General features: G+C 44.7%; 1 protein-coding gene across 2 annotated transcripts; it reads left to right on the top strand.

The window, feature by feature from the left end:
• Window positions 1–149,095: 149,095 nt before the first annotated feature.
• On the top strand, window positions 149,096–525,243 carry PEAR1 (platelet endothelial aggregation receptor 1). Of its 2 annotated transcripts, none has more exons than XM_078671558.1 (24): window positions 149,096–149,366; window positions 354,669–354,779; window positions 386,999–387,103; window positions 388,226–388,326; window positions 391,095–391,187; window positions 411,591–411,837; window positions 412,391–412,517; window positions 416,192–416,328; window positions 429,282–429,494; window positions 451,317–451,491; window positions 453,682–453,802; window positions 462,050–462,213; window positions 482,185–482,287; window positions 489,459–489,605; window positions 492,901–493,029; window positions 495,325–495,453; window positions 496,748–496,876; window positions 497,484–497,612; window positions 502,224–502,442; window positions 509,080–509,195; window positions 516,733–516,859; window positions 517,751–517,813; window positions 520,120–520,332; window positions 522,868–525,243. In XM_078671558.1, exons 2-24 carry the CDS (start codon window positions 354,670–354,672, stop codon window positions 523,029–523,031), a joined length of 3,261 nt encoding a protein of 1,086 aa, XP_078527684.1. In that variant the 5' UTR covers window positions 149,096–149,366; window position 354,669; the 3' UTR covers window positions 523,032–525,243. The 2 variants fall into 2 exon arrangements, with proteins under 2 accessions (XP_078527684.1, XP_078527685.1); XM_078671559.1 differs by having other exon boundaries at window positions 149,229–149,366; window positions 522,871–523,179.
• The last annotated feature ends 51,473 nt before the right edge of the window (window positions 525,244–576,716 follow it).

Below are 576,716 nucleotides of genomic sequence, written 5' to 3'. Positions count from 1 at the left end.
CACGCTACTCCCATAAATTTCGGCGCCCATTGAAGGAAGGTATTGGCCGCAGACCTAAGCCTACTGTGTTTTTAACAGTGACCTTTGTTATCTGAAGTTAATTTAGTTTATATTGCACTACTGTTGGTTTTTAATCTTGTGGGGGTATTGCAGACACTCTCCGGTCCACCGCAATCACATTAGGTGATTGTTTGAGTGGAGAGAGTAGTCTTTCTTCGCTTTTCCGGTTGAATGCGAGCAGGTGGTTGGCGGTCTAGTTGCCAACTTGCCATCACGCTACTCCCATAAATTCCGCCTCCCGGGCAGCGCGCCGCAGGCGCGTCGAAGGAGCGCCAAAGTCAAGCCCGTCTGCGCCCGTCCGCGCCAGACTGCCGCCTGCTGCCTGGGAATGCTGCCAGTCCCACAGCAAGATCACTTAGAGAGTCAAACAACCTATACACGGGAGACTCTCCTTGGTTACAACCTCCCACTCATGTTCCAGGGACATCAAGCCTAGGACAGATGGGGGTAAGAGGCTAACGGAAATTGAGAGGTGTACCAGCTGTGGGTGGGTTTCGGCCAAACAGTTATCCCTTCCTTGCAATTCTCAGCCTGGGAGACAGGAGAGCAACTGTGAGAGTCAGGGGGAGAGCAACTGGACCGGGCAAGACAGACAGAGACCCGCCATCCGGGGACTATACCTAAATGCCAGATCCATTCTTAAAAACTCTATGGAGACCTGGGATCTATTAGACGACCGCAAGCCTGATATCTGTTTTTTTTTTCAGAAACATGGCTTAATAATGATGCCACTCCTGTTCTAGCAGTGGCCATTCCGGATGACTATGTTGTCATCAAATTGGATAGGCCTGATAGACGTGGTGGGGGATTAGCCATCCCCACGCGGCCCCCTTATTACATCAGGACGTTGGATAGAATCTCTACGGCTACCATGGAGCTCCTTATCTTTAGAGTAGAATGTAACCTGGCTATAGAATGGACCGGATTTGGTTACTGAGCCCACACTGGTACTTGGTTGGACTGACCATATGGCCCTAAGTTTTCAGTGCTGTCTGCCCATTTAGTTCAGTGGGGAAAAGGCCATCGGAGTTTCCGAAGACCTTGGTCGAGAGTAACCGTCTCCGTCTTCAGTCAAGCTTATAGGGATCCCCTGCCTAATCTGGATGTGGAACCTAATTTGGCCTGGGAAGGATTGGAGGGAGCAATTCAGGCAGCTTTAGACACCATAGCTCCACTGAAAAGAGCTACTACCCAGAAGAGGGCAGCTCCGGCCCCCTGGTATTCAGACACCTAGGAAGGAGAAGTCTAAGTGTAGAGTTTTGGAGAGGAAATGGAGGAAGTCAAAGAGGGAGCAAGACGTACTGCTATATCGGAAAACACATAGAGACTACCTAAATAGCTGTAACATAGCAAGGAGGACACACATAGGTGCACGCATCACTGAGGCCAAGAATCATCTAGAGAAATGTATAAGATACTGAAGGAATTTACCAACCCAAAGGCGAATAATGCGGCACCCCCCCCACACAGGAACTATGCGAGGACCTAGCTAGGCACTTTACTAAAAGAATTGACCTGATCTATCAGTCCTTCGATACAACTAGGGAGGAACAAGGAGAGTGAGACGCTCCTAAAGAATCCCGGCCGGCAGTGGGCTATCCCTGTAGGCTGGATTCCTTTGTTCCCACAACCAGAGAGCAAGTAGGAGCCCTACTAAGTCAGGTAAAGTCGGGCACGCCATCTGACCCTGTGCCACCGGTAATGATGTCAATACTCAGCCCTATCCTAGCAGATGCATTCTCCAATATTTATAACATCTCGTTGGAGATAGCTATATTTCCAAATGAGTGGAAAAGAGCGCGGGTCAAGCCTCTCCTAAAGAAGGCGACGGCGGACCCGGCTGAGCTGCAGAATTATAGACCTATCTCACTCCTCCCCTGTTGTGTGAAGGTTCTGGAAACTCTGGTAAATCAACAGCTGTCCCATTATCTGGAACAAAACCACCTCCTAGATCCCTCTCAGTCTGCCTTCCGTGCATCCGTGAGCTCGACCCTGTTCAATGCCTATGCAACACCTTTGGCAGATATCATCAGAAGCAATGGGTTCAAAACCATCTTCTATGCGGATGACATGCAGCTAATAGTTCCCATTGAGGAAGATATTATGTCAACCCAACGGAAATTTAGAAGCTGCATGTCCAGTATCGCTGTCTGGATGAGGAGGAATTTTCTACAACTGAATTCCTCGAAAAATGAAATTTTGCTTTTTGGAAAGGCGGAGACAATTTGGTCCCCCGAGTGGTGGCCTCCCGAGCTAGGGGAGGCTCCACCACCCTGGAGATGGGCCAGGAATCTGGGTGTTAGGATAGATGATGAACTATCCATGGAAGAACAGGTCAAGATAGTATCCGGCATGTGTTTTGGCACAATGAGGATGCTAAGAAATGTTTTTCCCTGGATCCCTCTGTCGGCAAGGAAAACCATTGTCCAGTCACTCATGCTGAGTCAGTTGGACTATGGCAAATCGCTGATGGTGGGGGCCAGGGAGGACCTATTAATGCGCCTACAGGTGGTGCAGAACACCGCAGCCTGTCTTGCCTTAAATAAGCCGGCACCGACTCCGTCTGCCCCCTTGTTGAATCAGCTACACTGGCTCCCGGTGAAGAAACGTGCTATCTTTAAGATGCTCATTGTTGTCTTCAAATCATTACAGGGGAAAGGACCTGTGTACCTCAGTAAGAAACTCAGGCAGTATCAACCGGCCCGACAATTAAGATCCAGTAATGCCAACCTTTTGTGTACTCAGAAGATACAGAGGGCAAGAAAGGGCGGCCTTTAGTCATCTGGCCCGAGACACTGGAATAAATTACCAGAAAACATCAGGGCTTGCAGTGAGCTACCCAGGTTTAAAAAACTTTTAAAGACAGGGCTGTTTTAGATGGTCGAGTCCTCTCTATCTTTCCCCTACAGCGCTGAGAGATCCCTTCTGGGATGATTCGCCTGCGCTTAACAAGTCCACAAAGTAAGTAAGTAAGTGAGAAACACTCGACTTAGGCAAAATTCTCATAACCTCCAGCTCAAAACTTCACGGGTTAACATTCAGAGGGTTTGCTATACTTTTGCAGGTGCAACACAGGTGTAATACCTTTGATGAAGTAAGGGCTGGGCACCAGTGTGGGGTGGATGCATTTTCTCTGGTGAGCATAAAATTTCCCTTATGCATGTTTCTACTTCCCAATTTGTGACTACAAGGATTGTTAGAATTACTGTCTACTTGCTTGTGTTTCATTCTGTGTTAAGCAAGCATTCATGGCACCATTTTATTAGTAGCTGCCATTCTGTTCTATAATCAAAGTTAAGCTCCAGCCTTATACTGCTTGCCTCAGCAGAAAACTTCATCCATGCATCTTGCCTTGTGTTTCCCCAAGGCCGAGTTCAGCTGCACTACTGAATGTACTCTCTATTATGGCATACCTTTGCTGTTAGATAGGCTCGTTCCGACCTTCTAGAATGGCGGGCATAGGCAAAGTAACCTTGGAGCAGAGATAACATGTACCTGGTCCCAGGACTGTAGCTCATCCTTCTGCGCCTCCTGTGTTTGCTAGTACCTGGACAGGAATTTTCCAGCCTGGGCATGTTCTTAGGGATTTGGAAATGTATAATATCTTATGTCATGTTGGGTGAGTCAGTCCCTCAGCAGCTATCAAGTGAGGCTGGTTATACTGGGCTCCTCTGCAGCAGAATACTAATAAATCACTTGGGTTTATATTCTCTACTGTCTGACCGACTCTTTATTTGTTTGGAAGGACGAGGGGTGGACACGAGTGACCCGGGTGACCATATTCTGGTCACTTCCTTCAGTTGGTGCCCGAACAGGCACTCCATCAGGCTGACCCATCTTCGCCCACGGATGGGTGAGGAGGACGGGACCACGTAGGGTTGGATGGGTGGATCGGAAATCCCTGCACGATAGAGCATAGTACTCGCAGCTGCCCCGCCTGTCTGATCGGGCGGTGCCTCGTCAAGTGGTCATCCCGGCTGGGGTCCTGAAAGGCAAAACCCTTGGATCTGACTATTTGGTCCGAAGAGTCGGCAGTGGAGAATAAATTTGCTTGATCTGTGTGCACCAGGTGAGTTTGTCTTGGTTCTTTGTGAATATGGTACCATTTTCAATAATTTTTGGTATGGTTTGAGCATCATTTGATTTGAACTTAGTAGGTCTGCGGACCGATTTGAATACAGAGCGTCTGTGGACACTCTGCCGGGCAACAAAATGGATTTGGCTGATTTTTTTAAATGCCTGGGATTTGGCTGGCTTTCAGCTTTGTGGTATTGATTTTGACTTGTCTCTTTGGTGCAGTCCGAGGACTGACTTTTGTTTTTCTTTGTTTGATACAGTTTGAGGACAGACATTTATTCGAAGATATTTGCGAGCTATTTGTCTGGAGCAAACAGCGAACTTGTCCCCTATTAGGATGCCCTGCTTGAGCAAGTTGTGTTGTTTGGGGTGCCGTTGTTGTTCCGCTGGGCACCCCGAACTTTTGATATGTATGTTAAGCAAGGCCTTAGCCCTATTATGTTTAGTACACTATGGCACAAATATATGAGGGACAATGCTGAGTTGCAGTGGCCACTAACAGGTACCTTTGATGAACAAAAATTGAATTTCCTGCAGGATAAATTATTTGCAAAACGGAGTAGGCAGTCAATGTTTGATTATCTTCAGGTATGGCAAAAGGAAGCTAGGCAATGGAGAATGAAAGCAGAAAAAGAGGCCCGAAGAGGAAAGATGCAGACAGTGACTCAGAAAGCAGTAGCGTATGATAGAGAGAAGGTGGAAAAAGGTATAGAGTGTGAGGATAGAAAGTTTAGGTTGCAATGGGACAACTCCTGTGTTGCCCGAGAGGAAGGCGATGCATGTGTGGAGAGCTGTTAGACACCCGACCTCCAACTCCCTACGCCACGCAGAGGATATACCCTGTTGTCCTGACGCCCCAGTCTTCTGCCCCTCCTACTTCCACCTCTGGTTCTTCTGCTCTTGACCTGGCTGCCTCGGCTACAGCACCTCCTGCTCTTTCTTTAGCCTCATATGCCGCGACTGCGACGATTGCAAGTCTCCCTGCTATACCTATTGTTTCCGCATACACTCTTTTTCCATCCCTCTCACCCTCAACACAGCCATTAATAACTTTAGTGCCTGCTCCTTCATCTATTTTGTCTTCCTTGAACATATCTTCCACAACATTGCTGAGTATTGGTACGCCGGTGCGTGGTCTGGACAAGGGGGACTGGGCGACTCCACAGGAGCGAATGGGGTGGGTGCTGATTTGATCTGATGTGGGAGATGTAGAGAAAAAGATGGTAGCTTATTAGGCTGCACAGTGGGCTCGGAACCCAATTTACAGCGTGGAGGATGTGAGGAGTGAGTTGAAGGAGTATGAGCTGTTTGTGCATGCCCTCAAACATATGTTGGCTACATTAATAGGGTTGTTGGAGCAGTGTTTTAATGGTGTCGCACCTCAGATAATATATAACATCCGGGACCGTGTATATGCTGCTGACATGTTTTTAGTAATGTTGCAACACTGATTGGTTATCGAGGTAGGTTACATCAGAAGATCCTGACAACAGTTTCCCAGTTTCCGATGAGGGAAGCACATCCTATTTTCTTTTCACCCTGAAATACCGGAGTTGCATGATCAGCATGATGCTGTTGTCAGGTAGCAAGTGCAGGCTCGTTTTCAAGAACAATGGCTTTATACTCCTTGGAAAACAAGTGAGGTTTTGTCTCCTAAGACTCAGTTACCCGACCCTAGAAAAAATTCAACTGCATACTATAAAGAATTTAACAGAGGACAGTGATGACATTAGCAGACATTGAGAAGTTGTTTTGTTTATTGGTGCCTGTTGATATTTGGCGGCAGGTGCATAGACAGGACCATGTTGTGGAATTGGGTGGCACTTGGAATGAGATCAGGGCATGGGATAAAGAGAGGAAGCCTGGTGAGAAGCCTAAGGCTGATACTAGCTTTGCCAGATCTAATTATTACCTGCATGCACTCTCTAATTCCACCTAAAAGATTAGATTGGGACAAGTTAACAGCATGTCGTCAGAAGAAAGATGAGAGTGTATCTGATTTTTTTACTAGGTTTGAAGGTGTGTTTTGGGATTTCAGTGGACAGGACCTGTCGATGGAGGGAGGTGCGTGACTGTTCGTTAACAGATTTGTTACGAACTTGCTGCCCGAGATCGCGACTTGGTTACAGGCTTCGGAGAGCACTTGGACTACCTCCTCCCCATCAGTGATATTAAGTATGACACAGTATTATGAGCATAGAGAGAACGAAGCGAAGGAGTGGGTGGAGAAGAAAAATAAGGAGTTGAAGACGAAGGTGTTGATGCAGCAGGTATCTCAAGGGACCGGGAGAGGTCGCGACATTGGTTCGGCCCGACAGCTGCCTCGCTCTAGCGAAAATGCGGCACCAATTGGGGCCAAACCAGTGTGCATATTGTAAGGAAGAGGGACACTGGCGCAGTGAGAGCCCGAAGTTGATGCAAAAGGTTGGGGCCTCTAGAGGACGGGGTTCTCGTGGACGGGGTAGTGGAGCGGGTGGTCATGACGGAGGCCAGGAAAATGAGGAACAGCAGGGTTGCTCTGATCGGAACTATTTCGATGACCCTTGGGCCGACAGTACTATCATGATGACTATGATTTGGCTGAAGTGACTGGGTTGACTCTTCGTTAGGATAGCCAGGGACAGGGCGAGGGACCAGTTCAGATACTTCTAGATCAGCACAGACCTTATGTTACTGCTGACTTACAGGGCTCAGCGAAGCAATTTTTGGTGGATACAGGCGCAATGAATAGCTCTGTTTCTCATTCACTGGTCCCTGGGGTATCCCTGTCTGGGCAAAATAATGTTTTGGTAGGTTTTTCAGGTATACCGGTTATGAGCACCATTTCCAAGCCCTTTACCTTGACTATTGGTCCCTTTTCTGTAGAATCACCTTTTCTATTGACGTCCAATTGTGGAGAAAATTTGATGGGTCTGGATGTGTTAAAGAGTTTGCACGCAACCATTTCTTGCTCCTTGGATGGGGTCTATATGTCAATAGGGACCAATGTAGTGAGTTCCAAGCAGTGTTTGTCCAAAGATAAATGCCTTCCCGCTGAGTTTAAAGATGTGCCAACTACTTTGTAGGCTACCGGCGATACTGATGTAGGGCTGTTACGGATGCCTCCAGTCTGTATTAAGGTCAAGGACACGCTGACCTGCCTCATAATCCCCAGTACAAAATACCGCAAGCAGGGGAGCGAGCTGTCTTACAGATTATTGTGTGCAATTGCCCTTTTCTTCCTATTCTTAACAGGGCACCTTCAGGTTCCTCTGACGATCATCCTGATGTCTATAGTTTTGTGATCGATCTGTGTGAAGTAAACAAAATAGTGGTACCTCAGTTCCCAGTGGTCCCCCACATCACTGCCCTTTTGATGATGATTCCTTCCACTGCCAAATGCTTTTCTGTGATTGATATAAAAAATGCTTTCTTTAGCATTCCCATTCATCCTGATAGCAGGCACCTCTTTGTATTCACCCTGGCCGGCAGAAGCTTTCAACTCTGTTTCGCTCCTCAGGGCTATACTGAAAGCCCTAGCATATATAGTCAAGCTTTAAAAGGTCAATTGGATTCCCTCAGACTTCCCTCAGGTAATGTGTTACTGCAGTACGTAAACAATCTCTTGATCGCTTCTGACACTGAAGAAGGTTGCAAAGATGCAATGGTCAAATTATTGCTACATTTGGTGCAGCACGGACATTCAGTGCACCTTTCAAAGTTTCAATATTGTCAACAGGAGGTCATCTACTTTGGTCACCTACTGTCAAAGGAGGGAAGGAGACTAACATCTGAACGCATTGGTGCTATTGTTAAAATGCCCATCCCTAAGACTTAGCAGGATGTGCGAGCTTTTGTAGGCATTACTTCGTATTGTCGCCACTGGATTCCAAACTTTTCTTTATTAACAAAACCACTGCTGCAGCTAACCACTAAAGATGTGCATGAACCCTTGCCCTGGACGGCTGAATGTCACCAAGCTTTTGAGAAATTAAAGATTGAGCTTTGCTCTGCGCCTGTGCTTGGTATGCCTGACTACCAGAAGTTGTTTGTGTTGTAGGTACACGAGACAGCTAGTTGGGCGCTCTCTGTCTTGACACAAGTCTTTGGAGATAAGCAGAGGCCGTGTGCTTATTTTTCTGCTCTGCTTGACAACGTCGCGAGAGCCCTCCCGAGCTGTCTAAGAGTAGTCACTGCTGTTGCTGTCTCTATCTGACACTCGGCAGCGCTAGTCTTTGATACCGATTTCACTGTTATGGTACCTCATGCTGTGGATCCCCTTTTGAACAGAACAAACATGCAGCACCTTACCAGTGCACGTCTGACTGGCTATGAGCTGACCCTGATCGCACCACATGTCACCATCAAAAGATGTGCCACCCTAAACCTAGCCACATTACTACCCCTCCCTTCCGAAAATGAGGAAATTGACCTGCATGATTGTGTTTTCGGACTGAAGAGGAGAGGAAGGGACGTGTAGACCTGACTGATGTTCCCATATCTGAACCCCAAGGGGAGCTATATGTCGATGGCTCTTGTTTCAAATTACTGGATGGCACAACAACTGCGGCATATGCAATCACTACCTTATACACAGTAGTCGAGAGATCACAAGTTCCCTCTCAATCGGCCCAAGCTGCAGAGTTAGTTGCCCTTCTTCGAGCTTGTGAGTTGAGTGAGGGACTGACTGTCAATATTTATACTGACAGTCAGTACGCCTTTGGAGTTGCCAACAATTTTGGGCGGCTCTGAGCGGAGAGAGGATTCCTGGCTTCACACGGTTTAAAGATCCGGAATGGTCCATTGATACGCAGGCTTTTGTCAGCTCTGACACTTACCAAGAAGTTAGCAATAGTAAAGTGCAGCGCCCATAAAGCAAGTACTGATGATGTGGGAAGGGGAAATGCATTTGCAGGTCTAACAGCTAAGGAGAAAGCTCGAACAAAATTGAAGATAATGTTTGTGGCAGGTCCTGCTAGATGGGTACCCGAAGTTACTATGTTTGTGGAGACACTGTATAGTGTCAAAGAAATACAGAGTGAGGCCACCATCCAGGAGCTAGCAGTCTGGCAGGAAAGCACAACAGGTTTAGACAAAGATGGGTGCTGGACGGATAAGTCAGGAAAGCAAAGATGGATGTTACCGGATGCCTATGTCCTCCCTGTAGCTTCTCCTTCAAATTTCTTCTCTTTTTCCAACTATGCATGGGTGCTGCATTGTACAGCACAAATACAAAGTGGGAAATGCCTTAAAGCACAGTTTTTGTATTGAAAGGGGCCCCTAACAGCACAAAATCTATTCTTCCCACCATGCAGACCCCCTTGCGCTGTAGTCAGAGCCACTGAAATTATGCGAGTGTGCAGCCGCAGAGTTTGTCACATAATTATGGGCCTCCTACATTTGCCACCTGATCCATCATCCGCTGCATAAACTGCAATTTTACCAAAATACTATTTTGTTTCTACCTTAAACGGTTCAAAAGTTACTAAAATTGCAGCAACCCATGTTGCTGTGTAGAGGAAGCCCTTTAGAAAGGGTGACTGGTCGCCTTTATGTTGTTTATGGCTATGTTTGAGTATTAAACTGGTACTAATGAGGAGCAACCTATGCCCAGACAGTGTGAACAAGTGTTAAAATAACAACATAGTGAAGTAATATAATAAGAAAACGTGCCCCATTATGCTGCAAATGTTGCATTTTCTTACTGCATAACTTGGTCAACCCTATCACATAATTTGGCCCTCTCCAGCGCATAATTCCAGTGACCCTGACTGAGGTGCAAGGGTGTCTGTGTTGGTACATGGCTGCCTAAGTTCACCATTGCAGAAAGAGAGTAGAGCAGCTCCACATCTTAGCAGATAGGGCGTGGTTCTACTTTCACCTGTTCACGCAGTGCAGCCCAGCAATTGTACTTGCTGCACTGTATTCAGTAACTTTTATGTAAAAAAAGAGTGGAAAAAAGAACCATACTGTGAAAAAAAAAGCAAAAACAAAGAAATATGCTAAGGTGACCAGAGTAACAGAAAAAAGTTCAAATTATCCAATTTGTCTTAACTACCATCTCTTCACCCTCATGAAGTTGTACAAATACTTGCAACTGGGCTACAGAATCAAATGTGTAAGACGTGTCCTTATAAATAACTCCTAACAAATATGGATATATAGGGCAAAACCTAATGGGTCTAAAAACTCCATTCGTCTATTCATGGTGACATTAGATATATCTTGAGAAAATAAATTATTTTGTCCAAACCAGAACCTTTGTTTCCTTTGCTTTGCTGCATGAAGAACAGTCAGTAAATCAGTAAATTGCAGAAAAAAGGACTACTACACCCGTAGGTTTACATGATCATTCCAATGATTTTTTTTTTAATCCTAGTTGATCTGCCCAGTGGATGTTTAAAGTAAATGATTCACGTATTCCAACAATTTTAGGAATAGTCACTTTCGAAAAGGTGATCATGTCAGGGCCTTTGGAGCCCTCCGGTATTCCATAGATTTTTAGATTGTTCCTTCTGTTAGGATTTTCCAAGTCTTCAGTTTGTTTTTATGAGTTTCAATATCTTTCGATATTAACATCAATTTTAACCTTCATATTTTTTTCACCTTAACATATTTCTGTTTGGATAGCCTGAATGTCAGACTTAGCCACCTGCCACAAATGTCTGTATGGTGTTATTCAATAAAACAGCTTAACAGCTTTAGTTCAAACAACAAACCGCTTTTTAATTTAATTCATCAATTCTTCTCAATTAAGTAAAGATTGTGACTTTGGTGCAGATACTACATTTTTTTCATCTCTTGTTGGAATCTCTGGAAACATCTTTATGAGGTGCTGCCTTTGTTGAAGAAGAAGAAGTAAAACTTGAGGGCATGGGAATAATGGACAGCCAGTGCGCAGGTTAATATGTTTCTATATGTTGATCATCCACTTTGATGGTGGTTGTAGAGCTAGGTAGGTTAGACAAAGATTTTTTGCCTGAAGAAAAACCATATTCAGTGGTTTATTGAGTTAAATTCTTCCCATCTATCTGCCATAAATAATGTGACGGCTCCCTTAATAAAAGCGAGCTACGATTACACAGGAAAAACCAAGTATAGGTGTGACAAAGAGAAATCCTGCAAGCAGAAACACCATGAGACTATAAAGGCTTGTATTGTGACAACTTTTTCTATCAAACGGCCAGTCGTCTCCCAATTAGACTAATGAAACAGTTTGAAATGATATGCTACTCAGCTCACTGGATAAGTTTCCCCATCCAATACATACTCAATTACTTGGGATTGCATTTCAAACAAGAGTGCAGGCTTTTAAAGGAAAAAACATTTGTTGCTTGGATGCAGAATGATGAATAAAGGGTTTTCCTCATCAGAGGAGCTCCAAAGGCGGCGCTTTGGAAACTAAAATGGCGGCTGTGATGGAACAACATTGAGATGATGTAAGACTTGAAAAAGTTAGAGACAGTTTCTCATGATTCCCATCCTACTTTGCCACCAAGTTCCACCAAGAGGGGTACAGAAGCAGCGCGTGAGCCGCCAAAGGTAATGCTAGCAGCTTAGCCAATCTATGGAGTGATATGGTTAAGCGGCCATGTTATTGTGCGGTCAAGCCACACCCAAAATGCCCCTGTGATGACAGCACTTTGTACTGCAAGACTGTTGATGCACTTACTTACCTTATCCTCAGGCCACTATTGTAATTCACCTAAACAGGCCTTCGCTGTGTGGACAGAGCTGGACGGAGCTGCTGACTGCAACGTAGCGCGCTAGGAGGAGCTGAGCTGAGAACACGGACACGAATGCGGATGCACGCTGACGCTGCCTGATCGAGCATGATCGCGCCCGCGAGTACGCGCGCTCTATGAGCTATCGGCATCAAGAGTAAGTGCGAGGAGGAAGACGCAGCAGTTGGCAGGCAGAGAAGGCCCCCAGGCTGCCCCCAGATGGCCCGTAGACTGCCCCTAAGCTGCAAAGGACATTTGCCCTTGAAAATAAGGCAAAAGGGCTGAAGCTGAAGATGGGCAGGCTTGAAGTGAGAGGGGGCAAGTTTTAGCCAAGAGCCCTGTGCCTGAGACAGCCGAAGTAACACCTTGGTACAGGTGTATCAAATGACAATGTGGGATTGAACGAAGGAAAAGCGGATTGTACTAAACCGGCCAGTCAGCCAGTCCACGCACAGCAGAGGTAAGTGGTGTATTAACAGAATTTAATTTATTTTAGAAATCTTAACCATATTGGTACTGGTGCAATAACAGAGCCTAATTTATTTTTTAAATGTTTAACCAAAATTAGTACTGATCTATGAGTCATAGAAAACTGTCACCCCCAAGAACATCTGCAAGAAATGCGGGGCTGGAGCAAACAGTTGGCAGTACTATACCCTAGTGGAAAGGGGTTCTATATAATATTGCCTAAGTAAGCAAGCATTTACAGCCAAAAGTTGGAAGCCAAATATATTGCACAATGGTGCCCAAAAAGTGTAAAATCCATAAAGATCAGAAACAGTCGGATAGCACTATTAAGGAAACTGTGCTTGAAAAAGAGCCCCGGGGAGAGATTATGGAATCACCTAAAGGGGTGGCAAAAAGGTTTTCCAAAAGGAATAAAGATATAAGTGAAGGTATCCAAGGTGGACTAAAGGGAGGCGCACAAGTATCTAAATCAATTAAGGGTTTCGTAGGAAAACGTTAAAAAAAATTACAAACCCCAGTGAAAACCCCGGATTTGAACAAAGGATTGAATAAAAAACCATTGTTTGAACAACTGAATCTAGAGGACTGTGTAATCAGCTCAGATGTACCCTTTAGTAACCAACTGAACCAAAGCACTCTTGAGGTTACCCCAGAACCTAGACTATCCTCCTCACCTCAGATTTTCTCCCTGTTGGACGATAGTGATATCATGTGTGAAGGGATGTACTTAACCAACCCCGGAAGAGAACAGAGAAGTGACTCTGAGCAGACTAGAATGTCCACGACTGTAAAGAGCATGGAGCAACACGAAATTCAAGGAGCACCATTTATAGAAAACTCGGCACGGAACAATACCTTGGGTATAGACATATCAGCAACTGATTCTGCATCTATGCTAGATATAATGCTAATGTTACAAAAAAGCTTGCAAGGGATGTTGGAAGTGGCGATGCTGAACAATAGTATGTTAAAAACCCATGAAACCCTATTTCAGAAGATAGTAGGGGAATTACAAGGAATTAGGAGGCTGATGCCCACGTTAGTGAGACCTGCTCAGAATCAGGACACCCCATTACAGGAAGAGGAGAGGGAGTGCGAGCAGTCGAGTGACCCTAAGGAAGTTTATATATCAAGATGCCCAATGTTAGTAAATAGATGGAAAGATCTATTGGGTTATAGGCGATAAAATGCACGGAGAGTTAAGAGAAGAACAGCAACCTTAAAAAAGAAGGTGAGGGTAGTGGAAAAAGAGCTGGAAGGGAACCCAAACACTGTGAAGAAAGGGAGTAAAGAATCAGTACTCCCTCAAGAAGACAGAGTTATAGTAAGAAATAGGAGGTCAACGAGGATCCCCAAAATCAGTGCAAGGGGGGGGGGAGGTAGCAACGGTGAAAAAAATGGAACAAACAAAAGTTGCACCAATAAATAAAGGAGAACCTAAGGTGACTAACTTATGGAAATTACCCCAAGGGCAAAGGAATATGAATAGAATAGCAAATAGGGGAGAGGCCTCGGTAAAAAGAGGAAGAGAATGGAACGGGATAGAGAGGAAGCTATTTGGTACTACTCCTGTAAAGGATGTCGAAAATCTGTAGCTATACTTTGAACCTGTCGAAATAGAGAAAGGGAGGAAAAAAAAGCAGGAAGGTCATACCCCTAAACCGTTCCCAATTTGTATTTTCCTTTACTAAATGTCCTAGTCTGAGGGGGTTGGGATCAAAGGATCTAAAACAAGTAGCGTTTAGTAATAATAATGATGGTAAAGAACTTACCAGGGTATTATTGTACTCAAGCATGGTTAAAACAGCAATTGAGAGGGCAGAAAAAGAGATAGTAAAGGAAGGGATAAGGTTCGTACCAGCTAGAGAAATAGAGAAGAGGAACAAGCAGGACAGAGCCTTTTTAGCGTGTCACTCAGGCTTGGGAAGAAGACAGATAAGTCTGATTTTAGGTGAGGGAAGGGAAGGAGAACATTTGAGAATGGTAGTTGAGAACTATGAGTTAGGTAACCCGTGGGGTGATTGGTACGCTAATGATAGCTGGCCAGGCGCCCCATATGGGGATAATTCCATTGAGGACTGTCTCAGTGATGTTGAGTAGGGAGGAGGGGTGTCGCATAGCATGATCCTGTTATCTTGGAATGTAAATGGGCTAGGAGGGGAGACAAAAGTAGAAAGTATAAAAACCCTAACCCGAAGTGCTGAAATAATAGGTTTACAGGAGACCTGGCTATGCGACAATTCCCCCGTCTTTGAAGGTTTTGTGCAACTACATAAACCTGCAAGAAGGAAAAGATTTGGTCGACCGGCTGGGGGCATTATGACTCTTGTTTCGACTGAGATTGAGAAAAGGGTAATGATAATAAATATGACTTGTAAATGGTTGCTGGTAAGAGATGTACACCTGTTGGGTTCGGAAGGGTTTTATGATCACGTGCTAATCGTGAATGTATATATTCAATGGGGTTCAAATGAAGAATATGAGATAGAAATGAGGCGTTTTGAAAATGACCGAGACTCATTGTGTGAAAAGTTTGAAAATTATACAATAATCATAATGGGTGATTTTAACCATGAATTGAACCCCTTGAGATGCGACCGATGGTTTAAAGACCTCTTGAGCTCAAATAATATACCCCCAGCACTGTTTCCAAATTGTACAATCTCTAAACAAGATGTGAAGTTGGGCAAATTCTTGGGGCTAAAGGGATTGTTTTGCCTAAATGGCAGGTGGGAAACAGATAGCCCACAAAGCAGACCTTTAAGGTAGGTTCCCAACACTGCCCGGTCGATTATGTATTCATCCATGCGTGGAATTTTGACCTCATCAAGGGGTTTCAGATAACTCCCTGCGATGGTAGCGGCCACAATATTCTGCAATTTGCATTAGCAAGGGGACCCTAAAGCTCAAGAGAATTAGTTCTCCCTCAACAAGTAGAGTACCCTAAACGCCTGACAACAAGACTTACTGAACAATATATTGAAAAGCTAGCCGGATTCCAACAGGAAGTGAGTTTGGAGAATGCTAGGACGAAGAAAGTACCTTGGTTCGAGGAAAAGATAAAAGAAATGGGTCAGTGCCTTAAAGTAGATCTAAAAAGTAAGGTTTCATGCTCAATGGCTAAACAAGTAATGCAAGGCAAACAGCCAAGCTGGTTTAACGGGGAGTGTCCAACTAAGGAAAGGGAAATAAGAAGAGAAGAAAGAAGCCTGAGGAAAAAATATGACCCAGTAAGACATAAAAATTAAAGTAATATGAATAAGGAGTATAAAACGTTAGTGAGAAATTTGAAGAGGGCCTTAAAAAAAAAATGCTGGGCAAACTTGCTGGAAATTATAGAATCTTAAAACGTGCGTAATTGCTGGAATTTGCTAAAGGAAGCATCAGGACAGGCAAAGGGGGCCATGCCCTGTGTAGTTGAGGAAGCAGCATGGGGAGAATATCTAGGGGAACTATATGGAACATATATGGAAGAAGAAGGTGATGATACCAGTTCCTGGACGGAGGCGGTGGTAGATCTAAAACTTCTGTTTACAATAGAAAAGGTAAATAAAATCATAAGAAGCTTAAATCTAACCCGTGCTGCAGGACCTGATAATCTGCCAGCAATTATCATAAAATTCCAGCAAGATTGGTGGGTGGAATTATTTGCTTGTATGTTTTTGGCAATGTTGGAGTCAGGCAGGATCCCCGAAAAGTGGAGGAGAGCAATAATCAGGCCCATCCACAAGAAGGGTGACAGAAAAGCACCAAAAAATTATAGACTTATCAATCTGTTTGATATTGGGGAAAAGGTAGTTTACAAAATAATCCTGGGTAGCCTGAAAGACTGGGTGGAACAGAGGTCGATCGTGCCAGTGGAACAAGGAGGCTTTAAGAAGGGGCACTCCACGATCGATCACTGTTTCGCACTGTGGGCCGTAGCGCAGAAGGCCGTGGAAAAGCAGGGGAAGTTATGCTGCTGCTTCATAGATTTCCGCACGGCTTTCGCCCTAGTGGATAGGAGATGCCTTTGGAAGTCCCTAAGAAAATATAATATCCCTGAGGGGCTCCTGGGAATTATCCAGGAGCTACACAAACATAATTGGGTGCAAGTCATCAAAGACACAGATGGAGCATTGACACCTAAAATATTGATTAAGAATGGTTTAAGGCAGGGATGTGTATTGGCCCCCTTACTGTCTGCAATATATCTGGCTGACCTCCCAGCCACTTTAGAAGTAAACCGAAGTGCCAGCCCTAAAGTGCATGGGAAACAATTGTCCTGTTTGCTGTACGCTGATGATTTGGTAATCTTTGGCCAAACAGAGATTGGATTGCAAAGGAAGTTATATGCCTTTAATGAATACTGCTTTGCCAAATGTCTGACTGTAAACATGGATAAAACTAAAATCCTATGTTTTGGGAAGAAATCTCAGAACTTTAATTGGTATCTGGGTTCTACCAAGTTAGAAATAGTGAACGAATATAGATACCTCGGTATCTGGTTCGAAAAGTCTGTAAAATGGGACATCCACCTGGTTGCACAGAATGCCAAAGCCCATACATCAGGATGTGGGCTAAGGAAATGTAACCAAATTTATGGGGATATGTCACATAGACCTTTATTGAATGCCTATAAGGCAATGATACCCCCACAAGTGCAGTATGGGGCCGAGGTCTTGTATTTGAGTGGGAAGAACAACTGGGAAATTGAGGAAGGGAAATGTCTAAAACCATTGATGTCTCTCCCTGGCTCATCTATGATCCAGGCAATCTGAGTAGAGCTAGGAGTGACAGCATGGAACATACAGGTACAAGTGGCCCTTTTAGGATTTTGGAAAAGATTGGAATCTGAAGAAGTCACAAAAGTGTCACAATGGTGCAAAGTGGAGATTCTGCATAGCGACTTAAATTGGGCCAAGATGATTAGAATGAAACTGGGCACGACATGTAAAAACCTAAAAGTAAAATTTGACCAGGCGATCCTGTCGGTTGAAGCTTCAAATTGGGAGCTTAGAACGGCAGGAAGAGAAGTCTTGCGGCAAAATGACATGATATACCTGGGAAAGAAAGTATCAGTCCACTATATGATGTATAGTTGGGAGAATGATATGTGGTACCCCTTTCTGGACACACTACCAAATGCTGGATTAAGAGCAGAAGTGCTCAGGTGGAGAATAGGGGTCAACCATTGGGTATCTCATGGAAACAGAAAAGCAGAAATGGTACAACCCGACGGTAAATGTTGCTGTGGACTAGGTACCAAATGCGACAATTTACATATTTTATTAGACTATCAAAAATTTGTGTCACAGCGGAAATTGTTTTTAGGACCTATGTTTTTTAAATATGGTACCACTGAGCGCCTGTTAGCAATTAATCTACTTACTGACATGCCAAATCTAGATGTAGCAATCGCCATGACAAAATATATGAAGGCGATAAAAAGGACAGTGTTGGAACCAAATAAGATTGGATAGAAAACGGCATGGAAAATGCTTATAGCACATTATGCTTAGGCAGTAACACTAGCTTATGGTGTTGTTTACTGTAACTCTAGGAGTATTGTTAAAGGAATTTTTAAGTTGCGGGAGGGAGGTAGGATCTCCCCCTTTTTTGAAGGTATTGCGTTTTTAAAAGTATTTTTTGAAATTGTTGTATATGTTTTTAATTATTTATTGTAATATGCATCATGTTGTTTAGAGACCAATGGTCTAATAAATGTACTAATAAACTTCAACTTCAACTTCACTATTGTAATAATTCTGTCAGCTGTCAATCATAGCACCTGGTCCTCTATAAATCTTCTTTTGACCCCACTATAAAGCTTTACCTAGCTTGCAGTAATGCTATACAAAAACAATGATTGGAAATAAAAATCTATAGCGCTTGTTTTGTGTGAATAAAAGTCATGATTTCCTTCATATTCCCCAAGTTGTGCTCTTTGCAAGCACAAGAAAACAGAATATACATAGTTGGAATGAGGCTCAGACTCCTCCAAAATGCATAAGTAGATTATCATAGTTGCATCATGTGAGAAGTTGGCCTGAAATGTGATGTCCACTATTCTAGTGGGCACCCTGTATCAGTCCAAACAACCCTTATGGTGATGATTGTAAAGTCAACCTTATAGACCAGCTATCCTAGTGGTAGCATGTACAAAGCAGTTTTAGGCTAAAACTTCAGAGAGCATGTGAAGCCAGCTGTTTTACCATATGTAACCCCTTGAATACCAAATGGAAGGACACCACGCAGGTTATATATAAAATATATATGTATTTATTATAAACATAACCCCGCTGAACTCTTTATGAGGTCAGAGGCTAAAGCACATAACAAGTTACTCAATTATCATACAATAAGTTGCACAATATACAGTAGGGCCCTAGGGGCACGTAAAACCATATACTAAAATAGTTGTATAAGAACCACGTCACGAACACAGGATAGGCCTAGGGCCTAGGGAATCGCTGGGGCTACGCTGTACTAATGAGAGTTAGGGAGCAGGAGGCCCACGGGATGCGTGTGCAGTGTCTATTCACACATAGGGAAACAATGGGAACGTAAGAGTTAGAAACTAGTTCTTTTAGGAAACTTCCGGATGTACTAGGAGAAAGCCACTGAAAACTAGGACACTAGGATAGTTAATACCCACAGGAGCACCGGAGAACTCGCGTTACCTCACCCACAGGAAGCGGGTGCATAGGTGTCAAAGTGTGTCGGGTTTCGTCGCTGAATCCTATGGAGCCTTGGAGAAAGATTCTGCAGGCGACCAGGAGAGAAGTGTCCGGTTGGATCCAAGGGCGAATCGAGGAGGAAGAGTACCTGAAAGCAGAGGGGACAGAGTCTGGGTCACTAGCCAGTGACCAGGAAGGAACCAGAAAGGAACCAGGCGATGTCGGGATGCAATCAGGTGATGTTGTAAAGCTTGACTCTGCAGCCCCGAGGACCAGGAGGTGTCGACGACAACCAGGAGCTGGACACTGACTGTCCCACAAAGGATCTCGCTGTTGGCAGCATCCGCTTCCGGATTGGAGTCAACAGGCCTTGGCAAATGCAACCCACGCAGGAATCGAATATTCTCTTCGGGTTAGACCAGCAAAGTCTGTGGGGCTTCTCCTTTGCAGGGAAGCAGGGGCCCACCTGGAGCAACCAGGCAGGCAGTGTAGATTCAAAAGTTCGTTGTCACAGAGGCCACTAGCCAACGGGCAAGTAACCGGACAGACGCATCAAGCAGGAAAATGCAGAAGGGCCCCACGCAGAACTCGTGGAGTGTGGAGGGCTGATCTTCGGTGCAAATGATGCTCGGGGCTGGGGCTTCTCAATCCCCAATGCACAACTTCGAGGGTGCCTCAGAAGCTGCACAAGTAGCAAGGAGCAGGTTTTTCAAGATGGCCGGTCCCACATCTCTCGGCGCCTCCACGGGTCTCAGCTTTGCAGGGACTGTGGATCGGGGTCAAAGAAGTCTGGAAGTCTGGCTCTTTTTGGACTTTGTGCTCGGCCTCCGACGGGACCGTTGACAAAGTAAACCGCAGATCGTTGGATGGTGCCTGTTTGCACAGGGTGGTCACTCCTTGACCACAAGGGAGATTCTTCAGTCTTCTAGTTGCAGTAGAATGTCGAAGGTCCAGAGTTTCGTTACAAGTTTCAGTTCAGGATAAATCTAAAGTCTCTTGACTCAGATCCTACCTATATATTAATCTGAGGGGCTGGATTACCTGCTAGGTCCCTCCTATGGGTGGGACCAGGGTAGGGGGTGGTTACACCCCTTTCCCTTTGTCCAGTTTCACGCCAGAGCTGGGGCTGGAGTGCCCCAGCAACTGGTTTGAACCGGGCTATGCATGGGACACCTTGTGTGCCCCAGGCAGTGTCTCATTTCATTCAGCCCTCCCTGCCCCAATACACTATGGCCTGTCTGGGGTGGTGCTAGCACCTCCCAAGACAGGAAACCTATTATCCAAGCCTCCCTCACGGGAAGGACTCCCAGCAGCAGGAGGTCAGACTTGTGTCTGTGGCTGCAGCATCCATTTTGTGATGCTGAGGCTCTGGTTAACTTTAACCGGGATTAACAGGAACAACATGTCTTCTCCCTCTAGAAGGGTGGAATACTACCCCCATCATCAGAACTGGCGAGGCGGTAGTATTCCAAAGCGTATGACACCTTACACGACATGTTTTGATAAAGCCAAACCAGAGTTAGCGTTTAACCGCGAGGATTATAATGCACTTAAGAGTATATGGTATGGCTATATCATAGAACAGCTATAAGGACATGGTTCCGAAAGCCACAGACAGGCTCAGCTCATGCTAGAGCCTCATCTCAAATAAAACCAAGCGCTCTGCCTTCAGGCAGGATTGTTAAGGCCTGCCATAGGAGTGACTTATAGGTATATATGGTCTATATATAATGGTAGGTATAGGAATACTATACCTAAGCAAGGGGTGATTACACGACCTTGCCCCAGCTGAGTGATCAGCCAGTTGTGTCAGTTTGGATGGCCAGCCAGGGGTGGCATAAGATATGCTGCTGCCCCTGGTAGGCCTTGGGTGCACCTAGAGAAGTGTGGCTCACCGATTAGAGCGGCAGACCCTGAGGCAGAGGTCTGGCCTAGGACCAGGGTTCAATTCCCAATATGGCAGGGTCTTGAGCTCAAAATGTCCACGGACTCGATAATTCTCACCTAGGTGCCTACTCTAATCATAGGTCCCACTCTGCAACTCTGGGCAATAGCTTGCTTAATCTCCACAACGGCCCCGAAAGCGCTAGGAGACCTGGCCTCACCTTGGGGGTGCCCAGTAGGGAGCATCTCACAGGGAAAGCCAGGAAGGGTTCCACAGCGGTATACAGCGCCAGGATGCCTGAAAGGTGATAGTGCGCTTTACAAGTATACATACATTTACATTTACATTTACACCTATGCCCTGGGTACCTATGGTACACTATACAGGGACTCACAAACATCCAATTAGGTATGTACCTAAAGTAGATGGAGTCCACTTTACAGTGAGAGCAGATAGCCTGGGCCCTCATTAGCAGGATCCCAGGCCAACTAAGTAGAAAACCAGCTAAACACTAGGCAAAAAATCTGGGGTAACCATAGTCAGGTATCCACCTTCCTACACAACCCCCCCCCCAAACGAAAGGAGATAAGGCTATCCTTGACCAGGTTTTTTGGTTTCAACAGCGTTTTCTTATTGTCCGTGCCTTCCTTCTTTTCCACTGTTTCTATGATACATGCCCTTAATTGGCTTATTTTGGTGTTGAGCTTCTATAAATTGGGTAGCTATAGTGGATTTCATCATCTTAGTCCTTATGTTGCTTTTGTGTTCATTCAGTCGGATCTTCAATTTCCTCTCTGTTTTGCCTATATAGGCCTTTCCACAAGGACATTTTAACATGTAGATAATGTTAGACGTATTGCATGTTGCATTCACTTTCAATGTTATGTTGTTTCCTTTCGTGGGGTGTGTTATGGTTTCCCCCCTCATGATGTTATTGCAATTACTACAGTTATGACAAGGTTGTGTGCCGGTAAATTGCTTCTCTGTTGGTGTTTCTTTTGGTTTTTTTAACATTTCTCCTATGTTTTTTGACCTTGTGTGGGCAAACAAAGGTTCTTTGACAAATGACTGTTTGAAATCCGGTTCTGCTTGTAGTAAAACCCAATGCTTTTTGATGATTTTTTTAAAGTGTGTGCTCAAATTAGAAAATTTGCTGACGCAGGTTATGCGGTTTTCTGCTGTCTTCGGCTTTGTCTTGAGAAGTTCTTCTCTGATCTTTTTTTGTGCTCTACTGTATGCTTGTTCCAGGGTTCTTTCTGGATATCCTCTTTGTTTAAAGCGGGATATCATTGACTGAGTTTGTATTACTTGTTGTTCGGGTTCCGAGACCACTCGTTTTACCCTGAGTAGTTGGGAGTATGGGAGATGTTCTTTTAGTGACGGAGGGTGATGGCTCTCGTACCTCAAGATGTTATTCCTGTCTGTTGGTTTCCTGAACATGTTCGTTATGAATCCTGTGTTTTTGTTTGTGATTTCTACATCTAAAAAATGAATGGTGTCTTCCTGAATTTCCCACGTAAATTGTATTCTGTCATCTACTTGATTCAATTGGGTTATTTGATCAACCAACTAGTGCCCTAGGGGACAGGTCAAAAACATTTGTACTGCAACTCAGGATTATTTGGTACACACTCCGGAGTGGGGAGTGATTCCTAGGCAGCACAGCAAAATTGAATAACGTCATTGAACTACAGCAGTGCACATGTATCACTTGTACTTAACATAGCTAGATACTCATGTCACAGAAAGTGTTTAAAAGTTTAACTCAAGTGTTCAAGAAGTCTTTATTTGATTAGTTTATCATAAAAGACATAAAATACAGTATATACATATAAAACCTATAAAACAAGTATTAAATCATTTATAGCTAATCAGCTTCTTGTACAAATATAAGAAGTTTTTACAAAGGGACTCTAATACAACCATAGGTCAGTAGATTACAGAAGACTATACAGTCACCATTTGGTTATATTTAATAAGCCTACATCTGAGCGCCCAGGCCCACCCAAGGAATTTAGCGACCCCCACAACAATAAGGCACTCCAAATTGGTTTTTAACAGTCTAGTAGCTTCCACAGACGATCTTGTACCTAAGTGTCTACAAACCGGTCTTAGCCATTTCGCTCTGGGGGCAGAATATAGAGGGCACACATACAAAAAGTGATTCAGGCTTTCCCCGGTACCTTGACACCTGGGACAACACCCCGACCTTTCTGTTCCCCACTTTTTGGTAAACTCCCCAATGGGAAGCGAACCGCATCTGAATTGAAAAAATAATTTGCGGTCCAGGGGTTTAGATATGGTATCCCAGTACCCTTCAAGCTTAGGCGCTTCCTTGTGTACAATAAACAGTCCAGTGAGGTTGCTTGAGCTCGTTTTCAGGTACATGTTATGAGTCACCCAATCCCAGTAACATTTTTTGAGTTCCTTCTTAGAGGGGAAAATGGCTGACTCAGGCGAGGACCAAAGATCTCCAAGACCCAAAGCTAATAAAATGGCCTTGAGGTCTCTGAACCATCCGATGTTTGTGGCTCCAGGGCTATTTTTGACCTCCAAGCATGCGGCAGCATAATGATGAAGTTCTGGGGTTGTCCACAGACGGCGCCAGAAAGTTAGTGGACGGAGTCTAGCTTGGTCCACCACCGAATGGCACCCCAGGTCGTAAAGAAGGGGAGTTAGTGGGGTCGACTGTGGCACTGTAGACATTCTCAAAAACTTATTTTGAGCATGTTTCAATGGATCCAAATTGCTGCCACCCCATAGTTCCGCACCATACAGGACTGCAGATAGAACCTTACCACCATAGATCTTAATAAGCGGGGACATCGGCCTCGTAAATGACCCTTTGTGTTCCTTAATCAGTGCCCCGCCCAGCTGTTGGTGTTTCAGGGTCATAAGCTCGATCTGATGGGTCCAACTCAAGGTGTCACTAAAAGTAACTCCCAGGTAGGTGAAGTGCTTGGTTTGCTCCAGGGGGATATCCCCCATGGAGACCCTGGCGGTTATTTGTTTATGCCCCCTTAAAACCATAAATTTGGTTTTCGACACGTTCACCTCCAGCTCATGTTCGCTGCAGAACCTCTCAAACCTAGACAGAGCCTTTTGCAGACCCTGTCTGGTACGTGAAACCAAGAGAGTATCGTCAGCGAACATGAGCAGGGGGATTCGCATGCCCGCCAAACTTGGAGCATCCGTGGGAAAGTTGTCAAAATATTTAGTGACCCCGTTGATATAAAGGGAGAACAAGGTTGGTGCCATAACACAGCCCTGTCTGACGCCTTTAGCCACAGGAAAGTTCTCCGTCACCTCACCTGGTTTGCCCCAGCGCACATAAGCAAATGTCTGAGCATGGAGGTTCACTATGATACGAACCAATATGGGGGGCATGCCCATATCCAATAGGGATTTCCATAAGCCTGCCCTCGGGACCAGGTCAAACGCTGACCTAAGATCCACGAAGGCCGCATACAGGTAGCCCTTACCCAGGGTAACTGTCTTCCAGTGCAAAAGCATAAATCGGAAAGCCTGGTCCAAGGTGCTCACATGGGAACGGAACCCAGCTTGAAGAGGGGTGAGAATATCATACTCCTCTATCCAAGCCTGGATCCTAGTGAGCACAAGACGGGTTATGATCTTCTGTATCGCGTCTATTAGACTGATCGGCCGGTAGTTGGATGGAACCGACCGATCGCCCTTCTTGAAGATAGGCAGTATTTCAGCACCAGCCCAAGACTCGGGTACTCTGGCGTCCGCTGCCAATGCATTTACCAAACGCACCAGGTATGGAACCCAGAGATCATGATCCTCCAGAAAAATATCCGCTGGGATACAGTCTGGCCCAGGCGCTTTTCCCCTAGGGATGGCTTTCAGAACTGCTTCGACTTCATTAGCCGAAAACACTAGAGTGTCAAAGGATAAAGGCCAGCTAATGGGAGCATACGCAATATTACCACATCTAAATTGATCCACAAAGTGGGACACCCATTTATGTGGTTCAACAGATGCGGGGCATGGGCGATCATCCTGTGAACTACCCCACCTGAGGAGGTGCCAGAACTGCTGTAGGTTCCTAGCGCCACAGGCCTCAGCTAGAGATGTCCATCGCTCATCATCCCACTCGGCTTTGGCCTGACGTTTGGCTTTATTAAAAGCCTTCCTACTTTCTGTAATTAGGGCAGGGTTCTTTGATTTTAAAGCCTTAAACAGATCTGCGTGGGACTTTCTGCAGACTTCGTTAAACCAATTTAATGGTTTCCTGCCCTTCCCTTTCCCTTTGTTAGCAACATACTTAACGAACAAAGATTTTAGGGACAGAAACAAACTGGCATGAATGGTTGAAAAATCTGAATTCTGTACATCACACCTTTCAATTTCAACCAGAGTGTTTGAGACCAGAGCTCTAATCTTTTTGCGTGCTTCCACGTCTACCGAAACCTTTGGCCAGCGCACCCTCCTCATATCATTCGTGAGTACTACCGCCTCCTGAACAGGATTAGGCTGTCGTGAACCCGTCCCTACAAAACTAAAATCCTTCAGTTCTGCCACCAAGGGTTCGTGGTCACTTTCTTGGCGCGGTTTAACAGTCATATCTAAAACCACCTGCCACATTTTCATATCAACTAAAATGTAGTCAATACGACTACTGTGTCTACCATTAAAAAAGGTGTGATTACCCATCCTGTCCGAGCTAGTTCGACCATTGAGTGCTCGGAGCCCCCAGTTCAAACACAGACCTTTGATAAATGTGGCTGCTTGAGACCATTTGATTATCGGGGGAATTTCAAGTTGTGGGATCCCCCAGGTCTGATCCTCTGCTTCAGTTAGTAAGCCATCATCATGACTTAGTGGTTCAAAGCAGGTGTTAAGGTCACCCATCACCACTACATGTCCGAAATTAACATTGGAACTTAAAAAGTCGTCTAAACAAGTAAGGGTGTGCGAAACTCTCCCACCCGTCACTCCCCTCGCATAAACATTGATCAACAATATAACCAGCCCACTACAAGTTTGAATGCTAACTATCAGTAAATCAGGACAATCAATAAAAATTTCTTTGACAGTTACACCTTCGGCTTGCCGAACCCATGTTGTGAGGCCACCCATAGCCCGGCCTCTCGGTCCTTTGGTCGCAGGTTTATAGAAGTTCAGAAAACCTTGAAGATACACTGGAGTGATTGCCCAAGTCTCCTGCAAACACCAAATGTCTCCTTGAGAAATGAACTCCATCCAATCAGGAATACATGTGCAAGATTCTAACCCTGCAATGTTCCAACAACCCATGACAGTACCCTTATTGTGCATTAGCTCACACGGATTAGTGGTCTCAGGAGGGTGGAAATCATTAGACAGGGGGGCGGTTGCTTCAGGCACAGAGGCAACCAGGCTCGAACCTGACAACAACAAACCCACCGGCCCGGCCTGGGGACAAGGCTCTGAATTTACACCCGCTGTAGTAACGCTCTCTGAGATAAAAGGGATTAGTGCTATTTCCAGTGTGCCTATCTCCACTCGGTTGGCCGTGTCCCCCTTAATGCAGTTACAGGGTTGTATGGATAAACTTCCATTAATGAGTGATAAATTGAGCAGATCAACCCCCCCTCCCATATAATCCGAGTTAGATACATCATCCCCTATCAACACTACTGGTCAATCATTAGTTGATAACCCTGATAGGGGATCATAAAGGTTCCTCAGCGGTATATTCCAGTGGTCCTTGGGGTTCAGATTAGATGGATAATGATAAACTGGATAAAAGATAGGGAGCTGTTGGGCCTGAGGAAAGACATTGATTGGAGGAACTATGGGATACAGAGTATTATTTGAAGCAGGATAGTTCGGTATGACCGGTGGCCCAGGTGGTTGAATTTTAATTTTAGCCCAACCTGGTGTTTGCGGGGGGCAATTGTAGTTAGATTGGTTGTAGGAACAATACCGTTCCTCAGGGTTAATTTGGGGTCCATGGAAACTAGTTGTAAAATTGGACCATTTGAGGAGGCTTTTGGTGCTTTTAACATGGGGTTGTTGTTCAATTGGGTTAATCAGGGTCTCAGGATAAAAATAACTAAGATTCCTGGTACTAACCCCTCCCTCGTGTTTTCCTACATACCAATCTGAAATATGGGATACTACTCTGTTATCCCTAAAGTTAATGATGACTATATCTCCCTCTATATCTTTTGGGCGAACCCCCACCCATTGGCATCTTCTGACCGAGACGATATCCCCATTAAGATGTGCAGGAAGTGGTCTATTTGTCTTTAGCCAAAAGATGACTTTATTTTTTAGGCTTTCATAATTTTCCCGATCCCCTTCCGAGACTGGTGGCACACCCGTCATTACAATAACAAAGTTCATGGAATCCGGTGGTAAATCCACATTATGCCTCCTTGATGGGGGTTTAAAGGGTTTACCATTTAAGGGAGCCGATTTACCCTCCCCTTTCTTAGGTTGTTGCACAGTTCCCTATAGAGGGGGTTTGGTAACGACAACCCTGGGATTCGCGTTTGCCGAACTAGGTGGTCTTGGGGGTTTAACAGCTACAGCAGTTGCTTTATTTAAGTTTATCTTACCTGCCGTGTTTGAAGAACTTTGTGAGTTAGTGGGTACCCCATTGCCCTTAGCTGAGGTAGAGGGTTGTGTTAACTCCGAGGACACCAATAGGCGATCCAATTTGTCACTCAAAATCCCAACACGCTCCAGCAACGGCAACATGTAAGATTTAATGAGCTTCTCTATGAAGACACAAGACGCCTCACTAAACCCTTCAGTAACTAAAGCATGAGTAGGCGATTTTTGTGGTTCTAACGCCGGTAGCTCTACATGAGGGGAGGTTAGTTGGTCGGGAATTACAATCGGTGGGGGTGATAAAACTATCTGGCGATTTTGGCCTTTCCTTTTTACCCCACCCTTTCTCCTTCTCTTTCTCGGTGGGGAACGCACCACCCTCTTTACCTCATCAGACTTAGTAACCACGTCACCCACACTCCTCAGGGGTATGCCTATGTTCACACTGGGTTGTACACAGACCAGGGAGGAGTTGGGCAGCGTGAGACAGGGCCCAGGGTCCCTAGGTTGGCTATCTGGAATGTTTGCATCAGCAAAGCTCGAGTGATCAATAGGAATACAAGCTAACTGAACACCACTAGATGCACTAATACAAGGGGGCGAAATGATAGGAAACCTAAAAATACTGGGGATTTGATCAATATCTGTACCATCATCCTCAATCGAACTCAACTCTCGGGCATCCGTAGCATGGGTAAGGTTTGAGTCCGAGGGAAAGGGCAAATGGCTTCTCTTCAGTTTCTCAATAGAGCGTCGTCGATCAGCTCTTCTCTCAGCAAGGAGGAGATCCCTATCTACATCCTTGGTGTTTTTTTTGAAGAATTTATCAAGAGGGCCAAGTGGAAAAGTGCCCACACCAGGGGGGCTGAGTGACTCATATCAATGGAGACACAACAGGATATATAACTACCCAAAGATATTGTCTTGTTACAATATAAGCAACGGCACAACAATGGGCAACCAACAATAAGATAAATAATTAAAATAACATCAACTTTAAAAAGGAAATGTCAATACCCTGGCCCAGCCCGGCCTCCTGCGGCCCCGGACGGCCACAGACGGTCCCGCCCTTGTCCCGGGCTTCTCCCGGCGCTGTCCCGCGCGCTCCCGCGCAGCGGGGGCACGTCTGCCTTTAAATAACAAGTGATGTGATGTGATTGGCGGATGGGCGGGGCCGGCAGGGAGAGCAGCCCAGCTGGTCTGGATTGGGCGTGCAGGGACTCCTGGTCCTCGGAGTCCCTGCTGGTGCTCGCAGCCCTGCCGGTCAGTGGAAAGCAGCCCCCTTCGCAAGCAGCTCCGGTGGTTGAAGCCACGCTGCGGGACCCGCGAAGCGGGTCCGGCGAGGCTTTGGATTAGGCTGAAGCGGGGTCAGATGAAACGTTGCAGAGTTTCAAGTACTCTGTGCCCTTCGGCATTAAAATGCAAGTAAAAGGTCCCAGGTGGTTTCTGGCCGTGCAGCCCTTTAGCTCCGTGGGCGGATGGGCGGGGCCGGCAGGGAGAGCAGCCCAGCTGGTCTGGATTTGGTGTGCAGGGACTCCTGGTCCTCGGAGTCCCTGCTGGTGCTCGCAGCCCTGCCGGTCAGTGGAAAGCAGCCCCCTTCGCAAGCAGCTCCGGTGGTTGAAGCCGCGCTGCGGGACCCGCGAAGCGGGTCCGGCGAGGCTTTGGATTAGGCTGAAGCGGGGTCAGATGAAACGTTGCAGAGTTTCAAGTACTCTGTGCAGGTCGGCGTTAAAATGCAAGTAAAAGGTCCCAGGTGGTTTCTGGCCGTGCAGCCCTTTAGCTCCGTGGGCGGATGGGCGGGGCCGGCAGGGAGAGCAGCCCAGCTGGTCTGGATTGGGCGTGCAGGGACTCCTGGTCCTCGGAGTCCCTGCTGGTGCTCGCAGCCCTGCCGGTCAGTGGAAAGCAGCCCCCTTCGCAAGCAGCTCCGGTGGTTGAAGCCGCGCTGCGGGACCCGCGAAGCGGGTCCGGCGAGGCTTTGGATTAGGCTGAAGCGGGGTCAGATGAAACGTTGCAGAGTTTCAAGTACTCTGTGCAGGTCGGCGTTAAAATGCAAGTAAAAGGTCCCAGGTGGTTTCTGGCCGTGCAGCCCTTTAGCTCCGTGGGCGGATGGGCGGGGCCGGCAGGGAGAGCAGCCCAGCTGGTCTGGATTGGGCGTGCAGGGACTCCTGGTCCTCGGAGTCCCTGCTGGTGCTCGCAGCCCTGCCGGTCAGTGGAAAGCAGCCCCCTTTGCAAGCAGCTCCGGTGGTTGAAGCCGCGCTGCGGGACCCGCGAAGCGGGTCCGGCGAGGCTTTGGATTAGGCTGAAGCGGGGTCAGATGAAACGTTGCAGAGTTTCAAGTACTCTGTGCAGGTCGGCGTTAAAATGCAAGTAAAAGGTCCCAGGTGGTTTCTGGCCGTGCAGCCCTTTAGCTCCGTGGGTGGATGGGCGGGGCCGGCAGGGAGAGCAGCCCAGCTGGTCTGGATTGGGCGTGCAGGGACTCCTGGTCCTCGGAGTCCCTGCTGGTGCTCGCAGCCCTGCCGGTCAGTGGAAAGCAGCCCCCTTCGCAAGCAGCTCCGGTGGTTGAAGCCGCGCTGCGGGACCCGCGAAGCGGGTCCGGCGAGGCTTTGGATTAGGCTGAAGCGGGGTCAGATGAAACGTTGCAGAGTTTCAAGTACTCTGTGCAGGTCGGCGTTAAAATGCAAGTAAAAAGTTTAACTCTAATCACATAGTTTGCTTGGTAATTTGGTATATTGCCAAAATATTGTTGACAGAATAAGGTTTGCCATAAATGTTCGAAATACAATTAAAAAAAATATTACTTCACTGGAATTAATAATATGCAATCAATATACAGTGGCATGATATTTTTGTAAACAGTATTTAATAGACACAACTTTTAGGTCAGACAATGTGGATGATATTCTGAAATATAAGTGCATACTTTTCCCTTTCGTACCACAAAGTTTGATTTTACCTGACCCGTAAGTGAGCCAACACTGCCACATAATTTGGTCCTCTAAGACCACATACTTGCAAATGCCATGAAAATAGTTCAGATATTAAGCCTTACATCAACTTCTCCTTTGTTGTTTCATGTTATAGACCATATATAGTTAGGAATTAGCATTTACAAAACCTTATTTTACTCACACAAAACCATTGAAATTCCTATATATCGCGCACCCGCAATCCACTGCTGATCATGTCACATATTACATCATTCATGACATGGTCAGTGACATCACTGATGACATCACTGATGACATCTCAAATGACATCACTGATGACATCACTGATGACATCACTGATGACATCTCAAATGGATGAGTGACAGTCTGTGAGTGTCTGTTTACACTGAGTGTATCTAAGGTTATATTAGAGTCTGAAGAGGTTCATTGTATTATCACATGAATGATGTCATCAGTGATGTCATCAGTGATGTCATTTGAGATGTCATCAGTGATGTCATCAGTGATGTCACTGACCATGTCATGAATGATGTAATATGTGACATGATCAGCAGTGGATTGCGGGTGCGTGATATATAGTTAGTGCAACTAACTATATATGGAATTTCAATGGTTTTGTGTGAGTAAAATAAGGTTTTGTAAATGCTAATTCCTAACTATATATGGTCTATAACCTATGGTTTTTTCAGTGAATTTCAATGGTTTTTTAATAGCAAATAACAAAAGCTTTAAAATGTATTTTTCTTTAAATCAAAAAATATATTTTACATGTTTTTAATACAATTTTTTTTTTAATAATTTTTTTTGTTTCGCCCCGGTCCGCGAACCGGTTAGCTTCCCGTTAGCTCAATTTGGTGCCGCGACCCGGTCCGCGAACCGGTAAATGTTCCGTTTCCGCAACTGCCGCGTTAGAAAACAACATCGTGACGCGTCGCGTCAGCGTGACGTATCGCGTTGTCGCGTGATACGTCATATGACGCGCCACGTTAGCGTACCCGGAAGCGAACCGGTACGTGAGGCGCGAAGCGCAGCTTCCCGGAAGCGAACCGGGACGCGGCGCAAAGCGCGTAACGTAAACACAACAGGTCATGTGACTTGGTAATAACACTTTTCATTGGTTCATTTCACTTTTGGTTTCCTAATGATGTAAGACTAGGTCATGTGATCTAAAATTAACACTTTTCATTGGTTTAGAACTATTGTTTTTCCCACATGATGAAAACACCTCCTTCTTTCCTCACTCTGACTTTCATCTTTGTGAGAGAAAGACCCTTTGTGATCACTGAGCAATGGCTTCATTAGTAGCTTCAGCTGGTGCTTCCCCACCACCTCCACCACATCCAAGGAAGAGAGGACCACCTGCTGAAGTTATCATTCAGCAAGAAGAGGAAGAAGAGGAAGAGAAGGAAGAGAGGCATTTTTTGCGTGAGGAGCCCAGGAGGTCTCATGTTAAAGAAAATTATATTTGGCAATTTTTTACATATCCCCGGGGCCAAAAAAAAGTCAATGCACGGTACGTAACTTGCCTTATATGTAAAGATAGACTGTCCAGAGGGACCGAGAAGAAGTACAGTTACGGCAATTACACAATGCATCGCCATATGAGTAGGTGGCATCCTATCAACTACAGTGCTGCGCAGTTACGTGACCAGCAAGATAATCCCCCTTCTATGGCCAGAAGATCAGTTGTACAGGAAGTGACGGGACCAGAGGCGAGGGAGATGGTCCCAAATATACAGATGAGATTCGGGGAAGTGAAACAAGTGTGCGTGCGTTGTAATCAGTTCATTTGCTACAGAGAAAGTAGCATCAATCTAATCAACAGAGCTATCGACAATCATGTTTGTCCGAAACGCCCCAGAGAATAAATTCTTTTTTTTTTGTTGCTCCTGTTGAGCCCTTTACAATGAATCGTTTTCGTTTCCCCCCCCCCAAAAAAACCAAAAAAAAATATAAAACCGTTCAGAAAATACTAAAAAAGTAAAAAAAAATTCAGAAAAATAATAAAAAAAATATAAAACAACAAAAACAATTAAAAAAAAGTTCTTTTCAGAACTACCTCCCCGTTATAAAAAAATTGGTAGAATATTTGGAACTCTGCCAACCTCTATTTCTTTTAGTTCACTTCCCGGTTCGCTCTCCGGTTCGCGAACCCGGAGCGAACCAAAAAAAAAAAAAAGAAGAGTAAGTATAAGGGAAGGAAACAGACAGTTATGTTAAAAGAAAGACAGCTATAGGGAGTAAACTAGAGATACTGTTTAATAGATCTATTTACTGAAGAAAAGATTTAAGAGGGTATAATTGTGAAAAACAAAATAGATAAGGAAGTGAGGAAAAAAAGGAGAGTAGAAGAATAACAAACAAGAGTTTCTTAGAGAATGTGACTGAATGATCAAATTAAGATTAAAACATTGGAATAACAGAGAGAAAAAACAGAATGCAGAAAAGAAGAAGTAACAATATAATAATGATTGAAACAGCAAAGAAATCTAAATAACATAGGGGCATATTATCAACATAGGCGATAAAAGTTTCGCTGCTTTTATTGGCAGAAATCTGCCGCTAAAGCCGCTTTTGCGGCAGAAAACTGCCGCTAAAGCCGCTTTTGCAGCAGTTTTCTGCCGATAAAAGCAGTGATAATTTAATTGGCTGTGTTGATAATATGCCCCTACTGTGCTTCAACTACACAGAGAAAGCATAATGAACAAGTAGTGAAAGAGTGATCAGTCAGCGACAGTGAGAGTAATAGAGACGGAGTGAGTGAACAAGAGTGAGGAACTATGAGAAAAAAGGGACTGAGAAAAAGAGTGGAAGGAGTAGAGTAAGTAAGTAATAGAGAAAGGAATGAGGGAAGTAGCAAAGGCAGGAAAGTGAGGGTTAAAGAAATGAAGCAGTGTAACTAATAGTAGTTAAATGTGATAGAAATGTAACGAAAAGAGTACAAAACATTTACCTTATAATTGTCGTTAACTTAGTCACTTGTTATTTTTATACTTTCAATCTGTGAAAGAGAGAACAAACATTTGAAAAATATTAAAACATGTATTTAAAAATTAGAAAAGACAAGGGAAAAGATTGAAGGACAAACAGTTTTTCAACAACTTTGACACTTACAGAAGCCTCTGCTTCTCCAGGCCCCCTACAGAGTCCTAAAAATATACATTTTAAACTAACAGTATCTTGATGCAGATGAAGTGAGGCCTATCTTGGAACATGGTGCATCTTTTGCACTGCTGTTGTCTCACAAAAGTGATGCAATGGCAGCGCAAAAGAGGTGCACAGTCATCATTAAACTGTTCCTAACATTTTAAATGATTGTTTCAGGATGGCAATAAGGTGTGTCCTATCCAGAGGTTTGTTTCAGGTGAAGCCTACTCAGGGTTGCAGATGAAATTTAGGCTTGTTGAAGAGTACAGAGGAGATAATACATGTGCAGGCCAACCAATAAAGTTCAGACCTCCTCTGTTTCCCTGGACAGGCCTAAACTTCATCTGCACAATGTGATTTGTAATGTTAGGAAACACAGGTAATGTATTTGAAAAACGTGCAATTTCTTTTGCTCATTTCACAATCACATCACTTGTGTTTCCTTTGCTTAGGTATCTCATTGTGGAAATGTAGTCTATCATATGAAAGACTACGTAGAATGTGAGCACTGTATGCAACAACTTTGACACTTACAGAAGCCTCAGCTTCTCCATGCCTCCTACACAGTTCTAAATGTACATCATAAATACAAAAAGTACAGAATTAATTATACATGTTAAATGGTTTATTTTTGCTGTTCTCAGAATGTATCAAATTTCACTAAAAACAGTGACTTGAAGGTATTCATCATATAACAGCGGGGAAAAAAAAACACAATCAAAATGATTGTGTTTAAAAAACCCATATAACATAACCAATCAGAAATCAGAACTCCTCAAAAGTAACTTACTTTCCATGACGTCGAAGGATGTCCTATGAACAGCTTACACTCGGTTGTGCTGTTTTTATTTTCAGCCCGCCACTTTCTGAAAGAAAACCTCCATCGTTTTGAAAAATATGTTACATACAATAAATGACTTCTCGCTCTCTACCACACGTTTCCACAAGGCCAAATCATGTAAGAGCCATTTATAACTCTTGGAATTCTTGTAAGCAAATCCCGTCATTTTCTATTTCCGCCACTTTCAGAAAGAAAACGTTCAAGATCACTTTCACAATCCTGGACTAGTAATATCTTACCCTTCTTGCTCACTCATGTTCTTCATTTCCTATGACACTGATACTGCTTATTATGAAGCAGACTTACACTACCTCTATGACTACTACAATTATTTAATTCTCTACATCACTTTTAATCACAAAGCAATATAAAACAGTAGATAAAATTATATCAACCCCTAGAATCATTATACGCCAGTTACCTGCCCTAAATTCTCTTTTCTGAAAACAGAAAGTAAGAATATTTTTAAGTAAAAAGGCAACATTGTATCGTAGTCAAATGGGAATAATTTCCGAAACAGCAAATTTTTTTACATTTTCAATAAGCTGTGTAATAAGCGGATCCTGTCAAATGACCATCATGCCATATAATAGCTTAAGTTACAAATGTTCTTCCTAAAATCAACGACTGTGTAGCCACAACATTTGTAATTAAAGTTGAAGACTTACATTCATCAGGTTTATATAGTAGGATTTTTAAAATGACATTATAATCAAAAGTTTGGACCAATAATCTAGACAGCATTGCAGACTTACATTCCCTCTACTCCATGTTTTGATTGGCTGCTTGAATTAGCTTATAAAAAGAAACAGTTTTTCTGAACTCATACAAAGTGCAGTTATTTTTCCATGACGTCAAGTGTTATGGTAAGAACACCGTTTGCTTTGGGAAATACTCTGTTGTCCTTCAACTAATCTCTGCCCACCACTTTCTGTAAGAAAATCTTATTTTTTTCCAGGAACTATTTAAAACTCAAAAATAACTTTTGACTCTGTACTACACTTATCCTCAAGGACAAATCGTGTAGGAGCCATTAGAACCTCTTGAAATTCCTCAGAGCAAATCCTGAGATTCCTTCCCTAAAATGTTGGTTTTAAAAACACCAGGTAAGAATTTTTAAGGTCAAAAGGCAATTTTTTTTTGAAAGTTAAAACAGAATCATTGCAGAATGACCAGCCATTTCTAGACTTTAAATAAGCTGTGTAATGTCCTGATGTTATTGGAGGACCGTCATGATATATAATTGCTGCAGTTACAAAAGTCCTTCCTGATATTGACAACTGTGAAGCCACAACATTTTTAATTAAAGTTGTCAATTTTGTTCCATCAGGCCTACATCGTTGGAACATTAAAATGACATACTGGCCATATGTTCGTATAAATAATGTTGACAACATTTCAGACTTACATTGGCTACACTCCATGTTGTGATCAGCTGCTTTTACTAGCTTATTAAAGGACACTGATTTACTGTCTGGCAAAGTTAAATATATAAATCTTTCTGAGTCTACACTAGTAGTACTTGATACCATACAGTTCTCGCAGTCATGCTGCCATTGATAAGAAAGCCCAAACAGGTGATCTACATCTACACCTTCAGCATGCAATACATCAAGCATATACATTAAAAACTCCTGACAATCTTGCTGAATATTTTGAGAGAATTGTGTTTGACCTGAACATCTGTCTAACAGATTTCGAATTTCAGACACACTTTCTATTTTTGTTCTATCAGTGCTACATTTCTCTAACACAGAATTTAACAAACTGCAAAATCTTTGATCAGAATTGACCACAATCTCTTCTTTTACATTTTCTAGAGAAAACAAAACATTAACCACTACATTAGCATAGCAGTTGACACCAGAACTGTTTTCAAATTGAAAACCAACAACATCTTCAACAGAATCCTTTTTCTTTCTGCTTATAATTTCAGGTTCATCGACTTTTTGTCTTTTTGCTACAACCTCCCTACTATTGGTCACATTTCTTCGTTTCCGGCCTACCACACGTTTCTCAAACAAAGGATATTGAGGCAAATGTGGCGCATACTCTCTTCTTAACCTATTGTATTCCTTAACACAATCTAGATCCGCACAAATGTTTGTGACATCACACTCAATCAAGTACAATCCCGATAAAGTTCTAACTCGTGACAATGCCACATATGCCATACCCTCCTTGAACACAGAACTGCCAATATTCACCAATGCACTGTCTACACTTAAACCTTGCGATTTATGGATTGTCACCGCATATGCCAAGCAAACAGGAAACTGCTTACGGCGAACATATAAGTCTTTTACAAGCAAAAACCTACCAGAGCAACGACCAATTACCTGTACTTCGTCAATGCCATCAAATTTAATTTTTAAAAATTCAATTCCATCTCTATTTCTGTATTTCACAAAATCAACAACATTACCCATTGATCCATTTACCAGACCTCTTTCAACATGTAAATTTCTTCTTAAAATTATACGGCAGTTTAAGCACACATTCAGAGTCTTTTCAAAACCTGCAGTTTTAGATATAGTCTTCTCTAATGAATCCAATTTTGTTTTCAAATTCTCAGACAACATAATTGTTGATCCCATATGCTCTACTCTGTCAATAGCTTCCAGTTTCACAATCTCTTGGTTTTCTAAATGCAACATTTTGTTGTTGAAGATGGCACATTCTGCAAGAGTTGGCATCAAACATATTCCAGATTTCTTCTCAGTAATTTTCTGAAAAATATTCTCAGGCACAACGTCTTGTTCTGGATATAAATTTGACAGTAATCGTGCATGTAAAGCTTCTTTCCCATGCTCGGTCACTTTTCCAATTCTAACATCTTGTAGAATATTCTTGTAATCTTCATCCTTCGCCTGACGCATATTTTCATGCAGTTCAGCATAATTGAAGTTTAACCATATATTGACGTTGCCAATGCTCCCTAGGCACTTCCTGGTATCTTCATGCTTGAGCATTTTGAACACAGGTTGTCCTTTCACTGGTGTCAGCTGCAGAAGATCTCCGAAAACAATGATGTGTTTGCCACCAAATAACACATCATACTCTGTTTTAAGAACTTCTTGCATTCTCAAATGCACAAAGGCAAGCATGACATTAGAAACCATGCTTACTTCGTCAATGATAAGAAGTTTCATTTTCTTCAAGACTCTTGAAACTTCACAACAAGCATCTCCAGATAACTTGTGGTATTGTAATTTGTTATCATGCTCCACTGGCAGCATCAGTAGACGATGCAAAGTAATACCTTTAATGTTATGTGCTGCCAGTCCAGTTGGAGCGGTGACAACACAAGACAGCGATGACTCAGTCCTTTCCTGCAAATAACATGAAATTGCTTTAATGAGGAAACTTTTTCCAGCTCCCGCTTCTCCACTCACGTACAGTCGGACAGGCTTCAACGACGTACATGAGCACTCTTTCTTCTCATGACTTAATCCATGATCAATTTGCTTGGTAACTTCGTCATATATTTTCCTCTGCTCAACGTTGAGTTGTCTTTCCAAGTCTTCTAAGTTAACTACATCCTCCTGAGCATGTGCCATGGCTCTTTCGACTTCATTCATGGCAGTGGCAGCTTCATTTTCGATAACAGGTCCTCCTAGTGGATCCTGACTCAAGGAAACAGAACTCTGACTGTCCTGAGAACTGTCTCTGGCAATCTCGGCTGCAATAGTTGCTTCCTGCTCGATTTCCGCATTCAACATTTCTAGATATTTGGGAAAAGCAGGACATTCTATGGTCTCCTTGGCGGCAGTGAAAGAGTCTTCGTAACAGAGGAAATCTCAAAGCAGTTCCTCTTCTGCACGCCAAGGCTTGAAAAGTTGCAAAAGTGCTAAATAAAAAAAACTCCTTTTTTTCAGGAGATTCGCCACTCAATTTTCGATGGTTTACCAAGTGGCATTTTCTTTGCTTGACCAGACATCCCTCACTTCCAATTACAGCATACACTCCTTTATCAATAACTTCTTTGATGTTCCTCTTGAATATGTAATTTTGTAGAACCTCATACAGACAAACATTCTCGAGGTGACTTCTTCGATTTGGATAATATGTATCCAACATGTTGGTCTTCAAAATATCGGTACTGTTTGGCTCCTTTTCCGCCAAATACTCAATTTCCCGCACAGGTTTCAGAACTCGATTACGCGTTGCAGCAAGACCAAGACTCGCCCAAACGATACTCCTAGATTTGGCATAGAGACTTGCTGAAGACAACCGGTCAGAACATTCGTAAGCTCCGATTTCTCGATGCGACAACATCTTCAGACTGAAACTGTACAACTTCTTACTGAGGCTCTTTTCATGGGAAATGTCCTCCCACATATCCTTCAATTCTGTCTTTTCTTTTTTGGTGATGTAAGATGTCACATACCGAGCCACAGCCATACAGTTATCAGCCACAAACTGTATATCCATGTTAGCATTCCACATGGACAAAATCACTGGGTTGTAGTCGTTGATGTACTTGGACTCTTCGTTCCTTTTCAAATTGTATGTGTTTTTAGGTGATTTCTTCATCACATTATGTCGCAGCGAAGACATCAAACTGTTCACTCTTCCTTTAGAAATCACCGGTCGTGGAAAGGCGAAACGACATTTGGTGCAGAACTTGTCCTTGTTTCTGAATTTACGACGACAGTACTTTCCGCAACGATGGCTTTGGAAGCGTAGAACTTGTTCTCTTAGGCTTTTGTCCTCCTTTGCATTTGGAACAGCACATGTAGAATACTGTTCTATGAAACTCATCACTAAGTCTTCTGGATCCTTGATCCACAGCAGCATATGTATATGAGGAGCACCTCTTGCTTGGTACTCCTTTCTCCAGAAGAAATCCAACACCTCTCCAAGAGGTGGATTTCTCTTGTTCATGATGAAAGACATCATAGCTTCAAATCTATGATTGAAGTACCTGCATACATTCACTGGATCCAAAGAGCACAGTTCTCCGGGTGTCTTGAATTCGATATTTTCAATGTTTCCATTTGCCTCTCGTAGAAATTCAAGTAAGTCTTCCCAGCCATACTCGGCACCTCTCAGAGTGAGGAACCATGTGGGAGTTCCTAAGTTCCTCAGCATACATTTTAAATCACCATGACGACGGTACCAGTACTCATTAGTACCACGCTGACACGCCATGAGATTAATCAGGTGACAATCCAAAATACTGTCTTGGACATTGACTTTATCCATAAAGTCACTTGCCGAGATGGTTTGCATCTGTATACCACTTTTCAAGATGTGGTTCACTGCATATGACAGTCCAGACAGATCGCTTTCAAACAGTAGATGAAACAAATAGGGAATGCATTGTCGAAACCTAGCATCCTCTGCATACAATCGTAAAGTCCGGTATTCAGAAGCAGGAATTTGATGAGGTCGCTCATCATATCTTCCTCCTTGACCTGTTGGAAATAGCTGTGGGAAACACCGAGCTTCCAAACTTTCCTCCCAAACACTAATGGGACTGCCTTTGGCTTGTTTCATTTGAAACAACTCAATAGCATTCCCCATGACTTCCTTGGAATGCAAAGGATGAACACTATAATGTTCATATATTTCTTCACTTTTAGAGGGTTCTACTTTCTCAATTTGACCAGCCCACACAAATCGCTATCCTCTTCCTCACTTACTTCCTCTTCTGCAACATATACATTCTTATAGTACTTATTATTTTTTTTCAAATACAATGTTGCCTTTTTGACTTTCCCAACATCCACTAAATCTTGCCATATTTTCTTATTCTTTGTCGGAACCCCATTAACTAAAATAACCAGAGGTTCCTCTTCCACTTTTTCTACTCCAATTGTGTTAATGTTTTTCTTCAAATCTAGAGGCAAATAAACAACTCTTCCCTTTAATCCTCTCTGTAAATCTGATGGAGGCAATTTCCCTGTCTTTGGCTCCATTCTTACAATAGCCTGAAAGGGATGGATACTTTGAATCAAAATAGATTCATAAGTATTTAAATCCTTCAATTCAGAAGGAATCTCAACCAATTCTAGATTATTATGAACCGCTCTAGCAGGCATCTGGTTTTGATTTAATTTGTTACAACAATAAGTACACACACGTTGATCCGATCCCAAATCAAAACAATTTTCTACCATCAAGTATGTTGCGAAATCCTTCCATTCACTATTATTTTCCCTTTCACTTTTTGCATATAAATCCACTAACTTAGTCTGATTCTTATAATAAGTGCGTCGACAACACACACAAGTGAAATTAGGCCTCTCACTTGATTTCACCTGAAACGTGGCAATTTCCTTCTGAAAATTATCTGTACTGGAAACCTGTACACTATCTTCCACATTACCCTCTTCTTCTGGGTCAATTTCAACATTCTCCTCTTTACTTCCAAAGTAACAAAACTCAATTTCTTCACAAATATTTTTCACATCTATTTCAGAACCATGCAAAAGAGCAGCGCATAATTGTTTAAGCATAATTGCTGGACTCTTAGCATAATACAACATTCTAACTAATTTCCTCACTTTATTATGATGCACTGCTAGCATCCTGAAATGATGAAAAACACTCTGGCATACTCTCCTGGAAAGACAAGCCAGTGAATGACCATGCAAACCTGTCACTTCTCTCACTCTGCAAGGATCTAATTCTTGCAACAACATCATTTTCTGCTTCAAACTTTTCTTATTAAATGTCCGTACAAAATCACAAAGCAAATTGATGGAATCCTGTCGTACACTGCAAATACTACTACACTTCCAGGTGTACACAGGACCCTTAGGACGTCTTCCTAAAACCTCATTACCTAACACCTCTTCTGTCTCTGTTGTCACAAGTTTTTCTTTTTCAACTGAACAACCATCTTTCACCGCATAAGCTCGACCATTGGTGTCAACTGCATGCACCAAATCATTATCCTGGAAATAACTCTCCTCATTAACAAATGCCTCACAACTTGAACTATGCATCCATTCTCCGGAAAAAACTTCACAAAAATTACTACGATTAACTATTCTCTTCCATCTACTATTTCTTTTGAAATCATAAATTGCCTTGTTTAGTTTCCTAATTCTATTGATTATCAAAATAAATAACTTTCGTTTAGTTTCAAATGCCTGATCAATAACTTTCTCAACTTTTTTTTTCTCTTATAAAAAAACACTTTCTGTTGACCTTTCTTAATATTTTTTAACAAATTGCCAATTATCCTGTTGCGGAACATTCGTTTACGAATGTCCCTAAACTGTTGTTTCCTTCTACTATCATGCACAGAGTTATCTCTTGCTCTAGCAGTAACATTTTTGATTGGCCTTTCCTTTCTGTTTAAATTGCTTCTCTTTTTGTGGACTAAAACATTTTCTGTAGTACTACTTTTTTTTTTACAAATGTTTCTTATGAATGATTTCGTGGTCTTACCCGGTGCTTTCTTGGTGACTTGACAATTTTTTATTGTAGAGGACTGCTGCATTAATTGATGAACCTGCTGTCTTTGATGTTTTGTAGCCTTTCTGATTCTATCCTTAGACGGCATTCTCAAAATTTGAAATGATCTGCAGTTGAATCTGTGGTAAAATATAATAAAAAATGTTATTAACCACTATTACCAAACAGTAAATCAATAACAGTCATCAAAAACTTAACACACTACTTGACATTTTTACATAGAATATTTTTTAGTGCTTTGGCAAATTTAGAATACACAAATAGCAGAAAAGAAATGGAATGCTTCTACATTTTACCTGTGCTGTTTTATATGTGAATCTGATCTAATTTTATGAGCATATTTTAATATTTTATTGAAGACACTACACATAACCTGTTTTTGAAGGTGTGTTTAATTTTAAATGAAACAGTTTACATTTTTACTTTTCATTTATTGTAAATTTTAAAAATAAATGTTTATAGTTCCATAGGCTCAAGCAGGTCAGCTTCCCACCCTATGTCATACAATTCTGACAAATCGGCATCCTCATCATGTTCTTCATCATCCTCAGGATTTAAATCATCCAAGGGATCTACTTCCACTGACGTTTCAATTACAAGTTCAATGATAAGGTCGAGATCAACTGATTGCTGATTATCACTCATGGTTGATGTTGTCGTTATCTTTAAAGAAAGAGAACAACAATGAGATGTTGCAGAGTAAGAGACAAATCTCAGAGATTATAATAGTAAAATTGTTTAACAAGAGTAACATTTTGCAGCTATTATTTAACCATGTCCAGCGATGCTGAGGAGGTGAGGCATATGTCCAAGTTTTCAGTGAACAGGACTCATCTCTTCTTAACCTTGGATAAGCATCACCGACTCTGTGTCCCCTGCTCATACTTAAATGTAAAGGGGCAGATTTATGCTAACTGGCGCATCCCCACGGATGCACCAGTTAATGTGCACCGCTGCTCTGCCACCCATAGTGTGCCGCATTTACAAAGTGGAACACCATTGAGCAAAAACAGCACAGATGCGTCACGCATCTGTGCCGCAAAAGCAGCACATTGCAGGAATCACGTCATAAGCGCGACATGTCTACTGCAATGCACAGGAGGAAGCCTCACATTGCATGGTGCATCACTTCTTATGCCTGTTTCAAACAGGAGTAAGGATTTGATTCAGCAATGCTATAAAGCTGACTCAGTGAAATCTTCTAAATTTCACTGTGTTAGTTTTACAGGGCTTTCATGCAAATTAATGCATACCTTGCAACAAAACACCTATATGAAAACTGACGCAGGTTTCATGTGGCACAGGACTTTACAGCATGACACATCTGCCTAGATGCATCAAGTTGTAAATATGTCGCCACATAGCAAATCTTTTGCACCGCCGCTGCCTCACAAAAGTGACGCACAGTGACGCAAAAGAGACATACACCTATCATAAATCTGTCCCTAACATTTTAAATGATTGATTCAGGATGACGATAAGGTGTGGCCTATCCAGAGGTTTGTTTGAGGTGAGGCCTACTCAGGGTTGCAGATGAAATTTACGCTTGTTGAAGAGTACAGAGGAGATAATACATGTGAAGGCCTACCAATGAAGTAAGTCATATCCACTTCACTCTTGAACAAAGGCGAGACCTTTTCTGTGTCCGTGGACAGACCTAAACCTCATCTGCACAATGTCATTCGTAAACTTAGGAAACACAGGTGATGTAATTGAAAAATGTGGAGTTTCTTTTCCTCATTTCACAATCACATCACCTGTGTTTCCTTTGCTTAGGTATCTCATAGTGCAGATGGACTCTAGCATATCAAAGAGTACACATAAGTTGAGCAGTGTATACAACAATTTTGACATTTACAGAAGATTCAGCTTCTTATCTTGTTGGAGATGAAATGAGGCCTGTCTTGCAACATGGTGCATCTTTTGCATCACTGCTGCATCGGTTTCATGTGGCACGGGACTTTACAGCATGACACATCTGCCTAGATGCATCAAGTTGTAAATATGTCACCACATAGCAAATCTTTTGCACCGCCGCTGCGTCACAAAAGTGACGCACAGTGACGCAAAATAGGCATACACCTATCATAAATCTGTCCCTAACATTTTAAATGATTGATTCAGGATGACGATAAGGTGTGGCCTATCCAGAGGTTTGTTTAAGGTGAGGCCTACTCAGGGTTGCAGATGAAATTTACGCTTGTTGAAGAGTACAGAGGAGATAATACATGTGAAAGCCTACCAATGAAGTAAGTCATGTCCACTTCACTCTTGAACAAAGGCCAGACCTCTTCTGTGTCCGTGGACAGACCTAAACCTCATCTGCACAATGTCATTCGTAAACTTAGGAAACACAGGTGATGTAATTGAAAAATGTGGAGTTTCTTTTCCTCATTTCACAATCACATCACCTATGTTTCCTTTGCTTAGGTATCTCACAGTGCAGATGGACTCTAGCATATCAAAGAGTACACAGAAGTTGAGCAGTGTATACAACAATTTTGACATTTACAGAAGATTCAGCTTCTTATCTTGTTGGAGATGAAATGAGGCCTGTCTTGCAACATGGTGCATGTTTTGCATCACTGCTGCATCGGTTTCATGTGGCACGGGACTTTACAGCATGACACATCTGCCTAGATGCTTCAAGTTGTAAATATGTCGCCACATAGCAAATCTTTTGCACCGCCGCTGCGTCACAAAAGTGACGCACAGTGACGCAAAAGAGTCATACACCTATCATAAATCTGTCCCTAACATTTTAAATGATTGATTCAGGATGACGATAAGGTGTGGCCTATCCAGAGGTTTGTTTAAGGTGAGGCCTACTCAGGGTTGCAGATGAAATTTACGCTTGTTGAAGAGTACAGAGGAGATAATACATGTGAAAGCCTACCAATGAAGTAAGTCATGTCCACTTCACTCTTGAACAAAGGCCAGACCTCTTCTGTGTCCGTGGACAGACCTAAACCTCATCTGCACAATGTCATTCGTAAACTTAGAAAACACAGGTGATGTAATTGAAAAATGTGGAGTTTCTTTTCCTCATTTCACAATCACATCACCTGTGTTTCCTTTGCTTAGGTATCTCATAGTGCAGATGGAGTCTAGCATATCAAAGACTACGCAGAAGGTGAGAACTGTATGGAACATGGCTATGTAAGTCAAATAATCAAAATCTAAATTTGCCAAGCACACATGGGGGCGTATTTACAAGGACCTTGCACCACAGGGAAAGGTCTTAAATTAAAATGGGAAAAATAACATCAGAGAGAATCAAAGGCCTTATAAATATGCCCCAAGCAACCTATGAAGCTCTAGCATTACATATCAAGAAACCTAATTGATTTCAAAAATCGTTTTTAAACACATCATCTAAATCAATTATATACCTACATTCATCGGGAAGTGACTTAAAATGCCCTAAGACACATGAAAGCGGTTTTTTAAGCCCTTGCTCCATTTTTAGATCACTTTTAACATGGCTATGTAAGTCAAATAATCAAGATCTAAATTTGCCAAACACAGATGGGGGCGTATTTACAGGGACCTTGCACCACAGGGAAAGGTCTTAAATTAAAATGGGAAAAATAACATCAGAGAGACACAAAGGCCTTATAAATATGCCCCAAGCAACCTATGAAGCTCTAGCATTACATATCAAGAAACCTAATTGATTTCAAAAATCGTTTTTAAACAAATCATCTAAATCAATTATATACCTACATTCATCGGGAAGTGACTTAAAATGCCCTAAGACACATGAAAGCGTTTTTTTTAAGCCCTTGCTCCACTTTTTAGATCACTTTTAACATGGCTATGTAAGTCAAATAATCAAGATCTAAATTTGCCAAGCACAGATGGGGGCGTATTTACAAGGACCTTGCACCACAGGGAAAGGTCTTAAATTAAAATGGGAAAAATAACATCAGAGAGACACAAAGGCCTTATAAATATGCCGCAAGCAACCTATGAAGCTCTAGCAGTACATATCAAGAAACCTAATTGTTTTCATAAATCGTTTTTAAACACATCATCTAAATCAATTATATACCTACATTCAAGGGGAAATGACTTAAAATGGCCTAAGACACATGAAAGCGTTTTTTTAAGGCCCTTGCAACATTTTTGGGTCACTTTTAACATGGCTATGTTAGTCAAAGAATTAAAATCAAAATTTGCCAAGCACAGATGGGGGCATATTTACAAGGACCTTGCACCACAGAGAAAGGTCTTAAATAAAAAGGTGAAAAATAACATCAGAGAGACTCAAAGGCCTTATAAATATGCCCCAAGCAACCTATGAATCTCTAGCAGTACATATCCAGAAACCTAATTGTTTTCTTAAATCGTTTTTAAACACAACATCTAAATCAATTATATACCTACATTCATGAGGAAGTGAGTTAAAATACCCTAGGACACATGAAAGCATTTTTGTAAGACCCTTGCACTATTTTAGCGTCACTTTTAACATGGCTATGTAACACAAAGAAACAAAATCTATTTGTAAAACACTTGACACAAATCAAAATTTTAAATACACAACTTTCTTCATAATGTTCTCCCTAAACCATACTATTCTCTATTTAAATTAAATTAATCTTTTCTCACCTTAGCAAATACTTTATGAGTTTCAAAACAGTCTCAGAAACACACCAAATTGTCTTTAGCAGAGCAAAAGGTATGCACTCCAGAGTCTGCAGCTATAAAAAGCACAGAAAAGCTGTAATTCATCACACGTATCTCTCATGTCACCCAATCAAAACTCTTCCCTCACTTTTTTCAAATCAACACCCTTCCCCCCTCTACCCTTTCTGCCTTTTTTGCATAGCAACCACCTCCTGAAAGACCTCTCATGTTTGCAAGTTCACACAACAATGTTTCAATTGAACTCTGAACTCTCAGTACACCTGCATATCCAGTGCAATCTTTCATAAAATGATTTTTTTTTACCATTCAAATTACATCTTTCAAAGAACTCATCCATGCACCCTAACTTTCTGTTTTCAGCAATCAAAATCCACCAATCACTGCTGCTGCTTCATTAACACAGAAACTCCACAGTTTTTTTCATTTTAAACTCTTATTTTTTCAACTCCCATTTCATTGCCACACTTCATCTGACTGCAGCAGAACCTCCTCTCACCATGTTTTCTGTCTGGATTGTTGGACATAGTTACATCTACTGGGCTCAGAGGTATGCTGATAACAGAAATTTACCTAACCTCAATTTACAAGATGTGGAAATTAAGTGGTTTGGCCACAGAGGATTAAAATGTCACCAATTGATACCATTGGTGAAAACCTTTATGCATTTGCCTAAACCTGACCTGTTAATTGTGCACTGTGGAGGAAATGACTTGGGCACTTTGACTGGGGTAGGTCTGGAAATGCTTTTAAAGGACACCTTTGAGCAATTGATGGCACTTTTTCCTCAAACTGCCTTGGTATATTCAAATATATGCCAAAGACAGAAATGGAGGTGGTCGAACCAATTTTGTCCACAAATTGAGAAATCGAGGAAGCATGTAAACACATCTGTTTCAGCTTACATGAGAGGCCATGGAATGGGCTCCATCTACAACAATAACTTACGTTACTACATGCAAGATATCTACAGAGGAGATGGAGTTCACTTCTCAGATGAAGGGAACAGAATTTTCATTCTGAATTTAAAACTGTGCATTGGTACCTACTTATAAGTACCTAAATGTACCATAAACCCAAAAGCTCTTCTCAGAGCTACCCTACATCTGATCACTCACAATTATTATTTTACTCTAACTTTTTTCACTAATTTTCAACAAAGTACGCTCCCCGGAGCGCTACCCGGTACGCGAACCGGAAGCTAACCGCGCGAATTTTTTTTTAAAAATGATTTTTTTTCACACATATGGGCCTCCTCAGCCACCCTCAGAAAACCTAGGGGGTCAAAATACGTCTACTGTGCCCCCTTCTACCCATTCTGAACATTATTTGCCCTCCATCTTGTATCTTAATTCGACCGAAACACAAAATGGTGGACTCCCGTAACGCTGCCGGTTCGCGTACCGGGGCGCTCACCGGGAAGCGCTCCATTAAAAAAGGTGGGAAAGTAATTTACAGAAGAAACTCTGGAGACACTTTCACCAAATATAGATTAGCTCATACTACATACCAATCCCTACTATTTTCACACATTTGGTTGGAATTCCATTTAGCCATTTAGCCTGTAGACCTCTCTAAATACCCTGAGGTAAATTACTTCACAAAACACATCTGAAGTGTTGGAATTGACAACCAATTAAAATGTTACTTTCATTTTCTACTTTTTTTACCTGACATTTGATTGGTTATGTACCTGAATATATATAAAAAAAGAGAGAGAAACACAGCCATTTTGACTACTACTTCCTGAACTATATTGCAAGATCATTTTCACTCACAACTTAAACTTGTTTTTAAAAGGTAAGATATTATTTTATAAATTTGAAAACATTTTCAGATAGTTATATACTATCCCTCTGTAAGAGTTAGACATTGAGAAAGGCTTGTTTATTATAATTATGGATTGATTTAGGTTTCTGTGGTATTATTATGAATTTACATAGGCTTTCTCACAGGCACTTTTTAATAGTACTACTTCATGCCTCAAAAGTACCTGTCTGAACCTAAACCCAACAGTGCCCTATCTCTACTGATATATTTATTTTTTATTCAAATTTCAGCACAAAAATGCAAGGAGAACGAACGTTTCCTTTGAAATTGTCCTAGACATGAATAATGAGGAAATAATTGAACCCATTGACTTGGAATTCATGGATGAATCACGAGACCATGAACTTCTACAATGTGTAGAATCTGTGGATCATTTACTTCATTATGATGACGGTCAAATGTGGGAAGTTATGTTCACTCAACAAGAGGACATATCGGACAGTCAAATGTTAGACGTTCTATTAAATTTTGAAAAAGAATCAGAAAAATAAAATTATATTTAATATTAAAAAATTGTTTGAGTCTTTAATCATTTTTATATGTAATTCATAAACTAGTACCAAATTGATTATAATGTAAAGTCAGACTTATAGTATACTGTGCACAATTCCAAAAATAAATTTATATTTAATAATCATAAATACTGCTACTTAAATAACAAAAAAAACAAAAAAAAACAAAAAGAACAATCAATAAACATACAATATTTCAAAATATCATAGTCTATCATTCTTTTTTCCTTATAGTACGCTCCCCGGACCGCTTCCCGGTGCGCGTACCGGGCGCTACCCACGCGGGGCCCTTTTAAAGCCTCCACATCAAACCTAGGGGGTCAGAAAGGATCTACTATGCCCCCTTATGGTCATTTCCCCCTTTGTTTTGGCCTCCTCTTGGGCCAGATGTAGGTAATTCATATTTACCGACTCTTAAATACCGAATTTTACCGATTCGGTATTTAAGAGTCGGTAAATATGAAGGGGGGAGATGTAGGTATTACAGATTCTGTAAATACCGAATCGTTAGGATTCGGTATTTACCGAATCTGTAAATACCGAATCGGTATTGCCCATTGATTCCTATGGGCCTTAAAGTCCATAGGAATCAATGGGCAATACCGATTCTGTAATTACAGAATCGGTAAATACCGAATTTTGCAAGGGTGCAGGGGGTGTCACTTTGACACCCTCTGGCACCCCAAAAATAGGCATGTGCGCCATGTGGCATGCAGGCATGCCCTAAGGGCATGTCTGTCTGTCACATGGCTAGGTGTGCATGCACACATGTGCATGCACACCTGAATTCGGTATTTTAACACCCAATTGGATAGGGTGGTAAAATACCGAATTTGTAGGGCCTTTGGGACTCAGAAGAGTCCCACATACATCTGGGAATTACCGAATCGGTAAAAATACCGATTCGGTATTTTACAGATTCTGTAAATGTACTGATTCGGTAAATTTACAGAATCTGTAAAATCTGGCCCCCTACATCTCAAGATGCCAAATACCGGTCGGAAACGGCCGAATTCTGCCGTTTCCGACCGGTATTTGCCACCTACATCGGGCCCCTTGTCTCTCGATCCTACCGAGAGACAAGATGGCGGCCGCTCCGGACTGTTTAGAATGTTGACAGACACCGGAGAGCCAAGCAGCTTCGCTTCGCGAAGTTCCGTTACGCGTCAGGTACGCGAACCGGGGCGCAGCCCGGAGCGCGCTTACAGATATATATATTTTTTTTAACGTTAATTTCTCAAAATCCACTGGAGCACATATATTGAGACCTAGCAAAGGCACATCGGGCTACCAGTCCCTACAATTTTGCCAAGTTTCGTGCAAATCCACTCAGCCGTTCGGGCTAAAAGTGAGGCCAACCGCCCTATGGAAATTAACATGGGAAAAACGCGCTTTGGGACCCCCCTTTTTTCTCAGCCCCCCTTGACGAACCCCCCCCAAATTTTCAGGGGCTGCTCAGAAACAAAATGTTCCATTTTCCTGAAAATTTCAGCCAATTCCGTCCACAAACGCCAAAGTTATTAGACATAGAATCCTAACTATATATACCTACTGGTGACCGCCAGTAGGTAATATATATATATTGTAAACAATGGCCTTGCAGCTTGGGAGATCACTCGACGGCGCTCATGTGTGATGCAGCCTCCCTCCTTACTTCACATCATTTTTCGTTTTTGCCCAACGCGTTTCAAGGTAGAAACCTCTTCTTCTGGGGCCTGTGAGTGAAAAAACATGTGAGTCTTGCATACATTTCCGGTTTTATTTCATTCTTGCACCTCCCTCCAATGATGTATGGCACAGTTCAAGGCATTATGGTGCATGATGGGACATTTAGTTCTCAGTGCGAGAGTCAGATAGTAATTCCATGTTTTTTTCACCTTTTTAGTTCATATTGTTACCTTAGTAGGTTGTTTTTCATTCAGGCAGGCTTAATTAGCATATTCAGCGCCATGCTCAGCAGGTTGAAAGGGTTTAATCCTGAAGCCTCACTTAGCTGGCTTTCCTTGTCTCTGCCAGCTAACGATGGTGCATCTCCCCACGGTCAGGCAGCGTGAAAAATATTGTAAACAATGGCCTTGCAGCTTGGGAGATCACTCGAGAGGTGTGGCGCCGCGGCCAGGGCGTCTGACGCTGGAATCTGGAGATCACGGTTCGATCCCCGGCTCCGGCGGCAGGTTAGCCCAGCACCATGTGACTCTGGGCAATAGCTCGCTTAATCTTCCCAACGGCCCCCAGCGCCTAGAGACCCTTACGGGTGATTGTGCGCTTTACAAATGTGGATTATTATTATTATTATTATTATTGGGAGATCACTCGACGGCGCTCATGTGTGATGCAGCCTCCCTCCTTACTTCACATCATTTTTGTTTTTGCCGTGGTGAGATGCACCATCGTTAGCTGGCAGAGACAAGGAAAGCCAGCTAAGTGAGGCTTCAGGATTAAACCCTTTAAACCTGCTGAGCACGGCGCTGAATATGCTAATTAAGCCTGCCTGAATGAAAAACAACCTACTAAGGTAAAAATATGAACTAAAAAGGTGAAAAAACATTGAATTACTATCTGACTCTCGCACTGAGAACTAAATGTCCCATCATGCACCATAATGTTTTCAACTGTGCCATACATCATTAGAGGGAGGTGCAAGAATGAAATATAACCGGAAATGGTATGCAAGACTCAGATGTTTTTCATTCACAGCCCCAGGCCCCAGAAGAAGAGGTTTCTACCTTGAAACGCGTTGGGCAAAAACGAACAATTATGTGAAGTAAGGAGGGAGGCTGCATCACACATGAGCGCCGTCGAGTGATCTCCCAAGCTGCAAGGCCATTGTTTACAATATTTTACACGCCGCCTGACCGTGGGGAGATGCACCATCGTTAGCTGGCAGAGACAAGGAAAGCCAGCTAAGTGAGGCTTCAGGATTAAACCCTTTCAACCTGCTGAGCACGGCGCTGAATATGCTAATTAAGCCTGCCTGAATGAAAAACAACCTACTAAGGTAATAATATGAACTAAAAAGGTGAAAAAACATTGAATTACTATCTGACTCTCGCACTGAGAACTAAATGTCCCATCATGCACCATAATGTTTTGAACTGTGCCATACATCATTAGAGGGAGGTGCAAGAATGAAATATAACCGAAAATGGTATGCGAGACACAGATGTTTTTCATTCACAGCCCCAGGCCCCAGAAGAAGAAGTTTCTACCTTGAAACGCGTTGGGCAAAAACGAACAATTATGTGAAGTAAGGAGGGAGGCTGCATCACACATGAGCGCCGTCGAGTGATCTCCCAAGCTGCAAGGCCATTGTTTACAATATTTTACACGCCGCCTGACCGTGGGGAGATGCACCATCGTTAGCTGGCAGAGACAAGGAACGCCAGCTAAGTGAGGCTTCAGGATTAAACCCTTTAAACCTGCTGAGCACGGCGCTGAATATGCTAATTAAGCCTGCCTGAATGAAAAACAACCTACTAAGATAATAATATGAACTAAAAAGGTGAAAAAACATTGAATTACTATCTGACTCTCGCACTGAGAATTAAATGTCCCATCATGCACCATAATGTTTTGAACTGTGCCATACATCATTAGAGGGAGGTGCAAGAATGAAATATAACCGGAAATGGTATGCGAGACTCAGATGTTTTTCATTCACAGCCCCAGGCCCAAGAAGAAGAGGTTTCTACCTTGAAACGCGTTGGGCAAAAACGAACAATTATGTGAAGTAAGGAGGGAGGCTGCATCACACATGAGCGCCGTCGAGTGATCTCCCAAGCTGCAAGGCCATTGTTTACAATATTTTACACGGCGCCTGACCGTGGGGAGATGCACCATCGTTAGCTGGCAGAGACAAGGAAAGCCAGCTAACTGAGGCTTCAGGATTAAACCCTTTAAACCTGCTGAGCACGGCGCTGAATATGCTAATTAAGCCTGCCTGAATGAAAAACAACCTACTAAGGTAATAATATGAACTAAAAAGGTGAAAAAACATTGAATTACTATCTGACTCTCGCACTGAGAACTAAATGTCCCATCATGCACCATAATGTTTTGAACTGTGCCATACATCATTAGAGGGAGGTGCAAGAATGAAATATAACCGAAAATGGTATGCGAGACTCAGATGTTTTTCATTCACAGCCCCAGGCCCCAGAAGAAGAAGTTTCTACCTTGAAACGCGTTGGGCAAAAACTAACAATTATGTGAAGTAAGGAGGGAGGCTGCATCACACATGAGCGCCGTAGAGTGATCTCCCAAGCTGCAAGGCCATTGTTTACAATATTTTACACGGCGCCTGACCGTGGGGAGATGCACCATCGTTAGCTGGCAGAGACAAGGAAAGCCAGCTAAGTGAGGCTTCAGGATTAAACCCTTTAAACCTGCTGAGCACGGCGCTGAATATGCTAATTAAGCCTGCCTGAATGAAAAACAACCTACTAAGGTAATAATATGAACTAAAAAGGTGAAAAAACATTGAATTCCTATCTGACTCTCGCACTGAGAATTAAATGTCCCATCATGCACCATAATGTTTTGAACTGTGCCATACATCATTAGAGGGAGGTGCAAGAATGAAATATAACCGGAAATGGTATGCGAGACTCAGATGTTTTTCATTCACAGCCCCAGGCCCCAGAAGAAGAGGTTTCTACCTTGAAACGCGTTGGGCAAAAACGAACAATTATGTGAAGTAAGGAGGGAGGCTGCATCACACATGAGCGCCGTTGAGTGATCTCCCAAGCTGCAAGGCCATTGTTTACAATATTTTACACGCGCCTGACCGTGGGGAGATGCAGCATCGTTAGCTGGCAGAGACAAGGAAAGCCAGCTAAGTGAGGCTTCAGGATTAAACCCTTTAAACCTGCTGAGCACGGCACTGAATATGCTAATTAAGCCTGCCTGAATGAAAAACAACCTACTAAGGTAATAATATGAACTAAAAAGGTGAAAAAACATTGAATTACTATCTGACTCTCGCACTGAGAACTAAATGTCCCATCATGCACCATAATGTTTTGAACTGTGCCATACATCATTAGAGGGAGGTGCAAGAATGAAATATAACCGGAAATGTTATGCGAGACTCAGATGTTTTTCATTCACAGCCCCAGGCCCCAGAAGAAGAGGTTTCTACCTTGAAACGCGTTGGGCAAAAACTAACAATTATGTGAAGTAAGGAGGGAGGCTGCATCACACATGAGCGCCGTCGAGTGATCTCCCAAGCTGCAAGGCCATTGTTTACAATAATTTACACGGCGCCTGACCGTGGGGAGATGCACCATCGTTAGCTGGCAGAGACAAGGAAAGCCAGCTAAGTGAGGCTTCAGGATTAAACCCTTTAAACCTGCTGAGCACGGCGCTGAATATGCTAATTAAGCCTGCCTGAATGAAAAACAACCTACTACGGTAATAATATGAACTAAAAAGGTGAAAAAACATTGAATTACTATCTGACTCTCGCACTGAGAACTAAATGTCCCATCATGCACCATAATGTTTTGAACTGTGCCATACATCATTAGAGGGAGGTGCAAGAATGAAATATAACCGGAAATGGTATGCGAGACTCAGATGTTTTTCATTCACAGCCCCAGGCCCCAGAAGAAGAGGTTTCTACCTTGAAACGCGTTGGGCAAAAACGAACAATTATGTGAAGTAAGGAGGGAGGCTGCATCACACATGAGCGCCGTCGAGTGATCTCCCAAGCTGCAAGGCCATTGTTTACAATATTTTACACGGCGCCTGACCGTGGGGACATGCACCATCGTTAGCTGGCAGAGACAAGGAAAGCCAGGTAAGTGAGGCTTCAGGATTAAACCCTTTAAACCTGCTGAGCACGGCGCTGAATATGCTAATTAAGCCTGCCTGAATGAAAAACAACCTACTAAGGTAATAATATGAACTAAAAAGGTGAAAAAAACATTGAATTACTATCTGACTCTCGCACTGAGAACTAAATGTCCCATCATGCACCATAATGTTTTGAACTGTGCCATACATCATTAGAGGGAGGTGCAAGAATGAAATATAACCGGAAATGGTATGCGAGACTTAGATGTTTTTCATTCACAGCCTCAGGCCCCAGAAGAAGAGGTTTCTACCTTGAAACGCGTTGGGCAAAAACGAACAATTATGTGAAGTAAGGAGGGAGGCTGCATCACACATGAGCGCCGTCCAGTGATCTCCCAAGCTGCAAGGCCATTGTTTACAATATTTTACACGGCGCCTGACCGTGGGGACATGCACCATCGTTAGCTGGCAGAGACAAGGAAAGCCAGGTAAGTGAGGCTTCAGGATTAAACCCTTTAAACCTGCTGAGCACGGCGCTGAATATGCTAATTAAGCCTGCCTGAATGAAAAACAACCTACTAAGGTAATAATATGAACTAAAAAGGTGAAAAAAAATTGAATTACTATCTGACTCTCGCACTGAGAACTAAATGTCCCATCATGCACCATAATGTTTTGAACTGTGCCATACATCATTAGAGGGAGGTGCAAGAATGAAATATAACCGGAAATGGTATGCGAGACTTAGATGTTTTTCATTCACAGCCCCAGGCCCCAGAAGAAAAGGTTTCTACCTTGAAACGCGTTGGGCAAAAACGAACAATTATGTGAAGTAAGGAGGGAGGCTGCATCACACATGAGCGCCGTCGAGTGATCTCCCAAGCTGCAAGGCCATCGTTTACAATATTTTACACGGCGCCTGACCGTGGGGAGATGCACCATCGTTAGCTGGCAGAGACAAGGAAAGCCAGCTAAGTGAGGCTTCAGGATTAAACCCTTTAAACCTGCTGAGCACGGCGCTGAATATGCTAATTAGTACAAAAAAAGGGTCGGTCTGAGTTTCAAATATATCATACAATTCAAAATGAACACACGGTCACCATTAAATTTGAAACAGGTCAGAAAAATAGATCAACTTATTCATTTCATTCATTTTGGCATTTTATTCATGCAAGGTCAGAGTGCGATCCAATTGCAGCCAAAGTTATGAGTTAGCGTGTTGAAGTATACACATGTAATTGTAACATCATTACATTCGATATTCGGAATAGGTGCTCTCGGTGAAAGAGGGAGGGTAAGTGAATAAGTGAAGGGGACAGGGTAAAGGTGTTGTGACATAATTGTTACATCCAGATTAAAAGTTGAAAAACCTCTACAATCAAATAAATGGGCAAAGGTTCCCAAAAATCACATCACACATAGATAACGAGAGTGCATCTCTTATTTAGTTCCTATGGTGTGTAAAATGGAGGCGTAGTTCTACGTTTCGACCCCGGTTACGCTAAAGGGCGATTCACGGCCTCATGTTGGGGTCTTCATCAGGAAGAAATGGAGAGCCTACAGGGTAATATGAATAAAGAATTCAGTATGTGAGCGGTGAACAAGCGTGGTGATATTCATCAAGTAAGGGATGTGGAAGGTTACCTACATCATCAAACGGTCATCATATGTTCCGTCTGCAAAAGGGGCTCCCTCAAGCTCCAATGGATACTGAAACACAATAGATAGGTGCCATCAGGGCCCTGAAACATACTAAAATGAAAATACCCGGGGGTGGCAGGTAGAGGGACTTACTTTGCGTGCTGATAATCACACAGCCGTAGGGCACAGGTAGTTCGATCCTCGAAGGGTTTATTTTACTGTAAAGAGAAGGGAAGCTTCATTTAACATTATTGGCCGTCTGGATACACATAAAAATGTAAGTGTGGCCGATTGCGAGTAGGGGGCACCCGGATGGGATGTCTTTATAGCCGGGCTGTTTCTAGATTGTATTTACCTTTCAAACGGGAGCGCACAGCCGCGCTGCTTCTCCGTCGGCGTCCTGCATCCGAGTGTGCTCGCGGTGCAGGCGCTCAATGCCTATGATTACTGAAAAGGGGCTCGGCTCGCGGGTCCAATGGGATCAAAGGCCTGACTCGCGCGCTCAAGGGAGCGTCTCTAAAGATTGTCCTCACCCCGCGGGGAAACCTTGAGTGCTAGTTTATTCTTGATACTAGTGATGAAAGGCATAGCTGAGTTAGACTCAATTGAACACAGAAACATACCTCTTTGGGCTTACTATATACGTGCCAATGCATAGGTATCCACAGTTTTAACATGTAAAAGACCAGACAGAAACAACAATGTCAAAGGTATTTGGAAATAAATTCTATACATGTGGCAGAGTGGAGAAGCCAGGTAGTATAAAGTCCTTGTAAATGTCCAAAGATTGTTGTGGGAGGAATACTTCAACCTATCAGATAGGTGAACATGTTACTTTGCACAAGTATAGAAACAAAAGGAATGTTTGATGCATAGGGAGAATTACAGTGTCCCATGGTCTATTCAGGATTAAGTCCCGCCATCTGCGAGAAACTGGCTTCGAGTTCATTCAACCCCTTACTTATTGTTTGAAACTTTTGCATCCATTTACATTCCCTTGTGTCAAGGACTGCATTCAAATTACCCCCCCGGGGGCCGAGGGATATTTTTTCAATTATCAACCAGCGAATGGACTCTGGTGGGTGGTTTTTTTCGGTGAAATGATCTACCAGAGGGGCCCCTGGAGTGATGCAGCGGATCCGGCTACAATGTTGGAATATGCGGCTTTTAGCTTTTTGCTGTGTCTGTCCAATGTACATGAGATCACATGGACACAGAATCGCATAAATCACCCCACTTGAATTGCAGTTGGTCAAAGACTTGAGGTCTACTGTGAGGTCGTTGTACCGTATTTGCTTGGTCTCCAAACACATCGGACAGGCTTTGCATTTGGTGCATTTGAAGTGGCCCACCAGTTCTGGTAGATTCCATAGATTCCGAATTGTCGGTGCCGGTGGGGTTTCTAGCAAGGACCGCACCACCGAGTCTCTGACGTTCCTAGATCTTTTGAAGGCGTGCATTGGGCAAAAACGAACAATTATGTGAAGTAAGGAGGGAGGCTGCATCACACATGAGCGCCGTCGAGTGATCTCCAAGCTGCAAGGCCATTGTTTACAATATATATATATATATATATATATATATATATATATATATATATATATATTACCTACTGGCGGTCGCCAGTAGGTATATATAGTTAGGATTTTTTCTCTATGGGATTTTTGAAAATTCTATGTCTAATAACTTTGGCGTTTGTGGACGGAATTGGCTGAAATTTTCAGGAAAATGGAACATTTTGTTTCTGAGCAGCCCCTGAAAATTTGGGGGGGGTTCGTCAAGGGGGGGCCGAGAAAAAAGGGGGGTCCCAAAACGTGTTTTTAACATTGAGTTTTCCATAGGGCGGTTGGCCTCACTTTTAGCCCGAACGGCTGAATGGATTTGCACGAAACTTGGCAAAATTGTAGGGACTGGTAGCCCGATGTGCCTTTGCTAGGTCTCAATATATGTGCTCCAGTGGATTTTGAGAAATTAACGTTCAAAAAAAGATATATATCTGTAACAGCGGACCGGGCAGCGCTCCAGTTCGCGTACTTTTCGCGTTACGGAGCTTTGTGAAGCGAAGCTGATTGGTTCTCCGGCATCTGTAAACATTCCAAACAGTCCGTAGCGGCCGCCATCTTGTCTCTCGGTAGGATCGAGAGACAAGGAGGCCAAAGCGAAGGGGCAAATGACCATAAGGGGGCACTGTAGATCCTCCCTGACCCCCTAGGTTTGATGTGGAGGTTTTAAAAGGGCCCCGCGGGGCAAAAAAAAATAAAAATAATAATAATCGAACGGCTGAATGGATTTGCACGAAACTTGGCAAAATATTAGGGACTGGTAGCCCGATGTGCCTTTGCTAGGTCTCAATATATGTGCTCCAGTGGATTTTGAGAAATTAACGTTCAAAAAAAGATATATATCTGTAACAGCGCTCCGCTTCGCGTACTTTTTGCGTTACGGAGCTTTGCGAAGCTGATTGGTTCTCCGGCGTCTGTAAACATTGCAAACAGTCCGTAGCGGCCGCCATCTTGTCTCTCGGTAGGATCGAGAGACAAGAGGAGGCCAAAGCGAAGGGGCAAATGACCATCAGGGGGCATAGTAGATCCTCCTTGACCTCTTAGGTTTGATGTGGAGGTTTTAAAAGGGCCCCGCGGGGCCAAAAAAAAAAATAATAATAATCGAACGGCTGAATGGATTTGCACGAAACTTGGCAAAATTGTAGGGACTGGTAGCCCGATGTGCCTTTGCTAGGTCTCAATATATGTGCTTCAGTGGATTTTGAGAAATTAACGTTCAAAAAAAGATATATATCTGTAACAGCGCTCCGCTTCGCGGAGATAAAAGTATCTCTGTATTACCTGCTGTTGCTAACACCAGTTAGCGACCGCTAGTAGGAGATAGCGACCATCTTGGGCTCCACTTTGCATGTCAGTGATATTTATCACTAATGACATGCAAAGTGGGCATGCCAAGATGTTAGCGACTGGAAACAGTCGCTAACATCGCTATCTCCTATAACCAACTTTTGGAGATATTCGCGCTAAGCGCGAATATCTCCAAAAGGTAACACCTGCCCTGAGAAGTTCTTAGCCATGTTATCCAATGGGAGGTGGATAACATGGCTAAGAGCATTAGCTCGGTAATGCATGAATAGCGCTGACTTTTCAGCGATATTAATGCATTGCGGTCGTTTTTTATCGCATTTGCGATAAACCTTGATAATAGCAAGGTTTATCTGCGATAATTTCTGACGATGCTTAGCGGTAAAAAATTCGTTGCTAAGCATCGTTAGGGATAAATATCGCTTAACTTTGGTAATATGCCCCAACGTCTGTTAACGTTCGATTAGAAGGAAATCAGGAAGTGTTGAAAAACATTGTCTGCGCCATCTTGCCTTTTTTCAAATGCCACACTTTTGTCGTGCACGGCAGTCATTTTAGATGCCTTGACCAGACCCACTCTCTGCACGCTGTCGATCCTTAGCATGGCTCCCCACCCTCGCAAGCATCTCCCCCAGGCACTGGTCACCCCCGCTCTCTGTCTTATGCATGGGTAATAAACCTCCCCCCATCTGCGCTGCTCTTCCCTGAGAATCACACCCTGTGCCCGCCCGACACCTCCCTTTCGCCCTATTCACTACCGCACCCTCTGACACTCCTTTTCCTCTGTGTCCGATTGTCCAGGCCGGTCCTAGGCTATCAGCTAGCCCTGCAGATGTAGTTTATGGCCCCAGCTGTAAAGAATCACCCCTCTTCAAAGGAGTTATAGTAGATCAAGGCCCACACTCGATGAGATCCGTCACAGCACACGCGTTCCTACTATCTGAAAACCATCCTGTATTGTGATTGGGGAGGGGACTGAGCCTGAAGCGGAAGATTCCAGGGATGACTCTTTGTACATCAAAGTTTTTACAATTATGTGTCACATTAAAAATATATAGCACTCCAACAAAGTAGTAGGATTATAAAACTTTAATAACTTATAAATATATACAACAAAACAAAAACAGTAAAAACATTTAAACATTTTTAGGGAAAAAGAAGGAAGTAGCGGTCGGTTGTGCGAATAGTCCCAACGCAGCACAACGTCCAGATTTCTGGACGGCTCCCAGGTGATGTTGCCTGGGTGCCGCACTGATTTCGGTATCCGGCGTGGGGTGTCGCGGGGGTGGGTCATCAGTAGCGGTCTGTAGTGCGAATAGTTCCAAGGCAGCAGAACGATGACACCAAGGTGATGTCCAGTAAGTTGCCGCCCTCCGAATAACGGCGTGGGGTGCCCCGGGGGGGGAGGCGGCGTGAACGGGCCTCTCCAGGTGGAGTCTCGTCTGCTGTAGTGGGGCGCCCCTTTACCGTTTCAGTTGCCATTCCGTCCGCTTTTGGTCCACTGTGTCAAAAGCCGCAATTCAGCTGAGTTGCGCCCACTCTTGCGGTGCAGCGATGGGCGGCTGTCACAGGACTCTCAAAATGGCGGCAGTCTCTCTCCTTTTTGGGCCTGGTCCACTGAAATGGCCCTGGGACACCTTGGAAATCGGACGCTTGTCTGCTAGGTCTTGGACCCCATTCTCGAAAGCGTCCCCTCCGCCTTGAGGATTCAACAAAAGTTTTGGGGGCCCCCGACTCCTGCAGGCTTCTGGTGGGGAGCGGCTGCCATGATTGCTCGCGGAATGACCACGACGGAGCCACGAGATGGTGGTGCTTTCATGCTGACGCCAGCTTCAGTCTGAAACATCCAGAAACAAGGTGGGGCTTTCATCGTTTGGGAAAAAAAAAAAGTTTTCATCCAATGAAAAGTGTTATTTTTAGGTCATATGATTAAGCCTTCCATCATTAGGAAACCAAAAGTAAAATGAACCAATGAAAAGTTTTATAAACAAGTCACATGACCTGTTATGCGGCATAGGGTATAAAATGCGGAGAAAATACGTTGGCACGTGAGGCGGCGTCAGTAGCGGACCGATGTGCGAATAGGCCGAAGGCAACACAACGCGCCAAGATCCGGATGGCACCGAGGTGGTGTCCAGCAAGTTGCAGCACTGGTGTGGCCATCCTACAATGCTGAAAGTCGGCGTGGGGCGCCCCGTTGGCCTGTGAGTTCGCGTCAGTAGCGGACCGATGTGCGAATAGGCCGAAGGCAGCACAACACGCCAAGATCCGGATGGCACCGAGGTGGTGTCTAGTAAGTTGCCGCACTGGTGTGGCCATCCTACAATGTTGAAAGTCGGCGTGGGGCGCCCCGTTGGCCTGTGAGATGGCGTCAGTAGCGGACCGATGTGCGAATGGGGCCAAAGGCAGCGCAACAATATTTTCTGATTAGAAGACACCACAAGGCGCTGAGATGCCAAGATCCGGATGGCACCGAGGTGGTGTCTAGCAAGTTGCCGCACTGGTGTGGCCATCCTACAATGGTAAAAGTCTGCGTGGGGTGCCCCGTTGGCCTGTGAGATGGTGTCAGTAGCGGACCGATGTGCGAATGGGGCCAAAGGCAGCGCAACAATATTTTCTGAATAGAAGACACCACTAGGCGCTGAGATGCCAAGATCCGGATGGCACCGAGGTGGTGTCTAGCAAGTTGCTGTACTGGTGTGGCCATCCTACAATGCTGAAAGTCGGCGTGGGGCACCCCATTAGCCTGTGAGATGGCGTCAGTAGCGGACCGATGTGCGAATTGGGCCAAAGGCAGCGCAACAATATTTTCTGAATAGAAGACACCACAAGGCGCTGAGATGCCAAGATCCGGATGGCACCGAGGTGGTGTCTAGCAAGTTTCCGTACTGGTGTGGCCATCCTACAATGCTGAAAGTAGGCGTGGGGCGCCCCGTTGGCCTGTGAGGTGGCTTCAGTAGCGGACCGATGTGCGAATGGGGCCAAAGGCAGCGCAACAATATTTTCTGAATAGAAGACACCACAAGGCGCTGAGATTTGGTTACCACCGAGGTGATGTCTAGCAAGTTGCCGCACTGGTGTGGCCATCCTACAATACTGCTCCGAATAACGGCGTTGGGTGCCCGAAGGGGGGGGGGGAGGGGCGTGAACGGGCCTTCCTAGGTGGAGGCTCGTCTGCTGTAGTGGGGCGCCCCTTTACCGTTTCAGTTGCCATTTAGCTGAGTTTCGGCCGCTCTTGATGCTACAGCGACAGGCGGCTGCAACAGGACTCTCAAAATGGCGGCCTCTTCTTTGGATTTGGGCCTGGTCCACTAAAATGGCCCTGGGACACCTTAGAACTCGGACGCTCAAATTTTTTTTCCTTTCCTCTACATGCAAAAAAAGGTAAATGCCCGGTACGTTACACGCTTCATCTGCCACGATGTACTCTCCAGAGGAACCGAAAAAAAATATAGTTATGGTAACTATACCATGCATCGTCATATGGAGAGGTGGCACCAATTAATTATAGTGCTGCATAAAAGAGAGATTTGGAGGAGAACCCCCGACCTGCCAGTACATTCATCAAAGAAGTGGCACTGACAGCATCAGAGGCAAGGGAAACGGTCCCAAATATTTAGAAGAACTTTGGAAAGATTAAAATGACATGTTTAGATTGTGGCAAATTAATTTCATGTGGACAGATGAGTGTTACTCTAATAACTACAGCATATGAACATCATCATAGTCGATGGTTGGTAGAGACATTTTGACTATATCCTGGACCTGCCCGTCCTCGCCCAAAATGGCGCCGGAATAAATGGGACTCGTAACTCCTTGTTGTGTACTGGTTGCACAACCTTGATATCACGAGATACGTATGCAGTTTTGAAGCACATGGCGGGCGGGGACGAGAATAGATTGAATATTTCGACATCTCTATTGATATTAAGTTCTGATGTGTTATTGATTACTGTACTATTGAAAGTTCGAATTAACGTCACCCATGGTACTTGCCCGCAAATGTATATCTAGATAATTTTATTGTAACTGGCCCTGTCGTATTTTAATTATAAAATGTACGTCCACCGATTCCGCAACTGTTAGACACCTTAGTTCTTGCAACCTAATGGCCCGCCCGTTACGTTCCTCTACAGTGTAAATGTCTACTCATCATATATGATTACAGTTTGCTCCGTGGCCGGCCCACGTGGTTATAGGCTCGTATTTGTATAATGAAATTTTCACAATAAAGGTTTTTAAAAGAAAACATGGTAGTAGTATATACATTGGTAAAGTTTTTAATAATAGTCACTGTTTTAGAATCAGTAAAAGGCAAGTGAAATAAAGCAGACCAATTACATGAAGGGTAAAAGGTATAATATGCAGGAACGCAGTAAAGATAAATGGTCAAGGGCTGTTGTGTTTTCTACTCCTGCAACATAAAGTGATCGATAAGAATCTCATATTCAGGCGTATCGGCGACTAAGACAGCAGGTCGACCCTCTTTTGCTCAACGGCTCCGTCATGGGACGAAGAAACGCCCTTTTTCTCGAAAAAAGAATATATTTTACTTGCAGGACAGTTGTAAATTTTCCGGGAAAGTACATTAGCCTGGAACATTATAACATATATTTAAGAAAAAATAATGTTCGGAAGTAATAAAAAGCGTAATTTTTAGGTCATATGACCAAGCCTTTCATCATTAGAATAAGAAAAGTAAAATGAACCAATGAAAAGTTTTATTAACAAGTCACATGACCTGTTATGCTTACGTTACGCGCTGCGCGTCGCGCCCCGGATGACTTCCGGATGCGCTAACGCGGCGCGTCATATGACGCATTACGCGACAACGCAGGTCCAGAATATAGTCAAAATGTCTCCACCAACCAGCGGTCGGAACACAACCCCTTTCAGCAGGCTAAATAGTTCTGTTAAATGACAACAGAAGGGACAGGCAACAAGAACCATCAGTCAAAGAGGGGAGGGCTAGTTCTTCTCTACCGAGTTGCGTTGGGGCGCTACCGGAACTGATCGAATTGGTAGTCTACAGTGTTTCTGGATGTTTCAGACTGAAGCTGGGGTTAGCATGAGAGCACCACCATTTCGTAGCTCCGTCGTGGCCATTCCGCGAGCAATCATGGCAGCCGCTCTTTATCGTTATTTTGGGCGGGGTGGGTGGCGGAGCCGGCTGTATTGCAGCCATCATGGTGTGGAGTTCAGTTCATCTCACTAGTTTCGTATTTGTCATGAGGGGTTGTTCCTAATGTTTCTATTTTAGCGAGGTCAAAAAGAGATCCCATTAGTGGCCTACTGATTTTGCTCGATTCCTTTTGTTTTTTTACACGATTTTTCGTTATCTGCAAAGACTAAACAGAGTATTGCGACTCTGTGTTTGTTTGTAAATAGAGAATGAACCAAAGAGAACCAATTCTAAAACAGTAAATGCTTGGATAACAATCAATCAAATGGAGAGAGAAGCAGGCACGACGTATTACAACGGGGGCAAAGGCCTGCGTTAACTACCTTTCACTATCTGCAAAGAGAGAGTACTCCTAATAGAAATGAGGAGGGGGGGCAGCATTCAAAGCAGATCAGTGTGCATAAACACGAAAATGTTTTTATTTACCACGTACTTGACATTCGACAGCTTATGATATTTGCTATTAAAAAACCATTGAAATTCACTGAAAAAACCATAGGTTATAGACCATATATAGTTAGGAATTAGCATTTACAAAACCTTGAAAATTCACTGAAAAAACCATAGGTTATAGACCATATATAGTTAGGAATTAGCATTTACAAAACCTTGAAAATTCACTGAAAAAACCATAGGTTATAGACCATATATCGTTAGGAATTAGCATTTAAAAAACCTTATTTTACTCACACAAAACCATTGAAATTCCATATATAGTTAGTTGCACTAACTATATATCGCGCACCCGCAATCCACTGCTGATGATGTCACATATTACATCATTCATGACATGGTCAGTGACATCACTGATGACATCACTGATGACATCTCAAATGACATCACTGATGACATCACTGATGACATCTCATTTGACATCAATGACCACATCACTGATGATATCATTCATGTGACAATACAATGCATCTCCTCACATTTTAATATAACCTCTGTTTCACCCAGTGTTAAATACAGAGTATAATTTTTGAAACCATTGACACACCAATACTAGTTACTACATACGCACTCACTGATTCCTACGTCTACACACACCTTCACTCATTCACCCATACAATCATTCATACATACAATCACTCATCTTTACAACACTATCATATGCACTCATACACCTATACAGACACTCACAGTCTGCCACTCATCCATGGAGTTACTCACACACCTAGTCAGTCCTGTAAAGAATCAATGACACTTCCATTTTCTTGTCTATACAGTTAAACATAGAGCACCTTACATTTTCAAACATATACTAACACATACTTACCTTCTTATACAATCATTGATACAAGTACACATTGATCTGCACAGAGTCACACACCTCCCAGCCAGCCACACACACACACACACTCAGTCTCCCATACAAATACTTGGACAATCAATCAGTAACCCATATAGTTAATCATATAGCTACTGATCAACACATGCAGCAGTTTACAGAACAACAGACATAATGATGCACAAATTAAGACAGTTTAGTCACTAACCCATGCACTCAGTGAGACACATTTAATCACTCACTCATACATTCAGTCATGCACCTACTAAATCCTTTGTCCAGACACTTATACTTCCACTCATTCTTCAATATGTAAGACACATTTTAACTTTACAGAAACATACAGTCACTGGATGTTGTCATCAGTGATGTCATCAGTGATGTCATTTGAGATGTCATCAGTGATGTCATCAGTGATGTCACTGACCATGTCATGAATGATGTAATATGTGACATCATCAGCAGTGGATTGCGGGTGCGCGATATATAGTTAGTGCAACTAACTATATATGGAATTTCAATGGTTTTGTGTGAGTAAAATAAGGTTTTTTAAATGCTAATTCCTAACGATATATGGTCTATAACCTATGGTTTTTTCAGTGAATTTTCAAGGTTTTGTAAATGCTAATTCCTAACTATATATGGTCTATAACCTATGGTTTTTTAGTGAATATATATATATATATATATATATATATATATATATATATATATATATATATATATATATATATATTCACTGAAAATATATATATATATATATATATATATATATATATATATATATATATATATATATATATATATATATATATATATATATATATATATATATATATATATATTCACTGAAAAAACCATAGGTTTGACACCAGTTATAGTTAGCTGGAAATTTTACTGATATAAAACCAATGAAATTCCACGTTATAGTTAGTTGGACTCACTATAACTTGCGTGTGTAATGCACTGCTGATGACGTCACATATTACATCACTCATGACATCACTGATGACACCATCCAGTGAATGTGTGTCTTTCTGAAAAATAAATATGTGTTATATATGTATATATTATTGAATATCTTAGTGAATACATATATTACTGAGTAATGCTTAAATATTTAAATATATGTATTAGTGTTTCACTTTGTGTATAAGTGCCTGCATGGGTTGGTGAGTTGCTACATGTGTATGTATATAGGTTATTAGATGTTTTTCTTAGTATCAGTATGAGTGTTTGCATGGTTTGGTGGGGGTATTACATACTACATAGATGCAAGAATGTCTGAGTCTCTGTTTGTATGTGTTTTGAAGACAGCATATGTGCAGGACTGTATGGGTGGAGGAGTGTGTATATGTCTATGTTAGTGAGTGAATGACTGTCTTATTAGTGTCTTTATCAGTAACTACATATGTTTTAATCTAGTATATGTGAATATTGATGTATGTAAGTGAGTATATGTGAGAGTGAGGGATTGTAAGAGTTCCTGTTTAAATTAGTATTTTTCTATAAGTGACTTTTTTAGAGAGTAAGTATGTGTAAGTTGCCTTAGAAGTAAAGTGGTAGTGTGTGTATAGCTGTTTATGCAAATAAATGGATGTTCATTTGTTTATTTGCATGTGTGAGTATGTGTGTGAATAATTTTTGGATGACTTTCGGTGTGTAACAGGATGTGTAGGTGTATCACTACATATGATTAGTGAATATATGTATGAGTGAATATATAGAACTGTTGGTGAATTAGTGCATGTGTATATAGATGGTGGAATTATTGAATTGGTTGTTGTAACTGGTATGGGTATCTCCATTATTTTGAAAATTTTAGTTTCTATTTTTGAATATGTGTTTCAAGGGTTATATTACAGTGAAAGGAGCTCTGTCACTGTGTCACAAGGATGGTGTCATCAGTGATGTCATGAGTGATGTAATATGTGACGTCATCAGCAGTGCATTACACGCGCAAGTTATAGTGAGTCCAACTAACTATAACGTGGAATTTCATTGGTTTTATATCAGTAAATTTCCAGCTAACTATAACTGGTGTCAAACCTATGGTTTTTTCAGTGAATTTCATAGGTTTTGTAAATGCTAGTTCCTAACTATAACGTGTGTAAAACCTATGGTTTTTTCAGTGAATTTCATTGGTTTTTAAAATGCTAATTCAGAAATATCTCGTGTATGCAACCTATACTTTTGTCAATAAAGTTCTGGCAATATTTTTTTCGGAAAAAATCAGTTTTCTTCACTGTTCAAGTTGCATAGAGACTCCTTGTAAAGCGATACAGAAATAGAAAGTCTGTACCTTGCCTTTTTTTCAACGCATTAAAATTTGTCTATAAATAAAAATAGCCTTTCTAAACTTTCGTGCACGACCCGGTGTGCGCAATCTCGGCAACAGTTCTCAATAAAATGGATAGCGCATTTCCAAGCTTTCTTGCGCGACCGACTGCGCGCACTCGCCTATATATTTCGAGAAAACTTTACAATTGCAACTTATTACATTTCTTCATAGACCCATCAAAGAACTTATACTACGTCAAAGACACTAAACCTAGGCTTCTTTTTTATTATTATGAAAATTTTCATTAAATGGAGCCGAATGTCTTTTTAAACTTTCGTGTGTGACCGAATGTACACACCTTGCTATTTTCAAAAAAATATATAAAAGGTTTTATACTTTAACAATTGTATGCTTGAATCGAGCTCAAAAGATATATTAAATCCGGATATGTTTGAATTTACTCCTTTTCACGTTTTGAAACTTCGTTGAATTAGACCGCTACTTCCAAATGGCGTACGTGACTAGATACTATCACCGCGTACACGTCCTGAGACGCGCATGTGAAGTCATGTGACTTGAAAACAACACTTCCAATTGGTTCTTAGTAGTTTCTATGCTGCGTCAATACCTACGCCTCCTTCAAGCACATGCACAGTATTGAAACAGCATGGGCCTGAAGGGAAACGACCACTACAACGAGGCCTGAAAGTCACTGAGTGAAATATCATACATTACAGTCAGCCACTTTCAAGACGCATTCCTTCAGAGGAACACTTACCGTTTATTAGAGGTAGATCGTCCGACTCCACCGGAGGACACCCCTAATAAAAAAGACATATATATAAAATGCGGACTAGCCGCTGTATCGTACTAGCAAACTTTAACTTAAAAATCGTTAGAGAAAACAAAAAGAATAGAGCAAAATCAGTAGGCCACTGATAGGATCTCTTTTTGACCTCGCTAAAATAGAAACATTTGGAACAACCCCTCATGAGAAATATGAAACTAGTGAGAGAAACCGAGCTCGACGCCATGATGGCTGCAACATAGCTCGGCGCCGCCGCCCACCCCGCCCAAAATAACGACAAACCCTATGCAAATATTATAAATAAATACAACACACCAGCAAAGTAACAGAGTAAAACGTTTTATTAAATAACTATTTACATGCCAGCCTGCTGCAACATGAAAACAACACTTCCAAAATGATCGACTACCTTTAAGAAGAAAAAAAGAATCTTTCATCTGGCAATTTTTCACTTATCCTGAAGATCAAAAGAAAGTAAATGCACCAAAAGTAACCTGCACGATATGTGACTCATTTCTCTCAAGAGGAAATCCAACAAAAAAATATTCCTTTTCCATACATACCATGGTGCGGCATGTCAAACAAGTGCACCCTGTGCAATTTGCAGAGGCATCGACAAAAGCCCTGGCCACGCTATTACCATTAGAGGTGGCCAGCACATTTTCTGATTGACGACCTGTATCTCCATCGAGTGCACAGAAGGACTTGAGATATTTAACTATATATGGTCTATAACCTATGGTTTTTTCAGTGAATTTGCTCCGCCGCCCACCCCGCCCAAAATAACGAGAAACCCTATGCAAATATTATAAATATATACAGCACACCAACAAAGTAACATGGTAAAACGTTTAATTAAATAACTATTTACATGGCAGCCTGCTGCAACATCTCCGTCAGGAGACGGCGTGGGGTGCACTGGAAGGGAGAGGCGGCGCGAACGAGCCTCCCCCACCTCCCCAGGTGGAGGTTTCTCAGCTACACCCCAGCGCTTCACTGATCTCCTTGTCCTCATTCAAGCATCAATAGTAAGATTTTCATAGGTGAGTGTAGGTTCATAGTTTGCCATCCACAGACTAAAAGCCTGGAGTGGCAGTGAAAAAACCATAACTAGGTAAGAAGGAACGCAGAGGCTGTAGAAAGGACTCTGCATATGCTTGGTCCCTGAGATGCTTCGATGTCACAGCCTTCCACAAATGTCATAAGTCCTGGATGTTGGGTGCCATAGTTGAGGGTTTGACCTAAAGACACGTCCTGCGGTGCCCTGGTGTAACCATCACATATACCTGCGCCAGGAGACGGCGTGGGGTGCACTGGAACGGAGAGGCGGCGCGAACGAGCCTCCCCCACCTCCCCAGGTGGAGGTTTCTCAGCTACACCCCTAAAGACACGTCCTTCGGTGCCCTGGTCCAACCATCACATATACCTGCGCCAGGAGACGGCGTGGGGTGCACTGGAAGGGAGAGGCGGCGCGAACGAGCCTCCCCCACCTCCCCAGGTGGAGGTTTCTCAGCTGCACCCCAGCGCTTCACTCGACAAGCTGAGTTGCGCCCGCTCCTGCGGCACATTGCCTCGCTCGGCCAGCTCAATTACGCCTGCTCTTGCTATTACAGCGTCTCACCCGCCATCCGGCTGAATTGCACCCACTCTTGCGGTACAGCGACAGGCGGCTGCCACGGAGCTCAGGAAATGGCGGTCGGCTCCACAGACTTGGGCCTGGCCTGCAAGGATGGCTCTGGACAACCCTGGAACTCGAACGCTTCACTGCTACGGCATGGGCCCCATTCCCAAAAGCGTCCCATCAGCCTTGAAGATTCTACAAGAGTCACCGGGGCCCCCGACTCCCGCAGAGTTCCGGTGGAAAGCTTCTGCCATGATTGCTCGCAGAATGGCCACGACGTAGCCACGGGGCGCTCTCATGCTAACGCCAGCTTCAGTCTGAAACTTCCAGAAACACTGTAGACTACCAATTCAATCAGTTCCGGTGGAGCCCCAACGACGTATCGCGTTGTTGCATAATGCGTCATATGACACGCCGCGTTCGCGCACCCGGAAGTCCTCCGGTGCGCGAGGCGCGAAGCGCAGCTTCCCGGAAGCAATCCGGGGCACGGCGCGGAGCGCGTAACGTAAGCATAACAGGTCATGTGACTTGTTAATAAAGCTTTTCATTGGTTTAGAAATATTTTTATGAGCATATTTGACTATTTTATTAAAGACACTACACATAACCTGTTTTTCAAGTTATTTTTAATTTTAAATGAAACGGTTTACATTTTCACTTTTTATTTCCAGTAAATTTTAAAAATAAATGTTTATAGTTCCATATGCTGAAGCACGTCAGCTTCCCACCCTATGTCATACAATTCTGACAAATCGGCATCCTCATCATGTTCTTCATCATCCTCAGGATTTAAATCATCTAAGGCAGTGGTTCCCAAACTTTTGACTCCTGAGGACCCCCTCCGAATCACTACTGGAAGCCGGGGACCCCCAAGCAATTTGTCCAATTTAAATTTCAAAAAATTAAAACAGTAATCACCGCACTAAAATGCATAGACACACATTAGCACCCCTTCCACATGACCAGCTTGCTTCCTGATGGAGCCGGTCGAGAGGCTCGATGGACGATACTGAGTGAAAGCAGGAGAAATTAGCAGCACAGTGACTCTGTGGGCTTAATCTAATGGCCTGGCGACTAATAAAAAGCAGCCTGTAAATGACAGCTACTGGCTCTATTCTAACCTGAGGCCGTGCTAATCAGATGATGTCACATGCACCCATCTCGGGAATCAGACTCAATGCCCAGCTGCCACTCTTGTTGAAAAGTAACCAAGAGGGGAAGGAAGGAACAAGAGTTTCACGCTTACTTGTAGCAAATCCACAGCAAGCGCAGCAACGTGTTTGAATCCTTTCAATTGAGCAGAAAGGACAAGCAGGTTTGCACGCATACATGAAAAGAAGGAAAGGCCTCTGTTTTTACAGTGCATTTCTTTAAAAGTGTCCGGCTCAACTGAAATGTAAAGAAAGGAAGTGTCACATTTACTTTGAAGTCTTGCTGTGGTACTGCAGACTCTAAACACAAAGACAAAACATGCCTCTTTCTCATGTGCTTCTACGCCAGACTCAAAGTGCTCTGTGTTGTGCTGCTTGGGGAGAGGGGGTTGAGCTGCAGCCTGGTGCTCAAAAGGCACAGAGGGACACGTTGTAAAGGCACAGGCTCACAGAAGGCATTTGAGCTCTCACCGGCAGAGTCCACTTGAGTGTGTGCACTGCAGAAGGTATGGCCCGAGGCTCATTACATTCACTGACTGACGTAAAGAGTCAGTGCCGGGGCTGCCCAATGGCTACTTTCATTCCCAGCCACTGTGTTTTTGAGAAACAAAAATTGGCTGCAGAGCAAATGGGCGGCATGTTATGAAATTTGCACTGCAGTGAGGAGCAATCATGGCACCAGGGCAGTTATGATCCGCGACTGGACCCGATCTTACTACCAGCGGCAGACTCGTAAAAGTACCTCCTGCTGGCAACATGTTGGAAGAGTCGCTCCCACAGCGGTGGTAATTATTAATTAAATTGATCCCACTGTGACAGGATTGACCCAACCCCATCCGACACCGGCGGCCAGGCTGAGAGAGAACCACGGACCGCAGCGGTCGCTGGAGTGGTTGTCCTCAGCCCAGAGCAGTCACCAGTTCAATGCGTGTACCTGCCAGAATTATGAGGCCTGGCGTTGGTTGCCGCGGGAGTGAGAGTCCATGACTGTGGGCCGGCCTGTTGCCCTGGCACTGGCTCGCCTCGCCAAGACTATGGCTGATTCTCCTAGTTGTAGTTAACTTGTTATGCCTTTAAAGGCGCACTGCAGTCATTTAGTGCTGCCTGGGGCCGTGTTACCGAGAACTGTGCAGTCTTTTTTTGTGCATTATGATTAGCGCATTAATTCGTTTGGCCGGGGTGACTTACCGCCTGATTCATCAAGCTAAATTGCACTCGCAAAGGGCAAGATTCTCAGAATCTTGCCTTTTGCGAGTGCAATTTTTGCATTTGGGATTCATCATCCCAAATGCAAAATTCGCTATTTAAGAATTCGCACATTTGCGAAGAATTGAATTTAAGGAATCTCTATTTGAGATTCCTTAAATGCAATTCATGAAGCATTTCAAAATTGCGAAATTGCAATTTTGGGCCGCTATTTACCGAGAGGTCAGACCTCTCGGTAAATAGCAAAAACTTAGAAAAATGCATTTAAATGCATTTTTCTAAGTTGCATGTTACACACACACATGTCCTTTGGACATGTGTGTGCGCAACACCAATGTAGATTACATTTCAGGGGTGCTACAGGGTGTCCTTTGGACACCCCTGCACCCTTGAAATCGCATCCTTATTTGCGATTAGCTAATTGCTAATCGCAAATAAGGAATAACTCCCCATGCATTCCTATGGGCCTGTAGGCCCATAGGAATGCATGGGGAGTTATTCCTTATTTGCGATTAGCAATTAGCTAATCGCAAATAAGGAACATGTAGGAATCGCAATATTTATTGCAATTCCTACATGAATCCCGTTTTGCAAGTCCTTAATAGCGATTCGTTATGAATCGCTATTAGGGGCTCGCAAAACGGGAGAATGATGAATCAGGCTGTTAGCGCCTTTGATGTGGCAAAATAAACTTGCAAGTAGCGGGCAGCACGACGGACCCTGGGCGGTAGGCCACTCAGCTATTAAAGAATTTTAGCAGTGTGAGCTAAGTCTTTATGAAATAATTAATACAGTCTCTGTGTTTCCCATTGCTTCATGCTACTCGGGAGAAAGTATCACTCATGGTTGTTGAAATGACTCACTCATAATTACTTTAAATTATGAAAATGTCACACAGCAGTCTGGAACCTTGGCAGCTATGGCAGCTATGTTACACGAGGCGCTGATGAAAGGAAACACATTGTTATTAAAGCATGCGTGCGCTTTTACTGTAAATGCGTACACACTAATTAAACATGCAGTTCCAGATGGAGAAGAGCCCTGCAGCGCGGTCAAGGTGCTCCGATGCTTTGCAATCTCGAAACACAATTGTCTGGGCCAGATTGTATTGTAGTCTTGCCTGCCGCCCGGCGCCAACATTCACACCTCTTATCTGCTGTGAGGGCGCATGGGCGTTTTGTTTTTTACTAGGAAGTTGGGCACTCAAGTCCTGCGGACCCCCTGGGAATGTTTCACGGACCACTGGGGGTCCGCGGACCACAGTTTGGGAAACGCTGATCTAAGGGATCCACTTCCACTGACGTTTCAATGACAAGTTCAACGATAAGATCGAGATCAACGGATTGCTCATTATCACTCATGGTTAATGTTGTCGTTATCTTTAAAGAAAGAGAACAACAATGAGATGTTGCAGAGTAAGAGACAAATCTCAGAGACTATAATAGTAAAATTGTTTAACAAGAGTAACATTTTGCAGCTATTATTTAGCCATGTCCAGCGATGCTGAGGAGGTGAGTCCTATGTCCAAGTTTTCAGTGAACAGGACTCATCTCTTTTTAACCTTGGATAAGCCTCACCAACTCTGTGTCCCCTACTCATACTTAAATGTAAAGGGGCAGATTTATGTTAACTGGCGCATCCCCAGAGATGCACCAGTTAATGTGCACCGCTGCTCTGCCACCCATGGTGTGCGGCATTTACAATGTGGAGCACCATTGAGCAAAAACAACACAGATGCGTCACGCATTGTCGCAGGGTTTCTGTTCTCACACAGAACTGTGCACAGAGGAGTGGAACCTCGGCGAATTAGGGTGACCCAAAACTCACCTTAGTACCCAACAAACCCCTTACCGAGCTAGCTACAGTGTCTCATTGGTCATATCAAACTCCCAATGTTTAGACAAACCAGAACATGAACTTACAGTACCTCAGGATACGTGGAACTCATGAACACTCTTTCTTTACTATCATTACAAACCAGAACATGGAGTAAAGAAGAACACATGTGCATTTGAAATGTTTATTTACTAATGCCGTCTTCTCAGGCGCAGTATCTTAGATAATACAAGCAAACATATTATCAGTAGCAAAATTACCAGCATAGTTACTAATCCATAAAAAGCGAATAGTGACAGCATGTAATCATGCTGTAAATGAATAAGAGTTAACAACACTTATATCACACCCTCCCTAACACACATATTATATTATTTGCTAATAAGGTCTCTTTGGGTTGGATTAGGGCGGGCCCATACCTTAGTTTCCTAGCATGAAGGAATCACATCAGCATACACCAGCTCTCTCTGCATGTGAACCGCATCAAGTGTGTGATTGTGCCTCCAACGAAGCAATATAAAACCAGCCTCGAGCCCAAAGTTGGCAGAAGCTGCACTTATGTTATGTCTATGAAGCCGTGAAGATCAGACCTCATAACAAATCTGTATCGTGTTGTTCCTGAAACTTCAGCACTCTCTGTACAGACATAGTTTATTAAGCAAAGCTGATATCAGAGTAATAACATATTATTCTCATGTAAACCACAACGAACTACTAGGTTGAAAGCTAAATCAACAATTAAGTGTCGTGTGCAGAAGTTGCAAAAAGCAAAAATGGCGTTTAAACCTCTAATGAGCCTATGCTAACTTAACACGGTATAAAGATATTCAGTAGCTCCATGACAGCATCTGTGCCGCAAAAGCAGCACATTGCAGGAATCACGTCGTAAGCGCGACATGTCTACTGCAATGCACAGGAGCAAGCCACACATTGCATGGTGCATCACTCCTTATGCCTGTTTCAAACAGGCGTAAGGATTTGATTCAGCAATGCTATAAAGCTGACTCAGTGAAATCTTCTAAATTTCACTGTGTTAGTTTTACAGGGCTTTCATGCAAATGAATGCCCACCCTGCAACAAAACGCCTATATGAAACCTGACGCAGGTTTCATGTGGTGTAGAAAATGAAAATGTATATGTACATAAGCGGCGTTCATTTGTGTTCACCCTCACCACTGTTGGAGTTAAAGCGAAAGTCACGGCACAGTGGCCCCGCCATCTTGCCCCCTTTTAGGCCCCATCACGAACATAGATAGCCCCACATAGCAAAACGTGATCTTATCGCCTGCCCAACTTCAGATCTGACCCCCCCCCTTTTGCTCTCATGTCCTGTCGGAATGTCCGGCTGTAGATTACAATCACATGTTACATTTGGGAGGGGAAACGACATCAGAGCGACAAATATTAGAAATATACCACACGACAGCAAAATAACAGGTTAAAACGTTTTTATTCTTGAACAAAAATATATTAAAACAACTATTTACATGACAAACGGCCGCAGCAACAAACCCACAATGCATTTCGCCGTCTACTTGACGCCGTCCCTGTCCCTCCTTCCCCAAAGTAGCAATGTTGGGCTACTTTTGGGCTGCTTTCTAGTAGGGTTTTTGAGCGTCAGAAATTCTACAAAAGCCGTCAGCAACGGCCTGGGGTGGAGAACCATTACGTGAATAGTCCGGAGGCGACACCACGCGCCCAAGGCCTGTCCCCAGGATGAACCAAGGGATCCGTTCCTGGGGCCGTGGCAAAGAGCGGCTGGCCGCCATCGGCCAGAGAAGGCATGGGCCCTACCCGAGATGTAGTTGTCTTCCCATTCTCTTCTTTTTTCGGCGCCTTGCAGGCCACAAGGGGGGAATATCTTGCATATGCCTCCGACCCCCCCCCTCTCTTCATCGCCTGGTCCGGCCATAACAAATGTCAGCAAGACGCCGTGGAGTGCACTGGGAGGGAGAGGCGGCACGGACGAGCCTCTCCCGCCTCCCCAGGTGGAGGCCCCTCAGCTGCACCCCCAACGATCCACGCACCCGGCAAAGGGTTCGTCCACTGTGGCGATATAGGGACGCTCCACGAGCCCAGCAAAGGGTTTGCATACTGTGGCGGTATAGGGACGCTCCACTCACCCAGCAAAGGACTCGCCCACTGTTGCGGTACAGCGACGCTCCACTCACCCAGCAGGGTCTCGTCCACTGTGGCGGTGCAACGATGCTTCGCCCGACAGGCTTGAGTCCATCTGCTCCTGCAACCCAGTGACTGCCGGTGGTTGCAGATCTCATAAAAATGGCGGTCGACTTTGCAGGAATGGGCCTGGCGTGAAAAGTTGGCCTGGTCGCCTGTTAACCAGAAAATGGGCCCCTGTCTTTCCTTTCAAAATGCTGCCAACAATATTATATCAGACTCTGCATCGGTACTTACTTATAAATGCAGAAACAACTCAATTAACACAAGGGCTCTTTTCAGAGCCACCTTATATCAAAGCACTCAAACTTCTGATTTATCTCCATTTTCACACTCTTGTAAATAGGTGTGCGCGCCCGAGTGCGCGCACCCCGCAACTTTTTCGAAAAAAAAATATATATATTTTCGCCTTTAACCACTTGGCTGCTAAGGGGTGTGCATGTAGGTCCATTGACTTTCCATTGAAATCAATGGGCCCTACATGACGAGTTACCCTTGTCATTAGCACTGAAGGGGTTAAGGACCTTACTGCACACCCTGAGAAAACCTACGCAGCAAAACAATCTCTACCTTCTCCCCTTTCCATGTTCCAACGCTTTGAAATGACAATATATTTACTCGCAGTGACAAAATGGCGGTCAACACTTCCTGATTTCCTTCGAATCGAACGTTAACAGACGTCACGCAGCAAAAAAAAAATTCCGCTCGAGTGCGCGCACCCGTCCGCGCTTATAGATATATAATTGACTTTAACTTTAATTTTCTCAGCAACTACTGAACGGATTTACACCATTCCACAAAAAGCGTAATCTGTGAGCCGGACTCTACAGTTTTGCCAAATTTCTTATAAATCCATTCAGCCGTTCGACCTGTAGCCGTGTCTAAACGTCCTATGGAAAATAACATGGAGAAAACACGTTTTGGGACCCCCCTTTTATCTCAGCCCCCACTTCACCAATCCCCCCCAAATTTTCAGGGAAGGAGCGCAGTGGACCGAGCCATCTTCTTTGAGAAATTCGCAAAGATTCATCCACCAGTGCCAAAGTTAATCCAAATAGAATGTTGACGATTTCCTATGGAAACTAGGTCCTAACTATAACTACCTACTGGCGACCGCCAATAGGTAATATATATATTGATATATATATATATATATATATATATATATATATATATATGAATCAACAATTTGCCCTTTAGCATTAGGAGAGCACACTACCATCCTCGGCCCTCCGGCAATTACCATGCAGTCTTCCTATTTCATCCGTCCATTATTAGTGTTGCCGACGCGTTTCAGGGCACATGGCCCCTTCTTCCTGGGCACAAGAAAACACCTCCGAAGCCTGCATATTTCGTTTACCAACTTTATTTAAGCCCATCCCCCCTCCCACTGGGCGTGTTTTCATAGCACAGTCCTCTGGTGCATTATGGGGGGTGGAGTTCGTTATGCAGGAAGAATTTTCTTTGAGTAAGTTCGTTTGTGTTTCCCCAGTTTCCTTTAAGTGCAAACCTCTGAGTGAGTCACAGATGAAAGCAGGTAGGCTCAATCCGCATTTGGAGAATGGTGCCGCATTGTCACGAGTAGGTCCCGATTGCAGCCCCTTTAACTGTTGATTGTTGTGTTCTCCAGCTAAAGGTGGTGCCTCTACCCACGGCCGGGCCGCCGTGCGCGTAAATGAATCAACAAGTTGCCCTTTAGCATTAGGAGAGCACACTACCATCCTCGGCCCTCCGGCAATTACCATGCAGTCTTCCTATATATATATATGTATACATTACCTACTGGCGATAGCCAGTAGGTATATATAGTTAGGACCTAGCTACCATAGGAAATCCACAACATTCTATTGGGAATAGCTTTGGCGCCGGTGGAGGAATTTGCGTGTAATTTTCCAAAATTTAGGCCAGCTCCGCTCCGCTTCTTCCTTGGAAGTTTCGGGGGGATTCCTCATGCAGGGGCCGAGAAAAAAGGGGGGTTCCAAGACGTGTTTTCCCCATGTTAACATGTAGACAAGGCTACAGCCCGAACCGCTGAATGGAATTACACCAAACTTTGCAAAATTGTAGGGACTGGTACGCAGAAGTGCCTTTTCTATATTTGGTGAAAATTGCTCCAGTGGTTTTTACGAAAATTAACTTAAAATATATATATATATATGGGCGGAGCCTAACTACACATCTCATTTGTGAGATCTGATTGGCTGTCAGCACTTCATCCAAGAAGTGTTGGCAGCCATCTTGGGACCAATATACATGATAGCACCTCATTAAAAAGCATTGCAGTTAATAGAAGGTTTTAGGACTTTAGTTACATTATAAATCATTTGTTGATGGTACCATACTCATTTTAGGAATTGTGGAGTGTTCTAAGGTGATTTTACCATGTGAAAAAGCCTTCTGCTGGGATATCATGAATCATGTTTGAAAGAAATCTATTATCTCATGCTTTTCCCACAGTGGTTTGGAAGGGGATCTATAAGCTAAACTGAAAGCATATTTTCTGTAAATTCACATTATCTTTCTCAGTCATGTGAGAATGAAGTCTGACATTCTCAGTAAAACATGTACATCCAACAAGGACAGAGACTGTCAATTGATTCCTTTGTGTTCTACTGCAGCTTCCCAGAGTGTTCTAAAGAACAACTAGAGCGCTAACAGTCCTACTTATTACAAAGGCATGGCACACCTGAAGCCATCTTGATTGGACTAAAGTGGTAACTCTTAAAACATATGCACCTAGATTCATCAATGTCAGATTCTGCGATTCCTAAATTGCAAGAAAAAGCGAATCGCAATTTAGAAATCGCAGAATGGCATTCATGAAAAAAAGCGATTAAAAAATGCGAATCGCAATCGGCCGCAATCGGCGATTGCGAGTTACCGAAAATCGCATAAAAATCGCAGAATCGGTCGATACCCTTGTTGAAATTGCGAACTCGCAACTACCGAAATCGCAAATTGCGATCTCGCTAATTGCGAGATCGCAAAAACGGCAAGTCACATTCTGAGCACAGTGATGACATCACAACCAGGAAGTAGGCAGGTTCCACCCTCATTCAGCATTGTGAGCCTGAAGTGGAAGCAGCATTGCCAGAGCTCCCTCCAGAGTACCTACAGCTGAAATCCAGGAGACACCCCCAGGGCACAACATGTCACAGGAAGCTGCAGGTGAAACTTCCACAGGAAGAAAAAAGGAACAAGAGTTAGAACATCTTATAGAGGGAGTGTCCAAGGACCACAACCGCCTCTTCGGAAAGGACTCGAGAAGGGTGCCTGAGGCCGACAAAAGGAGGATTTGGGTGCGCATCTGCGCAAAAGTGAATTCTGTGGGGGTTACCCAGCGCTCTGTGGATGACTTGAAGAAACGCTGGAACGACCTCAGAGGGCGGGCCAAGGAGAAGATCGCAGAGAGGCTGGGGGAGCGTGTGGCGACAGGAGGAGGGGAGCCCACTGTCCCACCCAACACCCCACTTGAGGACCGAGTAGAGGACACCCTGAACCCGCAGGCATGCGTGGGGGTAATCCAGCTGGACTCCTCCCGACGCACCCAAGATACACAAGGTAAGTGCCATTCCACTGCGACCCTGTCCCCTAACAATGGCCATGACCCCAGTTCATCACATTACAAACCCCAGTCATGCAGCCAAAGCACACCACAAAAGCCTTATTGCATTGTGGGACATGTAGTCTGACCACAATTACCATCTAGCCCCAGACATCCAGACCTGTTAAGTGAGAGGCAATCCTGCAGCTAGTCAGGGAATGGTAGCCTGCATGCATGTAGGAAGCTCCAATGTGTAAGTAACATGTCACTAATCAACGTCCACTTTACATCACAGGTGGCGCTGAAGTACCCAGTACGGACAGCGATGCCCTGCACATTTATGAAATTACAGAGGACACTAAGGGAGACGTACATCCATCCCCATAGCCAGGACCATCAGGGCAAGCTGCCGCACCAGCGGTCACAACAACACCTGCCCCTGTGGACAGTGCCACCTCTGCACCAACCGGCGCACCAGTACCACAGCGAGTCACTCAAACACCAGTGGGGCTGACAACACCAGCAGCAGCACGCAGACAAACCCGCCGCCCAGCGGCTGTGAGGAGCCAGTCAAGCGGACTGGTGAGGGAGCCGCGCAATACCACATCATGCGCTGGCAGGGGGGTGAACGTGCGGGCACCTGGGCTCTCTACTGAGCGCCGTATGCTCCACGTCCACCAGACACAAGCCCGTCATCTCGCTGCTATACATCTCCAGATCAACAAGACTGCTAGGAATGTAGGTCAGCTGAGTGACCGTATGGAGAGGATGACCGCTGCTGTGGAGGCCAACACTCAGGCCATGCTAAGTCAGCGGGACATCAACCGGCGCAGACACCGGCAGCTGCTGACACGCCTGTCTGCATACACGCGGTCAAACTATATCATTGGCAACGCGACCTCCCAGCTGGCACGACGCTCCTTGGCCATGCAGGCGCAAATGGTCCAGTGCTGTGAGGACGTTGCGAGAGCTCTGGAGCAAGTGACAACTGCAGTTCAGGGCATGCAGGGAACTGGCCATGGCCAGCCGGCAGGGGGGACGACACTAGTGAGGCTAATTCCAGCCATAGTAGCCAATCCGTGCCACTGGTGGTAGTACCCCGCCGCAGCACCAGGCCCTCTGCTGCCTCTCGGCAAAATCAGAAGGAGGAGGTGGAAAGAAGGTTAGGAGCATCTGGCCGGCGGCGGCATTGAACATTTGATAGGTACCATGAAGGGCCATGCTGCTGCTACAAGCATGCCCTCCTCAAGAACATGGGACATATGACGCAATATGCCAATCATGTTACAGTTTGGGGAATTCCCACTTTATTGTGCAAAAAACAATAAGAAATATTCTGTGAAACTTAATCTGACTCATGTCATTATTACTATTGTCATGCATGAGTGAAGTCTTGGGTGTGGGGAGTGGGTGCACTAGAAACAGTTCATGCTGATTTGGTTACGGCGCCTGTGTCCTTCTGCAGGATTCTCCCCGCGTGCATGACGCACATGTGCAGGTGGTCGGTTGTCCCCTTCCGACTCACTGCCAGAGATCTCTACAGGTATCCTGCGCTTGGTAGCAATGTTGTGGAGGATAGCACACACGGCCACGATGCGGCAGCAGACCTCAGGCTCGTATTTGATGGCCCCACCAGTCTTGTGAAGTATGCGGAATCTGCTTTTCAAAAGGCCAAATGTCCTCTCAATGCAATTTCTTGTGCGTATGTGTGCAGCATTGTAACCTCGTTGCTGTGGTGTTGCGGGGTTGAGGTATGGGGTGAGGAGGTACTCACGGAGAGCATAGCCGCTGTCACCTGATTGAAAGGAGCAGAGGGTGAGTGCCTGTTCAGCGCTAAAACATGATCACAGTGTACTATTTTTGGGCATGTGTACTTACCTAGTAGGTGTCCTTCCCCAATTTCTCCCCTGGCCAGTCGTGTGTGGATGCCACTGGGCCGGAATATGAAGGAGTCATGTGTGCTCCCCATGGTACTGTGCCACTATGTCCGTGATGATTGTCTTAGCATTGCACACCATCTGGATATTGAGGGAGTGGTAGGACTTGCGGTTGCGGTACATGTATTCAGTTTGTGCTGGTGGGCAGATGTGGATGTGGGTACAGTCAATGCATTTTATTACATTTGGAAATTGTGCTACGTTGTAAAATTGAAGCTTGGTCTCATTCAAGTCCTGTTGGCTGGTGGGGAATGAGATGTAGTGGTGTAGCCGGGTCAGCATAGCCTCCAGGAAACTCCTTAGGCAGCGGGACATGGTGGGCTGGGATATCCCCCCTGCAACAGCGACTATCCCCTGGAAGCTTCCGGAGGCCAGAAGGTGCAGGCTGCACAATACCTGGACATAAGTGGGCACGGCATTGGTCCTCCTTGTTGGGTGCTGCATCAAGGGATCTAGGTCCCAGATCAGCTTGATGATCATTGCCCCATTCAGGCGGTACTTAGCGTAAATTTGCTCCCTGGTTTGGCCCAGAAGGGTGCCCCGCTGGCGGAATATCCGCTCCTGGATCCTACGTCTGTTCCGTGCTGCTCGCTGTAGCCTTCGCCGCCTGACCACCATGTAGAGTCCTGGCATTGTGAGAGTCCTCATGCTCCAGCTGCATCTCCTTAAGTGTGTTTGGTCAGGCCTGCACCTGTTGGTAGTTTGTTCAAGTTTTTTTGTAATCCTTTTTTTTTTTCCTTATGGTTACCACCTGGTTTGGGTTCTCCTTAAATTGCGCGTCGCAAATAGCGATTTTATGGTTTTTCGCAATTAGCCATTTTTCTTGAATAGCGATTGCGATTGTTTTGCGATTTCGCAAATATTTTCGCAAAATCCATGGTTTCTCGCAATTTCCAATTCGCTAATGGGCTTCTTCCAGGATTCTGCGAAATTATTTGCGAAATCGCAATTTTTCTTTAGCGATTTCGCTTTTTTGGGGATTTCACTATCATGAATTCCTTTTATTCAAATTGCGATCGCAATTGCTAATTCGCAGCTATTGCGATCGCAATTTGGCTTCATGAATCTAGCTGTTAATTTAAAAAGGAACAAAATGAGGGGGTATATTTTGCCATAGAAAGTATGATTAGTGCTGCAGAAAGAAAAATTAGGGCACATTTTGAGTGACTTCTCAAATCCTCTTGTATATCATTAAAAAATTCTGACATGCAGTCTCCCAAGATGGCCACCAGAGAAAAAAGAGCCCAAATGTAGCCCAAATATCACCCAGATGTAGCCCAAGTATAGCCCAATGACAGAATGTCCCAGAGTGTTCTAAAGAACAACTAGAGCGCTAACAGTCTTACTTATGACAAAAGTATGGCACACCAGAAGCCATCTTGATTGGAATGAAGTGGTAAGTCTGAAAACATTTAATTTAAAAAGGAACACAATGAGGGGGTTAATTTTGCCATAGAAAGTATGATTAGTGCTTCAGAAAGAAAAATTAGGGCACATTTTGAGTGACTTCTCAAATCCTCTTCTATTTCATGAAAGAATTCTGACATGCAGTCTCCCAAGATGGCCACCAGAGACAAAAGAGCCCAAATGTAGCCCAAATAGCACCCAGATGTAGCCCAAGTATAGCCCAATGACAGAATGTCCCAGAGTGTTCTAAAGAACAACTAGAGCGCTAACAGTCTTACTTATGACAAAAGTATGGCACACCAGAAGCCATCTTGATTGGAATGAAGTGGTAAGTCTGAAAACATTTAATTTAAAAAGGAACAAAATGAGGGGGTTCATTTGGCCATAGAAAGTATGATTAGTGCTTCAGAAAGAAAAATTAGGGCACATTTTGAGTGACTTCTCAAATTCTCTTCTATTTCATTAAAAAATACTGACATGCAGTCTCCGAAGATGGCCACCAGAGACAAAAGAGCCCAATGTAGCACAAATAGCACCCAGATGTAGCCCAAGTAAAGCCCAATGACAGAATGTCCCAGAGTGTTCTAAAGAACAACTAGAGCGCTAACAGTCTTACTTATGACAAAAGTATGGCACACCAGAAGCCATCTTGATTGGAATGAAGTGGTAACTCTTAAAACATTTAATTTAAAAAGGAACAAAATGAGGGGGTATATTTTGCCATAGAAAGTATGATTAGTGCTGCAGAAAGAAAAATAAGGGCACATTTTGAGTGACTTCTCAAATCCTCTTCTATTTCATTAAAAAATTCTGACATGCAGTCTCCCAAGATGGCCACCAGAGACAAAAGAGCCCAAATGTAGCCCAAATATCACCCAGATGTAGCCCAAGTATAGCCCAATGACAGAATGTCCCAGAGTGTTCTAAAGAACAACTAGAGCGCTAACAGTCGTACTTATGACAAAAGTATGGCACACCAGAAGCCATCTTGATTGGAATTAAGTGGTAAGTCTGAAAACATTTAATTTAAAAAGGAACAAAATGAGGGGGTTCATTTTGCCATAGAAAGTATGATAGTGCTTCAGAAAGAAAAATTAGGGCACATTTTGAGTGACTTCTTATTTATTTATTTATTTGTGACATTTGTAAAGCGCACTGTTACCGTACGGTGTCCTGGCGCTGTCTTGATAACTCCTAAAGCTATATCCCCGGAATTAGTTTACAAAAAGCCATGTTTTTAGCTTTCTCCGAAAGGTCATCAACTCAGGGGACAGTCAAGTGCCACCGGAAGAGCATTCCAGGCCACCGCCGCCCCTCGGCTAAAACTCCTGCCTCCCCAACACTCTTTCCCGATGCGCGGGGTCTTGATCAATCCCAAAGTGGCTGACCTCAAAAGTCTACCTGGTTTGTACAGGGGAAAATGTTGCCCCAGGAATGCTGGGCCTATACCATGGGTCGCCTTGTAGACAATACACATGCTTTTGAATAGGATCCGCTTCCTTACTGGCAACCAATGTAGTTTCACCAGTTCATGGGAGATAGATGCAAACTTAGGCACGCCTGTAAGTAGGCGTGCTGCTGCATTCTGCAGTATCTGTAACTTGTCAAGTATTCCCTGCTGGGCTTCGAGGAGCAAACTGTTGCAATAATCCAATCGTGAGAGCACCAAGGCGTCACAACTTTTTTTTGCATTCCCCTGGGAGAAACGGAAGAACCTTCCGGAGGATTTTCAATGTCCAGTGGATAGATGAGGCCAAGGCATTTACCTGAGGTCCATAAGAGAGTCTATCATCTATAATGACCCCCAGGTTCTTGACCTTATTGAAAGGAGTAGAAAGACTCCCAATCTCTTCTGGCCACCAACTCGGGCCCCAAAAATTAACCGTAGAGCCAAACAGTATCACTTCGGTTTTAGCCGAATTGAGTTTTAAACAGTTTCCGGCCATCCATTTGTTCACAGCCTTCATGCACTCCTGGAACTTGCTGGCCACATCAGTCTCCCTCCCTGGTAGCAGTGACACCACAATCTGTGTGTCATCTGTATACGATGTGAGTTCGAACCCATAGGAGCGGATGACTGGGGCCAGGGAGGAGACATAGACATTGAACAAGGTAGGGCTAAGTGAGGAACCCTGAGGAACCCCACAAGATGGTTGGAAGGGTTTCGACTCAAAGTCCCCTAGCGCAACTACCTGGACCCTGTTGGTCAAGAAAGATCTCAAAATGTCTAAGGCCTTCCCCTGGACCCCACATTCTTCCAGCCTGTCCACCAAGATGGTATGGTGGACCGTATCAAAGGCCGCCGACAAGTCCAGCATAACCAGTGCCGCCCGACCTCCGGAGTCCATCACCTTCCTGACCTCTTCTGTTGACTTGATCAGGGCGGACTCCGTACTGTGGCCAGGTCTAAATCCATGCTGTGAGATGTCTAGCCCCTGAGTAGTTCCTAGGTGTGCACTAAGCTGGATGTTCATAATCTTTTCTATGATCTTGGCCGGCATAGGAAGTCTTGAGATTGGCCGATAGTTGTTGGGGTCCGAGATGTCCAAGTTGGGCTTTTTTAGTAGCGGCTTAATGGAAGCCTGCTTCCAGCTCGATGGGAAGTTCCCCATCTCAAATAACTGATTGATTAGTCCTGCTAGAGCATTGGCTAAAGGGGTTGCTGCTAGCTTTGCGACTGTTACTGGACAGGGATCATAGGGTGATCCAGATTTTAAGCTCAGGAAGTGTCTCTTGATCTCGTCCCCCTCCACTGGGATGAAGTCCAGCAATTTAGAGCTCTGGGTGACTGCTGTCTGGCTCCCCAATCTGGATGCCTGCAGATTATGTGCCACCGGCGCTTCTGGCGATGCAAAAATCTTTTCCACCTTGCTTGAAAATAACTGAGCCAGATCTTCGCAGAGTTCCTGGCTTGGAGGCGTAACAGCTGCTTTAGGTGTGGCCAAGCTTGTTACTGTGTAAAAAAGTTCCTTGGACGAATTTTTTGCCCCACGGATGCAATCTGAAAAATAGGCCTCCTTAAGTTGTCTTATTCTCTCTTTATATTTTCCCTGACTAGCGCTGTATATCTTTTTCTCGGCTACGCTGTCATTTTTGCGCCAAATTCGTTCTAGCTTTTTACACTCGCACTTTAGCTCCCTGAGTTCTTCTGTAAACCAGGGGGCTGATGGAGCCGTTCGAGTAGGAAGCCACCTTTTAGGTGGTGCCAGTTTGGCGCAGACCTGGTCAATCCAATTGGCATACGTAGTGGCAGCTTCCTCTGTTCCCGCAGGCAGAGGCACCATGGTGGATGTCAACATTTCCTCAAAGACAGTCCCATCTATTTTAGTCCAGCCTCTGCTGACCTTAAATTCCCTCCTATTTCGACTTGCCCTATGTACTGCCGCACCTTGAATACTAAACCATTCCACAGCATGGTCTGACCAAGCTACGGGCTCTGACCCGTAAAATTGCAAGTCAGGGTGACTCGTGAAAATCCCATCCAAGGTGTGGCCTGCTTTATGAGAGGGCCCAGTGACCACCTGCATTAGACCCAACCTTTCCATTAGTTCATTTAATGCCACTGTGTCACTGTCCTGACTGGAATCCAGATGGAAATTAAGATCCCCGAGGACGGTGTAGGCCTTAGTGCACAGTGCTTCCTCTAAAAAGTTACCCACTGCCCCCAAAAACCTAGTTTTGGTGCCCGGAGGTCTGTATATAAGGCATCCCTTGAAAGATTGATGGTCCGATAAGATTAGGTTAAATGCTAGGGCCTCACAGGAATCCGACGCTATGAGGAGGAAGCTACCTTTAATGGAAGAGTGATATATGATCGCAAGACCTCCTCCTCTTTTTTCCGGTCTATCTAGTATATAACTCAGATAGTCCGCAGGGATAGCTTTTACTAAGTCCGGGCCGGATGCCCCATCCGTCCAGGTTTCAGTGACAAATGCTATTTTAGTTCCATGATCTTTAATTAGTTCAGATATCTCTAAACTATGCTTGACCATTGATCTGGCATTGATCAAAAGGCAGTCAAAATCTCTCCTTCTTGTTTCCTCCCTGTTCCTCCTTGTCCAGGTTAATGACTTAATTTGATTCATCAGAATGTTCTGGGTATGTTCCTGACAGTCGTGACAGACATAGGGACCTCCTTGCAGGCTCTCATCCAACCTTAGAGTCTTACATCCTGTCAATCTTTTCCCAGCATTAAGGCTCAGAAGAAAATTACGCCCATACACCTTCCGTGGTGAATTACCTGGGGCCTCACAACCAGGGGTCATGGTGCTAGGCGCGGGGCCGGCGCGGACGGGCACAGACGGGCTTGCCTTTGGCATGCCTTCGCGCACCGCCGGCGCGCACGCTGCGCACGTCCGCTGCATGGTCGCGCCAGCCCCGTTTTTATGGGTGATGGTAACAATGTCTAGCGTGCTGATCTTGGCCCAACCAAAGATGGCGGCCGTCCGGGCAAACGCGATTCGGCAATCCCCCTTCCTATGCCCTCTATAGACTGGAGCACAGCTTTTTGAATGATCGCCTGTGTCAGGAACCAGTATCAGTAAGTACAATTTAATTTTACACACAATTCGGAAATTAGTTTAAAAAGTTAAAATTTCTCAATTTCTATTCCTCGCTCCCAGGGTCTCTGTTGTAGTAAATTTCGAGTGGCAGTAAAAGCAAAATAAAGCAGATAGGCGAGCAAAAGCAACCTACTCCCGGCTCACGCCTCAAATCCTCTTCTATTTCATTAAAAAATTCTGACATGCAGTCTCCCAAGATGGCCACCAGAGACAAAAGAGCCCAAATGTAGCCCAAATAGCACCCAGATGTGTTCTAAAGAACAACTAGAGCGCTAACAGTCTTACTTATGACAAAAGTATGGCACACCAGAAGGAGCCTTGGTTGGAATGAAGTGGTAAGTCTGAAAACATTTAATTTAAAAAGGAACAAAATGAGGGGGTTCATTTTGCCATAGAAAGTATGATTAGTGCTTCAGAAAGAAAAATTAGGGCACATTTTGAGTGACTTCTCAAATCCTCTTCTATTTCATTAAAAAAATTCTGACATGCAGACTGAAACATGCACTTTGAATACCAGCAGCAGACTTCCCTGGTGAGCAGTAGCTTTACTACAGTGATATAATGAGCAACTAGAGTGCTAACATTCAGAATTTATGGCAAATGTGTGACACATCTGAATGCCTTCCTGATGGAACCAAAGTAAACAAGCATTGAAAATGCAATAGATCTCTCCCTCGTTTTAGTTAAAGCCATTCTGTTTGTAATGAGGTGGCTTTTTAGCTTAGCTTTTAATGGTGTTTTTCAAACTTTCATGTAAATAACATACATATGTATGCATATATGTATATGTATGCATGCATTATTATTTGTATTTACATAGATATGCAGATTATATATGTTTATATATGTATGTATATATATATATATATATATATATATATATATATATACACATACATATATATAAATGCATATATGTGCATATATATATATGAACAAACACTCGCCAGATGCCGACAGCGTCACCAATCTGTAGTTGAAATCGGATAGATGACGAAGGGTGGAGCCCAAGTCTGGTGCCAAATCAAAGGTGTCTTTATTCGTGCAAGTTGAAGCTTAACAAGCCGCCATGACGCGTTTCGGCTGTGTCCACAGTCTTGATCATATGATGTGAATGCAAAGTCACAGGTGAGATATAAATAGTCGATACAAAGGGCGGACTAATGGTGCATACCCTATGCACGTCATAAGTTTCAAATCAATGAAATGAAAGAAAGACTGGGAGCAAACACCGGATTGAAGAAATAATTTCATCCTTTCCCCCATGTTTTGTCTAAAAATAAAACTCATAGTGAGTCATGTCTCAATATATTGTACAGTTCATGTAATACAATAGATTTTGATGGGAAATGTAAAAAACATCGCTAATGGTCGTATATTTAAATCTAGTGTAAATACCATCTGAGAGATAATGCTTCAAATTCATTAGATTCAGAAAAGGGGGTGGTGATGAACAGAGTGTCTGAATTAAGCAGACCACTCTTACCCAGTCCAAAGATCAGGGCTTGATCCATCACCGTTATTTAGCTCACTGCCCCATCCCAGCTCAGAACCTGGCTATATGCAAATTAGTCTGTCCCTGGCCCAGTGCATCATGGGAACAGGGCAGACCAAACTACCAAGCCAATTCTTCACCAGAAAGGAGACAAGCTACCGGGGACCGGTTTCTGGCATTTCAGCCTCGTCGGCCCGGCTTTCTTGAATCCTGATGGAGCTGTGAGCAAGGGACTCATGTCTGAGTATACCCTGCCACACCTATAGTGGCCAAAAACTATTCAGAAAGGGGGGTGGTGATGAACAGAGTGTCTGAATTAAGCAGACCACTCTTACCCAGTCCAAAGATCAGGGCTTGATCCATCACCGTTATTTAGCTCACTGCCCCATCCCAGCTCAGAACCTGGCTATATGCAAATTAGTCTGTCCCTGGCCCAGTGCATCATGGGAACAGGGCAGACCAAACTACCAAGCCAATTCTTCACCAGAAAGGAGACAAGCTACCGGGGACCGGTTTCTGGCATTTCAGCCTTGTCGGCCCGGCTTGCTTGAATCCTGATGGAGCAGTGAGCAAGGGACTCATGTCTGAGTATACCCTGCCACACCTATAGTGGCCAAAAACGATTCAGAAAAGGGGGGTGGTGATGAACAGAGTGTCTGAATTAAGCAGACCACTCTTACCCAGTCCAAAGATCAGGGCTTGATCCATCACCGTTATTTAGCTCACTGCCCCATCCCAGCTCAGAACCTGGCTATATGCAAATTAGTCTGTCCCTGGCCCAGTGCATCATGGGAACAGGGCAGACCAAACTACCAAGCCAATTCTTCACCAGAAAGGAGACAAGCTACCGGGGACCGGTTTCTGGCATTTCAGCCTTGTCGGCCCGGCTTGCTTGAATCCTGATGGAGCAGTGAGCAAGGGACTCATGTCTGAGTATACCCTGCCACACCTATAGTGGCCAAAAACGATTCAGAAAAGGGGGGTGGTGATGAACAGAGTGTCTGAATTAAGCAGACCACTCTTACCCAGTCCAAAGATCAGGGCTTGATCCATCACCGTTATTTAGCTCACTGCCCCATCCCAGCTCAGAACCTGGCTATATGCAAATTAGTCTGTCCCTGGCCCAGTGCATCATGGGAACAGGGCAGACCAAACTACCAAGCCAATTCTTCACCAGAAAGGAGACAAGCTACCGGGGACCGGTTTCTGGCATTTCAGCCTTGTCGGCCCGGCTTGCTTGAATCCTGATGGAGCAGTGAGCAAGGGACTCATGTCTGAGTATACCCTGCCACACCTATAGTGGCCAAAAACGATTCAGAAAAGGGGGTGGTGATGAACAGAGTGTCTGAATTAAGCAGACCACTCTTACCCAGTCCAAAGATCAGGGCTTGATCCATCACGGTTATTTAGCTCACTGCCCCATCCCAGCTCAGAACCTGGCTATATGCAAATTAGTCTGTCCCTGGCCCAGTGCATCATGGGAACAGGGCAGACCAAACTACCAAGCCAATTCTTCACCAGAAAGGAGACAAGCTACCGGGGACCGGTTTCTGGCATTTCAGCCTCGTCGGCCCGGCTTGCTTGAATCCTGATGGAGCAGTGAGCAAGGGACTCATGTCTGAGTATACCCTGCCACACCTATAGTGGCAAAAACGATTCAGAAAAGGGGGTGGTGATGAACAGAGTGTCTGAATTAAGCAGACCACTCTTACCCAGTCCAAAGATCAGGGCTTGATCCATCACCGTTATTTAGCTCACTGCCCCATCCCAGCTCAGAACCTGGCTATATGCAAATTAGTCTGTCCCTGGCCCAGTGCATCATGGGAACAGGGCAGACCAAACTACCAAGCCAATTCTTCACCAGAAAGGAGACAAGCTACCGGGGACCGGTTTCTGGCATTTCAGCCTCGTCGGCCCGGCTTGCTTGAATCCTGATGGAGCAGTGAGCAAGGGACTCATGTCTGAGTATACCCTGCCACACCTATAGTGGCCAAAAACGATTCAGAAAAGGGGGTGGTGATGAACAGAGTGTCTGAATTAAGCAGACCACTCTTACCCAGTCCAAAGATCAGGGCTTGATCCATCACCGTTATTTAGCTCACTGCCCCATCCCAGCTCAGAACCTGGCTATATGCAAATTAGTCTGTCCCTGGCCCAGTGCATCATGGGAACAGGGCAGACCAAACTACCAAGCCAATTCTTCACCAGAAAGGAGACAAGCTACCGGGGACCGGTTTCTGGCATTTCAGCCTTGTCGGCCCAGCTTGCTTGAATCCTGATGGAGCAGTGAGCAAGGGACTCATGTCTGAGTATACCCTGCCACACCTATAGTGGCCAAAAACGATTCAGAAAAGGGGGTGGTGATGAACAGAGTGTCTGAATTAAGCAGACCACTCTTACCCAGTCCAAAGATCAGGGCTTGATCCATCACCGTTATTTAGCTCACTGCCCCATCCCAGCTCAGAACCTGGCTATATGCAAATTAGTCTGTCCCTGGCCCAGTGCATCATGGGAACAGGGCAGACCAAACTACCAAGCCAATTCTTCACCAGAAAGGAGACAAGCTACCGGGGACCGGTTTCTGGCATTTCAGCCTCGTCGGCCCGGCTTGCTTGAATCCTGATGGAGCAGTGAGCAAGGGACTCATGTCTGAGTATACCCTGCCACACCTATAGTGGCCAAAAACGATTCAGAAAAGGGGGTGGTGATTCATTAGAGACATATCGCTTTCATATCAATACAAAACTTATGTATGAATACACCCCAAGTGGGGATCTATAAAAAGTACACGTACCAATTTTGAAAGTTACCCTAGGTATATCTCAAATTGTGACAAGGATCAGCTATTTCAGCATAGTGCAAAATTATGAAACAAGTGCAAAAGTGCTAATTACAATTTCTAAAAACAATTTTTTCTTTTCTCTATTCTTTTGTGCAATTTTATATTTTCAAATCTAAAAAGGAGGAGCCCCTCCCTCTGTTAATTAGTTACACAAAAAACAATATCCGACCAGATAATACAAAAGCAAAAAGCAAACAGAAAGTTGGATTACATTGGAAGGTATTTTTCAGTTAGCAGCCCATCAGTGTAATATAAGCGAGTATCTTTCTAGCCTAATGAATCCTGTGTTGTTAATATCAATGACATCTATAACATAAATCATAAACATGTGTAAAGGTCCTCACTTGCATTAAGACCCCTGGGGGTACGGCTATCTAATTCTAATATGTAACGGGTCTCAAGCAACCGTAATCGTGCATCTCTATCACCCCCTCGTTTTAATGGCATTACACAGTCTATGACATAATACAATAAATGTTTAGGGTCACTGTTGTGTACACTTTCAAAGTGGCGTGCCACCGGATAAGACTGGTCTTTGGTGTTAATATGTGTTGCAGTATACGCTTGTGAGTCGGCAGTCAAGTACTCCCCACATATCGGGGATCACAAGGACACTGCAACACATAAACTGCAAATTCTGTTTTGCAGGTGAGCTGTTTTGATATAGGTACAGGTACATCTTTGAAGGGTATCAAGTATTGGGTCTTATTACAGCCATGTTTACATGCTTTACAGCTTAAACATTTTTTGAACCCCTTCCTCAAAGCCATAAAGGTATCAGGAATTGGCTGTTCTAAATAGTTCTTCACTAATTTGTCCGACATAGAAGTAGATTTCCTAAAAGAAAATTCTGGGTTTTTGCCCACTGTATCTCCGATGACATGATCCCCTGTCACCAGGTTCCAATTTCGGGAAAAGATTTTACGAATTTCTTTATGCTGTTGGCTATAGGTGACAATAATTCTAGGAGAGCCTGATGTGGAAGCTATAACAGTTGTGTTAGGGAGTGACTTGGGTAATAGTGCCTGTTCTCTAGGTATATTATTCGAACGGTCAATTGCCTTCTGTAGCATACTAGCTGAATAACCCCTGGCTAGGAAGCGCAATTTACTCGCCTCCTGAGCTTTAGTACACTCCACATCGGTACTGCATATTCTTTTGATGCGCAGCATCTCTCCAAAGGGGATACTACGTATCAAATGGTGAGGATGCTGGCTAGCTGCATGTAGGACCGTATTGCCTGCTGTAGGCTTTCTGTATAGTCTTGTAGCTAACTCTCCAGATTCTGTATATACCTCTATGTCGAGAAAACAGATTGACGAAGTGCTAATTGTAGATGTGAATTCTAAATTTAAATCATTATTGTTCTATTTAGCCACAAAAGAAAGTGCATCATCCAAAGTACCCTGCCAAATCATATATATATATATATGTGTATATGTGTGCGTTTAGATAGACGAGGCACAAGAAAGCAGAAAAACAAACGTGAAAAACACAAAAAGGGGGCAGGGTAGATACACCCTGACCCCCTAGGCCTGCCCAGGTGGTCCCACAAGGACAAAAAAGGCCCACATTTTTTTTTTTAAACCTGGTCTGTTTTTTTAAAAATTACCCCCCGGGGGACCAAATCGCGGCGGCATAGTGATAAAGAAGTGTGGGGGGTCCACAATCCCCCCCACACTGCCCCGGGGACCGCCGCCCCCGGGGCAAAGCAACGCAGCCCCGTGGCGCATACTGGAGGCTCCTGGTGGGCTACTTGGCCCCAAGGACCCCCAGTATGCAAGGGGAATTAGTTCCTATTCTGCAAACACGCCAGGGGTTGCGCTGCAGAGAGGTGTAAAAAAGGATGTGGCCTCATTACACCTCTCTGCAATGCAGTCCCCTGGCGTATACTGCAGGTTCCAGGTGGGCTAGTTGGCCCCCAGGGACCCCCAGTATGCAGGGGGAATTAGTTCCTCCTCTGCAAACGCGCATGGGGTTGCGCTGCAGAACGTTGTAAAAAGGGGGCGTGCCCTCTGAACACCTGCCTGCAAAAATGTAGTAAATCAGTATAAAAAAATAACAATTATTACATTTAATAATTGTCATTTAAAAAACCTTCGAAATTCAATGAAAAATCCATATGTTTCAGGCCTTATATAGTTAGGAATTAGCATTTAAAAAACCTTGCAAATTCCCTTAAAAAACCATAGGTTTCAGGCCTTATTTTGGGGCCGATTAGGATGGCGGTTAATCTGCATCCCCCGGGCCGGTGGAAGCCACCGCCGGCCTGGAGGAAGCGGATTAACCGCCGCGGCCACAGACAACACCCACCGCCAGATTAGGATGGCGGTGGGATTGCGGTGGGACCAGCGGCGGACGGCTGGTCCGTCGGCCACTGATCCGCGGGGTGTGTAGGGCTATTTGGTGACGGTGTCTGCAAGACACCGTCAGCCAAATTAGGATGTGCACGGACACATGCTTTTCCGCGGCGGCTTTTCCGCCGTGGAAAAGCATGTGGACATTATTGTTTGGGGGCCCGTTGCGGGCCCCCAGGGTGTCGGGGGTGGGGGGTGCACATGGGGGGTACCTATGGTACCCCCCAACATTTACATGCACAAAGTGGCAGGCACGCGCGGTGCCTGTCGCTTTGTACATGTAAATGTAAAACGTGTAGTTTTAACATTGCGGCGGGTGCTGCTTCAAGCAGCACCCGCCGCAATGTTAAACATACAGGATGTGACCGCCAGGGTGGCGGTCACATCCTAATTTGCACGGAGGGACCGCCGCTGCCCCTGCGGACGGTCCCTCCACCTCTGGGGTGGCGGACGGACGGATGACATCACTGATGACATCATCCATGTGACAATCACATACACCTCTTCATACACTATTAAAGATTTTCATCACTCTTTGTAAAATACAGAGTATCATATTTGAATCCATTGTCACAGCAATACAAGTATCTAAAATCCACTCAGTGATTCATAGATGTATACACACATCTAATCACTTACCTGTAGATTCACTCATGCATGCTGTCAATGAACAATAGAACACTATCAAAAATACTTATACACCTATAGCGACATTAAACAACAGCACACATCCTATTCACATATGAAGTCATCCTACTCACTTATGCAAACAATGGATCATACTTACATATTTACTTAGCAAAACACTTATGCAAAAACCACTTCATCTATTCATTTAGATAGTAAGTCATACTTAGTGAATTATAAAATCATTATTACAAGTATACAGTTATCCATAGTCACTCACACAATCATTGAGTCTTATGTATACTTATTTATATACAACTGACACACACACTGCCTTTTATTTTTCTAGTTTGTTGGACATGTACCATTGAGAAATATATTTGCTCATCACCAGACCCATAAAGAGATTTACTCACCCAAACTGTTAGAACATGTAGTTTTAACTTCATATATCTACTGAATCAACTATTCACACATCTTTGGACAGTCACACACCCCCCACCAAACCACACACACTTTCACACTCCCATACAAATACTCAGTTAACTAATCAATAACTAATATAGACTTTCACATAGCTAGTAACCAACTGTAGAATCAGTTTACACAACAACTGACAAAGTGATACAGATATTCACATAGTTTAGTCACTATCCACTATATTTAGTGAGGCATTATAAATTGGTCAAGTAAACAGTCAATTACACTGCTACTAAATCCTCCATCCCAATATTTATTTATATATATCCACTCATTCTTCAATGCAAATTGCTATATATATAATGCATATTTAAATAACGAAGCAAACCACATTCACTGGATGATGTCATCAGTGATGTCATTTGAGATGTCATCAGTGATGTCACTGACCATGTCATGAATGATCTAATATGTGACATCATCAGCAGTGGATTGCGGGTGCGCGAAATATAGTTAGTACAACTAACTATATAGGAGCAATTTCAATGGTTTTGTATGAGTGAAATGTCCAGCTAACTATAACACCCCTAAAACTTATAGTTTTTTGAGTGAATTTCAAAGGTTTTTTTAAAGCTATTTCCTAACTATATAAGGCCTGAAACCTATGGTTTTTTCAGTGAATATAAATATATATATGTATGTGTGTGTATAAATAGAATTTATATATATACCCGGCCAGACGTCTCCACACACCCGGTGGTGAGTACAAGCTTCAGTACAGCTTGAGTCAGGTCAGAAGAGGAGCAAGTTATAGCCCCCAGATATACTAAGAACACGTTTGTTATATCTAGGGGATTGATACATATAGACTATTTATATCATCATTTCCAATGAAGCGCTGCGAGAGAGGGAAGCAGCCGCTGAAGCACTTTTTGATAATTTACCAAATGTACAGAGTCTTGCCAGAAGCGCAGAAGCAAATACAGGTACACCTGATGACAGTTACAAGGCAAAACTAAAAACACTTGAAAAACGTATGCGCACAGAAATCACCAAGTAGTGGGAGGCCAAGACGCAGATCGGGTCCCACGAGGACTGAGAATAATGCTGGCGCCCAGCTTTGAGCAACCTAACCCAGACATGCTGAAAGAATGGGCCACAAGCAATCTAGAGGCCTCAATGCGTTTAGTCATCATACTAATCAAGTATGCAGAAATTGACAGGGCCAACTTACAAAGAGAGATTGACATTCTGAATGATGAGTGGATGTCATGAACCAAAAGGATGCCATCTCTAAGGGCAGAGATGAGATCAAGATATGCCTCAAGAAGCATGAGGACACTATCAAAGCACGCAAAGTGTTCAAATTTGCTTGGGACAAAACAGACTACGAATGCGGACAAATGTTCACGTTTGCCAGAAAATACGACTCCATCAGAACACAGCGTATGAACAAACAAAATCAACAGGGGCAGCCTAAGCCACCAACAGGCAATACCGAGGGCGTTGATTCTGCATCCCTATCTGATATGAGTTCCTTGGCTGAGAGTGGAGCAGATTCAGATGACGGGGGCAGATGGAGAAAGAGCAATATGCCCGGCAGAGTAAACCCCAGCCCAGGAGAAGAGATGGACATTTTAGTCTACGACCGGCGCCAGACCCTCAGGCCAAGGCCAAGGCCGCCGAGGAAAACAAACACAGACGCAACCGAAGGAGGCAGGAAAGGCGGAACCTCAGAAAAACCAAAGCAAACGAACAAAATAAGAGGCAATTGGAGAAGGAAATGAAGAAGGATACCAAGACTATTATAAACTTGAGCACAATGGATCTAACTGAAGCAGGAAAACAGCTCTTCACTTTGGGCCTCACCTTTTGCCCTGAAAGCTCATTTGATTACAGTAACACCCAGATTGACGTCTTAAAATTCATTAGGAAATTCAAGTTGATTAAATTTTTCAAACTCTAACGACACTGCACCCGCTGGTCAAACAGTTGAGCAACCACTCACGGTGGCGGACATCCCGACACGGCGCACCTTGGCTGAACGAGCAGTGCCTTGTACACCGAGGCCTACTCAACAACTTCTACATGATGAGGGTATTGAGAGTTCATGCGGAATCACTAGCCCTTTCGAGGGATGTGACTGACATATACAGTGATGTCATCATTAATGAGCTCAAGGAGCTACACCTCAAAACCAGGAGGCAGACAGCTGGAAAACGCATGCAGTCTCAAATACAATGAACTTATGAAAAAACTACAAAGTAATAATGAATTCATGATTCATCATCAACAAGGCGGATAAAGGAGGGAACATTGTGCTGTGGCCACGTAATTTGTATCTGTAAGAAGCTAACAGACATCTGACCGATAACCTTTGTTTCAGGCTCTCTCACCACAATGAAATGGCTAGCAGTAATAAGGAACTCAGGAAACTCCTCAATGAGTTCAGATCTCAGGGCCAGTTGAACAAAGAAGAATGTGCATTCCTTAACATTGAGACTCCAGTCCTTCCTATCCTTTACTTTCTGCCGAAAGTGCACAAAAACGTGACCCCCATTCCTGGTCAACCCATCATCTCGGCCAGAAAAAGCATTTGCGAAAATATTTCCAAGTATGTAGATTTTTTTCTCCAAGATCTTGTATCCGGCCAGACAACCTACCTCAGAGACACGAGTACTTTCTTGCTCAAAGTAAAAGACATACCATGGTGCGAGGACTATTTTCTAATTTCCATGAACATTACATCGCTTTATACCAGCATACGTCACCATGAAGGTCTAGCTACATGCAAATACTTCCTGGATAAAAGACCCATCAATTGTCACAAACACAACAAACTCATTTTGTTTCTAATTGACTGGTTTCTCACACACAGTTTTTTTCATGTTCAATAGGAAGGTATACCAGCAACTCAAAGGCGTGGCCATGGGAGCCTGCTTCTCGTCCAGCTATGCATGTTTATATGTTGGCTGGTGGGAGGAGCGGGTTCTCATGGTCAAGCACCAGACAGCTTTCAATAACAACATTGTGTCTTGGCTGCGTTACATAGACGACATCTTTTTGATTTGGCGAGGTGATGTTAACAGTGCTAGAATTTTCATTATTGAGATCAATGCAAATTATCTTAATCTGGAATTAAATGCTAACATTAGTGCCACCTCTACAGAATTCTTGGACGTCAATTTGTACATCGCCAATGGCACTTTGCATTCCAATCTCCATCGTAAACTTACCGCAGGAAACTCCACACTGCATCCCTCCAGCTTTCACCCTAGGCACCTCATAACCAGCATTCCCTATGGGGAGATGTTACGATTAGCCAGAATTTGCACTACCCATGAAGATCTCCTTGAGTGCCAGGGGGAAGCAGCCAAAAGATTCAAGGCACACGGTTACTTAGCGGCTGTCATACGTAAAGCCATTGTCAGAACTAATGCCATCCCTAGGGATGAATTGTTAGTGGTTCCATCCACCCCTGAGGTCACCAGTGCGACCAACATACTAAGTGAGCCAAATAGCCTAGTCACCCTGAGATTGATTATAACGGACAATACTGAGGAAATAGCTATCAGAGCAGTAATCAACAAACATTGGGGTATCATCAGATCAGATCCTGCACTAGGACTTGCAGTAGCCCACAAACCTGACATCACATACAGAAGAGCTTTTTCCATGAGGAATGCATTAGTCAGAAACAGTCCGGAGATCGCCACATCACAGAATTGGCTAGCAGACAGAAAGGGTTTTGTCAAATGCCAGAGTTGCAGGGCATGCAAGTTTGGTAAGAACATCACGAAGGTAGACTCAGCCTTTAGACACGCGCCACTCACCATTAGACATAGACTCACTTGCAGAACGATATTTGCGGTGTACATGCTTGAATGTAACTGTGGGCTGCGTTACATCGGGAGCACTAAATTGCAAGTGCACCTGCGAATTCCCAAGCACCTCAGAGCGATAATCAACAATGACCCAGCCTACCCCGTAGCCAGGCATTTTAAGGAGGTGCATAATAACAATCTAGAGCACCTCCGTTATTCAGTCATTGATTGCATCCCACCGCTTAGACGGGGTGGTAATAGGGAGAAGCATTTGAGGCAATTGGAGAGTAGATATCCTGCAATTTAACACCAAGGTGCCTGCTAGTCTCAACACCACGGAGGATCTGCACCATTTCCTGTAACATAGCATTGCATTCACACCCTTGGTGATCATACCGTCGCTTTGTAACTGTATATTAATGTTATCACCTGTATATATTTCAATGTTAATATAAGGCTCTACCTGTGCACTCTCAGTATTTACATCGAGTTGGGTTTCCTGTCATCAGGCTATGTGCGACCACGAAGAGAACACCCAGTATTCATACTGTCATTTTGGTTGTCTATAGTCGGTCTTTAAGCATAGGCACTACAGGCATTCAACTGATGTTGCAGCAGGATGTATTCAGACCATGTTTGCGTATGACTAAGAATTAGAATGTCACTTTTTCTCAATACGCTGTGCTATACACCCATTGCTTCATTGCAAGGCATACTTTGAACAGCACCAGTAGACTTTAGAATATTTCCTGCGCTTTCACACAATTTTTTTAGTACATTCTATGCATGTTTATGTCACTCAAATGCTCTTGAGGAGGTACAAACATCACACTTATATATTTTTATTTATATGCGCACTCACGCCTTCCTCAACAAGTATATACACGCCCATGTGCACATTTCACCCTCACTCACACTTTCAACTTTTGTTGTATTAAGTGGCAGCTTTGTTTTGCATTTATGCAGTTATTTAGTTTGTGTGCATTTTGACTGTACCGGGGCTAGACGTGCACATCTTATCACTAGACTTTGTTTACATGCAGCACTTTCACTTTGTGCTTCATGAGACGCGCAGAGAGCAGGGAGTCACGGTCTGGTTTACTAACCACAGACATTGTTGGGCTGGGACTCGCGTTTCTAGTTGTAAGCAATCGGTAACACTAACATTACCCCCTCATGGGTCCTCCCCGTCCCAGTCCTAACAACGTGAGGCAGTCCTGCCTCCACCCAGCCAATCACAACGCCAGTATTTCTTTACTACATAAGCCCCGCCCACCTACCGCCATGCCTGTTTTTTTTCTGCTCCGACGGCTGTCGGAACGCTGGTGCTCCCGGTTCCGGTCCCTGGATCCAGTTTCCCTTGGTGGCGGTTCCGTGAGTTTTTCATCTGTGTTTTCATTGAAACTGTTGTTTTCATGTTGTATTGCACGGCTCGGCCGCTCCGGTTTCCGGTCGGCCGGGCTCCTGTTCTGGGGGTCAGGTACGCTCCCCGCTCATGTGCTGGGCTGGGGCGGGGAGTTTTAATGGTGTCCTGTCCTCGGGTCGTTCCGGCGCTGCTGCACTATCGCAGCGTCTGGCCCCCGCGGCCATTCTCTTTTTGACTTGTGGCTGTGGGTGGAGACGTCAGGGCTGCCCTCTTTTATTTCATTCTTCAACACACCTTTGCGTGATTGGTTGATTGGGGGCAGTATTTATTGGAGGTTGCTGGGCACTTCCTTTGTTGTGGTGATTTCCTGTTTGGTTGCTTCTGGGTTTTTGTCACCATGAGTGAGGGGGCTTCTTCTCCTGTGCCGGCTAAGGCTGTTTCCAAGCAGCATAATGTTCAGGATCTACAGGAGGACGACGTCTTGCAGTTGACGACGGATGCCAGTCTCTGGGGTTGGGGGGCCACTTTGGGGTCCTTGGAAGCCAAGGGTCGGTGGTCTCAGGGGGACAGCACCCGTTCCTCGAACTGGTGGGAGTTGGCGGCTGTCTGGGAGGCGGTGCAGTTCTTTCGGGTTCCTCTCCTGGGGGCGAATCTGTTGGTTCGTACCGACAACCAGGTGGCTCGTTGTTACTTGAACCGTCAGGGGGGGACCAGGTGCGCGTCTCTGAACATGTTGGCCTCCATGATTTGTGCTTGGGCGGAATCTCATCTGTTGGCCTTGAGGGCGGTGTACATTCCGGGACGGTTGAATTTTCATGAGGACGCTTTGAGCCGCGACCTTCCATCTTCTGTTCTGTACCATCTCTCTCTTCCTCTGTTCCTGTCCCTTTGCCTTCGGTTCGGGACTCCTTGGATCAATCTTTTTGCATCCCCTCACAACTCTCTCCTGCCCCGGTTTTGTTCGGAGGTGCTGTGTCCTCAGGCTTGGGCGGTGGATGCTCTTTCGATTCCCTGGCCTTCGGGCCTTCTGTATGCATTCCCTCCCATTCCCCTCCTCCCGAGGGTGCTGCAGAAGATTCGGATGGAGAAGGTTTCGGTCCTGTTGATTGCTCCTTTCTGGCCTCGCCGCATTTGGTTTCCTCTCCTGCTGAAGCTGGCGGAGGGTCGGTTTGTCCGGCTTCCTTTGTGTCCATCTCCTCTTCAGTTTCCACTCCTGTCTCTGCCTTGTCTTCGTCGTTTGCAGCTGACGGCTTGGCTCTTGAGCGGTTGACTTTGGAGTCTTTGGGTTGTTCTTCGGTGGTGGCTCGTGACATCCAGTTGTCTCGCCGCCCTTCGACCCTTAAGTGCTATGGGCGCCATTGGGGTTCTTTTGTTTCTTGGTGTTCTTCTCATGGGGTGGATCCTGTACTGGGGGTTCCTACTTCTGTGTTGGAGTTTCTCCGGGATGGTTTTTTGAAAGGCCTTTCCCCTTCCACGTTGTCTGCTCAGTGGGCGGCGGTTCGTGCTTGTCGGGGTCCTGGGGCCTCCTTGGAGGGTGTTGCTCCTTTGGTTAGTCGGCTTCTTCGGAGCTTTCGGCTTCGTCGGCCGGTTTCTCCTGTTCTCATTCCTTCTTGGGATTTGCCTACTGTTTTGCGTGGTCTGCAGTTGCCCCCTTTTGAGCCTTTGATGGAGGCAGATTTGTTGTGGCTGTCCGCTAAGGTGGCTTTCCTGTTGGCCATTACCTCCGCTCGCAGGTTGGGTGAGTTGGGTGCCTTGCTCGTTTCGTTTCCCTATTTGCAGTTCCTTCCGGATCGGGTCATTTTGCGGCTTGATCCGGCTTTTCTGCCTAAGGTTTCTTCGAGTTTTCATTTGCAGCAGGAGGTGATTCTTCCTGATTTGCCTGCTGAGGGGGATTCCCTTCTTCCCCCTTCTTTGGATGTTCGCAGGGCTCTCCAGATTTACGTCCAACGTTCCCTGGGGTTCCGGAGTTCACCTGCCCTGTTTGTCTCCTGTGGGGGTGTGACTAAAGGGAAAAAGGTTTCCACTTCCACGATCAGTCGGTGGGTCCGTTTGGCGGTCTGTCAATCTTACAAGTCTTTGGATTTGCCTCCTCCGTCTCATGTACAAGGTCGGTCGACGCGTTCTGTGTCTGCTTCCTGGGCTGAGGCGGCGGGGGTCTCTATCCAGGAGATTTGTAGAGCGGCCACCTGGCAGTCTCATCACACATTTGTGCGACATTATCGGCTTGATGTTTTACATGCCTCTGCTGACAGTTTTTCTGTTGGCGTCTTGAACGCTGTTGTTCATTGGTCTTTTATTGATTAAAGTTTTGTACTCTGCATGGATCCCTGGTGTCCTGCGTGTTTTCTTTGTTGGTTCTCTGCTTGTGAGTTCCTCACGTTGTTAGGACTGGGACGGGAGGACCCATGAGGGGGTAATGTCTTATTACTTACCGGTAATCTTCATTACCCCGATTAGGGTCCTCCCCGTCCCAGTCCTCTTCCCTCCCACCCTCCCGCTGTGTTTGTGTCGGAGTCTTGTTGATAACAGGCATGGCGGTAGGTGGGCGGGGCTTATGTAGTAAAGAAATACTGGGGTTGTGATTGGCTGGGTGAAGGCAGGACTGCCTCACGTTGTTAGGACTGGGACGGGGAGGACCCTAATCGGGGTAATGAAGATTACCGGTAAGTAATAAGACATGATTGCTTACGAGGGGCATGCTTTCCGTTTTAATGTGTACTTACAAGATCAGTTAGCTGCTTCTGGGGACGCCATATGCTCCTGTACCAGATGCCTCGTTGCATGCGCGGGAGGACTGAGGCAATCACCGACTTCATGAGATAGTTGGCAGTTTTATAGTCTGTTTACACTGGCGTTACTAACTGAAGTAAAACGTGATGTCACACATGTGCTTTACTGCGTCTTGTCCACAGTCACACGCTGCAAAACTACACAGTCATTACAATGAACATAGTAAAAACACATTCACCAGTACAGCGCTATGTGATCAAGGCTGCATGTCTGGCGGCCGAAACGGGTCATTTGGACACTTGATGCTTGAATAAATCATCATTTAACTCTCAACTTTGCCTTTGGAGTCTGTTTCCTAGTGTTGCGCCTTTCTTTGGATGGTGGTACCCCTGGGATCCTGACGTGGAATATATATATATATATATATATATATATATATATATATATATATATATGTCCAAAGTAAATTCAAATGAAGAATGTCATGCGCTCTCAGGCAAAAAGACAGCAGGGGATCCAAAATAGTAAGGATGCAGTTTAATACACAACGCGTTTCACCAAAAAGGCTTGTTCACGTGTACCTGCACACAGGAACACCAACTTTTAAATAAAGTTTCCATGCTACATCCCAAATGGTAAACATGAAGGTCGGACTACCAGAAAATACATGGCAGACATCTTTGAATGGTTTACAATGCATGATAATTGCCTGCGCAAAGTGCAAAACTTAGAATCACAAAGTAAAACACAAATGGTTGCTCGTATTTGTTAAATGTCAGAAGCGGGCTTCCCAAGTACATAATATTGCCCAAGTAACTTCTCATAGTACCAAATGAATTGCCAATATTTTCAACATCTGGGTGAAGTCACTATTAAAGGCTGACATGTTGGAGCGGTCAAATAACACAACTATAGTACGAAGCCCCATGGTGCTGGTCTGTCATAGGTCGCCCGGCAATGAAGCACAGAATGTAATGACTTCATCGAACGAAGTACGAAGCACCATGGGGCTTCGTACTATAGTTGTGTTATTTGACCGCTCCAACATGTCAGCCTTTAATAGTGACTTCACCCAGATGTTGAAAATATTGGCAATTCATTTGGTACTATGAGAAGTTACTTGGACAATATTATGTACTTGGGAAGCCCGCTTCTGACATTTAACAAATACGAGCAACCATTTGTGTTTTACTTTGTGATTCTAAGTTTTGCACTTTGCGCAGGCAATTATCATGCATTGTAAACCATTCAAAGATGTCTGCCATGTATTTTCTGGTAGTCCGACCTTCATGTTTACCATTTGGGATGTAGCATGGAAACTTTATTTAAAAGTTGGTGTTCCTGTGTGCAGGTACACGTGAACAAGCCTTTTTGGTGAAACGCGTTGTGTATTAAACTGCATCCTTACTATTTTGGATCCCCTGCTGTCTTTTTGCCTGAGAGCGCATGACATTCTTCATTTGAATTTACTTTGGACATATTGACCCGGATTGCTTCGCCGGGATCTGCGCCAACTTCCATCGGGTTCCAGCACTCCGGTAGAAGCGTTTCTTTCTTCACCATATATATATATATTCACTGAAAAAACCATAGGTTATAGACCATATATAGTTAGGAATTAGCATTTACAAAACCTTGAAAATTCACTGAAAAAACCATAGGTTATAGACCATATATAGTTAGGAATTAGCATTTAAAAAACCTTATTTTACTCACACAAAACCATTGAAATTCCATATATAGTTAGTTGCACTAACTATATATGGCGCACCCGCAATCCACTGCTGATCATGTCACATATTACATCATTCATGACATGGTCAGTGACATCACTGATGACATCACTGATGACATCTCAAATGACATCACTGATGACATCACTGATGACAACATCCAGTGACTGTATTTTTCTGTAAAGTTAAAATATGTCTTGAGTGGATGTATAAGTGTCTGGATGAAGGATTTAGTAGGTGCATGACTGACTGTATGAGTGAGTGATTAAATGTGTCTCACTGAATGCATGGGTTAGTGACTAAACTGTCTTAATTTGTGCATCATTATGTCTGTTGTTCTGTAAACTGCTGCATGTGTTGATCATTAGCTATACGAGAGGCTATATGTGTTATTAATTGGTTGCCCAAGTATTTCTATGGGAGATTGAGTTTGTGTGGGGGTGGCTGGAAGGTGTGAGACTCTATGCATAGATGTGTGAGCAGTTTATTCACTAGGTGTATGAGTTCAAGAGTGCATGTGGAAACAGCTACATGGGCAGTTGACTGTGTGCATGAGTGTATTGATGAGTGAATGGATATCTCAATGCTACATGTCATAGTAAGTACATATGTAAAACACAGTACATGTGAGAGTTGGCATATATAAATAACTGTGCAGGAGAGCCACTGAATGAGTGAGTGGTTGTATCGATCATTGTGAACTTGTATCAGGGATTGTATAAGAGAGTAAATATGTGTTAGTATATGTTTCAATAAGTAAGGTGTGTTTAACTGTATAGTTGAAGAAATGGAGGTGAGATTGTTTCTTTGCATGACTGACTGGGTGTGTGAGTAACTCCATGGATGAGTGGCAGTGTGTGAGTGTCTGTATACACTGAGTGTATCTAAGGTTATATTAGAGTCTGAAGAGGTTTATCGTATTAGCACAAGAATGATGTCAAATGAGATGTCATCAGTGATGTCATCAGTGATGTCATTTGAGATGTCATCAGTGATGTCATCAGTGATGTCACTGACCATGTCATGAATGATGTAATATGTGACATGATCAGCAGTGGATTGCGGGTGCGCCATATATAGTTAGTGCAACTAACTATATATGGAATTTCAATGGTTTTGTGTGAGTAAAATAAGGTTTTTTAAATGCTAATTCCTAACTATATATGGTCTATAACCTATGGTTTTTTCAGTGAATTTTCAAGGTTTTGTAAATGCTAATTCCTAACTATATATGGTCTATAACCTATGGTTTTTTCAGTGAATTTCAATGGTTTTTTAATAGCAAATATCATAAGCTGTCGAATGTCAAGTACGTGGTAAGTAAAAACATTTTCGTGTTTATGCACACTGATCTGCTTTGAATGCTGCCCCCCACCCCTCATTTCTATTAGGAGTACTCTCTCTTTGCAGATAGTGAAGGGTAGTTAACGCAGCCCTTTGCCCCCTTTGTAATCCGTCGTGCCTGCTTCTCTCTCCATTTGATTGATTGTTCTCTTTGGTTCATTCTCTATTTACAAACAAGCACAGAGTCGCAATACTCTGTTTAGTCTTTGCAGATAGCGAAAAATCGTGTAAAAAAACAAAAGGAATCGAGCAAAATCAGTAGGCCACTAATGGGATCTCTTTTTGACCTCGCTAAAATAGAAACATTAGGAACAACCTGTTGAAAATAGCAATGCGTATGTACATAAGCGGCGTTCATTTGTGTTCACAGTACCCCTTGTTGATTGTTTCAATCGAGCATTGAATTGTTCGATGTTAATTCTCTTAAGGATCTTCTCTACCTGCAAACGAGGAAGAATAGGAATATTCTCTCTCCCTTTGCAGATAGTGAAGGGTAGGTAACGCAAGCCTTTAACACGTCGTACCTATTTCATTCCTCATTGATTGATTGATTGTCCGAACATTGACTGTTTGGGAATTAGTTCTTTTTGGAGGTATTCCCTGTTTGCAAATAAACGTAGGAAAATCTTTGCAAGTAGTGAAAGGGTACGTAATGCGGACCTTTCTCCCCCGTTGTAATCTGTCATGCCTATCTACTCCCCACTGATTGATGCACCTGTTTCACCCGGACCATTTACTAGACATACGTCATCTGGCCCGACCAGAGAGCACCCCTAGTGAAAAGGACATATGCAATAATAACGAAGTGATCACTGTATCCTGTTAACAGAAACTTTAGCATGAAACAACCTGGAAAGAAAAGAATAGGAAAACGAAAATCAGTAGGCCACTGATGAACATGAACTTTTATTAAACAACGAACAAAGAAACGATAACATAACGTAATGATAAAACCTATTAATGTCCTAGAAACAAGAAAACGTTAAAATATGCCAGTGGTGAGAGACCAGAAAAACAGTAAGAGAAACCAAATCACCCCTCGCTGTCCCACCGCCTGCCACGCCAAAAAAATCGATAGACTAGGGAAAATGCAAGTCAGTAGAACATCCGCCCCCACTCTGGAAACTTCCAAGGTGGGGCAGGGTTCCGGCTACGCCCAGCCGGGAGCAGCCCATATAAGGCAGGTCCTGCTGCCACGCCTCGGCCAGGAGATCCTAACGTAGGGTGTAGCCGGAGGAGAGGCCGAGACCAACGGGACCCGGCCAGGGGATTGCCTTTACAACGCTGAACAGTTGCAGGGGGGGGGAATGTCTCCTCGACCCTCCCCTCTCTCTCCCAGTCCGGCCGCGGTGGCCCTTGAGAGTTGCAGGTAGTCCCGCCACATGCTCTTCCGGTCCGGCCACCAACGGTCGGGGGGCCGAGGCCGACGGAATCCGGCTGCAGCCGATAAACCAAGAAACCCGTTCATGGGGCCAGAGCCAGGGGCGTCCGGCCGACATCTACCGGAAGCCCGGCCCGAAGACGGACGGGACACTTCTTCTTTCTTGTATAATTGCTGCAACAACCCTGGGGGGGGATGTCTTGCACATGCCTCCGACCCCCCCCCCTCGTCCTCATCGCCTGGTCCGGCCATAACAAATCTCAAGCGAGACGCCGTGGGGTGCACTGGGAGGGAGAGACGGTGCGAACAGGCCTCTCCCGCCTCCCCAGGTGGAGGCTTCCCAGCTGCACCCTCAGCGGTCCAGGCGCCCGGAAAAGAGTTCTTCCACTGTGGCCATGCTGCAACGTCTCGCCCGGCAGGGTGGAGCCCGTCCGCTCATTTGACCCCGCGATCGCCAGTAGCTACCGAACTCTCAAAATGGCGGTCGACCTGGCAAGAGCGGGCCCAGCATAAAGAAATGGCCCGGTCACTGGTTGACTCCACCACCGTAGTCCTCCACGACCTTGAAGATTCTAGAGGAGCCGCGGGAGTCTCCGACCCCCGATGGGGAATGACTGCCATGATCACCCGTGGAGTGACGAAACTGTATCCGCGGGACGTCGGCGCCAGCCTCACTTTGAATTACTAGAATCCTGCAGACCTCACTTCCGGTGAAAGCACAGTGTGACCCGGTAGGAAAAATTGTTGCACCCCCTCCCCTTTTTGACTGATAGTTCAAACCACCGATCCTTTCCTTTGCCCTTTTAACGGAACTTTGGACTGCCTCCCCCTCTTTTACATTTTCTAGAGAAAACAAAACATTAACCACTACATTAGCATAGCAGTTGACACCAGAACTGTTTTCAAATTGAAAACCAACAACATCTTCAACAGAATCCTTTTTGTTTCTGCTGTGACCCTGCTCCAGCACAGGCATTGTCCCCAGCAGTAATTCTGCAATGCCGGTAAGAATAGCTGTGGTGCCTACTGGACTCACTCACCCCCGCGGCGCCCCACGCCGTTATTTGCTGGGCGGCAACTTGCTAGACATCACCTTCGTGACATCCAGATTTCAGCGCGTTCTGCTGCCTTGGAACTATTCGCACAACAGACCGCTACTGACAAGAATATTTCATTATTGGTGCTGTCAATTTCAATAAATCTATTCGATAATTCAAAAGAAATTGCCACGGTCTCTTCGTTGTTTAAATGTTTTTACTGTTTTTGTTTTGTTGTATATATTTATATGTTATTAAAGTTTTATATTCCTACTACTTTGTTGGAGTGCTATATATTTTTTATGTGACACATAATTGTAAAAACTTTGATGTACAAAGAGTCATTCCTGGAATCTTCCGCTTCAGGCTCGGTCCCCTCCCCAATCACAATACAGGATAGTTTTCAGATAGTAGGAACACGTGTGGTGTGACGGATCTCATCGGGTGTGGGCCTTGATCTACAATAACTCCTTTGAAGAGGGGTGATTCTTTACAGCTGGGGCCATAAACTACATCTGCAGGGCTAGCTGATAGCCTGGACAATCGGACACAGAGGAAGAGGAGTGTCACAGGGTGCGGTAGTGAATAGGGCGAAAGGGAGGTGTCGGGCGGGCACAGTGTGATTCTCAGGGAAGAGCAGCGCAGATGGGGGGAGGTTTATTGCCCATGCATAAGACAGAGAGCGGGGGTGACCAGTGCCTGGGGAAGATGCTTGCGAGGGTGAGGAGCCATGCTACGAATCGACAGCGTGCAGAGAGTGGGTCTGGTCAAGACATCTAAAATGGCTGCCGTGCACGACAAAAGTGTGGCATTTCAAAAAAGGCAAGATGGCGCAGACAATGTTTTTCAACACTTCCTCATTTCCTTCGAATCGAACGTTAACAGACGTTGGGGCATATTACCAAAGTTAAGCGATATTTATCGCTAACGATGCTTACCAACCAATTTTTTACCACTAAGCATCGTCAGAAATTATCGAAGATAAACCTTACTATTATCAAGGTTTATCGCAAATGCGATAATAAACGGCCGCAATGCATGAATATCGCTAAAAACTCAGCGATATTCATGCATTACCGAGCTAATACTCTTAGCCATGTTATCCACCTCCCATTGGATAACATGGCTAAGAACTGCTCAGGGCAGGTGTTACTTTTTGGAGATATTCGCGCTTAGCGCGAATATCTCCAAAAGTTGGTAATAGGAGATAGATATCTTGCATGTTGTAATGCAAGTTATTGTGGTATATGGAACTCATACCATAATCTCTCAGGAAAGCAGAAACTGATCCTTTTAGGACCGCCTAAAAAGGCCTAGGGGGTGAGGAGTACTCTACTTTGCCCCCTTTTCACGTTCCGAACTATTTTATTTTACTCTCTTCTGTAATTACACAAAATACCAGCGATAAGATGCATCGGAGACACACAGTGAGAGAAAGGAGGCCGGAGATGAAGAAGACATGTCAAATACACATTGGAGATAATATAGTGGCAGAAGGGAAGTAAATATGAGTAAACTTACCATGTAACATAAAAATGTTGCACTCTATACTATAAGTCTCATTTTATACTACAATCACTTCGCTACAACCTCATAAATTAAAAATAAAAATAAATAATGTCTCAAACAATTTTTGATTTCTAAATATAAATTTATTCTTCAGAATTTTCTAAATTTGAAACAACTAGTAACATGTCCTCATCAGTAATTTCCTCTTCAATCATCTCATCTGGAATCTCCTCATTAAAAGTCTGCAATGATGATTCTTGTAACTCTATGGTCTCCAAACACTCGATAAATTCGCCATCAAGAGATTGATCAAAAAAATCATTCAAGTCATCTCCTCCTTCTGACAATATTTCATTATTGGTGCTGTCCATTTCAATCAATGTAGTGGAATCATTCAAGTCATCTCCTCGTGACAATATTTCATTATTGGTGCTCTCAATTTCAATCAATGTAGTGGAATCATTCAAGTCATCTCCTCCTTGTGACAATATTTCATTATTGGTGCTGTCCATTTCAATCAATCTAATGGAATCATACAAGCCATCTCCTCCTTGTGACAATATTTCATTATTGGTGCTCTCAATTTCAATCAATGTAGTGGAATCATTCAAGTCATCTCCTTGTGACAATATTTCATTCTTGGTGCTGTCCATTTCAATCAATCTAATGGAATCATACAAGTCATGTCCTCCTTGTGACAATATTTCATTATTGGTGCTCTCAATTTCAATCAATGTAGTGGACAATTCAAAAGAAATTGCCACGGTCTCTTCATTGTGAGCCATTTTATTTTGAAATTGCTTGCTGTAAATTGCAGAAAAAAATAATCACTTTCATTTATCGTTTTTAGTAATACATAATATAAAACTAACTTCATCAAGTATTTAGTATAACAGAAGGACTGCAAATAAATAACAGAAAACATTTTTCAAATTATCTTCAAGTGTACAACATAGTTCCCCTTACAAATTAACAACTCACCTTTTTAAAAGTAGCAGAAGTGTTAGTACTGTGTAAATCAAACACCAGAAATTCACCACCAAAAATTCCTCACAAATGTACCTCAGACAGTAGTATCACAAAATGGCTGTGGTTTCCTCTCATTTGACATATATACATAACCAATTAACTTTCATCACACACAAATACAAAACCAAAGTAACATTTTAATTGGTTCTAAATTTCAACACTTTCAAATGTGTTTTCCCCATGCAATTTTCCATAGGACATTTACATACGTCTACAGCCTGAATGGCTGAACGGAATTACACCAAACTTGGCAAAATGGTACATCAAACCTAAGAGGTCAGGAAGGATCTACTATGCCCCCTTATGGTCATTTCCCCCTTCGCTTTGGCCTCCTCTTGTCTCTCAATCCTACCGAGAGACAAGATGGCGGCCGCTACGGACTGTTTGGAATGTTGACAGACGCCGGAGAACCAATCAGCTTCGCAAAGCTCCGTAACGCGAAAAGTACGCGAAGCGGAGCGCTGTTACAGATATATATCTTTTTTTGAACGTTAATTTCTCAAAATCCACTGGAGCACATATATTGAGACCTAGCAAAGGCACATCGGGCTACCAGTCCCTAATATTTTACCAAGTTTCGTGCAAATCCGTTCAGCCGTTCGATTATTATTATTATTATTTTTTTTTGCCCCGCGGGGCCCTTTTAAAACCTCCACATCAAACCTAGGGGGTCAGCGAGGATCTACTATTCCCCCTTATGGTCATTTGCCCCTTCGCTTTCGCCTCCTCTTGTCTCTCGATCCTACCGAGAGACAAGATGGCGGCCGCTACGGACTGTTTGGAATGTTGACAGACGCCGGAGAACCAATCAGCTTCGCTTCGCAAAGCTCCGTTGCGCGAAAAGTCCGCGAACCAGAGCGCTAACCGGTCCGCTGTTACAGATATATATCTTTTTTTAAACGTTAATTTCTCAAAATCCACTGGAGCACATATATTGAGACCTACAAAAGGCACATCGGGCTACCAGTCCCTACAATTTTGCCAAGTTTCGTGCAAATCCATTCAGCCGTTCGGGCTAAAAGTGAGGCCAACCGCCCTATGGAAAACTCAATGTTAAAAACACGTTTTGGGACCCCCCTTTTTTCTCGGCCCCCACTGGACGAACCCCCCCCCAAATTTTCAAGGGCTGCTCAGAAACAAAATGTGCCATTTTCCTGAAAATTTCAGCCGATTCCGTCCACAAACGCCAAAGTTATTAGACATAGAATTTTCAAAAAACCCATAGAGAAAAAATCCTAACTATATATACCTACTGGCGACCGCCAGTAGGTAATATATATATATATATATATATACTAGCAGCCTGTCCCGACGTTGTCCGGAAATGAAATAGAATGTGTGTAATGTGTGTATTTGGCAAGGGCAATTTATTTTAAAATCTCGCGGTAGACAACATTTTTTGTTTCATTAGAATAGGGACGGAGAAGGCCCAGCTGCAGCCGTGATTGATGTTAGCAGGCGCATGTAATGGGTGTAGTGATCCGCCGCCTGAGCCCGGCTACAGCCCTGGTTGATGTTATCAGGCGCGTGTAATTAGTGTACTGATCCGCCGCCTGAGCCCCGCTAGAGCCCTGGTTGATGGTATCAGGCGCGTGTAATTTCGTTGAATGAGAGAGTTCAGTAACAGCGCGCAGGAGAGGCTGCAGTAACGTTACTTACATGGCCTCCAGGTGAACGCGTTTGTCACACCCCCAGCACACAGCCACAGCAGACGATCTTCTGATTAATGTACGACCCACATGGCATTAAGGGCGGAATGTAGCACACGCCCCCAGCGTTTCTCATGCCCCCAGAGTGCCCCTTGATGCGGCGCAATTGCGTTCACATGGCATGAAGGCCGGACACACGCCCCCAGCGTTTCTCACGCCTCCAGCGGAAGACGCCCCCAGCGTGCCCCTTGATGCTGCGCAGCAACGTAATTGGTGCTTGTATGTACGACTCACATGGCATGAAGGGTGGACTAACGCCCCCAGCGTTTGTCACGCCCCCAGCACACGTCCCCAGCCCACGATGTGATGGCCGTACCACACACCCCTAGCGTTAGTCACACCCCCATCCCACGCCCACAGCACAACGCAGACACGCCCACAAGGGACTAATTTGCTGGCACGGTTCTTTTACCTTTTAAATGTATAGAGGAGTTGGCCTAACGGCTAAGGCGCTCGACCTCGGACCTGGGGATCAGGGTTTGAGTCTTGGTAACAACGCCAAACATCCTGTGATTCTGGGCAAATCACTTAATCTCCCCGTGCCTAACAAAAATGAATGTGTGTCCTCATGTAACGTAACTGGTGCTATGCAAAGTGCTCTGATACCTGATTCAGTTCGGGTCAAGTTCGCGCTATATAGCACTCTGCAAATAAAATATATATATGGTGGCCGTCTGCATAGCCTATGTCCTTCTGCTGCAACTGCCCTTTCCAACGCTGTATTGGGTGTTGTGATTGGTGCTGTGGATACTGAGATTACCCGCCTCAAAGTTTTGGGCTCTCTCTTTATAATATTAGTATGGATATATATATATTCCTCACAAATCAAAGACTATAGGGGCATTATAGTTGGGGAATATAATTTTAAAAAACTTTGAAATTCCCTGAAAAAAACAAAGGTTACAGGGATGGTATAGTTAGGCTTAGATTTAACTCATACAATTGTACACAACTTGTGAAATACATCAGTTATTGTAATTGTAATTGCATTTATTTAGCGCTTACTACCCCTGACGAGGCGTTGAAGGGCTTTATGCCGAGCAGCACGCTGCTCCGGAACCCAAAGTTAATGGTTAGTTCGGTGTTACTGGTTTTGTTAGTTATTGGGATTAGTCTTGTGTGCTCAAAGCAAACCATTCCAGGCACTCATTTCAGCTTTTTTATGCTGGACTAAAGTAATAGTGGTTGTCTGCAATCATTAGTGGGGGGAGCTCAAGCACATGGCTGGAGGGATTAATACAGGAGTTAGAGGAGATTAGGTATTGTTAGGTTGCATAGGTATGACTTTCAGTGGAAGGAAGAGAGATTGTGATCTAGTAAATGAGATGTTGGAAACTTGCTGAAATAGAGAATAGTCAAATGTGCATGTGTTGGAGTAGGTTGTGCTTAGAGAGAAGAGGCATGCAGAGGATGGAAGGGAAGAAAAGGGACATTTGCCATTACTCCTGCCTCGCAGGAGCATTTTTAAAAACTACCACCAAATGTGAGCAAACATGAAGTCTGCTCCCAGCTGGCGGGAGCTTTAAAAATGCTCTATCTGTCTGGGAGCAGACTTGAGATCTGTTTACTTGCCCGCACTGATGCGGACAGGAAAATAAATCAAGATATTTCTGCCACCCAGAGGCAGCAGCATAAATAGCTGCTCCCTGTGGGCAGGAGCAATCTCAGCTCTCGCACCATGCGGGGAGTCAGCTGGGGCCGTGGAAGCCCGGGGTTTCTCCCTGCTGACCCCAGCGTTGTGCATGTTGGGTGCACCTGGAGCAAAAATAGGCTCGACAAGGGGGACCACGCGTCCCCTCTCCTTAAAACAATACAGCACACAGGGTGGGGGACTACAGGGCCTAATATGACTCAGGGAGGGAGGCCCATACATCCCCCCTCCCTTTGAAATAATAAAGTCTACAGTTCGACCTTTTAATTGCTGCTGAGTATGCAGAGGCACCAAATCATCTACAAGCTCCACCTGTTTGCCCCGCCCCTCTGCGTTAATAGTATGCAGTGTTGTTCCTGCCATTCTCCAGGCTGATGGACAGTGTGTTTTCTTTACACTTGCAGGTCATAAACAATCTAAAATCTTTGATGCAAGTGAATGCACCATTGATTTATTGGAGCACCATCTTTTCTGAAGTGACTGCTTAAGATAAGTGGGTTCTTTCTTCTCATCTCCTGGTCTGAGAACAGATTTCACAGTTCTCCCTTTTAATTGCTCCTGAGTATGGAAAGGTGGCAAATCACCTACAAGGTCCTCCCGTTTGGCCGTGCCCCTTACAGTTAGAAGTATGCAAGAGTTTTACCTGAATTTTCTAGGTTGTTAAACACTGCGTTTTCTTTACAATTACATGTTGAAATATGTTCTGAAATCCTTGATTGAGGTGATTGCATCATTGATTTATTGGAGCGCAAACTGTTCTGTAGTGACTTTACAAGACAAGTGGGTTCTTTCTCGTCATCTCCTGGTCTGAGAGCGGAGTCCACGGTTCTCCCTTTTAATTGCTGCTGAGCATGTGAAGGCGCCAAATCACCTACAAGCTCCACTCATTTGGCCTACCCCTTCCACAGTTGTAATAAGCAATGGTGCTGGCTCTGGGTGGGCCAGGCCTTGTGGCCAGCCCCCTGCTGTGCACGGCCAAAGGCCAAAGTTGGTCCCTATGGGGGGTTTGCTGCAGGGCTTGTCGCCGGCAAGACCCTACAGAAACCCCGCCACCTTGCACAGCTGAAACCTTTACGTATGGTAATAAAAGATTACTTTATGTAAAAAAAACTAAATGTTCACTACAGAAAATAAAGCTTAAAGTAGCGTTATAGTTTGGTGTGATGAAAAGATCTGTTTTTGTTAAATAAAACGTTGAAATTCACAACAGAAACAAAGGTTAAATTAAGGTATAGTTAGATTAATATGTCAGTGACAACATTTATATTTTAAACTAAAAACAAACACAGGAATTCGCCAGTTGCGCCTCTGCCGTGCACTGCTTATGACCTCACATATTACATCACTCATGACATGTTCTATGACATCATTTATGACATCACTGATGACATCTTAAATGACATCATTGATGACATCACTGATGATATCATCCAAGCTTCTTTTGTACAAATTACTCTATAAACTAGAATGCCATTAGAGGTCTGAATGTAGCAACAAAATAGCTCAGAATAATAAGAAGCATTGTTAATGCTATCACAGATACAATTCTTTAGGTGTAGCAAGCATGTGTTATGTGCAGCATTGACCCTATACCATACGCTTTACGGGTAGTCTAGTTCACATTAAACAATCAACCACAGATATAAGGGAAACCCTCATTGCACACAGTGTTCAATATGTATACAACTGTTCAGAGAAAGCCAAGAGACTCAATATACTCAACATCTGTTCCAAAATCAAAGCCCTACTCTGGACAGCTTTTTTCTGTATCAAACCCCTTACAAGCACTTAACCTACATTGAGAAATGAAGTTGATATGAGTAGAGAAGTGGGTACTGTAAACAGGGTTTACTCTACAGAGACAGTTTAATTTGTACCACACGGTTTGCTGACAGTCAAATTCTCATGAGAAATACACCACAGAGTATTAAAAAGTATCTACTAAGAACAATGAACACTCTATGCATCGATTGTCAAAAAGTACACTATTCTCTTAAAATGACCAAGGTATGAAGGTGCTAAAGATTATACTGCCTGCATACAGTGGTGAAAACTTTACAGCCAACACATCTTCTGAATCAAAAGAAGCACATGTACATAAGTTAGTACCTGGCGCACACAGTCTTCTATTATGTCGAAATTGTCAAGCTGTGACAATTCTGTCTAATAACTCAAGACTGCTTACAGTACTTAGTATCTTAGTATGTAGTATGTAAACATGTGCGTAACATGCTCACTCAACTGTCACCTGCACACAGAGTTACTCTTCAAAGATTTATAACATGTTCAATACCTCTACATACATATGATGCATTAGGAGCACAAGCATTTTGTACACACTAATACCCATTGGCTGGACACAGGCTGTACAAAATTAGGCAGAAAGGTAATACAGTAGCTATTCAACACTATGTAAACCATAAAACAAACTAGCACACGCATTGGATGAAGTCTTCTGTAATGTAATCAGTTATATCATAAATGATGTCAAAAAACATGTCATGAGAGAAGTAAAATATAAGGTTTTAAGCTGTGCATAGCGGGCGCAAGTTAAAATTATCTCTGCTAAATGGTGAATTTCTGTGTTTTTTTTGTTCAAAATGTTAATGTGGTCATTGACATATTCACCTAACTATAAGGTTACTTTAACATTTGTATTTTTCAGTTTATATGTATATATATATATATATATATATATATACTACATACATACATATATATATATATATATATATAATATATATATATATATATATATATATATATATATATATATATATATATATATACCAACCACAAAAGTTGCCTGCAATGAGGGGCCCACACAAGGAGGTAAGTTTCGCCGTTTATTATTGAAAGATGCCGTGGATACAAGGCTGACTGTTCCTGCCAAATCTGCGAGACAGCCCGACGCGTTTCGTGCCCCTCGGCACTTCATCATGGGCTACTGTCTGTGAGTGAAGACAGGCACAGTATTTTGAAGGCGCCAGTTCAATTGCAGTCTCCACCCAGATGGGCGTGGCCACCCCTGTGGCCCACTGGTACATGTAGTGCCTTCCGTCCTACTCCAGTGAGTTACTGTGCCGCTCCATTCAAATAAAAGTATATCAATCCCAAGTGGGTTGCAAAGTAAAGGACAGCTTCAGATCCGCTTCCGTTTATTCTTTCAATGGCATCCTTGTCCTTGTATCGCAGCATCGGTTGGCGCTGCGACAGGGCTGCACACCGTGCAGCGGGACCTTCCTCGCGGCTCAGGCGGTGCCGCAACTATACCAACCACAAAAGTTGCCTGCAATGAGGGGCCCACACAAGGAGGTAAGTTTCGCCGTTTATTATTGAAAGATGCCGTGGATACAAGGCTGACTGTTCCTGCCAAATCTGCGAGACAGCCCGACGCGTTTCGTGCCCCTCGGCACTTCATCATGGGCTACTGTCTGTGAGTGAAGACAGGCACAGTATTTTGAAGGCGCCAGTTCAATTGCAGTCTCCACCCAGATGGGCGTGGCCACCCCTGTGGCCCACTGGTACATGTAGTGCCTTCCGTCCTACTCCAGTGAGTTACTGTGCCGCTCCATTCAAATAAAAGTATATCAATCCCAAGTGGGTTGCAAAGTAAAGGACAGCTTCAGATCCGCTTCCGTTTATTCTTTCAATGGCATCCTTGTCCTTGTATCGCAGCGTCGGTTGGCGCTGCGACAGGGCTGCACACCGTGCAGCGGGACCTTCCTCGCGGCTCAGGCGGTGCCGCAACTATACCAACCACAAAAGTTGCCTGCAATGAGGGGCCCACACAAGGAGGTAAGTTTCGCCGTTTATTATTGAAAGATGCCGTGGATACAAGGCTGACTGTTCCTGCCAAATCTGCGAGACAGCCCGACGCGTTTCGTGCCCCTCGGCACTTCATCATGGGCTACTGTCTGTGAGTGAAGACAGGCACAGTATTTTGAAGGCGCCAGTTCAATTGCAGTCTCCACCCAGATGGGCGTGGCCACCCCTGTGGCCCACTGGTACATGTAGTGCCTTCCGTCCTACTCCAGTGAGTTACTGTGCCGCTCCATTCAAATAAAAGTATATCAATCCCAAGTGGGTTGCAAAGTAAAGGACAGCTTCCGTTTATTCTTTCAAAATGTTAATGTGGTCATTGACATATTCACCTAACTATAAGGTTACTTTAACATTTGTATTTTTCAGTTTATATGTATAAATATATCACACTAAGGGTTTAGAGGCTGTCAAACATTACTTGGATCTACGAACCTGTGAATACTATGCTCACAACAAAATGTTGTGTGAATTGATACATTGGTGTTTGCATAATAACTATTTTATGTTTGCTAAGAATATATGGAGACAAGTCCGTGGTGTGGCGATGGGATCATGCTTCTCCCCCAGCTACGCGTGTCTTCACGTGGGCTGGTGGGAGGAGCGTGGTCTAGTGGCCACACCAGGATTCAGGCATGTGAGATATTGGAAGCGGTTTATAGATGATGTCTTTTGTATTTGGGAGGGTGATGAGGTGAGTGCGCAGATATTTGTTGATGCACTTAATACCAACAGTGAGAATCTTTTTTTCACCTCTCAAATCAGTAAAGTACATGCGGACTTTCTTGATGTACATATAAATATTGAAGACAACAGTATAAACACATCGCTTTTTCGTAAACCGACTGCCGGTAACAGCATACTCCATGCTAGTAGTAGCCATCCACAGCATGTCATCAATAATGTTCCATATGGAGAACTGGTGCGGGTGAAACGAATAAGTAGTACCCCTGAACTATTCGAACAAGAGGCTAAAAATACAATTGGCAGACTTAAAGCCCGAGGGTACAACGATAAGATTCTGAACAGTGCACTGAGACGCTGCCGTGAAAAATCCAGGGAGTCACTGTTCAGGTCTGAAACATCGTTAGTGACTTCAGAGAACAATACTCCCCGCTTGATCCTGACTTATAGTAAGCAGGAAAAACAGATCAGGTCAATTGTAAGAAAACATTGGCCTGTTTTGATGACAGATGGCTTCTATAGTGAGATACTGCAGGGTTCTCCTACTATTACATACAAGAAATCGTTCAGCATGCATAACAGTTTGGTCAAAACTAGTCCTGAGTCAAGTAGTGGCAGTACTTGGCTCAAATACAAAGGATTCTATAAGTGTTCCTCATGCAGGGCGTGCAAGTTTGGTGTAAACACCACTCACTATAGCACACCCTTTTGCCCCACCAGAAAGATTATCCGTGGCAATTACAACTGCCACAGTGAGTTTGCAATATATGTTCTGACCTGTACCTGCGGGCTGAGGTATGTTGGCAGCACTAAGTTGCAGGTGCATGTCAGAATATTGCAACACTTACGGGCAATAGTCAATAACGACAACACCTACCCGGTAGCACGCCACTTTAAATCAACCCACAACAATGATTTATCTAAGTTGACGTATTTTGTCATAGATGTGGTGGCTCCTTCAGTACGGGGAGGTGACAGAGAGGGACTTCTCAGAAAAAGAGAAACTGAGTTTATAGTAGAACTGGACAGTAAATATCCAAATGGATTGAATACGACTGAAGATCTACACCATATGTTATAATTTTTCACATTAGCTCATTAAGGGCAGAAGCTCATGTAATAACTTGAGGTAATAAGAATTATATCTTTATGTGAATCTGTGTATTTCTTTTATGTCTCAGTCTCTTAGGGCTCTCAGAGAATATATACACCGTGTATGATAATTATGAATACTATTTTGCATCAAACGGCACCGTGGGGGGATTGGGTGTGACATTACATCGACTATGAAAATGAATCTGATAACGAGCTAAGTGATTGTCGAAACTCTCTCCCAACAATCATGTAAAACAAAAAATTATTGTATATAGTATATTCACTTTTTTTATTTGTAATCACAAAGGGTGCCTATTGGCACTTTGTTGGTTTACCTAATTATTCTAACATCACATAGTATTTTGTTGTCACTAAGGGTATGAAGATGGGCACTGGGGGATATGTCATTGTAAGGAAACCTTGAATCTTTGATCTTATGTGCATACACTTTCACGACTTGCTCGATTTATGGTTGTGAACATTTAGGCATTCATGTCAGGAATGGTGGACTGTCCAAATTATATTTGTACAGTGTTGTAATTATGTGAATATAGAAGAACGCGTATATATTTTTATATAGATAAATATATATTTTTGTATGTGTATATACATTGTTTGAGTAAGCACTATTATGATTAATTTTGAGATTTGGTTATAGTAGGACATCCTCAAATTTCGGCATATACTAGCTTTAGTGAGGAATGCTTCAAAAGATCAATGGGGGTTTTTGCATTCATGCAGATATATTATTTTCCCAGCCTTTTTAATTAAGTGCAGTGATGGTGGGTGCTGAATTTAATAGCATAGAGAAATGTGTTTTCCATGTCTATGCACCATGTGATTCACTCAGGGGGTGGAGCACTGCAAAGTAAAAAAACGTATTTAAATGAATGCTGACCAGGTGCATGGTGTGTGATCAAGAGCACGAGTTGCTCGAAACGCGTCGCCTGAGAGGTGAATAAAATCTCCCTTACTGCAGCCTGGGGTCCGTGTCTTCTTTATGCAAAGGATTGAAGATTTGGTGTTCATATATATATATATTCACTGAAAAAACCATAGGTTATAGACCATATATAGTTAGGAATTAGCATTTAAAAAACCTTATTTTACTCACACAAAACCATTGAAATTCCATATATAGTTAGTTGCACTAACTATATATCGCGCACTTGCAATCCACTGCTGATCATGTCACATATTACATCATTCATGACATGATCAGTGACATCACTGATGACATCACTGATGACATCTCAAATGACATCACTGATGACATCACTGATGACATCATCCAGTGACTGTGTGTTTCTGTAAAGTTTAAATATGTTTTAGATATTGAAGAATGAGTAGATGTATAACTGTCTGGACGAAGGATTTAGTAGGTGCATGACTGAATGTATGAGTGAGTGATTAAATGTGTCTCACTGAGTGCATGGGTTAGTGACTAAACTGTCTTAATTTGTGCATCATTATGTCTGTTGTTCTGTAAACTACTGCATGTGTTGATCAGTAGCTATATGATTAACTATATGGGTTATTGATTGATTGTCCAAGTATTTGTATGAGAGACTGAGTGTGTGTGTGGCTGGCTGGGAGGTGTGTGACTCTGTGCAGATCAATGTGTACTTGTATCAATGATTGTATAAGAAAGTAAGTATGTGTTACTATATGTTTGAAAATGTAAGGTGCTCTATGTTTAACTGTATAGACAAGAAAATGGAAGTGTGATTGATTCTTTACAGGACTGACTAGGTGTGTGAGTAACTCCATGGATGAGTGGCAGAGTGTGAGTGTCTGTATAGGTGTATGAGTGCATATGATAGTGTTGTAAAGATGAGTGATTGTATGTATGAATGATTGTATGGGTGAATGAGTGAATGTGTGTGTAGACGTAGGAATCAGTGAGTACGTATGTAGTAACTAGTATTGGTGTGTCAATGGTTTCAAAAATTATACTCTGTATTTAACACTGGGTGAAACAGAGGTTATATTAAAATGTGAGGAGATGCATTGTATTGTCACATGAATGATATCATCAGTGATGTGGTCATTGATGTCAAATGAGATGTCATCAGTGATGTCATCAGTGATGTCATTTGAGATGTCATCAGTGATGTCATCAGTGATGTCACTGACCATGTCATGAATGATGTAATATGTGACATGATCAGCAGTGGATTGCAAGTGCGCGATATATAGTTAGTGCAACTAACTATATATGGAATTTCAATGGTTTTGTGTGAGTAAAATAAGGTTTTTTAAATGCTAATTCCTAACTATATATGGTCTATAACCTATGGTTTTTTCAGTGAATTTTCAAGGTTTTGTAAATGCTAATTCCTAACTATATATGGTCTATAACCTATGGTTTTTTCAGTGAATTTCAATGGTTTTTTAATAGCAAATATCATAAGCTGTCGAATGTCAAGTACGTGGTAAGTGAAAACATTTTCGTGTTTATGCACACTGATCTGCTTTGAATGGTGCCCCCCCCCCTCATTTCTATTAGGAGTACTCTCTCTTTGCAGATAGTGAAAGGTAGTTAACGCAGGCCTTTGCCCCCGTTGTAATCCGTCGTGCCTGCTTCTCTCTCCATTTGATTGATTGTTATCCAAGTATTTACTGTTTTAGAATTAGTTCTCTTTGGTTCATTCTCTATTTACAAACAAACACAGAGTCGCAATACTCTGTTTAGTCTTTGCAGATAACGAAAAATCGTGTAAAAAAAAAGAAAAGGAATCGAGCAAAATCAGTAGGCCACTAATGGGATCTCTTTTTGACCTCGCTAAAATAGAAACATTAGGAACAACCCCTCATGACAAATACAAAACTAGTGAGATGAACTGAACTCCACACAATGATGGCTGCAAAACAGCTCGGCTCCGCCACCCACCCCGCCCAAAATAACGATAAAGAGCGGCTGCCATGATTGGTTGCGGAATGGCCACAACGGAGCTACGAAATGGTGCTGCTCTCATGCTAACCCCAGCTTCGGTCTGAAACATCCAGAAACACTGTAGACTACCAATTCGATCAGTTCCGGTAGCGCCCCAATGTAACCCGGTAGAGAAGAACTAGCCCTCCCCTCTTTGACTGATGGTTCTTGTTGCCTGTCCTTTCTGTTGTCATTTAACAGAACTATTTAGCCTGCTGAAAGGGGTTGTGTTTCGACCGCTGGTTGGTGGAGACATTTTGACTATATTCTGGACCTGCGTTGTCGCGTAATGCGTCATATGACGCGCCGCGTTAGCGCATCCGGAAGTCATCCGGGGCGCGCAGCGCGTAACGTAAGCATAACAAGTCATGCGACTTGTTAATAAAACTTTTCATTGGTTCATTTTACTTTTCTTATTCTAATGATGAAAGCCTTGGTCATATCACCTAAAAATTACGCTTTTAATTACTTCCGAACATTATTTTCTCTTAAATATATGTTATAATGTTCCAGGCTAATGTACTTTCCCGGAAATTTTACAACTGTCCTGCAAGTAAAATATATTCTTTTTTCGAGAAAAAGAGCGTTTCTTCGTCCCATGACGGAGCCGTTGAGCAAAAGAGGGTCGACCTGCTGTCTTAGTCGCCGATACGCCTGAATATGAGATTCTTATCGATCACTTTATGTTGCAGGAATAGAAAACACAACAGCCCTTGACCATTTATCTTTACTGCGTTCCTTCGTATTATACCTTTTACCCTTCATGTAATTGGTCTGCTTTATTTCACTTGCCTTTTAATGATTCTAAAACAGTGACTATTATTAAAAACTTTACCAATGTATACACTACTACCATGTTTTCTTTTAAAAACCTTTATTGTGAAAATTTCATTATACAAATACGAGCCTATAACCACGTGGGCCTGCCACGGAGCAAACTGTAATCGTATATGATGAATAGACATTTACACTGTAGAGGAACGTAACGGGCGGGCCATTAGGTTGCAAAAATTAAGGTGTCTAACAGTTACGGAATCGGTGGACGTACATTTTATAATTAAAATACGACAGGGCCAGTTACAATAAAATTATCTAGATATACATTTGCGGGCAAGTACCATGGGTGACGTTAATTCGAATTTTCAACAGTACAGTAATCAATAACACATCAGAACTTAATATCAATAGGGATGTCGAAATATTCAATCAATTCTCGTCCCCGCCCGCCATGTGCTTCAAAACTGCATACGTATCTCGTGATTTCAAGGTTCTGCAACCAGTACACAACAAGGAGTTACGAGTCCCATTTATTCCGGCGCCATTTTGGGCGAGGACGGGCAGGTCCAGGATATAGTCAAAATGTCTCTACCAACCATCGACTATGATGATGTTCATATGCTGTATTTATTAGAGTAACACTCATCTGCCCACATGAAATTAATTTACCACAATCTAAACATGTCATTTTAATCTTTCCAAAGTTCTTCTAAATATTTGGGACCGTTTCCCTTGCCTCTGAAGCTCTCAGTGCCACTTCTTTGATGAATGTACTAGCAGGTCAGGGGTTCTCCTCCAAATCTCTCTTTTATGCAGCACTATAATTAATTGGTGCCACCTCTCCATATGACGATGCATGGTATAGTTACCACAACTATATATTTTTTCGGTTCCTCTGGAGAGTTCATCGTGGCAGATGAAGCGTGTAACATACCGGGCATTTACCTTTTTTTGCATGTACAGGAAAGGGAAAAAAAATCGAGCGTTCGAGTTCTTAGGTGTCCCAGGGCCATTTTAGTGGACCAGGCCCAAATCCAAAGAACAGCTATCTCACAGGCTAATGGGGCGACCCACGCCGAGTTTCAGCATTGTAGGATGACCACACAAGTACAGCAACTTGCTAGACATCACCTCGGTGCCATCCGGATCTCGGCGCCCCACTGCAGATGAAGTGCCTCTCAACTATGAAACCACCACGGTGACATCCGGATCTTGGCGCGTTGTGCTGCCTTCGGCCTATTCGCACATCGGTCCGCTACTGACGCCATCTCACAGGCTAATGGGGTGACCCACGCCGAGTTTCAGCATTGTAGGATGACCACACCAACTTGCTAGACATCACCTCGGTGCCATCCGAATCTTGGCATCTCAACGCCTAGTGGTATCTTCCATACAGAAAATATTGTTACGCTGCCTTTGGCCCCATTCGCACATCAGTCCGCAACTTAGACATCACCTCGATGCCATCCGGATCTTGGCATCTCAGCGCCTTGTGGTGTCAGTCAGAAAATATTGTTGCGCTGCCTTTGGCCCCATTCGCACATCAGTCCGCTACTGACACCATCTCACAGGCCAATAGGGCGCCCCACGCCGACTTTTACCATTGTACGATGGCCACACCAGTGGCACAACTTCCTAGACATCACCTCGGTGCCATCCGAATCTTGGCATCTCAACGCCTAGTGGTATCTTCCATACAGAAAATCTTGTTACGCTACCTTTGGCCCCATTCGCACATCGGTCCGCAACTTAGACATCACCTCGGTGCCATCCGGATCTTGGCATCTCAGCGCCTTGTGGTGTATTCTCTTCAGAAAATATTGTTGAGCTGCCTTTGGCCCCATTCGCACATCCGTCCGCAACTTACACATCACCTCGGTGCCATCCGGATCTTGGCATCTCAGCGCCTTGTGGTGTCTTCTACTCCGAAAATATAGTAGAAAATATTGTTGCGCTGCCTTTGGCCCCATTCACACATCAGTCCGCTACTGACACCATCTCACAGGCCAACAGGGCGCCCCACGCCGACTTTTACCATTGTACGATGGCCACACCAGTGCCACAACTTGCTAGACACCACCTCGGTGCCATCCGGATCTTGGCATCTCAGCGCCTTGTGGTGTCTTCAAATCAGAAAATATTGTTGCGCTGCCTTTGGCCCCATTCGCACATCGGTCCGCTACTGACGCCATCTCACAGGCCAACGGGGCGCCCCACGCCGACTTTCAACATTGTAGGATGGCCACAGAAGTGCGACAACTTACTAGACACCACCTCGGTGCCATCCGGATCTTGGCGCGTTGTGCTGCCTTCGACCTATTCGCACATCGGTCCGCTACTGACGCAAACTCACAGGCCAACGGGGCGCCCCACGCCGACTTTCAGCATTGTAGGATGGCCACACCAGTGCGGCAACTTACTAGACACCACCTCGGTGCCATCCGGATCTTGGCGGGTTGTGCTGCCTTCGGCCTATTCGCACATCGGTCCGCTACTGACGCAAACTCACAGGCCAACGGGGCGCCCCACGCCGACTTTCAGCATTGTTGGATGGCCACACCAGTGCGACAACTTACTAGACACCACCTCGGTGCCATCCGGATCTTGGCGCGTTGTGCTGCCTTCGGCCTATTCGCACATCGGTCCGCTACTGACGCAAACTCACAGGCCAACGGGGCGCCCCACGCTGACTTTCAGCATTGTAGGATGGCCACACCAGTGCTGCAACTTGCTGGACACCACCTCGGTGCCATCCAGATCTTGGCGCGTTGTGTTGCCTTCGGCCTATTCGCACATCGGTCCGCTACTGACGCCGCCTCACGTGCCAACGTATTTTCTCCTAATTTTACACCCTATGCCGCATAACAGGTCATGTGACTTGTTTATAAAACTTTTCATTGGTTCATTTTACTTTTGGTTTCCTAATGATGGAAGGCTTGATCATGTGACCTAAAAACAACACTTTTCATAGGATGAAAACTTTTTTTTTTCCCCAAACGATGAAAGCCCCACCTTGTTTCTGGATGTTTCAGACTGAAGCTGGCGTCAGCATGAAAGCACCACCATCTCGTAGCTCAGTCGTGGTCATTCCGCGAGCAATCATGGCAGCCGCTCCCCACCAGAAGCCTGCAGGAGTCGGGGGCCCCCAAAACTTTTGATGAATCCTCAAGGCGGAGGGGACGCTTTCGAGAATGAGGTCCAAGACCTAGCAGACAAGCGTCCGATTTCCAAGGTGTCCCAGGGCCATTTCAGTGGACCAGGCCCAAAAAGGAAAGAGCCTGCCGCCATTTTGAGAGTCCTGTGACAGCCGCCTATCGCTGCACCGCAAGAGTGGGCGCAACTCAGCTGAATTGCGGCTTTTGACACAGTGGACCAAAAACGGACGGAATGGCAACTGAAACGGTAAAGGGGCGCCCCACTACAACAGATGACACTCCACCTGGAGAGGCCCGTTCACGCCGCCTCCCCCGGGGCGCTCCACGCCGTTATTCGGAGCAGCATTGTAGGATACCAAAACCAGTGCGGCAACTTACTGGACATCACCTTGGTGCCATCGTTCTGCTGCCTTGGAACTATTCGCGCAACAGTTTGCTACTGATGACCCACCCCCCGCGACGCCCCATGCCGTTATTTGCTGGGTGGCAACTTACTAGACATCACTTTCGTGTCATCTAGATTTCAACGCGTTCTGCTGCCTTGGAACTATTCGCACAACAGTTTGCTACTGATGACCCACCCCCCGCGACGCCCCACGCCGGAAATCTGGACGTTGTGCTGCGTTGGGACTATTCGCACAGCCGACCGCTACTTCGTTGTTTTTCCCTAAAAATGTTTATATGTTATTACTATTTTTGTTTTCTTGTATATATTTATAAATTATTAAAGTTTTATAATCTTACTACTTTGTCGGAGTGCTATATATTTTTAATGTGACACATAATTGTAAAAACTTTGATGTACAAACAGTCATCCCTGGAATCTTCCGCTTCAGGCTCGGTCCCCTCCCCAATCACAATACAGGATGGTTTTCAGATAATAGCAACGCTTCTGCTGTGACGAATCTCATCGAGTGTGGGCCTTGATCTACTATAACTCCTTTGAAGAGGGGTGATTCTTTACAGCTGTGGCCATAAACTACATCTGCAGGGCTAGCTGATACCCTAGGACCAGCCTGGACAATCGGACACAGAGGAAAAGGAGTGTCAGAGGGTGCGGTAGTGAATAGGGCGAAAGGGAGGTGTCGGGCGGGCACAGGGTGTGATTCTCAGGGAACAGCAGCGCAGATGGGGGAGGTTTATTACCCATGCATAAGACAGAGAGCGGGGGTGACCACTGCCTGGGGGAGATGTTTGCGAGGGTGGGGAGCCATGCTAAGGATCGACAGCGTGCACAGAGTGGGTCTGGTCAAGGCATCTAAAATGGCTGCCGTGCACGACAAAAGTGTGGCATTTGAAAAAAGACAAGATGGCGCAGACAATGTTTTTCAACACTTCCTGATTTCCTTCGAATCGAACGTTAACAGACGTTGGGGCATATTACCAAAGTTAAGCGATATTTATCCCTAACGATGCTTAGCAACGATTTTTTTACCGTCAGAAATTATCGCAGATAAACCTTGCTATTATCAAGGTTTATCGGAAATACGATAAAAAACGACCGCAATGCATTAATATCGCTGAAAACTCAGCGATATTCATGCATTACCGAGCTAATGCTCTTAGCCATGTTATCCACCTCCCATTGGATAACATGGCTAAGAACTGCTCAGGGCAGGTGGTAGCTTTTAGAGATATTCGCCCTTATCTCGAATATTTCCAAAAGTTGATAATAGGAGATAGCGATGTTAGCGACTGTTTCCAGTCGCTAACATCTTGGCATGCCCACTTTGCATGTCATTAGTGATAAATATCACTCACATGCAAAGTGGGGCCCAAGATGGTCGCTATCTTCTACTAGCCGTCGCTAACTGGTGTTAGCAACAGCTAGGTAATACACATATAATTTTATCTCCGCGAAGCGGAGCGCTGTTACAGATATATATCTTGTTTCTGAACGTTAATTTCTCAAAATGCACTGAAGCACATATATTGAGACCTAGCAAAGGCACATCGGGCTACCAGTCCCTACAATTTTGCCAAGTTTCGTGCAAATCCATTCAGCTGTTCGATCCTACCGAGAGACAAGATGGCGGCCGCTACGGACTGTTTGGAATGTTTACAGACACCGGAGAGCCAATCAGCTTCGCTTCGCAAAGCTCCGTAACGCGAAAAGTACGCGAAGCGGTGCGCTGTTACAGATATATACCTTTTTTTGAACGTTAATTTCTCAAAATCCACTGGAGCACATATATTGAGATCTAGCAAAGGCACATCGGGCTACCAGTCCCTACAATTTTGCCAAGTTTCGTGCAAATCCATTCAGCTGTTCGATTATTATTATTTTTATTTTTTTTTGCCCCGCGGGGCCCTTTTAAAACCTCCACATCAAACCTAGGGGGTGAGCGACAATGTACTATGCCCCCTTATGGTCATTTGCCCCTTCGCTTCGGCCTCCTCTTGTCTCTCGATCCTACCGAGAGACAAGATGGCGGCCGCTACGGACTGTTTGGAATGTTGACAGACGCCGGAGAACCAATCAGCTTCGCTTCACAAAGCTCCGTTGCGCGAAAAGTCCGCGAACCAGAGCGCTGCCCGGTCCGCTGTTACAGATATATATCTTTTTTTAAACGTTAATTTCTCAAAATCCACTGGAGCACATATATTGAGACCTACAAAAGGCACATCGGGCTACCAGTCCCTACAATTTTGCCAAGTTTCGTGCAAATCCATTCAGCCGTTCGGGCTAAAAGTGAGGCCAACCGCCCTATGGAAAACTCAATGTTAAAAACACGTTTTGGGACCCCCCTTTTTTCTCGGCCCCCACTGGACGAACCCCCCCCAAATTTTCAAGGGCTGCTCAGAAACAAAATGTGCCATTTTCCTGAAAATTTCAGCCAATTCCGTCCACAAACGCCAAAGTTATTAGACATAGAATTTTCAAAAAACCCATAGAGAAAAAATCCTAACTATATATACCTACTGGCGACCGCCAGTAGGTAATATATATATATATATATATATATATATATATATATATATATATATATATATATATATATATAGCAGAGGACTCTTCCCAAAAACTCGATTTCTGAGGAAAGAAAGAGCCCGGACCACTGTGGCTAGTCAGCTGCAGTTTATTGGTATTCCATAGAAAGCGCAACAGCAGCCATGACGAGTTTCGTCCCTCACAGGGGACTTGATCACATGACGCGCTTCTGGCCTGATAGTTGGCTAAAATATTTTTTGTATTTTTTTCAAAATGCTTACACCATGTGACTTGAACCTTAAAGTGACAGTGCAATAAAATAAATGTTCATCCATTGGAGTGATACCATACACATCATCCTGTGCCTAACCTGTCAATCATTAATGAAGGTTGTGAATCAAAATTGATGCATGAATGCATAGAGATATCGAACTAGACAACACTGGAATAAATATATAAATATATACATTCTCCTATAAATAAAGACTGTCTTATTCATATAGAAATACCCTATTATTTTAAATACATATACAAAAAACTCCTAAATAGATATCAATATACATAAATAAATATATATATATATAAATATATACAAGAATTGTGTCAATTCTTAAAAGAAGTTTTTGTTCCGAGTAAAAACCCATAGAGGTATATGTATGTATGGTATCTCATGTTGGTTGTTGTCCTTGGTAAACAGACATAATATCGACTACAAAATATCGAATAGACATAATATCGAGTTCAAAATATAGACTAGACAAAATATCGAATGGACAGAATATAGACATCAAAAATATCGTTTTTAAGGTAAGTAATGTAATATCAAATGTTAAAAATATAGAAAGTTAAAATATCGAAGTATATAATATAGGTTATTAAAATTATATAATTTTTAATAGTATCAAATTTTTTATAGTGTTTTTTATGTTATTATATGTGTGAAAATGGTGTATTTATGTTATAATTAACTTTAAATAATGTAATTTATTTTTTTATTTTTGCGTAATTAAATTCTGTAGCGGGTTGTGGGTTTATAGGGGAATAGGGTGGGTAGTAATTTAATTATAATTAATTAAATATGTACATTTATTTATTGGTATTAATTTCTAACTAATTGTTAATTAATTTATATTTGGTAATTAATTAATTTTTAATTGGCAATTAATTTTAATTACTTGATTAATTGCTAATTATGTTAATTTTACTAATTTATTTTCTGTAGCGGGTTGTGGGTTTATAGGGGAATTGGGTGAGAAGTCATTTAATTATAATTAATTAAATATGTAAAAATATTTACTGGTATTTTTTTTAGCATTAATGGTTAATTAATTTTTTATGGGTAATTAATTAAATTTAAATTGGCAATTAATTTTATTTAATTGATTAATTGCTAATTATGTTAATTTAACTAATTTATTTTCTGTAGCGGGTTGTGGGTTTATAGGGGAATAGGGTGGGAAGTAATTTATTTATAATTAATTAAATAATTCAATTTATTTAATTGTATTTAATTTGAAATAATTGTTAAATAAGTTTTAATTGTTAATTAATTAATTGTTAATTTGTAATTAATTTGGATTAATAGGTACATAATAGTAATAATTAATTTTAATTTGTCATTTTAATTGATTAATTGTTATATTATATTAAATTGGTAATTACTTTAAATTCATTTTTTATAGATATTAATTTATATTTTTTTAAATAATATATGAAGTATTTATTTTCCCTACTGTTGCACTCTCTGGAGTGAGAATAGTCATTTTTACCCCTACGCTATCCAACGCTTTCCCTATTGTTGCACTCTTTGGAGTGGGAATAGTAATTTTAACCCTTACGCTATCCAATGCTTTCCCTACTGTTGCACTCTTTGGAGTGGGAATAGTAATTTTAACCCCTACGCCTGTGGTTCCCAAACTGTGCGCCGCGACGCCCTGGTGCGCCGTTATCAGTAGCCAGGGCCGCCGCCGCACTACGTGGGAAAGATAGCATTTGGCCTCGTTAGGCCCCCCTGTGCAGCGATGTCAAGTGCAGAGTGCCAGAACACCAGAGTAATTATGCGCGATTAAAACAAACAAACAACAGGCAACCTCAGGCTCCTATACAGATCCCAACTGAAAGGAAAAGCACTAGAGGCTGAACTGGAAGCACTTTGGAAACAGTAAGTAGTGAAGTGTGGGGCAAATAGGGATTTTGAAAAAGTGCATGCATACGATTGTGGATCCCCAGCACTGGACTCATTGGAATGTATGCGTGTTGTCACACTTTGAAAACTACCGTCAAGGAGTGACTCTCGGTGAAGGCTTAGAAAAAATATAAACATTTATACAAGAGTACAGCCCATTACCTCTGTCCCCGAGTTTCCACAACAACCATTAGACAAGCATAGCATTTCCGAGTTAACAGTGGGAGTTAGGTTAACAGACTAGTAACTTGCTTCTTAATAAGGTGCGCGATTAAAACCAACAAACACTTAGGGTCTAAGTTCATGGACTGCGCACTGATTTTTTCTGGATGCATTTTTATGCCCAAAGTTTGTGACAAACAACTCTAAATCAACCTGCTTTTGTGACACCACATCCAATCAAACTGCGCCAGCATGCTGCCAAATGCAGTCTTAATTTTCAATGAGTAGGGTTTAAGTGTGCTTCATGAGAGACAGTGAAACGTAATTGCAATTTAAACCAAGTAGAAAAATCACTACAATAAGATACATATCAGAACGTACACCCTTTGGTTTTATTTTGATTTTTATTTAATGTGATTTTATATAGCGCGAACATTACCCAAAGGTGTCAGAGCGCTTTACATAAGAACCAGTTGCGATACATAAGGACTTAGGATTACATGCGTTACATAAAAGATACAAGCAGACATTTTTTTTGCAAATGTACAAGTTATAAAGTCACACAGGGAAGAGATATAAACAGAAATAAATTGTAAATGTACAAGGAGTAAGGTCACACAGGGAAGAGACAAATAGAAAAAATTGCAATCGTACAGGTTGTAAAGTCACTCAAGGAAGAGATACAAATGGATAAATTCTAAGAGTCACAAAGAATGGTAGAGAGTACAAAGCGTATGTTCAAAATTCTTCTTTTATTCAGACATGTTCATTGTGAAAAATGGTATACATAGCAGAGAAACACCCAACGCGTTTCGTCCTAAACATTGGACTTCTTCAGGGCAAGCTAGAGTTTCATAATGGACCAATACAATCGCCAATCCAAATTACACCTCCAATCCAAGAAAAGCCCCATGCACTATCTCAGTGCTTCATGACAACCATGTTCCTAATGCCATACGCAGTCAAAGTGTGTCACGTATATTGTGATCCAATAAATTCTGAGAGGATCCGTTGTATAACGTGTCGACAGAACTGGGTACTTCAGGGTGTGTCCACTCCTGGGTCCTGTAGGCAAGACGAGCGAAGGGTAGATAAACCCACTTGACGGGCACCAGAATCTGTGCCGGAAGAAGTGTCCGTGCCTCCAGCACCCTACCGCTCAATGCTGGACTTGTTTGAACCCTCGTGGGTCGGTGAAACACCTTACACTCTAGCTTGCCCTGAAGAAGTCCATTGTTTAGGACAAAATGGGTTGGCTGTTTCTATACTGCGTATACTGTTTTTCACAATGAACATGTCTGAATAAAAGAATAATTTTGAACATACACTTGGATATCGATCTAAATTGTTTGATTATTTTACCTATAACTGTTTTATGGTGCAGCTTCTCTTTGTTTTGAAACTGTATAGTTCTATTGGGACCGCACCTTGGCAGTGGGTGCTTAAAAAGTGTGCACAACGCTTATTTTACTCTATTTGTCATATTTGGGGATATCAGGAGAGGTGCGTGTTCTCCTCTTGGTTTCCACAGTTGCGTTCAGAGTATAAATATAAATATAGTCTAGCTTCCGGGCCAACCACAGCACCGAGACCACCCTGATCGCAGCCACCGATGACATCCGAGCCCTACTCGACAACGGAGAAACAGCGGCCCTCCTCCTCCTAGACCTCTCCGCGGCCTTCGACACTGTCTGCCACTGCACCCTAGTGCAGCGCCTCAGCAACGTCGGAGTCCAGGAGAAGGCACTAGAATGGATTATCTCGTTCCTAACCGGAAGGACACAGAGAGTCCGCCTCCCCCCGTTCAGATCAGAAGCCACCAAAGTCATCTGCGACGTTCCGCAAGGCTCCTCGCTCAGCCCAACCCTCTTCAACGTCTACATGAGCCCCCTTGCGGCCATCGCACGCCAACACAACCTCAACATCATCTCCTACGCCGACGACACCCAGCTGATTCTCTCCCTCACCAACGACCCCGCAACCGCCAGAGCCAACCTGCACGAAGGGATGACAGAAGTAGCCACGTGGATGATGAACAGCCGCCTGAAACTGAACTCGGACAAGACGGAAGTCCTCATCCTGGGATCCTCACCCTCCGCCTGGGACGACTCCTGGTGGCCCCCCGCCCTGGGCAGCGCACCCAAACCAACAGACCACGCACGCAACCTTGGCTTCATCCTGGACTCCTCCCTCTCCATGTCCAGACAAGTCAACGCCGTCTCCTCATCGTGCTTCAACATCCTGTGCATGCTACGTAAGATCTTCCGGTGGATCCCCACCGAGACCAGGAAGACGGTCACCCAGGCCCTCGTCACCAGCCGTCTGGACTACGGCAACTCCCTCTACGCCGGATCCACCACCAAACTCCAGAAGAGACTCCAGCGGATCCAGAACGCCTCAGCACGACTCATCCTGGACATCCCCCGTCGCAGCCACATCTCCAGACACCTGAGAGATCTGCACTGGCTCCCGGTCAAAAAAAGAATCACCTTCCGTCTCCTCACCCACGCACACAAAGCCCTGCACAACCAAGGACCAACATACCTCAACAGCCGCCTCAACTTCTACGCTCCCACACGCCAGCTTCGTTCATCCAGCCACGCCCTCGCTGCCGTCCCCCGGATCCGAAGAGCCACCACTGGAGGAAGGTCCTTCTCCTACCTGGCCGCCAAGACTTGGAACTCCCTCCCGACCCACCTCCGCCTGACCCAGGACCACCTCGCCTTCAGGAAACAGCTCAAGACCTGGCTGTTCGAGCAGTAGCGTACCCCCCCACCCTCCCCCCAGCGCCTTGAGACCCTCCGGGTGAGTAGTGCGCTATATAAATGCACTGATTGAATGATTGATATATATATATATATATATATATATATATATATATATATATATATATATATATATATATATATATATATATATATATATGTGTATATATATATATGTGTGTGTGTGTGTGTGTGTGTTGGAAATGGCCCTTATTGCAGGGTTATCCCCAAACGTTTTGCTTCTTCCTTCTATTTTTAGGCTGAGCCTCGGCAGTGCATGCACTGCTGTGAGGCATGCAGTATTGTAGTATGGCTTTGAAACCCCACCCACTCTCCGCCCATATTTTTAATTGGCTTGTGTCATTGTCCTTCGTGAACGCTGGCTTACAAGTCATTATTAGGCTTGTTAATCCCTTCTTGGTACCGCCTTTTCTGCATTTGTTACCTTCAATAACAACTGGACCTTTTACTTGTCTTGTTACCTAGTCTGCTTTATCTTGGCTGTGAGCACTATTTCATTTAATGATTTGTCTCTATTCCACCCACTACGTAGCAGCACGCCGCCCGCTTTTATTTTATTTACTAATGGCAGTCCACTTTAACTATAGCACCTGCGTTTTTTAGCATCGGGGTCCGCTTCAATTATACTTTTCAATGCGTCGGACGGCCCCCGGCCTTCCGACGTCACAGTGGGCATGTGCGCCGGATGGCCAGGGGCTGTCCGAACTGCGCATACATCGCATTCAGTGGCACCCCGGCAAAATGTCTGCCACGGCGAAAAGGTTATAGCGGCTGCTCTTACTTATTTTTGTTGTCGTTTTTTTGTTTACTAGCTTCCATACAATGCTTTCACATTCATGGAGACCGCACCCCTTTTTTTAGACAAGCTGTGTATATAGAAAGATGTGTGGCCGCTATTATAGTGAAAGCGCGGCATGGGTGCTTTTACAAAAAAGCCCATCTGTTTGTCAACTTGACAAACAGATGCTTTTTTTTGGCTAAGCGTCCCTTGCTGCACTTTCACTTTTAATGTTGTCCAAGCCCAAATCTTTAAATGCGGCTTGTCTAAAGAAAGGGGTGCGGCCTCCATGAATGTGGAAGTGCTGCATGGGTGCTTGTAATTTGCAATGCAATAGGTCTCACATTTGCGAGGGTTTAAGCTATTGCATTGTCAATAGCTCAAACTCTTGTAAATGCAAGACCTATTGCATTGCAAATGCTTGTTCCTGACCTGTTTTTGTTAGCTATAGGCCTCTGGGCACGTTACCACTGCTGATCAGTGCTAACCTGCATATGCCATCTGTGTAAATTATGATTATAATTGGTTATCCATGACTGGCATATTTGGTTTACTGGTAAGTCCCTAGAAAAGTGCACTGAGTGCACCAGGGCCTGCAAATCAAATGCTACTAGTAGGCTTGCAGCACTGGTTGTGCCACCCACATGAGTAGCCTTGTAATAGTGTATCAGACCTACCACTGTAGTGTCTGAGTGCCGTTTTAAACTGCCATGTCGACATGGCAAGTGCACCCACTTGCTGGACCTTCACTTTTCCTACGTGTAAGACACCCCTCAGGTAAGCCCAAGGTACTCCCATGGGCAGGGTACAGAGTATGTGGAAGGTAGGACATGTACTGGTGTGTGTGACACGTTCTGATAGTGAAATACTGTGTATTTCGTGTTTCACTATTGAAAGGCTATCTGTCCCATACGCTAACATGGGAGTTACTGTCACAACTTAGGCGTTTAGGGGGAACTACAAGTCCCAGAATGCCTGGTGGAAGTCTGTTTTCCCTTTCCTCTTCTCTGTGCTTCTCCTCACCTATACCTATGCCTGTGTTGAAGCCCTCGGTGCTTGTCACCTGTGCTAGCTACTTTCTTGACCCTGGAACTTTGCTTCGTGTTGTGCGATCGCAGGATCTGCTGACAGCTGTGTCCCGCTTTGCAGCCGCGCTGTGTCCCGCTCTGGAACCGAGCCACCAGCCGCGCTGTATCCCGCTCTGTACACCCTGCTGGGAGCCGCTGGAGAGACGCGCTGTGTCCCGCATTGTAAACCGCGCTGATTCCCGCTCAGTACACCCTGCTGGGAGCCGCTGGAGAGACGCGCTGTGTTCCGCATTGAAAACCGTGCTGTGTCCGCTCTGGAACCGAGCCACCAGCCGCGCTGTATCCCTCTGTGAACCCTGTGGGGAGCGCGCTGGACATAAGGACCTTAGGGCGAGTGGATGAAGTGAATCCAGCTCCCCTTCGTGCCTCGCTTGTTTTCTCGTTTTGTGTTTGTGGACACTAAGCTAGTGTAAAACTAGCGTGGGAAAGAACTTTTTGCGTTAATTTACCCGCTACTTCCCTGGTTGTGGATTCTGTGGATACATTGAGCTATGGAGTAGCTCGGACCGGATTGTCTTTACCAATACCTCAACTGCTGATTTGGGGTTGGTCGAGTCAAGTTCATGCAGAACCCACTACGCTTCAGATAAGTAGCGTTTATATTGACTATTGGTATTCCACAGAGACCTTGTTACTCTTTTTTCTGTTTAGGGTTCATGGGCAGTTCCCTACTATTTTTGGTTACTTTATTTTTCCTACTTTTGCCCTGATGAGTGGAATGCTTGCTGGAGCTTTAACATGTAAGCATATTAGGTAACCAGTTATATAACAAGTCGAGAGGCATTGCATATAAGACAGAGAGTGATTCCTGTGTGTTTGCGTCTCCTTACAGGAACCTGTACCCCGACGTAGGCGAGGTGTATCTCCTATTGTCGAGCGCTGTGGATGGTTTATGGCTGCCAGCCTTTTCTATTTTATTTCTCCATTTTTCCCCTTCCCTGGGCGGTGTCCTCTCAGGTGAAGTTCCGTTAAGACTCACCTGGGGTACACATCCAGAGAGGAGAGAAACTAGCTTCACATCGCTCCCGCTGTATCTGAACAAACCAGGTTAGTCAATCTGCATATCGTGACAGAGTGACAAGCCCACGTGGTATTACGGCCTGAGCGATGGACACCAATACTGTCCTGGCTACTATGTTAGACACTCTTAACGCATTACGAGTAGAGGTAGATGCGGTGAGGGTAGAGAACCACGATATGAGGACTGAAATGACGACTCTACGACAAGAGGTAGCGGGGATGGCACGGTCAGGTCCCACTAGTGGTAGGGGAGCCCATTACATTAGAGATGCCACGTTACCTCCTCCTCTTCAGTCCCAATCTTCTGTTGCTCCAGGAGCACAAGGTCCTTCCACCATTAATGTTATACAACCAATGCAGTTGCCCTTGGCACCTCCCGAAAGGTTTTTAGGGGATCCTAAAAAATTCAGTACGTTTTTGGGACAGTGCAGGTTACATTTCATGTGTAAACCTGCTGTCTTTCCCGATGATCATTCCAAGACGGCATTCATGTTATCCTATTTAGGGGGTAACGCAGCTAGTTGGTCATTTCCTCTGATCGAAAGAAATGATCCTGTTCTGAATGATTTCGAGGAATTCTGCGAAGAGATGAGGAAGTTGTTTGATCGTAAGGCACATATGCTATCCTTAGATAGAGAATTGATAACACTTAAACAAGGATCGCAAGATCTACTGTCTTACATAACACATTTCAATCGTCTTGTTGTTGAAACTGATTGGCCACCAGCAAAAAGAGTGTCCTTGTTTTATCAAGGGTTGAAAGGAGAACTGAAGGACGTCCTTGCTCAGGTGGTGTCTCTGCCTACTACGTGTGAAGAGCTAATCGATCTCACAGTACAACTCGATCACAGACTACAAGAACGGAAAGGCGACAAATATAGACATGAGTACCGCTTCCCTCCTACCAAAACCAGAGCAGTGACAGAAACCCCTCCTACATCAGATACTACAGAACCCATGCAAATAGGAGGAATACGAGGTCCTTTGAGTGCAGAAGAGCGTACACGTAGAAGGCAGCAGAAACTCTGCATGTACTGTGGAAAACCCGGACATTTCATCAAAGATTGTAGAGTCAAGACAAAAGGGGCAAGAAATCTTTCTGCATTGGAATATCCTGTACCTACTTCGGGAAACGAGAACGCTCAAACGAGTTCCAGACCCCTCGTTTGAGCCTTGAGATCGAAAAAGAGGTCTCTCACGCTGTTGCAAACACTATGCAACCTGCTGTGCCTCATATGAACGTCTGTGTCACCCTCAGGTGGCCGGGAGAAACGCCTGTGATGCCATGTTGGACAGTGGAGCTACTGGCAATTTCATCGATCGACGATATGCCAAGAGATTGGGGGTCCCATGCATTCTGAAAGAGACGCCTGAAGCGGTGAAGGCTGTGGATGGTTCTGATTTAACATCGGGTCCTGTGTTGTACCATACACGCCAAGTAATGATGCAAATAGGACAAAACCATTACGAACTAATTTCATTCGACTTGATAGATGCCCCCCAATTCAATATGATTTTGGGTATGCCGTGGTTAACATTACATGACCCTGTAGTGAAATGGTCTGCTCGTACCATCACCCTCAGTTCTGTTTACTGTACTGAACATTGTGCCCTGCCTTGCCTTCCCGAGGAAATCAGGACGGAAACCCCTTCAAGTACACTAGCAAGCGGAGGTAGGACGTTGCGTGTGAATGCCATCTCGCTCCTTCCTGAATTCTACAAAAAGTACCAGGACGTTTTCAACGAAAAAGAAGCCAACAAGTTACCCCCTCACAGGGAATATGACTGTGTGATCGACCTGGAACCGGGGGCCACTATTCCATGCAGCAGAATATACGCCCTCACAGAAGCTGAAAACGTTTACCTGCAACAGTATTTGACGAAATTATTGGCATCCGGATTCATACGCCCCTCTACCTCTCCAGCCTCGTCGCCTCTGTTCTTTATCCCGAAAAAGGAAGGGGGCTTGCGCACCTGTATCGATTATAGAGCTCTCAATAGAATCACCAGAAAAAATCGATATCCTCTTCCTTTTATACCTGTCCTATTGGACCAATTAAAAGACGCCAAAATCTTTACCAAGCTTGACCTGCGTGGTGCCTATCATCTTGTGAGGGTCCGCCGAGGGGATGAATGGAAGACCGCTTTCCGCACTAAATACGGGCTCTACGAGTACCAAGTCATGCCAAGTCATGCCGTTTGGCTTGTGCAATGCCCCTGCTGCATTTCAATTTTTTATGGATGAGGTGTTAAGGGGCTTGCTAGATGTGTCATGCATCGTCTATATAGATGATATACTCATCTACTCGGCCACGCAAGAAGAACATCTACAGCATGTGACGGAAGTTCTGGAAAGACTGCAGCGACACGACCTCTTTGCCAAACTGGAGAAATGTCTCTTCCATACCAAGGAGGTTGAATTTCTAGGGTACATCATTGGTCCGGATGGGCTACGGAGGGATCAAAAGAAAATCCAGGCAATAATACAATGGGAATCCCCTTCTTGTGTAAAAGCGTTGCAAAGCTTTATAGGGTTTGCGAACTTTTATCGCCGATTCATTTATGGGTTTTCTACCATCATCCAGCCTCTGACGCATTTGCTAAAGAAAGGAGTAGTCTTCAAATGGACGGAACCAGCTGAACAGGCGTTTCAGGCGTTAAAGGCTCGTTTTGTTTCCGCACCCATTCTCCGTCACCCGGATGCCACTCAACCTTTCGTGATGGAAACGGATGCGTCACATTACGCTATCGGAGGCATTTTATCCCAAAGACATCCGGATACAGGCCAACTTCATCCTGTCGCCTATTTCTCAAGGAAATTGTCCTCCAGTGAGATTAACTATAGCATCACCGACATGGAACTGTTGGCCATTAAACGGGCGTGCGAAGAGTGGCGACATCATCTGTTGGGGGCTAGACACACTGTGGAAATCTTTACAGATCACCGTAATCTTCTTTTCTTGAAAAGTGCAAAGGCGTTAACACCTCGTCAGTTACGATGGTCCTTGTTTTTCTCGGATTTCGATGTCATCATTAAATATCGCCCGGGCCCTCAAAAGGGAAAGGCTGATGCTTTATCAAGACCAGAATCAGTATCTCCGGTGTTGGCATTGGAAGTCGAAGAACCTCCTCTTCTTCTAAACAGAGCAACATTTAGTCCTTCTGTGTCAGCCATAACGAGTCCCACTGATTTCCTGAGACATGTGGAGGAAAAAAGTAATGCGGTGGACGCTCCTTCCTGGATAGCTAAAGAACCCCGACAAAGAAAACAAAAAGGGAAGCTTCTCTTCAGAGACAATCAGTTGTACCTCCCTGATCAGGAATCACAGGCTCAGGTTCTGCAATGGACACATGATTCTTCCTTGAGCGGCCATCCAGGAATTCTCAAGACTCTCCAACATACTATGAGGTACTTCTGGTGGGAGAACATTCGGAAAGACACAGAAGAGTATGTATCTCGATGTCCTATATGCATTCAAGCTAAGGCTCAACATCAAAGAAGCAGTGGGTTACTACGTCCTATACCGGTACCTCCGGCTCCATGGCACACGGTTTCGATGGATTTCATCGTAGAAATGCCTCTCAGTTTCGGCAACAACACTATTCTAGTGGTGATAGATCATCTCACTAAGATGGGGCATTTCATTGCATTGACTAAGTTACCCACATCAGGAGAATTGGCTCTGACCTTTATGCAGCATGTGGTACGGTTACATGGCATTCCTTCTGTGCTTATCACAGATAGAGGCTCACAGTTCACCTCCAAATTCTGGACGGCTTTGTGTGAGGTGATGAAAATAGATGCGCGACTATCAACTAGTTACCACCCTCAGACTGACGGTAAAACCGAAAGACTAAACCAAACGTTAGAACAGTACCTGAGATGCTTTACCCTGCAACAGGGAGAAGAATGGCGGACGTTGTTGTGGATGGCAGAATTTGCCTACAATAACACCACTCATTCTTCTTTGGGATGTTCCCCCTTCTTTTGTCTTACGGGTTATCATCCCAATTCTTTGCCTTTTGATCAGCCATGTCCTTCTTCCCATCCCACAATACAGCAACATCATAGGCATCTACATTCAGTTTTACATGATGCTAAAGTACAGTTGGCGGCAGCCAGAAACCGCGATAAAGCACAAGCTGACATGAAGAGAACTCCAGAGCCAGGCTATGCAGTGGGCGATAAGGTGTGGTTGAGTACCAAACATTTGCGGCTGAAGGGGAATACACGCCTGCAACCTAAGTTTGTAGGTCCTTATCCCATCGTGGCCGTGGTTAATCCAGTTGCCATGAAACTTAAATTGCCTTCCTCCTGGCATATACATCCCGTGTTCCATGTATCTCTGATGAAACCTTATGTGCAGGGCACGAGACCGATGGTCAGACCGCAGCCTGTGGATATCGAGGGGGAGGTCGAGTATGAGGTGAGAGCGGTGCTTGACTCCAGAAGGGTGAGGGGTGCCTTACAATACTTGATAGATTGGAAAGGATACGGTCCTGAGGAACGCTCATGGGAACCTCGCTCTAACTTGCATTGTCCTGGGTTACTGAGACGTTTCCATTCCAGATTTCCTTCGAAGCCTGGTGGACCGCCGGGTCGTCGGTCATTGAGAGGGGGTTCTGTCACAACTTAGGCGTTTAGGGGGGAACTACAAGTCCCAGAATGCCTGGTGGAAGTCTGTTTTCCCTTTCCTCTTCTCTGTGCTTTTCCTCACCTATACCTATGCCTGTGTTGAAGCCCTCGGTGCTTGTCACCTGTGCTAGCTACTTTCTTGACCCTGGAACTTTGCTTCGTGTTGTGCGATCGCAGGATCTGCTGACAGCTGTGTCCCGCTTTGCAGCCGCGCTGTGTCCCGCTCTGGAACCGAGCCACCAGCCGCGCTGTATCCCGCTCTGTACACCCTGCTGGGAGCCGCTGGAGAGACGCGCTGTGTCCCGCATTGTAAACCGCGCTGATTCCCGCTCAGTACACCCTGCTGGGAGCCGCTGGAGAGACGCGCTGTGTTCCGCATTGTAAACCGTGCTGTGTCCGCTCTGGAACCGAGCCACCAGCCGCGCTGTATCCCTCTGTGAACCCTGTGGGGAGCGCGCTGGACATAAGGACCTTAGGGCGAGTGGATGAAGTGAATCCAGCTCCCCTTCGTGCCTCGCTTGTTTTCTCGTTTTGTGTTTGTGGACACTAAGCTAGTGTAAAACTAGCATGGGAAAGAACTTTTTGCGTTAATTTACCCGCTACTTCCCTGGTTGTGGATTCTGTGGATACATTGAGCTATGGAGTAGCTCGGACCGGATTGTCTTTACCAATACCTCAACTGCTGATTTGGGGTTGGTCGAGTCAAGTTCATGCAGAACCCACTACGCTTCAGATAAGTAGCGTTTATATTGACTATTGGTATTCCACAGAGACCTTGTTACTCTTTTTTCTGTTTAGGGTTCATGGGCAGTTCCCTACTATTTTTGGTTACTTTATTTTTCCTACTTTTGCCCTGATGAGTGGAATGCTTGCTGGAGCTTTAACATGTAAGCATATTAGGTAACCAGTTATATAACAAGTCGAGAGGCATTGCATATGAGACAGAGAGTGATTCCTGTGTGTTTGTGTCTCCTTACAGGAACCTGTACCCCGACGTAGGCGAGGTGTATCTCCTATTGTCGAGCGCTGTGGATGGTTTATGGCTGCCAGCCGTTTCTATTTTATTTCTCCATTTTTCCCCTTCCCTGGGCGGTGTCCTCTCAGGTGAAGTTCCGTTAAGACTCACCTGGGGTACACATCCAGAGAGGAGAGAAACTGGCTTCACATCGCTCCCGCTGTATCTGAATAAACCAGGTTAGTCAATCTGCATATCGTGACAGTTACTTTGTAACATCTTACAAGTATAAGTTTCCATTGGGGGAAGATAGAGAAATTGAGTTTAGACTCTCTGAACTCAGAATTTGATAACATCTTTTTAGGGAGATGGTTTTTTAAATTGTGTGTTTGTAAATTTTTCTGTGTGCTTTGCTGGGTTGACCTGCAGTTGTTGCTTCTGCCAAGGACAAGGACAAAGACTGGAACTTTGCTGTGAACCTGCTTGAAGAAGAATCTCCAAGGACTTGTGTGTGCTGGTCTCTTGTTCTGAAGTCTCAGAGACACAGACTTCACCATCAGCTCCCCTGAACTCCACTGCTGGGAGTTCTGACCTGCCAGGACGTGCCTATTCCAGTTTTGAGCTTCTGGAGGTTGTTCCTGCTGTTGGGAGCTGGCCGAAACTTAAAGAAAACAAGAAAAACTACTCTGACTCCTTCAGCGCCGCCACCAGTGATGCCACAACCTACAGCGAGGCCACAGGCACCGCTCGTGAAATGCACGACGCACCACCCTGCCTGCACCACAGCTCTGAAGCCCTTAGATGCCTGCTGACGCCTGCAGTTATCGGCCTTCCCGACGACAGCTCTCGCACCGACGCAGTCACCGCCAGCTCCTGCATCCCATTATAGCAGAGCTGATAACCGATGAGGGTGACTTCACAAACTCTTCGATTTTGCAACACCTCACCAGAACCAATTCCCTTATCACTGGTGCTGGTGGCTTCCTTTGTCTTGGACTCGGCACATCACCTCCTCGTGGACACGACACCTCGCTTCTCCTGTGGCAACCAGGGAACTGGCCTCGACCTCGTGACTGAAGCCTCGCCTCCACAACACTGTGCATCATCCATAGACTTCATTTTCCAAGACACTGTTGTTTGGGGGTCCACGTGACTTCGTGCCCGATGCCACGCAACTCATGGTCCGCGCTGTACTTTGGATTTATACCTCTCACACCATCGTAATAACCCCAGGTTGAGCTATTTGTTTCTATACGTGCTATTTTTGAGGTGACTGTTCTAAAAGTCATATTTTGATATATGTTTGTTGGATTTTTGTTGTTTTGGTCTTGTTTGGTTTAGATAAAGACACTTTACTTTTCTAAACTGGTATGGTGTCGATTTGTGGTGTTTTCACTGTTACTGTGAGTTTTGAGTACAAATACTTTACACATTACCTTTGGGATAAGCAGGTCTGCTCATGCTAGGGTACCAAGAGGGTCAGCAGGGGTTATTTAAAGTGTGTATCCCCCTTCCCCTGACTAGAAGCAAGGGTCCCTATTTGGACAAAGGTACACAACCCTGCCAATTTGAGACCCCCATTTCTAACAATATATATATTTGTTGTGTTGTTAACATCTTGCTCCCACCCACCACAACATACAGCTTAGAGCACTGGGTCAGCTCACTTCACCCATTGGTTACATTCAATGTGATTGGCAGCATTCTTCCCTTTGCCCTTTCACATCCACACACAAAGTATTTCTCTTCCGTGCAGGGATTAATATGGGAATGTGTGCTTTTTGACTCCCCCAAAAATATTATTACTTCATTCCACTTCTTTCTAATTGGTGCCCAGCAATTCTACAACAATATATTTATAAAATCTATGTCAAAACCAAACACATATTAACAAAACCAAAAGGCTGCCAGTCAACTAATGGGCAACTAGCTTTCCCAATGCTTGTTTCACAATTACAGGAGGACAGAAGCCTTTCCTTCCCACCCATAGTTACCCTTAACTGGAGGCTTTCAATGCTCACTCTCTGCAGCTCTCCCAACTGGCTGACATCAACCCATCTGAAAGTATGATCAAAGGACCGAAGGTTTAGCCTCACTTGAGGGCCCCTGTTCAACTTTCAGAGCAAAATCCGCAGATCCACTCCTCACCCCTACCATCTGCCAAAGAGCAATGCTAAGGAAGCCTAAACTGGAACACACTGCTAACAAAGCCCTCATTGATTGTCAGTGTTTGTATCTCCACCCGCCAGCCACAGGAATGTAGGCAATATGCTTCCACTGCCTGGGGAAACTATACTCCCCATCTTACACCATGTCAAACCAGGGCCATCCAAAATGAATCCCACTCTGCTTTACAATTAATACTGTGAGCTAAACTTGAGAAGACATCTGCTCTAACATTTCCAGACCTCCTTTCAAGGATTGCACCCAACTGGTATTTTAACCTTCCAAACCCTGAGCTGATCAATTGTCCTTGCTCAAGTGGTGGCATAGCTATAGGCTAGCATCCCAGAGACTATTCACCAGATTCTAGTGCCTATCAAAAGTACTGAATACGGCACTATGTTCACCTGCAAAATAATGTTGCTTTTGTTGCGTCTGTCTAAAGGCGAAGTCTCCAACCTCATCTATACTGAGGGCTACTTTTGATCAATGAAAGTCACCCAGAACTACTAACAAACATAGGGGCAGATTTATGAAGGCCTTGCGCCGCCGGTGCGTCACTTTATGTGACGCAACGGCGGCGCAAACAATGCGCCCTATTTACAACGTGACGCATCTAGGAGATGCGTCCCGTTGTAAAGCCCTGCGCCATAAGGAGGCGTTCCTGCGCAGGGGGGGGGGGGCGTTCCTGCGCAGGAACGCATCCTAAAAGTGGCTGAGTGAAATCTATGAGATTTCACTCAGTCACTTTCAGGACAATGCTGCGTCAAAACCCTGCGCCTGCTTGAAGCAGGCGTAGGTCTTGACGCAGCATTGTGGAGATGGGGCACCCCCGAGCCTTGCTGGAGCTGCGTCACGCTTGCGACGCAGCTCCAGCAATTCGCCACCTTTACGGCACAGATGCGTCATGCATCTGTGCCGTTTTTGCCCCATGGTGCGCCGCATTATAAATGCGGCGCACCATGGGTGGCGGAGCAGCAGCGCAGGATGACTGGCGCATCCCTGGGGATGCGCCAGTCATCATAAATCTGCCCCATAGTATCTGCTGCAGTAGTTACCACATCAGATATGTTCATTAGATTATTTTCCTCTAGTTCACACACTTCCACTGGGCGCCACCAGTGCTAAAGCTGGCCCTGTGGGTCCCTGTCCAAGAGCAACCCATTGGCAACTGGTGAGCTACTGGTAGCACCCAAGCTGCTCTTTGGAGACTCCTGATCTAGAGTCTAAGGGTCAGATTTATGTCGGACTTGGGCCACGTTTACGCCGCCGTTGCATCACGCAACAGCGCGGAAACGTGGCGCATCCCTGCGACCTATTTACAACATGACGCATCTAGGCAGATGCGTCACGTTGTAAAGCCCTGCGCCACATGAAACCTGCGTCAGGTTTCATGTGGGCGTTCTGTCGCAGGGTGGGCATTCCCTCGTAGGAAAGCCCCGGTAAACTGACGCAGTGAAATCTACAAGATTTCACTGAGTAAGTTTTACGACGCTGCTGGGTCAAATCCTTACGCCTGCTTGAAGCAGGCGTAAGGAGTGACGCACCACTTTATGTATGGGTGGCCTCTGTACATTGCAGGAGTTGCGTCGCACTTGCGACGCTACTCCAGCAATGCAGCGCCCGTACACCACGAGATGCTTCACGCATCTGCCCTTCCTTGCACCATGGTGCGCCGCATTGTAAATGCGGCGCATCTGTGGTGCCGCAAGGAGGGAATTGCGTGACGCATCAGTTCTGGCGCATCCCTGTTGATTTGCAGAGATGCGCCAGAACTCATAAATCTGCCCCTAAGTCCTCAAACTGCATGTTGTCTCAAAACGTGTCCTCTTTATTCATAAAATCTGACTTTAGTTAAAATGTATTTAAATTAAATTTTTAATTAACATGTATGATTGTCACCACTCATTTTTCCTTCAAATGACCCTGGTCTTCCGTTCCCATTCTTTGAGTGCCTTTTCTCTCTGGGTGGCCCTTTCCTAGGACACTTACATGTTTGCCATAATCTCTATTGATGCATTTTCTGCAATTTTCCCCAAACTCATTTACAAGATCACAACCTCTCCTATTTAAAAAGCCACATCCCTGCAACCTAACAACACCTAATGTACCCTAGCTCCAATATTAACCCTATCACCTATCTGCACTACACCACCCCCGTCCACCGATGATTAAATGTTCTAATAATTGGACCTGCTACAACGAAACGGCAGTGCATTCATTGTGTGGTGTTCTTGAGCAAATAAAACTAATCGCGCAAACGAACAGTAACAATAATGAATGAATTACTAACTTTGGATGTCAGAGCAGCGTGCTGCTCAGCTTAAAGCGCTTCAACGCCTCACTAGAAGTAGTAAGCGCTATATAATTTCAATCACAAAACGTTAGGTAAAGTTCCCTGATTTCGCCTATTCTGTGTTCTTTCAAGGAGTTCCATGTTCACGGTGTCCGTCAGACCACCCCCCACCCCCCCCCCCCCGCTATCTGTTGCAGATGCGCCTTCTTAGCTCTGCCGCCTCCCGCACACCCCTGCACTCTCTTCACCACGCCTCATTTCCAGTCTCAGCGCCAAGCAACATGTTATTCCCTCGCTCTCGGCTTCGAGCATCCTCCGGGTAATTTTCTTGTCAAAACTTCCTGCAGACTGCGAGTTTCAGCGCTTTTCCTGCCCCCTCCCCGCCCCCCCCCGCGGGATCACATCGCACACAAACACTGAGTACAGGCCAGCTCGCGCTGCCAGTACTGCCCCACCCTCAGAAGACGCGGCTGAGCTCACTCTCTCCCTGCTGAGCAGCCGAAGACCCCGGCTTCAGAACCTCCGACACCTCACAGCGGCCGCCCTGTGCCAGCGCCCAGGCTGCGCCCTGAGTGGCATCGAGCAGCACCGCGTCCTAGGACCCAGAGAGAAGCTGCCCAAGAGGGGAGCGGTGATGGAGAAGAAGGGTTGTGAGTGCTTGGCACACTGATGGAGTGAAGCCTCTTCCACTGAGCGCCTCGCCCTCCAGAGGAGTCCTGCCCGGCCCCAGAAGCATCCTCGGAGCCCTGTGGAGCGCCAAGTAAGTTCCACTCTCAGAAATGTGTGCAAGTTTCGGGGAGGGAGTTATCGCACAGTTGTTGAGGACGAAATCGTATCTGCTAGCAGTTAAGCCAGCTCAGTGGGTCAATGCGCCTGCCCTTCAAACCTGCGTGCGAACTGCAGGTCATGGGTTCTACCTTGAGAATGTCGGTGGACCTTCTTGCCCTTTTATCATCACGAGGATGATTAAGAAAGTATCACCGATGTAGGTGCTAGCAGCTGTGTTTTCACACTTTATCACCAGGGCACCGTAGTTCTGCTGCAATCTACCATGTATGCTGTTTGGCTCCAAGCATTAACACATGTAATAAGCAAGCCAGTAGTGAACGTTCTCAGTATTGTCTAAAATTCAGTCATTCATTCAATCAAGTTTTCTTTTTTTATTTCTAACGATTGAATAGTATTTGTTCAGTCCTGTTTAAGGGTTAACTCGAGTAGTGCATTCCACTCTCTCAGCTGCAGGAATGAAATGTGAACTGGTGGTGAAAGTGTTAACTGTGGAGTCTAGAGTCTTCAGTTGTACTCAGGGATACTGCAATTATTTGGCGGAGCGGGTGGGGAGTATACACCAGTGTTGATTAAATTATGTGGCGACAAAAGGCAAATTATGCAACTTTAAATGGCACACTCTATGCTAATGTTATCCAATGTGAATTGACATTTTAACACAAAATGACACAGAGAGGTCCCAATACTTGTAAAATACTCAGGTTGATTATTAAAGGAAAGTGTGTGTGTGTATATATATATATAAATAAATATATATATTTATATATATATATATATTTTTTTTTTATTTATTATTATTTTTATTATTTTTTTACAAAATCCTGCTGAAAATCTCATTCACCCCCAAAATTATGTTTTTTTCCCCCTGAACGGAAAAATGGGACCCCCTTTTATAAAAGACTGTCCATTCGAGCTTCCAGAGTAAAGTTGTAAACCTGGCAATCCTGTACCCGGCAGAAATCAAGGAATCACCTGTGCCCCCTTCAATTAATAAAAGATGTGCCTCTTTTATTCGTTTAATCCAGTTACGTTTTTTAAACTGTATGCAGTTTTGGTTTACTCTGTATCTTCCCTGTAGACTTCTAGAGGAACATATTTCAATTAAGAAACACTTTCGTAGAACAATACACTAATGTATGCATGCAAAATGTTAAAGTCTAGCTTGGATGCACTAAACGTTTTAAGGCATCAGACCTTAGCAAGAGTTGGGAAATGTCTGTGATTTTTCTGGACTTTGAGTGCACTTTTGATTTTGAAAAAGTTTATGTAGTCCATTACACATTTGAAGGATTAATAAAGCAATTAATTTTGATGACAAATACGCGACTGTTATTTCCACCCTGTTTGATTTACATTTAAATAAGTCGGTCCGGGTTTTTCATGCTACCGGAAAACTGAATACCCAGTCCATCAGCTTGAGACATTAATAATGTTTGGTCAAAAGTTTCACCTCATGAGTGTCACTTAAGACCAGAAAAACAAACACGAATTGAAAAGTGGCCAGTTAGCCTTGACAGTGTCCAGCCCTGCTCTGCACCATGCCTAGCACTGACACTTGTTTATGATTGAATCCTGGCCTGGCTGTGCTAGAAGCACACACGTGTTGTTGAAATCTGCATCAGTTGGTGGAAAAAGTGGCAAGTGCTGTAAATCTATAAATATAGAAAGTGCAGGGGCTGTATACGTTGTAGTTTTCTAGTGTTTCTGGTTATAGTCGTGGCTGACCCTTTTTACCAAATTGTTATCCTGTGTAAATTACCGAACTCTTGATGCCTTATACTTTATCTGGCCAATTGGACACATTTATAAACAATGTAAACGCCAGCATTGAGGGATAAATGGTCATCATATCATTGGGCAAGACATCACGTTTGTCATAGTTCATGTTATAAATTAAATTGCAAGCACTGAGACAAAGTCGAAATCTAACATGTATTGCATTAAGGCAATAGAGGAGACACCATCTACTTATGTTATATTTCAGTGTCATGTTAGGTGCATTTGTGTGGTGAGCTCTCTATCTATGGAATGACCTTGCAGTGCCACTGGCTGCGTTGTCACTTATGAGCTCAATAGACTTGAGTTCAGATGTTGGCATCCCGTGTTCAACACATACAGGGAACATCGGGGTTCCTTATTGGCTTTGATCTGCTTTCCTTCTGAACTGGTGAGCTCAGAAACAGACAGAGTGCCAGCATTGAAGAGCATTGCTAATTATTGATCTAGAGATGGCCACCTTGAAATCATTCAGAAACTTTGTTTTGCGGTTTCGTCTGCCATGCCAGTCCGGTACCTAGGACTGCACTTTGGAAGGGACCTCACATCAACGCTCCAACACAACGAGGACCTCACACTGAAAAAAATAAAAGAAAGGCTAGAACTATGGTCGCAAAAATACATAAGCTGGTGGGGAAGAATAGAGACCATCAAAATGATGATAACGCCAGCGATAAACTACACACTAACAATGCTACCACTCCCAATGACAGAAGCTTTCCACAAGAAACTAGACAAACTCATCAACGTCTTCCTATGGAAAAACAAAAAACCCAGGATAAGCCTTCATAAACTGAGACTGACAAAAGACCTTGGAGGCCTCAATCTAGCAAACTTCAAAACATACCAAACGGCCTGCCTGGCGAGACAGGGTATTGCCTGGATAGACGATACACAAACATACAAACCAGTCTGGCTAGAGGTAGAGAGAGACATCCTGGGAGGGCTCAAACCAATAGCCCTTCTAACAGCAAACAGACACCCCCAAAGGTCCAACCCTATACTGAAACACACGAGGGAAGCGCTGATGAAAATAGACAGACGCATGACGCAGAAGTTGAAAGGTACAGCATGGGAATCTATCTGGTTCAATACAAAAGTAACTTATCACGGAGCGACAATGCACAACGACATATGGATCGAGAAAGGTATTAGCCTCCCCAATCAGACGGAAACCAAGCGAGGCCCGCTGACGTTCCAAAACCTACAGCAGCTACATGACCTCCCGAACCAAGAGCTCTACAACTTCCTCAAGATCAAGACAGCCATAACGAAAGCGAACTTACATAAAGAGGAACCAAGCATCATCAAATACATGCAAATCCTCAACTCAGCAGGTCACCAAACTGCAAAGATCTACAAGCTCATGAGCCCCTCCACACTGGCGCAAAACAAGAAAGTAACCAACACATGGGAAACGCTCCTGGGCAGGCAACTAAATGAAAGAGAACGGGCAAAAATGTGGAGCTCAGCGACAACAAACAAAGTCACCCCACAACTAGCGCAAACAAAATTTTGGCTCCTCCACAGGGCCTACTGGACCCCGTCCAGGCTCCACAAGGTCGGCATTGCAGAGTCGGGCAAATGCTGGAACTGCCAGAAAGAAGAAGGCACCCTCGAACACCTCATCTTCAACTGTGTGAAAGTCAAGAGGTTCTGGACACAGATCAACACCTTCATAAACGACATGCTCAAAGCTGACCTAACAATCAGCTTCGTAAGCCTGGCGACAGAACACCTGACCGCGAACCTGAAAAGTAGAGAAGAGAGAGAACTACTAGACTTACTCCTCACAGCAGCCCTTAAAATAATCCTGACAAACTGGAAGAACACAGCCAAAGCAAACTTTAAAACATGGATTAATTGGGTCACCTTCCTGAGAGGGGCAGACAACATCACAGGCAAATTCTCGAAAGAACACAACGCCAAAGTACACATGTGGGGCCCACTCGACGAGCACCTGAGGAAAACCCAGTAAAGGACAACGACAAGTGCGACCCCCCCCCCTTCCTCTCTCTCTCCCTCTTTCTCCTTTCTCCCCCTCCTCTCAACTGGGGGAAAACGAATGAAAAGAGCGCGCACCCACAAATGGACTGTAGATAGAAAAACCGCCAATGTATACTCCACCTATATATATATTTTTGTATGGTTCTTTATTCTTGCCGATGCCAATAAAAGCTTTTGAAATCAAAAAAAAAACAAAAAAAAAAACTTTGTTTTGCAAAAGCTAAGCAAATGACATCAGCTGGTGAAAATGTGAAAGTGTCCTTTGTGCTGAGATGAATTGGGACAGAGCCGGGTTGGTGGGGGGGGGGGGGTGAGATGGTCCCTGTTTAAACCTGTAGCAGTGTTCGAGTTTGATTACATTGCTTGAATTGAACTTTCCCTTTCCTTGGAAGTCTCTGCCAGTGGAGTGATTCTAGGACTGTTTACTCTAGGGGTCTTGTCTCTGTTGTTCAATGATTTGCATCATCTCTGCAGAGCTATGTTGGAGAGGGTATGATGCTCACATGAACTTCATGGCTTGTGCATTTGAATGTATTTGTGGGAGTGGTAAAGCAGCTCAGTGGGTTAACTGACCATTGCAGAAATATTTCTGTAATCTGCAGGTTGTAGGCATGTGCGGTAGGGTGAATTTGTGTTCTCTAGGGTTAAAACAAAAAGGTACCTATTTTGGCAGTATAAAAATATATTTATAAAAGATTTCATCACATGAAGTGCTGAGTATGAAACAATTATCAGACGGTATTTACAATACATACCTGCAAGTCACACAATGCCTGTATCTCACAATACAGTACCTGCAAGTCGCACAATGCCTGTATCTCACAATACAGTACCTGCAAGTTGCACAATGCCTGTATCTCACAATACAGTACCTGCAAGTCGTACAATACCTGTATCTCACAATACAGTACCTGCAAGTCGTACAATGCCTGTATCTCACAATACAATACCTGCAAGTCCCACAATGCCTATACCTCACAATACAATACCTGCATCTCACAATACAATACATGCAAGTCGCACAATGCCTGTATCTCACAATACAGTACCTGCAAGTCGCACAATGCCTGTATTTCACAATACAGTACCTGCAAGTCGCACAATGCCTGTATCTCACAATACAATACCTGCAAGTCGTACAATGCCTGTATCTCACAATACAGTACCTGCAAGTCGCACAATGCCTTTATCTCACTATATAATACCTGCAAGTCGTACAATGTCTGTATCTCACAATACAGTACTTGCAAGTCGTACAATTCCTGTAACTCACAATGCAGTACCTGCAAGTCGTACAATGCCTGTATCTCACAATACAATACCTGCAAGTCACACAATGCCTGTATCTCACAATACAATACCTGAAAGTCGTACAATGCCTGAATCTCACAATACATTACCTGCAAGTAGTACAATGCCTGTATATCACAATACAGTACCTGCAAGTCTCACAATGCCTGCATCTCACAATACAGTACCTGCAAGTCGCACTATGCCTGTATCTCACAATACAGTACCTGCAATTCGTACAATTCCTGTAACTCACAATGCACTACCTGCAAGTCGTACAATGCCTGTATCTCACAATACAATACCTGCAAGTCACACAATGCCTGTATCTCACAATACAATACCTGAAAGTCGTATAATGCCTGTATTTGACAATACAATACCTGCAAGTCGCACAATGCCTGTATGGCACAATACAGTACCTGTAAGTCGCACAATGCCTGTATCTCACAATACAGTACCTGCAAGTCGCACAATGCCTGCATCTCACAATACAGTACCTGCAAGTCGATCTATGCCTGTATCTCACAATACAGTACCTGCAATTCGTACAATGCCTGTATCTCACAATACTATACCTGCAAGTCGCACAATGCCTGTATTTTACAATACAATACCTGCAAGTCGCACAATGCCTGTATCTCACAATACAGTACCTGCAAGTCGTATAATGCCTGTATTTCACAATACAATACCTGCAAGTCGCACAATGCCTGTATCGCACAATACATTACCTGCAAGTCATACAACGCCTGTATCTCACAATACAATACCTGCAAGTCGCACAATGCCTGTATCTCACAATACAGTACCTGCAAGTTGCACAATGCCTGTATTTCACAATACAGTACCTGCAAGTCGCACAATGCCTGTATTTCACAATACAGTACCTGCAAGTAGTACAATGCCTGTATCTCACAGTACAGTACCTGCAAGTCGTACAATGCCTGTATCTCTCAATACAATACCTGCAAGTCGCACAATGCCTGTATCTCACAATACAGTACCTGCAAGTTGCACAATGCCTGTATTTCACAATACAGTACCTGCAAGTCGCGCAATGCCTGTATTTTACAATACAGTACCTGCAAGTAGTACAATGCCTGTATCTCACCGTACAGTACCTGCAAGTCGTACAATGCCTGTATCTCACAATACAATACCTGCAAGTCGTACAATACCTGTATCTCACAATACAGTACCTGCAAGTCGTACAACATATGCTATCTCACAATACAGTACCTTAAATTCATCGGAAAATAATTTCAGATTTTAATGAGCTTTTCTGGCATCTTTCCCAAACTGTAACTGAAAAGAAGCAAATAATCCTAAAATTATACAATTTCACACATGAAATAGGTGTTCCATGAGAGAATAACAAAGCTGTGTGGACGGATTGTCTCTTCACAGGAAGGTCCTCACCTCACTCAGTATCAACAGGGAGCTTGTCCCGAACATGGCCATTGATTTGAAGCGGAATGCATTCTGGAAGTTGTGTTTATGGACTTTTCCCATCAAGCTATTGGGACTAGCATACCGGATAATAATGATTTTCAGCAGGAAATTCCAGGACTGGAAACTTGGTGTACAGAGGACATGAAGATAGGAGGTAGCCCACATTACAGAGGTCTCTAAACCCCTTCCGAAAGAGGAGGACAAGCGTTCTGTTAGACTTTTGCCCATCCCAACATTAAAGTTTCAATTTTTGTTATGTTTTGAGTTAAGGGTAGTGGGTTGCACCTCTACCGCTGTCACAGGAAGCCTCTAATACATAATGTTATCTTCACTGTATACAACATGAATGAAATGAAATGAAATGAATTCGTACTAGTATAGCGCACTTATACCCTGAGGTGTCTTGGCGCTATACGCATACTGCTGTGGAACCCTTCCTGGCTTTTCCCTGTGAAATGCCCACTCTTGGGCAACCCCAAAGTGAAGCCAGGCATCCCAGCGCTGTTGGGGCCGTTGTGGAGATTAAGCAAGCTATTTCCCAGAGTTGCAGAGTGGGACCCCTGATTAGAATAGGCACCGAGGCGAGAATTATCAGTTCCGAGGAAATTGAGCCCAAGACCTGCCGAAGCGGGAATTGAACCCTGGTCCCGGGCCAGACCTCTGCATCAGGGTCTGCCGCTCTAACCATTGAGCCACACTTCTCCACATGAGAGGAAAGACAATGGCCGCAAGTAAGATCCCGGTAGGCTTGGGACCGCAGTGGCCCAATCAGGAACAGAGCTGGGTTATGTTCATTACATCTCTGTACATTATCTTCTAATCCCCCTCTTGGCCAGTAATTTTGCTCCAGTTCCTGGTGGGATATCTAAGCCCGATTAGGAAGTGTAAGCCCCTCCCCCATCCTCTATAACCCATCGCCAACAACAAATATGCAAAAATAAATTGACTTGTGCATCATTTATGGGATCCTGGTGGAGGTGTTTAAATTGTTCTCATCTCCCTTAAGTGAGAACCTCTATTTTTGAGTCTTGAAAGTAGAGCCAATAAGACAATGTGTGAATGGACACTTGCCATTTCCACCAAGAATGTGTGTGTCAGTGCTATTGACAGGATTACATTGGTTGGCTGCCACACTACTTTTCTCTTGTTAACACAAAATCTTGAAGAAAGTTTTCAAATATTAATTCATAAAGGACGCCAATGGTTAGATGCCCAGCCACTCCCTTTCAACAGAAAGGGCGGCACCCAATGGCAACAAAAAGATCACAGATTGGCAGCACGGCAGTCCACTGTAATGCGAAGGGTTGTGCTTCGTGTCGCAGTGGGGTTGCGGGAATCTTGTCCTTCTGCTGATTTGAAACTGAACATTTTCCTGGATACACAACTGACACAAATTTCACAAAGACAGCTGGATAAAGAAACAGACAATAGTATACGGGAAAACCAAAAATGGCAATTTTTAAGGCTTTAACCAATGCTTTTTACCCATTCAGAATCCGTCTTAATTGCATTTCATTCCACTGTTTTAATCTCATCGGTGGGACAACAGACATATGCAAATCAATGCTTACTCCACCTCAAAAGAGAAGAGAAGCCATCAGTGGTAGGCCATGTCCCACTACAGGGGAGCACAATGGATCTGTGGCATGTTTCATCTTCAGCCGCTCTCAGGGAAGATGCGTGAAATATTTAGCTGTGCTCAAAGTCCTATACAGTCTCCTCTGCTCTGACGCTCACACACAATCTATCTACGCGGACATGTCATTTCTCAGTATCCTATGAATAGATGTGTGCTCTTAACTACAGAGCACAATAGTTAGAAATCAAAGGGTAGATCTAATGATTCTGAGAAGTACTTGATGGTCATGCGAACTTGCTTATTTTTAGCTCTCTACTCTATCAGTTTGCATCTGAAATCCATCCATCCCGCCAAATCACTGCAGAGACTTCATTTGTCCAACTAGCTCTGCAAAGAAGCCTTGGCAATGTATTTATCATAATACGAATCAAGTAAATAAGTAACCTCTGGAGGCTCTCATTGTCAGGCCAGATAAGCACTATATGATGGGTCCGTTTAAAGCGAGGCCTGAGAGAAAACTTAACTGCAGCAAATGCTTCTCACAAGAAGCTAAAGAAGCGATCACTGATTGGAAAATGCTGGATTGTGTCCAGAAAGAGGGAGGTGGCTTGAAGTCAACGAGAACGAATAGAAACTACGTGCATTAATGGGTTAATACTGATTCTGCCATTGCGAAACACTTGCCTACTGTGGAAGGAGAGTTGATAGACTGATTCAATGCTTCCCCTTGGAATCAAGTGTAATGTCCTCTGAATATATAATATAGGGAACAAGTCCCCAAAATTCAGCCTGATGCCTTAATGAGATCCTTGCTTGACCAATATCAGAAGACTCTTCTTCAAAGTAGACACTTGGATATTTTGAGGTGGGCATCTAGGACACCTAGAGCCTCATTCCTAATTGGACGTATTTAAGGTGGGGAGATAAAGGGTCCAAAATGACCAATTACAGCCAGTATCAATAAACGATACAGAATGGGATATGACCTGCAGGACCCAGAATTCCTAGTTTCATTTTAATGGGCTTTGCCTGTATCTGGGGTACTTTCTGGTCGGAATTACCACCTCCTCCGAGGATGTGGTAAATGTGAGCAAGGGGCTAGAGACAGTAATGGGGGATGGGGTCTGGAATCAGGGCATTTAAAAACAGATGACATTGCATGCCCTCAACATTTCCTTTCACATAACCTTTTTTAAGATTACACCCTTTTGATTGCCTTCCTCTTTATGCTAACTCGGCTGCCTTTCTGAATGTGACAAGACAGATACACATGGAGGCTGGTGACTGAAACCACCACATTTTTGCCATTCACACAGACCCTAACAAGACTGTGCAACAAAATAGAACTAATGTTTGCAAAATAATGCATTCTGTATTAAATACACAGATTACTGATACCTTGTGCCTTGAGAACGGCCCTGGTGTACCACGAGTGAAACACGTATCAATGTTTTCACCTTTATAAAATTATATTTTGTATTACAATTTGGATTGAAGCCATTATTAGGGTTAATCGTGTCAAATTCAAGTAGTGTGTGCGTTTATTTCTTCATTGAGCTCCTAAAGTGATTCTGGATTGTAGGGTCCCACCCAGTAGAAACAAACCAGCCCCAACCAAAAGTAATCCCAGGCCATTGGACTACCAGCGAGGCAGTGCAAGTCAACATAGTAGACCTAAGACCCTCTAACACTGAAAACAGCTTTCTGATAGTATCTCTGAAAGTTTCAGAAAATACAGATTATTGCCGTCATACAGTAACACAGTTATATCCTGATGTAAAAGTCATATATTTATAGGTACAACTTGCCAAAATGATTTAGCTAATAATGGAGTTTGTGATAAATCTAATCACCTTTTTGTAAAAAGACTTAAAGAACATGTTTTGTATGAGTAAACTGACCCATTTATTTCAATCTAGTTGAGCAAGTCACAAATGTAAATATTTGTCTCTAAGAAAGACTGATTTGTGTTAGGTGGAACTGTATATGTTACTCTTTGATGAAAACAACCAAGTTAATAAGATAAGAATTGATTGGCTATTTCTCAGGTTAGTTAGCAGTCTTTAGAGAACCGTCCTTAACCCCTTCAGTGCGCATGACAAAGCCAGCTCGTCATGGGCGTTACCTGCGCTACGCGCATGACGAGCTGGCTTTGTCACGAAACGCGCGATTTTCAAAATCGCAGCGCGCAGCGGCAAAAACCGCTAGCGCGCATGCAGTTAAATTGACGTAGACCGGGCAGAATAGTAACACAAGTTGAAGACAGCTTTGGGTGTCTTAAGTGAGCCTTTACATTGGGGCTTTTGTGCTGTGGAAGTGGTTCCCTTTTGCTCCTACAGCCAGTGTAGTGTTGTCAGCAGGAGCAGCAGCTTCCTCAGTCTAGCTCGGGCTTCACAATGGAGGCTCGTGGCCCCTCTAGTAGCTGCCCACGCCCTGCCCGCTGACTATGGCCCTTCCCAGATACATCTCCACAGAGCTCCTCGCGCAGTGCAAGAGAAACATGCTGGCTTTATTAATGCTTGTTTTAGAACTTTTCAACTGACAGTCCTTGTCTCTGCATACACTGACCCCATAATATCGCACAACCTCCCTAGAATAGGTTACATATTTGTTCCAATTCTGTAGCTTCAAGCACTCTGATAGCCCTTGGACAGGACTGCTTATAGGTCCGAACAGCAGGGCATGCTTGACAAGTGTTGCAGCTCTAGGTCAAGTAGCTGCCCTTCTCCCCCATTGTGCCCACATGATGGTCACATTTCTAGCGTGTAGGAAGAATTGTTTTGCTTCCCTACGAGTGGCACCTTAGTCATGTTCCCAGTTCTGATATACCCTGAAATTGGTCTTGACCAATCAAATCTAAGAAAGTTCCCAGACGCTCGAAAAAACAATTGACAGGCACTCTTACCCCACAACGTACCTCCAAATAATTCCTATCCAGTGGCGACTCCTCCGCTAAGGAGAAGGAGCGTAGCTCACTGTTTTTCAGCAGTGTAAGGAAAAATAAAATGATAATAACTCAATTTTATTATCATTTCATGTTTTCCTGTTGCGTCATGACAGCTTTGCAAGGCGGGCGGGCCTCCTCTGCTGACAGAGCAGGGGAGGGGAGGAGTGGTTTTCACTCCCTAAGTGCGCATGAATGTTTGGCTGGCCGTCGCAGGCTGGCCAAACTTTCATGCACATGTAGCATGTTCTCCACCCAGGCCTCATTACAGCCTAGGTGGAGAACATGTCCAGGCTCCAATTCCCCGTCTGAGTGCCAATCCACGGCACTCAGACCAATCACAACACTGCATTGCAGCGTTGTGATTGGCTCAGGGGAGCCTGTGTGCTTCCTGGGGGCTTCCTGTTGGGGTCGGAGGGTTGAGGAGGAGAGACGCGGCGAGGAGGACGTGACGGCGAGGAGGTACGTTTAGTTTTACTTTTTATTTACCCTATTTTATCCCTATTTTATTTAGCCTTCCTGCCCCGCCAATCCATGCTGGACGCCAGTGTACCTATCAGAACCCGGATGTAGCCCCAACATCTCCTCACATGTATATCTAAAGACTCACATACTGCCTGAACTGACCCTTGCAAATTACGGTCAAATGCTCTAGTACCATAGTGCACCCCAAAATAATCCTTCAGAAGTCACACATATGGCACATAGCTGCCAACAGACGCCACATAACCCAACACATCCGAATTACTTTTTGATTTCTGTAACAAAATTCCATATGGATTTCACACAGTATTATCTGGTGTAAGGTACCTCACATTTGAGTTACTCCTGCTGCAATAAAAATGTTATCTGGAAAGCCCATACTGCTCCTTGAAGCTAGATTTCTCATTACATTTAGGCCCGGCTTTACTAACCTTTTACGCAACGCAGCACAACAAGGCTACTTTGTGTACTGTGTTGCGTGAAAGGTAGAGAGCAGAAATGCATCCTATCTATTAAGATATGGCGCACTTCTGCTCTTTCATAGCGCTGGGGCACTTCGAGCAGCCAAGAACCAACATAGACACCCTTGTACCTTGATGTGCAGTATTGTTTTTGTGGAAGAAGGGACACCTTCCTGCACCAAAACAATCCTTAGAGGCATATTCCTCTTTCCATGCGTGCTGTAGAATGGAGGACACAGGAAAGGGGAAGTTTCAGGGAGTTTTGACTCTATAAAACATTTAACGGTGGCAACTGTGCAAAGCACAACCTGTGATAAAGTGCCTCACTCCCACATAAGAGGAGCTCTGCTTAGTATCGTTGTAAATATTGATCACTTTTAAAAAGCTACAAAATCTGAGAAGAAAGCTTGATCGATGACCTACAAATATTGCCTTTCATCCCTGTGACATTTATAAATTAATTATCAATTATAATTAGTTTTTGTTAATTTAATCCATGATTAATATCGCGAACAACTTCGGACTGAAGTGGTATATACGAATTAGGGTTTTATTACTGTGTATATAGTGAGAAAGCATCAAAAACCCACAGATCGAAGACCACCCAAGTGTGCCATAGTGACCGTCTGACCCCATGGCCTACAGCTGTCTGACAAATTATTAATGAGGGGGCCACCTCCGACCAGCAGCTGTCAGGAGGGCTCGCTGACCCCAGCGCTTGCCGCTGACATTCCTTGTGACCTGTAGACACAGAGGCCGACACCAGTAAGACCAACTCAGCCGCCAATATTTGACCTGCCTCTAACTTTTACATCAACTCCCGATTAGACGGTGAAAATAAAAGACAGATGTGCGGTGTCAGGCTTCAGATGCACACAAAAGTATTCGCTGTGTTGGCAGAGCTAAGACTGTGGACCGCGGGGCCATGCACCAGCCATGGAGACATGTTCCTGTCCATTCACCCTTCCAGGCATCTGACACATCTCCTACATGTATGTGAAACAATGAGTCAAGGACAATAAGAGTCTCCGCCCAATTTACAAAGCTCTTAATCACTTTGAGACCCATAAAAACATTTCGATTGCCAAAGAATATTGTAAGTTAGTCCCACTTCCGGTTCCTGCCCATTCTTTTTATTCTGTGCTCCTCAAGCTGGTTGTCCCACTCCTTGGTTTATACATCAGTCTCTTAGATTTAACTTTTAGCGCCTTAATAAGAGATGGGCAGGAATGGAACATTCACCATAAAAAGGTGGATGCACTGTGTGCCCGCCTCGTTGTTCCTTGCCTCTTTGAGTGTGTGGCGCAACGTGATGCCAGCTCCTGCATCTGACAACCTTTCGGTGGATCCAGCAGCGGTGCAAAGGGCATCGGTGGGGCCGCCCAAATTAGGGCAGCGTTCAGAATGCGGTACCCGACTACCGTGTAATCGATGGCATCCCCCAAACTCCCAGCTCGTAGGAGACATTAGTTACGTTATTCCCGAAAATGGACCCCCCACTTTGGGTCATCTGTCTTCAGGAGTGGCGTCGTTGATGACAGGCCAGCCATACCCGCTTTGGTATGGCCCACCTGTCATTGCGGATCATTTTTTCCATGAAGTGTCTCCACCGTGTATGTGGGATTTGCTTCAGGAGAAACATGGCCTCCAGGAGGGCATCAGAATCTCTTTCAGAAGTTGCCTGATCATATGATTATTCCATAAAGTGTTCACTTTCGCCTTCTGTCTTCAGGTTTTCTTTGCATACTTCTTTGGATCTACCCATGCTAAAAATGTTCACAATTTTGCATCCACCCAGTGGTTTCCATGCCTTCTGTATCACCGGTTCGTAGGTAGCCTGGTGGCACGTATACATGTGCATGGTTTCATGACGTTCCAAACTTTGCATCCTTTCAAGTAAAATGCAAAGGAGGAATATTAATCAAACAAACAGGTACATCTCCTTTACCCAATCTTCACATTTATGGATATTGAGTTATAGAATGACTATACTTAACTCCAAATATATGTATCTTGAGCTATGTATCTATACTTACCAATATATACTTATCTTCATGATATTCAGGCTATAACATTTTGGTCGCACAATATTTTTTTGCTCCATATTCTGACATTGAACCTTTTAATTTATTTCCTACATTTTTGGATCTAGTGATCAGAAAGAGTCGAGATTTCCTATTGTGCACATAGACTTTCATCAAGGCATTATCCGAATTGGTGCAGAGTGGGAAAACAAGGAACCAACTAACAACATGTTCTGTCTCAGAGCTCATAAACACATTGCGTATTATAACACTGTTTACCAGGTGTCCCCATATTCTGCATGCAGTCTGTGCTGCCAAGGGTGCAAGGCAATTATAGCACCTGTGAATCTATTATACTATGTCAATGATACATGGGAGTCCCCAAGGGCTATGGTGAGGAGAAACCATTGATCACAAATGCGCCAAGGGGTCAAACTCCCCTTCTGCGGTTGGCAGATGAATTTATATCACATGGTCACCATGATCCAGTAACCGCCAGCTTTTCATTAACAATTTACAATTGATAACTTTATTTCGGTCAAAGACCATAAAAGTGCACATAAAATACATACAAGCACGAAATATTAAAACAATAAATAATCATCAAATTGTTAAGAAGAGAATTAAACTATGAGTTATCAAGAGCGAGAAAATAGACAGTGTCATAATTGCTACAGTTAAGTAAAAAAAGTTTGTCTTCTACACCACATACTAAATAAATAACGGGATACGACAAACACAATAGGACACAAATAATTTTATGAGTTATAGTGCTGGTTTATTTAAATTGAAACAATTGAACTAAGTGCTAGATTGCAGTGGTTTGTAAAAGAAAAGCCAGATGGCATGGAGGCGTTTGGAGGCCCCATTAATTTAGCTCCTTCCAATCAATACGACCTACAGCAACCATTTGCCTTGCACATATGTCACCAAAACACCTCAAATGCAGTAAAAGTCACAACTGATCAAGTGCTGGGACAAGTTGAACTTAGGTCAAGTTTGGCTCAGAGGCCTAGAAGTGCCACAGGTTTTGTATCTAATTATTTTGCCAACAAAGTAAACTCTGGGAGAGCATGTGTCTGATATTTTCATAGCGGAAGATTGCCCAATTCTGGCATGGCTGAAATGCATTATTGGGTGTCTGTTGTGCACTACCAGCTGTCCTTTTTAGCTGTTTCAAACAGTTGAACGAAACGTTTTTTTTAAAAAGAAAGAAACCGAAAATTCTGATTCACAGAATCAGCACTTTAGGAATTTTCTGACCACCTACTCCCTCAGTTTGTGAGGGTTGGTTCAGCTTTCTCCTCTGAAGGCCTTGTTCTTGGAACACACGAGTTTGAAGTCAATTATTTCGTCTCATTGAGCCAGTTGGAGGCCTTTCAGCATAGGACATGCTTGCTCTTATTTCCTGATCATTATGTTGCATCCTCAGAAGTTTCAAGATCTGCTTCTTGGGGAGAACTGTACAGATGGTTTTGCAAACGTCCAATAGTGGGAAGATTTAAGATCCAATTTGATCTCTGTTGTAATATGACTAGTGGACAAGAAGGACTGTCCAGAGCAAGTTTTGCTGTAAACACAACTGACCACCTTTGTGGATTCCCAGAATTAATTGCACTGTCTCAGTCAGGCTTTAGAGCAGGACATAGTACCGAATCTGCCCTCTTGGGAGTCACAGAAGATCTGAGAAGGTTTCTGGACGAGGGCAGAACAGCCACACTGATCTTACTCGATCTCAAAGTGGCTTTCGACACTGTGTCGCATATCACTCTGCTGGAAAGATTGGAGAACCTGGGGTTCGAAGGGACAGCCCTGTGCAGGAGGTCCTATTTTCTAATGGTTTGAACTTTCCAAGTCTTTTCTGCTTGTTCCACATTATATCGCATGCTTTCACTTCGGGTGTCCCGCAGGGTTCTGCCTTGATCCTGGAGCGCTTTAATATCTATGTCCGCCCTCTTGCGGACTTGGGGGGGAGCTGTGGTCTCACCCTATTCCCCTATGCTCATGACACACAAATTATTTTTTCTCCGTCTTCTGCTCAAGGATACATTTTGGAAGCCTTGAATCGCTACTTGACTTAGGTCTCTAACTGGATAACCCTGAAATCACTAAAACTTCATGGCAAAAAGACTGAGGTTATAGTGCTAGGTAAGAACCCCCTAGTTTGGGGCCCACAGCACTGGCCTGAAAACCTGAGCGCCCTTTCTGAACCACCCCCCAAACTTAAGGACATAGGCATTTGACTGGACAGCAATTTGTCCATGAAACCTCAGGTCACCAAGATTGCCGCTGCCTGCTTTGCGGTCCTTAAATGGCTAAGAAAGATTATTTTGTAGCTCCCTTTCTCAGTCCAAAGGACGGTCATCCAATCCCTGATCCTCTCAAGATTAAACTATGGGAACATCCTCTACCTGGGGGTAGACAAGCCTTCCATCAGACGTCTACAAATAGCACAGAACTCTGTGGCTAGGCTACTATGCCGACTCCCGAGATTAACTTCTGTGCCAAGCCTCCTCCGTGAATTGCATTGGCTCACAACGGAAAAAAGAATGTAGTTCGAGGCACCATGTTATATACACAAGGAGAGGACTGGCACTGGGCCCGAGATATCTTCAAGAATTAGCGTCCCCTTAACTATCTACGCACTCTCTTCGTTCGAGCAAACAGTCACTGTGCATCGTTCCCAGAGTCAGACTAGCCCATATGGGAGGTCGCTCTTTTACATATCTGGACCCTAGGCTCTAAACGATCTACCCAAGCACCTGAGAAACTGCTCTTCTCTGACTTTCTTCCGAAGGAACTTGAAGACCTGGCTATTTTATTCTTGTCAGTGCTGTTTGCCCCTGTCTGACGCCACAGCGCTGGGAACGCCAGTCTGGGTAGCGACCCCCTTTATAACATTTTATAATACAAATAACTGATACGTTTTACCACCCAGAGACGTGTACGTCATGGGTTTGAATCCCAGAAGCACAAACTCAGCCTTTCATCTATATAGGTCGGTAAAGTAAGTTCCATTGAGATCAGTGACAGCAACTACTATTAGAACCTGGAGTACAACGGTAGGGACTGGACAGCCAATTAGAATGCTTCCAGTGGGGGCTACTACTACTATTATAAGCCCAGCTTGGGGGGCATTCTATTGGCTTTCAGCTCCTTACCCATTCATCATGGGTATGGTATCCGAATATTGAGTACTTGTGATCTTTGAAGATATTTACATCTTCAAGATGTGTATATGTGGAATTAAGAACAGTAAATCCATACTTACCAATACATACTTATGCCCATGATATTTTTGCTGTAAACAATTTTGCTACAGTATACTAATAGAACTATATTTCTGTAGTCGATCTTCTGACATATATTTCCGGTGCACCTCATCCTCTTTTGCTATGTGATGACCCTTGACAACAATCCCTTTGCTTTGTCTTCCCCTTCCATCAAGGTTTTGATTCACCATAGTTGGAAAAGATATGGTTGTATGAAGACAGATCAATGGTTGACCCCAGTATGGCAATGTGCTTAGAGTAGGATGGAGGGAAACGTAGCACACACACACATACACAACCAGTTTATAGAAATCCCAGAACCATTCGAAAGGGCACTCAGGTTAAGAGCTACCTAACGGCTAGGGTGGTCAACTTTGAATCTGGGGAACTGGTTTTGAGTCTCCGCAATGATGCTGAACATCCTGTGATTCTGGGCAAATCATGTGGGGGCAGATTTACAAGCCCCTTGCGCCTCTTTTATGCCGCCATTGCGTCACTTTTGTGGCGCAGCGGTGGCACCAAAGATGCGCCATGGTGCGGGGTATTTACAACGTGACGCATCTGGGAGATGTGTCACGTTGTAAAGCCCTGAGCCAGAAGGAGGCGTTCCTGCGCTGGGGGCGCGTTCCGGCACAGGAACGACTACTAAAAGTGGTTGAGTGAAATCTACAAGATTCCTCCCAGTCACTTTGTGGCCCATGCTGTGTCAAAACCCTGCGCCTGCTTGAAGCAGGCGTAAGGATAGACGCAGCATTAACAAGATAGGGCCCCCCAGAGCATTGCTGGAGCTGCGTCGCGCTTGCGACGCAACTCCAGCAATGCGGCCCTTTTACGGCACAGATGCGTGACGCATCTGTGTCGTTTTGCCCCATGTTGCGCCGCATTGTAAATGCGGCGCATCAATGGTGGCGGAGGCATGGCGCACAATAAGTGGCGCATCCCTGCTGATATGCAGGGATGCGCCACTTATTGTAAATATGCCCCTTAATCTCCCCGTGCCAAAAAAAGTTACAAAATATTAATGTTTCCTCATGTAAAGCGCTCTGATACCCGATTCGGGTCAAGTTCGCGCTATATAAAACTCTGTGAAAAAAGAGTAATTCTAGCATAACATTTATATATGGGAGATGAAACTCAATGACCATTTCAGTTGAAAAGAAATTGGAGTTGTAGGAAATGAAGCCAAAGTGTACTCAAGATAGAAAATGTTATACTTTGGTTTTAACAACTTAAAAAAAAATTCATATAAGCAATACCAGGCAAAAAGTGGCTCATGAAGTACAATAATAGCAAACGGTGGGAATAGTGGCTGAGCTGTAAACACAAGCACTTGTTCTGCCTCAAGTCCTCTTCGTGTCGTGATGATGAGAGCCGTCTGCATGGCGCTGAGCTGTCCGCGTGCCCGGAGAGCACGTACCTGCGTCATGGAGCATCGTGGGAACAGAGAGGAAGGTTACGCTCCTCTCGAGCATCTGACGCACGCTTGTAGTGGACAGTACAGCGCGCCCTGCCCTCGCGCACGGCACCTATCAGCTACTCACAGCACAGGAAGGATGTCACTTCCGGTCCCTTCAGTCCAACTCTGCGGTTCAACTTTCTGAATCAGAAGCACGGCGCATCCACGCCCTTAGATGACCACATGTTTATTCTATGCATGGAGCATAGGAAAAGTGTGATATTCTCTAAGCGCCGCCAAATGTCTTAGGGGCATATTACCAAGCAAGAGCGATAATTATCGCTATTGCTTGGTTAGCGGAAAAAAATATCGCCGAGCACCGAGGATTTTTACCGCTGAGATACCTTGATATTATCAAGGTTTATCTCAAAAGCGGTAAAAATCCTGCGAAATGCATGAATATCGCTGAAAAATCAGCGATATTCATGCATTATCGTGACAATGCTCTTAGCCATGTTATCCACCTTCCATTGGATAACATGGCTAAGAACTGCTTTTAGCAGGCGTTAGTTTTTGGAGATATTCGCGCTTAGCGCGAATATTTCCAAAAGTTGTTAATAGGAGTTAGAGATGTTAGCGACTGTTTTCAGTCGCTAACATCTTGGCACGCCCACTTTGCATGTCATTAGCGATAATTATCGCTGACATGCAAAGTGGGCCCCTAAATGCCCGCTATCGCCTACAAGCTGTCGCTAACTGGTGCTAGCGACAGCTTGGTAATAGGGCGATAAAATTATCGCCGCATTAGCGGGAAAAAGTCCCTCTAATGCGGCGATAATGCCCATGGTAATATGCCCCTTAATTTTCAAACCCATGGACTAATAGTTAGTTGGGCGATGCGCAAGGCCTCCAAAGAGCTGTTCTTGCTTCTGGTTTAGCAGTGAGCTGAGTAGCGAAATTGTTTTGCACAATATCCAATATTTTTTTTAAAAGATGGCAATGTTCTCAATCCCACGGAGGAAAAGGAATATTGCAAACAGCACATAACCTAGTACAAATCGGCACACTGTCTCGACAAGCAATACTGATTCAATCATTGCGCAGTTTCGTTCATTTCCTTATTTCAGTGTCCTGACGTGTGCACATTTGTGGTGTTTTAGTATCTGTGTGCATGTGTGTGTTGCACCCTGATTCCCTTATTTCCACACTCTACCTGCTTGTCATTCATTGATATGGGCTCGCGCTCCTCTCAGTGAGGCAAAGTCGGAAGCCTTGAGCTAAACTATGCCTCACTTCAGGGCTCGAGTCGGGGTACCACGCGGTTGGACGGGGTCCCTCCACTTATTTTAACAGGCGCTCGATAACTGGAGCAAATGGAGCCACACATTCGCTCTTTGGCCTCTCTGGGACGAGATTGGAGCTCATTCAGAACGCTGCTCACGCGCTGGCTTCTCAGATGCAATCGTCCTTGTTGTGACATCAGCGCCCCCCCCACTTCTTTTTTTAGGACTTGTGCCCTCCTCACTTGAGGAATCCGTTCATAGGCCAGATGTAGGTAGCCCAATACCGGTCGGTAACTGCCTAAATTACCGAATTTCGTCCGTTACTGCCCGGTATTGGGCATTTGAGATATAGGGGCCAAATTTACGGATTCAGTAATTTACCGAATCGGTAATTTAAGGAATCTGTAAATTACCGATTCCTTAAAATACAGATTCGGTAAATTACTGAATCCTTAATGTAGGGAGCACTCAAGTGAGCGCATTTCTGAGTTAAGGATTCGGTATTTACCACCAACTAAAAGTTGGTGGTAAATATCGAAAACCTTTGAAAAAGCAAATTTTTGCTTTTCCAAAAGTGCCATGTGGCAGATATACATGCCCTTAGGGCATGTATGTGTGCCACACACCCATGCACTATTCAGGGGTGCAACAGGCTGTCAAAGTGACACCCTGCCACCCTTGTAAGTCTTCCCCCTATTACCGATTCGGTATTTACTGAATCGGTAATTCTCATTCATTCTTATGGGGCACCACACATTTAGTATATGATTAAAGAGCTAAAAAACGGCTAATAAAAGAAAAAAATTGTCGAAAAATAGATATTTTTTGCTGTTTTACAAAAGGAGAAAAATGCCAATTTTGACTTTTTCTAACTTTTTTCCACAAAACGAGTGGGTTTATCTAATGTTCTAAACCAACCATGAGGCACTCATAGGTACCTGAGAAAAAATTAAGGTGAAAAAGAAGCCAGCCAATAGAAAGTAATGCCCGGGCTCTAAGCCTCCTGTAAGCTAAAGGTTGAGATGCGAACATTGGGCTGTGAGAAAAAGCTATTTCAGACCTCAAAGAGCAACGCTATATCTGTCATTTGACAGATGACGTCTCTCCTTGGCATCAGGCGCCTCTATGTTTTTTCTTCAAGTGATTACGTATTCGTATTTTGAAAAGTCATGTCTTTTATCTTGGTGTCACATTGTATGTTTTATAATATTTGACATTCACATACTTATTAATGCATCTTGTGGTCAGAAACCACAATCGGAGGCATGCAGCCTTCCCAGAATCAAGAGCAGCCAACAAAATCTCTTTGCAGAAATTAAAATAAAAGTATATTCTAGTCCTAAAATAAATTTCAAACTGGTGAGATAATACGATAGCAAACACAAGGAGATGATGGACGGAGCGCTGAAGCTTTTCAGACACTCACCCCCATCACATATCTGGGTTGAACCCATCATTGTTCTTTAGCTCACTTCGCCAACCCAGTTCAGACGCAGCTATATGCAAATCAGTCTTGACCCTGTCCTTTATGGGAGTAGTCCAGCCTGAACTGCCAGGTACCCTGCCACAGGGGCATGCATTGGGTCAGTGTATGTGTCTACTTAGTGTGTCGCAATGCGGCTCACCAGGCCAGCAGTGTGGAGCACGTCACCTCAGGCAATCAGGGTGGAATATGTTCCCCGTATAGCATCGACTGAACTCTGGTCAAACCCAACTCACTCAATTCCAGCCTGTATGCCAGGTGAGACCAGCCCCCATTGAACCAGTCGTGTATAGATAGCAGACGCGTGGCTAAGTAATATAGATATAGGTGGGTCATCCCCAGGCCCATGTCGAAGGTCGGGATCCTACAGACACTCAGAGGTAGGCGGGCCCTCCCTTTCCCCCAGAGAAGCTTAGAAGCCATGCTATCTAGGTCCCGAAACCAGGCCCTTGGGAAGCTAAGGGGGGGGGTGTTCTGAAGAACGTAAAGGAACCTGGGAAGAATCATCATTTTAAATAGAGCGACTCTCCCCATTGGGTTCAAGGGCAGTGCTTGCCACTTCTGGAGGTCTGCCGTGGCCTTCTTCACCGGGGGAGTAACATTGAGTGCCCAGCTAAGTTCGGGGAGTAGAGTCACCCATATACCCAGGTATTTGAACGATTGGCAGCGGAGCGGTATGCTGGACTGCCAATCAAAACACTCCTGAGACATGTGGAGAGGGACCAGGACCGACTTGTCGGGGTTCAGCCGGAGGCCAGATGCCTGCTCAAAGAAGTGCAGGATACGGAAACAATGAGGGCCTGATTGCGCGGGGTTCGCTAGGTAAATGAGGACATCGCCCGCGTAAAGGGCGATCTTGTCTGTGTCTGTGTTAGGCCATTCCCAACCCCGCACATGTCTACTCAAGCGTATCAGGGCCACCAGGTGCTCCATCACCAGATCAAAGAGCAGAGGGTAAAGGGGACATCCCTGCCTCGTTCCCCTGCAGATCGAGAAGGGTTCCGATAGGGCCCCATTCACCAGAACCCGTTCCCTCTGGCGAGCAGATAGAACGCGGACTACACCCTGAAAGGGAAGTCCAAAGCCCATCGCGGCCAGGACATCTTCCAGAAACACCCAGTCTACTGGGCCGAAGGCTTTCTCGAAGTCGACAAGGAGGATCGCTAAGTAGGGGGAATCAAATGACGATGGGCCAGGGCTAAATGCAGCCTCTAGAGACAGTGCCGGGTACCATGCGGGGGCATAAACCCACATTGGTCTGAGTGAACCAACATGGATAAGTGGGGTTTGAGCCGCTGTGCGAGGACCGTGGCAAACAGTTTCATTTCCGTATTGATAAGGGAGATAGGGCGGTAGTCCGTACATCGAGGCAAGGGTGGCTGGGATTTGGGAAGGACCACAATGGTGGCCATATCCGTCTCAGGAGGGAAGGAACCCTTCTCCACCGCCTCCCAGAACAGACTTGCAAGGTGGGAAACAAGGGTATCCCGATACAGCGCAAAGTATTCCTGGGGAAGGCTGTCCGGTCCCGGCGTCTTGCCGGAGGAGGTGAAGGTGATCACCGCCCCAATTTCTTCTTGGGTAATGGGACGGTCCAGGTCCTTCCGAAAAGTGGAGTCCAGGCAAGGTAGGCAGTCCTTCCCAATCCCCAACAAACCCGAGAGAGGGAGGGAGCTTTGGCAGAATACTGATGGAGATGATATAAGGCAAAGGTTCGAGCCATCGCCGCTGGGGAGCGGCACACGGAACCCTCTGGAGTTATGATTTCGGGGATTATGCAGTTTGCCCTGGGGTAGGTGGCCAATCTGTGGAGACGTGAGCCATTTTTACCACCCCAACCATATACCCTGGCAAGGATGAGCACCAGAGGAGCTTGGCCGCGTCCAGTGAAAGCTGTCGAAGCTCTGCACAAATATGAGCAAGGAGCCTTACTTCGGGGGCATCTGGATTCTGAGCGGAGGATTGTTCAAGGGGTGGAGCCTGTGCCTCTCACGAGGTAATTTGCTCCAACTACGGTTGCTGCTGGAGTTTGAGATGGCCCTTGGCGACTCCCCTAATCGTGGCCTTGGTAGCCTCCCATGGGGTGCCCGGTGAGGATACAGACCCCTCATTAGTCTGCAAATAATATTTGATTTCCCGCCCCACCACCTTCTGGAAATCCCTGCCCTGAAGGAACCAAGCGTTTAACCTTCATATCTGAGGCATTGAGGCGGGAGGGGAGCCTGTATTAAGTAACACAGGGGAGTGATCAGATATACCTCGAGGGAGGATGGAAGCATCTTGGATCATGAGACAGTCGGTCGAGGGAACGAAAATCGTGTCAATACACGCCTTAGTGTGGTGAGCTGCTGAGGTATGTGTGAGTTGCTTGGAGCCTGGATGCCAGGTGCATCACGCGTCGTATAGACCCAGTGATTCAGACCAATTTGTCAACTGTCTTGCCTGCGCAAGCCTATTGTGGGAAGGGGACCTGTCGTGTCTAAGTCAGGGGAGGAGACCGCATTGAAGTCGCACCCAAGGAAAGTAAAGCCCAGTGGCAGAGAGGCCACGAGGACCACGAAGTTAGTTAGGGTCGCTGTCAACATCAATGGGGGGGAATAGAGGGACACCAAATTGAGGGGATCACCATTCAAGGAGCCGGACAGGGCCACAAAGGAGCCCTGGGCGTCGTGGACGACTCGCGTGTCACAAAAGGAAGGGAGCATTTCACCAAGATCGCCACCGCACGAGTACCCCGGGTGAAACCTGAGTGCCAAACCCTGTTGTACCCGTAGCGCACTAAAAAGGGGCAGTGATTACCCATCAAATGTGTTTCCTGTAACAGTAGGACCTCCACCCCAAAGCGTTGCTCGTATCGCAGTACAGCCATGCACTAGAAACGGTCCAGGGTGCCATTAACATTCCAGGACAACGCACAGGGAAGCGTGTAGGAGCCGTGTATCAGACATAGTGGCAGTCGGTCTCGGTGGCGGTGTAAAGTCCCACAGAGAACCTCAGCCAGAGGCTGGGTCACCTGGAGGTGCGGGAGGGTGTCCAGAGAACAATCGCTGTGTCCCAGCAAGAATAAAGTAGGGCGTCATGTGAGTGCTGGTGTGTCAAAACAAAAAAACAACAACAAATAACAAAATAAGGGAACTAGGGACAACGGTCCTCCCATCCTAACCCTCCCCCTACCCCACCACCCTATACTTCAGGAACAGAAGCATCTGTTGCCCTATCAGGAAAAAGTTAACAAAAGACCAAACTAGAACACTTGGGATTGGGGAAAGTGTGGAGGACCCCTCCTCGTTGCCGGATGTACTTAATCAAGTCCGCTGGGAGTGAGGACAATGGTGAACCGGTGCGCCGCCTCCGGCTGTGGAGCTAAGCCCGGCAGGCAGAGACGAATTCAAGCTGGGTCCCCAAGAAGCGTCGGGCTACGAGAAAGGTCTGTGTCCAGGAGATCCAGCAATGAAGGGCAATGTGAAGCATACCCAGAGTTCAGATGGCCGGAGGAGCCACAGCGCCTCACAGGCAGAGATTCCCCAGGGGGCCACGTAGCCTGCAGCGAGGAGCCCAGAGGGGAGTCTGAGCGGGCTCCATAGCGCCTACGAGAGCAGTTGCTCTGGGGCCGGGGTGTAGGATTCTCTGGGCAGGTGGGTCCACCATCCGCGCCACCCGGTGGTGGATTCCGGCCGTCGGTCCGAAGGGGAGGCTCCTCTGTAGCCCAAGTCCAAGCTTCCTCGGGAGAGTCAAAGAATAGGGTCTTGTTGGCGAACACCACTCGTAGGCGTGCCGGGAAGAGGAGCCTATATTATATGTTCAGGGCTTTCAGCTTTTGCTTGACTTCGCCAAACGAGCAGCGCTGACCCTGGACCTCACAAGTGTAATCCGGAAAAATCATAGTTGTGTGATTGTCATATCTGAGACTCTGCCGTTTGCGGGCTTCAGCCAGGATAGAATCGCGGTCTTAAAAGTTGAAAATCCACATTATGATCAGTCTGGGTGCTGCGCCTGTTGGTGGTTTCGGCACCAGGGAGCGGTGAGCCTGTTGGATTGTGAACCACAGAGAGAGGGAGCAGTCAGGGATCCAGGATCTCAACCATTTCTCCACAAAGTCCACAGTGCGGCCCTGCTCCGCCCCCTCCGCAAAACCCACCAAGCGAAAGTTGTTGCAGCAGGAGCTGTTTTCTGCATCTTCGGCCCACCGGTGCAGTTTCTGGGTGTGCGACATGAGATGCGTGACTAGGCCTTTAAGTTGCTGGACGTCATCCTCCACGGTGGAAATACGGGATTTAGTCTCTTTGATCTGGGCCGTGGCGTTTCGAAGGTCCTGCCGGATGAGGGTCATGTCCACCCAAACTTCTGCGATCTTGCCTTCCACTGAAGCCTGCGAGGTGTGGATGGCCTGAAGGATGGTGGACAGATCCGCCGCGGGCGGGGCATCCCTGTCCGTGATTCCCCGGTCGTCCCAACCTCAGCAGTGGTGAAACGGTCCATTTTGGTCTGGGTGGCCGGGTTCCTGGCTGGTTTGTCTGGTTTGTCCAGTTTGTCAGGTTTGTCTGGTTTGTCTCAGCCCATGGTGCCCTCCAGCCGTGGTGGGGGCCTTGAAAGGTGTCGCGATGGGCGACGGAGCTGGGGGGCCAAGGGACTATCCCAGAAAGCACAAGAACAGAACAGCAGCTGGTGGTGGAGGAGGAGGCCTCCCCGAGGCCCTCCGCCGCTTGATGTGCACGGCTGGTTCCACCCACCGGGCGAGACTGCGCCCCGATGGGGATGGTGCGATGATCTGTTCCCAAGGCGGTAGTGGGACCTCTTCAGTCGGGGCCCAAGGACCACACTAGGTGCTGCGTGGGTGGGGCAGAAGTCAGGGCGGCCGGTGAAGGAGTCGTCTCTCTAGGCCTCTCGCCGCTCAGTGTTTTCGGCCAGTTCCACCTCCCTAGGGCCCACTCCCCAACCAGGGGCAACGCAGTAGGGGGCCGGTCCGAGGACTGTAGCAGGCTGCCATGTGAGTGGGACCCTGGTCCCTAGTAGGTGTCTCAAATGCAGGCTGGGGGGGTGGCGAGGGGGACCATCACTCACCTCTACACGCCATTGGATGGAAATAAGCCGAATGCCCCCTTCCCGGTACCGTCGCCCCCGGAGATTAAACTGCAGAGGCCAGGTCTTTAAGACCAGTTTAGGGGGTCACCACACAGTCAAGCCCCGGAATCTCTCCAGGCAAGGCAGAGGTGGGCTGGGGGGCTGGAAGAAAGGTTTCCACTAGGGTATTCTCACTGCAGTAAGTACACAGCCTACACCACCCCTCCAGGCATCCCCAACCCGGAGTCCAGAATTCACCTCAGCACAGCAGCAGTCCGCCCAGCCAGGGCTCAGGGGGCCGAAGCAAGAGTCACAGGGCACAGAGGATGAGGGAGCACAGCGTGCAGGTAACGAACAGCAGCACCCGGGGCCTGGCTCCGCACCACAGCGAGCCACCTGCGTGCACATGGGGGCCCCCCAGCTGACCCAGGACCCCCACCGCCGCCGGGACTCACCAGACGCTGGAGCCATTGGTCTCCGAGGCCTCTGACAGACAGGCCACTCCACAGCAATCAGGAGCCGGCCGCCGTCCGTCCCCAGGACCCGCTGCCCGAAGTGGTGGCCGATATTGCGGTCACTCCACCGGGGCACCAGGGAACGGTGATGGGTGTTTCCGGGGAGTGCAGGCAGAAAGGCAGCTCCATGCCAGGTGCTTCTTCCCCAGCACCAGCAGACAGAATCTAGCTTCCGCAGCCGCCCGCGCCGGAGCACAGCAGGCAATGCGGGGAGAAGGATGCGGGCGGCACCTCAGACCTGGCGGCACAGCTCCGGATGTTCCGACCCCTCAGGTCCTCCAAGTACCCGCCAGGAGACCAGGCGGCAAAGTCTGGAGGCTGCAGGCGAGGCAGCTCAGGACAGGGAGGCCGCCATTTTGGGTGCGAGCTCCAGCCGGCCAGACACGGTGTGGCGGTGGCCCACGGGTTTTTTTACAGCCAGGTACTCAGCTAGCGACGTGGCGCTGGAGCGGCAACAGGTAATAGGGTTGGATGGCCAACTAGATGGGTGGATTGCGGGCAGATAGCGGAGGTGTCCAGGGGCCCTCTCAGGGTGCATCCACCATCTTCGCTCGCCAAACCACGCCCCCAGCTCAAAGGTTTAAAAGTTAATACAAATGCTGCGACACGTGTTGCTGAGCAATGGAAGGCCCATTGCAAAGCTGTACTAGTCAGCTTTCTGTTGCTTATTGCAGACATGCCAACCCTCCCGATTCAGGCGTGAGACTACCGATTTGAAGGCTAGTCTCCCACCTCCCGATTCCTACAGGCAAAAACCCGATTCCTCGGGGGTTTCAGCTAACAGGGCTTGGTATTGTGTAAAGTGCTAATTCTTCCAGCAAAGAGTGGCGATGCAGGGGCTCTCGAAGGGGTGAAAAACCAACAAAGTGTCATTAACAAGGGAATCGTCTTTTAAAGACCTGCGAAGTACTGGGGGGGGAGGTGAACTGTTTGAGCCCGGGCTGCCACAGGGGGTGGGGGGTGCATGCACTGCCAACAACCTGCCAGGCCAGTGCCCAACACTTGCATCACCCTCTCTGCCTGCCATTGTGCTCCATGCTTCTGAAAGGTAAGAAAAAAACGTGCATTTGCGTTTTAAATGTCAGATCCTACAGCAGCACACTTCCAAAGCCCATACATGCCAGTAACCCGATTCAAAGCCCCATTCTCCCGATTTTTTTTTTTAATCTCCCACTTTGCTCTCCTGAAATGTTGGCATGTATGTTATTGCTATATGTTGGTATTAAACTGGTACTAATGAGGTGCAACCAATGTCCAGACAGTGTTACCAGGTTTAAAAATAACGAAATAATGAAGCAATGCTATTACAAAATGTGCCGTATTGTGCCACGTAAATTGCCTTTTCTTTCCTGATAACTTACTTAACCCTGTCGCATAATTTGGCCCTCTACTGCCCCAAAATTCCAGTGGCCCTGACTATGAGTTTGTATTTAGCCTCAAGACCCTTGAAATAAGGTGACTGACAGGATGTTACAAAAATATCAATAAATGCTTCATTTGTGCCATTTCTCCTAGTGCAAAACCGAAATGACCACCAGGGCCGGACTTGAAACGCAAACTGGCCCTGGCACTTGAGTCGGACCGTCCGCGGGGTGGGGGTGGTGCATATGATAAACACTGCAGCTGCTTTTCTTACTAGGGACTGATATTGCTGGTCCCTAGGGGTCCAAAACTCGTCCCCACCCTGGCAGCCCACCGGGGAAGCTCCCGGTGCCCGCTAAGGCCTTGCCGGCCCTGATGACCAGCCAGTATGAAATTCGATTTCCCTTCATTGCCCAATGTTAGATTTCAGTGCCAATGGGAATCATTTAAAGCAAATCAGTTAATGAACACACTGCTCTGTGACACAGATGGGACAGGGCATCGCTAGGATGAGCAGGTCAACATTGCAATGCACCCCTCATCACCAGGATGCATGGCGTGCCAGAGTGATGGGCATTACATGCACTGCATATCTCCAGGCCAGCACTGGGAGGCACTATATCTAATACAGCACATTCCTGTCCTTTCCCCCTGCGCTGGCACCGTTTCAGCAGTCTAGTGCCAATTCAGGCACCCTTGCCATGGTGCAAGAGTGCCTGTGCTGTCAGCAGATTTTATTTTCTGCAGAAAGGAACACCTTCCTGCACAAAAACAATCCTGGGAGCCTTTCCTCTTTCTATGTGTGCTGCACACATTGAAAGAGGAAGTAAGCATTGGCAAAGACGATAGATCTTGCCTATGGGTGAGATATTAACTTTGTCAGCCTGGTGGGGGCCGTGAATGGGAATTGGTTGGGGTCACAATTGCAAGGGCAGGCACATTGCGGATCTCAGGACGTTAAAAAGGTGATATGAAGCAGGCAGCACTGGCCGCGTCATAGCACTTTTTTTTCTTTGTCTGTTGAGAGAGGGGAGAAGAAATAGGGCGGGTGTTGGGAGGAGAATAAAAAGTGGTGATGTAGGTGGGGTTAGATGAAAGGGGGATAGGGCTGGTAGAAACACATACAGGGCAAATGAGGGCAAAGAAACAAAATGGTCGCAGTTGGGAAGAGAAGGAACAGGGACTTCCTCTAGTATCTGCACTTCGGGCGTTCCACAAGACTGCCCAGATGCCGCCACTATAATATCGAATACAATGGGCATTTCACTGCTATTCGCAACAAGACCAGCACAGAAAATCCCACTCAGGAGAAAATGTGATGAAGCCAACATGGCATCAGGGCTCATTATCCAGCAGGAAAGGCAACTGTACTATGGCTGTGTGACAGTGTGCGAGAGACTGCCTCGATTTACTGTTTTTGTGCAGCAGCCAGCCACCCATCTAGCAGAACTCGCAGAAATCAGCCTCCTCAACTATAGCCAGGACCATGGACAGGAGTTGTTTCTGAACTGCTGCCCAACTATATGCACATACATCTCACTTACTGAACACAAAAAAACAATGTTCATGCATGATACTGTTAACATAATAATAAGTGAGCTAAGAAGCTAATATTTTGTGTTTGCAACTGTGAATTTACTGATAGCCGTGTCCTGGTCTGTGCTGTGGAAGGTCAGAAGGAATAGAGTACAAGGGGTCCCACCACTGCCTGCCAAGAACAGAGCACAGCAAACCAGTTTCAAGAATAATGGAGGTAAATAAAAACCTGCAAGCATCAGGATGGTTCAGTGAGCTAATAATCGCACACAGGAGGATGGGTCAGTGAGCTACTCACCATCACTGAAGTATTCAGTTTCAGGCAGGTTGTCTGATTCCTGGAAAGAAAGATTCAAACCTCTGACAATGGTTGACCCTCGTGGGGCAGCACTGCTACAAGAAATAGTATCTGAATCAAAGCACGAGTTGTGGATGGACACTAATTAACATGAATCTATTTGTGCTTGGTTCATGTGCCACAGAAAGCAGAGGAAGTAACGCCTGGCAAGGGCAGCCCAATTAGAAGGCAGCAAAAAAGTGATGAAAATGCCAAGGAATGGTAAGCAATAGGCAGGCTCTAGGCCCAATATTCAACACAGACATCTCGCAAGCGAGAGCGCGTGTGCTAGTGTATGCTCACGCAGGTGAGATCTAAAAAGAGGGGCTTTTTTTTGCAGATTGTTTATTGCAGATGCATCACACAATGCTCCTTTATTCATTTTTTAGTTTAAAATATCCTCTCCTTCCAGTTATCTACCGCACTTAAACAAGACTTTTGGTCAGTCAAAGATTTAGAATTGCCATAGCAGGAGCAAGTGCCTTCTCTGTGCTAGCCTATACACCCTGGACCTCTTTGTCTACAACACTTTGCGATTCTTGAGGACCACCTAATCATTCGAAACGGAGCTTAACACTGTTTTGTTGCTTTAACTTCACAATCTCCATGGCTAGTGACTACAGGTAGCTCCGCAACTTAAAAGCCACTTGCAGTAAACCAGATCTATATGGGGGGGGGGGGGGTTGGCATACAACGACGAGGGAAAATTAAACAAATTATTCATTTCCCCTCATCCTCATCTGTCAAACTCTGCATGCCCCAACACTCTTACCTGCACGGAACGCTCCTTTCTACGAAGACAACAGCTAAGGAATAGGATTCCTGAAGGTGCAGTCAACATCCTTTACCAATGCTTTGTGGTCCGGCTTGGAGGAGTTCTCGGAGATGTATAACACGAATACCTGACGTTGCAACGCAAACCATGACAGCGCATGCCTTTACATTGCAGTTTTTACAACGCAACTACCAATACATCGCATCATTTTACAACGCATACCATTACAACACATTTTTTAAACTACTATTGCAATGTATGCCATTACAATGCATTCCATTACCATGCATACCATTACAACACATAATACTTTTAGCGCAACAGTAGGGTAAGTGTTGGGTAAAAATTACCATTCCCTCTCCAGTGAGTGCAGCAGTAGGACAAGTGTTGGATAGTGTAGGGGTCAAAATTATTATACACACTCCAGTGAGTGCAACAGTAGGGAAAGTGTTGGATAGTGTTGGGGTCAAAATTACTATTTCCACTCCAGTGAGTGAAACAGTAGAGAAAGTGTTGGATAGTGTAGGGGTAAAAAGTACTGTTCCCACTCCAGTGAGTGCAACAGTAGGGAAAGCGTTGGACAGCGTAGGGGTAAAAATTACTACTCTCCCTCCAATGAGTGCAAAAGTAGGGAAAGTGTTAAATAGCGTAGGGGTAAAAATAACTATTCCCAACTACCCCAAAACCCATACCTACCCTAACTCTTAAAATTCCCCATTACTATCCTTATAATGCGTTGTGATGACATGCGTTGTAATGGCATGCATTGTAATGACATGCGTTGTAATGGCATGCGTTGTAATGGCATGCTATTTAAAGGCACTTGTGTTGTAAAAGTTGCGTTGTAAAGCATTGCGATGTAATGCCTGCGTTGTAATGGATGTTTCTTGTAAAACACTAATCGGTGTACTTTAGAAATCGTTGGACAGGCTCATAAATGAAAAATCTAAATCATATTTAGAAGAAAGTTATGTTTGTCTTCTTTTCTGGAAAAACGTTTAGCAAAGTTTGAAAGCATCTTTCTTCAAACATTGCTCAATTGCCCCAGATCTCTGTTTATATAGATGTGCACATGTTGTGGTTGGAAAAAGCTGGAAACTGACAGATATTTAGCTGTCTTTTATTCCATAATACTGCGTTGGTTGCTTATAAAGTGACTGCTACACACCCTAGTTGCACCATTCAGTGGCAAATGCTAAGCGCGGAGGCTGGTTTGGAAAAACAATTTATGGGGTGACAGTGACTAAAACCAGAGTCTGAGAGTGAGTTAGAAACGAGGGGCAGCAATGACAGGAATATTTATTTATTTATTCAGAAGTTTTCTATAGCGTTGGCCAGACCCGAGGGTATTGGAGCGCTTCACAGCAGTGGTACTGAAAAAGATCACAAAATACAATAGTAGTAAAGAACATGGATGGAGAGTTTCAGCAGAATTGTGTAACCAAGGGGCATTGGAAACTTGGGCTGCCTTCGCGAGTGTCATAGTTATTGGGCGGAACTCCTCTTCCAGGGAGTATTGTTTTAGCACTTCTGCGGCTCCTGTCCCTTGGCTAGTGAATGATCTAGGAGCAGGTTTTTGAGCTGACCTTTGAATTTTGAAACGGATATGATAGTTCTGATGTGTGGGGGAATAGAGTTCCCCGCAAAGGAACGGACTGCGGTTTTTTGTTTGCGAGCTTTCATTGGGATGAGTAGAAGTGTGTTCAAGCTTCTGAGGGTCCTGGTCTGGCCGGCTTTTTTGAGCTTGGCAGCCAGGTATTCAGGTTTGCCTGTGTCCAGGGCTTCGTGTGTGAGGCAGACTGTTCTGAAACTAGCACGCATTTCAACTGGGAGCCATTTTAGTTCTCTGAGGGCGGGTGAGATGTGGTCACATTTCTTCACTCTTGTGACCATTCTGGCTGCTGTTTTGAGAGTTGTTTTTAGTGGAGCAAGGTGTGCTTTTGATGTACCTGTGAGGGTAGCTATTCCTTAGTCTAATCTTGACAGCACCAATGCTTGGGTGGCTTGTTTGAGGTCCTTGGATGGGATGAAAGGTTTTATTTTGTTCAGTAGCTTCAGGTTAAGGAAGGCGCTCTTGGCAGAGTTCTTAATGTGTTTGGTCATGTCCAGGTTCAGGTCTAGGGTGATACCTAGTGATTTTGCAGAGTTCGCCAGGGTGAGGTTGCTGTTGAGCGCATCGATCGCTTTTAGCCATTCCGTAATTTGGGGGTTCTCTTCTTTGTTAGAGATGATAAGTATTTCAGTTTTGTCCTGATTGAGTTTTAGGTGGTTACTTGAAAGCCAGCGTTGGACTTCTCTGAGCGTGTCATTGAGTCTCTGAATGTCCTCGGTGGAGGGGGTTTCTAGATAGACCTGTGTGTCATCTGCATACAGATGGAAGGGAATGTTGGCTTTTTTGAGAAGGGTTGTGAGGGGTTCCATGTAAATGTTGAAAAGTTGCGGGGCGATCACTGAACCTTGGGGGACTCCTCTGCTGACAGGGTGTGGGTCGGACGTAAAGTTTTTGATTTTCATTCTTTGGGTTTGATTATGCAGGAAGGGGGAGAACCAGTGTAGGACCACCTTATCTAGACCTGCCCTTTCTTGAAGCACCTTAATGAGCATTTTGTGATCGACCTTGTCAAATGCTGCCGATAGGTCAAGGAGGATGAGAAGGCAGCAATGGTTTGCGTCAAGTAATTTGGGGATATCATCGATGACATTGAGGATCGCGGTTTCGGTGCTGCAACCTTTTCTGAAACCCGATTGGTGGGAATCAAGGAGGTTGATGCTATCCAAGTGCTCAGTAAGTTGAAGAAATACACATGTTTCCAGGGTTTTGGATAGAAGAGGTAAGTTAGGTACTGGTCTGAAATTGTTCATATCTTTTGTGTCTAGGCCAGGTTTTTTCAGTAGTGGCGTGACTTGACCGACTTCGAGGTAGTCTGGAACGACTCCAGTTCTCAGGGAGCTGTTAATGATTGTGCACCAGAGCGGAGCAAGGGAGAGTTTCAGCTTTTTGGTCAGTTGTGGAGGTAGAGGATCTAGAGTGTGGGAGGAGGGATTGGATGTGGCTATCAGTTTGACTATCTCAGCTTCTTGTACTGGGTTGAAAGACTTCCAGGGTTTTATAGGGGGCTTGGAAGCGTTGCCATTGGTCCCAGGCAGGATGCTCTTGTGGGAGGGGGTGATGTCAATTTTCAATGAAAGCTCAATCTTGTTGGTCTTGTACTCAAAGAAGTTGTCGAAGTTGTCGCATAGCTCTTTGGAAGCCTGCACTGAGGTAGCGGGCTTGGAGGTTTGTTGTCTGATGATGTTAAAGAGCTCCCTGGGTCTGTTTTTTGCATTGTCCAGCGCGGTGCAGAAAAAGGAGGTTTTTTAATCTGGATGTGTTTTTTATACTTCCTGCGAGCTGCTTTGAGTTGCTCCTGGAGGATATTAGACGGGTTGATTCTCCAGAGTCTCTCTGTGGCTCTTGGTTGTCTCCTTTCGGAGTTGATGTCAGTGTTAAACCATGACCTCGATGGAATATTCCTGTTTTTTTTTTTATTTCAATGGGGCTAACTGATCGAGAATGGACATCATGTTCGAGTTGTAGTTTGAGGTGAGTTCAGTTGCAGTAAGGAGATCAGAGGTGATGGGGAGGATCGAGCATATCCTTTTCTCTAGGTCTTCTATGGGAATCTGAGTAAGATTTCTAGACCATTTGGGGGGGTCTTGAAAGGGTGACACTGGGTGAGCTACCTGAGACTGACAGAGACAGTCGCAAGAAGCAGGTGAATGTGCTCAGGATGTGTGCTCCAACATTTCTACCGATGTCTGCATATAATCCGTGAAAATAGGACGCTTTAGTAGGGGTGAATCGGTTTGCATGCAGAGTTATACAGTAAGGATGCAGAGTACCTTACTAGAAGAATGCATCGTAAATGATTTGGATGCATTGCCTATAAAAGGGGTGTAGAGAAACTTACTAGAAAGTGCTGTAAATGACTTGGAAAGTCAAAACACAATGGGGTAATCCAGTGTCCCTCAGAGCCTGGGTGAGTACATAACAAACTACAATGGCTCTGTCGACAGAGCCATTGTAGTTTGCTATGTAAATGACTTGAAAGCATAGCGTATGACAGGGGTGCACAATCAAAGCGCCTTAAATGTCTTGGATGCATAGCCTATGACAGGGGTGCAGAATCAAAGCGCCGTAAATTTCCTGGATGCATAGCATACAGCAGGGATGCAGAGTACCTTACTAGAAAGCGCCGTAAATGACTTGGATGCATAGCCTATGACAGGGGTGCACAATCAAAGCACCGTAAATGTCTTGGATGCATAGCCTATGACAGGGGTGCAGAATCAAAGCGCCGTAAATGTCCTGGATGCATAGCATACAGCAGGGATGCAGAGTACCTTACTAGAAAGCGCCCGTAAATGACTTGGATGCATTGCGTATGACAGGGTTGCAGAGTACCTTACCAGAAGAATGCATTGTAAATGATTTGGATGCATTGCCTATAACAGGGGTGCAGAGAACCTTACTAGAAAGTGCTGTAAATGACTTGGAAAGTCAAAACACAATAGGGTAACCCAGTGTCCCTCAGAGCCTGGGTGAGTACATAACAAACTACAATGGCTCTGTCGACAGAGCCACTGTAGTTTGTTATGTAAATGACTTGGAAGCATAGCGTATGACACGGGTGCAGAATCAAAGCTCTGTAAATGACTTGGATGCATAGGGTATGGCAGGGTTCCAGAATACTTTACTAGAAAGCGCCGTACGTGGTTTGAATGCACAGAGTATGCATAAAACATTACTGCGAATCTCATTACATCACTCAGACGCCCAATATATAAAAGGGATGCACAGTATATTCATGGGCCATGCAGTATGCCATTTCTATGCTGTCCCCATATGCCTCTCTGTCCCTGCTGCTGCGTAGATCCTGTCAGTGCGCGATGTGAGGAGGCGTGGCTGGGCGCTGTGAACCTCGTGACTGCTCTGCACAGGAGAGGATTGTTTTTGCCTTTGGAGGACAGGAAACGCAATGTCGGAAATGGAGGAAGCTGCTTTGACTTCCATTCCACAAAGTCAGTTGAAAAAGCATGTGGTGAGGGGAGTTTGGCCTGATAACTCAGTTCGATCAAGATCACGACTGTGGGGGGTTGATACTCGGTGAAAATCCTCGTACAGCAATATACTGAGTCTGTAACTGCCATTTGCTACACGACCCCTCATGTCCCAAACTGAGGCACACACTCAGGGGGATATGTACAATAGAAGGGGCGGAATGAAGCAGTATCGCCTCACTCCGCCACTTCTGAAATGCAAGGGCTGCACCATATTTACAACGATATGGTGCAGCCTTGCATTTCCCTCACCATAGTGCAAGGGTGTCTGTGTGCAGGGGAAGATTGTTTATGTGTAGGAAGGTGTCCCTTCCTGCACATAAACAATCCTGAAATGCCATTTTGTCACTTTCATGTGTGCTGCTTAATGCAGCACACATGAAAGTCACAAAATGGCATTAAAAAAAAAGATTGTTTATGTACAGGAAGGGGGACCTTTCTGTACATAAACAACCCATAGCATTTTGCTTTTTCCATGTGTGCTGCACAAGGCAGTACACATGGAAAAAGCAAAAACGAGTAGAAATGCATTTCTCCTCGTTTCGCCAACTTAATACCAGGTTTTACCTGGTCTTATTTGTGGTGCTGCCTCCTGTGAATGGTGCCCTTGTTCATAGGGGGCAGTGTCAAAATCAATGGGTGTTGCAGTGGAAGCTCACTGCAACACTGACTGCACACCCCTTTCACGCTAACCATAGCATGAAAGGGAGCCTTATTTACGAGGCAGCTTTATGCCACGTTAAGTGGCTTAGCGTTGCCTTGTAAATAAGGCTATGCCCCTATCGCCACCACAACGTTGATAAAAGTGACATTGTGGTGGCGATAGGGGCTTGTACATATGCCCCTCAGTTGAAGCACCTACAATGGTTGCCATGCAAAGAAGGTGGTCATATGGATAGAACATGATAATTAAACATATACATGTTCGTTTTTGCATCTTTAATAAAAGAGTGGCTATTCATCCTGTACAATAAGTTTCCTCATACACTGACTGAAGATGCCACCCGTATTTCTTAGAAAGAAGGTCCCCTATTTACTACCAAAGAGTTGCCCATGGATATTTAACAAATCATGAGCTTCCATGTCATGCTAAACATGTGCTCCTAGATTTATTGCACAAGAGGTTCCCTGAAGAGTTTAATGAGAGAACTTGTCATATATTTTGGTGTGTGCTCATAAAGTTGGCAAAAGTGGCTTCTATGCACATTATAAAAGAGATGTGCATACATTTTACAGATTTGGTATGTAAAACAATATTTCCAAGAGGAGCTATTGTACATTTTTAGAAAAATAGAGTCTATATAAATCTTACAAAAGAGGCACTTATATAATAGGTAAAAGTGCGGTAAACATACATCTTACAAAAGATGTGCTCTCATATTTTACAAAGTGACATCTACTGATTGGTAGTGGGATCAGTGGGTCACTGTCCCATCCTGTGTTGCACACCCTAGTTCCTCTCCAAAAGAAAAGAGGTTCCAAACTTTGTTTTAACGGTTCAACTATGCTTTTATTCAGCAATGTTTCATTTTTTGCGTTTTTCAATAACTTGTTTACGTCATTTTTGCGACATTTTTACGATTTATCTTCACATATTTAATCATATCAACACTGTCCTTTTAAAGCCATCCAATGCATTTCGAGGCTTTTCCGCCTCTTCGTCAGGGAAAAGGATACTGGAATGAAATAAAGTGTACAGAATAATGAATGTTAGGTAAAAAACGTGAAACGTGGCTGGTGTTTGGGGTTGTTCTGTGAGGGGAAGGAGGGGCTGTGTTTGGAATCGTGTAGTTTTATGGTGACACCTTAGAAAAATTGTCCCGCAACCTGTATAACGTGATCTGTAAGTATTAGCTCTGAGCTTACATGTAGCTCTTTCTTGGGGGCTCGTGCGTTCTGTGGATTGCAAAATAGCTGTTAGAATGCTATTGGGATTTCTCAAACGAGAAGGCTGTCAGAAAGTTAGTGCTCCATGGAGCTATCGGCGTCACGACGGACTGACCTGTTAGTTAGTGCTGGTGTCTCTGGAACGTTATCGCGCTGCCGCCATCATCCGAACGGGAGTGTTTGTGTGGGTTAGGTGCTGGCATCATGTGATGTTAGTTGGGGTCACGTGGTCATAGAAACTAAAGAAAGCCTCTCAGTATGCGTGTTAGTCTGTTTTTCTATGGCTTGTTAATCGGGTGTGAAAACCAATACAGTGATTGCCACCATAATAACGGAAGTGGAAAAAATAAAAAATGAAAAGGGATAAAACGGTAACAAAAGTTAACAGCAATTAAAATTAGAATTAGAACAATGATACATGACAGTGATTAACATAAATACGAGGGTCAGCCTGAGGATGCACAGGGTTCCGTTGTCACTCCATTCATAAATCCCATTGTGCTTCATCATAAATAGCAAGAGAGTTCAATTCTTTCATTAAGCCCAGAGGGCTTCTGGGTAGATAGTCTTTGAATCCATACATTTTCACGTTGAAGGAGATGTTTCGTGTTGTCTCTACCTTCTATTTTCACAATTGTTTCCAATATAATGAATTTCAATTGAGAGATGTTATGGGCATGTTCTTGGAAATGCACGGCCACCGTGGATTTGATGTTCTTTAGTCGTATGTTTGATTTATGCTCAAACAGTCTTGTTTTAATTTTTCTTTCGGTTTTTCCGACATAGAGTTTGCCGCAAGGGCATTTTAAGGCGTAGATAAGATTGCTGGAGTCGCATGTGGCGTTCACATGTAATTTGATTGCGTTGCCTCTCATGGGATGATTAATCACATTTCCTTTCATCACGTTATTACAGTTCCCACAGTTCAAACATGGTTTGGTGCCCATGTATTTGGTAGTTGGTGTCTGTTTATATTGAACTAGTTCGCCAATGTTTGATGCCCTTGTGAATGCGAACAGGGGGGGTTCTTGAAATATCTGTTTGAAATCTGGTTCCAGATTAAGGAGTGGCCAATGTTGGTGTATGATGCTTTTGAACTTGGAACTAGCAGTTGAATACTTAGACACTGCGACAATGCGGTTTTGTACTTTATCCTGTTTAGGTTCTAGCAATTTAGATCTTTCAATTGTATTGATCTTGTTGATGGATTCCTTAATGATTTCAGGAGGGTAGCCTCTTTGATGACATTTCTGAGCTACTTCTGAGATTCTTAACGTGATTTTGTGGGGATCTGATGTTATTCGTTTAGCTCGCGCCATTTGGGAAAATGGGAGATGTTTTCTGAGGTTTGGTTCATGGAAGCTTGAGAAATGAAGCATATTATTCCTGTCCGTGGGCTTCGTAAATAGATCAGTTTCAAATCCTTGAGAGTTCACTGTAACTTTTACGTCCAAAAAATTAACACTTGTGTCTGATATTTCCCAAGTTAATTGGATTCGTTCGTCAATCAGGTTAAATTGGGTTAACAAGTTGGTTAGTGTCTCCTTGCTGTTCTTCCATACGATAAAGATATCGTCGATATATCTCGTTAACAGTTTCAGGTTGTCCGTCCATTCCTTTTTTGTGAAAATGTGGGCTTCTTCATATTGTTGCATGAACAAATTAGCATAGACAGGAGCTGCCGAGTTGCCCATGGCCATGCCCACGAGTTGTAGGTACCAGGTGTCTTGATATTTAAAATAGCTATGATAGAGAGTGAACAGCATAAGTTCCATGAGAAATGTTTGAAATCTGCTGTCTATGGAGGAGTCTAGCAGGGCTTTCTCAATCGCTTCAATGCCCAATGAGTGAGGTATTGACGTGTACAGGGAACGTACGTCTGCTGTACATAGGATTAGTTTCTCTTCCGGATTGATTTCAATGCTATGTAGTTTAGAAATAAAGTCAGTGGTATCCCTTGTGTAAGTCCTCATCGATTGTACTGCTGGCTGTAGATATTTATCTATTAGCTGTCCCACAGGTTCGTGGATGCTTCCACATGTGGAGACTATTGGTCTCATGGGAGGATCCATCAGATCTTTATGTATTTTTGGCACCATTCTCAGGGTGGGACTCTTCGGATTTGTCTTGGTTAGGAATTTCTTTGTGCGTTCATTAATGATACCTTGGTCATGTGCCTTTTCTAGAAGGGTCATCAATACTTTAGTGAATTCAATAGTTGGGTTATTGTCCAGTCTCATGTAAGTGTTTGTATTAGTGATATGTTCCATAACTTTGAGGTTATACATGCTATGGTCCATAATGACTAGGGCTCCCCCTTTGTCGGCTTTTATACATTTGATGTGTTCATTTGATGAAATCCTTTTTAATGTGTCTGAGTCTTTTTGTGTGATGTTTTTATGGTGTTTCTTTCCGTAACCAATTTTTGTGAGATCTTGCTTTACTCTGTTTTCAAAAAGATCCAATGTTTTGTGGCTTATGGGTGGTTGAAATGTACTGTGGGGTCGTAGTCCTAATAGTTGGTCAGGTTCATCTTTAGATGGTTTGGGTAACACGTTCTCAAAGAAATGGCGTAGTCGTAACTTCCGCATGAATTTAAAAAAAGCTACTTCCAGTTCTAGATTGTCTGTTTGGGTGGTGGGTACAAATGAGGTACCTTTTTGTAGAAGTTTTTCCTCGTGTTGGGTTAATTTGTATTTGCTAATGTTAATGACTAATTGATCTGGTTTTATTTTTTCGTGGATTTCTTGTCCTTGATCGTTCCCGATGTGCTCCTCGTGGTAGGGGGTTCTTTCTCCCTCTCTTTGTCTTTTTCTTTCTCTCTGTCCTTTGTTCTGTCCTCTCCTGGGTCGCCTCTTAGCGACTGGCCTTGTTCTAAAAAAGAATTTGGTTCTACTGGTCGACTCGTGGTTGGTTGCTGCGCTTGGTCCGTCTCCGGTTGGGTTCTTGTGGGTTGGGCTCGTCTGGGACGTTGTGAGTTATCGCTCCCTGAGGAGGATGTGTCTGTTTGCGAATTGTAGGGTCTGTTCCTTCTTTGTTGGGCGTATATATCCGCCCATGTATACACTTCCCCTAATCGGTAGTCTAGGGTGTCCCTTTTGTATTTTCAGATTTTGCGTTCGTTTATTTCCGCGGTGTGTTTATCCATTTGTGTTTTTATGTCCTCTAAGATGGTATTCAGCTCTTCCTCAGATAACATTTTAGATAATTCTGTCGATGTTTGTGTGATCTCAACGGTGAGTTCTTCCAATATTCCGGATAGTTCTTCAATAATTAAAAGGATGAGATCCAATGAGCATTTATTAAGGATTTCGTACCACTTCTCCTGGAATTTTTGGGAATTCTTGCACAGGGAAGGCTTGAGGGCAATCCGTAGGCCCCTGGGTATGCCTTGATTCCGATGGTATTTGACCAATGTAGTAGCATGCAGTTGTTGGTTTACTCGTTTCTTGCTGAGATAGATCAGTTGTCTGATGTGTTGTTCTTTGGAGCGTGTGTTGGTTTCCTGTGCATTCTCTTCCCTGATCAGTGCATAAATCCGATCTGCTTCATCCGGTTTGAATGCAAATGTTGAGGCTCTGGCCTCCGTGCTTTTGGCAATATCCTCATATGTGTTCATCTTGACTTCTATTAGCGTGCTGTCGGTCCTGGACACGAACTATATAACAAAGAAATTTTGACTCGACGCACAGCAAATTTTGATCGACTGTGTGGGTGTATTTCTGGGTGCAATCACAGTATCGTCGCGTATCCCACGGCGTAAACTATAAACTGATTGGTAGTGGGATCAGTGGGTCACTGTCCCACCCTGTGGATGAAGCAGATCGGATTTATGCACTGATCAGGGAAGAGAATGCACAGGAAACCAACACACGCTCCAAAGAACAACACATCAGACAACTGATCTATCTCAGCAAGAGACGAGTAAACCAACAACTGCATGCTACTACATTGGTCAAATACCATCGGAATCAACGCATACCCAGGGGCCTACGGATTGCCCTCAAGCCTTCCCTGTGCAAGAATTCCAAAAAATTCCAGGAGAAGTGGTACGAAATCCTTAATAAATGCTCATTGGATCTCATCCTTTTAATTATTGAAGAACTATCCGGAATATTGGAAGAACTCACCGTTGAGATCACACAAACATCGACAGAATTATCTAAAATGTTATCTGAGGAAGAGCTGAATACCATCTTAGAGGACATAAAAACACAAATGGATAAACACACCGCGGAAATAAACGAACGCAAAATCCGAAAATACAAAAGGGACACCCTAGACTACCGATTAGGGGAAGTGTATACATGGGCGGATATATACGCCCAAAAAAGAAGGAACAGACCCTACAATTCGCAAACAGACACATCCTCCTCAGGGAGCGATAACTCACAACGTCCCAGACGAGCCCAACCCACAAGAACCCAACCGGAGACGGACCAAGCGCAGCAACCAACCACGAGTCGACCAGTAGAACCAAATTCTTTTTTAGAACAAGGCCAGTCGCTAAGAGGCGACCCAGGAGAGGACAGAACAAAGGACAGAGAGAAAGAAAAAGACAAAGAGAGGGAGAAAGAACCCCCTACCACGAGGAGCACATCGGGAACGATCAAGGACAAGAAATCCACGAAAAAATAAAACCAGATCAATTAGTCATTAACATTAGCAAATACAAATTAACCCAACACGAGGAAAAACTTCTACAAAAAGGTACCTCATTTGTACCCACCACCCAAACAGACAATCTAGAACTGGAAGTAGCTTTTTTTAAATTCATGCGGAAGTTACAACTACGCCATTTCTTTGAGAACGTGGTACCCAAACCATCTAAAGATGAACCTGACCAACTATTAGGACTACGACCCCACAGTACATTTCAACCACCCATAAGCCACAAAACATTGGATCTTTTTGAAAACAGAGTAAAGCAAGATCTCACAAAAATTGGTTACGGAAAGAAACACCATAAAAACATCACACAAAAAGACTCAGACACATTAAAAAGGATTTCATCAAATGAACACATCAAATGTATAAAAGCCGACAAAGGGGGAGCCCTAGTCATTATGGACCAAAGCATGTATAACCTCAAAGTTATGGAACATATCACTGATACAAACACTTAACATGAGACTGGACAATAACCCAACTATTGAATTCACTAAAGTATTGATGACCCTTCTAGAAAAGGCACATGACCAAGGTATCATTAATGAACGCACAAAGAAATTCCTAACCAAGACAAATCCGAAGAGTCCTACCCTGAGAATGGTGCCAAAAATACATAAAGATCTGATGGATCCTCCCATGAGACCAATAGTCTCCACATGTGGAAGCATCCACGAACCTGTGGGACAGCTAATAGATAAATATCTACAGCCAGCAGTACAATCGATGAGGACTTACACAAGGGATACCACTGACTTTATTTCTAAACTACATAGCATTGAAATCAATCCGGAAGAGAAACTAATCCTATGTACAGCAGACGTACCTTCCCTGTACACGTCAATACCTCACTCATTGGGCATTGAAGCGATTGAGAAAGCCCTGCTAGACTCCTCCATAGACAGCAGATTTCAAACATTTCTCATGGAACTTATGCTGTTCACTCTCTATCATAGCTATTTTAAATATCAAGACACCTGGTACCTACAACTCGTGGGCATGGCCATGGGCAACTCGGCAGCTCCTGTCTATGCTAATTTGTTCATGCAACAATATGAAGAAGCCCACATTTTCACAAAAAAGGAATGGACGGACAACCTGAAACTGTTAACGAGATATATCGACGATATCTTTATCGTATGGAAGAACAGCAAGGAGACACTAACCAACTTGTTAACCCAATTTAACCTGATTGACAAACGAATCCAATTAACTTGGGAAATATCAGACACAAGTGTTAATTTTTTGGACGTAAAAGTTACAGTGAACTCTCAAGGATTTGAAACTGATCTATTTACGAAGCCCACGGACAGGAATAATATGCTTCATTTCTCAAGCTTCCATGAACCAAACCTCAGAAAACATCTCCCATTTTCCCAAATGGCGCGAGCTAAACGAATAACATCAGATCCCCACAAAATCACGTTAAGAATCTCAGAAGTAGCTCAGAAATTTCATCAAAGAGGCTGTCCTCCTGAAATCATTAAGGAATCCATCAACAAGATCAATACAATTGAAAGATCTAAATTGCTAGAACCTAAACAGGATAAAGTACAAAACCGCATTGTCGCAGTGTCTAAGTATTCAACTGCTAGTTCCAAGTTCAAAAGCATCATACACCAACATTGGCCACTCCTTAATCTGGAACCAGATTTCAAACAGATATTTCAAGAACCCCCCCTGTTCGCATTCACAAGGGCATCAAACATTGGCGAACTAGTTCAATATAAACAGACACCAACTACCAAATACATGGGCACCAAACCATGTTTGAACTGTGGGAACTGTAATAACGTGATGAAAGGAAATGTGATTAATCATCCCATGAGAGGCAACGCAATCAAATTACATGTGAACGCCACATGCGACTCCAGCAATCTTATCTACGCCTTAAAATGCCCTTGCGGCAAACTCTATGTCGGAAAAACCGAAAGAAAAATTAAAACAAGACTGTTTGAGCATAAATCAAACATACGACTAAAGAACATCAAATCCACGGTGGCCGTGCATTTCCAAGAACATGCCCATAACATCTCTCAATTGAAATTCATTATATTGGAAACAATTGTGAAAATAGAAGGTAGAGACAACACGAAACATCTCCTTCAACGTGAAAATGTATGGATTCAAAGACTATCTACCCAGAAGCCCTCTGGGCTTAATGAAAGAATTGAACTCTCTTGCTATTTATGATGAAGCACAATGGGATTTATGAATGGAGTGACAACGGAACCCTGTGCATCCTCAGGCTGACCCTCGTATTTATGTTAATCACTGTCATGTATCATTGTTCTAATTCTAATTTTAATTGCTGTTAACTTTTGTTACCGTTTTATCCCTTTTCATTTTTTATTTTTTCCACTTCCGTTATTATGGTGGCAATCACTGTATTGGTTTTCACACCCGATTAACAAGCCATAGAAAAACAGACTAACACGCATACTGAGAGGCTTTCTTTAGTTTCTATGACCACGTGACCCCAACTAACATCACATGATGCCAGCACCTAACCCACACAAACACTCCCGTTCGGATGATGGCGGCAGCGCGATAACGTTCCAGAGACACCAGCACTAACTAACAGGTCAGTCCGTCGTGACGCCGATAGCTCCATGGAGCACTAACTTTCTGACAGCCTTCTCGTTTGAGAAATCCCAATAGCATTCTAACAGCTATTTTGCAATCCACAGAACGCACGAGCCCCCAAGAAAGAGCTACACGTAAGCTCAGAGCTAATACTTACAGATCACGTTATACAGGTTGCGGGACAATTTTTCTAAGGTGTCACCATAAAACTACACGATTCCAAACACAGCCCCTCCTTCCCCTCACAGAACAACCCCAAACACCAGCCACGTTTCACGTTTTTTACCTAACATTCATTATTCTGTACACTTTATTTCATTCCAGTATCCTTTTCCCTGACGAAGAGGCGGAAAAGCCTCGAAATGCATTGGATGGCTTTAAAAGGACAGTGTTGATATGATTAAATATGTGAAGATAAATCGTAAAAATGTCGCAAAAATGACATAAACAAGTTATTGAAAAACGCAAAAAATGAAACATTGCTGAATAAAAGCATAGTTGAACCGTTAAAACAAAGTTTGGAACCTCTTTTCTTTTGGAGAGGAACTAGGGTGTGCAACACAGGATGGGACAGTGACCCACTGATCCCACTACCAATTAGTTTATAGTTTACGCCGTGGGATACGCGACGATACTGTGATTGCACCCAGAAATACACCCACACAGTCGATCAAAATTTGCTGTGCGTCGAGTCAAAATGTCTTTGTTACAAAGTGACATCTACACAAGAATTGCAAACACATGCGCTCATATCTTTTACAAAAGAGCTTTCTACCTTAAGCATAAAAAGTGGTGTCTACATACATCTTACAAAAGAGGTGCTCTCATACATCTTACAAAAGAGGTGCTCTCATACATCTTGCAAAAGAGGTACTCACATACATCTTACAAAAGAAGTCCTCCCATACATAGTACAAAAGAGATGCTCTCACACATCTTGCTAAAGAGGTGCTTTCATACATCTTACAACAGAGGTGCTCTCATACATCTTACAAAAGTGGTCCTTCCATACATCTTACAAAAGAGGTACCATATTTTACAAAAGAGGTGCTCTCATACGTTTTACAAAAAAAGTCTTCTCATACATCTTACAAAAGAGGTTCTCCCATACATCTTACAAACGAGGTCCTACCATACATCTTACAAAAGAGGTGCTTTCATACATCCTACAAAAGCGGTGCTCTCATACATCTTACAAAAGAGGTTCTCCCATACATCTTACAAAAGTGGTACTCATATTTTACAACAGAGGCGCTCTCATACATTTTACAAAAAAGGTCTTCTCATACATTTTACAAAAGAGGTGTGCCCATACATCTTACAAAAGTGGTCCTTCCATACATCTTACAAAAGCAGTGCTCTCATACATCTTACAAAAGAGGTTCTCCCATACATCTTAGAAATGAGGTCCTACCATACATCTTACAAAAGAGGTGCTTTCATACATCTTACAAAGAGGTGCTCTCATACATCTTTCAAAAGAGGTCCTCCCATACATCTTAAAAAAGAGTTGCTCCCATACATCTTACAAAAGAGGTACTCTCATACATTTTACAAAAAGGTGTTCCCATACATTATTACAAAAGAGGTGCGCCCACACATCTTAAAAAAAGAGGTGCACATATACTTTAGAAAAGCAGCATCTAAATAAATCATATAAAGAGACACTCTCATATATTTTGTGAGGTTCTATGTGAATTTAATTTAAATCCTACCTGAAAAAATGTGTTCTGACTAATCTTTTTCGCTAAACCATTTAGGAACTTTTTCATCTAAAATTGCTTTCACTAGATTGACCAAGCTACCTGATGGAAGCTCTTCATGAAAACAAAACTCGTTTTTAAGCAGGTGTCCCCTCTTTTAGTCCCATACTCCTTCCCTCCTTCACCTTTACTTTTTTATTTTGTTATTCTCTTTTGAAAGGGCAGGCTCCCCTGAAGCCCCTCCTGACTGTTCCCTACTTCCCACACCTTTAAACCCTCTCAAGCCCCTCTTCCACCTGTACCCCTGGAGGGAACTCTGGGGCATATTAGCAACAAATAGCGATAATTATCGCTAAATGTGCTTAGCACATTTTTTTTATCGCCGGATATTATTGCAGAGATAACGTGCTGTTAGCAACGTTTATCTCCAAAGCGATAAAATATCCGGCGATAGCGGCTCAATGCGTGAATATCGCTGGAAATGCAGCGATATTCAGGCCTTATCCCCAATGGGGACTTAACCTGAATATCCACCTCCCATTGGATATACAGGTTAAGAAGTAGTTTGAGCAGGCGTTAGGTTTTGGCGATAATCGCGCTTAGCGCGAGTTTTTTTATCACTTCGCCTGCCTTGCTAATAGGCGATAGCTGTGATGGCGACTGCTTTCAGTCGCTAAAAGGTTGGGTACGCCCACTTTGCATGCCATTAGCGATTAATATCACCAACATGCAAAGCGGGCTCCAAACCTGTAGCTATCGCCTACAAGCTGTCGCTAACTGCTGTTAGCGACAGCTTGCTAATAGGGCGATAAAAATATTGCCGCTTTCGCGGAAAAAAGTCCAGCTAAAGCGGCGATATCGCCCTTGCTAATATGCCCCTCTATTTTTTAACTAAGCCTTCATAGCAACCCCCATCCCATCTTTGCTAACTCCATCCCCAATTACCGCTCCATTTTCCCTTTGCACCTTCGCTCTGTTTTAACAAGATTTGTAAGAAGTGGGTTTTTTTGTACTGGATTCAGCTCCACCTTTTCTACGAAATCTTCGAGGAAAGGGACATTTTTTGTGATGTGCTTTCCCCAAATTAAAGTTTCGCAGCCTGATTTCGTCAGACTGGCTTTCTTCATTCTGGAATGTGACCATTATATACACATTATGGAATGCCATTTTAAAAAAAGTATCTCGATAAATCTTACAAAAAGGTGCTCATATATTTAACAAAAGAGTCATCTAGATACATTTTACAAATAGGCGCTCTTGTGTGTTTTCTAATAGAGGTGTTCATGTGTATCTATGAAAGAGGTGTCTACTTTGACCAAGGCCTGGCTCTCTGAGATATGTTATAGAACATATTCTAGTGTATTTTGTCTCTTGGCCCAGTTTGGCTTAGGGTTCAGTGCCAATGGGAGAGCTCTGGGGCTGCTTGTCTCACAGCAGGCCCACGCGACAAACACAGGAAAATGAGCCAGTGACAAGAAGTGCAGGAGGAAAAGCCTGGCCCTGTGTGTCATAGTTGCACAATCGTGTTATGTTTTTGAAGCGTGATTTGGCATTTTTGTTTCCATTACTAACTATAAAGGAATGAGAAATGTGTTTTGAAGCACAGTGGAGCCAACACTCATGAGACTGAAAGACAAATTTAGTGCAGTCAGGACCTTGCCAGCACTGCTGCTTGCTTCATGTGAGCTTTGAGTGAGATTAAAGTTATGGTCATCAATTCTCATTCAGTGACAGCACTGGGGCTTCTTAGTCCCTGGGCCCTGGCTCCAGAATGATCATTCATCCCATGAAAAACTGGGTTTATTATAGGTTCAGGTTTAATATTAGATAGATAGATAGATAGATAGATAGATAGATAGATAGATAGATAGATAGATAGATAGATAGATAGATAGATAGATAGATGGATGGATGGATGGATGGATGGATGGATGGATGGATGGATGGATGGATGGATGGATGGATGGATGGATGGATGGATGGATGGATGGATGGATGGATGGATGGATGGATGGATGGATGGATGGATGGATGGATGGATGGATGGATAGATATTTCCTTGCTGTTCGTGGCGGCCAAGACACACAAGAGGAAACGTATGAGTCTCCTCCCTCAACAACAATAATAAATAGCATATTACACTCTGTTCAGGTGAATATGTGCTTTATGACATGACATTTATTTTTCTTGTATATTTGTTTTAAAAGGGATAACTCTGATGGAAGGGATTACATTTGTGCAAAAAGGTAAAGTTGCGTTGATGGGGCCATATGATTATTAAGAGACCTGTTTCCCTGCGTAATGTCACTCAGACAAAATGTGAGGCAGTATACATTTTGTCACATCAATTTCTCAGTACTGTAGTTGAAATGTAACCATTGCACTGCTGCATATATGTGTCAATGTGCTCCTAATCGCAAAGTTGTTTTAAATATTTTGTTATTGAGCCACTCTTACTTTATCTCCCAAGCTATAAACTGATTTTATTGCAAACAATCTATTTACATTCAGAGCCAATTAGCACCCAACACATCTTACTGCCACTAATTTCAGCCAGTGTCTCAAGAAAGGAAGGTTCTACTTAAGACTTTATAATATTGACTTGCTTTGTTTCACAAAGCACTTCAAATGCACTTATGCTAAATAACTGGTGCTACTATTACCCACATTCACGTTACTCAAGTTAACAACATTGGAAGGCTGAATACTGATTGACCTACCGTAATTCAAACTTGTGATCAACAATCACAGCAGATGTCAACAGGGAGTGGTTAACCCAATGACAATCTTGCCAGCAAGAACAGTATTCTCGCCCATATATATTCGGTCACACCCCTAGCCACTTAGACCATGCCCTTCAGATAGATTCCTCAGTTATGCTTCCTAAAGGTCAGTTTTTTTGACGCTGCAAACTTTTTGTTGGATAGGAACTACTGGGTGTTGCCATGTGGCAATCTATAGTTTTGAAAACATGGTGCATGAATCAGAAATCTTATTGATTTTTGCCCCGGCAGACCTCTTCATTGCTCACCTCACCAGCGTGACTGTCCTCTCCCATGCTAGCCCCAGCATAATGCCTGAGCAGGCACGGCAACTTTGCAATCCACCGGTCACCTAGAGACGAGCTTCTCCTTAGAACTGAATGCAAGAGAGAATTGGCCATGAGCCTTAACTGTTCATAGCAAACACAAGGAGATAATGGACGGAGCACTGAAACTTTTCAGACACTCACCCCCAGTCACAGATCTGGGTTAAATCCATCATCGTTCTTTAGCTCACTTCGCCACCCCAGTTCAGACACAGCCATATGCAGATCAGACTTGACCCTATGCCTCAGGGGAACAGACAAGCCCTAACTGCCAAGCCATGTCTTCCCTGGACCGGAAACAAGCATCCTTACAGCCCTCATCAGCCAGGCTAGCTTGAATCCAGTGGCAAGGTGAGCAAGGGACCCACGTCTGGGCATACCCCGCCAACTTAAGGCAAACAAAGCAAACACAAGGAGATGATGGACGGAGTGGTTCATGCCATATGGTCCAGCTGCTTTGACATCTTTAAAGGTTTTTAGGGCCGGTCTGCAGCTGTTTTATGTCTGCTTCGCTGCAGGTAATCAAGGCACAAGTCCTAAAAAAAGAAGTGGGGGACGCTGATGTCACGTCAGTAAGTGACATCGCGAAAGGTGGCTTGCACCATCAGACTCATTGCCTCCCCTCGCTCACCCCTTAGATGCTCCGATCTCGCCCCAGAGAAGCCAAAGAGTGAATGTGTGGCTCACTTTGCTCCATTAATCGAGCTCCTGGTAAAATAAGTGGGGGGACGCCGTTCACCCGCGTGGTACCCCGACTCGAGCCCTGCAGGTAATCGCACTCCGTCATAGCATCACTAACGTTTCTAAAGGTGCGTTGCTCAGTTTAAGTTTTGTGCTCTTCCGCTTCAGGTACAATGTAAGCCAAGGGTGCACACTCCCTGGCACATTTACGCAGCTTCTATTTAGAATGTGTAAAGCTGCACGAGGAGCTCTGGACTTGGCCGCTGAAGGCATTCTGCATGTGCAGCTCGTGCACTCCACTCTGACCACTCCAAACCACCCCCAACCCCCACCTCCACGCAACCACTCGAGGAATTCCAGCCCACTCCTGACTGCATGTGAATTCAGTGGATTTTCAGCTATACTGTTTGGAAAATCTGATGTCAAGTGTATCATGTCACCTCATAAGAGTAGTGTCCCAGATCAGGGGCCTCATTTATGAAAAGTGACGCATCGCTGCGTGAAAACAGCGATGCGTCACTTTTCACTGCGCTCTCCCTGCGACATGATTGATGTGTCATATTTATAATATGACGCATCATGTCGCAAGGAGTTACAGATACGTCAGTATTTCTGACGTATCTGTAGGCGCAAAAGTGACGCATTGCTGGAGTGTGTCACAAAAGTGACGCAACTCCAGCAATGCTTCCTTTCACATGGGGAAAGCCCCATGTGAAGGGGCTTGCGTCAGTCTTACGCCTGCTGTGAGGCAGGCGCAGGATTTTGACGCAACAGCGTCCTAAAAGTGACGCAGTGAAATCTCATAGATTTCACTGTGTCACTATTACGAGGCTTTTTGCGGGTGAACGCCCCCTCTGCATACATTATACGTGACGCAGGTATAATGTAGCGCAGGGGTTTACAAAGTGACGCATCTGCTTAGATGCGTCACTTTGTAAATAGTGCGCATCAGGAGGCATGTTTTACGCCGCCGATGCGTCACAAAAAGTGACGCATCGGAAGCGCAAAACTGACGCAAGGCCTCATAAATGAGGCCCCAGGAGTGTGTTGCTGCCTACCAGACCTCGATGTGACCCGTGAGCCCTATGAGTTGGTTGTGTGCGCCGAGTGCTCAGAGCGTGCAGCCTTTAACAGCACGCTTACATCATGGGCACAACCACTTTTGAGACCGACCCGGGGAGGGGGCAGCCTAGTCAATCTCCATACATGAGGTCTATATCAATCGGCTCAGTGGGAGAGACAACCCAATCAAACACACCTGGAAACGGGCAGACTTGGGGGCAGATTTACAAGCCCCTTGCGCTACTTTTGCGTCATTTTCAACATGGGAAAAGTGACGTAAGGATGGCGCAAGGGGCTTGTGAATAAGCCCCTTGGTGACAAACCTCTCTTGCGTGAGGCAATTTTGAGAGGTCTCTGAAAAATACTTCCCAGGCCTGCTTTTTTTAGCTCCTAGTTTGACCCCCCCCTCCCCCCCCCCCCCCATACAGCACGCACAGCACACGAATGCAGGCCGGTACCAAGGGGAGGGGGCGCTGCCCGTTAGGAGCGCGGCTCTCCAGGAAACCACGGCCTGGCCTCATTCCAGGAAAGGAATGCATGGGAAAGGCAGGGCCAGTGAAGTTCACCAACACGTGGAGGTGAACAGGTCCTGCGCCGGCAGATGGGCAGTAAAATGATTTTAACAGCCTGTATATTTTGCCGTCGAGTAATGTCACCGGCTCTGACAGTGTGGGAATCGTTCCCGGCCCGAGCGGGTGAGACAAAAAAGGGGCAGAAGAGAGACCAATGAGTGGAAAAATAATTCATTCCAATGTTCCCAGGAACCTAATCGAATGGACTCGAAGCACGCTCGGGGAACCCCGCTGCAGTCCCTTTCTCACACTTCGCGTCTCCAGCAGGGCGCACGTCCTTAGTACACAGGCCCCGAGGGGTTTGCTGGCGAGAGTGAAATACCAAACATGCTCTGCGCCACAGCGAAGACTGAGAAATAATCGTTTCAAGCCCTGTGATTTCAACATTCAGGGAACGGAGCGGAACGATTTGCGGACTTCGGTTACGGGTGGGATGGACAACATTTACGCCGGCGTAATCGCGCGTAATTCCCGGCATTTTCCTGATATGCTTATTATACGAAATGCTCAAGATTGCGTCATTACGTCACAAAACGTTGCCTAATTGAGATTTAATTCCAGTAAACATCTTATAACAGTAACTAAGCCTTATTTGGACAGAGTATGTGCTGTCTCTTTCAAACTTGTTGCTATCTATCAATGGGCTTCATGACCGCCCATTGCTTGCCATTGGTTGGCTTCTTTGTCACTCTCATTTTTTGCTTTCTTCTTATTGGTCAGCTTTCATGTTCTTCTCTATTCTCTGTGTTCCTTCACTGTCTGTCTGCTTGCCCCCACTCACCCTTCCTTCCTCCATCCGTTGTCTGTGTTGGCATACTCCCAACCTCCCCTTCTGTTTATTGACCAACGTGGCCAGCCCCATAGCCCCATCCTCTGTGCATTTTCCATGTTGGCTTGCTCCCCATCCTCCCTCCCTCGTTGGTGGTCCTTGTTGTTTTGCCCCCACCCTCCTTCCCTCCATTTGTTATCCGTGTTGGCTTGCCCCACCCCATAACCTCTGAACCTCCTAACCCCCTTCCTCATTCTGTTGTTTGTGTTGCCATGAACCTGCCCACCCTCCGTTGCCTATATCGCCCCCACACCGCCATAACAAAAAATAGGGCTATGATGCAGACACCACTGGCCACACCACAGCCTTGTTTTTCCTGAAGTCCTCCGTGCTGCCTCTCCTTCCCTCCGTGTTGCCTCCTTCCCTGCCCTCTCTCCCGCAAGCAATACAAAAACAAGCATTAGAAATGCAATCGGGCTCGGATTTATTTGAGTTTGAGCTAATGGCATTGTAAATGCCAATGTATTGTTGCTATGTGTTATGGAGTGTGTTCATGTGGCGTGTACTGCCAGTGATCTCCTTGTGAGTGTGAGAATATTGTACCGTTACTGCCTGTGATGTCCTTCTTGTGAGTGTGAGAAGCTTGCACCTCTGCTGCCTGTGGTCTCCTTGTGAGTGTAAGAAGCTTGCACTGCTGCTGCCTGTGATGTCGTTCTTGTGAGTGGGAGAAGATTGCACCTCAGCTGCCTGTGGTCTCCTTGTGAGTGTAAGAAGCTTGCACAGCTGCTGCCTGTGATGTCCTACTCACTACTCTACTCTACTCACTACTCTACTCACTACTCTGCACTCACTACTCACTACTCTACTCACTACTCTACTCACTACTCACTACTCTGCACTCACTACTCACTACTCTACTCACTACTCACTACTCTACTCACTACTCTACTCACTACTCTACTCACTACTCACTACTCTACTCACTACTCACTACTCTACTCACTACTCTACTCACTACTCTACTCACTACTCACTACTCTGCACTCACTACTCACTACTCTGCCATCACTACTCTACTCACTACTCACTACTCTCCACTCACTACTCTACTCACTACTCACTACTCTACTTTCTACTCACTACTCTACTCACTACTCACTACTCTACTCACTACTCACTACTCTACTCACTACTCTACTCACTACTCACTACTCTACTCACTACTCTGCACTCACTACTTTACTCACTACTCTACTCTACTCACCTCACTACTCTACTCACTACTCACTACTCTACTCACTACTCACTACTCTGCACTCACTACTCACTACTCTACTCACTACTCTACTCACTACTCTGCTCACTACTCACTACTCTACTCACTACTCTACTCACTACTCACTACTCTACTCACTACTCACTACTCTACTCACTACTCTACTCACTACTCACTACTCTACTCACTACTCACTACTCTGCACTCACTACTCACTACTCTGCTCACTACTCACTACTCTACTCACTACTCACTACTCACTACTCTCCACTCACTACTCTACTCACTACTCACTACTCTACTCACTACTTTCTACTCACTACTCTACTCACTACTCACTACTCTACTCACTACTGACTACTCTACTCACTACTCACTACTCTGCACTCACTACTCACCTCACTACTCTACTCATTACTCACTACTCTACTCACTACTCTACTCACTACTCACTACTCTGCACTCACTACTCACTACTCTACTCACTACTCTACTCACTACTCTACTCACTACTCTACTCACTACTCACTATACTCACTATTCTACTCACTACTCACTACTCTACTCACTACTCACTACTCTACTCACTACTCACTACTCTACTCACTACTCTACTCACTACTCTACTCACTACTCTCCACTCACTACTCTACTCACTACTCACTACTCTACTCACTACTTTCTACTCACTACTCTACTCACTACTCACTACTCTACTCACTACTGACTACTCTACTCACTACTCACTACTCTGCACTCACTACTCACCTCACTACTCTACTCACTACTCACTACTCTACTCACTACTCTACTCACTACTCACTACTCTGCACTCACTACTCACTACTCTACTCACTACTCTACTCACTACTCTACTCACTACTCTACTCACTACTCACTATACTCACTACTCTACTCACTACTCACTACTCTACTCACTACTCACTACTCTACTCACTACTCTACTCACTACTCACTACTCACTTCTCTACTCACTACTCTGCACTCACTACTTTACTCACTACTCTACTCACCTGACTACTCTACTCACTACTCTACTCACTACTCACTACTCTACTCACTACTCACTACTCTACTCACTACTTTCTACTCACTACTCTACTCACTACTTTCTACTCACTACTCTACTCACTAATCACTACTCTGCACTCACTACTTTACTCACTACTCTACTCACCTCACTACTCTACTCACTACTCACTACTCTACTCACTACTCTACTCACTACTCACTACTCTACTCACTACTCTGCACTCACTACTCACTACTTTACTCACTACTCTACTCACTACTCTACTCACTACTCTACTCACTACTCACTACTCTACTCACTACTCTACTCACTACTCACTACTCACTACTCTGCTCACTACTCACTACTCTGCACTCACTACTCACTACTCTGCTCACTACTCACTACTCTACTCACTACTCTCCACTCACTACTCTACTCACTACTCTACTCACTACTTTCTACTCACTACTCTACTTACTACTCACTACTCTGCACTCACTACTTTACTCACTACTCTACTCACTACTCACTACTCTACTCACTACTCACTACTCTGCACTCACTACTTTACTCACTACTCTACTCACTACTCACTACTCTACTCACTACTCACTACTCTGCACTCACTACTCACTACTCACCTCACTACTCTACTCACTACTCTACTCACTACTCTACTCACTACTCACTACTCTACTCACTACTCACTACACACTACTCTACTCAGTACTCACTACTCTGCACTCACTACTCTGCTCACTACTCACTACTCTACTCACTACTCTCCACTCACTACTCTACTCACTACTCTACTCACTACTTTCTACTCACTACTCACTACTCTGCACTCATTACTTTACTCACTACTCTACTCACTACTCACTACTCTACTCACTACTCACTACTCTGCACTCACTACTTTACTCACTACTCTACTCACTACTCACTACTCTACTCACTACTCACTACTCTGCACTCACTACTCACTACTCACCTCACTACTCTACTCACTACTCTACTCACTAATCTACTCACTACTCACTACTCTACTCACTACTCACTACTCTGCACTCACTACTCACTACTCTGCTCACTACTCACTACTCTACTCACTACTTTCTACTCACTACTCTACTCACTACTCACTACTCTACTCACTACTCACTACTCTACTCACTACTTTCTACTCACTACTCTACTCACTACTCACTACTCTACTCACTACTCACTACTCTACTCACTACTTTCTACTCACTATTTTCTACTGACTACTCTACTCACTACTCACTACTCTACTCACTACTCACTACTCTACTCACTACTTTCTACTCACTACTCTACTCACTACTCTACTCACTACTCACTACTCACTACTCACTACTCTGCACTCACTACTTTACTCACTACTCTACTCACCTCACTACTCTACTCACCTCACTACTCTACTCACTACTCTACTCACTACTCACTACTCTACTCACTACTCACTACTCACTACTCTACTCACTACTCACTACTCTGCACTCACTACTCACTACTCACCTCACTACTCTACTCACTACTCTACTCACTACTCACTACTCTACTCACTACTCACTACTCTGCACTCACTACTCTACTCACCTCACTACTCTACTCACCTAACTACTCTACTCACTACTCTACTCACTACTCTACTCACTACTCACTACTCACTACTCTACTCACTACTCTACTCACTACTCACTACTCTGCACTCACTACTCACTACTCACCTCACTACTCTACTCACTACTCTACTCACTACTCACTACTCTACTCACTACTCACTACTCTGCCCTCACTACTCTGCCCTCACTACTCTGCACTCTGCCCTCACTACTCTGCCCTCACTACTCTGCCCTCACTACTCTGCCCTCACTACTCTGCACTCTGCCCTCACTACTCTGCACTCTGCCCTCACTACTCTGCACTCTGCCCTCACTACTCTGCCCTCACTACTCTGCCCTCACTACTCTGCCCTCCCTACTCTTCCCTCCCTACTCTGCCCTGGTACACAGACAAAATATCGAGTTTTAAATTTCGATATACAATTATATCGAAGTTTAAATATCGAAGGGACATAATATAGAAGGTAAGTAATATCGACACTCTTAATATCGATATTAGTAATATCAAAGTTTTAAATATCGATGTCAGTAATATCGAAGTAAATAATTTCAATGTTACTAATATCGATTTTTAAATACATTTTGTGTATATTATATTGTATTTATTATGTTTAATAATTTATTTTTAATGTAATTTAATTAAATGTTGTCTTTTAGTACTGTAGCGGGTTGTGGGTTTATAGGGGAATAGGGTGAGAAGTAATTTAATTATGTTAAATTAATTATTAATTAGTAGGAATTATAAATTAATTAATTGAGAATTCTTTTTAATTAATTTTAATTAATTGATTAATTGATAAATATGTTCTGTAGCGGGTTATGGGTTTATAGGGGAATAGGGTGGGAAGTAATTTAATTATGTTAAATTAATTATTAATTAGTAGGAATTATTAATTAATTAATTGAGAATGCTTTTTAATTAATTTTAATTAATTGATTATTTGATAAATATGTTCTGTAGCGGGTTATGGGTTTATAGGGGAATAGGGTGGGAAGTAATTTAATTATGTAGAATTCATTATTAATTAGTAGGAAGCATACATTAATTGTTATTAATTGGTAAATCATTAAAATTAATTGGTAATTAATTTTAAATAATTCATTAATTGATAAATGTGTTCTGTTGTGGGTTGTGTGTTTATAGGGGAATATGGTGGGAACTAATTTTAATGTAATTAAGTAAAAATGAATTATTTTTTATAAGTATGTTATTTCAACCCCTACGCTATCCAACACTTTCCCTACTGTTGCACTCTCTGGAGTTGGAATAGTAATTTTTACCCCTACGCTATCCAACACTTTCCCTACTGTTGCACTCTCTGGAGTTGGAATAGTAATTGTTACCCCTACGCTATCCAACACTTTCCCTACTGTAGCACTCTCTGGAGTTGGGATTGTAATTTTTAATCCTACGCTATCCAACACTTTCCCTACTGTTGCACTCTCTGGAGTTGGAATAGTAATTGTTACCCCTACGCTATCCAACACTTTCCCTACTGTTGCACTCTCTGGAGTTGGAATAGTAATTGTTACCCCTACGCTATCCAACACTTTCCCTACTGTTGCACTCTCTGGAGTTGGAATAGTAATTGTTACCCCTACGCGATCCAACCCTTTCCCTACTGTTGCACTCTCTGGAGTTGGAATAGTATTTGTTACCCCTACGCTATCCAACACTTTCCCTACTGTTGCACTCTCTGGAGTTGGAATAGTAATTGTTACCCCTACGCTATCCAACACTTTCCCTACTGTTGCACTCTCTGGAGTCGGAATAGTAATTTTTAATCCTACGCTATCCAACACTTTCCCTACTGTTGCACTCTCTGGAGTTGGAATAGTAATTGTTACCCCTACGCTATCCAACACTTTCCCTACTGTTGCACTCACTGGAGATGGAATAGTAATTGTTACCCCTACGCTATCCAACACTTTCCCTACTGTTGCACTCTCTGGAGTGGGAATAGTAATTGTTACCCCTACGCTATCCAACACTTTCCCTACTGTTGCACTCTCTGGAGTGGGAATAGTAATTGTTACCCCTACGCTATCCAACACTTTCCCTACTGTTGCACTCTCTGGAGTTGGAATAGTAATTGTTACCCCTACGCTATCCAACACTTTCCCTACTGTTGCACTCTCTGGAGAGGGAATAGTAATTTTTACTCATACACTATCTAAAATGTATTTAGCTTTTTTATTAGTATTATGTTGTTATTAATTGTTATTTATGTGATTATTTTATGTATATAAATGTATTAGTAATTTATTATATTTTTATTTTTTTATAAGTTATGAAAATAATTAATTTAGAGTTAATATTAATGAAAAATATATTATGTATTATATATTTATTAATATTAATTTGTATTACATTATGTATTAATTTTAAATATTATAGTACATTTTTAAATATGTTTATTACATTTATAAGTATTATTTTGTTAATATTAGATTTTTATTTAATAAAAAAAAACGATATTTTACAAAAAACGATATTTTTGTCATTCTATATATTTTTTTCGATATATTTGTACTGACCTTGTTAGGGATAGGATTCCTATATTTTTGACTTCGATATTTTTGTTCCGATATTTTTGTATATCGATATTTGTGTTATCGATATTTTGTCAGACATTCCTCTGCCCTCCCTACTCTGCCCTCACTACTCTGCCCTCACTACTCTGCCCTCACTACTCTGCACTCACTACTCTGCACTCACTACTCTGCACTCACTACTCTGCACTCCCTACTCTGCACTCCCTACTCTGCCCTCACTACTCTGCCCTCACTACTCTGCCCTCACTACTCTGCCCTCACGACTCTGCCCTCACTACTCTGCACTCTGCCCTCACTACTCTGCCCTCACTACTCTGCCCTCACTACTCTGCCCTCCCTACTCTGCCCTCCCTACTCTGCACTCCCTACTCTGCACTCCCTACTCTGCACTCCCTACTCTGCACTCCCTACTCTGCCCTCACTACTCTGCCCTCACTACTCTGCCCTCACTACTCTGCCCTCTGCCCTCACTACTCTGCCCTCACTACTCTGCCCTCACTACTCTGCCCTGACTACTCTGCACTCCCTACTCTGCACTCCCTACTCTGCACTCCCTACTCTGCCCTCACTACTCTACCCTCACTACTCTGCCCTCACTACTCTGCCCTCACTACTCTGCCCTCACTACTCTGCCCTCTGCCCTCACTACTCTGCCCTCACTACTCTGCCCTCACTACTCTACACTCTGCCCTCACTACACTGCACTCACTACTCTGCCCTCACTACTGTGTGTGTGTGAAATACGTACGTAAAAATCAACTCAAGGTGATGGCAAATAAAACACGCCGCAATCTACATAGGTGTTTTTGTTTATTGCGAAAATCTCTGCTAAACTCTAACATATTGAAGGGAGGAGAAAACAGCTACGGAAATCACTCCTCGCAGAGAAAAGGCAAATGTTCGTGCAACAACAGAAATATCTTTTCAGAAATCTTGAAAGACTGCGCACTTTTATTTTAGAAGACACGCGGATTGGCGAGGCAAGGGTGCTTGTCTTAGCTTGAAGAATATGCGAGGTATCTTAAAAAATACTGTGACTGCCCTTGAAGCTACAGGAAACTTCTTTCCATTATCTCCGCCGTGAACGCGGCACTCTGACAGCTCCTAATTAAAATGAATGGACTGCCGTGCGCGAAAGGTACATGTTACACGCGCGCATGATACATGCAATGCAATGGTGAACGCGCTCCCACCATCTGGATTGCATTACACGGGCACTCTGACAGCTCCTAATTAAGATTAATAAGTCTGCCGTGCACGTAACCACACACAATATGCCATGCAACTGAAATAAATGACGGACGAAAAGTAAATATAGCCTATCACGTCAAGGCTACTAAATATACAGCACAGCGAAGACGAATCACTGGGCAGATGCCATAAAAAACGCGGCGCGCACTAAGGAATGTGGCAGCCCGGACCCCTAAAGAATTTTTTTTTTCTAATACATAAGAGCTCGGAAGCTCCGCCCCACTTCGTGGAGACGTAGGCCCGAGCCCTAAAAAGGCTGGCCACGCCATAACACTTTTATTTAACTTTCAGCCATGCTGCATAGCAGCCTCACCTCTCAACACAGCTTAAAAATATTGTCAAATCTAATACCTCGTATAGGTGAGAACTATTGGCTTTGCCAATGTTTGTTTAGCATGAAATGCATCTTTTCACCCAAAATGATCCATTTCACACAAAAATTGCACTAAATGCCAGACCTGCTTTTCACATAATGTTTTCAGCATTTTGTATAATTTCCACAAATAAGCATATTTTACCCAGGCCTAAATGTAATTTCTTTTGCCACCTTTGGAGAACAAACGTTTTGCAGCCAAAGCCATAGCTACAAACCTGTCGTTTGCAATGAGGATGGTTTTCAGTCAAGTCAAGAGTTGGTCCCTGATTTTTAACTTTAACAATAACAAGTAGGAATGCACATACCGCAGCATGATTGGCTGAAAAAAGTCAACCTCACGGTATGGGACTATTTAACAGCTATGCCATGCCATGTTATTTTGCGTGCATTTGTATAGTGTTAAAGACCAGTCCCGTGGCATTTAGGCACATTCCCATGACATCCTGGCACGTTCCTATCAATCTGAGGAGACCATAAGTCAATTGCTGGTGATTGACACTGTAAGATTAGTAGAGCAAAGGCAAATTGTTTTGTTCATTAGTAGTTTCTATAGGTTCATCTGAGGATCGTGGAAGACCTTTGTAGAGTGTTATGTTTATGCATGGATGTACCATGGACTCTCATGGTTTTCTGCAGTGGGTGATCAGTTGTCCATTCTTTCACCAGAGTAAGGTGCCCTCTACCTACTGGTCGCAGACCATGTGGTAACTAGGATGCAATGTTGTGCGCATGAGAGGGTGGTGGTGGTGGCGGCATCCGAAGCAGTCTATTGTCCTGCTAGCAAAGCAACACAACATCGGGAACTTCACCCCACCCCCACTGCAAATAAAGAGAAATAAGGGTTTTGGGTCTTCCCCTGACCTGGTTGCATCATGAAGCATTTGTTCTTCGTTTCCTCGCTACACCACACCGTTAACCTGCCTGAGCGCAACTTTCCTGCTCTTCCAAAAAACCCTCGCAGAGAATATACAGGATGGGTCAACTGTCTGAAGATTAAAGGACTTCTTCTGTACATGCACACACAGGGAGTAGCCGGAGTTAGGGTGGATCTGGAAGGTAGCAACGGCTCCTAAGTGCCTCAATAGGTATTAACAGTGGTCTATCTTCAAAGTCTTGTTATTGTATACATACAGACATCTTGTTATTTTTGCCATTCACGTGTAGCCACAGAGTATCACTGTGTAGGATACGCAGCGTGGACTCCATGGAAGTGCATCAAACCACACGGCCAGCTCTAGCAGAAAAAGTATCACATGATTTCTCAAACATTCTGTATTCTAATGACATCTTCTAAGATCACCACATGATGCCAGTGTGAGCAGGAAACATGCTTACTCACCAGAGAAGTCAAATAAACATGGGATTATTCACAGAAAATCAATCCGGCGGAAAAATGCCCTAATTATTATTAGAACAGTGGAATTTTGGGAGCCCCATTGAAGACAATGGCGTGCTCCGGGCTACTAATGGCTGGTAGAAGCCCGGAGCTCCAACATTCCAATGTTTCTCTTTCACATCAATAGCTGTGAACAAAGGTCTCATGGAGCCCGGGGGTATTTCAACGCCCTTGGGCTCCGTGAGGACTTTGTTTTACTATTTAGAACATTCTGCCTTCTAGGGCCGGAATGTTCTAATATCCTTTGAGGCCTCGGTAACATGCTCTACCGGCAAGTAAAGGCCCGCTCCCTTGTTAAAGGCCCTTGCCTTCGCCTCACGCGTTTAACGTTGGACAGGGCCTTTAATGGATGGTAGAGCCCGCTACGTCGGGCTCCAAGGCTATTATATAACCAGATCTTGTTGCACCCACACTAAGAATTAACACTCTGAGTCCTCCGCCACCTTAGCGCTCACAAACAAACAGGGCTCTGTACCACACACTTGGTTTAGTCGCGAGACAGCCTTGTCTTGAATTACCTTCTTGGGTTTTGAAAAATGGATTTTACAGAAATATTTCAACCTCAATAAACAGGGATGGCGATGCCAGGGCTTAGACAAGTATTTGTAGGTTCATAATGAGAGACAGATTCTCATGAAATCAGAACGTGTCAAAAAATCCTCTTGTGGTTCACGCTGGAATCCATTTTAAGTTGACTTCTCTCAGATTTTTGGCCCTGCCAAGGAGTTCAGTAAGTACACTTAACTTATTCAGTGACTGGGACAGCGGATCATGCTGCTTTCAGGGTGCCTCAAGGTGCAGAAATTCACTTGTAAGTGCTTGCAGGACTTGCTGCAGAAAGGACCTGAGTCTTGTTGTCTTGGTATTCCAGACAACAAGACGCATGGATAGTACAATAGTATGTAAATCCATAGAGGCACAAAATAAATGAAATCCATAACTGAGAACCCAAATAATTGAAAACCTATTTACTGGAAAAAGAGAAGAACAATAGATACAAACTTTGTCAAAACCAGTAGCTTTTGCCTCTGAGAGCTTTTGGCTTTGGCAAGGATTTTAGTCATGCTCTACATAATGGCAATTTTTTTTTTTAAAGTGCTGACTTGGCCAGCGCAAATGTGTGTTTTTTTAAATATTGCAAACAGAACGATTGAGAGGAGTGAGTTAGGGGACAAAGTAACACAGAGAGGAAGTGCGGGTGAGTAGCACGCGGTTGTGGGGAGAAGACATGAAAACACATTGGGGAAGCACACAAGGATGGCTGGTGAGAGGGGCTGGGGAGGCAAACGGACAACAGAGGGTGGGTGGTATGGGTTGAGAAGCAAGTTGACAACAGAGGGTGGCCAGGAGGGGATGGGGCTGCAAACTGAAAACTGAGGGGCGGAGGGAGGGTTTGGGGTAGGACACGGACATTGGAGGGTGGGCGGCAGGTTCTTGGGGAGCACACAGACAATGGTGGGTGGGCAAGGGGCTGGGGAAGCAAGCTGACAATGGAGGGTGGACAGGGTGGGATGAAGCAGCAAGCTGACAATGGAGAGTGGGCGGAAGGGGATGGGGTAGCAAGCTGACAATGGCGGGTGGACAGGGTGGGATGAAGCAGCAAGCTGACAATGGAGAGTGGGCGGAAGGGGATGGGGTAGCAAGCTGACAATGGAGGGTGGACAGGGTGGGATGAAGCTGCAAGCTGACAATGGAGAGTGGGCGGAAGGGGATGGGGTAGCAAGCTGGCAATGGAGGGTGGGTAGTAGGGGCTTGGGCAATCAGCTGACAACAGATGGTGAGCTAGATGGGACAGATGTAGCAAACTGACAAAGGAATGTGGGTGGGGCAGCACACTTGACAATGGGGGTGGTCAGGAGGGACTTTGGAAGGAAACTGACAACAGAGGCTGGGCAGGAGGGGCTGACAGAGCACATTGATAACAGAGGGTGGCTGTGGGAATGGGGAGCACGCGGTTAAAATAGGGTGTGCAGGATGGGCTTGGAAAGCAAGCTGTGAATGGGGGATGCAAGAGGGAGAGCAAGATGATAACAGAGGGTGGGCCAGAGTGGATGGGGAAGCAAGCTGTGAATGGGGGCTGGGTGAGAGGGGTTTGAGAAGCACATGAGCAACAGAGGCTGGGGGAGCTAATGGACGTTGGAGGGCGGGTGGAAGTGGCTGGGGAGCAAGCTGGCCTAGGAAGGTGGACCAAGGGGATGTGGAAGCAAGCTGACAATGGAAGGTGAGTGGGAGAAAATGGAGAAGTAAGCTGACAGTGGAGGTGAGCAGAAGGGGACAGTGTATCAAGCTGAAAATGCAATTAGGAAGGGAAGTGCAGGGTCAACAAGCTGTCAAAAGATGTTAGCAGGTTGGCAACCAGGGTCATAAGTGAGGGGATGCTGCAGTAATCTGACAAGGGAGGGTGGGCAACTTGAAATTGGACAAAGGAAGGTGAGCAGAAATCAATCAATCAATCAATCAATCATGGCATTTGTAAAGCGCACCTCATACCCGAGAGGTTCTCAAGACGCTGTAGAGCACATAAACAATGGAAGTTGAGAAGGCGGGTAATGGGGAGCACATGGACAATGGATGGTGTGCAGAAGTCCTGGGGCAGCATGCTGACAGCGGAAGGTGGGTGTGAGGGGCTGGAGCAGCAAGCTGAGAAGGCAGGGTGGGCAGGAGGAGATAGGGAAAGGAGCTGACAATGGAAAGTGCGTGGCAGGTGCTGGATAGGGAAGCAGACAACAGGGAGTGGGTGGGGACTGGAGGACATAGACAACAGAGCTGAGGAGGGAGAAGCACACAGACAATGGAGGGTGGGTGAGCAGAGCTGCAGAGGCACTCAGACATTGAAAGGTGGGTCTGTAACAACACATGGATGAGAACAGCAAAGGAAGATGGGTGGGGAGGAAGCAAGAACAGCAACCAAGGGAATGTGAGAAAGAGGAACACAGGGGGGAGTTCACAAGGGATACAGCTGGAAACACATGCACCCTTGAAGAGAGCTTAATCAAAAAGAAAAGAGTAGTGCCTAAATAAGGAGCAGTGAAGGACACCAGTGATAGGTCCTTCTCCAGGGGAGGGACACACACAAGAAGATGAATGAAGGCATACTGGAGATGATGAATAAGAAGCAAACAAATGAGAGTGAAAATGAAGCCAGTGAGCAATGGGCGGTCTCTAAGCCCACTGTAAACTAACAATATCTCTTGCAAGTGTCTTAGGCAAGTGCTAAAATTACATATAGTTTTAGCGTTAAAGCAGTAAAATAGAGGTAAGGAGGCAACGTTAGAGGTGTAAGATTTAGGAGGAGGAATGAGGGTATCTATGGGAACCACTGTAAAAAACATGGACAATGAGGAACATAGTTAGAGGGGAAATAAAATAATTTTGAAAATGGGTGAGGAAAACGCGTGGAATGACGGGGGTATGGGGCAGACGTGAAGGTGGGGGAGTCATGGGGGAGAGAAAAGTAACATGAGGGGAAAACAAATTGGAAGGTTCTAAAAGGGGTATCTTGGGTATTAAAATGAACATGGCATTGAGCACTTAGTCTGAAGTCATGCCACATGAATAATGCTTTCCACTGGTGAGGCATTCTTATAAAGATTCAAGAGCACCTGGTGATGTCGTCAATGATACCATGACATGCAGAGAGAATGTTTAATAACTTGTCCCAGGATAGAAACCACTTGTATTGTATTAATCGATTCATCATCTGTGTTGTTGCCTATGTAAAATGATTAGGGGCAGCCTCTGTCTGTTTCCAGTTCACTTTTCTTATCTTCCATAAAAAAACTCACAACTGACAGTCTTGTAGGAAGCAGCGAGGCTCGACTTGCCAAGAAGTCTGAGCATGTGTCGCAAACGCTATTGGAAGTTCCTCCTGAGCAGGGTTGTGGTGCCTGGTTAGCAATGCATGATACATGATTCTGTCAGTTGTCCTCTACACTACCATAATAAAATGTTTCTTGACAGACATCACCATCCATCCAGGTTTCTTCTATCAAGGCCCACTAGTCAAGATCAAATCATTTAGGGGTGTTGGCTTTTGAACTTGGGGACACAGAACTCAGGAAGAGTCAGACAAAATATTGTGGCTAGGGGATAGCGACAGGACAGTACAGGTGTGAAGGCTTGTACCTTGGAGCATGGGAGCACAGTAAGGGGTTGCAGTATATGTGGAGTGAAAGAGATCACTTGAGAAAGGTGTTGTAAGGTAGAATTGAAACTTAGGGCTTATTCTACGTCCAGTCTTTTGCCTACAATCCTGCTCCCTAATCATCTTAAAATGTTCCCACATACCTCCTCAGTTCACCATCATGTTGCATGTCCACCTCCCAAATCCTACAAAGACCTCACCTATTCTGTTACAGCGCGTCCTACTCCATTGATCTACGCGCATTCGACCACACCGTTACCAGCGGCTGAATAGCAGCAGTTTCTGGCTCTGTACAAAACCAGCCCAGTATACAGAAAGAAAATACACAGGCAGAGTGTCTAGTCTTAGTTGTATTTATAGCTGGATAAACAAGAAGATGCACAGAAGACACCACCATTTCCACTCAAGGTGCTTCCTCTCTGTAAGTTCAACTGCAGGCTTTTTGGACAGTTTAGATGCCCAGGTGTTTGGCCCACTCATGTGTTTTTTGTTTGTAGGATTCTGGAGGGGTAGGGGGGGGTAGAGTCACGCAACTTTTTTTTAAAATTGATGTTTGCAATAATGATGACATCTTTTTTTCATACAGTAGTGTTGCAGAGTGCCACCTTGTAGCTCTGTCATTAAAAGGAGTTACCGTTGTCAATTGTAATGGGAATTCTCTTTAGGTTTGACAAAGTAGTTACATGGTGAAATACCAAAGATATGAAAAGACCAAAAATGAACCAAAACCTACACAATGTGGAAAATGATATGTTTAAGATCATCGATGTTTTATATCAATTTTTACATCCAAGTACTTCTCTCTATTATGAGCGTGTATTTTATAATGTTGTTCTCAAGGTGAATACATCTCTTTGTCTATATTAAATCTGTCATTTGCACAGCTCAACTTGCTAGTCTTTTTGGATCTTTCATTAGTTCATATACGTTGCTTTTAGTGTTTACTCTCATCTTCGAATTTGGGCAAACAATACATTTTTACCATTTTGAAAAAGAACTCCTAATGTACTGCGAATGTGATCTTTGATCTGTTGGGCGCTTGCTAACTTATCAATTCCCTTTGGCTATAGTAACTTAACTTAACCTGCCCATTGCAATTACAAAATGTAAAGATCCAACCCTAATACTCTAGAAAAAAACTTAGTATATCTTTTAGTTTTCCAGAAACTCGTATGGCGCTTGTTACAAAAGATACACTCCAAATTCATACGTGTTCCTCTTCAGCAGACTTTGACTTTGAGTACGCCAGCATTTCCAAATTGAAGCTTTGTGAGCAATCCTCAAACAACAGTGACGTGCCAGATTTCTCAAACTGTTGCATCACACAGGATAATGCAATAGTAAAGCAACACTAAAGTCAGATTTACCAAGCCGTGCAAAGCCATGTTGCGTGGCCCTGCTGTGCATGATAAATCGGGAATAACGCAAGGCAGCGCAACTTGCTCCCTTTTGTTACTCTGCCCCAAGATGTTACCCCGCATCTACCCATGGATTTTGGCACATTCTTAGATTTACAATGAGTGGTAGACATGGGAATGTCTCAAAATAGTACACCTTCCCATATGAGGCATAACAAAGAAAATATCTTTATTTCTCCTGTTTTTTCCTCTATGTGTACTGCATTCTGCAGCACACATAGAAAGAGGAAAAAGCCTCAGAGAATTGTTTTCCCTTCCTGCACAAAAGCATTCCTGCCTGCACCACGCCGCAAGGGTACTTGTTTTGGCGCTAGGCTGCTAAAAGTGCATCAGCGCACAGAGAGGACAGGAATTCACCCTATAACATTAAATAGGGTGCATTCCTGCCCTCTCCCTTTCATGCAGCACAGTAAGATGTCTTGGGGCCATATGTATCAACATTCCGTTTTGCGATTCCTAAATAGCGATTTTTAAGGAATCGCTATTTAGAAATCGCAAAATGGTATGTATGTAGGAAATCGCTTCTTTTTAGTGATTCCTTAAAATTCCTTAATTGCGATTAGCAAATTGCTAATCGCAATCAAGGAATAATTTTCCATTCATTTCTATGGGCCAGGAGGCCCATAGGAATGAAGGGGATATTTGCGATTCGCAATTTGCTAATCGCAAATTGTGAATATTTTCAAGGGTGCAGGGGTGTTTCAAGAACACCCTGCTGCACCCCTGAAAATGACATGTGTGCGCATATGGCGCACACACATGCCCTAAGGGCATGTATGAGCGTCACATAGCACCTTTTGATGTTTAAAAAAATGCTTTTTTAAAAGAATTCGCAACTTACCACCAACTAGAAGTTGGTGGTAATTTGCGATTCCTTAATGGCATTTTGGAATGTTTTTTTCCTTGATACATTGCATTTAAGGAATCGCAAAATTTGCAATTCCTTAAATGCAATCGCAAAATAAGGAATGGCAAATTTAGTGATTCCTTATTTTGCTCCAAAAATGTTTCATACATACCATTTAGCGAAAATTGGTTTGCAAACGCCGGAATTCTGCGAATTTCGGCGTTTGCGAACCCATTTTGCTTTGGTACATATGGCCCTGATGCTTTGCATGAAATATTCATAGATCTGCCCCAGATATACCTCCACTCAACCCACAAAGATCTCTCCTCACAATCTGCAAAAAATATAATCCTCATCTTTTAGTACAAAGATGGCTAAATGGGTCTTAATGAAATTCCACCAAATATTTTGAGACAATAAGGACATATCAAATCAAAAATAAATACAGTCTTGAATGAGCCATAAAGTCGCTAAATAGCAGAACACCAATGTTGGAGTAAGGAGACTCACAATGGCATCGAGGCACCTCTCCAGTTGGTGTGGTGGAAAAGAAACCAACTACAGCAAATTAAGCAATCGAAACGAGGCTAAGGAAATAGGATTTATTGCTAAAAGGCATACAACTTATACACAAACCACTCATCAGACAAACAAACTTTCTCTGAAACTTTAGCAGCCTATTGGCAAGTGTAATAATACAGAGCTGTTATTCGCAGAGCCTGGGAGACAAATGTCTGCTGCTGTGTCTTTTGCCTTTTTCAAAACTTTAAATGTTTAGTAACGCACTGGATTCCATTTATTTTTAGATAACTACAAAATAAAAAGATTGCTGAAGAATCCCAGCTTTATATGTTGGGCCTATCTGTGTAAACATCACCAATGCTTCTATTGAAAGTCAGTTGAGAGAGGCAAGAATAGAAGCCATGGAGGAGAGCTGTGATGTCACACACCTAAGCTATAAACCTGCATTATTCGGATTTACACTCAAAGGTCTGATGGTGCTGAAGCTCAAACACTACCATTAATGGAAAGGCTCCCACATCCCCATTAAGTGGACATTAGCACAGTTTTTAGCCTGTGTGTAGAGAAAACCTAACTCAAGAGCAACAACGCGGTGAACCATGAGAAGGAGCCCTGAGATATGAATCAAGATACTTTCCAATGAGGGACGGGATAGCTAGATCCCTATTGTAGGGTAATAGTAGTTGTTACAAACTAAGGGCCTCATTAACGAGGCTTTGGTGCAGGACAGTGGTGCAAGGAATCTTGCTGCGATGCCCTGTGTCAAAAGCAAAGGAGTAAAATGTGCTGTATCTATGAGCTATGGCACATTCCTGTCCTTTTCCCTTGCGCTAGCACACAATTGGCTGCCATGTGCCAACAAAGTCGCCATTGCGCCATGGTGCAAGGGTATCTGCATTGAAGGGGTGATTGTTTCTCTGCACTAAGGGACACCTTCCCGCAACAAAAACAATCACAAGATGTGTTTTCCTCTTTCTATGTGTGCTGCAGAATACCTTCTCCCCTGTTACGCAGTATGTTGTATAGGGCATAGTGTGGAAAATATAATGTTGGAATATGTGTAATTGTTGTTTTGAAAGAGTGTGGTAATAGTATTACACTCAAGTGTGTGAGTTGGTCTTCTCACAAAGAAAGTGGTTTACAGGGAAAAGGGTTTTCTAATGAATTGTACAGCAAATGTATACATAGAAGGTGGTTAATATGTGCTTATAACACTATAACGTTGAATGAAGTGTTATTCCTGCAGAGTGTATAGTGAGTTTGTTGCACATCTGTCTATCTATGTAGTTTACCACCAGCGTTTGTTGATATATACACCACACCGTGTTGGTGTGCTGGATTGATCTGTGCAGTTGTCTATTGTGTGTGTACTTATATGAACAGTTTTACTTATCGCTTCCATTGGCGTGTGTTATTCGGTTTAAAAGGCATTGCCTAGTCCGTTTAGGGTTTTTTTCTCTGTTCAGAGACCTTTGCACTGTTTTGTTACAATGGGTTGTAGTTTCTGATATTAAATGTGCGTCTGTATTGTAAAATACATCAGATGATTGTGTGTTTTGAGTATCTCACTGAGGTTTGTGTGTATTTGTATGTGGCTTGACGATGGCTGAGAAAGATGAGTTTGACTTAGGAGTCAGTTGTAAATATTTCATCAATATCCTAGTATATTTTTAGAAATGATGAATGTTGAGGTCTGTGTACTGGACGGTGTAAGATGTGAGCATGATTTGGTAAGTAGCCTATATACCGTGTTAGGTTTAGGTGTAGATGTTTATTGATTGAGGTTCATAGGATATGCTTGGCATTTCTTCCTTTCTGTTTGGCTGGTCCGGTGGCGGTTGTCACCGAATGTTCTTATGTTCTGGTGAAATATTTGCGGAATAGTGGGGGTGCACGAAATCTGAACATTAGCTGCAGGCTCCATCCCTTCATGAGAATCATGCAGGATAGATATTGTCTACCTACGGCTGGAAGGAGATGGGTTTATACCAAATCAAGGGTAGGTTTTTAGTGGATAGCTCCATGTATTGATGTAGACTGCTAGACAGTGTAGCTGGTTTCCACCCTGTTAAATGTGTGATGCAGGGTGCAGCTGTCTAAAACGGAGTGGCGGTGTTGTTGCTTCCGAATGGTTCCGTTGTGGCATTGTGTACCTGTGCAGTTGGGCTACATTAGTTTGCAAGTTGCTTGGTTTGTGTTGTGCTATGTTTTGGGGAGTGGGGACAATTGTTCTTTCCATTGTTCCATAAGGGGAGGCGGGTTGAATCTTTTGACTGTCACGTGGTTCCTCAATATTCTATATGTGCCGGGTGGAACCTGTAGATTAGAAGTTAGCCAGGAACTGAGCTGATAACATAATGCTCCTTCCTGGTTTAGCAGTGATACATCACTGACATCTGCACTGATCTACACAGTGATAAATATTGAAATCATATGCAACTGCCTCCTCCAGTGATCTGTGCATTCATCCACTCTTCTTCAAATGTAATGCCATGTGTGGTCTGCATGTATTGTATCTTCCGGTTCCTGATCACTTCAAAGCAGCCTCACGTGTCGGTCTCCGCAGCTACTGATTAGCGCTGTCTGCTTAACTTGGCGCGTTGGACCCTGGGTGTATCATCTATTTGTCAAAGTTATCTCAAAGCAGTTGTCATTCTGCTTGCTCATGAGATCAAGACTATAGCAGACTCGTGCCTTTCAGAGCAGCTGAACTTCAAAAAACTTTCAGGCCATTGTATCAAAACATTCCTTGTCTCCGCCTCCCCCGCGGTCTCAGTGGCAGCGGAGGGTTCTCTTTCCGGCCTAGTAAACAAGCCTGTCTGCTGCCTTCACCTCCATCATACTCTGCTTCCTGGTTCTTGGAATGTGTCTGAGGCCCTTGCGGATGCCTCCCTCATGCCACTGGAAGACCTGCATTATCACTTCATGCCTTTCTTACCAGTGGTGTACCGCACTTCCTGTCCTCATACTAGAGTACATGCAGTCAGTGTTGCTAAGGCCTCAAGTGTGTGCATGGGAGCCGAGTGCGGCAAAGAGTTTTATTTGTACCAGTGTAACGCGTCATATGGAAAAAACTACAAGGACACCGCTGGAATTTCCCTCCTTAGTGTTGGGCATGGCCATTACTAAAGGGAGACGGGCTACCGAGAAAGGGTGGAGACCAGTAGACTATGAGCATGGTTTGCAGCCAGTAAAACCATTGATTTTCTCAATTTTCAATTTTTTGTGTACTCTATACCCAAAACTATGGCAAGGAAAGCCCCATTCCCTCACGAAACAAGCAACACAAGATTGGAAAAATTCAGTTCAGAGAAACCATTTCTTTTTTATATTGATTATACTGTAGCATAACAACATTGGCAATGTAGGGCCTTATTTAGATTCTAGCAGTCGTGATACTCCACGCCAAACATGGCCGTCCCGTCTGCCACAGCACACTGCACTACAGCTATGGCGCTTTGTAGTACACTAGACAGGATAGCCGTCACGTTTTGACTGAGAATCCTGTCTGCCAAACTCTGAATAAGGCCCTCAACTTCCGTGTCCGTTCGGCAGGTTAGCCTGCTTCCACACACTGCAGGTACAGACAAGTGAATTGAAGTATACAGGGGTGAAGGGAGTTAATGAGGCATTGCACATTTCTTTCAAGATAGAAGCTGGTTCAAGGGTTAGAAGTTAGATCTCCATGATATATACAAACCACATTCGACCCAGTAGCGGATGCTACCAAACAGGAGTGGGAATAAAAAATAAATAAAAGCACTTACCTGGTTGCCACCGGCTGCCACCTCTCCTCCTTCCTTTTCTCTTCTTTGGCAGCAGGAAGCACATAGCCTCCCAGAATCCCCTATCCAATCACGGTGCTACCTTACAGCAGCATTGTGATTGGTCTGAGCCCTGTGGTTCAGCACAGGGCTCAGACTGTGACTGGGAGCCTGTGCATGTTCTCCATCCAGGCTGTGCAATACAGCCTGGTGGAGAATATGCCAAGTGCGCATGAGAGTTTGACAGGTCCAAGACAGTCGGCAAAACTGTAATTCGCACTTAGAAAGTACCTACCTCTCCTCCTCCAGCTCTGAACAGCCCCGTCCCACCCCGCAAAACCCATTTCCAACCTCCGGCATATGGTACATTTCTGAGGTCACACATGTGCTGTAGGGAGCCCTGAGGGGAAACCAGGGTTCACATTACGGCTCCTTGTTTTCTAGAGGAGCTCCCGAGACATTCAACAAATATCTGAAGGCTCCCACAGGGTGGATGCACTCAGACACAGCTCCCAAAAGGATGAGTGCAGGAAGACACCACCCCACTCTTGTGGTCGCCTTCAGGGTCCTCCTCAGAGATTGGGCTGCTGGATGGAGTGAGCCCCTGCAGAGGTACTAATCGTGCTGTTCAGTTCCACTGCAGCACCACATCGCATTAAGCAGGTTGGGGGAGTGAAGGATAGAGGAAGACCCACAAGGGGCTACGGTCAGAAACTGCACATCCGGTTGAGGGTTAAGAAGTGATAGCACAGATAGTGTCAGGGCCGGCCTTAGGCATGTGCAAGCTGTGCACCTGCACAGGGCCGCCAAACTCCAGGGGCCACCACGCCAATATATATCCTTAATGTAATAATCCTCTGAGGATGGATACACATTTGCGTGGCGGCCCCAGTGGCAGTGATTTGGCGGCCTACGGCTCTGTTCTACTTCCAAACACCCTGACCCCCCCCCCCCTCTTCACTGGCCTCCGCGCCTCTTCCGGGGCCTCCTCTTCCGGGGCCCTCTTCCGGGGCCCCCTACCTACGCTCCATGCAAAGGGCCGCCATGAGCCTAGAGCCGCCCCTGATAGTGTCCCCTCCCAAATTGTACCCTCATGCAACACAGTGGCATTATCAGGGACTCTAGAATTATGCGGCAGGGAATAGCCAAATCATGCTGCTGGGTTGACTAAATTTATGGCTAGAAAAAGCCAATTACGTGGAATAATGCGGCACATTTTGTGATAGCATTACTTCATTATTTTCTCATTTTTACTCTTGTTAACACTGTCTATGCATGGGTTCCACCTCATTGGTACCAGTTTAACAGCCAAATATAGCAATAATCAACAGAAAGGTCACCAGTCAACCTTTGCAAAGGGCCTTCCACTGTGCGGCAATACATGTCACTGCATTGTTAGTAACTTTTAAACAGTTTGAGCTGAACATTTTTGTTTTGTTAAAATCTGCAGATTATGCAGCAGATGATGAATTTTGTGGCAAATGTGGCAGTTCCATAATTATACGAAAAATGCTGCAGCCGCACAATCATAGTATTCCATTGCCATGGCCATTGTTATGTGGCACATAGTGGGTCATTTAAGGACCTTTTGGCCATGAGTCTGCTACAGTAATGTGATATATTCACATACGCTAAGGGATCACCTATTTTGACTAGTCTGGGTACTAAAATTGCGGATGTGCGATACATATGACAGAAGGGGCGTAAAAACCTCTACAACTCCTGAGCTATTAACAAAGGAGGACAGGAGCATAAAAGTTGGTGCAGGTTGAATTCACAGGCACATTTCTATATATTATCCACACCACTGTGCCAATCCACGTAAAACCCAATGCCAAATGTCTGTTCATATCCTAAGACCTTTGCTAAGTCTTGCTAATGTGCTTTTGTTGCAGTGAGCATAGTCCTATCAACATTAAAGAGTGTTCCTTGGAGTGAAATATGCTAAAGGCTTTGCTACTTTTAAAATACGTTAAATCACATAAAAAATTGCACTCTGGATTATGGAGGGAAAGGTGTGGTGTGAATTTGAAAGTCAGGTGGTGCACAGTGATTTGTACTGAATCTGCAGACAGCCTCTGAAATCAGGGTAGTCTGGACATAGGACAGTAGGAAGAGTCACACTCATTGGGCTTCAGTGAGGAAAGGCCATAAACTCCATCATGCTTTGGCAGGTGGAATCCAGAGGCCTATTGCACATGAAGAAGGGTGTTCCAGTCCCTGGTGGATTCAGTCTTGGGGTGCAGTAGGTTGTAAGTCGACATGTTCCTGTGTTCCAGACGATTCTCTCCAGGGAGCAGTTCTCGACTGGTTGATGCTTTGGGTCCCTGAGGTCCCAAGCTAGAATCCCGTTATATGTCACAGGCTTCCATGCAAGGTAGGCTTGTCAGTCCATGGCCGGGTGGATACTGCGGCCGAGGTGCTGAGCAGAAAGGCTCCTCTTTTTACACGGTTCCTCCTCAGTGGAATGGCCAGCTGTTGGTGGCTGGATGTTGTTCTTGCTTAAGAACTGAAAGAGTTGGTTCTGTTTGCTTTGTTCACCCTAAGTTGGCAGGGTATGCCCAGACGTGAGTCCCTTGCTCACTTTGCCACTGGATTCGCGCTAGCCTGGCTGATGAGGGGTGTTACCCTTAAACTGGTCCCAGGATGCTTGTTTCCATTCCAGGAAAGACCTGGCTTGGCAGTTCAGTCTGGACAGTTCCCATGAGGCATAGGGTGAAGACTAATTTGCATATGGCTGGGTCTGAACTGGGGTAGCGAAGTGAGCTAAAGAACGATGATGGATTCAACCCAGATCTGTGACTGGGAGAGTGTCTGAAAAGTTTCAGCGCTCCGTCCATCATCTCCTTGTGTTTGCTTTGTTTGCCCTAAGTTGGCAGGGTATCCCCAGACGTGGGTCCTTTGCTCACTTTGTCACTGGATTCAAGCTAGCCTGGCTGATGAGTGGTGTTACCCTTAAACCAGTCCCAGAATGTTTGTTTCTGGTGCAGGGGAGACCTGGCTTGGCAGTTCGGTCTAAACTGTTCCCATGAAACACAGGGTCAAGACTGATCTGCATGTAGCTGGGTCTGAACTGAGGTGGCAAAGTGAGCTAAAGAAGGATGATAGATTCAACGCAGATCTGTGACTGGGGGAGTGTCTGAAAAGTTTCAGCGCTCTGTCCATCATCTCCTTGTATTTGCTCTGCTATCGATGGGTCCTAGTTTCTTTACTTAGGGACTTGCGGTCCCTTATTTACTAACAGTTGTGCAGGCGCGTGTGTGATGCAGTGCAATGTAGTGTTGCGCCAGTGGGCCATGAAATGATTAGTAAAGTGACGCTGTGAGTTGCACGCTCCCTCAGCACATATTTAGTAAATAAGGCCAGGGCCCTTCCAGGCCGGGAGGGTCAGTGGTGCCCCTGGGGAGCCTGGGGTTTACGGGCCCAGCTCCAGACTTGCACCGCGCGCCATCAGCCAGTGACAAGGCATCAGCCGGTTGGATTCTGCGCAGGGCTTGGGGTGGAGTTCTTTCCACGGCTCCCTGGCCCCGTGTGAAGCGTGTGCCATCTTCCGCCCACCCAACTATCGACACACCCTGTGTAAAGCTCCTCTAATAGTCCACCCCCACCTTTCACGATGCGCCCGCCCCCACACTGCCTCCCCAGTTGCGTGTGACAGCGCTGGCTCCAGAAGGCTGCAGTCAGCATCCACCCCCCCTCCCCCCAGTGATAGCTGCAACGCAATGAAAACCAGACTCCCCTGAAGAGTGAAGCACCGAGCCGTGCCTCGGAGCCTGGGAGTGTCCCGCCCACCCCCGGCTGCTCTCCTGGCCGCCCCTGCCGAGGCTGACAGCCGGGGCCGCCCTGGGCGAGGCTCCCTGACCCGCTCCCTTCAAACGCAGCCGGTGGATGGCGGGACTCGGGAGCGGCAAGAGGGACTGTCGGGGAAAAGAGGCTGCAAGGGGGAATCTAACAGGAAAGCAAGGAATGGGGAGTGCAGGAAGGATGTATGGAAGGCAAGGAGCAGAAAGAAGCAAAGGAGGGAGAGATGGAGGGTAAAGCACGGAGGGAAGGAAACAAGGAATGGAGGAGGATAGGGAGCGATGACGGTCGAGGGAAGAGATGAGGGAAGGAAGGAGGTGGAGGGGGGAAGTGAAGGGTGGTCATTTTAGAGAGAGGGTCAACTGAGGAAGCGTGCAGTGAAAAAGCAGTGCGACAGAGATAACGACACAAATAGGAATACAGGTAAGCATGAGAAGGTACACAAGTGAAGAAAAAACATTTAATGAAGAATGACACACAAAAAAAAGTGTGAAAGTAAAAGCACGAAAACCCGGTAAAACAGTTCAGTTAAAGCAAGTAAAACAAGAAAGAGTCATACGAAGTGACAAATGGAAAGAATAAGTGAACGAATAATGAAAACGATATGAAGAGATACAAAGGTGAGAAAAGGAGGGTTTTTTAGCATAAGACAGAAACTGTGAGGGGCTGGAACAGGAGGCCCTGCAGAAGAGAACTGCTCCTGCCTTGTGCGGTGCACGAGGCAGGAAGTGTTATTTCCAAGGAAGGAGGGTTCTCTGCATGGAAACAATGATTTTATCTTAAACGGAGTGATTGACAATGAATGAAGGAGAGCAGTGCTCGACATCACTGACATGGATCAGTTAGAAAGCCTCAGTAGGGCAGCCTTGGTCTCCAGGTGCACTGTTGACCCTCCACAGGGCTTTGATACTCCTGCTAAAGGTTGAGCGTAAAGATGTCGCGTGTTGGTCAACGAGGAGCCATAAGCGGATTGACTATATCAATGATTCCTACTGAGATTCATTCTATATCAATGTTTTCCTTGCGGGTGTTATGAAAATCCAGCTTGTAAGTTGGTCACCCAGACTCCACCGAGGTAGCAGTTTAGCCCGGTTGTATGACGTTACAACGCATACTTTTACAACGCATACCTTTACAATGCATTTTTTACAACGCAACATCCATTACAACACATTCCATTACAACGCATACCATTACAGCGATTTTTTAAAAACTAACTTTACAACGCATTCCATTACAACGCATGCCATTACAACACATTTTTAAAAACTACCTTTACAACGCATGCCATTACAACGCATTTTTAAAAACTACCTTTACAACACATTCCATTACAACGCATACTACCTTTACAACGCATACCATTACAATGCATAACATTACATTGCATGTATGGTAAGTATTGTATAGTGTAGGGGTAAAAATTACTATTCTAACTCCAGGGGGGTGCAAAAGTAGGGTAAGTGTTGGGTAGTGTAGGGGTAAAAATTACTATTCTAACTCAAGGGGGGTGCAAAAGTAGGGTAAGTGTTGGATAGTGCAGGGGTAAAAATTACTATTCTAACTCCAGGGGGTGCAACAGTAGGGTAAGTGTTGGATGGTAATGGTATGCGCTGTAATGGTATGCGTTGTAATGCATTGTAATGGTTGAGTTGTAATGGCATGCGATGTAATGGATGTTGCGTTGTAAAAGTTTTGTTGTAATGGTAGTGCGTTGTAAAGGTTGTTTCCCGTTTAGCCCATTATGTGAGCAATGTCACTGGGGTGGTGCACAGAGGAATTCAGATCTGGAACAGAGAGAGAGAGAGAATTCAGTGCTTAATTTGTAACAGAATGAGTGTCTATGCCCTGAGATCTACTCAGAAACCCGCGACCGGTGCTTTACAATATAGGCCCACCACATGCCAAGGCTGCGTAGTCTTTAATCAACCACATGGCTCTTCCATCCACCCCCAGGCACTCCCTGTCTCTTTATCTCACTCGTCACTGCTTTCTCCCTTTGCTTTTTGTTTTCAGTCTTTCCCATCCCACTTCTTTCCCTTTTATTCTTTTTTCCATCTCTTGCTATGTTAATGTCTGATGAGGGTAAATAAGGGCCGGTCCCCATGAATGAGTGCTGGTGGCCATCGCTGGCAACCACCAGCTCTCATCGCACGCAGCCATCGCACGCCAGCACAACCTCAACATCATCTCCTACGCCGACGACACCCAGCTGATCCTCTCCCTCACCAACGACCCCGCCACCGCCAGAGCCAACCTGCACGAAGGGATGACAGACGTAGCCAAATGGATGTCGAACAGCCGCCTGAAACTGAACTCGGACAAGACGGAAGTCCTCATCCTGGGATCATCACCCTCCGCCTGGGACGACTCCTGGTGGCCCCCCGCCCTGGGCAGCGCACCCAAACCCACAGACCACGCACGCAACCTGGGCTTCATCCTGGACTCCTCCCTCTCCATGACCAGACAAGTCAACGCCGTCTCCTCGTCGTGCTTCAACATCCTGCGCATGCTACGTAAGATCTTCCGATGGATCCCCACCGAGACCAGGAAGACGGTCACCCAGGCCCTCGTCACCAGCCGTCTGGACTACGGCAACTCCCTCGACGCCGGAACCACCGCCAAACTCCAGTAGAGACTCCAGCGGATCCAGAACACCTCAGCACGACTCATCCTGGACATCCCCCGCCGCAGCCACATCTCCGGACACCTGAGAGACCTGCACTGGCTCCCGGTCAACAAGAGAATCACCTTTCGGCTCCTCACCCACGCACACAAAGCCCTACACAACCAAGGCCCAGGATACCTCAACAGCCGCCTCAACTTCTACGCTCCCAAACGCCAGCTTCGATCGACCAGCCACGCCCTCGCCACCGTCCCCCGCATCCGAAGAGCCACCACAGGAGGAAGGTCCTTCTCCCACCTGGCAGCCAAGACTTGGAACTCCCTTCCGACCCACCTCCGCCTGACCCAAGACCACCTCGCCTTCAGGAAGCAGCTCAAGACCTGGCTGTTCGAGCAATAGCGGACCCCCTCCCCCCAGCGCCTTGAGACCCTCCGGGTGAGTAGTGCGCTACATAAATGCTTTGATTGATTGATTGATTGATTAAGCACAGGATCTGTCCAAAATATGGCTGGGAGCAGTGGTGGCACAATTTGAGGAATTGGACAGATTTATTCTTTGAGAACATAAGGAGCCCCAGAATTTCACTGAGTTAAAAGACAAAAAGACCTAACCATTTGTAGAAGCAGATGCTTGTAGAGTTAAATATCCTTCAAAACCAAAGTAAACATAAGTAAACGTAAGGCCTTCTTTGAATGTTTTATGCAATGTTCATAAACCATGTGCATTCATACCCCAAAGGATTCGTAATGAATAAACAAATATGTTATTTTCCATGGTGCACAATTATATAAAGTCATTTTAATAAGTTACATTGATTATTTTATAACAGAGAGAATCAAATAAATATTAAGCTGAAGGTATCCTAGAACTATGTTTGTTGTTCATTTAGCGATGTCCGGGAGCGCGGAGACGACATCAGGAGCTGTTGGATCGGGGTTCTGCTGCCTCCGGCAGTGTCTGCAGTTGTACTCGGATCCACCATGGTGGATGTGGATGTTGGCTTTCAGATCTTTCAACTCGACAACAGAGTTACAAGAACATCATTTAACAAAAAGAGTACCGGAGTGAAACCCTTACAAGTGCCCAGTAGTGAAGCAGGGAAGAAAAACTGCAAAAAGACAACAAAGAAAACCATGTCAAGTTCATGAAAAAGCACTGAAAACAAACATGTGTGTGCTAGTTCTTGCAATAGAGTGTGAATCTGCACAAACATTTGACTTCTGCAAACTCAGCCCGGGTCACAAAGTCATTTTCATCTGCAAAGCTACATTTATGACCACAAATTGCTTCATTTGCCCATCAGATATCCATAAAAGTATTCATAGCCGGAATAAATGCACTCATCACTATATAATTGCATTCCTTGACTGCATACAATTACACACTAGGAAACCCCTCAAAAAGGGTGTGGAGTGAGTGGATCAAAGTGTGGATTCTTCGAGCATTTGTTAATCCCCACAATCGGATGTATGACGGTACAACGCATATCGTTTCAACGCGTGCCTTTACAACGCGTCTTTAACAACGCAAGTCGTTACGACTTGCGTTGTTGGGCGCGGATAGTGAATAGTATAATTTACTATTCTAACACCAGTCCCCGTGGATAGTAGGGAAGGTGTTGGAATAGTAAATATACTATTCTTTATCCTTTAGCGCCCTCCAGCGCAAGTCATGGTTATGACTTGCGTTGTAAAATACGCATCGTAAAAGCACTGCGGGGTAACATCCGCGTTGAAAAGGATGTTCGCCCCCACAATCCCCTGAGCTAGTGGATAGTCAGAAAATCCTCTCTAGCCCTTTCCCACTCTGGAAATGGTTGAAGATTTGTTCCAGCAAAAGACTAGAGTAAATCTCCATCCAGTGTGAGGTGTGGAACGGAACATCATTGTAACCTTGAAGAAGGGGGAAAGTATTTTTCTGGGGGAAAATAAAGAAAACTATAGTATAGTGCAAGTAGACCACAGGGCTGCGCTGCTCTAATCCACAATTGGATCCTGCGTACAATTCTGCTTTGTCGTAAACAGCATCATCCAAAAATGCCGCCCGGCACTGCCATAGTGCGCCTGGAGACATGCCACACGCGCAATTTCTAAGCGTGCTACCCCTAATTTTGTAAATTCCAAAAAGGAGTAAATCTGCACCCATTCGTAGGAGTACCTTCACATCTGAAGATTTAGTACTGTTCTGTAAATTTTGCCAGTGGGTCTAAGGCTCAATTTCACCACCCACAGGAGTTAGACCTCCCTCTTCAAGCAAGCTCCGAGCCTAACCGCGAAGATGGCATATCGAAGTGGGAATGCACTGGTCTGATCTGTTTCTTCCTTATGTTTCTCCCATCTTCTCCCCTCCCTTTCCCTTGTGTCGCCCTAATGTGGCTGGCAAGCAGCATGTGGCGCCTGCGAGATCACGAGTAAATAAATCTGGCGCGTTCCCACAACATCTGAGGCGAGCCCAGCCAGACGTTCAGTAGGGTGCTTTTCTGGGAACAGCTTTTCTGGCCATGCTCCCCTGTCAGATGGAATTATTTTCTCCTGTGGTGGCAGAGGGCTGGCTCTAAAAAGAAGACTTTAGGATGGGGAGGGGAGAAATTTGTGTTCCCATTTTAATGCACTTCTTGGAGAAGTGTGTATCAATATGGTCTGCTGTCCTCATAGGACATCATCGTAAAGGTGCCATTTGAATGATTTTATCATTATTAACTAGACACACATCCTATTGTCATGCACTTTTCTTGGACTATCCTTTCCAGGCTTTCTAGAAGTCACAATTTAGCGCCTTTATACAGATTGCTATAAACAGAACATATTATAACACAACATAACTGTTGAGACGGGAATGCCCGCTGCATGGAATACAGCTGTGTGCCTGTAGTATGCTCATGCATATTAAATAAATAGGAAATCCTGGTATAGTTGATATTGAAGTTTAGGCTTTATTCTCAGAGTAAGTAACCCACGACCAGCATAGAAGACCAACAGGATTATAATAACTGTAACATTGGAATCATCACATTCTAAGAATAGTTATGACATATATCAGAATGTACATGAAAGATTCCTCATGAGAGATTCTTTAAAGAAACAGTATAACTTAAGAAGTACACATACTACACATCCTTCCCCTATTAAATAAACTTAAACTAAAGATAAATACAATCAGATATAAGAAAATAAATTAATACATTAAATGAAGCAATGTAATAATGAGTGTGAAAAGAAACTCTTCCATATACAAACTAATCCAAAACATAATCGTGCAGTCTCAAAGGAACTGATCTGATTCTACGACCAACTCCCATATCATCCCCCGCACCAATGGTATTTGCAATAGGTTGTAAAGTAGGAAGATTAGGAACACTTTTGGAATCTCCTTGAGCCAACGACGGAGTATCAAAACTAACATTTGAAGTAGAATCCACTGGAACAGATGGTTTCGTTGAATGTTCAGCAACTCCAAACCAATCAGAACTAGAACTATCAACCAAATCTGTATCCTGTTTGTTAGAGGAAATTATCTTTGCTTGTTGGTCAGTAATCTTAATGAGAACATTTTTATTCCACCAACCCCTATCAAACAAAAGAGCTGCGGTTCGAGAAACTTTTACCACTTTCACAGGAGCAGAACATTTAGATTGACCCTTAGTGATTTTAACTGGTTTTTTTATGATGACCCAATCACCGACAGCTAGTGGCTTTTCTGTAACATGCATACGATTGTCGTAATGATTCTTGTAACACTCTTGTTTTATTTTTACACGTTCACGAATTTTTGCTAAATCAACCTTGACATCAAAATTTTTAGTTAACCAAGATGGATTTAACTTTGAAGTTGGAATCCTACCCCGAAGTAAAACAAATGGAGAAACTCCAGTGGTAGTGTGTGGAGTACAATTATAATTCCAGATTTTCTCGCAAAGAAATTCTGCAATATCAAGTTTGTTAGCACAAGCAGTTTGAACTGCTTCTTTCAACAAACGGTTTGCTCTCTCGACCAAACCATTTGATGAAGGACTGTAAAGAGGAACAAACGTATGTTTAACATCCACTCTGTTTAAAAATACACTTACTTCTTGTGAAACAAAATGTGAACCGTTGTCGGACACCAATTCATGAGGAGTACTCTCAATGATAAATAAACGCTTTAAAAATGATACAACAGAATCCGAATTTGGAGTCTTAACACAAGAAAAATAAATCCATTTAGAAAAATAATCGACAGCCACTAGTAAAAATTTAAATTCAGAATTAAAAACAGAAAATGGACCTGAAAAGTCTAATGCAATTTTTTGCCAGGGAGCTTCAGGCCATTCTACTGGTACAAGTGGTGAATTGGATAACTTCCAGTGTTTATCAGAGCATAAACATTGGGGACACTGGTTAATGAACAACTTTACTTGACTATCTATTCCAGGCCACCAGTAAGTGGCTTTAATCTTATTGGTAGTGCCAGTAACACCTGGATGGCTTTCATGTGCAAGCGAAATAATAAATTGTCTAATACCAGTAGGTGGGACTACCTTGTCTTGTCTGAATAAAATATCACCTGAAACAGACAATTCGGGTGCAACTTGTGCGAAATGTCTCTCTTCAATAGACATGCTTCTATCCATTGGCCAACCTTTAATCAAAAACTTTTTCACATTTATTAGGCAAGAATCATTCTCCATATTATGTAACCAATCTTGTTTAGTTATCTTATCTCCTTGAAGAGCATCCTCTATAGCAAACACACAATCCGAATCAGAATTTACTAACTCTTGTGTGGGTAACGGTAAACGTGATAAACAATCCGCACGGATATTTTTACCACCTGGCACGTATTTAATTTCAAAATTGAATTCTTGGAGACGTGCCAACAATCTAACCAACCTAGAAGAAGCTCTATTAGAGGAGCTCTCCCCAAGCATATAAATTAACGGTTTGTGATCTGTGTATAAAAGAAATCTAGTTCCCCAAATGTACATTCTAAACTTTTCCACAGACCACGAACAAGCCAAAGCTTCCCGTTCGATGGTACTATAATTGAGTTCAGCCGAAGTCAAGGATCGTGAAGCGAATGCAATAGTGCATTCTTCTCCCTTAATCATTTGACTTAAAACAGCACCCAAACCTCGAGAACTAGCATCCACTGTGATAATATTCTGAACACCATGGGAAAAAGGTTTGATAGCAGGAGCAGACAAAATCATATTTTTTATGGAATCAAAAGCACTTTGTGACTCAAGGGACCAAACGTACTTGGCATGTTTTTTTAAAAGGTCTCTTAGAGGTTGGACAATCAGGGCATAGCCCTTGACAAAACGAGCGTAATATTCACTCAAACCCAAGAACGCTCTTAAGGAGTCTTTGTCTAAAGGACAAGGAGCATTTTTTATAGCTTCTAATAAAGAAGCTTTAGGTTTGATTCCTTCCTTTGACAGATTGTGGCCTAAATAATCAACCTCATTTGTTAAAAATTTGCATTTCTTCTTGTTGACAGTAAGACCATGATTTTGCAATGATTTAAAAACATATTCCATTAATATATAGTGTTGATCCAAAGATTCAGAATGTACCAAAATATCATCCTGGAATGCTTGAATTCCCGGACAATTATTAAAAATGGAATCCATTAACCTTTGGAATATACTGGCTGCTGAAGCCAGCCCGAATGGTAATCTTTTATACATAAATACTCCAAAAGGTGTTACAAAAGTCGTTAGAGGTTGAGATTCTTTGGATAATGGAATTTGATGATACGCTGAGCGTAAATCAATAGTAGAAAAATATTTGCTACTACCAATGTTGGCCAGCATATCATGTATTTTTGGCAAAGGATGCACATCAATAACAATGTTACGATTAAGTACCCGAAGGTCTGCACATAAACGAATTTCCCCAGAAGATTTTCGCGCTATGACAGCGGCCGAAACCCATTCTGAAGAATCAACTGGACATATAATGTCCTGAGTAACAAGAGATTCTATGTGCTTCCTCAAATCTTGTCTTACAGATAGAGGCACTGGACGTACCTTTTGAACAACAGGACACGCCTTGTCTTTTAATTTAATATCGTGTTCAAAATTTTTTACCATACCGATTCTGTCCTCAAATACTACTTTGCACTTTTCTAAAACACTGCACAGAATGGGGTCATTACAATAATCAAAAACAGACAAAATAGGTAAATCACCCAGAGTAACGGGTTCGGGATGACCAGGTTTTAAGATAATACCTAGTTTGGCCTGATCTTGCCAACCCAGAATATCTCTGCCATTCAATGCCACATAAATTTTTGTGTAAATTACTCTCCCTTTAAAATCTATGTTATCAGGGAAATAACCACGCATTGTAATATCGAAACCCCCAAATGCTTTGGGATTTACATCTGTGGAAAGCAGCTTTTTGTCATTCCAAGAACACTGAAAAGTACTTTCATCCAAAATGGTAATGGGGAACCCAGAATCCGCCATAACTTGTAAAGATTGTATACCAATAGATATCTCACAAATAGGACCTTTGATACTGAAGTCACATAGAAAATTAATTTGAATAAAAGAAATAGAAGCAACATTTAGTGCATCACAAATTTCTTCCTCAGAATAAACCATATTAACCTTAGTCTTATCTTTAGATAAACGACATGATGCCGCAAAATGACCTATACGTTTACAGTTTGAACACCTTTTACCTTGTGCTGGACATTTAGGGTTGTTTCCCACGTGAAACTTTGAACCGCATCTGTAACAAAATACATTAGATTTTTGTTCATAAACTTTTTTGCTAGTATTGCGGTTTGAAATAGCATTAACAACACAATCATCACCAGACGCCTGTGAAATATTACACACTGTTGTAGAGGAGGCGTGTTCAGCTAAAATCTTGGAGGAAACTACAGAGCATTCTATACTTTTCGCAATTACAATCACTTCATCCAATGTTGGATTTTTACATGTCAAAATCCGCTCCTGGATTTTTTTATTGAAACAATTAAAAACTAACTGATCACGTAGAGCAGTTTCTAAATAGGTTCCAAACTCGCATTTTGATGCAAGTACTCTTAAAGTTGCCAAATAGTCTTCTATGGACTCTTCCTGCAATTGTTTCCTTTTGAAGAAAACATGTCTTTCTACCATGACCGATGGCTCATCTTTAAACTGTTTGCCAAGGCGTGTTAAAGCCTCAGTGTAAACATTCCATGTGTCATCATCAATTGGAGCTTGTACCACAGCCAAATTATCAAATAATTGTTGTCCTGCGTCTCCTAAGTGATTAAACAGGATGGCTCTTTTCCTTGAAGCAGAGTATTCCAAAGCATCTATTGCTTCCAAGTAATTAGTAAAAACTCTTAACCATTTGTGCCATGGAGTTGGAGGCTTGCCAGGAGCAATTAAAAATGAAGGTGGTGCTACAATTCCACTGTTATTATTGTTTGATGTTGCCATTTTAAAACAAAAGTATTCAAACAAATCTTACTTGTTAAGTTGGTAGATTTTAAAATATATTTCTGACTTCTTATATCTACTTTCCTTCCTTCTAGGAATAATGGAGAGTAAATGCCGCTTTTTTACTAATAATGGTGAGTAAATGCTTCCATTCGCGTTTATTTGAGAAAATTTGACCCCAAAATGGCCGCTTGCGCTGTGACGCTTACGCTGGAAGCGTCAATTGCTTAACAACGCGCGTTGTTATGGAGCGCAAAGGTTGCTGTGACGTGGTGCGCGAGTTCAAAGAACAGCGATGAGTGCGCATGCAACAGCGCGCGAGAGATTACAGTTGGATCGCGAGCACAGAATCCAGAGTGCTTTTAAACAACGCGATCAAATTAAGGTATTTCACATCTACTCACAGTTTTTATTTCAGAAGCGGAACGCTTATTCCGGTATTATAATCCAGGAAAAATCGAAAATCCATTCAAAATGTAGCTCAGCTTCCGCTTTCGTTCAATTTGCTCACGTCGGTGGGTTTGAAGACCAGGTTCTTTTAAAAAACGTCGCCAATAAATGTAGTATGCTCATGCATATTAAATAAATAGGAAATCCTGGTATAGTTGATATTGAAGTTTAGGCTTTATTCTCAGAGTAAGTAACCCACGACCAGCATAGAAGACCAACAGGATTATAATAACTGTAACATTGGAATCATCACATTCTAAGAATAGTTATGACATATATCAAAATGTACATGAAAGATTCCTCATGAGAGATTCTTTAAAGAAACAGTATAACTTAAGAAGTACACATACTACAGTGCCTCTGCCCTGAGTACCCGATTGCTGTGAACCTTCAATTGCCCGGGCAGCACAATAATCAATCATGTACGGTGAGGTGTAGCCGATGCAAGGTAAAGCCAAGGTCCAGAACCAGTCCTACGCCCCAGGAGTGCCCTCTGTAGCAATATGGGTCTACTGCCCATGTCTTGGGTGGATGATCAAACACAGCAGTGGGGACAGTGTACAATGTTACAACATTTACAATTCTAGATGGATTTTTTTTGTCTACCTCTGAAGAGTGCAACCCATTGGCTCACTTGCTTGGCTGAAGATTACAACCTCCTGGCTCACTTGCTAATCTGAAGAGCGCAATTAATTGGCTCACTTGCTAATCTGAAGAGTGCAATTTACTGGCTCACTTGCTAATCTGAATAGTGCAATTTACTAGCTCACTAGCTAGGCGGAAGAGTGCAACCCACTAGCTCTCTTGCTAGGCTGAATATTACAACCTACTGGCTCACTAGCTAGGCTGAAGATTACAACCTACTGGCTCACTTGCTAGGTGGAAGATTGCAACCAACTGGCTCGCTTGCCAGGCTGAAGATTACAACCTACGGGTTCACTTGCCAGGCTTAGAGTGCAGCCTATTGGCTCACTTGCCAGGGTGAAGATTACAACCTACTGGCTCACTTGCTAGGTGGTAGATTGCAACCTACTGGCTCACTTGCTAGGCTGAAGATTGCAACCTACTGGCTCACTTGCTAGGTGGAAGATTGCAACCTACTGGCTCGCTTGCCAGGCTGAAGAGTGCAACCTATTGGCTCACTTGCCAGGCTGAAGATTCCAACCTACAGGTTCACTTGCCAGGCTGAGAGTGCAGCCTATTGGCTCACTTGCCAGGCTGAAGATTACAACCTACTGGCTCACTTGCTAGGCTGAAGATTACATTCTATTGGCTCACTTGCTAGGTGGAAGATTGCAACCTACTGGCTCACTTGCCATGCTGAAGAGTGCAACCTATTGGCTAACTTGCTAGGCTGAAGATTACAACCAGTCAAAGGAAATCCCTGGAGTGAGCTCGTTTGCTCAATGTGTATGTACCATTGGAGTTACACTAGAGCATTAAGACTACCCACTATACTCTGCTGTGCTATAGTGTCCAGTCAGGTAATAATTTCCACAGAGAAATAAAATTTGTTAACAATCTATTTAATAAAAGATTTTTCATACAACAATAAAAAAGACACAGTGTTTAAAATTCCAAAGAAATATTCTTTGAAAGGTAAAAAGACATACAATCAATATCTCATGTGTACAATAATTAAAAAATACAGAGCAAAAGAGTACATATATTACATATTTGCAGTTCATAAACAATAAGAAATTTCACAAAAACACACTATAAAGTAATGAACCCCTGTTGTGACTGTGGCCCCTTGTATGTTCTCGCCACTATAGATTCCTCGATCCAACAGCCTAAAATTACTCTCACTGTACTATACAACTGTGACAAAAATACATGTGCATCCAGTTTGTACTAGGCTTCCCTTGGATTCTTTGGTTTAAAAAAATGCGTCGACGCGTTTCGGTGCAATTCATCTGATTTTGTGGCACCTTCCTCAGGACTTCTTGATAGGGGTTTCCTGTGTCTAGAAGATTTCAAATTTTGATTTCTCTGTTTGGGGAGCAAAATAATGTGTCAGTATCCGTACTCTTAAAATGTGTACTATTCATCATTTAACGGTTCTCCCTGTTGCTTAAATTTCACCTTTGTGGGGAGCATTCGTATACCTCCATACAGTGCAATCTGGGGTCACCACCTTGTATCTGCCTAGACTCGTCAAGGCAGAAACCTTGCACCATGTTTTTGATATAACCCAAGTTTTTTTTAATATTACTATGGTGCAGATGTCATTCTCTCATGGTGTCATACTTTATCTCTTAATCCACTACTTACAAGCAGAACATTTGTATATGTCATACTTTGTCTCTTAATCCACTACTTACAAGCAGAACATTTGTATATGGTGACCCTTATTTCCTCCAAATATATTTCACTGTGGAAACCATTACCGTGGGCATTTCCCAATACACATTGGGCAATTAGAATGACTAGAGCAAAATTTCTCATGACCTGACCTTTACATGTAGGGTATTCTCCCCATCAGTAGATATGATAGGGGATCCAGGAGGGGCCTCTGCGGCGTGTTGTTTACAATCCCCACTGTCTTGCTGGCATGGCCTGATAGGAGACATATATCCTGGATCAGGGACTGTTTATTAAAGGAATAACATAAATTCTCAGATAGATAGTGGTGACTCTCGCAAAATTCTCATAATCTCACCTTTACATCAGGGGTGTATTCCCTATTGATGGATGTAATAAAGGATCCAATCAAAGCCAGTACGGCGTGTCCTTTGATGTCTGCAGTCTCTAGCTGCTATAGCCTAGTAAGGGACATATACACTGGGTCAGGCACAGGTTTGTTAAGAGAAAGCCATAAGCCCACAGGAGAAAAAGGAGTTTTAATTACCTTTTCGTCTTTGGACAAAAGCCTCCTCGTATGGGGGTTTCTTTTTCAGTTTTTTTGTTTTTTTCGTCTTTGTGGCTTATATGTGCATATATCTATTTAAACAAGAAGGTACATTCATCATTGCCTTTCCGTTTCTTACTTTAATAGTATTATTACGATGTTTCTGCTCGAGCACCTTAGCATTAAACTAAAAGTCTACTGTTCTACCAGTTTCTAACAAAAACATTGGCCCCCATTTGTCTAGTTGGACTAACTCAGGCTCTCTACTTCTTACCTTCGTGTATCGGGTGCCGCGTCTCTGCCTCGTTCTGTTCTCTCTCTGGTGTCTATGCAGAACGCGCTTCTATTTACGTGTTCGTTCCGCCCCTCAATTGCTCACAGCTGTGTAGTCACTTATCAACCAGGGCATTATATGTATATGCCGAGTCGCCATCTTGGAGTGGTGCTCGTATCATCAATTTCAAACATATATACTTACGGGGACTTGCCCTCATGTTCATTTAGGCAGCGTATTTTATGTATATATAAATTTCCCTGGGTGACGTCCAGGGCGCGGGGTATTTCCTGTCTTTTTGTTCACGGTCATGGACTCGCCATCCCGCCCTCACTTTGTATGTGGCCCTTAAAGATCTTACAGCGCCATCTTAGAGCAGTGTTTGGCCGGCAAACATAAGAAAGTCGACGAGATTTATCTGCCGTTAGTTGATTTAATAGGCCCCTTGTTATTTCATGAAATTTATGTTTCTTTACCGGACAAGAGAAAGTCAATTTAATAGTTTTTACTTTTAATTTATAATTTATATTCACTTTTTTCCGAGAGTTGTTTGTTGGTTTATAAGGAAGTTCTATCAGCTACATAGCTTTTTTTATTTATTCTTAAGTGCGTTCCCTAGAACAAAAAATGTTATGGGTTTCATTGTTGATTTAGCTAATCATTTAACTTCGAAGGAGAGATTTCACAGTTTGATTGAATAAGAAATGTACCCTGTTGGTACATCAGCCTACCCAATTGCATCTCAAGATATCTTTTATTTAGATATTGCGATGGTTTAGTACCCCTTGCGGGCAGTCACTAGTGAACAATGGGGGTATATATTTTAGTATTTTAATTTATAAATTTTTTTAGGAGGACTCATCATGTATATGGGGACTTACAACCTACTGGCTCACTTGCTAGGTGGAAGATTACAACCTACTGGCTCACTTGCTAGGCTGAAGATTACAACTCACTGGCTTACTTGCCAGGCTGAAGAGTGCAACCTACTGGCTTACTTGCCAGGCTGAAGAGTGCAACCTACTGGCTCACTTGCCAGGCTGAAGAGTGCAACTACTGGCTCACTTGCTAGGTGGAAGATTGTAACCTACTGGCTCATTTGCCAGGGTGAAAAGTGCAACCTTCTGGCTCACTTGCTAGGGTGAAGAGTGCAACCTACTGGCTCACTTGCTAGGCTAAAGTGCAACTTACTGGCTCACTTGCTAAGGTGAAGAGTGCAACCTATTGGCTCACTTGCTAGGCTGAAGTGCAATTTAGTGGTTCACTTGTTAGGCTGAAGAGTGCAACCTACTGGCTCACTAGCTAGGTTCGGCTAGGATGTCACAATCTGTCCCTCACCCCATCAAGTAATATTTGTGTTGAGTGTGTGTGTGTTTATAGTGGATGTGTAAAAGGAGGGCTCCTCACAGAGTAAATTAGGGAACTAACTGGACGTATAATTAATGGTTGATAACAAATGAATCTGACTTATAGAGTTCAATTAATAAACATTGAAAATAAAAACCTAAATACAACAATATGTACATACAGAGGTGTACTGTGCCTATTACAACATGAAATATGGAACGTTTATTAAGATAACCATTTTTTTCTACACTAAATTTGTAATGGTGCTGATATAAAAAAAACTCGTCAAAATAGAAGCACTCACTAACCATAACCACATAATTACTTTTAAAAGTTAATCAATGTATAGCTGGCCTCAGTCAGTGTATTTAATTTAATTGTACCTCTGTATCCGAAATAATGATCTTATGGAGTCATTTCGAGTTTGGCGTGCCCCATGCAAATGAGGGAATCCCTTTGCCTCTGTGCCCGCACCAAATTGCGTCGTAGGAATTTAACACAGATGTCTGAAAAGAAACGTGTCTAAGGTTTCTTAACTTGCCTTAGAGCCTGTCATGCTTACCGTGATTGGCGTTTAGCAGTAGGGGAGCATTGTTATAGTGATTGTAGAGTGACATTTCTTCACTGTGGTAGGTTATCAAAGTTCATATGGAATCCCATCTCTTCATTAGGACAGTTACAGGAGTATGAATATGGTAATGCCAGTGAGCAAACCACAATACTGCACAGACTAATTACAGCTCTTGGCACCATAGTTAGGGGACTGTGGCAACCGTACCTGGGGTATACTCAGTGCTTTAAATGGGCAGGTACTATCAGGTACTGAGTACCTACCATTACTTGGTTTGAAAGGGAGAGCACAGGTACGTCTCAGCAGCAGTGTAGGGCTTTTAATGTGCGATCACCAGCACGTGTCCCCTCAAAGACATGCCCTGGGACAGTGATTACCCACCAGCTGTGAACGCATACCCTGGGACAGTGATTACCCACCATCTGCAAACGCATATCCTGGGGCAGTGATTACCCACCAGCTGCAAACACATACCCTGGGACAGTGATTACCCACCAGCTGCAAACGCATGCCCTGGGACAGTGCTTAGCCACCAGCTGCAAACGCTTGCCCTGGGACAGTGATTACCCACCAGCTGCAAACGCATACCCTGGGACAGTGATTACCCACCAGCTGCAAACGCATGCCCTGGGACAGTGATTACCCACCAGCTGCAAACGCATACCCTGGGACAGTGATTACCCACCAGCTGCAAACGCATGCCCTGGGACAGTGATTACCCACCAGCTGCAAACGCATGCCCTGGGACAGTGATTACCCACCAGCTGCAAACGCATGCCCTGGGGCAGTCATTACCCACCAGCTGCAAGCGCATACCCTGGGACAGTGATTTCCCACCAGCTGCAAACACATACGGGACAGTGATTACCCACCAGCTGCAAACACTTACCCTGGGACAGTGATTAGCCACCAGCTGCAAACGCATGCCCTGGCACAGTGATTACCCACCAGCTGCAAATGCATGCCCTGGGACAGTGATTACCCACAAGCTGCAAACGCATGCCCTGGGGCAGTGATTACCCACCAGCTGCAAACACTTACCCTGGGACAGTGATTACCCACCAGCTGCAAACGCATACCCTGGGACAGTGATTTCCCACCAGCTGCAAACACATACGGGACAGTGATTACCCACCAGCTGCAAACACATAACCTGGGACAGTGATTACCAATATTTTTATATTTCCGTATTAGTAAATGGCGCAGATGCTGTCAGGGAACGCGCACCATGTCCAGTGTGCCAGTGCACGGCGGCGTGGTCACCACTGAAGTTCCCCGTCTATCTGTGCTCACAAACTGGAGCACCAGCATCTTTCTCTTCCAAGGTTATCAAACTAATGCAAAAGTGCACTGCACCAGGAAATGCAGCCATCATGTGCTGCTAAGGGTGCCAAACACTGAACCTTCAGAGTTCCCCTGTTAAGAGCCACCCTTTGGGGGTATGTGACGCACAGCTCCCCAAAGGTTTAAGGGGCAGCCTGAATGCCATGCAGAGATGAGTACTGTCCCAATGCGCAGCCACCAACATGGAGGTGCTCAGACCCCCCCATCAAATTCACGCGGACATGGTGCCAATGCCGACATCTTGTCAATACAGCTCAGCCGCACTGAGAAAGGGGGTGCGTATAGCACCCCAGGAAGGTTTTGAAGGGTTAAAGAAGATGGGTGCTTCTGCACATGTCCTGTAATGACTGGGTGATCTGGTCTCAGTTACAATCAAGGGTCATGAAGTTATCGATGGCCAACAGTCCTTTATTGCTTTCTAATGGATCCCTTCCCAAAGCAGTTTAGGGCAGGAAGACCACCCGGGCCCAATTTGTACATGACAGACTGTTGCCATAAACTCTTCGGGGAAAGACATATCAATCTGTTGTTTTTCAAAGTATCTGTCAAAAATCTCTAGCAGTAGAAGTCTTGATCTTCATGGGCAAAGTAGTTCCCGAGAAAATCTAGTCCTAATCTTTCTCTCACTCGATCTTACCTTACCTCTCTGCCTTTACTTCTGACTCTGTCTCTATCTTTTAAAAGACCCCAATATATATATAAATAAATATATATGTATGTGCTTCTGTGTACACACACACACACACCGACAGACACACACATATATATATATATATATATATATATATATATATATATATATATATATATATATATATATATATATATATATATATATATAACATATAGAGAACAGTTGATATTGATGCAGGCTTGAATTCGCAGAAAATAGGCAATAAAATTAAAAGTTGTTCTGAACAACGTGCCCCAAAATATGTCTTGCCTGGGGCCCTGAAAAATCTTGAGATGACTCTGATTTCACAGAATCAATATTCCTCATTTGGCATAGATACCCCACACATCTGACTAAGCATGTATCTGCCCACTTTGCAGACCTCAGCACTGACTGTGTACTAATTGGGGGAATTCTGCTGCCCAGTCAAAAAGAGGGTTGGTTTGTGATATCCCTCCAAGGCGCCGACTCATAGTGCTTGGTTGTAGTCAGTGGTTGCAGGTCATGGGCACTGGCACTCACTTTAGGGACCAGGACTTACCGTACATCATCATACTATGACTCAGAGTAAGAGGCAAGAAAAAAGAGAAAGGAGGAAGAGCAAGACAGGAAACCAGCCACAAAGGAAGAAAGCAGGGATGAAAAGAATCTGCAAGTATGAAATAAATAGACAGGAAGTGTATGTTTTTGGTGGAAGATAGAGGGATGGGGGGGGGGGAATCAAGAGTACGCAGCCTTGGGGTTCAGCAACCCAGGCCTTAGGCAGCGCTGTCGGCAACTCCTGAGAAAAGCACAAATTAACCCTAATGCTGGTTTTCACAGTGGGGCTTGTAGTACTGAGGTGCCTCTTTAAATCAGAACTCCTTGCTGCTTCTTCATGCCTTCGGGGTCATCAATGCAGAAGACATGAATAACCTCGTCCTCAGGGGCTGAAGCACACCACCCACGCTGTGTTTTCTACACAACACTCTGAACACAAATCACTTCAAACAACCAGCACAGTTAGAAACAGCTGGAAAAAGTACCTTATTAAACAGGTTGCAGCTGTAAGGCAGTAAAAGGTCAAATAAGAAGGTCAAAATGGATGGCAGCTGTAAGATGTACACCTCTGTAGGTTACACTGTCCTACCAATTTCTCTCCTGGCCTCCCTGTTGCACTTATATAGCACAGCCAAGCAGTTATCTGAGAGTGGTAGTGGAGTTGGTCAGTGCTTAATTTGTGCCAGTGGCTGCAGTTCGTAGGCACTAGGGGTGGGCGGAATTTGCGAAAATGCGTTACGCAAATCTCTGCGAAACGGTAAAAAATCTTCACAAACACGCAGAAATTCCGCAAACACGCGGAATTGCTTGTTCGTGGTGCATTTTTCCTGTTTGCGATCGCTGTTTGCGTGCTTGCGGGGTAATATCTCGTGAACACGCATTTTGAGAACGCAAACAAGCAAAAATGTATGCAAAGTCGAGGGACGCAGAATTTTGGGCAATTTTGCGTTCTCCGCGGAACGCGAAATTACCCAAATCCCGCAAATTCCTCGAGCTGAACGGAATTTACCGCCAAGGCCTAGTTGGCACCGGGGATCCGGGTTATTTCCTATCTTCAAACTTTGACCTGGATAAATAAAGACAGCAGAGTGAGAAAGAGGAGTAGGAGTAATATGGCAAAACAGTGGAAAAAGTGATAAAGCTGGTATGAAAAAACCTGCAAGAGTGATCTAGACAGACATGAAGTATAGGGTGGTGAAAGAAAGAGGCATGAGGTGTAATCAAGACCAGGTAGTCTCAGTATTTGTCAGTCACAACATTGAACAACGCCAAGGGCGGACTCTCAAGAAAACGTTAGTGTTCTTCCGCCTTTTTACAAATTACACACTTGGCGAAACTAAGATCTTCAGAGCATGAAACATGTGTATTTATTGTGTCTGGATGTTGGTAGGTAGCACACAAGGATGTCTGGTGGGTCCTGTGCTTCAGTGGGTCCTGACCACTTACCAGGCAAGGATATGGGCCCCCTCCAATAGCTGGATAGTGAAGTACAGCCATAATTTGGGTTCAGGAAGCCCCTTAACATTTCTGGGCCCTGGTGCTACTGCACGGGCTTCACTATTGATAAATTCATCCCTTTAGATTGGCATCAAACCCTGCATTGAGTTGGACTCCCAACAAATCAAAATGTATACATTTGAACTAAATAACACTCTTACGTAGATGTGTGGAAAGGCTTAGTACTACAAAAAAGTCCCTGATAAATAACTAAATATTCTCCACACTGAGAGCATCTATCTTCCAGCAAATCCCTTAGAGTTGGGGCTCAATGACCATGAGAAAGGAGTTTATATGTACAAAGTTGAATTTTTTTACTGAACGCTGGATATTAGGTCAGAAATTGTACGTCTCTTTAGTTATCAGTGTACCTTTCCTTATCCTTAGCATGTCCTGTGGTAGATAAGTGGATTTAGGGGGTGTGAGCTTCCAGTTCATGTAATTCTAAAGGGTTAACTGCAACAGATGCATGGTAGTGGGCCAAATATAACACTTAGTAACCCACTGCAGATCAGCTTAGACTTGTCAGTGTCCATATTGAGGGTTGAGAGGAGGGTCATTCGATCCGCAATATTGAGGGGCGGGAACTCAATCCTGATGAGTACGTGAAGCCTGAGTTCTCGGGCAAAAACGGTTCTACGCCTAAAGGTGTGTGAGAATAGGACACGTTACAACACAAACTTTTACAGCGCATGCCTTTACAACGTGGTTTTTAAATCGCAACATCCATTACAATGCATGATTTTACAACGCATGCCATCACAAAGCATTTTTAGAAACTACACATACAACGCATTCCATTACAACGTAGACCATTACACCGCATAATACTTTTAGGGCAACAGTAGTGTAAGTGTTGGATAGCGTAGGGGTAGAAATTACTATTCCCACTCCAGTCAGTGCAATAGTAGGCTAAGTTTTGGATAGTGTAGGGGTAAAAATTACAATTCCCACTCCACTGAGTGCAACAGTAGGGTAAGTGTTGGATAGTGTAGGGGTAAAAATTACTATTTCCCATTACTTACCATATAATGCGTTGTAATGGCACGCGTTGTAGTGGCATGTGTTGTAATAGCATGCATTGTAGTGACATGCGTTGTAAGGCTGTGTTGTAATGGCATGCAATGTAAAGGATGTTGCGTTGTAATGACTGTGTTGTAAAGGTAGTGCGTTGTAATGACTGCATTATAATGGTTGTTTCCCATGTGCGATGTTGTATATGCGCACCGCCTTCCAGAGAGGGGTGTGCTAACAGGTGACTGAGTCTTTCATAGGTCCTCTTTCCTCACTTTCCCTGATCACGTGACCGCGAGTTCAAGAACTCGAGTAAACGCGGCAGCCGACATTCGTGTCCTGACCCAGCGTTGGTGAACGGAACGTCTCCGGGCAGTAACTCAGAACCATCACTCCAGGTTAGTCCCGTCTCTCGCAACCCGAGGACGGTAAACTGTATGATAGCCTGACCTTAATTCTGCCGCTTCCCGGCGGTAATCAGATGCATTTATTTTTCCCCCCAGATCCACTCCATCTACCATTTCGAAAACACGTAAGAATTCAGTTCTTTTTCACTACACTTGGATCATGGCTTTTTTAACGGTGACCCCTTAACCTGTCACGTTAGTTTGTCCCCCCACGCCCCACCCACGTTTTTCTAAAAAACATATCATACTTATACGGCGCTCTTTCTTTTCTACCACAGTATCCTTTCCCTGATGAAGGGGCGCAATATGGCCCCGAAATGCATTGGATGTATTTAAAAGGGACGGTGTTATGCTCTGAACCTAAGAGCCAAAATCTGCCATGAATGTACAAAATGATAATCACAAATGAAATCATATCGTGAATAAAACATTACAGATGATGAATAAAATCGTTTGGAACTCCTAAATGTTTGGGAAGAATATTGAGTGCATACAAGGATGAGACCAGTGATCTACTGACCTCACGTTTTTCACTTGATAATTGAACGCCGAGGGACACTTGACGTTACTTGTGTGGCACCAACAAACTTACAAACTGTACAAACATTCTACAACCTGCTGTGCACCCGAGCATACTAAGTATATACTGTTACTTCTTCGTGTCCAAACCTGCTAGGCTAGCACGCTACAAAAACATGATGAATAATTATGAAGAAATTGCGAAAAGCACCGAGGCCCGTGCCTCCACATTTGCATTCAAACCGGATGAAGCAGACCGCATTTATGCACTGATTAGGGAAGAAACCACACAGGAAACCACTACTCGCTCCAAAGAGCAATATATAAGACAACTCATATACCTAAGCAAGAGACGTGTCAATCAACAACTACACGCCAGTACCCTGGTCAAATACCATCGCAACCAGCATATACCAAGGGGCCTCAGAATTGCCTTGAAACCATCACTCTGCAAGAATTCCAAAAAATTCCAGGAAAGATGGTATGAAATCCTGAATAAATGCTCTTTGGATTTGATCCTACTAATTATTGAAGAACTTTCCGGAATACTTGAGGAACTAACCACCGAAATCACAGAAACATCAAATGAACTATCAAAAATGTTATCTGAAGATGAATTAAACGACATCCTACAAGATATCCAGGCACAAATCAAGAAACACTCAAATGAGATCAATGAGCGCAAGATACGCAAGTATAAAAGAGATACCACGGATTACAGATTGGGAGAAGTTTACACTTGGGCGGAGATATATGCTCAAAAAAGGAGAAACAGACCGCCTAATTCCCAAACGGAAACCTCATCTTCAGATAGTGACAGCACACAACGACCTAAGAGAACTACCACAACTCACATAAGCACCGATACCAATAAAGCCCAGCAACCAACTACGAGTTTCCAAACAGAACCTAGCCCTTTTTTAGAACAGGGCCAGGCGCAAAAAGGAGACCCCGGAGAGGACAGAGCAAAAGAAAAAGAAAAAGAGATAGAACCGCCAATTACAAGAAGCACGTCAGGAACCATCAAGGAGAAGAAAACTACAAAGAAGACATAAACCCTGAAGAACTAGTCATTAACATCAGCAATTACCAACTTTCCAAACATGAAAAATCACTACTGCAAAAAGGTACATCCTTTGTACCCACAACTCATACAAACAATCTAGAACTGGAAGTCAGCCTATTTAAATTGATGCGTAAATTACGCCTACGCCATTTCTTTGAAAATGTATTACCTGAACAACCTAAACAAGACAAAGACCAACTCTTAGGACTAAGACCGCATAGCACGTTCCAATCACCAGTCAGCCATAAAACCTTGGATCTATTCGAGAACAGAGTCAAAAAGGACCTACTGAACATCAAACATGGAAAGAAACGCTCCAGGAACATTACACAAAAAGACTGGGATACCTTAAAGAACCTATCTCACAACGACCAGATCACATGTACTAAAGCTGACAAAGGGGGCGCCCTAGTCATCATGGATCAAGATATGTATGAACGGAAGACCATGGAACATATCATGGATAACACAACGTACATGAAATTGGACAACAATCCCACAACAGAATACATGAAGAGCCTTATGAACATCCTTGAGAGAGCTCATGAAGCAGGTATAATTAATGACAGGACCAAAAATTTCTTGACCAAAAACAACCCCAAGAGTCCAACACTCAGAATGGTACCGAAAATTCACAAAAACCTTACTGACCCACCCATGAGACCCATAGTCTCCACGTGTGGAAGTCTACATGAACCCATCGGCCAATTCCTAGACAAATACTTACAACCTACTGTGCAATCCATGAGAACATATACCAAGGACACCACACACTTTATGTCTAAATTGAATAATTTGGAAATCAATCCAGAAGATCACCTCATCCTTTGCACTGCAGATGTCCGATCCCTTTACACCTCTATACCCCACTCATTAGGCATAGAGGCAATTGAACAAGCACTTCTGAAAACAGACTTGGACATTGATTTTCAAACATTTTTGATGGAACTGATGCTCTTCGTGCTTTACCAAAGCTACTTTAAATACAAAGACTCATGGTACTCTCAATTGGTGGGCATGGCTATGGGCAATTCAGCGGCGCCTGTAAACGCCAATATCTTTATGCAGCAATATGAGGAATCCCACATCTCCACAAATGAAGAATGGACAAGAAACCTACTACTCCTAACCAGGTACATAGATGATATTTTCATCGTCTGGAAAGCCTCTGAAATGAAACTACAACACCTACTGGAGGAATTCAACCGAATAGACGAACGCATCCAACTGACATGGCAAATATCAAACACTAGTGTGAACTTTTTAGATGTCAAAATCACCATAAACCAACATAATTTTGATACCGATCTCTTCACAAAACCAACTGACAGGAACAATATGTTACATTTCACGAGCTTTCACGAACCCAATCTTAAACAGCATTTACCATATTCTCAAATGGCACGGGCTAAAAGAATCACATCAGATCCCACGAAATCCAAACAACGTATTGAGGAGGTGGCTACCAAATTTCTACAGCGAGGATACCCTCAGAATCTCATTGGAGATTCCAAAGACAAAATTGCCAGAATTGGAAGACAAAAACTTCTACAACCTTCAGACAAAAAACAACAGACCAGAACCGTGGTAGTCTCTAAATTTTCAACTGCAACCAGGAGATTCAAACAGATCATTAACCAACACTGGCCGCTGCTTAACCTGGAACCAGACTTTGGACAAATCTTCAAAGAACCACCACTGTTTGCCTTCTCCAGGGCACAGAATCTTGGTGAACTAATTCAACATAAACCCACCACCAGGGTTAAATTTACTGGCACTAAACCATGTCTGAATTGTGGGAACTGCAATTCTATTATTAAGGGTAATGTGATTAATCATCTGATGAAAGGCCACACCATGAAACTTAAGGTGAATGCAACATGCGACTCCAGCAATGTAATCTATGCTTTAAAATGCCCCTGTGGTAAACTCTATATTGGGAAAACTGAGCGCAAAATCAAAATTAGACTTACAGAACACAAATCAAATATCCGGTTGAAGTCTCCAAAATCATCAATAGCCATGCATTTCCAGGACGAGAAACACAACATCTCTCAGCTCAAGTTTATTATACTTGAAATTGTACCTAAAATTGAAGGACGTGACAACACAAAATTCTTGTTGCAACGTGAAAATACCTGGATTTACAGATTATCTACTCAGAAGCCATTTGGCCTTAATGACAGAATAGAACTTGCTTGCTACCTGTAAAAATTGCTTTTTCGAGCAATAGAGTGTTTCCTATGTGAATTTACTGTGATGGATTACACCACTGTTCTTTGTTTTAGCGTTCCTTAAAACACTGCCTTATTTTACCCCTTTTCGGTTTTTTGACTCTCATTATTATCTTCCTCACCACCTGCCCATCCTACCCACCTCTTTCCCCTACATTCCCATTTCACGATCGTACCCCATTAACATTACCCATCGGTATCACTGTAACCTTGGTATCGAGTCTTTCCTCACTTTCCCTGATCACGTGACCGCGAGTTCAAGAACTCGAGTAAACACGGCAGCCGACATTCGTGTCCTGACCCAGCGTTGGTGAACGGAACGTCTCCGGGCAGTAACTCAGAACCATCACTCCAGGTTAGTCCCGTCTCGCAACCCGAGGACGGTAAACTGACCTTAATTCTGCCGCTTCCCGGCGGTAATCAGATGCATTTATTTTTCCCCCCAGATCCACTCCATCTACCATTTCGAAAACACGTAAGAATTCAGTTCTTTTTCACTACACTTGGATCATGGCTTTTTTAACGGTGACCCCTTAACCTGTCACGTTAGTTTGTCCCCCCACGCCCCACCCACGTTTTTCTAAAAAACATATCATACTTATACGGCGCTCTTTCTTTTCTACCACAGTATCCTTTCCCTGATGAAGGGGCGCAATATGGCCCCGAAATGCATTGGATGTATTTAAAAGGGACGGTGTTATGCTCTGAACTTAAGAGCCAAAATCTGCCATGAATGTACAAAATGATAATCACAAATGAAATCATATCGTGAATAAAACATTACAGATGATGAATAAAATCGTTTGGAACTCCTAAATGTTTGGGAAGAATATTGAGTGCATACAAGGATGAGACCAGTGATCCACTGACCTCACGTTTTTCACTTGATAATTGAACGCCGAGGGACACTTGACGTTACTTGTGTGGCACCAACAAACTTACAAACTGTACAAACATTCTACAACCTGCTGTGCACCCGAGCATACTAAGTATATACTGAGTCTTTCATAGGCTCAGACCTGACAAAAGATCTTCCAGTGTCCTCATATCTCAGTCTGTCTTTGCTCAAGAGGGATGTCTGACAGACATGTGAGGGAAACTGGCTTGATTATGTAGGCATTCATCAAACATAGATTAAATAATGCATCCATCAGGTTTGGGCCAAGAATTGTTGTCACCCTGGGTGAATAAAAGTATTCATTCACTTCACAGCAGACTATTTTTTGACAGATAGCTACCAAGGACCTCCCCGCAATTTATGAAGTTGACCTACATAGCGTTTAGGTTGACTCCTCCTCTGCCACTGTATAAAATAAGTCCACTTATAAAGTACCCATACAATACCAGGGCACTTTCAAGCACTCCCTGATTACAGCTGAGGGCCTAAGTAGGGACAGTTAATGAAATATGCCCACGAGCAGATGGTGTTCAGTGGGGAAGGATGTGACTTCATGGCATAGCCATGAACCCAAACCCAGCAATTCATTCAGGAGTCCACTTCTCTGTCCATTCTCTTGCAAAAGAATGCTGGACTGAAATCACAAACATATTATAGGGCTATAGACCTGACAATGTATCTTCATCCGGTAAAATGAGCATCGTGAGTTAGCGGGCCATTCTAGATTAAACAAGCTTTGACAAAACCAAGGGATCTGGTATTGGGTATCAATGCCTGTTTTGTCATGCTTTTTAAAAACTTTATTGTTGGCCCCTTGCCAGTATAAAAAATAATGTTCCATAAAAGCAAAAATATATTTTTGTTAAAAAAAACACACATTGCCTTAGTAGTCCCTGTCACAGAAGGGAACCACTTTGTGTCCAGATGTGCTCTTCTGAAAGAGCTAAATCAATGATCATTGGGTATGCTGTAGTACCTAGAAGAAAAGGTGAATGACACAACAGCCGACCAGCAAATATATATATATATATTGAGAGAGAGAGAGAGATATTTACAGCCAGATTCATCATTGTCCCGTTTTGCGAGTCCTTAATAGCGATTATTAAGGAATCGCTATTAAGGACTTGCAAAACGGGATTCATGTAGAAATTGCAAAAAGAATTGCGATTCCTACATCTTCCTTATTTGCGATTAGCAAATTGCTAATCACAAATAAGGAATAACTCCCCATTCATGGCCCATAGGAATGAATGGGGAGTTATTCCTTATTTGCGATTAGCAATTTGCTAATCGCAAATAAGGATGCGATTTCAAGGGTGCCAGGGGTGTCCAAAGGACACCCTGTAGCACCCCTGAAATGAAAATGTAGACTGATGTTGCGCACACAAATGTCCAAAGGACATGTGTGTGTGTAACATACAACTTAGAAAAATGCACTAAAGTGCATTTTTCTAATTTTTCGCTATTTACCACGAAGTCAGACTTCGCGGTAGATAGCGGCCAAAAATTGCGAATTCGCAATTTAAAAATGGTTAATGAATTGCATTTAAGGAATCTCAAATAGAGATTCCTTAAATGCAATTCCTCGCAATTTTGCGATTTTGCTATTAGCGATTTTTGCATTTGGGATGATGAATCCCAAATGCAAAAATTGCGCTCGCAAAGGGCCACATTCTCAGAATCTGGCCCTTTGTGAGACGATTTTACAATGATGAATCTAGCTGTTAGAGAGATAGAATTTTAGTAAACTTAAAAGGTACTGACCAATGCCAGACCTGAAAAATAAGGATTTGACCTTGCCAAACCTTCAGTTTTTACTTAATTCTTAACAAATATTTGCAATAATCATTAAAACTGTAAAAAAAAAAATGCAAAATGTAAAAAAAAGTTACGATGTTTAAAGATGGCATGCATATTTTTTGCAAAAGTGCATAAAGATGACCCATCACAAACGTGGTGCATCGCAAAAATGTGTAAAAATGGAATAAAGCAGAATTAGGGCTGAAAGTCCTGAAACTGAAATTGATTACTTTCTCGTAGTAAGTGCACACATGGAAGAGAAAAAGATTGTCACTCATAGCCAAGAGAGTCTATGGCTGAAGTCCATGGCCCATTACCCCATGCTGTAGGCTGTGGTTGGCAGAAGCAACATGTGAATGGCATGTGAACGGACCAATGTATGAAGAGGGCTGACAAAAGGTCCCACTATGTGCCAGATGTGAAATACATAGACCTGTGCAGCAGTGACCACAGAGATTTACTGAGCCAACCACAGGCAAACAGCTGCTGTGATGCTCTGGTGCTGCCGCAAACCACTGCTGCCCACAGTGTGAAGATGGATCCGCGGCCTCAGCCCTGTGGTCTGTGTTTTGAAAGTAGTGGGTTTGTGCTCCCATTTTTCAGTACATGTCCCTTCAAATGTGGTTTGCTAACTCCTTCCCTCTGTGGTAAGAGCTGATCTTCTCTTCCCATTAAGAATGTACTTCCAAAAACAGAAAGAAAATGTACCCAAACAAGTTCACTGAGCACAGCGATAGCAGAGGTCTCCATCGCGACTCGGGAACCAGACCCAGAGGGGACTTGTCTTTATTGTCTTGTGGTCAGTGCAGATCCCACAGCAATCCACTTTGCATCAACATTTGCATCATAGTAAAATTGACACAGTGATTAACCAGTGAGAGTGTATCTTGTGCATTAACCAGTCAGTAATCCAATTGAAATTTTTCATGTGGTGAGTAAACATCCAAAATAAAGTAAGGCACGCTGGCAATGAATATGACTTTAAATGGGTCATTTAGATGATGGTGGAACAGGTGAACCACCATGAACCCATGGTTTACCTGCCCTACCAGAGTCATGGGTCTGCCACCTCATACAGAGGTGGAAAGTTGCATGTTTGCGATGGAGAGCCCTAGCTCGCTCTGCTGGAACAAAAATGTGCCCTGTTGGTTGACTGCTATTAGTCCTCGAGGTCACAGTGATGGTTGCCCCGCCATGCTTATGTTAGAGAGACCGCCACTAGATTTCTATGGCTAAGGCGCTCAAGCAATGTTTAGAGGCCCCCATGCACAGGATCAAGACTCTCTGAGTGTTAAAGCCATTGATAGTTTTTTTTCTGTTTTGGAGGTTTGAGTTAAACAGAAATTAACCCCTCCCATGCTCGTGACGGAACCGTTCTGTCACGAGCCTCGGGTGGGCTGTGCTGGTGACGGAATGGTTCCGTCACGGCCCACTCGCCGCGCCTGCGTGGCGCGAATTGCGCCTGCGCTGAATGTTCTATTAGGCGGGCGGGGCCATGACAGAACCGTTCCGTCATAAGTATAGCTCGCACGCGGGCCGTGACGGAGCGGTTCCGTCACGAGCACGGGACCGCCACGTGGCCCCGCCTCCCCCTTAGCGCTGCGGCGGAATAGCCGCCGCAGCGAAGGGGTTAAGAGCAAAGCCAAAACACCATAGGGCCTGCTTGGGATTTAACTGAGCCAACAATAGAGCTGCTAGTGCACTGGCTCGACTCTAAGCTAAGAGAGTCATCTCAGATAGGTGGACTTCTCTAAACAGGGCAGGTGATCATCCATCAGGAGAGCACAGGCCTTAATATCAGTCCTGCAATAATCATCTGACCTATGGCGTCTCATCAGTGGGGGTGTCGGGGTTCTGCCCCCTTTCCAGAGCATGCTAAGTATCAGAGTGAGCAAAGGTTGGCCTGCCAGACACTCATCATTTCATCATCCAACAACCAGGCACTTTACCTGTGACAATGAGCAGGCACCAGTGACAATGAGTGACAATGAGCAAACACCATGCAGCCAAGGTTTGCCAGGCCAAAGATTTCAAACCTCATCAGCCTTGCAAAGCTCTTTGAATATTTTTCACCTTCTGATGAGGTGAGTGCATTATTGAGAGAGTCTACGCCCGATGCTTTAGGTTTCATCCCTGAAGTTCCAAGGGCTGACTATCAATCAGTGAAGCCTCACACCACACCTGTCGCAGATTGGGGTGGGATCAGCAAGTCTCATTGATCCCACCCCACCCAGTCAAAAGCTAGAAAGGGTCCTCCTCTCATTGGTTGTTGATTGACAAGATTAGCTAATGAGAGGTGATGGCGGGATCTTCCTCTTCCTGCTGCCTGAGGTGTCTGAATCCTCTAACTCCCCTACCGGGTTGTCATGCTGCTCTCTCCTGGTACTCGCTGGTCCTGCCCATCTGCCCAGCCCACCAAGTAAGTACTTAATATAATATTTGGGTGCTTGTATGTACGTATAAAAAGTATGTATATTTGAGCGGGTGGGCTTATGATTGGGTGGGTCTATCTGTTTGGCAGTATGTGATTGTTAGTGGGTGGGTGTTAATATGTTCGCATGTGTGCATGCCCCACACCTTCCAAAATTAAGCCACTACTGCTGCTCCTGCCTCTGTCTACTCCCTCAAAAGCGCCCCAATGATTTCGGAATGTGACGCTGTCCCTAGGGACAGCTTCTCTTTTACAAATCAAATACTATCCCAACTTAGGGGTTGATTACGATGTCAGTCCGAAACTTTTCAGACAGATCGGTTTCAGAATCGTTTCCGACCAAATTGTGTTCTGCAAGTCCAACCAACGTATTACGATGCTTCTGAACATTGCTTGGTCAATCTCGTATTGACTTTATATTGGAGCCTGTGTTCCGACCGACTGCATAGGCTCCCATTGAAAAAAGGGGTGGGTGGGGAATATCGTGCACCCTGTGGCAAGCACGCAATGGTTTCTGCCACACTGTGCATGGTTGGAAAGAGGGGACCCATGGGTACCCCCACTGGCCCCATTCGGAGGGCCTTAGGTGAAAAAGGGCCTGCTACAAGTCCCCAAACCTGGATTCTGATAGCCGGTCCATGTCAGAGAAACCGATTCGGAAATGCTGTCCGAAACCTGCATCGTAATACGTCGGTCGGAAACGGTGAACAACCTTTACAACGAAACTTTTACAACGCACTACCATTACAACGCGGTCATTACAACGCAAACCATTACAACGCATTGCACTGGGGGGCGCTATAGGATAGGGAATAAGCTTAATTTTCTATACAACACCTTCCCTAGTGTTCACGGGGACTGGAGTTGGAATAGAAAATTTAACTTTTCTCTATCCAGCACCTCTAAGCGCTATGCGTTGTAATGGTTTGCGATGTAAAAACCGCGTTGTAAAGGCAGGCGTTGTAATAGCCTGCGTTGTAACGTCATACATCCGTCGGAAACGTGCTCCGTAGACCCGTACGAGTCACCTCCGAACCACTCGGTTACTCTGAATGCCATTCGAAACCGAGTCGGAAAGTCCAACTATCATAATCGGTCAGTTGGAAGGCTTTCTGAATCGGTCCGAAAGACGGGTTCCGAATCGGATTCGGACTAACCAAATCCCGTTCAGAGCCTTCCCGACTGCCATCATAATCAGCCCCTTAGTAGTTAGCAGCCACTCAGTGGTTTGCTGCTGCATTTGCAGTAGCAAATCACTGGTCCATGTCATTATGAATCACAATTAGGTGGGGATTTCCCTTTCCGTTAGAAAGGCCTTTTCAATTCACGAAAGGGTGTAAAAATCCATAAAAAGGTTTTTGGGGTTCTAAAACCTGTCATTTATTTTTGAAGTGCGAGTCTGCAGCTGCGCAATGGCTGAGTATAAAAGGCTTCTAATACTTCACAGAAGATTTTTGCTGCAAAAAAATCTTGCCAGAAATGTCCATGCAATTATTTTGCGAGTGTCAACAACTTAGGTGCTTAAAGAAGTTGGAGTTTGTCCGTTTTGCCAGTAACACTTGAATTTCATACACAGCTGATTGAAACAAGACTCAGTGACTTAGATTTCCGAGAAAAAAATAACTTTGTTTTGATGAATGCGTTATTTTTACAAGGCTTGGAAACTCAGTGAGACTTCAAACTGTAAGAGTACAAGTTTCGACAGAACTGATACAAGAAAAACACTGTTTTCCTTGAAGTGAACGTGATGTGAATAGTGAAACATTTCCTCGGAGCTGTTGTGTTAATTATGAAGAAAAGGGGTCATGGAGCAATGCAAACTTTGCTTGGCAGAGTAACCGACAAGTGCATATAAATACATCTGCCATAAATGCTCAAAATCCGGAATCTCTCAGATATAGCAAAATGAACGTTTGCAGGTATTACCCATGAGCTTCAAATCTATATTCAAAGGTTACAGCTATATAACTTTCTTTATTAGATTAACCGAATATTGAATGCGAAGACAGCAACATTCTCAAGTTTCATAGTAAATAAAAACTGTACAATTGTCAAACCGATATTAAAAGTCACAAAAGCTATAGTTCTTGGTTCGAACTGTACTCATACACCCCGCTCCTTGCAAAACATTTCCAACAATTTCGTAAAATACTAGATTTCTCAAAAGTTCGTTTGTGAGCCATGACCACTGATGTGTGCACAATGGGGCAGGCTTATTATCAAAAAGTCCCTCATTCAGAGTCACCCTTTCCTAATATGGCGCCCTGGCTGTGGCCGCAGAAAACTTTGGCGCCCTTTGTGAAGGTAGTGATTTAGATGAGACAGCAGAGGGTCCCTTTTGTGTTCACTGGTCAGTACCTGGATGAGGAGGAACTTGCCCATGATCACAAACATCCCGAACCTCCCCAGCTCGCCTAAATCACAGATAGCTGAGATGATGCAGATGGTGGTTTTGTTGATGTGTGCCAGCAGGGGTCAGAGGGTAAAGGGAGTGCCAGGAAGGACGCTAAAGGGCTGTTGAAAACAGCGCCCGCCATATGATATTGAAGGACTAAAATCACTTTAAAGTGGCAAATCAGACAGAAGCAAACAGGCCGGGACAAGGACAAGGCTGGAGCAAGATGAGAAGGGCGCTGCTGTTGGCATAATCTTAATGCACACAGCTCCATGCGCCGCCTCAGAAAATTAATGCCCTGGGCCAAGGCGCAGCTTGCCCATGCTGACGGCCGGCACTGCCCTCATTACCAGTTCCCATATTGGGTCTGGGGGCAAATCCTCTTTCCTAGCATTATCCCCCTAAATTTAGGGATTGTGAGTTATTTTTCCATAAAGCGGAATAGCACGTGAGCCCGGGAATATGAAGTACAATTCCATATGTTTTTTCTGGTTTCGCCAGGAAACAAAGGCCCATATTCTCGGTTCTGGGTCCTGTGTTTCTGGTCTAGCATTACCAGTCCCGGTGTTTTTAGACCTAATAGTGATGGGCCGGAAACACCAGGATACTCCAGATGGATAGAGCATTTATAGCTGTCCGGGATGCCCTCCAGACCACTTGTAAAGATGGTCAAAGCGTTATTGCCCTCCCACACATCTACAGTTGGAGCCTCAATATTGGACCCATCATGAAAGAAGGGTCATTAACAGCTATTATTGATCTATAATTAAGTTTAATAAAGCTATTTGTATGCATCAGCACTTAGTAAAGAAGTGAAAGCCGTGTTTCACCTGAGGCCATGGTCACCTGCGCATGTTCGGCTCTCTCCGTCACTTATCACCAAGTGAATGAAGACAGGCTTCATGCTTGTGAGATGTGCTGGATCTACAGGTCCCTTCACAGAGGACATGATAGAAGCTGCCATAGACCCTTGATCCAGACAGACCCTTCCTGCATGTCGAAGGGTGAGGGAGCCTCAGACAGAAACCGCTTGTATTAGACTGCCCTCATCACACCTTTTCACCATAGGCGATTACCACAAGAAACCTAGAGAAGTGCTCCCCTGCTTGGCAGTGTTGTAGCCCACACTGGTGGCACTTGTCATTGGCATGAGAAAATACCCTATTTTGGTAAACAAGACACGCTGGTATGATGTAATCCAAGTAGGTTTATTTAGGTAGATAAACGGGTAGTATAAATCCTCAGTAAGTCCTTATCAACAGTAGTACGATGAAGCATCACCCCTTATGGTGGGTGAGGGTATGCATCCTTTAAAAAGAGTCCTTGTCATTCTTACAAACCAGCGATAACTACACCACGCCTTTGCACCGTCATTGGCAACCCATCAATCAGAGACAGCGACACATTTAAATGACATTAAAAAAATTGTATTAAACAGTCTGATCGGTCTACCCATGCTTGTCTGTGATTTTTGTCATAATGAATATGGTCAGGTATTGCTGAGTCCCTGCCCCTGACCTGTCTTAGGCACCAGAGGCCCTCTTCCCCACCTGTACCCCCAACGTCCCCCTTCGCACAGACAGCACACAACACTTTCTTTTTAGTCATCAGACGAAAACAACATGCTATCTTAGATCTTGAAGGCTGAAAGGAAAATATTAGTAACCTGCAACAGAAGAAAACATAAGCACCAGCAAAAATGCTATCTAAGGGAATGGTGGGTGTAACAAAGAGAAGATTATTAAATAACCCAGTGTGGAGGCAGCCAGCAGCGTCTCTGCTTCCGAAGCGGTGAGCGATGAAAGAGACTGCGTCACTGCCCCGTCCCCCTTTTCAAAGGGGTGGGGTCTGACTAAAACCAGATCAGAGGCGACCCTGAAGTGTTTACTTTTTCCGGGTTGCCCCTCACCTGTCTGCCAATGCCTGCTCTTCTTGGTGGCTAGCAGCATCACACGCAGTCCCCCCCAGCCCCTTGTGGAGGTACCGATGTCCCCCCCATAGGTGCGCCGCCCCCTAACCGGGACGCCTTGACTCAGGCAGTGACAAAAGTGATTGTTCCACCTTCCCTTTACCGGTGAGGTAACGGGTTTTTAGGAACCCGCTGGTGCCAGGGGATAACACCCGAAGACCTCTGAGTTCTCCCTTGTTCCGGACCACAGAAACACGGAGTCTTCTAGTTACCGTCAGAGATCAAGTTTTATTGGCAGCTACCAAGTAACATGTGTCCTAGAAGCACGACAAACGCGGATCGTGTGTTCTCAGGAGACTGTTCGTTTTTACAGAACCAGCCGTCTCCTTATATACAAAAATAATAGCTGCAAGCAAGAATTCCTGAGTTTATGATATGGCTATATACATATTTCTACAATAATACAAAAGAGCGAAGTCATGTAGGCAAGCCCCTATTTTAGACGTCCAGTTCGTGATAGATTACCCGGTCAGGCCCGGAACTCCCATCAGATATCGACGAAACCCCAATAAAGAAAGGCACCTCCTAGTCATAAAACTGGCCATAAACAGGGTGCGTGGACAGGTGTGTGTGTGTGTGTGTAAAAACATGATCTGGATGTAGTGAATGGTTTGTGGTATGTTGTGCATCGATGCTATCGTATTCGGCCACTGGGCGAGGAGCTGCCCAAACAGGTTTGGCTGGAGGCAATGGAGCCAGTTGGGACAGGTCAGGGGGAAGTCAAGGAAAGGTGGACGTGTCCTTTTAGATCAGACTCGGCCTTACTTAATTGACTTATCATGAGGGCAAGACACAAGATGGATGCCGTTCACAAAATGGAGTCTAAGGGTTCGGAACGGAAACTATGATTTAAGGGTGTTGGCATCCCCCAATCATGACCCAAATGCATAGGGATGATGTCCTAATCATTATCGGTCTGTTGACACCAAATTCGTCATGGTACGTTGATGTTTCGGGACACGGGTATCGGACCTCGATACCGGGACAACAGCAGGGTCCAGAATTTCAGAACCACAGACCCTCCTTTTGCCCTTATGTAAGGCAATAACTCATGTTAATCTGAGTCTAAATCTGTATTAATGAATTCGTGGAGATGCTGCTGTAGCATCATTCTGTTGCTCAGTTCGTCCCTTGACACAGGCTTCCGTACACATGAGGTAGCACAGAGGCCACATAGTGCAGTAGCGCACTGTACACACAGGCAGAACATAAACAGAAGCGCTAAGATCATCCCAACGAAGATCAGTGTTTTCCATCCCCAGGCAGTGATCAGGCCCCAGAACCACCCTAGAAGGGACCAATCTCCTTTTTCCACGTGAAGGGAACCAGATATTTCATGTAGTTTGGAGATGGCCTGGTACACTGTCGGCGCATTATCAGGGATGAAAATGCAACAACTGGATTGGATCACTCTACACACACCACCACGATCGGCGAGTATGATATCTAGGGCAACTCGGTTCTGAAGGGTCATAAGTCGATCCGACTGAAGCTCGGTTGTTAAATTGCCAAGGGCTCCGGCCGTTTCAATCACGGCGGGTTCAACTATCCTTGCTAATTGACGAATATTCCTGCTGTTCACCATAGGCCCCCAAAATGGCAGAAAACCCTTTGCAAAGTCAGCGAATTCCTGACCCGCGGTGTCGTCTTTACTCACGACACCCCTAGCTGTCCTTGTCCGATGGTAATCTGCTCTGGCCGTGTAGGTGGGAGGCAGCAGAAATGAGATAAAACATGTACCTGAGAAGTCTGGGGGCAACCATGTGTAGGCTTGGTCGTGGCAGACGAAATACGTGCCTTTGGCTGCTAACAGTATAGGGGAAGTTCGGGAAGCGAACACATATGTTTCCGTGCATATGCTCTTTCCTAATTGTGCTTTGGGATCCCTACCGATACCTTGTAAACATAAGTGACCTCGGTGGGGTACTATCCAAACTGGGCGGGATTTCTTGGCTGCCTGGCTCTTACTCAGGTAAACCCTATATTTAGTTACGTTCCAACGAGTGTAGAGACTGAGTTCATCGTTTGGGATCGCAAGATAAGTGTCGAACTCCCTACTCATATTTCTTATCCCTGCCACTAGTGCCTTGTTACTGGAATCGCTCTCAGTGGAACGGGTCGGGTATGGTTCTAGGGCGAATAGGAACATGGTCTGGAAAGCCCACAGAGAACCATAATAACTGAATGGCAGGATAAAGTATAGGATACCCTTATCAGTTGTGTGTGGCATGAGTCCGCATATCCAACAGTTCGATGTGTTCATTATGGACTGGTGTTGGTGTAGAAGTTGAATGAATGAGTTATTTACAAATTCGAGTCTTCTGGCAGACTCGTGTTCAGGTAGAGGGTGAAAGGAGTGCGGAGAGAGAGTGGGAGGAGGCGTTGGCCGAGTGTCATTTGAAAACAAGGAAACTTGAAATACGAATAGAGCATAACCAGTCAAGAACATCGCTATGCTACACAGCATTAAAACACATATTATCAGGAATCTTCTTTTGGACAGTATCGTGCATAATTGTTTTTCAAAGTTCGTGAATCTGATAGATCTCTTTACCCTAGGAAACTCCATCCTCTAGTTGCTGCCCGCGGTGGTAGATTGATTCTGCCAGGGAGTGCGCCCTGTTCAGTCCGGGGTAACTCCCGTGGACCAACCAGAACCGTTGACCTAAACGTCCCCAGTTGCACTCCCCAGACTTCAACCGCGACCCTAGCAGCAGAACCGGATGGCGGTTCAAAAATCAAAAATGAGCAAGTTTCCTGAGAGTGAGAGAGCTGAAAAATCAAAAATAGTTCTTAGGGGAAAGGAAATTCACATTAGTTTGCTTTTTATTAGTCTCTTTGTCTAGACCTTAGATTGTATCGTCGTTTCCCAGGTACGGTGTGGTCTTCAAACAATGTCTCAGGTTCGATAGTGTCCAACTGCATAGACGGTGGCACAAGTCCTTGTAAAATATGATCACTCTCCTTTTCGGAACCAGTCTCTTTCAAACGTGCATCGCTGCAAGGGATGAAGCGAGGTACGGATTCTGTCTCAGAGTCGGCAAGTCCTTCATTGACCCACCGGTCGTATGGGAGGGGTAGAGGGACCCGTTTACAATGGGTCCCGTGCACCCAGTTCTTTTTGCCTTCCACCCGAACAGCTGATCTCGTGGAAAGAAGTACCAGGTGCGGTCCGGTCCACCTTGGTTGTCCGTTGTTTGTGCGCTGGAAATTCCGCACCAAGACCCACGTGCCGGGTTCGATGGAGTGACCTGGATCATCAGAGGCTGGCGGAGAGGAACTGTGAACCTGTTGGTGTAAAACACGCAATTTAGTTGTCAATTCGCACAAATAGTCAAGCAGTACGGGGTGTTCTATTTCGCTGAGTTTCTTTGGCCTTGGCACGCCCCAGACGTTGGCTGGGCGGCCAAACACTATCTCATGGGGGCTAAGTCCTAATCTGGAATGGACGGTCATTCTGGTTGACAAGAGTGCTAGAGGCAAGGCGTCAGGCCATTTAAGACCTGTACAGGCTTGGATCTTGGCTAATTTGAGCTTTAACGTGCCATTGTAGCACTCTACTAATCCAGCTGATTGGGGGTGGTTTGCAGAGTGGAACTTTTGGTGTATGCCTAGACACTCACACACTCTCTTCATCACGCGTCCTACGAATTCGCTTCCATTATCACTCCAGACAATTCTAGGCATACCAAATCTAGGGAAGAACTCTTTGACAAGGGCTTTGGCAGTTGACAAGGCGGTATTGTCCTTAAGGGGGTACGCTTCCACCCACCTGGAGAAGGCGCAAACAACAACGAGCACATATTTCAGATTGTTGCACCTCTCCATGTGGATGAAATCGAGCTGCAAAACCTCGAACGGGTACGTTGGAGGCGCAAAATGACCAGCTGGAGTTGGGGTTCCCCTACCGGGATTGTACTTTAAACACACCATACAGTTTCTGACCACATTCTCTGCATATTTTGGGATATTACTATTCTGCCATACTGGGGCCAATAGTTTACATATTCCTCTCGAACTGATGTGTGCAATTCCATGAGCCATTGTTACTACTGCAAGTACATATGCGTTAGGTAATAGCCATCGCTGGTGTTCTGACAATTCGACCCAACAACCATTCGCATCTAATCTACCTGTACTTTCTCTCCATTCATTCACCTCTTTCTCAGTCGCCTCGGCTTGTATAGATTTCACGCTTTCAATGGTGTCCTCACACATTCCCACATCAGTAATCCATCTAGCGGGACCTACAACATACATCCGACTCATCGTGTTCCTTGCAGTCTCTTTCGCAACCTCGTCTGCAAATGCATTCCCGCGGCCAACATCATCCTGAATCTTTTTGTGTGCACTGCATTTCATAATTGCAACTTGTAGTGGCAAGGTCAATGACTCAAGGAGTTCATTAACTAGCTGACCATGTTGTATCTTTGCACCATGTGACGTAAGGAACCCACGTTCACGCCACAATCTCCCAAAACTGTGAGCCACACCAAAGGCGTATTGGCTGTCAGTGTACACATTCACTCGCTTTCCTTTCGCCAACACACATGCTCTTGTAAGTGCAATTAGCTCTGCAGCTTGTGCAGAATTGTAGGAAATGCGCGCGGTCTCTATAATGGTGTGTAATGTCGTTACGGCATATGCTGCAGTCGTATCACCATTCGGCAATTTGAAACATGAACCATCAACCCATAAAGTATCATTGCATTCAGGAAGGGGAGTGTCCTGTAAGTCTACTCTCCCTTTTGTCTCTTCTTCTGTCCTAAAGCAGCAGTCATGTTTATCAATCTCGTCTGTTTCTGTCGGGATGGGTAGTAGCGTAGCGGGGTTGAGTGTATCACACCTCTTTATGTGGATGTGACTTGCTAACAGTGTAAGTTCGTAACTGGATAGTCGAGCGCTAGTAAGATGTTGTGTCTTCGTCCTGTTTAGCAAGATGTCTACTGCATGCGGAACCATAACGATCAGAGTATTATTCATGACTAATCCAGCAGACTGTCGAATGCAGACAGCTGCTGCGGCGGTAGCCCTCAGACAACTTGGTAGGGCTTTAGCCACAGGGTCTAGAGTTGCCGAAAAATACGCGCATGGGCACTGTTTGTTCCCAAAGTGTTGTGTTAAGACTGATAATGCACAACCTTCCTTCTAATGGACATATAATGTAAACGGCTTACTGTAGTTGGGGTTTCCCAAACACAGGAGCCGAACATAATGCATCACGCAACTCGTGGAAACTCGTCTGACAATCTTCAGACCAGGGCATAGGATTGGGCGTGTCTTTGCAGAGTAGTGCCAGCAAGGCTTTAGCTAGTAGTGAGAAATTTGGTATCCATTGTCTACAGTACGATGTAATGCCCAAGAAGGCTCGAACCTCTCTCTGTGTCCTTGGGGCACTCAGTTCTGCAATTGCCTGTATTCTTTCTGGTGTCAGTCTCCTTCCCTCCTTCGATAAGATGTGACCTAAGTAGGTTACTTCTTGTCGACAAAATTGTAGTTTGGAAAGAGAGACTTTGTGCTTCATGTCACATAAGTGACGCAATAATGACAACGTGGCTTGTTTGCAAATTTCTTCAGTGTCTGCAGCGATCAGCAGATCGTCTACATACTGAATCAGAGTTGAACCATCTGGTAGAATAATCGTGTCCAGTTGTGTTTTCAGAGCCTGACTGAATATTGATGGGCTTTCGCAGTGGCCTTGAGGAGCGCACTTGAAGCGGAAGCTTCGTCCTCCTAAATTGAATCCAAAAATATCTCTACTCTCCTCAGCAATCGGGATGCTGAAGAAAGCGTTCTTCAGGTCAATCACCGAGAACCAAGCTGCTGAAGCTGGAACCATTGTCAATAAAGCAGTAATGTCGGGGACAACTGGAAACTGCGGGATAACTACCTTATTCACTTCTCTGAGATCAATCACGAACCTGTACACAGGCGGTTGTGAAGGATCAGTAGGTTTTAAGACGGGCAAAACTGGACTGTTACAAACATTTCCTGTTGTTTCTTCGATGACATCTTTGTCAATCAGATCATAAACAATCGTCAACAACGCCTTTTCGCATTCGCTAGATATTTTGTATTGGGGAATACGTGGCAACCTAACGTTGGCTTTCAAAGTTATGACATACGGTGCTATCTCCAAATGACTGACATCATTAGAACCATTAGCCCAAAGTATATCAGGAAGACACGACAATTCAGTTGGAAAATTTTACTTTGACAAATACATTGGAGAAATGACTTTCTTACCTAAAGTAAGTTGTACTCCCAAGGGGGAACAGTATAAAGTCACATATAACCTCTTTAGCAAATCCAAACCTAACAAATTTTCACTGCAACCAGTTGTCAAAATGAGGGGTGCTTCTAATTCGCATGGGCCAACAGAAAGGGACATGGGACTAGAGATCGGGTTTCTAACAGGGGCGCCAGAGAAACCTACTGAGACATTCATTTCGCCAGACAAAGGTGCGCCAGGAAGTTTTGAGTGCATAATAGAACTTTTTGTAGCACCAGTATCCAGCAGAAATGGCTCTGACACTCCTGAGGCAATTACCTCGACATAAGGTCCATTCTGATCTACTGGAACTGAAACGACTCCCTCTCTTTGTCCATGGCTGTCCTAGCAATCGTTACCCTCATTTTCGTGTTCGGTGTAATAGTCGTCAGCATAGTACTGAGCTGACCTAGACGATGCATTATTCTGTTGGTCAAAGCTGTTCATGGAATTCTGAGGCGGAAAAGAAGCTGTGTTCTGGGAGAAATTTCCACGGCCCCTACCTCTAGGGGCATGTTGAACACCTCTTCCCCTTACACCTGAAACGCCGTTTAAGCGTCGCGCAAGAGCCGGACAATTACTTTTGAAGTGACCCTCTTCCTTGCAATACGCACATTGATTCAGGCCATACGGAAGACGCTGATGGGAAAACTCGGTTCCTTGCGCGTTTCTCGAATACTGCTGTTGTGGTTGATAATTGGGCTGACTAGCCATACGAGGCGGATAGGCCTGCTGGAGAAGAACTTTAGTTTTTAAATCTTTCGTCTTTTTGTCTGCCTTATCTAGCTCGTCTTTGCGCCTATTTTCATAGTACTGGGCTGTAGCTAAAATTTGTGCTGATGTAGAGACAGCCCAAGCACTCTCTGAATCTTTTACCTTATTACACAGTTCAGGAAGTAAATTATGTACGAATTTGTCTACAAACAATCTTTGACCACCCTCGGTAGCCATATCCTGACCACTATGATCGGTGAAAGTTTCCTCAAATCTCGTGAAAAAGTCAGACACATTCTCATCTTTCTTCTGCTTGCACGCAGAGAGCTTATCCCAGTTTACGCGTACTTCAGGCATTATTGTTTTCATGTACGCGATAATCCTACCGGGAAGTTCAGCTATTAACGGCTCAGGTTTAAAACCACCAATTTGTCTAGCATCTATAGCGGTAATATTAGCCCATGAATCACCTAGTTCCTGGTCATGATTCGTATGACGGATTTTGTTCCATAAAGGATGTGGAACAACGTTCCCAAACAACATGTCTACATCCGCTAAATTCATTATACATGAGCTTGCAGTTTGCGATAACTCCTTATAATACCCAGTCGGGTTTTTACGAGGATCAGGTAGTGTCTGCTTGAGCGCTAAAACTTCTGATCTTTTCCAGGGGACATGTACCCATACACGCTGGAAATGTGGCAGAATTGGCGGTACTACATTCGCATCGCCTTCCTTCCAAACCGGAGGAACCTCTCTCATGGGGTACTGTCTCACTCTTTTCCTACCTGATACGTCGTCTTCGTGCAATGATCTAGAGACGTTTCCCTTACTCCTATAAGAGAGCAATAACTCTATCGCGTTCTCAATATCTGCACCTACAATCATACCTTCATGGAACTTAAAACGCGTACGCCATAGTTCGTCCATTATGTATTTGGGATCATTCGTCTCCAAATCTTCGCACATATATACACACATTTCTTCGAATACGTGTCTCTGAGTGGGTGCATTCCATTGACGAAAAACGTCCATAACATGCTGAACATCATATCTAACAGTATCCGTAATCCATTGGCGGGCTAGTTCATTCAGCACTTTTCTTTCCTCGTAATCAGGCAGTTGACTACGTAACTGTCTATCTTCTGTTTTAGGGGTCGTTTTAGGCGACCCGAAGAAAGGTGAAAGTAGACCAGTGACGGTACCTGTCACTCTTTGTCTAGTAGAAGGAGAACCTTGCGGAAGGGCAAGTGCATCGGAAAAGACATGCTGAGGCAAAGAAGAAGTAGAGGCAATAGCAGAGGAAGTTGGAGCGGTAGCAGACGTAGTATCATAGAGAATAGTTGGAGCTGTAGGCAAAGTCGTAGAAGTAGATGGGGTAGGTAGCAGAGCCGGCGGCCTTTGAGAAGGCTGCGCCGGCGAAGTAGGAACCAGCTGACCAGTAGCTGGCGTTTGTGCAAGAGATGTGTTACGTGCGCCGGGGCGCGGTATAGTAAAACGCTTTGGGGGTGCCGTAGCGTCTAACGCATACGGCGGAGGTGAGCTTAATAAGTGGGACATTAATGGATCTTTCTCGGATCTCTCCTCTTGACCTTGTCCCTTATTTGGTAACATCGGGTAACATTTATCTACTGCTAGTTTCTTGCTCCTAAGTATTTGTTCGCTTTCCTGCTCTTCCTCGTTATCCCTGTATGCAATGGCAGCTTGCACCATTGACATACCTCTTTTATTCCTTTTTGCTAATTTTATTTCTTTCTGTTTGGCTTCTTTGCGCCATAAGCGAAAAGAGTCAAACATCGCCGGCCTGGCTTTTTTCTTGAACAATTTGACCTCTAGGTTATCTAATATTTCTGAATCAAAACTACCATATTGGGGCCATTTTAAAACACCATCCTTGCGGGTGTATTTTATCCATACTTCATTATATGTGATGGGACCTACGCCGTGCTTTACATAGAGCTCATATGTTGGAGTTCCAATTGGAGGAACCGGACAAGAATCCTCTAATCGGGAGTCCTTACTACAACCAAGACAAAACAAGTTTCCAAGTCTGCTAAAACCAGGCATCTTTGCTCACTAGTCTAGCTTCAAACTTCAAAGGATTATCTGTTACGATATTTCTTGTGAAAACACGAGTCCTTCGGCTTTGGGGCTTGCAAGTACCAAATCAAAGCGTATCTCAAGGATACCAAAAACTAAGGACAAACTAAGGACTGGGAGACGCTCCACTTATACTTAACTGAAGTATTTGAAGATCTGTGACGTCGCTAGAAGACTCGTCTATCGTTTCGCTCTACCAAGGATCACTGGATCCAAAACAAGGCGATAGTCAGGGCAGCAGTCCTTCGTAGCCGTCGGGACGCGGGGAACCTCGCAGCAAAGACCTTCAGAACCACATCGACATACAGGGGTCGCTGAAGTGGCTGGCCGTCCTCTGGAATTTTCACACGAAGCTCCTCACGAACATCTGGCTTGGACAGTCGCCGCTTGATACCGCCCCGAGTTGGGCGCCAACTGAGGTAACGGGTTTTTAGGAACCCGCTGGTGCCAGGGGATAACACCCGAAGACCTCTGAGTTCTCCCTTGTTCCGGACCACAGAAACACGGAGTCTTCTAGTTACCGTCAGAGATCAAGTTTTATTGGCAGCTACCAAGTAACATGTGTCCTAGAAGCACGACAAACGCGGATCGTGTGTTCTCAGGAGACTGTTCGTTTTTTGCAGAACCAGCCGTCTCCTTATATACAAAAATAATAGCTGCAAGCAAGAATTCCTGAGTTTATGATATGGCTATACACATATTTCTACAATAATACAAAAGAGCGAAGTCATGTTGTGTAGGAGAGTAGGGTCTGCTATCCTATGGTCACCCCAAATTTTTGCTTTTTGCTTCACTGGTTTTCGACTACTGAGGCTGTGGGCCTGCTGATCAGACCCCCAGCCTGCTGTTCTCTCACTAAATTAATGATACATGTGCTATGGGCACATACCCCAATTGGAAATGGACTCCTTGTCAGCCCCTGTATAATGCACTATAGGTGCCCAGGGCATAGAGGCCACCAAGGCCTACCAGGGACTGCAGCATATATTTTGCCACCCCTGGCTGGTTCTTAAATTGACACAACTGGCTGATCACTCAGCTGGGGTAAGGTGGTGTAAGCACCCCTTACTTAGATATAGTATACCTATATCTAAACCTATATCTGGACACATATAAACCTGTGAGCCACTCCTATGGAAGGCCTCATCAATCCTGGAGGCAGAGTGCGTGGTTTAATGTGAGATGGAGCTCTAGCATGAGCTGAGCCTATCTGCAGCTGTCGGGAACAACTCCCTAAGCTGTTTCAGGATAATGCCATACCATATACTCTTAAGTGCCTTATAATCCTCGCGGTTATATAGCAACTCTGGTTTGGCTTTATCAAAACATGTCGTGTAAGGTGTCATACGATTTGGAATACTATCCCCTCGCCAGTTCTGGCGACGGGGATAGCATTCCACCCCTCTAGAGGGGTAAGACATGTTACTTTACTTAAATGCGGTTAATTTCTAAAAGGACCTTAGATCCACAAAATGGATGCCTCTGCCACAGACACGAGTCTGACCCCCTGAAGCTGACCGAAACTCAGCCAAATGGGGCCTGGACAAAGGGTTTCCTGTCGCAGGGAGGTGTTACACCCCCCCAGACAGGAGATAGTGGATTGTAGCAGGGAAGTTTGAAAGAAACCAGACACTGCTTGGGGCGCACAAGGCTGCCCCTTGCATAATCCGGCCAAACCGGTTCTGGGGCACTCCAGCCCTCGTGCCAGGGCGGCCTGGATCAAAGGAAGAGGGTGTATCCACCCACTTCCTGGGTCCCACCCATAGGAGGGGACCTAGCAGGTAATCCAGCCCCCAAAATTAGTATAAGACTGGGAGCGGTGCAATGCACTTCAGATTATCCTGAAGAAACACAAGAAACGAAATTCTGGACCCTTCGACATCCTACTCGACGTAGAATCCCGAAGAATCTCCCTTGTGGTCAAGGAGTGACCACCCTGTGCAAACAGGCACCATCCAGCCATCGACGTCTGCTTTGTCGCAGTTCCCGCCGGAACTCGAGCGACAGAGATCGACGAGATCAAGCTTGCCTGCCCTCCAACAGCCCGATCCACAGTCCCTGCAGAGCTGAGACCCGTGGAGGTGACCGGAAGCGTGGGGCACGCCATCTTGGAAAGACCACGAGACGCTGACCGTGCAGCCCACGAGTGACCCTCGAAGCTGTACACCGGGGTTTGAGAAGCCCCAACCCTGAGCCACTCTTGCACCGAAGCTCACCCCTCTACACTCACCGAGTGCTGCGTGGGGCCCTTCTGCTACTTTTGGCTCAACGCATTGGCCCGGTCACTTGCCAGCCGGCTAGTGGCCCCTGTGCCGACGAAACTTGAAAATCGACTTGCGATTCTGGTTGCTCCAGACTTGCACCCGCTCCCCTGAAAAGGAGCCCCCACTCTGACCCTCCTGGTTCGAGTGAGAAGCAATCTCCTGGTTCCGCGTGGATTGCTCTTGCCAAGTGTTGTTTGCTCCAAACTTGAAGCCAACTGTGCCGACGGTGAGAGCCCTTGTGGGACAGATCGAGACCCGCTCCTGGACATCGCAGATGCCCCAGAGCCCACGTGACAGCGGAGAGAAGCTCCTCGACGACCACCTGATTGCGCCCGACATTGCCTGGTTCCATCCTGGTTCCACCCTGGTCACTGCTGAGTGACCCAGACTCTGTCCCCTCTGCTTTCAGGTACTTTTCGACTTGAGTCCACCCTTGGACTCCACCGGACACTTCTCTTTCACCCCGCCTGCAGCCCTTTCAGCTTCAAGCACCAAGAGCCTGCGTGACGAAACCCGACTCAACTTCGACCCTGTGCACCCGCTTCCTGTGGGTGAGGTAACTTTGCTCCGCCGGTGTTCCCACACTGGTACACATCTCTAGGGTCTGTGTCTTAAGTTTTGTTCCTCTAGGTTCAGCGGAAGTGTCCTTAAACTTTAACTTTACAACTTTTACGCACCATTGGTTAACATTGGTGCATGCGTGCGCTTTCCGCACTGCACCCGAATTCCGTGGGCCTTTCCCGACTTCAGCATTGCTTATCCCGACTGCTCCCAGCGATTCCCTAGGCCCTAGGCCTAACCACTGCTCGATTGGTATCTCTTATACCACTTGTTTAGTATATGGTCTGAGTGGCCCCTCGCCCTCATCCATATTTGTGCAACTTTGTATGTTATACTGTGCTTTTGATTTAACGCTTGTGCCCCTTTATTCATAAAGAATACTGGGGATTGTTTTTAGTAATAAACACATATATTTTTATAATATATACTTGTGTGGTGTCCTTTCATTTGATATTACAGGGTTGTATGTGGTAAAACAGCTCGCTTAACACGACCTCTTAAGTTAAGCCTTTAGGCTGCTTAGTCCATGCTACCCCTAGGATAGCTTGTCTAATAAGGTTGACTTACAACCAGACACCATAAGGGATTGTTTGGTCTGATAACAGGTGGTTCCAGAATTGGAAACATCACCTATCAGGCCAACTTCTCACATTGGTGGCAGCGGTGGGATTTGAGCTTGCTATTGTTTTACCATTGCAATCTTTTATCAAATTGAAAGATCACATCAAGTACCTCTAGGTACATATAAAATCAAAAGCTTAGCATATATAAGTTCTACTGAACTTAGTAGTTGTAGATTAAAGGGATTAGCACACCCTGACTACAACTCACTAGCAAGGTACAGTAGGGAAACACTTAGTGTAGGTAGGTGCATCACTTACACCACACTAGAGTCATGTCTGACACAGGAAAAGCCTCAGGGTCTGTTCCTGTGACAGTTGACCTTACCAAGTCAACTTCCAGCTATGACAAGTTAACCCACAAAGACTTGGTTGCCTTGTGCATATCAAGAGGGTTAAAAAGGGGCAGAAGTCCCACCAGTCCTTCCCTGATAGCCATTCTAGAACAGGATGACTTAGAAAAGGCGAATGCAGTTCCCTTAGAGTCAGGAGATGGAGTGAACCCCCCTGTAACTGATACCCCTCCAGAGGAAGAAGAAGAGGAGGAATAGGAGGAGGAGGAGGACTCAGATGTAGAGGACCCAGAAAAACAGGATCAGATGGGTAGCCAGGTCCTAGTTGCCAGGCTTAACCAGGCCAACTTAGACCTACTGGGAAATGTAGAGGGCCAGCACCTCCCCAGATCCCACCATGTCATTCTCCCAGGCAACAGAAGAGTGAGATCTCCCTCAGGGGACTCTCATATTTCTAGTGCCTCAAGAGAATCTCAGAGAGGTATGACTGCCTCTCAGAAGATAGAGCATAGGGCCAGAATGAGGGCTGTCAAACTCCAAATAGAGAGGGAGGAGGTAGCCTTGGCTCAAGCTAGACTTGCCTTGGCAAGAGAGCAGAAATTGTGTGGCTTAGATGCCACTGGTGGCAGCAATATTCCTAGAGAAAAAGACAGGAGCTATGATAATAGAAACCTGACAAAAATTGTGGCCCCCTACAAGGAAGGGGATGACATCCACAAATGGATGACTGCTCTTGAGAGAGCCTGCACGGTACAGCAGGTTCCTCAGGATCAGTGGGCTGCAATTTTATGGTACTCCTTTTCTGAGAAAGGGAGGGATAGGCTCCTCACAGTTAGACCTGAGGATGCCAAAAACTACTCTGTCTTGAAGAGTGCTCTTATTGAAGGGTTTGGCCTAACCACTGAGCAATACAGGTTGTTGTTCAGAGACACCCAAAAAGCACAGACTCAAGACTGGACTGATTTCGTAGATTGTGCCACTAAGGCTCTGGAGGGTTGGTTGCAGGGAAGTAAAGTTTCAGACTATACAGGATTGTCCAATCTTATCATGAGAGAACAGATCCTTAATAACTGTACAAACCAGCTGTTGCATCAATACCTTATTGACTCTGATCTGACCTCTCCCCAAGAATTGGGAAAGAAGGCAGACAAATGGGTCAGAACAAGGATTAAGCAGAAACCCCAGAACCAAGGTGGTGACCAGAAGAAAACAGACCAGAAGGGTGGAAATCAGAAAGATAAAGAAAAAGACCAGAAGTCTTCAGGCCCCCAAACTAATAGTAAGGAGGGTGGTTCCCAAAATGGAAACAAGAAGAAGAATAATGGCCCAAAGAAACCTTGGTGTAATACCTGCAAATCAATTTCACACTGGGGCAGTGAATGCACCAAGACAAATCCAGTCCCCACCACTGCAGCTCCTAAAGCAACTGCACCCCCTAGTACAGTCAGCAGTGGTGGAACACCGCCCAAGGGTGTAGTAGGGTTAACCCTGGGTACTGAAGTAGGATCTGGCCTAGTCAGAATCCCTACTCAGGCAGTTCTCCTATATGATGTGGACTTAACTTTGTCCACTACAGTAAGCCCCAGTAACCTGGGCAAATATAGGCAGACGCCTTTAATTAATGAGAAACTGGCTCAGGCCTACAGGGACACATGTGCCAGTGTCACAATGGTGACACCTGACTTTGTGGACCCTGGACAGATTGTACTAGGTGAAAGTTACCTAGTGACCAATGCCAGCAACTCCACTACTTCCCATAGTGTGGCAGTTGTGAACTTCTCCTGGGGAGGGGTAGATGGCCTAAAGAAAGTTGTTGTGAGTGCAGACCTCCCAGTAGACTGTCTGTTAGGCAATGATCTTGAAAGCTCAGTTTGGTCAGAAGTGGAGTACAGGACTCACGCAGAAATGCTAGGGATTTCAGCTCATGTCCTTGCAGTGACAAGGTCTCAGGCTAAGAAGTGCCTTCCTGAACCAGTGGTGGATCTTGGAACAATAGACCAACCACAACCCAAGAGAAGGAGCAAGAGAGGAAAGGCTGAGCCTTCCACCTTGCCCCAGGTTGAGGATCAAGTTTCAGAGGAAACTGATTCTGCAGTCCAAGAGGAGACTGTCTCTGAGGAACTTGAACCTGACCAGGTTGAGTTTCTGGGGACAGGGGGGCCCTCAAGGGCAGACCTGAGGCAGGCTCAATTAGATTGCCCTTCCCTTGAACCCCTCAGACAGCAGGCTGCTGCTGAGGCTGCTGGGGATGCCCAAGGTACCCATACTGTGTATTGGGATGATGGACTCCTTTACTCAGAGGCTAGAGACCCCAAGCCTGGTACAGCCAGGAGGTTGGTTATACCTCTGAAGTTTAGGGGCTTCCTCCTTACCTTGGCCCATGATATTCCCCTTGCAGGACACTTAGGCCAGAACAAGACGTGGGACAGGCTTGTTTCACACTTTCACTGGCCTCATATGTCAGAAAATGTCAAGGAGTTTTGTCGCTCCTGTGTCACTTGCCAAGCCAGTGGTAAGTCAGGTGGCACAACAAAGGCCCCTCTCATACCACTACCTGTGGTGGGGGTACCCTTTGAAAGAGTTGGAATAGATATTGTGGGTCCCATGGATCCTCAAACAGCATCTGGAAACAGATTTATACTGGTGGTAGTGGATCATGCCACCAGGTATCCAGAGGCTATTCCCCTGAGGACCACCACAGCACCTGTGGTGGCAAAAGCCCTAATTGCAGTTTTCTCAAGAGTGGGCTTTCCAAAGGAGGTACTATCAGATAGGGGCACACATTTTATGTCTAGCTATCTGAAGGCAATGTGGAAGGAGTGTGGAGTAAACTACAAGTTTACCACACCCTATCACCCACATTGCAATGGGCTTGTGGAGAGATTCAACAAGACCCTGGAGGGAATGATAAAAGGATTACCAGAGAAGCTTAGGCGGAAATGGGACATTCTTTTACCCTGCTTGCTCTTTGCTTACAGAGAGGTCCCACAGAAGGGGGTTGGCTACAGCCCTTTTGAACTTTTGTTTGGCCACCCTGTGAGGGGTCCATTGTGTTTGGTGAAGGAAGGATGAGAGTTAACTCTCAAAAAGCCTAAACTAGACATAGTGGACTATGTACTTGGTCTCCGCTCCAGGATGGCTGAATACATGGAGAGAGCATCCAAAAACCTGGAGGCCAGCCAAGAATTACAGAAAGCTTGGCATGACCAAAAGGCTGTACTGGTAGAGTTCCAACCAGGACAGAAGGTGTGGGTACTGGAGCCAGTGGCCCCAGCAGCACTCCAGGACAAATGGAGTGGACCCTATCCTATCATTGAGAAAAAGGGAGAAGTCACCTATTTGGTTAACTTTGGAACCCCCAGGAGCCCTCATAGGGTGATCCATGTGAATCGTTTGAAAGCATTTGTGGACAGGGAGGACATGAGCTTGCTCATGGCCACAGATGGGGATCAGGAGGAAGAGAATGACCCTCTCCCAGACCTGCTTTCTCAGAACCCTGATGATGGTTCAGTTGATGGAGTAGCCTTGGCGGGCAGCCTCACTGACCAGCAACAGATGGACTGCAGACAAGTTTTGCAAGCCCACAGGCATTTGTTTTCACTCACACCCAGCCAGGCTAACTGGTGCACCCATGAGGTGGACACTGGTGACAGTCTGCCTGTGAAGAATAAGATCTACAGGCAACCTGACCATGTCAGGGATTGCATCACGGCTGAGGTGCAAAAGATGTTGGAGCTTGGAGTGATTGAGCCATCAGAGAGCCCATGGGCCAGCCCAGTAGTCCTTGTGCCAAAACCTCATACCCAAGATGGAAAGAGAGAAATGAGATTTTGCGTGGACTACAGGGGTCTCAATGCTGTCACTAGGACAGATGCTCACCCCATTCCAAGAGCAGATGAGCTCATTGACAGATTGGCTTCTGCCAAGTTTCTGAGCACATTTGATTTGACAGCTGGCTACTGGCAAATCAGACTAGCTGAGGCGTCAAAAGCCAAAACAGCATTCTCTACCCCTAGCGGACATTATCAGTTTGTGGTAATGCCCTTTGGTTTGAAGAATGCACCTGCCACTTTCCAAAGGTTGGTGAACCAAGTCCTTGCTGGGTTGGATGACTTTTGTGCAGCATATCTAGATGATATTGCTGTCTTTAGCTCCACCTGGGAGGATCACCTGATCCACTTGAAGAAGGTTTTGGAGGCCCTGCAAAAGGCAGGCCTGACTATCAAGGCCACCAAGTGCCAGATAGGGCAGAGTAAGGTTGTATACTTGGGCCACCTAGTAGGTGGAGGTCAGGTTCAACCACTGGAGAGCAAAATCCAGACCATACAGGACTGGGCTCCTCCAGTTACCCAGACACAAGTCAGAGCCTTCTTGGGCCTGACTGGGTATTACAGAAAGTTTGTGGGAAACTATGGGTCTATAGTGACACCATTAAATGACTTGACATCCAAGAAAATGCCAAAAAAGGTTCAGTGGACAGTTAGCTGTCAAAAGGCATTTGATGACCTGAAGAAGGCCATGTGCTCTGCACCTATCCTGAAGAGTCCTGACTACTCCAAACAGTTCATTGTACAGACAGATGCTTCTGAGTTGGGGGTGGGAGCTGTGCTCTCACAACTTAATCAAGATGGTCAAGACCAGCCCATTGCTTTTATTAGCAGAAGGCTGACCCCCAGAGAGAAACGTTGGTCAGCCATTGAGAGGGAGGCCTTTGCTGTGGTTTGGGCCCTGAAGAAGTTGAGGTCCTACTTGTTTGGAACTCACTTCCTAGTTCAGACAGACCATAAGCCCCTCTTGTGGCTCAATCAGATGAAGGGTGAAAACCCCAAACTGCTCAGGTGGTCCATTTCCCTACAGGGGATGGACTTTACAGTGGAGCACTGCCCAGGGACTGACCATGGTAATGCAGATGGTCTCTCCAGGTACTTCCACTTAGAACATGAAGACTTATCTGGTCAAGGTTAGTTTAATGTCCCTGCGTTTGGGGGGGGGGTTGTGTAGGAGAGTAGGGTCTGCTATCCTATGGTCACCCCAAATGTTTGCTTTTTGCTTCACTGGTTTTCGACTACTGAGGCTGTGGGCCTGCTGATCAGACCCTCAGTCTGCTGTTCTCTCACTAAATTAATGATACATGTGCTATAGGCACATACCCCAATTGGAAATGGACTCCTTGTCAGCCCCTGTATAATGCACTATAGGTGCCCAGGGCATAGGGGCCACCAAGGCCTACCAGGGGCTGCAGCATATATTTTGCCACCCCTGGCTGGTTCTTAAATTGACACAACTGGCTGATCACTCAGCTGGGGTAAGGTGGTGTAAGCACCCCTTACTTAGATATAGTATACCTATATCTAAACCTATATCTGGACACATATAAACCTGCGAGCCACTCCTATGGAAGGCCTCATCAATCCTGGAGGCAGAGTGCGTGGTTTAATGTGAGATGGAGCTCTAGCATGAGCTGAGCCTATCTGCAGCTGTCGGGAACAACTCCCTAAGCTGTTTCAGGATAATGCCATACCATATACTCTTAAGTGCCTTATAATCCTCGCGGTTATAGAGCAACTCTGGTTTGGCTTTATCAAAACATGTCGTGTAAGGTGTCATACGATTTGGAATACTATCCCCTCGCCAGTTCTGGCAACGGGGATAGCATTCCACCCCTCTAGAGGGGTAAGACATGTTACTTTACTTAAATGCGGTTAATTTCTAAAAGGACCTTGGATCCACAAAATGGATGCCTCTGCCACAGACACGAGTCTGACCCCCTGAAGCTGACCGAAACTCAGCCAAATGGGGCCTGGACAAAGGGTTTCCTGTCGCAGGGAGGTGTTACACCCCCCCAGACAGGAGATAGTGGATTGTAGCAGGGAGGTTTAAAAGAAACCAGACACTGCTTGGGGCGCACAAGGCTGCCCCTTGCATAATCCGGCCAAACCGGTTCTGGGGCACTCCAGCCCTCGTGCCAGGGCGGCCTGGATCAAAGGAAGGGGGTGTATCCACCCACTTCCTGGGTCCCACCCATAGGAGGGGACCTAGCAGGTAATCCAGCCCCCAAAATTAGTATAAGACTGGGAGCGGTGCCAATGCACTTCAGATTATCCTGAAGAAACACAAGAAACGAAATTCTGGACCCTTCGACATCCTACTCGACGTAGAATCCCGAAGAATCTCCCTTGTGGTCAAGGAGTGACCACCCTGTGCAAACAGGCACCATCCAGCCATCGACATCTGCTTTGTCGCAGTTCCCGCCGGAACTCGAGCGACAGAGATCGACGAGATCAAGCTTGCCTGCCCTCCAACAGCCCGATCCACAGTCCCTGCAGAGCTGAGACCCGTGGAGGCGACCGGAAGCGTGGGGCACGCCATCTTGGAAAGACCACGAGACGCTGACCGTGCAGCCCACGAGTGACCCTCGAAGCTGTACACCGGGGTTTGAGAAGCCCCAACCCTGAGCCACTCTTGTACCGAAGCTCACCCCTCTACACTCACCGAGTGCTGCGTGGGGCCCTTCTGCTACTTTTGGCTCAACGCATTGGCCCGGTCACTTGCCAGCCGGCTAGTGGCCCCTGTGCCGACGAAACTTGAAAATCGACTTGCGATTCTGGTTGCGCCAGACTTGCACCCGCTCCCCTGAAAAGGAGCCCCCACTCTGACCCTCCTGGTTCGAGTGAGAAGCAATCTCTCGGTTCCGCGTGGATTGCTCTTGCCAAGTGTTGTTTGCTCCAAACTTGAAGCCACTGCGCCGACGGTGAGAGCCCTCGTGGGACAGATCGTGACCCGCTCCTGGACGTCGCAGATGCCCCAGAGCCCACGGGACAGCGGAGAGAAGCTCCTCGACGACCACCTGATTGCGCCCGACATTGCCTGGTTCCGTCCTGGTTCCACCCTGGTCACTGCTGAGTGACCCAGACTCTGTCCCCTCTGCTTTCAGGTACTTTTCGACTTGAGTCCACCCTTGGACTCCACCGGCCACTTCTCTTTCACCCCGCCTGCAGCCCTTTCAGCTTCAAGCACCAAGAGCCTGCGTGACGAAACCCGACTCAACTTCGACCCTGTGCACCCGCTTCCTGTGGGTGAGGTAACTTTGCTCCGCCGGTGTTCCCACACTGGTACACATCTCTAGGGTCTGTGTCTTAAGTTTTGTTCCTCTAGGTTCAGCGGAAGTGTCCTTAAACTTTAACTTTACAACTTTTACGCACCATTGGTTAACATTGGTGCATGCGTGCGCTTTCCGCACTGCACCCGAATCCCGTGGGCCTTTCCCGACTTCAGCATTGCTTGTCCCGACTGCTCCCAGCGATTCCCTAGGCCCTAGGCCTAACCACTGCTCCATTGGTATCTCTTATACCACTTGTTTAGTATATGGTCTGAGTGGCCCCTCGCCCTCATCCATATTTGTGCAACTTTGTATGTTATACTGTGCTTTTGATTTAACGCTTGTGCCCCTTTATTCATAAAGAATACTGGGGATTGTTTTTAGTAATAAACACATATATTTTTATAATATATACTTGTGTGGTGTCCTTTCATTTGATATTACAGGGTTGTATGTGGTAAAACAGCTCGCTTAACACGACCTCTTAAGTTAAGCCTTTAGGCTGCTTAGTCCATGTTACCCCTAGGATAGCTTGTCTAATAAGGTTGACTTACAACCAGACACAATAAGGGATTATTTGGTCTGATAACAGGTGGTTCCAGAATTGGAAACATCACCTATCAGGCCAACTTCTCACATGTAGGCAAGCCCCTATTTTAGACGTCCAGTTCGTGATAGATTACCCGGTCAGGCCCGGAACTCCCATCAGATATCGACGAAACCCCAATAAAGAAAGGCACCTCCTAGTCATAAAACTGGCCATAAACAGGGTGCGTGGACAGGTGTGTGTGTGTGTAAAAACATGATCTGGATGTAGTGAATGGTTTGTGGTATGTTGTGCATCGATGCTATCGTATTTGGCCACTGGGCGAGGAGCTGCCCAAACAGGTTTGGCTGGAGGCAATGGAGCCAGTTGGGACAGGTCAGGGGGAAGTCAAGGAAAGGTGGACGTGTCCTTTTAGATCAGACTCGGCCTTACTTAATTGACTTATCATGAGGGCAAGACACAAGATGGATGCCGTTCACAAAATGGAGTCTAAGGGTTCGGAACGGAAACTATGATTTAAGGGTGTTGGCATCCCCCAATCATGACGCAAATGCATAGGGATGATGTCCTAATCATTATCGGTCTGTTGACACCAAATTCGTCATGGTACGTTGATGTTTCGGGACACGGGTATCGGACCTCGATACCGGGACAACAGCAGGGTCCAGAATTTCAGAACCACACCGGCCTCTTTCATTGTGACTGACAGCAGGACCCAACGTTTCCCCCTTTCCGCAGGCTTTTTCAAGGCAAACCTGAACACAGGAAAGTCAATAATGTGTAATTTGCATTTGCCCTGTGAGGCCTCGATTTGGTTACACAATAGTTTTCAACTGCGTAAATGGCAATTTAAAGTTTCTTTATTGATTTTTTAATGCTTAAGTAGTCAGTCTGAAAACACGTCAAAGGCCTGGTGCACTCCTAAGCGGCTGTCCTTTGTAACCATTACAGAAATGGCCTTGAAAAACTTAATGATAACTCAGAAGTCTGTGAAATATTATTTTTTTAATTCCAGCTCAAAAATATGTACCCAATGAGGTCTGGGAAATACCATCAACAACGTTGTCCACCGCTGATGACAGCAAAAAATCAACAACGACTCTGTGACTTTGAGAGACTTCTTGCAGGAAAGGCCGTATTTCGTCTGTTGTGGGGATACTCTTGAGGCAGTAGGATCTGTTCATGGCTGGGTGAATGCACAATAGGAATTCAAACAGGATCCCATTAAGACCACTATAGCTTCATTTCCAGCATTCCGCGGAGCTACTCCCAGTCTTTGCGAACGAGTGAATGCCTTCTACGTGGTTGAGCCTACAAGGAATTCAAATCTTGACTTGTCTGTTTACTTTATTTGGGATCAAGGCGGAAGGTGGGCGTCCTAATCAATATCCTAACTGCATTTAACAGTCAATGGTAATCAATATCACCCAAAGGCATGAATATGTGTGAATTTAATAACATATTTTAGGTCTTCTGAGCCAGGCATTAAATATGTCAAGAATTGTGTTTGCGGGACCTTATGATATGCTCCCGCGTGTTTCACCAGTCTCCAGAGTAACCCGAAACAAACAAGCTCCTGTACTTCTAGTCAGGAACCAAGTAGCACAATGTACTCAAACTGGGCCTTCATACATGGTCAGCATCTGTGGACTGAGCTGGCTTATAGTAGGGTTGGGAGCCCGGTCTAGACGCTTTGACAGAACATTAATGCCGGCTCTTTCCCTCATTTGTCCTACCAATTCACTGGTGTTACTGTGGCTCTCTTGTCGCGGGATGTCGGGACTAGAGCTCAGGAGAGCAACATACTATGGACAATGACAACACCGGCAAGCTTCTTTCCATCTACCTGTGGGGTCTTCCACTCTACTGCTAAAGTTAATGTCATCCAAGGAACAGTGAGAATCCCTATTTCTCCTGTTGTGAAGTGAAATGGGCAATTTAAGAGACTCAAAACTATAGGGTGTGTAGAATTTGTGTAATTCGCTTTTGTGTAAATACATGAAAATTATGTGAAATTACGTGAAATGCGAAACCGGCATTTAGTGCTATATTTTAGAGCAAAATCCGTCCTCATATTAATTTTAGATGCAAGAATTCATTCAGAGCTAAAAAATAGCACCAAAAACGCATGTGCTGCAAACAACAGCCACGCATGTTCTGCTCATTCGCATCGCTTCCGCCCTACCATGACAATATTTCGCTACAAATGAGGAATAATGAAGACGCAGGGTGGAATGTTGTAATGTAAAATCTCTACAATCGTTCAAGATGACGCTATTGTGCAACTGAAATTTCACCCAGGCTTAGTATTCTTCTGTTGAGAAAGGGAGAGGGCTCTAAAGTATTGATTTGCATCAAAAAGTGACCTGAAAAATATTTATGTACTAGCAGCCCGTCCCGACGTTGTCCGGGGATGAATACGTGTGTGATTCACGCTGGTAGTTTGAGTGCTTTGAGGCCCCGCCTGAGCCCCGGACTAAATTTCAATCGTGTAGTGGCTTTTATCTTGTGGTACGCTGCCTACCTTGAGTCTCCGCCGGAGCCGTTGTAGCGTGAATGGCGCGCTGAGTGAATGGCGCGCTTGTGCCCCTTTATTTTTTTTTGTGTGCAGCCCCCTCTGACAAAGCTGACGGCCAGAAAGGAGTAAAGGTTTGTATTTGTTTCCAATTTGCGACGCAGCATGGCAAGGTCCGTGAATGCGGCGCACGTTGGTGTTTGGAGACGGCCGTGTCAGAAGTCAGCAGAACGCGAAGGTGGAGCGTGAATGTGCACGCACATTGCTTGAGAAAGCCGCGCCCTTTTTTAAAATTTTTGTCCAGCCCCCTCTGACAACACTGACGCCCACAAAGGTTGCGCCGCATTATATATGAATAATGCCGCCTGAATGTCAATTGGCGTGAATGCGGCGCACCTTGTTGTTTGGAGACGGTCGTGTGATAACTGAGCACAACACCAAGGTGGAGCGTGAATGGTCGCGCACATTGCTTGTAAAAGCCGCGCAACTGAACTCCGCGACCATTTATTTATTTATTTGGTCCACGCCCCTCTGACAACGCTGCACGCCCACAAAGGACTAATGTAAAGTGTACTTTGACACGCCCACGCCAACTTTTTATTTGTGCCACGCCCCTCTGACAAGGCTGCGCGCCCACAAAGGAATAATGTGAAGTGTACTTTGACACGCCCACGCCAACGCCCACAAGGGACTACTTTACCCCTAAGGTTATTTGACCTTTGTAATGTATATGGTGGGCAGCTGTATAGCCTATGTCCATCTGCTGCAACTCCCCTTTACAATGCTGTATTGGGTGTTGTGATTGGTGCTGTACTTCTTGAGCTTACCCGCCTCAAAGGTTTCAGCTCTCTCTTTATAATAGTAGTTTAGATAAACATCTCATCGATAGGGTGACCACCTCGCTTCAGGACGCTGTCTACAGTTCTGAGCTTTTCTCCAGCAAATCCCAGATTTCACCATCATATACATGCTAGTGGTAAAAGAAGGTCAAAATACATTGCACACTGCAATAACAGGCGCAAGTGCACAATCGTTGACGAAGGTTATGTCCATTTTTACTCCAACATGCTAACTCAAGCCTAGTCATTTAGGAGGTGCATATGTTCACTGTGAGATGGAGCTTTGTGCCTGAATTATTCCAATACTATAAATGATGACTCTAAGTATGCCAGCGGTCACGTGGTTATGTAAATTGATACTTGTATAGCTCACTACTCACCCGCAAGGGTCTCAAGGCGCTTGTACGAATACCGCTGTGGAACCCATCCTGGCTTTCCCTGTGAGGTGTCCTCTCCTGGGCACCCCCAAGGTGGAGGCCAGGCATCCTTAGTGTTGTGGGGGCCGTTGTGGAGATTAAGCAAGCTATTGCCCAGAGTTGCAGAGTGGGACTCCATGATTGGAATAGGCACCGAGGCGAGAATTATCAGGTCCGTGGAATTTTGAGCCCAAGGGAATTGAACCCTGGTCCCGGGCTAGACCTCTGCATCAGGGTCTGCCGCTCTAACCATTGAGCCACTCTTCTCTTCTTCTGGTTAAATATCCAGGACATCTCTCTGATACCAAAAGAAAGCCATGAAAGGCTCAGAAAATATCTGAAGCCATTCCTCTTCAGACAGTCGCTGCACTACTCGCAGTGCACTGTTAGACTTACACACCTTCCACCAAGAGTATGGCAAGTGGGTAATATGTCCCACCGATTAAACAGACTCACCACCTGACCAGAACAACCCAAACTATTGTTACCTTGAAGCAACAGCAGATCTTACAGCTCTAAAGGTACTTTCATAATGTTATCTGTGTTAACGTACTTCAGTTTACCAGGCTTCAGTTTTTAAGACAGATACACAATGTGATGAATAACCATGCTAGGTTTATTTTTGATTAGGTTGGCATTAGAGACAGTATTGGGAGCATCAGTTTGCACAAAGACAAAAGCATTTTGAGCTCAACAAGAAGATATACTAACTTTATTCCATCACTACAGAAAGTAGAAGACATTTTATTAAGTTTTCTCATAAGAATTTGAGAATTTCATTGATTTATGTATGTCCTTTGAAACAGTGTATTCCAAAAATAGCCTTTAACGTATTGGTGTCCATCAACAATTCTTGTATGATGTATCCCTTTGATTCTTTTCAGTGTTGATCAAATTAAAATGTCTTTAAGTTGGCCTAGGAGACAAGCACTTCAGTATCAGTAGAACCTCATTCATAATTTAATGGGTAAGATAATAAGTCATACATAAAAACGCTGTTGCAAATACTCAGTATGTCAAACACATGCTCAACCATACATTAGAAAGTCATGTGCGCCTCACGAAGTTCTAAGAGCAAAGAGCATAGATCTTTTGCTGAATGATGTATATAATTTTAACATTCTTTGAGTGCAAGAACTATAAGAATCAAAACTAAAGGGGATATTCATACTGACAAAGTAGAGGGCCATGTTAGAGAGGCAGTTTATTCATGTATATGAATATACTGTTCTTTGAAAAAGAATAAAAAATGTGCCTGGTAAGATTCTTGCTCTTGAAGGCATAAGTGATTTTCAGGATAATCAATTCAACGATTGTATGATGTATGAAGTTACAACGCATAATTTTACAACGCATACCTTTACAACGCATTTTTTACAATGCAATATCCATTACAACACATGCCATTACAACGAATTTTTAAAAACTATCTTTACAACGCATTCCATTACAACGCATACTACCTTTACAACGCATACCATTACAACGCATAACATTTCATTGCATGTATGGTAAGTATTGGATAGTGTAGGGGTAAAAACTACTATTCTAACTCCAGGGGGTGCAACAGTAGGGTAAGTGTTGGATAGTGTAGGGGTAAAAATTACTATTCTAACTCCAGGGGGTGCAGCAGTAGGGTAAGTGTTGGATAGTGTAAGGGTAATATGCGTTGTAATGGTGTGCGTTGTAATGACATGCGTTGTAGTGGTATGCGTTGTAGTATCATGCATTGTAATGGCATGCAGTGTAATGGATGTTGCGTTGTAAAAGTTTCGTTGTAATGGTAGTGCATTGTAAAAGTTAAGTTGTAAAGGTTGTTTCCCACGATTGTACGTCCAAATCCTGATTTTTTTTTGGGACAGGAGAGCATTCAAACCTTGGATGCTCAAAAGCTGTTCACCCTGAGGCACCCCTCTAATATAAGCCTTTATCTATCTATCCAGCTCATCCTCATCAATGATAGACAATTAAAAAAAAGTCAATTTCACTCCAGTCAGTTGTTCTGGTTCATTGTCATCCAAACAATAATTCCTCTATTCACCGCTGCTATACAGGGGTGCAACTGGGACAGTAACACTCGTGCTCATTACGATGTTTTACAGCCACAATGTTATCCATATAGCCCAATTACCCTGGATGCTTTAGGCACAGGTCTATACATAATGTTGAGCAATCAGGCACCGAAGTCAGGTCCACAAAAAGCCCTAACATTCCCAATTTCATCACAAACTGATCACAAGCAAGATCATTGTCTAAATTAGGGGAATTTTTCATCTAAGATTTGCAGTATTCACATAAAATGTCTTAAAAAGTGTATGTAATCAATTTAAGGCGAATTGGTGCAGAGTCTGAAACAATGCTGCTACTAGCCAACCAAATGGAGTATCTGAGGTTCAGCTACTCATGTGCTGTTGTCTTTGGTTCATTTGTGGCTTCTGACCTGGTCTGTTTGCAGAAGCTTATAGATCAGGACAGACATCTTTGAAAGGAGCACAATCATGGCTCCCAAGTTATGGTCTAAATTCACTAAGCACTTGCATTGTCCTTGCATCACACAAGTCAACGTAAGGTAACACAAGTGCTGAAGTTACATTTACAAAGCAATGCATTCTGTAGAACACGTAGAAAGAGGAATACACTTCAAAGGATTGTTTCTGAGTTGGAAGGTGTCCCTTCCTGTAGAAGAACAATCTTGCCCACAATTCAGGTGCCCTTGCAGCAGAGTGCACGGGTGCCTGTGTTGGCGCAAGGCTGTCTGAAATTCGCTGGCGCTAGGGTGCCTGAAATTCTGCTGTGCAATGAGAGAGCAAAAGTATGCCATATCTTGGTAAATATGGTGCATTCTGCTCTCTCCCTTTCACACAACACAGCAGTCTTCCTACATTTCGTGGCGTGAGAGGTTAGTAAATGTGCCCCTATGTTCATCCATTCATTCTGTCTAAAAATATTTCAATATCACATGAGCAGGGTGTCTCTGTCAGGTTAAAGGTCAGCCTCTTTTTCTCGACTCATCCTCATGTGAGCTGCGATATTTAAAGTACTTCTGGGTTCCAATAAAAATATCCAAGTTTCACAGCAGGAAGTCAGAGAGCCAAAAACATACAGCCATTTTTTATCAATGCAGATAGGGTTTATAAATGTGCTGTTGTCAATGGATTCATATAGGGCCTCCAGGCGCTTTCCCACAATGCCTTGAGACCAATGCTGCACAAAAGCCTCGGACACAAGGGGAGTCTGTTACCGAGTGACCCTGGACTGGGGCCTGAGATGGAAATGCACATGGACTATGCTTTCTGACCCTCAGGGCAACTTAATACAAAAAAAGCTTCTCTTCTTCCTGAAACATCTTTGGTATTTTTATTTTTATACTTTTTTTCATATCTGAAACAACGCATTATTCACACAACTAATAACAGTATTATATTTGCAGACTGGCCTTCGCAGAAATAACTGTACAATATCTCCATATTTAGCTCTATCACTTGGAACACAGTAGCATGGGTTTCAATGCGCTTTAAAAAAAAAAATAGAAGCAGCTTCGCCTTCTGGGCGAGGTGGAGGCAATCAGAATCTCAGTCATGGGTTGCCTTTGACTGACTCTGCCCTGGTATTATTGGCCAATCAGAGATGACCAGCTCTTGAGAAGTTATCTTGATTCCTTGTCGACTACACAAGCTGTGGTTACAAGCGTGGAAGATGAGGGCAACGGGTGAAATGGAGATTAGAGGCAGCACCTTGAAGGGAGGGCCAAACTGAAGAAAAGAGACTTTGTGAACATGGCGGGTGGGAGCAACACATCCTGGGTGCAGAACCCTTAGCTGGAGGAGAGATTATGAAAGAAAGACACAAGCCTTGCTGCTCTTTATTGGGCTATTGGGACAATTTGTATTATAACAACTTTAAGTGATAACAAATAATTTGAACAGAAAAGTTTGAGAACCTCAAAATCAACTGTTTGCAAAATATGAGTGTTCAAAGACTAGTGAAGAACAAAGAATGCAAATGAGAGTTACAACAACAAAGAGCCAAAAATTTGCAAAGTAATTTGCTGATTTACAAATGAGGAGAAATGCGCTCTTGCTTGCGTTGGTGTTTAGTAGGTCCAATGAAGGGTAAACGCCCAGGCCTCTACATGATGTGCGTCCTGTGTAATGATAACATAGGACTGTTGGCTAGGGATGAGACAAAAATTGTCAAGCAAGTCTTGAAGAGTCCAAACAGCGATAGCCTGCTCTCAGAGCTGAGGAGTGAAAGAGAAAGAAGTGTTGAAACTAACAGCCAGATTCATCAAGCCAAAATCGGCTCGCAAAGGGCCAGATTCTGAGAATCTGGCCCTTTGCGAGCGCTATTTTTGCATTTGGGATGATGAATCGCAATTTTAGAAATCGCTAGATTACGAATAATTGCATTTAAGGAATCTCAATTTGAGATTCCTTAAATGCAATTCATGAACCATTTTAAAATTGCGAATTCGCAATCTGGGGCCGCTATTTACCGCGAAGTTTAACTACGTGGTAAATAGCACTTTAGTGCATTTTTCTAAGTTGTATGTTACACACACACATGTCCTTTGGACATGTGTGTGCGCAACACCAGTGTACATTACCATTTCAGGGGTGCAACAGGGTGTCCTTTGGACACTCTGGCACCCTTGAAATTGCTTCCTTATTTGCGATTCGCTAATTGCTAATCGCAAATAAGGAATGACTCCCCTTTAGGCCCATAGGAATGAATGGGAAAGCCATTCCTTATTTGCGATTAGCAATTAGCGAATCGCAAATAAGGAAGCAGTAGAAATCGCGAAAAATATTGCGATTTCTACATGCATCCCGTTTTGCGAGTCTTTATTAGCGATTCCTTAAAAATCGCTATTAAGGACTCGCAAAACAGGACTTTGATGAATCTGGGGGTAAGACTTGTACAACTTGATGTGTCCTAACACAATAGGGGCATTCAACCATGGTATTAATCTCTGCATAGGATGACATGGTTAAGCTTTGTTAGATCTCAGTTAACATGGACCGTCATAAACCTAACTGTTAACGAACTCTAAATGTGCACTAAAAATCTAAAAATAGAATCCTGTAAAGGTATGCCCAAAAACACAAATAGTTTAGACGAGAAAGGGGCACATTTACTCCGAAGACCTAGTTATATTTGAGGTTCAAACCAGTCCTTGCAAGGTACATAATAAATATTAAAAGCAACACTTGATTTAGGCCAGTGGTTGAAGATGGATGACAACACCACTCTTTTTTAGGGATTCATGTTTATTTTTTAATGATCAGAATCTCACTAAGAGCAAAAGACAGAAAAGGCGAAAAAGGAAGGAAGATGGAGAAAGCAAAGGTGGGAAAACTCTAACAATGGGAGACAGCAGGGATGAAAAGTACCTGAAAGAGTGGCATAGAGACAGGAAGTGTACAGTGGTGGATGGAAGAGGCCTGAGGTGAACAAAGACTAGATAGCCTTCAGCCGTTACTACTTGCATACAGGCATCGGCAGCCCAGATTCCACAATGTTCTCAGTATTTGTTCGAAACATTATAAATGTGTCATGGAATGACATTTTAAGCACATTGTGGCTTTTGTAGGTTCTCAAACCACTTGTGCATGGTGGCTGGATATCTTTCAGGTATGCATGTTGTGCCCATCCACTGTTTCTGTTAAACATTCTCTGCTGAAAGACCTCAGTTTTGAGTAACCCACAAACATTGTGGGCGCTTGGATGTTCTGCGTTCATTGTCAGTGTGAGGACCTTCTCTGGATTTAGCGCCCTTTGTGCGTAGTAACTGCCAGCAGTTGCAGTCGAATCCCCAAGAGACGCTGGTGCTGATGATGGGAGCAGAGAGGAAGGACCAAAGAGTGGTGTCTTCTCAAGAAGAACATCCATTTTGTGGAGAGCAAGTGATCTAAAAAACAAACGGCTACACTTGAAATATTCATGCACAAAAGGATCGCAGCGTCCTACCAATGCCAGACTTTGTACTTTACAAACGCTAACATTCAAAGTATCTTCTTCAATGGTGAGAAGTTGCATCAATGCACCATAATCTATTCATACTATTCATTAAAACCAGAGTTGTAGTCTCACACCAATTCCTTAGAAATTAAGAGTGGCCAACTATAGAATACATTTGATTTGATTGAAATGTATTCAGCCAGCGCCTTGAGATGGCAGGAAGCACTATATAAATTCACATTACCTTACTGTTTGAACAAACTTTTTTCGGTCCTATAACAAAGCATGGGCATCATCCATCATATGCATGCGTACAGCTGGGACAGCAGCGTAGGTGCCCATATGTATGTGAATTATTCATGCATTTTCATATAGCGCATACTTTGCCCGAAGGTGTCAGAGCGCTTTACACGAGAACCAGTTATATTGCATAAGGACATCAGAGTGCACGGATTACATACAAGATACGAAACAGATACATGAGTCTAAACATAAAAAGTGAATGCGGGTTTATGCGTGTATGTGTGTGTGTGTGCGTGTGTGTGATGGGTGAGCATGTTTATAGGAGACAGTGTACATATGTGTGTGCCCTTGGATTAGGGTTTGAACAATGCTAGACAAGAGGAAAATGAAAAGAAACTTAATTAGTAATAAATTAAAATGCAAAAAAAACATGCAGATGTGAACTCCACAGTTTTTGGTTGTGGTTCTGGCCGTTAAAAACGTTACTGTCCACTGGTATTTATGTGTTCTCTTGTTAAATCAAACCATATCCCACATAAAGGTTTCATAGCCCTGCGTGAACCGTTGGGAATTTCAGAAATAATTCAAACCAGATCTCCCGCCCTTGAGCGGAAAGTAAACCGTGTGTTCGGTGTTCGGACGGGGGATGGGGTGGAACGGGTGCCTCACTCATTTGTTCTTTTGGGTCACTCTGAAATATCGATGGGGCATTTGGCATAGTTCAAAAACGTCCTAAAGAGGTCCGACATGGAAATGACGTCAACGGTTGAAGAGAGGGTACTGGGGGGAGGCGTTGGGGTATGTGGGGGTTGAGGTTTGCTGGTTCTGGCAGGGAGTCTTTGGGGGATTTATATTGAAGTAATCTGTGTGATTCCCAAGTGTTTGGTTCCCACGCTGCTCTGAAAAGGGTGGTTGGTCGAAGAAACCCCATCGTCAGAGCAGCCACGGCTCTGCGAGACGCCTGCATCACTTCTGCCAGTCGGGTATCGGAAAATGATGGGCCCCCAGCAGAATGTGATGAGGGGCCCCCCACACCTCACAAATATTCATTGGCCTTGGGCTGAATGGTGCCAACCCTCCTTGAAAGGTTGGGGCCCCTTGAAATGCTGCCCCCGCCCCTGCACCACAGGGGCTGCAGGGAGCCTGTGCTGCCCCCTGACTGTTGCTTGCACACTGCTAGCTGAAGGCCCCTAGCAGCTGCCTAAGGCACCCTCAGGGTAGCAGCACAATATTTGCCGTATGTGCACCAACTATGGTTTCGCTGCTAGTTAAGGGAGCAGCAAAATGTCACTTCGCCTATGGAGCTGGGAACAACAAAGCCCTGTACATGACCCTGACTCACACCTTGTGCATGCACTCGCCAGAGTCTCACTGAGAATAAGGTTTCTGTTTCATGCCTGCCTCTAGGTCTCACTCAACCCAGCATTACTGGAGCATACTAACGTCTGGGCCTGTCTGCCCCCCCAGCATTACCACTGCACACACTGCCTGAGTCTCACTCACCCCTAGCATTACGCTCGTGATGCTCACCCACTAAAGGATCACGCTGCACACACTTGCCTTAGTCTCACTCATCGCAGCATTGCTGCCTAAAGCCCTCCTCCGAGTCTCACTCATCGCAGCATTGCTGCCTAAAGCTCTCCTCCGAGTCTTACTCATCGCAGCATTGCCGCCTAAACCTCTCCTCCGAGTCTCACTCATCGCAGCATTGCCGCCTAAAGCTCTCCTCCGAGTCTCACTCATCGCAGCATTGCCGCCTAAAGCTCTCCTCCGAGTCTCACTCATCGCAGCATTGCTGCCTAAAGCTCCCCTCCGAGTCTCACTCATCGCAGCATTGCTGCCTAAAGCTCTCCTCCGAGTCTCACTCATCGTAGCATTGCTGCCTAAAGCTCTCCTCCGAGTCTCACTCATCGCAGCATTGCTGCCTAAAGCCCTCCTCCGAGTCTCAATCATCGCAGCATTGCTGCCTAAAGCTCTCCTCCGAGTCTCACTCATCGCAGCATTGCTGCCTAAAGCTCTCCTCCGAGTCTCACTCAGCCAAGCATTGCTGCCTAAAGCTCTCCTCCGAGTCTCACTCATCGTAGCATTGCTGCCTAAAGCTCTCCTCCGAGTCTCACTCATCGCAGCATTGCTGCCTAAAGCTCTCCTCCGAGTCTCACTCATCGCAGCATTGCTGCCTAAAGCTCCCCTCCGAGTCTCACTCATCGCAGCATTGCTGCCTAAAGCTCTCCTCCGAGTCTCACTCATCACAGCATTGCCGCCTAAAGCTCTCCTCCGAGTCTCACTCATCGCAGCATTGCCGCCTAAAGCTCTCCTCCGAGTCTCACTCATCGCAGCATTGCTGCCTAAAGCTCCCCTCCGAGTCTCACTCATCGCAGCATTGCCGCCTAAAGCTCTCCTCCGAGTCTCACTCATCGTAGCATTGCTGCCTAAAGCTCTCCTCCGAGTCTCACTCATCGCAGCATTGCTGCCTAAAGCTCTCCTCCGAGTCTCACTCATCGCAGCATTGCTGCCTAAAGCTCTCCTCCGAGTCTTACTCATCGCAGCATTGCCGCCTAAACCTCTCCTCCGAGTCTCACTCATCGCAGCATTGCCGCCTAAAGCTCTCCTCCGAGTCTCACTCATCGCAGCATTGCCGCCTAAAGCTCTCCTCCGAGTCTCACTCATCGCAGCATTGCTGCCTAAAGCTCCCCTCCGAGTCTCACTCATCGCAGCATTGCTGCCTAAAGCTCTCCTCCGAGTCTCACTCATCGTAGCATTGCTGCCTAAAGCTCTCCTCCGAGTCTCACTCATCGCAGCATTGCTGCCTAAAGCCCTCCTCCGAGTCTCAATCATCGCAGCATTGCTGCCTAAAGCTCTCCTCCGAGTCTCACTGATCGCAGCATTGCTGCCTAAAGCTCTCCTCCAAGTCTCACTCAGCCAAGCATTGCTGCCTAAAGCTCTCCTCCGAGTCTCACTCATCGTAGCATTGCTGCCTAAAGCTCTCCTCCGAGTCTCACTCATCGCAGCATTGCTGCCTAAAGCTCTCCTCCGAGTCTCACTCATCGCAGCATTGCTGCCTAAAGCTCCCCTCCGAGTCTCACTCATCGCAGCATTGCTGCCTAAAGCTCTCCTCCGAGTCTCACTCATCACAGCATTGCCGCCTAAAGCTCTCCTCCGAGTCTCACTCATCGCAGCATTGCCGCCTAAAGCTCTCCTCCGAGTCTCACTCATCGCAGCATTGCTGCCTAAAGCTCCCCTCCGAGTCTCACTCATCGCAGCATTGCTGCCTAAAGCTCTCCTCCGAGTCTCACTCATCGTAGCATTGCTGCCTAAAGCTCTCCTCCGAGTCTCACTCATCGCAGCATTGCTGCCTAAAGCCCTCCTCCGAGTCTCAATCATCGCAGCATTGCTGCCTAAAGCTCTCCTCCGAGTCTCACTCATCGCAGCATTGCTGCCTAAAGCTCTCCTCCAAGTCTCACCCAGCCAAGCATTGCTGCCTAAAGCTCTCCTCCGAGTCTCACTCATCGTAGCATTGCTGCCTAAAGCTCTCCTCCGAGTCTCACTCATCGCAGCATTGCTGCCTAAAGCTCTCCTCCGAGTCTCACTCATCGCAGCATTGCTGCCTAAAGCTCCCCTCCGAGTCTCACTCATCGCAGCATTGCTGCCTAAAGCTCTCCTCCGAGTCTCACTCATCGTAGCATTGCTGCCTAAAGCTCTCCTCCGAGTATCACTCATCGCAGCATTGCTGCCTAAAGCCCTCCTCCGAGTCTCAATCATCGCAGCATTGCTGCCTAAAGCTCGCCTCCGAGTCTCACTCATCGCAGCATTGCTGCCTAAAGCTCTCCTCCAAGTCTCACTCAGCCAAGCATTGCTGCCTAAAGCTCTCCTCCGAGTCTCACTCATCGTAGCATTGCTGCCTAAATCTCTCCTCCGAGTCTCACTCATCGCAGCATTGCTGCCTAAAGCTCTCCTCCCAGTCTTACTCATCGTAGCATTGCTGCCTAAAGCTCTCCTCCCAGTCTTACTCATCGTAGCATTGCTGCCTAAAGCTCTCCTCCGAGTCTCACTCATCGTAGCATTGCTGCCTAAAGCTCTCCTCCGAGTCTCACTCATCGCAGCATTGCTGCCTAAAGCTCTCCTCCGAGTCTCACTCATCGCAGCATGGCTGCCTAAAGCTCTCCTCCGAGTCTCACTCATCGCAGCATTGCTGCCTAAAGCTCTCCTCCGAGTCTCACTCATCGCAGCATTGCTGCCTAAAGCTCTCCTCCCAGTCTTACTCATCGTAGCATTGCTGCCTAAAGCTCTCCTCCGAGTCTCACTCATCGCAGCATTGCTGCCTAAAGCTCTCCTCCGAGTCTCACTCATCGCAGCATTGCTGCCTAAAGCTCTCCTCCCAGTCTTACTCATCGTAGCATTGCTGCCTAAAGCTCTCCTCCGAGTCTCACTCATCGTAGCATTGCTGCCTAAAGCTCTCCTCCGAGTCTCACTCATCGTAGCATTGCTGCCTAAAGCTCTACTCCCAGTCTTACTCATCGTAGCATTGCTGCCTAAAGCTCTCCTCCGAGTCTCACTCAGCCAAGCATTGCTGCCTAAAGCTCTCCTCCGAGTCTCACTCAGCCAAGCATTGCTGCCTAAAGCTCTCCTCCGAGTCTCACTCAGCCAAGCATTGCTGCCTAAAGCTCTCCTCCGAGTCTCACTCATCGCAGCATTGCTGCCTAAAGCTCTCCTCCGAGTCTCACCCATCGCAGCATTGCTGCCTAAAGGTCTACTCCGAGTCTCACTCATCGCAGTGCTACCTAAAGCTCTCCTCCAAGTCTCACTCATCGTAGCATTGCTGCCTAAAGCTCTCCACCGAGTCTGACTCAGCCAATCATTGCTGCCTAAAGCTCTCCTCCGAGTCTCACTCATCGTAGCGTTGCTGACTAAAGCTCTTCTCCGAGTCTCACTCATCGCAGTGCTACCTAAAGCTCTCCTCCAAGTCTCACTCATCGTAGCATTGCTGCCTAAAGCTCGCCTCCGAATCTCACTCATCGCAGCATTGCTGCCTAAAGCTCTCCTCCGAGTCTCACTCATCGCAGCATTGCTGCCTAAAGCTCTACTCCGAGTCTCACTCAGCCAAGCATTGCTGCTGCTTACACTTTCAGAATCTTACCCACTACTGGATCACCTCTACATTCATTCTCCATGACCCCTCTCATCCCAGAATTGTTATGTTATGTTTAGGGCTTCCGGTTTTATGGTATTTATTTTTTTGTCATTTCCGTCTGTATTTATCCATATTTATTTTTTGCTAATTTTTTCTGTATTTATCCATTTTTATTTTGTGTTTTCTGTATAAATGAAGCTGCAATGGCTATTTTTCCATGTATATTTGACTGATAAGTGTATACTTGCATTTGAATGTCCAAAAGGTTTCAGCAGTATACAGTGCAGTAGCGTTATCTGACAACATTTGCATTATAGAACAGCATACATAACTGTATATTTGCACTTAATTTAGCTTAATTAGGAAATCTAATGTCATTCTTCATCTCCCCTACCTCTCAATCTGTACACCGACTGACCTGGTACTCATGATTGACAGTAGAAAAACCATCCAAAGAAGCCCTATTTTCCGTATTTTTCTGTATTGAAAAATAAATTCAGACAGGAAAATAAATAGTTTTCAGTCTGCATTTATCTGCAAAAATCAGTAAAAACGGAAAACCGGGATCCCTAGTTATGTTATACCGTGTTTTTATAGCGCATGTACACCAAAAAGGTTTCTCTGTGCTGGGGTAAAGAAAGGCAACATCGAACCAGGATTTTAGCAACATGCTTGTATAAATAGCCACGTTTTCAGGAGCTTCCTGAAGCTCATGTAATTTGCTGCCAATCTAATTTCAAGCGGAAGAGAGTTCCAGGTGTGGGGACCTATCACTGAAAATCTTGTCCCTCCCAGCATCTTTCGCTTGAATCGGAACACAAGCAACCCAAGACCAATTTCGCCCTGAGGCTAAACCCCCATCGGGATAAAGGAAAGCACTGCCCTCCTACAGTAGGAAGCTTTATGATCATAATAATCACTGTGGAACTCACTGGTGTCAGGAGGTCATGAAAGGACAAGAAGGAAGGGGTCAGGTTCTGGATTCATTATAGATGGATCATGGGGGCTGCTGGCCTTTCCAGTCCTTCTTATGTCCTGTTGATGCTTGGAATTTTACAATAGGTCTGAGCCCAGTCCTCAAATCATACAGCATAATGGGAGGCATGCGGAGTGATTGATGCCAGAGGACTTTCTGAGCATTGAAGCCGCTCCGTGTTTTCACAGTGCAGGCGGCAACGCACCTTCATCTTAAAGAGAGAATAGAGATGCCCTTGGAGGTGGGTGCAGGGAGTGACTGCACCCGCCTGCAAGGAGATGAATGGGGGGGGGGTCTATGTGACCCCCTGTCCCTCCTCCAGAGGGCTGTCATCAACACCTTTTAGTGCAGCCTCCTGAAAGCTTCTTTGCCTCTGCGCCGATGTCTGTAATACAGCATGGGTGCAGGGGCGAAGGGATTCCCTCATTTGCATGGGGCACGGTCAATCGGTATTACAGAAGGGGCCGCACAGGCGTCTGCGTCCCCTGCTGTAATACCAAAGTGCCCCGGGCACGCTAAGCGGGCGCAAACGCCGATTGCTCCCCCGGGGCATTTGTCTAATATGGCCCCTGGTGGTAGGAGAGGAGAATGTTCAGAAATAAAGATTCAGCGCACTAGCGCTGTAGAGGAAGGGGACGATAATAGCGCCCCCTATTAATAGGCAGCTGGGAGGATGAATAAGAAAGACTAGGTAGCAGTAGTGATATTTTTGCTTCCCACAGATCCGATATGGGGAGCAGAAAATATTTTTTAAGTCAAGAATGAATACTAGGATTTTGGGCATGTTGCTGGTTAGCTATGCTCATCGGTGCTGAGTGGAGGTGTGTGGTTGGCATGATGGAAGAACATGAGTTTTGCTTTGAGGAACATTGGTTCCTTTGGGTGCCTCTTCACTTTAGGAGCAGGGCACAAGTCGTAAAAAAAGAAGTGGGGGGACGCTGTCACCGGAAGTGACGTCACGACCGGAAGTGACGTCACGACAGTAAGTGACGTCACAAAAGGTGCCGAGCTCCTCGTCCCAGAGGCCAAAGAGTGAAGTCCATCTGTTTGGCAGGGGGGACGGCGTCCCCCCTGTAAAATAAGTGGGGGGACGCCGTCCACCCGCGTGGTACCCCGACTCGAGCCCTGTTTAGGAGAGTAGTTGTTACTCAATTTTCACTGGTAGACAAGTAATTCACTATGTCCTCTATTGGCAGTGCTTTCTTGTGACAGGAAGGCTGAGGAAAGGCGAGTCGAGGAGAGGCGAGTAGATCAAAGACGAGAGGAGAGGAGAGGTGAGGGAAGGGAGGTGGAGGGGGGAGGTGAGGAGAGGACAGGACTTGACTCATATGGATGGAAAGGGGAGAACGAATCAAAGAAACGAATTCAAAGAGAAACATAAGACGAAAACAGAGACAGGAACAGTTAAAACACAGAAGAAAACAATGAGAAAAAGAAGGAAAAAGCGACAGAAAGAGCAATAGATGAACGAGTGAAATGAGAGGCCACAGTGAGAAAGACAAAGAGGAAAACTATTGGAAAATAAAGGTATAGGGAAAAGTATAGAAGCGGAAGAAAGAGTAAATGATGTACTCGAAAGGAAAGGAAGAATTAAGGAACAATAAAATGAAGGAGGGAGATAGGACGTTAATAGAGGTGATAAATGGGGCTGAGTAGCACAGCAGTTTCCCACACTACCTCCAGCTGGTAACCGTAGCCTCTGAGGGCCATTTCCTGCATTCAGTCAGCTGAGCGGGGGAATCATGTTCATTGCGAGACATTAATCTGGAACAGAAGAGTGTTCATTCCTGCCCATCACAGCGTTTTTCCTGATTCACTCCAGATGCTCCGTGGCCTGCTCATTCACGAAGGTGCGGGGCTTGACTGCGAGCGTGCTGGCTCCCGTCCAGAGATATGTTATCGTTTATAGCTCCATGGGAACCTTTCCACCGGCCGAGTGGGCGCTAGAGGACTGCGGGCAGCAGGCCTTTAGCACATGCGGCTTTAGCGCTCCGCACAGCGCACGTGCAGGAAGTAAAGTACAGCACAGCACAGGAAGTTACGTCGCAGGTGTGTCGCTGGGCATTTGCGCCCGTGAAAGGAGGCGGAAAGTGGGCTCCCAAGGCTAAAAACACTTGCTTCTGCCTCACACTGCCCATGCATTCGATGTACCTCACTTTGTCCAAATATAACACCTATAATTAATGTCTCACACTTCCTGTTCATATGCCCCAAGCTCCTCCTACTGTTCATGTGCTGCATGTAAATACCATAGCCAAAATATTAGCTATCACAATATCCATAAGATAATTAGACAGACAGACAGATAGAGAGATAGATAGATAGATAGATAGATAGATAGATAGATAGATAGATAGATAGATAGATAGATAGATGGGTAGATAGATAGATAGATAGATAGATAGATAGATAGATAGATAGATAGATAGATAGATAGATAGACAGACAGACAGACAGACAGACAGACAGACAGACAGACAGATAGATAGATAGATAGATAGATAGAGAGAGAGAGAGAGAGAGAGATAGATAGATAGATAGATAGATAGATAGATAGATAGATAGATAGATAGATAGATAGATAGAGAGAGAGAGAGAGAGAGATAGATAGATAGATAGATAGATAGATAGATAGATAGATAGATAGATAGATAGATAGATAGATAGATAGATAGATAGATGGGTAGATAGATAGATAGATAGATAGATAGATTCATAGATAGATAGATAGATAGATAGATAGATAGATAGATAGATAGATAGATAGATAGATAGATAGATAGATAGATAGATAGATAGATAGATAGATAGATAGATTACACATTGCCATAGTAGAATGCTGTCACTCACAGAAGTAGCCAATTGCTGAAGTGGGTTGACCCATTGCTGAATGCTATGGAGAGTGGCAGAAAAATGTGAATGACACAATAACAGACCAATGGACTGCAGGGTGGCTCAAAACTCTTCCGAGAATAGAATACACACAATGTTTATATATTATAAGGTCTTGGCAAAATGATAGAAAAATGGGTCTGCAGAACCTTTTGCGTTCATGCAGCACACGTATTGAACAGTATTCCAATATAGTTGCATGCAGAACCATCTCTAACAAAGTTCTGAAAGAAACCGACGACCTGGATATTTAATATGTTGCACCCTGTACCCTATCAGCTTCTTCTCCAGCCCAAGTAGTAGGCGAGTTTATCAACGGTATCATGAGATTCTTTCCTATGTAAAGATGGTGCTCTAAATGTACCCTAATAATAATAATACATTGCTTAAATGCTGATCTTCTTGTTGTTTTATAGTTCACATGAATGTTGAAGTGCTCATGGTATGATATACAGAAACATAGTATGCCATCCTCACCTAGAGGCTCATTAGGATGGCGGAAGGCCTGCCAACACCAGCCGCGCAGTGGCAGGTCGTCCGCCATCTGAATGGCAATGTCCCCCCGCCACATTACGATGGTGGGGGAATCGCTCCGCAAGCGTGGCGGGCGCAAAGACCACTCGCTACGCTTCAGCCACAGGCAATCGTTACGATTGCCTGGCGTAGCAGACAGATGGAAGTGAATGGTGGCGGTGCCTAGCAGGCACCGTCCGCCAGATCACAATACTAGCCTCAGCCAGCCTTTCCATGGCGGGGAAACCGCAATGGAAAGGCTGGTGGAGATTGTGTTTGGGGGCCCGTTGCGGGCCCCTCTTGTCTTGGGGGAGGTGTTGCTGCATTGGGGGGGTACCCATGGTACCCGCTGCATTTCCCTGCACTGCGTGGCAGGCACCGCATGGTGCCTGCCAAGTAGTGCAGGGAAATGCACAGAATGACATTTTACCATTGCGTACGGTGCTGCAGCCAGCAGCACTGTCCGCGATGTTAAATACCCGGGATGTGCCCGCCATACTGATGGGCACATCGTGATTGCAGTGGTGGGACCTCCACATGACTGGTGGGTGGTCCCATCCACTGCAACGATGGCGGGCGGACTCGGGTCCGCCCGCCATCGTAATGAGCCCCCTAGTTCCTAATCCCCCAACACATGATGTGCACACAGTACTGTAGCTGTAGCCCGAAGCTCACGTCTTCTCTCACATAGAGCCCTCACTCACTGGTGCTGTGGTGTCTGATCATCTCTGTCTACACTGACCTCAAAGACTGCCCAGCATTCTCCAGTATCTGACTTCAGTGACATGTGACTCAGTCTCTGGGACTCTGGGGAAGTCGAAACACTAAACACCCAGCAACATGATCGTAGAGGTGGGCAGGTATAGATCTTCCTAGGACCTTGTGGTGGACACTGAGGTGGGAGGTGGGTTGTAGTGTAGCTCCTATCATCCCAATAGGCTCTGAGCATTGGAATAATACCTACAGCAGTAAAGGCCTAGACCAGACGTTAACTAGGTCTACTACTGTCGATACTAGACTTAAAGTTTTGGGTTTGCCAGCTTAGCTCAGAGTTCACTAGAAACTTTCTCGAATGTTCAAGGAGGACTTAACTTCCCTGATTAGACAAGAAGGGATTTAGTTTCTGACAACCATAGAACATGACAACTTTGCTCTCCCCTAATCAAGAGTAAATCTCGAGAGTCGTGTGAACAAAAGGCAATTTATTTTACTCAGTCAGTACGTGCATTCTTAGTCTCATCAGAATGTAGAGAAAAGGAAGAGACGGGCGTGTTCAATAAAAAGGTGTTATTTATTGATCAGTCTCTTTTCTCATACAAGAGAAATGGATCGATATTATTGCAATACTTATAGTTAAGTAAAGTGCATACATTAAAAGCAATAGTATAAAATAATACTGTAAAAACATTGATATGGTTTCTAAGCCATAAGATGTTTTAAAATGATTAAAATATATTACATACACATATACATTTGACTAAACGTACTCAACTGGTGTTTCTAAATACGCCTACCCCGTGTACCTGACCTAAGTCTAATACGTGGGTGGGAATAGAAAGTTACAGTTTAAGTTAAGTTTGTTTTTGCCAAGTGACTAACTTAAGAATTCTCTGCGAGGGGTTATTCAGTTCTGTACCTGGAAGTTAGGATGAATGAGGAATGGTATCTCTCTCTCTGGTCTCGATATTCCAGGCTGCCTGCGAGGGCTACCCAGAAGCGCCGGGGCTGGATTCTCGGCAGGAGAAAGCAGCGCGTCTCGTTCTCAGCGCGTCAGGAAGGCGGGGCTGCTGCCAGCGGGGTCTGCTCTGCTCTGGGCTTCGGCAAGTATGGCTGCTCCGTCTCGTCACCACGCGTGTCTTTGCATAGGGCAAGATCGGTAATATTTATACCTTTAAGGTGCCGAGATTGACGTAAGGATGGACATAGATACGTCAATAAGGATGTCATACGACTTGCTCGTTAGCACATTCTTTCGCTGAAGTTCTCGGTGAAATCAAAACAATGGCCGCAGGGTTTTGCCCAGGTTGTCATAGGTTTGATTTGTTATGAGAACTCCGTATGCCTTATCAGGGGCTGGAGGAATATCGCTTGTCTAATTAGATCGCAAGCGTTATGACCTAATCAGATAACACGTTCCTGTGCCGTAGTGTGACTGCGTCAGATAACGGTATCTGCATCATGGGGGTTTTCTGCCTCATGGGCTGACTGCTAGTTAACTTGTTGGTTTGTTTAACCAGAATAGGGTCAGGAATAGGGGGATCGATTCAGAACCTATAGGAATACATCACAGGGTATCACATCAAAGGAGTATTTGTGGTGAGCGATGATAGCTATTGACTATGAAAAAAATTGAGATTTGTGAAAGCATGACTGGAAGTTGAAGATTAGAGGCAGGAATGCGTCAGCACTAAAGACCAATTAGTCTATGTTTAGACCGCTAAATTGCCAGTCCAGTAAAAGACTGCAGCTTCTGTATGTAAGTTCATCATTAGGTAAATAGAGAGATTTCAGGACATAATGAGACAGTGGACTATTCATGACAAACAGTGCCCAGTGGTCTGGTTTAGCTGAGTAGGCACAAATATACTATCTTCCTTTAAATAGGAGCTCTGTTAAGAAGATCTTTATTGGTTTATGGGGAGTATCAAGGAGAAGAAAAATGTTCTTACAATAATGTAAGATATACATGGATACTATAGGAAACAAGCCTTCCTTTTCTACACAGATAGAGCTAGCAAGTCCCACCACACTACATCTTTTTTTAGTTCAAATAGAAGTTTATTAAGATAAACAAAATTGTTATTACAAAGAGCGAAATGAAATACAGCATCAGCAACAAGGATAATAAACTAGGGTACCACAATAAATATCATAGGATAAAGAAGGTAGGAGGGGAAAAAGAAAAAGGGAAATAAAACGGAGATGAGGCTGAAGATGTAAAGTGTACACTCAATGAGGCTATATAACATGGGAAGCAGTGCAAAAATATGCGGAGAAGTAAATACTAGAGAGGAAGAAGGAACATAAGGTTATTCAAGGGGGTTTCGAAACCTCTTGCTGAAATGGGGGTAAGTGAGAGGATCGTTTGGCACAAACATCCAGGTAAAGGGTTATAGGGAGCCATAACGCAAGTCTTTTCGGGGCCAGGGTAGTGGGATAAACAAATGCAGTATCCAGTCTATGATTATAACATACATTGAACCACCAGGCTTTGAAAGTAATGCCCTTGGAGTCTTTCCAGTTAACAGTAATCTGTTGAAACGCAACAGCTAATAACAAATCAATAATATGAACATTTGCTTCAACTTCGGTCCAGGAAGAGGAAAGTGAGCCAAGGAAGATATCAGTGAGAGAGAAGGGGATAGAAGTCTGGAAGATAGAATTGATTTGATTCCAGACTTTAGTCCAAAATGCGTGCGTGAGAGGACACAGGAAAAGCATATGAAAAAGTGTGGCATTAGGGGCGGAGCAAGACCAGCATAGATCCGGAGTCAAAGGGAATCTTTTGTGAAGGAGAGACGGCGTATAAAGAAGTCGATTGTAAAGGAAGAAAAGTGTTTGTGTGAGAGAGGCAGCTCTGGAGGACTTACGAAGCTTAGTCCATATTTTATCCCACAAGGATGTGGGCCAAGATACAGCGAGGTTAGATTCCCATTGCTCTTCCACTGTGGTTTTAGGCCTAGGTGATGGAGGGTTGTGAAAGGAATGATATATGGAGGACGCTGAAGAGTTGGAGCGCAATTGGGTGTGTAGAGAAGAAATGGGAGTATTAGAGATCGCAGGTGAATTAGAATGAGAAAGGGAGTCATAGACAGACATAACTGCGGTCTTGAGTAAGATGTATTTGTGGACAAAGGAGGAAGGGAGAGAGAAGAGTCGACTGAGAACTGGAAAAGGTGTGAAGACAGACCCAGTAAAGAGTTGGGAAACCCAGATTAAACCTCGCTGCCTCCAAGTTTTCCAGTAAAAGGGTTTCAGTTTGATAAGAATGCTGTTATTGTACCAAATAGTGGTGGCGAGAAGTTCAGTAATGGAGGAGGGAGGAGCAGGAGCGGAGGCTAAAAGTAGTTTCGCAGTATATTTGTGAATTGGAGTGGACAGAAATTGGGGTTTGCGGGAAAAGGAGAGATACTCAGTAAAGGAAAAGGGAGAAAGAGAAAGGCGTTCGAGTTCAGCCCAAAGAGGAAGAGGGTCGATAGGATCTTTAAGCCAGATAGCAGCCTGTTTCAGGAGGAAGGCTTTATGATAAGCGGGAAAATTTGGGAAGTTGACTCCGCCTTCCGATTTGGGGAGACGTAGTCGCGATAAAGACATGCGCGGTTTCTTTCCAGACCATAAAAATGAGGATAAGGTGGAATTAATTTTAGCAAAAAATTTGGCAGGGATGGAAACAGGTATATTAGAAATGGTATAAAGGACGATTGGGGATAGCATCATCTTAATGGTATCGAGGCGGCCCCACCAGGAAAGATATAGGGGATGCCATCTGGAGGTGAGGTCAGACAGCTTCTGAGTACATTTAGTAAGGCATAATGAGATAGTATCTGAAACAGAAGGAGTAATATGCAAACCGAGGTATTTTATATGGGATGGACTCCATTTGAAAGTAGATGCTGCAAAATCAGGCTTAAAGGTGAATTTGGTGAGAGGTAGGATTTCGCATTTATCGCTGTTCAGTTTATATCCAGAAAGATGGGAGTATACATGAACTTCGGCAAGGAAAGCTGGGATGGATACAGATGGGTTCGAAATGAAGAGTAAGATGTCGTCTGCGTAGGCAGCTAACTTGATTTGCGAATGAGAAAGAGGGAAGCCATGAATGTTTGGGTTTTGACGTAACTTAGATAAAAAAAGGTTCTAGGGCAAGATTAAAGAGAAAGGGGGAGAGAGGACAGCCTTGTCTAACGCCTCTACCAAGGCCAAAAAATGAGGAAATGAGACCATTGGCACAGACCGCTGCTCTAGGATTTGCATAAAGAAAGGAGATGAGGGAGATGAAATTAGGGCCAAACCCAAACCATTTTAATGCGGAGAAAAGGAATGACCATTCTACCCTGTCGAATGCCTTCTCGGCATCTAAGGCGATTGCGGCTAGGGAATTATTAAAGCGTGATGACTTAGATAAAACATTAAAAAGGAGTCTGGTGTTATCGGAAATGAAGCGGCCCTTAACAAATCCTGATTGTTCAGGTCCAAGGAGATCTGGGAGAAAAGGATCTAATCTGATGGCTAAAGATTTAGCATATATTTTATAGTCAATGTTGACAAGTGATATCGGTCTGTAATTCTTGCAATGTTGGGGGTCTTTGCCCTCCTTTGGTATAACGCAAATATATGCATCTGAAAAAGTGCCCGAGGAAGCACCGCTGGTTTTGAAGGAATCAAGAAGGTGAAGTAGTTTGGGCAATAAAAGAGTGGCGAAGTGTTGATAAAATTCGACGGTAAAGCCATCTGGGCCGGGGGATTTGTCTTTCTTAAGGGAATGAAGTGCAGTATGTAGTTCGCGAATGGTAAGGGGAGTTTCAAGGGAGGCTAGGTCAACAGGAAAGTTGGGAGGAGGATGTATGCTTGTAAAGAAAGTGGAAATAGAGTGATCAGAGGGTTGAGTGCCGGAAGAGTAAAGTGTAGAATAGAAGCGAGAAAATACCTCCAGGATATCAGCATCTTTATGTTGCAGCATTGAATTAACATCAAAAACAGACTCAATATTCAATTTGTTTTGTTTGACTTTCAAATAATTAGCAAGAACTTTCCCCGCCTTATTTTTCCCACCATAAAATTTCGAGCTGGATTTCAATAAGTACAATGAAGCATCATCAGTAGACTGTTTGTTATAATTCATTTTCGCATTAACAAGAGCTGTCAAACTTTCCTGGGTGTGAGAGGTATAAAAGGAGTGTTCTAGAGTTTTGATCTGAGATAAAAGATCACTGATACGCTTACGAGCAAGTTTACGCTTTGCCGCAACATGTCTGAGGATAAAGTCTCTGGCTGCAGCTTTGTAAGCATCCCATACAGTGTGAGTGGCTAAGGAGGGAGTTTCATTAATAACAAAAAATTCGGTAGTAAACTCAATAAAGGAGGCAGTAAATTTGGGATCAAGAAGGAGGGTGTTGTTGAATCGCCATCTTTTGGGACCGGTGGATTTGGGTAAAATGTCAATGTTGATTAGAACTGGGGCGTGATCAGAGAATACAATGGGGCCAATCTCAGCATGGGTGAGGGATTGGGAGAGATGGTGGGAGAGGAAGATATAGTCAATGCGTGATTGGGAATGATGAACCGGGGAATAGAATGTAAATTCTTTACTGGTTGGGTTACATAATCGCCAGGCATCAATTAATTTATGTTGAGAAATGGCGTGTGTAAAAAGCTTGTGGGATTTATTAGGAACAAAAAGAGATTTGGAGTGTCTGTCCAAAAAGGGATCCAATGGTAAGTTGCAATCGCCTGCTAAAATGAAGTTGTCATCAATACATTCAGTAATACGAGAGGCAAACGCACTCCAGAAAATAGGATTCCCACCTGTAGGGGCATAGACATTGAGCAGAGAAAAAGGGACACCTTTAGAGGAAAGTTTGACAAATAACCATCTGCCGTCGGGGTCAGAGTCAGATTGCAACACAGAGTGAGAAAAAGACTTTCGAATTAACAAAACAACACCATTTCTTTTGCCATCACCAGGAGCTGAAAAAACCTTTCCCACCCAACCTCATTGGAGTTTAGCAGCCTCGCTATCAGATAAATGGGTTTCTTGCAAAAAGGCAATATCTACATTCAATTTAGCTAAATGGGAAAGGATCTTTTGCCTCTTAATGGGCGAATTTAAACCTTTAACGTTCCAAGAAACAATGCGTACTGACATCAAGAATAAGTAAGAAGGGAGAGTGTAAACAGGAAACGGAAGAACGCCTCATAAAATTCGAGATGGGAGAAACTAGAGAAGAAAGAAAAATAAGAAAACTCGAAAAAGAAAATAACAAGAAAAACATTATTAGGGAATATCATGAAGAAGAGAAACATTGTGAAAAAATAAGGAAATCGTGATAGGAAAATAATAGGAAACTGGGCAAGAGAGAAAGCAGTAGAGGAAAAAAACCATAGGAGACAAGTAAAAGATACTGTGAAGAAATAACATGAGAAGGGATGCAAAGGAAGTCGAGAGGATGAACGAAGTAAAATGGTAAGAGAAGACAGAAAAAGAACGTGAGGGATAATATAATACCAGAGAAGTGGAAGTGCTAAGAAGATAAAAAATAGGAAGAGTTTAGTATAGAAAGGCAATAAAGAAGAAAAGCATTGAATTAAAGAGAAGAGGGCATGCATAGGACAAGAAGAAGAGCGGGCAATACGAGATGAAAAGATAAGAGAAAAGGGAGGAGATAGTAAAATGTTGCAAAAGAGTGAGTAAATATTTAAGAAAGAAGAGAGAAGAGAAGAAGTAGAAGAAAATTGCAGAAAAAAACTAGAAAAAGAGAGAAACAGTTGAATAGCAGTAAGAGAATCAGTTAGCAAAATCAAAAAGCAGATCAGGAGCAATCTAAGAAATAGTGACCTCAAAAGAACCAACAGTAACAAAGAAACAATCAAGACGAAAACGTGCGGAACAATAGGGATCATGTCAACAATAGAAAAGGAGAATGCAGGGCGGTACTTACAAAAGATGATGGGGGATGGGTATGTTCAAAGGGCAGGACACAGAAAGGAAAAAATGGAGACGAGAGGAGGGAGGAAAGGCCAACCAACGGAGGACAGGTATACGGGGCCACGGGACGTCCAACCGGAGAGATGTGACGGAACACAGGGAAATAATCTGTGAGAAAGAAGAAAAACAATGAGATTAGAAACACGCAAACGACATAATTGCAGGGGAAAATACAAGATTAAACATTTGAAGAACATGTAATGAACCAGCACAGGCGAATAACGCGTAAGTTATGCAACAGCTAAGGAACCTGTGGAAAAAAGAACATAACGGCATGTAGACAACTAGGAACCATGAGTATCAAGGTAATCAAGAGGTATTAGTAACGAAGTCAAGGTGGAAATGAAGAGGAGGGCCCAGAAAACTCCATATCAGCAGGACCACAGGAATTCAGGAAGCTTCGAAGTCGAATAGGATCTTCAAAAGTCATAGTCTTGTTGTTATGAGTGACTTTGAATAAACAAGGGTGAAAAAGTCCATATCTGGCTCCAATGGAACGCAGTTCTGCTCTCATATCAAGAAATGCTTTGCGACGGGAGGCAGTAGCTTTGGCGTAGTCCTGGGCAAAAAACAAGGTGGAATCAGACCATTTAAGATGAGGTATAGCTTTAGCCGCAAAAAGAACCTTCAGCAGATCTGTATATTCGAGAAAATACATTATTACACCTCTAGGCTTCGTCGCAGGGGAAGTAGTGGAAGAAGCTCGGCCAAGCCTGTGTGCGCGCTGAATGTTAAGAGAGGTGCCCTCAGGAAGATGCAAAAGCTTGGGTAAGAAGGATTTAAAGAAGGCAATGGCATCATTCCCCTCGCAACCTTCCTTCAGGCCGTAGAGACGCAGGTTATTGCGCCTATTCCTATTTTCAAGGTCCTCCACCTGCTTCTGGAGGGATGAGATTCGCGTATCCATGTGGACCGCCTTGGTGGCGGCTTCCTGGAGAGATGACACAGTTTTTTCCACCGTGGAGACCCTGGTATCATTTAAGGACCAATTGTCAGTCAATGTTTGCAGCTTCGAATTTGTCTCCTCCATGAAGGGACGCAGTGCTCTTATTTCCTCAAGAAGAAGCTCCATGGAAATGGCTGATGTTGACTTTGGGGGAGACGGAGGGTTGTGTTTCAACCTCTTGGGAGTAGTTTTCGAACCTGGTTGAAGAGGAACATCCATGTTGAGAGATGGTTCGCAAATGGAGGGGTCTGCAGAGGCTTCTAATTGAGCCAATGCAGTAAATAGTTTTGAATTCTTGACAAAGTTGCGTTTGGAGGTTTTGCCAGGACACTCCGCCATGAAAACACAGGTAGAGAGAGTCCCCAGTAAGGTATGAACCAGATGAACACTGCAGGTGCTAGGAAAAACCAGGAAAGTCAATAATAGGAGGAGGCAGTATAAAAACCAAGAAGAGCCAGATAAAATTGGGAAATGAGTGCGTGAAGGATGAGAAAAACCAGGTTTATATTAGAAGCGGTAAACAAGCTGACTTAGTATAAAACCTAAAATGGCCGCCAAAGCTGAGGAGAGAGCAACAGTTCGGGTAAAAAGGGAAAAAGACGATTCCAAAAGTAAAATAAAGTCACCTGTGGAGATTGTAATAGTTTATCTTCATTTCCTTCAGGTTTATGACATTTCCGATAATGCGCCTGTGTCAAGAGGCTGCATGCGTCGCAGACTCGCTCCTCAGGCGAACGCCGTCTGAAATATCAAAATGGCGGTCGCGGCTAAAGCAGAGCCGCGACCGGAGCAAAACGGGAGCTGCTGGGCTAAGTCGAGGGAGTCTGGAGGCGGCATGCAGCTCAAAAGAAGCCCGAAGTGTTCCGGAGTCGTTCGCTGCGGAGCATGATCGTCAAAGAGGGCTGGAGCCGCCAGAAATCTCCGGTGTGGACGGAGCACTACCCCGGAACCTCCATCCGTCTCGGGCGCTAAGCCACGCCCCCACCACACTACATCTTAATCTGATAAATTCATCCCTTGGGTTGATTTTAATGAAAAGATCGATGGCGATTGAGGGACATAAGGAAATCTAAGAATTGAATGTATTTTGATTTCCTAGCTGTGGGCATATTTGGAAGGAACAGTGGCAGTGCTGTACTGGATGAGGTAGTTTCAGAAGATGAAGGAAAGGTGTCTGAAATGGATGTGGAGGTATCTGGAGCTCAGGAAATATCCAGAAGTAAGGCTAAGCAATTGTCTAAGCGTCAAGATGGCAACTTTCCATGAGCATTCAGGAGGCAACACTCAGTAGGGGCTCATGGATCAGATAGTTACCGACCAGAAGAAATATTATGGGCCTTATTTATGAAAGCCTTGCGCCACCGGTGCGTCACTTTTTCCCATGTTAAAAGTGACGCACCGGCGGCGCAAGGCCTTCATAAATAAGGCCCTATGTGTCTTGTTATCATGAACAACTAGAGCCTCTAGTCCAGTTTTTCTTTGCATTCTGGAATTGGCTTTTCTCAATCACTTATGAACAATTCTTTAGCAACCTTGAGAGTTCTAGAGTGAGTGCAAGACGGTGGACACCAGTGAAAATTAGACAGTAAACTACAGTGGGTTGAAAAACTAATAATTATACAGAATAGAGCAAGAAAGGCAGTACTTGATGGGGGGAAGGAAGAGGTACTTCTTTGCAGCATCCACTGTACCTGGGAAAGAGAAACAGGTAAAGGAAATTAAGAGGGTTGCCAGGATGAACCAGAGACATGAGGATGTGCTGTCCATCAGCGTACATCGACGCAACGGCCAACAGTGACGCAAAACAGAGAGAGAGAAAAGTCACTATGAAGACAGAAAACCCAGACACATGGATGTGCTTCTAAATTAGCATATAAGGAGAAATAGGAAAGAAAAGCAAGGAAAGCTAAAGCAACAGGGTTACACAAAAAACTGTAGACAAAGACAGAGACAGGAGAGATCCAAAGAAGCAGGCAAAGAGAAGATTGCTAAACAACTCGAAGTGTAAACCGCAGCAGAAGCTCACAGTCTGTTGATGAAACACAATACTGCACCTGAAAGACTTAAGCAGGGCCAACTCCCCCCTTGTCCATACTAGGTGAAGCAAACCTTAACATACAGGAGGCGAGTTCAACCAGGAACAGCTGAAATTAATCACAATTTCTCTTGGGCTGAGCCTTGTTCAGCTTTCTTTAGGTACTGATTTATAGGTTCCATCAATCTGTCAGGGAAGCAAGCTGATAGGAAGATGTGATGGAAAAACCCAGCTAGGACTCCCAAGGTCACACTGTAATGGAGTCACCGCCCAACAATTGACTACAATGTGACTAGAGTGAAAAAAAGTTAGAGTGACAAGAATTACTCACCAGGCTAGATGCAGAGTAAAGCCAGTGTGGCAGTGCTGGTAGGGAGGAGCGGTAGACAGTAAGCTGCAGTGCCCAGAACACTCACCTCAGGCCCTGACGCTGATCCCTTGCCACTTTTTAGCGAGCTGCACTTACCACGGTGGGACTTATAGATTCAATGTTTCCTTGACATACAAGGGCCTAAAAGTCCCATCCTGCTTATTGTGTTTGGTTGAAAAAGAAGAGCTGATAGTCACCATTATGACTCAGGGTTGGAAGGGAGCTCTGTGAATGGGAGGCTGTGCCACATATACTTCTGCTTTCATCTGCTGCATTCTGCCAAAATCCATGCACAGCTTTTCTGTGGTGGAAAGCAAAACAAGCACTGGCAAAGGCAATTGGTCTGGTATTGGCTGTCAGACTTTCCGCTATGTCAATGCTTGTTTTGGCATTGCCATGAATCTCGCAAAACTTTATTGTTGGGGAAAGTGCCAGGCCCTTGTCAATCTAAAAAAAAAATTGGCTAAGAGCAAAACTATTGTTTTGGTCTCAAAAAGCACACATAGCAGCAGTAATCCCCGGTACTGATGGGAGGGAAGTACTTTGCGAGCGGATGTGCTCCCTGCAAAAGAGTAGGATGCCCCGCAGTCCTTGTATGCTGTAGCAGGTGGAAAAATGTGAATGAACCAATATCAGAATACTGGATGAAGAGCACTAATATAGCAAGCTCTCATGGATAAGCATATTGCACACATCAATTGAGTAATATCAAAAGGTCCTGCTTGACGTCTAATCCGCGAGTCCATTGATGCTGTGCTAAAACCACATGAATTCATCAAAGGGCACAAAATCATTGGTATTTTTGTCCCAGCATCACACTATCTGCATCACTCTAAAAGAGGCTATTAGAATGCGGAATAACACAATGAATCCTAGCACATCCACCAGCTTATCCTATTTAGGATGCACTATTTCTGAGCACATCAACTCAAAAGGCAAACTCCTTTGAGGATGAGACTTTCTTCCCAATGCTTTGTGGAAAATATGCCACAAAAGCAAGCAGCAGCGCAGGTGAAGGTTGAGCACAGAGATGCTAATGCCCCAGACCATAAAAGCAGTAGATGTAAGGACAAAGGACTAATTCTTACAAATACAGCCACGTCAAATCCTTTCAGTAATGTGGCAATGTTTGTCCTGGAATCCTACTCCATTCAGAGACAGTAAAAGGTTCTGGTTTATTTTCCCAGAGGCAGAATAATGTTTTATTTATTTATAACTTTGTAAGCAGGGATGAATTCTCTAAAAGGTCCATCTTAATGGGTCACCATGCAAGAGTGATAAGTGGATTATTTGCTAACCGGCCACGCAGCTCTGATCCGTGCAGGTAACAGCGGTGGGGCCACGTGGGGGGGGGGGGGGGGATTTTGAGGGACGATGACGAGGGAAACTGAATTATTTATTTAATTTTCCCTCTGCATCGTCCCTCGAAACCCCGCTGCACCAGTGTTACCTGCAGGGCCGGCTTTAGCGCTGGTGGTGCCCTGTGCGACAATGTTTGATGGCACCCCACCCCATGACCACCTCCACCACGGATTCTCTCACTCGCACCCTTTAGCAGTGACCAAGTCTCCATAACCACACTCTCTCAGATGCATTGAATTAGTTATATAGCGCCACTCATACCAGTGTAGGGTGTCCGAGCACTTTGCATCACACACACATTACACAGAGACAATCAATCATACGTGTGTAAATCAGTGTATAGGGAATGTTACATAAGCCAAAGGACCACCACTATCTGGTCCGTACTATGAAACCCACGCACAGCACAGATCTTCCCAGATATACTCAGCGCCCCTTGATCTGATTGTATACTTTAGATTCCTATGACTGCAAGTTGCCTGTTAGTTTGAAATAATTTAATAAATGAGCGCAAACATAGGAAATTGCAGGCCGCCACCAATATAGCCGTGTAGAGACCTGCTGGTCACTGTTCTAGTCTTTCCTTGTACCAGCCACTCCCCGAGGGCTGGCTTACACTCTACCCCACACCCATCCAACACAGTTGTCACAGGACATGTGACCCTGACAATAAAAGGGGCCGGGCGCTCGTGGCCTGGGCCAGTTCTACCAACTACATGCCACTGTCCGTGTCATCTTTACTTGTGCATGGGGGCAGAGGGACCCACCACATTACCAGCAGGTCCACACAGACTACGCTCCTCTCCGAAGTATCTATAACTACAGGCCATTGCATTTAGTAGTAGCTAAAGGTGTGCTAAATCACCTATTTTTTCAGAAAATGTCACAAATATTACAAAAAATATTGTGTATGGCATAAAACGTTTACACTACGCTATACATCGCGTTGAAGAAAGCCACACGACGAGACACTGGCTGGAAGCTAGTCTGAGCAGAAAATTTCTCTTGGTGAGACATTTTCTGCTGAATCCTGCCTCCCACGAGCAAAAAATGATGCTATAATGCTAATGCGAACTTTCGTTAATATGACCTAACGCAAATTTACAAGTGCAATTAGAATGTGGCCGAGGGCTAGCAAGGGTAACATCTGTTCTTACTTCTTAGCACAAACAGACAAATCATTTTGTGGTGTGTGTTACAAATATTTGACAAAATGATTTACTAGCGTTATGTTCTGCATTGTGGTTTGGCCAATAGACTAAAGAAGGGACCTTTGGCTTAATCTGGAGGGTCACAGGAGTAACAAATGTCTGGCAAAAGAACATTTTGTGGAATTAACGTTCTGAAATGGACTTTGGGGACTTTAGTTAATGCTAACTATAGTTAACTAAGTGAAACTTTTAAGTTGGAACATATTACACATGCAGAAAGCTCACAGTCGTACATGGTAACGGGGACCGTGCGGCATTTAATTTAATTTAATTTAATTGTGGGTTTATATAGCGCTAGAATCAACTCCCGGAGGAGTATCTCTGCGCTTCGACCGCTGGGGAACCCGTCCTGGCTCACCCTGAGAGATGATCCCTAATGGGTATCTCTAAGGTGCGACCAAGCATCCCCGGCAGTCTTGGGGGCCGTTGTGAAGATGAGGCAAGCTAATGCCCAGAGTTGCCGAGTGTGGTCCCTGACTGGAGTAGGCACCGAGGCGAGAATTATCGAGCCCGCTGACCCTGGTCCACGACCCTGCCGCGTCGGGAATCGAACCCTGGTCCCGGGCCGTCCTCTGCTTACGGGTCTGCCACCTCTAACCAGTGAGCCACACCACTCCACTACCTAAACATTTGGGGGGCTTTAGTGAAACTAACCTAACTAGCAATGTGTATCTGTTGGCGTTGACCAGCTGTGTGTGCTCTAAATGCCTTTGCTTGATGTCACTAGCTGAGTCCCTTTGTGACCTTCACATGTGGATTCTTTATTGACGTTCCCTAGCTGGGCATCTTCTGTGTCCCTTTGCAGATGCTCCCTTAGATGCCCTTAATTGATTGGACAACTTTGAAACTCCTCCCCAAATACACTTATTTGATGACCTTCATTAGCTTGTTGCTATTTTTATGACATTACCCAGGCAAAGTGTGTTTTTGGCCTTAACTAGCAGGCATGGCACAGGAATATCGAGGCCAGACTCTCATCAGGCAACATATAATGTTTTAAATATCTAATATAAAAACATTACCATATCGGAGTCAATAATAGATAATCTACATCCAGTTGTACAATATTTTTGTAAAAGTCAGACAATAGTTTTGTTATCAATATCAATACAACCTAAGTAGCTGGACTCTAGTATTATAGCCCTGAAACCGAGTTAAAGGCTTGAGCCAAAGGCTTGTCAGATTTGCTGCCTTTGACCATTTCTTGGTTACTGTAATTGTAGTTGTATTTATATAGCACTCGGCATGTTTACTGCGTTTTATTTCATAGATGTCTTTGCTGATGTTAATTTTCTGGCTATCCTTGGTGACTTTCACTAGTGGACACCAGAGATGTTTTTTTTTATGTGCACCCGTATGTCATCTACTAGCTAAACCGATCTGTAGATTTAACTAGCTGGGTGTATTTGGTGGACATGATCGGTGGCATTCACTGGGTGGATAAATCCGTGATCATCACTAGCTGGGCGCCGTGGCTGATTGTCATAGTTTGAATTCTTTGGACGCATTCAATAGTTGGGCATCTTTGTTGTCCATCACTAGCGTCACATTTGTGGTGATCTTTGACAAGCTGGGTGACATTTATGTCCTTCATTACCTTGATGTATTTGACGCCCATCATGAGATTGCAGTCATCAGTCATCATACATAGATTATGGTTTTTTAATGACTTCCACCAACAGGACATTTGGAGACCTTCACCAGCTGGACGTCTAGGGCGATCTTCATTAGCTCAGTGTTTTTGATTCTTTTCACTTTCAGTGGGCTTTGTCAGCCTTTTTTTTAAATTTTTATTTATCTTATTATTTCCACATTTTCAGAGACATCATACAAAGATGCAAATATAATACACAATGAATCAAAGAATACAAGAGTTAATTACAAATTGCAAAAGAGAGTTAATACAACCAATCAATATACAAAGAGTGTTGACCAATCATCCTGTACACCGGCAGATAAATACTCATAGAGCCAGGTTGATAAACAGAGATCAAAATATAAATCAAATCAAATGGTCATACCATTCAAGAGTTCATGTGAGTTACAAACAGATCCCATATCTTCAACCCTAATTTCCGTTTCCTTGCCCCCTTAACTGAATATAAGCTAGATTCCAAACTAGCGAATCTGTACATTTGTCACCCTTTAATAGATGGGAATCCATCACTAGCCTTACTGTTAGGCCAACGTTCAATAGTCAAGACCCCCAAACAGCTCTATCTAGCTCAACGTATTGGATGGATTTCTCTAGATATAGACAAGGCATTTCTCAATCGCCTTTGTCCTGGGAAATCTTTATTGTTCTTCCATGAAAGGTGTATGGATATTTCGTCACTAGATAGTTTTCTCGGACAGCACTGGAAGATTCTTCAAAGGCTGGATGTGGTTGAAAAAAGATTAACAGTCTGGGACAGCTTTTCACAGATAAATGACTTCAGTGTCTTTCTCTAACCCTGTCTCTTAAATATCATTTGCTAACTAGGTAGCTCAGATAGCCTTCACTGAGTAGACATAACTGGTCAATTATATTATTTATTTCGCAATGTTTAATTACAAAATAGTGTCCTACAATAATATTGTACAGCGAATACCATAATATTTTATAGATAGATAGATAGATAGATAGATAGATAGATAGATAGATATATAGATAGATAGATAGATAGATAGATAGATAGATAGATAGATAGATAGATAGATAGAAAGATAGATAGATAGATAGATAGATAGATAGATAGATAGATAGATAGATAGATAGATAGATAGATAGATAGATAGATAGATAGATAGATAGATAGATAGATAGATAGATAGATAGATAGATAGATAGATAGATAGATAGATAGATAGATAGATAGATAGATTTACTATTGTCAATTTCACTTCAATGCACCTTCAAGATCTATATCATCATTAAGGTACATATCTGTGGAGTTAAGAATAGTAAATCTATTCTTACCGATATTTACTTACCCTCCCAATATTGGGACGGTAGATAATCTTAATACAGCATTTTAGCAAGATGATGCTTAAAAGTCAATATTGAGGCTGAAGTTAAATAGCTAGGTTTGTTCTACAATAGCCCTCGCTTAGCCTAAGCTCTCTAACGACATTCCCCTTCAGAACTCAAGAAATGGCACCTTCATCTCATCATTCATTCACAATGCTGCAGATTGGCCTCCATCAGTTGTCTTTTGGGATCATGTTCCCTTCTCCGTAAACCTGTAGCTTGTTAAGTGATCTGAACGGGATGAAACAGTAAAGAGATGCATGAATGAATATATATCTATATATATATGGCAAGTATGAAAGGGGGATTATTAATGCACAGCTCAAAATACTTTTGTGTCTACTCCTATTGACCTATTAACGAAGGGAATTATTGTCGTAAATCTTGATTTTCCTCCACTTAAGTCATCCTTGACCACAGAAAAGCTGACACACAGAGCACCACTCCGATCTCCCATTGCCCCGATGACGTGCTGAACAAGTCAGCTTCGGCTCTAAACCTTGCTTAGTTTGGCCACCTTCAGCTCGCCTCACAGTGACTATTGTTGAGCTCCTGGAACATAATACAACAACACATAGGATATTTTAGCTTGACATCATAGCTCATCTAATATTTTAGAGTGATCTATTCTTTCTATTGAAGTGGGGGTCATTAAAACACGCACAGAACAACAAACATGAATGATCTGTATGAGCCATGTACTGTGTCACACGCAGATTCTTAAAGAAGACCAGGCGGAAGATGTATGTCATGTAGATATTGACATTAACCAATAACCACTGGATTAACATGCTTGTGCCCCTATGGGTGGTGACTATGGCACAGCCAGTCATCTCATGAAGTAGGATCTGAGTCGTGATCGGGCCAGTCTACCTCCCCAATTTTCATCTCTTGTGCAGCTAGCAGCTCCCATATAGTCAAACTTCATCGTACTACAGCCCTGTGCCCATCAATAATGATGTCAATGATGCCTCTATCCAGAAGCCTCTTGCGGATTCTGCTCATCAGTTAAAAATGATGGAACATTGCCGGGTTATCCAAGAAGAAGAACGATGATGACTGGGTTGCCCTAATCTCTGATTATGATTTGATATTCTTGCAAGAGACTTGGGTCGCAGAAGCTAGGAACTGGAATGAGTTTCTTGCCTATCTGGTCCCTGCGACTCCTTCTTGTTCCGGGAGAGCTAAGGGTGATCTAATTGCATACACTAGAGTCATTCTGGAGTGTAAAACTCGTTTGATCTGCACTGGAAGTCCCATTGTCCAAGCCCTCCTTCTGATGTGGCCTAATCGTATTAACATTGTTTATATTAACTTCTATAATGGGTCTTTTGGCTCGTAGGCATGTACTAACATAAATATATTGTGTAGTTTTATCTTGAGCCTGGATTTTGAACTAGCTTTTTTGAACTCGGGGTTTCACATTGTGGTGGGAGGTGATTTTAAAGTTAAATTTGTTGATTTGCCTCTGTCTAATGAGTCTGTCATTTTAGAAAAAGTATGTCCAAGAGGGATACTCCAGTAGGGGGGCTTGAAAACTAAGGCACTTTTAAATATGGTTAATACATTTGATCTCCTTAATGCCTGTGCTGAGTTTGATTCTGCTTACCTGTTGAATGTCACCTTTGTAAGGGGGGGGGGGGGGGGGTGAATCTAATATTGATTATATATTTCTACCCCAGGCCCTAATGGCAAGAGTTTGGGCAGGTAGTACCATTGTAATGGTATTGAGCGACCATAATCCTTTGTGGTTGGGTTTTAATAGCTTTAAAGGGGCGAGTATGGGTAGGGATAGCCTTGCCTTAGCTTTAACAGTTAAGTCTCAGAGGCTTCGTTTGGTTTGGAGACATGCAGATTCAGGTGCTGTGATGAAAAACTTGTGTGCTTTGTGGTACATGCGCAACACAACAAAAAAATTAGATTCATAAAGTCAGGCAAGGCCACTTTGCTTGGCCCTGAGTGGCTTCATAAATCTTAAGTAAAGCAATGCAGCACCAATCGCTGTGCTGCCTTACTCTGCAGTAGGGAGGCGTTCCAGGGGCATTGCATGGGTGCTCCCACGCAACACCCATGGTTTTTGACTCAATCCCAGATTTACCAGAACTGGTAAACTTGGGAATGCACCAAAAAGACACGCCGGATGTATGACGGTACAACGCGTACGGTTACAAAGCGTACCTTTACGACGCAGGTTTAACAACACAAGTCATTACAACGACTTGCGTTGGGGGGTGCTGGATAGTGAATAGTTTAATTTACTATTCCAACTTCAGTCCCCGTGGATAGTAGGGAAGGTGGTGGATAGTAAATTAAACTATCCCCTATCCTATAGCGCCCTCCAGCGAAAGTCGTTGTAACTTCGTTGTAAATCCTGCGTTGTAATGGTACCGCGTTGTAACGGTTCCGTTGTAAAGGATGTTTCCCGCCTTTCCAGGAGAGCTGTAACGAGAAGAAATATCCTATTACTTCCTCTTTCTATGTGTGCTGTATTCTTCAGCACATATATACAGAGGAATATGCCATTCAGGATTATTAAAACAATCCTACATGCAACACAGGCACCCTTGAACCATGGTGCAAGGATGCCTGCTTTGGCGCTAGGCTGCCAGTCCAGCACCAGCGCAGGTGAAAAAGCAGGAATGTGCCATATTCTTTTAAATTCCTCTCTTTTCCTAGTCCTGCAGCAAGGTGACTTGCTGTGCCACACTGTGTGACTTTTTCGTAAATATGCCTCAAAGTGTCAACATATGGAGTCGACGTACTACTCACAGGACTAAAGACCACACAGACGGTGTTTGGAAACAAAGTTAATGTAGTTACTCCTTCCAGTAAAACTTCATACACTTAATCGGATCTTCTCAATGATAACGTATGATGGATGTTTGCCTCCGAATGCTACCACCCCCGCAGGTAAGATATGGTTCTTGTTTAAGCACGGGGAAGAAAAAAAGCAGCGGGGGAGCCAGTACATATGTAACACCCTGGAGAGGCACTCCCTACGCGGACCACGGGGAGCGCCGCTCCTCAGTTCCCATCACCAACTCAGCACCACAGCCAAGCGGAGGCGAGCCTGGGCCTAGCAGGAGGTTTAGATTTCCTACAGGGTTTATTTTAGAAAAATTGTAAAAGTACACCTCTATAAAGTCAGTTCATCACGTGGGTGGCCTGTGAAACATTCTTGGCTGATATGCAGGCATCAAGCCAAGAAGACACGGGATCCTTCTGCAGTGAATCCGTTTCCCAAGTCCATGCCAAGAAGGCGTTGACCACGCAGCGCGCTCCCTTCTGAAAGCTTAGCAGGGAATGCGAGGGAAGACGGTTCAACGAGCAGTCACTGTAAATCCATTCACTGCTCTCTACAAAGCAGGAAAGGCCCATGCAAGAGAGGCAACTGGCTTCAATCAAGACATTTGATTCTGGGATGGGATTTTCAAACGCTGGGAATTGGATGGAAGCCCTTATTAACTTGCCATGTAAGTAAGGAAATGATGAGGTCTAGTTGCTAAACTCACCGCTGCCTATCTGGAAGATGCAAGTTCTTAGCACGCTCTCCCCACTTGACAACACTACATAGCATACCAAAATCACGTTGACATATGCATCATTGCTTTACAGAAGGTGCTCTCAGTGTTCATCATAAGGCCATGCAGTCTTGGTGAAAATCTATTTTTAAGAAGTTTTTCTGCAAACCTCAACACCCATGAGGAAGATATAGCATCACCAAAAATCTCAATGTTTAATGCAACTTTTCAAACAAATTACTCATCAGTAGTGAATTACTCTACTGACTGTGTCAATTCCTATTCTTCAATAGTTTTTCTTCATCAATAGGAGTTCGCCGCCATTTTAAGTATTGTCAGGCTTGTCATGGGTGCCAAGATCAAACTGAAAGTCTTGTGTAGCAGGCAGAAGGCCCTCTGAAGCTAGGGCTGCATTTCTTCTAGATACCATTGCTCCACTGAACACCAGCCCCATTCCTAGGATTGGAATAGCCTCACATAGTGTTCAAGGTACACATCACCAGGCCAAACATGGAGGTGAATCTCTTCACGTCCCCATTGTTTTTAACCGAAATTGAAAGCAGAATCAAATCTCTTGCAGTTCAGCAAACTCCTGAAAACAGAACTCTTCCTAGAAAGTATCTGACCAAGGTCCTTTAGCACAATAACTGGCAACAGCTGGTTCTCAAAGCAAGACTGTTTAATTGATTACTCAACTATCCTACATGTAGCGAGTTGTCCAGCGTTGACTGTCAATGTCCACCTTTGACTATTGACGCCCACCTTTGACCACCGACAATGGGACCAGGAAGGCATCACTGAAATGGAGTATCCATGGCCACTTGCCAGTGCCTGCATGTCTGCTGCACAATGTGGCACTGCCACGCTAAACCACGTGCGACAAACATAAAAGGGCAGAGGGACGATTCATCTCACATTGCCCCTTACGTGCACGTGACTTTTCACGCTGGATACCTCACAACGCAGATTTAATTACACATCGCCATTTTCATAATTGAAAAAAGCATAGGCCACATGTCTGTACCCATTGCAGTGCATACTAATTATGTATCAAAGCAAAAAAGAGCAGCTTCAACCTAATTCTAGCCACTGTTGATGTACCAGTCATTCTTGGAAGCTTGTGGAAACAGTCTAAATGCTTGGTCTGAAGGTTGTCATAGCACTTTCCAGGTTTGTGCTGCATTGAATACTTTTCTTTTGTTAGCAAAGGGAATCGTGAGCCTTACTCAATTGCAAACTTTGAGCCTGATTATGACTTGTCCCTGCGGCTGCCATCTATCAGGTTGGCAGAAGAACTTATGTCCACTACCCTGGCCAGGTTCTGTCTGCCAAATTTAGAGATCGCTGCTACCCCAGCGGTAATCTCTGTGCCATCAGAGAAATCCCTGTCATGGCGTTTCCTCTGAAGGCACTGCAAGTTAGTTGCATGGACACCATCTCCCAGGTGGCAGTGTACCTAATCTTTTTATTTTCAAAATGGGAGTTTGGAAGTGAAAACCAAAAGCACTAATGAGCCCCACACTGTACACAGGGAAGGTAAATTGTTGGTTTGCTTGATAGGGTACTCTGCCACATTTCTGATGTAGTGCCTTGTCTGCCAAACTCTATATCGGTCTCTAAAGTATATGTGGAAAAACCCAAGGTTAGCTACCACTTTTATATTACACATTCCCTCTCAATCATCTAACTTTTCACCTTCTTCAGGGAAAATCTTGACAAATTGTTGTATCTGAAGCCATCACCAAAGAGATTAGGCATCAGTTCCCAAATAACAGAAACATCCGCATGGCATATCGCCACCAAAAAGAACATTTTATTTAGGACTTTTGCTTGACAAAGCACAAGCACATGGGTTATTGAAAACTCACAGCCAGAATTATCATAGTGTTGTATTGCCCCTACATCACACAAGGTAATGCAATGGCAACACAACACTAAAGTCAGATTTACCAAGAAATGCAGGGCCAGCTTGAGTAGCACTGCATTGCTTTTTAGATCGGAAGTCATGCACGGCAGCGCAAGTCACTGCTTTGTGCTACTCTACGCCAGGGAGGCATTCCATGGGACGAGCGTGGGTGTTCCCACACATCTACCCATGGATTTTGGTAAATTGCCAGATTTACCATGAGTGTTACGCCTTTATTGGTCGAAGCCTACTAGACGGTGCAGATGTCTGGTTAGCTAACAACATCTTGGGTACATTCGGAAAGCTTCCCGGGGAATGCATTCCGCATATTGCTTACCATTGGCTTTGTGGTTTGTAACTCACTTTTGCTTCCTTTCACCACTCCACACCATTGCACTCTATGTCACTGCACTCTATGCCACTCCATTCTACTCCGCACCACTCTGCAAGACTGCACTATCTACCACTGAACTCAATCCCACTATACTCTGCACCACTGTACTCTATGGCTCTACATGCCACGCCACTCTACACTATTGCACTCTACGTCACCCCACTCTAAACTACTCTTTTCTACTGTGCCCCACTCTACTCAAAGCCACTCTTCTCTACTCTGCACCACGCAACTCTACTGCACACTACACCAATGCACTCTACCCCACTACACTATCCATCACTCCACGCCACTCTAATCTATTCTGCACCACTGCATACCATGCCACTGCACTCCACACCATTCTACTCTATGCCACTTCACACCATGCCCCCTACTCTACACCTATGCAATCTACCCTGCACCACTACACTCTACCCTGAGCCACTCCACTCTACACTACATCGCTATTCAGAAACACTCTACTGTATGCCAATGCACTCTGTTCCACCGCACTCTTCTGCACCACTCTACTCTATGCCACTGCACTCTCTGCCACTATACCCTATGTCACTGCACTCGACGCCAATGCACTCTACACTGCTTAACTCCAAATCAATGCAGTCTACAGCAATCTATTCTGCACCACTGAACTTTACCCCACTTCACTCTAGGCCACTATACTCCACGACACCACACTACACTTGTCTCTACAATACTCCACTCTAAGACACTCTACTCCATTAAGCTCTACTCCACTCTATGCCACTCCACTATACAACACTCTATTCCACTCTACAACGCTGCACGGAACTCCCGCAATGCCACTTCATTCCACTCTATTCTATGACACACTAGTCCACATTATGCCATTCCACTCTCCTAGACTACTCTACTCTATAGCACTCAACTCTACGACAATTTACTTTGCTCTACATCACTCTACTCTACAACACTATAGGCCATTCTATGCAACACCCTCTATGCCACTCCATTCTGCTTTACACCCCTCCAAACACTCTATGCCGCTCCACTCTACGATACTCTACTCCAATCTGACACTATACTCCACTCAACTCCACTCCACACTACTCCCAACTTATGGCAAACAAAGCGGTACAAAAGGGGGTGGTGATGGACGGAGCATCTGAACCAATCAAACACTCACACCCAGTCAAAAGATCTGGGTTTAATCCATCACCGTTCTTTAGCCCACTCTGCCACCCCAGTTCAGACATGGCCATATGCAAATCAGTCTGACCCTGTGCCTCTTGGGAACAGTCCAGCCCGAACGGCCAAGCCATGCCTTCCCTGGACCGGAAACAAGCTTCCTAGGACCGGTTTCTGGCATTTTAGCTGTCTTCAGCCAGGCTTGCTTGAATCCAGTGGCAAAGTGAATCCAGTGGCAAAGTGAACAAGGGACTCACGTCTGGACATACCCTGCCAACTTATGGCGAACAAAGCCCTTTTGTACCACTGCATTAGAACAAGGCAGTATATTGTGCACCAGCGCAAAGAGAGGACAGGAATGCGCCATGTAATGTTAAATATGAATGATGCATTCTGGCGTTCTCCCTTTCACGCTGTGCAGCAAGGTGTATTGCTGCATTGCATGAAAGTCTGATGAATCTGGGACTTAGTATCTGCATGGAGGGGCCTACCTGGTGTGTGTGTGGGTGTTTGTGTGAGAGAATAGATTTGCTATACTTGCTGTCTCATATATGTATTTTGAAGACATATATATCTTGAAGCTAGATGGATGGGGAGTTAAAAATAGTAAATCTGTACCAACTCACCTATAAATACTTACCTTAACAATATTCTGCTTGTGGATATTTTGACCAGGATATTTTTGCAGGACCATAATGTCTGATCTCAATATTCTGACATTTTACTCATCAGGACACTGCTTGCTGGGTCTTGATGGCCTAAAACCGGAAGCCGGAAGTGGAGTCAGTTGAATGTGCCACACATAAGACTAGGCAGCTTGTGAAAATAGTGTTACGCAGAGATTTTTGGGTCCTCCAAGTAGGAAAAAGGCAGTCGGCACCTAGTTGGACCTTATTTCTGTAGGTTCAGCAGCTCGGCTGAAGCAAGCTAGCGGCACGTGTTTCGCTTCCTTCTCCCTTGCTCATTGCACCATCAGGATTCAAGCAAGCCGGGCCGACGACGCCTGAAATGGCAGAAACCGGTCCCCGGAAGCTTGTTTCCTTCCCAGTATAAGAATTGGCTTGGTAGTTTGGTTTGCCCTGTTCCCATCATGCACTGGGACAGGAACAGACTAATTTGCATATAGCCAAGTTCTGAGCTGGGATGGTGCAGTGAGCTAAAAAACGGTGATGGATCAAGCCCTGATCTTTGGACTGGGTAAGAGTGGTCTGCTTAATTCAGGCACTCTGTTCATCACCACCCCCTTTTCTGAATCATTTTGTCCACCATAAGCGTGGAAGGGTATACTCAGATGTGAGTCCCTTGCTCATTGCACCATCAGGATTCAAGCAAGCCGGGCCGACGACGCCTGAAATGGCAGAAACCGGTCCCCGGAAGCTTGTTTCCTTCCCAGTATAAGAATTGGCTTGGTAGTTTGGTTTGCCCTGTTCCCATCATGCACTGGGACAGGAACAGACTAATTTGCATATAGCCAAGTTCTGAGCTGGGATGGTGCAGTGAGCTAAAAAACGGTGATGGATCAAGCCCTGATCTTTGGACTGGGTAAGAGTGGTCTGCTTAATTCAGGCACTCTGTTCATCACCACCCCCTTTTCTGAATCATTTTGTCCACCATAAGCGTGGAAGGGTATACTCAGATGTGAGTCCCTTGCTCATTGCACCATCAGGATTCAAGCAAGCCGGGCCGACGACGCCTGAAATGGCAGAAACCGGTCCCCGGAAGCTTGTTTCCTTCCCAGTATAAGAATTGGCTTGGTAGTTTGGTTTGCCCTGTTCCCATCATGCACTGGGACAGGAACAGACTAATTTGCATATAGCCAAGTTCTGAGCTGGGATGGTGCAGTGAGCTAAAAAACGGTGATGGATCAAGCCCTGATCTTTGGACTGGGTAAGAGTGGTCTGCTTAATTCAGGCACTCTGTTCATCACCACCCCCTTTTCTGAAACACATAAGACTAGGCAGCTTGTGAAAATAGTGTTACGCAGAGATTTTTGGGTCCTCCAAGTAGGAAAAAGGCAGTCGGCACCTAGTTGGACCTTATTTCTGTAGGTTCAGCAGCTCGGCTGAAGCAAGCTAGCGGCACGTGTTTCGCTTCCTTCTCCCTTGCAGCGGTCCAGATGTGGCTCGGCTGGGTTGTAAGCCAGCTGATGATTCCCAGTTGTGCGATATGTACAGAAATACCAGTCACACCCATTGTAAGGAGGCCAATTGAGGCTGGACTAAGGAGGAAAACCAGTATATTACTTTATGCAAGTTAACTGCGATGTGCTCTCGAAGGACCGGCTCGCCACTAGAACCAACTTGGAACTGACTCTTTCCCAGCCCTACCACTCTTTCGGGATAGTTTCCAACTTACCAACAAGCCAGTCCTCCTCTGGCCCCAGAGCAACTATTTTAAGGATTCTTGGAAGTTGCGTCACGTTTCTGTTGCCAAACAACGGTCTCCTGTCGGTCCCTCCTGGCTCTGGTAAGATTCAACAAGGATGTAAAACTTTGAACCTCCACAGCAGAAGGACAGAAGGCAAACACACTGTCGGTTTAGCACACGAACCAATAAACATCCTACTTGTATTAACTCCCAGGGAATAAACACGACACCTATCTTTAGCCGCAAAACTGTAGGAAATATCTTTCAACAGGATGGCAGACAAAACAGATCTCTTGGTGTTTGAAGAAGCCGACTTAAAGTTTATCCTGGTTACATTTAAAACAGGAGGTGTCCTGGAGCCGTCTCCTTCTTTCACTGTGGAGTGGGCCAGAAGTTGGAGCACAGGAACGCTGAGGAGAGGCCCATGGCAAGTATGGGCAAAATAAGGAAGAGGGAAACAAAAAAAGCCACCAGTGGATTGCTTTAATTAACCTAGCCACTAATTATTACTCTGGGCCACAATCCATTCAGTCCTTTTTTGGCAACCAGCCATCCTAGATAGGAATCCGACAGGAATAGTCCAGCTGAAATTGTTGGACCAAAACCCCCGTCTCCCTTAACTGGAGCACAGGCAGTCCTGACTAGTTTCAGAGTATGTGGCACCTGTTGGTACAATGCCTTTGTGAGAATGTGACACACATTTGGGCATACTCATCGCATGTAGGGTGTTACACTAAAATAAAACGAGATAAGTATTTTGCTTAAATTGATCTCAGTCACTTGTAATTGATCTCGCCCGCCTTTCCACCTCAGGCAAGACCCAGACATATGCAAATCAACTTTGGGCCTGCGCCAATAGGAACAGTCCACCTTGACCTGCAGGGCTGGGTCCACTCTGGATGGGACCACAAGCAACCCTGATGGGTTTAGGCCTATTTGTCTCTCATCAGTGAAGGACAGCTTGAATCCTGTGGCACAGTGAGCACCGGGTGCATGTCTGGAACTCCCCAGGGGTAGTTAAAGTGTCAGGCAATATTTCAAGTAGTCCATGTATCACTTATTTTATCGTTAGTGAGTATATATATATATATTATATATATATATATATATACACACACACACACACACACGCACACACACACACACTCTCTCTCTCTCTCTCTCCTCTCTCCTCTCTTCTCTCTTCTCTCTTCTCTCTCTTTCTCTCTCTTTCTCAGAAAATCTTCTGTTGAGTGCTACTTCTGCGGGGCGAGATAGGGTAAAATTGCTAACCTGAGAATATGGGATTCCCAAGTGAGTGGCCTTCTTAGAAAAGGCACCTTTAAACTTATGAACTGCATCTGTGAAATAGGTATGCGGAACCTGTAACAAGAGCCATGTGTCTGACCTGCTCTCTGCGACATAGGGACGGCCATAGTGAAAAACTGCACCCACTAATAGAAAACACATTTTTTGTACCTACCCTTCCCTGACATATGGAAGAAATGCATCCATAATGGATTACTCTGCCTGGAGCGCAGGGGACCCTGTGAGCAGCATGGATAAGAATGACCCCCAAAAGCTCCCCAGGAAGAGGGGGAGCCCCACCCTCTGGAGTGAATCCAATCCACCCAACACCCACTCAAGGGGAAGCTTGGATGAAGGCTCGAGCCTCTGCTTTATGAAACAAATAGCAAAACTAACAGTTGTGTCTGCTCAGGGACGCCTTTAATTTCCCTCAGGCCCCATCCCTCTCAGCCTCTGTTCTGTTCTTGCACACAGCAGTGTCTTTACATATGGTTTGTTTAAGTACGGAATTGTATTTTCAAGATATGATACCGTAGTCCTTCAGGAATTATAGAGTTATAGTAATAGGGTATAGAAACACAAAATACTACAAAAGCATGTTTTTTATACCATCAGGAAATCCTAACGATTGCAGAGCAAGAGAGACAGAGAGAGAAGGCAGTGACCGCAAGAGAGGTATACAGAGAGTGAGAGACAAAGAGCCTTCTTCAGGTCAGACGCTCAGTGGATTCATTCGTACACCGCATACAACTGTAATGAATGTATGATGTTACACCTCATAAATTTACAACGCATGACTTTACAACACAGTTTTTACACCGCAACATCCCTTACAACGCATACATTTACATTGCATGCCATTACAACAAATTTTTTTAAACTACATTTACAGCCCATTCCATTACATCACATTATGCCTTTACAACGCATACCATTACAAAGTATACCATTGCATTGCATTTAAGGCAAGTATTGGATAGTGTAGGGGTAAAAATTACTACTCTAACTCCAGGGGGTGCAACAGTAGGGTAAGTGTTGGATAGTGTTGGATAGTGTAGGGGTAAAAATTACTACTCTTACTCCAGGGGGGGGCAACAGTAGGGTAAGTGTTGGATAGTGTTGGATAGTGTAGGGGTAAAAATTACTACTCTTACTCCAGGGGGGGCAACAGTAGGGTAAGTGTTGGATAGCGCAGGGGTACTATGCGTTGTAATGGTATGTGTAGTAATGACATGCAATGTAATGCCTGTGTTGTACTGTCATGCGTTGTAGTGTCATGCATTGTAGTGACATGCAATGTAATGGTTGCGTTGTAGTGACATGCGTTGTAAAGGATTTTGAGATGTAATGACTGCGTTGTAAAAGCAGTGCGATGTGATGACTGCGTTGGTAAGGTTGTTTCCCACTGTAATAGATGTGCACCCTAGTGGGCGCTCTCCTCCTTTCACCCTTCTGAGGTTGATAAAATGAGGAGCAATTGAGTTGGGTAGAAATACAAATGTGTTATATATAGCAAAGCACACCTTGGCGGCCTTAGGCTTTACAAATACACATGGTGTTATGTTAGAGAGAGTGGGCAGGAGACAGAGAGCGCTGGCAGGAGAGAGGCAAGGACATGGAGACAGTATGCCAGCCTGGGAGCGGGAAAAGAGACACCAGTCTGTGAACACATGTGTCTGTGAGGTGTATGGGTGTGGTTTTGCTTGAGTGTATATTGGAGGTGTTTCCATGTCTTGCTTGCTGGCCATCTAGGTGAGGCCATCTTGGTATGGGATGATGATCTCACTAGTGTGGTGGATGCAGAGCTGTGAGTTAGATGTGCATTCTATGGTTTTCCATAAGCTCGCAGCTTTGAACGGCTCAGCTGGCCCCTTTACAGTATTCCTTCTGAGCATAGCTCACTTAACTGCTTCCGGCACCGGGTCATCCATTCTGAGATCTTTAGGTTCAAGTTAATTGTCCTGTATGTGTTACTAGATGGGCAGTTTGGGGTATCTATGAACTATTAAAGAGCATCCATGTCATGGCTCAGAAGGCTAATGCATCCATCCCAGAACTCTGTGTGTTTGACCTCAAGGTCACAGATTCAAGTATTGGCAGGTCCACTCAGCTATTCATCGTTCCAGGGTTGATATGAGCGCTATTCAGTTGGTTGACAGTAAATCATCGGTTATTCAGTGCTTAGGGCTCCTAGGAGTGGACTTGCGCTTCACAAACACCTTATGTTATTTTTGCCACAATTTAGGTGGCCGTGAAGACATATTCCGCTACAAACTTCTATATAACCTTCTGACATTAGAGACTGTCCCCTGAGAAACGTCTTAATTAGATCATACATCCTCAAATAATTGTCTTTAACATAAAGATAACACCTCTCATTTTTAGGTGTGCCGAACTAGGAAACCTCCATTACCACGCGGGCATTGCATCGCAATGCCTTTACATCGCGGGTATTACAACACAAGTCGTTACAACGACTTGCGCTGGATGGCGTTCTAACCTAAGGAATAGTATGATTTACTATTCCAACACCTTCCCTACTATACGTAGACTGGTGTTGCAATAGTAAATCAACCAACCACAGAACAATAAAGTGCCCAGGGCGGGGTCCACGCCTTAAATGTGGCTGAGAGTCCCTTGGCACTGGGCACCATGGACATATTAAGGGTAGTCTAAGCCACAGTGGCAAAAAGTCCACTGATAGTCGCACTTGATTTCACATGGGCCACTGGGCAAGTGAAAGATGGCCGACACCTTTCCAGTCGCTGATCTCTGGCGCGGATATTAACAATCTTAGCCCAAGGCGAGTGATTTCAAATTGCATTTGGGCTGTAATGGGTCCAGAGGAGCTCCTTGAGGACTAATTGATAAGGTCATGTCTTGGAAAATCTGAACCCAGCTTAGGTGGGTCAGTCACCCAGCTAGTCATGCTAGTGGGGTGGATTTATTGAATCTCACCAGGATGAAAATTGCAGGCAGGATTTGAGAAACCCCCCGAGTTTGAACGCGCCTTTCAAGAGGGAGTAGGGCGGGTTGGGACTGTTTTTCTAAGCCCCTGAATGAGCTGACGATGAAAGAAAAAGCAGAGATGACCAGATTTTAGGTCTGGCGTGGAGCCAAATTCAACTGGTTAAAATAATCAAAAAGTATTCAAGAATAAAAATTACATAAATGGGTTCTGACTCGGTTTTCTTTGTCCATCAGTTTAATTAACCCTCATTCACATTTTGCTTCTGACTCCTATACTCAGCATGGGAATCATACTTTACGATACAATTTTCACTACGCAGTACCTTTACAGCGCAGGTTTTACAACGATTAGCGCTGGGGGGCACTGCAGGATAGGGAATAGTTTAATTTACTATCCAAAACCTTCCCTACTATCCACGGGGACTGGAGTTGGAATAGTAAATTAAACTATTCCACTATCCAGCGCCCCCCCAACGCAAGTCATTGTAACAACTTGCGTTGTAAAACCTGCGTTGTAAAGGCATGCGTAGTAAAAGCATGCGTTATGATGACAAACATCCCTCAGCATAGGATGATGGCTCAGTGCACTTCAGCCAATGGCTCACTAGTGCTGTGAGTGACAGCATTTATACCTGATCACATGCGCACAACCACGTAAAAACAACTGTGTTTCATGGGCATGGCAAGTGGTCCAATACTTCACTTAACCAAAGCTTTTTTTCTTTTCCCTGCTTATCCTTCGATTTATTTTTAGTCAGCCTCGTGTATTCGAACTATGTTTTCAGGTTAGAGTAATTATAGGTCAGCTTTACCTTTTTTTGCCAAAAAGGATCGTATTTTCCGTTGTGCATTAAAACATTAGAATGTATACACTTGTTCTAAGTACACCTTTCTGCTTGGAAGCACCTGTACTATTCTATTACAAATATATGTATTCTTTATTTTAAATGTGTGTTGTAATCATGTGGCTGCCATATATAGGCACTGGACTGTTTTTTTTTTATTCTTGTACCATATGCTTTTTAATCACAAAAAGAAACAAGCATTTGCAATGCAATAGGTCTCGCATTATGAAAGTTTGAGCTATTGGTCTTGTAAATGACAATTCTTTTATTTATGTGTTGGTTTTCAAAATAGCTAAATTAATAGCTTTGTCATTTACAATGCCAATAGTTATAACTTTCACAAATGTGACACCTATAGCATTTGTAATGCAACATGTTTTGTATTTACGTGACTTAGATGTATTGATATTACAAATAACAATGGCTTTTAATTTTTTTAAATAATTAATACTTAAATAAAAGTGATTGTAATTTATAATGGAAATAGCTTAAACTTTGTAAATAACTTTTGTGAAGATTATGTTCAGTGTATTTTATTGTGATGAAAATCCAAGAACAGAGGTGAAATATTACCATCTTTTTGTGACATTTGTATTAAAGCGTGAAACATTGAGAGAACATATTTGAACCAGTTGTTGTTAAATGGTTGCACAGATTGATGCTGTGATGGCGCGGATGGTGATGTGGTGGTGCTAAGTGATGCTGGGGTTGCGCTGAGTGATGCTGTGGTGCTGCAGAGCGATGCTGTGGTGCTGCAGAGCGATGCTGTGGTGCTGCAGAGCAATGCTGTGGTGCTGCAGAGCGATGCTGTGGTGGTGCGGAGTGATAATGTGGTGGTGCGGAGTGATAATGTGGTGGTGCGGAGTGATAATGTGGTGGTGCTGTGGTAAGGCTGAGTGGTGCTGAGTGGTGCCGAGTGGCGCTGTGGTGGCGCTGTGGTGGCGCTGTGGTGGTGCGGAGTGATAATGTGGTGGTGCTGAGTGGTGCTGGAGTGGCGCTGAGTGATGCTGTGGTGCTGCAGAGTAATGCTGTGGTGCTGCAGAGTGATAATGTGGTGGTGCTGAGTGAGAATGTGGTGGTGCTGAGTGATAATGTGGTGGTGCTGAGTGATAATGTGGTGGTGCTGAGTGATAATGTGGTGGTGCTGAGTGATAATGTGGTGGTGCTGAGTGGTGCTGGAGTGGCGCTGAGTGATGCTGTGGTGCTGCAGAGTAATGCTGTGGTGCTGCAGAGTGAGAATGTGGTGGTGCTGAGTGATAATGTGGTGGTGCTGAGTGATAATGTGGTGGTGCTGAGTGGTGCTGGAGTGGCGCTGAGTGATGCTGTGGTGCTGCAGAGTAATGCTGTGGTGCTGCAGAGTGGGAATGTGGTGGTGCTGAGTGAGAATGTGGTGGTGCTGAGTGATAATGTGGTGGTGCTGAGTGATAATGTGGTGGTGCTGAGTGATAATGTGGTGGTGCTGAGTGATAATGTGGTGGTGCTGTGGTGGTGCTGAGTGGTGCTGTGGTGGTGCTGAGTGCTGCTGAGTGGTGCTGTGGTGGTGCTGTGGTGACGCTGTGGTGGTGCTGAGTGATAATGCGGTGGTGCCGAGTGGTGCTGGAGTGGCGCTGTGGTGGTGCTGAGTGATAATGTGGTGGTGCTGGAGTGGCGCTGAGTGATGCTGTGGTGCTGCAGGGTGATGCTGTGGTGCTGCAGAGTGATGCTGCTGTGGTGCTGCAGAGTGATGCTGTGGTGCTGCAGAGTGATGCTGTGATGCTGTGGTGCTGCAGAGTGATGCTGTGGTGCTGCAGAGTGATGCTGTGGTGCTGCAGAGTGATGCTGTGGTGCTGCAGAGTGATGCTGTGGTGCTGCAGAGTGTTGCTGTGGTGCTGCAGAGTGGTGCTGTGGTGCTGCAGAGTGGTGCTGTGGTGCTGCAGAGTGGTGCTGTGGTGCTGCAGAGTGGTGCCGTGGTGGTGCTGAGTGATAATGTGGTGGTGCTGTGGTAGTGCTGTGGTGGTGCTGAGTGGTGCTGTGATGGTGCTGAGTGATAATGTGGTGGTGCCGAGTGGTGCTGAGTGATGCTGTGGTGGTGTGTGGTGGTGTGTGGGGGTGCTGCTGTGGTGGTGCTGATTGATAATGTGTAGGTGCTGAGTGATGCTGGGGTAGCGCTGAGTGATGATGTGGTGATGCTGGAGTGGCGCTGAGTGGCGCTGGGGTGGCGCTGGGTGATGCTGGGGTGGCCCTGAGTGATGCTGGGGTGGCCCTGAGCGATGCTGGGGTGGCGCCGAGTGATGCTGGGGTGGCGCCGAGTGTGGTGCTGAGTGATGCTGTGGTGGTGCTGAGTGATGCTGTGGTGGTGCGGAGTGATGCTGTGGTGGTGCTGAGTGGTGCTGAGTGGTGCTGTTTTATTATGTTTTGCTATGCTATGCTTTGTTATTCTATGCTATGTTTTGTTATTCTATGTTTTGTTGTGTTTTGTTAAACTATGCTTTGTTATGCTAGGTTTTGTTTTGTTATGCAATGCTATGTTTGTTATGCCATGCTATGTTTTGTTTTGCTATGCTATGTTTTGCTATCCTGGTGTGTGATTGTGTCTGGTTGTGGTTGTGTGTGTGTGTTTGTGTGTGTGTGTGTGTTTGTGTGTGTGTGTGTGCATGTGTGGGTGTGTGCGTGTGTGGTTGTGTGCGTGTGTGGTTGTGTGCGTGTGTGGTTGTGTGCGTGTGTGGTTGTGTGGTTGTGTGCGTGTGTGGTTGTGTGCGTGTGTGGTTGTGTGGGAGTGTGGTTGTGTGCGTGTGTGGTTGTGTGCGTGTGTGGTTGTGTGCGTGTGTGGTTGTGTGCGTGTGGTTGTGTGCGTGTGGTTGTGTGCGTGTATGCGCGTGTGGTTGTGTGCATGTATGTGTGTGTGAATGTGTGCGTGTGTGGTTGTGTGCGTGTGTGGTTGTGTGCGTGTGTGGTTGTGTGCGCGTGTGGGGTTGTGTGCGTGTGTGGTTGTGTGCGCGTGTGGGGTTGTGTGCGTGTGTGGGGTTGCGTGTGTGGGGTTGTGTGCGTGTGTGGGGTTGTGTGCGTGTGTGGGGTTGTGTGCGTGTGTGGGGTTGTGTGCGCGTGTGGGGTTGTGTGCGCGTGTGGGGTTGTGTGTGTGTGGGGTTGTGTGTGTGTGGGGTTGTGTGTGTGTGGGGTTGTGTGTGTGTGGGGTTGTGTGTGTGTGGGGTTGTGTGTGTGTGCATGTGTGTGGGGGGTTTTGCGTGTGTGTGTGTGGTGGGGTTTGCGTGTGTGGGGGGTTTTGCGTGTGTGTGGGCGGGGTTTGCGTGTGTGTGGGGTTTTGCGTGCGTGGTTGTGTGTTTGTGTGTAGGGGGGTTGTGTCTGTGTGAGGGGGCAGTGCGTGAGGGGGCAGTATGTGAGTAGTCTGTCTGAGGGGGCAGTGTCTGAGGGGGCAGTGTCTGAGGGGCCAGTGTCTGAAGGGGCAGTGTCTGAGGGGGCAGTGTGTGAAGGGACAGTGTGTGTGGGGGCAGTGTGTGTGGGGGCAGTGTCTGAGGGGGCAGTGTCTGAGGGGGCAGTGCGTGGGGGCAGTGTGTGAGGGTGCAGTGTAATGAGAGTGTGTGAGGGTGCGGGGTGTGTGAGGGTACAGTGTGTGTGTGTGGCCTAAACTAGTGTGAGTGCACAATGTGTGAGTGCGCAGTGAGTGGGCAGTGTGTGAGTGGGCAGTGTGTAAGTGGGCAGTGTGTGAGTGGGCAGTGTGTGAGTGGGCAGTGTGTGAGGGGGCACAGTGTGTGAGGGGGCACAGTGTGTGAGGGGGCACAGTGTGTGAGGGGGCACAGTGTGTGAGGGGGCAGTGTGTGAGGGGGCACAGTGTGTGAGGGGGCAGTGTAATGAGAGAGCAATATACTTATATACTGGATATAAAAAACAGGGAACCTAATTAAAATGTAGAAAGCAAAATATATCAACAGACACAGCATTAACTATAAAGTTCCTCACAATTTCTGAAACTCGATTAGCGCCAATGCGTTTTGAGACCGCACCGTTCACGTGAGGTTTGTTGATTCTTAAAAAAGTAAACAGCGTTCAAATTTAAATGGCACAGACTGACATTGTCCAAATAAAAACAGGATTACTGCTGAAACGTTTTGGAAACACATTGTTCATGTGAGGTTTGTGTCTTGGTATTTAAGTAACTAGTCACACCTAGGAAACTTGGCAACTATGTTGTTGGATGTTTGCGTGGCAATTCTTGGTGTTTCTTGTAGTTAGGGGTATTATAAGAAACAAACACGCGTCATATCAGAACTGTTATGTTTCGGTCAGCAGTATTACACATGTTTAACATACCCTTTACAACCATAGGCCCAAAAGTCCCACCGTGCTCACTGCTGTTGGCCGAAAAACCTGATTCTGCTCAGTCACACATGACTCACTGCATGTGGTGAGCTATACTGTTCTGGTCTTAGAGAAAAACTAAAATCAAGGCTGTGTCAAGATTGTTGGCTCTAAATATGCACAAACAATATGGTGCACATGGGGAGCGGGGGGGGGCAGAGAATGTATGCAGAACTCTCGAATTCCCATGCAGTCCAGGTTATTGCTTTGCATTCTGGGACCTGTAGTTTGGTGTATCCCATTATAAAATCACAAACTCGGAATCTTGGGAGCTCTGTGGCTGCTGTTTTGTTTTCAAGATAAAGTTGCATGCAAAGTACCCCCTAGGGAGTTAGCGCAATTGTCCAACCACCTACAGCTGTATTTCTGCCTGTCTGCAATCTTGTAGGAATTTTGTTAGACTGAACTGTTGGTTCCGACAAAGAATACAGCGTTATTTTTTTTATTATTCAATGTATTATTGTTTAAGCGCTCTGGGGGCATGGAAAGGCTCCTTACAGTTCTAAGCCGGTTTGGGGTTGCTTCATAATGGCGGGTTACTTTGTGTCTTCTCGTGATTGCTTTAGAATGTATTCAGTTTCAATGGACCCGTTGCAAAGGTGCACATTGTGTGTCATGCACGAACCCAATTAAGAGAATTACGCTTAATGGCTTCTCCGGCCTCGCTGGCTAGAGACTGTCTGCCACAAATGTCTGCCTGGATGCTGAACAGCTGGCGAGGAATCAGCCCAGACAAAACCAAGGCGCTGCTGAAGGAGGCAGTGAGTAAACAAACAAGCATTGTCAAAGTCAAACGCTCTGACACATCATTGTTATCTGGTGAATCTTACAAAATTAAAGTCACGATCCATACATACTGATTAGTAAAAAAAAAAAGCATAAATACATAAATAAATTAATACCGCCTTCGGGTAAAGTCCGCGCTAATAAAAATGCATAAATAACTAAATAAATAAGCACCGCAAATCACCGCCGTCACTCTGCCGGCCTGCGACCAGGAAGTCAGGCAGGCCGGCGCGACAACCGGAAAAGCCGCGATTGGAGCCGTGTTTGGAGGGGAGCACCGGAGCAGGCAGGAGCCTACCCTGCGCCCCGGTGCCGAAGGAGGGAAGAAGAGTCCTGCTGCCGGGCCCTGCAGCTGAGGAGAGCCGCCGCACGAAGGAAGCCGGTGAGTGGGTTGCTGAGCGGGGCGAGGGGGGAGCATGTGTGCGCACGCGCGAGTGGCGGGCTGTGTGTGTGTGTGTGTGTGCGTGCGTGCGTGTGTGTATGTGTCTTGGAGTGTGTGTGTGTGACTGTGGGGGAGGGGGGTGTGTGTGTGAGCGAGTGTCTGTGTGCCGTGTGCCTGTATGTGTGTGCATGCGCTCGCCTGTGTGTGCGTGCATGCAGAGGGGTGGGGGCTGCCTATATGTAAAGCGCTCTGATACCTGATTCGGTTCGGGGCTGAAAAAAAAAAAATGGCTGTGAGTTACTCTGCGCATGCGCGGGGCAGACGCGCGCGCTCCCGCGGTGAAAACTGCAAGGGAAACGCTTGTGCCAGATAGGTGTCCACATTCCCAAAAAGCGGCAACAATAGTTGTCGAGACAGACACTCTCAATGCTCACGCATTGAGAGTACGTCTGCTCGACCTAAAAATAACCTGTGCACCAGCTTGCCAAGACTAGACCTATTGACTTTGCCAATGCTTGCGTTACCATGGCTTGCATGGTAACATGCAAATCAAGCTAACAGTCCAGAGATTCAGATGAGATGGCGGCAGAGGGGATTATACTACCAGGGTTGTATTTCAAAAATCAACTGTACTTACAAATTAACACAAACTGACTCTTAGAGCTTTTTTTCATTTTTAAAAATGGTAAGGCATCAATCACTATCTACATTTTATAAAACGGAGCCTTAGCCAGTGCTTAATCTGTTACAATAAATAAGCACACGACCCACCTTTTTTCTTAGAGGCACATCATCATTTGTCAAGATAGTTGCAGGTGCACTAATTTTGATTGAATGTTATGTTATACGTATTAGTATGGCGCACATACTCCCCGGGAGGGTATCCTGGATCCTCAAGAAGGAGGGCTACTCTTTGCCAGGGCCGTTTGAGAAGCCAAATTTTCAGTGTCTTGTGAAATTCAAGAACTGAGCCAGGCTTTAGGAGCTAGGTACAAGAAGGCACACCAGCCAGCTCAGGCTTGTTGGATATGGGGTTGTGGGCATGTAGGAGGCTGGCCGAGCAGAGCTTTCTGGTCAAGGTGTAAAGCTGATGAAGTTGTTCAGGAAAACAGTCTCTAGATAGTGCAAGGCAACGGTGTTAATCCGGCTAGTCATTGAGGGCTGATTATTCACCACTATCCCCAAGTTCTTGACTTGGTTGGACGGGCTCAGGCCGAGGCCCAACCGGCCCTGGCAAAGTGCTCGGCCGCCCCCCCCCCCCACCCCCCCCCACCACCAGAGTGGAGGTCTGCCGAGTCAGGGCCTGTCCAAAATTAGGTGTCTTCTCCAAAGAGTACCATCTGTGTTTTGATGGGGTTCAGATTCATTCAGTTGGAGACATCAGACATGCAGGCAGTGAACTTCATTCCAGTGTGGGGTGTGTCATTGGAAAGGATGAGTAGGATATCATTGGCATACAAGATGATGCTGATTCAGTGGATCAGACGATGTTGGCGAGCAGTGATATGTAGACATTGAACAGTGCGGGGCTGAGCGAGGATTGCCGGAGGACTGACCAAGTGGGCGTACAGAGGGAGGAAGGAGTTGATACATCAGAAAACAGTTCAGCATATGTGTTTTCTGTGGAGGCATTGGATGAGGCTTGGGTGGGAGGCAGTGTCAAATGCAGCTGAGAGGTCAAGCAGGATGAGTGTTGCTATGTCTTGTTTGGCAATGGTCCTGCTGGATGTAGTTGGTGAAGCGAATCATGTGGTCTTGGTGCTATGATTGGGCCTCAATCCTGATTATGAAGGGTTCAGGAGGTGGTTGTTGATGCTGTGGTTAGCCAGTCTTTTGTTGACAGGTTTTTCCAAGACTTTAGACAGGAAGGGAAGCAAAGAGATCAGTCTGAAGCTAGCCAGTCTTCGGGTCAGATGAGACTTTCTTCAAAATGGGTAATATGGTGGTGTGTTTCCAGGCATCAGGGAGGGTGGCAGTGGTGATGAAGATGTTGAAGATAGGAGTGAGTGCAGGGATGAGAGGGACGAGTCCTTTGGTGAAGATGAAGTGCAGGCAAGGGTCCGGTGGGGCTGTCAAGTGGAAGGAGAACATGGTGGAGGGGGTTTACGTCAAGGTGATGGTGGGCCGGCAGACCATGGTGTTGTCATGGGTGTCTTTCTCGAGAGTGGAGAGGTCTAGTTGTGGAGCAAACTTTTACTATATGGTGCTACGTATGTCGCTATAGTAGTTGGAGTGCTGGGTGCAGAAATCCTGTGATGGGTTAACAGTTGTGGAGCTGGCAGCTGGGGAAGTGAAGTCCTTCAATATGCCGAAAATGTCTTTGGCGTTGTTGGAGCTGTTCTGGGGTGACCAGACGTCCCGGATTTGCCCGGACAGTCCCGGTTATTCACCAGCTGTCAAGGCAGATTTCGACAAATTTGGCTCAGGTCCCCGATTCTAGAGGGGTTTGACTGAAATCAGTGAGAGGCACTTTTTTGGGTGTTCTAAAGCTTTGCTAGTTAGCAACTGTTATAAGTAAGCAATTTAATTAATAGGTATGATTTTGGTTGTAGAAATTAAATTTTATTTACTTTCTTAATGCATCTTCTGTGATCCTATGTTGATGATAGCTGTCATTCTGCGCCATTCCGTGGATGAAATATTGTAGTCGTTGTATTTTTTCCCAGATGTCCCGGTTTTTGGTTCTCAAGATCTGGTCACCCTAAGCTGTTCTCAATTTGTTAGGTCAGCACTGTGCATTTGATGGATCAGTTACTGGTGGGAGAGCCAGAGCACTGATCTGTAGGTTTTTCTGTTGTATATTTCCTCCATGTGTCTCCATTGGTGTTCTAGTTGCTGCAATAGTGTTTGAATATTCGTAGTTCTTCTGTGTACCAGCGGGCTCGGGTCCTTTGCATGGTAATGGTCTTGAGCAGGGCCAGGGTGTCTACGAAGGAGCTGATTCAGGCATTGAAGTTGGTGATGGACCAGGCCAGGTCATCTAGGTGTGGTGGGTGGCGAGTTTGGAGCTCTGTGGTCCAGGTCTCCTCAGGGATATTTTTCCAGTGCGTCCGGCAATTTTGGTGAATGCAGTACCTCATTGGTCGGGTAGGTGCAGGTCAAAGCGGACAAGGTAGTGTTTGTTCTTGGTGAGGGTGTATGGGCTCATCTACTGAAATGATGGAGAAGTTAGTAAAGATGAGGTCAAGGAGATGTCCGACAGCCCCTTTTTTGTGTTTTTATTTGCCTATCCAAATTGTATCTGCAACTAAAAAAGAAAAAAGACATGTCAAAGTGTGCAACATAGGTGTGGAAAAGCAACATGGGAGGGAGGAAGCAACGGGTGGTGCCAAGTGGATGAGGAAACAGCCCGGGCGGGGTGCGGGAGGCTGCGGCAACACAGGGGTAAGGAAGCAACCCAGAGGGTGCAGAAGGCAAAAGGTGGAGAGGGAGAACAACGTAGAACAAAATGGAGAAAGAAATTGGCAAGATAGAGCTTTTACAGCAGGGAGTGGTTGGAAGCACATGGGCGAGAAAGCAAACTGGGTGGGGAGCACGAGGGCCAGAGCATCACAGAAGGGGCAGGGAAGAAGCATACAGGCAAGCAAGAGCAGTGCGGAAACGGGAAGTGAAGCACACTAGGAAGATGTCTGGAAAACACATGCCCTCTCACAGAATGCTTTAACAAAATGAAAAAAAGTATGTCTGCATAAGCAAACAGTGATAAGACACAGTAATGCACCCGTGCTCCAATGGTGAATGAAATGAAAAATGTAGTTCCCTTAATGTGGGAAGTGGAAGGATACAAGGCAGCCGTTCAAAAGGATTGTAAAGAAACTACGCTCTAGGGAGGAAGGAATATAAGAACAGGAAGCAAGAAAACAAGCAAATGAGAGTAACAATGAAGCCAATCACTGGTAAGCAAACGGCGGACTCTAAGACCACTGTAAGCTAACAATACGTCTCTCAACAAACAGAACATGTGCTGTCTAGGAGGTATGACGTAAAAAGCTGTTGCATATGGATGTCTCTGCGAACCCTCAGCCAGATTCATCAAGCGAAATGCGCTCGCAAAAGGGCCAGATTCTGAGAATCTGGCCCTTTGCGAGTGCAATTTTTGCATTTGGGATTCATCATCCCAAATGCAAAAATCGCTAATAAAGAATTAGCAAATTAGCGAGGATTAGCATTTAAGGAATCTCTATTAGAGATTCCTTAAATGCCATTCATGAAACATTTAAAAATGGCGAATTCGCAATTTAGGACCGCTATTTACCACGAAGTCAAACCTCGTGGTAAATAGCGAAAACTTAGAAAAATGCATTTTAATGCATTTTTCTACGTTGCATGTTACACACACACATGTCCTTTGGACATGTGTGTGCACAACATCAGTGTAAATTCACATTTCTGGGGTGCTACAGGGTGTCCTTTGGACACCCCTGCACCCTTGAAATCGCATCCTTATTTGCGATTAGCAAATTGCTAATCGCAAATAAGGAATAACTGCTAATCGCAAATAAGGAATAACTCCCCATTCATTCCTATGGGCCTTTGGCCCATAGGAATGCATGGGGAGTTATTCCTTATTTGCGATTAGCAATTAAGGAAGATGTAGGAATCGCAATATTTTTTGCAATTCCTACATGAATCCCGTTTTGCAAGTCCTTAATAGGGATTCCTTATGAATCGCTATTAAAGACTCGCAAAATGGGTCTTTGATGAATCTAGCTGCCTGGCTATAACAGTATAGAGACTGCAGAGTTCACTCTCGAGTCGTGGAGCCCTGAAGTGATGTCACTTCCTCGTGTGGGCCTGAAATGATGTTACTTTCAAGGGTACGGTTCTGGGACTTGCCACCTATCATCATATAATAGAAACCATCCACACTTTTGGAGTTTGAAAGATATCCATTGATTCTACCCACTGGGAAAACTGTAAGGCGGCATTTACATACAGGAAACATCCTTTACCCCGCATGCGTTACTCCGCAGTGCCATTACCCCGCATTTTTTACACCACAAAATCTTTTATAACGCAGGGCTTTACACCACAAACTATTACAACGCATTCCCCATTACAACGCCACAGCGGAGTTAGAATAGTAAATTCTGTCGTAATGGGGAATGCGTTGTAATAGTTTGCGGTGTAAAGCCCTGCGTTGTAAAATATTTTGTAGTGTAAAAACCACGGGGTGATGGCACGCGGAGTAAAAGTATGCGGGGTGAAGCGTGCTATTCTTTATTTACACATGTGGAGAGCATAGGCTCCTTCGCAGAAGAGTGACTGGTATGTTTACAGTTGCATTAGGCGGAAAGCAGGACACCGCAGGTGTGATCAGTAAATACGAATTTGAAAACGAGAGGTGGGAGGGATGTAAATCGAGCAAGTGGCTTTGATTTTGAGAACATTCACTCTGAGAGGCCCGTGCATTCCTTCGGCCTTCCTCAGGGGCCTCCCAGCTGGAATGCATTGTCGGACACAGAATCACGACTCATTAGTTCGTCACATTGTTGGGGTTAAAGGGGCCTCTGATGTCGTGCCGTGTAAATGTGCGGTCAGACATCAGGCAGATAAGACTTGGCTGATTGTTAAAACAATGCCACGAGGATCAGCACGAGCCGAGCTCCGCCATTGGTCAGATCCAGTCAGAATGCTTTACCCTGCATGCTGAAGGCCGCCCATCAATAGACAAGGTCGGAGCAGCAGGGACCAGACAAGAGGACCATGGGTCCCACCCGGGATGCTCCCTTTGATCTTCTTGCTGTTTAAACTTCAGATAAACAGAAGTATTTTGGCTTCTGGAGGAGGGTGCACACTGCGCATGCGTAGAAGTCTTTGATGGTCCGAGCACGCGGGTGCCCTTCACGAGGACACATCCTCTGCTCGGCCTGCTTCCTGTTTGTCAGATAGTGTTTCCGCTGCTTATCTCCCCTGGATGGTGACTGGTGAAGGGGTGGCCGTAAAGTTCATTTGGCAGCCAACTTCGAGGAAAGACTAAAGAACAACAGGGCACTTTTTAAAAAGAATAAACACGTCGAGCTGGTGAAAACACGGCGGGAAGCAATGGTTCTGTCGTGAGCAACTTTGGAAAATAAGGGACTGTCATGTTGGAATTAATGATGATGACAGTCAGCACGCGTGTTTTCGCAATTTGGCAGTTCACTCACCTGCACTAGTCTGTCACTGCCTAAGGCTTGGGTCAAATAGACCAATGCAAGGGATGGCTACAAGTGTAATCCTAGGTTTATTATGCAGCATCTGAAGACCAAATCATGTGGCAAGAAAAGGCAAAATTACGCTACATATTGCGACACAATACGTGGCACTATTACTTCACTATTCTGTTATTTTGTTACACGTTAACACAGTCTGGACAAATGGTTGATGTTAATATAAATATAGTACCTAAATATAGCATTCAGCATGGGCGCAACTGCACCCGAACTTCGGGGATGGGAGGGCTAGTACTAAACAGTGTTGGTGTGGCTACCATTTCACACCCTGGAGGCCTAGACAGTAATACATGTTTGGAAGGCCAGTAAGTCAGGGTTTAATGCGCTAACGCCAGTCGGAGCCGGCATGACTTGCGGGTGGTGGGGGGTCACATGGGATGGGGTCGCGTGGGGAGGGGGGGTTAATTAAGACTTTTTTTAATTTACCTTGGCCTCTGGTCCCGCGTCGCGTCTTCTCTGTCTGCTTTTGCAGGAAGCAGGCAGCCTCCCTCTCCTCCCCTAAGCCAATCACAATGCTGCTATGGCAGCGTTGTGATTGGCTAGGACGCCGACCCCACAGGCGTCTATGGGGATGCCATTTTCTCTATGTATTTTATTTTATTTTATGTAATGCGATTTTATATAGCGCAAACTTTACCCGAAGGTGTCAGAGCGCTTTACATAAGAACCAGTTGCAAAACATAAGGACTAAGGATTACATGCGTTACATAAAAGATACAAACAGAAAAAATTGCAAATGTACAAGATGTAAAGTCACACAAGGAAGAGATACACACCGAAAGAAAAATTACAAATGTACAAATAGTAAAGTCACTCACGGAAGAGATACGAATGGATATACTCTAAGAGTCACATAGGAATGGTAGAGAGTAGAAAGGTCTACTACACATACTAGTGATTAGAGTTATCTCTATATATATAAGGAAGGGATACGAATGGATATACTCTAAGAGTCACATAGGAATGGTAGAGAGTACAAAGGTCTACTACACATACTAGTGATTAGAGTTATCTCTATATATATAAGGAAGGGATACAAATGGATATACTCTAAGAGTCACATAGGAATGGTAGAGAGTACAAAGGTCTACTGCATATACTAGTGATTAGAGTTATCTCTATATACATAGAGAAGGGATACGAATGGATATACTCTAAGAGTCACATAGGAATGGTAGAGAGTACAAAGGTCTACTGCATATACTAGTTGTGAGAAGTTGGCCTGATGTGCAGTGCTCACTATTCTAGTGATCACTATATATCAGTCCAAACAACCCTTATTGATGATTGGTTGTAAGTCAACCTTATAGACCAGCTATCCTAGTAGCATGGATACGAGCAGTCTAAGGCTAAGACTCTAGAGGGCGTGTTAAGCCAGCTGTTTTACCATCACATTACCCCTTGAACACCCAGTGAAAGGACACCACACAAGTTGTTATGAAAATAAACAGTGTATTTATTTATAACAAGACTACCCTGGCTCTTTATGAGACAGGGAGCTAAGCACACAACAAAACTCTTACGAAAATACTTAAGTTAGCACGTTATACACAAATGCCCGAGGGGCACGAAAAACCATATACTCTAAAAGTGGAATGCGAATTACTAGCAGGTAAGTAACAGTTCTAATAGGCTTTGGAATCGCTAGGACTGGACTAGGGAATCGTTAGATTACTACTAGGAGGCCCAGGGGACTCGGGTGCAGAGTGTGCACTCTCACGCGGGATGCGGGACAAAGTCTATGGAAGCTAGAATTCACAAAGTTAGTGTTCACGGGCGAACCCGACCTGGTAGGGAGAAAACGACAGTGGATCCTGACCCTTGGATAGTGAGGCTATGCTGGGACACCGGAGTGCCGAAGTTACCTAGCCCAGGGGCTGCAGCTGCATAGGTCTGAAAAGACGTCGGGGATCTCGTTGCCGGACCAGGAGCCTGGAAGGAAGAAGTTGCTGGCAGGCGACCAGTGAAGGAAAGTTCGATGGATCCAAGCCTGGATCAAGGAAGAAGAAAACCTGAAAGCAGAGGGGACCAAGTTCTTGAATCACTAGCCAGTGATTAAGTGGGCACCAGGATGGCACCGGGCGAAGTCACCGCAGTCAGGTGAGTGGGCGCTGCTGGGCTCTGCAGTCTCTCGGACCAGGAGGCGTTGTCGGCGACCAGGATGGAGGTGCGAGCTGTCCCACGAAGGTTCTTGCTGTCGACGTCGCTGGACCCAGGATTGGGCAACAAGTCTTGGCAAATGCAAGGCCCACGCGGTGGACCTAAAATGGCGTCTTGGGTGGACCAGGAGGGTCCAGGGTACTTCTCCGATGGAGGGAAGCAAGGGCCAGTCTGGAGCAACCAGACCAGCAGTAGAAATGTCGTCGGGCGTCGTCGGGAAGGCCACAAGCCAGCGGGCTAGTAGCCAAACAACGCGGTGAGCAGCCAAAAGCAGAAGGGCCCCACGCAGATCGTGGAGATGCTGGGGGGCTGCACTTCGGTGCTGGAGCTGCTCAGGGTGGGGGCTTCTCGGACCCCAAAGCACTCACCAGGAATTCACTCGGCGGGCTTGCTGGAAAGAAGTCGTGCAGTCTTGAAGATGGCCGGTCCCTCGAGGTCTCGTCACACCCACGAATCTCAGCGTGACTGATGATGCAGGTAGAGGTCAGAGGTGCCAGGGAAGCCGGTTCTCGTCGAGCTGGGCAGTCTTGATCCGGAGGAGAGACTTGCAGCAGACCGCAGTGTTCTTAAGATGGTGCCTGCGGATGCAGGGTGACTACTCCTTAGTCACAAGGGAGAAATCTTAGGAAGAAGTCTTGAGTTCCTTTCGTGGAAAGTAGTTTCAGGATTCAAAGATGATCTCCTTTGGAAGGGGGCCAGTTCCTACCTTTATCCTGTAAAAAGGGGCTGGCACGCGACTAAGTCCTGCCCTATGGGTGGGACTAGGAGGGGGGTGGTTACACCCACTTACTTGGCGGGCTTTTCCCCAGCACAGGGTCTGGAGTGACCCTGGAACTGGTTCCAGCCAGCCTATGCACAGTGAGCACCGGGGTGCCACGTGCAGTCACCTTCCTCTAAAGCCCTGCCTACCTACAATACACAAAACCCTGTCTGGGACGGTGCTGGCACCGCCCCTGGCAGGAAACCCTTTGTCCTTATCTCCTGCTCTGGGAGGACTCCCAGCAGCAGGAGGGCAGACTTGTGTCTCGGTGGCAGCATCCATTTTGTGGATGCTAAGGCTCTGTCTGACTTTTAACCGGGTTATAGGTTACATGCATGTCGTGTCCCTCTAGAAGGGTGGAATGCTAACCCCGTCGCCAGAATTGGCGAGGGGTTAGTATTCCAATTCGTATGACACCTTACTCGACATGTTTTGATAAAGCGATACCAGAGTTGGCATTTAACCGCGAGGATTATAATGCACTTAAGAGTATATGGTATGCGATATCATGGAAACGGCTAAGGGATGGGTCCCGAAAGCCGCAGACAGGCTCAGCTCATGCCAGAGCACCATCTCACACGATTCCAAGCACTCTGCCTTCAGGATTGTTAAGGCCTGCCATAGGAGTGACTGATAGGAGATCTGTGTGTCCATTTTAGGGTTAGATATAGGTATACTATATCTAAAGCAAAGGGTGAGTACACCACCTTGCCCCAGCTGTCGTGCAGCCAGTTGTGTCAGTTTTAGTTAGTCAATCCAGGGGTGGCACAATACATGCTTCAGCCCCTGGGAGACTTCTGGGTGCACCTCAGCCCTGGGTACAGGGACTTGGAGAGGGCCCAGTGCCAATTCAGTACCTGAGTACAATTTGGATAGAGAGAACAGCTAGGCTGTGGGTCTGATTAGCAGGCCCACAGCCAGGGAAAGTCGTAAACCAGTGCAGCAAAAAGCAAAAATCTGGGTGATCATAGGATTGCAGACCCTACTCTCCTACACTAGTGATTAGAGTTATCTCTATATACATAGGGAAGGGATACAAATGGATATACTCTATGCACAAGTGGGCAAGCCACTCCTCCCCTGCCTGGAGCAAGAACGCCCGCCCTCAACCAAACCCTGCCTTCTGCTTTCTTGCAGTGCGAGAAGCAGAAACATATAAAGTTTTTAAAATGCCATTTTATGTTTCTGCTTCTCACACTGCGAGAAAACAGTGGGGCGTCGCTCCTCCGTCCACGTGGAGGAGCCGCCCTTGGCTATCGCATGGAAAAGGCATATGTCAATGCCTGTTCTTTCCTGCAGTGACACATTAAAGCTAGTTCTTTTGTCTTCGCCAATGCATACCTCTGAGACACCGAGCACCGTTGAAGTTCAGAGAGCGTCCACCAGAGCTACGACCATTGGATGTCTGCAAGATGGTTGGTACCAAGCGAGTCCTGTGCATGCCAGAAATGAAAGCACTGATGGCTTACTGGAAATGTGACTTTTCTAATTAAAAGTAGCATGAACTGCATAATGATAAATGTTTCCAGGGAACAAGAAGATTTGTGCGGAGGAATCTCACAATGTGCCGAGTAAAGTGCTCCCACAGACATTGAGAAATAGACTTGAGGTGTGAAGAATGAACCAGGATAAATAAAATCATGGGAGCTTCTATTTGGTATCACAAACTGAAGTGGGCTCACCAACAGCTCGAAAAGAAAGGGGATCCATAGAGAATAATAAGCTGGCAGGAGCGGCTGCTCTATAGGGGCCAAAAGGGCAGCGACCCCCCACCCCCACAATCACAGGTCAATTGCATCTCATTTGTTAAAATATTACAGCTTTTATGTGTAGTAACATGATCTTACTGATCATTTGTTTACATATAAAAGCTGCAATACTACCTTTCTCCAGAAGAGGGCTTCCCTGGGATGTATTGCGCATGTGTCAGGCATGGGCTGGTACAGACCATCCTTCCACAGATGCAAAACACTTCTGACATGCTGCGCTAGCATCAGGCAGTGCAGCGTGTCAGATAATGGTGAATTGGGGCTTGTCAGTCATGCACCCTTATGCCCCATCAGAAGCCACGATATAGGAAAAAAGGCAGCCTTCCGTCTTCTCTGAGCTTCTGATTAGGCATAAGGGTGTGAGCCTTGCTCTGGTGCCTTGTTTGCTTTATGTGAAAGTAGAGAATCGACGTGCAGAGGAAACTGTATGCTGAACACTGCCCCAGGTAAGTTTCCACATTGTGTGTATGACTGAGAGCATGCTTATGTTTATGTGGCTGTCTGCAAGCAGGTGCCAATGTATGTGTATGTGAGCGTATGTGAGTGTTTGTATGTGTCCTGACTACCGGTTTAGACTATTGTGTGATAGCCCCATTACTTTCTAAATTGACCCGCCACCACTCTAAGCTGGGTACCTGTTCACAATGTAAAAGCATGTACGTGTTGGTATTTCTATAGCATAGGGCTAACCCAAGAGCAACAGAGCGTTGCCCATGTGGGAGGTGATGGAAAATGATGCAAGATTATATTCATCAAGTGGTGGCTTATATCTTTTGGCTACACACACTTACACTAGTATTGCACACATTTTACATTTTAGGCACATTGTGAATACGTGATTTGCCAGAACTGCACACTTTTCAGTCAATGCCAAGCTGGATTGAAATCAATGTACTCAGATTGACAGCGTAGCCATTAGACAACTCCTTCCTTAGTTGATGTACTAGAATGTTAAAGAAAAAGCTTCACACATTAAATGTCACCACTCCTTGTGAACACTCATGGTATGTTAATGTTTTAACATAGCCATTAGGCCGCATTCCTCATGCTGTCTAGTGAGTGGACCGAATGCAAATTATTTTGGTATTTATGTTTTATACATGGGTTGCACCTAAAGTAGTTGTTTCTTGTTTAAGGTTGAGGTTTATCTATTTACATATACAGAAGGGTTTTAAGTTAGGTATGCATAATGGGTAACTGTGTAATCTGTTCCAGTATTACCATTGAGGGGTTCTGGTGATATCTTTGGCCTATGGGTTGTAAATGTCACCAGAAGTCTGAGATGGCAATGAGAAGGTACCCGTTATCTATTTTTATATTACAAGCTGTTTTATTCAAAGTGCAGCTAACAGTGGGCATTGACTGGACTTAAAATGTTGAGGTTTTGTCCACCTGTCACAAATTAATAATTGATAAAATAATAGGGAATGGTGAGATCAGTGGATTTATTTTTCTCTGTGGCTGCAGAGTCACAGCATAATTATGAATTTACAGAATTTATCGCATAATTTCCAAAATATGCATATTTTACCAAAAACTTTGTTTCCAGCTCAAACGGACGAAAATAATACCGCCTGACAAAGTGCCACATAATTTGCATTTTTTGCCACATAGTTTCGATAACCTTGGTCCTCCCAGCTGCATAATCCTAGTAGCCTGGGTAACGTAAAACGTTTGCACAGTTGCGTCAAAATCTGTATGTCACAGGTAACCGTGAAATATTGTCCATATTTCACGGTTCCTTAAAAATATATGGGTTTAATTCCACTTCTTTTTGTGCAATAAAAGCACTGCAACATGAAATACATGCATTTTTACTTGAAGATGTAGGGCCATATTTATCAAGATACCCATTTGCGATTCTCAAATAGCGATTTTTAAGAAGATTTTTAAGAAATCGCTATTTGAGAATCGCAAATGGGTATGTATGTACAAAATCACATTTTTTTTGCGATTCCTTAAAACTCCTTAATTGCGATTAGCAATTTGCGAATCGCAATTAAGGAATACTTTCCCATTCATTTCTATGGGTCAGGAGGCCCATAGGAATGAATGGGAAATTATTCTCAATTTGCGATTCGCAATTTGCTAATCGTAAATTGAGAATAATTTCAAGGGTCCAGGGGTGTCCAGAGGAGACCCTGTTGCACCCCTGAAATATGCATGGGTGCACATGTGGCGCACATACATGCCCTAAGGGCATGTATGTGCGTCACATGCCACTTTGAAAAATGTAAAAATTTGCATTTTTCAAGGAATCCGCAACTTACCACCAACTAGAAGTTGGTGGTAATTTGCGATTCCTTAAGGGCATTTTGCTAATTTTTTTTGCTACATACATTGCATTTAAGGAATTGCAAAATTTGCGATTCCTTAAATGCAATTGCAAAATAAGGAATCGTAAATTTTGCGATTCCTTATTTTGCACCAAATTTTTCTTAATACATTCCATTTAGCAAATTCGCATTCGCAAAGGCCGAAATTCTGCGAATTTCGGCCTTTGCGAATGTGAATTTGCTTGATACATATGGCCCGTAGTGACTTCCCAGTAATCTCAATTGTACCCATCAGTGTAGAGTAGAGATCATGGTGGGGATGAGTATCTTTTTTTTTCAATGTGGTATATTCTATCATCTATGTGTTTAAATGGTTGATGAATCTTTCTTCAACGTGTGGCCCTGCAATACTTCTTTAGAATGGCTAAACACTGCTATTTTGTAAATTACAACTATGCAGCCAGTTTCCATTTTGTGACCTCTAAATAAATTTTCTTATAAAAATACACACTTACACCTGCACTCACCATTTCTTTCTCTCCAAATGAAAGAAGGTTAGACATAGATGCACAGGTTTAAATGTGTGCATGCGGAAACAGAAATTAATGATGGGAAATAGTGTTGGCAGCCATATTAGTGAAGGAGCTGAAGCCATGTAAAATTCACCTTTATTTTTGTTATGGTGAGCATCAACAGCATAATGCACTTCTGCAGGATTCAATTAATATAGCAAAAGGAGATCTGTGAGTAGACCCATGCGTCTGGAAAAGTGTGTGTGTCCCATAACCCCTCTACAACGCTCTCAAAGGGTTCTGGTAACTCAAGCCAGTGCACAACGCCTGCACCCTCAGCCAGTGCGGAGCTCATGTTCCTTCACCTGAAAAGATGCACTTCACTAATATCCTTAACATAGCATAACATAACATGTGCATACGAATTATTTTTGTGGTGTTGTTCATACATCACTCACTGTGGTGATTCCTGTTTCACACTCGGTCTCTGTGCTTTTCCATCTTAGTCACACTCTCCTCTCATTTCTTTCTTACCTTTCTGTCCATATTCGCACACATTCCTAATTCTCTTTCCCTACTATCTACCTTGTCTTTCTCTCTTCAATTGCTTCTCTCAATCCCTTCTCTATCACTGTCATCCTTCCTCTCACCGTCTCCTCTACACTCCCTATCAGGAAGATAAACCTGGGTGAGAGACGCGTGATACTCCCACAGAATACTAGCTGGTCCTGGTTTCTCAGTTCCCACAGAACCTCAGGTTTTACGTTATAGGAATGAATGCTGAAAGAGCTCAGCTCTGGCTGTGAACTGGCTCACATCGACCTCTGTCTGCACAAGGCTCGCAACTGTCTTCATTGGAGCTCAGCTGCATACTTACAAGAGCTCAGCTTTGTCTGCCCAGGGTCGCAGTGCTATGTATGCTGGATGTATGACGGTACAACGCGTGGTATTACCACGCGTACCGTTACAACGCAGGTTTTTCAACACAAGTCGTTACAACGACTTGCGTTGGGGGGCGCTGGATAGTGAATAGTTTAATTTACTATTCCAACTCCAGTCCCCGTGGATAGTAGGGTAGGTGTTGGATAGTAAATTAAACTATTCCCTATCCTAGAGCGCCCTCCAGCGAAAGTCGTTGTAACGACTTTCGTTCTAAACCTGCGTTGTAATGGTACCGCGTTGTTAGGGTTTCGTTGGAAAGGATGTTTCCCATGTATGCTGGAACTCATCACTCAATGAAAGAAATTACCTATGGATACACGTCTGTGCTCTATCTGTGCATGGGTTCAGCACTATGTATGCAGGGACTTGGCTGCATCTGTGCTAGAGCTCAGCTCTATCTGCAGAGGAGTGAGTTCAGCTCAACAAGATGTTAAAGTATGTGTGTGTCAGAGCCTCACTCACCCTGTATGCACAAAATCCTACTTTTCTCTGTGGATTCAGCCAGCGGCGTAACAAAATTTGAGGAGGCCCCCCTGCAAGGTGCCGGGAGGGGCCCGCTCCTGATTTTACCAGGAGTTCTCAGGCGAGAGTGGAGCAGGGACTGTTCTCCCTTTGGTTCAAGGTTTTCCAACCACCAGCTGCCACTTGCAGAGATGGTAAGGATGGTCAAGAGCAAGAACATACAAGGGCAGAGCATTCTGGGGAATGCCATGCTGTCACGGCAGGACACTTTGGTGAAGAAGTGACAGGAGTTGTTTCTCCATAGTATCATTCTGATCCGCATCTTCAGTCTACTATGTATCTGTCCACCAAACAAAATAGGGCAAGAGGCACAGAAGGACCTACTGGGAGGTGGGCTGTGAGATGTCCAACTATGATCCCCTCACACAGGCACAATCCATTTTATTTCAGTCAGTGAAATAACATTATTTCGGCCTCCTGTGCCTTAAAAGTGCAAATGCAGAGAAAAAAACATAATAAATAGAAAAAAGAGTACATTTCAGCATGAAGAGTTAATCATTCATATAAATAGATACCAACATTTGTACAGTAAAAAAGTATAATATCAATTAGCATATACAAGATACAGCAATGGCACAATGAGGCCGATTAGTGTTGCTGACATACAAATTAAGAGAGCATAACATTAAGAGGGGGGCAAGCCTTTCTACAAAGTGGAGCACAGAAACTTGGCTACTGCTGTGGCGTAAGTTAGACTGCAGTCCGATCTCAGGATGCGAAGAGCGGCGGAGTGACTATGCTCGCCTAAGCGTCTGCAAGTGGGAGCTATCCAGGTTCTGTGGGGACGGGCATAGACAGGGCAGGCAAAGAGAACATGCAATACACTCTCCGCTAAAGAAGTGCAAGCAGGACATACATTAGAGGCCCCGCAGGATTACTTTGAGGTAAAGACTCTCAGCGGGAGAGTGCCCACTCTAAACTGGAAATATAACTTACTGTCTATGGAGAGAGACACCTGATCCCAATAAGACTCGTACCCATTCAAAGGCTTAACATCAAGGAAGTCTCTGGGCAGTTTGGAAGAAGCAGCCTTCCTAGAATCATTGTGTTGCTAGAGGATGTATGTCACTACAATGCGGGCTATTACCACGCGTGCCATTACAACGCTGTTTTTACAACGCAAGTCGTTACAACGACTTGCACTTTGAGGGCTGGATAGTGGAATAGTTTAATTTTCTATTCCAACTCCAGCCCACGTTGACAGTAGGGAAGGTGTTGGAATAGAAAATTAAACTATTCCTTTGCCAACAGCGCCCCCCAGCGCAAGTTGTTGAAACGACTTGCGTTGTAAAAGCAGCGTAGTAATGGCAGCGCGTGGTAATACCCGCGTTGTAAAGGCTGTTCCCCGCTGCTAGATGAGAAGTAGGTGGTAGCAGGATGGTCCCAGAGGTCAAGCAGTACAAGGGCATAGAGCAACTTTTTGATATGGGTAAGCCAAGGAACTTTGGAGAATTGGTTGGCGTCTTTTATGTTTTCTGTTCTGGAGGTCTGTTGTATTGGAGGCAACTGTGGAGTAGTCCACAAAGGCCTCCAATGCAACAGGGGGCATAGCCTGGCTTTGCTGGCAAGACTTCAAACTCCCATGTTCAGAGAGAGCAGGTACAAGTGGGTGCTGGGGGGGGGGGCGAGGTTACACAGAAATGTGTTTTCTAACGACTGAACCCAAGGCTTGGCCTTATAAATGCAGATCACAGGTGGAATAGTTTTGGTGTGAGATAATTGCCTCATTTCCTGGGTGTAGAGGCGAGGTATTGAGTGCACTGAGTTTTATTTACAGCCCAGAGAGTTTTCTGAGCCACCAGATAAAAAAATATAGCTCGATTTGCAGACTAACCAATAAACATGCCAATAATCTTCATTGCAATGTGTTTTCTGTACATTGACCGCGCACACATTCTGGGTGACTTTCCTGAAAACCTGGCTGAATTTTAATATTCTGTGTGCTGCTGAGCACACCCATACTGAGCCCAGCACTTCCTACTCATAATGTCAAAGTAAATAACAATCTACCGACCTCTTCCTCACCACACTTTTTTCCCTCAACAGAATGAAGAAATCCCTGTTTGCCGCTACCAAGGCTATTTTCCTGCTGGTTCAGCTTCACCAGGCCTCCGCTCTGAACCCGAATGACCCCAACGTCTGCAGCTACTGGGAAAGGTAAGGAACAGTTGAAGAACTCTGAATGCATTGATAAATGGGGACAAGTATTTGCTGTGAGGGCACAGGACTACAAGCCCCAGGTGTCCTCTTGAGGAGGCGAGGCAGAGAAGGGGAGCAACTCCTGTCTGGTGCCATAAATTGCCCCCATTTTCCCCACATCATGGGACGAGCACAGGGATGTGCCCAGGCCAAGACCAGGCCTGTCTTCGCCCATCATCGGCTAGAAGAGCCAGGCCGGGCACCCCTCTTTGCTTTGGACTTCAAGAACACTAATGATGAAGTGTGAACTTTTAATGGCTGGAGGGGTGGCTCTGATGGGACTGTGTGAATTTGATTCCTAACCCATGCCAAAGGATGTTTTTGCCTCAATTGAGTATTACATTTAAAAACATATTCTGGTTCAGTATGGACAAGCGTAAATTAACAGGGGTTAAGAACAGCGCAACCAATAATCCACCTCAAGGCACTACATTAGACTCTTTTTTTAGCTCGTGCTACTGGGGTGATCTCTAAAGAGGCAGATCTCACAGAGAGATGTTTATGTCTGGACACCGTGGTCGGCCTTAGGTTCCTTCCATCAAACCAGTTAAGACACCGATCTCATCCAGGTCTTTTGGATTTCACTGGTCCACTCAGCCCAACGCCTAAGGAACGTGAGCATCGAGTACACCTCCCCCCGGTAACAGCTAACAACGACTCTGTTATTTCTAGCGGCAGTGACTGTGGGCCCTCAGTGAAAAGGAAGCGCCAATACAAGCGAGCTGGCAATGCTAGACCTCAAGTGTTAAAAATCCAAACAAAGATCCTTTGATCCTGCTGTCAATACCCTTAGACCCTTTTCTTTTGAGATTAGGGACTCCTCAATTTATACTAAACCATCAGACCTTAGGCTTAGGGAGAGGAGGTTACATAAAGCCCTGACATTGTTTCACTGTGTCACTTATGTCAATTTCATTATTGTATGTATTTGATTCATATGTACTCAAAAAACAACATTGAGAGTAACCCTTCGGAACAAAGGGAACTGGGTTTAACAACTGGCAACAAGACATTATCCCCCTTGTAGCTCCTAGTGCTTTACCCACTACTCATTTACCACACACTCCACACACTGATATTCAATTATATCAACGCTATAAAGCCTATTTTTTGTAAAAAAATATCTCCTCCTTTATTAGAAGTATTTCACATACATCGATAAAATCTGACAAAAAATCCTTAAAAGTGTATAAATAGTTTCACAGGAGAATTCACACAAGTTTTTGGGGATTAAATCGTCATTGTACATTTGAGAAAATCCGTTCCATTCCCCTCAATTTAGCTCTTCTTATACTTGACTTCTAATTACAGATGGCGAACCTCAGAGCATTGTTGTTTTTATGCTTACGGTCAAGAATAGCAATGTTCAAATAAAACTTCTAAAATGAATCTCAAAGACAAGTAGAAAAAAAATACAATTGCACATAATAATCAATTACAACACAATAAAAATAAGTTGACGCGGCATTTCGGTGGACTAAGGTTGATTGACACCACCTTCTTCAGGACAACTTTAAAAGAAAAACAGTGTTGTTCACTTTCCAGTGTATTATAGAGTAGTTCAAATTTTCAAACTGATTTTAGTACCCTGACTCTTGGTGTAGAGGGATCACTCTCGTGTTTTTACACGTATCATTGGGTTGATCAGATTTGTTTTATTCGCCTTATCTGGTCAATAAAGGCAACTGCGCGAAAACTAAAGTGCAGTTTTTAAAGCGCACCTCTAAAGTCAGAGAGACCATGGCCTTGGAAAAACCAACTTTGAGAGATTATTTGATTTTAAAAACTAACGATTGGCCTGAACCTTTACTCTCCCTTGGCGAAATCCATGGCAACGATCCCTTGTTGCAATGCTTCAGGTGGGCTTGATTAGATATTATCTTTGTTTTCCACCCGGCCAATTTGACTAGAGTTTAATATAGCAATGGACGTTTAGCTAATCATAAAACTATCACACACCAAGAAAGAGCAATTACTTCACTACCACCTGACAAGACAGAGTATATCACTGTGGCCCCTGATGTCAATACCTGACAATGTTGCAGAGGAATACATCACTTTAGGCCATGAAGTCATAACCACAAGACATAGCAAAGCACTCACACGACTTAAGGTATGACCTTACAAATACAAGTCACAGCAGGTCAATAACATCATTTTAGACCATGATGCCACCACTATACACCTAGGTAGAGCAAGTATATCAATCAAGATCATGATGCTACAACAAGCACATTGTTAAGAATAATTCTATCATAAGAGGTGGGACCCATGTGGCCTCGTGCTTAAGCCCATGCCGCCACCAAAAGATGTGCCGGGACAACGGTGTCACTTACCAATGATATCACTACAACAAAACATGGTAAAGCGATTACTCTTTGTGGTTGGTGTGTAAACCTGAGAATGTGCATAAAAATCACAAATACAGGAGTAGATTCCTCACAGGAAATTTGTGTGAGTAAATCTTTCTCGAGTGCCAGACCCACTTTTGTGAATTATAAATGTTGTTTTGCACTTGATAAAAATTATATTGCATGTGTAGAATAAATGTAATCAAGCAAATTACTTTCTGGCCCAGGCCCAGGGTGTCTGAATTTCAGATTGATTTGTGCACTGGATTACACTGGTGCAGAAAACATGACTATAATAAAAAAACGCAGTGCCATATTTTTTTTTTTACCACAAATGCCTCTTGGCAAAGTCAAAATGAACCTGTTCGCAACCCAGTCATACTTTAGCATGCAATTTGTAATTTGTTTGCTATCTCGGGACTTTTGTTATGGACAGACAAATTATAGTTTATTTTTCCATGCTAAATCTGGAAGCAGAGATAAAGTTTGGCATGCAAATTATTTCACACATGTCAAAGGTGATTGATCCACTAACTGAACAGTAGCACAGTTTTAAATAACAACTGTGAAAAAGGGTTTAGTATAAAAAGTATGCATGTGTATCTTAGCATAGGCACGTTTTGTTCACCAACATGAAACAGGGCAGAAAGGGGAACACAATCAATTGCTTGTTGTGTACAAACAGCATGTAATCCAGCCCATGAATGGCTTGTTATGGACTGCACACCATAAAATAAAATGTTATACAAGATATCACACTTATTTGCTAACCCTAAAGGCCAGGGGGAGAGGATGCGGCCGAACGGCCAGAGCTGCCGACTTTTGGAGCTGGAAAACCAGGTTCAAGTCTCGCTGTCGGCTCAACATCTTGTGATTCTGGGCAAATCATTTCATCTCCCCGTGCCCACCAAAAATGAATGTGTTGTTGTATAATGTAACTTTTGCTCATGTAAAGCGCTCCAATACCTTAGGGTCGAGTTTGCGCTATATAAAACAGCACAAGAAAAAAAAGATGCTTCACCAAGCTGGGCATCTTTTGTGATTGACGTGCTCCTATTTATGACAGTGTGCTGGTTGTACACCTCCCTCTGTGTCGTGCATGGTGGCACACAGCGCCACTTCATTGGATAGCCAATTGGGGAGTTGAGCGTTCAACCACACACTGGACCTTTAATGTCCCAAAACAGAGGCTGTTATCTTTTTGATGTAAGGGGGTGAGGGCGGGTTTTTGGGTCATAGAACTCTGATTTCATGTGAAAGAAGCAAGGACAGTTGGGGCATGTTACTTTGGCTGCAGGTATATTGATGGCTCAGTCTATCATTGGAATTTTATTTTAACCCCTTCCATGCTGATGACGGCCAGGAGCCGTCATGGCGCACGTCATGACCGCACCCGCGATCGGAATGTGCCGCACAGGCGCAGAATCGTGGCCGCGCCCAAGGGGTTAACACAGCAAGTAGGAAAACGCCCATCTGAGGATGGGTTTCACCTGAGTTCAGTGAGGGAAAGTCATGGTGTCTCCAGGGCTGGACAGGCCTTGTATTCCTTCAGACATTCCCCAGTTGGCTGAAGCTCTTGAAGGCCAGTTTTGAAAGCCCAGGGACTCTCCCGGAGTCTCTGTCTCTCTCTTCAGCTTTCTGAGGATAACTGCAGACAGCACAGGGGGCTTCAAGAGAGAGCAAGGGTGAGAGAGGGAGAGAGGGGAAGGTAGAGAGAAAGCAATCAGAAGGGAGAAGAGAGGGGAGAGAAGGAGACAGAGGATGCTTGGATGAATCGATGGAAAGAGAGACGTTGCCCGAGGACAACTATTATATGGCGATTTTACCAGGACTGCTTTGGGTTCCCCAGTCCTGCCCTAAGAGTCTATTTCCCCATCGGTGGCATCCCACGCTACATTCATCCCAGTGCATGGGGTTTCCTCCCTTGACTGTTCTTTGTACCCCATAGGAACGTTTCACTGCAAGCCACGTGCCCTATCTAAAACATTTCCTTTGTTGTTGCTTTACAGTTTCATAGCAAGGGGCTGTGAGCATTTTCCGATGACATCATCGCCCTTGTGCTCACGTTTCATGGTGTTCCTGTCGATCCGATTCAGGGCCGGACTGGCCGTTGCGGGCACCGGGCGATCTCCCGGTGCGCCGCAAGGGTGGAGGACGGTTTTGAGCCCCTGGGCGCCGTTTTTGTTACAGGACCGTTTTTGCAGCATAGCTGCAAAATCGGCCAAAAACCGGCAAAGAGCTCGGATGCACCCCCCCAACGGACCCCCCCCCAGCTGAGCACTTTGCCAGGGCTGGTTTGCATGCAGCACTTTGATGACAGTTCTTAACAGTCAATGTTTTATAAGTAGGGTTGTATCTTGTGATCTGCAGTAACAAAAGAATCTCTGTGACAAAGGCAGTAATCCACTCAGCAATCCGCATAAAATACAGATATGTGATCTGCACTGTACGTGTTCTTTTCAAGCGGCATATTAACTCTCTACGCTAGTTTATGGCAACACTGCCCCTAGACAAAATTCTGATTTCTCTCTAGCAGGAACATTAATCACAAGAGCTATCTTGACATTTTTTTTTATTATTATTTTTTTTTAATTATTTGTAAAGTTTTTCACCCTATTTTACAATATTTTCCAATACAGCACAAAAGGAATTCAATTCATGCAATCATATTCATACAATAAATTTTCAAACATAAACAACATATTTGCTGTAAGTCATAACTTTTGGCATTGCGTGGTTTCTATCTACTCTTCTCTCTGGCTGTTTTTCCACTGATCTAGTGGTTGCCAGATTCTATCTCCCAATGCTCTCGCCCTCCTACCCTTCCTTTCATAGATAGCTTTTTCCAAATTAAACGTTGAGATCAATCTTGCTATCCACATTTGAAATGTTGGAGGAGCCCTATCGAGCCATGCCCTTGCAATTCCAATTCGATAGAAAGCCGCTACCATAAACATAAATTCTATATGGTGGTCCTCTGTCCCACCGACACTCCTAGAATTATTATATCATCCGTCAATTTACTCTTAACTCCCAAAGAGAACTCCAGAAAGTTTTCAATTGCCCCTTTTAATGTATATATTTGCGGGCATTGAGCAAACATATGGACAATGTCCGCCTCTCTTGAGTCACAAAGTGGACAAGTAATTCCTGTGTCTCCACCCCACTGTGCAATTCTGGCTGGCGTATGATATAAGGAATATAATGACTTATAGTGTTGTGATTGTAGTGTCGCAGAGCAAAGAACTGTGTACCCTAAATCCAGTGATGTCTGTAAGTCCTCCGCGGACGCCCCCACCTTTACCGCCCATTTATTAGCACATTTTTCTCTATCATCGGTTTTTAGTATATACAGTTCCGCATACAACTGTCGAATTGTACAGTGGTCCGCCCTCTCCAAATAATCCATAATTCTACTGTGTTTGAACCCTATTAATCCACCTCTTTTATTTACAAAGTAGCTTCTTATCTGTAAATATTTAAAGAAATTGTTTCCCAATATCCCGTGTTTTAGTTATAAATCCTGAAATTGTCTAAACTCCCCCTCCGTGTCCAGTAGATCCCCTATCTTCTTGATCCCCTTATTCTCCCAAACCTTCATAGTTGCATCCCTGAATATATCTCCTGGCAATGAATGATTACCATATAGACGCGTATAGTAATTATATCGACCAATGCCAAGCTTTTTCGCCACCGCCTTCCACACATTATATGCTGCTCGTAGAGTCTTAAACTTAGTATGTTTAAAGTAGTTAAAATCAACTGTTTTCAGCAGACCGTTCTCGGCTTCCTCCCCCACTAGTGCTCTATATACATTCGTGTGACTTAATCTGCCATCTTGGTTCTCTTTACCCTCGCCGCCTAATAGTCCTTGTGTATACTGCAAAACTGCTGTCCAATAATAGAATCTAAAATCTGGGGCCCCCCATCCTCCCTTCGCCCTCGGGAGTACCATGTATCGATAGGCTCTTCTAGTCTTCCCTTGAGCCCATATCAGTCTATTAAGTATTAATTCCAGTTTCCTAAACCAAGCCGGATCAAAAAATAATGGTATCGCTCTAAAAAGGTACATACATTTTGGAAAGGTGATCATTTTAATGACGTTTATCCTACCCATTAATGTCAGATGTAAATTGTGGATCCTTTCGGTGTTTCTTTTTACTTTATCTAGTAATGGATTCATATTAAGTCCTACTAGGCTATCTAAGTCGGTAGTCACCTTTACCCCTAAATATGTGGCTGCAGTGACTATGACTATTCTGGTATCTTGGTGTATTGTATACTTATTCTGCACAATCTGGGTTTTGCCTTTATTAATCGAGTAGCCTGCAATTATCCCAAAGTTTAAGGCCTCCATCTCTATTTCAGTTATCGATCTCCCTGGGTTTGATGTTATAATAGCCACGTCATCCGCATATGCGAATAGCTTATACTCCCTACCATGTAACATAACCGGGTATATATTAGCGTTGCTTGCTAATTTCCTTAAAAAAGGATCTAGATATAAGGCGAACAGCAAGGGGGAAGCTGGGCATCCCTGTCTCGTCCCTCATCTGATCTGTACTGCCTTTGTGTAATTTCTGTTTATTCTCACCCTTGCTGTTGGCTGTTCGTACAGGGCAGGGCCTTAATTGCCTTGATGTAGCCCTTGCCTATCCAAACCACTTCATTACCCTCCACAGATAGTCCCACGAGACCCTGTCGAAAGCCTTCTCAGCATCGAGGAATATAGCCGCGACAGGGTCCCGTGTCACCTCTGCAGCATCCAGAACCGTAATCATTTGCCTGATGTGCTGTGTCGTGCCTTTCCCGTGAATAAAGCCATGCTGTGAAGTGATGACTAACCCCTCAATAACCTTACTTAGTCTTTGAGCTAGTGTTTTGGAAAAGATTTTTGTGTCTGCGTTTAGTAAAGTAATTGGCCTGTAGGATCCAGGCTCTAAAGCTGGCTTATCCTTCTTTAAAATCACTATTATATCGGCGCCTGCCCATGACTGTGGTACCGATCCGCCTGCCTGTGCCTGTCTAAAGATCTCTAACATATCTCCCCCCAATAAGTCCCAAAATGTCTTATAAAATTAGACCGGTATTTGGTCTGGTCCTGTAGCTTTCCCCGCTGGAAGTTTATTCACAGCCTCCCTTAATTCTTGTAGTGTTATTGGGAGATCTAGTTCCTCTTTGGCCTCCAGATCTAATATATCATGATGTATCCCTGACAAATATTCTGTTATCTTCTCATCTGTGTTGCTTATATTTGAATCATACAGGTTGTCAAAAAAGCTCCTGAAAACCTCCTGTATCTTTTCTGGTGTATTAACCTTATTACCTAAGCTATCTCTAATTTCCTTTATATCCCCTGTTGATAAATTTTGTCGGGTACGTATTGCTAGGAGGTGTCCAACTCTTTCATTGAATTCATAGCACTTTTCTTTCTTTGTCAAATAGTTCCCCGCAGCTTTCTGTGCCAAACTTATCCCTGCCTCTGCTTTGTTCAATTCTATTTCTAATAGTATTTCCTCTATTGGCTCTCGTTTAGATATAGCCCCGATTAATCTCTCTTCTAAAATCCCCAATTCCCTCATCTTATTATCCATCCTGATCTTCTCCTTCTTAGTACTTTGTAATGTGTAACTTAGTGTTTCAAAAAAACGTATTACAATGTCCCCAAGTTGGAGAATGACAGAAAAATGGGTTCCTACAAAGTTGGCTGCCCACTAAGCAAATTCATTTACTGGACACAACCACTAGAGCTCACACTCAGTGTTGCAAATGAGTAAGTTCACACAACATCAAACTATTGTATCAATAATGGACATATTAGCATATGAGTATGTTAATGTTCAAGGGACCTGTGTTCCCTTGAACATTTGTAAATTTTTTTGTGTACAATTATTATGTATTTGTAGTACTTGTTGTGTATAACATATCTGTTTTTAAAATTTAAGAAAAATGTGTAATAAACTTATGTTTATTTTTTATAATACAAAATTTTGATGTGGAGTGCTTCTTGTCACATGAAATCATTAACATACTCATATGCTAATATGTCCATTATTGATACAATAGTTTGATGTTGTGTGAACTTACTCATTTGCAACACTGAGTGTGAGCTCTAGTGGTTGTGTCCAGTAAATGAATTTGCTTAGTGGGCCGCCAACTTTGTAGGAACCCATTTTTCTGTCATTCTCCAACTTGGGGACATTGTAATACGTTTTTTTGTCATTTCCCCCGGTCCCAATTTGTACCTGAGGGGGCCCCCTATACTTTCTTCACTAACTTAGTGTTTCCCCCCTAACCCCGGCCTTAAATGCATCCCACACCATATTAATCGTAGCTGTGTTCCTAATAACCTCCCAGAATAGGGGTATCCATTCCTGCATATGTCTAATATATCCAGGCTCCCTTAGTAGGCCTCTCTCGAATGTCCAAGTGCTGTTTTTCCCCGCTCTCCTAGTGGCAGATGTCAGATTTAACACTAGTGGGTTGTGATCCGAAACTACCCTGGGCAATATTTCTAATTTAGATTCATTCATTATTAATCTTGATATAAGAAAATAATCTAATCTCGCTACCACCTTGTGGGGGGCTGAGTAAAACGTGCTCCCTGTCCCTATTGGGTTCTTTTCTGCCCAGACATCCACTAATGCATTATGTAACGCCATATTGTGTATGGCCTTACTTGTTTTTTTCTTTCGCCCGCCATATCCTCCTCTATTCGTCATACTTCCTCCATCCAGGCCATTGATGTTAAAATCTCCACAGCATATTATCGGTTCAGGCTATAAAGCAAGTTCCACATCTAGAAACTCAAAGATCCCTGGTTCATCATCATTTGGGGCATAAACTGGGATCGTTTTAACACTGCCCTGAGTTGGATGCTGTTGGGCTGCCTGTGAGGATTGCCAGGACCTTTCTCAACTGCTTGCCGGACCCGCTGCGCGGGTCCCGCTTCGTCGTCGAGGGAGTCTGCTGGGGGCTCTGGACTCGTGTGAGAAGTTGGCCTGATGTGCAGTGCTCACTATTCTAGTGATCACTATATATCAGTCCAAACAACCCTTATTGATGATTGGTTGTAAGTCAACCTTATAGACCAGCTATCCTAGTAGCATGGATACGAGCAGTCTAAGGCTAAGACTCTAGAGGGCGTGTTAAGCCAGCTGTTTTACCATCACATTACCCCTTGAACACCCAGTGAAAGGAGACCACACAAGTTGTTATGAAAATAAACAGTGTATTTATTAGAATCACAACAACCCTGTACTCTTTATGAGGACAGGGTGCTAGGCACACAACAAAACTCTTACGAAAATACTTAAGTTAGCACGTTATACACAAATGCCCGAGGGGCACGAAAAACCATATACTTTAAAAGTGGAATGCGAAATTACTAGCAGGTAAGTACAGTACTAATAGGCTTTGGAATCGCTAGGACTTGACTAGGGAATCGTTAGATTACTACTAGGAGACCTAGGGGACTCGGGTGCAGAGTGTGCACTCTCACGCGGGATGCGGGACAAAGTCTATGGAGGCTAGTAAAGGCAAAGTTAGTGTTCACGGGCGAACCCGACCTGGTAGGGAGAAAACGACAGTGGATCCTGACCCTTGGATAGTGAGGCTATGCTGGGACACCGGAGTGCCGAAGTTACCTAGCCCAGGGGCTGCAGCTGCATAGGTCTGAAAAGACGTCGGGGATCTCGTTGCCGGACCAGGAGCCTGGAAGGAAGAAGTTGCTGGCAGGCGACCAGTGAAGAAAAGTTCGAGGGATCCAAACCTGGATCAAGGAAGAAGAAAACCTGAAAGCAGAGGGGACCAAGTTCTTGAATCACTAGCCAGTGATTAAGTGGGCACCAGGATGGCACCGGGCGAAGTCACCGCAGTCAGGTGAGTGGGCGCTGCTGGGCTCTGCAGTCTCTCGGACCAGGAGGCGTTGTCGGCGACCAGGATGGAGGTGCGAGCTGTCCCACGACGGATGAAGTTGTCGGCGTCGAAGTTACCCAGGATTGGGCAACAAGCCTTGGCTAATTCAAGCCCACGCGGTGGACTCAAAATGGCGTCTTGAGTGGACCAGGAGGGTCCGGGGTGCTCCTCTTCTGGAAGGGAGCAAGGGCCAGTCTGGAGCAACCAGACCAGCAGCAGGAATGTCGTCGGGCGTCGTCAGGAAGGCCACAAGCCAACGGGCTAGTAGCCAAACAACGCGGTGAGCAGCGGAAAGCAGAAGGGCCCCACGCAGATCGTGGAGATGCTGGGGGGCTGCACTTCGGAGCTGGAGCTGCTCAGAGTCGGGGCTTCTCGGACCCCAAAGCACTCACCAGTAGATTACTCGGCGGGCTTGCTGGAAAGAAGTCGTGCAGTCTTGAAGATGGCCGGTCCCTTGAGGTCTCGTCGCACCCACGGTTCTCAGCTGGGCTGTAGAGGCGGGTAGAGGTCAGAGGTGCCAGGGAAGCCGGTTCTCGTCGAGCTGGGCAGTCGGATTCCGGAGGAAGGACTTGCAGCAGACCGCAGTGTTCTTAGATGGTGCCTGCGGATGCAGGGTGACTACTCCTTAGTCACAAGGGAGAATCTTGAAGAAGGAAATCTTGAAGTCCTTTCGCAGAAAGTCGTGTCTTGATTCCAAAGATGATCTGATTTGGAAGGGGGCCAGTCTCTACCTTTATCTGGGAAAAGGGGGCTGGCACGCGACTAGGTCCTGCCCTATGGGTGGGACCAGGAGGGGGGTGGTTACACCCACTTCCTTGGCGGGCTTTTCCCCAGGCCAGGGGCTGGAGTGCCCCTGGAACTGGTTCCAGCCAGCCTATGCACAGTGAGCACCGGGGTGCCACGTGCAGTCACCTTCCTCTAAAGCCCTGCCTACCTACAATACACAAAACCCTGTCTGGGACGGTGCTGGCACCGCCCCTGGCAGGAAACCCTTTGTCCTTATTTCCTGCTCTGGGAGGACTCCCAGCAGCAGGAGGGCAGACTTGTGTCTCGGTGGCAGCATCCATTTTGTGGATGCTAAGGCTCTGTCTGACTTTAACCGGGGTTAGGGGTTACATACATGTCGTGTCCCTCTAGAAGGGTGGAATGCTAACCCCGTCGCCAGAATTGGCGAGGGGTTAGTATTCCAATTCGTATGACACCTTACTCGACATGTTTTGATAAAGCGATACCAGAGTTGGCATATAACCGCGAGGATTATAATGCACTTAAGAGTATATGGTATGCGATATCATGGAAACGGCTAAGGGATGGATCCCGAAAGCCGCAGACAGGCTCAGCTCATGCCAGAGCACCATCTCACACGATTCCAAGCACTCTGCCTTCAGGATTGTTAAGGCCTGCCATAGGAGTGACTGATAGGAGATCTGTGTGTCCATTTTAGGGTTAGAGATAGGTATACTATATCTAAAGCAAAGGGTGATTACACCACCTTGCCCCAGCTGTCAAGCAGCCAGTTGTGTCAGATTTGGATGGCCAGCCAGGGGTGGCATAATACATGCTGCAGCCCCTGGTAGGCCCTGGGTACACCTATGCCCTGGGTACCTAGGGTACACTGTACAGGGACTGATAAGGTGGCTCAGTATCCAATTTAGATATGTACCTAAGGTACATGGAATCCATTTTACAGAGAGAGCAGTGGGCCTGAGGTCCTGAACAGCAGGGCCTCAGGTCAACTAAGTCAGAAAACCAGCAAAACACCAGGCAAAAAGTTGGGGGCAACCATAGTCAGGGGTCAACCTTCCTACAACTCGTGTTGGGACTGTTGGGGCGTTTTCCAGGCTGGTAGTAGGGCTGCGAGCACTGCAGGGACTCCATCTACCAGGAGTCCCTGCCCGGCCAACTCGGAACACCTGGCCCGCTCTCCCTGCTAACCCCGCCCCCCCCCCGCACGGACAGTCCGTAAAAGGCCACTCACCTTCACCATTGTGGGATCGTTTTAACACTGCCCTGAGTTGGATGCTGTTGGGCTGCCTGTGAGGATTGCCAGGAACTTTCTCAACTGCTTGCTGGACCCGCTGCGCGGGTCCCGCTTCGTCGTCGAGGGAGTCTGCTGGGGGCTCTGGACTCGTGTTGGGACTGCTGGGGCGTTTTCCAGGCTGGTAGTAGGGCTGCGAGCACTGCAGGGACTCCATCTACCAGCAGTCCCTGCCCGGCCAACTCGGAACACCTGGCCCGCTCTCCCTGCTAGCCCCGCCCCCCCCCGCACGGACAGTCCGTAAAAGGCCACTCACCTTCACCATTGTGGGATCGTTTTAACACTGCCCTGAGTTGGATGCTGTTGGGCTGCCTGTGAGGATTGCCAGGACCTTTCTCAACTGCTTGCCGGACCCGCTGCGCGGGTCCCGCTTCGTCGTCGAGGGAGTCTGCTGGGGGCTCTGGACTCGTGTTGGGACGTTTTCCAGGCTGGTAGTAGGGCTGCGAGCACTGCAGGGACTCCATCTACCAGGAGTCCCTGCCCGGCCAATTCGGAACACCTGGCCCGCTCTCCCTGCTAGCCCCGCCCCCCCCCGCGCACGGACAGTCCGTAAAAGGCCACTCACCTTCACCATTGTGGGATCGTTTTAACACTGCTCTGAGTTGGATGCTGTTGGGCTGTCTGTGAGGATTGCCAGGACCTTTCTCAACTGCTTGCTGGACCCGCTGCGCGGGTCCCGCTTCGTCGTCGAGGGAGTCTGCTGGGGGCTCTGGACTCGTGTTGGGACTGCTGGGGCGTTTTCCAGGCTGGTAGTAGGGCTGCGAGCACTGCAGGGACTCCATCTACCAGGAGTCCCTGCCCGGCCAACTCGGAACACCTGGCCCGCTCTCCCTGCTAGCCCCGCCCCCCCCGTCAAACACTTTATATTTTGGGCATAGACTCCGCTGCGCGGGAGCGCGGCGGGAGCGCGCCGGGAGAAGCCCGGGACAAGGGCGGGACCGTCTGTGGCCGTCCGTGTTTGGTCGAGGTTGGGTTGGGCCACCCCCCCTGCTTCTTTGTACTTATCGTTGTGCCAATATTGTTGTACGGCTATTGTTATAATTATGCCTTTACGTTCTGGTAAAGAACGCACTGTACAGTTGCAGACCACAAAGGGGGTAGTCTCTGGCCCTTTAGACGCTTTTATCACCAGGGCCACAGGTATCCTAGAAAAAGAGATAGCCATGGCCGAAAAAAGGCTCTCAATAGATCTGGTTAGCGGGAAACGCTCTTCATTGGGAAGGTTGGCCACAATACCTAGCCCTGATGCACGGGCCCGAGTACGAGCCACCATCCTGTCGAAATAGCGGTGGACGTGCACCGTGAGGTGGAGGGGGAAGGCCTACCTCCGACTGTGATAGAGAGCAATTCTAACCCCGACGACACACAAGGCAGTGGGGGTGAGGGCAGTGTGCTCCTGGCCAGTCAATCTCAGTTGGACTCATCCACGGATGACGACTCTCTGAGAAATGTACCACGTAAAAGGAAAAGATGAAAGGGCCATGAGAGGGGGGGTGCCACCAAGATTCAAAAACCTAATGCCCCAGCACATCCCACTGTCCCAACCCCCGAAACCATCTCCACCCTACATCCTGTCCTAGTATTAAATGATCCCCCGAGTCCTTCTCACATCCCCTTCGGGTCCTCGGACCCATGCCCCACCTGTTACAGTAGTGATGACAGTTTGCTGACCAAAATGGAAGCCTTGTTTAAAACTCTTTTACTTCCTGTACTCGAAAGAACACGCTTGATGACCGCGAAATTGGATGCACTCGAGTCTATTGTAAACACCAATACTGGTTTCTTAAAAAAGTTAGCAAACTCCCAAATTGTTCTGGGGAATCCTAGTTCTTCCTCGAGTAATTCCAAAGGCCAGAAAAACGTAACCATAGGTAAAATTTCATTGTCAGTAATTGCTGGTTCAGTATCTTCTAATCCTGATCTTAATAAAAACAAGGGCTCAGTGGCAGGGGGGAGTCCTGGGAACAATGATTGTACGCCTGCACCAGCCTCCTTGTTTCAGGTGCCAAAGAAGACTCCCTCCAAATCTAACCACCAACGCCAGCCGAATACCCCTGCACCTCCTGTGACTACTCGGCCTCAGGATAGTGTAATGGATGCTCCCAGCACATCTTTTCAGCCCAAATTAACCAATGGTGCAAAGGGGAGTAGATCCATCAATCCCCCAACTCCTCTTGCGAAAGCCAAAAAACGGGTACCCCCATGCACAGACCTACCTCTAGAAGCAAATCCATATACGATAGTTTTAACAGGTGTTGTCCCTCTTAGGGACGGTTCCAATGAATCACACAGGGACCTCCGAAACAAAGTTGTATTTTGGCTAAATAAAAACCGCCCTCTTCCCCCCTCCTCCTCGACTGAAATATTGTTTGTGAGAAGAGTTGAATGGGTGGGCCACTGTACCAAGGATTTAGAAGGGGACTGCATTATTATATCCTTTAAGGATCCCTGGGTGGTAGATCTTCTGCGTAGGGAAGCAAGGTTTGGGAGGCTGGGGGATGTGCAGACCCTAGGCCTTGGGTATTTTTATCCCAGACGATCCTGCGAGTTCCCCTCCAGTCATGCCCTCCCAAGAATACCTGTTAGAAGATATCATGCTGATAGAACACCTTACATCCCGCAGCACCCATCATTGTTCAATCGCTACGAACCCCTCTCTGGCCTGGAGTGTATTGATTGACTTCACCGGGCAGTTGGCAACAGGAGGGTTCTGGGCAACCAAGTAGGTGGGGCTGACGGAGTTTGTACTGAGGTGTCTATTCAAGGGGACATCAGCATTGAGAGGGAGATGGTGGCGGCATCTGTATACCCTCACCAGGAGGATATAATGGTGGCGGGTCCACAACTGAGTATAGCCGCACCCTTGGGAGTGGATCACAGTGGTATGCATAGTATTACAACACCCAGTCAGGTTGCAACACTTAAATTAGCATCATGGAATGTGGCAGGGATGAGGGGTCGTATGGACTCAGAGGACTGGTTGGATTTTATTGATACTTTTGATATTTTGCTGTTTCAGGAAAGTTGGGCCCCTGATCCTATCCATAGGGTCGGGTTCCTAAACTTTTTTAAACCAGCAATAAGGGGCAATAAGGGTCGGGCATCGGGAGGGTTAGTGATCTGGGTTAAACAGTCCATTGGCTATCGACCAATGGAAATCTCTGTGGACAACCCGGACCTCTTGGGAATTAGACTAAGCAAAGAAAACTGCCAGGACATTGTAATCATTAACATCTATGCACGTGGCCAACCGGGTGGGCGCTGCCCTAGTATCCTAGATGTGTTAGACTCCTACCTTGAAGAGGTAGGGAGAGACAAGTTACTTGTCCTAGCAGGGGACCTCAACTGTACCTTCGAGCCGCTTTATGCTGCGGGGGAGGACTTGGGGTTTGCGGAGGATATTGTCTGGAACATCCCGATGCTGTCTCTGGACAATATTAAAAGAGGCTCTGAGGCAGCCTTACACTGGATGGGGCTGTGTCTAGATTGGGGGCTAAGGGCAACCAACGGTCGTACAGCCTCTGACAAAGTTGGCAAACCCACTTTTGACAAAGGGGTGAGAAAAAGTCGAATAGACTACATCTTGCTAAAGATGGAATATTGGTCACTTCTGATTGACATGGAAGTAGTGTCCCGCCCTGAAAGCGACCACAACCCATTGTCACTAAGTTTGAGACTCCCAGGTGGATTCGGCAGGCCCACTTCTGCTGTTCATGTAACAGGGGATGCTATCTTAACAAACGATAGAAGAAGGCTTAGATGGTCCAGGGTTGTGGAGAACCCGACCCTTCTTGATAGCATAACGAAGGCCGCCTCGTCGACTTTGAGCGACATTTCGTCCCTTGCCCACACCAGGGTTGTTGGTGATCAGATCTGTGACCTTCACGAACAGTGTTTTGCTCATCTTAAGGTCCTCTTGATGCTTCCACCAACGCAAGGCACCGTAAAGGTACATGGTTCTCGGGAGAAATGGTACAATAAAAACTGCAGGGAGGCGCATAGTCGTTTAGTTAAAACAGTGAAATCTAGGATTTCCAGTGACATAAAGGAGGCACGCTCAATGTATAGAAGAACCCTGTGGGAAGCGAAAAGGGAGTGGGACGATCTACATTGGTCTGACCTACTGGATGCCTGCACTTCTGCCAACCAGATCAAGTTTTGGGAAATTGTTAAGTGGGGCAGAAACCCCGACTCTCAAACCCCAGTTAACCATGTGTCTGCAGAAGCATGGGTTGATTTCTCTTCTGGTCAGTTTATGGACCCTGACTTAGAAATTGACACAGATTTAACCAGGCAGTTAATCACCCTCATTCCTAATCAAGAGTTAAACTTCACCCCACTGGAAACTGAGTCTGCGCTCCGCCTGGTCCAAAGGGGGAAGGCGCCAGGGATGGATTGCATCCCGGCCAATTTATTTAAGGTCAAGCTCCAACTCTGGGTTCCCTACATAACTACGATAGCGAATGCCATTGCTAAGGGGGCCAGGATCCCTGTGTCCTGGAAGGGGGCGGAGATTCTCCCAATTTTTAAAAAAGGGGACCGATCAGACCCGGGAAACTACCGCCCAATAAGTTTAATTGACTCACTTCAAAAGGTCATTGCAAGGATGGTCAAACAAAGTGGAATCCACTCAAAAAAAGTGGCGGTGGTCCCTAAAGTGATGGGGAGCACACAGTGTTGTTTAAATGCCCCTCACACACCAACAGGCCCCTTGGTGTCATGCTTCATCATCGGGGCCTTCGCACCCCTCTACGGGATGCGGCGTGCTACGACTCACGAATACGCAGGAGCACTTGATAGTGAACTATGTGAGGGAGTGTGTTACTAAGGGAAAGTGTGAGTGAAGTAAGGTGAAAGTGAGTTACTTTAAAAATACCTGGCACGTAGGAGAAAAATTATTTATTATGTCCTCGGCTGGTATTGTTAAAAAGGTGCAAAAGTGGGTTGTTTGAATACGAATTAGGGTATTACAACCAAAGTGTCAACATGTTTCGGAGCGCAGGGGCTCCTTCTTCAGGACAAGGATATGCACAATATCCTCACCTTACTCACATGAAATGTAAAAGTGTATAAAATCCTTTTTTTAAAAAGAAATGTGTAATATACCTAACAATGTTAATTGTTGAGGTGAGTTCAGTTGCGCCCAATTGGCGTTGCAGAGAACTTATTGTTCTCAGTCTGATCACCTCATGAGCCTATGCATAGTATTGGGGGGATCCTTCCATACTGCTCAGTAAAGCAACGGTTACTGCATAGCAAATCGCCTGCCTTCCCCTCAACGCTGCTCCGAAGAAGACCGGTTGTTCTCCCGGCTGTGCCTGCGCCTACTCCGTTGTTGGACGGAGCCGTTTGGGGCGTTGACCGTTTCCGGGCTGGACACTAGTGTGAGCGCTGTACAAACCAAGCTCTATTAGCGCAGAGCAGTACCAACGCGACGATATCTTACCGTGGTGAATATTGGCACAAACTATCCCTGCCACGGAGTTCACGAATGTTGCTGAACTTCCTCGAGTTCAGTCGGCGGTCCCCGCTGTGGCGCGCTACACTCTGCCTGTTTTGGACGCAGAGCAGTGTTTTTCCCGGCAGAGGTGGAGGCGGAGGCGGCTCACGGAAGAAAAAGAAGACACCGCTACCATCATCGGTTAGCACTCGCAGCAATAGGAGAGACGGTGCAGGAAGAGACCAGAGAAGAGAGGAGCCGGGCAACGAAGAGCCCGAGATGGCAGAGGCTGCGTCACCAACCCCTGGTAAAACTGCTACAAAACAGGGTAAGAACACTAATAAGCCTGCCTTGAAATCTAATGAAGCCTCGTGCGCTAAGAACATTGTATCACAAACATTGCCCGACCTGTTTGGGAAACAAGCTGCCAAAAAAAAAACAATTGATGGCAATATTCAAAGTGCAGATTTGACTGTTTCACATTCGCCTAAACAATGTTCTACTACAGTTGAAACCCACAATAATTCTCTAAATCCCATACTGACTAATCCTCTGAGAAAGGGTATTATGGGAGATGTAGTCTCTGGCGGAGCTGTAATCAGTCGAGCTTGCTCTCTTCCCTCGCTATCTGTATCGTCTGAAACTGACCAACAGAATGAAAAAGAAACTCCTACACAGCAAATCAATTTAGAGGTTTCTGAAAAATTCTACTCTCTGTCTGAACTCTCATCGGATGAAACAACTGGTTTAAACAAAGACTGGGCAGAATTTAGCTGTGAGAGTCTATCTTCGGATGGTGACGTTAGTATGAGTCCTGATAATACTAACGCGGCTACTATCATTAAAAAAAAGCTATGGAAAAAGAGGTCATTACGTGCGGCGAGTAAAGAAGATGCTCCTAACTCACCCAGAGGGGAGAACATTCTATCTTCTAATTTAGTATCTGCTGCTACCACTGATACCTTGGGATCTAATCACAATTCTATCCTAGATCCGGCCCTACTACAGGAGAATAATGAAATTTGTGAAGAGATCACTTTGAAAACGATCTTTGATACTATGATGAGCCACAGGGCTGAAAGCAAAGCCGAAAACCAACGCACACAGATGACCTGCGCTAAGGTTAAAAATGCAGTTCGCCGTGCAATTAAGATGTGCTCTGAGACTACCGACAGAGTTGTTGAAGCGGAGGCCAGAATCTCTGTTTTGGAAGAAGAAAGTATGTCACAGAGACAGGAAGTTGGTGACTTTAAAGCCCTAAAAGAAGACCTGTCCGACAAAATAGCTAATTTGGAGAATCAGGCCCGTAGAAGTAATCTACGTTTTTTGGGAATTCCCGAAAATAAAGAAGGGTCTGATCCGCGGAGGTTTATTATTAATTTACTAAAAGATGCCTTTCCTGAGATGACCGATTGGGATTGGGCACGAGAAATACAGCGTGCTCACAGATTTCCCTTCACTATAAGGAACTTACGACAAGGCCAAGAAAACTATCCCAGGGCTATTCTGGTCTCATTTAATAACTTTCTCGCCCGTGAAGCTATTTATGTAACTGCGAGACCAGATAAGAAAGCGGATGGACTGGGCTGTCAGTTTTTTGTACGTCCGGACTACTGTCAAGCCACTGTGGCCCAAAGGTGGCGATTGAGACAACTGATCCCTGATTTTCAAAAGAAAGAGGTTGCAGTTTTTCTCCAAGGCCCAGCAAAGCTAAAGACTGTATTCAAGGGCACAGTAAAATACTTTATTTCTGAAACTAAAGCCAAAGAATATCTGGATTCCATTTGAAAAATAACTAGGAGTTAAGACTGTAAGAATATAAGACTATAAGATTGTATGACTATAAGGACTATTAGTTTAGTAATTTATGTTGAGGCTTTCAATCTATTTTTTCAATAAGTAGGATTGCTATGCTCTCTCCTATTCTTTTCTTTCTTTTCACTGTTTTTTCTTTTCTCCTTTTTCTTCGTCAGGACGCTATGGGCCAGGGACCCGGCACCCATATGCTTTAGGAACTGGTAGTTCCTATGCCTCATATAATGGGGAGGGAGGGGGGAGGGGTTCTGGGGCAAAGGGTGGGGGTGGGTAGGGGTAAGGGCTGGTGGTGGGGGTGTAAGGCAGAGGTATTCATTGCAAGGATGTTTATAAGGCACTCAAGCTGTAGTACTGAAGAGTATATATTGTTGATGCTTGCTTACATTTTTTTCTTAATTATTATTTCATCATGGATAAAAAGGTGAAAATATGTACAATTAATATCAATGGTCTTAATGATTTAAAAAAGATTGGGATGTTTCGTTCAATGCTCCAGACTTTATCTATTGATTTATTATGCATTCAGGAAACTCATATTGCATGGGATAAGCGCTCTCTTTTGGATAAGCTGGGACTGGATGTTCTGCTTACATCTAAGCAAATGGGTATAAAAAGAGGCATTGCAATCTGTATGCGAAAGGGAATCGGGAAATGTCTGAAAACTTTAGCCGATAAATGGGGCAGATGGGGGCTTGCTGAATTAATAATTGGGAGTTGCAAATTCACTATATGTTGTATGTATGGCCCAAATTTAGATGACGCTGAAGTTTTTAATACTATAAATACAGAATTAGCTACTTGAACACAACCAATCATAGTATGTGGGGACCTAAATATTCACCTGCCAGCCGACTGGAATATTAAATCAGGAAGGAGATATATGGGTCGTAAATCCAGAACTTATAGAGCCCTCAGAGATTTGGTTTTAAATAACGGGCTAATTGATGTCTGGCACAAATTGTATTATAAAGATCCTGGATATACCTTCTATTCTATTCCCCATCGGAAATTTGCCCGACTAGATTATTTTTTTGTATCTTCTCTGTTTTTGGAGACAATCAGTGTCGAAATACTACCCCAAGTTATATCAGACCACAATCCTATAATTGCTGAGATTCAGGTTCCCACAGAACGTCAAAATTCAATTAGATCCTGGTCATTCCAGAGAAATCTGTTATTAGATGAAGATTATCTACAATTTATGACGATTATCATTAATGACTATTTTCTAATAAACAATGACACGGCCTCCCCACAAGTTGTGTGGGATGCTTTTAAATCAATCGTACGAGGAGAGACAATTAGTTTTGCAAACTATAAGAGAAAAGAAATCCAAACAGACTTTAAGGAGAGGTTAAATAAGATCAGGCTAATTGAGATGGACCTATCAACCGCGTGTAAAAATAACACCGGTATAGAAGACGCTCAACTACGTCTAGTAATTGAACGTTCTGGCTTACGGATCCATATTGCCGACGAAGTAGCATCAAAATTTAAGCTATATAAAACTGAACGTTATGAATATAGTGAGCGTACCGGCAAAATTCTAGCACAACGCCTCCGTCAAAAATCTTCTTTAAATGAAATACAAGGCGTCAAAGATATGAATGGTGTTTATCATGAAAGTAGGAAAGGAATTTTAGAATCATTCTACGATTTTTATAAGACATTGTATAATGACCTTAATAATGAAGTTGATAAGACTCTCAATCCCGTAAATTATCTCCATAGTACTAATCAATTGTCATTGCGTTCTGATGAGACTGACTTATTTACACGCTCAATAAGTTGGGATGAGATTGAGAATGCCATTCTGAGTCTTGCGGCAGGTAAAGCCATGGGATCCGACCAGATACCCCTTGAATTTTATCGGACATTTAGACACATGCTGAAACCAGAGCTGTTAAAGATCTTTAATTCGGCTTTTCTAAGTAAACCACCTGATTCCTGGTCTACCGCGATTATAGTTGTTTTCTTAAAGAAGAACAAGGATTCAAAAGAATTAGGCTCTTATCGCCCCATCTCTCTTATCACTGCAGACAATAAGATTTATTCCAAAATTCTTGCAAATAGACTAAACCATGTAATGTCTAGTTTAGTCTCTCACATTCAACATGGTTTTATTAGACATAGAGATACCACTGATCATGTTAAGCGTGTCATTACACTATTAGATTGGGCTCAAGCAAAGGATTCCCCAGTCGGGGTGATCTTACTCGACGCAGAAAAAGCGTTTGATAGAGTAGACTGGGGATTCCTTTGGACTGTGCTAGAATGGAAAGGGTTTCCATCTCAATTCATTCAAGCGGTACGATCACTCTATTCTAATCCTAAAGGTGTAATAAGACTAGGTACTGACAACTCGAGACCTTTTTCAATTACTAGGGGGACTAGACAAGGCTGCCCATGTTCCCCGCTTCTATTTGCTCTATACTTAGAACCTTACTTGAACAGACTAATCTTGGAACCTAATATACCATCAGTTCGACTTTTTGAAGTTGACCACAAAGTCTTAGCGTACGCAGACGATGTGGCTATTGTAACTTCTGATGTCTCCTCTGCGCTACCTATAATTATTGATGTTGCTAGAGAGTTTGGGAAAGTTTCCGGTTATAAGCTTAATATCACAAAAACTCAGATTATACATTCTGAAAAGGGTAAACCCACCGACATCCCACTAAATACTACTGGCACATACCTTGGTGTAATTTTATCTCCCAAGGTTGACGACATTGTCGCTTTAAATATAGACCCTTTACTTATATCCACTAATAGAACGTTAGAAAGACCAATAACCTACACCTATCTCTATACGGACGAACTAATGTCATTAAGATGATGATCTTTCCAAAATGTTTGTATTTTTTTCGCACTATTCCTTTATTTTTCTCATTGTCCCTTTTCAATAGAATAGACAGGATGTTGTCCAGGTTTTTGTGGGGGTTCCGTCGCTCTAGAAGATCTTTAAAATGGTGTACTCTCCCGCCAGACTGTGCTGGGCTAGGATTCCCGAATTTTAGAATGTACTATTGGGCTATTACTTTGAAAACAATCCGGGTTCTATTATTTCATGACTATGTAACAGAACCGTCCATGGCACCTTCTATCTTTGAAATGCTCTTAGGCGCTCATGCTCGGCAGTGTTTATTGAAAGTCATCGAACCCAGCTACTATAAAAAAACAAAATTTAAGGTGGTTCTTGCCGCTTTTTTAGTTTGGAGGCAAATGAACAAAACTTTACGTATAACGTTAAAACTGAACTTTTATACACCTTTGTCTGACAATAAGTCACTATCTGAAATCTTTCAAGATAACGTAATTTCCCGATGGCATACGAGACAGATTTATTTACTGGGGCATTTGTATCAAAATGGGGTTTTTATGTCCTTTTCTGAACTTCAAAAGACATTTGGTCTATCTAGGAACGAATTCTTTAAATATCTACAGATCCGTAGTTTTCTAGAAAAAAAAAATCTGCTTTATACTGATATAATGGAGACTATTGACATTCTAGAGAGCTGTAGGAAGAATAATCGTATTGGTACAATCTATCAGTTAATGAGCAATAGGATGCAGAACGACCTCGATCATCAAACCCAGAAATGGCAGAGAAAGCTATGTATAGAAGGGATAGATTTGGTAAAAGCTTTTGAGATGAGTAATAAGACACTAATTAATAGCTCTCTTAAAAGTCAACATTATATGTCTACTCTAGATCTCTATTATACACCTGCTAAGCTGGCAAAATGGAAAGCTTTAAGAGGTATTAACTGTAGCCGCTGTGGAACTTTAGCAGCTGATTCAAGTCATATGTTTTACAGCTGTTCTAAATTGGTCGTATATATAGATAAGATCGAAAAGTTTCCGACCAATCTGTTGCATGTTCAGATTACGCTTCATCCTTCTGTTATTATTTTTGGTGTCTATTTTCCCTCTCGGAATCTATCTCTGGATCAAGAATACTTCTTGTTTATTGGAATGTCTATATACCGATCTTGTATCACTTCCAGATGGTTGGACATAGACCCACCAACATTTGAACTATGGTTGGGAAAGTTGTTAAATGTTTATAGAATGGATAAAGCAGTCTACAAACTGAAGGGATGTAAAACGAAAACTTTTGGCCGGAAGCTATGGTCCCCTATTGACAACTGGATTTAAATTGTATAATGATTGTGTTTGTAAAGACTTATTTTGTATTCTATGCCTCGTTATGTCCTTGTATGTTTTTTTATTTTTTTTATTACCTCTGCCAAAAAACAATAAAAAAAAAAATAAAAAAAAAAGGTTCAGGGCAGCATCCACGTCCTACGAGTCAGGAGAGGGAGTATTTGCGACTCTCCCCTACACCACACTAGCGGCCATCTTGACATTTTTAATGCTGTTTGAAAACTGGATGCACAAGAAACTCTTCTGAAGGTGTTTTTAAATCACAAGTTATTGCTAAACATAGCGCCCCCCTCCTTTGAGGTCAGCACCCCCTCCCCAAGTTAGCACCCAGCGCAGCTGCACCAGTCACACTGCTCAAAAGCCGGGCCTGGGGAGACTCCAAAGAATAACACGGAACGGTGAGGGAGAGTATTTTGCAAGAAGCAGTGCAAACACAAATGTCCACTGTGCAAGCACTGGAGTAGCGATACATAATGGGACTATATAGTCCACACATGTCAACATTTCAGAAGAGGACCTTTTGAAAGAATAATTGGAAGAAAGTATTTCTCCCAGTGACTTCTATTAAAGCAGAGACAGCCAAAATAAAGCAATTTTTGGTCTTAAAAATAGGGAGTCTCCTGCCTGAATCGGGTCTATTGTCAAGTAAGATAGTCGTAAAATCGGAAGAAAAAACAATATGCTACCTTGCTCCTAGCACTGTTTTCAAAGATCAACTCAGCACTGTTCCTTATTTAGCATCAGAAAAAACTGTTTCAGCATGTTATTTAAATATGTATACCTTCGTCCAATTTGAAAATGCTACAGTATATTGAAATGCCAATTATTTAATTAAAACCATCATGCAAACTTCCAAAAATGACTGCAACCTTTTAGAGCAAGTGTCCAAGAAGGGGCAGTGAGAATGTGTTCTCCTAAACCAGGAGTGGTTGATGGTCCAAACAATGCTACTGAGGTGAGGTTTCATTATAAGCAGGGCTTTAAGTGGGATGAAAATAACTGGGGGGGGGGTCTCATAAAGGGGCGTGGCCAATGTAATTAAGGGCGGGGCTTAAAACACGTAAGCCAAAAATTTGTGCTCATCTGATAGATTTCGCTGCACCACTCCTACGACCCTTTCTTGTGGGGATACACCCACCCTGCATACATTATACCTGGTGCACGTATAATGTAGCGCAGAGGTTTACGAAGTGACGCATCTACCTAGATGGGTCACTTCGTAAATATGGCGCAACATGGCGCATGTTTTACGCCACTGGTGCGTCACAAAAAGTGATGTACTGGTGGCGCAAAAGTGACACGGGGGATCATAAATGAGCCCCAATGTATCTAACTAGTCTGTTCAACGGCTGGCCCTTGGGCTGGTCACCATAGCAACGAGTAACTTCTTTCCCTCAGGTCCAGTTTACAGGCATTATGTGAATTGTCTGCAGGCAGAGCTTCTGTTTCAACAGTGCAATCAAGTGTTGCACACACAGATTGGCTGATTTTGTGCCACCAGGGCACTGGGAAGCCAAGGGTCGCAAGCAAGGGGGCAGGGTTCGCAACTGAGGGCACAGGGGTCGCAGTTGCGACCCCTGGTGACCCCTAATTGGGTCCATAGTCTTATTATTCTGTAGGTTTTGTGGCCCTATTCAGCGCAGGTACCTGTTACCAATTCTTTAAACCGCGGGCTTCCTTCAGCACAGACTGTCCTTTCTTTCTCTTCAAATGTAATTTAGAGTCAGCTGTTGGTTTCGCAGTAGGGGCCTTTTTGAAAAGTGCTTTGCACTGGCACAAATTAATGAGTTCTTAAGATATGCTGACATTTAACCTAGCGGTCCTAGTGAATCTTATGGCTATTTAGTATTTTAATATTTATGTATAATAATTATGTGTGCTATTGTAATATATCTTCCATGGGCAGCTATGAATGTTCATTGAGTCTTTTTCTTTTATGGAGTTGGAGTTGCTTTCAATGTTGATCTTGAATGCTCAGCCAGGTTGGCCCTGACGAAGGGATGCCCCAGTCCCGAAATGCATCGGGCTCCTTTTTTTAAGCATCTATGTTTAATTTGATGTGTTGCTCACGATGCAAGGAACACACAATATGATTTGCATGAGACATGTTGTATATCTGTGAAACATTGTTCATGCTCTTGATATTAATCTGTTGTATAATTTTGCATAACATGATTTAATACAACAAACCATTTTCTGAGTTACATAGGTTTATTGATTTCATTGTTGGAGTACAAATGTTAGGAGTAAAGGATCCTTTTGGATTCCTGTGCACAGTGCTCAGTGTATACTACCACGTTGGCTAGTGTTTCTGCTCTTGGACTCGCACGCTTGTACCGACAGCAAGCGTCACACTGTAGCACCACTGTTCATAGTTGGATATGCAGGGTTTACACGAAAAAACAGGTGTGCGCTTCCTCCCCCCTTACGTTCAAAGGAGGGAATCACCACATTCAATGTTGTTTCCCATGAACAATTTACCAGTAAAAACCTTTATAAGATACTTGGGAAAAACCGTGCATCATGCAGGAAACCTATATAGGAAACCATGCAGAAACACCAATTCCCATGGTTATTCCCCATTCATTGGGCGGAAACTCCAGATTAGCACAGTTGTAGTGTAGTTCCTATTATCCCAATAGGCTCTGCGCATTGGAATAATACCTTCAATAGTATAGACCTAGGACGGAGGTTAACGAGGTCTTCTACTGACGATATTAGACTTAAAGTTTTGGGTTTGCCAGCTAGCTCAGAGTTCACTAGAAACTTTCTCGAATAGGCAAGGAGGAGTTGAACCTCCCTGGATAGACAAGAAGGGATTTAGTTTCTGACAACCATAGAACATGACAACTTTGCTCTCCCCTAATCAAGAGTGTATCTCTAGAGTCGTGTGAAAACAAAAGACAACTTATTTTACTCAGTCAGTTCAGTGCATTCTTAGTTTCACCAGATTGTAGAGAAAAGGAAGAGACGGGCGTGTTCAACGAAAGATGTTATTTATTGATCAGTCTCTTTTCTCGTACAAGAGAAATGAATCGATATTATTGCAATACTTATGGTTAAGTAAAGTGCATACAATAAAAGCAGAAGTATAAAATAATACTGTAAAAACATTGATATGGTTTCTAAGCCATATGGTGGTTTAAAATGGATAAAATAGATACATACATATATACATTTGACTAATCGTACTCAACTGGTGCTTCTAACTACGCCTACCCCAGTGTACCTGACCTAAGCCTAATACGTGGGCGGGAGTAGATAAGTAGCAGTTTAAGTTAAGTTTGTTTTGCCAAGTGACTGACTCAAGAATTCTCTGCAAGGGGTTATTCAGTTCTGTACCTGAGATCTAGAATGGTTGAGGGCTGGTATCTCTCGTCTTTTGGTCTTGATATTCCAGCTGCCTGCAAGGGCCGCTTGGAAGCGCCGGAGCTGGATTTCTCGGCAGGAGAAAGCAGCATCTCGTTCTCAGCGCGTCAGGAAGGCGGGGCAGCGCCAGCGGGGTCCGCTCTGTGCTGGCCTCTTCGGCAAGTCTCGCTGCTCCGATCTCGTCACCACCGCGTGTGTTTGCTTAAGGCAATGTCGGTAATATTTATACCTGTAAGGTGCCGAGATTGACGTAAGGATGGACATAGATACGTCAATAAGGATGTCATACGAACTGGTCGTTAGCACATTCTTTACTGAAGTTCTCGGTGGAATCAAAACAATGGCCGCAGGGATTTTCCCAGGTTGTCATAGGTTTGATTTGTTTTGAGAACTCCGTATGCCTTATCAGGGGCTGTAGGAATAGTGCTTGCCTAATTAGATGGCAAGCGTTATGACCTAATCAGATAACGCGTTCCTGTGCCGTGGTGTGGCTTAATCAGATAACGGTTTTTGCATCATGGGATGGCTGCTAGTTAATTGTTAACCAGAACAGGGTCAGGAATAGGGGGATCGATACAGAACCTATAGGAATACATCACACAGTAACACTCCACCTGGCATTTCTTAGGTCAGAATAGCTACAATGAAGTGCCAGAACTTCATAATGGGGCCAAATATATCCAAACATTTGTCTATTTCTGCCAGCTAGAACTCAGTGGATGAATATACCATATGAATTGAATATAACATTGACATTTTGTTTTGTTAGTGGAAATTGTAGGGTGGAGATTACACTCTGACTTCTATGGCTTAAGGGATGGATCAACCTTAGACAAAAATGTGAATGCAACAACTCCAAATGTTCCCAAGATTGGAGATGGGACAGAGACTACTATTTATGATGAATGAATGAATAATCTTCATTCGATCATTGATATAATCGTAAACGAGCAATGCAATAAAAGAAAAAACAGTACGAAAAAAGCAACTAGTCAGCCAGTAAAGAAAAAATAATACAGTGGACATACATATCTGCATAAAAAGAAATATATAATATCATGATATACATAAATATGTCTAGGTAATAAAAAGGGCTAAAGATTCATACTGTCCAGCTCAAAATAGGGTTTAAAATATCCCGCACAGTCGCAGGAAAAATGCCTACTTGATACCAACATGATGAAGCAGCTGGTGCAACCGTGTGCATGGGTGGGGGTATCTAGTACTGTGCTTGTAGGTCGAAGGATCCGATATCTTAACACTAGCCAAACAACGATGTTCTATACTCGAGTTTTCGAGCCAAACAACGCTGTTCTATACTCGAAAACTCTCGCCCGTGCACACGGTTGCGCCAGCTGCTTCATCATGTTGGTATCGAGTAGGCATTTTTCCTGCGACTGTGCTGTTTATTAGCATTGGAGTTGGAGTTGCTTTCATTGTTGATCTTGAATGCTCAGCCAGGTTGGCCCTGACGAAGGGACGCCCCAGTCCCGAAATGCATCGGGCTCCTTTTTTTAAGTATCTATGTTTAATTTGATGTGTTGCTCATGATGCAATGAACACACAATATGATTTGCATGAGACATGTTGTATATCTGTGAAACTTTTTTCATGCTCTTGATATTAATCTGTTGTATAATTTTGCATAACATGATTTAATACAACAAACCATTTTCTGAGTTACATAGGTTTATTGATTTTATTGTTGGAGTATACATTTTAGGAGTAAAGGATCCTTTTGGATTCCCTCCTTTCCCATAATCTTATTCGACTGGTAACTCTTGGTGTGGATGGATCAGTGTTACCCAAGAGATCTAAATAGGGACCATACTGAAGAAACATGCATTCACTTTGGAATATTTGCTCTGCATAGCTATGAGAGCTTTGTTTTTTAATCCCATTGAGATAACAATATGGGCATTACCCTGATAAAATTGTCTTTCCAAGATCCTGACAAAAAAACATCCAAGATAGTCTCAGCTTCAAAATCCTACAAATAATGCAAAGTAAGAATGCTAAGAACAAGAGCACCATGATATATTGACATCACAGTAGGAGGAGGTCTGTGATATAGCACACTACAAGATTTCCAAACTAATTAAATGATTCAATAACCCAGAGGCATTTTTGTGTATTTTGCAGAATCAAATAATGTCATAATACCAACACAATGCTGGATGTGCCCAGATGAAACAACAAATTTGACTGATTGGATTGTAGATTTTGGGAAAGGTCTGGTTGTATTCTGCTCGTGCTCTATTTCCAATGTAGTAGACAAGCCATCAGGCACTGCAGAGTGCCCAGTCTAAATCTACCAGATTAAGTGCCTGATTATGAGTTTGGTGGTGTTACTGCCGTCCTGCAGCAGCGGTGGGTCTGACAACTCCGCCTTGCTGCAGGCATTCACACCCGCCATCTTATGATGTTATGGCTAATAACATGTGACAGCACTTCACGACCGCAGTGTTGGTGGTATATCGCAGAACAGATTACTGTTTCCAATTGGCTGGCGGTGGTGTCCCTAACAGCAGGGGACCAGTGCCGGACAATATATAGTTCTATATGTGTCAATGCAGGTGTGTGACATGTACACATATGCAAGATAGATGTGGAAAAATATATTGTACAAGCACTTTTTCATTGCTAAAATCCAGACCATATGTGCCCAGTCCAGTCAATGGGAGTAAAGGAACTTACCTGGATTTCAGCATCGTCGGGGTTGTTTTCTTCGTGGTCAAGTTGCTCTTGCGAAGGGGGAACCTGGATGAAGGGTTTTGTGTCAAAGACTGAAGAAAAAAAAGGAAATGTGCGAGTTTGCACCCCATTTTCTTTTTTCCTGAATACTTGAAGCAGGCGGGATCCCTGCCACCATCAGCTCGACGGAAAGCTACTTCTTAATTTGGATGGCAGAATCTTTGCCTGTACCGCCCTCTGGTAGCTGCTTTCCCCATGCAGTCGTCGAATCAGTTGCCGAAGGGCTGGTGGTGGTGACAGTGATATGGCAGTCTTTCCTTCTTCAAGCTGCCAACATCCTAATATGGGGAGCAAACTGCCAACTAAGCTGCAGAGTTTTTGATGCCCTTTCAACTGCGGTTTCCTTACTGCCAAACTCAAGTTAGCATTCACATATTTCTTATTTCAGGTTTCACTACATGTTCTTACCAGCCGACACATGGTTCGTCATGAGTTGTCGCTGCTCACAAAGTATTACTTTTGTGCCAGGAAATACACTCATTGCTAACGCAATGTAGGTTTATGTTACTGTTTTTCTAATGCAGTCATGGTTGGTATATGGCTCTTCTACAGAGACAAGGATCACAATAGGCACGCACCATCTACCTCTCATTATTATTCTGCCCTTGACTTGTGCTAACTCTTGAAAATCTGTTGCTTGGCGGTAGGCTGGTTACTAGTCTTCATGTAACTCATCTCCATGTGTGAAATGTATCTTGCATTCCACATCTACCAGTCGACCACTCGACTAAGGTCAGCCTCCCAAATCTTGAATGCCATCCGCCAGCCAAAGCAGAAGGGCTGGATTCACAACCGTAAATTTACATGAGTGGATTTACACACAAGTAGATTTACTTGTATACCTTGGTGTAACTATCCACTTGTTTTCTATTTACCTCCAGTGAGGGGATAGAGCTCCTAAGACTACATTTATGGACATAAAGTTACTGTTAGTAAGTCACCCATTGATGGAGATCTAAGCCACTGGGGTGATCGCCCTATGGGAAAGTTTAGGAAAATTTTATTGAGGTTTTAAAAAAATACTTAAAAATATTCTGTTGTAAAATATAAATGTAACATTAATATTAAAAACATTATATTAAACTTGAACTAATAAAAAGTTACAGCATATAAGCTCTTCAAAGTAAATTTGAATTATTTAATTAAATCATTTAAATGTATTAATATAATTTTAAATATTCATTTGTGAACACTATTATTTTTTAACAAATTCCAACTATCAGTAACAGTTACATTTGTGTTTAATGTGTTGTAAACTCGGTTAAAGGTTTGTATGTAATTAACTTAAATACTTTTATGCTTTACGATAAGTTAGACCATTTAATTACATTTTTATATTTACACCTCTTACTAAATTTCAAAATATAAAATTAATCTCTTGGTCTCTCTCTCTCTTGCACCGAGAAGATAGGGCATGCAGAGGTGGAGATCTCTATCCAGGGGATTGTGAACTGCATTTTGTAGTGAGCAAGTAGTGCTGCTGGACTAGTATTTTACATGCTACTAAATGTAGTTTGTGAATCAGGCCTAAAATAGTTAATGGTACTTCTTCCCCCTTACAAGGCTCCTCACTCTATATTTCCTCTCTATACCCGTACTATAACCTGACCGACTTAAGTTCAGAAAATCTCTGGAGATGCTCCTAGACCAGTTTACATGGGAAACAATCTTTACAATGCAGTCATTACATCGCACTACGTTTACATAGCAGTCATTACATCACAACATCCTTTACATAGCATGTCATTACAATGCAGCCATTACATTGCATGTCACTACAACGCATGTCATTACAATGCATGTCACTACAACGCAGGTATTACATTACAAGTCATTACAACATATACCATTACAACGCATAGTACCCTTACACTATCCGACACTTACCCTACTGTTGTACTCACTGGAGTTAGAATAGTAATTTTTACCCCTACGCTATCCAACACTTACCCTACTGTTGCACTCACTGGAGTTAGAATAGTAATTTTTACCCCTATACTATTCAACACTTACCTTAAATGCAATGTAATGGTATGCATTGTAATGGTATGTGTTGTAAAGGTATAATGTGATGTAATGTAATGCTTTGTAAAGGTAGTTTCTGAAAATGCAATGTAATGGCATGCTATCTAAAAGAATGCATTGTAACATCATATATTCGTTTACACATATCTAGCCCCTTGCTGACATCAGTTGGGGTTTCTTTACTATGCTCAAACCCCTTCCTTACTCTGAAGCAATCTCATGGCAGCAGGATCACACAAGAAACATGCTGAAAACATAAATAAAGGAATAAAGAAGTCTTCTTTTCTTCTCTTTACAGCTTCACCACTGCAAAGAAAGAGTCCTACGCGCATCCTTTCAGCCAGATCTCCTCCGAGTCCTGCGATGAGACCTGGAACTTCTTTAAAACCTGCACCCAGCACAAGTGAGTGTGGACTGCACAGTGCGATGATAACTCAGCAGCCCTGGGGTGAATGGCTATGCAGGCACCTACTATGCACATCACTAATCCACTACCAATGAGAATGGTGAACAGTTGATTCAGAAAGATGTCCTTTGTAGGCTCAAGTGCAAAGAGAACAAGAATTGGGAAAGTCAATTGGTTTGAAGTTTGTACTACAGCTTCTGACATTTCCAATGCCTGTTTATGTAGTATGGAGGAGAGATGACAGATAAAAGCATCTGAAAATGGATGCTAGAGAGAACATGGGTTGCTTTCTTTCCCGTAGATTCCATTTTTCAGATGCTTAGGAGGGCACTCACTCCTCAGTCCTATGAGGCGCTCGCAGATTGTAATATCAGAATGGAGGTGGAAGGACACACCTAAAGAAACAATAGCAAATTGTGACACCAATATACAACTGGGGGCTGATCCAAGATGTTATTGACATTGCCACAAGCCAATGGTGAAGGCTCCAAAGCAAAATAAGCCAGTGGCTCACCCACAGCCCTATAAGCTAGGAATTCCATATGTTTGAGTTAAAGTCTCTTAAGCTAAGAAATCAATATGTTTGGGTTAAAGTTTCTTAAGCTAAGAATGCCATATGTGTGCATTTAATGGCTCAACAGATATACATGTCAAACCAAAGAAGGGAGCCACCCCCTCAGTATCCATGTCTTGGGCGGAACCAGTATCCCTCGAACACTCATATTGACATAGACAGCAGCTCTTCTGCTATCTTTGTCAATGTGCCAGTCAAGGTGCTAGTTATTATATAGGAGCTGAGGTCTCAAGTCGGTGCCAGTGATGGAGACCAGAGGAAGCCTCATGACAGTGTGGAATCCCAATTAGTCTCATACGGTCTATGTATGTGTATGTCAAGGGGTAACCTCCTACCGCAGGTCATAAGTAGGTATAGTAGGTAAGCAGGGAAGGATTTCTTGCACGCTGTTGATGGGGTGTGTCATTCTACTGTGTGTCTCCGAAGTCTTTTGTAGTAGTGGATGCAAGAGATGCTGGAAATGATTTTGAGCTAAAGTTGTTACTTGTAATCCAAGTCACGTTGACGGTTGGTTCTGGTTCCCACGCTTTCCTCCTCTTCCTCAGGATCATCTATAAGACTGCGTACCGTCAGGGGGTGAAGCTGGATTACAGGAAGAGGTTCCGCTGCTGCCAAGGCTACTACGAGAGCGTGGATGTTTGTGTCCGTAAGTCTGTCTTCCATAAGCCTCATTAAAGCTTTGCATTGATTTTACTTTGTATAAATAACATCTGTATCAACATCTGCTTTTACTATAACACGACCAGTGCAAAGTAAATGTTCTCCAGATCTCCTTTCCTATTTACGCCAAGCATTCATAAATAGGTGAATATGCCAATACACATGGAAGACTTCCTTTGTGAAGCACACTACCGCTGCCGTGCTGCCATCTCCATCCTCATCCAAAGTTGGCCTCTAGCAACATCGACTGCTTAGCAAGCACTTCTGACCTGCACCTCCTAGGGCACTATAGGGTGGGTGCGCTAAATCATTTACGGACCACCAGGACTTTATTATGTAATCTGCTAGACATCTATTCTCACCCTATACCATTGCGTCACCACAGTTCAATTCCATGATCAGTAGAACTGCTATGTATAGATCAATGCATTGGTATTTACATTGCAGTATCCCAGAGACGCAACTAGAGTCAAATTTCGGTGGGGGGGGGGCTAAGAAAAAATTTCGGGGGGGCTGATTCTTTAGGCAAAAGTCCTGCATTTTATATGCAGGGGCTCTAAGCGGGGGGGACATCAAAGCCTCATTAACAAGCAAAGGGTCTTTAAAAGACCTGTGAAGTGCTCGGGTGCGGCTGTGTGTGTGCCCGGGAAGCAGTCTCATCCCGGGCTGCCACACACGGCGGGAGGGTTGAAGCCCTTTGAGCCCAATGGGCGTTGTGCGCCTGCAGTATCCTCTATGTGGGATACAAGGGAGTTGTATATCAGGGGAGAGACAGAATATGATTCAAGATCATGATGTACATTTTATATGAATTAAATTGCCCACCTACATTTTTCTTAAAACTGCTATTGAATCTAGTAAATGTAAACATTTTATTGTCAGCTGGGAAATCAAGTTTTTTTCTCATCCTGTGCTACTAGATTCTCCATGCTCAATCACTCTCCTTCTTCAGTAGTCTCTTAGCAAAGCGGGCTCTGTGCGCTACATGGGCAGTGCCCCATGGCCCACCCACAGGTCCGCATAGGGGGTTATAGTCTTGGTAAGGGGCTGAGAAGAAAAGATCTGGATTCACAATATCCCTAATCAGAAATTCTGAATTTCCTGCCTCCCCAAAACAATGTTTTCATATGGTCGGATGGCAGTCGTTGACCTAGTCTGGGCAGAAGGTGACCTTGCCAATCAATCAGGCACCTGCCAAGGGATGCTAGAGAGTGACAGTGACACCAGGGTAGAGGTAAATGGTAAAGGCGACCAACCAGCACCTACTAGGCTGGACTGACTCTTGAGCTTCGCAGAAATGTACAGCAGCGTGCACTCAGACAAACCTGCTATGTGCCGCAAGGCAGGGTCAACCCTCTAAGACGCAGATTTACTGAAGCTTTGTGCTCAGGCCACGCAAAGTGTCAGACTGCCGCACAAACTGGGGCGATGCATCAACGTTCATATGCATAAGCTATTTTATGCTGGATGTTGACCCCAGGGCTGTGCCCAAATCCTTTGCACCATCCTTATTGGAAAAGTATGTAAAGGGGGTGGGGCATGACTAGGCGGGCCACACCGAAGCTTAGGTTTGGGCACAGCGCCAGATGTACTGAATGATTGTGCCCGGCGTTGTCACAATTTACGCCAACTACAACCAGACGCAAGGAAGTGGCCGACCGCTGTGTGTTGACTACACATACGACCTGGAGGGTGTACTTCAGCACAATTCTTAGGCTAGACATTGCAGGCTCAACTTTGTGCAGCAGCGCAAGGCTTAGTGTCCTGCAGAGCAGTCACACTGTGCCGTCAGCAGCAGGCAACTCCTTCTAAATCTGGTGCTGCCCCATTCCCCGCACACCCTACAGCTCTACGATGCACTTTATGATGTAGTGCTCCGCCGCACGGAGGACGGTGAATCCGGGCCTGAGATGTAACTCCAGTGACTGGTACATTCTACACATATGCAAGTACCTCAACAAACCATAATCTGACGTGTTTGGGACTTGCATAACGCGCACAAGATTAACGGCTTCAGGTCCACGTGTTTAGCAGTGCGGAGTTACTCCAGAGGCATTCATGCGGGAGGCGGACTACATTTTGCGGATTCAGCTATAGGATTACTTCCCTACAGAATGGCCCCTTTACAGTACTGCCAAGTGACCCAAAGTAATTCCCCACCCAAACCATTATTTTTTCTTATTTTTTGTTACAAAAACTGGATTGAGTCCTGGGAAATGTAGTGTAACGTTTAATATCGTATGCATGTATCTATGTTTCAAAAATCCTAACATGCAGTGTGCTGTTGACTATCCAGCCAGCACCGGCGGTAGGCACCCATGACACGAAAGCTCTTTGCAAATGCCACGTCTTCACAGGCCTATAGGGCTGGGGGACTAGCTGCTCTGTAGCCACACACATACAGCAGACTGGGAGGAGCTGTTCCTGTACACAGCCTTGAGTAATTCTGTCTTTAAACAAAGGTTTCCAGGAATAGTCAGGAAGTTGAAATGTTTATTGCAGTTGTTTTCTTCTTATAAATAGCTAATAAACATGTCTGTGGTTCTCTACCCTGCACTTCCCGTCTTTCCTCCTAATACCTAATTTCTGTATTTATTGTGCCTGCCACACTTCCTGGTTCACTGTCGTTTCCTGGTTCCTGGAATTCTTTTCCTTTGCGTTTCTCTGGATCACTAATTCACTGATGCTCATGCTGTCTCTTTCTCCTGTTCTCTCTTTATTTTGTGCCCAATATTTCTCCGCCCTCCCGCGCAGCCCGCTGCACCCAGGAGTGTGTTCACGGCAGATGCGTGGCTCCGGATAAGTGCCAGTGTGAGGCCGGTTGGAGCGGAGCGGACTGCTCCAGTGGTGAGTGTTCATTGCTACAGACATGTTACCGCTCAAGGCGCTGCTGATGATGCAAAAATGTAGCCTAGGCCTGCCTGGAAAACTGATCGGATGGGGAATCACCATGTACCACGAACATGCCCACAGTCTAAAAACAACAGAACACAACAAAAACACAAAATAACACAAAAAAACATCAACACAACAACAAGGCAACACAAAACACAACTTACCACAGTCACTTGTTTTTATTATGTTCTGTTTGTGTATCATGGTATTGTTGGGGTTGCTGTTGTGTTTGAGTTGTATTGATGGTCTTGCACGAATCTATCATTTTGTGGCATGCTGCGTTGGCATGCTGTGTTGTTTTTTTCTGCTCTGGTGTGTTGTTTGTGTTGTGTAAAAGTTTTGTTGGGTGACATTGGTATGTTGTCTTGTTGTGTTTCGTTTGTGTATCAAATCTTGGTATTGTGTTTATGTGTTCGGGTAGTGTTGCATTTGTGTGTTGCATGCTATTGGCCCCACCTTCAGCTTGAGCCACTGATTCTGGTGGGGGTCTTTAGTAACCCTGGGCGTAGTTCGAGTAGTAGCGCTGCGCGTAGCTACCCAAAGTGCACTTTGCACTACGCAAGCTACGCGTAGATACAGGAAATGCTTAGTGCTCAGTGCAAAATGCTGTTTGCACTGATTGCACAGTGCCGGATGCTTGTCCGCACTGTGCAATCAATGCAAACCGCATCTTGCACAGTGCAAGCGGACGTTTTCTGCCGCTCGAGTAGATTTGTACTCGAGCAGCAGCTTTCTCAACGCGAACTGGTAGTTTTTCATCCTGAGCGGTTGCAAGCATACGTGACCACTCGCAATGAGAAACCCGACCTCCCTGCGTTGAGAATCTCGCCGGGAGGTTTATTTTCCATGCTCGCGATCGGCAACTTCATGTTTTCTGATCACGAACGAGGAAAAAGTCTCGCCCGGATGTTATTTTGCCCGCTCGCGGTCGCCAACTTGACGTTGAGGACCGCGAGCAAGCAAAAAATGCCCGCTACGCGTTTTTACACTGTGCTACGTGCAATTTGCGTAGCGCGTAGTTGCACAAACTACGCGAGCTTAGCGTAGTCCTACGCCCAGGCCTAGTCTTTAGTAGCCACGGTAGCCGTCTACAGCCTGCTATATGCCCATATTACTGAGTGCTAAATACTGTTCATTTTAGGGGCCCCACATATTTGGCAGACCTTCATTGTTTGTGGTTATCATCACACACATTCTCTTTACTCTTTCTTTGTCTAATAATCAAACGCCTTGGGGCTTGGTTTTTTTCTTCTTGGATAACTAGTAAATTGGCGGGGAAGGGTACTTTTATGTTTCATGATAGACTGAGTGGGAGCTGTGGCTGTCTGCCTCAGGGCCAAAGTGACAAAAGAAATTACAGATTGTTCACACATTTGAAGCAGGCTGCTATGGCAAGGGGCTGCAAAGCACAGGCGGACAATGGGGCAAACCAGTAGTCTGTCCCACTCCCCGTGCAGGCTGCCGCTCAGCACATGGATGTGTTTGGGTCCCACTGCAGCTTCTGCCCCACTTTCCCTTACAACCGGAGGCCTGCAGTTCACTGAGAGCTCGAAGGAGCACAGAATGAGGCAGGACCTGCCAGCACTGGTTGGTAGGGCCGCCATGGGAAACACCCCAGTGCTCAGGCTAGTAGAAAGTGTTGTGTTTTTTATGTCTGGGTTTGCAGCACATCTACCTGCAAGACCTGTTGTTACCAATGCTTTGAAATATACGTGGAGTCTAGTGGCCCATGGCTCCGCCCAGCGTAGCACTCCCCTCTCACCTCATGCTATTGGCTGTTTGGCATGCCATTCCATCTTCTGTGGGGTGCTTGCTTTGCAATGCAAAGAGGACTATTTGATATCACAAGGCACACTTGAATTATCACACATTAAATTTGTTATCTCGCAGATGCATTTCACTATATTTTTCTTTGTTGTTTTTCAGTGTATCAAGCTCTTTATTGTTTTAATCAGAACTTAAAATGTTAGCCAGACCTATTGACTTTGCCAGTGCCTGTTTATATTAGGGTATGCTAGAGGAGGACCATCATATTGAACAGAAAATTTGATGACAGGCTTGTGCTCTTGAGGGCTCTCACTAAACCCACATCTCACCAATAATTAAATTCTCTGCACAACCGTACTCTGATCCCCCGCTCGCCAGGCGGAATGGTGTATCCTTAAAACAAACCAGTGACTGGTTTATTTACAAAGTCTTAAAATTAATTACATAAATATAAGCCCAAAATATTACAATCTTGGTCTATTTAGCTACAGACACGCAGATTGGACACAGATATCGTTTGATTTTCAGAGATGACAAAGTCCATTCTGTACAGCGGAATTAGCAAAAAGCATTGTAGGTTCCAGGAGATTTTTTTTCAAGTTCCCACACAGTATTTGGTTGACCTATTTATTGGTATAAACCAGTGAACCTCTGACTTTCATCCTGGAAGAGTGAAATGACATTGAAATATCAATAGTCTCTTACAGTGGGCAATCCCTCTCAATGGTCCATTACTTGTCCTTTCTTCCATGCCTCCAATTTAACCTACTGTTCCTTCACGCATAACCCTAATGTTATGGGGACCATTGTTTCAATCCCATTACTTCAACCTATCATGAATGCAACTCTTTACATGCCTCCCTAAAATGTTAATATTCTGTAGCCCACAGTGCACACATCTACACTATCCCTAAACCTAACGATGATCCAAACAAATGTTACAGGTTTAATTATATTACCATTAAACAAATAACATGAAGAGCAACTAAGTTAAACAATACGCATACCAAGATAATTATACTTTTTATTAAATAAATACATTCACATTTAAATATAATTAAAAAGAAACCTATGCCTAACCTATTTCTATCAAATAGTAAACCCTTAATTGTAAATGTATTAAAAAAATTTAGTTATATTAAGTAAACGGGTTGTATACCCTAACAAATGTAATCCTAATAATGTCATCAACATGAATATATTTCATTTAAAATAATTCAAGTTAAATTACATGCATGACTCCTTTACCCAACCCTAATAAATGCTAAATCCATAATTAAATTAGTAATAATGTGAAACTAAATGAAAGTAAATTAAAATGAAATAGTACCTCCCAACTTCAAAATGTTAAATATTTAATTAAAAGAATAGTCTTTCGCTTGTGAGTTTCCCTGTGTGGCCCTGTGCTCTGTGCTTTCCTGGATCCTGTTGGGCTGCTCTTCCTTACCTAAGACTCCAACGGCTCGCCGGACCCGCTTCGCGGGTCCCGCATCGCGAAGGAGGGCTGCGGGGGACATCTGGACCGAGTGGAGGTCTGCAACGACTGGAGAACTTTGGGGCATTGTAGCAGGGCTGCGAGCGTAGGAGCGGGGACTCCATCTACCAGGAGTCCCTACCTGGCCAATTCGCAACACCTGGCCCGCTCTCCCTGCTAGCCCCGCGCCCTGGGCACAGACCAGCATTAAAACTTTCCTGGCTGCTGTATCGGTGGGTCTTTCGCTTGTGAGTTTCCCTGTGTGGCCCTGTGCTCTGTTGGGCTGCTCTTCCTTACCTAAGACTCCAACGGCTCGCCGGACCTGCTTCGCGGGTCCCGCATCGCGAAGGAGGGCTGCGGGGGACATCTGGACCGAGTGGAGGTCTGCAACGACTGGAGAACTTTGGGGCATTGTAGCAGGGCTGCGAGCGTAGGAGTGGGGACTCCATCTACCAGGAGTCCCTACCTGGCCAATTCGCAACACCTGGCCCGCTCTCCCTGCTAGCCCCGCGCCTTGGGCACAGACCGGCATTAAAACTTTCCTGGCTGCTGTATCGGTGGGTCTTTCGCTTGTGAGTTTCCCTGTGTGGCCCTGTGCTCTGTTGGGGTGCTCTTCCTTACCTAAGACTCCAACGGCTCGCCGGACCCGCTTCGCGGATCCCGCATCGCGAAGGAGGGCTGCGGGGGACATCTGGACCGAGTGGAGGTCTGCAACGACTGGAGAACTTTGGGGCATTGTAGCAGGGCTGCGAGCGTAGGAGCGGGGACTTCATCTACCAGGAGTCCCTGCCTGGCCAATTCGCAACACCTGGCCCGCTCTCCCTGCTAGCCCGGCCCCCTGCGCACAGACCGGCATTAAAACTTTATGGCTGCTGTATCGGTGGATCTTTCGCTTGTGAGTTTCCCTGTGTGGCCCTGTGCTCTGTGCTTTCCTGGATCCTGTTGGGCTGCTCTTCCTTACCTAAGACTCTAACGGCTCGCCGGACACGCTTCGCGGGTCCCGCATCGCGAAGGAGGCTGCGGGGGACATCTGGACCGAGTGGAGGTCTGCAACGACTGGAGAACTTTGGGGCATTGTAGCAGGGCTGCAAGCCTAGGAGCGGGGACTCCATCTACCAGGAGTCCCTGCCTGGCCAATTCGCAACACCTGGCCCGCTCTCCCTGCTAGCCCCGCCCCCTGCGCATAGACCGGCATTAAAACTTTCCTGGCTGCTGTATCGGTGGGTCTTTCGCTTGTGAGTTTCCCTGTGTGGCCCTGTGCTCTGTGCTTTCCTGGATCCTGTTGGGCTGCTCTTCCTTACCTAAGACTCCAACGGCTCGCCGGACCCGCTTCGCGGGTCCCGCATCGCGAAGGAGGGCTGCGGGGGACATCTGGACCAAGTGGAGGTCTGCAATGACTGGAGAACTTTGATATAAACTCTGGTATTTCACAGGGTAGTGGGGATGAGGGTATTGTGCTTCTGGCTAGTCAATCTCAGCCGGACTCATCCTTTGATGAGGACTCCATGAGAAATCTATCCCGCAAGAGGAAAAGATGTAAGGGCCGCCAGAGGGGAGGCGCCACCAAGATCCTAAAAACAAATGGCTTACTCCAGCCAGCCACTACTCCTGAAGTCATTTCTAATCTACCCCCTGCCTTGGTTTTAAATGATCCCCTGCGTCCTACCTACATCCCATTTGGGTCTTCTGATCCTTGTCCTACGTGTTATAATAGTGATGAAGGTTTGCTGGGTAAAATGGAAGCTTTATTTAAAACCCTTTTACTGCCCGTTCTGGAAAGAACTAGATTGATGACCTCAAAATTGGATGCTCTTGAGAATCTTGTTAATACCAATACTGTTTTTTTTTAAAAACTAGTTAATTCTCAAAGTGCTTTGGCGAATCCTATTACCCCTAGTAATCTTAAACTACAGGGAGCAGTGGCTACGGGTAAGTTGCCACCTATAGTATCCGCTAAGCCAGCATCCACAAGGCCTGCTTTCAATAAACCCGAAGGGACTGGGGTAGTGAACAGAATTGCGAATAATGATAACATACCCATATTGGCCACGACTTCACAGGCCCCAAATAAGGCTAGTTCCAAATCTAACCCCTTGTGTCAGCCGATTATCCCCAAGCCCCTTGTGGCTACGTTGGCCCAAGTCCATGTGAGGGGTGACTCTAACACATCTACACAGCCCAAAAAAAGTAATGGGGTATTGGGGAGTAGAACTATCAATACTTCCATTCTCTCCTCAAGGTTAAAAAACGGGGATCCCCCCGCACAGATTTACCTGTTGAAGCCTCCCCATACACGATTGTCCTAACAGGTGTCGCACCCATCAGGGAGGGCCAAACTGAATACTATGGGAATCTCAAAAATAAAGTTGTATTCTGGTTAAACAAACATCGTCCCCTCCCTCCCTCCTCTTCCACAGATATATTGAATGTGAGAAGAGTGGACTGGGTGGGCCACTGTTCTAAGGACTTAGAAGGGGATTGCATCATTATATCTTTTAAGGACCCCTGGGTTGTGGATTTTATACGTAGGGAAGCAAGGTTTGGTAGACTGGGTGATGTGCAAACACTGGGTCTTGGGTATTTTTATCCCAAACGTTCATGTGAGTTCCCCCTTAACCATATGATTCCAAGAAGACCTATTAGGAGATTCCAAGCGGATAGTATTCCCGCTACCCCGTACTATCCTATATTGTTTAATCGCTTCGAATCCCTTTCTGGCCTTGAGGGTATCGATTGACTTTATCCTGTAGTCGGCAGTGGGAGTGACTCCATCAATCATGTTGGTGGGGTTGACGCAGTCTGTGATATGGCATTGGGCATGGGGGAAGGCACCCAGGAGATAGAGAAGGGGACAGCCCCCATATATAACATGGATGTTAATCTGGAGGTGGGTCCTCAATTTAACAAGTGTGAGAATTCGGGAGTGGCTCCCTGTGTTCAGAATGTCACTGTATCCCCCAGTCAGGCTGTGCCGCTCAAACTAGTTTCATGGAATATAGCGGAGTTAAAGGGGCGCATGGGTTCAGAGGATTGGGTAGATTTTATCGACACTTTTGATATTTTATTGTTTCAAGAGAGTTGGGCTCCTGATCCAATCCACAGGGTAGGGTTTTTAAATTTTTTTAAAAAAGCAGTGAAGGGTCATAAAGGTAGAGCTTCGGGAGGCCTAGTTATCTGGGTCAAACAGTCCATTAGCTATAGGCCTGTGGAAATTGATGTGGATAACCCGGATCTCCTGGGAATTAAATTATGTAAGGAAAATTGCCAGGACGTTGTAGTTATTAACATCTATGCCCGAGGCCGCCCGGGTGGGCGTTGTCCTGCTATATTAAATGCATTAGATTCTTACCTTGAAGGGATTGGAAGAGACAAGTTACTGGTATTAGCAGGGGACCTTAACTGCACCTTTAAACCTTTGCTTAGTGCGGGGGAGGACCTGGGGTTGGAGGATGACATCGTGTGGAATATCCCAATGCTGTCCTTGAATAATATTAAAAGGGGCACAGAGGCGGCCTTACATTGGACAGGGTTGTGTCTGGATTGGGGTCTGCGAGCAGCTAATGGCCGTACGGCCTCTGACAAGGCCGGCAAACCTACGTTTGACAATGGGGTTAGCAAAAGCAGAATAGATTATATGCGGTTCAAAATGGAATATTGGTCTTTTCTGGACGACATGGAAGTCTTGGTTCGCCCTGAAAGCGATCACAACCCATTGTCTCTTAGTTTAAGACTCCCTGGTGTCCCCGGTAGGTCTTCTCTTGCTGCATATCTAACGGGTGATGCCATTCTGACTAATGATAGAAGAAGGCTTAAATGGTCAAGGGTTGTGGAGGATCCCTCCCTTTTAGACGATATAACGGAGATAGTCTCGTCGACTTTGAGCGACATTTTGAAATTATCCCCCACCGCGGCTGCCACTGACCAGATCTGTGACCTTCACGAACAGTGTTTTAACAAACTTAAGGCCCTTTTAACCCTCCCATCAACACGAGGAAAGGCGAAGGCACAGGGTTGTCAGGAAAAATGGTACAACAAAAAATGTAGGGTCGCGCATTGCGGCTTAATTAAAGCAGTTAAATCCAGGATCACAAGTGATATAAAAGAGGCACGTTTAAGGTAAAAAAAAGTACAGTGGGAGGCGAAAAAAGACTGGGATGAACGCCATTGGACCGATCTTTTAGAGGCTTGTAGCTCCTCCAACCAGGTTAAATTTTGGGAAATTGTGAAGTGGGGTAGGAACCCCGATTCACAAATCCCTGTTAATCATGTGTCTGTGGAAGCATGGGTCGAATTTTATTCTAGCCAGTTTATGGATCCTGATTTGGAATCTCGTACTGGCCAAGTTAAGTGGTAAACCTCCCTCCTCACTCATAGCCAAGAGCTATTTTTCACGTCTTTAGAAACCGAGTCTGCACTCCGTTTGGTTCAGCGTGGGAAAGCGCTAGGGATGGATTCCATCCCGGCTGATTTATTTAAAATTAATCTCCAACTCTGGGTTCCCTACATAACTTCGGTAGCGAACGCCATTGCAAAGGGGGCACGGATTCCAGTCTCCTGGAAGGGGGCGGAAATTCTTCCCATTTTTAAAAAAGGGGACCGTTCGGTCCCGGGTAATTATCGCCCCATAAGCTTAATCGATTCTCTTCAAAAAATTATTGCCAGGATGGTCCTTGCCAGAGTCCAGGGTTGGATGGAGTTGGAAAGTATTCTTTCTCCCTTACAGGCAGGCTTTAGATCAGGCACCAGCACCATCGACCAGGTCTTCAGATTTACTCTGATATACTGGAAGGTGGTGCTGTTGGGCGGCGGATGCATCTATGCCGCTTTTATAGATCTAAAGTCGGCCTTTGATCCCGTGCCAAGGGTTAAACTATGGGCTGTCCTGAAAAACCTGGGACTGCGGCTGGAATTGCTTGACCTGGTAGTAAGACTACACGAGGGCAACTTTGCTAGGGTGAGGTGGGGAGGCCAAGGGCAGGTGACGGATTGCTTCCCTGTAACCCGAGGCGTCCGTCAGGGTTGCGTATTGGCACCCACACTCTTTTTGCTGTTTATCGACCAGGTGGTGAAGTTCTTTGCTGACACCCCCACTGATGCTCCTTCGTTGGGTGGGACTAAGGGGCATATTACCAACGTTAAGCGATATTTATCGCTAACGATGCTTAGCAACGAATTTTTTAACGGTAAGCATCGTCAGAAATTATCGCAGATAAACCTTGCTATTATCAAGGTTTATCGCAAATGCGATAAAAAACGGCCGCAATGCATGAATATCGCTGAAAAGTCAGCGATATTCATGCATTACCGAGCTAATGCTCTAAGCCATGTTATCCACCTCCCATTGGATAACATCGCTAAGAACTGCTCAGGGCAGGTGTTAGTTTTTGGAGATATTCGCGCTTAGCGCGAATATCTCCAAAAGTTGGTAATAGGAGATAGCGATGTTAGCGACTGTTTCCAGTCGCTAACATCTTGGCACGCCCACTTTGGATGTCATTAGTGATAAATATCACTGACATGCAAAGTGGGGCCCAAGATGGTCGCTATCTCCTACTAGCTGTCACTAACTGGTGTTAGCGACAGCTAGGTAATAGGGAGATAATTTTATCTCCGCTTTCTTGGCTTTTAAAGCCAAAAAAGCGGAGATAAACCCCCTTGATAATATGCCCCAAAGTTCCCCATGCTCATCTTTGCCGATGACACTCTGCTCCTCTCAAAGACCCGTGGTGGCCTGCAAATTGCACTAAATAGATTTGAGGAGTTTTGCAAGGTTAATGATATGAAAATTAATGTGAGCAAGACCAAATTTATGGTATTAACTAAAAGTCGTCCCATTAAAAGTTCAGTGAGCATGAATGGAGTAAGTCTTGAACAAGTAGAGATCATGACCTATCTAGGCGTAACCTTGGATTACCGCCTTAGCTGGAAACCACAGGTTGACACACTTCACCTAAGATTTGCACGCCTTACTGGTTGTCTTCTGCAGGAGCAAAAAAGGTCTTTAACCAAACGAGTTAAACCCGCTCTTAGGATTTATGATACCAAGGTCAGCTCTGCAATTTTGTATGGGGCAGATCTTTGGGGGTATATGGACCTATAAACTCTGGTAAAAGTTCAAAACAAATTTTTGCGAAAACTGGTAGGACTTCCCCAATCCTCTCCGACTAAACCACTCTGTTTGGACTTGGGTTGCAAACCAATTAATGAGATGGCTCGCTATCGGCTAGTAGCACTGTGGAGACGCATTTGGACGTCCCCAGATTTAAGCCTCTTTGCCAGGGAATTAGAGGAGGTAAGATCAGTTTGGGGGTCCAGTAGTATACCCTGGCTGCGCGAAGTTAAACTAATCTTGGAAGACATGGGTTGTAACCAGCTGTGGGTTTCTCCGGGGTCCACTACCTTTCCTTCCAAGCAAGATTTCAAAGCATTATATTGGGCTTTTGTTCGACAAGAGTCCGTTAATAGTTCAGATGCTACTAGCTTAACAGGTAGATTTCTGTCCCACAAATTGGATCCCTTTTTTGAGAATTATTGGGACGTTATAATCAAGACATTAGATAAAAAACTGTACCATCAGTTCCGAGTCGGGTCCCTGCCTTTAAGGTCTTTTACTAAGAAGTGGTCCGCTCTTTTAACTGATTCTTGCCCTTGGTGTATTGTCCATAAGGAGAGTGCTGGTCACTTTTTATTTGCATGCCCTGCCTATCTCGCACCAAGAAATAAATGGATTAGGCCCATTTGCTGCCATCTTAAGGTCCGAGGGAGTGCTGAGGCATTGTGGGCGCTACGTACCATCACCTCTGAGGCGGTGGTCGTAGGTGTCGCCAAATTCCTCGGGTGGGCATGGGTTATCAGAGCCAGACATTTGCAGGCATCATGATTCCTAATTACTAAATGGGTTTTTATATATGAGGTCTTTATTATACTGTTTAATTCTCTTTTTAACGATGAAATGTTCTATGTAATTATGATGGTCTTAATTTATTATTCTATGTATGTTTTATCCTCTTTTGCTATAGTTGTCTTTTATGATGTAAAAATCGCAATAAAGACTTTAAAACCTGAAACCTGAATTAAAAGAATAGTAATTAAGGGAAATAAATTTAAATTAAACAAAAATAATACAATAAAATATTAGTTATTGATATGTTACATTAAATACATGTATTAGACTTAAGGAAGTTAGACAATTCTAACCCTAATTTAAAGTAATATTGTGGTTAATGCTAAATCACTCCTTTACTTACCTTTGAAGTGAAAGTAACTGCATGTCTTAGACAAAGCATACACAGTAATAGCATTGGTTAAAAAGATAGCAGAAAAGTAAAGGTAATTTAAAGTAATAATGGTGTCCCATATCTCCTATATCATTCAAGTCTGTTCTAATGTGATTTCTGTCTCCACCCCGTTTATGTATTTATGACTTCATTCTGTTTTTTAGGTCTTTATGGGTCAGTGAAGTATAATCCCAGACTTCTCGCTACATGAAAAAAGATGATTGTAGGGCTAAATGGGAGTGGTGTTTCAGACACTCCTAATACTTCAAAATTTGCAGACATACAGCAGGCGCAACCCAGCCATGCCAACGGTGAACCATAGAAAGCCAGTCTGCACCCATCCACACCTAGCAGCGACATAACCAAACATTCACTTAGAAAAAATTAAAACTTAATGTAACAACCACTAAATTAAATAGACGTATCATGCTGTGTTCTTAATTTGCACTTGTCGCCCAATGAACTGCACACATATTGGAGTCCCAGCCTCTGCGATGTTAGATTTACTATTGAGAATAGACACAATGTAAATGCCGCCGTAACTAACAATAAACTGAATTTACTATTTCTTACCAAGACCTGGCTAGTACCAGTCTGTGGACCTAGGTTTGTAGGCCTTCTTGATTACAAAACACTGAGACCAGACCAGCTGGAAAGAAAAGGAAGGGATGTTGCTGTAATTTATAAAAATAGATTAAACATATCAAATTTTCACATCCCCCACTTTAAGAGAGCTGAAACACTTTTTAGGTCTCACCTACCAGACAGCACAAGCTGTTTGGATACGAAAGACCTATTGTGAACTTACAATGCTTGACCATCCCACCCATCCAACCCTCTGCACCATTATGATCTTATTTAGTCCCCTTGCATTGAAACATTTATGTTTGCCAAGCCAGTGAACAGTTTTATTGTGAAGCTACTCCTGTCTTTTTGGTTGATCATGTCTAAGGAGGGGGGCGGGGGGGGGGGTTCTGGCCAGCTGCCCCTGCTAATATTAAAAGTTTGCTGTTTGAATAAATCTATAATGTGACTCTCAATGCTATCAAGTCGATCTAAGATAGGTTCCAGTTTCTCCTTTAAGACAGTGCAAAACATTTTGCAAAGGTCTACAGGGCCTGGAGAATCTGCGGTCATAGCTTCACGCATCTGAGCTAGCTGAGATTGTGATTGGATCCAGGGTGAAAGCTGGCCTTGTTGCTTGAAAGTTTAACCGCCAGGTTCTTTCCCGCGGGTCTTTTCCTCTTAGCGGCTGGGCCTTGATATAACTGAGTAATGCGGGGGCTCAGCAGCTCTCGGCCAGTTTCCACATTACCAGCCAACATGTCACAGTCACTCACTGGAGAGTTCATTTGGGGCACGGCCCCCAATTCTGGTGTCCCTGGAGTGCTACAATTCAAATTAAGGCAGTCTCTTGTTTCATCCAACAGTGAGCAATGCTCCAGGGATAATCTCCCTTCAGTAAGCATGGTCTCATTAAAGATTATCCCCATGGTCCTCTCAAGAATACTATCTATGGTCATCGTTGTACGCAGAGTAGTAACTGCCCCAACAGTTTTAAGGTTACCCATGACTTAAATGGAAAAGACGCTCACCTGCACTGGTCTCTATAAGAACTGTTGCTAACAGGCAACAAAAAGGGTGGCGCCCAGCCTAATCCAGCCATGGATGAGCGCAGACGAGCCCGCTCTTGGCCTAGTCTTTATTCCGGCACAGGCCTGAACACATCTCACGTGCGTCCCACACTGAGGAAAGCTGGTGGCGTCTTTATAGCGTGTTGTACAAAGTCCATGTAAGGTCCGCACCTCCTAGGTGAAAAGAAAGCTGGGTGGAAAAAGTCCCACCCCAGACCAAATTCATAGAGGCAGCGCAGTGTTTTGCGGGCAGCGAAACCGCTTCGTACAGACTCCCTCCCTATTCTCTCAAAGCAAGTTTTAAAGAAGTTGCTTTCTAGCCAATGAAAAAATCGAATGTTGAAAAAGATAGACCTTAGACTGGATGACAAATAAAAAAGCTAAAACCTAATCTGTTGAAAACAGAAGTTGTCCCAGTCTTCAATAGAATATACAAATGCAATGTATGAATCACTGGGACCTGGTTCTATGGGCAAGAACCCTGCCTCTACTACACCAGTGTAAATGTAGGTAATATTTTGGACTCCCATATTCACATGGACACTCAAACCACTGTAGTGTCTTCATCTTGCTTACATCAACTGAGAATGCGAAAACAAATCTTACCATGTCTCTCCTTCACTTATAAAATAAGGATCGCCCATGCATTCATTAAGCTAAGCTTGGTTATGGTAATTCAGATGATCTTGGATTCAGAAAAATAAACATTATTTTTCTTCAACTCATTCAAAAGACTATTATTAACCTGAAAAACGCCTGAAACTGTCCCCCTTACTGACAGCTGATTCGCTAGGCCACAATTGCCTAGTGCATCCAGTTTAAATCAGCTTGCATACTTCACGAATGCTACTATGCAAGATACTCGATTGTGTAGCCAAGACATTGCACAAGTGCACCCAGCCTGCCCTCTGGGATCTATGAACAAGCCCCAATTTGAAGTGGCTACGCACAGGTATGAAAAAATGGGGAGGCAAAGCTTCCTCCATATCCAGCCCCAAACTCTGGAACATGCTCCAGACGTCTTTCCCCTCAGAACACAGGGGCATATTATCAAGTGGGTTTATCTCCGCTTTTTTTGGCTTTAAAAGCCAAGAAAGCGGAGATAAAATTATCTCCCTATTACCTAGCTGTCGCTAACACCAGTTAGCGACAGCTAGTAGGAGATAGCGACCATCTTGGGCCCCGCTTTGCATGTCAGTGATATTTATCACTAATGACATGCAAAGTGGGCGTGTCAAGATGTTAGCGACTGGAAACAGTTGCTAACATCGCTATCTCCTATTACCAACTTTTGGAGATATTTGCGCTAAGCGCGAATATCTCCAAAAGCTAACACCTGCCCCTGAGCAGTTCTTAGCCATGTTATCCAATGGTAGGTGGATAACATGGCTAAGAGCATTAGCTCGGTAATGCATGAATATCCCTGACTTTTCAGCGATATTCATGCATTTCGGCCAATTTTTATCGCTTAGGAGATAAACCTTGATAATAGCAAGGTTCCTAAGCGATAAAAAAACGCCGCAGCTCGGCGATAAAAATATCGCCGCTAAACCAACATAGCGATAATTATCGCTAGTTGTTGGTAATAGCCCCCCAGCCTCCTGAGACTCAGGAACTGAAGCAAGACCTGGCTGGTTAGCTCTGGTTTTAACTAGTATCTCATGGGGGTATACCATCTAGGAAACGCGATAAATATCGCATTTCCCGCTTTCCGCGATTCTGTTTAACGGATTGCTGGATTTATTCGCCGAGATATCGCGCTATTACCAAGGCATATCTCCACTGCGATTAAATCCTGCAATTGCGGCGTGAAACAGAATCGCGGAAAGCGGGAAATGCGATATTTATCACCTTTCCTAGAAGATATGCCCCTAAGACTTCAGTCACACAATCCACCTGCCATAATAAGTATGGCTAAGTCGGTTATAAAGCAGGCATAGCAAATCCGTGATAATCGCGGTTAGCGCAGTTTATTTTATTTTATCGTGGGTTTCCTCGTGGCTTGATAATATTGCGCTGCTGTGTCCCCGCCGTTTTCCTCGGAGAAATGTAAGGGAACGCCTACTTTGCATGTCATTAGCGATGTTCATGGCTGACATGCAAAGTGGCGTTGAAAGGGCTTCTTACTCAAGGAAACACGCGTTAGCATGTCATTGATGCTTGAGCGTTAACAAAATCGCCGCTTTTCGGCCGAAAAGGCACACTAAAGCGGCGGTATTCGGCTTGATGATCTGCCCCTTAGTGGCTTGCTCACTCCTTTTAGCGCCTAGAGACTCATACTTTAGTGTGGGTGTGGTACAGAAATGGAGATAGATAAATAAACAGCGCAGACGAAGACAACGAAGAGAGGGCCATATTATCAAGGAAGCTGCGGTAGTTTATCGCCGCTTTACCGGCAAGAAACTGCCGATAAAGCGGCGATAAACTACCGCAGCTTCCTTGATAATATGGCCCAGAGAGTGAAAGTGCGAGAGAGTAGCTTGGAGGAGACGTGTGACTCACATAGCGAGGACAGCTCTCGAGGCATGTTGACATCTTTTCACAGAAGCAAAAGCACTGCGGGCCGTGGGAACGTTGTCAGCGAATTACGCGTATTATTATCATGACCTGCAGAACAGGCGCCCTGGCAGGCCAGCCCCATGTCACCCTATCAAGAGATGCCTAGAAAGAATTCACAACATGTATTGCATCGGCTCATGGCGTCCCAGGCAGACCCCGTAACCCATATATGGCCAGGGCCAGGCTGTGACTTAAGGTACCAGCGATGGGAATCACGCACTTCCTGCCCTCGTCTCTGATTGGATGGGTGGCCCTGAGGGCCTGCGTTCCCACGCGCTGCAGGCTCCCCTGAGAGCAACAGTTTTAGCCAGACCGATGTCGCAGCATAACAAACCAGAGCGTCATTGCTGGTGAGTGGCCACGTGTAACTGCGCCAGTTTATCAGGTCTTTAGGCCCTGGGCAGAGGGAAAGAGTGCTAAAGAGATGGATTCACCTGAGCAGCCTATAGTTGAGGTCACCTGAGCACCTCATGTCACAGGGGGTATGTCCCAATCCAGGACTAGTCTTAAAAAGTGTCATCTAAACTGCTTCGTGGACACATAAAGTAATTTATTTATAATTCAGGAGCAATAGGTCATGTCACGAGCGAGCCGCCTCACTGTTGCCCTTTGCAAACAGTGGACCCGCCTTCAAGAGCACCACTCCTGGCCAGCCTCCTCGGTGATTGACGTACACAGCGAGTGAGGCTGGCTGGGATGAGTAGAAAGTTAACTAAGGGGGTCGTTGAATTCTGCACCACACTACATATCGCATATATCATTCTGTCAGGTGTATTTCATGCAATGTTATTTATTTTAATAACCTGAGGAGGATTAGAACATGAATCACTGCCACCACAATTCTAAACTCTGAAGTGCAGGCAGCACACACATCTCCGCTGCGTTTGTTTAACCCACTGAGCTATATACAGCGTGTCCAAAGCACCCCTGTTTCAGATAGCCACATCTTATCAACTACTGCTACGTACAGGCAGATTAGAAGCACAACCTTACGACATGTGATTGTCTGTAAAGGCATGCCTAGCTTCTGTTAAAGCAAAAGATACACAGATAATGGACGGAATGCAGAGCAAATCAAACATTCACCCCCAGTCAAGAGATCTGGGTTCAATCCATTGCTCTTTTGCTCACCATGTCACCCCAGGTTGAACCCAGCAATATGCAAATCAGTCTTGACTGTGTGCCTCACAGGAACAGTCCAGCCCAAACTGCCAAGTCAGGTCCTTCCTGGACCAGAACCAAAAGCATCCTGGGACCGGTTTCGGGACATCACCCCTCATCAGCAAGGCTAGCTTGAATCCAGTGACACAGTGAGTCCGCGACCCACGTCTGGGTATATCCGGCACACTTAGGGCGTGAAAGCACAATTACTCCAGTCTGTAGCTACAAACATGCCTAGGGAATGATGAAGAAGCACGCCATCAGGAAGAGGAGGGTTGTATGTCTCTTTAACGGTAACTAGCCAAAATATCGAAATTAATACAAAGAATGGACAGAATATCGAAGTCAAAATATAGAATGGACATAATATCGAATAGACATACTATACAAATGCAGGTTAGTAATATTGACTTTCAAAATATGGAAATACATAATATAGGCATTAAAATATATCACATTTTTAATCTTATTAAATTCGAAATGTTTTCTATGTTAGTATATGTGTTAAAAGTGTATAATATTTTTGTAATGTATGTTTAATTTTTTTTTAAAGTAATGAATTTTATGTTATTTAATTTTTGCGTAATTTAATTCCGCAGCGGGTTGTGGGTTTATAGGGGAATAGGGTGGGAAGTAATTTAATGATACTAAATTAAATATTAATTTTTAGGAATTATTAATTATTTTTACTTTAATGTTGTGTTTTAGTTCTGTAGCGGGTTGTGGGTTTATAGGGGAATAGGGTGGGAAGTATTTTAATTGTAATTAAGTAAATATTTATTTTACTTTATTTGTATTGATAATTATTTTATTGTTAATTAATTATTCATTGGTAATTAATTTTTATTAAATGGTAACTAATTTGTATTAATTGATGAATTGATAATTATGTTAATTGTATTAATTTATTATTCGTAGCTGGTTGTGGGGTTATAGGGGAATAGGGTAGGAAGTAATTTAATTGTAATTAAGTAATTGAAATTATTTTTGTGTATTGATAATTAATTTATTGTTAATTAATTATTAATTGGTAATTGTTTTATTACTTGTTACATTTTTGGTATTGAAAATTAATTGGTTGTTAATTAATTACTAATAGGTAATTCATTTTTAATGAATAATATTTATTGGTATTTATAATTAATTACTTATTAAATATTTTGTAATTGGTAATTATTTGCAATTAATTTTTTATTGGTATTGACAATTAATTTATTTTTATTTAAATATTAAATCATTACTGTCCCTACTGTTGCACTCACTGGAGTGGGAATTGTAATTTTCACCCCTATGCTATCCAATGCTTTCCCCACTGTTGCCCTCACTGGAGTAGGAATAGTAATTTTTGCCCCTACGCTATCCAGCGCTTTCCCTACTGCTGCACTCACTGGAGTGGGGATAGTAATTTTTACCCCTACCCTGTCCAACGCTTTCCTTACGGTTGCACTCTCTGGTGTGGGAATAGTAATTTTTACCTCTACGCTATCCAACGCTTTCCCTACTGTTGCACTCACTGGAGAGAGAATAGTAATTTTTACCCTCCCGCTATCCTACGCTTTCCCTACTGTTGCACTCACTGGAGTGGGAATAGTAATTTTTACCCTCCCGCTATCCAATGCTTTCCCTACTGTTGCACTCACTGGAGTGGGAATAGTAAATGTTACCCTCCCGCTATCCTACGCTAAAAATATTGAATATTGTTTATTAATATTAAGTTAGTATATATATGTATTAAACAATACAAATGTATGTTTATTTTTTTATAACTTACATTAATTATTTATTAATTTTAAGGTTATTTAAGTATTTTTAAGTATGTTTTGGTTCATTATATTTATTCTTTCATTATTTTACATTACTTTTAAGACATTTAAAAAATTCAATATTTTAACAAACTATATTATTTACAACAATACTTTGGATTCGATATTTTTGTACTTACCTGTTTGTAGATAGGAATTTGATATTTTGGCATTCTTTATTCTGTCAGTGATCCCTCTTCAACAATACGTTTTTCAAACACGCCGATCGCATAATTGTCAACTTGACACAGAACCTCCTGGCACACTTTTGTGCACCAAATCAGAGACTGGGGAGGAAGAATTGGCTAGCCCACCTTCCTGAAGTCAACAAAATCATGGTGAACCAAGAGGCTGGATACTAATCATAAAAACCCACAGCTCCTTAATAGTCACCTTCTGAGACAGATAGGATATCTTCTCAAAGGACTCTCAATCACATAAATCATGTGGCATTATATGTGGCAAGATATAATATCTTCTCATAGGACTCTCGCCCACATAACTCCTGTGGTATTATATGTGGCAAGATATAATATCTTCTCAAAGAACTCTCACATAAATCATGTGGCATTATATGTGGCAAGATATAATATCTTCTCAAAGGACTCTCACCCACATAAATCCTGTGGCATTATATGTGGCAAGATCTAATATCTTCTCAAAGGACTCTCACCCACATAAATCCTGTGGCATTATATGTGGCAAGATCTAATATCTTCTCAAAGGAGTCTCACCCACATAAATCCTGTGGCATGCCTCATCATCGAGTCCTCGCACGGGAAAGACAAATACCTCTGGCTCACTCAAGCTTACTTTTGGAGGGAGAACTTTGATGTCAATAGTCAGGGATCCTTACAGGTACTAGACTTACTGGGTGAGGACCTGATGCTGAAGCATGCTAAGGGTTTATGTGGGTGGGAGTCCTTTGAAAAGATGTTATATCTGCCTCAGGTGGGTAGAAAGACCTGTGTGCTTTTGGTAGGCATATCTATGTACAGACCTATTAAACCTATTAGCCACTTGTAAGAGAGAAAGAGAGAACCTTCATGGGGCAGAATTGCACAATGTGAAAGTTGGAAACAAGGGATCAATCCCGGTGGCATCCCCGTTTGATCGATTCGTGTAATCTGAAGCAATTAGCTTAGTTCACTCTTCCTCTTTTTACTTTAAAATTGCATTTGAGGGCACCTTCAAATTCATCAGTTCAAGATACACACTGTGCAAAAACCTCTCTTGTGTTAGGTTAATAGACTATATGAAGCTCCATCTCCATTAACAACCTGTACCACATTTTAAGGTACACATGACAACTAACTCTCCTCTTGGTTCACTAATGCCATTGTCGTGAGAGCGATGGAGATAGGGGTATGAATATTTCTAAGTTCATATTTAGAAACTATACTTCTAATAAATACCCCTTAATGTAATGAAACGCTCTTATGTACTAAAGTGAATTGTGTCCAGATGTTAAAGAAATACACTTTTTTGAATTTTTGAATAGTCTTTATCATATTTTAACATGCCATTTGTTGCATGATTTACATGCTAAATATCCTAATGGCTCGCCTTGTGTTATGTATGTATGTATATTACACGAACAAAACCCAAAGGCAGCGGCGTGCTGTACAGGGTCAAAACAAAGCATAAAGTCATCTGCTGATAGCAGAGGGAGCTAGTATGCCTATTTTTACTGCATTGTGTTCTTTAAAAAGATGTGTTATCAACCCTTTCTTAAATCAGAGCAGCATTAAGGCAGTCATGCTGGATATGGGGAGTTGTCCCAGATCTTGGGTGCATAGCTAGAAAAGGCCTGCTGCCTTGTTTTTTCTTAGTCTGCAGTCTGATTTTGTCCTGCCTGCGAGTGCGCTCACCAGCAGAGAAGGTGAGCTTCTCTGCAAGCTCATCTTCAGGGTAAGGGATGGTGCTGGCCGCGATGGCTTTGTAAATGATACAGCTATTTCTTTAGATGGTGTGGGCCTGCAAGAGGAGGTAGTGGAATGCCGTCGGGATGTGGGTGATGTGATCATGTTTCTTCAGGCCCTGAATGAGACGTGCTGCGGCATGTAGGATGCCCTTAAGGTGTGCCAGGGAGAAGTCTGGGAGGCCATGAAGCAGGGCATTACCACATCCAGATACAAGTATACAAGTGCTTTAACAGCAGTTCTGAGGATGCTTGCTGGAAAAACCGACATTCACTTTCTTTAGAAGAGAGAGCTGGTACCAGGCCATCTTTGATTTGTTTTATGGCTCTTAGGGCCAAGCCAGATCCTCTGCTCTCCCTATTATTGTGGTGTCTTTCCCAACACCTTCGGTGCTCATGACGAGACCAGCTCGTCATGAGTCACAGTGCAGCTGTGCTCATGACGAGCTGGTCTCATCATAACGCCTGCGCTTCGCCCACGCGCAATTGATTCCCCGCCTGTGTTGGCGAATTAATCAGTGGGCGGAGTCGTGACGAGACCAGCTCATCAGGGCACAGCTCCACTGTGACTCATGACGAGCTGGTCTCGTCACAAGTACTGCGGCGCCGTGCTCACCCCCCCTCTCTCCCCGCACCGTGGGGGAATTACCCCCGCAGCAAAGGGGTTAACTACCAAATTGCAGTGGGGAACTACTCTGTGCGTTAACGGGGGAAGTCCAGTTTATTAGCCACCAACCAAACAATAATGTTTATCTTGTAGCATGTAAAGGCCACACATGGGGCCACGACTGCAACAACACCTGCAATTGCAAGAACGAGGGCACCTGTGACCCCGTCACTGGGGCTTGCATGTGTCCGCCCGGCTTCAAGGACCTTTTGTGTGAGAAGCCGTGTGACCCTGGGTCCTACGGAGACAACTGCCAGGAGGACTGTGCATGCGAGAATGGAGCCACCTGCGACCCTAGTGATGGAGCGTGCCACTGCCAGGAGGGATACACCGGGGCATAGTGAGTATGTTGCGGCTATTATGTGGGTCATGTGGACCTTCAACAGTGCACCACCAATGGTCCACAGTATTAGCTAATATTGACACCCCAATATTTATCAACACTGTAAATAAAATATTCTAATGATAGCTTATCTCTACATGAAAAATTAAATTTTGTTGAGTTCTTTTCTCATACTCAGATCTTCAACATAAGTTCTCATAGCACTTTCCAGGCTTCTAACCACACGCTAAATTTCCCGATTCTGATGTCACTACTAATTCACTTTAATTAATCTACATGCTGAGATCCCAGAGTCATGACTCTATTGGAAAGTTGTATAAGAATTGAAATATTTAAATAAGCCGTGTTCTATCATTGAAGTTTAGTCTTCATTTACCTATCAAGGCTAGAAGACAGATTACTGAACTAAATAGCTGTTGGGATCCTAATTGTGCTGAACAATCTTGAGAAAAATAAAACAAGCGGATAAAAAAATAATTAGCACCTCAAAAAGACAATGTTCATTGGAGAACTGGTTGTGTGTGGATACCTCTTCTTTTCTCTCTTCCAGTTGTGAGATGCGCTGCACGATAAAGGAGGATGGGTCTGGTGTCCGCTGCCCCGAGAGCTGTCCCTGTCAGCGCGGGGGCATCTGCACAAGCGAGACTGGGCACTGCCTCTGCCCACCTGGATGGATGGTATGGGAGAGTTCAGGGGTCCAGTGGACATGTTTTGGGATGCCTAGAATCTACCAGAGGCTTTCACCTTAGTGAGAGTATGTAAGATCATAGTGTGAGGGAGGCATTAATGCTGAGATACTGGAAGGAATGTTGTATGCTAGACGTGTCCGAACCAGGCACAACCTTAAATCCACTCAAAGGGAAAAGACATCAAATTAGTACTTAATTTGTAAAAACATAAGTTATAGACTTGCAGTTTGCTTAAGAAGACCTCCGCCTGTACTGCCAAATAACGGCAATGAAGAATACAAACGAAGCCTAGTTTTAATGCCCCCTTGTGCCTCTTTCTTCCACCATCCCACACCTCACTCTCTGTATCTCACTCCTGAAGACTCTTTTAAAACCCAGGTTTTTCCCTTTGTCACTGTTTTCCTTCTTTCTCCCTTTTCTGACTTCCGCTATCTTGCTCTGGGTCAAAGTCTGATGATCAAAAATAAGTCCCACTACCCAAAAAATTAGTCCGGGAGCCCACCATCTGCAAATTAAACACTGAATGTAGTATGAGATGAGTTTCTCCTTTCAACTGAATCTGTTGCACGCACAGGTATCAGCGACCAATAAAGATATGGTCTTTGGCACTCAGTTCAGCAGAAGAGAGGTCTAAGTGCAAAGAGGGTGACTAGACACACAAGAGGTGGAACCCATCAGCCTCTGGTCCGAAACACTGTAAAGTAGCACATGAAAAGGGAAAGAGCGAAGGAGAGCTTTACTCTCATAAGCACTTGCTGCACCTGTTGTCTGATCAAACAGGGGCTTTAGGTTCCTCTGTCTGGCCAGGATTTTATTAAAATAAAAAGGATAATCCTAATTGTCAGAGGCAACAATCAAAAACATGACCAGGAACATTTCAGAATGTTTTCAAATTAAATACCAGGAGGCATGGACATCCTTTTAGGTGTCACTAGGGCTCACATCTGTGACCCTTGACGAGCCCCTTGTGAATCCTGGCATTCTCTTTATGACCCCTGGCTTTAGAAGTGTGAAACTCAATGCCAAAAACAGAGCTAAACAGTGTCTTGCAGTACTGTTCACATTCGACAGCCTGGGACTTGGACATTACCCATTAGCTTCTAAGTGCTCTTCAGCATTATTTAACAACAATGAAATAAAAAGCAAACACATTTATAAATAAGATGTTGTAATTATTTATTATAGCCTTATAGCCCGCTGTAGCGGGCTATACCGGCTATTAAAGGCCCGCTCCAGCGTTGGGCCTTTAACAAGGGTGCGGGATTTAAATAGCCGGTATAACCTAGCTATGAAGGGCTATAAGGCTATTAGAACATTCTGCCACTAGAGGGCAGAATGTTCTAACAAATTAAGCAAAGGCTTCTCGGAGCCTGAGGGGACTGAAATCCCCTCGGGCTCCGAGAGGCATTTGTTTAAACAACATTGGAATGTTGCTCTGCAGGCCTTTACTGGCCCGTAGAAACACGGAAACTCCATTGTCTGCAATGGAGTGCTCCACATTCCAATGTTCTAATTATTTTTAAATTTTTTTTTGCCTCTGCCTTTGCACAGGTGCATCTCCAAAAGCTCGTCAGCTGGCTGGCTTAAGGGAGCCTTCTTAACAGCAGGGGATGGCAGCACACTGCCTCACATCACAGCACAGTTCGCCCCTTAGTATTATGGAAAATACAGTACAATATTAGTGCTTATTGAGCTTTTGGAGATGCATCAGTGTGCCAGTGAGAGGTACTGAGACCTGAAAGGACTGTGGCAGCGTTCTCAGCAACCCCTGATGTAATTTGTTTTTCTGATCTCTACTGATGAAGGTTAGAATCCAGAAACACGTGTCTAGAGATGAACAGCACTATCTGCACCAACTCTGGTGAAAAACCACAACTAGTATTCAAGGAAGCACAAACAGTGCGTGAAGAAGAAGGACGGAATGCAATTGAGCTTCTTTATTTGAAGTTACATCTATGGCATGAAAACGTTCTACCCACAGAGTCTCCAATAGTAACTGACTCGCAAAGGTTCTAGAGCTAACATGCTCTTTACACATAAACATTCCAGAACAAGGAACACTTCTAAATAGGGTGTGTCAGGCAAATACCAATTACATATCAACTACTGCACAGTGTTCTGCATTGGCCACAATGCTAAAGGGCGAACTGTGCTGTGATATGAGGTAGTGTGCTCCCGTCCCCCTACTGTGCACAAAATGAATACATTCCACACAATTCCATATTTGGAAGTGATGCCCTAAACACACCCCTTCCAAAGACCGAATCAGTATTCGGTTGGAAACCCAAATTGCGATTCTGTAACTTGTTACTGAATCACAGTTTGAGGATTAGACATAAGAAAAAGCATATTTGAGATCTCAAATTGACAAATTCTGCTATTCGGGCTGTTTGCAACCACAGAAATACTTCGTACATCTGGCCCCAACACTTTATCACTGCTTAACTGTAATTTCTTCTGAACCACGATGCCTTGATGCTCCTGAAGTCCAAGTAACTAATGGAGTGAGGCGATTGTACTTCGCAACTCACTAGCCCCCACCCCGTTCTTTAGCTGTGGCCATCCTAATAAATACTTCTGTTGATAGGGACAATAGTCTAGTGTGGGCATAGGCATCAATGGTAAATAATGATACGTAAAATGTTAACAATCTTATAAATATTAAGGTTTTATGATTGAGTCATGTTTTGTCTTTAACTATTCAGATAAAATATGAATTGGCTTTTATAATTTAACTACTAGTGTTGTGTTGCAAGGAAAGCATCACCGGAGTTGTTAGGGGATAGCGTTGGTGGGAGGGCAGTTACTAGATGTTTCCAGCCTTCAAGCCGCTTCATTCCATTTGCAGCAATATCGCTGTAGCAGTGTTTATTGAACTCTATCCCTAATACCCCAAAACATCTCCTTGTTCCCCCACAATTAATTCAATTTCTGATTGTCTCCCTCTCTCGCTTCATCTTTTCCTCTTCTCCTGCCTCCTTGACTCATTGGTCTCTTTCTCTATGTGCAGCACAGAATCATAAGTTTATCTATCCGCCAATTAATATTGGTCCTCAGAGGCCAGATTATTTGGGGAATTAATTTAGTCAAAAGGGGTCTTCCCTACTTGCTCTATCTTGCTGCCATCTTAGTCCCTCTACTGGTCTATATTTTCCATTTCTCCAGTTTTACCTCTGCTCTTGCAGGTTATTATGGGGCACCATAAAGCAGGAAGCAAAAGGGCACACAAAATAAAAACTAAGCAGTAGCCAAACGTCTCACTGGCCACATTGGTACTCACTGGAATTCTCACCACATTTAGCTCATTGGATGCATTTCTTAATTTTATCCTACCTTTGATTGCTGTGCAGTTGAAAGAACCAATCATAGCACCAGGTTCAATTTCCCGGAAACCCACATGGCCTAATCAAAGTCCATTCTCCAAAGAGAAGTGTTTGATTTAATTGCCAAGAAAGACCTCTTGCTCTATGTTGAAAGCTACAAAAATAGTTCAATAGACCATATTGTTCTTTATCAGGGTGTGACATCTTGGTCTCAATGATTCAGTGAAGCTAAGAATAGCCTGAAAACGAAAAGCAGGGGATAAGTAGAATCACGGTTAATTTGCATGTTTGAGGGGTAATATTTAATAAGATACTTTCCTTTTCCTCTTCCTTTTCAAGGGCTCCATTTGCTCCTTCCCTTGTCCCAGTGGGCACTTTGGTAGTGGATGCACAGAGGAATGCCTTTGCCATAACAAGGGAGTGTGTGAATCAGAAAACGGACAATGTCGGTGTGCGTTGGGATTCACGGGGGATCGGTGAGTAATAATATCCCACAATAAATATTGCAATATTACCATGCTGTAGTATCGACTGAGCACATGTGAGCTATCACTTCTTGGAATGACAAATACAGTGCGCAGAGGGATTCTCTGGGACCGGTGGGCAGGTGACCAGGTCTCAGGATAGGCTGTGGTTATACACATCTGGATTCTCTTGTCACCGGTGAGCAGTCGCTCCGTATAATGGCCAATTTCTCAATATCCACGCCTATCCACTTCATGAAGAGTCCATAATATTTTTAAAGTCTAATACCTACCTAGATGGTAGTTTCATACATCTGACTACCTGTCATTTCTGCTAAAAATGATCAATGAGAAACACATTTCTACACTTTTAGCTAAATGAGTAATACAGAAAAGAGATGGTAAAAGCTTAGCAGAGGGCTTGTGGCTGGTTGCTGCTGCTGGACTAATTTCAAAGGACCTATAGATAGGTTTCTCTAAGCAGGGCTCATCTCACCACGCAGATTCAAAGTGGGATCGACCAAAAAATCAAAAATGCTCCACTTCTTTTGTATACTCACAAAATTGCTTTTTTAACCTTTTCAAGTGCGGTGTAGTAAAACAACATGTTATGGAATATTGCAGAGCACAGCAGGCATCTAGATTTACTTTGACCACCCAGGATTTCCTACAAGCATTTGACAATGATGTTCAAGGAACAAAGTAGAGCCGGCCTGATACAAGAAAGGAGACAGAGCTCCCCCCCCGACCATTACGGAAAGCTGCCAAAAGTTGCGCATGTGCAAAGAGTGTCGCAATGAGCAACCGCTGCCAATTCCTACAGTTCAGATCTCTGCGCTGTAAGGCAAAGGCTTGAAGAGAGGTAGAGGGAGGACATCAAAGGAGTGGGAATTATTGTTACTTCTTTTATTAGAGGTTTCCCCATGAGGCCATGATGTTGTATTATGCTAGTCACTGATCGTCCAGCTACCCATATTTGAAAAGAGATCTTATTTTTTATTGGCAGACTCAAGAGACTTTCTTTTGCTGCTCTTATTAGCGCTGATGCTAATTAAGGTTCTTTTGATTTAAGTAAAATTAAGCATGTAATATACTTACCTATAAAGGCTTTTAGCCAGCCCTCTTCTTTCACTGGTCTGTTGAGCCAGTCACGTTTTTCTTCCCAATCCAGATTACATTATGGGGCAGTGAGTCAGCCACCTTCAGCCATTGGCTAACTTCCTTGTGAGTGACATGTTTCGGCTCTTAGTCAAAGAGCACATCCACAGACAAAGTAGTTTGCTTTCCTACCAGGGATTCCTACGGTAACGTGTGCTTTCTGAGACCAAAAAAGTATATTTGCTTTGAAAAAAAAAATAATCAAAAAATCATATGGGTGAGTGCCTGGCAGCTCCCACAACAATATTCTAGAAACCATGGGAAAAGAAAGCAAGCATTGAAAAAGCCCAAATGCTTGCACTAATGCTAGACCAATTGACTTTGCCAACACTTGTATGATATTTGCCATCTAGGCCAAATATCAGCTTCACCTAACATCTGTTTCAAATGTACAGTAAGTCTGTATGTTGTGCGATCTGAAGGCTAATGTGTAAAACTATAGCATGTTCTATTTTTCAATCCAAAACTGTCACAGCCTAACACATAACGTTTTCCTGAGTCAGAGGGTGAGGACATTTTACCACTTCCTGCTTGGTACCATATTGAAGACAAAAAAGGTTCAATAGAGTTTTCGTTTTTTGTTTGCTTCAAGGTTGCATGTCTTGGTACACTCTTTTTTCACTTGCACTTACATGCAGATAACTGGCTACAAACAGTGCTTATTTTGTGAGAAAATAAGTGCCAGGGCCCTCGTAAGGAGGCTGCTGCAGCTTGCACCACCCATGAGAGCACCAACATAACTACTGACCATCACACTCCTACAAGTGTGACAATTCAGACTATTTCAGGCAAACCCAAAGCTACAATAATGTATTAGTAATTTTTAAAGTATATTGAATTAACAAACAACTGTAGTTTTGCTCATCTCTAAATTAGACAGACTGCACCACCATGTGGCAAACAGTCATAGGTGCTGGTGCCGAACACCGGAAACCACTGGCTCAAATTAAGCACTGACTACATTGTGTTAGATCACATTAGGTACTCAATTGTTTCAATCTGAATTTCTGTTGCATCCTTGTTTTTCAGTAGCACTTCGTTCAAAGCTATATTCCCTTATTAGTCCTTCTTTTGTAGTATAATTTTACTATTTCTGTACTTTTAAATTGTCCGGTTTTTATTAAACATAATAATTTAATATTTTTGTATTAAAGGGTTTCCAAATTAAATATATCTGTGTAATACTGAAGTTGTACTTTCAAGACTTTACTGTAGCAGGAGAAAATCCTCTTTTTGGTGTTTAAACAGGTTAATGAGATTAGATCTTGCTTAGGTTTTAACTTTGCAGGTCTACTCAGCCTTTCATCCATCTTTAGTTGATAAAATAAGTGACGGTACACATTCGGTAAAACGGTTTCATATAATCATATTTTACAAGTAGTGCTTTGAATAATAGTGTCATACAAATTACACATACTTATTATTAGTAGTAGTATTATTGGTATTAATATTATTATTACTTTTCTCAAACATATTTTTATTAGCGTTTAATTTAACATCTGTCAGATATATCAGCTCATAACATTACATGAGGTACAATTTAAGTTACAGTTCATCTTCACAGTATCCAGGTATGACTAGGCCGCTATTCCCAACATTTAACATATCGCTAACCTTAACACTTTCTTTGCGCCGTGAATTCCGCTGCGGCGGGGGGGGCTAGGGGGTGGGCATGGTGCTTTGGCGCTCATGATGACGCCACGCCATCATGCCTCACGGGCGGCGTGTGATCATGACGGCATGGTGCCGTCACAACCCCGGCCACTCATTAATTCCCCTGCACAGGTGGGGAATTAGTGCCGCGTGGGAGGAGCGGCAGCAGCATGACGGCTCCACGCTGTCATGAGCACACACCTACCGAGACTCATGACGGGGTGGAACCGTCATGAGCACCGAAGGGGTTAACAACCTGGTGTGTAGCATAACCCCAAGAGCGAGAGTCCGTGGGCGTTATTATTATTATATTATTATTAATATTGTTGTTGCTGTAGTTAAAGCTCAATTGTCTTGAAACTGTGGGCCAAACCACCTTGCAGACAGGAAGTGATGTTCAGGAGGCACAGATTCTGAACAGAATGGGAAATGAAGCTGTACCTATCACTTCCCAATTACCTCTGAAAGTAACATCATTTTGTCTACTTATTTTGCCAAATGTGCCGTTAAAAGGCACTGCCGAAAGGCATCATCATTTTTAACTTTGAAAAATACTGTTATGTGTAAATTAAAAGCACCAAAGAATAAAACATTTGAAAATATACCTCTTTAGAAATACTGTAAAACTTACCTTTCATTTTTGATGTCACTAACAGTGTTTCTCATTGAAAATCTTGAATGTGAGAAGCTCATACTGACCACTCGGTTTTGCTTGTTGAACACATTTATCATTTTACAAATGAAATGTATTGAGAAATCTTAGATTTTGCATTGTAAACGGGCCTTGACTCACATTTTCTCACTACATATGTGCAGTGGGCATAAGAAGCATAATTCAGTGTAGGGTAATAACACAGAATTTCTTAACAATTCTGCAAGATTATGTATAATTATGCGAGAAGAGTAATTCTGCATTTAGCACTAAACTCAATATAAAAATCCCTCCTGGCATCCAAAATGGGCTCGGAAATGCATTTTGCTCTAAGAAATAGTGCCAAGTGCAAACAGAACATAAATAGCAAGCATGAACGGCCGATTGCTCTCACTAAATGAGGCCTTGAGGTAGGATTTTCACCCAATTTATCACTACTTTCTTATTACAAAATGCCCCGCTCTCTTCTAAAATGGCCATGAGAAGGCATTTTGCACTACAAAATGTAGAATACTCCTCCAAACTTATTCCCATCACCTAGAGCTATTTTCTTTGCACGTAATCCAGTATTACCGGAATTACTCTGATTTTTCCGGCGTATTTGAAATTATATCCAGTTATAAAAAATATAAGGTACTGCTGTAGCCAGTGAGTTTAGCATTTGCCGCAGAGGTTTGCTTCCAACTTGTAAGTCATCAGGTAGCCCCACACCAGGAGCAGCTCCACCTTTCATCCTTTTGACTGATAAAACATAAGACTGACTTGTGTAGCAATAATAAATCGTACTAAAGTGTTCCGGAAACCAATTCAAATTCTGGTGTATACTAATTAAAATAGGAAGCAATCCCGGATGTGTGCAGCGGCAGTAATTATATCAAGGTGAAAACACTTAGCAGGCTGACTTCCGCCAATCATGAATGGAAACATCACCCGGAAATACTCTCTCAGATTCACAAGTTTCATCTTGTTCAGACTGTGGAGGTATTTGGCAGCAGTACGAACAAGAAATAGAATTTTGCTCGCTGGAGTTTCTTCGGAGGACACAGCTTGGTGATTGATGCCTTTTTCCTAGGCTTCGTCCTTGCTCATCATTATGCCTTTACACTACTGCATATTATGCACAGAACGTAGAGATACACAGGATAAAGTGGTATATTTACTAATGATTCCAGAACTCCCATTCCTATTCAATGTATAGTAAATAGGCACTATGGGGCTCATGACTATGGTGGACGGACTTCAGTCCGTTAACCATTGTTTCGGAGGTGGGACCGGCCTCCCCTCAATCCGAATTACGATGCGACTGTCACCACGCCGGTTGGATCACCTATACTTTGCATTATGGCAGGGATGTGCATATCCCTGCACTATGTAGCAGGCACCATGTGGTGCCTGCCACATGGTGCGGTGATATATAGGGGGCACCACAGGTGCCCCCAGGCATCCAGTGCCCTTGCCCTAGAGTGAAGGGGGGTCCGCTACAGGCCTTCAAATTCGTTTCAGTCTGCCTTTTCATGGCGGGTTGACCGCCGTGAAAAGACCTGTGGAAAGGGATATCATAATCCCAACGGCAGTGCCTGGCAGGCACCACTGCAAAGCTGGGTAATGTTGCTGCTCCGACAGGCGGTCGGAAAAGGACCGCCTGTAGGAACCGTGGTGGTTCGTCTTTTCGACCGCCACGCTTCCCCAACGCTTCCCCCCGCCATCATAATATTGAGGGGGGGAATTCACATTGCCATGGCGGAGGGCCAGCTGACAGACTGTCGTGGCGGGCCTTCCGCCATCGTAATCAAGCCCTTTGTTTGGCCTTGTTTTGCATCATGGGAGAACCCCTCAAATGTTTGGTGAACATACATCCAAGTGTCAAGCAAGCTATGTTGCTGATCACCCCAGATTGTGGGAGATGCCTATACCATCTAGAAATGTTGGGGCTCAAAGATTCCACCAAGGAAACGTATTTCCATACAGAAGGACGCAGATTGCCATAGCAACCTGAAGATCTTTTTCCTTTACATTTAGGTGAATAGAAGACCTTAGATATCTTTTAATTAACTGACGAGATTTCTGAAATTCTTCTTGCAGCTGAAGGAGCAACAAAGTATGTGTATGGAGGAAGATTTTAAAAATGTTAGTGATAGCACCCAGCATCATATGGAACCCTTTACAGATGAAATGCCTCCAGTCCTTCAATTTGCTCCGTCCCTAACAACAAAAGAGCTTTCGTTAGGACTAGTAAAGGAGTTGAGAGGAGAGGAGTTGGCGTAATGGCTAGGGCGGTCAACCTCAAATCTGGGGCACCGGGTTCGAGTCTCGGCAATGACACTGAACATCCTGTGATTCTGGGCAAATCACTTAATCTCCCTGTGCCTAACAAAATGAACGTGTCCTCATGTAGTGCAACTGGTGCTATGTAAAGAGCTCTGATACCCGATTCGGGTCAATTTCGCACTATATAAAACTCAGTAAAAAAAAATAGACACTGCCACCTATATATGCTTTTATTCACTCACCACCTGATCAATCATGGCTCATTTTTCAGGATAACAATAGCTTCCTCCTAAATGTCTTTCCACCTATGTAGTATCACAGCTTAGGGCCTGATTATGATAGTGGCGGTCAGACCACTGACAGGCCATTGGTGGCGGAACGACCGCCGACAGCCCTTCAGTCTGACCACTGTTTAATGGTGCTGGCAGTCTGACCCACAGCTGTTGGATGCAAGACTGCACCCTCACCAGAATCGTAGACCCCGACGGTGTGGCAGTCCGATGAGTGTCCCAGAATGGCCAGCACTGCCGCTGGGATTATGATATCTCTGACAGCCTTTTCATGGCGGGAACACCACGATGACATGTCTGACAGAAAGGGATCGGGGACCCCAAACAGGGCCTCTGGGTGTTGAAGCCCAGAATAAAATGTGTTTGGGGGCACAGGTGGTGTCCCTCTCTCCTGGCACTATTGTGTTTGCACTTTGTGCCATGCACGACATGGTGCATGGCACACGGTGCACAGACTTGTCAGATGTGTTGCACGGCGGCGGCATCTGCTGTGGCCCTTTTCTACGGCCACAGCATGCCCTCACCATAGTAATGCTGACTTCTGATTACCAACCTGGTGATCACTTCGAAATATGGCAGTCGGATCTCCCACATGCTTGTCGGCAGTCTCCTGACTGCCAGAATAGCGGCCATCAGTCCAACTGCCCGATATTGAAATCAAGTCCTTAGTTCTATATTTGCAACTAGGATCTCACTTCAATTCACTGCTTTCTTGCCTGATAACTCCTAAAGAGGAAGGTTTTTTCTTCACAAATATCTCATTGGTTAAAAGGGCTGGACTTACAAGCTCTTTTTAGTTTTTTTATACCAAAAAAGCTGTCCAGTTATGATTATTGACCCAAAAAGAACTTGGAGATGTTCTGTTGATCAATCAAATCACTGCAAAACTGTTGATGTGCTTGTCTCTCTGGAGATTTAAAAAAAGCAACAAGGAAGCAAAGAATATTTGTTCAGTTCTGCTATGAGCTGGCACAGATTGATCTCCCAATAGGAGATCCAAGTTAACTCTTTGAGAGTAGCTGCCAACTACACAAGATACTCATACACGTCTAACAGAACATACTAGGCATAACTCTCTATACGCTGAGCAAACCACAGATATGCTCCAAAGCTATCACTATCAACAGTACTCATCAAGGATACAGCCACAAAATACATCCAATAAAAACACACTAGGGTGGTATATCACTCCACAAACAGCCGACACAGCACAGACATGCCTTACAACTCTGAAGTTGCTTCTCATCAAAACACGGCATACATAGTATTAGACATAACTAGAAGTGGGCGAAGCATTTAGTCAAAGTGCAAGATCCACCCATGGAAAATTTTGCTCGCAAAACCAATTATCAATTTTCAGCGGAATTCCTCAACTTTCATGGTGTTTTATGAATTTTCACCCTTTCCATTAAATGCAAAAAAAAACATGGTCCACCACAGGCTGACAAAATCTGTTACTTTTATTTGGACATACGAAGCTTCAAAAAAGTCAGTTCATTGAGCATTTTGTGTTTTCTATTTCACAAAAACAAATTTAGTCAGACATAAACACAGCATTTCAAATACATTTAAAAAACCTTGTATATATTAAATGATTTAATATAACAAGGTTCCTAAGTACTAAATATTACAACAGGTCCTTCAAAAACACCTAGTGAAAACACCTAACTTAGATTACACACAGATCTGATATCCCCTTATCCTGGCTATCACAAATGACACCTCAGTCACATCAGTTGGATCGTAATTCCATCTTCAGACCATCTCCAATGACTCTATTATCCCTAGATCTTCCATATGGCGTACAGGCCGCTACATGACAGGACAACAACCAGGAAGCAGTATTAGATGTGTCTTAACCCACCAAAGTGATCTGTCTTCCCCCAATATTATACACCAACAATCTGGGCTCTGATAGAGCCCGCTCTATTCTGAAGAGTCTTGTCTTGATGACCTTGAATAATTCTTAAACAGATTGTTTTAAATACCATTTTTCTTTATTATATTTTTAATGTGGGTAATCTGTGAGTCTTTAACAGACTTTTTGCAAAGAAATGTTGTGTTTACGTTTTAAGCAACATCCATAAAAAAAGTTTATTTTAGATCAAAACAGGACTTCAAATATGAGAAATGGGAGTGTGTCACAGAGATTATTTGCAGTAATATTAGAGAGCTGCTGCTGTCTTACAACATAAAAAACACACCTCACTATTCCTGAATATCAGATGTAAATACATTTAGAATTTGGACAAGTGTGCCTGTGCACTGTCAGTGACCTGTGGCCAGAGGTCCTGAAAGAGTTCGAAATTTGATCATAGATTCAAAGCCGCTCCAAACGGGGCCCCCAAAATACTTTGGCTCAGGGCCCCCAAAATCCTGAAGATGTCCCTGATGCTGAGCCTTTTTTCAGGAGGAGTCTTGGCTTCTCCAGGACACCGTCAGCACTGTTTGTCTGGTTTCCATCCTGTAGCATGAGAACGCTGCTGCAATCACTGGACATCCGTAGAGGTGGGCGGCATTTGATTGAAAATGAAAACAAATCGTATTATTTCTCTTCTGGACCCATTACTCAGCCAACACCTGGAGGGCATGCTGGACCCCCATGCTTCCACTGACTGCAGCAGCACCTGCAGGCAGGTCGCGCGGTCACCAGCTGCAGACTCCCCTGTTGCAGTCTTTGGCCAAGAGACGCACAAATTACTGGCCCAAGCGGCCTCTGGAGTCGCACTGCAACCGCGCAAAAATGTGACTGGGCTTTTGTTAGCTTTAGAATCCGTGCAGGCAACACATCCCAGCATCCAATGTCACCTGGGTCAGGCTGACCCACAACACTAGGGGCCTAAAACACACTGCGAAGCAGGCCTCCGAAGGAACAGAATTCAATAGCTTGGGGAGATGACTCAGTGGGGGTCAGACAATTCTGCTGCAACTCCCAGTGCAATCTGGAGTTTAAGTTGTGTTTTCTAATAATACAATAACATGCTACTGTCAGAGACAGAGGGACTGAAAGCCTTACAGTGCTTTATAGTGTGTGCAATTGTCGCAAACAATGCAGGTTCGGACCTAAGGCCATTCATCCGATCTGCTGAAAGACCTTCAGGGGCCGTATTATGCATTTTCAATGTTTGTGCCAGGCACAAAACATGAAAATGTGCCCTTTTACAAAGAATGCACTGCCCCAGAGCAGCTGCAAACTCGCTCCGTGTTTTCAGGATGTATGACGTTACAACGCATGCTTTTACCACGCATGCTGTTACAACGCAAGTATTACAACGCAAACCTTTACAACGCATAGCGCTTTGAGGTGCTGGATAGTCAATAGTTTAATTTACTTTTCCAACTCCAGTCCCCGTGGACACTAGGGAAGGTGTTGGATAGTAAATTAAATCTATTCCCTATCCTAGAGCGCCCCCCAGCGCAATGCGTTGTAATGGTTTTCGTTGTAAAACCTGCATTGTAAAAGCACTGCGTTGTAAAAGTTTCGTTGTAAAGGATGTTTCCCGTATTTTCACAGTGTAGGCGGCGACCAACCTGCACTTTTAAAGGGGATTAGAGATGCATTCTGGCGAGTGCAGTCAGTGACTTCACCCGCCTGCAAGAGGATGTCTGGGGGGGGGGGGGGGGGCGGGTCATAGTTCTATTACTTATAGAGGGTGTGGTGGCCCTGACTAATGTCATTGCATTTGTGGATCCTAGGACCCGGATTGGTGTATGTGGCTGGCACCCTACATATCACACTCCTTAATAGTGAGTCATGTAAGCATACATTCATGGCCGTTTTTGACAGTGACTGAGAAATAGATGATAGAGACTGACTTTTGGTGTGGGTTTCTACCACCCCATATATACAGATACTGAGCCAGACGACTTTTTGTCCTGAGGAGAACTTACCGCTCATAAGGGGTCCAAACGTCGACATACATCCCATGTTTCCCAGATTATTTATAATCTATATGGTGCTATGGTGTACGCACATGTATTATTAGAACAACTTTGTTAAGGACCGGGGAGCATTGATTTTGTCTTTTGTATATATTTTATGTATGTATGCACACAGTTGAGCACTGCATCGTCTGCACTTTAGTGATATATGCTACACTGTCGTTTGCATATATATTGGAGAAGAATATAGAGCAACAACAGAAACCTTCTCAGTCTGACTGCGCATTTTGTAAAGGCAACCCGAGTAGGTTGGTTGAGTAATACATTCATCGTTAGTTTCCTCAGATAGATACAGGAGGGGCCTATTTCTTTAAAAGAGACCCACGGTGGACTCTATACATATATTTTTGGGGCTACAGAGCCTTTTCTAACTTGGAGACTTAGCCCAGTTGTTTCAGTCAATTTAATTTGATGAACAAGCACAGTGCTTCATATTTATTTTTTTACCGGCCAAGACTGTAGCTGTACCCCTGGCATTATCTACCATTGGAGCATAGTGGAATTCACAGAGTGGTGCTTAGCCAGTGTGGGGTCAATTTGGGACGCTAGCAATGGGTTGCATACTACTGCAGATTGCCTGTCTGGGTTGGCAGTAGAGAGAGAATGTGTTCTAATATTCTCGTTGTTTCTGAGGTCATTTCAACTGTAAATGACAGATTGTCCCCTTCGTTCCAAGTTTGACAGAAGTTTAATGGAACAAGAGTGTGGAATTAGATATACTTTATTGCATGGGGCATAGATGGGTGGGAGAGTCTTATCTGCACAAAAGCAGGTATTTCACCAGCAATGTTTTCTTTTTGGAACGTTAGTGAAGAATGTGAAGAGCAAGGGAGCATTTTGATATTGAAAGGAAAATGTGTGGTTCCAGGTTCTATACACAGTAAGATATTAAATCTGGCACACAAAGGGCATCCTGCAATTTCCCCTATGGAGAGATTTTTGAGATAACACCTTTGGTGGTAGGGACTGGACAGGTTGGCAGTGAAGTGTATTAGACAATGAGGGGGAACATCATTTACAACGCGTATGTTACCCCGCAGTACTGTTACGACGCGTTTTTTACAACGCAAGTCGTAACCACGATTTGCGCTGGAGGGCGCTCTAAGATAAGGAATAGTAGATTTACTATTCTAACACATTCCCTACTGTACGTAGGCTGGTGTTGGAATAGTAAATTAAACTATTCCTAAGTCCGCACCCCTACAGCGCAAGTCGTGGTAACGACTTGCGTTGTAAAAGACGCGTTGTAACGGTACGCGTGGTAATACCACGCGCTGTACCGTCGTACATCCGACAATGAGTAAAGTGTAGTAACAGTTATCACATGCTCAAAGTCAAACCAGCTCCTTTAAGTTCTGTTCCCTGGCCAAAGCATTCCTGGGTGTTGGATTTGATGTGTCTGGTCATATGATCAACTGCCTGCCGGCTCTAGATTTGCCTTGGTTCTTGTAGATTATACTGTAAATTGCCTGAAGGGAAATTGGTCAGCCGAGCAATAACTTAATCTCTGATTATTTTTTTCAAGAAGTCTTTTTATGGAAGGTTTCCAGGATGTTTCATCACAGACAAATGTGTGCAAATTAATTCACAAGTTATGGATGATTTCCTTAAGAATTGTGATGTGGAGCTTTATTTTGATCCTTAATGTAATGGGCAGGTTGAAAGACTTAACAGAGTTCTCAAGGGCTATATCAAACAGAAAAGAATATGGCCATGAAAAGTTATGGAGTTATCTTATTACTCCTCATAGTACTACTTGGTAGAGAACAGGTAAATTACTTAAGAGACGCTTACCTGCTTCAAACATACATCCTTGGTGGTTGAAAAAACAGGCTGACATTTTGGTAATGAACACAGTGAATGTAGGACAGAGAGTGGTGGAAAAGCAGGAGAAAATGAAAAGGAAATATGATATAGATAAAATAGCATGTTTACTTAATCTGAGTGGGTGAATGGGTTTGTATCCTGAAACCTGGAATTGTTATTTAAACCACATCTAAATTTGGGAAACCATTAAAAACTTTCAAAATTAATCCAATTAGTGTAGCAAGGCAATACAGTAGACTTTTGAATGTTAAGTGTTTGGATAAATGTGACGGAAGTGGTGCACAAAAAGAATAGAGGCATGGAGCAGTGATTGATAAAACAAGTGATGAATTCCTGGCTAAGATGGGAGAAAACACAAATTGAAGAAACTCCTACTGCACAGTCAGAATGTGTGTTTGTAGAAAATGTAATAAAAAGAAGTGCTCCAGCTGAGCTGATGAACTCAAGTTATGGTGACAGAGCAAAGAATGAAACTAGTTCCGAGGCTTTGCGGGTCAAGGTTGGAGGCAGAGTTAGGATGCCCTCAATTAAACGCAAGGATTGTGTTTGAGTTTAAGCCACCTCATCCATTTGATTGAATTTATTAGGACAACCTTGCTTTGTTCCTATTTTTGTTTTTTTGTTTTTACCTGATGTATATTTGGTTGTTCTCTTAAGTCGTTGTCAAATTTACTCTTGCTTAAAGAGGGAAAATATTTTTTATATTCTTAATGGTTCCACGAGCCGTGTGTTTTTACCACGTGCCAAACTGTTTTTATTGCCTCTCATGATGAAAGGCCACCATGCTCCGCCCTGTTTACTGTATCCAAGATACCTTTTCTCTTATGAAGACACTGTGTAAATAAAGGGTTTCTACATACTTACCAGATCATGTTCATTCTTACAGGAGTCTTTGCAGTGTAGCTATGAGTTTAAAAGTCAATGAGAACAATTTAGCTTGTACACCATTGGGCCATGCTTTGTTGTTTGTAAGCTTATTTTAATAACTATAGTCTCATCACAACTTTCACCATTTTACTTTGAGCAATATGCCTCAGTGTGGTGGAAGCTTCTTCTACTATCCTGCACAATATGATCTGGGGATTATTCTCAGCATGAAGTGTGGCCTGTATGGTCAATGGCCGTTGAGCTTCTCTTGTTGGTATTTCATCCCTTCATGTCTCTGTCTCATGCAGGTGCCGGGAGGAATGCCCCATTGGAAAATACGGCCAGGACTGCGGCGAGAAGTGTGACTGTGTTAACGGGGCACGCTGCTACCACATTAATGGCGCGTGCCTGTGTGAGGCTGGCTTCTACGGGTTCCGGTGTGAGGAGCGCATGTGCCCTGATGGTCTTTATGGACTTCAGTGTAACATGAAGTGCACTTGTGATCTTCTTCACACGCAGAGGTAAGAAGGTGTTTGTCCTATAAAGCTATGTCTTTAAGGCTCATTGAGCACCCAGTTTTCAATCATGAAAATGACAATTGACTTTATAAGCAGGTTCTCTATGAAGGACTTTATTTACCATTGAAGTGTTTCTACTCGGGTGATTCTATTGCTCACACATTCTACCATCCTCAGAGTACTACAGTTTGCATTAGGTTCAGCCATGCCTGCGTTCACCGTCTTTCGACAAACTTCCACCAATTCGCGGGTTTTCTGGGGATTCTTTGGTGCTATGGCCCATCCGTAGGTAACAATATCTAGTGACAATATCAAGTGTCGAATATCAATTACTGCTGTATCATCAAGGTAAGTATCTATCTATCTATCTATCTATCTATCTATCTATCTATCTATCTATCTATCTATCTATCTATCTATCTATCTATCTATCTATCTATCTCTATCTATCTATCTATCTATCTATCTATCTTTCTATCTATCTATCTATCCATCTAAAGACACTCTCATGGAAATCTAGCCAGTGATGTATGGAAATGTGTTTGGTCAGGTGAATAGAGAACCTTCCAGCATCATGAAGATGTTAACACTATTTTCCTAAATTATAAAAAGATAAATCAGGAGGAAAGATACTCCATGTTAACGAGTTTTCAATTACATATCGAGGATATAGGTGATTAGCATGGTTTTGTGGGAAATATTCTAATATCGTTATTCTCAATTGTATAAATTAAACCAAAGAACCTCAGAAAGGTGTCTGCTGTTAGCCTTCTAGATTCTAGGCCTTAGCGCGGGTATACTCCGTTAGGAGTAAACCTTTTACGCTATATCAAATGTAAATTACATAACAAAGTGAATCAGTATCTAATTCTGATTAAGTGGCTCCTTCCGTACTAACATGATTGGGCAGAAACAAAACTTCAAACAGTGTGAGATGGAGAATATCATTGTTATCTCCACCACATGGCTGTTTGAACTGGAGGCAAACCAAAATTCAAGAGGTGGGAGCACCAACTGTGCTTTTGTGCAGCACAGGTCCTGTGCTTGATTCAACTGAAGGCACCACACACAACACCACATCCTCTCCAAGTGCTGGCAGCAACTGTGGGATTTTGGAATTATTAGCTAAAAAAAATGTGCATGTATGACTGGTGTCAGGGACACATGCGTCATCACATTTGCTTAGTTAATGCACCTTATAAGAAGGTTAGGGAGCATATATCATCCCCTAGGTTTGTCGTCAAGAGCCAAAAAATGCGCATAGAGTCTTCCAAGAACCTGCCTCTATCCTCACTCAAGCTGGTAGTATGTAGGGCAGGGGATGGGGTGCAGGTCAAGGAGAAATTTTACCTGATGTTCAATGTTTGTCAGAGGATAGCCTACATCAGTATGCATGCCAGACTAGACACACCCGCGTCCTCTCTTTCTGAGCCTGCTGCTGTTAGGTTGAAATAGCAAACCATGACGAAGTGCAGAGCTGCAGAGAGTTCTGGGATTGGCAGTCTGGAGCGCTGGGGTACATCGGGCTGTGTGATAAGTAGAGTTCGGAACCACATGGCGCTATGATGTGCATATAGTTTATTTTGCGTGCATATTTTCGAGAAAATGCTTATATAACTTTCTGCGGTCTCCGGTATCTGATTGTGTTGTTACCTCCTCATTTGTCTTCCAGTCCTCCCGGAATGAGGATTTTCGCTGATTTTCTCTTTCCCCACAGAACAGTCTCACTATCCAATTTAAGTCTTCTTCCAATAGAATCAATGTTTACAATAATGTGACCTCCTTTAACAAGCATTTACAATGCAATGCTCTCGTCTTTGTTAAAGTTAGAGCTATTGGCATTGCTCACAACATTTTTGGTTTTAAAACATATAAATAAATGGCATTGTCATTTACAATGCCAATAGCTTAATCTCTCGCAAATGCGAGACCTATTGCATTTGCACCCACACACACACACACAGAGGCACACGCACCCACACACACACGGAGCCACACGCACACACCCACACGCACCCACAAACACACAGAGAAACATGCACCCACTCACACGAACCCACAGACACGCACCCACACACATACAGCACAGCCCAACACACACAGAGCCCAACACACACACACACAGCCCAACACACACACACACACAGAGCCCAAAACACACACACACACACAGAGCCCAACACACACACACATAGAGCCCAACACACACACACAGAGCCACACACAGAGCCCCACACACACACACACAGAGCCACACACACACAGAGCCACACACACAGAGACACACACAGAGCCACACACACAGAGCCACACACACAGAGCCACACACACACACACAGCCACACACACAGCCACACACACACAGCCACACACACACACACACACAGCCACACACACACAGAGCCACACACAAAGCCACACACACACACACAGAGCCACACACAAAGTGAGGTACTGGGTTTTTAAGAACCGGCACAGAACCGGTAACCCAGCGGTGCCAGGGAATCAACACCCAGAGACCTCGGGTTCTTCCTGATCCAGACCTACAGAAACTCAGAGTCTTCTAGGTGAAGTCAAAGATTAGTTTATTGGCTGCAACCAAGGTAACAAGTGTCCTAGAAGTACAATACGGGTATATTCTCAGGAGACTGCACACCTTTACAAAGTCAGGCTTCTCTTCTTATACACAATTTTAGGCTCTAGGCGAAACATTCTTGGTTGTAAAGTAAATCGTTAACATACTTCTAGTACAAAGAGAAAGCAGAGTCATGATGACATGTCCATATTTCACTTTGTGCTGCCTACAACAAATCATTTGGCAAGGCCCAACATTTCATCAGATATCACTGGACCCCTAATAAAAACGGGCACCTCCCCACCATAAAGTAAGTGAAGCAAAAGAGTGGAGATAGATGTGAGCGAGATATGGCAGTTGTGCGCGCTGAAATGGTTTTATGGTTTGTTGAGCCTAGATGCTATCTTGCTTGGCCACTGGGAGGGAACTGACCTAACGAGTTCGGCCTGGGGCAATTGTTCCAACTTGTACAGGTCATGGAAAAGTCGATTAGGAGTATGTGTCCTTGTGGAATCGAATTCAGCTGGATTAAGGCCTATGTAGAGGGCAACACATAAATGGAAGCCAAGGGTTCAGAATGTAAATGACGATTTCGAGGTGAAATCGTCACTCAAATATGCTGAAAATATATGTACATGATGTACTCGTCATTCTCGGTCTTTTGATACCAAATTCGTCAGGTTTCGACGAAGTTTTAATTCTCGAGTCCAGAATAATTATACGAATCCAGATTTTCAGAACCTCAATCCCTCCTTTTGCCCTTACATAGGCAATTAATCTATCCTCATGTTAGTCTGAGTCCAGATCGATATTCGTAAAGTCATTGAGATGTTGCTGTAACATCATTCTAGTACTTAGTTCATCTCTTGACACAGGCTTCCTTACACATGATGTAACACAGAGGCCACATATTGCAGGAGCACACTGTATGCACAGACAGAACAGGAAAAGAATGGCTAAGACCATCCCAATGACCATCAGAATTTTCCATCCCCAGGCAGATATCAGTCCCCAGAACCATCCCATTAACGACCAATCTCCTTTATCCACATGAATAGATTCAGAAATCTTATGTAGTTTGGAGATGGCCCTGTACACGGTCGGAGCATTATCTGGGATGAAAATGCAACAACTAGACTGGATCAATTTGCATACTCCACCTCGGTCTGCAAGTATAACATCCAAAGCGACCCGGTTCTGAAGGGTCATAAGTCGATCCGACTGGAGCTCAGCAGTCAAGTTACTAAGGGCATCAGCAGTTTCAGTCACGGTGGACTCAACCACCCTTGTTAATTGCCTTATGTTTCTACTGTTAGCCATGGATCCCCAGAACGGCAGAAAACCCTTTGCAAAGTCCCCAAATTCTTGACCTGCAGTGTCTTCTTTACTCAAGACACCTCTAACTACCCTTGTCTGGTGGTAATCCGCCGCTGCTGTGTAGGTGGGAGGTAACAGGAATGAAACAAAACATGAGCCCGAGAAGTCAGGGGGCAACCATGTGTAGGCTCTATCATGGCAGATGAAATAAGTACCCTTAGCGGCTAAAAACGCAGGGGAAGTCTGAGATCCAAAAACATACGTTTCTGTACAGATACTCTTCCCTAGCTGAGCTCTGGGATTCTTGCCAATACCTTGCAGACACAGGTGACCTTGATGGGGTACGATCCAGATAGGGGACGATCTTTTGGCTTTCTGTTTCTCACTTAAAGTAGTGCCATATCCGGTCACGTTCCAACCTACATATGCAAGTATCTCATCATCCGGAGTATCTTCATAAGAAGTTACTTCCTTGATCATGTCAACTATACCTTTGACTAGGGCGCTAGTCTTGAGGTTGTCTTTTACAGAACGCAGGGGTTGGATTTCTCGTGCATATATGAACATTGTCCTATATGCGCATACTGAACCATTGTGACTAAATGGCAGGACCAAATAGGGGATACCTTTATCCGTTGTGTGAGGCATGAGACCGCACACCCAACAGTTAGTTGTGTTCATTACAAGTTGGTGTTGGTGTAATAACTGAACAAAGGAGTTATTAATGAACTCTAATCTCCTATTTGATTCGTGGTCGGGCAGAGGGTGGAAAGAATGAGAGGAAACAGTAGGAGGAGGTATGGGTGATGCAGTGGGCGCAAATGTTACATGGAAAGAGAAAAAAACATAACTTATCAAAAAGATCATTAGGCTGGATAGCATAAAAATACACAATATTATAAAACTTTTCTTTGTCATCGTGTTACACAGTCTCTGCTTAAAGTTCATTGGTTTGGCAGGTCTCTCCACATCAGGAAACTCCATCCTCTCTAAAGTGCTGCCCGCGGTGGTAGGTTGCCCCTGCTAAAGGATGCTTCCGTCAGTCTAGGGCAACTTCCTTGGACCAACCAGAACTACCGACCTAACGTCGTCAGCTGCACCCAAAAGACTTTAATCAACCGCGGCCCTAGCAGCGGAACCCGGATGGCGGTTCGAAAAAACAAAAATAAGCAAGTTACCTAGATGGGAGATCTGCACTTTCAAAAATAGGACTTGGGGAAAAAGATACGTTTATTAGTCCATAGGTCTTGGTCTCAAATCATAAAAAGGAATCACTTTTGTTCGTTCGTTTTACTAGGTCGCAAATTGTAGCGTCTTTTTCCTGGTATTGTCTGGTCCTGAAACAGCAGTTCAGGCTCCAAAGAGTTCAATTGTTCTGGTGGTGGCACAGTTCCTTGAAAAATGTTCTCGCTTTCACAATCAGGGTTAAAAATGTTCTCGCTTTCACAATCAGGGTTAGTTTCTTTTACACGGTCATCGCTGACAGGTATGGCACGTGGCACAGTTGTAAGCTCTTGGTCAGTGACACCCTTCTGGACCCACTGGTCATGTGGCGGAGGTGAAGGGATTCTTTTGCAGTGGACCCCGTGGATCCAGTTGGCCTTCCCCTCCACTCGAACTGCTGACCTCGTGGAAAGAAGGACGAGGTGCGGCCCGGTCCACCTGGGCTGGTCGTTCTTTGTCCTTTGAAAGTTTTTCACGAGAATCCAGGATCCAGGGACAATGGAGTGACCTGGAGTCTCAGAGACCGGAGGCAGGGTGTTGTGGACCTGTTGATGCAAAACACGCAATTTAGCCGTCAATTCATACAAGTAATCAAGTAAAATAGGGTGTTGCAGCTCGCTGAACTTCGTGGGCCTAGGCACTCCCCATATGTTGGCTGGCCGGCCAAAGACAATTTCGTAAGGGCTGAGTTTCACTCGCGAATGCACAGTCATTCTGGTGGATAGGAGTGCTAAGGGTAGAGCGTCAGGCCATTTAAGACCTGTGCTCGCTTGGATTTTGGCCAATTTAAGTTTTAAAGTGCCATTGTAACATTCTACTAATCCAGCTGATTGGGGGTGATTTGCAGCGTGGAACTTCTGCCTAATGCCTAGCCCTTCACACACTCTTTTCATCACACGACCCACAAATTCACTTCCGTTGTCAGACCAGACCATTCTAGGCATTCCAAACCTGGGGAAGTACTCTTTTACAAGGGCTTTCACTGTGGACAAGGCAGTATTGTCTTTTAGGAGATAGGCTTCTACCCATCTTGAGAAGGCAGAAACAACAACGAGCACGTATTTTAAGTTGTTGCACCTCTCCATGTGTATGAAATCTAGCTGCAAAACCTCGAACGGGTACGTAGGAGGTGCAAAATGACCAGCTGGAGTTGGGGTTCCCCTACCAGGATTGTGCTTCAGACATACCATGCAATTTTTGACAACATTCTCCGCACACTTGGGAATCCCTGAATTCTTCCATACTGGGGCCAACAACTCGCAAATCCCTTTCACGCTGATATGAGCCATTCCATGAGCCATTGTAACCACTGCAAGCACATATGCATCGGGTAACAACCATCTCTGATGCTCTGTCAATTCAACCCAACAACCATTTGCATCCATTCTCCCTATACTCTCTCTCCACATGCTCAACTCTTTCTCTGTGGCCTCAGCTTGGATGGACTTCACACTTTCTATCGTGTCCTCACATACTCCAACCTCAGCAGTCCATCTTTCAGGGCCTGCAAAATACATTCGGCTCATCACATTCTTTGCCGTTTCTTTAGCGGTCTCATCAGCGAATGCATTTCCACGACCAACATCATCAGTCACCTTCTTGTGAGCACTACATTTCACAATCGCCATTTGCAGGGGCAAGGTCAGTGATTCAAGAAGCTCATTCACCAACTGACCATGCTGAATCTTAGCTCCATGCGAAGTCAGGAACCCACGTTCTCTCCACAATCGTCCAAAGCTGTGAGCCACTCCAAACGCATACTGACTATCAGTGTAGACAGTCACTCTCATTCCTTTAGACAATACACATGCTCTCGTCAGTGCGACTAATTCTGCGGCTTGAGCTGAACCATGTGGTATTCGTGCAGTTTCAACGACTGTGTGCAAAGTTGTGACAGCATATGCTGTAGTCACGTTACCATTTGGGAGCTTAAAGCATGAACCATCCACCCATAATGTACCATCACATTCAGCAAGAGGAGTGTCAAATAAATCCACTCTCCCTTTTGTCTCTTCTTCTGTTGTGAGGAAACAATCATGCTGTCCTAAAGCATCTGATTCCTTTGCAATTGGTAACAATGTGGCTAGATTTAGGGTACTGCACCTTTTTATGTGCACATGGCTCGCTAGCAGCGTTAATTCATAACTGGACAGTCGAGCACTAGTTAAGTGCTGTGTCTTGGTCCTATTTAACAATGTGTCTACTGCATGTGGGACCATCACGATTAGTGTATTATTCATTACTAGACCAGCAGACTGTCGAATAGAAACAGCTGCTGCTGCTGTGGCCCTTAAACAACTTGGCAATGCTTGTGCTACCGGATCCAAAGTTGACGAAAAATAGGCGCATGGCCGCTGTCTACCTCCAAATAATTGAGTTAACACAGACAAAGCACAGCCCTCCCTCTCGTGGACATACAATGTGAAAGGCTTACTGTAGTTGGGCGTACCTAACACAGGAGCCGAACATAATGCTGTGCGTAATTCGAGAAAACTTTTCTGACACTCTTCAGACCAAGGAATGGGATTGGGTGTATTTTTACACGTTAATGCCACCAAGGGTTTGGCCAATAACGAAAAATTTGGAATCCACTGTCTACAGTACGATGTAATGCCCAAGAAAGCACGCACTTCTCTCTGTGTTCTTGGCACATTCAATTTCGCTATTGCCTGAATTCTTTCTGGGGTCAGTTTCCTTCCCTCCTTCGATAAGAGGTGACCTAAGTAGGTCACTTCTTGTCGTTAATATTGAAGCTTGGAAAGTGACACCTTGTGATGCAGATCACACAGATGACGCAATAATGTCAATGTGGCCTTTTTACAAATTTTCTCAGTGTCTGCAGCAATGAGCAAATCGTCCACATACTGTACAAGAGTGGCACCTTCAGGCAAGACAATCGTGTCAAGCTGTGTTTTCAGAGCTTGACTGTATATTGAGGGGCTTTCACAGTAGCCTTGAGGAGCGCGTTTAAAGCGGAAGCTTCGACCTCCTAAACTGAAGGAAAAAATGTCCCTGCTCTCCTCAGCAATTGGGATGCTGAAGAAAGCATTCTTTAGGTCAATCACTGAAAACCATGAAGCAGAAGCTGGAATCATAGTCAATAATGTGGTAATGTCGGGGACAACTGGGAATTGTGGCACAACTATCTTATTTACTTCTCGAAGATCAATCACGAATCTGTACACAGGTGGCTGAGAAGGGTCAGTTTGTTTTAAAACAGGCAGAACAGGACTATTGCAAATATTGCCTCGTGTTTCCTCAATCACATACTTTTCAATCAATTCGTAAAGAATCGCTAGTAAAGCTTTTTCACCCTCATTAGATATTCTGTATTGGGGAATTCGTGGCATTTTGACATTCGACTTCAATGTTACAACATATGGTGGAATTTCTAAAAGACCTTCATCATTTGGACCAGTAGCCCAAAGAATATCTGGGAGAAGTGACAATTCTGCTGGAAGTGCATCTCTCGACAAATACATGGAAGAAACCACTTTCTTACCTAAAGTAAGTTGTACTCCTGAAGGAGAACAGTACAAAGTCGCATACAATCTTTTTAACAAATCCAATCCTAGCAAATTTTCACCACAACCTGTTGTCAGAATAAGGGGTGCTTCGAATTCACAAGGACCAACAGAAAGAGATAAAGGGTCAGAAATCGGATTTCTAACTGGGGCGCCAGAAAAACCTACAGAAACGTTCATTTTGCCAGACAAAGGTGCGCCAGGGAGTTTGGAGTGCATAATAGAACTCTTTGTAGCACCAGTATCCAACAGAAAAGGTTCTGACACACCTGATGTAATCACCTCAACGTAAGGTCCACTCTGATCTACTGGAACTGAAACAACTCCCTCTCTTTGTCTATGGATGTCCTAGCAGTCATTATTCTCCCACTGCTCATTTTCTGTGTAATAATCATCAACATAGTATTGAGCTGTCCTGTCAGATACGTTATTTTGCTGATCAAACCTGTTCATAGAGTTTTGTGGTGGAAGGGGACGTGTGTCCTGAGGGGCGTTTCCACGCCCTCTACCTCTAGGTGCTTGCTGACTGCCACGACCTCTAACACCAGAAACTCCATTTGCACGTTGTAATAGAATAGGACAATTATACTTGTAATGACCCTCTTGTTTGCAATATAAACACTGGTTGGGACCTACAGATACACGGGGTTGAGTATACTCGAATCTTTGCGAGTTTCTCTGATACTGTTGAGGCTGCTGAAAAGTATTTTGGTAGTGATTCTGACCATTATTATTTTGATTACCACCACAACGTGGCGGATAGGCTTGCTGTAGCAAAACCTTCGTTTTTAGTTCTCTAGTTTTCTTTTCTACTTTATCTTTCTCATCTTTGTCTCTATTTTCGTAATATTGTGCAGTAGCCAATATCTGGGCTGAAGATGAGACTGCCCAAGAACTTTCTGAATCTTTTAATTTTTTACAGAATTCTGGAAGCAGATTGTGCACAAATTTATCGACAAACAATCTCTGACCACCTTCTGTGGTCATATCTTGACCGCTGTGGTCAATGAATGTTTCTTCAAATCTGGTGAAGAAATCTGAAACAGTTTCTTCTTTCTTTTGCTTGCATGCAGACAACTTGTCCCAATTTACGCGTATTGCAGGCATTATCGTTTTCATGTAATCTACTATTTTACCAGGGAGTTCTGCTATCAGAGGCTCAGGCTTGGCACCACCAACTTGTCGAGCATCTGCAGCGGTAATATTAGCCCATGTGTCACCTAATTCCTGGTCATGATCTATATGATGAATTTTACCCCATAAAGGCTGTGGAACAACATTCCCAAATAACATATCGATATCGGCTAAATTCATTATACATGACCCAGCAGTTTGTGACAACTCTTTATAGTACCCTGCAGGATTTTTACGTGGATCTGGTAATGTTTGTTTGAGTGCTAAAACTTCAGCTCGCTTCCATGGGACATGTACCCATACACGCTGAAAGTGTGGCAGAATAGGTGGGACAGCAGTCCTGTCACCCTCTCTCCATTGTGGGGGAACTTCTCTCATAGGGTATTGTCGCGCCTTTTTCCTACTGGATGTATTAGATTCAGATGGTGACCCAGAACTGCTTCCCTTACTTCGATATGATAACAACATTTCAACTGCTTTTTCCACATCTGGACCTACAATCATACCCTCTCCAAACCTAAACCGTACACGACACATTTCTCATGGGATGCATTCCTGATCATTGCCTTCTAAATCCTCGCAAAGGAAAACACACATCTGTTCGAAAACATATCTCTGTGTCGCTGCTTCCCATTGATGGAAGACTTCCATGACAGACTGTACATCATATTTTATAGTGTCCATGACCCATTTCCGAGCTAAACCATTCAGTGAATCTCTCTCTTGATAATCAGGTAGTTGACTTCGCAACTGTCTTCTTCCCATGTTAGGGGTCGTAGTAGGCTACCCGAAAAGAGGTAAAAGAAGGTTAGTAACAGTGCTGGCCATTTTCTGCCGAATGGAAGGTGAAACTGAAGGACAAACAGATGGAAAAACGGGGTGAGATAAGGCAGGGGCAGAGATAGCAGAAGAGGCATCAGGGGAAATAGAGGGGGCACTAGGCAAAATCGTAGAGGGAGCATTAGGAGACGTAAAAAGTACAGTAGGCAAAATCGTAGAAAACACAGGTGAAACAGAGGTGGTCGGTGGGCCTGGAGGAGACTGCACCGAAGAAGTAGGAGCCAGCTGAAGAACAGCTGGTGGGTGCTGTGGAGGAGCAGGAGGCGTAGTTTGCGCAACTAAAGATTGCGGGGGTGCTGTGGCATTCTGCGCATAGGGGGTGGTGAATTTAGTAAATGCGACATTAATGGGTCTTTTTCACGCTCTTTTGCTGCCTCTTGCTGAAGAGACGGCAAAACTGGATAGCACTTATCTAGTGCCATTTTACGTTGCCTGTGCAACTGCTCATTCATCTGCTCTTCTTCATTATCTTTAAACTGCACAGCAGCTTGCATTACTGAAAGTCCCCCTTCTCTCTTATTTTTCTTAGCTAATTTAATTTCTTTTTGTTTGGCTTCTTTACGCCATAAGCGAAAAGAGTCAAACATCGCCGGCCGGGCTTTCTTTTTAAAGAGTTTAACTTCAAGGTTGTCTAAGATTTCAGAATCAAAGCTACCATATTGGGGCCATTTTAGAACACCATCTTTCCTGGTGTATTTAATCCATACTTCGTTGTAGGTGATGGGGCCTACCCCATGTTTGACATATAGCTCGTAAGTCGGAGTTCCAACTGGAGGAACCGGACACGAGTCCTCCAATCGGGAGTCCCTATTATTACCACTAAAACAAAACAAATTCCCAAGTCTAAGACTAGGCATCTTCGCTCTCTAGTCTAGTTCCAAACTTCAAAGGATTATCGATTACGATATTTCTCGTGAATACACGAGTCCTTCGGTTTTGGTGCTTGCAAGTACCAATACAAAACTTTGTATCCAAAAGATACCCAAAAGTAAGTCCAACTAAGGACTGGGAGACGCTCCACTTATACTTAACTGAAATATCGATGACGTCACCAGAAGACTCATCTCAGTGTTTCGCTCTACCAAACTTCAAGGGTCCAAATCAGGGCGATAGCCAGGGCAGCAGTCCTTGTAGCCGTCGGGAAGCGGGGAACCTCGCAGCAAAGACCTTCGGACCACGTCGACATGCAGGGGTCGATGAGGTGGTTGGCCGTCCTCCGGAATTTCCACACGAAGCTCCTCACGATCTTCTGGCTGACTGGTACCACTGGAATCGCCCCACGTTGGGCGCCAACTGAGGTACTGGGTTTTTAAGAACCGGCACAGAACCGGTAACCCAGCGGTGCCAGGGAATTAACACCCAGAGACCTCGGGTTCTTCCTGATCCAGACCTACAGAAACTCAGAGTCTTCTAGGTGAAGTCAAAGATTAGTTTATTGGCTGCAACCAAGGTAACAAGTGTCCTAGAAGTACAATACGGGTATATTCTCAGGAGACTGCACACCTTTACAAAGTCAGGCTTCTCTTCTTATACACAATTTTAGGCTCTAGGCGAAACATTCTTGGTTGTAAAGTAAATCGTTAACATACTTCTAGTACAAAGAGAAAGCAGAGTCATGATGACATGTCCATATTTCACTTCGTGCTGCCTACAACAAATCATTTGGCAAGGCCCAACATTTCATCAGATATCACTGGACCCCTAATAAAAACGGGCACCTCCCCACCATAAAGTAAGTGAAGCAAAAGAGTGGAGATAGATGTGAGCGAGATATGGCAGGTGTGCGCGCTGAAATGGTTTTATGGTTTGTTGAGCCTAGATGCTTTCTTGCTTGGCCACTGGGAGGGAACTGACCTAACGAGTTCGGCCTGGGGCAATGGTTCCAACTTGTACTGGTCATGGAAAAGTCGATTAAGGAGTATGTGTCCTTGTGGAATCGAATTCAGCTGGATTAAGGCCTATGTAGAGGGCAACACATAAATGGAAGCCAAGGGTTCAGAATGTAAATGACGATTTCGAGGTGAAATCGTCACTCGAATATGCTGAAAATATATGTACATGATGTACTCGTCATTCTCGGTCTTTTGATACCAAATTCGTCAGGTTTCGACAAAGTTTTAATTCTCGAGTCCAGAATAATTATACGAATCCAGATTTTCAGAACCTCAAAAGCCACACACACACACAAAGCCACACACACACACAAAGCCACACACACACACACTCACCCCGGGGAGTCTCCTTATTTACAAATGGGTTATTCGAGGCCCCCACCAACTCTCAGAGCTCACCCGTTGCTTCCCTCAGTCTAGGTCAGCCACACACCCATCTCTGCCCAGTAACGCCCCAGGGAACAGAGGCAAGAAAAAACTATCACAAGCAGGGAACAGAAGCAAGAAAAAACGATCACTAGCAGGGAACAGAGGCAAGACAAGGGAATTGTCTGGCACAGCTGTTCTCCTAGAAGGGTAATCTGGCAAGCAATTCACCTGCTCCGAGAAGGTCATGGGGGAGGGTTGGGGGGGTATGGGGCACACAGGGGTATTTCCAACAATCAGATCAGATCTTTCAAAGTACAATTTTAACAATCTGACCACCCCTCACTGTTGTTAGCACTGGTAATTAGATCTTCCTAGGATAATCGTGCACCTTCCAAATACAATAACATTATGAAACTTATTATGGCAAATTAATCTCGAGAACAATTTCACCAATAACAGGTTTACTTTTCTAAACATGCACAAAGGCCTAGTTTTGCTGCATATTTTAAGTAGATGGTTTCCCTTCTAAATGTAACTGCACATACATTAAATGACGGATGCAAAGCTAACTCGTAGTGCCCTAATGTCTTGCCTGACACCCTCAGACAGTACTGCTTTCAAAATACTTTTATTTCCGGGGCGTGTCGTTGTACTTTTTCGAAGCAACCAACCCTGTGTCTTCAAGCACAGACAAGCCTAGGCCATTTAGTGTTCTGCCAAAACGGGAGGTATTTTGCTTGCTTATCCACAGTTTTGAAGATATCTGATGTGTGGCATAGGCAAATAAAATAATCTGCCCAGGATCACACAATGTTGTAAAATTAGCAAAACACAAATTATGGTTTATCAGGCAGAGGGGCCCCCGCCACTAGGCACACCCCTGCTCCTCTCCGCAGTTAGAGAGGTGACCCCCCCAAAAAAGAACCCCTCCCCCCCTGAGACCACCTGCTGCAAACATCCGCACTCCGACCCCAGCATGTCAGAGGGTCACAAGGCTCAACCTGCACCACCCACAGCATCTCAAGCCCCCCCTTCCAACAGAGGGGACATAGTACCTGAACCCCACCCTCCTCCCGGGGCAGGGGGAAGCCTAGCCCCCTCCCCGCCCCTCCAGGCTCACCTTGGTGCTCCCCCAAGGAGAGGGGGCCCCTCGCCTCCCCCACCCGGGTAGACCCTCTTCCACTCTAAAGAGTGACACACGGGAAGTGGGGGGGGACTCACCTTGCACCAGCCGCTTCATCTCGTGGTACCGGGCCCACATGAAGTTCTTGCCCTCCTGGGACGGGAAGGGGGCCGGGTCCGCCGAGGAGAAGCTGCGGCAGCTGCCTGGGGTGGCTGTGGGGTGGCGGGCAGGGGGAGGCGGGGGCTCCGGCCACGCCCGCCCCGCACGGAGATCCCTCGCTGCCGCTGGCCATGGCGTAGGAGGCCTCGGCGACCCCGCAAGCGCCGTCATTCCTCAAGGCAAACCGCCAGAGCGAGAGCGCACCACCAGCCATGGCCGCTGCGGATTGGACAGAGGGCGCGAGGTGCTAGCGCGTGGAGGCCATGCATGGATCGCGTGAACGCTGCTACCAGGCACACACCGTGCAAATTCACCTCCCCCTGCCTCGTGCAACCACTGCGGACGATGCGAAATACTTTATCTGTGAGCGCCTCACACCGGGACAGATCCTTCTCCCAACCCTCGGGAGCTAACCACGCCCTCTTTCTTTCAAACAACCCGCCCATCGCAGAGCTCGAGCCAACCCTCTTGTCTGGCCTGCCTTAGTAACACGAGAAGCGCAAGACCGAGGCTCGGAGCCCGGACTCCGTCACGCCGTCCCTAAACCAATGGAAATGTAAGAAGGGCAGCTCGAATAGCTGGATTGGGTAATCTCCTTTGACAGGCAAGCGGGAAAATGGGCATACCGATGAGACACACTTTTGTCAGAGGTGTTTGTTTTCATTGATTTGCCACGCCTGCAGTGTAGACCACGCCCCCTTGTTTACGCTGGTACGTGTGTGTGCTGGGACCAGACATTGGGATAGGAGACAAGCGCACTAAGCCCCGTCCTTTTCGGACTGGGGGGCGTGTTTTTTGTTCAGTGACGGATGACGTCATGGATAGAAAGGACAGCAAAAAACACGCCCCTCAATCCGAAACGGACGGGGCTTAAAGTGACGGACAAAGCTCTTCTCCAATGGCTGGCCACCGTTTAGGAAGCCAGGCAATGGATAAGAGCTAGCTCGTTTACCTCCCTACTCTAGAAAACATAAAATCTCGCCAGCGAGACTGCGCAAGCGCAGCCTAGGCTGGCCGAGACCTAAAAAGCAGAGCCAATCATAACACTTTATGTTGTATTGAAGAGTAAAAATGGAATTTGCTAGCACTTTGAATCAGGGTGGCGTAGCCCAGATTACTAGAACTTTGCATCAGGGTGGCGTAGCCCAGATTACTATATCTGTGCATCAGGGTGGAGTAGCCCAGATTACTAGCACTTTGCATCAGGGTGGCGTAGCCCAGATTACTAGCACTTTGCATCAGGTTGGCGTACCCCAGATTACCAGCACTTTGCATCAGGTTGCCATAGCCCAGATTACTAGCACTTTGCATCAGGGTGGCATAGCCAGATTACTAGCATTTTGCATCAGGGTGGCATAGCCAGATTACTAGCACTTTGCATCAGGGTGGCGTAGCCCAGATTGCTAACACTTTGCATCAGGGTGGCGTAGCCCAGATTACTATCACTTTGCATCAGGGTAGCGTACCCCAGATTACCAGCACTTTGCATCAGGGTGGCGTAGCCCAGATTACTAGCACTTTGCATCAGGGTAGCGTACCCCAGATTACCAGCACTTTGCATCAGGGTGGCGTAGCCCAGATTACTAGCATTTTGCATCAGGGTGGCGTAGCCCAGATTACTAGCACTTCGCATCAGGGTGGCGTAGCCCACATGCGCATTTCTTTTGAATTTACTTGCGTGACTCAGCAAAAGTAACGCCTTGAGTTACCTCGTGTCAGGGAGGTCTTTATTGAGGAGAGCGTAGGTGTTCCTGTGCATCCACCCATGGATTTTGATGCAAACGCAGATATACTAATGCCTGTAAACCTGGGCTTGTGCTAAAATGGTGCACTTACCCGATATCCTTATTTCTCCTCATTACTTCTGCTTTTTTGTCTTCATCTGCAGCACATATACAGAGAGGAATACGCCTCTAAAAATATTTTTGTGCAGTATGGCATTCCTTCCTGCATATAAATATTGTGACCACAACACAGACACCCTTGCGCCGCAGCACAGGGGTGTCTACGTTGGCGCTAGACTGCCATAACTCCGCCAGTGCAGGGAGAGAGTAGGGCCTGGGTCTGGTATTACTAAACTTCTCACACAAGACTGTGCAGAAAGGGAACTTGCTGCGCTGCATTCCATGAAAGGGACATAGCACAAATATGCCAAATGTACAAAGATAAGGGGCACTTCTGCTCCCTCTTTGCGCTGGGGCACTTGTGACAGCCTAGCACCAGTGCTAGGTTGTGCCATGATTCAAGGATGCTTGTGTAGTGGTAAGAATAGTTTATGTGCAGGAAGGGATACCAACCTGCATAAAACTATTCATGCAGGCGTATTGCTCTTTATAGGTGTGCTGCAGAATGCGGCACATGTGGAAAGAAGAAATAACCAGGATAAATGAAGGTATTTCTCTCTGTTATGCCAGCCCCCTAAAGTGCACCATTTTGGCTCAAATACAGATTTAAAGACTTTGAAGATCCAGTTGTGCATCAAAATCCATGGGTAGATGCACATGAATGCCCATGTTCCATCCATTGAACACTTCCCAAACACAAGGCATTGCATAACTTTTCTTACTATTCCGTGCAAAGCCATGCAAATTGGGCTTTGAGTGGCTTAATAAATCCCTACATACATTTTGCATCAGGCTGCATGAAAAAAGTGACACAACCCCAGCGGCAGCCGGCACAGGTAGGTGGGGTGGGGTGGGAGGGATGGAATCGACGGATGACAGAACAGGTATAAATAATACCTATTCCTTCGTCTGTCGGCTTCCTCCCTGCCATGCCCTGCCCCGCCCCACCGTGCTTACCTGTTCCGGCTGCCTCTGCACAACCCCAGTGCAAAAATGTTAGTAAATCTGGGTCCTCTTTTTGGTGGTGGGCAGGGAGGGACTTTAGGACTGGGACAGGGGGGGGAGGGGCATTTCTCGGAGTAATGAAGATTACCAGTAAGTAAGCAGGGCATGAGCCCTCCTAAAACCTCCACAATTTGCAGCATTTGACAGCATGTGCCTCCCAACAGACTGACTGAAATCTCGAGGAATAATACATTCATCACCAGTCATTTAATAGAGTTCAAGCGAAGAGGGAGTTAACTTTAGGAAGGAAGTCAGCAACACTGGATAGTTTTTGTGACCAAGGGTAAAAGGCTTGCTCCCATGGCGGAAGTCACTAACATGTGACTCATTAATCAGGATGATTTTACAGGGTGATAAGTGCATTTTCAAACCCTCGTCACCCCCCGCCCATAGATAGCCAACGCCTCAGGAAGTACAAACAACCACCAGGCTTTTCCCTTTTCTTTAGCAAGAACAATCTCTGCGTTCCAATGTTTACAAGCTCAGCTTCTTCAGTGTAACTAACAAAGGAACCATAAAGCTCATCTACTGACTCCCAGTTGTTCAGTGATTGTTCAAACATTCACTATTTGAACATCATAGATCAGTCTACGCTTTGTTATGAAACATATGTAAACTCCATCAACCCTTCTCTGTTATATAGCTCCTATTCATTTATAAGTAAAATACATTTTAGTTTATAGAGTGTTTCAGGTTATCTTGTAATTAAAAAAAATATATATTTTTTATACTTATTAATATTTGTAGTTCTATACAGTCCTTCTATATGGCTTTCAAGCCTTGTTAGAATTCGCGCTGCAGATAGTTACAGTGGCTACAGCTTCCCAACCAGAGGTACCTCTGCAAGAGTGTGAGTAGTGGATCAATGCCTGTAGCAAATATACAGAACACACGCCAAGAAAGCTAAAAAGTTTGTCTTGCACTTCGGTTATAAGCTATAGGTATTGATATTGCCTATTCGCGTTGTTATGTTTTTGTGTTAGTGATACGAGCAATTATCCAACTAGAATTGCCTGAATTCAGCTTGGGAAAAATGCTCAGGGATACTGCAGCCCACCTTAATCTGAACAGGATCACACCTCTGACACAGAAGTATGTGCTGACAGTCAGGCAGTCCTTAATTTGTAAAAATAAATAAGTGCCGGGGCTCTCGTCAGGAGGCAGCTTGCACCAGCCCATTTCTCCTGTTAGTGCTGCCTAAAACAGAACCAATTGCTAACCATGAAAGTGGGGATAGGATGTGGTGTAATGGCCAGAGCTGCAGACTTAGGAGCTCGGGAAACAGGTTTGAGTATCGGTGTCGGCTCAACATTCTGTGATTCTCGGCAAATCACTTAATCTTCCCGTAAATTAATGTGTCCTTAACTGGTGCTCATAAAAAGCGCCGGTGTTGATGATTAAGGGCCCGTGGTGAGCACCGGAAACCACTGGCTCAATTAAAGCACTGCAGTCAGGGCATCTTGGGGTAGGCAGGTGAGTACAGACTGAACTAAAGGATGGACTGTGTTCAATGTCCCAGTGCCCCTGATATTCTCACCCTAACATCTATGTAAATGGAGATAGAAGCTGGTGGTGTTGAGAAATGTAATCATAAGTTAGCAGACCTATACTAAAACAAATAAATGCCTTAAGAGCCACCTGCTTCTCGGGAGAGCTTAGCAAGGCCTCAACACAACTTCTCTGGCTCAGGCTCAATGGTTAATACACCCAGTCACTTATGAACAGGGACGGGCCAGTGCAGGATGGCGGGAGAGCATCCCACAAGCCCAGTGTCTTTCAGTCAGGCATGCACTGGTTTCCTCATAGATAACAGCATCAAGATTCACCAATATGCCGATGATGCTCAACTCTCCTTGAAAGTCTCCTCTGCTTCAGACATCCGAAACCTGAAACACTGTTCGTCAATCATCCAGACCTGGATGTCCAGCACCTATCTGAAGCTCAACCCAACCAAGACAGAGTTCTTGTTTTTTGTCAAGAACAAGACCCAAGATACAGTACAAACCTTGCTCAGTTACAGAAACCTTTGTGACTTCAAACCTCAGCCTTTGCCAAATGACTGGTCACTTGGAATCACAAAAAACCATCTTCCTCACCCTCAAAGTACACAATGCCAAAATAAAACAAAGATGGTCGGGTACCGGCACTCTCTTCTAAAGAAAGTCAAACCATTTCTCCTAGAAAGCAACTTCAGAACTGACTCGTGCTCTTGCATCTGGATGTGATAATTCCCTACTCCACGTCCTACCAGACTCCACACTGGCACCCTTTAGGGGCATCCTACCCACTACAACACATTTCTATCCAGTGCCTGAAGAAATATAATCACTTCACTCCCATCCTGATGGAACTCCATGGGCTCCCCCTGCCATCTTCAAAACTAGCTACATCCTTTACAAAGTTAACAAGACCAGCACCCCTGCTTATCGCTTATCCTGCAGACAAGCTCCCAATCTCTGATTGTACTCAGCACACCTGAGCCAGGACACCATCAGACTGCAGAGTAAAAAGTGGAAAAAAAGAAAATACAATTCAGCAGGCCTTTTCTGTCTATGCACCCAGGATATGGAACAGCACCCATATATACACCAGGACTGCTCCAGTGTTACTCCAATTTATGACTCACCTCTTTGAATAATACTACATCAAAATTGCATTAGCCATCCGCAACTTCCACTCCTCTAACTCGCTGACTGTAGGTTTGTCTATAAAAATGGACAATGCACCGCTGCCTTTTGACTAGGTTCGCACTATAGAAATTCCATATACATACATACATACACTGCACATGCACTCAGCGTTGTTTTGGTGTGGTACGTAGTGCTGAAGTTTTGACTGCCAGTGATTTGGGGCAATAAAGCATTATTATAAGTATTATTAACACTAATAATAATACTAATCATGTATATTTAGTTGTAAATCTATATTTAAGGTTTTGATAAAGCGCAAACAAACACCTGAAAGTACCTCAACACTAGATCTCAATTTAACAGCTGGAAATGCACAAATATGCTCAATCCTAGTCAATGAAAAGCTAGGTCTTGATCACCTTCCCAAATTTCAGTAATGTTCTTTCAGTTTAAATTTGGGAAGGAGGGGTGTTCCACAGTTTTGCAGAAACTACTGAGAAAGATTTGCCTCCCAGCGCTGATTTGTGAAAAATAGATGAATTTACTAACTGCGCCTGTTTCGATATCAGATTGCGTTCCAGCCAGTAAAGAGAGGACAGCTTGTTAGAGGGTTAGGGTTTCCAATGTACAGGTCTCTTTGCCCTATGCACAATGCTTTGAAATCGATTCTTGCTGAACAGGCAGCCAATGGACTATAGTTTATACACCTGAGATAGAATTGAATTTGCAGATGTTTAATATGAGCCTGGCTGCTGCATTTTCAACCATTTGTAACGTTTTAATGATTTTGGTTGGAGGTCCCAAAAACAGAAAAATACAATAGTCCAGGCTAGAAGAAATGAATGCAATTACAATATGAACCCTTCGTTGAACTGAAAGCATATGAATGACCCTCTTTAAAGCCTCCGTTGAAGGTGATCTGTAGATTATTTACACAATCAACAGGGATTGGGTTTTGACCCAAAGAAGAAGGCCAGACAGCCTGATCCAAACAGTAGAATGGCGAAAAGGAACCAGGGTTTCCATTTTTCTGCCTTCCAGCTTTAAATGATTGTGTTCCAACCATCGACTGACCATGGCCAAGCAGTTTTGTAGATGAGCGGCTTTCTTCTCTGGCTCACCATCTACCACCACCAGGATCTGGGTGTTATCTGCGTACAGGAGTCCGCCAGATGGAATAAGCTGGATCAAAAGAGTCAGATAGAAGTTGAATAATAAAGGCAATACCACCGACCCTTGCGTGTCTGTACTGTAATGACAAAAACAGCAATCCTAATAATAATCAGAGACCACAGGTTTCATTTCAGTAAATTCTACACAGTTCAGTGGTGTACCTTTCATTGGCTTTGCAAGTATCAGCAGTTGCATTGGTCCTGCTTGGCTTTCAGCCTTTCCACTAAAAAATGGGATTAACGTCTCTCTTCCTGGTAGCAATTTTTAGGCGCCTTCAATTAAACAGACGTGTATATGATATTTACGGTCAATAACACCCCATCTTTGACCCCTTCCACTAGGAGACTGATCAGAGTCGTGTAGTTCCCCCTGGGTTCTGAGAATCCCAAAAATAATACCCAAAGCTTTAAAAAAAAAATCAACATCCACATTATGAAGTATGTCATAAGATATGTTATTATTAAAAAGTGGTATTCGTTCTTATTGTCCTCAGAAGCATCAGAGGCCAAGACTTGTCACTTATTTAACATGAATGTTATCCATCCAGATGATTTTTTGAAAAAGCAGATTGGCTATGAAAGATAAATTTACTGGCCCAAGAGAGAGAAAAATGAATGTCCCAATACCACACCCAGCATCACTGAGTAGTCAGGTTTGAAGCTTGTCACTTAATTGGCAAAGAAACCACATACTCTAAGTCTCCTGAGCAATGCAGTGGTAGTTTTGGGATGAAGGTATGTCAGCGGCATATAGGCGTCCTCCAGGTGTAACAGTACATAACATAAATTAGAGTGGGGCCAAGCTATTTATTGTAGCTTGGACAAGGCGTGCACAACTACAAAAAGTATCTGAACAATGTAACAATATATGCAATTGAATAATAAACAGACCGCCATTAATATGTACATAATGTAACATGCAGCTTCCCATAACATACTATTCAATAATGACATATTATGATTTTTCTGTACCTCACTCCTATGTCTCTCCTCCTTCTGCTTTCCTCCTCTCCACAGCTGCCACCCAATGTCCGGCGAGTGCACGTGCAAGGCAGGCTGGGCCGGGCTTCACTGCAACGAGACCTGCCCCCAGGGATACTTTGGTGCCGGCTGCCAGGAGCCCTGCCTTTGTCTGAATGGGGGCACCTGCGACAGCGAGACGGGGCTCTGCCACTGCGCCGCGGGGTACACGGTACGTAAATCACCTGGGTGGGGGATGGGTGCATGTCCCAAACACTGCTTGCAAGTCATGGACTAGAGCTTTAAATTCCTTAGATTGGCTTATTGCAGTATTGCACCTCAATATACACCCCAGAATTTTGTGGGGAAAATATTTAGGTCCTAAAATCTTGAAAGTACATTTATATGGATAAGTATAGGTGTACTTTACTTAATTCCACCTATATATGTAGCTTGACGATGTATTTACCTTTACAGTACTCGGACGAGGAGTTAAGACTAGTAGACCTACACTTACCTATATAGTAGACCTAAACTTACCTTATCTCACTATGTTTTGGTCTTTGATATTGTCTCAACCATTTTCAGGTAGCATCAAGTTTCTTTTGACGCAATCCCTTATTTCGTCCCCGGACAGACATTGATGAGATGTCGACTCTTCCCTATTTGCTGAGTAGTCTTTGAACACAACATGAGGGTGTAAATAGAATATGAATCCAGGAAGTCACAGTAGAAATAGCATTAAATTCAGTTAGCACATTGATATCCACGCCTAAAAGAGGGTTGCTACACGTTGTTGCTTAGAATTGCCCATTAATTGACTCACAGATAAATAAACAAAACAAGACCTCATCCAGAAACTAGTTGGACCACTACTGAGGTCCACATAAAAGTGTCCAAGTGAGGGGAGGCGAATGAGGAATTGCCCAGGTACCATAGCCCTAGGTGAGACTGTTTTTCTTCTAATATGATTGAGGGATCTGTGAAGTATAACAATTTCAAAAAAATATTCAAACCCTAGACGTGCACCCCTACATTTCTTGGACCTTGGTACCTCCTGCACCAATCGCCTCCCCTGGGTCTGGTAAAAATGTATTAATCAATCAATTCTTAATATAAAACAATATAAAATGGTAATATAAAATATTCAAACGAATTGCCTACTTGAGAGGTAAGTAATATTCGTAAATGTATTTGGACAGTTGCATCGTATATATCTTCCTTAAAAGGGCACACCTGATGTTTACCTTTCATGTGTGTCACATGTGGCCAAAACACTGGTAATCTAAGAAGTGACTCAATGATCAAAGGAATTATTTTGATTGGGGACGTCATTTGATGTCTTCAAAGGTGTCATTTTAATGGCATCTGTGTTTCCCTTTCTGTGGTCATGATCAGTTCATGGCGCATGCCGAGTCAACGTTTTGTTGACCTATGACTTTCTACTTGTCACTTTGAGAAAGGGTAATAGCAGCGATGAATTAGCAGATCATGCTACTTGGGGTGATTAAATAAGAGGTATTGATCTGATTAAAAGTTGCAATTGTTACCAGCACAAAGGAACTGTTTTGTAGCATGCACTGTGCATATGTGAACTGTTATTGAAATCAGAAAACTTTTAATGCGTGGTGATTTTGCAGAGTCATTTCTTAATCATTGCTTTCGAGATGAAACGCCAAGAACATTGTAGCATCTTTACCTGTCTTAGGTAATGAAGCAAATGCTATGATTGGTCGGTAACCAATGCCAAGCATTACGCGAGTGGTGCAAAGGAACCTTAGCCCGCCCCCCACCCCCCTGCGAGAGATGGTGAGGAGACCCATGGTAATACCTATACACTCAAGCTTAGAAAATGAGGGGTGGGTACCCTTTTGTGTATAGAAGACTGCCCCCCCTACAACGCGGGGGCTGCAGGATGTTGGTTACGCCCCTGCATTACACTGTGGTGCGCTGTACAGGCGGTGAAAAAATCTGCCCATGCACTGCACCGTCAGGTGTTTGTCCACTGGCGCACCTCGTTTACTGGGAGCCATACGGCATGAAAATAAGCTCCGCCCACTACCCGTGACAGCATTCTAATATCTTTTGTTGATAGAATGACGGTAGAGGCCCTCCGCCAACCCCAATTAGAAATGCCATTGTACAGTTTCATGTCCTTGCCCTGGTGCGGTGGACAGATCTGCTTAAAACACAACAGAGTGTGTAGGCCTCACCGTGCTCCATCTACACAGAGGGAGTGGCCAGATAAGCCAGGCCTTGTAGGATTCATAACACAAGCGCCATTGAGTATAGCTGTAGCAATATTTATAATCTGAAGCAAAATGAAGTGGTTAAAAAGACATCATAGAGTGAGTTGCTATCCATGTTCATTCTCTTCTACTTTCAAGGTCTTTGGTATAAACACCACATGTTTTTCTTGCAGGGCGACCACTGCTCCAGTTACTGCCCATCCGGATCCTATGGGCTCAACTGCTCCATGCAGTGCCCCTGCAAGAACTTCCTGGCCTGCTCCCATTTTGATGGGACCTGCATCTGCAAAGAAGGTACAGTGGGACCTGCTGTAGGAAGGTTTCTGGGATAAAAGAGGAGTAGGAGGGATTTTACTGATACATGGCTCGCAATGTGTGGAAGTATGCGGCGACATCCTACAGAGATAACCCACAAAATACTCCTAATTTACACTACTCCAACTACTTAGCAGCGCCGGAGGAGAGAGCTGCAGGGCTTGGATTTAATTTCAGATTATGGAATATATACAAAGGATAGAGGTTAGCAAGTTTCTAATATAACCTTATAGCCGCCATAGCGGGCTATACCGGCTATTAAAGGCCCGCTCCCGTGTTAAAGGCCCGAGGGACGGGACTTTATTAGCTGGTATAGCCCTGATACGAAGGGCTATAAGGCTATTAGAACATTCTGCCACTAGAGGGCAGAATGTTCTAACAAATAAGACAAATTCTTCTCGAAGCTCGAGGGGATTTAAATCCCCTTGAGGTCCGAGACACCTTTGTAAAACATTGAATGTTGCTCTGCGGACCTTTACCGGCCCGTAGAAGCATGGAGCACTCCATTGTCTGCAATGGAGCTCCCAATATTCCAATGTTCTAATAGTGAGTAACAATGACTTAAATTTCACTTCATCCATCTATTCATTCATCATTCACCTTTCCTTCATAGACAATTATTCATTTATCTATTCATATTACCTGTTATTTCAGTGCTGTGAAAACACATATTTCATCTGAATAACATTAAATCCATGAATTATTTTTCATAATTCACAGATATCGTATAAAAGTATGTCAATTACTCAGATTCATTTCATGTCAAAAGTCAGTTAGACGTTCCTCTCTAAGCAGGGTAATCTCAAAATCAAAATACTTTATTCAACTTGAAATAAAAATCATAAAAGCACAAGAACAATGCATGAGAACAATAAAAACAGCTTAAGACATTAAATCTCGGAGGCACATATGTAATTTGACAGGAATAAAGCAGTGGAGGCTGGCAAAGATTGGGGGTGGCAGGGCGGGGTGGTGTGAAGAAAAAAATACACTTACCTCTTCACAGCCGTGTCTCTCCTCTGTTCCGTTCTTTTCCCAGCAAGTCCCGGAAGCAGGAAGCACACAGGCTCCCTTAAGCCAATCACAACACTGCTGTCATGAGCTGGTCTGATTGATTTGATGCTCAGATGGGGACTACAAGATTGTGCATGATCTACGCTCAGACTGTGCGTTAGAGTCCGGTGAAGAACATGCTAAGTGCGAGCCAAACCATAATGCGCACTTAGAAAGTGCCCCAACCACTCCTCCCCCTATTCTGTGAACAGCCCAGGCCCGACCCTGCCCCACCAAATGCCTCAGCAGGAAAAATAAAATGATAATAACATTGTGTTATTATCTTTTTATTTTTCCTTTTACGCACTGCTGAAAAGCAGTGGGGCACGCTCCTCCGCCTTCGCGGAGGAGCAGCCACTGGAATAAAGTGCATTGTAATCTCATTAAAAAATAAAAGAAAGCATTCAGGTTTATCAGTGAGCGTAATGTGAGGCACTTTAACTAGGAACAATAAACTAAGCAACATTTAGAAGACGTAATATATAATTAACCTTTAAGCATTGATTTTGCAAGGACACTATCAAATTAGTTCTCATTCTAATGTCCCAATCACTAGTCTTTGTTCTTTCAGCATTGTCTCAAATTCAATGTATTTCATCTGGCACTTGTTTTTGAAGTTGATGTCATGAATGTGTAGACCCAGAGTGCAGTGGCAGTCTTTTTTGTGGTAGCACCTACTGCATGTGTGTTATGTTGTGGACTTTAATGATAAGTAAACAAAACGTTATGATTCAGAGTCCTCAGCTGCCCATTATACAAAGGAAACATCCATTACAACGCAGTCATTACAATGCACTACCTTTACAACGCAACTGTTACAATGCAACTGCCTTCACAACGCATGCCATTACAATACATGCCATTACAACGCAAGTCACTACAACGCATACCGTTACAAAGCATACCATTACAACGCATGCCATTACAACACATTATAAGGTAAGTAATGGAGATATTTGAGTTTATGGGTGGGTATTGGTTTTGGGGTGCATGGGAATATAAATTTTTACCCCTACACTATCCAACACTTACCCTACTGTTGCCCTAAAAGTATTATGCGTTGTAATGGTATGCATTGTAACGGTATGCGTTGTAATGGAATGTGTGGTAATGGTAGTTTTAAAAGATACATTGTAATGGCATGCGTTGTAAAATGATGCGATGTGATGGTAGTTGTGAAGTGAAACCTGCGTTGTATATGCATGCATTGTAATTGTTTGCACTGTAACGTCATATATTCATAATACAAATAAAAAACTGAGAACAGCAGGGAAGCGTATATTAACGGAGCAGACCAAATACACCATAAAAATAGTCAAAGTGGCAGGGAAAACCACACCTACCGACTGACATTGATAAACATTTGTTTCCACTCTTCTTGCAGATTTCAGAAAAAACGTAGTGAATTTATTGGGCTCCAAGCTTTTTTTTTGCCTAAAAACAATATTATATTTATGGCAGCTAACCCAATTAAAACATGTAATATAAAATAAACAACTTGTAACATTCATCTATTTATTTAGATATAGTGCAGACAGGAGGCTGTTTGAAAGGCCTTTAAAGGGTGGCGTTATAAGAGGAAAGTAGGCAGGAGAGTGTTGAACTATGATGAAAAATGCATAATACTGTTTCGTATTTATCAGTAAGAGACCAGACCACAAGTATACAAGGAGACTTGAGTCTTCAGGGCTTTCCTGACTTTGAGGAAGTTACCCCCCCCCCCACACCTTGGGATGAATAGTATAGTCCAATCATGGTAGCTCAACGTTCAAGTGAAATGTACAAGCAACTAAACCTTCAGCCGCATAGCTCACTACCATGTGATAAGAAACCCTTGAAGCCATATTGAACTATATAATACACAGTATCAAATCCCATACACATAAGGTATTCATTCCTTATGTCCTGTAACTGAGTATCACAAGGGAATCAATCGGACTGTGGTACATCTATCATGGAATTACCGAGGGGGCAGGGAGAGCACCGGGGTAAATTTAAGTAAAAATCAGTTATTCGAATACATCCCTTATTATTTGTCATTGTGTAAGACAAGCAGTTACCGGACCGCTGGCTGGCACTAACTTTCTTGCTCTACTGTTGTGTCACTATTCTTTGGTTGCCGTCGCGCTACTCCAATCTTCGTAGTGTGTGGAAAAAGATTCCTCCTAATAATAGGCCCATAGCCAGCACTTTCTGCCCTTAGTTCATTGAGTGGAGTCAGCGGTAAACTCAGATCTTCGGTAGTTCTCTGTGTATCTGACATTCAGACATCAAATTGCTCCTAGCGCGTTATATTCAGTGGTTACTTAAACATTTGACCATTGGTAACCACTCTACGGATTGAAGTTTTAATGTTGGCCATTAGACATGTAAGTTAAGGGATAGAGCTTAAATATTTTCTTCATGAATTTTACATCTAGAAGGTACAAAAATGAGTGCAGTAATGTTGTGGTGTTAAAAATGCAGAAGAAGTGCATTCTCCCTAATTATCTACATAAAATAAGTCCCTGAAGTTCTTCACCAACTGGATTCATCCATCAACAAGCATTACCAATGCAATGGTCTCGGCATTGTTAAAGTTAGAGCTATTGGCATTGCTCATGACATTTTTATTTATGTTTTTGTTTTTAAAACATATAAATAAATGGCATTGTCATTTACAATGCCAATAGCTTAATCTCTCGCAAATGCGAGACCTATTGCATTTGCACCCACACACAGAGCCACCCACACACACATACAGAGCCACCCACACAGAGCCACCCACACAGAGCCACCCACTCAGAGCCATTCACATAGAGCCACCCACACACACACACAGCCACCCATACACACACAGAGCCACCTACAAACCAAAGAGCCACCCTCACACAGACCCACCTACACACACACAGAGCCACCCACACACAGACCCACCTACAAAAAAATCTACCCACACAGAGCCCAACACACACACAGAGCCCAACACACACAGAGCCCAACACACACACAGACAGAGCCACACACACACAGACAGAGCCACACAGACAGACAGAGCCACACACACACACACACTCAGACAGACAGAGCCACACACACACTCAGACAGACAGCGCCACACACACACACACACACACACACACACACTCAGACAGAGACACACACACACAAAGACAGAGCCCCCACACACACACAGAGCTACACACACAGAGGGCCACACACACACACAGAGCCACACACACACAGAGCCACACACACACAGAGTCACACACATACACAGACAGAGCTACAGAGCCACACACACACAGAGCCACACACACACAGAGCCACACACACACACATAGCCACACACACACACAGACAGAGCCACACACAGACAGAGCCACACACAGACAGCACCCCACACACACACAGACAGAGCCACACCCCCAGAGAGCCACTCACAGCCACACACACAGAGCCCCACATACACACAGAGTCCCCCCCACACACAGAGCCCCACACATATACAGAGCCCCACACACACAGAGCCCCCACACACAGAGCCCCCCACACACAGAGCCCCCCCACACACAGAGCCCCCCACACAGAGAGCCCCCCACACACACAGAGCCCCCCCACACACACACACAGAGTCCCCCCACACACAGAGAGCCCCACACACAGAGAGGCCCCCCACACACACACAGAGCCACACACACAGAGAGCCCCCCCACACACACACAGAGCCACATACACAGAGCCACACACACACACACAGAGCCCCCACACACAGAGCCCCACACACAGAGAGCCCCCCCCACACACACAGAGCCCCATACACACACAGAGCCCCACACACACACAGAGCCCCCCCCACACACACACAGAGTCCCCCCACACACAGAGAGCCACACACACAGAGAGGCCCCCCACACACACACAGAGCCACACACACACAGAGCCCCCCCCACACACACACAGAGCCACATACACAGAGCCACACACACACACACAGAGCCCCACAAATAACTTCCACTTAACACACAGCCGCCTTTATAAGTATTTTGGGTGGAGTTTCACTGCAAAATCAAGGCCAATGGAAAACGTGTGCCCCGTATCACCTCTCCATTGAAGCAGTGGATATGTGTGGCATTAACATGAAAAGGACTTTAAGGCTCAGCATATCATCACCCTGAGAATACGACACCCAGTCCAAGCTCTCCACACCAACTTCCTACTGACCCGCCAGTGGATCGTGTAGAGCAACCATGCATGGTTCAGAGAAAGCCAGTGAAGCATTTTGCATCCAGGGTCTCCTACCTTGGTGTTGTCAGTTTGGTTACAGTTGTTCCCATTGCAGTAATACATGCTGCTAAGGTAGAGAGGCTATGGCTGGATACAGCTGATGTTCCACCCTTCTCTCCCAGGCCACACCGAGTACCCACAATTGAGCATGGAAAGGGATACAGGACAATAATACAGCACGACTACTGCCGATAGCTAACCGGACAGACATCTTGGAATGGCAGATCCCGGCTGCCTCGTTGGTGCTTCCTTTTGTCACTGCTACCCCGGGGGAGCCCAACTGGGTCGAGGAGCAGCACAGGGAGTGGCGTTGGCCGGAGAGGCTGCTGGCACGGATGCAGAGCTGTCAGGACACTCCTCCTGTATGTTTGCCACCAAACTCCCCAGGCCATTAACGCTCGGACGTCCCATGCAGTTTAAATGTTGCTAAGTGAGTTCAAGCGCACGAGGCCACAGGATTATGGGGCTTATTTAGAAGCCACTTGCACAGCCGGTGGCTCTCTTTTAATATGGGGAAAAGTGACGAACCGGCAGCGCAAGGGGCTTGTAAATAAACTCCATGTATGTAATAAATTCATCCCAGAATGCGTGTGCTCAAATAGTGAATCCACCGGCATAGCAAAAGCAGAACGGTAGAAGATAAGGCTAGGCAAAGACTCAGTGGGGGAATGGAGAGCCTGACATGTTGGGGAAGGTGGGAATCCCAGAGTAGACACATCAGGCAGGAGCTCCACAGGAGATGTGAAGAACATGAATAACACTGGACAACAATCGAGCGGTAATACTTCAGGAGTGTGCCAGAGCAGCAACGCCACGAATGCCACAGGAGACTTTTTCGGGCAGGTGGGTGGGAGCGCAAGAATATCACAGGATACCGGGAATGCAGAAATCCCACTCAAGAGGATGGGGCCGGGACGCTATGGAAGGCTGAGGGGGCAGGAATACCGCAGGAGGGGGCTAAAGCTTAAATACCACTGGGAGTTGATAGAGATTAGCAGGGCAGAGATAGCACCACAGCGGGACAGCAATGATCAAACTCTGCGGGAGATTGTGACCGGTGCACGGTGGGACATTCCCAGGGTAGAAATGTACTGGGACAGTGGTAGGACAGAGCAACCATGAGCAGTTGGGAATGGCAAGATCTCACTCTGGGGTTGGTAGGGGTGGAGTACCACTAAGGCTGGTAGGAGGGGTGTACCAAGTGAGACTGGGGAGTGTGAAATAGGAGCAGTTACTTTGTGAAAAACGCCGGAGGGTGGTCCGTGGAGAATTTGGAGATTATTGATAGCATGGTGGCGCCCCCAGATGTTCGTGTACTGCGTACAGTGCTGTGGACGTGCAAATAGCCGGGAATACGTGAATTGCTTACGGCAAGCTGCAGCTGTGTTGTTTTTGGCATATGCTGATCTGCGGGAACGTGTCGGGGCATTATTTCTTTTGAGAATATAATGTACATGTGTCAGAAACGGGAGCAGAGGGAGTGGGAAGATGGAGAGACGGAAGGGTGTGGGAAGAGAGAGCAGCGGTAAGAGCAGGAACGGCGAGGAGGGGAGGGGGGATTAGGGAGCAGCTGAGGGGAGGAAAACAACGAGGGGGCCGGAAAGCAAGCACAACTAGATAACAGACGCCAGAAAAACAATTACAACGAAGGAACAGACGCACAACGAGGGAACAGACGCCAGAAAAACCATCACAACGAGGGAACAGAGGCAAGAAGAGGCAAGAAACTGGCACAATCAGGGAACAGAAGCAAGAAAAGCGAGCACTCACCGGAGGACTTGGCAGCTTCTCTACTTCTTCCGGCGGCGGTCCAGCAGAAATGGCTTCCGAAAAGCCCCGACATTTTCGGACTGGGGGGCGTGGGTTTCTTTCTCTCCTCTTCCCATTGGCTGGAATGTAAAATTCCAGCCAATGATAAGAGGAGAGAAAGTAAACAGAAAGAAGCTAAAAACACCCCTCCGAATCCGGGATTGAACGGAGTGATGCCCCTCTCCTCCAATGGCTGGCCTCCATTTAGGAAGCCAGCCAATGGAGAAGAGGGGCGGGTTCAAGCCCCCATACTGAAGAACAACATTTCTGGCAAGCGCAGCCTAAGCAGGCCGAGACGTAAAAATGAAGGAGAGAGTGGAAGCAAATCTGACTGGAGAAGCTTCCCAATGTGTGAGAATAGACAAGCTCCAGAAACCACCCTTATTGCCCATACATGAGTGTCCCTTCTAAAGCCAGCCATGTCTATAATGCATGATCCACACCAAACCAACATCTTTGTGAACACTCCCTTTGTAATCTGTCTAGCTGTTTTACAATAAACACAACTTTACACAACCACACAGGAAGCTGCTCTTGCAGAATGATATAGTGAACACTGATACACAGTTGACAATTTGTGACAGAATGTTTTATGACAGTCCGATGATTTATGACCATGATTTATGATGATCAGGCAGATTGATTTATGACAACGAAATAAAGGCCGGTCGCGGCTAAATGATTAATGACACCCGGTGATTTATGACCCATGATTTATGATGTCGAATGATACCACGTGATAACCAACTTGTGATCATGTATGATAATTGATTTATGGCCCCGGTCACCGGAAGGTGTCCAGGGGAGTGTACAAATATGATGTATGTAATGAGTAATAAAAACTGCGGCCAACAGCCACCACAAAATACAATGACTGTTGGCTGTGTTTATAATGGAGGTACACAAGTATGGTACGGTTCCCGGAATGGGCGCAGTACGGACGTTATAGTGAACACTGATACACAGTTGACAGTTTGATAAGATACTTACATTTCACCATTGGCAAACCCAACTGGTTAGAATTCTCTCAAATGTATTTAGCAGCATCAATGTTCTCGCAACCACTGACTTGAAGTTCTTATCTTGTTTCCACTTTAGGTTGGCAAAAAGGAGATTGCTCTATTCTCTGTCCCAAGGGAACCTGGGGCTCTGGATGTAATGGAACCTGCCAATGTGCCAATGGCGCTGCCTGCAGCCCGGTCAGCGGCCTGTGCGCCTGCACCGCTGGATGGCGTGGCGACAGATGCGACAAGTCGTGCCATGTAGGTTTTCTCTGGAGCATGCATTATTCTTTGGTGTTTTTTTGGGTATGGCTGAATATTTCTAGAATGTATACCATATCTGTGCGACACATAGGTGTGAATTTACTCCTTGAGAAAGCTACAAGAGACAGGTATTAGGGAATATACTTTTCAGCACTGGTGTATACTTTAGTGTATTGTTCGTACACTGCACTGAAACCGCTCACCAAAGGTACAGGCTCTTAAACATAACCTACACCGTTGGCATACTCAACCTATTGAAATAGGATGTGGGGAAAGGTTCATGCATGAGATAAATTATGATGCAGTCGATGCATAGGTGCAGGAGGGGCGTGCAACTGTTTTTAACAAAAGCAGAAACCTTTTCTCGTAACTGCAAATTAGTGCATGAGCTGCATTCATGCTTGCAACTCATGGTCAAACTCATACCATTCCTACGTTTGTGTATGGTCGGCCACTTCCTGCATCTGCGCAATCTTAGGATGGGGTCATAGAAAAGCCCAATGATGCAATGCATGTAGGATGTCTGTATGGTTTAACCCCAAAAAATGTGATCCTATGGCCACGCTCAATCACATACCAAGCATAAAACACTTCCACCAAAATCTTCACACAAACAAGGGGAAAAGCAATCAACAATCAATCATCACTTCATCTTGCAGATCAACTGCCTTAAGCACAACTGCATCAGTGACACAAGAAGGCAAGACAAGTCTTCTAGTAAACCTAGATATTGCAGGTCCTTTAACAGCACCGACCTCGCATCCCTAGTACAGTCGTCTCTCAAAAGTATCAGGGCTCCCAGACCCCGACCCTGCAGTCTGTCTCCTTCTCTACATATGAGCAGACTGAGTCATGGCCCTTGTTCTTCAGCTCCCATCAGGACCAGCGTAGAACCAACCAAAGGTCACCACAGGAGAGGTGTGGTGCAGCGGCCAGAGCGTCTGACTCCGGAGCACGGGGCTCAGGGTTCGAGCACCCGCGGCAGTTCAGCTCAGCACCCTGTGACTCTGGGCAATAGCTCACTTAATTTTGACGGCCCCCAGTGCCTTTGAGACCTCTAGGGTGATTAGTTCACGCTTTTCAAATACCAGATACATACATACAGTAGTTTTTTGTATTCAGCATCAACCTTTCCCCCTCTTTAAGATCATAGACAACCATGACACAGTGCTCCACCTGTAAATCACCAACAAACAAAATCAATTCCTGGTCCTATACTGTTGCCAGTGTGCCTTTTAATTATGGACAGATGGCTGGGAGTTTTTTTTTTAATTCAGTGAAAATTACTCCAGCTATTGTTCTCAATTCCATCCTCCAACCTCCCTCATTCATCTAAAATCTTCCTGTAAATCCGGGTCAGCCTAACACTGCGAGCAGGAAGGTCAATGGCCTATAGAACACACTTCGGACGCCCAGAAAAGTCCTACGGTAAACATATCACTCTGCTGTCTCTGACGCATCATCAACATCATTCTGTGTGAGTCCTTCATTGGCGAGAAGGACTATCATCTGAACCAGACAAAATGGCAGATTTACAAGCCTCTTGCACCACTTTTGCGTCACTTTTCCCAAGTTAAAAGTGACGCAAAAATGGTGCAAGGGGTTTGTAAATCTGCCCCAATATATTCTACTGCCAGTGGCCTAACGCAAGATGGCGAGGATGTGGTCTCAGGACTAGACTGCCGACTTTGGAGCTGGGAAACCAAGGTTTGAGCCTCGGGGTCGACTCCACATCCCGTAATTCTGGACAAATCAATTAATCTCCCCGTGCCTACCAAAAAAAAGAATGTGTCCTTGTGTAACGTAACTGGTGCTCATGTAAAGTGCTCCAATACCTTCGGGTCGAGTTTGTGATATACAAATCTGAAACAACAAGCATTTACAATGCAACGGTCTCGCCTTTGCAAAGGTTAGAGCTATTGGCATTGTAAATGACAACTGTTTTATTTATGTGTTGGCTTTGAAAACAGATAAATCAATGGCTTTGTCATTTACAATGCCAATAGGCTAATCTCTCGCAAATGCGACACCTATTGCATTTGGAGCCACACAAAACCGGATCACAAGCAGGCAACGGGGGCACACGAAAAGCGGATCACAAGCAGGCAACAAAGGCACACAAAAAGCAGGTCACAAGCAAAATCTACTATCTCTAAGGATTACAATATTTTGGGTAAGGAAATACCGGGTCACATTCAAAGACATTCTGCTAGGGACACGTCTGCCTCGTGGAATGAGGCATACTGAGTGTCTGATGGATATCTATGTCACAGCAACTTGGGCTGTGTGCCATATACATATATATATATATATATATATATATATATATATATATATATATATATATATATAAATATATATATATATATTACCTACTGGCGGTCGCCAGTAGGTATATATAGTTAGGATTTTTTCTCTATGGGTTTTTTGAAAATTCTATGTCTAATAACTTTGGCGTTTGTGGACGGAATTGGCTGAAATTTTCAGGAAAATGGCACATTTTGTTTCTGAGCAGCCCTTGAAAATTTGGGGGGGGTTCGTCCAGTGGGGGCCGAGAAAAAAGGGGGGTCCCAAAACGTGTTTTTAACATTGAGTTTTCCATAGGGCGGTTGGCCTCACTTTTAGCCCGAACGGCTGAATGGATTTGCACGAAACTTGGCAAAATTGTAGGGACTGGTAGCCCGATGTGCCTTTTGTAGGTCTCAATATATGTGCTCCAGTGGATTTTGAGAAATTAACGTTTAAAAAAAGATATATATCTGTAACAGCGGACCGGGCAGCGCACTGGTTCGCGGACTTTTCGCGCAACGGAGCTTTGTGAAGCGAAGCTGATTGGTTCTCCGGCGTCTGTCAACATTCCAAACAGTCCGTAGCGGCCGCCATCTTGTCTCTCGGTAGGATCGAGAGACAAGAGGAGGTCAAAACAAAGGGGGAAATAACTATAAGGGGGCATAGTAGATCCTCGCTGACCCCCTAGATTTGATGTGGAGGTTTTAAAAGGGCCCCGCGGGGCAAAAAAAAAAAATAATAATAATAATTGAACGGCTGAATGGATTTGCACGAAACTTGGCAAAATATTAGGGACTGGTAGCCCGATGTGCCTTTGCTAGGTCTCAATATATGTGCTCCAGTGGATTTTGAGAAATTAACGTTCAAAAAAAGATATATATCTGTAACAGCGCTCCGCTTCGCGTAACGGAGGTTTGCGAAGCTGATTGGTCATTCTGTCACTGGGCTATAGTTGGGCTACATCTGGCTGATATTTGGGCTACATTTGTTTTTTTGTGTGTCTGGCGGCCATCTTTGGGCTACATTGGGCTACATTGGGCTTCATTGGGCTACATTCGGCTAATTAGCAAATAGCTCATCGCAAACTAGGAATGGTAAAGAATCGCTATTTATTCCTTAAAGTTCGCTATTTAGGAAATGCAAATAACTTTGATGATACATATGGCGGTTCATCTCTAACAAGATAAGAAGCATAGGGATACATTTATGATGACTGGCGCATCACCAGAGATGTGTTAGTCATTTTGTGCCGCTGTTCCGTCACCTATGGTGTGCTGCATTTACAATGCGGCGCATCATGGGGCAAAAACAGCACAGATGCGTGATGTATCTGTGCCGTAAAGGTGGCGCATTGCTGGAGTTGTATCGCAAGTGTGATGAAGCTCCAGCAAGGGTCGGGGGTGCCCCTGTCGCAGGGTTTCTGTTCTCACACAGAACTGTGGACAGAGGATTGGAACCTCGGCGAATTAGGGTGTCCCAAAACTCACGTTAGTAATCAAAAACTCCTTAGCAAGCTAGGTACAGTGTCACATTGGATATAACAAACTCTCAATGTTTAGACAATCCAGAATATGAACTTATAGTACCTCAGGATACGTGGAACTCATGAACAGTCGGTCGTTATAGATTTCTTAGAAACCAGAACATGGAGTTAAGAAGAACAGATGTGTATTTGAAATGTTTATTTACTAATGCCGTCTTCTCAGGCGTAGTACCTTAGATAATAAAAGTACACATATTATCAGTAGCAAAATTACCAGCATAGTTACTAGTACATAAAAAGTGAATGGTGATAGTATGTTAACATGCTGTAAATGAATAAGAGTTAGCAACACTTATAAGCAGCCGCGGGCCGTGGAGGGAGTTACGGTGAGGCAGGGAGGCGGGGAGGGGGAGAAGCAGGGTGGAGAATACAAGTACACATATTATCAGTAGCAAAATTACCAGCATAGTTACTAGTACATAAAAAGCGAATGGTGACAGTATGTTAACATGCTGTAAATGAATAAGAGTTAGCAACACTTATAAGCAGCCGCGGGCCGTGGAGGGAGTTACGGTGGGGCAGGGAGGCGGGGAGGGGGAGGGGCAAGGTAGAGAGGGCTCCACCCTGCTTCTCCCCCTCCCCGCCTCCCTGCCCCATCGTAACTCCCTCCACGGCCCGCGGCTGCTTATATCTCACCCTCCCTAATACACATATTATATTATTTGCTAAGAAGGTCTCTTTGTGTTGGTTTAGGGCGTGCCCATACTTTAGTGTCTTAGATTTGAAGGAATCACATCAGCATACACCAGCTCTCTCTTCATGTGAACCGCATCAACTGTTGTGTATGTGTGTTCGGCAAAGCAATATAAAACCCGCCTCATGCCCAGAATTGGCAGAAGTTGCACTTATGTTATGAGTATGAAGTCGTGGAGATCAGACCTCATAACAATTCTGTATCGTGTTGTTCTTGAAACTTTAGCACTCGCTGTACAGATATAGTTTAACAAGTAAAGCAGATAGTAGACCAATAACATATTATTCTCATGTAAACCACGATGAACTACTAGGTGGAAAGCTAAAGCAACAACTAAGTGTCGTGTGCAGAAGTTGCAAAAAAGGAAAAATGGCGTTTAAACCGGTAATGAGCCCATGCTAACTTAACACGGTGTAAAGATATCCAGGACCTAGATGACACCTCCTCATGATCCGGAAACAAACTGAATAAGATAATAGAAGTGCCATCTCATGAGAGCAGATTGCAAGTTTATATGTGGACGGTCCGCAAGGTAAAGCATTAAAAACTAGGAAAATTTAATGCTAAAGAAAAATAAAACAGCCAAGTACTTTATCGAGTCTTAAGCCAATAGGCAAGGTAAATAATAAAAACTTGACAAATAAGTCAATGAATTGTCAATGAAATGCTAGTACTCAGCATATCAAACATGAAAAAGGTCTATGACATAACTGTGTATGCAAAATAAGCTGCAACAGCCTCCAATAGGAAGTCACCGTCTTCATCCGAAAACAGTTCAGCCATCCAATTTAAAAGCGGAAAAGAACATACGTGCTCTCCCAGCACCGGATCCTCTATCACCATCAGAGGACAGCTCGGTGGGTTTTCAAGAAAGCTCTGTTCCAAGAAAGACTGTGCTGCCGCCAGTAAATTCCAGGGACCAAGTAGTCCATGCATCAATGCCACAGCCATAATCCTTTCGCCAGGACAAACCAACTCGTGAGTAATGATAGGAGTCATCAGCTGATTAAAGTCGACGTCAGGAGAAACCGGTCCGCAGAGACACAAATCAATGGCCCAATCGAAATCACAGGTCAGGCAGTGAAATACAGGCTGGACACAGGTGAAGTAGGAGAACCGAAAAGATAATCCATATGCCGTGCTTAATATCGCCAACGGCATTGTGCCATAATATTCTAGCATGCGATTGCGGAACAGTGTCAGCAGCTGCAGGGTCGGAGGTTGCATAGGAGGGACATCCATATTTAAAAATGTAAAAAAGCACAAGAGCGTCCGCTGGTAATGCAAGTAAAAATGCCAATCTACGAACCAGAGTGCAGAAAATACAATGAAAGGAAGCAGGGATGACTCCAAAGATTTTCTCAAATGAAGTCACGAGACCACTGGTAACAACTTTAAAAAAGTGTGCCAGGGACTTTGTGGAGGATGCCTTAAAGATAGTCGGAAACATGTTGCTGAAATTGAAAGGCAAATCTTAATTGAAAAGGGTGTGCACCTCTGTATGGGTGTTCGCTATGTGAAGTACGAAAGTTTCACGGGCCGAACTCAAGGCCACCTCTCTCTGAGACAAAAGAGCTCTTATTCTTGCCATGCCGTTGAAACGTGTCCCAAGGTTGGTATTTGTGGCCAGATTGAAAACTCCCTATGTTCATGTGTGGGAGGAAATAGAACATTTCTGCAGCAAATAACCCGTTCACTTACTGTTACGATAAAAGGAATACTTTTAATTAACTCAGAACAATCTTCATTATTGAGCATCAAATAACTACCATTTTCCAACAACTTGAACGTGGGGATGATAGCAGGAACTGGCGTGCCTTGCAACATGCAAGCCATATTTGGTCGGTGTTTGTTGCATGAACCGTGTAACTGTATGTGCCTACACATTAGTGAATGATCTGGCGTCTCAGTGCATTCCTCTCCATTCAGATAAACTTCTTGATCATCTTTGAAACATCTGTATGTGTATGGAAGCGACCAGACCTCATGAAGAAAAGCACTACCTAAAGGTTCATAACGACCTATTGGTATATATTTCATACAATTTGAAAACTTATATAAAGCAAAAGGCAGCGTTATTAAACCGTGGATAAGGCATGTTGCCAAAAAACCCGCAATCCTCTGCTGATGATGTCACTGAGCATGTCATGAATGATGTAATATGTGACATCATCAGCAGTGGATTACGGGTAATGGTATCTCTAGTTTACTCCCTTATAGCTGTGTTTCTTTTAACATAAGTGTCTGTTTCCTTCCCTTATACTTACTGTTTTTGGTTCGCTTCCGGTTCGCGTACCAGCGAGCGAACTAGGAAGCGAACTAAGAGAAATAGAGGTTGGCACAATTCCAAATATTGTACCAATTTTTTAATAACGGGGAGGTAGTTCTGAAAAGAACTTTTTTTTTTATTTTTCTGAACATTTTTTTACTGTTTTTGAATTTTTCGGAACAGTTTTATATTTTTTTGGGTTTTTCTTGGAGGGGGCAATGAAAACGATTCATTGTAAAGGGCTCAACAGGAGCAACAAAACAAAAAAAAGAAGTATTTATTATTTTGGGCGTTTCGGACAAACTTGCATATGATAGTCAATAGCTCTGTTGATCAGAGTGATGCTTTTTTCTCCGTAGGAAATGAATCCATCGCAAAATGCGCAGATGTGTTTTACATCACCAAATCTCATTTGTATATTTGGCACCATCTCCCTGCCCTCTGGTCCCGTTACTTCCGGTACAACAGATCTTCTGGCCATAATAGGGAGATTATCTAGGTCGTTCCGAAACTGTGCAGCACTGTAGTTGTTAGGATGCCACCTAGTCATATGGCGATGCATTGTGTAGTTTCCGAAACTGTATTTTTTGTCGGTCCCTCTGGACAGTCTATCTTGACATATAAGGCAAGTTACGTATCTTGCATTTACTTTTTTCTGACCTTTGGGAATTTTAAAAAATTGCCAAATGAAGTTTTCTTTCCGGTGAGACGTCCTGGGCTGCTCAGGCAAAAACTGCCTCTCTTCGTGCTCGTCCTCCTGTTCCTCTTCTTCTTCTTCTTGTTGAATTAGAACTTGAGCAGGTGGTCCACTCTTCCTTGGATGTGGTGGAGGTGGTGGGGAAGCACCAGCTGAAGCTACTAAAGAAGCCATTGCTCAGTGATCACAAAGGGTCTTTCTCTCACAATGATGAAAGTCAGAGTGAGGAAAGAAGGAGGGATTTTCATCATTTGGGAAAAACAAGAGTTCTCAACCAATCAAAAGTGTTCATTTTAGATTATATGACCTAGTCTTACATCATTAGGAAACCAAAAGTGAAATGAACCAATGAAAAGTGTTATTACCAAGTCACATGACTTGCTGTGTTTACGTTAAGCGCTTTGCAGGGCCTCCCGGTTTGCTTCCAGAAACCTGCGCTTTGCGACTCGCTTCGCGTACCAGTTCGCTAACGTAGCACGTCATATGACGTATCACGCGACAACGTGAAACGTCATGCGGACGGGAGGCGTCACGATGTTGTTTTCTAACGCGGCACTTGCGGTAAAGAAACGTTTACCGGCTCGCGGTCTATTTCGCGGCATCAAGGTCAGCTAACGGGAAGCTTCCCGATTCGCGAAGCGGGAACGAAGAAAAAAAAATATTAAAAAAAAAAATTATTCATAAACATATAAAATATATTTTTGGATTTAAAGAAGAATACATTTTACAGCTACAGATATTAGCTGTTAAAAAACCAATGAAATTCACAGAAAAAACCATAGGTTATAGACCATATATAGTTAGGAATTAGCATTTACAAAACCTTGAAAATTCACTGAAAAAACCATAGGTTATAGACCATATATAGTTAGGAATTAGCATTTAGAAAACCTTATTTTACTCACACAAAACCATTGAAATTCCATATATAGTTAGTTGCACTAACTATATATCGCGCACCCGCAATCCACTGCTGATGATGTCACATATTACATCATTCATGACATGGTCAGTGACATCACTGATGACATCACTGATGACATCTCAAATGACATCACTGATGACATCACTGATGACGTCTCATTTGGCATCATTCTTGTGCTAATACGATAAACCTCTTCAGACTCTAATATAACCTTAGATACACTCAGTGTATACAGACACTCACACACTGCCACTCATCCATGGAGTTACTCACACACCCAGTCAGTCATGCAAAGAAACAATCTCACCTCCATTTCTTCAACTATACAGTTATACACACCTTACTTATTGAAACATATACTAACACATATTTACTCTCTTATACAATCCCTGATACAAGTTCACAATGATCGATACAACCACTCACTCAGTGGCTCTCATGCACAGTTATTTATATATGCCAACTCTCACATGTACTGTGTTTTACATATGTACTTACTATGACATGTAGCATTGAGATATCCATTCACTCATCAATACACTCATGCACACAGTCAACTGCCCATGTAGCTGTTTCCACATGCACTCTTGAACTCATACACCTAGTGAATAAACTGCTCACACATCTATGCACAGAGTCACACACCTTCCAGCCACCACCACACAAACTCAATCTCCCATAGAAATACTTGGGCAACCAATTAATAACACATATAGCCTCTCGTATAGCTAATGATCAACACATGCAGCAGTTTACATCACAACAGACATAATGATGCACAAATTAAGACAGTTTAGTCACTAACCCATGCATTCAGTGAGACACATTTAATCACTCACTCATACAGTCAGTCACGCACCTACTAAATCCTTCATCCAGACACTTATACATCCACTCATTCTTCAATATCTAAGACATATTTTAACTTTACAGAAACATACAGTCACTGGATGTTGTCATCAGTGATGTCATTTGAGATGTCATCAGTGATGTCATCAGTGATGTCACTGACCATGTCATGAATGATGTAATATGTGACATCATCAGCAGTGGATTGCGGGTGCGCGATATATAGTTAGTGCAACTAACTATATATGGAATTTCAATGGTTTTGTGTGAGTAAAATAAGGTTTTCTAAATGCTAATTCCTAACTATATATGGTCTATAACCTATGGTTTTTTCAGTGAATATATATATATATATATATATATATATATATATATATATATATATATATATATATATATATGAGAAACCACAATCCTGAAGCGCCGAACAGCAAACGGACACAGCCAGGTACAGACCACAAACCAAGGATTTAGAAGAAAGTAATGTGCTTTATTCCATCAATGGGGATGGCAGCATGACGCGTTTCGTCCGGGAAACCCGGACTTGATCACATGAATATATTTATATATATATATATATATATATATATATATATATATATATATATATATATATATATATATACATATATATATATATAGACATACACACACACACACACACACACACATTAATGCAACGGCGTGGACGGGAAAGTGGAATGAGGAGATAATGCTCAGATTACTTGAGGTAATCCCATTACTCCGATTGTCTCTTCCTCGCCTCCTGGCTTCCCTCTCTCCCTTGTGTGTAGCTTTCTCCTCAAGATGGGAAAGTTGCATTATAAGGGATTTGAACTCTGCGTCCTTGTGTAGGGTAAAATGGGTGGGTTAGGTTTCTGGCTTTGTGGTACTATTAAAGTGTCTACAGCGGGTGGAGCCTCCTTTAATTTAAGGTTAGGGACGAGAAAGAAATCGGTGTAATGGCATTACAGCAAGAAATAAGAAAAGAAAAAAACAATATGCGCAAATGGAGGGTGACAAGTACAACAACAAAAAGTAAACTACGATTTTCCTTTAAGATTTGTCAGTACTGTTTCAAGAGGCAGTGGCGAGAGCATCTAAAATCGACGCTGTTTATTTCCAAAAGAGCTCGGGGGGAAAACAGCCACAAAGAACTGCTACACTTTAAATGTTGTTTACCAGCAAACACAAAACAAACTCTCCAAACAAGTGAAATGGCGTGGCTTAAGCTACAACACACGGATAATAATACAGTGAGAAGGTTGTCGCGCTCTACGAGTTTATTTTTATAAAACTTCGTAAGTGAGAAGCATGACAACCAAACAGAAACAAAACAGCCTGATGGGGAAGTGCTGACCAAGCAAATCCTGTTAGTTTCACACATGTATGAGATGGGAACAAAGTGAAGAAAGAGAACCGGGGGTATTAGCTGCTAGTCGTCTGCCTAACCCCGCCCCTGCTGTCTTGCAATCTGCAGCCCACCGCCACCTGGCCCATTCTCTGCAGCCAGGAGCCCAGAATTTAACCCAGCTGGTGGAGTCTGCCGCCTCGCGCTTCCCGCAGGTGCGTCAGCCAAGCCCGGAACAGGGCGCGCGCCTTACCTTCCTCTTCGTGATCGTATCCACTATGAACCCAAAGTGGTGGATATAGTCCGGCTCTGCCATGTCGGTTCCAATAAGCAATTCCTGGGAAAAAGAAACCAATAAGAACCAACAGCGGCGGCAAGTCCTCCTGCGCGTACATTGCCGGTAGCCCTAGTTGTTACCTCAGGCGGGATACAAACAAAAAAATAACACGTCCCTACACATTCGAAATATGAATAGCTTAAAATAGGTTTAAAAAAACAAGGTAAAAAACAATCGAAAATAACTGCAAAGCAACTTAAAATGCAACAAAGATTGGCCGAAATACCCATCACATGGACAAGCCATTGTAGTGCTGCCAAAGGAACGTTGCACTCTCCCAAAACACAAAAGATACCACACCATACCTGCTCGAAAACGAAACAGGGTTGACCTTTCCCTCCGTATCAGATCTAGGGTTAAACAACACCCAGAGTCCCCTAGTTCAGATAACAGGGTATAACCCCTTGTGGAGTTTTTGACAGATTTGTATGTAGTTTCTGGGTGACTGAATTCTAAACAAGCGCACGCCGCCTAATGCGTTCACAGCGCTTGTCGGCTGGCTCGTGCACAGGTCCTGTGCTAACGTGAGAGAAGCTGACGCCGGCGCCGTACGCACTCACAGCGCTTGTCGGCGCGCGGCCAGCTCCTGTCGCCTTTTTTACACCCCACCCCAACAGGAATTGCCAGCTATCAGCGCTTTGCGCTGCAACACTAGCTCGACCTAAACCAGTAAGCAGCTCCAGATTTCACCCCGGAGTTCCCTAGGAGACTAGAGGGAGTCTACTCTGGATGCATGGGGCTATGAAAAACGAGAAGCTACACTCAGGGATTGCTCTCTGGACTTCCATTGCAGTCCTGAATAGGTAAGCTCTAAGTATCGTCAGGTAAGTACGGGGGGGCGTGTGTATGCATGCGAGTGTGGCTGTGTGTGTGCGCGTGTGATTGAGAGAGGCGAGAGGCTGACGATGTGAATGTGGGATAGGAGATGTGCACGGCGCCGGGCTGGACGTGCGCGTCCACAGACCCCAATCGCTGCGCGTGCCCTGGTCTGTCTCCCTTGAGAGGCATCTCGACGACAATAGGTCTCGAGGGCGAGACCTAACAAAAAAATAGGGAGACCCTTTCTGCAGAATGTAATTAAGGGCCTCTGACTCCCCCATGTCTCACAGAAAATGATGCTGGGGCATTCTGAAGGCCGGGGATCCCCTTTAGGTGGGGACTCCTCCTTCCCTCAGGGGCTATAGGGGCCTGCATTACATCCCTGTCTGACCCAGCTGGCCAATCAAATCTCCCGTCTCAAAGTTGCAGTGCAGAAAGCCAGAGCCAGCATGAAGCCCAAGCACTCACTCTTACCGACCACAAATAGAATGCACCTGCCTAAGAAAGTGAAAAGTTCCAAAACAATATCTCAGCAACAGAACACAGGATTATGCTTTTGCACATATTAGGTTCGGGTGATATAATAGTATAACTATACAAACGTAGTTCACAGTAACGAGAATGGGCAATAAATGGGATTAAGGTAGACTGAAAACAAATAAAGTTAAGGAAAATGGGAGTTGTTAATAATTTCATAGGGTCTTTATAGTTCCATAATATAGCTTTGCCTACAAATATCAAAAATAAATGGAACTTGTAAAACTAAAGAAGGAAAATAAATGGCGCTTGTAAGAAATGTGGTTACCAAATCTCCAGGGGGGTAGCACGGAACCAAGCGGGCAGGCCAAACTTCGGAGGACATGTGAAGCACTCACGCAAAGAGGCAGGATACCAGCTTGAGTTGGAAAATTAGTAAGTAGTTTAGTATATCTCCAACCTGCCAGGCAAAAATGCATAAACAGTGGTATCACAACACGGCGCCAACTGGCACCAGAGCCAAGTGTATCAGGGGGGATTATTTACATAGGAAGTAAGGGCTAAGTTCGTAAGTCCATGGCTGAAATAAAGAAGAATGTGATTAAATTAACATTGAACCTGGGGTCAATATGGCGGGGCCAACTCAGGCACTAATCTTTGGTGTTAGGCTGTAATTGCAAAATACAACATTAGCAGAAGTATACACCGTGCACTATAACTCCAACCCGACCCCTGTAAGGGAAAAACTTAATGGTATCACAGCACATATTAACAGACAGCGGCACCTGTAATAAATCAGCATGGCTTGCTCATTAACATGGGGCACAACAAGGGCCAGGAATAACACGTCCGGCCAGCATAGGGGCTCACCAGGCCCAAACCTGTAAGAAAAGGCACATTCACTTGCCCTGTGGGCACAAAAGCATACAATCACCCATCAGGTGTAAAACAGCAGTATACCTGGGCCTCAGTAACCTTTCTTTCGATGTAAAACGTTTCTCACATGCAAAACTTTTCATTAGCCGCAGCTTTAAGCTGGAATTACTCTTCCCTGGGTCAGGAGTAAGACATTTCAGCATTACATTTCCATAGAGTAGAGTGAAGGGAGCAATTCAACAATGCAACACATCTCAATAAAGAAGTAGCCCTTCATTACCTTCTACTAAGTGTTTTAGTGTCACAGAAACCGGCGTAGAACATTTCATCATTTACTGGTAGGCAATTCACCAACATTTTCCTATGGGGGAGTAACCGCTTCCTAAGGCAAAGGGAACAAGGCCCCCAGTAAACACATGCTTCTCCTTAGGCCTATCACACTTGGCTGATGAAGGTACCACTTTTCCTTGGGGGCCACTAGGACATCTTATATTTCCCCCTTCGCCTTCTTGTTAAGCAGGGGTCTCGGTAGGCAGTTCCAAAGGGGCCTAGGTAGAATCCTGGCCCAGTGCAAAGTACTTCCTAGCACTCCCGGGGGCGGCCTTTACCCGTGCTCTGGGCATCCGGGCCCTTATCTGTTAACAGGGGTGGGGGGGCGGACACCGAACCCGTGCCCCGACTACAGGCCCCACCCAAAAGACACAGGGGCCCAACTTAGGTCCGGGCCCAACAGTCCCCCACTCACCAACTGTTCCGAGGCTCTCTCCGGCCTCCTCAGTCTTCTCCAGGGGTGGAGGGGGCAGGCACCGGCAATGTGCCTCGAGGCCCCCCTCCGTGCTCTGGCAGTCAGCCGTGGGGCCTGCCGCAACACTCGGGGCACTCCTTTTTTGGCGTCACCCGGGCCCCTCCTCTTCCTCAAGACCCGGGGCTTTCGTCGGCCTCCTCTATCCCGGGGCTCCCCTCAGCTCACTGGTGGCCCCGCAGCACCTCCTTCACTTTCAACCGGGCCCCTACCTGGGACCCGGGGCTCTGGGACAGCTTCCCACTCCTTCGTCGGAGGAGGCGGCTCCTTCCTCACCACGGAGCTCCTCAGGTCCGGCGGCGGCGCTTCTCCTGTGGCGGCGGGGCTGGCACCGACAGTGTGCCCCGGCCCGCCTCTTCCGCCAGCCCCTCACTCCGGGGCACAGACCGGCGGGGTGGGCTCCCGCTCCGGTTGCTCAATCTACGGGGCTCCCCCTCGACCGCGGGGGCACCCGCACCGGCGCTTCACCCGGGTCCCCCTCCCTCACGGGGACCCAGGACTTAGGGTCGGCTCTCCTTCTCTGGCTGCCTGGCCGGCAGCCAATCCTTGCGCGGCCTTTGAGGGGTGCGGCCGCGAGGGCCAATGGCTGCGCGGCAAGGGCGGGGCGCGGCCAATGACGCGGCCGGGCGCCCCGTCACGTGACGAGGGTGACGGCGGCCTCAGGGCCTAACACGGCCCTCTCTTCACTTCGGCGGCCCTCTCCTCAAACCGGGGAACGCCGCGCCGATGACCACAACAGAGTGGCTCCCTCCAAGGCGGCGCCGGGCCGCAGCGGTGATTTTCGGCGGCAGTAAGGGGTAGGCTCCCTTTTATTCAAGTATTTATCTTGCGGGGTGACACCCGCCCAGTTCACGGGGCAAAAGCACGCCAAAACACGGGGTAGGCTCCCGTGGCGCTACTCTCCTCAGCAAACGGTGTTATTCACAGCGCACCACTCCTCCCCCTCTGCCCACACAGCTCTCAGCTCCTTTCGCAGGCCACGCATCGGGGGCAGGAATTTAGCACTACTCCAGCACTTCCAAATTATAGCGCTTCACCGGCTGGACAGATCAGGTCAGAGCTTCACTTCACACCACATGGGGCACACTCCTCCAGTATCCACAGCGCTAGAGGGTTGTAGCGCTTGACATGCAGCTCCTCACAGCCCAGCTTCTAGGGGGTACAATCCTCCCCAAACAGTGCTTCGCAGCACAGCGTCAGGCAGGCACACCTCACAGAGGGTGAACAGCTCCTCAGCCAGCCCCAGGGGCACACTCCTCACCTCCTGGGGAAGGGGGGTGCCAGTCCACAGCACTCCTCCCCTTCTGGACGCTTCTCTCGCGCAGCGCTGGCGTGGTTCAAGGTCCCAATAGTGACAGGGACCTAGGTGGGCCCTCCTTCTTCAGGGGCTCAGGGGACAGCAGAGGGGAGGGGGGGGTTTTGAGGGGTGCAGGGCCCAGCTCACAGGCCCATGTGGCGGTAACACCTCGCAGCAGGTCCCCTCACGATCCTGTCCCAGCTCTGTCTCACTCTCTGGTGGCACATCCCCCTTACTTATACCCTCCTCCCAGGCAGTGCCAGAACCTTCTAGACTGTTGGCAAAGCTGGCCTAAACTAGATCAAGGGGAGGGGTTGAGCACCCTGGGTGCCAGGCTTTCCCTCCAAAAGCTAGGGGTGGCTGGGTAATAATATCTAGACCACTGACCGATAGCAGTCAGGTGGCAAAACCCATGGCCATGGCATCCATTTTACATACAGAACATTTCAGTCAGGTGCATTTCTAAAATGGGGGAATATTTCCTGCACACCATTTCGTGACATTAAAATTTTAAAACAGGGCAACTCTTACCTCACATGGCCTATACAATAATCATTACCATGAGGGAGACATTTCAAATTAGGGGGGCAAAAAGCGAAAACGTTTGGGGGAAAAGGGCCAAGTCCAACAGCGTTAATATAACAATTCTGCCATCTACTGGTCAAATGATAAATAACAGCGAAAGAAGATTTAATTCATCCGATATAGTTAGTTACACAAGAAAATGAAAAAAAAAAATAGTTTCAAAAAATTAATCACCCCTCTATACATCAATCTCCACAGAGTAATCCCAATGTAATTAAAGCGCTGCAGAATAAGCACATCAAACCTATTTCACCCCAGGAAGTTCAAAGACGATCGTCCAACAAAAACCTCAAGAAGCAAGCATTGGTAAAGACAATAGGCCTCATCTTTTGGCTTTGCCAATATTTTCTTGCCATTGCATCAGCAAAAAGAACAAGCATTGGTAAATGCATAAGGTTTCGCCAATGTGATGAATAATATATTTTATATTTTTTTGTATGGTTAAGTTTAATCATAAAAAAGGTGGAATTGACAGGGCAAATGTGTTATTACAAACAGATGCATTCCTTGCAAAAGTTTAAGAGAAATTTGTGAGATCTTCCAATGCTCTCGTTGAAGCAAAGAAAATCATGCATTGAGTTTGAGTTTGAGTTCTTTGAGTTTGAGTTTGAGTTTAAAATATTTATTGAGCGCACGTACACCTGGCGGTTTCATGGCGCTATGAGGTACTGAGCCCTAGAGGGTAGGGAAGTCGGGGAAGATGAGGAGGGGTGGATTATGAAGGGAAGGCTTGTGAAAAAGGAAGGTTTTTAGGGCCTTTCGGAAGTGGGAGTATTGAGTGGAAGATCTGAGGTGGGCAGGCAGAGAATTCCAAAAGGCGGGGGCAAGTTTGGAGAATTTGGTGCCCCCCCACTTCCATGATGGCTGCATTTTTGTGAGCATCGCTTAAGGACTCTGCTCTGTTGTTTTTCTCCCGTTGACCAACAGGATTTAGCATCACAGTAAATATTAAACCAAACTAACGAGGTAGACTTAAACCCTGTTGTGTGGAATACATAGTTAAATCTGGCAAAACACACACACAAACCAATGTTCATTTCAACCAATAATCCACGTACCAATTGTTTCTTTTTAAGGTCACCTACAACAAATGGGTTCTGACGATAATTTTTGAAGAGGGATTTTGACTACTTGCCATTGATAGGCCATTCTTGAATAGTAACTAATTTACATAAGCCTTTAATAGAAATATTAAACGTACTGTAATGGTTTTTATCAATCATATATGATAACGTTTACTGCTATTATTATTATTGACAAATCCGTTTACCCCCAAAAAACAGACATTTGCATTGTACTGTCTAGTTTGTTTTTAATTTGTTTCGAACTTACGCAGATCTTGCCAATGTAGGTGCTATACTTCAGACATTACGTCGCAGGCTCCTTTTGTACCTAAGCACTGAACATGAAGGCAGACGAATAAACAGAGAAAACAGACTAATGAAAAAGATGGAAGGCATGGCTTTCTATCTCGTGGCGACACGTTCAGACTGTGACTTTATGACCAGTGCTGTCATAAATGCACATTCCCTGGCAAAAAAACACTCCGCCCTATACTTGAAAAGAATATAAATTGTGTTATTCCAAACAAATGCAACTCCTGTGGAAGTTTAAGAGAAAATTGTGAGCTCTTCCAATTCTCCCATTGAAGTGAATAACAAAATCATGCATTCCATGTTGGCTGCGGTTTTTGCGAGCATCGAATAAGGACTGTGCTCTGTTGTTTTTCTCCAGTTGACCAACAGGATTTAACACCACAGTAACCATAAGATGAACAAATGAAGTGGACTTAAATCCTTGTTCTGTGGAATCAACAGTTAGAGCTGGCAAAACACATGCACAGATCAATGTTCACTACAATCAAAGCTCCGGCCTCTGCAACATTTATTTATTTATTTATTTATTATGCAACAAAAGGCAGCACTAGAGTGGGCGCCTACTTTAGGGGGAAAGGTGAGTGCGTGTTGTCTCAGGGGGCAGCTGAGTGATGTTGCAATCAGGGTTTGAGTCCCTGTGGGAGGCATAAGATCCAGTGTTTCTGTGCAAATCACTTAATCTTGCCTGTGAAGCTCTCCAATACATTATTTGGGATTCGCGCTATGGGTAAAGTAGCAAATCATTTAAGGAAAGAAGTTCCAAAGCAGATGAACACAGTACTTGGGCCTCGGGACTCTCATAAAGGCAAACACACGAGGAAGAACATGAAATAGTATGCTACAGCCAATAGAAAGGGAAGAAAAGTAAGTGGCAAGCACGGGAACCAATGAAAAGCAAGAGGGCGGGATGTAAGCCCCTTTGATATATAGTAACAATAGATTTCACAAGCATAGGGCACGTGTTGTGCAGTTGAAACCTAAAAATGGGCACGCGAAAAAGAAAGCCAAAGTGTGATGACGTATATATGCTCTTGTGGCACAAGACATGGACACATATGCGTCATAATGCTGTGGCAGCCCCAGCTTGATTATGTACATGTGCACATGCGTCACAAAGCACGCACAAGCATAAATCAAGACGCAGCACCCATTTTGACTTTTGGTCCCAGCATAATTACACTTACACGTGCATGGGTCACAAAACATGAACACACACATCATGACGCAACAGCCTTGGATTTATTTTCTTATTTTATTGTTTCAACATTGTGGACACCCACCTTGTATTGGTAGATTTAAAAAGAAATTACCCAGTAGCAAGTTACAGCAGCCGCACTCTCCCGAAAAGCAAACAGAGGACCTCGACGGTAGAAGAGCACCACACAGAGGCAGAGAGCAGCAATGAGAAGGGGGTACAGCTTACAGGGGAGAGGAGGAGAGTGCAAGAAAACACATGCACTCCCAAAGCAGTGCTGAAAGCAAGGAAAAAACTTTGTTTCCTGAATGTTAAATATGAAACTATACAAGTCTTCCAATTAAAATGGATAGTAAAGATGTGATTATGGGAACGGTAAAGAAAGAAAGTTATTGAATAAGAAGCAAGCAAATGAGATTGGCAAGAAATCCAACCAACGATAGTTAATGGGCTGACCCAAAATCCACTGCAAATATTGGAGTTGTGCACATTAGGGCCCAGATTTACTACGATTTTGAATCAGGGTTGCATCACTTTTGTGGCACAGCCTGACACAAAATCATTTTTGGCATTTACTACACCTCGCAAAGCCACTTTGCTTGGTTTTGCGTGGTTGAGTAAATATAATTAACGCAGCTCAAGGTACTGCCTTGTGTTCTTTTGCATCATGTAAGCGTTACATGGGTGGAGCAAACACCCATGTATTTTGATTCAACCCCAGATTTACAAATACTTGTAATACTGGGTTTGAGCCAAAATGGTCCGCCTACCAAAAGAGGCCGATTGTGGAGAAATCTCTTTATTTATCTTTGTTAATTCCTCTTTCCATATGTGCTGCTTTCTGTAGAACGCATAGAAAGAGGAATATGCAGCAAGGATTCTTTTTGTGCAGGAAGGTGTCCTTTCCTGCACAAAAACAATCCTGCCTGTAACACAGGCACACTTCCATTATGGTTTAAGGCTGCCTGCGTTGGTGCTAGGAAGCACAGAGAGCGCCAGCGCAGAGAGTAGAAATATTCCACATCTTTGTAAATACGGGCATTTCTGGTCTCTCCCTTTCACGCAACACAGCGCAGCAAGTTCCCTTACTGCACCATTCTCCATGAAGTAATAGTAAATGTGCCCATAGGTCTTTTGACAACAGACACCTAAAGCTGTCTGTAAGTGAGACCTAACAATGTTGATGTTTCTCAGTCCACAGACCACTTCAATGAAACCCAGTACCCTGCATTTTCAGGGAGAACCTCAGGTGAAATAAGTTTTCAGAGATACACTGTGCAAGGGCATTGATTAGTTCATTGATTCATTAACACTGAACATTAGCCAACTTAGTTCTATTATAGAAAATACGCCTCTTCTCTGCCTCTTATATGGTAGTTGAACTAAGTATTGCTATAACCCTTTCAAATCATTTGTATATCTTAGAACTCTTTCGCAGTGTGCAAAAAGAAAAACCCAGTCAAATTAATTGAAATACAAATAAATCTGCCTTTTAATGTTTCATGCCAATATCGAATTCATCTGGAGCACATTTAGCATTCAGTAATAAAAATGTGGGTTTGTCTTCATGTTTTGCTTTTCTTGTAGAATGGCACGTATGGACCTGGGTGCAGTGGTCAGTGTGACTGCCAGCATGCAGATGGCTGTGATCCGGTCACTGGTCAGTGCTACTGCCTGGAAGGATGGACAGGTAAGCAGATGTGAGCTGTCCTTGAGAGTTACAGAGGTGGGATCTTTATTTCTTTTGCTCTGCCACTGACTGGTCCTTCGAATCGCATATGGGTGTCTGCAGGGCACGGCTTTCAGTAGTCCGCCTGCTGCCGGTGCTCAGCATCAGCATCAAGAAATGGTCTTGACACAGGTCCCTGCTGGGCCCTCCTTTTATGTCTGAGGCCAAAGGAATAAAACACATATGCATCAACACATTTTCCCATAGACACAGAATGGGCAAAACCCTTTGATGCATCTGGCCCAAAGGGACTAGAGAGTGATGGTAAGCATGGCCGGACTGAGAACAGCAACCAGCCCTGGCCGATTGCTACTCGACTGGCCCTGGAAGCAGGGGGGCTGGGTGTGCTAGTGAGAAGCACTGCTGCAAAACATAATATAAGAGGTGTATTTATAAAGCGCACGTTCACACCAGCAACGGGGCATCTTGGCGCTGAAATAACAGATGTAAATTGTTACCCAACTCAATGGTACTCATTTTATCGACCTCAAATGGATGAAAGGCTGAGTGGACCCGCCAGGATTTGAACCTGTGAACATGAGGTCAAACACAGGCCCCTGCAGTGGATGCATTAGTCCACTGAGCCACCAGACCCGCCTCCCAGTAATAAAACTGCCCCCCATGGCTACAAAACCACCTCTCCAGCCATCTGGGGAAACGCCCGGTGCCCGATAAGGTCAGTCCAGCCCTGATGGTAAGAATGTTTACTTTAACGTGTGTGTGGAGAGACTCCAGGCGCCACAGCAGTCATTTCTCATCTGCTGACAATCTCTTAACATCTTTTTTGAAATTGACATTAAATTTATGATAGCAAGTTCCTGCCACTACTACAGAGTGAGCAGCCAATGCATTGTGGAATGAGGAGGAGGGTAGAGCACTCAGCACAGGTGTCCTTCGCAAGCAATGTACTGTAGGTGTCAAACTTCTGCCGTCCCCATTACATGCAGCTCTTTGCATCATGTGCATCACTACCCTGACCTATTTCACCAGCCTTCGATCATGTGACTTGCAGGCCACATATGAATCAATGCAACAACCTACTGAGCAACCTTGCTGCATTCAAACCTGTAACCAGCAGATTACACACAGGGCGCTGCAGCAGACACATCAACCACCTGAGCTATTTTACTAGTAGTAGAAGCGGACACTGGCTGAATACAAATCGCTTTAGCAGATGTCTTAACTCACTGAGCCATCTTAACAGCTCATACACTTGGCCAACCGTGCTTAAGTTTTAGACGAAGAAGCACAGGGGCCTACATTTTTCTAAGAAGCCTGCCGGCACTGCTGCCAAATGTGGGGATGGCCGAATACCAAAGCTGTCTAGGCTTCATTTCTCCTAAAGCCTCTTTCATCCCCCAGTATACTATCCCTGCCCCTATATGGCATTCTGGCAGGTTCCTATACATCCCACTGCTTTTCCATTTTCCAATTCTTCCCTCTTTTCCCCCTTTACTGGTTTTATCTCTCTTGTTCTGGTTCAAAGTCTGATGATTTGAAATAAGTCCTGAACCCAAAAATAGTGTAGTTGGGACCTACCTGCAATCCCTGAATCAAACTAAGTACTGGCTATCAAATATAACTGTTCATAAGGCTCAGTGGATTAACAGTCTAGTGAAAATCTGTGAGAGACATCGCAAACCATTACAACGCAAGTCATTACAACGACTTGCTGTAGAGGGCAGAAGATGTTGGATTTTAAATCCAATACCTTCCCTACTGTTGTACAGACTGAAGCTGGAATAGTAAATTATACTATTCCTAAATCCAGCGCCCCCTACAGCAGGTCGTTGTAATGACTTGCAGTGTAATAGTATGTGATATAACAACGCGGGCGTTGTAACGACCTCATTGTAATGGCATGCGATGTATTGCATGTGTTGTAACGTCGCGTATTCAAAATCTGTAGGCGTCAGGAAGTTTATAGATTAAAATCTTGTTGAAGCAAATACAGCTTTTCACCCTTTTGTTTGATAAAATGAGTGCCATGAAGGTAGTTATCTCCAACACCTGTTATTTAATATGGTAATTAACAGAAAGAATATAGCACCAAATTCCACGAAAAAAAGAAATAAGTACAACTATATTGGATTTGCACCAATATCTATTGTATATGAAAATGCACACACGGCCGGCTTTAGAGCTGTTGGCGCCCGGTGTGACAAACATTTTTCAAAGAAACACTTTTCAGCAGCATTAGGAATAGATAACCTAACCTATGTTATGCAGTCTGCATGCAGCTCTTTGATGACAGTTCGTAACATTCGATGTTCCATAGTAAGGTTGTATATTATGAACTACGGTGACAAAAGGATATCTGTGACAAAAGCATTAATCTACTCAGCTATCCACATAAAATACAGATATGTGACCTGCAAGGTGCACGTTCTTTGCAGCAGGCATAGTAACCCTTTGCACTACTTTATGGTGAGTCAAAACTGCGGATGTATGACATTACAACGCATGCTTTTACATCGCATGCCTTTACAGCGCGGTATTTACAACGAATACCTTTACAACGCATAATGCTTTTAGGCGCTGGATAGTGAATTGTTTAATTTACTATTCCAACTCCAGTCCCCGTGGACAGTAGGGAAGGTGTTGCATAGTACATTAAACACATTCCCTATCCTAGAGCGCCCCCCAGCGCAATGCGTTGTAATGGTTTTCGTTGTAAAAGTTGCATTGTAAAGGCACTGCGTGATAAAAGTTGCATTGTAAAGGTTGTTTACTCAAAACTGCCCCTACAGAAAACACTGATTTCTCTCTATTTGCAGGAACAATAATCACAAGAGTTATCTTGGCATTTTTAATGCTGCCTGAAACTGAACGCAAATGCACAAAGGACTCTGCTGAATGCAGATGCACATGGGACTCTGCTGAAGGTGTTTTTAAATTGAAAGTTATTTCTAAACATCCCCCCTCCCCGATGTCCACGCTTCCTCCCCAGGTCAGCACGCAGTGCCGCCGCACCAGTCGCAGTGCCTTAAAGCCAGCAATGAATGCACATATTCTATTTTCACAAGGGTTGTGTTCAAGGCCCGATTTCAAAGGTAGTGCCCAAACAGTAAATGTTCATAACCTGAGCCCATTGAGACCCTTAACCTTTACATGTACTGGGTTAAACTTATTATTGCTTTGGCCCACAACAAGAGTGTTATTTAAACTCCTAAATACGGTTGTGCCTAGTCTAGTTATTTCCCACATAAACTATATTGGCCCACAATTTTAATCTATTTGTTTTGGGCCACACCTTTAGCTTTTGTGGCTGGGTCCATTTAGTGGGCCACAGCCCTGCTAGTATTGAAGCTATCCAGCCAGTAGTCAGGCTTAAAGCTGCTTGCCATTGAAGGGCAAGTTCATCAAGGTGACAAGGACATCTCTCAAAAGCCTGTTGACTGCTTCCAGGCATGGCTGTGTAGTGTGCTTGCAAGTCACGCTTCAGGATCTGGGTTGAAGCATCTACAGCATCACTATTCCAATCAGAAAATCGTTTCTTCATGTGTTCCTGTGAGCTAACTATCTCCAGTTTGGTAAATTCGCAAAATGCATGGACATAGCGGTCGATCAGTCATGTGGCTTACTCTGCGCTAAAAGTGAACTGCCGTACACAAAATGTTCTTGCCCATGGTGTCCCATCTCAGTGGCATAATAAAGGGTCCCGAGCTCCAGGGGGCCCCCTCAGTGCAGTACCCTGGCCTGAGAGCTCCTACGTGAGTCCAGGGGGGGCCCTCCATATACTCTGCAGGGGCGCCCCCTCACGTTTCGTTATGCCACTGTCCCATCTGTTAGACTTTCTGTCAGGACAGGCCATAGAAAAGGCCTTCGGATTACATTTGGAAGACAAATCTTAAAGCACCAAGCTCTCTGATGACTGATGTGAGAACAAACATTTTGGATCACCAGGTGCTTGCCTACGGGGCCTGGCAAGTTGTCTGTGGATCCTCCAAGCAACCAAAGCAGATTTCAATAGCGCCTTGTTAAATGGGAGTCAGTTACAGAGGATCAAGGATGTACATAAGGAGGAACTAAATGCTGAGAGTAATGAGGTTGAATATTCTGACCTTGATCTGTCAAGAGAACTAGTTAGTGATTGGGGGGGGGCTTACAATAACAAAAACATAACATAGATACCCTGATCAAATTGAAACAGACTGTCTTTTGCTCTTCTTCAAGAATGTGAAAACAAAAAGGGCTGCAAATTAATTTAGTAACGCTTATTGATAAGATGGCCCCACAGATTCTTGAAGCCATTCCAAATATTGAGTGGCACAGTCCCTTTTGCCCACTTTGGGCCATAGGTACAGAAGGATCTAGTATTTCTTAACAGACCAAATCGCAATTTCGGTCTGTTAAGAAATGCTAAGTTGCCTTTCCATATGTACAAAGGCAGATAGGGAATCACAAAATGCAAGCCATTTCTACCTAGTAGAAATCGCATCTTGTGAATCCCTAAATAGGAAATCACAAATAGGGATTTCCTGTTTGTGATTTCCTAAGCACACATACAAAGCATTTCCTAAATGTGAAATGGGCATTTAGGAAATGATGTTACAATCCACTCTAAGTCAATAGTAACTATTACACCTGGCAACCTTGACGTGGGTCTCCCCTGCATTTTTTGCCTTTGCCTCCTGTGATTTTGCTGTGTTTTGGACTCCATTTTTGCTGGTCTAGATGCTTTGGGCACTTTGCCACTGCTGTGCAGTGCCAAAGTGCAAGCGCTCCCTTTGTAAATTGTTGTTATGGATTGGTGATTCCATGATTGGCATATTTGATTTTCTAGTCAAACCCTAGTACAGTGCACAGTGTGTGCCCAAGGCCTGTAAATCAAATGCTGCTATTGGCCCGCAGCACTAATTGTGCCACCCACAGAAGCAGCCTGTAAAATGTAACTCTGGACTGCCATTGCAGGGCCTGTGTTCAATCTGGGCCTGCCATGTCGACTTGTCAAGTGCACACACTTGCCAGTTCCTAACCTTCGCTTTTCTTGCGTTAGTCACCCCTAAGGTAGGCCCAAGGTTCACTTGTGGGCCGGGTGCATTGTATGTGAAAGGTAGGACATGCTCTGATGTGTGTGGCATGTCCTGATTGTCTCCTTCTGATGCTGTTTAATGAAGCTATATATTAACTTCAGAGATGGTTCCTCTGTGATGTCTGCAGTAGCTGGAGAATCTCCACCCCCCAAGGGAGTCTGGCTTTGGCCCTGCAGCTCCATATTGACCTGCTGTATTGCAGATTAATCCCATTTTAATGCAGAGACTGACCCATTCTTTTTAATCGATTTTGTAGATATTTGGATCTGGCTCGGGTCTTTGATCTTTCTGTGTAGCCTCGCCCACCTAATCTCAGTGTCTGATGAACTGCTTAGGCTTCTGCCAGAGGCTGATGAGCAGATTTCCGCTTCTGACTTCCCTGGGCTAGTGGTGTCAGAGCAATCAGGCAGTGAAAATAATTTATCTCCCAATTCCAAATTTGTGCTCTGACCCCCTCTACCCAGTCCTGGCATCATTATTGTGAGCTTTATCTGCAATGAGGCCTTCTTTTGCTTCTTTTCCTCTACTCGGTCCTGTCAAATTAGGCAAGATTTTCTGGTTCTCTTGTTACTATTGGGCCAGACCATTTACCATGCTCAGCATAGAAAAATCCATGCCTGTTACTGTTCAGAGGACCAATGAATCCAATAGGCGAGGGCAGCGTCAGTGAGGAACCCAAGGGGATCTCTAACCTAGCCGTGATTCCCTTTGTCTGGGTAGCCCATGTCACAGATGTATTAAGGGCTATCCCCATGTGAGCATCTTTTTTCTAAAGACGATTTTCCCCCATCGTTGCATCCTCAGACCCGTCACTAACCTGGGGGTTGAGTTTCACCGCAGTACCACCAGACCTCCATATGGCTGTACTCTCCTGAGAAAGGCCTGTCCCTCCGACCGGGGTGGTAATTCCAGGTTCAGTGGCTAGTACCAGACCTGACTCTGAATCCATGTTGAGACTTCCATTTTGAGTCGACCTGCCATTGACCATTACTTCATCAGAACCCGCCTGCTCTGGCAAAAACTCCGAGGCCGGTCCCGCCGGTGCGACACAGGTGCCATCGTCGAAGAAAAAAAACTCTGTAATGGGAAAGTTGTGGTCTGTAAGCCAGTTCACCACTGTTTGTGCTATTCAGCTCTGCTGCAGGTTGCACTCTGTGCTTTTAGTTCTTCTTGATCTGGTTTTCTTTCCCCCTCCATTCCCACCGCCATTCCAATCTTGCGTGGAGCTGGGAAGGCCAGAGGAATGCGGTGTCACAAATGTAGTCTCAGCAATTCGGTCCTGAGTCTCCCGAACAGAATTTGGTGGCATATCACTCTCGCAGGGCACTCGAAGGTGTACGGGGTACTCTGCGCTCAACGTACCACAGCGTTCTTACGGCACGGCAGACTGGTCAGCTATTGCTGCCGTGATCGCCGCCCGAGTCTCAGACAGGTAGCATATTTGCTTTATTGCTTCTGGATGCCAACTAGAATGCGGCACATATCGTAGAACCCACGTATGCTCTCCCACACGCCTCATGCATCTACATGGGGCTGGAGCCGGACCTGGAGAGGAGCAGCTGAGCGCGACTTCTCACACAGGTAACATCTTGCCTCGCTGATTTGACTTTGTCTCTAATACCTTCGCTGCTGGGCACATTCCCCTACTGTGCTGGGGGAAGGGGGGGCGCACACAGCGCCCCCGTGCTCATGACGAGCTAAGCATGAGCACACGAGCACCGTGGCTCATGATGAGCTGAGCTCGTCATGAGCATCGAAGGAGTTAATGTACTTGGCACTCTATGTAGATATATATCTGAATTGTGCACTGCAAGTTCGTAAAACTTGTTTAATCGTTACATATAAGGTATTATTTTTGTGCTTTATCAGTATCCAACCGGAAATTTAAAGAAAATCATGATAAAATTATGGAAACGTTAAGAAAATAGCTAAGTACCACTTACACAACTGGTAAAATTTTGAAACTAAACTAAAACCTCAGTTTTAATGCTACCATACCTAACCTTGTGTTTTAAGATGTACAAATGATATCCTGCTGATGCCAACACACCCTCATCTATTTGATGCTCTTGCAACGTCTTCATCTCGTTTGTCAGGTGTGCGATGTAACTTACCCTGTGAGGAGGACCGCTGGGGGCGGAACTGCAACATGTCCTGTGTTTGTAAGAATGGAGCGACTTGTTCACCGGAAGATGGGAGCTGTAACTGTGCCCCTGGCTTCCGAGGCCCAGCTTGTCAGCGCAGTAAGCAGATAAAAAAATGTTTACATTTAAAGTGTGGCTCAAAAAATTACATATGTTGTTTTTGAATGTTTTGCTACTCGTTGCACATTGTCAGTGCTTTAAATGGGCCGGTACTTACTGGTACTGAGCACCAGTACTTCTTAGTTTTATCACTCTGAGTACCAGCACTTCTCTACTGCCTAGGAGAGTACCAGTACTCATGAAAGGGTAGGCTCATTGGCTGCGAGTGCTGGTGAGCACGAGTGGAACCTGTCCCTGGCAGCCAAAGCGCCGCTTCTGTAGCCCGGACCTGAGCACCAGCTGAGCTATTCGGCAGGGCTTATTTGCATAATGTCCGGTGTCCACCATCACACTGTTTGACAGAGGAGGGTCTATTTAGGCCCTGTGCTTTCAATCACATTCACACTATTGTGTGCATTTGTGCAAACACAAGAATCAAGACAGTGCCAATCTAGAAAGTGATGGGAGGTATCGAGCTTAAAATGGCTTTAATCATACCTGAGTATTTTCTGTGTCTGCTTATGTCTGTGTGAATGCCTGCATGCGTATGTCTGTTTTTTTGTGAGAGAAAAGCAAGACAAAGAGGGAGAGAATCAAGACACTCTCAGGAGGTATTTTAAAGGAAATGTGTGCATGTCTGCTCGCAACAAATGTTCATAAATAACGTAAAAGGGAGGGTTGGTGGGTGAGTGTGTGAAAGGATGAATGGGTGAGTGAAATTATTGATCTATAGATAGATGGATTAATGAATGAAACGATGGATGAGTGAAAGAATGGATGGATGAGTGAAAGCAAGGGTGGATAGATGGATAAAAGGGGGGATGGGTGGATAAGTGAAAGAATGGCTGAATGAATGAAAGGGAGGAAGGATGGGTGAAAGGGTGGATAAATGAGTGAAAGGGAGGATGAATGGAGTAAAAGGGTGGTTGCCATGAAGGAGTGAAAAAGTTGATGAATGGATGAGCGAAAGTATTGATGGATAAGTGAAAGGGTGGCTAAAGAGATGGTTGAGTGAAGGGATGGAAAGATTTGGAGATGGCTGGATAGGTTTGGATATGAAAGGGTGAACAGAAAGAATGGTGAAAAACTGAATGATGGATGAAAGACTGAATAGATGACAAAATGTAAAGGTTAAATGGTGGACATCAGCAAGTAAATGGTTGGATGAAAGGATGAATGGATAGATTGATGGAAGAGACAAGATATCGGTTCTAGGGAGGGTCGTGGTGAGTTACTTCATTTGCTTGTTGACACAAGAGCTATGGTTCGAAGTGGGGGTATTTTCATTATCTGACTACTCACATGCTCACAAATATATAGTATTGTGCCAAACAACAGCAATTAACAGTATGGCATTAAGAAGGTGCAACTATTACATAGCAAGGACAAGTTAGAATATCTTCGTGTTTGGCTTTCATTTTTTGTAATGAGTTAACCTGTCTTGTTTATATAAACACATTTCTCATGTTTTTTTGGTATGTGCTGCAACTATTATAGAAGTTACTAAGTATCTTTTTGTCTTGCCCTCAGCCCCGCCCCTAGCCCCGCCTACTCGCCACACCTCTATCTTATTTTAATGAGTATCTGCACTTATTTTTTCCTATTTAAAGCACTGTACATAGTGTTTGTTGTCATTGAAGTGCCTTGGACAGTCCTCTTTGGTTGGGGAATACAGAGTCAAATATCATGTGAGCCTGACATATAACTGATTGCAGTCCAGTTTAACTGGCTTATTTGAATACTGGTTTTAGTGGTGTTTGGCTCGTCTCTCTCATTGGTTGCCCAGTGGCCTATGCAGGGTTTTATGAGTCCGTTTTATCTCCTTTTTTTGAGGTATGCGAAATCGCAAAGTTTCTTTTTGGGAAATTTCATAACGTTTTGCAAAAATTACATGAAGGTTCAAGAAATGAAATTGTTGGTATCTTGAATGAAAGTTAAGTGTGAAGACCCCATAGATGCTGGAAGGAGACTGGTGAGAGGAGACAGTGTCTTGCAGCTTCAGTTTTTTTGCTGCAAGAGATTTTTTGCTTGAATCAGTCTCCGACTGGAGAAAAGCATGTGAAATTTCCAAATTTCGCAAGATTTGATTGCATCGCAAAATAATTTGCCTGGTCTACTCTGAATACTTCCGCTAATGACTCGCACCATTTAATGAAGATGTATGTGTGTGTAAATGGGGTTAAAGTACACTTCATAACTATCACCTAAAATAGTAAATCAGGTACATTTCATACAGCCTATTTCTCCCTATGTATGTATGTATATATATTGGAATTTTGTAAATGACAAACCAGGCTGAGGAGGAATGGATGCAGTACAAGCATTAATTGGATATAGGGACTATGTTGGAGAAGGGGTGGAGAGGATTCAAGATTGTAGGCAATCAGGGGATTTTTGTTGCTATACAAATGGCCTGAGGTGACATAATTTATCTCCTTTTCCTGGTTGAGTGACTTCCTACACTGACATTCCGGACTTGTGACTATGTCCATTCCCTGCCGGCCCTTCTGATGAAAATGTCAATAAATATATCTCTTGATTTCAACTTTAACAAATGCACTGAAGAATCATGAGGTTCCGTAAAACAGAGTGTGGCAGGTTCCTTGGTAATCCGCCCACACTGAGGGGCATATTACCAACAAATAGTAGGGTTAGCGGCAATATTTTTATCACCGCGCATCACCGTTTTTTATCGCTGAGATAACTTGCTATTAGCAAGGTTTATCTCAAAAGCGATAGAAATCAGGCGAAATGCGTGAATATCGCTGAGAATACAGCGATATTCACGCATTAGCGACGAAATGCTCTTAGCCATGTTATCCACCTCCCATTGGATAACATGGCTAAGAACTGGTCTGAGCAGGAGTTGGTTTTTGGCAATAGCGGGAATATTTCCATCGCTACGCCTGCCTTGCTATTAGGCGATAGCGATGTTAGCGACTGCTTTCAGTCGCTAACAGGTTGGGTACGCCCACTTTGCATGTCATTAGCGATAAATATAGCTGACATGCAAAGCAGGGCCCAAACCGCTCGCTATCGTCTAAAAGCTGTGCTCTACATCAGTTAGCAACAGCTTGCTAATAGAGCGATAGAACTATCGCCGCTTAGCGGCCGAAAACGGCAGCTAAACTGGCGATAATTGCCTATCGCCATCCTTGGTAATATGCCCCTGAGTTTGTTGGGTTACTCGTTGGCTTCATTAGACCTACTCTAAGCTCCAATACTTACTGTGAAATGACTTGGTCTTGGAATATGTTAATAATGTGATCTGTGCATTCTTTGTCCCCTCATTCAGCTTGCCTGTTTGGCAGGTATGGTAAAAAATGTGCCGGGATTTGCAAGTGCTCCAACTTTTCAACCTGTGACCATGTGGATGGCTCGTGCGATTGCTTCCCCGGGTGGATTGGTAGTGACTGCTCGCAACGTAAGTTTCCAGTATAGCTTTTTATTTCATAACTGTAAGTGGAGTTCAGAGTAGCTTTGAATCAACCTTTCTTTGGTGATATCACTGGAAAGAATGTTTATTAAGTTCTTGGTGTTATCATCTGCCCCTGAGAAAGACTTGAGTCAACCTAAAATCTGTGGAACCTGATGACATATAATATGAACCGGAACAGTCTGTCCATTTAACTATGCAATGCAATACCAAATACAGAACTTGCTTCTCATAGTTTTCTCTCAGTTCCCATAGTCATCCTCTATTCATGTCTGTGTGGTATTATATAGCACAAGCCTCAATGCAAAAGCTGTGGGCAGATTGTCTTCAAATGTTCCTATATTGTATGTGGCATATTTACCATTCAGTTGGCGGTCACATCCCGTGTATGTAACATTGCGGCGGGTGCTGCTTTAAGCAGCACCCGCCGCAAGGTTAAATATGCATGCTGTGCATTTGCATGCACAAAGCGGCAGGCACCGCGCTGTGCCTGCCGCATTGTGCATGCAAATGCAGGGGGGTACCATAGGTACCCCCCATGTGCACCCCCACCCCCCAGAAGCTATTGTCCACATGCTTTTCCACAGCGGTAAATCCGCAGCGGAAAAGCATATTTACAAACCCATCGTAATTTGGCTGGCGGTGTCTTGCAGACACCGCCACCAAATTGCGTCCAACACCCCACGGATCAGCGGCGGATGGACCTGCCATCCACCGCTGATCCCACCGCCATCATAATCTGGCGGTGGGTGTTTTTTGAAGGTCCGCAGTGGTGATTCCGCATCCTCCGGGCAGGCGGTGGCTTCCACCGGCCCGGAGGATGCGGAATCACCGCAATCATAATCGTCCCCTTAGTTAGATTTATTAAGCCATGCAAGGCCACCTTGCGTTGCCCTGGGTGGCTTGATAAATCTAGAATAAAGCTATGCAGCACATTTGCTGCATTGTGTTACTCTGCCCCAGGAAGGCGTTCCATAGGTGGAGCATGGATGTTCCTACGCATCTACCTATGGATTTAAGCACATTCCCAGATTTACTATTACCATTACTGGAAGTCATGCGACACCTTCCCAAGTGAGGCATAATGAGTAGAAATATCTTTCTTTCTCCTCGTTGTTTCCTCTTTCTAAGTGTGTTGCAGCTGTGACCCCCTGGCCTGCCTCTTACTACCCCTGGCACTGCGTTTGCTACCCCTGGCCTCATTGGTGGCAAAATCAGTGCCTGGAATACAGGGGCAGCTCTTCCTAATGGATTCTGGTTGGAGCTCCACTTGCCTGGTTTCTGTCAGTTTTTTAATTATACAAATAGTGATTTAAAATATTCATTAGAAGTGTCATTAAAATGGAGTACATTAGCTGGAATATGACCCTATCTGGAAACTAAGGTAAGTACAAAAGGCTGTAAATGCATGTTTGACGTACACTTGCAGGTGAGAGTTTGTTTATGTGTGTGAGAGTGTGTGAATGAGTGAGTATGTGTAAGCATATGTGTGTGAGTCAAAGTAAAGGTCAAATGGCAAGAGTTGACACTTCAGCTACCCCTGGCATCTTGGTGATATGCATCCATGGATTTGCCTTCCTACAGTGCCCAATTTTGAAGCCTTTCAGGGTTAGGAATGACTGGGTAGTGAGGGTAGGATCAAGGTGTGCCATGCTCTGGTTTGCTGCTCATGTGCTACGCACCCACCCTGCTGAGCTCATAGGTGACTGGAGTGTAGCAATTTTTCAGAAAACCATACTTTCTGCAGCATCAATGGCGGCAAAAAGAATGGAGCCCACGCACTTAGCGCCCTCTAGTGCACACTGTCTTCATTCACACACTGCAGGCTCATGTGTATCCTCACAGTGGGGGAGGGGGGGATGGAGAGACCCCCATAGTTGATGCTGCTCACCCTTGGTGGAGGTGTGCTGTGCTGTAGCTCCAACGGGACAGGGGCAGTGTGTGGGCAGCACTGCACAACTCAGAGTGCTGCAAAGCTGTCTGCACACACTGCTGCTGCACATCTACCATAAATCCAGGTGTCTGGAGCAAAGCAGTGTGTCTGACCTGGCTCCTATCCATCCAACCAGTCTGCAGCTCCACGCTCCTGCGAAAAGGGAATGGGCCACAATGCAACCCATGCAACCCATAAATAGGCCATGCAGAACTCTAGGGGTCAGTGGAGCGCGGGTTAAGAATCACTCATCTAGAGGTATCATTTGTAATTATACTTGCAAACGCTAGAAATTAAGTTAGAGGTTCCTGCATAGTTTATACTAATCATATTTTTCTCACTTTTTCCAGCCTGTGAGCCAGGATTCTGGGGCGTGAATTGCGCTGACACCTGCCACTGCCAAAATGGCGGCCTGTGTAGTGCAGTGAACGGCGAGTGCACCTGCCAGCCAGGGTGGTCTGGAAAATACTGTTCTCAGGGTATAGTACATGAAGCTTTGCAACAGTTCTCCCCAACCTACTTCCATTGTGTAACCTATTCCAAGATCCATCCATATATATATATATATATTAGTAAAGTGCACTTTTCTAACACCAACAAGGAGCTAATACAGTGATAAGATTACTACGTATTTTGATACGTATTTTTATTTGCAAGCTTTCAACATCAGGCGTCCTCTTCTCAGATGAAACGAAGCAGAAGAAATAGTTAACCTGTTTTTATCAAATTGGGTCTTATCGCTACCAGGCTCCTGGGCTGTGATTTTGAAATTTATATAAAGTAGTTCTGGCCAATGACTGGTGTCGTGTTAGAACCAGAAGTCAGAATGAGAAGGAGCAGCAGATAATCTGAGCCTCCCTTTCCCTTTATTGAAGGTCATCATTGTCAAAGTCTGGAGATGAGAATGTCTGTTGAGTGGTTAGTCATGATCATTCTTCACTGTGGTCTCTCCAAATGGTAATTTTCCAGACCTGGAATTTGACAAACTATGTTTATCAATGGTGGTTCATGGATTTTTTTGTTGTTGAATTTTTTAGAGTTTTATATAGCGCAAACTAGACCCGAAGATATCGGGTATCAGAGCGCTTTACACAGCACCAGTTTCGTTACATGAGGACACATTCATTTATGTTAGGCACGGGGAGATTTCGTGTCTTTTTCCCAGAATCACAGTATGTTGAGCGTTGTTGCCGAGACTCAAACCCGGTACCCCAGCTTCGACCTTGACCGCTCTAGCCGTAAGGCTACATCCTTTCCCGATCCTCATGGTTTCTCCATGTTTTAACCCCACATTTGACCCAGGAGGCAACAGCTACTATTTCAACAGCCTGGGGCTTCAGATCATATAACTGGGCAATTGGCATATGTGAATTTGTGACGGTACAACGCAATGATTTACATCGTGGTACGTTACATCGACTTGCGCTGGATGGTGCTGGACTTAGGAATAATATGATTTACTATTCCAACTCCAGCCTACGTAACAGTGGGGAAGGTGTTGGAATAGTAAATTCATACTATTCCTTAGTGTATAGCCCATCCAGAGAAAGTCGTTATAACGACTTGTGTTGTAATGACCCCATTGTTACAGCATCGCGGTGTAATCACTGCGATGTAAAGATCGTTTCCCGGTATATGTGTCGGCCACAAAATAAACATCCATCTAAGCGGAGTTCCACAAAAATGTGCATTCTTAGCAAGAAAACTCATGTGCTCTCAAAGCCTGGGCACTTATCTTCTTGGCTGACTGGTGACGTTATTTTCTGTTTTCAGCCTGCAGTCCAGGATTATATGGGGACAACTGTGCCAAGTTGTGCAAGTGCCAGAACGAGGCTGAGTGCGACCATGTGTCCGGGAAGTGCCTATGTCAACCTGGGTACCACGGCATCATCTGCGAAGCCAGTAAGCAATCTCACCCTCTATCAAGAACACTGTTTCTATGCCAGGTCGTTTCTGCTCACACATTCAAAGACAAGACTGATGACCCTGCCTCCATCAGTCCAGCCACTGTGCTAAACACTTGATCAGGGCTAACTTATTTCTGTATCTCACACCAAAACACATTGTTAAGGAGTTTATCCAGATGAGCTGGATACAGCTGGTTGTCGTTCCATTACGCCACTTTGTCAACCCTCATTTACACTTCCACACTTTATGTGGGAAACTGAGATGCCTGCTATTTGCATTACAAGAAAACTGAATGTAAAAAATCATCCATGTATAAGATAGAGTTCCGCGCCAGGATACTCCGGCAGTAATTGAGCGCGTTACAAAACAGCATAATAATAATAATTTAAAACTCGACTAGCTCGTGATTATAATATGTAAGTCCTAAAATTTATCATTCAAGTTTATAATTAAGTTAATAGAATATACCTGGATTTTCGTTTAAATGATATAATGTACCGAAAATGTCTCCTTCAGTGGAAATGCCGAAAATCTAAATGCAAGTTATTTGATTTATGTTGTGACAACATCATTTCAGTGGAGTTATTTTGTTATACATTAGAGTGTCCCGCTAAAACCTTTGGACTCCACTGCCTGCACGCCTGTGATTGCCTTAATAATGCCACCTGTGACCACGTGACGGGAAGATGCCAGTGTGCCGAAGGATGGGGGGGTGCGCAGTGTCAAAAAGGTGAGTAAATCAGCAAACAGCCAATCACAGGGTGGGCATCATCAACTCTCTCGGCACATTCCTGGTTTCCTTTCTACTTAGTGCAGAGGAGTGAAGTCGGAATTTATTTTGAGAGTAGGGTTTCAAGTCACCATCACAAATGTTGACCAGATCATGAGAATAAGTGATTTTCGAATGTTGGTCGAGAGCATATGCACATCGTTCTTTGGATAAATTTCTGCACATTTCTATTTTCCTGGCATACTTGGATGCTATGGCATGTCCAACGACTTCGTGTAATTTCCATTGAAATGAATGGGCACTCCATGACGAGTTTCCCTTGTCATTAGCATCCAAGTGGTTAAGGCTGAGGAGTGAAGTTGAAATTCATTTTGACTTTAGTGTTTCAGGTCTTTACCCCAAATGTTCATCAGGTCATGAAGATGAGCGATTTTGGAATCTTGGTCGCCAGTACAATGTGTTTTATTAGACACCTGCAAGTCTACAGCTGACAGTTACATGAACAACCTTACATGCCTCACTGCATCTGTTACATGCCACTGCCACCCCCATGACATCAGGAAACTAGCAGACCTATAAAATGGACAAAGCGATTCTCAGGACTTGCGAAAATCAAGAAAATTACAAGACAAAAATGTTAATGTTTTATATCAAAAGAATTATTAATTGGCTAGAGTTTTCAGGAGACCACAGGTAAAGGCCCAGGGTATTAAAATCAAAGCAAAATTCCCACGTGGGAAGGGAAACGCTGGAATGTTGTCCTTTTATGTGTCCACACACGAAGTGGAATGTGGATCCGCTGCTCCATGGGTGGAAAAGAAAGCAGAGCTGCTTTTTAAAACACTGAGAGGTGCTGGGGAATGACTTTACCGCGATGACTACATTAAGATAATTGACTTTCTATGCCCCACACCAGAGACTTCATAAACAACTTCCTTAGCAGAGAAGTCTCTTCTCAACGCTACATTCAGGTACCTCCTTGCAAGCAGACACCACACTGAAGCTCTCCTGCTGGGAAAGTTTATTTGAAGAGCACTGTCAGGGGGCAGCAATTGTAAGTGCCTTGATGTACCTACTATTAAGGTCGGTACAATGGTCTGCCCCTGAAAATGCCAGACAGCACAATAATTCCTCGGTCTTGCATTCCTCAGTGCACAGAAAGAAGAATTCTCGTTATGCAGGGAATTTTTCCTGCATTCCATCCTTTTTTTCTCGACTGTGGCAGGCACATACAAAATTGGCAAAATTGCCCACACTTTTGTAACCACTTTCTAAAGATGGAAAAAAGGACATTTTGCCTACACACAAGAGACTTGGAAGAAACTGAGGGACAGAGTTTTGTAATATTTATTCAGAAAAATTATACAGGTATATTAATTATTGCTAATCTAAACAAGTGCTGCAGTCCGAACATTCTACCACATTTCTGTCAGATACATAAACTGCTAATTCTAGGGTTGTCAATGATCTAGCACATTTTAGCTAGGATATATTACAGGTGTAATGTCCTTCTGGCAAATCTGTTGCATCAATTAAGGAATCTTCCTCTTACCTCTGTTTTGGGCCTATTTACGAGCCCATTGCGCCGCCAGTGCGCCCCTTTTACTGATGCACCAGCAGTGCAATGGGCCACGTAAAGTCACCCCACGTAAAGTCACCCTACGTGACTTTTCATGGCCTTGTAAATATGTTTCCATTTCACGCATAACTCTGCGTGACAGGGGGTTTCCATGGGTGTTGCAGTGGTTGTTACCATGCAACATCCATGGAACATGACGCATTCTCAGATTTACAACAATTCGCAATCCTGGGAATGCGTCAGAATATTACTCATCCCCAGGGGAGGCATAAGGAGGTGCAACGAGGAGAATTATTTTATTTCTCCATGTTTTTCATTCTGCAGCACGCATAGAAAGAAGAACATGTCTTTTAATGATTATTTTTGTGCAGGAAGGTGTCCCTTCCTGCACAAAAACAATCATCCCGGCAGCACAGACACCCTTGCAAAATGATGCAAGGGTGTCTGCGCTGGCGCAATGCGGCTGTTTGCGTGCCAGCGCAGGGGTGAAGGACAGGAATGTGCAGTATCTTGTTGATACAGCACATCCCAGCCCTTTTATTTTGACAAACAAGAGCACAGCAGGCCTGCTGCACTGCCGTGCATCAAAATATTGTAAATGAGGCCATTTGTTTTTAAAGTGCAGACTGTGAACATAGCATTAGAGACACAAAAGACTCTCCAGGCCCCTAAGAAATGTTTCATTTATCCTCATATTTGATTCAAAGCATGGCTGTGAAATATAAGTGCAACACGGTTCAACCTAGAAAAAAACTGCATTTTATTGCTGTTTTGTGACTCTTAATCCTGTGTGCGCCAGGACTTAATCCACAAATGATAAAACAATACGCTTTGAACAGCCATTAAATGGAATGAGGGCAATCCTGCCTCACGAAAACATATGGGGGCAGATCCACACGAAAGTTCTGCAGCGTGGCACCACAGGCCCTTTTGCTGCACCACGCTGCAGCACTTTCAGAGCAAAGGAATGCAACATATCTACAATGATATGTCACATTCCGGTGCTCTCCCCTGCGCTGGCGCACAAACAGCTGTCATGTGCTGGCGCAGGCACCCTTGCACCATGGTGCAAGGATGCCTGCGTCATGGGGCAATCGTTTTTGTGCAGGAAGGGGCACCTTCCTGCATAAAAACAATCACTACAGGCATTTTCCTCTTTCAATGCATGATATGGAATGTAGCACGCATTGAAAGGTTTACGATTTCTCGTAAATTTGGAAATGTGTCTGGTTGCATGGGTGTTGCGTGGGAACACTCACATCAACACCCATTGAACGCCGCTTTCACGCAAAGTGCTGTGTGTAAAGGGGCCATATTTACAAGGACAGGAAAAGCCATTCAGGGTGGCTTTTCCTGTCCTTGTAAATATGTGGCAGAGAAATGCACTGCCAGTCCGTCACAAAAAGTGACGTATTGGCAATGCAAGGGGCTTGTAAATCTGCCCCACGGTGGGGGCTGGTCTCCTCCCATATTCAGATACAAGCTGTGCCAAAGCACATAGGGAACTTAAAAAAAAAATAGCAATGCCTTACAACAAAACAGACAACACTTGAGTAACTGCTTAAAACAATTGTCACTGTAACAATATACGCCATTAGGTTCTAGACAGCTCTGTTCTGCCATTTCCTATTGGCAGTACTTATTTTGAATTTTTTTCAATTAAACTATGGTTTTATCTCTGCTTCCTATGAGGCGGGAATGTACCCATTGATTTTTATTTTTAAACAAATATATATTTTCACACTATTCTGCAAGTAAATAGAGGTAAAATAGTACCTATCGACTAAACCCACTGATGTCATTTATTTATGCTCATTTTTTTTATTACTGAGACGTTTGGTTGTAAGGGGATCATTCCATGGAGGAGAGTTTTTGGTGGATAGAGAAAGGGATGAAATGACCACTTAACACTGCCTGTGTGTTTTTGGCTTTAGAGTGCTCTACCCATGGAGTACCATATACATGGATTGTAAGTGTTCACGAAGAAAACATTCTATTGATGAAGGATTTTGCTTTATAAATGATTGGAATTAATTAAAGTACAGGAGTTGCTCGTTCTCATAGGCAATTAGGAATTGATAACCTGATAAAGAAGTGGCTTTGTGTCATCATTTGGAGAATCATTGTGGCAAGGAGTTACATTAATTATAGCACTTTGGTCTGTTTTTTTAAACACATAATAAGCTAGTTTTTAAAGAAGATGTGGAGAAACATGAGCAGAGAAGATGTTTCACTGTTGTTATTCATGTGATAGTGGCCTCTCACCTTAAAGAAAGATTCCCGTTTCTGAAGTCCTAAATTGTCATGGTTGGCTGACACTAAGGGTCTGATTACAATGTTGGCTAGATGCAACAGGCGGCCTGTCGGTTTCGATCAGACCGACAACTGCCCCTGCGTTCCGTCCGCCGCATAAAAGGCAGCATGCAGAGGGACCGGCCGCTGCTGTTCGGTCAAGCGGTCGGAATGTACTCTCTACAACAGGGGCAGTGCTTTCTCAGGCATCGCCATAGGGATTACAATGTCCCTTTTGGTCTGCCTTCCTATGGCGGTCCGGCTGCCATAGAAAGGCAGATGGAAATGGACTTTGGTGGGCCCTAGCAGGGCCCCGGTCTCTTTGTGCCTCTGCTAAGAGGCCTTGGGAGCACCTGTGGTGCCCCCCAAAAATCCATGCACCGTGTGGCAGGCCCCATGTGGTGCCTGCTACACGATGCATGGATGTTTGAAAACATTGATTGTCCTAATGCGCGCTGTGCAGTGGACATTTTCCGCCCTCTGCAAAAGCCGCATTAGGTAAATGGATGTTACAACCGCCTCATGGGTGGTCACATCAAAATTTATCGGATGGAACTGTCGATTGCGGTTGGTCAGTTTCCATTCCGACACGATGACAGTCGGATGCTCGTTCAACTGGCATCGCAATTAGGGCCACATTCATCAATTGCTTAAATCCAATTATTTGAAGCTCAGCATGTGCTCTGGGGTATTCACTAGGTATTATATAAAAAATGACAAAATCATTCAATTCTTTACAGACCTGAGTCCAGAAAAACCATTTGTAATGGTCCCAGCAGCACCAGCAGGGTACGACTCTTTGGGCGCAATTGTTGGCATCATCGTTCTGGTAGTTTTGGTGGTCGGACTGATTGCCATGTTTCTGGGCTACCGACACTGGCAGAAGGGCAAGGAGACCCGGAATCTCTCAGTGGCATACACATCGGGAAGGATGGTCAACTCAGAGTATGCCGTGCCAGGTGAGATGATTAAAGTGTGGAACTGTCCTGGGGTCTGGAACACAATACAATGCTGGGACTGGCACAAACCCTTTCATTTTAGAACATAAAAGACATTTGTGGAGGAAGCGGGTTTAGGGAGCATAGCCAGGGTGAGTGGGGAATTACCATTCTCTCTCCTTGGCTAAGCATCCTAGTTGAGGTATCCATCTTAGGAGGCAGGGTCAGACGGGCCTTTCCTTCCATCGGACATTTTTCTCTGTAAGCTGGAGCCATTGGAGGCAGATATGGAAAGCCCATGGCTGCTTCTGGTGTCTTTGTCACTTTAACCAGCTTCTGGAGATGAACTACAGCAGGTACAGGGGAGCTTCAGAGAGAGAAACAGGGGGTGGGGGTGGAGAGAAAGAGCTGATAGAAGGAGAATGGATTGATGGAGAAAGAAAGACAGAGCGAAAAGTGGAAGAGCTTGTGGATGGTTTGAGCATTTTTGCCAGGGCTGCTTTTGATTCCCCAATCCGTAACTCTACAAAGGTAGACATATTATTAATTTTTAAGCAGAACTTGTGATCTTTGGATAGAAATGTGTGTTTTCCCAACCACCATCTTAGTTGCATTCCAATTTCACTCTGTAGTTTTACCCCGTAATTCCAATTCCTGTTGCATGTTACTTTCGATTTTGCACATCATTTCAGCTTCGGTAATCCATCATTGTAATTTGGACTAAAATCAGTTTATGACACAAATTAGTTGATTCACTTAACAAACTAACCCGTTAACATCAACTTTCTTTGATTAACTTTGTGACAATTTGGGGCAGATCGAAAATTCATGAGCAAATTTCTGATCACCCAAAGGAACCCAAAAATACCACCCACCCCTATTTATAAGGTTATCAATGTGCAATTTGTAAAACATTTTTCTGTGTGGTTGTGTTGTACATGTTTCAATAAAATTGCCCCAAAACATAAACTCACCTCTAATTAGAATGTACATCCTCTCAGTAGCTCTTTACTTAACTAGTCACACAAGTTAACAAAGTAGCTTAAAGCAGGCCTTCGATGTTTTGTGGAATCGAAGCACAGTTTCAATGCATTTATAGGTGTTTCGATGTACTTTACACACCTTTCAAAGAAGATGTCCTGCTAGTGAAAACTCTTTTCCTCCCAGTGGCTGATATATGAAATTTAAGAACTGACAAAACTTTTCTCTGGATGGCTTTGGTCAGTACACCACAGAACAACGGTGTAGCTTACATTAGCGCAGCAGGTGCCTCCCTGCAGGCAGACGGGTCTGTTCGCTCGTTTACTGTCTTTTTTCCCTGCTTGACTGTTTTTGGCTCTTTCCCTCCCGCTCCATTGTAGCCCGTGTATTTGTGTGCCCGCTGTGCCCGTCTCTCCCCCCCTGCCCCCTCTTGCCTTCTGTGCCACTTTTTCCCGCTGCAAGCGCCCCCCCCATCCTGCCCCCTCGCTACCCATTGGCCACCCCGCTCCCGCCTCCCAGCTGCTCCTCCCTCCCTCTCCCCATCATATGGAGGCCGCGCATTGGTAAGAGGAGCGACCCTTGACCCTGTGACCAGGCAGGTCGCTCCCTCTGCCACTGCGCAGACCCCCTGTGTGCCGCTGCTGCCTCTCCCTGCTCCGTGTTGTTTGCTGCCTCCCTGCAGGCAGACGGGTCTGTTCGCTCGTTTACTGTCTTGTTTCCCTGCTTGACTATTTTTGGCTCTATCCCTCCCGCTCCATTGTAGCCCTTGTATTTTTGTGCTCGCTGTGCTCGTCTCTACCCCCGCCCCCTCTTGCCTTCTGTGCCACTTTTTCCCGCCGCTCGCGTCCCCCGTGGCTCCACCCCCTCGCTAGCCATTGGCCGCCCCGCTCCCGCCTCCCAGCTGCTCCTCCCTCCCTCTCTCCCTCATATGGAGGCAGCGTGTTGGTAAGAGGAGCGACCCTTGACCCTGTGACCAAGCGGGTCGCTCCTTCTGCCACTGCGCAGACCCCCTGTGTGCTTCTGCTGCCTCTCCCTGCTCCATGTTGTCTGCTGCCTCCCTGCAGGCAGACTGGTCTGTTTGCTCGTTTACTGTCTTTTTTCCCTGCTTGACTGTTTTTGGCTCTTTCCCTCCCGCTCCATAGTAGCCCTTGTATTTTTGTGCCTGCTGTGCCCGTCTCTCCCCCCATGCCCCCTCTTGCCTTCTGTGCCACTTTTTCCTGCCGCTCGCGTCCCCCGTGTCCCCGCCCCCTCGCTACCCATTGGCCGACCCGCTCCCACCTCCCAGCTGCTCCTCCCTCCCTCTCCCCCTCATATGGAGGCCGCGCAGCGGGTACGCCGAAAGTGCACCAAAGGCAAGCCCGTCTGCGCCCGTCAGTGCCTGGACCGCGCCCAGTGCCAGAACCCCTGGCCCCCGACGCACCCAGAGCACCCGACTGAGATACGACTCCGCCGCCCTCAACGTACTTAACACCAGACGAACACCCGCCTGCCAACGAGCCACTCCGAAGCGAACCCACGGACCCTTCACCTGTCAAGCCTGCAAATACACCTGCCTCCGAGCCTGCAGACCTCCCACCAGACCACGCAACAACAACAACCACCTCAAGTGCATCCTCCTCAACACCCGCTCCGTCCACAGGCACGCCATCGAACTATGGGACCTCATCGACACAACAGCACCAGACGTCGCCTTCCTCACGGAAACCTGGATGAACGCCTCCTCGGCCCCGGACATCGCCATAGCCATCCCGGACGGCTTCAAGATCGCCCGGAAGGACCGCGTCAACCAAACAGGGGGAGGAATCGCCATCGTCTGCAGGAACACCATCAACATCACGACTACCACCGAAGACACTCTCTCCGCCGCCGAACACCTACACTTCCAGATTCACACCGACCCCAAGGCCACCCTTAGAGGAACGCTCATCTACAGACCCCCGGGCCCACGCACACAATTCAGCGACACCATCGCCGACCTCATCAGCCCGCACGCCCTAGCCTCACCAGAATACATCCTCCTTGGAGACCTGAACTTCCACCTGGAGAAAAACAGCGACAACAACACCACCACCCTGCTCGCCAACCTCCCCAACCTCGGACACAAGCAACTGGTGAACACCCCCTCCCACATCGCTGGCCACACGCTAGACCCCATCTTCTCCGCGAGCAACCACGTATCCTTCAGCCACTCCGCCGGACTACACTGGACCGACAACAGATGCATCCACTTCACCTTCGAAAAGAATACAGCCCACCACCGCACGCAACAAACCCCCTGCAGATGCTGGAACAAAAGCACCGCAGACCAGCTCCACTCATCGCTGAGCCAGAACCCGCCAGCCGACACCGCCGACACCAACGACGCAGCCCACAACCTGGCACAGTGGATCACCAACTGCGCCGACGACCTCGCACCACTGAAGAACCCCCCAAGCAGGACCGGCAACAGGAAAACGTCATGGTTAAAAAAATCTAAGAAATCCTGCAGATCCCTCGAAAATACCTGGCGCCACAAACGAACCACAGAAAACATGACAGCCCTCAAGATCGCCACCCGCGAACACCACCAGCTGATCCGCACCACCAAAAGGACATCATTCAAAGAGCGATTAGACAACAACACCCACAACAGCAAAGAACTCTTCAACATCGTCAAAGAGCTCTCCAACCCCAGCGCCAGCAACAACGACATCACACCGTCACAAGAACTCTGCAACTCCCTCGCCACGTTCTTTCACCGAAAGATCGCAAATATACACGACCGCTTCGGACCCCAGACTCCGCCTCCACTCACCAAACCAGCAACCCCCACCACCACCCTCAGCGCCTGGACCCCCATCAGCACTGAAGACACCACTAACGTCATGAACTTCATCCACTCCGGCTCCCCCTCGGACCCTTGCCCCCATCATATCTTCAACAAAGCCAACACCATCATCGCACCCCATCTCCGGAATGTCATAAACAGCTCATTCACGTCAGCCGCCTTCCCCGAGAGCTGGAAGAAAACAGAAATCAACACCCTGCTGAAAAAACCCACAGCGGACCCCAAAGACCTCAAGAACTTCCTCCCCCATCTCTCTTCTCCCCTTCCGGACCAAAGTCATCGAGAAGACGTCAATAAACAGCTGACTGCCTTCCTCGAGACAAACAACTCGCTCGACCATCCCAGTCCGGATTTCGAGCCTACCACAGCACCGAGACTGCCCTCATCGCGGCCACCGACGACATCAGGACCCTGATGGACAATGGAGAAACAACCGCCCTCATCCTCCTGGACCTCTCAGCAGCCTTCGATACTGTATGCCATCGCACCCTAATAACCCACCTCTTCAACACTGGGATCCGAGGAAAGGCCCTGGACTGGATCACCTCGTTCCTCTCCGACAGAACCCAGAGAGTCCGTCTCCCTCCCTTCCGCTCAGAAGCCACCGAGATCATTTGCGGCGTACCCCAAGGCTCCTCGCTCAGCCCAACCCTCTTCAATATCTACATGAGCCCCCTCACCGCTATCAACATCATATCCTACGCCGACGACACCCAACTGATACTCTCCCTCACCAAAGACCCAGCCACCGCCAAAACCAACCTACAGGAAGGAATGAAAGATGTCGCAGAATGGATGAAGCTCAGCTGCCTGAAGCTGAACTCAGAGAAGACGGAGGTCCTCATCCTCGGACAATCCCCATCCATCTGGGACTACTCCTGGTGGCCCTCAGCACTGGGCTCCGCACCGACACCATTGGACCACGCACGCAACCTGGGATTCATCCTGTACTCCTCCCTCACGATGACCAAACAAGTCAACGCCGTCTCGTCATCATGCTTCAACACCCTGCGCATGCTCCGAAAGATCTTCCGGTGGATCCCCACCAAAACCAGAAAGACGGTCACACAGGCCCTCGTCACCAGCCGACTGGACCACGGAAACGCCCTATACGCAGGGACCACTGTCAAACTTCAGAAACAACTACAACGCATACAAAACGCCTCCGCACGACTAATCCTCGACATCCCTCGCCACAGCCACATATCCGCCCACCTGGGAAACCTGCACTGGCTCCCATCAACAAGAGGATCACATTCAGGCTCCTCACCCACTCACACAAAGCACTCCACGACATGGGCCCCGAATACCTCAACAACTACCTATCGTTCTACACTCCCACCCGCCAGCTCCAATTCGCCAGCCTCGCCACCGTCCCACGGATTCGCAGAACCACCGCCGGAGGAAGATCGTTCTCCTACCTGGCAGCCAAAACATGGAACTCCCTCCCTGCACACCTACGAATGACCCAGGACCACCTCACCTTCAGGAAACACCTCAAGACCTGACTTTTCGAGCAGTAGCAGCACCCCCCCGCCAGCGCCTTGAGACCCTCACAGGTGAGTAGCGCGCTCTATAAATGTCTTTGATTGATTGATTGATTGGCACCAGGTCTCAGAGGCCCGAGTGCCCACTGGGCATGATTTTTAAGATATTTCACAGTTCAGTCAATGGCTAGCAGGTCCATTTGCTTCCTTGCACTAGGGCGTAGCACACAGTGGCTACGCCGCTGCCACAGAGCTGACTTCATTTATGTTATACAGTATTTCACTTCTTCTGCTTGAGCGCTTCCATTAATTGCTAGAGGAAACTTCTTCAAAAGACCCCAGGTCTTTCCGCGTGGCCTGCCCCACCTCCTTTTCTGCATGTTCTTCGTTCCTGTTTTCAGGCCATTCCTTGTCTACAGTATACTGCACTCTTCTCAGTTAATAACTCATCCTCCTTCACTAAATATCATTTGTCCTCACCTTTTCCTACACAACACAATACTTTTTCTCCCACTTAATCAAGGTTATTTCATCGAAAACCACACAGTTCCTTGCCCACGCCTTTTTCACCATTAAAATGTATGTATCTACTACAGCGCGACTTGCTGCTGAGCGGCAACTTATCACCCTGTCCATAGAGTAAAGATTCAGCTCCTAAAACAACTGGATAATAATCTTAAAGACAGAGACACTTTTATTGCTAGACCCTTTTAAACATAATTACTTCAATGAGGTGGACAAGCTCAGATGGTTTTGTACATTGCCTTTGGTTGTGGCGGAAAGCTGCAAGTCAACTATGGAATCAAGGCAACCTTCTCCTGGCCATGGACTTGTATCTTCATTAAAGCACACCTCCTTTAATAAACCACTTGACAAGTTACAGTCTGTTCAGAATCACTAGCACATCTGCAAATCTTCCCTTAATCATATGAGCCACCCAATCTCTTGGATTACCCATAAAGATGGAACTGATAAAGACAACTTTCCCATACATGGATCCAACAAAAAACTGCCCTAGACAATTCCATTAGCTCTCAGGCATCATATGTAGCTTTTTATCTTTTATCTCCACTATGATACTCAAATGGGGAACTTGGTGTTCATACAGCCCCTGGGCGTTGCTAATATAATTGATCCCACCTTCTTGCCAACTCTTTATGGAAATCAAACTTTCCAAATGGAATTTGGAGTGCCTCTTTCGGTCTTCTAAACTTTCAGGCATACAATAGTTTCTATTTCAAGTAAACAAAATAACATCCTCAATGTTCCTCAACAAAATTCACAGCAAACAATATGTATTATGCAATTCTTAAACAGGAGCAGTGTCACCAGACTTAGCGTATATTTGTTATTCTCGTTTCAGATGTTCCTCCCAGTTACATGCATTACTACTCCAACCCGAGTTACCATACTCTGTCACAGTGCGGTGGCGCTCCTCCCCCCGTTCCCAACAACCAGGAGCGGGGGAACTCCGTCAAAGTAAGTATTTGTGTACATGTGGAATAACTAAATGGTCTCTTATCATGAAGGTAAATGCACTGGACTTTTCAAGACTTGTCTTCTGATTGGTATTGCTAGTGCCAGAGATAGATGTGTTGGTAATAATCTGTTGACTGCGCAACCAATGTAAATATACCCCGGCATATTGTCTTCATCCTACAAGTATGGTTGTCCCTTGCTGGACAAAGGCATTTGACCCACCCTGTAGAGAAGGTGGGAAAGGAGATCAAGAGCAGCACAAATCACAAAAGTTTCATGAGCACCTTCATTCCTCTAATCCTACGGGTCTGTGAATGTGGCATTTAAATCTTAGAAATAATTGGCTTTTCTTGAAGGTACCACATACATGTGGGGAATTGGAATAAGTCCTGCTTGGGAGGTCTTTAAATGGTACTTGTGGAATTAATACATTTCCGAGATCGATCATTGGTGTATTTATAATTTTCTCTAATCTCTTTAAATAGTAGTTAGACCTTGTCTCAGAGGGTTTATGATACAACTGAACAGGTAGTTGAAATCAGTGCCTTATTGTACCAAGAGCACTTACTGGTGAATAGTATGTTTTTATATATTTAAAACATATTAATTGAGAGATTGCTTTTTTCCTTTGTAGAGAAGAACGTTAAAAAGCAAGTAACAAGAAATTAACATTAGCTTGATTCAACAAAACAGAAAGGTCTTGACGTTTATGTATTATTGAGTGGACTGTTGTGATAGGACATTCAGCTGGATATATTATTGTACTAGGCGATCTTAGAACTGTCGGAACAGCTAGTTTACATTAATACTTTAATAAATACATCTACAAATTAAGTGCCAGATGTACGAACCCTTTTGCACTCACTAACACTACAGCTTGGAATTGGGTCATCAAAAATATTTGTTGTTCATGTATAAAACTCATTTTAGGTTTTGGAAAAGTTTTACTTAACTTTTAAAAAATAAAACTCTTTTTTTGAAGTGGTTCTCTCCTTTAAGCAATTTGAACTGCTTTTTCATTAAAAAAAAATCCTTTGTTTAAAATCAAACACAGACATGGTGGTCTGCTCACCTTTTCAAGTCACCATCCCCGTGATGCTGACCAATCAGAATGAGTCACAAATTGTAACCAACCTAATTGATATTAATTAGATAGGTCAGACAGTGACCCACTCCAATTCCTTATTACTTCATAGATTGAGTCACGAACTAGGTTTCTAATTACAAAGAGGAACCACCTTTTGCAACCAGAATAATAGGACATGTTGACCTAAATTCTGTGATCAGATGGATTTATATTAAGGGAGATCAGAAAACTCTGAATTGAGTTAGATGGGTTTGCATTGAATTGCCCAAATGCAGTCATGGGGATATCACAACTTGAAGGCTTGCAGGAAACTTTACAAATGCCGTGAAGTCTAATTTTGTCTGAGGGGAGTTATCAAGTTGACCTACAACTTTGACGGGGGAGGGACTGAAGATTAAGTAGTAGAATGATCCTCATGGCTAGTGAAAGTCTTGGAATGAAGAAAGGTGAAGACGTAAAACAAGATTCACTGCAACCAAGAGAACAATTGAAGGAAAGAGAATGCTGTGGTGCAGGAATGTGATGATGTATGGAGCCTGCTGAGATTAGGTAGGGGAAAGCAATGTGAGTTTATGAAGAAGTTGCAAGATTGTGAGGAAGCAAGAGTGAGATGTTGGTGGAACTGTCAAGTCAATGGAAGGATTATGAGTTTGGGTGAAGAATGAGGACAATTACATGCTGTTTGTGCTTCATGCTCATTGGTGTATATTTAGGGCTATTATTGTATTGTCCTACATTTAGGGCCTGATTTAGAGTGTTGACGGACAGGGTACTCTGTCAAAACAGTGACGGATTACCCTTTCCCCCAAACTCGGTTCCCCTGCCTGGATTAGAGTCGGCAGAATCTCAGGCTTAATCTTGCAGAATAAAATTTACAACATTAGTGTAAACCTTCCTTTGGTGCTCCGAAAGAGTGCAAGCCATCAGGGGTAAGCCATCTGCCATATTTATAGTGGACATTTGTATGGCTTTTTTTAATGTCTGTCACCACAGGCAATATACTGGCAGTGCGAGTCAGTAAAAATACAATAAATGACCCCCACACCATGGGAGACAATTCCCAGGATGCCAGGACATTAGATTTCGTCTTTTCCAGCATCAAACTCCATATGTAGGAGTATATTTTTGGAAAAGAAAAACTTCTTAATATTTAGTGTAAGCATCCATCACCAAGAATAGACACAGACAAAACATTTAAATGCTTTGTTTAAAACACCATAATGGTGGTTCATACAAACCCAGAGAGTTCACTGCTGGACCAACGGTTCTAAATTTGGCAGGCAGCGTAAAGGCAAGATTTCATCTGCCGTCTTGACTGGCTTTTCTTTGTTTGCCCAAGTCTAAAATGGTCCCTCTGCTTGCTGTCCTTTGTATCGTGTATATCTCACGCCACCCTGATGTTTCTCATTACTATGTTATTATTTTTACATTCATGTAGTCACTTTTATTCTTTACTATTTTACTTACTCTGACTGCTGTGGTGGGTGAAGTGTCATTACTATGTTCCTTGCTATGAAGTGAATGAGGACGTGTTGTGATGTCACTTATTGATTGGTACAGAATTATACTGTGCCATCTTAGAATTCTCTGCTTTATTTTGTCCTAGAGTGGTTGTTGGTTATTGCTTGCTATGATGATAGGAGGCTGGTGGTACAGCTATTGTACTTGAATACAAAGCTAACATTATCTACTCATGAGCTTTCATCATTGCGCGTCATCACTCACGAAGCAATCAGTCAACCCAATGTTCAATCCAGATAGCAAGAACGAGATAAAGACCAAGATGTATCTGCCTCAAGGTCATGCTGAGATGGATTTTTTTCAAAGTAGGAAGTTAAAAACTTCTACGAAACACTAATCAGGTGTATAAAAGACTGAAGAAGGTCAGTATGCAAATAAGTGGAATGGTCATTATTGAAAGTTACCTAACACCACTTGCACTCAATAAAATAGACACAGAACTGATTAGCCTAAAGTAATAGTAAGGCCTTGAAACATATATGCAGTGTAAGACTTTTCAATCTTAATTCTACTCTACTCAACACTGAAGAAGAAAGTTGGTTTTAAAGTCTAGAAAGCGTCTGTTTCTTTCTAAAATGTGGTCTTTGGTATTTGTGCCAATATCTTGAAAAATCTGTTTATGTATCTACCTCAAAGAATTTTACACATTTAAATGTGTCCTACATTTTGGTATCAAGGAATAAAATAATAGCAATTCAAAGAAAATATAGACCAAGAGTGAATACTTTTTGAATGGAACAAAATACAGGGCTTGCAGTAAAGCATTTGTAAAGTTAAATAAACACTGATAGCCTTAAGACTATTTTTTGTTCCTTGGTAGCTCTGTGACGGATCCTATATTTTAAACATAAATTTTTTGTATATTTTGGTTGTATTAAGTAATTGAAAGAAATTGTTTAAAGAAATATATTTCAGGGGAGAAGATTAAATCCATCGTTTTCCTCTTCAGTAAAAGAGTAAGTAGCTCCTCTCTGAGCTTCACCTGCTACCAGAACATACAGTATCCCAAAATGTACACTGTGCAAAGAATTAAATGGAGCCAAACAGGTACAAACATTTTCATAAATGCAATACAAATATTTTATTATAGAACTCAATTCAAAAGCTAAACAATACAGTGCTTAATTTGAGCCGGTGGATTCAACTTAATTGGTCTCAAGTGCTCGGCACCAGCACTTAAATTGTCGACACTGCACTTATGACAGTTTGCCACGTGGTTGCGCTGCTCATCTAATTAAGAGATGATCATAACAACGGGGTGTTTATGAATGCAATACACATTAAAAATAACTAATACCTGCCTCCCCAACCATTCCTTTATCTTTGGGGACCTGGAATAACCTGAACTGTCGCACTTGCAGGCAAGAGAGATGGTTATTAGTTGTTGTGGCAGCAATGACAAGGGTGATGGGTGGTGCAAGCTGCAGTGGCCCCCTGGTCAGAGCCCTGGCCCTTATTATTTTACAAATGAAGCCCTGCTAGGGCATCTTCCAAGAGACCTGAGGGCTTATTTACAGTTTGGCGGGTTGTGCTCTGTCCTGCTAGTTCTGAAGATGATGTAAGTTAGCTGCCTCTGCAGATTACAGCTTCATGTTTAGAGTTTTCTGCCTCATAGGCGGATAGCTCTGCACAGTCATAGAAGCTACCACCATGACGGTTCCTCTGAAGGCACGGAAGCTTTGCTGTGGAGGTTTCATGTTCAATGAACCAGCACTGCAAATCTTTTTGTTCAACACTCACAACCTACCAAAGTTAATAAGCTTGACTCACTTGGAGAATTTTCGCAGTGTGTGGGGGTCATTTATCCTATTTTCTATTTGAGACCACTAGGCTTTTCCTGGCAGACCCAAAAAGGGAAAATAAATATTGATACAGCGTCTGTCCTCAATAGGGCAGATTGTCTGATGTCCAGTGACTGGAAGCCCAAAGTCAATCAGGCTTTCACTTTAACTTTCTGTTGGTGGAACTTGCGGAGGTTCCATTGGCAGAAACATGTTGGATTCCCTGACTCTATATATAGTAGGGAACCACAGTTTTAGCAGACAGTGTATCCACTGCCTTTGTTGCAAAGCATACTGTATGCCAAACTCTAAATAATCCCTTCAAAACACTATGAAAAGCTTTAGCAAAAGCAATAAAAGGGAACATTTGAATAGTTGTTCTCCACATTCCTAAATGGAATTTCAATAATTTCATTTCAATAAACTGTATTTCGGTCAATATGACCTCAAAAGCACAATCACAATACATACAAGTACATTAAAAAAATTGCATCAAAAGATGGAATGGAATTTCAATTATTAAGATTGGTCATGCAATATTTTTCCAGGTGATATAATGCAATGAGCACAGGGTGTAGCATTACATCCAAATGCTGTCCAGTGAAATCAGTCAACATAAACTGAGAGCTATGGAGAGACATTTTCTCTAAGGAAATGAAGCCTAAACATAGCTCATGTGTAATCTATACTACTATTATAAAGGAAGAACTTTGAACCTTTGAGGCGGGTAAACTCGGGAACCACAGCGCTAATCCACACACCCAATACATTTTTGGAATTGTCAGGGTCTGCAGAGTGACATAGGCAATATACCACAAAAAAATATACGTTCTTTAAAAAATATACGTTAAAAAAAAAGTAGTCCCTTGGAAGTAGCGCCGGCCGTGTGCGCTAACGACGTGCGTGCTGACGTCATCAGGAGCGGCGGACAGGACCTGTGAAATTTGGCGGACTGGAGCAGCCTGAGGTACGTGAAGCACGGGGAGGAGCGGTGAACTTTGGCAGACTGCAGCGGGCCGTGTGCGGCTGATTGGGGGCCCTGAAGGTGGCGGTCTGGAGTGGGCTGAGGAAGGTGAAGCGCGGGGAGGAGCGGTAAACTTAGGCGGACTGGAACGGCCCGTGTGCGGCTGATTGGGGGCCCTGAAGGTGGCGGTTAACTTTGGCGGACTGGAGCGGGCTGAGGAAGGTGAAGTTTGAGGCTGAGGAGCGGCGGCACCCGCAGTGGGCTGACGTAGGTAAGTGTGGGGTTGCAGCGTGGAGCGGACAGGAGCGGGGGGAGGAGCGGGGAAGTTTGAGAGCCTGATTGCTCCCAGACAAGGTCGGGGCGGGCTGCTAATCTAATATATTTAAGTAATGTTAGAATGGGTAAATATACAAAAAACATCTTTGACAGAAAACCATCCACATGTTTCACCCAGCTATGACTAAATGGCCTTATTCGGGACCTGGAAAATGGGACTTTTTTGTCATATTCTTTAATAAAACACATTAGTAACCCAGAAATGTAGGTAGTTGTCATTGATAACATCCATGTCAATGATACTCAATTTCTTTCACAGATATATGATGTGAAAATAATAGTTCTTATTAATGTAAGTCATGTTTGTGTCTAAGAAACTTTAATACATATCTTTGTATTTAACTTCGCTGAGAAAGTAAATTACCTACAGCACAGCTTATTGTTGTTCTTGATAGTTCTCTAAAGGAATATGAGAAAATCAAAGTAAAGTGTGCTTTAGGTAGTAGAGGAGGAGCTGTCAATAAGTTACTTCTCAGATTTTATTTTCATTTAAGCAGCATTCCCTTGGATGTTCCACTGTGTTCCTTTTAGTATTGTAAGTGCAATACTGTGCTTCTTAGAATAATTTATGATATATTCCTCTGCCATTGGTAATACTTGATTTGTACGATCTCTGTTCTCATTGTAGATTTTAGTATGATTATCACATGGATCCTAATAGTGTTGCTCCTACTATGTTTTCTAGTCTGTAAAGTTAATAAATTCTAAGGTATAGTTCCTCTCGCACAAATACGTACTGGGCAAGATATGTTTTTTTTAGATTGTGGAGCTTCATATCTCTTGTGACAAAATAAATATGTGACTTGTCAGAGAATAATCTCCACAGTCCTCCAAGTATAATATCTGATTACCCTTGATGGTTTAGGAGAGGCTACAATCAGAGAAGTCAACATTATGTTAGAAACGTGAAATATTAATAGCTAAACAAATGATGTAGATAGGACAGTGAACAGCTACAGAATTGGGGCACTAATGAATTATGCTAGTCTGGATGTGGTGTAATATGTTCTGGGAGAGCAAGACTCTTACTGAAAGTATCATTGAGGACCTTCATCAGTATAGCACACAAGTCCCCAGATTCTTGTCTACCACATCTATTCTAGTATATTACTTCATTTCTCACAGTCTTGTTTCTCACATTCATTCTAGCATAATACTTGATTGTCCATCCATTCAGCAGGATACAGTGCGCCTGAGTTTAAAGTCTTTTCCAAACCTCATGCTACAATATTTTTTTCCAGAGGTTCTTGCTGTGCCCAAAGGAAATATTTCAGCCGGTGAAAGTAACATCTTTAAATAAGGTCCTTACAGTTGCTAGGCAACCTGACAGATCCAACACCCAACAGAAATTCCCTCTGTAGATTCTAAACCAGATGAAATTCAAAGTTCCATGAGATCTTTGGTTTAAGAGTATTCTAAATAAATGCATTAAAAGAACCCTAATCATAACAGATATCATCTCACCAGCCCCTTATAATATCATTTTAAAATCACCAGACTCTGGTCTACCATACCCGTCTACAATAGTAATTGGTTCTCCACTCTCTAAACTCCCCTGGTCCTGCCAGTATAATACTTCACTACCCAGATTCTAATCCCTCACATCCTCTTCTAACCTATTGCTTAGTTCCCAGATATCATTTTGAGGCATCTCTTCCAGTATAACACTTTTTCTCTTACACTCTTGCCTTCCATGCCCTCTTTTAGTACTATACCTCAATTAAAGTGTACATAATAATGTATTGCCTATGTTCTATTAATCAGTGCTTAGTCTACTGAGAATAATCATGCCTTATAGTAAGGATGGATATAGGTATTGGAACTAATGATGCATAATTTATTTTGCAGAATCAGCTTTTCTCTAATATGAAGAATGTGGAAAGGGAGCGGATGGGCGCCTATGGACTAGACTGTAATGCCACGCTGCCAGCAGACTGGAAACACCAGGGAGCCCCACTGAACCACAAAGATCTAGGCAAGGATCACATGACTTACTTCCAAGTTTACCGTCAATTTCAAGCGTGGAGACTGCGTTCAGAGCTCATTAGAATTAACGTTGCCAAAATGATCCACTGAGGCTGGGAAAAAAATATTTTTCAGTGTATATTTTGGTGTTTTGAACTGGATTTGCTTTTGGTTGACAGATGGTGCATATGGTGTGTCGTTTAGAAATTTTTTCAAAAAGTCCTGAACCTAAAACCTTAGAACTAGCCCATAGAACAAAATGACATGACTTTCATCAGTTTGAACTGACCCAGCTCGATCTTTGCTGGTGCACACAAGATGTTATGTGTTTTGTTTCCTGAATTTCCCTCATTATTGTATTAGAAGAATCATTGAAAATGCTACGAAGCAGCCTCATAGGGAGAACTAAGTAGCAAAAATTATTTTTTAAACTGTAGAGGCTCGCGTCTAAAATGAAATGTTCACATTTCCTTAAATGTTGCACCATTTATTAACTTTCCTCCACCTTAATTTTGATGAATGCCTTAATTATTAGTTTCATGTTTTACACTGCAGTGTTACTCATCTAGCCTTCTCTGCCCTCTACCCTTTGCCTGCCACGCGTCTCCTTCTGGTCATCTGACTCTCCTTATCCCATGCACGGTTTCTTTTGGTCCCACTCCCTTTTGCCACCACGCCTGACTGACACTGTCCACCTTGCTTCCATTCCTACTTCCTGTGCCTCTTCTCCTTCTCTCTGCCCCATCACATGTCACTCTCTTGAGGTAAGAGCACTTCAACCTGCAGAAAATGAATTTAACTGGTTGGAAATTAAGCCCAATGTCTTCTTGTTCATCTTTGCCCTAGGAAGATCAAATAGGCTTAAACGTTTCTTACCTGTTTCTGTTTTGCTTTTTTACAGGAGGACCCAGGGTGGACAGGCGTTATAGCTACAGCAACAGTACAGGAAAATATTACAATAAGGGTAAACTAGTATTTAATAACTGATTGGTGCACACTGAAACGCAAAATATACAGTCACATAAAATATCCTACCTGAAGATCCAAATATTAATCACAAAGATTTTCCCTGTCCCAAAAATCCATTTAGAATGGATCACTGTTTCTATAGAACCTTTTCAATTGTGCCCATGTACGCTAATTACCCACCACACTGGTCTTGTTATCACTGCACACAGCCAGTAGGAGGATATTGACGATGGAAGTGCCAAGCCTGTCATTGTGGTCAAAGCGAGTGTGATATCACTTCCAGTTTCCCAGTATTCTGCTGAATCAATGTCCATGATTGTACCACTTGAGTGAATGGGGGATATCCCCTGCTAAGTCTATGCACAAAATGTCAAAGATCTCACAAACCTTTCACAATTTGCTGGCTTCGCGTGCTGTTGCTTGTGTTGTGGGCAGAAGCACCTTGTGAACCACATTGTAGTTTCCATCGCCTCTTGAAGCAAAGAAAAGTTAAATAAGGCATCAGTTGAGTTTAAAAATCAAATCAATCCATGTTTAGATAACCCTTTTTTGACTAATGTAGCGTAATGTAATAGTCAGAGAATAAAATAGCTTTCAGATACCTAGCCGCTCTTTCTTGAGAAGGTAATGTCGCTCACTCCATTACATCCCCGGCATCTGAAACGGAATCAGTCGGAGCCCATTTACATTGTCCAATAAAAAAGGTAGCCAAACTGAAGTCTTTGAACTCTGAGCACTCTCACTGACAGTTTGGTGCTCCATGGACCCGGTCCCAACAAACTTCTTTTGACCTACATTGCTCATCATTCACTGTAGTATGCTTCATAACTCATGCATATTACAGAGCTTGAGGGTTAGAAGTACTCAAGGGGACCTACTGGGTGTGATGCTGCCGCATGCAGCGATCGACGTCGCTAGTGGCACTCACATGCCATATTGTTCAATAAATGGCTCTACCACTGATAGAGATGAGGTACAACAGGTACAATATAGACGCCAAATGTAAGAAAATAATTACATATTAATGACAACAAAATATGGTTTAGAACACAACCAAACCCAAGGACAGCATATGTGTCCCTGGTTGGACATACGGAAAAAAAGACATACAATCAGTATTTCCATCCTTTTCAAAATTATTCAGTCTGTTGGCTTGTGGAGTTGTCACGGCCATACACTTCTTATGAGATAGTAATTCAAATTAATGTAATCAATGTATTCTTATTTTGCTCTTCAAAGATTACATCAGCTAAAACAGTGTTGACTCAGGGCCTTGTGAGTTTGGCAGTCTTCTTCTGGGACTGCCACTGTAGCAGTCCCAGGAAGACGGCCAAGCCCATGGTGAACCTGCCAGTCAGATTACAAGTTAAATCCAGGGCGGGCGGTGCTGCGGCGATGTTATGGCGGTGGGTATGTGAGGCTCATAGGAGAGCCTTAACAGTAAACTGCCGCTGTGACAACATGTTCATGCACAGTGTGGCATGCACCATGGCATGCATGCCACTGTGCACGAACGTAGGTGCTATTCTAAGGGGGCACAACATATGCCCCTCCCCCGCATGCACCCCCATGGGCAGAATCGCCAAGGGGCCCTGTTAAAACCCCCTTACCAGCATTTCCGCCACTCTTTTCATGGCGGGGCCCCTGCCATGAAATGGGCAGTGTAAATGCAGCTTGCAATATCCTCGAAGGTGCCAGCATTTCCACCACCAGCAAATACAGTCCCTTTCCACACCACCACCGCTGTGGGATCCTGGATCCAGGCAGAGGCGAAGGTCTTGTGGTGGTCCCACTGTCACCATCGTAATACGGTGGTTAGACTGACGGGATGGTGGCCGTCACGACGAGAACGGCAGTCCATGGATCACCATATGCAGAATAAGGCCCTCAGTATTGGTGAGTACAGGTAATCAAGGTAGTATCACATGTTTTGCTCCTAGCCACTGGCTAGAATAATAGTTCTGATTGCTTGATTCATTGGGTAGAGTATTACGTTCACTTCTGTTCTGCAGTGGCAAATGTGAGGTTCCTCACTGCACCCTGAGGGAAGTACCTATGTTCACCTTCAGAAAGCTCATTAGGCATTCAGATCAGGAGCAAACCGTGTTGGCTGTTTTTTTTTACCTATACTCAATAATTCTGAGCCAGGGAAGTTTTCATCGATGTGATCTTAGATGAGGACATGGAGAACTATTTAAAGTTGCTGCCAGTCAAAACTGAACAATCCTTTCCAAAAAAGTGAATTGTCAACACTGGGCACTCTTTTAACCTCAATGTTTCATTATTGCTGTTGTTTTCTAGAATACGTTAATGACATAGCCCTCAGCACCAGTGAATCTTCTCTGAATAGTGAGAACCCCTATGCTACTATCAAGGACCTCCCAGTGTTGATGGGTAAGACGTCGGAGGGAAGCTACATGGAGATGAAGTCACCAGTGAGGCGAGAGATGTCCTACGCGGAGATTGGAATCTTGGACCATCCCAGGAAGAGATCAACAGAACATAAAGAAGAAGGTATCTCAGGGAGCTCAGGCCCAGTGGGCAAGCGAGAATGCGTGAATGAGCAAAAGAGTATCTGTCCGTGCACAGGACCCGCTTCGCAGAGAAGCTATACATGATGTTTATTATTGTCCGATATTTAAGACTTTTTTTATTCATTAAGGTCAGAGTTGTGCCATAGGAAAATCAATGATTCAGAGAATCTTCATGAGCTGGGCTGGGTACTGTGGATGAGCTAGGCTGGGACAACCATGGGTTGAGGAAACCTCACCTCTGGTCACTCCTCCCCTCCTCTTGAATACTCCTGTTGCTTCCTGAGCACATTACTGTCCCTCATGTGCAGCCCCTCCTCAACAATAGTGCACACACATACATCCAGATCTCTTGAACGTCTTCAAGCACTGAACAGCCACCCCTCACCTTGGCTCTGCGTATCATCTTCTATCCCACAATCATTGCACATATCCTTCCGTCACACAAGCGACAAGCCCCCCAACCCACCCACAAGCATTTCCAGACCCACATTGCTTAACCAATGCCATACTAAAACCCCAGCCCAGTACCTCTCTACACTATGCCCATACAATGGAGCTTTGCAATACAGGTGGACCACAAAGTGTCCTACTGTTACCCAAACAGCGAAGCATATAGATAACACCAATCAAAACCTTTCTAAGCATCTCATAAACCTCTCTGCTTATTGGTTAATAGCACTCTGCAGCTACACAAGTGTATATGTTTGTTGTATGTAAGACAACACCTTGTGGCCAATACTCAAACATGTATAAAATCAATTTCAGAAACAAAAATGCTTAGAAGCCCACACGTATAAATACCAAATTCCTTGCTCTGAAGCCAGTTAAAGGAAGAGGGCTTCATGTGAGTAGCTCATGGAGAGCAACTTAGCTAAGCGATGCATTTAGAGAATAAATGCCTAAAGACCACTCTGAAGAAAAGTATCACCCACATGCCGAAGTGATGTGAAGTGCAAGACATGATCCATCACCTAAGGGAAGTTTGTCTGTATTGCACGTTGCCTAAACCTGGGGAAAGACCAGAGGTGGGAGGCTGAACTTTATTGTCACTTTTCCTTTAGAATGAAGCAAGAGTGGGCATGCAGGTCAATAATAGCTCTATGAAGCAAGTGACGGCAGATGCATCACATTTACACTTTTAGTAGAAGATTGCTCTCCATAAAGATCAGAATGGTGTCCTTCTTTTACCTGGTATCTGAACTCAAAACCAGGCACAATGCCTGGACCTAATTGACTAAACATGGCCACTGGTGGTTGTGATGAGCATTCACTCTTTGTTTTAACTATTGTCCTTGATCTGCTGACACAAGTTACCTTTACAGAGCTATCCAGCCACCTCAGTGCGCATGGGACATCAGTTGACCATGTTCCGATGTAGTATGTGTGATGCTAACCTCTGAGAATGACAATGGGCATGATGTGCACTCCTTGAAACCAGATCCAAGGATGTACTATGCGTCCGCAAACGTCAGTACAAATAATCTATCTGATTGGTACCTGCACTTCCTAGACTGGGCATCTGGGGTATGAGTAACAAAGCAATTTAACACCATAAAATGATGGTTTACGCTTCATTTTAGCTCGGTTTTTGAATGATAGCCACCCTTGAACGTATACTCACCAGGTGGAAATGGCTTTACTGCTTTTAAAAGTTTCAACCATGGCTGCGTAGAATTATGCAGCAGTAAACCCCATGCATTGTGTGATAAGTAGGTGAACGAGGCCTGGCTTGCGTGATAAGTTTGAGAATGCACACCTATCTAGCACTTGACCATTCTGATAATGGTTGGGATTTACGTTGGCAAAAGGTTGAAGAAACTCTGGTTTGTTGGCTGCCTGCAAAGATAATACAATGATTGGTTCTACACCACAGACACTTGAAGCCTGCTTCTAGAAAGAGATATATTTTTCCAACAAGCATCACACTCATTGCCTCTTCTTTTTGGATGTCTTTGTTGGAACATCACTGTGCTCCAAATGGCTTTACCAATCTAAAATCACGCAAGTGTAGTTGGGAGCAAGAGTGGGCTCCTGGAGTTGGTACCGTTGCGTGGCCAAAATCCAGAACAGTGCAGTAAAATAAATCGATACACAAAATAATAAGAACCTATACATTTGGCGTTCAAGCAACATCTTTTACTTTTTCTAACCAATAGATGCAATGGACTGACAGAACTCAACAGCTTATAAGCGGTCACTGCACTTTGGGAAGCAAAGCTCTACTGGTATATGGCAAAGGATGTACACAAAATATAACATCACGTATACTGTCCAGCTTAATGCTAAAGGGTTGCACTGCTTGATTGCATCCTCGCTGTGAAACAACTGAATGTCTGTAAAATAACCATGATTAGAAGGAGAACAAATAAGACGGACAGCTTGTGTCATTGCAGGCAGCCTGGCGTTATTCCTTGTATTGACAAGAGCATTAGGATTTTAGAAAAATGCTGATGTTGCCACCTTGAAGGAACTTACTGCCATTGTTGTCTAACTTCCTGCTTTCTTTTTTAATCAGCAGACAGTTGTCGTGGAGCGGACGGGGTCACCTGCAGTCCCGCTCCCAACCTCCCTTCCAACCACTATGACTCTCCGAAGAACAGCCACATTCCCTGCCACTATGATGTCCCTCCAGTGCGGCACTATCCCCCATCTCCTCGTACCAGACGGCTGGACCGGTGAGACCAACAATGGCACACGGGATGTTTTTTGCGCGGTTGAAGGGGCAGGACTGGTTTATCCCAGCAGAAGGACCTCCCTCCTGTGGAATAGAGGAGACCCCTAGCAGCTGCAGAGCAAGGTGGCACCTTTGGCGTGAATAACGCCCTGCTCCTGGTGGCATCTGTAGGCCTCGGAGCACAAGTGTGTAATTCATCCTCCTTTGCTGATCCACCGCTGTGACAACGCAAGAAGAGAAATCCCTCAATCAGAGCAACGCACTATCCCATCTCTGGAGGGTTTGGACGCGCAGTCATGGAAAACGTTCTAGAGCAATTTCTGAACAGGAGGAACCTCCTGGCTGAAACCATTAACAACAAAGATGTGAAATATACATTTTAAATGGTGAGGAAAGAAGACTTTCTTTCAGTGGAGTTTCAAAGTGCCAAAAACTGAATTTAACTGAATACTTAGTCTTTCTTTATACTGATTGGGAAAGATTTTGCAATACTTTCCCCGCACTGTGATTTTTTAGATGGAAGACTGTGTTTAGTTTATAGGACAATGATTTCAAGTCACAGGCTTTTCTTTTCCCGGACAGAAGCATCACAAATGTTGCTCAATGGAACTGACTCTCTGGTTGCCCGCTCTGTCGGATTCTGGACGTCGTGCTTTGATAAACTTTCTGTGCTAAAGCATTATGAGGGTACAGCATTTGCCAAATGTACAATCTTTAGTTCATCCGCTACTATTCGATCACCATTAGAATTAGCAAGCGATCACTCGCTGATTTTGCACTTTACCAAGTTTCACTGATACCGAGGAGCTTGAATGGATGTCAGTGGTCTACGGGGATCAGAAAGACAACAATCCCATGGACTTTGATTTCAGTAACATTGACTCAAGGTGATGTGATCTTTAGCTATGGGTTCCTCTCTGTGATTCTCATATTCACCCGCAAATTGAGAGTTACCTGAGGTGTGATATGATTATAGGTCATTTATTCAGATAAGAGAAATCGTGCCACATCGTTAGCACTTAGAAGGGAGGTTTATGTGAGAAAATAACAGTAAATACATCATTATATGGTTACAGAATGCAAGAATGTATCTGAAATCACAAATTAGAAATGGAACAGAAAACCTTGAGCACTTAGTCCCGCTGATCCTTTTCCTCTGTGTGCCCAATCTATTTTCTTTGCCCACCACCACTGTCTGTTCAATTCAGGATTTATTTTTCTGACAAAGCCATAGATGCCAGACAGGTTTGTATAGACCAGTCATGTATCAATTTCATTATTTAAAGTACTTTGGTCTTTTAAGTGATGATATGATGCCTGTTGTGGCACTTACACGTCTAATATTTTGAGAACCGGCAATTGACCGTAATGAAGTGTGTAATTACTATTCTAACTCCACATGTGGTTTGATAGTAGGTTAGGTTATAAAGCGGACCGAGGCAAATCTAACTGCGCTTTTACTTTTTAGATACACTCGCTTGAAAGTACCTAAACACACTGAGGGGATGGGTCCTCACAACGCACCAGTCCGCACAAAGATAGTATTTGTCTGGTTAAGACAAGGTTACCCACGCTATGAGGAACTAGCTGGTCCCCACAGCGTGGGCTATAAATGCCCAAGCACACATGCATGCACACACACAAACATACACATACACTTTCTACCCTTCTCGCTTTCTCTCTCCTCTCTCTATGTTGGAGCACCTCCATGGCTATCCTTAGTGGGGTAGGACAGTCAAACTGTGAGATATTACACACTTGATTATCATTGTTGCTTACTCAGGCCTTCTATACATACAATTACATTTTGAAAATAATCATTTCACTTTTGTGGAAAATGTCATATGGTAAAGGTGTTAAACTACCTAAATAATGAAACATGCTTAGAGAAATAAGCAGCCATTATCATGCCAGTTACATCACCCCACCAAGGACCCTAAGAAGGCAGGGGAAAAGTGCAGATGTTGGCATTTCAATCAAATTATGCCCCTTAGTTCAAGTGTTCTTTGAGGACTTGGTGGCAGGGGAGAATACGTTTCAGAAATCGCATTACTCCTCCCAACAGATTTGGGCATTGCCAACGTGATCACGCGGATATCACTTTTTGAGACAGGCATCTTTGAATAAAGAAGCCACCTACATGTAGATAGTGTTGAATATTTTGCCTGTACATTGCCGTAAAAAGACACATTTTGCAAATTAAATTTTCAAAAATATGGTGTGCATTTTATTATGTCAGTTTTGTATGTTCTGTATGCATAGTCAGACTCAATTGCGAGCAGTTGACTGATACCTCACAGTTTTGAGTTTTAGTTCCTTTGATTGTAGACAGAAGGCAAAGAAATATTCTGGTCAGAGGTATACATATACAGTGAAGACCAGATGCATGTGGATGGAAAGAATTCTTATTCTAATCGTAGCTAAATCGGTGTATCACTGTATATAGTTTTCCCTTTACTCCATCAATTTTGAGAACAATAACTAGATAAAATAAGCATGGCTAGACATAAAGAATGGTGGGAGGACGGTAAAAACTGTTGATGTGGTTTGTGTGCTGGGGCCAGCGCGTATCTGGTGGAAGATAATCCAACCGATCTACTCTACTCTATATCCCGTCTTCGCCGTATATGATCTGGGATGAACCTGGCAAGTTGGGGTGGGTCAATGCTGACAAATTTATTGGGAAACCACAAGGGTTCTGATGTGCTATTTGGGACAATCCCTTGACTGTCTCCGTAGAAGCGAGGTTGTTGAAAACAACATTATTGTGTAGTCACTTCTCATTGTTCATCTATCAGTCTGTCTGGATTGAGAGATATAAGTATACCAATCATTTTTTTACGTATTTACCATATTCTATCACTTCATTTTTGCATCACGTCCCTTCCAAGCAAATTCGAGTTACATTATTATATATTTAATTTTGTCTGAAACTTACCAGTTACTGAGAACACAAAAATGTCACCATAAAATTAAAGTTTCATTTTTTGATCTATAATCTCAATTCCTCCCAAAGACAAGCTTGTCAGTTTTACAAAAAAGTGATTTTGTCATGGAATGCCAGATTTTCATGTTTAGTAAACAGAAGTTTGGTTCGAAATTTGACTCACAATCTTCACGAAGCATTTACCTACACTATGTCACATATCGAAAGGTTCCACCTTTAAAAACAAATTATTACTATCAGCTAATTCCATGTCTTGTGAAATGGGCAGAAATGTTGGTGACACTTTCATATCCCCCAAACAGGCCACCTAAAGAGAGAGAAACCTGGTATTCCTTGATGTATCAGTCATAGCGAAAGGGGAGGGAGGAGAATCTGGACCCACTATACCTTTCCCGGTGTTTCATATATCTTCTGACTGGCATTGTACTTTGGAATTTGAACCCTGTATTTGTGTATTTGTTGAGTGCCTCCGCAGTGCTCTGGTCTTGTTGAAATGGTATACATAAGACTATAAAACAAACAAAATAGCGTTTTTAAAATAAAACAAAAAACTTCAAAAGTATCTAAAAACTCCCAGAGGTAATCAATTTGTTGTCCAGAATGATCCCACTACATCAACTGGAGGTCACAATTCAGCCAGAGAAGGTCATTTCAAGACAATATGCCAGAGCCGCAAATGCCATGTTAGGCGTTGAGCCGGCAGCACCCCTTCTTACTTGCCTCCCAGGGGGCAGTAGTAACACAGGCTCACTGATCCATGGCTTCCCAAAGGGTCTCCCAACTGGCATCATCCTCAGTGCAGCTATCAGTGAATGGCACGAGAAGGGATCTAGGCACCAGAACCAAGCCATGCACTGAAAGGCTCCCTAGACTTAAGCGCCAGAAATCTGCTTACTGCCGTAATGACCCCGGAAGAGACCTGCCACTGGCACTAAGTGGTTCCAGGGTTACATGGAAGATGCCAGAGGCTGACGGGCATGGAATGCTTGGGGCAGGTCTGGGTCAAAGAGATGACAAAGGAGGCCTCATTCTCTGTTGCTCCTGCGTCACGCCCCCAGCTCTGATTGTCTAACCCTTTGACCAGTGCCACTAAAATCGGAGGTGGGCCCTGGGGGATTCGATGGGGCTCTGTTGCTAGTGATCAAAAAGTACTTGGTACAAGATCTTAAATGCCACGTTCATCCGTGGAGGAGCAATAGACCAGTCTATAAATGTCCTTCCTCCTCCTGTGCTGGTGAGGCTTCCCTCAAACTCTCCCTGGGAAAGCCGCCCATGTTCCCAATGGTGTTTTAGCCCCATAAATGGCTAATGTTAGGACCTGCGAAGACGTAAGTGTGAAAATTAGTGTGAAATACACCCAGAAATCATCATATTTTATTGGAATGTTCTGAAAGAGGTTTTCCACCTAAAAAGTCAAAGATGAGAATAAAAGAAACAAAGTTGAAGATCATTAACAGAGCGAATGTGTTAGCTTCAAAATCTTCCACCAGCAGAAATTGCACCTGTGTAAGGTTAGGCATACAGAAGGAAATGGTGCTTTTCCATAGAGTTATCTTGAGTACTCTGGTGGTTTATTTGAATAAACATAGACAATCATAGCTGATAAATGTTAAACGTATTAATCATTTCTTTATGAATCAGCCCCACACTAACCAAACTTCCATCTCACTTCCTTTGAGAAAATAAAAGTGGGGTGTATGTCTTGACACACAGGCGGTATGTCTTCACAAAAAGTTGCCCCTAAAGTGATTGGAGACAGGGTGTGTACACTACAAAAAAAATCATAAGACACCAAAGAGATCCTGGCTACATTCACATTGGACCTTGGTGTGCAATGGCTGCCAATTTATATCAGGTTTATATTCACAATCATGTACATCACCAACATTTTTTCAGTCCCTCGTGGACTTGCCACTCACACACTTTTGCTGCACTGCTTACTCTATGTCATAAACCCTATGATTGGTCAGTGATCAAGGATACTGTAGAGCCCCTTCTGCCTCTATATGCAGATAGTTGCAGCGAAACTGGCCATAGGCCATGGTCAGGACATGCAAGCACGTTTGGGGGATTTGCTTTCTCACCCAAGTAAGGAAAGTCACAAGACATCTTGTGCACCACCTGACAAGAAATCCCCAGATTACATAACAAACCTCAGATTGTGCACCCACTTGGTGTATATTCCATTATGCTATTGTATTTCTAGTGAACTTGGGTGTGTATCACTAACAGTTACAGAAAGTGATATATAACAAACACAGCAATGGAATTGGCAATGGTGCACAGAAAATGATTTAGCCACGCATAGAAAGACTAAAATCTCTCAGGAACTACGTCATGGGCCAGGTGTTCTTTCAGAGAAGCATAAAAGGAAGTTACATAAATGGAAGACTATACAACCAAAGGTATGGATTCCAAAACCTGGAGCAAAAAGGGAAAAAGAGTAAATTCTACAGCGGTACACAGAAGAGAATGGGAGAGCAGTGTGAATAGCCCGACATCGCCATAGCCATCCCGGACGGATACAAGATCACCCGGAGGGATCGCGTCAACCTGACCGGAGGAGGCATCGCCATCGTCCACAGGAACACCATCCGCATCACGACCAACTCCGACGACACCTTCACCGCCGCTGAGCACCTCCACTTCCAGATACACATGAACCCAAGACCACCCTCAGAGGCACCCTCATCTACAGAATCCCGGCACCATGCACACAATTCAGCGAAGCCATCGCAGACTTCATCAGCCCGCACGCCCTCACCTCCTCTGACTACATCCTCCTAGGGGACCTCAACTTCCACCTGGAGAACAACAAGGACAGCAACACCACCACCCTGCTGGACAACCTCGCCAACCTCGGACTCAAGCAACTGGTGAACACCCCCACCCACTACGCCGGCCACAGGCTTGACCCCATCTTCTCCTCCAGCAAGCACATCTCCTTCAGTCACTCCACCGGACTTCATTGGACTGATCACAGCTGCGTCCACTTCAGCTTCAGGAGAACCACGACCCACCACCACCCGCAACAAGTTCCCCGCAGGAGCTGGAGCAAGATCACCGCCGACCAGCTAACCACCTCCCTCAGCCAGAACCCTCCCGCCAGCGCAACGGACCCCAACGAAGCAGCCCTCATCTTCACTCAGTGGCTCACCAACTGCGCCGATGACCTCGCACCACTGAAGAACCCTCCCAGCAGACCCGGCAGCAAGAAAGCCTCGTGGTTCACCGACGAACTCAAAACATCCAAGAAAAACTGCCGCACCCTTGAAAAGCCTGGCGCTACGACCAGACTACAGAAAACATGACTGCCCTCAAGAACGCCAGCCCCACACACCACCAGCTGATCCGCACCACCAAAAGGACAACATTCAAAGAACGACTGGACAACAACTCCCACAACAGCAAGGAACTCTTCAGTATCGTTAAAGAGCTCTCCAACCCCAGCACCGGAAACAACGACATCACACCCTCGCAAGACCTCTGCGACTCACTTGCCTCATTCTCCCATCGCAAGATCGCCGACATACACAACAGCTTCGGCGCACCAACCACGCACCCAACCACCGAACCAACACCCCCCACCACCCCCCACCACCCCCCTCTGCGCCTGGACCCCGGTCAGCACCGAAGACACCACCCGCACGATGAACACCATCCACTCCGGATCCCTGACCAATCTCTGCCCCCACCACGTCTTCAACAAGGCCGACTCCATAATCGCACCCCAACTCCGGGACATCATCAACATCTCCTTCAACACCGCCACCTTCCCGGAGAGCTGGAAGCATGCCGAGCTCAGCGCCCTTGTAAAGAAACCAACAGCGGACCCCACCGACCTCAAGAACTTCCGCCCCATCTCGCTCCTCCCTTTTCCTGCCAAAGTCATCGAGAAGACCGTCAACAAACAGCTCGCCGCCTTCCTCGAGACGAACGGATCCCTCGACCCCTCACAGTCCGGTTTCTGACCCAACCACAGCACCAAGACCGCCCTCATCGCAGCCACCGACGACATCAGATTCCTGCTCGACACGGGGAAACAGCTGCCCTCATCCTCCTGGACCTCTCTGCAGGGTTCGACACTGTCTGCCACCGCACCCTAATACAGCGCCTCAGCAACATCGGAATCCAAGAGAAGGCACTGGGGTGGATCATCTCGTTCCTCGCCGGAAGAACCCAGAGAGTCCGCCTCCCCCCGTTCAGATCCGAGGCCACCGAAGTCATCTGCGGCGTACCACAATCATCCTCACTCAGCCCCACCCTCTTCAACGTCTACATGAGCCCCCTCGCAGCCATCGCACGCCAACACAACCTTAACATTATCTCCTACGTTGACGACACCCAGCTGATCCTCTCCCTCACCAACGACCCCGCCACCGCCAGAGCCAGCCTACACGAAGAAATGAAAGACGTCGCCGAGTGGATGAAGAACAGCCGCCTGAAACTGAACTCAGACAAAACAGAAGTCCTCATCCTGGGATCATCCCCCTCCGCCTGGGACGACTCCTGGTGGCCCCCTGCCCTGGGCACCACCCCCAAGCCAACGGATCACGCACGAAACCTGGGCTTCATCCTGGACTCCTCCCTTTCGATGACCAGACAAGTCAACTCCGTCTCGTCATCCTGTTTCAACACCCTGCGCATGCTCCGAAAGATCTTCTGATGGATCCCCACCGAAACCAGGAAGACGGTCACCCAGGCACTCGTCACCAGCCGACTGGACTACGGGAACACCCTCTACATGGGAACCACTGCCAAACTACAGAAAAGACTCCAGCGCATACAGAACGCCTCCGCAAGACTCGTCCTGGACATACCCCGCCACAACCACATCTCCGTCCACCTGAGAGACCTGCACTGGCTCCCCGTCAGCAAGAGGATCACATTCAGACTCCTCACCCACGCACACAAGGCTCTCCACGACCTGGGCCTCAAGTACCTCAACAACCGTCTCACTTTCTACACGCCCACCCGCCAGCTGCGATCGACTAGCCTCGCCCTCGCCACAGTACCACGCATTCGCAGAGCCACCGCCGGAGGAAGATCCTTCTCCTACCCGGCGGCCAAGACATGGAATTCCCTCCCCATCCACCTACGGCTGACCCACGACCATCTCTCCTTCAGGAAGCAACTCAAGACCGGGCTTTTCGAGCAGTAACGGACCCCTCCCTCCAAGCGCCTTGAGACCCTTCCGGGTGAGTAGCGCGCTATATAAATTGTTTGATTGATTGATTGATTGATTGAATAGAGAGGTAAAGCATAGGGTATGAAAGGAAGCGTAAAGGCTAGATGGGCTAGACAAGGACATTGCTCCTGTAATAACAGAAGAAGTTGTAACATTCTTTTCAATTTTAGTGAGAATCAAGCTGAAGAATGGAGTCACGTGACTCTCTTGAATCCACATATCAGACTCTACTTTGAAAGCTGAACAGTTTTGTCCTTGAGAAACAAACCACCAGGACATCAATCCTTGAGCCAGCTTTGGCTTTTTAAAGCTGCACATGTAAACATGTCATCTTATCATGTGTCATGGACGGCCAGAGCTCCAGAGCTTCAGATGTCTTTTTACTAATATTTCCTTTTGGACAAAGGTACACTGCTTGCATTACTAAACCAGATGTAGCTCTCTCACAGAACAGAGTACGTTGTGTCTTCCTGTCACAAAGAAGGGAAGCATTATATAATATATATAATTTTATGGTCTTTATGCAGGGGGCAAAAACAGAGGGCCTAATTACGATGCTGGTGGGCCCGCCACCGACAGGTCGCCGGTGGTGGTCTCACCAACATTTAGGCCATCGGTCTGACCGCCGCATTTGGATTCAGATGGTCGAACTGCATAGGTTGGGGGAAAGGCCGCTGCCTCCAACAGGATCCATGATCCCGTCGGGGGGCGGTCGGAATCCTATCCCTTCAATAGAGGTGGTGCCTGTGCAGATACTGCCTTAGGGATTAGGCTGTCCCTTTCCGCCTGCCTTTTCATGGCGGTCCAACTGCCATGGAAAAAAGAAATCAATGTTTTTAACACACATATATATATATATATATATATATATATATATATATATATATATATATATATATATATATATATATATATATATATATATATATAGTTAAAAGTAGTAAATCTTACATATTTTAACATATAACATTAGTATAATATAAATTAAATATGTATACATATTTAAAAATAAATATAAATGTATACTAATTTAAATACACATACCTTATATACACACATACCTTGTAAAACTATATAAAAAATATTATTTTTAATTTATAGTAGAATGTTCTTTTTTTTAAATGTACTGCTATAACAAGTATATGTGTATATATATATATATATATATATATATATATATATATATATATATATATATTTAGATGTATATAAACATACAAGCACATAATAATGATATATATTTAAACAATGTTAACAAAACTATTAATCAGAATAGTAAATAAACTATTCCCACTCCAGCCCATACAACAGTATAGAAAGTGCTGGATTCAGGAGGGATACAATTTCCTATTTCCATTCCAGTCAGGGCAACAGTAGGGAAAGCTTTGGACTCAGAAAGGGTAACATTTACTATTCCTACTCCAGTCTGTGCAACAATAGGGAAAGTGTTTGACTCAGGAAGGGTAAAACGTACTACTCCTACTCCATTTAGTGCAACAATCGAGAAAGGGCTGTACACCAGAAGGGTAAAATTTGCTATTCCCATTCCAGTCTATCTATGCAACAGTGGGCAAAGCGTTGGACACCGAAAGGGTCAAATTAACTGTAGAGAGAGAGTAGCTCACTTAAAAAAATAACATATTTTAACAACTCTATTAAATACCAAGAAATATAACATTCTAAATATAAACATTATATTTCTAAGTTTTAAGAAAAATTAAACAAATCACATTATCTTTGCAATTTTTAATACTTATTATTAATTAATACAAATATAATTCATTTAATTAGAATACCACACCATATTCCCACAAACATAACAGCCAACATTTAAAATGTAATTGAAATAAAAAACTATAACACAATTAACATATTAAGTAATAAAACCATTTTTAATAAATGAATTAATCCTTTTCAATGTATTATTACTAATGTAACTTCCCACTATATTCCTCTACAAACTAAACACACCCAAAATATTATATAGCAAATATGATAATTTCACAATTTACATAATTATCAATGAAATAATTAATAATGATTTAATAATTATTTATCAATAAATGATTTCTTAATTAACGCATAAAGCATAACTAGGATATATTCTAATAATTTGAATAATTACGCAATTTATATAATTAATTATCATTTAAACAATTAATAATAAATAACTAATTCAAATTAAAGCATTATTATTAATAAATTGAAATTAATTACCTTCCCACCCTTTAACCCTACAAACTCAACAACCTGCACCTGAAATATAACAAAGGAAAATCTTAATTACACAATTTACATAATTAATTATCAATTAAATAATTAATATGAATTTAAATGTATTCATTAAATCAAATTAACTTCCCACCCTTTACCCATACACACCCCACAAACTCCACACCTAAATTGTAACTTAAAAAAATAATGAATTACACAGTTTGCATAATTAATTATGAACTTAAAAATTTATATTTGTTAAAAAATGTATCATTAATAAATTATCATTAATTTACTTCCAACCCTGTAGCTCCACAAACCCATAACCCGCGATGACACTAAAACGGACAATTAACAATTAAATTACATTTAAAAACAACTAAAAATGTACAAATTATATTTAAAAACATTAACGAGTACACAAACAATTTAGAACATATACAATTAAAACATATACTGAAATGCAAAAAGATAATTAAAAAAAGATATAATTCACAACGATATTTTTGTAAACAATATTAACAACATATATATATATATAGATATATATATATTTTTGATATTGATAATACTTACCTTTAAAAATAGATATTTTTGTCAATGATATTCTTGTGATAGTAATATCACAATATTTGTGTACAGCACTTAGGAAAATGCACCAGAGAATAGTGAAGATCCAATATGTTTTCAAAATATGTCTTTAATTATATTTCTTCAATAAAAGAAGAATAAAATCCAGCCAAAGCATTTCGTTCCAATTACTCCTAGAACTTCATCAGGGCTTAGAATAATATCAGGCAAGTTTTTTCTTCGATTATTTATGAACATCTATCTGTAGTATATAGATTGAACGTCCTTCTCAGTCAAATTTAGTAACTTCCTGTTAATACCAAGGAAGTTAGTAAACAACTCTATTTGATACCATAATACGTATCTTGTGTGTCCATAAATGTAAAGAAAGCCGGTAACATTACATTTATGGACACACCATTCATACTGTAAGAAAGTGATTGCTGAAAGTTCATCTATTAATAATCCTTTCATCCCTGACTCCCCAGTGCCTGACGCGTAAGAATGCAATACTTAAACACGTCTGACCATGACTATGGCAGTGGGGGAGGTGGGCATCCTTATTGGTGATGAATTGTTAAGAAGCCCTCTGTGGCAATGCAGGAAAGCTTTAAACGAACTTTGAAGATACTCCTGGGAGAGCATAGCATAGCTTTTACTCCTCAGCCTTTACTCCACAAGTGCCTTTACTCTGCATGCCTTTACCCTGCATGCCTTTACTCAACGGATATTTGCTTTTTAGGGTTAAGGAGTGGGTAGGGGTAAAGGGAGGCTAATCGTAATTTTAGGATTTATTAGGTTGTGTAGAGGGAAGGGGGACAAGGGAGATTTTAAGGTTAAGATGTGGATAGTGGTAAAGTGGGTAAGGGTAATTTTAGGGTATAGCGGTGGGCAGAGAAAAAGGAAGTTAAAGGGATTATAGATTTGAAGGTGTAGTTTAGAGGAAAAGAGGGTAAGGGTTATTTTAGGGGTGGGTAGAGGTAAAATAGGGTAACTGATTTAGAGTTATCAGTTATCGGTAAAGGGGTGTTAGGGTCATTTTAGTCTTCTGGGGTGGGTATAGGTAATGGAGGGTACAGGTGATATTAGTGCGGACTTGTAGGTAGAGATAGAGGGCCAAAGGCTTTGTTAGGGTTTGATTTGGGTGGGAGTGCCTCCCAGGGCATGACAAACTGTACCCACCCTAATAATTCTAAAATAGTAGGTCTGCCTTCCCCATATTTGTTCAGGGCATTAACCCCATTTGCTCACCTACTGGGAGAGAAAACCAATTAAGGTGCCAGGGATTTCAAAAAGAACATGTAATGAAAAATGGGTGGGTATGCACTACCTGGCATCAGTCCATTCACTCACACCTAAACAGGCACAACAGTCTTTCTGTCCCCATTATAGGGTAGTGTGGGAGATTTGCCCCTATTAGCCCTACTCAGGGGTGGAGGTGGCCCTAGAGTAAGTCTTTTAAATCCCAAGGGTTTAATTTCCAATAAAAGGAAAAGAGTAGGGTAGCCTGAAGTGACATCAGTCTGCACCCTCTCCACAAACAGGCACAACAGTCTTTCTGCACCCAAGGAGAACATATTAAAGGATTTACCCCCCAATCTGCCCCCCCCCCAATGGGGAGAAAGCTCACTAGTTTTTTAAATAGGTGCGGTGGGGGCAGGCCCATCCTGGCATCAGGCTGCACTCCCACCCCAAAGGTCTATCTGTCCCCGTTGGGCCAAGAGCATCCTCATGGAAAGCAAGAGTAAATTGTGATTCTTTTGGGCAAAGTTTTGATATATGAGCTAGCAGAGATTGTCTAAATTCCCATTTTCTCCGACTCAACGTGGCGACTGGCTACACTTTTTGGGCTTTCAGTCAGTAGACAACCAGTGAACCCTACCAGCCCCGGGTATTTCTGAAACCTGGAGACCCAAGGGAATCATCAGTGTGTGGCTTGCATGGATCTTTGCACATTTTCTTACCCAGAATCCACTTCAAGTATGGGTCAAAAAAGGTTGTTTTTCGCATATTAGCTGACACAAAATGTGGTTACTTCCAGACAATAGCCAAAGTCTTACCATCCACATTTATATACTTCTCTCAATTAAAAGTCTGCCTCCCATGTGTGGGTGGACCTAACTCATGTCATTGGAACGGACTAAAACTGAACTGAACCACGTGAAAACTTACATTGACACCTCATTGACTTCACATGGTACATTTTGACGGGTTCCTGTCACGGGCAATAGGCCAAGTCATGCAAGTTGAGTACCGTTTTTATTGGGAGATGTGTAGGAATGCTGGGTACTAGGAATTTTGTGAAATGTCACTGATTTCAGAACTTTCCCTCTGAAGTACCGAAATTTCACCAACCCCTAAAAGAATTATACTTACAATTACCAAATATCATTCATCAATAATCAGTCGATTGGCAGTGTAGAAAGTTCAAGCGTTTATTAAACAAATAATACTCTGCCAGAGGAGCTCCCAATGACCTCACACCCGAGGACCGCCGAGAGACTGCTGGCACATTGTCAGGTCGACACATATATACTATCACAATTTGCAACCGTTACCTAAGATGGAAAAGTACAAGTTGGTACAGGAGGTGGCAAGAGGTATGCCCATATATGGCACACAAAGCTTCTATCTGAGCTCAGTATAGCAAGGTCACGCTGGTCGACTCCCTTCTGGTAGTTTCGGTGAGAGTCCGCACAGCGCTTGCAAGAATGTGCTTATCTGGCCGGCCTCCTCCTACAACCTTGACGGGCCCAAAAGCAGAAGCAGCTGCTCGCTACATATGTTAAGCTATTTCTCATGAGAACGGGGAGACGTGAAAATGCAGAGCCATGGAGGTTTAGAAAACCGTATTACGGGTTGTCTAATTAAAATGGCGTTGGTCCTGCTGGGCGAAGCTAACCTATTCACAAGGAGGGGTTAGAGTTTGATTTTCATAAAAGGTGACAGAGTGTAACTAAAAGGGTATCTGGTGCCATAGAAACGTACATAACATGTTAATTAGCTGCGTCACGCTGAATACTGACTAAGAAACTACAATCTATGTCCCCGTCTAAGGCCTAATTGAATTCCTATTCCTCAAACCCTACTTTTAGCGTGATGAAGCTAATAACAGAGGACACTAATCGTCGAAGAGATCTTCGTCGATTGCCATAAGTTCATGGACCTCCTGCTGGAGCATCTGGGCTTTGGTGGGGGTCGCAGAAGGGGTGACAGCCGCTGTTAATCTAGAGGCACAATAAGAACAGCACGCAGGACCGCACTGTAGACAGAGACAGCTGACAAAAGGTCACCTGCCGCTCCACCCAAAATCAGTAATACCGTCCAACCCCAAGTACATAGAAGACCCGAGAACTACCCCGACAGGGACCAGGACCCATTTTCTACATGCATCTCTGCTGCTATGCGATGGAGCTTCTGAATGGCCAAATGAACCGTAGGGGCGGAGTCTGGAATGTAAACACAGCAAGAGCTGCTGATCACCCGGCATGCACCACCGCGATCAGCTAAGATAACGTCTAAAACCATTTGATTCTGAAGAGAAACGAGTCTGGTAGCCTGAAGCTCTTCTGTAAGGTTAGTCATTATATCAGTAGTGATGTTAATGACATTTTCCACTATCCTGGACAGTCTCCTAATCTCTCGGCTATTGAATATCGGACCCCAGAATGGGACCAACCCCTTAGTGAAATCTGTGAACTGCTGCAGGGAGGTGTCTGTCTGATCTACTTCAGTCATTGAAAGCTGTCTTTGTTGCCTGTGAGGGGCCAGTTCAGAGGTATACAACTGATGCGTCTTATGATAATCTGGTGGTGCAATGTAGACTGGGGAATACAGAAGGGACAGATAACACTGTCCGGCCCAACCCCTAGATAGCCAGGTATAAGTATTTTCTCTACAGACGAAATACACATTAGGGGGGTCAGCAGAGGGGAGCTACTAAATATTTTCAGATTATACGTATAATTACACAGGCTAATACCAACTTGCACATGACCTGCACCTTTGATGCAGAAGGGGGAAGAGGTGTTCAGGATAGGAATAGGCACAACACATTCACTGGTAACATTTCTAGCAATAAACTGTTGAAAATATTGCGAATCGTTAAAGCTGGCAAAATCAAACAATACATCCATCTGCCAAGTATAATTTATGCTATCTGTATAGGCATTCATACAGGCACTAGGATCCAAGGATCCTTCCCCGTTAATGCCCTCAGGATCAAAACCTTGATGCGTCTCAATGTAGGCCAAAACCATTTCATAGTCCTTCTCGGAGTACTGCTTGGGATGTGCCACATAATGGTTATACATAGCAGATAGCATCTGGAACCAGGCTTCACAACTTCCTAGGAACGACATAGGCAAAGAAAGGAACAAATCATGCTTATGCATAACGGAGGGCAACAACCCACAGACACAACATTTTGTCATATTCGTAGTACTGTGAGACTGGTGAAGCATTTCAATAAAAACATTTTTAGCATATGTCTGGCGGTGTCTTTCTTTATGTGGTGCTAAAGTGAACATAAAGTGTTCAGGGGGAGCAGCAGTCGACATCATCATTGCTTGCATTGGGTGTTTATATTCTAAGTATATGAAAACCCCCATGAAGATTGCTAAAATAACTGCTATTATAACTACGAAAGCTATTTTCACACGCATGGTCCAAGTAGAAAACATTGGTTCGTAAAAAGGCAAATATCTAGGAGCAAAAGGGAGTTCTTCCTCAAGTACAATACGACCAAAAGGGTACATTCCTAGCTAAAAGTCCAAAGTAGCTAAGCTGGGCCAAAACAACCTTCCTGCCAGAGGGTTCTTCTCCCTGTGTCTGTCAAAGCCTCACAGGCAGACTTATATACACATTCAACGACGTCCCACGATGCAGAACTTCCGAAAGAAATTTACTCAAACAACCTGGCCAGTTGACAAGAACAGAGTCTTTCTTTCTGAACAGAGCACAATATCAATGTTCCAGCTCTCAACGAGTTCAGTCCAGTGTCCCGCTCAGTACCACAGATTAGAATCTAGCAAGCCCTACTTTTATCCAAGTCTTTCCTTATCTCCTAACAGTGTCATCTGAGGTACTGTGATGTTTTCTTGGCCGCAGGTTGTAACGGACATGGCCGGGCAAATCCTGATCAGAGAATAACAAAGGGGAAGGTGCAATACCTTCATCAGAACCGCTGCCAACCAGATCAACATGGACAGGGCCAGGGGCGATTGCTGATTCTCCAGGGACTGCCCCGTCTGGCCCTATCTTTCCTTCAGCTCCAATTTCACGAGCATCAGAGAACGGTATCAAGGCAACAGCTCTCTCACCCTCTTGGGTCAGGATTCCATCAGGGTGTCGCCGGTCATGAGGAAGTGGAAGAGGAATTATTTTTAGGTGCGACACATGGATCCAGTGTCGTTTTCCATCCACCTTCACCGCCGTCCGTGTGGCCAAGAGTATCTGATGTGGCTCAGACCATCTCGGAGCTAGGCTGGAGTCCCGATCGTATTTCTTGACCAGCACCCATTGGCCGGGTTCCAGGCGATGTCCGGGGCCCTCTGGCAGGGGTTGCAGTACAGATGCTACCTGCTGATGAATAGAACGAAGGTCTTTAGTCAGAGTATACAGGTAATCGATCAACATAGGATATTCAACATCAGTAAATGATCTTGGTCTAGGCACGCCCCACACATTAGCGGGTCGCCCAAACACTATCTCATAGGGAGACAAGCCAGAGCGTGAATTAGGGGTGACCCGTCGGGACATAAGAGCTAATGGGAGGGTGTCAGGCCATTTTAAACCAGTGCTCTCTTGGATTTTTGCCATCTTTAGTTTCAGTATTCCATTATATTTCTCAACTAGTCCTGCTGACTGGGGGTGTCTAGCTGCATGAAACTTTTGTTTTATCTGGAGCCCATTGCATATACATTGCACAAGGGCCCCATGGAAATGCCTGCCGTTATCAGACCAGATCAAGCGAGACAATCCGAAGCGTGGGATAAACTCCTTTATAAGGGCTTTTCGGTGGCTAGGGCAGTATTTTCTTTCGTAGGGTACGCCTCAACCCACTTGCTGAAGGCGCATACCACCACCAGTACATATTTTAAGTTATTGACGCGCTCCATATGGATGTAGTCCATCTGGAGTACCTCAAATGGCAATGTCGGGGGTGCAAAATTCCCACTCAAAACAGGCTCTCCTTTCCCCGGGTTATGCTGCAGGCAAATCATGCAATATTGAACAAGACGTACAGCTGTTCTCTGTATATTGGGGTTATTCCAAACTGGATCCAACAAGGCACAAATGCCTTAAGCTCCGACGTGGGCTGGTCCATGGGCCATAGTAACGACAGCCTGTACCATAGCATTGGGCAGCAACCATCGCTGCTTGTCTGTCAGATCCACCCAACAGTTATTCTCATCCAATCTTCCTACTTCCTGCTCCCATCTGTCTAACTCCACTGAAGTTGCTTCTTTCTGAATTTCTCGCACACTTTCAATAGTATTATCAAACAGGTCGGACTCCCCCACCCACCTTGCAGAGGAGTTCACATACATGGAAGACACCATGGATTGGGCTGTTTGTTTAGCTACCTGGTCTGCAAAAGCATTACCCTCTCCCACTTCATCCACCACTGTCTTATGTGCACTACATTTTACAATTGCTACTTTCTTGGGGAGAGTCAAAGCTGCAAGTAATCGTAACACCAAGGGTCCATTCTGTATCTTCTGACCATGTGAGGTGAGAAACCCTCGTTCCCTCCATAACCTCCCAAAACTATGGGCCACGCCAAAGGGGTACTGACTGTCCGTGAATATGTTGACCTTTAATCCCTCACTCAACTCGCAGGCTCGTAGTAAAGCCATCAACACAGCAGCTTGGGCTGATCGATGGGGTATTCGGAATGTTTCAACTACTGTTTTTAGAGTGGTAATTGCATATGCAGCTGTCGTTGTGCCATCTGCTAATTTGAAACAAGAACCGTCCACATACAATTCCCCTTGGGGGTCAGATAAGGGAATGTCTGTGAGATCGATTCTTCCCTTCGTTTCCTCTTCTGTCCTGAAAATACAATCATGGACATCATTCGCCTGTTCCCCCGAAGGGAGGGGTAACAGTGTAGCCGGATTCAATGTGGCACAACGATTAATGGTTACATGTGGAGCAAACAAAGTCAATTCATAACCCGTGAGGCGCACACTTGTCAGATGCGGTGTCTTGGTTTTATTTAATAATGCATCCACAGCATGCGGCACCATCACGGTCAAATTCGAATTTAGAACAAGCCCTTCTGATTGCCTGATGGCCGCCGCCACAGCCGCAGTGGCCCTCAGCCAACTGGGAAGTGCTCTAGCCACGTTATCCAATGTGGCCGAAAAATAAGCACACGGTCTTTGCTTACCACCAAAACCCTGTGTCAACACTGAAAGCGAACAACCGTCGACCTCGTGCACATATAGTACAAAAGGTTTATGGTAGTCAGGAGTGCCAAGGACAGGAGCAGAACACAGAGCAGATTTCAGAGAAGCAAAGGCAGACTGACATTCATCAGTCCAAGGGAGGGGTTCATGCACATCTTTAGTGGTTAAGTGTAGCAAAGGTTTAGCAAGAAGAGAAAAATTAGGGATCCATTGACTACAATAAGAGGTAATGCCAAGAAAAGCACGGACATCACGTTGAGTACAAGGTACAGGCATGTTAGAGATGGTAGTAATTCGTTCAGGTGATAGACGCCTACCCTCCTTCGATAGTAAGTGGCCTAGGTAGCTCACTTCCTGTCGACAATATTGGAACTAGGACAAGGAAACCTTATTACCTCTGTCTGCCAGATGGTGCAACAATTTAACCTTGGCTTCTTTACAACCCTCTTCAGTGTCAGACGCTATCAATAAATCATCAACGTATTGCAAGAGCACGCTACCATCTGGCAATGACAGGTCATCCAAGACCGCCTTAAGGGCTTGGCTATAGATGCTAGGACTTTCGGTATAACCTTGAGGAGCGCGACAGAATCTGAAGCTTCGACCAGATAATGAGAAGCCGAAGATCTGCCTGCTATCAGGATGGATAGGGATGCTAAAGAAAGCGTTCTTCAAATCGATAACAGAGAAATACTTAGCTGTGGGAGGTATCATAGTAAGGATGGTAGTGATGTCAGACACCACTGGGAATTGGGGCACCACTATCTTATTAACTTCCCGTAAGTCAATCACAAAACGATATAATCCACATTTTCAGATGTCCTTGTCTCAGGAGCTTTTTTCAAAATAGGCAGGATAGGGCTATTACAGATGTTCAATGCCGTTTCTTCCACCACCCCTTTATCAATCAAATCCTGTATTGAAGAAAGCAAAGCTCGCTCTCCCGCTGGGGAAATCTTGTATTGGGGTATGCGAGGCAACCTAGCACCGGGTTTTAATGTAATGCGGACAGGAGGGATATCCAATTTACCGACATCCGCATCTCCTGTCGCCCACAAACTGGGCGGTATGCCCGCAAATTCAGGCGGCAATGGGTCATTTTTAGCAAAACACTGCCTTGTGCTTACATTGGGATGTTGAATAGTCAAATAAACACCATCTGAAGAGCAATGTATTTTAGCGTTCAATCTTTTTAGCATATCCAAACCCAAAAGATTCTCTCCACAACTGGAAGTTAAAAGGAAGGGAGAGTCCATGGTGAACGGGCCAATCGTAAAGGGGAGAGGCTGAGCGATGGGGCTGATTACAGGAACTCCTGAAAATCCCACTGAAACATTATTCTGCCCAGACAGAGCGGCCCCTGGGACCAACGAGCGAGCAACAGAACTATTCATTGCTCCTGTGTCAATCAAGAACTTATCGGTGGTCCCCATCAACTTCCCTGTCACATAGGGTCCTTGTTGATTGACCGGTATCGACACTTGGCCCCCACTCTGTCCTTGGCTGTCCTATACATCTCAGAATTTATCCTGATCTTCGTAACCATAATCCTCATTGTAGTATTGCCTTCTGAAGAACCGGGTTTTTAGAACCCAGCGGCGCCAGGGATAACGCCCGAAGTCTTCGGATTCCCCTGTCTCGGCATACAGAGATACGGGACTCTTCTAGGTGGCGTCAAAGATCAAATTTATTGGCTGCAACCAGTAACAGAAGTCCACGAAGTACAATGACGTATATTCGTAGGAGACTGCTCAACTTTACAAAGCCAGTCAACCCTTTTTATACAAAATATTGTGCTTCAGGCAAACATTCCTTATTTACAATCAACCAATCCCATGTGTATACGACAAAAAGCATTGCGTGACAAACCCACATTTCATTGTCCAGCCCACCATCAATTATTAGTCGAACCCAACATTCTTCATCAGGCAAGTCGATCGAAACCCATCATAAAATCGGTCACCTCCCCATCGTAAACAGGCCATAAAGAAAGGAGCAGAGACAGGTGCAAGTAAGATAAGACATAGTTGTGTGTAATAAAGGTTTACAATGTCCTGTGCCTTTGATCACTAATCTTGATCATCTACTGGGAAAAGAACTGGCCTAACAAGTTTGGCTTCGGGCAACGAAGTCAGCTTGCCCAGGTCACACAAGAGTCAGCTAAAGGTGTACGTGTCTCAAGAACTCGCTCGGCTGTAGTCATCGGCCTATGTGAGGGCAACCACAAAATGGCTGCCGTACACAAAATGGAACCCAAGGGTTCAGAACGGAATCCCTTATTTCGCAATGAATCCATCACTCGAACATGACGAAAACACTCGTACATAATATACTCGCCATTCTCGGTCGGCTGACACCAGATTCGTCATGATACGACAACCTTTATTGAACGGGTTCAGAATCTCTGAACCTCAGACCCTCCTTTTGCCCTTATATAGGCAATCACCTAAACTCACGTTAATCTGAATCTAGGTCTATACTCATCAGGTCACTAAGATGTTGCTGTAGCATCATCCTATTACTTAGCACGTCTCTTGATACAGGTCTCCTTGCACACGAAGTAGCACAGAGGCCACATATAGCAGGAGCACACTGTACACATAGACAGAACAGGAAAAGGATGGCTAAGATCATCCCAATGGCCATCAGAATCTTCCATCCCCATCTGGATAACAATCCCCAAAACCATCCCATTAACGACCAATCTCCTTCGTCCACATGTATAGACTCAGAGATCTTGTGTAGCTTGGAAATGGCTTGGTACACTGTTGGAGCATTGTCTGGAATGAAAACACAGCAACTCGATTGGATCAATTTGCATACCCCTCCTCTATCTGCGAGTATGACATCTAACGCAACTCTGTTCTGCAGAGTCATAAGGCTATTCGACTGGAGCCCAGCAGTCAAGTTACTAAGGGCACCGGCAGTTTCAACCACGGTGGACTCAACCACCCTCGTCAACTTCCGTATGTTCCTGCTGTTAACCATAGGTCCCCAGAACGGCAGAAAACCCTTCAAGAAATCACCTAATTCCAGTGGCGGCTGGTGACATTTGAAAGTGGTGAGGCGTACCGCGGTGAGCAAGCTCGATTGGCATAAGGAGGGTCCCCCCCGAGAAATTTTGGGAAAAGTGTGGGAAAATGGTGCATTTTCAAGCAGATTTGAGAAAGCAAGAAGGTTAAAAAAGCAGTGTGAAATTACAGTTATTACATTAATAAAGAGATGTCAATATCATAACATAGGTAGTTGCTTATTCAGTATAATCACAGAACTTTATAACAGACTTCGAGATAATGCTGAGTACCATTCATATATAGCACATTTGACATCAAAATGCTTTTTTTTTTTTTTAAAGCATTCATCTTATCTGTTTGAGCTTGTAAAATAAGTAAAGCAGTGGCAGCTGGTAATTTTTCAAAAGTGTAAAAAAGTTAGGCCCAAGTGAGCCGAACCAATAGAAGTCAAGATCAGGGGGAGGGGGTTCTTCCTCTGAGAAGTTTTTGAAAGAAAAAAAGGGCAAATAGTGCATTTTAGGCTAATTTAGAAAAAAATGAAAAAGCACTGGAGGCAATGCTCAGGCACTGCTGCACTGCACTGGGCTGTAGAGGCACTGGTGTACTGCGGTGAGCACTGGAGACAATGTTCAGGCACTGTTACACAGCAGTGGGCACTACAGACACGGCTCTACTATAGTATGCACTACAGGCAGTGTACCGACAAAGCTCCACTGCAAAGGGCACTACAGACACGGCTCTACTATACAGTGGACCAGCCACAAAGCCACGAGCCTCTAAGCCACAAACACAAAAACCTTTAAAGCTCCTCCCGAGAAATACCAGAGCTTTGCCCCAGCTCTGCTACTTTCCTTTCATTCTGGTGCTTGTAGTATTTCCGACCCGTTATAACTAAGACAAGTCATAGAAAATGTTTTTTAAACATAACAGGATGCGCTGCTTCAACAGGGTTGAGGACACTTAAAAAAGCTATATTTTACTGCGGGTCCTTTATTTAGTTTCAGATAAAAAAATAATAATAGGTTGATGTTCTTTATCACACACCTCTTTTATACTTTCCCAATCATAACATCCCTTTACAGTTCACGTTAATCCGACCTTTACCCCATAATCCATACACATTCCCACACACACCAAACTGCCTTATCTATTCAAGCAGCGACGAGGGGGGGGTAGCAAGCTCCAAACTCCCAGATTGTTGCCGTCACCCGTAAGTCAGCAATAGACTCATGTGTGACCTTGCTCACTAACTGCTCCCACCCAGAGAATGTCTAACTGCTCGAAGCCAGCGGGCTCTGTCGTGCAGCACCGAGAGCAGAGCTCACCTTGAAACAGAAGCCACAATATGATTGGACGATTGAAGGTCATTGTCACTTCTGTGAGAGCAAACATTCATCTCATGCACAATTTGAAAGGTATATTTAATATACCTTCTTAGATACATAATGGCGCCGCCGCCGCCCTTGCATTTTAAATTACTGAGAGGGTAAAATGAAAATATATGCGCGGATATTAAAAAAGTACTGCTGATTCACGAGGCATTTCGCATTTACAGTGCCATATGCTGCTGCATTTCTGTCAGACTGCTTTTCCGGTCTTGAAGTCATTCTTTGTAACAAATCCTTTCCTGCTCAGAAATGTGCCCAGAAATTACCGCACATATTGTTTTTACTGTAATTTGTTCGAAAAGTAAATTTGCATAGCAGTACCATCTGAACCGAAGCTGCTGTGGTACACGAACCCGCGCGCTTTCCTCACATAAGTTTTAAAATAAAGACGAGGGCAGAAAGCGTGAGAGGCTGCAGCGAGGCTGGGACTTGACATGTCACTGCTACTGGCCGCCGACGGCCAGTCTGGGCGTCGCCCCGTTGTCAAGGCCATAGATTACAGCTCCGATAACCACACATGGCTTCTACTGGCATTGCTCCGTTCAGTCACATTAGCATATAAATAGCGCGTCCTGCTTTCCATACATTTAACGTGCCTGTATCCTGAACACCGATTAGAAAACAAAGACACCATGAAATGCATTTTTATTGAAAACAGCAGAAGCACTTGCCACATAGTATGCAGAAAGATAAACGCTTCTACCTGAATGTGCATTTTCTGTCTGCAGTACCTTACTTGAAGTTCCCGCCTTCAAGTTCAACTGCCGACTCCCGCCGTCCTGTTCTGAATTGATTTCCATGGTGCTCCTCGTCGTCACGCTCAGGCAGGAAGGCAGCAGGCAGCCTCCCTCCCCTTCACCACAGCACAGCGCTGTGATTTGTTCGGCCGGCTGCCTCAACACCACGTGATTTCTCTGTATGCTGCAGCATACAGAGAAATGGGAGAGTGGGAGGGGTTACTCGAGGGCGGGGGGAGCGGCTTGCCCGCTGTTATTAATACAATTAATACAGTCTGTTTGAACAGCCTCTCAGGCTGTCCAAACAGACAGTATTAACAACAGTGGGAAAGCCACTCCCCCCTGCTCTCGAGTAACGCCCACTCTCTCAGACAGGAACTTAATCTGCTTTCTCGCCGTGCGAGAAGGCAGAAACAAATGGTAATATTCTACTATTTGCTTCTGCATCTCGCACGGCGAGAAAGCAGTGGGGCGGCGCCCATACGCCACCATGTAGGATCCGCCACTGCCTAATTCTTGTCCTGCAGTATCTTCCTCACTGAAGACACTTCTAACAACTCTTGTCTTGTGGTAATCTGCCGCAGCTGTATAGGTAGGAGGCAACAGGAACAAGACAAAATATGTGCCCGAGAAATCTGGGGTCAACCATGTATACGCTCTATCGTAACAGACATAGTAGGTACCCTTAGCTGCTAGAAACAATGGGGAAGTCTGGGACGCAAAAACATACGTCTCAGTGCAGATACTCTTCCCTAACTGAGCTCTCGGATTCTTGCCATTGCCTTGCAGACATAGATGACCCTGATGGGGTACAATCCAAATCGGAGAAGATCTTTTAGCTCGCTGTTTCTCACTCAGACTTGCTCCATATCCAGTCACGTTCCATCCAATGTATGCTAGTGTCTCATCTTTCGGGATAGTTTCATAGGAATCTATTCCTCTGCTCATATCCACTATTCCCTTAACTAGAGCACTATTCTTCGAATTGTCCTTCACAGAACGTAGGGGGGAGGCTTCACGAGCATAGATAAACATCGTTCTGTATGCCCACACAGAACCATTGTAGCTAAACGGCAAGACCAGATAAGGAATACCTTTATCAGCAGTATGCGGCATAAGACCACATACCCAACAGTTAGTTGTGTTCACTACTAATTGGTGCTGGTGCAAAAGCTGAACAAAAGAGTTATTAACGAACTCTAATCTCCTAATGGACTCATGTTCAGGCAGAGGGTGAAAAGAATGCAAAGAAACAGTAGAAGGAGGCATGGGTTGTATGGTGGGTGCAAACGTCACTTGAAAAGAGAATATAACATATCCCATTAAAAACATCATTAGGCTAAGCATCATAAAAAGACACAATATTAAAAAACATTTTCTACTCATTATTTTACACATTCTGCTTTTGAAACTTTCTTCTTCAACAGGTCTCTCCATCTCGAAAAACTCCATCCTCTAACCTTGCTGCTCGCAGAGGTAGGGTGTTCCGTGCTAAGGAATGCGCCTGTCAGTCCTGGGAAACGCCCAAGGACCAACCAGAACCGTCGACCTTGCGTCTTCGGCTTGCACTCCAAAGACTTGACACCGCGACCCTACAGCTGAACCCGGATGGCGGTTCGAAAAATAAAAATCGGTCAAAACAGTTTCTCAGATGGGAGTGCTGAACTTTCAAAAATATCAAAGAAAATAATTTTTATCTGTCCATAGTTCTCGATCTCAAATTATAACGGCTTTTCCCAAACAATGTCTCATCACGAAACAAAAGGTCAGGCTCAGTAGTGTCCAATCGAACTGATGGTGGCACAGCTCCTTGCAAAAGATCGTCGCTTTCACGCTCAGAACTTGTCCCCATTAAATGTGCATCGCTGAAAGGCAGAAAATGAGGCACAGTCTCAGTTTCAGAATCAGGAATACCCTCCTGGACCCACCCGTCGTACGGCAGAGGCAAAGGCACCCTCTTACAGTGTACGCCGTGGATCCAGTGCTTCCTTCCTTGCACTCGTACTGCAGATCGTGTCGATAACAGGACCAAGTAGGGGCCAATCCAGCGAGGCTGATCGTTCTTTGTTCGCTGGAAATTCTTGATTAATACCCATGAACCAGGATCGATGACATGTCCTGGATCTTCAGAAACCTGAGGCAGTGTATCGTGAACCTGTTGGTGTAAGACACGCAATTTAACCGTCAAATCATACAGATAGTCAAGCAGTATAGGATGTTCAATCTCGCTAAATTTTGTCGGCCTCGGCACTCCCCATATGTTTGCCGGGCGACCAAAAACAACTTCATAGGGACTAAGTCCCACTCGTGAATGCACAGTCATCCTAGTTGACAAAAGTGCTAATGGCAAAGCATCAGGCCATTTAAGACCAGAGCTCGCCTGTATCTTGGCAAGTTTTAATTTGAGAGTGCCATTATAGCACTCCACTAGTCCAGCTGATTGGGGATGATTTGCAGCATGGAATTTCTGACGGATTCCTAACCCTTCACACACTCTCTTCATCACTTGACCCACAAATTCACTCCCATTATCACTCCAGACCATTCTCGGCAAGCCGAACCTAGGGAAAAACTCTTTGACTAGTGTTTTAGCTGTGGACAGGGCAGTATTATCTTTCAGGGGATATGCTTCAACCCATCTCGAAAAGGCACAAACAACGACGAGCACATATTTCAGGTTGTTGCATCTCTCCATGTGGATGAAATCTAACTGCAAAACCTCAAACGGATACGTCGGAGGAGCAAAATGACCAGCTGGAGTTGGAGTTCCCTTACTAGGATTGTATTTCAAACAAACCATACAATTCTTAACCACATTCTCTGCACACTTAGGAATTCCAGCATTTTGCCATACTGGAGCCAACAACTTGCAAATCCCTTTCGCACTGATATGAGCCATCCCATGCGCCATCGTAACCACTGCAAGCACGTACGCATCGGGTAACAACCATCGCTGATGCTCTGACAACTCAACCCAGCAACCATTCGAATCCAATCTACCCGTACTCTCTCTCCATACGCTCAACTCTTTCTCTGTAGTTTCGGCTTGAATTGACTTCACACTCTCTATTGTATCTTCAAACATTCCTCTATCCGGAACCCATCTCGCTGGACCCATAAAATACATTCGACCCATCACATCTCTCGCCGTTTCTTGCGCAACTTCATCCGCAAACGCATTACCACCACCAACATCATCAGTAACCTTCTTATGTGCACTACACTTCACAATCGCAACTTGCAACGGCAAGGTCAGTGCCTCAAGAAGCTCATTCACCAACTGACCATGCTGTATCTTAGTTCCATGAGACGTGAGGAACACACGTTCCTTCTACAATCGTCCAAAACTGTGAGCCACACCAAATGCATACTGGCTGTCGGTATATACAATCACTCGCTTCCCTTTTGACAACACACACGCTCTCGTTAAAGCAATCAACTCCGCTGCTTGGGCTGAATTATGTGGGATACGTGCAGCTTCAACAATTGTATGCAAAGTCGTAACAGCATATGCCGCAGTCGTATCACCATTCGGAAGCTTGAAACACAAACCATCCACCCATAAGGTACCATCACATTCCGCAAGAGGAGTATCCCTAAGGTCTATTCTCCCTTTCGTTTCTTCCTCTGTCCTCAGAAAGCAATCATGCTGCTCAGAAACATCTGTCTCCACTAAAGTCGGCAACAACGTAGCTGGATTCAACGTATTACATCTCTTTATATGCACATGACTCGCTAAGAGTGTCAACTCGTAACCTGACAACCGAGCACTAGTTAAGTGTCTTGGTTCTATTTAACAACGTATCCACTGCATGTGGAACCATCACAATCAACGTATTATCCATCACCAAACCAGCAGACTGTCGAATGGAAACAGCCGCTGCTGCTGTTGCTCTCAAGCAACTCGGCAACGCTCTAGCTACCGAATCCAAAGTCGACGAGAAATACGCACATGGACGCTGCTTATCGCCAAACTGCTGTGCCAAAACCGACAACGCACATCCCTCTCTCTCGTTGACATAGAGTGTAAAAGGCTTACTGTAGTCGGGAGTACCCAACACAGGAGCCGAACACAATGCATCACGCAATTCAGAAAAGCTCTTTTGGCATTCATCAGTCCAAGGAATAGGATTCGGGGTATCCTTAACAGTAAGAGCTATCAAAGGTTTCGCAAGAAGCGAAAAATTCGGGATCCACTGTCTACAGTATGACGTAATACCCAAGAAAGCACGCACTTCTCTCTGTGTGGTTGGCACACTCATTCTCGCATTCGCTTGGATTCGCTCTGGGGTCAATCTTCTTCCCTCCTTCGATAAGAGATGACCTAAGTAGGTCACTTCTTGTCGACAATATTGCAACTTCGAAAGAGACACTTTATGATGGAAGTCAGACAAATGACGCAACAACAACAAAGTAGCTTCTTTACAAATCTCCTCAGTATCCGTAGCCACTAACAAATCATCGACGTACTGAACAAGGGCAGCACCATCAGGTAAGACAATCGTATCAAGTTGTGTTTTCAAAGCCTGACTATAGATCGATGGACTCTCACAATAGCCTTGAGGAGCTCTCTTAAACCGGAAGCTTCGACCTCCTAAAGAGAAGCCGAAAATATCCCTACTCTCCTCGGCAATCAGGATGCTGAAGAAAGCATTCTTCAAATCAATCACCGAAAACCAGGCAGCCGAAGCTGGAATCATTGTCAGTAAAGTAGTAATATCCGGAACAACAGGAAATTGTGGCACTACAATCTTGTTCACCTCTCGAAGATCAATCACAAACCTATATACAGGTGGCTGAGAACAGTCAGTGTGTTTCAAGACGGGCAAAACCGGACTATTGCACACATTACCTCTCGTTTCCTCAATCACATCTTTCTCAATCAGATCATAAATGATCGCTAGCAACGCTCTTTCACCATCACTAGAAATCCTGTACTGTGGAATACGTGGCAGTCTAACATTCGCTTTCAGCGTCACAACATATGGCGGAATCTCCAGGAGACCCACATCATTAGGACCAGTAGCCCAAAGAGTATTAGGTAGTGAGGACAATTCAACTGGGAGTCGGTCTCTCGACAAATACATCAGAGAGATCACTCTCTTACCTAATGTAAGTTGTACTCCCGAAGGAAAACACTGTAGCGTTACATACAATCTCTTTAACAAATCTAATCCCAACAAATTCTCACCACAACCTGTCGTCAAAATGAGGGGTGCTTCCAATTCACAAGGTCCAACAGTAAGAGACAAAGGACTAGAAATCGGATTCCTTACCGGGGCGCCAGAAAAACCTACTGAAACATTCATTTTGCCAGACAAAGGTGCGCCAGGGAGTTTAGAGTGCATAATCGAACTCTTTGTAGCACCAGTATCCAACAGAAAAGGCTCCGACACACCTGATGTAATCACCTCCACATAAGGTCCACTCTGATCTACTGGAACTGAAACAACTCCCTCTCTTTGTCTATGGCTGTCTTAGCAATCATTGACGTCCACATTCTCACCTTCGACGTAGTAGTCGTCAGCATAGTACTGAGTCGTCCTACCAGCCGCACCATTCTGCTGATCAAAACAATTCATCATATTCTGTTGAGGAAAGGAACGTGCATTCTGGGGGAAACCTCCACGTCCCCTACCTCTAGGAGCTTGCTGAACACCTCGACCTCTCACACCAAAAACACCATTCCCGCGCTGTAACAAAACCGGACAACTACTCTTAAAATGACCCTCTTCCTTACAATATGCACACTGATTAGGGCCTACAGGGAAACGCGGTTGAGGAGACTCAAACCTTTGCGAGTTCCTCTGAAACTGCTGAGTTGGCTGATAATCACGCTGGCCACTACGAGGCGGATACGCCTGCTGTAAAAACACCTTCGTCTTCAGCTCTTTAGTCTTCTTCTCTGCTCTATCCTTCTCATCCTTATCTCTATTTTCATAATACTGTGCAGTAGCCAAGATCTGTGCTGATGAGGAAATGGCCCAAGAACTCTCAGAATCCTTCAACTTCTTACACAACTCGGGAAGCAAATTATGCACAAATTTATCAACAAACAACCGTTGGCCACCTTCAGTACTCATATCTTGACCACTATGGTCAATAAATGTCTCTTCAAACCTGGTAAAGAAATCAGACACATTTTCGTCCTTCTTCTGCTTACACGCAGACAATTTATCCCAGTTTACTCGCATAGCCGGCATTAAAGTCTTCATATAAGTAACAATCTTACCAGGGAGTTCTGCTACTAAAGGCTCAGGTTTAGCACCACGAACTTGTCGCGCATCCGCGGCAGCAATATTAACCCAGGTGTCACCTAGCTCTTGCGCATGATCCGTATAACGAATCAATCCCCATAAGGGCTGTGGGACAACATTCCCAAACAACATGTCTATATCAGCTAAATTCATAATACAGGAGTCTGCAGTCTGTGATAATTCCTTATAGTACCCTGCAGGATTTTTACGGGGGTCAGGTAAGGTCTGTTTAAGAGCCAAAATTTCAGCTCGCTTCCATGGAACATGTACCCAAACACGCTGAAAATGAGGCAGAACAGCTGGATTAGCGTTTGGATCCCCTTCTTTCCAAACTGGGGGAACTTCTCTCATTGGATATTGTCGTACCTTTCTCCTAACAGAAGGATCAGGCTCAAACAACGACTGAGAAGGATCCTCACTTCTAAACGACAACAATGTCGCAACCGCTCTCTCAACATCGGAACCTACTATAGTTCCCTTTGCAAACTCGGATTGTACACAGGACAACTCAGACGGAGTCTGTCCCAAATCACCATCTTCCCATTCCTCACGAAGGAAAGTGCACATCTTATCAAAAACATATCTTTGCTTCGGTGCTTCCCATTGACGGAAGACATCCATAACAGAATCTATATCATATCTTAAAGGAGGAGTAACCCATTTTACGTGCCAAATGACCCAATACTTCCCGCTCTCTAGAATCAGGCAGTTGACTACGCAACTGTTTACGCTCTGAAACAGTGGTCATACTTAATGACCCAAAGAAAGGAGATAAAAGACTGGTAACAGTATCAGTCATTCTCTGTCGAACAGAAGGAGAAGTTGACAGGACAGGAGATAAAGCGGATTGAGAAAAGGTTAATGTAGGAGCAGAAACAGAGGAGGCAGCGAGAACAGGCGAAAAAGTCGTAAGAAGTAAAGGCGGAGCAGGTATCAAAGTCGGTGGCAGGCCTTGAGAAGGCTGCACCAGAGGAGTAGGAGCCAACTGAAGAGGAGCTGGCGGTTGTGGCAAAACAACCGGAGGTTGCGCAACTAAATGTTGCGGAGGTGCTGTAGCACTCTGCATATAAGGGTTGGCGAATTCAACAACTGTGACATTAAAGGATCTTTCTCAAGGTCCTTCGCTGCATCTTGCTGAAGAAGCGACAAAGCTGGATAACACTTATCAATCACCAGTTTACGTTGCCTGTGCAACTGCTCACTCGCTTGTTCCTCTTCGTTATCTTTAAATTGTATAGCAGCCTGCATTATCGAAATACCCTTTTCTCTTTTATTCCTCTTCGCTAATTTAATTTCTCTCTGTTTGGCTTCCTTTCGCCATAGGCGGAAAGAGTCAAACATCGCCAGCCGGGCTTTCTTCTTGAAGAGTCTAACTTCTAGATTATCTAAAATCTCGGTGTCGTAGCTACCATATTGGGGCCACTTTAAAACACCGTCCTTCCTAGTGTAGCGGATCCATACTTCATTATACGTGATAGGACCCGGGCCATGTTTTACGTAAAGCTCATATGTTGGAGTTCCAATTGGAGGAACCGGACACAAATCTTCCAATCGGGAATCCCTATGTCGACCACAACAAAACAAATTTCCAAGTCTGCTAAGATCAGGCATCTTCGCTCACTAGTCTAGCTTCAAACTTCAAAGGATTATCGAATACGATAGTCTCGTGAATACACGAATCCCTCGGCTTTGGTACTTGCAAGTTCCAAATCAAAGATCCCAAGGGGATACCCAAAACTAAGGACTGGGAGATGCTCCACTTATACTTAACTGAGGTATCGATGACGTCACAAGAAGACCCGTCTATCGTCTCGCTCTACAAATCGTCTAAGGGCTCAAGACCGGGCGACAGTCAGGGCAGCAGTCCTTCGTAGCCGTCGGAAAGCGGGGAACCTCGCAGCAAAGACTTTTGGACCATGACGACATACAGGGGTCGATGAAGTGGTTGGCCTTCCTCCAGAATTTTCACACGAAGTTTCTCACGATCTTCAGGCTTGGGCCGGTACCGCTGAAGTCGCCCCACGTTGTGAAGAACCGTGTTTTTAGAACCCAGCGGCGCCAGGGATAACGCCCGAAGTCTTCGGATTCCCCTGTCTCGGCATACAGAGATACGGGTATCTTCTAGGTGGTGTCAAAGATCAAATTTATTGGCTGCAACCAGTTACAGAAGTCCACGAAGTACAATGACGTATATTCGTAGGAGACTGCTCAACTTTACAAAGCCAGTCAACCCTTTTTATACAAAATATTGTGCTTCAGGCAAACATTCCTTATTTACAATCAACCAATCCCATGTGTATACGACAAAAAGCATTGCGTGACAAACCCACATTTCATTGTCCAGCCCACCATCAATTATTAGTCGAACCCAACATTCTTCATCAGGCAAGTCGATCGAAACCCATCATAAAATCGGTCACCTCCCCATCGTAAACAGGCCATAAAGAAAGGAGCAGAGACAGGTGCAAGTAAGATAAGACATAGTTGTGTGTAATAAAGGTTTACAATGTCCTGTGCCTTTGATCACTAATCTTGATCATCTACTGGGAAAAGAACTGGCCTAACAAGTTTGGCTTCGGGCAACGAAGTCAGCTTGCCCAGGTCACACAAGAGTCAGCTAAAGGTGTACGTGTCTCAAGAACTCGCTCGGCCGTAGTCATCGGCCTATGTGAGGGCAACCACAAAATGGCTGCCGTACACCAAATGGAACCCAAGGGTTCAGAACGGAATCCCTTATTTCGTAATGAATCCATCACTCGAACATGACGAAAACACTCGTACATAATATACTCGCCATTCTCGGTCGGCTGACACCAGATTCGTCATGATACGACAACCTTTATTGAACGGGTTCAGAATCTCGGAACCTCACTACCTTGGGTTTTATCGAAATGATTTCGCCCGTGGTCTCCCTGCACTGCTCCTTCCCTGTGCATATCACTACGGTCTGAGCCGCCTCGTCCTCGACCCCTTCCTCGGACAGCTCCGTTCTGTTCTAACAGCAACGGACACTGATCTCTCCAATGGCCCTCCTGTCTGCAATATGCACACTGATTGGGTCCCCATCGGGAGGGCTGACCCCCTCCTCCTCCTCTGGAGACCAGCCCGCTGGACACGGGCCCTCTGGCGCCTCTCCCTGTTCCTCGACCCCTCATGACTTGCTGTAACAGTACTCTAGTTTTAAGGCCCTTAGCTTTCTTTTCAACTTTATCCTTACTCTCATTTTCCCTGTGTTCATAATACTGGGCCATGCTTAATATGATAGAAGGGGAGGATGTAGCCCACGTACTTTTGGCAGCTTGCAGTCGGGCTGAAATCTCAGGCATCAGATTAGTTACAAATCTATTCACAAACAATCGTATTCCCCCCTCGCTAGCGAGGTCCTGACCACTAAAATCAATGAAAGTTCCCTTGAATCTAGTAAAGAAATCGGAGACACTTTCGTCTTTCTTTTGCCTGCAAGCAGTCAGTTTATCCCAATCCACCTTTCGCGGAGGAATCAAGGTATGCATATAAGCTATAATCTTTGCCGGTAAAGCAATTATCTCAGCCTTTGGCTTATCCCCCGGCTTACGGTCTTGATCCCATGCCTTAAGCTCCTCCCAGGTACCCCCCAACTCGGCCGCGTGGGGAGTATCATGGACCTGCCGCCATATATCTACGGGAACCAACAATCCGAAAAACAACTCAATATCTGCTAGAGCCATGACAGCGGAAGACGCTGCCTCCGTTAATTCCTTATAGTAGGCAGTGGGATTCTTACGGGGGTCGGGAAGTTGTGCTTTTAAAGCCAACACTTCACTTTGTTTCCATGGTGTGTACACCCATTGTTCTTGAAACCTGGCTTCTACTCTGTTCCGGGTTATTGCATTCTGATCATTGCGCAGCTCAGGAATTTCGGGATGATAAATGGGGTGCACCTCCCTCATGGGGTGCTGGGAACCCAGCTCAGGGAATCTTGAGAATAGTCTGCCTCGATAACTCACCAAAGTGTCAACATTCTTATACACCTCTTCTGGGATTAATTTGAATCTATGGGCGTGGTTCTTAATGTCATACAGAATCTTCGGGGCCAATCCTGTTTCCCAAAAACACTGTTCCCAGATTTCAATAAGAAATCGGGACATGTTTTGCAGGGCAGTCTGTTGCATCACTGGTCAAAATCTTTCATAGTACTCCATATATCGGTCAAAGTATACATATCCCTGGACATCCATCTAACTGCTTGGTCGGCTATTGCTTCCTTCTCTTCATAGCCCACAGACCCTCTCGTAAATAGTCGCCTGATGTGCGAGCCCTCTGAATCTCCAATTGGAGCTCGACTCCTACTTTCGGGGGTCGTGCTGGCTGACTGGGAAGTCCCTACGGGGCTAGGCATTGTTAATACCATGGGGGAGACACCCGCCGTCCCAAGGGACTGGCGTGTGTCGGGGATCAGAGTGGCTAAGTTCCTAGCAGAGGAAGCAATGGTGCCCGGCACATCTGTGGGAGCCCAGGGCGGGGCTGCCCCTTGAGCTGGCGCTACAGGGGCTGTGGGTGTCAAGAGAGGCACTGCTGGATATATACGCTGTGGAGCATATGGCGGAGGGGGGCGAACGTCCAACAGATCTTCTATCTCATCTTCGGCTTCCTTACGGGCAACATAACTCTTATCTACCTCCAACTGAAATTGTCTATCCAGGTACTCAATGTTCTGCTCGGTCTGGTTTTTGTCATGCTCAATTGCTTTCTGAGTAATGGTCTGTCCTTGCTTCATTTTTACTAATTTCTCGGCTCTCATTCTCCTACGGGTGGCCTCTTTCTGCCATGTCCTCAGGGTATCGAGCATGGACTGTCTGCTGCGTTTCGTGAACAGACGTTCCTGCAAATAATTGATCTTTTTCTCGTCGAAGGACCCTGTTAATGGCCACTGCAATTCTACATTATCCTTGGTGTACTTGTGCCATAGACGATTAAACACCAAGGGTCCAATCCCGTGCTTACAGTACAAGTCATGACTGGGAGTACCTTCCGGAGGGGCTGACTGACTTTCATCTAATCTAGTGCTATTTTGGCTGGTACAGCCAAAACATAGTTTACTGAAGCACGGCATTGCTTTGCTATGTTCTAGTTGTAGCTGTGGAAGAAAAAAGGCAAGTTATTATTTACAATACTCTCATACACAAGGCCATGTTCAATATTCAATCAAATGCTCATTCATACCCCAAGAGACATATGACGATCCTGAACACAGGCGAACAGAGACAGAACACAGATAAAATACCGACAAAACAAACCAATACTATCCAATGCTAGCCCAAATCCAAGAGACGGAGCCCGTCGACTCTCGTCTGTGGAGAACCGGTATATTCCAAAGTCAAAGAACCAAAGATCAAAACAGCCTCACCATAAGGGCTGCCTAGAGATAGCCACGCAGGTTTTTCAGGACCACAGACCGACCTGCCGACCATCCAATGGCTTTCTTGGTTCACCTCCCGGACTATGCTGGCTTAGCCCGCTTTTTCAAGCACCGCTCCAGATCTGTCCGAGTGAACTCTTCACAATTCACACTTAGGCGTCGTAGTCATATCTCTATCAAATACAAAAATAGGGGCGTCCGCCCGTGCAGTCTCACTACTGCCCCGTCAGACCCCCTTCCAAAATACCGAGATCTCCGTGGCCTACGACCACCAAATTCCAAAACCAAATGCAGAAGGATATCCGACATGAAACAGGACAAATCACTCACCTGGTGCACTCAGGTCTGATTGCAAATTTCTCCACTGCCAATCGATCTGCTCTTCCGGGTTTCACCCGTAGGACTCCGGCATGGGGTCACTAGCAGCCAAGGCTTTTCCCGATCGGAAAAGCGGAGCAACTCTTTCTCGTTGGTCAGTCCACCCCCCGATCGAGAACACCCCTCGTAATGTCCCGTTATTTTCCAGATACGGAGGGACAACCCCAACGCGGAGTCCCGGCGGAGTCGCCAACTGAAGTACCGAAATTTCACCTACCCCTAAAAGAATTATACTTACAATTACCAAATATCATTCATCAATAATCAGTCGATTGGCAGTGTAGAAAGTTTAAGCGTTTATTAAACAAATAATACTCTGCTAGAGGACCTCCCAACGACCTCACACCCCGAGGACCGCCGAGAGACTGCTGGCACATTGTCAGGTCGACACATATATACTATCACAATTTGCAACCGTTACCTAAGATGGAAAAGCACAAGTTGGTACAGGAGGTGGCAAGAGGTATGCCCATATATGGCACACAAAGCTTCTATCTGAGCTCAGTATAGCAAGGTCACGCTGGGCGACTCCCTTCTGGTTGTTTCGGTGAGAGTCCGCACAGCGCATGCAAGAATGTGCTTATCTGGCCGGCCCCCTCCTACAACCTTGACGGGCCCAAAAGCAGAAGCAGCTGCTCGCTACATATGTTAAGCTATTTCTCATGCGAACAGGGAGACGTGAAAATGCAGAGCCATGGAGGTTTAGAAAACCATATTACGGGTTGTCTAATTAAAATGGCGTCGGTCCTGCTGGGCGAAGCTAACCTATTCACAAGGAGGGGTTAGAGTATGATTTTCATAAAAGGTGACAGAGTGTAACTAAAAGGGTGTCTGGTGCCATAGAAACGTACATAACATGTTAATTAGCTGTGTCACGCTGAATACTGACTAAGAAACTACAATCTATGTCCCCGTCTAAGGCCTAATTGAATTCCTATTCCTCACCTCACAGAATATGAACAAAATACCTAATTGTAGTAAAAGTTTGACGTTTGCAGGACATTCTTAGTAAGAAAACCTAGTAGGATCTACACATTTCACACCACCTTGGACTCCCCCAGGTGTCTAGTTTTCATAATTGCCTGTGTTGATAGGTTTCCAAAACTAGCGGCCAAGACCGGTCCCAAATTCCACAGCTACTGCCATCACTATAATGGGTCAATTTTTAAGTCAAAACCTTATTGTCTCTTCATTGCATTTTGGGGGCTTTCCTGTCAATATGCCCAGCCACACAAGTAGGCTACCATTTGTATTGGGAGAGATGTTGGAACACAGCATAATTGGACATGTATCATTATTAATTGAATTACTCTTGAGTTTTGGCTTCCAAGTGTAAGACAGTGTACAGGAAAGAACACACTTTGAAGTATGCCCTTTGAATTACATGATGGTATGGGAAGCCCCAAGTTCAGAGTCACACAAATAACGACCGTTCCTAAAATCAGTATATTGGGAATATTGAAAAAAATGCATGGGTTTCCTTCATGCCCATTTTACATTCATTAGATCTTACCGCATGAATTGATACATAGTCAGTAGACAATGCAAAATCCTTATACACTGCAGCTCAGTTGTTGGCCCCGAGTATCGGATGTTTTGGGGACAACCAACACACACTATCAATCCTTCCACCAGAAAGATCTATCAGATGGAATGGTATGTTGCTTTTGTGGCTCAGCCATGGAGGCAAACATTGCAGATAAAAATTTGATATATTTCGATTTTTTTCCTTCTATTTTATTTTACCTATTAGTAGAATCGTTATTGTTTGATTAATTAAAGTCATTATATTTTACCTTTTACTAGGAATATAAATGCAATAAAAAGGAATGTGCTATAAAAAAGGCTTTTTAAGATCCTAAATACAAAGACTTTCCAGCTGGCTACAAGGACCGGTCCCAAGCAGAGTGCATAAATAGAAAAGGAGTAGCCCACATCAACTGTCTCGGTCGTTTTGCAAGGTGGAGTAGTGAGAAGTCTGCTGCGCCAATTACAGAAACCTTTCATGAGGTAAAAGCAATAAAAACACTTTAAACAACATATGAGATGAATTGTTGTTTGTCAATGCTAGCATACAAACTCAGGGTGCCTGGAATACATTTGTGTTTTAAATCAATGCCATATAGGGGCAATCATCGGTGATGTCATACCTTGCGAGCATGCCACAACTGAGAACCGAGATCTAGCCCAGGGGAAAAAAAGATTGCGAAAAAGAGAATTTGTGCAAAGGACCTCTTTAATCAGCAAGTTAAAAGTGATTGTCTTATAGCAGTACAGTGTACTGGTTAGCTTGCCCGGGATACTCGTACTTGGACTTTTGAGGCCACACTTACAATGGGTCTGGTGCCTTAGTGGATTAATGAGTCCACTGTAGAGGTCTGTGTCTGCGTCATGCTCACTTGTTCAAATCCCGGGGGGGGGGGGGGCACTCAGGATTTCATCCTTCTGAGGTCGATAAAATGAGTACCATTAAGTTGGATAACAATCAACATCTGTTATTCAGCGCCAAGAGACCTACAGGTGAACGTGCGCTTTACAAATACACATGTTATGTTAATGATTTGGCATAGGGCAGTACCGCAAGTCCTTTTATTTTGCGCAGCCCTACACCAAATCAAAAGGGCAGGAATGCACTGTATTTATGAGGTACAGTGCAATCCTGTCTTCTCGGCGAGCACCGGGGCACAATTTGGTGCTTAGTGGTTACGCAGGCACCCATGAACCATGGTGCAAGTGTTTCTGCATTGTTGGCAGGATTTGTTTTTGTGCAGGAACGGACACCTTAATGCGCAAAAACAATCCATGGAGGCATTTTCCTCTTTATATGTGTGCTGAAGAACGCAGCACACATGAAAAAGGAAAACCTGAGGAGAAATAATCATATTTCCCCTCGTTCTACCTGCACTGGGGAGATGTACAGTTTTGACACATTCCCAGGCTTATAGATCCTTATAACTCTGGGAATGCGCCAAACCCCATGGATGTTGCATGTGAATACCCACCTCAGCACCCATGGAATGCATCCCTGACGCAGTGCAAGGCAAATCAGTGACTTGCGCTGCATTGCCTTACACCATATCTACGAGGCCATGAAAAGCCACGCAATGTGGCTTTACTTGGCCTGATAGATATGGGTCTGCACTCTACGCCGCCACAGCATCATAAAAAGTGACGCACCGTGGCACAAGGGGCGTGAAAATAAGCCCCTTAGTCTTTACTTGGGTTGGTTTCCTGGCTTTCTGTTTTACTCTTTTTCGGCCTTGAGGGAGGGGAGTGCAAGGAGGGCAGTTAAAATGCGATTGAGCTACCCCAAAGAGCCACTAGGTTATTAGCTGAAGCGGCTATTTTGATCTTGAGGCGGAAGCCTCTCCCTGTTCGCTTGTTGGGGCGGGATTTTGTGTGGGGAGTACAATTCTAGTCTGCCCCTGAGTGCCAAGAGGGATTGTTTAACCAGTGTCGCTGATTTGGTCTGGGGGGTATATTGCTCCCATCCTTAAATGAGGTAGCGGTTCAGGATGGGTGTTTTTGTTCAGTCTGGTCAGGTGCGTTCCTTAAGGCACTTTCAGCCCCCTGAAAACACTTCACTGTTTGGGTAATATATTGTTGATCACCTGAAATTAGGCAGACTAGAATGGCTTGTCTGCAGGAGCACACTCCTGCCAAGTTCCAGGAGGGCTGCAGGCAGCGGCGACGGACGCTTAGAGTAGACTTGCAGAGGCAGATGGTGTGAAGTGTGTCCTCCTTTAGGTGACCGCACAACCTGCAGGCCGCCTCCCCTTCTGCCCTCACCCAGGGGATAGTGGGGAAGGACCCCAGCAGCCAAGGGGTTAACCCGACTGCTAAAGGCCTCTCCCTAGTATTGCTTCCCCTTCAGGGATGTGTAACTGTTTAATAGCATTCGGCTACCCTGCTGGGGACCCAATGATGAAGCATGACACCAACCAGGTTGGTGTGTGAGGGTTCTTTTAAAAAACCTTGTGCGGCCAGGCACTACGGAGTTGACTTAGCCACTCTCTAGCGGATCCTCTTAGTTGATTATTTCCTGTTTGATACCGTCCAGGCATGTGCAGGTTTCTCCAAGGTTGCCCTGTCTTCTGAAGATGATAGCAGTTTTGCCATTTTGAGGATTACTCTTTTGAAGATTTCGTAGCTCGGGGCTGCAAACCACAAGTCTGCTTGTCGAAATAAGTCAGTTGGTCTCTTTAGGTAACCTCTGAACGCTGAGAGGAATCTATTGGGTATTTCTAGCCACACATTGTGGTTTATAGTGTTCTTCTCTGCAGGACTTGAGTCTGCAACATATATTGGCGAAAGCAGCATGCCCGGTGACTGGCTTTTAGACCAGACCAATCCGTTTCATTGGAAAAACATGTGCGAGCTACAAAAATACCCCTTGTTGAATTCTAAATGTTGTCTACTTTTCAGAAATGTATCATGTTTTTGGGTTCATTAAAGGGTTTCACATCAGTTCCCACCACAAACTGCAAATGGTGAAAAAAATATTTTAAAAATGAGAAAAATCCACTACAACTTAGATAAACATTGGCAAAGGCAATGCATCTTTTGGACCCGTTGGATTTGCTAATCGTTTTGACTGGCTGTACAGCAGGCCCGGCTCCAGGAATTTTTATTTGGGTGGGCCAAGGGTGCATTTGGGTGGGCCACTGCGGGCTCGAATTGTCGGATATATGTCTAGGCAGATCTGCTTCAGGGCCCTCCTTTATCTCTTCTTAGTCTTAAAAGGCCCAGTAAAGCGCACTCTTTTCCAAATCTCTTTCTAAATATTATCACTCTTAAAAGTGTTTTTTCCATGTAATGTTCCTTTGATGGGAAGAGGAGGTTTCTGAGGTGGGAGTATCAGGCAAGTGACACTTCACGGGCTTCCTCTGTGGGAGCCTTCAGGGAGAATCCCTCTTCATTATTACCTCCACCTGACCCCGGACTCTCAAACGCACTCCCTTACAGGCTTGATTATACCCACTCCTCTCCAATGCACCTTATCTCACAGCTGATCTTGGGCCCCAACCCCATATCAGGCACCATCGGGCTCCACTTTCATTTTTCTCGGTAAAAACATTAGTAAAATCACTTCAAACTTAAAACATTGAATATAGCAGTAAATATAATTAGCACACAATTTAAAGTATATTCCACAGTAGCCCTTATGACCCGACTGCTAATTAAATAAACAAAAACAGAAAGGCCATGACAGGGCCGGCTTCAGCCCTGATGCGAAAGTCTTTTTTGGAGCCGCACCAATAGCCTCTTTCTCCATAAATATCTTTACCACCACCTTCCAACAGTGCCCCTCATCCCTCCATGGCCCCCCTATTGACCTCCTCCTCGGAATTCCTCACTGCCACGCCACATGCCACAAGTGCCCCTCATCTCCCCATAACCCCTTCCCCTTTACTGCCACCCTCCACCAGTGCCCCTCATCTCTCCCTAGCTACCCCTCCACCCCATAACCTCTTCCTCTGATTCCCTCACTACCACCCTCCTACAGTGCCCCTTATCGCACCATAGCCCCTCCCGCTACCTCCTCTTCGGGTTCCCTCACTGCCACCCTCCACCAGCGCCCCTCATCTCTCTGTAGCGGTACAAAAGGGGGTGGTGATGGACGGAGCATCTGAATCAATCAAACACTCACACCCAGTGGTTAAAGAACAGTGATGGATTAAACCCAGATCTTTTGACTGGGTGTGAGTGTTTGATTGGTTCAGATGCTCCGTCCATTACCACCCCCTTTTGTACTCCTCATCTCTCTGTAGCCACTCTCTCATATACATTTCATTTGTTGTATAGCGCAACTCATATCAGTGTAGTGTGTGTCAGTACTTTACACCACGCACACATTATACAGAGACAATGAATCATACAAGTATATAAATCAGTCTACAGGGAATGTCCCATTAGCCTATGAGGATTACAAGGTGTAGGAATCACATGTCATCCATACTGGTGGGAAGTATATTTTAAAAGGGTTTGGTCTGGGTAAACACAACCTTAGGATTTAAAACGTATTCATGGGGGTCAGCTTTACTGATAAAAATGTACATCTGCCCAAACATATTCATTTTAGACATTAGAATAATGAAAGACTGAGGAAGTTCTAACTATATCACAAAACAAAACAAGCATTTTCAATGCAATAGGTCTCGCATTTACGCGAGTTTCAGCTATTGCTATTGCAAATAACAATGCCTTTTATTTTTGTTTTCATTTTAAAAACATAAATAAAAGGCATTGTCATATACAATGCCAATAGCTTTAACTCGTGTAACTGCGAGACCTACTGCATTGCAAATGCTTGTATTAATAAAACAATCTAGCTGTAGATGTTGCTATATTTAAGATTAGCGCAATTTACCAATTATTCAATCAACGGGTTTTATCTGCAAAATAATGTTGTAGCTGTAGATGTTATATTGACAAAGATTAGCACAATTTACCTATGACTCGATTTATGGCCTTGGATAATAAAATAATGCTGAGGCTGTAGATGTTACTCTGTCAAAGATGAGCACAATATATCGATTACTCTGGGAATTGGTTTTAACAATAGCAGAAGGCTATAGCTGTATATGTGACTGTTTCATAAATTAATCTATATTTGTTGTGACGATCATATTTAAAATACAACAACCTAGTTGTACATACAAATTTTTTAAAGATTAGCACAATGCATCTATTACTCTAGAAGGATTGGCTTTAATAACAAGATGGCAGGCTCAATTTGGAGCGAAAGCATGTTTTTAAAAAGTGCGCAGCCTAGTTGCAAGTGGCAGCTGCTGGGCTTTGAGGACCTTGATGGCAGTGGAAGAGCTGATAGGGGGAGCAGGTTGAAGACAACACAGAGAAACAGTTGGGATCTGAGGTTGGGCGAGTCAATAAAAAGTTAAAACAAGGCAACACATATCGTGCTGGCAGGGCTGCATATCCATGTCATAGCCAATAAGATAATATTTAAGTAAGTTACTTAAGCATGAGAAGGCAAACTTAGTTAAGCAAGATCCACACATAAACTGTCACATTACATCTCCGATGACTGGCGTGGGGGTCACATATCGCACTCTACACACACATTGAGACACGTGCAACCAAATATAAACACAGGCATAACAGGCTGAATAGGACTGCACACTGTCATCTGTTTGAAATGCAGCTGAAATGATCCTCAGCCTCGCAAGTGCAGGGCATGTACAATATACAATCAAGCTTGTTCTCCTTCTCATTGTATTAGCTATCACTGATGAGAATATCTGGCACAGAGGACATTGAAAGAGCAGGCATTTGGCAATGAAATAAACCATATATTTAAATCTTAAGATTGATTTAAAAAAATAAAACGTTTAGGTCTCACACACGGATGCACCTGTTGCAAAATGCGCCGTAAATTACTGGTGACTTATTTATCAAAGGAAGCTGTGTGGTCTGTTTTCACAAGATAAATGTCACCAGTAATTTACGCCTCATTTTGTTGCTTCCACCCATACCGCAGTCCAACATGGGTAAATTCTTCCATACTGAATGCGTAAAGAGTGCTGCACTCACACTCATTTATTGTTTTGTATTAGCCCCTTAACTGCGTAAGTTTACTCAAAAAACGAAAAGTCTCCTCCCTTTGCACATGTAAGTGTTCCTTGCTCAATACGTTTAAGTTTACAGATCAAACAAGAAACGGTGAAATAAATTAACATAGCCATCTAAAGTAAAACAACGAGCACAGCGTCAGTGATGAAAGAGTCTGCACACGGAAAATGAACCAGGGCAAACAAAACACAAATGCGTCTCACAACAGTGCAGGCTAACATAACAACAGAACGGCTTGTTGCGAAATAAATAAAACGTTGTACTTACACAATGACCTCTCGCAGCATACTGCTTTTCATGCCCTGCAAGACTAAACTCCAGCACTTGTTTACTGAAAGACGACACAAAGAGTCCTTCATTTCGTAATGAGTAGAGGCTCGACAACAATCCAGCAATTCCACAAGGCACTTTAGATCCTAAACCTGGCCTGGCGCTGCGTTGTTAAACCACCTCAATCAACATAGTGGCATATCGGAACCCAGGGCTCTAGGACATTTTACAGTACTCCATGTATGGCCATCCCTAATACCCATCAACCCCCCATCCCCCCCACACTCACACCCCTGCTGCCAGCGCTGCTACCTAAACAAGCTAGCAACAAAGCAAACAAATCCCGCCGCCCCCCGTCCCTCACTTACCTACCTCCGGCCGCTGGAACACGCTGTGACGCACACCCCAACCGCAAGTCGGCCTGGAGCGCGCCTCGGCAGAGAAGCGGGAGGACAGGAGCGTGACGCGCGTGAACGTGCACGTTGACGTTCCCGCGCGTTCACGGACCTGAGTCGGCTCGTTCCCAGCTCTTTGTCGGGCTCGTTCACAGCTGCTACTCCCTTGACAGGGAGGAAGGTGACTATAGAACTCGCTGGCGGGAGCGCTTTGCGCTCCAACGCCAGGCGAGCCCTAAAAAGGAAAGTTCTAACTATACCATTCATGTTTGTATGCAGCTCTTTGGTGACAATTCATTGGTCACTGTCCTATGTTAGGATTGTAACTTCTAAACTGCAAGTAACACAAGGATCTCTGTGACAAAGGCAGTAACCCACTGAGCTTCCACATAAAATACATTGCATTTAATAACTACTAACAGACAAATAATTGCTACCCAGCAGGATAATTAATCACCAGCGTTATCTGGGCATTTTGTATTGTCTAATTGTTGTCCTGCATCAGCCATGATAATGATAAAAACTGTTTAAATGAAGTGCACATGAAGTATGTGTCGTGCTGTGCCTGTGCAGATTTTTAAAAGAAAAAAAGAATAGTAACACATTCTCTTACCTACTACTCCATTAGTCAAAGTTTGAGTCACAGGCAGCCTGATGTGATAAGCAGCTGCAGGGGTCAGGATAAGGTTAATAGGAATAAACAACCTTCTTTTCTCCCGCACTGCATAGAAAAATATCCACCAGCAGAACAGTAGGCAAAGGTTACCTCAAAGAAAGGATTTGTCGCCTTTCACCATGTGGAGATGAATGGGTGAAAAAATAAACAAAGCCTCGTTTATATGTAAATGGTCTATTAAAAACCTGTGAAGTACTTGGGTGTGGATGCCATAATCTCAAAAGCTGTCTGTGTGTGTGTGCCCCCGGGTAGCTGTCTCAGCCCGGGCACACACACACAGACACCTTTGAGGTCACTGCCGGTGCGCGCCTGCCTTCAAGCCCTCACTGCGAGGGCCAAGGCTCCTGTTTGGGTGGGGCAGGCTCATGTTTGGGGGGGCCTGGCCCACCCGGCCCACCCGCTAGAACCGGGCCTGCTGTACAGCATCATCATTGTGTTGCATGGCTTAAAAAAAAAAAATCTATAGGCCGGCCAAGTCAATTTGCAGATGTGTGTACCAAGCGTGATCATGCCTACAAAATCACAAGAGAGTGTTTTCTTCTTTTTGGTTTCCTATTCAAGCTGGATAGTCAAACAAAAAGAACATAAAATGTAGAGCAGATGAAGAGAAGCAAAACGGAGGGGGTGGGTGAGGAATCATGAAGGACTGGGGAAGCAACAGGAGGGTATGGGGAGTAGCTAAACAGGGACCAAGGTGGTGGGAAGCAACAGGAGGGTATGGGGAGTAGCTAAACAGGGACCAAGGTGGTGGGAAGCAACAGGAGGGTATGGGGAGTAGCTAAACAGGGACCAAGGTGGTGGGAAGCAACAGGAGGGTATGGGGAGTAGCTAAACAGGGACCCAGGTGGTGGGAAGCAACAGGAGGGTATGGGGAGTAGCTAAACAGGGACCAAGGTGGTGGGAAGCAACAGGAGGGTATGGGGAGTAGCTAAACAGGGACCCAGGTGGTGGGAAGCAACAGGAGGGTATGGGGAGTAGCTAAACAGGGACCAAGGTGGTGGGAAGCAACAGGAGGGTATGGGGAGTAGCTAAACAGGGACCCAGGTGGTGGGAAGCAACAGGAGGGTATGGGGAGTAGCTAAACAGGGACCCAGGTGGTGGGAAGCAACAGGAGGGTATGGGAAGTAGCTAAACAGGGACCAAGGTGGTGGGAAGCAACAGGAGGGTATGGGGAGTAGCTAAACAGGGACCAAGGTGGTGGGAAGCAACAGGAGGGTATGGGGAGTAGCTAAACAGGGACCCAGGTGGTGGGAAGCAACAGGAGGGTATGGGGAGTAGCTAAACAGGGACCCAGGTGGTGGGAAGCAACAGGATGGTATGGGGAGTAGCTAAACAGGGACCCAGGTGGTGGGAAGCAACGGGAGGGTATGGGGAGTAGCTAAACAGGGACCAAGGTGGTGGGAAGCAACAGCGAGAGGGTGGATGGGGTGAAGGAACAAAGAGGGTGCAGCTGGTGGAAAGCAAACAGAGAGACAGGCACATGGGGGAGCAAATGGACAAGACGGTGTGCAGTGTGGAGCTAAGGGTAAACGCGCACAAGTGTAAAAGCAACATGGGGTAAAAAGTACATGGAGTGGGTGGGGTGAAGCACATGGACAGCGAAAGAGCACCACAAGTGAGGGGAAGAAGTACACGAGGAAGACAGCTGGAAAATACCCCGGTTACTTACCGGTAATCTTCATTACTCCGAGTATAGTCTTCCTCGCCACATGACTTACATAGTGAGCTTCAGCTCCACACCAGAACCCTCCAAAGCAAAAAGTTAGCCTCCCATGCCTCCCATCCCTTCCCAAGATGGCCGACCTATTACCACCTGACCTCTATAAGAGGCGGGCCGGCCCAACCCATCAGCCTGAAACCACCAAGCACAAACATGAAGCCGATAGCCAGACAGGGAGGGAGGGATGGGAACTCATGTGGCGAGGAAGACTATACTCGGAGTAATGAAGATTACCGGTAAGTAACCGGGGCATTACCTCCTCGTTAGTCTTCCTCGCCACATGACTTACATAGTGAGCACATACCAAAGCCAAGCGGCTTCATGGAAACTCACAAGAAACCAACAGACCAGAAGGGGATGACCACGAAAGAGGCCAAACCCAACAGACCAGTACGAGCAGAAGGACCACCCCGGAGAGAGGCAACCACGAGTAGGAGAACCAACCCGGGACCGAAGACACCGGGAAGGCCGAAAAACAAACCGGACCCCAGAGACACCACCCCAACCGAAGGAAGGCAGAGAAAGGCACGGAACCGGACCGCACGGAGCCAAAAAAGGCAACAGTAACCAGGGCCAGAACAGAACGAGCAGGCCCAGTCAACACACCAGGGCCGCCCAACAGGCAGCACAAAGCGAGAGGGGAGCAAAAGTCCAAGAGAGGAACCGAAGGAACAGAGGACAACCCTACCACAGCGACCTAACAAAAAATCAACAGTAGAAAGAGGCAACCAGTCCGTCCAACACAGCAATACCGCAAGGGCGACCACAACCCGCGAGAGAGCTGAACCAGAAAAACTGGGAAGCGGCACCAGAGCCATCCAACAGACAGGCAAGAGCCGGAAGAATGGAAAAGGGTGCCGAAAAGAAACAGAAGGGGAACAACCCCCGCCACACAAAGGACCCCTGGAAGGGACCGCGACCCCAAGGAGAGAACCCAGGCAGGCACCAGGGAAATCGAACCCAGGAAGGAGCCGGAAACGACACCGAAGAGACCCGGAGGAGAACCAACCGGGCAAAGGTGAAAGCCTGAAAACCCACAGGCCCGCCCACGGCCAGAAGGGAGAAGAAGAGGCAGAAAGAAGCCAACCGGCCAGGCACGGAAACACCCTGCACAGGGACCAAGCAACCGGCCCAGGAAGAAACACAAGAAGGGAGCGAGCCCCCGAAGAGAGCACCCAGGCGGGCAAACAGACAGCCAGCCCACAACCAGGCCCAGCCCAGCGAGACAAAGAAGAACCGACAGGCACAGGAGTGCGGCAGCAACACACCAAAGGCGTGAAGAACAGAAGGGCAGGGTGAAGACGAGCCCGAGCCATGACAAAACACCCAGGGAGCCACCAGAGCCAACAGGACCCGGGACCCCAAAACCAGGGGAAAGAAACGAGGACACACCCACACCGGAAGCGCAGGGCCCCGCCAGGAAATCCCAAAGCACCGCCGGAAACAAAAACAGCCAGCAGGCAAAGTGACCCCAGGAAGTGCAAAGCCGGGAGCCCAAACGAGAAGGCCGAAGAGCCAAAAACCGGAGAACCAAAGGAAGCAGACAGGGCCAGACGGACCCAGGAGACTCCCGAACCAGGCACAAAAGAGGCCCGACCCACAAACCACCGAAGGAGAGGCGATGAGAACACGAGCACCCAGGACCAGAAAAGCCGCAGCCAAAAATGACCCAGGCAAGGACAGTACCCATGCGCCAAAGACAAAAAAAGGGGCGAACCCCGCACACACCCCGGAGCACGAGGCAGGGGACAAACTCACCACAGGGACCAACAAGCCCCAGCAAGGCAGGGGAAAACCCCAGAGAAGCCAAGGAACGGCAAAACAAAAGCCAGACGGGAAAAACGACCACAGGGAAATCCACCGACCCAGCACAGACCGGGAACCCAAGCATGGCCAGAGGAAGGCACCACCAACACACGGGCAGGAGGAACCCAGCTCTCCCAGGAGACAGAGCGGGAAGAGTCGGGGGAAAAAGAACCAAGGAAGGGCCAGAGGCACCGAGACCAACAGGAAGGGGAGGATCCGCAAAGGACAGACAGGGGTGAAAACACCGCCAGTCCACAAGACCCAAACCACAACCAGAGGAAGGCCCCACCAAGGCAGACAACCCCAACCGGAAAACCCACGAACAGGACCCGGAGAGAAAGGATCAGCGAAACCGTCAAAAGCGACCCCGCAACAAAAAAGAAGAACGCACGCCCCACCAGAGGCGGGCGCCAAATTCCATGCCCGACCAGGCATGCACCACCCAAAGGAAGCAGTGCCACCAAAGGGCCACAGCCCCAAGGGCAACGCAGGCCCGGAAGAGAAGGAACGCAACAAAGACCCGACCCCCAGGGGGCAAGGAGAAGCACGGTGACAGTAGAAAGCCGACAGGAAAAGGGAGCAAGGGCCGCCCGCCGAGTCCCGACAAGACCAGGAGAGCCCTCCAGGAGCAGAAACAGTCAGCAAGAAAACACTGACGCAGCCCAGAGACGGACGGACAGACCCCAACAGCAGGAAGACCACCTCAGACAAGCCGCAGCCCACAGCCCCCGGAAAACCCCGGAGGACGGCCAACAAGGAACCAACCGGGACCGACCCCGCACAAAAACAGCGGGGACAGGAGTCCACAGGACAAAAGGACCACAGGCCCAAAGCCCGGAAGGTAACACAGCGAAACACGAAGCAGAGGCCCCACAACCCAACGCCATAGGCGCCGAACAACAAGCAACCCAAAAATGCACCACACACGGATACAATTACAACGGCCGGAAAAGAACCCTGGCCTGATACAGGCGGGCACCACCAAAGGGACAAGACTTACCCCCGAGCCACAGCACCATGGACTCAAGCCAAAGCAAGGAACCCTGCGAAAAAAGCAGAGAGAGCAACCCAATGGGAGACGCTGAGGTGACAAAGGAACGCCTCACGAAGAAGCGCGACAACCACCGGCAAACCGGTAACCCCAGAGCCCCAGGAGGCAGCCGAAGCGAACACGCCCCATGAGCACCCGCAGAGCATGTGAACCACACACGAGGAAGAGGGCGCAAGGGGAGCCCGGCGAGCACTGGAGCAGGAGGAGGAGAAACCACCGCCAAGGTACATGGAGGAAAAAGTCAGAACCAAAAGCCAACCCGGAGACCACAGAAGCAGCCCGAGAAGAAGAACAGGAGCAACAGCCCCCGGAAACCCCAAAGGCCACACCAAGCAGGACCAGGAACGGTGTAACAGCAGTGCCCAATATGTAAAAACAATATGTGACAGGAAACCAGAGAGAAAGAGTCCAAGAGCCCTGCAAAAATGCCACAGAAACTCCCCAATGCAGGTCCAAACTGAGCCCGGAGGACGACACCTCGACGATGTGCAGCCCAAAACAGCCACAACGGGACTTATAAAAATGACCCTAGAAGGATGAAAAGCAGAGCGGACCTGCCGGGATCCGAATCAGTGACCCCGAGGCCGAACATAGGCCCCTGCAGCAGACACATAAATACACTGAGTCACCAGACCCGTCAGTAGAGGTGGGAGCACCGCAAACCCTGACACAGGACGGCGAGCGCCCTAGCCGAGACACGACCAGGACCCACCCACGAAGCGAAGAAGAGTGCCACAGCAAGACCCCACAAGATGCACAGAAAAGGACGACATACGCCAAGCGGACACAACTATGTCCTCTCAGCCGATCGCGAGACAAGAGTCCTGCAGAGACATAACTCCGCGAGAAGCGGAGAGGGCAAAAACGCCCAATACTGTAATCAGCAGGCGACAGCAGGCTGAAAAGTACGCCTATAGGGGGGGCACGGCAGAGCACAGAACGCACCGGCTCAACCCTAGGGCGCAGAGACATGCGAGTAATGCGAGGGAAATGCAAGCCCCCGGCACAAGACACACAATAATGAGCAACAGCACCCTGGAAGAAAGTGAAAACAAGCACAGGACAACAAAAAAACAAGAACAGACCTGACCCTGGCAACGGAACGAACCCGTAACCAGAATCCACCACGTAGTTCAAGTTGGAAAGATACCGCCCACTGAACTACCCAGCCGACGCTCAACGTGACCATGCGGCTCCCGAAAGACCAAGAGAAGCCGGAGGAGCCCGGCCCCGCCCCCCTAGAAGGAGGCGAGGAGCCAAAAGATGGAGCCGGGAAATAGGAGGCAACCGGCCACGCCCTCCGACTCCAAAACCCACAGGGAATGCAGGAGAAAGAAGGCGGGAGCAGACCCCGAGGCAACGCCAGCACCCGCTGGGCGGAATCTGGCAGAGCGGCACTCGCCGAGGACGGCTGAAGGTAAGCCCACGAGAGCGCGACCCAGCCGGGGGGAGGGTGCCTGCAAGGAAACAACAGAGCCGCAGGGAAGTGCGCGGTCCCAACGGGGCTGAAAACGGCAGAAAAACTGCCGGAAAAATGCCTGTCCTCGCCCCCAGAGCCCCAGGGATAACCGGGCACTGAAAACGCCAGCATGAACCCTTTATAATCTGAGAGGCCGCGGCTAACAACCCCGAAGGGAGAAAGATCCACAGAGTCCCGTAGTAGATAACAGTCCACTCAATACAATGAGGAAACAGATAATTTAAAAACCTCAAAAAGCTACCGGGACTCCAGCTCATGACGTGATTACAGAGGCCACACAAACACGACCCTGATAGTGCGAGGCGAGGCGCAGAAAGGCGCATAACTAGCAGAGCCCCAAACCCCGCCCGCCCCCCCTATTGACCCCTGGCCCGCTAAAGCATAGCCTAACCAGGTCCAAAAGAGACTGGGGGAAGGAAGGGGGGAGGTCCAAAAGCCCCAGAGTCCGCTAGCGCAGGACCACCAACCAAGGACCCATGCTCCCGCTTTAGCAGGAACTCACTTACCTGAAGACGCATCTGGAGAGTATGATGCGCAGAACTAAAAAAACAGGCTGATGGGTTGGGCCGGCCCGCCTCTTATAGAGGTCAGGTGGTAATGGGTCGGCCATCTTGGGAAGGGATGGGAGGCATGGGAGGCTAACTTTTTGCTTTGGAGGGTTCTGGTGTGGAGCTGAAGCTCACTATGTAAGTCATGTGGCGGGGAAGACTAACGAGGAGGTAATGCATGCTTTCTTGTGGAGTGTTTAAACAAAAGAAAATAGCGGCACATAAAAAGAAAGCAGTAGAAGGACTGATGTAATGTGTCCATGCTCCAGGGAAAAGACAAACACAAGATGAGGAAGAAAAGGAAACACAAGAAAATGAATATGAAGCAAGTAAATGAGAATGACAATGAAGCCAACCAATGTTAAGAAATGGGTGGGCTCAAAGCCCACTGTAAGTTAAGAATACATCTTGTGGCAGATAGCGCATGAGCTGTCTAGTAAGCGAGACCTTACAACTGCAAAAGATATTTTCTATAAGTGTACAACTCTATCTGTTCTGGAAACCTGGGAATCAAGAGATCCTAGCACAGAAAACCTTTTGTTGATGCCATACACTTCTTGCACAGCACTCGTTTCCCATTTCAAAAAAAGTGTTTGCTGCATTTTGGTATTTTCTTGGTACCATCAATGGGAAGCCACAAATTTTGGGTACCTTTAGAATCCCCAAAAACCAGGACAAAAGGGAGTCAAAATTGGTGTGGATGCCTTTTGGGGAAAATGTTGTGAAAGTTTAAGAGTGAAGTGCCCAAACACCACAACAAATGGCTCAGCACTGTGCGGAGTCTCTGCACTGAAGGGGTTAGGATGCTGATTCGGTCTCTGATCTGTGCACCCCTAAAGATTGCTTTACATTTTCACATATTTACAAAGGGACTGCTGGAATGGGAGAAGACTCAGCGAGCTGTAGAGTGAGACAGCAAATAGAGGGGCTTTTGTACGAGCCCCTTGCGCCACTTTTAATATGGGAAAAAGTGACGTACCAGCGGCGCAAGGGGCTTGTAAATAAGCCCCAAAGATTACAAGTCCTATCGACCTGCTCTTTCCTGCTGTTCATGGCACATGGGCCCTGCATGGTCTCAAGCCCTACCCTTGTGTTTTTTTCAGTACTATTTTCTCAGAGTTCATTATAAAAGCCAATATGATTTACTTTACTCATTTCTGACAATTTCTCTTCCTTGTAGGTGGTGATAAACATTGACTGTTTTTTTGGTCGAAAAGTTTCGACCCTCGACCTGTCCTCATTGAATGTTTTTTCTTCAGCAATATTATAATACAGAGTCGTAGAGCATTTGTCAGTTTCTTGTTTACTTGATGCTTTACGTTTTTGCGCACACAAGCATCACTGTCCCAGGAAACTGTCCGATAAATGGTCTGTTTCCGGTGGCAAGCTTCTACAGTACCGGAGCACTTTAGGAGGTAATGGAGTGAGTACTGGGAATAAAATAAAAGCAATTGCGATGCATTTGCTTATCAATTAATTATCATAACCCTGACCCTATTTTTACTCCATTTCAGTACAGAAAAGTGGTTTATAAATAAAATATGTTGGGGACAAAGATTTGCCTTGGACACTATACTGCCCTGTGTTTGTGCTGTCTTGTCTGTCTTGTGCTGAAGATGCACATACTGTCGTTTTTCTTTCAGGGGAGCAAAGTTTTAGACACTATTTACTCGCTGTACCTGTTCTGTACACGGTTAAGCTCCAGTACTCTGATCCACTGAGAGTATAGATGTTCTGCTCAGAAGTGCTTGCGGTTTTCACCCATGCCATTAGTGTGCTCTAGTATGCAATGTACGTGCCACAACAAGTAGAAAAATGCCTACCACAAATATGGTCAGCATAGCAAGTAGTCCGTAAATCATAAAAGGGGCTGTCGTTATATAAGACAGTGAGACCTAACCCCCTCCCCTGATTATATAGTAGGAGATCTCTGGGTGTTTAGCAGCAGACCCCGTACCTCAGCCTATAGATGGAAAATCTACATCACAGGTGCTGTCACGCTCCCTTCTCTGGAAAGATCCCCCTCCAACTGTGTCTTGCCCACCCGTGTACACCTATATGACCAAAGTACAGGTCCCTAAACAACAGCTGCATCTGCGTGTTTTGTCTACGTGTTAGGGCCTGACCAGAACAGAATAACAAGGGGCATTGTTGTTCGACCTTGTCTACAGTGATCAGACTAAATACCAAGAAAGAACAGAACGCATAAACAACAGCAGGTTTCAATGTGAAAGTTACGGTGTGGCACAAAGCAAAATATGTTCACATGGTAGAGTGTGCAAAGCAGAGGACAATCTGGCTCGGGCTCATACTAATTTAGGGAAAACGACAATGGCCTCCAGGTCCACGTGACGCTATACCAGCTGAGAAGAGTGAATGGTCAGTTGAGACTACGTGGGCACTGAATCCTTACCGTAACTATTGAGACTACTGAGTACTACTAACCTCTTTTATTTGTTTTATTTCACTTTTGGGTTTTGAGTAGCAAGAACAACACCCATAGCAGTGGTGTCGCTTGTTGTCCCGAACTTAAGGCCTGATTTTGAGTTCGCAGATGGAAGTAAGACCATCGAGATGACACAGGGACTTGCCCACCATATTTGGAGTTGTCCGCCAACCTGGCAGACAACTCTATACATCAACTT

Source organism: Lissotriton helveticus, chromosome 12 (assembly GCF_964261635.1).
Source record: "Lissotriton helveticus chromosome 12, aLisHel1.1, whole genome shotgun sequence".
Classification (NCBI taxonomy): Eukaryota; Metazoa; Chordata; class Amphibia; order Caudata; family Salamandridae; genus Lissotriton; species Lissotriton helveticus.
The sequence above is the reverse complement of the archived record's forward strand: the minus strand, read 5'-3'. Positions and strand labels throughout refer to the sequence as shown.

Bases quoted from the DNA above. Each gene is read 5' to 3' on its own strand.
- PEAR1 (XM_078671558.1), top strand. From the start codon at position 354,670: ATGAAGAAATCCCTGTTTGCCGCTACCAAGGCTATTTTCCTGCTGGTT. The intron at 354,780-386,998 runs GTAAGGAACAGT...TTCTCTTTACAG, and splicing joins GTCTGCAGCTACTGGGAAAG to CTTCACCACTGCAAAGAAAG. The intron at 517,814-520,119 runs GTAAACTAGTAT...GTTGTTTTCTAG, and splicing joins AGGAAAATATTACAATAAGG to AATACGTTAATGACATAGCC.